This window comes from Ambystoma mexicanum, chromosome 1q (assembly GCF_040938575.1).
Source record: "Ambystoma mexicanum isolate Mex_15411 chromosome 1q, UKY_AmexF1_1, whole genome shotgun sequence".
Lineage (NCBI taxonomy): Eukaryota > Metazoa > Chordata > Amphibia > Caudata > Ambystomatidae > Ambystoma > Ambystoma mexicanum.
Genome location: NC_090922.1, coordinates 995,656,882 through 996,102,113, shown reverse-complemented (window position 1 = coordinate 996,102,113; position 445,232 = coordinate 995,656,882). Strand labels below are relative to the sequence as shown.

Below are 445,232 nucleotides of genomic sequence, written 5' to 3'. Positions count from 1 at the left end.
AAAGAGAATATATTTATTCTATACACATCTAGTTCAACACATTAATCACAGTTGATAAAGTAAGTTCAGTTTAGTCAAGGAAAAGTATATACAACTCCCTATTCAATTGTAGACAAGTTTGCGGTAGAGTGAAAACTGAGCAAAACGGCACAGTGAAAACCAACTACAAATGGCACTCTAACAATTTAATGAAAGGGAGGGAAAGCACAAGTTAAACCGAAATATCTTGAGACACCCCCTAGCAACACTTCCCTGAAGTTTTGAGAACAAGTAATGCACAGTGACACTTTAGCAGAAATATAAGCGAATGAAAATTGAGAAAAATGGCACTCCACAAGTTAAAACAGTTGAAGGGAAGAGGGGTTTAGAATATTTTGGTGCCTCAACACATTTCTTATTGAAAAGCAATCTAGTGAGAGCAGATCTAACAAATCAGCCAGAGTCGATAGGCCTGAGCAAGAGTCCAAGAGCTTACGAGCAAAAATGTTCTTGTAGCTGCAGTCAAGTCTTTGGTAAACTAATCGAGAAAAGGTAGATGCGAGTTGAAAGACAATGTTAAGAGAGAGGGCGGCCAACCCAACAAGTAGATAAAGGATTTCCAACACCTTTAGGGCTACCACATGGAAAGGGAGGCCTGGCGGAACAATGTACCTTAAACGTGAAGAAGTGGCTTCTGCAGTGGCGGTTGTTCCTGGTAGTTCCTGCAGTTCGAGGGGTCCAGCAGAGGAAGAGAGGCTCTCGTCGTGGAAGAAGGTTCGAGACACTGCACTACCCAGGGATGAAACCAGCCGCGGTGCTGCCAAACGAAGTTTAAAAGGTACACTCCTTTTAATCGCGGTCCGGGTCGATAGCTGCCTGGCTATCCAGTCTCCAAGTGCTGGGCACTGTCGATTCGACCAAGGCAGGTCCGGAGAAGCGATGGGTGAACTGGTTGTTCCCACCAGCTCAAGGGAAGAAGGCTCTTTCGATGAAGATCTCCTCTCATTGTGTGGAAGAAAAGTGGTGAGATGATCCGGCAGGGCTTCACCGCTGGTGTAGATGCTGAAGATGTCTGTGGCTTATCTCCCCTTTGGTTCCGTAGTTCCAGTGGCGACGTCTTGCTCTTCCAGTCCTCAGGATCCTGCTTTTATGCAGAATGAGACCCATTCATACAGCCTAGCTGTCACTCACACAGTGGAGTGGTCTTCTTGGCGGGAGACCCTCCAGCCTATCAGGTTAGAGTGCGACCTGAGTTGCTGTGGCAACTCTGTCCAGGGGTTCTAATCTCCCTCCCAAACAGACCCACCCCAGACTCAGAGGCGCCGAAAGGAGGGCTCCTTGGCAGAAGCCTGCCAAAAGAGCAAACGAAGGATCCCCGACCTGGGTTAGGAGTATAGAGTAAGACTCAAGAAAGTATTAGCCTCGAACAATGGGAAAATCCCATAGGAAAATATTTGCGGTTGAATATTTTTGGTAGTAACCACTGCCACCAGCAGAAACTTTAGAGAGCGGGACTTTAAGGTAACCCCACGAAAATGAACCCAAAGGAAAAACGATTAACCCTTTCCAGTACCTCCATAGTAAGATGGGTTGTACTGGTTAAGTTCGTAAGATTTGTCTAGTAAAGTCAATGGGGACTTTACATGTTCTGGGAGACAGTAGTCAGTCCCAGGGTATGGAGTCTATGGTTGGGGGTCGCTACGACACCCCTATGTTACTGCACTGAGGGTGCTGTGTAACACATGTGCATAAAGATGGTTCCTGTGGGTGAGAGAAACTCCCATAGGCATTAAACACAAAAAATAGCCTAGAACACACATAGCAGAAATGCCTAAGAGTAGGAAAAAAAGTCTCACTCTTAGCAGGTAAAAAGAAACAAACCCTTCAAATCCAGCAAAGCTGCTGGGGGACTCTATAGGTAAGGGAAATTAGCCATGAAATGAGAATTCTCCCTAACACAAGGTGAGGTACAGAAAAGGATGTGGAGTGTACTTAAATTGCGCAGATGGACCTAAATTACAGTGATTAATACTTGAATCTACAATTCGGAATACTTAACAACATCAAAAAATATATACATAGATGAAGCCATTGGATGTGTGTAAGTGGTTTAATCCAAGCACAGCCGACACGTGTTTCGACCACTAGGTCGTTATCAAGGCAGCCTAGTATTTCTGGGCAAAATCCCCTGGTGGATTGGATATGCAAAGTAGATACTGCGCTGCAAAAAGGGTTCCTCAGTCAAAGAAACCGCTGTGGTCGGTCATCTGATTTCTTGGCTTGAGTAGAGATCTGTAGAGGGGCGCAGTGGCCAGTCTGTGTCATTCAATCTTCCATTAGAAATAGAGGTGTCAATACCTTGGATTCGTATTAATGGGTTAAATCCCAAGCGGTTGCCAGCAGTGAGCTCACCCCCATTGGGCTCCAATCCTCCAACGCTATTATGCCCCCACGAACCACATGCCAATTGATGTCTGCAAGTCCAAGATCATGGTCATGGGAAAAAGAGATGGAAATAAAAAACATTTCACCTAGAGGTTAGAGAGAGTTCCACTGGAGGTGGTGAAGTCATACATTTACTAGGGCATCTCTATTACAGCTCACACTGCTCCTCATTTCCTGGACAGCTGTGTCACTCAGAATGTATGAAAGTGGCTGGTCATCCGGAGATTTATTGCCAGGAAAGAGGCACATAACATGGAAGGCTTCCTGGAGATATACAAGGTCGGAATCGGTCCCTGTATACTCTACAGTTTTGAGTGTTTACTATCAAAAGTAATTAATTGGCTCGACCGTCTTATGGGAAAGCTTCTCGGTTCGAAACTTGGTGTACATAAGGATTTAATGTTCAAGCTGGGCCTACCCTCCTTTTTAGCCCTCTGGTTGGTACAACGCACCAGGTTCTTTCTTAAATTGCTTTGGGCTGGCGGAAAGCGTAAGACCCTGCTCCGGATAATTGCCCAGAATGAATATAACAACTTGTAGAACCGCACATTTTGTGATCTGTAACAGTCTGTTTTTTTCCCATCTTGATTCCGTTGGCCTTAACATTCCTGATGATGTATATCCTTACCAATATTTTCAAGACATAAAGGTCAAAACTGTGGTTTGGGATAGATCCCAGAATTCTGCCAAGCTGAACACCAAACATAGGTATATTGAATATAGTACGGAGGGTTTCCATCCAAATGCTCCTTGCTGTTATCTGTTGAAACCTTGCTAGCTCTTAGACTCTTTATATCTTACTTGCATCTAAATATATTGCCAACATTTGAGCACACTGGATCTTGGAGGGGTATTTGTCGCATGGACAGGTGTTGTCCCCTGTGTAAATGCACCATTGAAACCTCTCGCCATATCCTCACCACATGTTCAGTGTTAAGGGCCAGATATGACAAGGGCTATAGGAACTACATTTTGTCCGAGGCTGGTTGTGAGACAAACCCATTTTGGAGCACAATGGGCCTCATTAGGAGGTAGGAGATAGCTATGGTGCTAATAGCACCATGGCTACCCCCTTACCGCATTCCGGGTTCAGGTTCTCGAAATAGGGACTTACCGGATCCTCCAAGGTTGGAATGACCCGGTAAGTCCCCAGTCCGAGACCCATTCCCCATTCCCATTCGAGCCCACATAGGGCTCAATGGGAATGGGGATGGAGCTAATAACGGGCCCGCCAATTAGCTCCCTGGTCGCTTACCGCCCACCTCGTAATGAGGCCCAATGTATTCTTCCTAAGGTCTTGTGATCGCTGCCGCAGTATATTGCATAAGGAAGCGCTTGTTTTATTTAGTAATGTTACTGTTTAGTTTACAACAACTGCCTGCATGCTAATTCATATACAATGAAACTGCAATTCTGGATTTTTTTATTTGCCTTTTTTTTTCAAATTGGTTTTGTTAGAGAATAGTCATGGCGAGTTATAACAACATACATTGTACTTCATACAAAGCTCATCATGACAAGATGCTGGATTTTCTTTTCCCCCCTTCATAATAAAAAGATAACCACAATCACCCCAACCACCCCCCCCTGATTTCAACTTCCTTACCCACAACCCCCCTTCTGGCTAACGTGGCTCCTCGGAGAGGTAAGCTTTTGGGATGCCGGAGACTGGGGTCAGCCTGTGCCCACTCTGATGCATCCCTTGGGTGGTCTAGAGTCTGTTCTCCTTATTTGCTGAGGTTTCACCGTGTTCCCTCTCCAGGGTCCGTTGTGTGGCCTAACATCTCCTACTCACCTCCCCTTTCCCTCCCAACTATTTATGATGTCTTCACCCTCCTCTGCCCTTTCAACTCTTATTCCCTTTCAGGTTTCACGGCCCCTTCTGGGTCTCCTGGGTCCCTTAGTTCGCTCCATGCTGAGGTCTCTATGGGTTATATCTTTCTAGGAAGGTTGCCCATTCCATTTCCCTGGAGGGAGTTTGGCCATATATTTGTCTTTTAATGTGTGTCAATTTGATTTTATCATGTGTTTCTTTTATGTTGTATAGTGCTGACATTTTTGTATAAAGCCAATTTGCCCTTTAATAAAAAACAAACAAAAACATTCTACATGATATACCCAGAAACTCGAGAGTTATTTATAGGGGCAAGTACACCCTTATAATGATCATCTATGGGCGGTGGCTTTTTTTATTTGATCTTGCAGATCACGAGCCAGAGCCCATGGAGGCAGCCCTCCCCCTTCCAATAAATATCCTGCTAGAAGGAGCAAGATTCATGATACACGGACATAAGGAGATGTGAGTAATTAGGTACCCATCGATTATTGGTCTTGTCGACGTTTTACTTATGTACACATTTACTTATTTCTCGGTTAACTTGATATTGTAGGAAATCTTTTTTTTTTTTTTTTTTACCGTTAATTGACGGTTTTCCTCAAGAGTCGCCTGTTCATTTATGGGTCTGGCATGAGTCAGACAACGAACATTTAGAAGAGGAGATTGGTATGAAATCTTGTGGCCTTGATACATTCGAGGATGTGTCATCTACTGCACGGACTTGGTAAAAAAGTCCTGAAGAGGTGCTGTCACGCTGCCTGGTCATCACGTGCTCCAGAATGAGATGGGGAGGAGCTCTGAAACAGGGAGTCTTTGGAAGTGTGCATAATACACCAGATGATGTCTGCAGGAACTAGGAACGGTACCACCAGGTGATGTCTGCAGGAACTAGGAACGGTACCAACAGGTGATGTCTGCAGGAACTAGGAACGGTACCACTAATGAGGCCTCCAGAAGTGTGCATAGTACTCCAGGTGATGTCTGCAGGAACTAGGAACGGTACCACTAATGAGGCCTCCAGAAGTGTACATAGTACTCCAGGTGATGTCTGCAGGAACTAGGGACGGTACCACTAATGAGGCCTCCAGAAGTGTACATAGTACTCCAGGTGATGTCTGCAGGAACTAGGAACGGTACCACTAATGAGGCCTCCAGAAGTGTACATAGTACTCCAGGTGATGTCTGCAGGAACTAGGGACGGTACCACTAATGAGGCCTCCAGAAGTGTACATAGTACTCCAGGTGATGTCTGCAGGAACTAGGAACGGTACCACTAATGAGGCTTCCAGAAGTGTACATAGTACTCCAGGTGATGTCTGCAGGAACTAGGGACGGTACCACTAATGAGGCCTCCAGAAGTGTGCATAGTACTCCAGGTGATGTCTGCAGGAACTAGGGACGGTACCACTAATGAGGCCTCCAGAAGTGTACATAGTTCTCCAGGTGATGTCTGCAAAACAAAAAAGGAACTCACCTTCGTGCAAATGTACAAATACCTATTCCAGAACACATTTCAATTCATAACGTGGCAATGTTGGTAGGGATTGCCAAAACAATGCCTGGACATTACACGACGCCAAAGGCTGAATGACTCTTATGGAATGTTTCTTTTGTTGAGCAATATGTTACCTTTGTTTTTTGTTTATCTGCATCATATTCTCTAATCGTAGGCTTCTATCACAGGAATAATTGTTTTGTTAATTATGGTTTCTTTTGTTCATAGTAGGAAATACTTTAAAAAATGACATTTGCCATTATAAATAGACAGGTGAAGCATCTTGAAGAGTAGAATTATTTTGTTTGTATATAAAAGCACGTTGTTCAGCCCTGATCACGTCAGGGGTATACGTGGGTGGGATTGGTTTTTTTAGATTTTGGATTTAGTTTTTCTTTTGAAGCATGTTGGGTTATTGTAACACGACTCATTAACCTGTATTTAGGTCAAGGCTATCTGATTTGCATTTTTCTTTCAGGTGAGTATGGGAACATGAATGTAAGACACCTTGCATTTCCTCTATTGATAGTTTCTTTCTCGTTTCGGTATATGGTGAATACATCACATTTCTTAACTTGTACTCTAAGGGCTATCAATATCTCCCCCAAAAATAATAAAATATTAAATCATTTGCGGAGGATGAGGATGGACATTGTGCTTCTTCAGGCGTCTCCTGTTGGAGGCAGAGCAGAATATTGTGTTGAACTCCAGGTATACACAGGTCTTATCCAGCTGTTATGTAACCAGTGCCAGTGTTGAGAATGTGGTGAAGGATGCGAAGGGGAGATTTATTCTAGCTAGCATTATCCTAGGTAATGATAATGTTACTATTGGACCACTATATGGTCCGTGCTTGGCTGGCAATATATTCTTTAGGGATTTAGCACTACAAATCCAGATAGTGGGTGATAACTACATAATTCTTGAGGGAGCTCTGAATTGTGTTATTGTTGTGCACCTTCCCGATGTTCGACCTCAGCCCTGGCGATGTGTTTCTTTGGCCCTCGGATTACTGCGGCACTTCCCCACACTGCAGCACTGGTGGTGGTTGCCATGGCATCTGGCTAATGCTGCTAGATGATTGCAGCTGGCACAGCAGCGACGCAGGCTAGGGGCAGTCACATGTCGATGTGATCCAAAAGATGTCGCAGCCCAGAAATAGCAAACCTATTCTGTTGCTTCTCAGCTGTTGCAGCATGTGGCCTTTTCACTTTCTGATTTCCTGATAGTTTGGACTTTGAGACCCTGGCTATTGAATCACGGGTTGCATTCGGATTTTTCTGCTGGATTTTGGTAAATTGGATTTGTAAACTTGCATATGGGCAAGTGGATTTTTGGACTACGAACTTCTGGAACTCTTGTGGATTAACCCTTGGATTATGGTGTCTTGGACTTTTGGATTTGTGAATCATTCACTTACCTGGATTCACTCACTGATGGAATTTTCACAGCTTCCCTCCTGGGACTCCCACCCCAGCCTTATATTGTGCCCTTGTGCCCTTCGGTATAGGTTTCCTTGCACCTCTTGAGGTCCTCGTGCCGTCTTCCATTACTTCTACACCCGCCTATTCCCGTACCCTTGTAGGTCATTTGTACAATGGGTGGGGTCACTATATTGATTCTGTTTTCCTGTATTCACTGTTCCTTTATTTCGCTCTTTTTACAGTTGCAGAGTGCCTACAGTGCCATTCCTGTTTCATCTTTTAACACATTTACTGGCCAGGGATTGCTCCCTGGCTGGTCAATCGGGAGAAAGGATTAAGTTCACCTGGGAAGTCAGTTTGTAACAGTTACGGACTCTAAAGTGGACTGGTCAGCATCTTGTAGATATTCAGGGCATAGTACTACAAAAGAACCTAAGAACATGATTGAGAACTTTAATATGGTGGCTATTTGGCAGACTAAATATCCTGGAGTGTGCGAGCATATGATTCGCACACAAGGTTAGTCCAAATTGTCCTCTCGGACACACTGCTTGATAGAGTAATTAATGTAGATATCCAGGAAAGGATTATCTCAGACCATGCCAGTGTTAGATTCGGAATAGAATTAATAAGATTAACCAATGTTATAGGAGGTGGAGGCTTAATTCATGTCTTGAAAGATGAGAATATATCTTAGGGTTTGGGAAAATGTATTGTTAGGTATTTCCTTGATGATTCAGGTACTACAGGTAGTATATAGTTTGGGATTGCTTTAAAGCCACTACCAGGGGGGAACTAATAATTGCGCTGTTAAAGGCACAGAAACAGTATGCTTTTTCAAAGAAAGAGTGCGACAAATTTGAATCCATGAGGCTGAAGCGACTACTTGACTGTAAAATAGACCAGCAGGCAGAGAAGGGTTTGTTTTATGTAAGACAAGCTTTCTGGCAGAGTGGAGAAGCAGGAGGTAAGCTCTTGGCTAAGAAACTTAAAGAAGATGTAAATCATTTCATAATTACAAATAGAATGAAAGGAGACGGGTCTTCAGTTATTCTGAGGACATAAATCCAAGATATAATGAATTGGATTCATTCTTCACGAACATTGAATTGCCAGTTTTATCTGAAGGTAACAGTTTGAAATTGGAAGAAAGGAGTTATGAAATCGAGATTCTTACAGCTAATTGTCAGTTACAAGCTGGAAAATCTCCAGGTTTGGAAGGACCTGTTGAATTCTATCTATCATTTTCGAGACAACTATCTCCAGTGCTGTGAGGTTTGTATAACTCTGTATTAGAAAGAGGTGAATTGTGCTCAACGATGAAAGAGGCTCAATGATATATGATGTCATTTATAACGTGCCTGTACACAAGTGTTTCTAGGCGCGACAACACAAGGGAGGGAGGACAATCTTTCTAGGCCTTGTCTCGTTCAGATCATGGAAGTGTGCCGATGGAAAAAGTGCAGGGGAAGGGACATGCACCAGGGAGAGGGAAGGGGGAAGTGCAATCAGGGCAGAATGCTCTGAGTAAGCGCAGCCAGGGCAGTGAGGCCCTGGGTAGGTGCAAGGAGACAGGGGACTGAGGGGTTTACAGATACATCCCCAAGTGCGCGGCAGGCCCGTAGGCCGTGCAGGGGGGACTGATCATGGAGAAGCCTGGTACCCAGTGAGACTTGCAGGGTAGCCAAGCAACCAGTCAGCGCAGCAGACAGGTAGGGCAGGAAGGGAGGTGGAGAGAGAAAGTAGAGGAGAAAAGGAATGTCTTGAGCTGCTTCCGGAACTTCTGATAACTTTAATTTGAAAACCTGAACGGGACCATACTAAATGCGAAAAGGATCATAATATTTCATTGCTTAATGTGGATATAAAGATGTTTGCTAAGGTTTATGTGAATAGACTGAACACGTGCATTGGTGATGCGATTCATATCTCACATGTTTTTCATATGCCAAAGGTATGGGTATGACAATATTAGAAAACGTGTTAATGTGCCTCTAATGTGGCTTTGATCTATTTAGATGCTGAGAAAGCATTTGATGGAGTCAACTGTACATTTTTCGAATTTACTATGCATAAAATGGGTTTTGGAGACACTTTTGTAAGGATGGTGAATTGTTTACATAATAGAGCATTGGCCAATATTTGGGTGAATGGTGTGGTATCTGAAGAATTCAAATTGTATTGGGGTACAAGGCAAGGTTGTCCATTATCTCCTAACCCTTGATAACACTTATACGCCAAAATGAAGAGCTTCAGGGGTTGATGATAGGGACTTTTGATCTTAGGGTGTTCGCTTACGCAGATGATCTAGTTATTGCTCTTTCAAATCCACAAGATTGTTGTTCTCTTTTGAAGATATGTTTGATGAAGTTGGGAAATTGTCTGGACATTAAAAAAAAAACTGGTAAAAAATGGAACTTTCCCCCTTTTCTGACACATTTTGCAGAGCTGACTTACTTGGTTGGGATTGCAAATGGTCTAAGAAGAGTGTAAAATATTTAGGGAGTCATTTGGTTTGGGATTTAAAATGCTTGTAGAGGTTAATGTTAATAACATGGTCGCTAATAAGAAAAAGGTTTTTAGTAAGTAGAATTATATTCATCTAAATATCTGGGGTAAAATGAATGCTATAAAAATGACACTACTCTCTATATTACTGAGTCATTGCCCCTGTCTTTTTTAAAATAAATGTGATATCAAATGGATAGGGTCTTTAAGTATTTTTTAAGCGGGGCTACGAAGACTAAAAAGATTCCTCACTATATTTGTATTTATGTTTGCGAATGAAATGGTCTACAAAATTAAGTTATGAGATACCCCCAAAAAGTGGGAGAAGGAACTAAAGAGCAACCCTAATAAAGTTGGATCTCAATTTGCGACTTGTACAACAGAACATTTTGGGCAGGTTGCAATGGACCCCAGACAGAATATGCTTATTAGGTTTTCTGGATAATAACCAATGTTGGGGATGTGGGAAGGAGAGGGGACTGTGCATATGTTATGGGACTGCTCCAAAATTGGTGCATTTTGAATAGATATTCTAGATTGGATAGAACTGGTAACGACCATTAGTATTCCTAGATGCCCTGAACGTACACTCTTATTCTTAGAAGGATGCAACTTGGAGATCAATTATGGTATGGAAATGTGGATTGTCAGAGCATTAGTGGTAGCTCAAAAACAAATCTTAAAGGTGTGGAAAACCAGGAAGAAATCTCATATTGACACTTGATTAAATGATTTGCTTGTATTATCCAACTATGAGAAGATGATGTAAAAAAGAAGAGAGCAATTTGAGGTATATGATGATATGTGGTTATCTTTCAATGAACTAAATGGGTAGCTTTGAGTCATTCGATGGATCCTATGACATGGAGGTCTTTATCACATGGTTGTGTGCCGTTGATTACAAAAAAAATAGATTTGCTTTTTCGAGTTTCTGTCTAGTGTTTGTTCATAATATACTTAATTCTAATTGCATGATTGTTGTCTGCCCATCAAATTTGAAAATGTATGCCCTTTTATTTGCTGTATTTTAATACCATTTAATGGCATTTGTGGTGAATTTTTGATGTTCTTGCCTTGATCTTGGTCTAAGTGATTTTGTTTTTGGATGGGAACAACATTGTAAATTGTTATGCGGCAATTGCTATACATTTGAAAATTATAAATAACGTTGACAAAAAAGTGTGTGTGTGTGTACATATCATGTAATGTGTGTGAATGAGTGCATTATGTGTGGGTGGGTGTGCGTGTGTGGGTGAATGGGTGCATGTATAAATGAGCAAGTGAATGTGTGGCTTGTGTTAAATGCCTGGATTACTTACTAGTAATCTTCATTACTCCTAGTCCCACTGTTCATCGACCCAGTACTTGCCTATGAGCCACCTTGCCTCATACATTAGTACTGAGATGAGGAAGAGAGACATGGAGGTAATGCTGAGCCGAGGAGCAGATTTTGGGGGATGGAGGTAGAGAATAGGAGGGTGAGGGGACGTGTGGCAAGGGTGAGGCAGGAGAGGGGAGTGCTCATACATAATGGTCATCAATGATAAAGCAGGCATGACATGTATTAGTGGCTAGACTGGCATTTTGGTACAGCCAGTCTAGTAATTTCTTACTGTGTCATGACATTTGTACTGGACAGCTATAATAATGTAAGCATGATAAGTGTTATTACCTTTCCAGACTGGCATTTGGGTACAGCCAGTATAGCCATTTCTTACTGTCATGGCATATTTTCTGGGCATATATAATGAAGTAAGCATCATAAGTGTCATTACATGGCTTGACTAGCATTTTGGTACCGCTAGTGTAGACATGTCTTACTGTGGCTTGACATTTTATAATGGGCTACTCTGATAAAGCAATCATGATAAATGTAATTACCAGTCCAGTATGTCTTTACTGTGGCATGGTATAGTTTTCTGGGCATCTATGATAAAGTTAGATAAGTGTTATGCGTGGTTAGATTGGCATTTTGGTGCAGCCCATCTAGGTATTACTGAGGCACCAAATTTTTTTACTCCTTCATCATAAAGGCTACAGCAAACATGATAAGTATTATCACGTGCCTGGCCTACATTGTGCACCCAGTGTTGACATGTTTTCTTATTGTGGCATTGCATTTTTAATAGAAAATTGGTAAGATAGCGCAGTGCGTTGAGTGCTCGCTGCTGCAATCTATGTGTGATCTGCAGGTTTGAATCCCGGCAAGGCCAACTCAGCCTTTTATTCTTCCGAGGTTGATAAATGAGTACCAACTTCAGTTGGGATGATAATTGTATGTAAATATGTTTTTTGTAGAGTGCTTTGGCGAAATAAAAACCATTATCATGAATCAACGTATTAATGCTCCTGTGCACTGTTGTTGACTTGTATTTATTGGATTTTTGGATACTGTAATATCCTAGCAACTGGCAGTGTAGGGACTCCTTCCCGCCCTCTTCGCTCAGCTGACCAACACCTTCTCACTGTACCCCCAGCCCCTTGTGCCACCTCACGCTTCTGCTCCTTCCAACTCTTGGCCCCCCTCCACTGGAACTCCCTTCCTCTCCCTATCTGTTCCTCCCCCACCTACCCATCTTTCAGCTCCTCCCTGAAAGCCCTTCTTCTCCACTCCCCCCTGACTCTCCTTCCCTACCTCCCCCATACCCTGCCCCCTTCCCCTCCATCCCGGCCCCCCCGCCCGATGACCATATTGGATGCTGTAATCACCCAAGGGCGTTAAGACCTCCGGGATCTTCCCTCCCTCCCCCATTCCCCTTTACCCTCCCTCCCCCCTCTGCTTCGAGCAAATTGTTCTGTATACTGTCCCACTGGTTTGTTTTAAGTTTGTAAATATGGTTCTGTCTTTTTTGTACTGTTGTTATAATGTAAAGCGCTTTGGAGTAAAGCGCTATATAAACTCAATAAACGTAAACATAAACTTATCATACAATGACAAAACCTGACATGCAGCTATAATTGGCAACATTATCAAAGTAACTGGCCAAACAATGCTGAAGTGGCTTATCGATGGCAGTGCCTCGGCCTATGTTGATTCTATTGGGTCTAACCCTACCATATAATTTCCCCATCCATGGCATATGAAGGCCGGACCTTGGTTAAAATGTGGTTGGTATCTATAAAATATTCTGGCCTGCTTTAGTAGTGTTTTATGCCCCCAATCCATTTCCGGTGATGCCATCAGGGTTAAAGAGGAACTGATGCCCTCTGGGTCAAAGGTCATGTGACATCATGTCCTGTGATGTCATCAGGGGTGTGATGTCACTTCCGCTACCCTAAGCATTTTGGTGAATTGGCACCCCTGCTGCACCACCACCTAAATGGCCAGGTTGAAAAGTGGTAAAGAGGTGTTGATGTTCAGGACCAGGATTGATGAGAAAGGGTGCTGTTGTACCTTTTACTCTCATCAGTCTACAGTGGTGCAAGTAGACCCAAACATTTTGGGAAGGGAGGATAATGGATCAAATGTTGGGAGAGGGGCTAAGACTTTGTGTGAATGTTTGTGGGAACTTTTGTCAAATGAAGAGGAAATTGTGCAATTGAAGCACATTGGGCCAGTGACATTAGCTAAAAAACATGAAGGGGTCTAAAGACAAAATGCACATTTTTATTGGTAACTGCAGGCCTGATATTGTTGTTGGATTCGTAATTTTCTGGTTCATTGTTCAAGACCATCTGCATTGTGCTATAATCCCATGCAAGCCTGAGTGGGGCTACAGGTGTATTCTCTTTGAGGTGCCAGTCATGTGGGATCTCAGGGCAACTGACTACAAAGTGTGGGTGTTAGGGACATGTATCAGTTTAATGCTTAATCCCCTCTCCAAGTAAGACCCTCATCACTTTTTGCTGAACTTCAGGACTATTTCTTTCTACCTTTAATGAGAGGAACCTATTTCCCCCCAGTCATTCTTATTTTCTCTGACTTTTTGGCATCTGCTTTCCTCAATATACCTTAAAGGCATCTGTGTTACACTTTTGCAGTCCACAGCACCCTATGTGCATTGTTGCTGGGAACCCTTTGGGTTCTCCTTTGGTATTCTTTAACTCTCCTTAAAAACTACTGTTCTTAAGGATAGCAGGGTACTTTGAATCCTTCCTAAAACTTTAACTTGTGAGGAATTAGCACATACCACCTTATGTGGAGTGCTAAGGGGTTCCCTAGTATCCCCCTCCTCTCTGCTCCTGTGAATTTGTAGTCACAGTGACAACCCTACAATTTTGGTTGGTGGCAGTAGACTTGTTCTACCAACTATTGTGCCATTTATTACCACAGACTGTGTTCAAAATCTCGGTTATGCACAATAGGGTCACCTATGCACTAACATGGTGGCTCCTTTCTTTTTTTCTATATACTTCTCAAGGGTACCTGGTAGACGCCTCGATCGTCCAGGTAATCATAAGATATCCATACAGAATAATGATCGAGACCCATAGTCTCAGATAGGACTAGTCATACATGAATTAATGCCATTTTACCTTCTTGTATCAACCAAAGTTGTATAAACTCTTTTTATTAATGTTATTAATGTAATTTAAAAATACATTATAACATTTTATAATGTAAGAATAAACGATTTTAATCAACACACACCTCTTTTCATCAACCTGAAAACATGTATACCCCACGAGTCATACACATTCATTCCCTTACACACCAATACTCTACCTAGTAGCATTACTGGGATTACAAAATACTAACATAAATCTACTGTCCACAAACACCCCTAACAAATGTCATCAATGTGTCTATTTCTTTGACTGTAAACACATGCTTGAGCCGGTTCTCGTTAGCCATACAATCAGGCTAAATACTGCTCCGGCCTTCATCAGGACTGGAATGGAATTTGAATAGAATCCCACTCCAATTACAGTTATGTAGTCATGGTGTCTCAATAAAAACACATTGGTCTAGGTTATCAATTCTGTCTGTACTTCCATTTTTTAAATGACTAAATTAATTCTATCTCATCTGAGTGTACCTTTTACTTGTCGCACAAACTTCCTCTACATGATCTCTGCCAGGATTCTAAGTAACCCGGCCATTTTTCATGTCCACTCTCCTATAGGTACAAGACACAGGGGAAGAGCCATCAACAAATGTACTCAATGGTTATACCATACAGTACTCTCAACTTGTGCGTCTACTGCCAAAAGCCCTACCTGTGGCCTCTCTGTTGATGTATCCCACCTATAGTCACTATTCTACAGATGTCTCACTCTTAGCAGGATGTCCCCCAGCCACCACCTCTCCTGATTCCAGACTGTAACGTAACCAAATGGCACATGATTCAATACATCTACTAACTATATATGTGCAATTACTGGTCTATGTACATAAGATGAACTTACTTATTTCTTAAGGAAAAACTGACATCAATTCTCAACAACCCCCTTGAGCTGCCGGCATGATGCCGCTATGCACGTCTTGTGATGCTGCCTCAACAACTAAAGAGCTGCTCCACGATTGCATAAATCTCTGTAAAACAATGAAAGCAACATGTGCAGCCACATGACTCATCCGGCATGCTTTTGCAAATGCATAATCGCTTTAATCAATCGGCCTTCCTGTATGTGTCATTAGCTTCGCTGATATCATGGTAATAATAATATTCTTCCTTTGATGTCTGCGCTCTATATGTCTACCGTCTAAGCACCTACAGGTACCCTGCAGACCTTACTTTACTTGGATGGTGCGCCAAAGGATTTCATAATTTCCTGCAACAATTATGCCTATTCCAAAAAAGACACCTATTTGCTCTCTACCGCCTCTCGATTTACAATGTGGCAATATGGAACTCTGAAACACTGCGGTATATATTTAAATACCTGGGACTACTACCAGTGTAATGAAAAATACGTGGGCTGATGTATGACAAACCATAAGCCTGTTCGGGACCCAATTTCAAACCAATTCCATTTGTCCTCTCGGACACAGCATTCCGTGACGCCTGTGCACCATTTACTCTGCAACCAATTACTTCCCTGAGTCTGTGAGGTGCTTTACTGTCACCAACTTTCTCTGACTAAAAAAGGGTGCCGTCCTGGTCTGCTCCTTTCTATCTGCTCTGTTCATAGCCACTGAGAACAGACTGTGACAGCTTAGTTGATTTCTAACAGTTTCCCTAATAACTTTGAAACCAAAGTGGACAGCAGGCTCTGCTTCATCAACGAATGTGGTGTGTAATGGAATGAATGTGTATTACCTATGGGATATACATGTATTCAGGTTGATGAAAAGGGCTGTGTGTTGATTAAAATGGTTTATTCTTACATTATGAAATGTTATGGTGTATTTTAAAATGTAATTAATCAAGAGTTTATACAACTTCGGTTGATACAAGAAGGTTAAAAGGCATTCATTAATGTATGACTAGTCCTGTCTGAGACAACGGCCCTCATTACATCTTTGCCGGTCTGGAAACAATGGTGCGGGTAAGCTTACCGGCACCAGTGTTTCTGGACCGGCATTGTACAAGTCTGGTGGACTTTCACGGAAACACTGGCACCGTTATTACAGGTGCCGGTGTTTCTTTGGTCCCCATTCCCATAGAGTCATATGGGATTCTATGAGAATGGGGAAGAACACATTGCTGGCACATAGCTCCCGGTCCGCCTGGACTTATAATGTCCTGGTGTTACCGGGAAGCTAGGTGCCGGTTGTGGGATGATTCAACCCACTTGTTGCTCTGCCATGCGACATCACTGTGTTCTGATGGTGCCAGACACATCAAAATGGCCGCAAAACCCTTGTGCGCGCCAAAACCTCTGAAAATCGCGCTCCGCAAAGCACAAAAAGATGGCTGCCCAATCTACCACGCATGTTGTCAGTGGTGGAGCAGAGATCACTCTCCTGAAATATGTCACTGGGCTCCACAACAAGTGAAAATGGAGTACAGAGGGAAAAGCAGTGGTTTGTTAAAAGAAATGCTTTAAATCCTTTTTCTTTGTTGCTGAAACTGTAGAATATCAGTACAAAACACCCTCAAACATCCAAAATTCTTGCTGGGTGCTACAATTCACTTAGTTCAAGAAATCATTGTGAACTTACAATATCTTGAAAAGCTGAAAGCATGAAAGAAACATCCACAGCAAAAGTTGCCTGCCTGTGGAATCTGTCAAAATTCGGGTGCAGTACCCTCGGCCGCCTGAATGGCAGCTGTCAGAAGCCTGCATGATAAACTTTAAAACATATATAAATTGAAATAAAATGTTTGCAATATAAGTGGCCTGTTCCCGAGAGTAACCTATGTTGTAGTTGTTAATCCCATGGTTTAAAATCTGGAATAAGAGTTCTAACTGCTAGTTTGAAATCACAAGTTTGTTTTTAAGCTAAGGAAAAATGCAACAGAATTAACATTTAAATGTAAGCCTGGCTAAAAGCCACCCAAACTGGAATAACAACTTTCCTCACAGACGCAAGGCCTATCCCTCCAGCTCTCTCCAGTAGGAAATCACACCGAAGTGATGATTATAGGGTGGGGGATGAATTTGGTCTGCAGTGGGGAAGAAGACAATGGACATCCTCTAGCTAAGGGAAATGCGAGGTGTAAAGGGTCGTAAATGGCCTCTGCCAAGGAACAAACAGGGAAGAGATCCTCCCGGGTCCCAGGGAGAGACCAAAGAGGTAGAGCTAAACAACCATTTGTTGCTTAACAAGGACAAAAGACACATTTTAAAAAGACTGATAACTTACTATGTAAAATTGTGCAAAATATAGAAATAACAGCATTGTTAATGTAATTTCTGGATGCACGGGTGAAAAGGCGCTAGAACTCTGTGGCATGTTCTGGGAAGAAACGGCAGAAAATGTGGTATGTCTAATTGTATGTGGAAATTAATATGGCAAAAGAACACCTACTGCACAAATTGTTTGTCAGGGGTGAATGGGTTGAGCAGGATGAGAATGTTTGGCTGCAGGAAATCAAACAACAAGCCACTGCCACAGAATTAGATACATGGCAGGACCAGGGTCCATTACATCAGGCGCTTAGTAAACTGTATATGGCCCCAAGGGTAAAAGAAGAGCAATGTAAAATTGCCAAAATAGCGGCGTACCTGTACCTCCACATTGGAGTAATACAGGAAAAATATGCCGAAAACCTAGATCTGGCAAAAAGACAAGTACAATCCCTAGAGAAAACCCAAACTTATCTGGACTCTGCAGAGCAAAGGCTACAAAAGAGCCAAGATTCAGAGAGAGAAACCAGACAGTACCTGACAAAATTAAAGGAAGATCTGGATCTCCTGCAGCAAGAGAAGGTAGAGCAAGACACCAAATTACTGACACTGCAAAAAGAGTGTCAGGAAAGATCGGACTCTTTACAACAGAGCCAACAAAAGCTGGAACAGCAATTAACCTTTAACAGAGCATGCGCACAACAGATGGTCACTTTAAAGAGCTGCATAGACAAATTAAAAGAGGAAAATAATAAATTAATTCTCAAAGACCTTGAATCCCAATCCCAAACAGAATTTGATGAAGAGCACCAGAAAGCTGGTGCATTCAAAAAAACAAAGGGATGACCTGGCTGCACAGAGGGGTACTCTAATTCAGGAAAGGGACAGCTTAGGCCAGGAAGTCAACTATTTAAAAACCAAGGTGGAGAAAAATCATCTGGCCCCTCAGGGACTGGGTGAACTCAAAATGGACTATAAAAAGCTGTTAGAGCACACCAGGAGGGTGGAAGATGCTCTGGCAAAGAATGACCAGGCAAGTAAGGACAGACCGCAGGAGGTGAGCCTCCTGCAGCAAAAATTGGCCCAATACTCCAAAATCAGACAGGAAGCACAGAGAGGCAATGAGGCTCTCTGTGAAAAAAATGACAGGCTCCATAGACAAATAGCCATGCAGGAACAACTAATAGAGACCAGTAAGGCCTTAATAGAAGAACAAGAGGGTGAGATCCGTGCATGTCATCTGGGAGTAGGGGCTGAGAGAGATGAGGTCAGATGGGAGAGGGAAACCCCTGGGCATAACCTCAGGAACCCTGGCACCAAGGACTTTAATCTCTTAAATTCCATGGACTCTGCCAACCCCATGTCCACTGGCTCACATGAACCAAGGGCCATGGGGATGGTGGACTTCAACCCAATGGGGAATATGGGGCTAACAGATCAGCGCCTCCCAGAAATGGATGGGCGGGCATCTATGTACAGGTTCCCAAGTGCTAGGGCCATCTTCTCTGATCAGGGAGACTCCAGTGAGGGAAGAATCAGAGAAATGGATACTCAGAAATATAACTCAAGAGATCAGGCAGTGAAATTTGGGGGAGTATTCCACAGGACTAGGCCCACTAAGAGCATACTAAAAGCCTCTTCCCAGCTAGGACAGTGGGTGGTTACTCAGCCAATCCTGGGAGCAAGGAAGAGTCAGAAGACTCTTCTGAGCGCCACAGGACCCAAGAAACTAGGCCCCCACATTCTGCCAGCCATTCCCAAGCTCACAGAATCCGGGAGAGTCTAGAAGACCAGACAGCCACCTCTGGTAGCAGTGCCTCTGAGTCAGAGGATGAGTGGACCAGGGTGACCTGAACTGAAAAGGCCGACGAGGTCAAGAGGGCTTTACTCAAGGATCCCCTGAAACAAATAAAAGCTATTAGGGGCGCCATCACGCCTCACCACAAAAATTGCTAAATATTCGGTTTGGGAGCACCTTGAATTATTTGAGCAGATGATGGAAACTTTCCATCTGAAGGACAGCCAAAGCTGTATTCAGTATGTAAAGTGGACATTTGCTCCTGAGTACTCCAGCTTCTTTGCGGGGCTGGAGGATCAGAACCATTCCAGATGGTCCATCTATAGGGCGGCCATCCTGAAACATTTTTCCATTCATAGGAACCATCAAGAGGCTCGCAAGGCAGCCTACAACTTAAAATGTGGGGAAGACCAGGCCCCACAAGAGTTTATTCAGGAATTAAAATGTGCCTTTGCGCAGACCACTAGAAGGGTGCGCATTGACAGTAAGGAATTTGTGAACACCTTTTTTCATGCTCTCCCTAAGTATATTATGACCCAGCTAGTGAACGACTTTCATGAGAAAAGATCACTAGACTGGGTCATTGAACAAGCAACGCGCATCTATGAAGTACAGAAGCCGTTGGAAAATAAAAATAGTAGCAAAAACCCCAAAACAACCAATACCCCTGCTGCTGCTAAGGTGGTGGAGGTGAAGGTTGCCCCATTTTAGGCCTGGAGATGGGGGGCCTAAGAACCTTCCCGCGCAGAATCCAACCAACTCCAAACCCACAAGGCCCTCAGGCCAATCCCAAACAGGGAGCCAGGGAGATAACCCAAAAATGGGACCCCTAGCTCCCCTGACTACACCAGCCCACGCTACAAGGGAAATAGACCCATCCTGGGTTATGTATGGACTCCTCCAGCCCAAGGGGAGGAGGGATCCAACCAGACAGCAGGGAACCCAGGAAACGTCCCTCCTCACTTTCCCCAGGAGGGCAGTAATCCCCCAAATGCCGGACCAAATTTCTTTCCCCGGTACCCGCCAAACTTCAACCCCCAAAACAACCTTTCTGTCTTTCCCCACTTTCCTGAGCCCAGACAGCCCAATCCGGGAGAGGGGAGGCCAAGGTTGGAGGGGTACCCAACCTTTCCAAACCATGGGTATTTTGCGAGAAGGGATAGTTACCCTTCCCGGGATCCACCCAGGGTAGATCTGAAGACCCCGTACCAGCCAGAGCGGGTGTCCCAACTAGAGCGCCAGGTCCAGAACATGGCACAGGATCTGGGACGCATGCTGAGGGCTCAACAAAACCCTCAGATGAGCATGGCGGCTCAGAATTCTTCGAATCTAGGGTCTGGTGCTCCAGAACAATGACGGGGGAAGAACCCCGACAAACCACCGGTTCCCAGGGAGGAGGCACGAGGGGAAGGGGGTGTAAAGCCTTGGAGGAAGGTTCCCTCCCCACTTGTGAAAAGCTCCTGGAAACCTAGGAACCAGAACTAAAATCTCCTGCCCCGAAAGTCTGCCAGTCTGCCACCCAAGTAGCAGAGGGCGGGTAGGAGAAATAAAGAGCCTAAAAAGACCCATTTTGTGGAGGAGGTGCAAATCTTCCAGTTTGAAGGAGGGGGGTCCTCGGAGGATTCTGGGAAAAGAATCTTTTCCTTCAGGGATGGAGGAACTTCTCCCAAAGAAAAATGGGTCCCAAAGGATCCAAATCCAGACTGGGTAGATGTGGTGACCGAGTTAAAACCGCCAATCATCAGTTCTCGGAATGATCAGCACGAAAATCCCCTGGTTCAAACCCATGCTGGTGACTGCCTCCAAAAAGGGAGGGGGGCAGCCCAGAATCAGGGGAACCCAAAACTTCCCCCCTATCTAGCTGTCACCTTTTTCTTACAGGTTCCCAAGATCCCAAACAGAATCCTGCCCAAATCACCTTCTGTAGGTATCCAAAGCCAGGAGGTTAACCCACCAGTTGGCCAAAAATGTGCATTATCTTTGCCCCCTTGAGGAAAAGGAGGGAAGAGTTTATGCCCCGGTCCAAATACAGGGGCAATGTACAATTTTGGCACTGGTGGACACTGGATCCCAAGCTACCCTTCTGTCAAAAAGGGCCTTTGATCAACTGAATTTGGGAAGGGGGAGAAATACCAAATTCTCTCACCCCTCTTCCTGGACAACTTCAGAACTTCGAGGGGAAGGAAATTCCCGTCGAAGGGACTGCGGATTTGGACATTAAAATTGGGCAACACAAGGTGAAGCACCCAGTCATAATTGTGACTCCAGAGGGCACACCTTGTTTACTAGGGAATGACATCCTGCGTAGGTTGTCTCCCCTCATAGATTGTGTAAACAAGGTCCTCTGGACCCAGACTAGCCGACCAATAAAATTGAAACAGAGTGTCAACCATGTTAGTTTCAATGGCACATGCCACATGGTTGAACAAAAACCTGACCAAATTGAATTTCACTTCCAGAATAATCAAATCCCAGACGTCACAGTAATTGCAGTAGGACAACAAACTGGTGATGGGGAGTCCTCTCTATTTCTGAAAATCAACCTTCCTTCCAGTCTAGGGTGGCATTCCACACTGGAAGGAACACATTCTATACAAATTCACAATCAGAAAATTCCATTACCATAGTCCTAAAAGATGTGAAATCAGCTCAACGCTTGGCCGATATTCAGAAAATTGGAGAGCAGTTGTTCATCCTCATTCAGTTAAATGAGGGGAAGGACTCTGTTCTCGCCCGAGTATTTGTGAACAACGGTAAGGCCATATTCCACAGACTCCCAAAAGATCCAGCCATTCCCACATTTAAACTGTTAGACAAATGGGAAATGGACCTCGAAATGCCCAATTCCAAACATCTCCTGCCTAGCAGGTGTATGCTCAAAATTTCCATAGGCAACAAGAGCATAGTCCATAATTGTTGGGTCGTGCGAGATGTCCCTGCTGCATTTTATTTAGGCAGTGACATTCTCAATCGCTATGCCATTTGTTTGGACCTAATAAACTTCAAAGCGTGGTCCCGATTAGCGGGTAATCCCATGGACTTTGATGACCCAGAGAAAGCATTTCGGTCAGCTCAACTGCTGCCATATGCAGTTGAAATTCAGATTGGAGAGGAAGTCACCATCCCAGAACGGACTCGACAATTCTCACTGGAAGTAATAATTAAAAGAGGACAGAAACTGAAAAACCCTGATGCCTATGTCCATCTAAATGCTAATTTCCACCAGCAAGGGTTGGGGGTAAACCCAACACCACTAGTTAACCTAGAACACAACACCATTCCAATACAGGTGGATAACAGCGACCTAAAGAGTATCACTCTGGCCGCAGGCACCATTATTCGAATGGCGGTCCATGACCGACATTTTTCCATAGATTTAGGTAATGAACTGTTAGGACCAATCCCCAAGGACTGTTTTGACAGTGATAGCGATGATGACGCAACACCAGATAGGATCTTCACCCGGCATGGGGGGAATTTCCTGGTGTACTCTTCCTGCCCTTATGGTAAGGAAGATGTGACCTTTGACTTCAGGCGGGATAAGGTGATCTTCCAAGTCCACAAGGACTGCCTTCCCCACCTGAAGCTATCGGTCCAAATCAGCACTCTGACCAGGGACTTCTCCACCCAGCTCGAGGAGGCCGCTGAGATAGCCAAACCGGATGTCTTTCCAGGCTTCAGGCAGATGGTTGAAGAGAGGGTCAACCTAGCTGATGCCTGTGAGACTCTGGAGCAAGAGCAAAAATTGAAACAAGTTTTCTTAGATTTTCAAGATCTCTTTGCGGTGGACTCATATGACTGTGGTCGATTGTCATCCACATAACAATTCCCGCAGACCCTGGCATGACTCCAGTGTTTGTGAGGCAATACCGCTTGCCTCTCGCATCAATAGAGTCCCTTACTGAAATAATTATGAACCTTGAGTCCCCTGGGATAATTCGCCCAGTCCACAGCACCTTCAATAATCCGGTGCTGGGGATTTTGAAACCTAACGGCCAGTGGAGACTTTGTGCTGAACTAAGGGAGCTCAACAAACGGGTCCACACTTCTCGATGGCCTCTTCCCTACATTGAACAAGGGCTGGCCCAGATCGAGGGGTGAAAGGTATTCACTGCAATTGACCTGACCAATAGGTACTGGACTGTACCTGTCAGTAGGGAGGACCAATACAAGCTGGCCTTTACCTTTGGGGGGCAGCAGTACGCTTGGACCCGGACTCCCTTCGGATACATCAACTCCGGCAATGAATTTAACATCTTTCTACACAAGGCCATGCCCGACTTGGGTGAAAGGGGTAACCTGGCCTATGTAGATGATGTTCTAGTCAAAAGCTCAACTGTGGAGGAAAACATAGCGCAGATCCGTTATGTCCTGATGCAGTTGAGGGCTGCCGGAGCAAAACTCTCCTTTCAAAAGGCACAGTGGTGCAGAACCTTTGTCAATTTCTTGGGGCATGAGAACTCCTCAGGGTCTCTGTTCCCCAAGAAAAGAAAGTGGAAGCATTCCAGAAAATAAAAGACCCCACAACCCTGCAGGAACTAAGGAGCCTCCTTGGACTAACTAATTACAGCAGAAAGTTCATTGAGGACTATTCAGAGATCACAAGACCCCTGATCCATCTTTTGAAGGGGGGGATCAAATGGGAGTGGAGTCCAGAACAAGCAGAAGCAGTAAGACAACTCAAAAGACGTCTCTCACAAGTTCTTCTTGGAGACCGGGTTCTCAAATACATGCTTGACTGCAGTATTATATCAAAAGCATGACAAGGTCAATAAAGTAATCTCCTATGCAAGTGAGACTTTATCCCCTGTGGAGGAAAAATTCAACGATTGTGAGAAGGCACTCCTGGCAACGGTGTGGGCATTGAAGAATTACCACCCGTTTATCCAGGGGGAACACATCATAGTGGAGACTTCAAACCAACCTTTGCAGTATCTTCAGAGTGACAGAATCCAGGCCGGAAATGTGAGTAATTCCCAAATTACTTCCTGGATTCTGTCAATGCAAGGCTTTCCTGTGGAGGTCAGGTATGGCTAAAACAAGAAGAGTCCCCTCGCGCAAGGTCTGGCTGACTTGCATGATTGTGCCAGAGAAAACTGTCTCGAGGACGAAATTCTTAAAATCAAGGACAACATGGAGGCATACCTTCATTCCCCACACAAAGTCTATGAAGAAGACCAGTGTGAGGGAATGCCCACTGTCTATGTGGATGGGTGCTCTTATATTATAAAAGTTTGTGGCAGATTCTGGGCCAAGTTGGGACATTTGATTACCTCTTGTCCTGATGGCCATCAGAGCTACCCTTTCTTCTGCATCAAAAATGTCTCCATTTGAGCTGATGACTGGACGAAGGATGGTGCTTCCCCAGCATTTGCTCTACAGAACCCAAGAGCAGACCTTGATAAATGCCTCCACAACCCATAAGTATGTTGAGAATCTGAGAAAACACTTTCAACATGCTTTTGCCTATGCTCAGCGGAATCTAGAAAGATCTGCAGACACTATGAAGACCCACTATGACCTTAAGACAACTAAAAAAGAATACCAAGTAGGAGACCGGGTCTACTTGTACAATTTCCAAAGGAACCAAGCCCAACAGCGCAGACAGGGTCCTTTTGAAATTGTAGACAGAATCTCATCAGTCGCCTACAAAACCCGCATCCCCAAGGGCGGTTTGGCAGAAGGGGAAGACAAGTGGGTCCACATAAACCAGCTGAAGAGTTGCCATCCCAGGCCTACTCTGTGAAAAATGGAGGAGCCAACAGGAAACCTAGAGGAGGACATTCCGGATCCCTGGAAAATTCCACCTGTTAAAATCATAGGAATTACAGGTGGGGAACATTGTAAATTGTATGCAATGTATGCATTTGCCCCACTACATGAATAGTAGTGGGGAAAATTCCATAACCATGCTCTGTTCTGTCTCATAGTAGTGAAACCAAGGATTCTAAGTACCAAGGAGGAGCACTCGAGGGCCGGGAGGAAAGACCAAAGGGGCCCGGAGTGTCGCTCCATACTCCCATCCAGAACCGGCGAGGAGACATGTCGATCCAGCACTGATGGGAGAGGCAGACGACTTTCTCCACCTAGACCAAAGAAAGAAAGAACATCCCAATCTCCCGACTTCCCCTTGATGGACGGTCAAACTCAAGTCATGAGGGGGGGCTCTGTGGGATGATTCAACCCACTTGTTGCTCTGCCATGCGGCATCACTGTGTTCTGATGGTGCCAGAAACATCAAAATGGCTGCAAACCCTTGTGCGTGCCAAAACCTCTGAAAATCGCGCTCTGTAAAGCACAAAAAGATGGCTGCCCAATCTACCACGCATGTTGTCAGTGATGGAACAGAGATCTCACTGCTGAAATATGTCACTGGGCTCCACAACAAGTGAAAATGGAGTACAGAGGGCAGTGCTTTGTTGAAAGAAATCCAAAATCTTGCTTTAATTCCTTTTTCTTTGTTGCTGAAACTGCAGAATGTCGGTACAAAACACCCTCAAACATGCAAAATTCTTGCTGGGTGCTACAATTCACTTAGTTCAAGAAATCATTGTGAATTTACAATATCTTGAAAAGCTGAAAGTATCAAAGAAACATCCACAGCAAAAGTTGCCTGCCTGTGGAATCTGTCAAAATTTGGGTGCAGTACACTCGGTCGCCTGAATGACAGCTGTCAGAAGCCTGCATGATAAACTTTAAAACATATATAAACTGAAATCAAATGTTTACAATATAAGTGGCCTGTTCCTGAGAGTAACCTATGTTGTAATTGTTAATCCCATGGTTTAAAATCTGGAATAAGTGTTCTAGCTGCTAGTTTGAAACCACAAGTTTGTTTTTAAGCTAAGGAAAAATGCAACAGAATTAACATTTAAATTTAAGCCTGGCTAAAAGCCACCCAAACTGGAATAACAGCTTTCCTCACAGAGGCAAGGCCTCCCCCTCCAGCTCTCCAGCAGGAAATCACACCGAAGTGATGATTATAGGGTGGGGGAAGAATTTGGGCTGCAGTTCGGAAGAAGACAATGGACATCCTCCAGCCAAGGGAAATGTGAGGTGTGAAGGATCGTAAATGGCCTCTGCCAAGGAACAAACAGGGAGGAGGTGCTTCTGGCTCCCAGGAAGAGACCAAAGGGGTGGAGCTAAACAAACATGTGTTGCTTAAGAAGGACAAAAGACACATTTTAAAAAGACTGATAACTTACTATGTAAAATTGTGCAAAATATAGAAATAACAGAATTGTTTATGTATTTTCTGGCTGCACAGGTGAAAAGGCGCCAGAACTCTGTGGCATGTTCTGGGAAGAAACGGCAGAAAATGTGATATTACACAAAATGTATTTCTGATAGAAGTGTGAAAATTTATACACGTATGCCCATGTTCAACACGCACATTTGTAGAAATTTGCTCCTAAATTGGACATAGTGTACCGGATGGAAATCGCTTACATGGTAACTGTTTACAAGTCCGGCAGCAACATCTAAGTTTTATAGGCACGGTTACCGCCAATCTCTATCATTGTTCTGTATAGACATGTTATGATTACCAAGACGATTGAGACTTCTACCCTTGTAAAGTATATGTGTACCTCATGGCTGAAGGGTTTTCTAGAGTTCAAGAGAGAAACTGATTGTAAACAAAGAAATATAGAAAATGTTAACATCTACTCATTCTCAGATGAACATTACCAGAGACTGATAAATGCTCCACCTCTGTTTACCACAAATTTTGGCACTGATCCCAACTCAGGTACTAATGATGTACTGGAGAAAATTAATCAAGAAAAGAAAAAATTAACTAGAACTGATATGCATGGCAAATTCATGTTGGAATATCTGAAAGCTGGGGTTATTCCTGAGGGACTGCAAGTCAAGAGTATCCCATGTATATTTATAGATAACCCATGGTTCAAAAAGAACTTAAGTGGGATTCCAAGATGGCCGCCACAAGTTGACGACACGCGGCAGAGTGCTCCTGAGACCCAATATTATAAAAGGCAGTCATCCCTCAAAAATTAAATCGCAGCAGGGGACCCTCTCATCACTAAGGAATTGATGTGGAGTGTCGACAATCGGCCCTAGCAGTGCGCCACAAGAAAACCAAGGAAAACGCTTAAGGCTGGGCGTGGCTGAGTGTCTCAGCGGCTGGCAGGGCAAATTCTTGTTCAGCCTGGATTCGCCCCTGGTGAGGATCCTCACGCTGATACAGCAGATCACAGTTGGGAGCTTGGAGAAGGCAGTGGGGCCAGGGACAAGTAAGCAGGGTCTGCGCTCCAGGAGGGGTGTGGCTGGCAGATTCGGAGAACAACTTTCCATGGTGTTCTTTTGTGGATCAATGTTCAAGGCAACACATTTTGCACTAGAGGCCCACCCTCAAAGACTTGGTGTGTGGGTGTTGCACGCCTCAGTGGTGAGTGGGAACCCAGAGAGAGCATACTCTTAATCCATGGGGTGAAGTCTAGGAAACAACAGGGGGACTGCTTAGAAGTTTCAATTGAAGATGGGCAATAAGTTACAGATTGGTGGACACCAGGACTGTGTATCATTGAACTATATCAGCGGTCACGCGCTAGGTAATATTCTGGAGCCCCAGTCCAAAGGGGAAAAGTTTAATAGAGAAACTCTGGTGTGGAGAAATAACGCATCTCTTTCCGGTGTGTAGCGGAATGCGCTGATACAATAGAAGATGGTACTGCTTTCCAGGCGTGCAGAAACTTAGCTATTCTAATATTGGAAAGAAGGTCCATTCCCAATAACGGCATATGCCGAGGGGAGAAAAAGAATCACACCCTACTGAGCCCTTCTATAGACTCCCAAACAAAATCAAATCCGTTATTAAACTTGTGGGCACTGGGCCAGGAAACATCCACAACAGAAAATGCACGGATGCTTCCCTCACAAGAGGGGTCTAATATTAGTGGGTTTGGAATGGCGGCATCTAAAGAAGACTTTACAGTGACTTTTCAGGAGTTTCAAGACAAATTCCTGGCTTCTTTCCAACAACAGTTCTCCACTTTCACAGCTGAAATTAGACAGTCGATCTTCGATTTTGGTAAGGATGTTGCGTTGGGGAACGCGTTGACAAAAATGAGAAGGCTATTCAGGAACTGCAGGAGAGCAAACGAGCAGATTTAGCTTTGGCAGATCTTGTCAGGGCAACACACAATTTGGAGATACAGTGTGAAGATTAAGAAAATAGATCCCGCGATGTAACATTCGCATAAGAAATTTACAGGAATCTATCAATGATGCTGATCTGAAAGGCACAGTCGCTCACATCTTCAAAGATCGAATTCTGGGAGACGAAACTGCCGTGGCTTTGCTGGATCGCCTTCACAGAACAGGGCCAAAAAAAACAGACCCGGGGGCTCGTCCAAGGGACGTCCTGGCAGCATGTTCCTCATACCCGCAGAAAAAGCAGATTCTAAAGAAAGCACAGGAGCTATCCACAATCACCTATAACTGGTTGCAGAAACTACTTTTCCAAGATCTTTCGCAGATCACCCTGCAAAAGCGGCGGGAGATGCAGCCGGTAGTGAGAACACTCCAAGCGAGAGGAATTCAATATAAATGGACATTCCCTTTCGGTTTGACTTTCTCTGTGGAGGGTAGACAATTTAGGATAGCATCACAGAAGGCAGCCAAGGCCCTACTTCAAATTGAAGAACAAGAACTGGAAGAGGCCCTAGACTTAGAGGCCCTAGTAATAAACCTCTAACAGAATGAGGGGCGATCAATCGGGGAGGAGTTTATGCAGACGGATCAAGGACAATCGTAAGGAATAACAAGGCATGGCGGTTCTCAGAGCACACCATTTTGGAATTGTGTCCATTCAGGTAACAGATGAGAGTACTAGGTTGCCCAGCGTGTTGCCCTGGGGTTAAAGTTGACTTGCGGCTGGGGCAATACACCCCGGCTATTATTAGTAACCGCGATTCACACCAGTGGACTATGGTTGGGGGGGGAAAGGGGTAACTCTTGGGACGGGGAAGCACCCGGCCAGAGGTGTGGGGGTCTGCTGTATGGTATTATTGTGGGATATTGATGAATGCCGGTTTTCAGTGCTTTTTGAGAATAACATTTCAATCTCTTTGTGTTGGTGATTCCTGTTCAAGTTCCTCACGCTTAGTATTTGGGGCATAAATGCCCCGGCAAAATGCAGGAAGCTAGATGCGCTCTTGGGGCGCTACCAACCGGACTTGGTGGCGCTCCAAGAGACCCATATATGTCAAGTTGATCAAATGAAGTTTCGACTGCAATGATATCTGGTGGTGATATTGGCGAATGCAGAGAGTAAGGTGGCAGGGGCGTTGATCGCAATATGAACAGCTCCACATATTAAGGTGCTGTGAACGAAAATACAGAAGGAGGGGCGCTATGTTTTTATTGTACTTTCCATTGGCCTTATGAAGGTGACTGTGGCTTCAATATATGCACCGAACACAAGTCATAAAGGTGTTATAAAATCAACCATCACATTTTTGGAAGTCTTCGGGGAGGGGGAAATAATGTTAATGGGGGATTCAAATCTGGCATGGGACCCGACCCAAAACCGTAGCACGGTCATCTACTCTCCAGAATTGGCACCTTCCAAGACCTTGAAACAAAAATGTACAAGCTTACCTCTGGTGGCTGTGTGGCCATCAATCCATGGGCAGGACAGAGGATGCACATTTTATTCACCTGTCCACCGGACCCTTTCTCGAATTGACTACGTCTGGGGCACAAAGCCATTCCTGGGGTTAGTCGCACACATTTTTTTGTCTGGAGATTTCACTTTTGAACCATGCGCCTCTTTTTTTCGAGCTGCAACTGGCTGGGGCAATACAGAGGGTTTGGGCCTGGCGTCTTTCATCCGAACTACGGGGAATGATGATGTAGTAGCAAGAAAAATTGAAGGCATGATAGTAGAGTTTTTCGAGTTGAATCTGCAACTAGACACCTCAGCAAATGTAACGTGGGATGCGTTCAAAGTGATGTTTCACGGAGCTCTTATAGCGGAAGTTGCGTATAGACGTAAACAAAGATTACCTTTAGAATCGGAATTGAAGTTAGAATGAAAACAAATAATGAAAACGAGGAAACAAATACTGGTCCCTCAATCCAAAGGGTATATAGAACGGTGGCGGGCAAATTAATTTTACTTTGAGCTAAAAAATATGTAAACGATTTGTGGGTGAAGCCTTCGTAGAAAAGGTGGGTGCAAATGGATCGGGCGATAGGAGGATTACAACTAGGAGATAGCCTATGGCTCCCTAAAAGGGATCACCCCCACAATATCCACAAGAGTCTGATCACAAGCCTAGTCAAAGATGTGTGGGAAATAGCGGGCAAAAAATACCAATTTACAACATTCCCTTCACCTTTCGCGCCGCTGTTTTATAATCCTCAATTCACTCCAGGCCTGCGACGAGAGAGCTCACTTGTTTTAAAAGATTTGCCAACTCTAATCCAGGGAATCAGGCACTAATCTTTAATATATATAAAATCATGGCTGAGGCAGTTGACTCTTTGGGTAACAGATATTGCAATCTGAATGGGAGGGGCTTTGGACTGATATTCCCAAACTGACTTGCTCAATTCAAGTAAGGGAATTTTGCCATAAGCTACTAGTGCAATGACATTATACGCCGGCCTGAATGCACAAAATGAGACCAACTATCTCATCGCAATGTTGGAGGCAATGTGGTTTAATTGGTGTTTGGGGGCATATTTGGTGGAGTTGTCCGAAACTGCAGGGGTATTGGGCAGAAATCGGGGATATGCTAATACAAATATTTGGTGTATTGAAATCCAGTTCCCTTAAGTCTAATCTGTTGATTTAAAAATAAAAAAATGCTTGAAACAGAAATGTAAATCTCATGTAATACTGCAACTCGCGGCTTTATTAGGAATACCACAGAAATGGAAATCTAATGACCCTCCGCACTTCATAGAATGCATTTCCAGGGTATGGAACTATGTTGCACTTGAATGGATTACATACATTGTTCAAGGGGATCAGTCAAAATTCTGATATGACTGGGCGGAAGTACTTACATTTGTACACAGTGACTATAATATTCGACTCTGCCCACGGCATCTTCAAATCCTCGGCATTCATTGACTTTCATTTTGTCCAGATGTTTCTTTTTTTTTGTAATGTACCATGCATGGCAAAAAAATGTATCCACAGCTACACATAAAAGCAGAGAAAAGGATAGAGAATAACGGAGACCAATATAAAAGTAGGGAGAATAATACAGATAAATAGAAACAGAGTTTGATATATTGAGAGTAAAATTAGTGTTACATGGGGATAAATAATGAAACATAGAGAGTAAGAGATTCGGGTCAAACAGTTCAAGAGAGTAAAAAAGAAAAAAAAACGGAACCCCCTTTAATTAGCGAGAGTGAAAACTGATCAAATGAGAAACTGTGAGGGAGACTTAGACAAAGCTATAGCGGGAGAGAAACAGGAGACAAACAAACATTAAGTGAGAAAAAAGAGATAAGGCAACAGATATGGCTAGAAGTAGGCCTAAAGTAATTTGTTGTGGGAGAGTTCAAAAGGGTGACAAAAGAGAAATACAACAATCAAAATATGACAATAGAGACACATATGGACGAACACAGAAATATATAATTGTTAACAGTTGGAGAGATGGATTTTAAAAATGGTGAATTCAATGTGTGTTTGGATAGACACATAGAAAGCTAGATATATAAAATAGATTGGGGGACCATGAGCAAGAGAGAAATACATCTATAAAGATTAGATAAAAAAATATATAGAAAGATTGAAAAATAGACATATGTAAAAAAGCAAAAGATTGAGATGTGAAATGGTATTTCAAAAATGGAGGGTTCAAGAGGTAGAGAGATATGTATACAATGAAAAAGACAAGATGAGTGAGAAATTGAGAGAAAGTCACTGTGTGATAGGAAGAAATAAAATCAGACAAGAGAACAAGAGACAGCAAATAAGGTATAGAAATATATCAAAAGATTTAGACAGAAAAATGAAAAAAGTAGAAAATATGTTGAAATGGATACAAAGAGGGAGAGAGGCAGACTGAAAAAGAAAAAAGAAAACAAATTCATAATGGATGGAAGACAGAATTAGAATGAATTTAACAATTATAAAGCTTCAAGCAACTTATTTTATACTTTTAATTTTGGCACAATAAACTGGCATTCAATTTTACAATAAATGTATTAATCCCATATGCAAAAAGAAATTATGAAAGAAATATTGACAATTAAAAGAAGAAATTTGATTGACCACAAAAAAAAGAACTTTAGTGGAGTTGGTAATAAGTGCTCATGTGATTAGCGATCATCTTGATTATAGAAACAGTAGAAGAAGAGTCCTAGATACAGGGGAAAGAGCTAGCAGCCCTAGAAAAACAGTTTTTAGAAAATCAGACACTACAGGATGCCAAAAAAAGTTAGAGAAACTGGTTGAAGAGATTGCTAAATGTAAGCAATTCAATCTAGATAGAAAGATTCATAAATTAAAAAAAGATGTGGCTACTTCTAAAGAAGATAAAACGTATCCATTCCTGAGGGACGGATTTCATACAGAACAAAATGTCAATAGTGGAAACAGCCGCCGCAATCGTACGAGACAATGGTATTCCAACCAGCAATGGAAGATCAAATATCCATCATTAATCTTTCTACATATATTCTAAATGGTCAGAAAACAAGCTGCTTGCCAAAGCTCTTTCTTTTGTACCTGTAACAAGAGTAGACCCATTTAACTGGGAAATCGAACTTCGCAAATTCTTCAGGAATATCAGGCTGAAACACTTTTTTGAGGTGCATTTGCCTAAAAAACTAAAATATATCATCCTGTCTCCAACAAACGGGATAGAGACCGATAGTGTTACTGGTCTGAAGACAAGATCTAGGTTCATTACGCCAAGTCATTTATGCCCTCCGGAATTGGTAGCCTTTGAGAATATTGCCGTCAGACAAGTTTTAGAGGCTGTTCAAACACACAATTATCAACAGGATAATCTCAAAAAGCAGGAATGCATCAGTTTAAAAAATCTGTGTAGTAGACAAGATATCACTATCAAGCCCACCAAGAAGGGCAGAGGGATACTGATCCTCAACACTGCCGATTATGCGAAAGAGTGTGAACGATTGCTATCAGATGATGCAGCCTAAATTAAACTTGGGAGGGATTCCACAATACGCTTACAAGAAGAGATTGTAAGTTTGACCAATCATGCAGAGAATGAAGGATGGATTTGTGAGGAGGAAGCGCAGTATCTGTGGAAATATGATCCCAGAGTTGTAGCCTTCTACACCATAGCTAAGATTCATAAAAACATCAATAATCCACCAGGAAGACCGATAGTCTGTGTTCAATTCCCTGTTAGAACCAATATCGGTGTACACAGGATATTTTCTAAAACCTTTTGCAGTACAGACCCCCTCATGTGTAAAAGACTCTACTGATATGATTAATATCATTGAGGCAATCGACATCGAGACTGTAGATATCCTTGTCACCATGGATGTGGAGGCATTATACACCTCCATTCCACAAATTTAGTCTGGAAGTGTTGAGAATTACTTTGGAGAGGCAATCCATTCCCCAGAAACCTCTGACCAACTTCATCTTGGAACGTGACAGATTGGCCATGATGGAAACAAAATTTCTGTTCAAGAACCAAATTTACAAGCAAAAAAAGGGGGTTCGTATAGGGGCTACATTTGCCCCAGATGTAGCCAATTTATATATGGCAAACTTTGAACAACAATTCATCAGTTTTGGGAGGATAGCTCAGGGGCAACATGCTCGCCTTGGAAGTAAGACGACACGGAGCACCACAGGTTCAATTCCCGAGTCCGCGCTTAGAAACCTCTGGGTATTAAGAGTGTTATAAATAACATCTATCATATCACATCGGGTACATACCCATTTTCTAACCAGATCATAGTGTGGAAGAGATATATATCAACAACGTCTTCCTCATATGGAGCGGCACAGTCATACAACTGAAAGAGTTCCATCAGTGGGTCAATGCATGTGATATAAATGTCAATTTTACCATTCAATGGAATGAAAACAATGTGAATGTTCTTGATCTCAAGATCTTTAAGGATAGAGGCAGGTTACGAGCGACTTTATTTAGAAGACCTACAGACCGTAACAGTCTCCTCCATTACACAAGTTTTCATCCTGAAGGGTTAAAGACCAGCTTGCCCTATGGCCAATTCCTCAGGATCTGGAGGATTTGTTCTGATAAGTGATTTTCACAAACATGCTGACCAACTAAAGAGTAAGGGTTATCCCTGAAAATTGGTGAAAAACAACTACAAAAGGGCTACCAACACTGATAGAGAGATTTGCCTCACTTCACAAACGAAGACTGCCAAGGGTAGACTGATCATCTGTGTTACCACTTTTAGCCCCATTGGTAATGCTATTAGAACATCATTCAAAACCATTGGCATCTGGTTAAACAATGTTGTTAACTAGCTAAGAAACCAATGTTTGCTTTAAAAAAAAAAACTTCAACTTGAGGCAAAAATTGGTACATACCTACAGAGACACCAGGGAAGAACATACACTGCTGAATGCATGGGGGCTACCACTCATTACAGGACACCACAAATGCGGCAAATACGTCACTTGTCAGCTTGGTGTCATGAAACATGTGTTTGAACAAGGCCATGCCAGGTGGGAGTTGAGAACCCACACAAATTGACAGACAAAAAATGCCATCATCATGTGTCCATATAATTTACTAAATGTGGGCAAGACTATCCACCCAGTTGAACAACGGATATCGGAACACAGATCATGTATCAGTAACAAAGTAAGTGATAAGCCCCTGGTGGAACACTACATCAAACAGGGACATACTGACTGTGACATTTTGGTTTATTCTACAAACTATAAAGCCACATCCCCACAGGGTTAATATGGTAGAATAGGCATGGATCTATCGCCTTGATACGGTTAATCAAGGTCTAAACATTTTGGTGGAGTGGAACAACATGATTTTTACATAAACTCCCAGAGAGGATGTTATCACTGAGTGGGGAATGTTGTTAGTAAGTCAGTATTATTGTAGAGGCGGAGATCTTCTTTCTGTGGGTGTCCGTACTAGTGAGTAGTTCATATCTCATTAGGCAGTGGCCAGCTTGATCTGCACCTCGCTGGGCGGTCTGCAAAACAGTAGAAGGACAATGAGTGTGTCCACACATGAGGGGACACTCGTGACGTATGTCCCTGAATATTTTTGCAATATTCTAACATTATTTGCAAATAGTGGCAGTACAGTCAAGTTGGTGCACAGAGAAACACGTAGAAGCGTTCTATACAGATGATAAAGCAGAGCCTGTTTGTCAATGATGTGTCCGAATACAGATAACCCCAGCCACCAAAGTACAGTGACTGGAGTCTACTTTCACAGGGAGACTTTTCCCAAGAGAGCACAGCCTCCTGTCAATAGTAACAACCTGACAGGCTAAGGGCTCAAGTGAAAAGCCTGGTGCAATCAGCAGTGCTAGAGGTAAAAAGCAAACATTAATTATTTCAATAGCATGAACGTTGACAAGAAACACAACACCACCCTCTCCTTCGTACCCAACTCCTACGTGTTCTTCAAGAGAGTATGCCAGTAACCTATTATGACACAGAAAGCTCCTATCAAAGTGTCAATGGTATAGTTCTTCTCCAGGCACCTTCATCACAGAATAATGGATACAGGAAGTAAATGTTCAAAAATCCAAACCTGACCCGTACAGCATGAGGGTGCAATTTAAGAGGACAAAAGGTTCAAACACGATGTACATCTAGTTCTTGAGAGTAAACACAATGTCCAAAGTTCAGCAATTCCAAACAGAGTGATCCAAGAGGAGTAATCCAATGTCTGGCATATGACAGAAATAACAACAAAAAACAAAGGCTCTCCAAAGCGTCACAAAAGGAAACAAAAAACTGGCAAAAAATTCACCCCCGAATACAAAAAGATACAGTAAATCCAAGCATCCTAGAAGTAACAGGGGAAGCAACACAATCAAGAAAAAAAGTAAATGGGTCTCAAATCACCAAGCAATCCGTCCAAACGTAACACCAGGTATCACAGCAGGCAAAGGGCAAGAGCGATCAATCTAGGAAGCAAAATGATTCAAAAAGCAGAATCAAAGGCACGCAGTAGAACTGGGATATGAAGCTCACTGCACGTTCAATACCCGTTTAAGGAGCACTGCACGTCTTTCTGTAGCTGTTTAAACGCAAATCCTTGCAGTATCCAGAGGGCTTCCGGACAGCATTGGGATTGAGATTGTCACTGCGTCATGTGACCGGGTTCCCAGCATCATGGCAACTGTAGTCCCGCAACTTGCCGTGTGCTGGAAGTGTAAAGGCACAAACCCTTGTGTTCTCTGCAGTAGATGCCACGGAAGGCATCAGTAGTGTAGGGGAGCGTCAATTCAAAGTCCTACAGGGGGCAAGTGAGTCACAAAATTGTTGCCCCCTTCGGTTTACAAGTTATTAGGGAAACTGTTAGAAATCAACTAAGCTGTCACAGTCTGTTCTTAGTGTCCATCAACAGAGCAGCTAGAAAAGGGGCGGACTAGGTTGGCGCCCTTTTCAGTCAGAGACAGTTGACAGTAAAGCATCTCATGGACTCAGGTAAGCAATTGGTTGCTGAATAAATGGTGCACAGGTGGCACGGAATACTGTGTCCTCAAGGACAAATGGAATTGGTTTGAAATTGAGTCCCGAGCGGGAGTCGTATGTCAGCCCATGTATCCTTCAATATGTTGGTAGTATTCCCAGGTATTTAAACAGATACCTCCTCTGCAACATCTCTGTGAGCATTCTATGTAACCCGACCATTTTTCGTGTCCACTATCCTATAGGGTCAAGACACAGGGGTAGAGCCATCAATTTATGTACTCAACGGTTATACCATACAGTACTCTCTCTGTCTTTATAGCTCAGTAGTTTTGCAATTATTGGTCTGGGAAAATCACCTGGTTTAGGCCGGGGTGCCAGGGAGCGGTGTGCTCTTTCCACAGTGAAGAATGGTGAGAGTGCCGGGTTGTCAAGGAGGTCTCTGATGAGTTGTTCGACCGCAAGTTCCATGAGGCCCTTCAGTGCAGATTCGGGAACCCCCACTATGTGGACATTATTTCTTCGGGACCTCGATTCGAGGTCATCACACTTAGCTTTGACCTGTTTCATGTCACAGACAAGTTCTGAGACTGTGTTTTGTAGGGTATGGACGTTGTCCTCATTGGTCCCTATCCTTTGCTCCGCCTCAGTGATCCTGGCTCCATGGTGGTCGATCTTCGCTTTCAAGGAGGCTGCATTTGCGTTGATGTCCTCTAGCTTTTCGTGGAAAGCAGCAAAATTCTTTGTCATGGATGCCCTCATCGCGGATAGGTCTGGTTGAGGGGGGTCTGGCCTGCATTCGTCGTCCTCCTGTGACGCGGAGGACGATGCCTGGTCCGCTCTAGGCACTATCTTGGTGAACTTGTCCATAGCGCCTACTTTACCGTTGGCCCGCGCCTTGCTGGGCATTGCAGTGGAGGGAGGTAGCGCCTACTTAGCTAGGATCGGTGGTGTCTCCAGGATAGTCCCTTAATGATAGGATGGTAGTAGGACTGTGGTTGCGGCGCATGAGCAACCAAGAGCATTAGGCGTAGTATTGTAAAGCCAGGGTGGAGAAGGCTGTTAGTAGTGAGGCAGTGATGACGGGGCCGCAGGTGGGGGTGAGCCAAGGGGTGCCGGCTAACCTTCTGTTGTACGTGTCACTCCGAAGTGTGGTTGGGTGTGCTGAACAATGAACCGTTAGTGAGACAGGTAGGGGCCTCCTACAGGTTAGGGGGGTGCCCCCATGTTCAGCAATGCAAGTTGATCGGGTGGGGAGTCCCAGCCTTTATCCGCACCCCAGAAGCTGCAGCCCAATACGTGGAGCCCTATGGGGCGGCAGCCACACGAGGATGTCACCACTCCAATGGGTTGACGGAGAGTCAAGTTCCAGGGGATGGTCCGTGGAGGGCTGAGGCGGCTTGAGCAGCGAGAGTTGGGGGGGGGGGAAGCAGGGCAAGCTCCCGTAAGAACACGCAGGATGAAATGCAGGGGTTGCAGGGGGCCCCCGCCAGCGTGGAGCAGAGGGGTCCAGTTCAGGCTCAGTCACCCACCTTGCAGCCTTCAGGGTGGCTGGACCCGTGAGTTTCGCAGCGTGAGGTTCTCCCCCAGGGGGCTGAGCCACGCCACACGAGGGCAGGCCCAGATCCGGGGCCAATGTGGCGTAGAGGCAACGGCCGGCCTGCGGACAGCGCCGTAGTCGTAGCGGAGGCGGTCACAGGAAAATAACTCCGGGCCAGGCGTGTCTATGGGGCCGCGCTGGTAGGCCCCCGATGGAGCCGCAGGCACGCAGCTTCAGAGGGCCGCAGGGGGGGCAGTGCCCACACCCCGCGACCGGAGTCAGGAAGGATGTCACTGCCCGCCGGGAGACCGCGGTCAGGACAGAGAGGCCGTGACCGCGAGCGGGCGCGGGGGGCACCAGCCCGCGGCAGCCGGAGCCGATCGGCCGCCCCAAGATCCTGGCAGCCGCCGGACCAGCAGCCCCAGCCAGCACAGTCCTCGCCTGCGGGTGGGCGGTGCACTGTTCGAAAGACCGTTCTTCAGGGCATCAGCGGGGGGGACGGTGCTCCCGGGTGATGAGGCGACGCAGGGAGCCCGCGGGTGGTGGCACTTAAGGGACAGTGTGAGCGGCGTGTCCAGTGGATGCAAGCGGCCACCGCAAGGGTCTGCGAGGAGGCCGCACGGCGCCGCAGGCCCCGGCTCTCGCCCCGCCGTCCCCAGGCACCGATTTCTGTCCAGATTTCGGCCACGCAGCAAGGAGAATGAAAGAGGAAGAATCGTGGCAATTTCGATGTCCAGCGGATTCAGGTGGGCAGAGACAGAGCTCACTGGCTAGGCAGCCATTTTCCTCGGCTGCTCAAAAGCGTCCCTGTCTGGGATTATTTTCTTGCCATCTTTTGAGATCAATTGCCCTAGGTACAGCACCTCACGTTGAAAATATTGCAATTTTTCTTTGTCCACTTTGTACCCCTTTTGGGCTAGTAATGTCTAAAGGGCAATGGTGTCTTTTCTACACTCTCCCTCGTTTTTACTGCAAATTAACAAATCGTCCACATACTGTATTATTGTGCTGTCGGCTGTCATGTTTCCAAGATCTTCGTGCAATATTCTGTTGAATATGCTGGGACTTTTGCAATAACCCTGGGGAAATCTGCAGTGTTCATACCTCCTCCCCCCTAGGGTGAATGCTGTCAGGTATCTGCACTCTTCTGCGAGTGGTATTGAGAAGAATGCGTTTTTCAAATCCACCACAGTGACGTGAGATGCGTCTTTTGGGATGCTGCATAGAATGGATGCTGGGTTTGGGACCAAAGGGAATTCTTTCTGGATGACGTCATTTAGTGGGCGTAGGTCCTGGATCATCCTCCAGGCCCCTACTTTCGCTTTTTTGATTGGGTAAATACAGTTGTTACACTGGAGTTTGAGGGTACTATTATCCCCTGTGCGAGTAGGCCATTTATTGTTTCTTTTATTCCCTCTTCTGCTTCCCGGGACAAGGGGTATTGTTTGACCCGGGGCAGAATGGGTCCAGGCTTGAGGTTGATGTTCACTGGTGTGACCCCGCATAGTAGTCCTACGTCGTGTGGACCAGTTGTCCACAACTGCCAGGGCACCGACTGCATGTCATCATTAAAGAACGAAGATGGGGCACCCACTACTGCCGTTAACTGTACTGGCACCTGCCTCTGCTGTATCATTATTTCACAAGGGATGGCTATCTCCATGATTATTTCTCCATCACTCTCTGAGTCTTTGAAAAGCTCTTCGTCTGACAAATCTTGGAGTGCAATGTCAGCGTTTATGCATAATACTGTACGGCACTCACAGCCATGTATCTTCATTGCGATTACAGCTATTCTTTTGGCTGTGATTTGTACTGCATGTATGTCCAGTGACATCACTGTCCCTGGCATTATCTTGGGGCGGGCTATTGGGCGGAAGACAAATTCTGCTGGTACTCTCCACTCTAGTTTTTTCAACTCTGGCACCACCCGTGCTAATGTTTTTAACCCCTGGATGAACATATCCGGGTTCACAGGTATGCCGCGCACCTCTGGGCATGCCGCTCTTGAATATATCACTAGCATCACACGCATGGAACACATCCCCGGGGTTGAGCAAACAATCCCTCCTGTTTTGGTGCAAGAAATAGTCATGTTCAGTTTGCTGAGGAGATCCCTTCCCAGCAGGTTGATGGGGGATTGCTCATAATACAATAGGGGTGCTTTTATTGTTTTTTCCCCCCACTGTCATGTCCAAATCTTCTGTGTAAGGAACTTCGACCACCGCCCCAGAGAACCCCTGTGTCTCCAATTTACGATTAGATAGCGGAAACCGGCCTTCACGTATGCATGATTTTTCGGCTCCCGAATCTACCATAAAGATGAATTGCTTATTTCCTATCTCTGCTCCTATCAATGGTTCCTCGCTTGCATTCAAGGTTGTTGATAGGATTGGACACACGAGTGTTCTCTGTGGGCTGTCCTATGCTGGATGCCTGGTTGTTCCCCCCCCCGACTAAAAACATTACCTGAAACTACCGCTACTCCTCCATATGGGGCAGGCGCGCCATTGGATGTTGTGGTGAAGGGGTTGTTTTGAGTGTATGGAAGGTGCTCACTGCTCTGTGGATGTTGTTGAACGTTGTGTGGTCTTTCCTTGTATTGCTCTTGCCCCCTTTGGTCTTGCTATTCTCTTGCCCCGTCCCGGGGCAACCCGTATGGGCTCCCCAGATGGGGGTGCCCGTAACATTGGTCATCTTGGTAACTCGGGTTAGGCCTGCTTCTGCACTTGCGCGAGAAATGTCCCCACCTCCCACAATTCCAACAGTTTCCTTGTCCCTCTCTGGGTCCCGGCCACCCATTTCCGCCATTCCCTCTGTATCCCTGGCACCTCCTCGTCGCCCTCTGTACCCACTTCTCCTGTTGCTGGGGTGCCACACTTGCCACTGCTGTCCTTCGTATTCCTCCTGTCCATTCCACTGTCTTTGCCCGTTGTCTGCCCAATTTGCAGCCATCCTCCCCTGTATCTCTACCAGTCCCCCCTCCTCCTCCATGTCTCTATCGTGTGGGAGTGCTGCTACAGCTGCAGCGACCTTCACCAGTTTCGTTTGTACTAACTTGGCCTCATCTGCCAGCCTTTTTTGTGCCACCTCCTTCTCTCTTTCCTTGACTCTTTTGCCAGGGTGCACTATTATGCTCTGTATCTCTGGCCATCCTTTAGCTTCAATCCCTGCTATTTTGTCAAGCGCTTTTTGCACTTCTTTTGGGAGCCCCCTCTTTATTATGATGTTGACTGGTCATATGGTGTACCCATTTCAGCTCTCCACATCTCCTGTACTCGAAAAATGTAATCAATAACCTCTTCCCCATCGTTCATAGTGCATTGCATTACTGACTGTCAATCTGGCGTGTCTGGAAATGTTTCCCTCAATGCGTCACAATCGCACGCGAGCGCGCAGCGTATTGAAAGCAGTGCCATCATGTCTGTCACTATCCAGTGTTGCTCCCGGGAAACCTGCTTTTGCCCACAATCGGTCTGATTGGTCCCTTACCGCTGACACAAGTAAACTTTTAACATCTCCCGTGGCCAGGGGCACCCCTGCAGTGTGTTTCTCAAAGGCATATATCCACTTGCTAGCTCCACCTGACAGCGGGGGCAGTGATTTTAGTAAGTTTGCCTTATCGATTTGTGTCCAGGGTATATAATTTGGTCTTCCCGCCCCCCGATGTATTAGTGGGAGTTGTAACCGTCCCTTACTCCCTTTCCCAATACTCACCTTTGTTCCTTTCTTCCCCACCATAGCTATCCTTCCCGTCCTGTTTCTTAATCTCCCTGTCCATTCCTGCTCCATTGTCCTCCCCAGGGGTGTTTCCCCTAATTCCACTAAACTACCTCCTGCCGCCATTCCCAATCTCCCAGCTTCCTGCTCGTCTTCTTCTATGTCACACCACAGCTCTTCTCTCCCATCACCTTCTACCTCTCCTCCCTCTACACTTTCTCCTATATTGTTCGCTCCTAGTTCTACTATCTGGGTGGGCTCCTCTTGTATTCTGAATAGTATCTCCCCTTTCTTCCACCCTTCCTCATTTGATTTATCTAAGGGGTGGGACCGGGACAATCGTTCTGACCTTGTACTGGGCTCACCTTGTTCACATAGGCTTTGTATCCTTGACACCTCTTCTCTGGCTATCGAGAGCCTGGCGTCTAAGTCTTCTGTCAACTTACATATGTTTACTGAGGGGGTACTCACCTGCCCATTTGATCGGGGAAACTCATATGGTGGTGGTGCAGTTGGCCTTGCTGTGGGGGTGGGGGTGCTAGTGGGCACGTATGTGGGATCACTGTATCCTTCAGCGGGTGGGGGCTTATTCAGAAGTGGGTACAATCGAGTCACCTCTATCTCTCCCTCTTTTCCCTCGTCCTCCTTGCTACCCTCTACTCGTGCTGATGGGGTAGCCGTGAGGGCAGGTTGATCAAGTGTGGTGTCTATTTTCTTTGGTGGAGGTATTTCCTCGAACAATTGCCATAGATCTAGAATCTCTCTCCTATTATAAAAGTGTTTTGCTTTGTACTTTAGGAATATGGAGGTGGCTACCATGTCTAGAACACTTTTATCAAAGGACCCTCCTTGTGGCCAAACCTGGGGGAGACCCTCCCCCTTTAGCTCCGTGACCCACTGGTCATGGTACTTAGTTATTCTTTCTGCATTTCCCGGCAAACTTTTACAGATATGCGCTAAGGGTGTCTCCGCTCCCATGCTTAGACCGGTGTTACTCTATTCTCTTGTATCAGTCTTTCCTGTCACTATGCGTGGGCCATTGTGTGCATGGGACTTCAATCACTTTCAGGTTCTAATAATCAATTCACACTTTTACTCAACAAAAAGATGCTGGTTTGTCAAATCTTACCAGGTCACACTTACATTGACCGTACCACCTAGAAAAGTGCTTAAAATAGTGCTATAATATAGAGTCAATTGATTGCAAAAAAAAAAAAAAATCATAAACACACGATGTGCACAACACACAACAGACATTCATCATACCTCAGCATATACATATAGCATTTCCCCTCCCTGCCTTGCCCTTCGCTTTCTACGGGGACCCCCTCTAACCATCACACAGCTTCTTTTTGTTTATCTATCTATATATACATTTTTTTTTAAGACCTTATTTTACCCCGGATGAGAGGAATTAGAGAAGGATAAGAGAAAGAAAAGCTAGTCCTAACGTGTTTTCTGTCTCTCTTCACTTAGACACCCTTAATTTATGTCTTCACCATTTTTACTTATTCCCAGCACTAGTCGAGATAGCACCATGCGGCGCTGCCTTCTACCCCCTTGCAGAGTTAGGTTCCCGTCCTCTTTCCCATTTTCACTTTTATATCCTAATGGCCATATGCAAAGAAAGAGAAAGTATTAGAAGTTAAAAGTCCCCTTTATGTCCCCAACTTGTTTCCCCTCGTCCTCCAGATTGTTTCCCCTTTTGTTATCACTTGCACTTAATACTCACGTGCCCGTCTTGATCCGAGACTCTCCGGATTTGGTCCGTCGAAGCGGCGCGGCCTCGCACTCAATGGCCCCACCCGGCTCCGGCGAGTGGTACTAAGGGTTTTTTCAAACGGGACCCGTACCCTCTCGCCCTAACTGCGTGCGCACGTCTCTGCATACCAGTTGCCGTAGGTGGGCGGCTCTGTTGAGCGGGTGCACCGTGCGTCTCCACTGCGACCGGGGCCGTCTCGTGCCAAGGGGACAGTTTTAAAGTTTAAGAAATAAATCACGTCTATGGGGTCACCACTGAATGTAAGCGTCCCCAGAAACACACCCCCCTTAGTGAGAGGCAATAAAGGACACACCCCAGACGAGGAATGAGGCCAGGACCAAGTGCGAGTGAGATCCAAAGAGCTTTATATAGATCAATATAGGGCATGCAAAGGACTCTGCAAACTCTGAGAGTGCTCTGTCTGACAATAGCAAAGACAGGCCTACTTATTTCCAAAAAACATCATGCGTGACACAAGCTATAGGGGACACATAATTGTGGGGATTGGGTGGTGATGTCTAGGGGGTATACACAGTAGATGGCTGCTCCTCCAGGATTGGCTGACGTAGATGCTGCGCCACGTGGGGCTGGAAGGTCAGCTGGGCTCATCGGGGTGGAGTGCCGGGCCGGACATGCCTTGTAACGATGACTGATAACTGAACTAACATTTGCCCTTTTGGCCACACATTCCCACCCATTCGTCACACTTTACGCTTTCCGTTGGTTTGCAACTCTTGTAAGCGCTGACCTTAGATCAATATGTGGACAGGAACATTGATATGCGATCTGAAGTATCTCAAAACATCAGTTTGGAGGATACCTTAGGTTCAAACAATCTGGGCTCATGTGCATAGTCAGGGGCATAGGAGGGGTCGCTTGACCACCCTGTCTTGGCAGTTTAGGTGAGGGATGGTATTACGATCCGTTAGTACACGTGTGGGCACCCCCCTTTTTAGGGTCACTAACTTGGGGTTGACGGAGGTACCACTGGCCCGTGGGGGGCGTGTGACTGGTGCCTGAGAGACAGTGGGATTTAGGACCAGGTTGCTCGTAAGTCATGGAGTCAGGCTGTGGCGGCCTCTGAAATGGGGGAGGCGGATGCTTGAAATGGGTCCAGCAGGGTCGGCAGGGGAGGCGAGGCTGTGCTATTTGAACACCAGCTATCTCTGGAGGGCCTGGGCGGGAGGAGGGGGAAATGGCCCTACAGCTCTGTGCGTGGCATCTTGCACATGACGGTATACTGTCCCGTGGGTGAGGGGCGGATAACAACGCGTGGGGTCTCTAAAAGGACTCGTATGCATTTGCATTAGAAGGAATATTAACTGGGAACCATACTCTTTAGCACAACAATTCACATCTATAGTTGACATACGAACATGAGGTAGCGTTGGGCAGGTGTATGTATAAAGAGGGCAACACATAATATTACATACTGTTATCAGCTAGCCAGTCTTTGTACGTCTCTACATTATAAACAATATTGGTTGCATATTTACTCTTTACCCATTCTCCTTCACATTAGCAGCGAACATTAGTCAACATGACATACATTGCATGAATGGTTTCTACACAATGCAAGTTTTCGCGGTAGGCAGGGGTGTGAGGTGTCATGCCGTCTAACGTTGGGGGGTTGGTACAGGGTCAGGGCCTGCAAGTTTTGGGCTGGTTTCAGTTACTTCCTAATGTTCCCATTCATGGCTGGGGCAATGATGTATTGCGGAAGGTTAACAGCTACAGTGTTTTATTTTGTTGTTTGTTCGTGTCTGGTGGCTCGTGAGAACGAGTCCTCAGCGGATCTACCATGCAGTGGGAGGTGGGGGAAGTGTGGGCCTCTCTGAGCGCGGTCGATTGGGGGTCAATCTGCAGCTTTCAGTGTGCACGTTGGCTCTGCCTGGGTTAGATCTGAATGTTTCTAGCAAGATGGGGTTGGCTTAATACAAGATGGCATCTGTGCTCTGCCACATAACGTGGTGGTGCAGCCTCACGTGTCGGTTTGCAGCCGTCCTGCCGCCTGGGCCCGGGGGCCGGTGGGCTGCCGACGAGTCATGAGTCTTCATCAGGGTGGGACATGCAGAGGGGGGGTCCTATTGACCTACCCTCCCCTACAATATTCATAGATGTTATACTCCGACCTGAGGTACATAAACTACCATCCTATGTAAGAGACACTATGCATGTCCTGGATATTCCCAGTAAAATCAAATGGAAAAATCATTATGTGTTATGCACTATGGATGTCAAGGCACTATATACTGGTTTGTGTCTAACCACCATTGAACATTATTAGAATGAGAAATATGCCTCCTTTGCCTTACAAATGGAGATGCTCAAAGAATTTCTGGCATCTACATTACAAAATAACATATTCTTGTTCAATAATACATTATATAGACAATGAAAGGAGCAGCTATGGGGATGAGTTACGCTCCCTTCATTGGCCAAACTCTTCATGGGTGCATATGAATCAATGCATGTTTTCACTCATCCTGGTTTTGCAGACAAAATCCATACCTGGATCAGGTTTATTGACAACTATTTTGTAATATGAAAGGGAACTGAGAGAGAGCACACAACATTCAGTGGTCATCTTAATCACAATGTTTTTGGAAAAGAACTAACGTTGGACAAATGTGCCTGTCATATCACCTACTCAGACCTTCACATTGAGATCCTTGATGGCACAGTTGTCCCCAGGACCTTCAGAAAGCCTACTGAGGTGAATGCAGTATTGCATTCATGCAGCTGTCATGAGAAATCAGTACTGACTAACATCCAGCAAGGGGAACTGATTAGAGCAAGAAGCAACTGCAGTTTAGACTCCATTCATCAGGAAGAGGCCCATATTATACAGCAAATATGCATGGATAGGGGGTACACCACAAAGTGTATAGAAGAGGCCAGAAAACAAGTTGACCAGCTTGACAGGACCACACTACTCAGTCCAAAAGAGAAACTCATTATGGATGACAAGGCATGCATTGTTACTAGATATTGCAGAAATAATAATGATATACAAAATAAAAATTGAAAACACTGGCATGTTCTATTGCTTGATGTTAAACTGACTAACTGTATTTCAAATTGTTCAGACTTTCTATTTACAAAAGTGCTGACTCTGAAAACACAATTGAGTCCAAGTGTTATGAGTAATTCTAATCCTCCCACTCAGACGAATGTGGCTAGAGGACATAAAATTTGTTTTTTTTTCAAATGTATGACATGTTCAATGTCTAAGCATTGTGACAAACCAAAAGGTGTCTCACCCACTAGTCCCCAGGGATCTGTCATCCTGGTGGCCAGGACACGACCATTGCTTTTGGAACCAGTTCCTGGGGGTAGACCAGTGCGGGATGATCACATTGGTGAGGTGTCTTCGGGGAGTGGGAGTGGGAAGCCCGGTGGTGAGATGTGGTATCCCCTTCCCTATAACACCTTTACCCCATCCTACCAGTTAGGATATTTAGGAACTCTACCTCCTACCACTCCCCCTTTTACAGCACAAACACTTTCTAACGAACACCCGAGCAGTATATCTGACGTATCCCAATACAATGGTCAGGTGAGGTCAGGCAATTACTGACCATCACACAACTCTGACTTCCATTAAGCTTCCCCACACGGATAAACGCGTAGCATGTGAGCACACTCTGAGCGAGGCCAAGCACATGAGGAAACGGCAGTTTTGAGACGGCAGCTGAAGGAGAGAAGAAAGACGGCAAAACAGAAAGGGATCGCAAGGAGGGATGTTCCCTTGACCTTTTCAAAAAGGAACCGTTTCTTTCTTAAAACCTCGAGAATAGAAAGAGTAAGACCATGACACCAGGTTGAAGAATCCTGCATTGTGTGTCGTAGGAACCTGGGGCCCTCCTGCATCAATAATCAAGAGGGAAGAATCACCACCCGCTGTGGTACCGTCCTTGGTTCCAAGAACAAAGCAGTGTCAGTGAAATCAACACAGCCGGTGAGCTAGGAAGACCGATACAAGACCGGTCTGTATTGAAGCCAAGGTTGCAAGCAGCAATATTGTATGACGAGCGCTGGAACAAACTTTGTTAAAACGCGTGTGATAAGAGACACAAGTGAAGTTGATGAGTGACTGAACTTTAAAAGCAAGATACAATATCTTTGACAGAGTGGTCTAGCACTGTGTGGGTGCTCAATCGAAGGTCTCTATAAGGTATGCAGCCGAGATGTGGAAAAGTAGATGAGTTTTGTCTGAGCCCGGCGGAGGGAGACCAGTTGAAGGTTTTATGCTAAAGTGAAGAAAGCATGTAATTGTGAATCGATGTGGTGCTGCAACAGGTCAAGCTAAATCCTGTGCACAATCAAAAGTCTTCAATTTTGATGAAGTAGAGAAAGTTTGGAAAAGTAGTGTTACGCTCACCTGGATTCCACAGGGGCGCCGAACGAAACTAGACTGCAACGGTCTCCACCAGTGTGACTCATAGTGAAGTGACGAGCGACTGCACCTGCCCTCTGAGTTTTGTCTGTCTGGCACGATGGAGGATTTTCTTGAATAAGACAATGGTAAGTTAGCTAACCAATAGGAGAAGATCTAACTACTGCTTCTGCTTCTGTACCCTCATCTAACTACTGCTTCTGCTTCTGTACCCTCATCTAACTACTGCTTCTGCTTCTGTACCCTCCTTATGTTCTCCTTACTGCATCTCACCTGATTGTTTGGAAGGATGAGCTCTCCATCCTGTGTCTGTATACAGGGGTGCGTTGAAACTTGGGTACTCAGTTAGCTTCACTGATCCCGTGGCTGAGTTCCTGACAATAAGGACTCCAACGTAAGTCTTGTGTCTTGCTTTTAAATTCTAATTGTCTTTAGTTCACTTTTGCTCTATTGTCTTCATAGTGTGTTTTTCCCTTTTTGTAGAATTGCCGCAGACAGGTGTCTCTTTCTCCGAGAGAGCGATGTAAATGCCAAGGTAAGTTTCAGTATTACGAAGAAAGAATAATGTCTTAAAATGCGGTAGTGTTTATTCACTCTTTTCATCTGTTGCTCTCTTTCTTGTCTGCAGGTGCGTCACTTTCTGAAACGAAGCTTGTGTGAGGGTGATTAGCAAGACCGCAAACGAATATAGCTTCGGGTAAGTATCTTGTGGCACCAGATTGAATGTCTTATAGCGAGAAGTAACTCACTGATTGTCTTTTTTGTCTTTCACAGATGCAGCTGTTCCGGTGGTGATTACTCTAGAGTACCTGGCTGAATCACCTGGATGAACGGAGCATCGGTGAGTATTTCACTGCGCTATGCTAATTGTTCTTGAAATGTTTCCTTGAATAGCGCGGTCGCTGGTGTTCCTGTCCTTGCAGGTACAAACTCCTGAATGCTTGCGGGGCTGAATCCAGGTAAGGTTCTTGCTATAACCTGTTCTCTGCTCTTCCTTTGCAGTGCTATAAGCTGTTCTCTGCTCTTCCTTTGCAGATGCAGATTGAGTAGACAGATCGGGCGTGGCTGAAGACTGGACCGGAGCTGCAGGCACGGTGAGCGTTACGCTGCAGGAGTGCAGAATAACGCGAAGCGTGTACTGTTCTCCAGGCGTGGTTTAAATAGCCTTCCAAAAGTAGTTCCCAGGTAAAGTAGTCCCAGTGCCACACCCAATTAAATAGTCCCTTGAATAAAGTAGTCCCTTGAAGCAGCCTCATGGTGGGCTGTACCTGGCTTTACCACTTGGTAATTTGACTTGTCTGAAAAAGGCCATATGAGCCTGGCGCAAATGGCGCCAGGACTGAGACCAGGAAGCCCTTAGGCAATCTTTTGGGGCCTTATAGGTCCCCATGGGTGCCAGGATTTTGGGTTGACTGTTCCGTTTCAGATGTCTGTGGGTAGGCATTGTGACAGCACTCCACCCCCAAGGCCCCAAGGCCCCTCCCAAGGTGGTTTTTCTTGCTGGTCCAGGCTTGTCTGGGAAGTTCAGGTGGAACCGTTTAATCAGTCGTGGTGCATGAATATAGTTGCTTGGTTCCCATGACCATTCTTGTGGCCCATAGCCTTTCCAATCAACTAGATAGAAGAGCCTTGATTTGACCAATTTCGAGTGTAAAATGTTTTTTACTTCGAATTCTGGTTCACCATCTATTACGATGGGACTAGGTGGTTTTGTTAGTCTGGTTCCTGGTTGCACTGGTTTCAAAAGTGAAACGTGAAACACCGGATGTATTCGCATGTTTGGACTTAGTTCTAATTTGACTGCCACTGGGTTGATGATAGCTTTAATGGTATAAGGTCCCAAATATCGGGGATTGAATGTGTGGGTTCCTCTTAGCGGTATGTCTCTTGAGGCTGGCCAGACCTGATCTCTGATCTGGTATTTTGGGGCGGCACTCCGATGTTGATCGGCGGTTTTCTTGTACCTTTCTTTTGCTTGTTTTAAATGTTCTGTTGCCTTTTGGAAGGCCTGTGTTATGGTAGCGTGTAAATTGCTTACAGCGGGCATCTCCAAGTGTTGAAGCGGGTCAGGTTCAAGGATGCCCTCCATATATGGTGTAGAATGGACTTTGGCCAGTGCTGGAGTGTAAAGAGTTTTTGTAGGCATACTCATTTATCCATAAAATGTCTTTCCAGTTGCCTTCTGTTTGGTGTAACATACACCGTAGATATTGCTCTAATGTTTGGTTAGTTCTCTCGGTTGGACCATCCGTTTATGGATGGTGGCTGGTCGAAAGTCTTACATCAATTTGGGCCAATTGGCAACATGTTCTCCAAAATTGTGAGATAAACTGACGCCCACGATCAGACACTAGAACTGAAAGGAACCCGTGTATTCGGACGATATGTTCAAGGAATTCTTTGGCCAGAATCGAGGCTGAGGGTAAACCTTTTAACGGAATGAAGTGGGCCATCTTGGAAAATAGGTCCACTATTACTAGAATAGTGTTGAATCCGTAACAGGGGGGAAGATCTGTGATAAAATCAAGAAATAATGTATGCCAGGGTGTAGGAGGAATATCTAAGGGTTGTAATAAACCCACTGGTTTCTTCTTTTGGGCCTTGTTTTGTGCACAAATGCCACAAGATAGCACAAACTGCTTAATGTCTTTTCGCCAAGTTGGCCATCAGAAATGTCTCTTGATTTTAGCTTCGGTTTTTGCAATTCCGGGGTGGCCTTCCACCAAGGACTCATGATAGTTGGAAATAACCTGTTTCTGCAGTTCCTTACTAGGTAAATAAAGAGGTCCTTGGAAGTAAGGTAAATGATCAATAACTGAATGGTTTGTGCTTTTGTTTGACCAATCTTGTAAAGCTGTGGAGTCGAGGAGATGATGAATCTTCACATGGATGTCATCAAGAGTTAGTGAGGTAGTTATTCCTAAAATTCTTCCGCCCGGGATTATGGGCACTGGTTCTGGCTTTGAATATGCTTCTTCCATTCCTATGCGGGATAGAGCGTCTGCCTTGCCGTTTTGACAGCCTGGTTGGTAACTAATTACGAAATCGTATTCCGCAAAAAATAATGCCCCTCTCAGTTGACGAGATGATTGGGCCTTGGCCATCTTTAGGTATTGTAAGTTTCTATGATCCGTAATCATTGTAATGGTGTGTTGGGCCCCGAGGAAGTAGTGCCGCCAGGCCTGAATGCTGATTTAATGGCTAGAAGTTCTTTGTCAGTGACGGCATAATTTAGTTCAGGCGCTGAAAACTTTCATGACCAAAATGCTACTGGATGGAGTTGACCTGTTTCAGGATCTTTCTGTGAAAGGACTGCCCCCATAGCCAAGCTCGATGCGTCAATTTCAACCACGTACGGGAGCTCTGGGCGTGGATGCTTCAATACTGGAGCTGAAGTGAATTTCTGTTTTAGTTCTTGGAAGGCTTTTTCTGCTTCTTCTGACCACTGAAATCTTTTATTTTTCCGTAATAGTGATGTGATGGAGTGCACCAAATGTGAAAAGCCAGGAATTAACCTGCGGTAGAAGTTTGCAAATCCAAGCATGCTTTGTACCCCTTTTATTGACGTGGGTGAGGGCCACTTGAGGGTGGCATCTACTTTCAGGGAATCCATTCACACTCCATTTGGGGATAGGACAAACCCCAGAAACTCAACCTTGGTAGTGTGAAAGAAACATTTCTCCAATTTTGCGTACAATTTGTGTTGACGTAACTTTTCGAGTACAGAACGAACATGTTTCACGTGGTCTTGTTCAAAAGATGAGTATACTAAGATATTGTCAATATACACGACGACACAGACATCAATTAGTTCACGAAGGACATCGTTCATAAAATACTGAAACGCTGCCGGGGCGTTACAAAGCCCAAAAGGGCATCACCTGATATTCAAATAATCTGTACTTGGTACGAAAAGCGGTCTTCCATTCATCCCCTCTTTTCACGCGTACAAGGTGGTACGCCCCTCGAAGATCCAACTTAGTGTAAATACGAGCATTTTTTACTTGGTCCAATAACTCCAGGATTAGGGGCAAGGGGTACCGGTTCTGTACCGTTACTTGGTTTAACACGCAACAGTCAATACACGTTTTTAGGTCTTCTTCCTTCCTAGGGACGAAGAAAAAAGGAGAGGCCGCGGGGGACTTGGATGGGCAAATGCAGCCGTTAGCCAAATACTGGTCTAAGTATTGCCTTAAATGAAGATTTTCGGGTTCTGTAAGGGCGTAGATCCTACTGCATGGAATTTGTGTGCCGGGTATGAGATCGATCTGGCAATCGTATGGTCTATGAGGCGGTAAGGTGTTGGCTTGGTCCTTCTGGAATATATCCTGAAAATCCTGGTAATCCTGGGGTAGCAGATTCGTTGGGCTCATGATTGTGGCAATCTTCTTGATCGGGAGTTCTTCCGGATAACAAGTATGTGCACAATCCGAGAAGGTCACTCTCCTTTAACGCCAGTTTATGCAAGGATTATGTGTTTCCAACCATGGAATTCCCAGAATTATTTGGAATTGTGGAGCCTTGATTAAATCAAACACAATGTTTTCTCGATGCCCATCTTGACTTAACAGTGTCATTTCCGTCGTTGAGAGAGTCACTGGACCAGAAGCAATTTCAGTTCCGTCGACGGTGGTGACTAAATCAGTTGTGGTCTTTTTGCAAAGAGAAAGATTCTTCCTTGGAGCCAATTCGTGATCCATATAGTTACCTATGGTTCCACTATCAATGTATGCTCGGACCGCATGCATACGCGTTGGTTGCTGGTGACTAATGAGGATCATTGGTAAAGCTAGGTGTGAGATCTGAGAGTCCTTGTTCTTGCTCAACAAGCGGACCACTACACTTGTCGGGCAGGGGAGTTGTCCGGCTCTGGTTCAGTACTGACCTTGTCGGCGACTCCTACGGCCCTCTTAGGTGGTTTCACCGGACAGTCTCTCAAGAAATGCCCTGCTGATCTGAAATATAGGCACAGTTGCTGTTGCTTTCTTTTGTCTCTTTATGCTTTGGACAAAGGCCCTCTGACTCCTCCGATCTGCATAGGTTCGGGTGTATCCGTACTTTTGGAGGCGTTATCTCTTGGTATCACCATTACCCGATTCTCTAATCGAGCTCGATCAGCTTTCCGGTTCTGAAGTCTGTGGTCCAACTGAACCACCAGGTCTATATATTCAGTGCATTCTTGAGGTGGGTTTACCACTTGCGCCAAAACGTCTTTTAGTTCCCCCCTCGATCCACGATGGAATATTGTAGTTCTTTTGTCTTCAGCCCAACCAGTTTCTACCACCAACCTATTGAAAGTTGTGATGTAAGTTAACAGGTCCTGGTTCCCTTGACGTAGGGATAAAAGTTCATTGTCTAACGCATGACCTTGAGCGTGTCTGGCTAACAATTTCTCCATGCTTTGTTGAAATCCCTGGAAATCGCGGAGAAGAGGGTCATCATGGTTAACTACTGGAATGGACCAATCTGCTGCACTGCCACTGAGGTATGATAGTACGAAGGCCACTTTTGATTGATCATTTGGAAAGGCTCCAGGCCTACATAGAAAGTGTAGGCGGCACTGGTTCATAAAAACTGCAAACTTTTAGGGTCCCCTGTAAAACATTCTGGTGGGGCTAAAGGTATAGCCCCCGGTAGTACCACCTGTACTGGGCTGCTTGACTGAGTTGGGATTGACGCTCCCCCTAGTCCATGTAATGATGTATGGGCAGCTTGGGATTGAAGTAGTTGTCTGGCAAGGTCATCTGTGCGCTCTTTGGCACAATCAGTTCTCTTCTTAGAGCATTGGTTTCTTGTCGGGCGGAATGTACTTCAGATATAAGCTCCCCCAGGAGCTGGGCTAATTGGTCAGTTTCTGTGGTTTCCATGACGCCCGGGTAGAAATTTGTGTGGAGGCTTCGCTTTCTGTTACGCTCACCTGGATTCCACAGGGGCGCCGAATTAAACTGGACTGCAACGGTCTCCACCAGCGTGACTCGTAGTGAAGTGACAAACGACTGCACCTGCCCTCTGAGTTTTGTCTGTCTGGCATGAAGGAGGATTTTCCTAGAATAGGACAATGGTAAATTAGCTAACCAATAGGAGAAGATCTAACCACTGCTTCTGCTTCTGTACCCTTATCTAACTACTGCTTCTGCTTCTGTACCCTCCTTATGTTCTCCTTACTGCGTCTCACCTGATTGTTAGGAAGGGTGAACTCTCCAGCCTGCGTCAGCATGCAGGGGTGCGTTGAAACTTGGGTACTCGGTTAGCTTCACTGATCCTGTGGCTGAGTTCCTGACAATAAGGACTCTGAGGTAAGTCGTATGTCTTGATTTTAAATTCTAATTGTTTTTAGTTCACTTTTGCACTATTGTCTTCATAGTGTGTTTTTCCATTTTTGCAGAATTGCCGCAGGCAGGTGTCTCGTTCTCCGAGAGAGCAATATAAATGCCAAGGTAAGTTTCAGTATTACGAAGAAAGAATAATGTCTTAAAATGCGGTATTGTTCATTCACTCTTTTCACCTGTTGCTCTCTTTCTTGTCTGCAGGTGCGTCACTTTCTGAAACGAAGCTTGTGTGAGGGTGATTAGCAAGACCGCAAACAAATATAGCTTTGGGTAAGTATCTTGCGGCACCGGATTGAATGTCTTATAGCGAGAAGTAACTCACTGATTGTCTTTTTTGTCTTTCACAGATGCGGCTGTTCCGGGCGGCGATTACTCTAGAGTGCCTCGCTGAATCGCCTGGATGAACGGAGCATCGGTGAGTATTTTGCTGCGCTATGCTAATTGTTCTTAAATGTTTCCTTGATTAGCGCCGTCGCTGGTGTTCCTTCCCTTGCAGGTACAAATTCCCGAATGCTTGCGGGGCTGAATCCAGGTAAGGTTCTTGCTATAACCTGTTCTCTGCTCTTCCTTTGCAGATGCAGATCAAGTAGACAGATCGGGCGTGGCTAAAGACTGGACCTGAGCTGCAGGCATGGTGAGCGTTATGCTTCAGGAGTGCAGAATAACGCGAAGCGTGTTCTGTTCTCCAGGTGTGGTTTAAATAGCCTCTCAAAAGTAGTTCCCAGGTAAAGTAGTCCCAGTACCACACCCAATGAAATAGTCTCTTGAATAAAGTAGTCCCTTCATGCAGCCTCATGGTGGGCTGTACCTGGCTTTACGACTTGGTAATTTGACTTGCCTGAAAAAGGCCATATGAGCCTGGCGCCAATGGCACTAGGACTGAGTCCAGGAAGCCCTTAGGCAATCTTTTGGGGCCTTATAGGTCCCCATGGGTGCCAGGATTTTGGGTTGACTGGTCCGCTTCAGATGTCTGGGGGCAGGCATTGTGACAAGTACATACATTTGGTCCGAGCCCGGTGGAGGGAGACCAATTAAAGGTTTTGTGATAAAGTGGACCTGAGGCCGGCAGAGCGAGGCCAGGGGGTGAAAAAGTAAATTACCCGAGAAGTTGTATTTGTGAAATCTTAAGAATAAAGGAACTTTAATGTTTGTCGTGTTGCATCAGGCCCTCTGAAATAAGAGACTTTGGGTCTGATCATGACCTTGGCGGTAACCCTTAAATCCGGTGGTAGCGCTATTACCGCTGGATTTAAGGGTCCGCCGAATGAGGGCTTTGGCGGATTTCGCCCCAGCTCTTGGCTGGGGGGAAATCCGCAGAAAATTTGCGCTATTACCGCCGGCGGGAAATCCGCCGGCGGTAAGAGCGTGAATTTTCCCCATTGAGCCCAATGGGGATTGGGGACTTCCAAGTCCGCCCAACTCGTGATCCCGCGCTATTAGTGCCGGGGGCTATGGCAGTCGCGCTAATAGCCCCCGCGTTAATAGCGTTACCGCCAAGGTCGTGATCAGGCCCTGTGACTCTTATGCGAAAGAACTCAAATTATTTGAGGATGAATAGTGCAATTAACTGATTGTGACTCTTATGGAATGATGTATCAGAATATGAGCGTGACTGTACTTAAGTATAGAACGAGACAATCTTATTCCTAATGAAATGACTAGAACACGTATTGAGGCATAATTGCAATTTTACTTAGTGTGATTCTTAAGCAAGATTTATTAGAGTCTGAGCGAAACTTAGCATAAGTATCATAAATTATGAGGAAACTAATTAGAACAATCCATATACAAGCAGTGAGAAGACCTTCGTGCCACATATAGCCATACAGAATTTGTTGGGCCATTGCGTCCTTTGCATAATAAGGCACAAAATGCTCATAATTTATTGGCATTAGTGATAGCTTGATACAGAGTGATTTATTAAGCACATGTAAGACAAGCTGATTTACGCACTGACATTCACGCACTTATATATAGACTATGTAATACCCCTTAATTGAGGGCTGCAACACCTGTCAGCTCACCTATGTTTATTGTTTACAAATACAATATTACACCACAGCGTGGTATGTAATGACGTCAGCATGGATTTGACGTATATTGTACTTTTGAGGAGATTTCAAGATGGCGGCGGTGGAACACACCCACGGAACGCCGTCTTGAAAGAATCCTTTTCTTGAATGCACCCAAGTGTAAGGAGGTATTAGGAGACATGCTGGCATTCTAGCCCTAGAAGTGTGATGGGCACCACTAAACAGAGTTCATATGTATTACAGGTGAACGCTAAATATATATATATTTATGCAGAGTAATGCCAAGTACAGGAAGACCTGGCCACTAATCGAATGATTGAGATAAAGAAACACCAAGTTGTAAGTTCTGTCTGGAACCACAAACTCACAATCCAGCACCAATGGGTAATATACGATCATTGCATGAATGAACAAGGGAATGAGGCACGCAAGGGACCAGGCACTAGTTCATATGACATTCCATGTTATTACAGAGGTCAAATTAAGCAGAGGGCCTCCGCCCAAGTTGACAGGGTGAAATTAGTGCCGTAACAGATCTGAGACAATCAGACACAACCGACAGAACCCAAGATGCACGTCACCATTTAGCAAAAGGAAAAAGTGAATAATGTAATGACATGTGTACAAAGGAGTTTGACAAATGTAATTCTACAAAAGGTGGGATAGTTGGGAAGCCATTATGGCAAATAGTGCTGACACTGTGCAGTCATGAAACAATGCATGAGTAATTTTAGCACAGCAGTCTACAATATAGTTATCAATGTGTACCCCAGGTCAATGATAATGAATACCATTGTATTGTGATACCCAAGAAGCATAACATTACAATAATGACAACAATATAACTGAAGAACCGTGTACCATTTACTTTTTTCTAATCCATGTACTTCTTTTCGTTTTTCCACTCTGATTCACAGGTAAAACTTCTAAATGTATTTAAGAAATGTGAATGATGAGTTTTTGAAGAAAATATGTTTGTATTCCTATTCTACACAGAATATTCAGTGTATAGCCTAGATAACGCCAAAAGGATTGGCGAAACAATAGGGACGTGTGCCAGAAGGTTCTTGTTGGCAAATCATTACAAAACCATGTAACTTGGAACATGATAGTATGTCACGGGCATAGTTGAGTATTAAACCACAATTGAATGGTTCATTATAGAGTTGGATGTTCTTTATTGAGTAGTTCAAGGTACTGAGCGCACAGTGTTGAGTGAACATTTTTGGTTTGCTTCATATTTCAGACTGATAGGTGTTACAGTCTATCCCCACCTGTTGCAGACAGTTCCCACCTACAAGATATCTTTACACAGAGCAATTATTGGTGCTGCAAGCTCTAACCTAAACACTTTCACACACATATTTTTACTCTGCAATTTAGGCACTTGACCACATCCCTTGCAAGCTCTAGTTGGTACAAATATTTCCATTTTGGCCTAATGCTGTCTTCTGGAGTTTATTTCTAAGGTACACAAATCACATAGCACTGCAACTTGACAATATGTAAATCCTTATCGAAATAGTTTAAGCCAAAAGACTATCATTGTAGCTTTATTTCCATATCCTGAGTATAATATTATAAATCGCAAAATGCAGAACAATGTGACCTTGGAAAATCTCCTCTGTTTAATACCACAATACGTAAAGCACTTAAAGATGTACAATAGCAGTCGGTAACTGGAGTTTTGTGGGGAGTTTCAATTGAAAATGTCCCATCACAGTTCAAACTGCCTAAACATTCATGCATAAGAAAGGCGTTGCTGATAACAAAGAAATATAAGTAGATGCCAGACCCGTGTTAAGGTGCAGGATGCACAGTCCTGGACACTGTTTATCATTTGCATCCTGTCCTGCTTATGGCAGGTCTTTAGTTCAGTTAGGTCAAGTCATGAACGGACCAGCATTTGGGGTGGTGGTGGGGGGCCTAGTGTCCACTTAACCCAATGGTGGTGTTCATTTGTCAGCCTATTTTTCAGACAGGCATCTGAGACCAGCCAGAAACATGCCCACCAAGGACCCATCAACTCAGGCTAGAGAAGGCAGAATAGTATTGTTGTTGCTACTATCGTATGTCCCTTTGCCTGGGTCACAATTAACTCCTTCAAGGCCTAGGCAAATAGGGAACGTGCTTGCCAGTGCGTCGCCCTATGCAGAGAGCGCAAGTAGCAGGTGCTCAGCTATTGCTGTGTTATCATTGACAGTGCAAACCAGGGCAGCCCAAACCATTTGTGTGTGGCGGCACACACTATCCGTCTTAGCTCTCTCCTTAGTTGCAGCCCTCTAAGGCCTCCCTTCCTGCTGCCTTAGCGCATGCCCCCACAATGGAACCCGAGGCAGACCCGGTACATCTGGGCACACAAAGATAGATTTGGGCCTTGGGCCAGTCCCAGGGGAAATTTGGCTGAATCCTCAAATGTGCCAGTCGCTTGGCCCATGAGACAGAATCTTGGTATCTGAAGCACACCCCAGGCGTGTGACGCAGTTACTGATGGCATTAGGCTGCCCCGGAGCATATGAGGCCACATCTGTATCGTGCGGCTATCCCGGGCCATTAAGGATGGCCTGCATGAATCACATTGAGCTTAATGGACCTGGACATTGAGGCAATCTCTCAGCACATCAGACAAACAAGGGCATGTGATAAAGAAGCAGGGACTCGAAAGGGTGACGCTGAGTATTGCCAGTACCTGGGTACATAAAAGGCATTGCACTGCGGACTCTGGTCATGCAAGTGACTGGCTGGACCCACGTGGCTGAATTTGGTCAGTGAGGGAGCCCTCGTGCATGAAGCAGAGTTCTGAGTGTGTGGGCGAGTTTTGGATATATGAGACTTAATCTGGGTATTAAGGAGAACCCCAGGTATACTTGCCTGAATACGGGCATTCCCTTTGCACCTGAGGCTGAATCTGAACATGAGGCAGTCTAGGGAATGTGAGACAACTCATGTAACCTGGACTTTCAGGCAGTTGTTGGGCATATTATGCAGCCCTTGGTTATTAAATGGTACCTGGCCAGTTGGGGAAGTCTCCCTAGGGCCTGTGTCATTGCTGCAGTCCTGGGCGTAAGGGTAAAATAAAAAACTCTTCATAGCTGTGATTGTTACGCCATACTTTAAATCCAATTTGTTTCATGGGGACAGAAGCCCCACATTACCAAATATAACATTACCATTTGCGCATAAACAGACAGAAGTATTTATTTATATACAACAAAAATTTAGAGTACAAACAGATCTCACCTAGTCACAGACACCAGCTAAAATGCAATAAAGTGCATATAGTGCAAGGGTACAAAGTGGTAAACAAAGTCACATCAAATATAAAATATAAAGTGCATGAGCATGTTGGGTAGAACCACTCGAGTGGAGGTGTGATCACTAGATGGCACTCACTGCCAATGGTTGCACAACTAACCACTGGTCAACTAGTGTTCATGAGTCACAGGGTTAATACACTACTTGAGTTGTCCAGTAAGGCATCAATGGGCCTATACTCAAGCACATTTACTCGGCTCCAGTGATGCCCATCCTAGTTTCGACGAGCTGACGTCTTCCTCAAGGCAAACAACACCGCTCTAAAACCAAAAGAAAAAAATGGTATAGTTGAACATTGATTATCTACAAACTACTACTATTAATGCATCAGAAAGGGCCAAAATACATTTGAAGGTACCATTACCTGTAAAATGACAGGTAGTTAAATGGACAGTAAACACTTTGCCTTCATTATATCAAGCTCCACATCAAATCGGAAATGTAGAGCATAAGACACACCGGGAATAAAATGAACATCCACGGATCAGAAGCCGTCTTCTGTAACTTCAATATATCAACAGCAACGTGTCCAAATGCACACGCATAGTGCTTCCATTCATGTATCTTCACCCTGCAGTCAACACAAAACCAAGATGAAGAATGAAATTCGGAAAACTAATGGGACATAAAAAATGTCTACCTAGAAATCTACTTAGAGATTAAACTGCATCAATAGAACAAGACTAATAAAGCATGCCGGCAAGTGTGAAAAGCTCCAGCAAAGAAACTCGCGTCCCGTCGAGCAGAAAGCCTGCTATACAAGGACGCCACATAAAAAGGCTCCTACTAAGCGTCACCAGGTACATAGACATCGAGGAGGGACTATGCTAAGACCTGGGCATTAGTGGCATGATTGCTGCACAGTGTGTACTGCAGTTTGGCAGGAGTTGCTGCCGGCGAGTGTCTCCAGCCAGCTTTGCGTGTATGTATGATCTTCGTAGCAGGGACAAATCTGTAAAAATGATACTTGCCTCCTGTGTCATGCAATGCAGTTGGCAGTGAATTTGCCTTTACCGTTGTCTTCCGGTAAAGGACCAAACGGGTTCATATGGTCTTGGCGGTGGATCAGCCATCTGTTGTAATGGGAAAAGGACATAAACCTAAGGCAAACTGCCACAAGATAACGGCTTTTTTTAACCCAGTAATAGAATTGGTGGACCATGCGTATACTGACCAGACTACGACTGAAGCCGTCCCCTTGCCCCCCATTGTCTTGTAAAGAATTAATATTTCTGACGGCGGCATGCTGAGCACGCCAGACCTTGTAAATGGTCAACACGTGGTGGGTGAAGAGGGAAGTTTGGACGATGCCCTGGACATTATGGGAGCCTCAACACACGACACAGACTCTTCAATATCTTCTTATGTGTCTGCTCCTGTGCCTCCAAGACGCTTGTCAGCAATGCTGAAATGTGTGGACAATTGAATCTCCGAACCTTTGGGCAACGGGCAGGACGGCTTATTGCTCGAAATAAATCAAGTGTTGTGCGCCTTTCTGAACATCTGAAGGCGGATGGCAGATCCACTCTACTTTATTAGAGTCACTATTGTTTAAGTTCAATCATATAGGGGTGCAGGCAAAGTTGAAAGAATTCTTGACCGGTAGCCAACTGCCACCTCCTGCAAGATCGATATTTCAAGAGCATGTCTAAAGCCATTAAGCTACTGCTAATAAGGTTCTTGGCTTGCATGGTATGCCTGGCCACGAGCTGGGGAGATTGGCCGGTGAGGATCCTGGGCCTAATGAAAATCCCTGTGACCAATCTCGAACTGATGATTTGGACTTAAGTGTTTTACACGTCAGAATGCCTTCGACAACTATCCCCAGTGATGGTAGGGAACCTACCCGCCAGAGAGGGCCGGTGCTTGAAGACGTAATAGTGGAAAACAGTGAGCAAAATGACATGGTCCCTGTACTAAATAACACGGATGACCGTTCTGTGGTGAAGCTCACTGAGTCAGCCTCTCCCACCAATAACAGGACAAAGAGGGGCAAAAGACTGACTAAGGGGAACAAAGTGTAAACCAAACAGCTGGAATGTGAGGGAAAGAAATATAAAAATAAAACTGCAGAGCGCGAACAATCAATCATCACACAAATTCCTACGTACTGTGTCGTACCATGTCGAGGCGGCCTAGTGTCATCTCAGTGTTGCATAATGCTCCACAAAATAAAGTTATGGTGATAAATAAGTGTATTGGTAGTAGTAACAAGTCGGACACACTACCTAGGATCTCAGATCAACCTGAGCAACCTAATACCTCAGTGTTATTCTGACAGAATCGCAGGAGGTGCAAATGGAGGCCTCTCTTTGGCCCACTTACAGACTTCCACCACCTGAGGGGATAGTTACTAACATGCCCTGGGAGAATGGCAGGGCAGCACAAAGGTTGGGTTCCGGAAGCGTGTGTACCAGGTTTCCCAATGTTTAATGGTGCCTCTTGTCTTGGGGCGTATTGGTTGGGCCAACTTCAATTGCCTAATCACTTCCATCATGAATTGTGTAAGAGACCAGAATTAAAGAATTCTTCAGGGGAATTAAGACTGGTGACTCAGAAGCAGTGTGCGCCAACTGTCTCTTTGCCTCAGGGGGCACCTACAGTAGGTGCACACATGATGGAGCAACCGCAGATGACTTTTTGGCCACAACGTGGTATATGCTCGCGACCAGCACCTCCTTAATCATTCGCCATCCGGAAGGGTTCTCGGGCCCAGACTTGCCCCAGGACTGTGAGGGCCCACATCAGAACAAACATCCAAGGCACCATGATACACATGAAACGCTCAAGGGGCAAAAGAGCAACGCTCAGTACTCAGAATCAGAGTAGAGAGTCTTGGTTGAAAGCCTACTACCAGACCACAGCAATGTTCAGTTAAATAGATCGAACATCCTACAGCTGCTGGGAGACGTACCTAGGTTGCGTGCTCTTTCCTCAAAGGACATATCAACTTGATCGACCTGCATAGAACAGATCGTATAATTCTATATGTCAACTCAAGATTAGTGTTTGATGTCATCCTAGGGGAGGTACAATCACTGAGGCAACTTGGTTTCGACATGGCCTCTTATAAGGGCGTCCGCGCTGGTAAGAATTACAAAGAGAATGAATACCTTGGAAGGTCGGCACCATTACCTTGTGAGATATTGGTTTCAACAGGCCCTGGGGGGGTAATCAGGACAGAGATGTCTCCTTTCCCAAACCGAGGCCTGGTACCCAGTGTCCTGTTCAGGACTGGTCCTGGGTTCCAGGAGCCTTGGGACAGTCGAGGCTGGGTGGAAACTGGTGGGAATACTGGTCCATTGGTTGCGGGAGGTCACTTCACATTCGTATCATGAAACACTAGAGGCCATCGGAATGTATTTACTAACCCATCATTGGGTGGGATCCTGAATACACATCATCTAGTTTTTCTACAAGAGACATGGTTAACTGAAAAACACTGCTCTTTGGCGAATATATTTTACATTGTCAGGCAGCCCAAAAAAGGTAATTGGGATGCCCATTGGGTGGGCTTTTGACATTAGTTAAATCATGTCCTGATATAAATATTGTACAAATGTCAGAGGTTTGTAGAGGCTTTTTTGCCGACACATATTGTGTTGTAGGGACTGGGGCAGCCACTGCACCTGTTATGTATCTTACTGGCATGCAGTGGTAATTGACGTATAAAAGGCCTTGGTTTCCCTATCTGCTTTTGTTCATGATTGGTGCAGTAAGGTACAGGGCCGCCACTTTGTGGTCTTGGAAGACATAAACACAAACTGTGTGGAAATTGCTCAAGAGGATCGGTCCATGTTGGGGAGAATTAAATCTAATCCTAAAGATTACTGGGGAGGGGTGTGGTTGAATACCCTACAAGGGATGGGACTCCAAATGGGACGCTCCCAGGTGACATCTCATTTAAACATACTAGGAGAAACAGTATCTCCAGCTCCACAATAGACTATATCCTGGTGAGAAATTGGCTTAGCTCTAGATGTTCCAAAATGTGTGGATGAAACAGTTCTGAGTGACCACGCGATGTTGATTGCAAGATTTGTCTTGGATTGCACCCAAGGTGATCTAAATGGCCCAAAGGATCTTTGGGTGAATACGGCAGGAAACAGGACCTCTTGCAATGGCCATAACATAACAAAATTAAATAATTGGTTACAGGCCTGTATTCATGAGACCTCCTATAGCTGGAAACTGGACACTTTTACAGTGGACCAGTCCGAACCCTTTATGGTAGATCTTGTAAACAAATCAGTTGGCACTCGGGTTTAATGTAAACAGATCAATGGTAGGCATTTATGTGTATTTAATGCCGAACTAGTGGAACGAAAACGGGCAATAAGAGCACAGCTGAAACCCATAAGGGGTAGGGGTCCATTGAATTTGACAGGACTGCTAGTGGCATCAAAAGGGTCAAATCGAATTAAAGATACTGGTTAAAGTGACACAGAGGGCTTATGTTGCGAAGGGACTCTGAAAGAATGCTGGAAACATTAAAGAACAAGCAAAAATGCACATTTTGGGAACTAGTCAATAAGAACTCTCGCAACATTATGATAACCAGGTGAATCCAGTGTCGGAGTCCGACTGGGTCTCGCACTTTGAGAAAAGTTTCTCTTGTAACACATCTGAGAACAAGGTAGGCCCCCCTCAGCTAAGCGACAATGACGGCTCCTGGACCTTTTGACCATAACACCAATGAAGCTACCCTGAAGAAGATTAGCAGATCCTGAGCACCAGGATTGAATACATTCTTGAATGTCCTGTTTTTAAGAATAGTCAAAGAAACTGGTCCATAAACCTAAACTTGCTCTTTAGGCACATACTGACTTCCAACAGCTTCTCAGAATTATTGAAAGTGGCACATGTCGTGGTTATTTACAAAAAAGGGCCGTGTTGTGACCCTTGTAACTATAGACCGACTTCCTTTCTGGATGCCGACAGCAAGGTGTTTGCCACCTTGCTGTTGGACCATTTGCAGATATGGGTCAAGGAGGCAAACATAATACAGAAGTGGTACGATGTTGTTACATCGCCAGGCTTTGTTTTTGCAGAGATTTTTGCAGAAACCTTTTAGCCTAAAAAACGAATCGACAAAATATGGGGGGAGGGGAAAGTGTAAGGGGATATAAGTGGTAGGGGGTGTGGGGAATAGGGACTAGATAATAGGGAAGGGGGTTTGGGGAGGGAACCCCCAATAAAGAAATAAAATAAATTGAGTATTTTTGGCAAAAAATTATTCTGCAAAAAGCTCTGCAAAAAAAAACCTGCCGATCTAAGAACATAGAAACACAGAAGAGACAGGTTTCCAAAAGAGTATGAGCACCTCATTAAATGGTGTGCTTCTGAAATATGTCCAATCACTATCCTGGGCCAAAAAGTACAACTATGTATTTATTGCCACCGTTGATCTGTCTGCAGTGTTCGACGCAGTGAACAGAAGTCTCCTCTGGGTCAAACTGGAAAAAATGGGAATTCTTCATTGCCTCCTGCATCTCTTAATTGCCGTGCCTGAGCAGTCCATGTTTCAGGTCAGAGAAAATGCAGACAGGGCCCTTTCGCGGGGCATAACAACTTGCAGGGGAGTAAGTGGGAGGGTGCACATTAGCCCCCTATCAGTTCAATCTGTACATGTCAGGTGTGGGGGACTATCTACTTCCAGTGGCCCATACCCCAAATGAATGACCTGAGAGTGGCCTAAGTTATGCCGATGATGTCCTTGTATTTGACACCACTGAAATAGGGCTTCAAAGGAAAAATACAGGCCTTTGGCAGATTTGTGATTGGCCATTCGCTTAAGATCAATTCTAATAAAACTAAAATCATGCTCTGATCATGGAAAAATTAATCGTCAGCATTTAGGTGGCAAGTGGATAATCAAACATTAAAGTGTGTGGACAGTTTCCCCTACCTAGGGTTTCTAATTTTCTCCAGACCGCAAACGCCCAAAGTGAAAGATTGGCTTAAGTGTCATGCTCTTACCTTGACCAATAAATTGGTGCAGGTGGAATCAAGATTTGGTAAATTTTCTTAAATTCTGACACTAAGATTTCATGAAGGGAGAATTCTTCAAAAAGTCCTTTATGGTTGTGAAGTTCCCTTTTTGGGGATTCTCAATTGCCTACCTACCACACATAGAAAGCTCTATATGGTGTACAGTGCTAAATCTGCAGAAATCCATGCCATTGGCTGCCATACAATTTGAGCTTGGGATCAATTCGATGAGGCGTCGAGCTAAATGGAGGCTTCTTGCTCTCTATGGATAAATCATCTGTCCCTTAGCAAAGCCATTGTACAAGGATCTTGATCAGTGGCAGACTACTGTATGCAGACGATGACCCAGCTGGACCTAACTAAGCATGATCTTACAACAAATCCTTGTAAGGTGAAGACAGCTTTATATCAAGAGGATTGGATTGACATTCTGGAAAGCATACACTCCCATGACTCATTGAGTCATTTGAAGTAAAGAACATAAAACACGAGGAGTGCTAGTACTGTATCTGTCAATTTATCCTAAACGCTTGCTGAGGAGGTCATTTTTAACCTTTAGATTGAACCTTATGTACACAAAACAGATCATGGTGTGATTGAGCCAGTGACATGGTCTGACCATCATCTGGTATCCTGTTCTTTTCTACCTAGGATCCCCTTTTGCAAACTCTTCCCCCCCCAAGAGGCTACTACGCTCTTGGCGGTTAGTCGACCCGAAGGCACTTAGTGCCCAAATTATTTCTAATTGTGCCTCTTTGAAGCCACTATCCTTGACCTCACTTTCCCACTCTCTGATGACTGCAGCTGATCATTATGCCCTGTTGAAACGGACTCAAGGTTGCAGACTACCCTCTCAACCCTGGTTCACGGACCAGCTTAAAACGGCTCACCGTCAACTCAGACAAGCTGAATGCAAATGGCGACTATGCTATAATCCCACGCTTAGAGACCTATATAAACTGAACCTGGCCACTTATCTGGCCAGCGTAAAACTGGCAAAATCCACCTTCTTTGCTCAGGAAATTGAACACGCGCTGTGAAAGCCTAAAACTCTTTTTTCCATTGTGCATTCGTTAGCCTCCTTCCAAACTCTTACCTCTATGGTTAAACCCTCTCAGGAACTGTGCAATGACCTGGCCTCCTTCTTCACTACAAAAATTGATGTTATTCGAGCTAACATCGCAAAATCCCTTGCTTTACTGCCTCCCGATACCACCTGCTTTGTGCCTGCCCTCTCCACTGGCACTTCTGTTGGTTGGTCTTCCTTCCCTCTATTCACCGAAGTAGAAGTTCTGGCAGCCATTTTAAAGATGAAATCCTCCTCTCCTGAGGATGCTATTCCTGCTGCTGTTATGAAGACTATTGCCCCCGACATCCTGACTGATATCACAATGGCAATAAATAACTCATGCAAGACCGGACTGGTCCCCCCGGAGCTGAAATCGGCGAGGGTCATTCCCCTCCTTAAGAAGCCCTCCCTGGGCCCTACTATCCCGGCTAATTTCCGCCCTATCTCTCTTCTCCCTTTCTTGTCTAAACTCCTGGAATCTCGGGTCACTCCTCTTTTGTCTTCCTTTCTGGAATCCTCTAAAATCTTTAATCATGCTCAGGCTGGTTTTAGACCAGGGAGAGGTACGGAAAGTGTCCTTGTCTCTGTACAGCATGACATGTCCAGACTTGTCGATGCAGGCGGAGTTGAGGCTCTGATCCTATTAGATCTCTCCGCCGCATTCGACACGGTGGACCACTCCATCCTCCTCTCCCGCCTCTCACAGATTGGGATATCTGGCTCTGTTCTTGCCTGGTTTACCTCCTTTCTTTCTGATTGCACACAGACTCTCGCTATGCCACCCTTTCTCTCTGTTTCCTGCCCCCTCACCTGTGGGGTCCCTCAGAGATCTTCTCTATCGCCGATTCTGTTCAACATATACATATGGGCCCTGATTTGCCTCATCCCTTCTTATGGGCTTAATTGTTACTCATACGCGGATGAAACACAAATCCTGATCCGTTTGGACCAGGATCAAACTGAGGTCTCAGCCTGTCTCCACAATTGTCTAAAGGCAGTCGGGATATGGATGGACCAGAATTGGCTAAAGTTAAATGGTGATAAGACGGAGGTACTGTTGGTAGGATGCCCACCCAACCCTCTACTGTGGACTCCAGCTTTTTGGCCTCTTTTCCTTGGCCCTCTACCTGGTCCAGTCAGTAAAGTAAAGAACTTAGGGGTCATCCTCTCCGCCTCTTTGTCTATGGCTAACCAGGTTACGGCCGTGTGTCAGTCCACTCATCATCAGATCCGGGTTCTCAAGAGGGTCATGCCTATGATCCCCGAAGCCCTTCGCCCTCCTGTCGTGGCTACACTAGTCCTCTCACGGTTGGACTATTGTAATTCACTGTACCTGGCACAACCGATCGGTCTTATCCACCGTCTTCAGCGTATGCAGAATCTTGCAGCCAGGTTAGCCACTGGCTCTCCCTATGGGGCCCACATCACGCCAGTGTTACACCAACTTCATTGGCTTCCGGTGAAGCAGCGAATTCATTTCAAGTCTTTGTGCATTGTCCACCGGGCAATTCACAGTCAGGGAGCCGAATTCTTACAGTCTAAATTTGTTCGATATGTTCCGGATCGAGATCTCCGTTCCGCTACTCTAACCGTCTTATTGTTCCTATAGTTAACCGGGAAAGGCTTGGCGGCAGAGCGTTTTCCATTGCTGCGCCCAACCTTTGGAACAACCTCCCCCGCTACTTAAAGCCACCGCGGACCACCTTAGTTTTAGAAGAGCTTTGAAAACAAACCTATTCTAATCTCCGGCTCCTCCTTTGGTCTCTCTTCAACCGAGCAGTTCTCCTTTTTAGCGCCAAGATGCCTTTGGGCGACCGTGCGCTCTATAAGTTGTAATAACATAACATGGCTTCTGTGATGCTAGTATGGCAAAATGGCGATTCTGTGGTAATAATGAATTGATTGAGGACCTAAAACATTTGATAATGTATTTCCCTGCACTAACAGTGAAGTTGATTTTGCACTACAGAACATTTTTGGACAGACCTCGCGAAGCTGTGGGTGATGTCTTTTGGACTTACTGCCTTGGAGGTCAAACTACTTCCATAGTCATTGCGGTTGTGGGGTATATTAAAAGTCTGGATTTAAATGGATTGATGATGTATAAATTAAAAATATCATCTGCCTCATCACGAGTTGTGCGATATCCCAGTGGTAAATCCCCAGAATACCGCCCAATACAATTACCATTACCAGCACTTGGTCCGCCAGTATTACTACCAGATCACAAGTGGCGATGGCGCTGTAAGTCCCCATTTATTTTAGGACATTGGACTCAATGGGGCTTTTTCGGGCATTTGCACCACAGTAATTGTGCCGAAAATGAGAGGAAAGTCAGCGGATTTACCTCCAGCTCAGAGCTGGAGTTGAATCCTCCAACTTTCCACCTAACTCGTAGTTGGTGGTGCGGTAATACAGCAGTAGCACCATTACCACCACATTTTTACCGTACTGCCCCATTTCTTTTAGGAAGACTGTGAGAAGTGCTTTTTAATAGGGAGAATTACAGAATGTACTCTCTCAGCATTTTTAGAGCAATAATGGTTTAGACCCTTTTTGGACACAAAATTATGTTGCAAATCAGCTATATTAAAGTTTTTAAAAGTACATTTAAACTGCGTATAAACACCATCCTTCATTCTCAGCTCCATTTTCTTTGTCATTTTACTCATACCTATTTTTCTAGATGAAGAAGTTTTGATATTATTAGTATTTAAGTGTATTGCATGGCTTTAAGAAATCACCTCTCTTTCGTCCTCTCCTCCTGTCTTTTTTTCCTCTTTTTGTACTTTGGGACTACACAAACAACCAACATGGTAAAAAAACAAGCAGTGTAGTTCTATTTCGTGAGGCACTACATCAGGCAGTCTTTGATTTTTAGCATAAAACGAATTAGATCTTGGAACATACAGTTTCACTGTTCTAATGTCCCAGAATTCAGAGTGATGAGGTTTTATAAACCAGAAAGAGACCCTCAAAATGTGAGTCTAGTCGGCAGGTCTGTGTACAAATGCAAGATTCTCTGTACACAAATCATGATCTGTGGTGCTGTTTCTGTCATTGTCCCCATCTATAAAAAGGGGCAGCGCGGACCAAACTGAGTAGTTTTCTGGCAAATTCTCTCATTGGTCCCATGGGTGTTTGCATCATTACTTTTGAAAGAGCTCATAAAGTGGGTAGAAACATCGAAAGTTATGAGTAATTTGCAAACTGGTTATCAGAAAGGCCAAGGAACGTTCTTCAGTGTCTGGTGTAGAGCTTTTTGAATAATACGACTCTGAAAAATAAATATAAGACCTTATATGTAGGCAGCCTAGACATGTCTACTACCTTCGATAAAGTGAATAGGAGCCAGTTTTGGAATAAATTGTTTAAATGGGGATTCCCCAAAGCTTGTTACCTATGATTAAATTACTTTATGGCAAACATAAGGTCTGTGTAAGGCAGAATACAGAGGGAGACTTAACGAAGGAGATTGAGGTGGATGGGGGGGGGGTGAGGCAAGGATGTGTTGTTGCTCCCACCCGATTCAATCTATATATGGCCAATCTTGTTTCAGAATTGATATCTGAAAGCACTTTTCCCCACGTCTTGGGTTCTTAATACTGAGATGTCTTATCTATGCGGCCGACATTGTACTATTCGATCAGATGCCAATTGGTCTGCAAAGTGCATTGGATGCTGTTGGGAAATTTGCAATGGAAAATAACTTGGCTGTGAACTCAGAGAAGTCAAGAATTCAGATTTACAATAAGAAGAAGAGCACCAAAAACTATTCATGGTAATTAAATAATTAAGTAATCTTGGAAGCCTGCAGCCTTGAGTATCTGAGTCTTACATTTGCAACTAAGACACATTTAACAATTGTAAAACCCATAGTTGAGGACATGGATGAAGCCATGATAGTACAACTGAAAATGATTTGTGCACAATTTTGTCAATTTTTTTTGTACCCTCTTTTACAGCAGTAGTTCCAAAGATCACTTATGGACTAGAAGTACTACCCTCTTTGATTAGGAGTTGGTTGGACCTCTTGGAAGGAAGAATATGGCGAACAGTGCTAGGGCTCCCAAATTTGGTCCCATTCCCGGTTATACATTGGGAATTGAGTTTGCTCTCTTGGTGATACACATATAAATGTAAGAGAATTGAATTATATTATAAGATTAAATCAGATACAGGTTCTACCTTACTTAATGAACTTGGAAATGTTTATAAAGATAGAGAAGATGCAATAATTGTGACCTTTGAGTTCGAGCAAAGATCTTTTAACAGAAGCAGATATCAATTCGGATATGGGGTGCCTGGATGCGAAACAGAATTAAAAGATTGGGATATGGTTGAAACATGGAATACATTTTTAAAAGTTCAAACTGCATGGAGAATAATGCACTACCTCCATGGGTTTGGTAAAGCCCTTGCCATATTTGTTAAAATGCCTGCTGAAACATTTTAGAGTATGTTTTTTAAAGTTTACAATGAATTGTATGCTCGTGCTGCATTAGGCCCTAGGATAGCTTTGGCGATACATAAAAAGAGTTTGCAGGCTCACTAAGCTACAAGAAAAGGAAACACTGAGACATCTGGTTTTGGATTGCACCTTTTTGAATGCATTACAGGTGAAATGTTTAGGGAAATGTGTTCACTCCACCACTTAGTTTTCAGTGAAAGCCTATAGTGGCGATTATTGCTAGGTCACTCCTTGGCTCTATCGATCGCATTGATTAATTTCTTAAAAATCATTGACAGCTCAATTGTTGAGTATCGGGGAGTAATTAATGAAGCCCTGATATATGTAAGAAGCCAATTTTACTATGAATTGTAAATTTGTACCTTTTATCAACTGTGTATTTTATATGAGTATGAGGGTATTTAATTTAATGCAGAAATGTTTTGATGTATTAATTTTTGGCCTTGATGGATCTGAGTAAGGCGTTTGATAAGGTCAACCGTGCTAGGTTGTGGAGTGTACTCAGAGCCATAAATTGCCCAGATGCTTTGGTGGACCTAATGGAGAGATTGCAACTCTCTACAGTGGCCCAACATAGGAGTGGTGGTGGTAGACAACGCACCCCTACTTTCCAGGTGGAATGTGGGGTGTGGCAAGGTTGCATCCTGGCACCATTGTTTTTTTGTCTCTATACTAACAGGCTATATGAACATTTATTGAACTCCTACTGATTTCCCTAGGTTGGGCAACAGGTGTTTGCCTTTACTTGCCTAGGCTGACAACAGTTTTATTGGCCCGCACTCCTAGATCATTGCAACACTTGGTTCGATGACTATGCTTCCTTCATGGACAGTATAGGGCTCAAGATAAATGCCCAGAAATCGTCAGTCATGGTTTGTTGTGGGAGGAAGAGGAAAAGTCCCCCAATGTGTTTAGCTATCTCCTGCAAAGAGGAGCCAATCCCTAGAGTTAATCATTTTGACTATTTGGGCGTGAGATTTTCTCAAAATTTTGGGCAAAGGCAGAAAACAAGAAGCAGTCACAAAGATTTCAGCAGGCAACGGGGGGGGGGGGGGTGTAACCGGAGCTCTGGGCTTGTTTTAAGCAAAACCAATAGAATGTGTACTGAAAGTTTACCATGGCAAAGCTGCTTCTGTGGCAAGATATGGCATAGAGTTGTGGGGCTCTGGCAAGTTGGAGCCTATTCAAGTGGCTGAGAACGATGATTTTTAAGAGCATTTGGAGGCTGCCTTGGTCTACTCCCAATTTTGCAGTTCATCAAGAGCTTGGTTGCTGGTTTTGGGGTGTTCTGGCCGCATCCTTACCGGCCAGCCATTGGCTCAGGATTGGGGGGAACACTAAAGCTTTTTTGACCCAGGAGTTAATGAGCTACTTGGTTTCTAGAGACCTCTATTCAAAAGTTCCATGGCTCAGATATGTGGAAACAAGGTTGGTTCAAGCGGGGTTAGATTATAATTTTCATAGGGCACCTTTCTTGTCTCTCATGGCTTCAAAGTCTGCGAGAACAAGAGTCCTTCAGTCTCTCTTGGCCAGAGGAGAGAGTCTTTGGAGCTCATGAAGCCGGCTAACAGGAATCTGATTATTACGTTCCCCTGGCATTCAAAAATATCTGAGCCTTGCAAATCACCCGTCCCAGTGCTTTCCTGTCTGAAGGGCCCGTTTTCACTGTACACATCTGCAAGCCGTAATGTCGGCTTGGTCTAAAGGGAGCGTGGACCACTCATGTCCATTCTGGGGGGCGTCTAAAGAAGACCTGACTCATTTTCTTTCTGTTTTGTCCTACCATCTCACCGATTAGGGGTCAAACATTGAAGCCCATTTTGTAGGGCCGGGGCTTTCAACGTTATGAGCCTGCACTGTATTATCTGTTACGGACAGACTCGGCTCAGGTGGGTTGGGCCATTTTGACGTTCTTAAAGCGTGCCTTATCATTAAAAGTACTCCTATTAAATTGTGACTTTTCATGTTTTCACAGTTTTGTTCGGAATCTTTTAGGTTGATTTTATTTGTTTAATGTTTTATGGATATATTGGTTTATAGATATTCTGATGTAATTTGCTGTGTTTTTATGGTATGCAATGTCTTACCGAAATAAACTTTATTTGAACTTTTAAAAAACAATTCACACAATAATATGAATTAAAGAAATACTAATAGTGCAGGTGAGATATGTCAGCAGATTTCCATGCTTGCTGTAGAGATCTTTGCAAGGTCAGCTGCAGGTCACAGGTGTGTTAACAAAGTTATGAGAACTCATTGCAAAATCTCAGAGATTGAGTATAGATAATCAGAAGCTTTGTCATTTGATGCAAACCTGCCTTCTCCTAACTAACAGCACGCTGGTGAGTGGCATGCACACTTAATTATTACCCAAATCCATAGAAAATATTTAGTTTGTGCAATACACTCAAACGCTCCATAACTCCAGCACTGGTGCTGCACCTGTTCAAATGGCTGAGAACCGCCAGTGGTGACACAGCTTTCTTCCTATTGTGCTTCTGACTGAACGAAGACAAGCAGTCTGGCTAGAATCCACTTAGCCTTTTCATAGCTGGCTTAAGCTCAAAGGGTTCACATGAGTATGATACACATCTGTTGTAGCTTTAATAATTGTCACCATACCAAAATCCAGGTATGACTGTGATGCTGGAAATGCATCGAAGGGACAGGGCCTCTGTATCCTTGTCCTTTACTGCTTTTTATCGTGTGTTCTGTCGTGTTTTCCGCACAGGAGTTCATGTGGGACTCCTGGTGATGCAGCTCTCTTTTGGTTTGGTGAATGGACCCGTGGGATACCCTTATGGCAACCATGTGCCCTTAGTGTATGTTTTGGGCACCTGTGGGTGGCCCACAGAGCAGGATATGGGCTGGTGGCAGCTTCATGCTGAAATTGACAGGTGCGCGGAGTATCCTCCATTTTGGGATACCCCGGCCCTGCCTTTGGGATCCGTTGATTCCTGATAGAAAAAAAGATGGCCCCGGTGGCCTCTTGCTTTCTATTACCCATTACCTTGTTTTCCCAAAGTCCTGGGAAGCCCTGACTCTGTCCCTTCCCCCTGACCAGCTGTTGGGTGGAAATGCCATATATGGTATTGTTGTGAAGGCCCGGCCAGACTAGCTGGAGCCTTCCCGGTGATGTATGTTGTGGGTACCTCCTGTGGGTGGGACCTGGATGAATAGAGTGTGTGACGAATATGCATTCTGTGTTGTGGGTGTCTAGTATCTGGTGGTTGACACAATGACTGAGACAACCCTGCCCGAAACCGGTATGAATGCAGCTTGGAGTGTTGAATGGCTCGGTACTTGTCCCAATACACATAACTTGTTGTGAGTGTCTGGAGAGAAGTGAATGGCCTGAATACCTCGTATGCCTGATTGGCTGCCTGCCTGCATGAATGCCCGTAGTCGTGATTGGATGCTTGAGTGTGACCCAGCGGAATGAATGGGAGATCAACAGTATATCTGGGGACCTCTCACTGCTAGGAATCGTGTTCAGAAGCTGAAGTCCACTACGACGAGTAACTGGAGTAACAGACGCTTTACCTTGAAACCTCCGCTGGACGAGAAGGAGTGCTGTAGCTCTCCCTCGCAATCTGAAGGCTGCTGTGTTTCCAAGGACTGACCCAGAGAGGACCTGGTAAGGCGCCCTCTTCCCAAGCTACGAGGGACCATCGTGCACAGATGATCTTTGCCAACGCTCCCTGGTAGACAGACATTTGACAGGCTGCCGACCCGATACGGGGACTGCTGCGGAACTCCAAGGAGAAGCACTCGGACTGTTGTCCGCCACTGTCGACGACCGCCGTCGCCGACCGGAGCCGCTGTGCTCCTGTTTGCCTAAGAACTTCAATTGATCATCAGACGCTCTCGTCTGCATCGTCACCCGCTTGTCTCCCGCTGGACAAGGCCTGACCGTCGACGCGCCGAGGAGCGTCCCCCGGAAGGTTTCCTGCCACCTGGGGACCACAGAGACGCCAACGATTCAACGCCCTTGCTGGGCCACAGTTCTTCACCATCTCTTTGCGGTCCAGAACTATCGTCACCGAGGTGCCCCGCACGCTTCTTCCTTGCAGGACGCCAACGCTCTGTCGTTGACGAGCACCGCTAGGAACGAAGGTGCCACTTCCCTGCCGTAGTTCACCCTGTTCACCGTCGGACGTTCGACGACCCGTGACTCTCGCCTTAAAGGGAGGGCACTCAAGAAGGGCCGTCGATTCCCCAACACCGAACGCCAAGTGCCCCAGCAACTCTTGACGATCCGTGGCTCCCGCCTGAAAGGGAGGCACTCAAGAAGGATCGGTCGACGTATCGTCAGAGAACTCTACTCCACCAGGTACATTGGGGGGGTAAAACCTTAATAGGAAGAAGTGAGACTATTGAACATATGGACTGGGCTTGTGCGATATATCTTTATTTTACAGGTTGCCCAGGTGGGGGGATCTCCACACAGAATTGTGCCTAAGGGTAGAGGTCAGAATTCTGCCTATTGTTTCAACCATCTTGCATTCTTTCCTATCTCTATTGCTGGTTTACTCGTTATTGATCTTTGTGACATTTTAACCGTACAGTTGATGCACTTTAATGAGATTCGATAACATTAGTGGTACCACTTTAGAATTGTATATGTTTATCATTATTGACTTCCGAGCACAAAGTGCGTTATTGTGATCGTGTACATACCTTTGATTATTAATTATATAAAGACTGTGTTTTCAGTAATACAGTGTGTGGACATTCCTTTGTATGGGTTTGGGGACTACACTGTACTTAAGAACCAGCCCGCATCACCTCCTGAGAAGCTAGGTCTTGATTGCTCGACCACGTACCAATAATAGAGAATCTTGGCTGGGGTCCTCTGTGCCTCTCCTCTACCATATAGAGAGCGCAAGTACAGACACCCCCTACCAGTCTTTACACTGGTGGCAGCGGTGGGATGCTTATGGTTTTAAGAATCAGTGTATAGCCGTGCCACTTACAAAATATCTGCACTTTATTGGATTAAGGTTTGGGTGTGTACAAAATAACTGCATTACAAGCAATGGAGTCTATTGCGAATGGTAAATTGACTCGGATGAGCTTAGAGGCTCTCCAGAGTGCTTGTGAAGCCAGGGAGTTAGACTTTTTGGATGAATCTAGGGCTGAGCTGATAGCTGCCCTGGTGGACTACCAGACCGATGGTGAAACTCTTGATGAGGGGGGGGATGCAACCAATGAGGACTCCGCCCCTGGGGTTTCTACTGAATCTGTTTCTGGGAATGCCGCCATTCCTGCTGCCGTTGTTCCGAACCCCAGCAATTCCTTGGAACTTGAGTTATTAAGGATGAAATTGGCCTTTGAATATCGCAAGTTGGAAATAGATGCTGAGCTTAAGAAAGAGGAGCTGGCGCAACAAGTGGAACTCAAGAATAGGGATCTTGAACTCAAAGACAAGGACACTGAATGTCAGAGAATCCAGCTAGAGAAAGCTCGAGTGGAGACTTCAGCGAAACCCAGTGAGAGTATCAGGTCCCCAGCCGCTAAATTTATGAAGGATTTGGTTGGTGTGTTTTCGGAGGGTTCTGATATCCTCCAATGGATTGAAGTGTTTGAAATGGCTTCTGCAATTCATGATGTTGACAAAAGAGATTGGGCTAAGTGTTTGCTAAGCAGAGTGCCTCAAACTGGATATGACTGTATTCTGAAGCTGAGTGTGGAAGAAAGGGGTCAGTATGAGTGTATGAGATCTGCTTTGATTGCCAAGTTTGGCAAGACGCCTACCCAATACCTTAAAAGGTTCAGGGATTTTAAGAAAAGAGAGAATGTGTCTTGGGTTGACTGGGTGAGTGCTGCGCACATGAATATGATGGGGTGGATTGATGGTTACAAGGTGAAAACTTTTGTTGAATTGTCCCACCTATTGTTTTTTGAGCATTTTTCGGAAGCATGTTCACCAGAGCTGCGTCAGTATGTTGCTGACCAGAACATTTTGGATCCCTTTAAGCTGGCTAGATTGGCTGACAAGTGGGTCTCCCACCGGGTGTCCCCTAAGGACACCAGTGGTAAGGACAAGGACAAAGAAAAAGGGGCCTCTCAGAAAACTGAGGAGTCCCAAAAGCAGTCAGTCGAATAAACCTAAACCCTCCTCTCCTAAGACCCAAAAATCGAGTGGGGATAAGTCATCTGTGGGTGGGAATAAGAGTAGTGGTCCTCCTGCTGCAAAGCAGGCTCCCGGTGGTTCCAGTACCGTACCCCGCACTCACAGCACTTGTTGGGACTGTGGGGCTCTGGATCACAAAAGAGGTGACTCCAAGTGTAAAGGTAAGGCACTCGGAGTACAGGCTGTCAGCCTGACCTACCCTTACCCCATGTCTGAGGTGGAGGCCTCCCCTCCTCTACAGGAATCACTTTTGGTACTCCCGTAGAGATTTCCTTAGTGTCCCTTGGGGCCTGGGACCAGTACGCGGAAGTACTGGTGACTATCCCACAGAACACCCATAGATTTTTGAGAAGTGTCCTCCTGAATGGCCAGCCTTCTACTGGTTTGAGAGACACTGTGGCAAGCATGACAGTGGTGGACAGGACCCTGCTCAAGCCAGAGGACTATGTAGATGCTCCTCTGAGAACCACCAGGTTAGCTGGTGGGCCTCCCAAATTATCGCCTGTAGCCCGAGTCACACTCGTAATTGGAGACAAGACAGCAAAGCTTCCTGTACTGGTTCAGGACAATGACCCTGCTAACATTCTGTTAGGTAACGATCTAGTCGAGTTGGGATTGATCGCGGATGGTCTTCCCATGACTGCTGCTGCGGTCACTAGGTCACAGGTGACACCGGGTCTGGCTGTGAGTCAGGTACCCAAGCCGAAGGCGCGGCCTAAGGCACGACGAAGGAAGAGCAAGAAGGCCACCTCTGTGGAGGGAGCTCCTTCTCTTCCTGCTGTTCCTACAGCACCCATTGGGATCCATGCTCCGGACAGGCTGGGTCCAGTGGTAAACCCCATCTCAACTCCTGTAGGAGAAGAGCCAGAAGACTCTCCTGTGGGAGAGGTTCTCAACCCGGAGGATCATCCCGATCTTCAATGCTTGTTAGCTGAAGGGGGACCCTCCCGGGCAGACTTCTGTAAAGGACAGAGAGAGTGTACCTCTCTTGAGGGTCTGAGGAAACAGGCCCTGTCCCAGGCACGAGGAGAAGTGCCTAGGACTTTCCGGACTTATTGGGAGGGTGGCCTCCTTGTTAGTGAGCTCACTAAGCCTGAACCTGGTGCCCTCAAGAGGTTGGTGGTACCCCAGGTTTACAGGCCCTTCCTACTGCAGTTGGCGCATGAGATGCCCTTGGCTGGTCATCTTGGTACCAAGAAGACTAAGCAGAGGCTCTCTGCCCATTTCTACTGGCCTCGGATGGGAGTAGAAGTGGAGTCCAACTGCAGGACCTGCCCAACTTGTCAGTTGTCTGGCAAAACTGGAGGCAGTGTCATTGCCCCCCTGCAGCCATTGCCAGTGGTTGGCACACCGTTTGAGAGGGTGGGCATCGACATCGTCGGTCCCCTTGACCCTCCCACGTCAGGTGGACATCGGTTCATCCTGGTTTTGGTAGATCATGCCACCCGATACCCTGTAAGCTATACCCCTTCGGACTGTTACGGCCAAGGTGGTTGCCGGGGCTCTCCTGGGCATTTTCACCCATGTTGGATTCCCCAACGATCGCGTTGATTAATTTCTTAAAAATCATTGACAGCTCAATTGTTGAGTATCGGGGAGTAATTAATGAAGCCCTGATATATGTAAGAAGCCAATTTTACTATTAATTGTGAATTTGTACCTTTTATCAACTGTGTATTTTATATGAGTATGAGGTTATTTAATTTAATTCAGCCATGTTTTGATGTATTAATGCAATGTTTTGAAATGTTTAATTGTTATCCTATCTTTTTGGCCTTGATGGATCTGAGTAAGGTGTTTGATAAGGTCAACCGTGCTAGGTTGTGGAGTGTACTCAGAGCCATAAATTGCCCAGATGCTTTGGTGGACCTAATGGAAAGATTGCAACTCTCTACAGTGGCTCAACATAAGAGTGGTGGTGGTAGACAACGCACCCCTACTTTCCAGGTGGAATGTGGGGTGTGCCAAGGTTGCATCCTGGCACCATTGCTTTTTTGTCTCTATACTAACAGGCTATATGAACATTTATTGAACTCCTACTGATTTCCCTAGGTTGGGCAACAGGTGTTTGCCTTTACTTGCCTAGGCTGACAACAGTTTTATTGGCCCGCACTCCTAGATCATTGCAACACTTGGTTCGATGACTATTCTTCCTTCATGGACAGTATAGGGCTCAAGATAAATGCCCAGAAATCGTCAGTCATGGTTTGTTGTGGGAGGAAGACGAAAAGTCCCCCAATGTGTTTAGCTATCTCCTGCAAAGAGGAGCCAATCCCCAGAGTTAATCATTTTGACTATTTGGGCGTGAGATTTTCTCAAAATTTTGGGGCAAAGGCACAAAACAAGAAGCAGTCACAAAGATTTCAGCAGGCAACGGGGGGGTAACCAGAGCTCTGGGCTTGTTTTAAGCAAAACCGATAGAATGTGTACTGAAAGTTTACCATGGCAAAGCTGCTTCTGTGGCAAGATATGGCATGGAGTTGTGGGGCTCTGGCAAGTTGGAGCCTATTCAAGTGGCTGAGAACGATGATTTTTAAGAGCATTTGGAGGCTGCCTTGGTCTACCCCCAATTTTGCAGTTCATCAAGAGCTTGGTTGCTGGTTTTGGGGTGTTCTGGCCGCATCCTTACCGCCCAGCCATTGGCTCAGGATTGGGGGGAACACTAAAGCTTTTTTGACCCAGGAGTTAATGAGCTACTTGGTTTCTAGAGACCTCTATTCAAAAGTTCCATGGCTCAGATATGTGGAAACAAGGTTGGTTCAAGCGGGGTTAGATTATAATTTTCATAGGGCACCTTTCTTGTCTCTCATGGCTTCAAAGTCTGCGAGAACAATAGTCCTTCAGTCTCTCTTGGCCAGAGGAGAGAGTCTTTGGAGCTCATGAAGCCGGCTAACAGGAATCATCTGATTATTACGTTCCCCTGGCCTTCAAAAATATCTGAGCCTTGCAAATCAGCGCTTTCCTGTCTGAAGGGCCCGTTTTCACTGTATACAAGCCGTAATGTTGGCGTGGTCTAAAGGGAGCGTGGACCAGTCATGTCCATTCTGGGGGGCGTTTAAAGAAGACCTGACTCATTTTCTTTCTGTTTTGTCCTACCATCTCACCGATTAGGGGTCAAACATTGAAGCCCGTTTTGTAGGGCCGGGGCTTTCAACGTTATGAGCCTGCACTGTATTATCTGTTACGGACAGACTCGGCTCAGGTGGGTTGGGCCATTTTGACGTTCTTAAAGCGTGCCTTATCATTAAGAGAACTCCTTTTAAATTGTGACTTTTCATGTTTTCACAGTTTTGTTCGTAATCTTTTAGGTTGATTTTATTTGTTTAATGTTTTATGGATATATTGGTTTATAGATATTATGATGTAATTTGCTGTGTTTTTATGGTATGGTATGCTACGTCTTACTGAAATAAACTTTATTTGAACTTTTAAAAAACAATTCACACAATAATATGAATTAAAAAATACTAATAGTGCAGGTGAGATATGTCAGCAGATTTCTATGCTTGCTGTAGAGATCTTTGCAAGGTCAGCTGCAGGTCACAGGTGTGTTAACAAAGTTATGAGAACTCATTGCAAAATCTCAGAGATTGAGTATAGATAATCAGAAGCTTTGTCATTTGATGCAAACCTGCCTTCTCCTAACAAACAGCACGCTGGTGAGTGGCATGCGCACTTAACTATTACCCAAATCCATAGAAAATATTTAGCTTGTGCAATACACTCACACGCTCCATAACTCCAGCACTGGTGCTGCACCTGTTCAAATGGCTGAGAACCGCCAGTGGTGACACAGCTTTCTTCCTATTGTGCTTCTGACTGAACGAAGACAAGCAGTCTGGCTAGAATCCACATAGCCTTTTCATAGCTGGCTTAAGCTCAAAGGGTTCACATGAGTATGATACACATCTGTTGTAGCTTTAATAATTGTCACCATACCAAAATCCAGGTATGACTGTGATGCTGGAAATGCATCGGAGGGACAGGGCCTCTGTATCCTTGTCCTTTACTGCTTTTTATCGTATGTTCTGTTGTGTTTTCCGCACAGGAGTTCATGTGGGACTCCTGGCGGTGCAGCTCTCTTTTGGTTTGGTGAATGGACCCGTGGGATACCCTTATGGCACCCATGGGTGGGGGTACAACCCTGTGCCTCTAGTGTATGTTTTTGGGCACCTGTGGGTGGCCAACAGAGCAGGGTATGGGCTGGTGGCAGCTCCATGCTTAAATTGACAGGTGCGCGGAGTATCCTCCTATTGGGATACCCTGGCCCTGCCATTGGGATCCGTTGATTCCTGATAGAAAACAAGATGGCCCCGGTGGCGTCTTGCTTTCTCTTACCCATTACCTTGTTTTCCCAAAGTCCTGGGAAGCCCTGACTCTGTCCCTTCCCCCTGAACGGCTGTTGGGTGGAAATGCCATATATGGTATTGTTGTGAAGGCCCGGCCAGACTAGCTGGAGCCTTCCCGGTGATGTATGTTGTGGGTACCTCCTGTGGGTGGGACCTGGGTGAATAGAGTGTGTGACGAATATGCATTCTGTGTTGTGGGTGTCTAGTATCTGGTGGTTGACACAATGACTGAGACAACCCTGCCCGAAACCGGTATGAATGCAGCTTGGAGTGTTGAATTGAGTGTTGAATGGCTCAGTACTTGTCCCAATACACATAACATAAAGTGAATGGCCTGAATACCTCGTATGCCTGATTGGCTGCCTGCCTGCATGAATGCCCGTAGTCGTGATTGGATGCTTGAGTGTGACCCAGCGGAATGAATGGGAGATCAACAGTATATCTGGGGACCTCTCACTGCTAGGAATCGTGTTCAGAAGCTGAAGTCTACTACGACGAGTAACTGGAGTAACTAACGCTTGACCTTGAAACCCCCGCTGGACGAGAAGGAGTGCTGTGGCTCTCCCTCGCAATCTGAAGGCTGCTGTGTTTCCAAGGACTGACCCAGAGAGGACCTGGTAAGGCGCCCTCTTCCCGAGCTACGAGGGACCATCGTGCACAGCTGATCTTTGCCAACGCTCCCTGGTAGACAGACCTTCGACAGGCTGCCGACCCGATACGGCGACTTCTGCGGAACTCCAAGGAGAAGCACTTGGACTGTTGTCCGCCACTGTCGACGACCGCCATCGCCGTTCGGAGCCGCCGTGCTCCCGTTTGCCTAAGAACTTCAATTGATCATCGGACGCTCTCGTCTGCATCGTCACCCGCTTGTCTCCCGCTGGAGAAAGCCTGACCGTCGACGCGCCGAGGAGCATCCCCCGGTGGGTTTCCTGCCACCTAAGGACCACAGAGACGCCGACAACTCGACGCCCTTGCTGGGCCACAGTTCTTCATCTCTTTGCGGTCCAGAACTATCGTCACTGAGATGCCCCGCACGCTTCTTCCTTGCAGCATGCCAATGCTCTGTCATCGACGAGCACCGCTAGGAACGAAGGTGCCACCTTCCTGCCGTAGTTCACCCTGTTCACCGTCGGACGTTCCACGACCCGTGACTCCCACCTTAAAGGGAGGACACTCAAGAAGGGCCGTCGATTCCCCGACACCGAACGCCAAGTTCCCCGACACCTCTCGACGATCCGTGGCTCCTGCCTGAAAGGGAGGCACTCAAGAAGGATCGGTCGACGCATCGTCGGTGAACTCTACTCCACCAGGTACATTGGGGGGGGGTAAAACCTTAATAGGAAGAAGTGAGACTATTGAACATATGGACTGGGCTTGTGCGATATATCTTTATTTTACAGGTTGCCCAGGTGGGGGGATCTCCACGCAGAACTGTGCCTAAGGGTAGGGGTCAGAATTCTGCCTATTGTTTCAACCATCTTGCATTCCTTCCTATCTCTATTGCTGGTTTACTCGTTATTGATCAGTGTGACATTTTAACCGTACAGTTGATGCACTTTAATAAGATTCAATAACATTAGTGGTACCACTTTAGAATTGTATATGTTTATCATTATTGACTTCTGAGTACAAAGTGCGTTATTGTGATCGTGTACATACCATTGAATATTAATTATATAAAGACTGTGTTTTCAGTAATACAGTGGTTGGACATTCCTTTGTGGGGTTTCGGGGACTACACTGTACTTAAGAACCAGCCCGCATCACCTCCTGAGAAGCTAGGTCTTGATTGCTCGACCACGTACCAATAATAGAGAATCTTGGCTGGGGTCCTCTGTGTCTCTCCTCTACCATATAGAGAGCGGAAGTACAGACACCCCCTACCAGTCTTTACAATGACATATTAGAGATTACCCTGCCACCAGACAAACAGTTCTTCAAATGTATTATGGTTTTGGATCAGATTTAAATGCAAGCTCTGCCTTCAGTGCCATTGGTGTTAAAGCAGCTGTCAAACAGGGCACTGCGACCCTTGCACCTGTTGTGTTCTACTGAAGAGCAGGAGCTGCATATCTGGAAACTTGTGCAGCAGGGCATAGGTGTTCAATAAAGCCTTGGCATGGAGCTTTCTTAAAGGGGGCAAAGTGTCTGTTTAGCAGACCACCCTTTGTGAGATCGATTACCTGCATCATTTTATAATTTCATAAAAATTTAAAATATTAGGACTGGGCGGGAGTGGTCTGGCACCGACGAAGATGGCTGCCTAGTGCTGCATCTCCCACACGTGCTTTAAGAAAACATCTCATACCGCAATGCTGGATAAACTTTTCTTTCTTATAAATACCTGAATGTACTGGGCATTGCTGGTGGTGTGGTCCGCTTTTGCTTTTTTGCCTTTATGACGGGGTATTTATGCTGACTGGGAACCTCTGGTCTTCGTACTGAGAAGAGCTGCTACAGAAAGCCGTTGATGCTGCGGTGAAGCTCGGTTTAATTTCCTCACGCAACGCCGCAAGTTGCACACGGAAAAGGCCTGCTGGTATATCTTCATCGCCACCTAATGGACATGAGAATATATACGGATATTAGAGCTTACTTTTCTCTGCAAAGGTAACTTTATTATTAATTACATCTTGTACGTGGTGGAAGCGGCCTTGATCATTTATATAGGATTATGGCACTTTCATATCTGCCTATGCATTGATAGCCTTCTTCCTTGCTGAAGGCATTTTCTTTTTCAAGCTATGAACTCCGCTGGGATACTTAAACTTATATTCATAGCTATTTATCATCGTCATTATTATGGACTGAGTGAGAAGTGGTGCCAAGACTCTATCAGGCAATAAGGAACCCCAAGCAGCTGTCCTCCCTTTGTAAGGAAGGCATAGTATTGAAGTAAGACAGACACAAGTGACCACAGTTCAAGGGTGTTTATTGAACTTTCAAAGGGGTGTGATAAATGCCTATCTAAACCTAAATCTAAGATGGGAGTAAGCTATGACCATCAAATAATAAAGAATGCAGTCCACGTGGAGTCTTGTCAAAATAAAAGGGCCTATACTAAAAAAAACTATTGCCAATCCCTACCGCTAATTTACAAATAATGTGGGGCAATGTTCATGAAAAAGAAAGAAGTGTTCACAAAATGATAAATCAGGGTGTTCGGCCATTGGCCTCCCTTGCCCACGTTTTCAGCACAGAGCAAGGCGGTTCACTCGAACCAAGCACACACTCTGGATTGCTTGACACGAGGACACAGTTCCAATTCCAGCATCAGGGCCTTCTGTGCTCAAGTCTCTTTTCCATCAAAGTCTCTTGATTTGGAGGACCTGATGTACAAAACAAAAATAGAAAGTTATTTTCTTCTTACAATTATATGACTTGGGTGCCTTTCCCCGACACCCCTCAGCTGGGCTCAGTTCCCTTTATTTTACGATTTCCAAAAGCATTCTCGGATGAATCACTGTTCACCCCGGATCCCCCTCAGCTGGGCTCAGATCCCATCTTTGTATCCAATTAGTCTCCCTCAGTTGGGCTTGGACCAATTATAGTTCACTCTACATTTATTGAAGACTTTCGAATGTGCACAGGGTTTAGCTTGACACGTTTCAGGACCACTCGGATATAAAGTTCCTTTTTTTAACCATATCATTCAGTTGGATACCTAACAGAGTCCTTCGAATGATTGCCCACGTGGCGCTGGACCTCTCTGTACAAGGTATCTTACTTTGCCTTTCAAAGTGCATTCATTTTCCACTTGTTCACGCCTCACATCACATGCGATTCAAGCACAACCTTGGTTCAAACACAAGCTGATTTCGTATTGGCTTCTCCGACTCACCGGCTGTTCTACTTTTACTGGCACGGCTTACTTGCAGCAGCCAAGGACAGTACCACAGCAGCAATTACTCCTCCCAGCTTGGGTTATCAACACAGGAGTGCCCCGTATACTTTTGACGCACAGTGTCGGAGGGATCAGCGTCAGTTCCCGGTCTTATGCTTATCACTCTCCAAGGCTTGTGAAAGTAACAGTGTCTAGAGGTCAAGGGCACTTTCCTCCTTGCAACCCTCTCCGCTCTCGCTGCCTTTCTCCTTGTGTGAAATCGCCATCTTGGAACTGCTGCTTCCTCGTGTGCTTTTCCTTGCTCAGAGTGTGCGTTCGTGCTCCGCCTTTTATCCGTGTTGGGAAGTGTGATGGAAGTCAGGTGTGTGTAATGATTTGTAATTGCCTGACCTTGCCTGACCAGGGTGATGGAACAATTCAGGTATACGGCTCCGGTGTTAGTCCGTTGTCGCTCACGATGAACTGTCGTGAGAAAGTCTTCATTTCGGGAAAGGGGTTGGGGTTGAGCTTCTAGATATCCTACCTGGTAGGATGGGGAAAGTTGTTACAGGAAAGGGAATACTGTGTCTCACCCTACGGTGTCCCACTTCCACTCCCTGAGCACCCCCCATCCAGGTGGTCCTCCCCCACTGGTCCACCTCCAGGAACTTGATCCAATAGTGATGGCCATGACCTGGCCACTTGGATGACAGATGCCTGAGGACTAGGGGGTGAGACACCTTCAGGTTTCTCACATACCCTTCCCCCATGCGATGTAGCCACATCTGTTTCACAGGGAACTGGGAAAAGATATCTGCATTCCCTTGGTCTTTACCTTTTTGGTGTTCCACAGTGTAACAGTAGGGTTGCAGGTCTATGAACCATCAGATGACTCGAGGGTTGAAGTCCTTGCTTGGGCTAATCCAAACTAATGGAGAAAGGTCCCTAACGAGTGTGAACTTTCTTCCTAGGAAGTAGTAAGTAAGGTAGATAATGGCCCACTTGATGGCAAGGGCCTCTAATTCCAGCACAGAGTAATTTGTTTCATGTGGGAAAGGTTTGTTACTCGTAAACAGGATGGGATGTTCTAATCCATCACAGACTTGTCATAAGACTGCTCCTAACCCTGTAATAGTGATATTGTAACCATATTTTTTGTAGTGTACAAAGCTATGCGATCGCACTTCCTGTTTTGTCAACGGGTGAAAGGTTGCGTTCCATCGCATCCCGCAATATCACTTCGGGGTGGGATCAAATGACATCACTTCCTGTGATGTCACCAGGGGTCAAAGGTCGTGTGATGTCACTTCCGCTACCCCTGGAATTTTGGTGAAATGACGTCCCTGGTTGGACCTCTTGGAAGGAAGAATATGGCGAACAGTGCTAGGGCTCCCAAATTTGGTCCCATTCCCGGTTATACATTGGGAATTGAGTTTGCTCTCTTTTGGCGATACACATATAAATGTAAGAGAATTGGATTATATTATAAGATTACATTAGATACAGGTTCTACCTTACTTAATGAACTTGGAAATGTTTATAAAGATAGAGAAGATGCAATAATTGTAAGGGACCTGTAAGGGAGGCGTCTGTTTGCAATACAAATTCTTTTGAGGAATCTACTACCTTTTGGATCGGGTTCTGACACAGGGTTTGTTTTAGGTTGTTGTAACATAGATCATCCTTGTCAGTCCAGTGAATTTTCTGGGGTTCGGCGTTCTTCAGTTTGTCTGTCAGCCTAGCTGTTCTATCTGAGAGGTTTCGGATAAACCTGTGGTAATAACTGATTAACCCTAGAAATGCTCTGAGATCTCTTTTATTTGTAGGTGTAGGGGTGTCTAAGACAGCCTTCACTTTCTCGTGTTGAGGTTGTACACTACAATTCCCTACAAAGAAGCCAAGCTATTTCACGACTAACTGGGCCAATCTGCCCTTGGATGGATTGGCAGTTAGGCCGGCCTCTCTGAGGGCTCTCATAATAGTAAAGAGATGGAAAAGGTGGTCCACACAAGTTTTACTATAAATGACAATATGGTCAATATAAACTCCACAGAACTCGGAGTAGGGCCGTAATAGTTAGTCCATAAGTCGTTGGAACATGGCTGGAGCTCTGTGTAACCCTAAAGGGAGGACTTTGAACTGAAATAGTCCTAAGGGCGTTGAGAAAGCTGTCTTTTCCTTATCAGGCCCATATACTGGGACCTGCCAGTACCCTTTCGTTAGGTCTAGGGCGGATTGAAAAGTGGAGTTTCTGAGTTTATCAATTAGGTCATCAATGCATAGCATGGGATATGCATCGAAGTCGGAAATGGCATTAACTTGACGGAAATCTATGCAAAACCTCCAGGAATGGTCGGGTTTGGTGGCCAGTATGATAGGGGAGGACCATGGGCTTCAAGAGGGCTCAATAATATTTGCTCTCAACATTTTATTCACTTCCTTAACCCCTATCTGTTTACAGGCTTCCGGGAGTCTATACGGTTTTAGATGAACTACTTTTGCCTTAGGTGTTCTAATATAGTGATAGGTGCCTTTGACTTTCCTGGTTTCTACGATAATACATTGGGAAATGATGTGACTAAGTCTTGTAAATCTTCTTGTTGTTAAATAGATAGCTCTGGAGGAATGAATTCAAAGTTGTCTATCTCTTCTGGTACCAAACAGGACAGTATCATGGCCTGGGTGGCCGACGGGTTTTCCTTCCACTCTTTTAAAATATTTATATGATATAGATGGACATTTTGTTTCCTGTCAGGTTGGGCTACTTTATAAGTACAGGTTCTCGTTCGTTCAAGTATTTCATATGGCCCGTGCCACTTAGAGGAAAGCTTATTTTCCGAAGTGGGTAAGAGGACTAGTACTTTGTGCCTATGGAAAACGATCTTAAGCTCACCTTTTTGTCGTAAGTGGATTTTTGTTGGATTTGGGCTTTTTCCACATGAGTACAGACTAGATCTCGAACCAGTCTCATATGCTCTCGCAATCTGTTAGTGCTTTGCGAGAGAAGAATGGGTGCCTATTCTCATTCTTCCCAGGTCTCCTGCAGCAGGTCCAGGACATCTCTAGGTTCTCTACCCTAGAGTAGTTCAAAAGGAGAGAATCCAGTAGATGCCTGAGGGGTTTTCCTCACTGTAAATAGTGCCCAGGAGATAATTCAGTACCAGTTCTTCCTCTCTTTACCAACTTTCTTAGGATCATTTTAAGTGTTCCATTGAATATCTCTGCCAAACCATATGTTTAGGGATGGTATACGGAAGTTCGTAATGTGGTAATATGGAGTAGCTCTTTGACTTCATACATGAGCTTGCTCATACAATTTCAACCTTGATCTGTCAGGATTTCCTTAGGAAAGACAACCCAGGAAAAATATGGTAGGAGGTGCTTTAGGATTTGCTGGGTAGTATGGTTTTCCATGTAGGGAATACCTCGGGTTATCTGGTTGCGTGGTCAACAATCACGATGACATATTTTTTGTGCAGTCTAGATGTTTCTAAAGACCCAATGATGTCCATCTCGATTCTTGAGAAAGGGACTTCTATGATTGGTAAAGGATTCAGAGGGGCGGGCAATAGGATATGAGAGCTGGTCTTTTGACATATTTTACACGTCTGGATAAAGGGTTGTAAATCAGCATGGATATCTGGCCAGTAGAATTTCCCACTGATATGTGCCTAGGTTTTGGATTTTCCTAAGTGTCTCCCGGGTCAGATGGGAATGTGCAATCTCTAGTACGATCTTTCGGTGGGTTTTGGGGATTACTGTGTTTTACCTAAGCCTTCTATCGCTGTTTCTTTTCTATGTAGCAACCCCTGTTGTAAGAAGAAAAAAGGGTTCCCCTTTTCTTTACATTCACCTTCTGGAATAGCTTGTAAATGTAAAAAAGTTTCAACGAGTGCTGGATCATTTTGCTGGGTGAAGGCCAGGACCGGATAGATGGTAGGCTCTTCTCCCTTTCTCCCTTTGATGTTAGGAGGTTTATCAGCTTCCCCAAAGCCTAAGGTACCACTTTCTGTTTTGTCTGGTTTGCTTTCTTTAAAATTAGGTAACAGAGCCTTTTCCAGAATTCCTTGGCCAATGTGGTCCCCCCGATGTACTTCACATGGGATTTCACCATGATTCTGTAAGCAAACCTTTATGTCTACACAAAAGTCAGGATCAAGGACGCCTGCCAGAACGTCTATACCGAAATTCAAAGCTAGGCTAGATTTTGGGGCCAATCTTATGTAACACCCAGGAGGGGATTAAAACCAAGTCTGTAGGAATCATTCCTCTTTTCCCAGGAGGGATAGTAGTTTCACTACTGCTACGGATAGAGCATATTGATTATTTCATAGCAACAGAGGGGTTGGGGGCTCTATGACTAAGCTTCTGAAATGTTAGGCTTCCCCAATTTATTTCAATTGAGTCACATCCCATGCCTGACACCATATGTAAGGAAGGAATGGTATCGAAGTAAGACAGACAAACGTGACCACAGTTCAAGGGTGTTTATTGAACTTTCAAAGGGGTGTGATAAACACCTATCTAAACCTAAATCTAAGATGGGAGCAAGCTACTACCATCAAATAATAAAGAATGCAGTCCATGTGGAGTCTTGTCAAAATAAAAGGGCCTATACTAAAAAACCTATTGGCAATCCTTACAGCTAATTTACAAATAATGTGGGGGAATGTTCATGAAAAAGAAAGAAGTGTTCACAAAATGATAAGTCAGGATGTTCGGACTGTTGGCCTCACTTCCCCAGGTTTTCAGCACGGGCAAGGTGGTTCACCTGAACCAAGCACACACTCTGGCTTCCTTGACACGAGGGCACAGTTCCAATTCCAACATCAGGGCCTTCTGTGCTCAAGTCTCTTTTTCATCAAAGTATCTTTATTCGGAGGGCCTGATGTACAAAACAAACATAGAAAGTTATTTTCTTCTTATAATTGTATGACTTGGGTATCTATCCCTGGATCTACCTCAGATGAGCTCAGATCCCTTTATTTTATGATTTCCAAAGGTATTCCTTCTCGGGTAACTCACAATTCATCCCAGATCCCCCTCAGCTGGGCTTGGATCCCTTTATTCCTTCTCGGGTCACTTGCGGTTCACCCCGGAACCCCCTCAGCCGGGCTCAGAACCCTTGTTTGTATCCAATTAGTGTCCTTAAGCTTGGCTCGGACCAATTGTAGTTCACTCTACATTTATCAAAGACTTTCGAATGTGCACAGGGTTTAGCTTGATTCGTTGCAGGACCACTTCGATATAAAGTTCCTTTTTACAATATAGTTACCATTCAGTTGGATACCTAACAGAGTCCTTCAAATGAATGCCCACATGGCGCTCGACCACTCTGTACCAGGTATCTTACTTTGCCTTTCAAAGTACATTCATTTTCCACTTGTTCGTGCCTCTCATTACATGCGATTCAAACACTGTCCTTTGTGAATTCCTTCATACAATGTTGCCGCTTGCAACCTTGATTCAAACACAAGCTGATTTTGTATCGGCTTCTCCGACTCACCGGCTGTGCTGCTTCTACTGGCACAGCTTTCTTGCAGGAGCCAAGGACAATACCATGGCGGCAATTGCTCCTCCCGGCCTGGGTTACCAACACGGGAGCACCCCGGATACCTTTGATGCACAGTGCCGGATAGATCAGTCTCAGTTCCCGATCTCAGGCTTCTGACTCTCCAAGGCTCATGAAAGTAACAGTGTCTAGAGGGCAAGGGTACTTCCCTCCTTGCAACCCTCTCTGGTCTTGCTGCCTTTCTCCTTGTTTTAAATCACCATCTTGGAACTGCTGCTTCCTCGTGTGCTTTTCTTCGCTCAGAGTGTGCTTTCGTGCTTCACCTTTTATCTGTGTGGGGAATTGTAATGGGAGTCAGGTGTGTGTAATGATTAGTAATTGCCTGACCTTGCCTGAGCAGGGTGTTGGAACATGTCAGGTATACAAAGGAAACACTTGTGTATGGGTGCAATATAAATAAAATATCATAGCATACGGCACTTGTGTTAGTCCATTGACGCTCACAATGAACTTTCTGTGAGAAAGTTTTTGTGTCGGGAAAGGGTGGTGGTTGAACTTCATGATATCCGACCTATTAGGATGAGGAAAAGGTGCTACAGGAAAGGGGATACCGTGTCTCACCCTTCGGTGTCCCACTGCCACTTCCTGAGAACCCCCCATCCAGGTGATCCTCCCGCACTGGTCCACACCCAGGATCTGGATCCAATAGCGATGGCCGTGTCCTGACCACCTGGGTGACAGATCCTCGGGTGCTAGTGGGTGAGTCATCTTCAGCTTTCTCACACCTGCCACTAATAAAAGAGCAAAATTTGAATTGCCTCCCCCTGTTTCACCTACAGAGGTTAACATGGATATTCTACTACAAGAGATAAGGTCGCTTAAACCTTTTATAGAGGCTACTAATCATAAACTGCAGCAATTGGATGACAAATGGAGCGCATTTTAAAACAGAATGGAGGAGGTGGAACATAGAGTGAGTTCTGTGGAGAATATCTCCCCAAGAGTTTTTCTCCTGGAAAAATCTGTTAAGGACCCACAGTCGCACAATGAGGAATTAGAAAATAGAGGGTGGACTAACAACCTTTGTATTTCGGGTTTACCTGAAGGGTGTGAGGGAAGCAGCGCCATTTTATTTCTTTAAAAAATTGCTCTGCTTCACACTCCATCAGATATCACCTTCAATATTCAAAGGGCACATCATATTGGCTCTGTGAGATCTTCTCAATCTGCTCATCTCATGCCACGCACTCTAATCTTTTTACTGTTATATATACACAACTACAACTTATTATAACCAAGGCAAAAGAAAAGAACTCCCTCATTTGGCATGGCAATAGAATCTTTATCCCACAGGATATAGCTAAGTAGACTGTCAAGCGGAGAAAGCAATTCCTCAGCTATCACCGGCCTTAAAACAACTCAACGTGAGATATGGCCTTTATCATCCATGTTCATTTAAGATCACCATCAATGGCAGAACCTCAGTCTTCGATGATCCCGCTGATTTTAAGACTTTCATTAGATCCCTAAAAATGACGAGATGGATACATCATTGCCTCTTTATCCCTCTGCCTCTGCCACATGGGTTTTCTAAGGATTTTTCACTCTACCTCATATTTTTGTTATTTGTCTTGCATTGCAGTCACGTTAACATTTCTATAGTTCATGGGGGGACGGTGTCTGGGTAGTCGTCTCCACGTTAGATCGATTTTTGGTCCTCCTTGGTGTCACACACTCCTCTATTTCTCTCTCTGACTTCCTCTTTTGTAAACTTGATGTGCTTGTTTAGTCCTACGTTTATCGCGCCACTCAGTTTACTTCTATTTTATATACTTCTCTTAACTCTACTATATTAATATCAAGTTTTTACATTCCCTTACCCTTCCTTTTGTGTCTACCGTATGTGTTCTACCCTGCCCGACTAGCTGCATTATGTACAATTGCAAAGGTACAGATCTCTGAATTCTTTTTTTATGATGTTTATATGCCTCGCATATTGCTCTTGAGTCATTATGATGCGTTTTCGCAGTGTCTCATAGGATGTTAAGGGTATAAATAACCCAATTAGACGATATATAATTATTGCGCACCTTAAGAAATGTAATCCCTCTGTTGTCTGCATTCAAGAGACGCATTTATCCTTAATGGAATACATGAAACTTAAGTCATTTTGGGTTCAAGAGGTTATCTCTAGCCCTGCCCTTAGGGAACAAAATGGTGTTGCGATATTAATTAACAATAATCTTCCCTATAGGTTACTTGATCAGGGCACAGATAATGAACGAAGATGGGTTTGGGTAAAACTGCTAATTGGACTGGATGCAATATACATTATGAACATTTATGGACCAACAGCCCCTGATCTAGGATTTTGGGATACTTTACAAAAAATTGTTTTATAGTTTAATCTTCCTAACCTTATTGTTTGTGGTGATTTTAGTAATGTTCTTGACCTGTTTCTTGACTGGAAATCTAGATGCATTTTTAAACGCTCCAAATCCCATTACTCATTCATTTGTTGTATAGCCCTATTAGGCCTGATAGATACTTGGAGGCTCTCTCACCCCACAGATGCTTAATATAGCTTTCATTCCCTTCCACAAGACAATCTCTCATGTCTTGATTATATTTTTGCTGCTAAATCTCTGTCAGGTACAATCATTGACTCCCAAATTACCAATATTATCATCTCTGATCACGCCCCGTTATAACCACATTTGATTTCCTCGATATTCAAAAACACTCCACCAGATGGCGATTCAATAATATATTATTACAAGACAAACACTTTGGGCCTCATTATGACCCTGGCGGTAGCCGTGCCGGAGTCACGAATTTACCAGCACCCGGGAATGGGCAACTACTGGGGCATTACAGCCCCAGCACACCCGGTAATTGCCCATTCCCGGGTGCTGGTAAATTTTAGTCCCAGTTCCCATATGAGTCCCATTGGACTCAGTGGGAATGGGGAGGCCGAATGCACCGGCACCATTCGTGAATGGTGCCGGTGCATCCGACATGGTATGCTCGCGCATGCCGGTCCGCCCGCTGGGTCAGACCTCGCGGCTGGAAAGGCACCGGCGAGCAGCACTCTTAGTTTGCCGGTCCGATAACAACAGTACCGGCAAGCTTACCGTACCATTGTTACTGGACCGGCAAACTTACAATGAGTCCCTTTATGCAGACAGTTACTAGTTTTACACATCAGTTTATCCAGGACATTAAGAATTATGATACGTCAACGCCTAATAACTGGGATGCTCTTAAGGCTGCCTTTAGAGGCAGAAAAAGGAATATGAAACGGAGCTGCATACATTATTTAATCTACTTAATAGATCTACTTAATAGAGCTGAGAAACAATATTATTTATCCCCCCCCTCAAACAGGACATCATGAGGTATTGTCCTTGTGAATTCACATTAATAAGAAACTAACGGAATTGGTACCGTATTGAAATATAAAGCTAAGATGTGTCAAGCCTCCAATAAAGCGGGCAAAGCTCTTGTGTCATATCTCAAATCTCAAAAAGAGAAACATTTTATCTCACACAGTAAACACTTGCATGGCATTACTGTCACCAAATCTAATGACATCCTGCACTTATTCAAAACATTCTACTGTAATGTATACTCCCCAGAAATGCATACTGCGCCAACAGATTTGGATTTTTGTTTCATAACATCAAAAGAGATTAATATCCTGAGTCCAATCTTAAAGGCCTGCATGCTACTATCAATATCCATGAGATAACTTGTGCGATTTCTACTTTACGAACAGGCAAGGCACCCGGCCCAGATGGCTTATCCATCAAATTCTTTAACCACTTCTCTACTTCTATATCCCCTAAACTGGAGGCATTGTTTTCTTGTTTCAGTCAGACATTTCTCATCTGGAACATTCACAGAAGCATTATTAATTCTGTTCCCGTAAGCTCAAAAAGATTCTGACCTCCCAAAGAACTATAGACCTATTTCTATTAATGTGGAATGCAACATTTTCATCAAAGTTTTGGCAAACAGAATTGAATCTCTTCTACCAAAATGTATACAATCTGAGCAAGCTGGATATGTGAAAGGAAGGAATATTTCCTCCAATGCAAGATTGTTATTTGACATCATACACCTTGGGACCAGAAATAAAACAGATAACATGCTTATGCCGCAATTGTCCTAGGCGCTGAAAAGGCCTATGTCCGTGTCAGTTGGGACAATCTCTTTAGGGCCTTACGTTAACATGGTTGGGACGATGGTTTTGTGTCCCTTGTTAAACTAATATATTCGGATCTTAAATCCTCTATTTAAATCAATGGGCAATCATCAGCATTTTTCCCTCTTAGGAGGGGTACTAGGCAGGGTGTCCTTTATCCCCAATTTTATACGTTTTATCTCTTGAACCATTAATTGAATGTATTAGAAACGACACAAATATTCCGGTTACAGGATGTGGTAAATTTGAAGCCAAGATAGCTGCCTATATTTTTTATTTCTTTTTTTATTTGATATGGTTGAATTCAATCAACCTTTCAAAAAAAATGAATACACCACATACATTAGTCATTTCCATAGACATACATAAATTATTAAATAACAAGAAAAAAAAATTACGACTTAATTACTACTTCATTACTCGCCTATGATAACATTTCCAACATTAACAAAATTAAGAATTTTTGTATTTTTTTTTGTTCATAGATGAGAAAATATGTATGTATAAAAAGCCACTCAATTTAGGGTACATATCGATTAGGACTACTGTGCTACTGTTCATTATTCATTAATCATAGTGTGTTCTAGTGAGGTAAATTAGTTTACTTGCTCATCTATCTCCAGATTGAGACTAGTTAGAAAATTGACAGCTGCGATTTGAATTGCCAAATTGTTGCACCCTAGCAGGGTAGCAGGATAGATGCCTATGTGGATGATAGTCTAATTCTCCTGAAAAACCCTAAAGATCACCGCCCAAATTTACTTGCAGCATTAGAATCCTTTTCCTTGGTTTTGGGGTATAATCTCAACAAAGATAAATCTGAGATGCTCCCCTTAAACGCCTTGCGCCTCAAACATGAAATTGTTTTTTATGGGTTTAAATGGTGTGATAGCTCTTTTAAATATTTGGGACTTCTTTTTTTCCCCCTCAGTAAGCGGCTCAGTTAAACTGAACACAGATGCCCTCCTACACGGAATTAGTCAATCAAAATCACTTTGGTCTCCTTTGTACTTGTCTTGGTGGGGGGGTCTAGAAACATTCAAAATTAAACTCTCACCTACTATATTTTACTTTTCGCAAATGCTACCAGTCCCCCTTCCTTCTACCTTTTTTAAATCTGTCAACTCAATCTTGGTGGTCTTTCTTTGGGGAAAGGGAAAAAGTAAAAGAGTAGCTATAAGTAAGTTTTGAGCTCCTTATGAAGAAGGTGGTGTTAGATTCCCAGACTTTACACATGATCATGAGGCATTCATTCTCAAACAAATCCGCTCTTGGTTTGCCTCGGGTGCTAATGTGGATTTCCCTGCATGGTACTCTTTGGAGAAAGAATTAATTTCCCCGATTAATATTTGTGATTTGGTTTATATATTTGGTTCCACGTGCTCTAAACTCACCAGTCCTATCAAAGCCTCTACATGTGATCTTAGATCTTTTCTGTTTCCCAAGGTTAACGCCCCCTCCAAGGCTTTTTCACCGTTCCTATGGCATAATAAGGACATTACTTTTAAAGGTAGGCCGCTCTATCAGAAGCTCTGGCTAAATGAAGGAATCAGGTTTATTTACCCAATTTATCAGGGAACCAGTTGGAAGTCCTTTAATGATCTCGAAAATGATTTCCGTAATCCTCCATCGGAATACATCTTTTATAATAAATTGGTTAATGCTTGCCTTGATACATTTGACCACTTTACCAGTAACGTACTAATATCTGATCCTATTAGAATATTGACTCTGGCCGGAGCTTCTGATGTTAAAGCCACACATTTTTTATAAAATGCTGGGGGTTGTTAGACTAGCTGATCTTAGATGGCCTGCTGAATCCCAATGAGAGAATGACTGTGGCACTATGTTTGATAACATTACCTGGCGCAAACTGTGGTCTAGAATCAAATGTATATCTCCTGCTGCAAACATTAATCAAAATGTATTCTTTTTCATGCACAGAGCCTTTATAACCCCAATCAAACTTCTCAAGACTCCATATAGCTCCAATGGAAGCTGTTGGTCATGTGGAAATGATTATGGGTCCTATGTTCATATGTTCTATGAATGTCCTTATGTTCACACATTTTAGCAGAATTTTTGGGCCATATTAGAAAAGATCTTTAACATACATCTCCCTTTATCGCTTACAAATATTGGTTTGGGAAGTATTGCTTGTGGAAAAACTATGAATGACCCCTCCCTTCTTTTGTTTGACCTCTTCATAGCCATTCCAATTAAACTAATTACAGCCAATTGGAAATCATTGCAAAGCTTAACTTTTAAAGGTTGGTGGAATAATATTTGTCATATTCACAGACTGAAACATTGTATGACCACCCATCTAAACCTAACCTCTAAATATGACGCTAAATGGATGTACTTAACTAATTAATTAACCATTCACAATAGGACAGCTCATGCCTCTTAAATGTTTATCTGATTATTGTGTGCAATAGATGATCTCTTTTTTCCTTGGACAACTTGGACAACTTGCTGTGTTAAATGCATTGTACTATTCATTCCTTCACTTCTCCCTTATGTGTCGTGTTCGGTCGTGTACGCTCTGTCTATGACCATGTTTGTCTGTCCTTCCCAAAGTTTAATAGATTTAGATCATAAAAGATTGCAGGCTTAACTCTGTATTAATGCATTGGTTAGTCGATCTCCTTCTTAATGAACAATGGAGATATAACCTTTTATTTCATGTTTTCTGCTGTTCATGCTTATTGGATAAGGTGCAGGCATGGTGAATGTGTATTGTATATAGCATTAGAATTATATCTTGCCAAAGACTGATCTAATGTTATGTATTCTCCTTTTATTGTAAAAACGTAATACAAAGCTATTGAACTGAAAAAAAAGCTTAGGATTTCACACCATCATCAGATGGGCATTGCTCACATGTTTACACTGTCATTAAAACCGTTTCTGTTTTTCTAGTTTTTTTTTGTACATTAAGGCTGTTATACCATGGTTGTTGGAAAACTCAGGGGATCACACCCCCTATTTTGTGTTGTAGAGGGCTGTTTCTTTGCAATGTGTTTCTGTGTATAGGTGCATACCCTGACTGAAGGACAGAAGTCACATTTCTCAGATAAACAAGGAAGAGATGAAAATCAAAAGTGTACGGGCCTCTTCCATAAATTATTTAATATTATTAATGTCAGACAAGGCATTGCCCCAGCATACCTGTGACTTCCTATCACACAGGAAAGAATCAATCCACTTTCTAGCTTCTCCAGAACACTTGCAGATGGTGGACAAGGTATCACGTAGATGTTTATGGTCAACCAGGTCAAAGGCCGCTGACAGGTCTAAAAGTATCCGCAACCCAGACCCACTTTCTTCCAAAACCTCAAGCATGTGTGTCTGGAGATCTAGTTAGGCAGTTTCTGTTCTGTGGTTGGCTCGGAAACCAGATTGTTTACGATGTAGAATACCAGAAGCTTCAAGATGTTGTTGGAGCTGGATAGTTGCTACTTTGACCACCACTTTAAAGAGAAAGAGGGTGTTTGGATCTCTTGGGTTCAAACCAGATTTGTTTGGCTGGGGAGTAACCACAACATGCTTGATGGAGTCAGGGACAGAGCCGTGGCTGAAAGAGGCGTAACAAAACAAGTCAAGAAAGGGGCAAAGGCTCCAGGGTAGCGCAGAATACGTCTAGCAGGAAGAATCTCACCGGGGCAGGAGGAGGGACACATTGAGTTGAGGAAGGTCTGTATGTGGGCCCCAGATATTGATTTAAAGAAAAAACCTGAGACTTTATATCCCACTGCCCGAGTTTCCTGCTGAGGGTCAGTGATTAAAGAATTTGAGATTCTGTTACAAGCAGTTGTAATTTTGATAGCAAATGCAAGTTGTACCCTACTACAGTCTTCGTTGGGTGGAGTAAAAGACTGGTGTTGGGACATAGGTTTCTCGAGATTTCTGCAAAGCTCTGAGAGTTTCTTGTAATTATTTCCAGCCAGCTTAATTTCATTGTTATAAAAATCCTTTTTAGCCTCATAGATTTGGTTTTTGTAAGCTTTTTGTAGGGTGTTCCATATTGCCTTATTCTCAGCAGTTTGATTTTTAACCCAACGGCATTCAGCCTGACTTTTATCTTTTTTTAAAGTGGCCAGGGCTAATGTAAACTAAGACTGTTGGCATGATTTATTTCTGACCGTCTTAGATTTTAGAGGGGCAACCGTGTCTAGGAGGCAGTTTTATATGAGTGTTGTATACAGTTACCAGTGTTTCGAGAGAGTCTGTAGCCAAAGTGGTATCCATAATTATTTTAAGAAATAGTTCCAGGTCATTTGGGGTCATTCTTTTCAGATTTCTGCTTACAATAGTTTTAGGTGGATTGGGTAGTCTAGGGGATTACTCGGAAGGGAAACGATGCACTCCACGAAAGAATGGCCAGACCAGGTACAAGCTCTAGTGCCTGCAATCTTCATGGAGACATTTCTAGAGACAATCCAATCTAGAATCTTTCTGCATAAGTGGGCCGGCTAGGTGTTGTGAATTATGAAATCTGAGCTTTCCAACAGTTTTTCCAGGTCTAAAGCTTCCTTATCTACAGGGTCTCTCAACCACCGATTAAAGTCTCTGAGTAGCATGGTGGAGCAGTTGGGTTTATCGACGGGGGGATAAGAGAGGTGCCAAGTCTTCATTAAAATCAGGCATATTCTCGGGTGGCTGATGGATCAAAATAAAGTTTATGCTGCTATTTTCATTTGGAAGAAACTTTACATGTATGATATCACAGCCAGCGCATTCGATGGTAGATTCCAAGAAGTGCAGGTTGCTCTTTGCTAAAATGCCCCCCTCGAATTCCATGTACACGTTTTTTTACCGAAAAAGCTAAAGCCAGGAGGGGTAGCCAGACTTATGCTGGGACTACTTGAGTCCTTAAACCAAGTTTCGGTAACACACATCACATCCAGGTCTTCATCCTGAATGTAGTCATATATGTTAATAGCATGTTTGCTTAAGGAGCGTGTGTTCAAGAGTGACAATTTAGTGTCGGAGAGTTTTAGGGAGGAGGTAATACACCCTGTCTTAATCATATTAGTGTTAGAAGAAGTACTAACCAGAGGAGTCAAAGACACAGGACCGTCCAAGGGCTGATCAGCTGGGGCCCGTAAAATTGGAGTATCGCACAAATGGTTTGTTCGAGAATCTTTGGGAAAAATTGGTATGGCCTCCCTAGCTGCAGTTATCAAAGGTTCCAACTTGGCCAGGTCTACTGGGGAATTAAAAGCGGCAGGGTGGTGGAGAAAAGCGGGTTAGGTAAGTTGCCCTCATCCAATCTTGGGTACATTATAGTGCTTAGCGGGACTTGAAGGACAGCCGTGTCAACACAAATTGCAAATATACTTTTCGCCAACCCTCTCGCATCTCAGCCTTTGGGCAGCGAGAAACAGATCAAGTTCCGGGTGGGGATCAATGGTTAGGAAAGGTCAGACACTAGCAAGCCAGTAAGGCAGAAAGAGACTTCCAAGGAGCCAAAAGTTTGAGAAAAGGAAAGCACAGGGCAGCAAGTGGGACACGTCCGGCTTGCCCTAGAAACGCCGGGGCAGAAAGATCAACAAATACCACCCAGGGGATGCTAGGTAATGCAGTCCGTTGGACTACTGTGGCAAAGAAAGTTTGGGCAAATGTATGAAGTGAGAGTGCTTTTTCTCTCTGCTAAAGGCCCACGGGAAGTAAGGGGCGCAGGAGCACAAATGGCTAGTTGTCCAATCAAAAGCACTTCATAGCTCGAAACGCGCAGTATGTAAAGAGTAACGTTCCATCACAGCCACACACGTCAAAACTGCAATCCAGCCCCCACCCAAAATGTTGAACCTGGCTCCGCCCCTGGCAAGGAGACAAAACCTCCCCCATGTCTCATCGGATAGGGCATCAGTTTGCCAGTATGTGCCGACCCGGGAGTTTGTCTCTTCCATAAATTCTGTTTCCAGTGATTTCGCAATGCTGTGTTGGCTGCCTGCTAGTGTGGGAGCGAACAGAGAAACTGGAACAGGGTTTAGTAGCAGTGTGACTGAACACGAAAGGTTTAAACAGCACCTTTAATGTGGGCCAATGGGCGCCTTTACCAAGACTCGTTCTCTTGCCCAATGCTTCTTTTTTGGCAGGGGACCCATGGCCAGGTGCAGAAGCACGGCAGTCATTTCGATATCCCACCGGTCACAGCAGGGCTGAGGTGTTTTTTTTCTGTTTTTAAGGAACATGATGAAAATGGAACTTGGTTGTTTACATTTGAGTGCGTTCGCCCCCAAGTCCAAACAAATGTGGAAAATAGCGCACACCACACGGGGGCAAAGGTCGACGTTCTTGTATCCATTTGCACACGGGTCGCTAACCAAGAATGGAGCGTTGTGCGATTCCTGTGGAGAGTGAGCGAACTGTGTGGAGCTGCGTGCATGCTGAGGGCAGGAAAGTGTGTGCATAGATGAGTGGCCGTGGATGCGATGTGTGTGTAGCTGGGGGGGTCCCCTGTGTAGCTTGGGGGGTCCGCTTGAATTGTCAAGTGAAGATCCTTGGTGAGGGAAGTGATTGCGGGAGGGGATGCGCGGCGATTGGAAAGTGGAGGCTGCCGGCGCAGTGCAGGTAACGGGAATAACACGTGTGCGTGTGTGTGTGTGTGTGTGAGAGAGAGAGAGAGAGAGAGAGAGAGAGTGGAGGAGGGCCAAAGGCGCAGTGTGTGAAACCGTGGATGCCATGTGTATGTGGGGGCGGGCTGGAGGTGCAGTGTATGGAACAGGAAAGGGAGGGCGTGTAGGGGTGGGTGGAGGTGCAGTGTGGGGGAACAGGAAAAGCCGTGCGTGTGCGCTTGTGTGTGTGTGTGCGCTGGAACAGCTGAAGCCTGGTTTTGGATCGCCTGGAATGCGGGTGATGACCGGGGAGCAGGACTTTTATGGAAAGTCGCAGCCCAGACTGTAACTTCAGCCAGACGTGCGGCTCTCAGTCTAGCCTGGGAGAAGCAGGAGCAGCCAGTGCGCCCCCGGGACTCTTCCGCCTGCTGCCAGCCCGGGACTGTGGCGCCTCCCCCCAGCGCAGGGACTTTACCTCCAGCCCTGGACGCGGCCGCTCCCCCAGCTGTTGCCCACACTGCCCCCATCTCTGGATTGCGCTGTCGCAGGCCACCCTTCTGCACGCCCGGATCACCTGGAGGAGCGACTGAGCCAGAACTGCGCCGCCGCAGGTGAGCCGCGCCGCCGTTCCCAGGACGCCCTGTCCCCCGTGTTTACTGTGAGGGCCCTGCGCATTAATATGTCTTCATTGCTACAGGGTCTGTCAGTTTGGGAACCACTGCACGGTCGGTCTCCAACTAGCTCTGCATGTGGTGTGTGGAGTGTGGACGGCTGCTACCACGAAGGGACTGTTAAGTGTTGTGCGTATGTCGAGAGGGGCGCCCTGTGGGTGGCTGCTGCTGCCTCGCCTGCAACTCCCCGCACACACACCTGTCCACATAAGGTTTTCCTTGGTACTCCCAGGGGAGTGAGGCGAGAGGGTCCGGCTGCTGCTGCCCCTGCCACCGTCTCCCGGGCTGCATTCCCGTGCCACCCTGCGGCTCCTGCTCTCGTTGGCAGGCAGCATCAGACTCCTCGGCTCCTCAGCGGGTCACCGGGGCCGCTGCTGCCCCTGCCACCGTCCCCATGCAGTCCTGCACCCCCCACCCCCTCCCGTTCCCGCTCTCGCTGACAGGCAGCACCAGCCTCCTATCTGCCCAGTGCCCATCCACAGCAGGTCCCCGCGGCCGCTCCTGCCCCTGCCACCGTCCCCATGCAGTCTTGTGCCCCCCCCCCCCGTGGTTCCTGCTCTCGCTGGCAGGCAGCACCAGCCTCCTATCTGCCCAGTGCCCCTGCCACCGTCCCCTGGGCTGCATTCCTGTGCCCCCCCACCCCCGCCATCCTGCTCTCGTTGGCAGGCAGCATCAGACTCCTCGGCTCCTCAGCGGGTCACCGCGGCCGCTGCTGCCCCTGCCACCGTCCCCTGGGCTGCATTCCTGTGCCCCCCCTGTGGTTTCTGCTCTCGATGTCAGGCAGCACCAGCCTCCTATTTGCCCCAGTGCCCCTGCCACCGTCCCCTGGACTGCATTCCAGTGCCCCCCTGTGGATCCTGCTCTCGCTGGCAGGCAGCACCAGCCTCCTATCTGCTTTCCAGATAACCGCTCCGCACTCAACCCTGCACAGCTCATGTGCTATTTACAGAAGTCCCAGTCTGACCCTTTGCCCTCTGGTGCTTCTGGGGACCCGTGGCTTCAGCTACTCTCCCGCCGTCGTTGACAGAGAGAGAGGCGCTCTCAGTCCGTAGCGTTCCGACTCCCCGCACACCTGGGCCCTGAGGTGCAGCGGCCCATGGAACTGAACTCTACTGAAAGCGGTGTTTATTCAGTGTCATTCAGGGACCTGTCCTGTTACTCGCTCTCTTTATGGGAGAACGTTAGGCGGGTCCATCTCAGCGCCTAGCATGCTGAGCGGGAGAGACTCGAAGCACCTCCCACGAGACAAGGCACTGTTCTCTGTGCCAAGTTGATTGTTTGGGTGGGAATGTTCGTTTACATTTGCAAAGACTGTTATTTGACCAAGTGAAATTGGACGAATAAGAGGCCCCTCGGGATCCGCTGGCACATGCTCTGTGGAGAGAAATCTCACGCAGATTCTGTTTAAGGTGGGGCGGACTCCTAAAGATGGCTTCTATGTTAGATGGCGTAGACTGGCCTTTGATGAACGTCCTGCCAGAAATATTGTTTATCTCATGCAAATCATATGCACATTACGGCGTCTGGACAGCCGTATCACTTAGGATATTTTTTTCTGCACTGGTTTTAGAACTTCTAAACTAACCCACTAGAGTATTAGGACTGAGGGACCCTCGTCTTTATATATCTCGACGACACTCTCATGCTCGGGGTAGTCTTGATTTTGGAAGTATGTTAATAAGTATGTCTTGACTAAGACTATACGCCACTCTCAATATCAAAAGAAGGGAATGTCTGTGTGGGCCCAACATTTCAATGGGGTGTGGGTAACTGCAGTAGGGGAGCATTTAAGAGCTCAGGAAAGAGCCCTGTAGTAGTTTTACTTAGTCCATCCATTGCATATTTTCAGGATTCACTCCAACAAATTTACCATTGCATGACTATCGCTTGGTACTGCGATACACGCAGTGCGATGATATTCCTTGGAGTATAGCTGAGGATCACACAGCTAAAGGCAGAGACTCTGAGGCGAGCACAAAGGACTGGGGTGAAAGCAAGCACCGCCGCAGGTGCCCTGCAGGTAACTAATCCTAGGTTCAAGGGACGCAAGTGCCTATCCCGGACCTTAACACTCGTCGCTGCACCCTCCCCATTGCATATTTGATGGATTTCCAGTGAAGATCGTGTTGAATCTTAGTGGAGTAGCTATGCACTGGGAGGCCGACCTATATTACCAAGTGGGCTCATGGAGCCTATTATGAAACCAATGGCTATGACTCTTGGCTGCTCCAACCTTTTTTCTTCAACAGATACCATGTACTCTTCTTTTAAATCCTGTTACTCTGCGATTGGAGGATGTTGTGAAACGGCCAACCTTTTTTGCCAGATCTCGCCAACAGTACCCAAAATGCCCATTTGGTGTCTGTGTCCCAATTGCTATTCCCTTGCGTGGCCCAAAAATGCACCAGTTCCAGTTAAGTGTCTGGCCTTAGTCCAATGGTTTCCTCTTGGCACCAGTCCCTTGACAGTCCCCAGTCCTCTGAGGTGCTTAACACGTACGGCCTTCATGTGATTTGTACCGTAATTCACAAACTTTCAAGAAAAACTGTTTGCGGTGTACCTTGCAGTGCATTGTTGCAGATGTGGGCCAAGTCATAACACCACCCCATGTTGATCCACCAAACCAACCTTTGAAGCACCATCTGGCTGTAACATGTCTCCCTATACACTGCGATGTCACTAGTTCATCCAATCAGATCTGTTGGCTCAGAAGCAGCATATCTCGTTTTCTCCTGAGCCTCAAGGCTATTTATTAGCCAGGCCACTTGGTTGAGTCGGGAGTTTTTCAGGTCTACCTTGAATATCGGATCCCCCCCCCCTCGCCCCCATCCACTCAGTTCTTGGTTTAATCCCTGTTCAGACTCACCTTCATTTATCCTCTCCAAAGGCAACCCAAAGTGACCCGTCCATTGCCATTCAATGTCCTTTCCAGAGCTTAAGTGCTTCCACCCTCAATGACCATGCAGGCCTGCCTCACCCTGTCTCGAAGCACTAGCCCATATGGTGTTGTGACACTGATCTGGCTTTGTTTACAGTGTTCTCTTTTGTTTGAGAACTTTTTGGGGTGACTTATGTAGCCTTTTTATAATGTTTACTAACCGCCTCGTTTACCAGATCCTGTGTATTTAAAGTCTGCTGTGGGCACTGTAATTATGTAGATGGCGAAAATTACACCAATTAAATAGCCCTAAACCCTCAGGGCTATGTTCACTAGATTGAGGGGCTTGCTAAATACAATGGCCCTCATTACGACCCTGGCGGATTTTTTCCGCCATCGACGGACTTTTCCGCCATGGCGTAAAGTCCGTTTACGCCATGGAGGATGGCGGACTTACCGCCCCATTCCGAGGTTGGCGGGGCGGTAAGTCCCCATTGACCCATTTACCCTTCCCCATTCCCATTTCGGCCCCATAGGGCTCAATGGGAGTGGGGAAGGCGTTAATTACGCCACCGTACATTACGGTGGCGTAATTAACACCAAGGTCCCATAGCGCCATGGATTTTTACGCCCGCAAAAAGCGGGCGGAAAAGTGACCATGGCGCTTTGGGAACTCGTAGTTGGCGGTAAGGGGTCGGCGCAGCTAACGCTGGCGTAAACCCCTTACCGCCAGGGTCGTAATGAGGGCCAATGAAGGGATAAAGACGTTTTTTTTGTGGTCCTTTTCTGTTAAAGAAAAAAAATATCCATAATTAGAGATATAATATACGAATTGAAGAATAATGCACTGCTATTTACATTGAAACTTTTCCATGCGAGCCGAGGCGCAGCAGCCATTCCAGTTGACGGAGAGATAGAAATAAAAACAAGACTGGGGCCCATGCTGGTCAGTGGCCATTTGACAGGTGCGTGCATGGGGGAAGGACAGCGTTACTCAGGGGTAGGCCATGAGGCAGCTATGAATCAGGGCCTTAAACAGTTTTGACAGCCAGTTCACCCAACAGCCCCCTCCAGGGCACAAACACATGTCTCACCAGCCATACTTCCAAAATAAATCGAAAGCAGCAGAGACGTCATGGTATACCAGGAAACAGGTGTACTCAGCGTGGCCTACAATCCTGCACCAAGATGTCGCCTCTAGGGAACTGCTACCTCAGGAATGATTGATGGGGCAAGCAATCAGGAAGCAGTTATTTATGTATTTAAACTTTTTTTCGCTACAACCCATAGTGGCTAAGGTGAACCTCCGCTCCCCGTTTGTTTTTACAACAAAATCGAAGTGTATAAAAACAGGGACAGCTGGAGACGGAATATGTTAAAAGAAACGATGCCAGAAAAGCCGAGCACAGTTTTCCGCCAATGTGGCCCCCCAGCACCACCCCCAGGCGCAATTAATAGTGACCTGCAGATAATGCTGGTGCAATATCATAACACTTACTACCCCCCAGCAATGAGAGCTGCTGCTGCGCACTGCGCAGTCGGTCCCTCCGGTTCCTCGCCACACGCAGGGGATTGGGAATGCAGCCTCCACACGAAGCAGCGGCTTCGCCAGCTCGCAGGGACAGCCTAGGAAGATATTCTGACGGCTAATGCGCCCTCGCAAAACGTTTCCCCCTCAAGCTGCTTCTTCCGAGTCTCGGATCTGAGCGCTCGCTCCTGTTGCCTGCATTCAACCTGAAGGTCTGGGTTTAGATAGGGCCGACTCAGCCTCCCAGCCCAATGACTGGCTGAAAACCACCTCATTTCTGGAGGCCACGGCAGAACGTCGCAACCGGGGCCAAGTCCAATACATTAAAGTGGGGGGACTCGTCACCAAACGCAATGGGATGTGAAGTCGTCAGAAATGAGCATATATGCACATTTCATTACATTGGCTTTGCATCGTCACCCAAATTGTACAGGACGAAGGCATTTGTCTTTCATAAAATCAACACACACACAAAACCAAGAGAGGATATTTTCTTCTAATAGTGCTTTTGAAAACGTTAAAACATGTAGCATGTTTTAAACTCGAAGAACCAATACAAATGTTTTCCCTGGACCTTGCAGTACCGAAATGGGTCGGTTTTAATTCATGAATGTACCGCCCCCCACATGTATCCCCTGGGTTCTCCTTGGCCTTCTGTCTCTGTGTTCCTCCCCTTTATTGCAAAGCAGTCTGCAGATGTCTAGCTAGCTAGGTTTCTGGTATATGAATCCATGCAATAATAGATAGAGGATACATTGCGTACTATTCAGTAGCACCTGTTTTTTATAGCGCCACGAAGGAGTAACAACTGCTAGCGAAGACACGCGTCATCATTACGCCTAGTCTTCCTTGTGGGTGCATTTCCCTACTCTGGTTTGATTTCCACTGTTGGTGAGCAGTCTATTGGAAGACCAATGCACCTCTTGTGGAGTGATGGCTGTCTAAAAATCTCACAGGCAGTCCATTGATCGATTGATCTGGCCCCTTCTCCCCACCACAGCCCCCTTTATTGGTTCTCTCCACAGGACACATACATGGTTTAGGCAACGTGCTCATTCCCACAGCCTGTGTCTTCCATCACGGGGGACACCCTTCCCACCTGTCAGCCTTGCAGGGTGTAGCTAATTCTGTACCATGGCCTCTGCCATATAAACCAGGCCTCACTCTGTCACCTGTTTATTTCACAGTAACACTAAAACAAGCACTGGCAAAGCAAATAGTCTGGGCTTTTCTATCGGACAACATGTTCACCCTATGCAGATAGGTCGACCATTTCTACCGGTGATCCCAATAAAGCTAATAACATGTTACTACTGCATGTTTCCATTTTCTTATAAAATAGAAATCAGTGTGAACATGTTACGTGTCGTTGTTCTGTTTTCTATTCGAAAGAAGAAATAAACATGACAATTTATATACATGAAGGCAGGGCTGTGTGCTTGGATTCTGACCAAGTACACTTGGTTAAGATGTTTTATCACTCCAGTGGATGGTTGATAGTTGCAATTGACCTGCAAAGGGCTGTTTTAAGTCAACTAACTCGCGCTACCTGGGATTCGAACCTGTGTTGCTCTGCACCATCTTGCTTCCTAGACGAGCGTTGCCACTGAGCTATGCTACCCATGATACAAATCTATACATGGATCAGGTGAATGGTTGCCGTCAATCTATTCTTTTTCCGGCATATAGAGCAATTACTGTAGCAAGTCACAGTATGCGACAAGAGTTACGACAACACAGAGCATGTGCCTCTGGTCATGTCACCTGTCTACACGTTTCCCTCACGAATGTAAAAAGACACAGTAGACCAACATTTCTTTTCTCATACAGGGGGCTATGATCACTTCTATGAAGCAAAGTAAAAAGCAATTCAGAAGCTTCTCCTTATCGAGAGTGTTTTTGGTCTGTGGGAGAACCTCCCCGACAGACCCCAAAGATTACTCTATTACTCGTGGACATGCACTTTATTTTACAATTCAACTAAATAAAGATGAAGACAGATTAGATTGCTAGACCCTTTGTGCCCATCCACCTAATTTTGAAGAAAAAGGGTTACATCGCTGTGCCGGAAAATTCTCCTTTACAGTGTAAACAGTTAGACTGGGACACAGGGTCCTTGCCACCTCTGCCAATGTTTCATTGTTCCGTAGGGATGAGCTCTTTGGTAACTAATCTTTTATAGCACACTTAATAACGGGGACCAGTCTCTACGTGATTCAAACCTGTGTTGGGATTCGAACCTCTGTTGCTCTGCACAAACGTGTTGCGCCTGAGATATCCTCAGCCAGATAACCATAGGGATCATGGATACTCACTCTTTGCATGGGTTTTAGTTAGGGGCTGCTAAGGGTATAAATTGCTTGCAACCGCTCTCTTTTAACCTATCTGACCAGTCATGCATTAAAGTGTTCATTCATTTAAGCCATGCTAGCTTAAGTAACCGCTGGTGTCTACCCATTATTTACTTATTGCCCTGCTGCAGTTTGGAGTTTGTTGTGACAAACGTGGCCAGCCCACCTTAAGGGTAGAGCCACCTTAAGGGAAGAGGAGGGAAGCCAGAGGACACGGGGAGGAAGGAGGAAGAGGAGGGGCTAGTAGAGGCCAGGAGGCAGAAACCTGTAGAGGGAATACACAGAGGTTATAGATTCCCTTGTCTCCGTGTGTTATGTACATAGTGTGCGAGGCCTGGAAGATTGGGACTCCACAGAAAGAGGCAAACCCAGTCGCAACAGAGTTCTCAGTACAGACGGTTTAAAATACATACAACTGTAAAAAGTGTGCTGGCCCTTCCTGTGATGTTATTGAGGGTCAAGGGTTGTTTGATGTCACTTCCCCTGTAACCGTAGTAGAACAAGGTCAGTGAGTATTGATAGAAATAGTAAGTCTGACCAGTTATTTCTTTGATCCCGGTAGTCCGGGAAAAGGAAACACATTACATTATAGTTGCTTTAGCTTATTCTGTAACAGAAGGGACAAGAGAGTCGTAGAGCAGATACTGGCAGGCAGAAGACAGTGAACTTGGAGGGCCATAAGTGCCTTTGCATTCTTACACTGTAGCTATCTAACAATCTTTCAGGTAGTCGTGGTTTCTAATTGGCCCTGGACCTAGCAGCACCCAGCAGCCACTGAGGAGGACAGCTGGAGTGGTTTGCCTTTTGTGCTGTACAACAGAAGGAATAATCACCACAGGTTCCTGGTCTCTCCATCATTTGACATTTGAAGGCTAGCAACGTGGCAAAACTGACTCCATTAACTTTGTATGGGTGTAATCCTCAGTATTATTATTCACGATTCTTACAATATGGTAGGGGTATTTCGGAACTATTTACATGCTCCATAAAATGCACCTGTGGACTAATAATTAATGGACAACCTTGCGCTTCTGACCAAGGAGTGCCAGGTTGTCCACTGTGCCCAGGGAATTCTCCTCGGGAGTGGTACCACGTGGATGCTGATATGGGATTTTCTGCATTCATGCGTTGGTCCTTCAGATGGAGATCTTGGAAAAGTCTCCATCCTTAGATTCCCCTCAGGCATGTGTAGACCTCCTGCTTTACTGACCTTTGCCTCCAACTAATAGTGTACCAGATTAAGGTGTGTGAAAAACCTAAGGGTCTTTCCCAACCTACTCCCGGGGATCTTCTGCACAGGTGGCTTGGGGAAGGCTATCGCTTTTATATCCCGACCCTGGGGGTGGACAAGCAAGGGAGGATCACCTGAGTGGAGGGTAATCAGGCATTGGGGAGGGAATACCTGAGGGTGAGACATGCTATACCCCCTTACTTGATAGTGACCTACCCAACCACCCTCATCCTTTATAGGATGTATTCAGGCACACTCTCCTCTTCCCCCCTAACATCACTTAAGTACTGTGACGAAGAAGAGGAAGTCAAGAGGAGTAAAGACGTCCTACGAAAAACACCATTATAGTACTGAGAAGAAGAAGATGCAGATTAAGGAACATCAACCCCTTCATTTTCTATGTCCAACTAACAAATCCAGGCAGGGTCAGGCAATTGACATTAACCATGCACACATGCAGCCTGTCAGGTATTCAGGACAGTATAAAAATCCCCCAAGCACTCAGTGGTAAGAACAAGTTGGGAGTAGAGCTGTGGAGCTGCTCAGGACCAGCTGGGGAAATCCAGGATGCCGAGACGCAGAGGGCTTGCACAAGGGAGCACCCCATAACAGCATGGCCAGAAGCCTGCCACTCCAGTTGCGAGAAAAGGTCTGGAAAAGGGAGCAGTCGTGCTAATCCCTTTTTGATGTGAACGTCAAGTGCTCGATCCCCTGGGACGAGTCGGAGACCCAGGAGTGTCAGAGGGGCAGGTGGGAAGACCCTGACTTCAGACTACAAGGGCACTGTTAATAAAAAGAAGGAAACACAACCGGAGAAGCAAGTGATGTGGTGTGTTTGAGCAAGATACAATCTTAACACTCGGCCGCGTATAGTGAAAGACACGTCGGGTGAAACTGACAAAGAGGATTCTGCTGATACAAAATAACAGAGTGGTCGCGTGCAGGAGTACACGTTGTCAAAAGACTATGTAGCTGAGTAGGAAGCTTCTGTGAATAAAGGGGAGCTGTGCGCAGCGCTGAAAACCGAGGAAAATACGAAGTGGGAGCACAATTCCCAAAGTTGATGGAAAAGTAAGGAAACAAAGCCGAGAGTGTTGAACTAGCATTGGGGTGGTTGCCAGGTAGGAGATTAATCCTGGCTGGCCATAGAGACCTCGCTATAAAGCATTGGGGTGGCCCCCAGGCAGGAGGTAGATCCAGGAGGGCCACAGAGACCCCACAAGAAGAACAAGAGAGCTCAAACAAAGTAAGGCACCTGGTTGCGCGACCTGTAATGGGTGGATTGTGCGGTCTGACAACTATCTCTTGACCAGGGGAGCCCTAGCTGTGAAAGAGAGCTGCAAGAAGTACAGAGTCTACAAACCAAAAGGACTTGGTTTAGAGTGGGGGTAAGGAGGCACTCCAGGAACCAAGGGAAGAGTAAAATGTTTCTATTAGGATTTTTTAAATTGAACTTTGGTATTTAACAGAACGAGGGAAGCCTAAGAGACCCGCTGCAAAGGTACATCCTGACAAGTGAAGGGTACTGTGAACTTTTGTCAAGCTGATTTAAGTTGCCAAATAAATCCTGAGAACCTGTGGAACCTTCTAAACCTGAGTGCCTTGAACTTGGGGAAAGGAGCTGTAGAGGAGCTCCATTGTTATGCTAACGTTATTTTGAACATTACCTGAGTGTCTGGAATTTGGGGAAGGGAGATACAGAAGAGCACCAGTGTCACATTAACTTCACTTTGTACACTTTTGAGTTGACCAAGTCCCATACACCCTGTTTTCATATAGAAGTGAGGGCAAGCATAGGTTTCGACACAGACAGTATTTTGTTTTAAACTGACAGACTTAAACTTCCTTTAGTTTGTTTTCCTTTAGTGAACATTCCCATCTTAGAATTAGGGCAGGTTAGGCGTTATACCACCCTGGCCATTGAGAATAAAGGTTTTCAAACTGTGTTTCACTTATCTTGATCGTCTTTTGATAGCATGCCTGTCTTACGGGTGGTAAGTACTTACTGCACTCCATTCAACGTTAAACAAACACACTGCACAGTCAGCCATGGCCTTTGCAAGTAGTTGCAATGAGACACGCTTACCTGAGAGTGCAGAAGTACAGGCAGCATTTTTGCCTCCTCACTTTTTATATTTAGAATAGGCGTGCGTGTGTGTGGAGATCTTGTGCCTACATTACTGTATGGTATTTTAAGAGCCCTCAGAGTAATGTCGAGGGGAAAGTATCAGACAACTGTGACGTTTTTTTATTCTATTGGTTTATTTCAAACCTTTTACAAGGTACTGACAAAATTTAACACATACCACTATCATTAAAATCACTAATTTCATTACATATCAAAAACGTCAATCAGAAAAAGTTTAAATAGTAATAAATACTTCCAAGAGTATGTTCATAAATTTTAATTTTGTTAAAAACGTTACTGATTTGATTAATAACAAAGATTGTTTACCGGATAAAAGGCGCTCCTAAAATGCAGATGTGTTGAGGAAACGTTTAAAATGAACTCTTAATTCTCACAAAGAGCAACAATCGAGGAACAAGTGCCTCAAAGTTTCACTTTCCAACTAACAATACCTACCTAGAGGGCTAATAACTTGCTCTCTAATGTGCAAGATCTCCCTAGTGTGTATCTATATCAATCATAGTCACGTCCTACACCTGAGAAATGGCCAGCTTGCTGTGCCTGCCCATTCCAACAAGCCTTCACTCTACTCCAACCTTTCTAACTTAAGCAACTGCAGAAGGATTTTCAATATAACCCTCTTTCTGTGCTGTTGATATTCAGGAATGCCGTGGTGTGTGAAATAAGACGTTAGTCTTGAAAATTGCTACATTGTGAAGTGTCATCAAAAATGCCCTTGATACAAGTAATCTGTAAAACAGTTGTTTGTTGTAAGCATGTGTGCCTTCTAAAGGACAAGCACGTTTGTACAACATTTCTTTATTAAATTTGTTTTGCGAGGCTACACACGTCTTCTATTGAAGTAACCAAAGGACTGCCTCAGGAGCAAGTCACTGAGTGATGGCGGTGTCAAAAAGTGACCAGGTCTCCCACCAGGATCTGTACATTTAAGAGCCGAGGATCTCATGAGCTTAGCGGCCTCATACTGGTAACACCCAAGTGTCGCAGTTGGCAGGCCAGAAACCCAGCTGCCATACAGGCAGTGGCAGCCTCAGACTTTTTTCATAGGGGTGTCCTGATGAGGTCACTTGGACTGGCACACAAAGTTGCATTCATTAGAGTCAGGTCGGCGGGTCGGGGGTGAGGGTCATCGTTTTTATATGGGTGGCACCTCTGTACACAGGGCAGACACCTGGTCAGGGATCACACAGCGATGACCGCTAATGGTGATCGAAATTGGTTTTTCCTTGTTTTTATTGTTTATTTTTATTTTTAAATTTCTTTATTGTGCAAAGAGTGGTATTGCTTCACTACGGGTAGGTTACAGTAATTATCGATATAGCGTTATTCAGCCAGTGCATTTCTTAGTAAACAGATACAGATCAACAAAACAAAGAAAAACATAAACGTTCCATACATAAGAAACTGGCCTGGGTACAAAAGAGCGGCCGAGCAATCTGGTCATGTAGGTGCAACATGTCATGGGTGCCATGACGTGGTTGAGTGTGGGTGCGCATGTCTGGGCATTGGTGGGGTCAGAGGAGATGGGAATTGGTATACCTTAAAACAAATACAAATATAAGGAAGGTGGCTGAGGGATTTATGGCGGTTTGTCATCTGATGGATGGAACATAATGAGGACAAGTGATTTCCAGTCAGGAAAGGGTTCAGTGAGATCATCCGTGTGGGACTGTAATGATGTGGCCCATGCTCTTGTTACGGCCTGGAAGCAGGTGTCAAAATTGTGAAGCCATCATTTCAATTGAGGGCTATTTGGGGATTTCCAGGACATGGCAATACGCCTCTTGGCAAGTATGCATGCTAAGTCCCTACATTTGATGACCTGTTTGTATTTGCTCTGTCTAGGATATGCACCCAATAGACATTCGATCGGGGCCCATTCATATCTAGTAATCCCGGCCCTCTTACAAGCCTGCTCAATACGATACTAAAACAACTGCACCTTCACACATTTTCAAAACATGTGGATGTGGTTCGCATTCTCCCGGTGGCACCAGGGACAATCATCAAGTGTGTTTTTACTGAATCTGGTTACTCTGTCTGGGTTCATGTAGGTACGTTGGAGGACATTAATCTATAGCAGTCTGAACCGGGCACTTTGTGACACGTTCCTGGTGAATTCAAGCACGCGTTCCCACTCCGCATCAGTGATTACAGTACGCATATCAGTCTCCCGCCTAGATTTCAGGACAGGGTTTCTAACACTAGAGCAACTCATTAAGCAACTGTATAGTCTAGCTACAGGCCTCCAGTCATCTTCCAGCATGTAAATCAGGGTCAAAAGTGTTGATTCCGCTGGCTCCTCAGGCCACCCATTCCATCTGAAGCTTGCCAATCCCCTCACTTTCATTTACTTCAAGAATTGTCCCTTGGGCCGGCCCGAATGCTGAGTCAAGCTTTCCAGAGCTCTAAATCTACCATTGTCGTACAGGTCAACCCATGTATATATGCCATACGCCTCCCAGTGTCTGAGGGTACCCAGGTCATCCCTGTTTGCACACGTATCCACCACTTTTGGCACATTAGGAGAGTAGGGGCGGCTTAGTTTGAGCACCTTCAGGGTCCTAGCCCAGATTTGCCTGCCAAGTCCAACAAGCAATGTTAGGGAGTCCATAAAACATTCCGGTAGCCACACGATTTCTTTAAGCCTGGCCGGTGCTACTAAGTGTTGGAGCAGTGTTGACTCCGATGTGGGACCATCAGATAGCCATTTCGAAATTAAACTAAATTGGGCGGCTAAATAATAGAGCTCAAGCCTTGGTAGTGGCACCCCACCATCTTAATAGGGTAGACACAACACAGCAAGGCATAGTTTGTGTAGGCCCGGGCCCAAAGAAAAACCCTAATCAGCGAGTCCAGATGGTGGAAAAACCCTGCCCCTATATAATAGTGGACATTAATGAAATTGTAGAGGAACCTAGGAAGGATTATCATTTTGACAAGGGCAATTCTGCCCATAAGTGACAGCGGTAATAAAGACCAAAAGGCCATGGACTTCTTAAGACCACCCACCACCTTAAGCATGTTGTGTTTGTGTGTATCTTCCTGTGTATGTGTAACCTGGATTCCCAAATATCAAAAGGATTGTGACGGAGGACGAGATCTGTCAAGTCAGTCGCGCTTTCTCTACGGAAACCACCCAGAGGGAAGAGACACGATTTACGTCTACTAAAGGAGATCCAGTAAATCTAGGATCATGGAAAGGTTGTGGTGTGGTTCGCACAAATAAAGCAGAATGGTGTCTGTGTAAAGTGATATCAGATGTCTAGACCTCCCGATCATGATGTCCGCATCCATGTATTCCTGTGGTAGAAATGTTGCAACGGTTTCCATGGCCAGTATGTATAGCAAGGGCCAAAGTGGGCAGCCCTGATGGGTCCCACAACATATATTCCATGTTCCAGATATCGGGCAACCAGCTTTCACTCGCGCCGTTGGTGAGGTATACAGCAATACTACCCAGCAGATGAAGCATTCTACCAGCCCAAAACTACGCAGCGAGGCAATCAGCCATTCCCATTACACTAAGTCAAAAGCTTTAATGGCATCAAGAGATGCCACCACATAGTGTTCTCCCCGAGGGTTTGTTTGATCAGTGATGTGCTTGAGTCTACAGAGGTTCAAGGCTGTGCTGCGGCCTGGCACAAAACCTGTTTGGTCTGTATGTATTAGGGAGGATATAACCCCACAAAGGCACGCAACCAGAACCTTTGTGAGTATTTTAATGTTGTAATTCTGCATGGCAAGAGGACGGTAGGAGTCCCACCTGTCCATTGGCTTCGCAGGTTTGGGAATGGGTATCACCAGAGTCTTCCTCATGCTAGTTGCTAATCTACATTTTTCGTAGGCTTCCTCAAAAATCTTTAGAAGTATTGGGGTTAGAGTGAGGCTATATGCCTTGTAGAACTCTGCGGGAGCCCGTCGCTGCCCAGCGTTTTACAGGTAGAGAGGCAGGCAATTGCTTCGCTAATCTCCTCTACAGTGAGAGGTTAATCTAGGGAGATTTGCTCAGCAGTAGTGAGGTTCGGGAGCCGGATCAGCGATAGGGCTCCACTGTATCTTTCTGGGGAACCAGGTTGTCATGGCTGTACAATTGTGTATAGTACCTAGTGAAGGTTTCATCAATCGCCAGTTGGGATCTCCACTGTGTCCCACATTCGTCGAGCAATAGTGTAGTCGGAGTCCTAGGATGTTTGCATTTGCAAAGCCATGCAGTAACCTCCTGGGTCTGTCTCCCTCAATATGGGCCTGGGCCTTCTGGGTGGTATAGTCGAATTTAGCCAGACGTCCCTATGCTTCATTGCACCGGAAGCGGATCTCAGCTAGTTTACTCTCATTCACCTGACTGTGTGAACACTGGGCCTCAACTGTTCTAATCTCCTCTTCAGTGGCCTCCAATTCCTCACGTAGTGCCCGGCAAATTCTGCCGGCGCTTGCTATGACCTCACCCCGGGTTACCACTTTCATTGTCTCCCAGATGGTTGCCCAGCTTTCCACACTCCCAACATTATATTCAAAGAAGCGGGTCAAGGAGTCTAACAGCTCTCTCATAAATACCTCATCAGTCAACGCATTAGTGGACATGCGCCATGTTGGGATAGGGGTCTGGGACTAGCGAGGTTCCATTCAACCATTAGGGGGGAGTGGTCTGACATTGTACGGGCAATATATTCCACGCTGCAAATTTCAGCAAAGTGCCCGGACCCAGCAAAAATGTAATAGATTCTAGTGTGTAGTTTGTGGGGGGAAGAGTATTAAGAATATCCTCTCTCAGTTGGGTGCAGCTCCCTCCAAATGTCACCAAGTCCAGGTCTGTTAAAGTGGTAGTCACGGTGGCTGGGGATGGGCCGTCATGGGGGAGGGCAGGATCTATCAAGCGTCGCATCTCTAAAGCAGTTAAAGTCACCTGCCCATAGAGTGAAGCCCTCCCTCCTGGGTGCAATGAGGGTGCTGAGCTTGTGTGCATGGGACGGGATCATGTGGTTCGGGAAGTAAGAATTAACAATGCAGATTGCTCTGTGATTGAGGTACCCATGTATGATTATATACCTCCCCCTGCCCATCCCTTTCCACCTCAAGCAATTGGAAGAACAGTGACCCGGTAATCCAAGTCAGCATTCCCCTGGAGAATTTGGAGTATGTGGCACCATAGCCAGTCCCCCCCCCATCGATTCAGGAGCACCTCCTGTTCTTCGGTTGTCGGATGGGTCTCTTGGAGCAAGGCTATAGAGATTTATTTTCTGCTACAAGTAAGATTTCATCCGATTTCTATGGAGATCAGAACTTAGATCCTGCACATTCCAGGTCAATATTCTGAACGTAGCCCTATTACTGACATGTACTGAATAGTTACAAATGGTCCTTGAGGACCCCTGCACTGTTCAGGGTGTGCTTCCCTCTCAATCTCAACTCTCCACAGTACAAGAGGATTTACGTGTTGGTGTGTGGTGCATAAAACATTATCCCAGACATTTTGAAATAGCGTTCAAACCATCCCCCAGCTATACCCGACGTATACCCGTGTAGGCCATGATGTATGGAGTAAAAAAAAACGTAACATTAACAGCACAACCGTGTAACATTGCCCAACAAGTCCTTGTTGTTTGGGCATTTCGGTATCATCTAGGCTTGTGGTGGCCTTTGTGTACCAGCTAACGGGACCAGCAACAGGCCGGTACTTGTGTCAATTTATGGGTGGGTAGATAAGACCAATAGTGGGTAACCAGCCCTCTCCGCCACTGAACAGAAAAAGGATATTGGTTGCAGCGACTATGTAGAGAGCCAGTGGCACTAGGTGGGGGGAGCCCACCAATCAAGCCAGAAATTACGAACTTGTTCTGCCACTCAATCAGGAGCAGCATGCAAGTTTAGCGTCCATGCCATTGTTAGTACAAAGTGTCTCTCATCAAACTGGAATGCACAGCCATCCTGGGGTAAGAGAAGCTGTAGTAGAGTACTGCAGGCCAGACCTTCTGTCAGGTTTCTGAGCCATCCCTGCTGGCCAAATTGTTGTATTCCATCCACAAGTTTGCAGCTTCAGGACTGTTCAGGAAATGTGACTAAATTATGGAGGATCTTTAGTCTGGCAGGGTACATTAGCATGTATTTGAGCTCAAGATGTCAGAGCCTCGCCTTGATAGGCACAATTGTATTTCTGGCCCTCTGTACTGCCAGGGTATAATCTGGGTAGATGGTGATTCTTGAATTGTCGCATAGTATCTCGCCCCCCTCTCTGGAGTATCGCAAAATTACCTTACTATCTTGAAAGCTAAGGCTCTGAGCAATCATTGGTCTGGGGTGGGCTCCTGGGGTGGCCGCTTCTGAAGGGATTGATGAGCTCTTTTGACTGCAAACCCCCGTGACAATTTACCTGGGCCAATATTTTGCAGTAGTACATTTTCAACATAATAGGTCGGGTAAGGCCCCTCAATGCCTTCCGGCACACCAAGCATGCGTATGTTGTTCCTGCATGACCTGCCCTCAGTGTCTTCAGCACGCAGTTCCAGTGTAGCATTTCGTTGTTCCAGATCCTTGAGTCTCACCACTATATCCTTGGTGGTGACCATAGTGGCATTTAATAGTGATTCTGCCATCGTGACTCTTTCTGACAGCTGCCTAATATCTTGGCGGACTAGCTGTACATCAACCTTCACCTTGTCTATTTTGTTCTCTAAGGAAATTCGTACGCCCACAATTGCAACTAACACTTTGTTCTCGGGTAGGAGCTTGTAGTGTTGGTGGATCAGTGTTTGTCACTTGGGATGCTTCCATACCTTTCCTTAGGCCAGCAAACGATTCCATGATGGTGGCTTTCCCTTTAAGTTTAGTGGGTTCCTTCTTAATAGAGTAATTGCAGCGGCAGCGTGAAATGTGCGTGGGAGATGTGCTGCTACACCACACCGCTGGTCGTTTAATGTACAGGAGGTAATGGGGTACAGTGCTCAGTGCCCGCCGCGTCCCCAAGTGCAGATCAGGCAGGTAAACCAGCAATGAGGCCCCTGGGCAGTCGTAGCAGGTTGGCGAGAGGTGGAGTACGCTGTAAGGTAGTTATGTTGATAGTTTATGCCTGTGTCCCTAGTAGCGAAGTCCTGGCGAGTCCCCACTGCCACAGCAGAGACCACCTACCCGGTACAATGAGTCAAGGTTGCAGCTATGTCGTGCCCGCAACAGTGACAGTCCAGAGGTCAGGCCGCCTGTAGAACGTTGCCGCTAGTGTCCAGGGCTACCGGAAGAGCAGGGGAGTTTGTCAGACGTACCTGGGTCAGCAAGCCACAATGCACCCACCGTGCTGTTAAGAATATAAGCCGCGGCGCGGTCTCCACCGCCGCCTAGTCAGCCTTGTTCTGAGTCCACACAGCAGGTTATAGTGCGGCACTGCAGCCTCTCGCCTCAGCACCCTGACGCCGTGAAGCAGGGCAGCCCTCCTGGTAGGTAGCATTGCAGCAGGCAATGGGGCTCGACAAGACTGTTTCTTGTCACCACTTTTGTTCTTCTCAGCCAGGCACAAGGTGTATCCTCCAGTCTGCGTGCCCCACGAGACACAGAAGTTTGCGGTTGAATTAGAGTAAGTGTCAGACCCAAGTTTAGGGTAGATGTATGGCCAGCCGGTTACAGGAGGGATTCCGGGTCCCGGTGAACAGTCCAGTTCGTCCGTGTCGTGAAATCAGTCCAGTAGTTTCCCAGTTCAGGAGCGGCCGCCATCTTGGGCTGCAGAGGGCTGCAGTTTTGGCGCGAGTTTCACCGTTCTGCCAGCACAGATTTTCGTTAGGGAAAGGGTGGCATGTAGAGATTGGTTTCCCCCACACGAAGATGTATTTTTGAGGTAAAAACAAGGAGTATTGGTAGTCGCAATCAGGATCTAGCCAGTATCTCAGTGGGAGCTTCAGTTAGTCACAGCCTCACTGCATGTGCTCCAGTCATGACCCGGTTTTTCCTTGTTAAAGTGTAGCAGGTGAAATACAGAAGCGTGAGCATGAAGTGTAGGTACCTGCGCTGGGGTCGGGGGTGGTGTCAGTGCACTGGCACCTTCCAAAAAGACTTATAGAACAGTGGGCGTTGGGGTTTGCCCAGGTGCAGGCTGGTTGTTGAAAGGAGTCCACCGTTGGCCCTGATTTGGAGTTGCCACATATTATGAAAGCGAGTGTGCCTTCTCTGGAATTTTCAGCCATTGTGTGCATGGTTGGACTGGGAACCAGAAGAGGCCCTGGAAATGATTTTCAAAGTGGCCCCAAATTACACATATTAAGCAAGCCCAACCCTTTTCCTATGAGAGAATGTAAAAATAAAATCCAAAAGAGGCCCAGGGTTCAAAGGCCCACCGGGAAATCTCCAGAGTACCCTGTAGACCAGTCCACCCCTGATTGTGTGAATGACTCTGCATGGCGGAGAGTGCCAACGGGGAAATGGCCGGTGCGGTTTGTGCTGTGGAATTCGGTTCTCAATCATTTTCCTGGTAACTATTCAGGCGCCTCATTGCTACCCTCAATCTTGCACTTCATCTGCAGGATCGAGTTTGCTCTCGATCTTGAGCATGAAATGGACGGAGGATGTGTGACATTTTTCCGGCCGAGTGCATCCCCAAACAGGACTCCAGGATCTCACCATGGCTCACTCTCCACGCTCCCACAAAGCTTCTACCTTACAGCGCAGCCAACAGGAAGAAGTGTAGCTGTGGCACACAGCTTTGAAGGGCATTCCCAGCTCCCCTTCCAAACTTACAAAAATATTTATATTAACAGCTATTTTTTTAAACACTGACCTCCTTCAATAAAAAAAAATTGATAAGCATTATGGCCACCCTCATAACCCATTATCATTACCTCCAGTGGTATTCCTAAAAATTACACCCAATAAGAGCTTTACTGCTGTACCAGTGGTAATGATAGTGGCATTTCTGGTGGTATTACAGAAAAATATATTTGATATATAAACAGTGGGTGTCAAGGATTCTCCCCTCAGTTGGTGCAAGGACTTTCTCACCCACTTTACACAATCTGTTACTATTGCTTATTTTTCTTCCAAACATTACCCTCTTGTACTTGGAGCCTCTCGAGGACCAGCCCTGTCATCGGTATCTTTTAATGAGTATCTTCTCCCTCTGGTTTACATCATCCAATCTCATGGGTTGAATGTTTCTTTACACAGATGATACACACTTCTATTCAAAGTAAGGGGACAAAATAAAACTGATACCAAAGTTTTGGAAAAACGCCTCTTTCGCATTGACCACTGTATGATGGAAAACATTTATAATTGTAACCTAGCAAAACTGAGTTCATTATGTTTGGATAATCTATTCTTCTATCCTTTCTAATTTCTGGCCCTCTTGTCTCACACCTCTTGCCATAACAACTGATAAAGTAAGGAATCTTGGGATGATTCTTGATAACTAATTATCATGTATCTTCCAAATCAATACAGATGTCAATATTGTTGCTTCTTTCTTAGAACCCTCAAATACATGTCTTAACACAAACTAGAGGGGATTTCTGCTACCTTTGCCTTGGTCAGTTCTAGGCTAGACTATACAAAAGGAGAATATCTTGGACAACCAACATACGCCATTGACCCACTTCGGAGGGTACAGTCATTTACTGCAAATAGCCTGCGAAACCTACCTCACTCTGCATCCACCAGTCCAACTCTACGGATACTGCAATGGCTCCATCTTGGCCAGTGAATTATGTTCAAAGTGATGTGTTTAGTACATTTATAAATGTATTCCTGGCTCTGACCCTCTTTGTCTAGTGGCAAGAGTCTCCCTTTACTGTCTTCCACAATAACTCCAATTTACGGGTACATTTCTACTCTATGCCCCAACAATAAAACACTCCTGATTGGGTTTCAAAACATATATTTGAGGGTTCTAAGAAAGACCCTTCAAGTTTGACCAATGCTTTTGATTTGGAAGTGAAATAAAAAGGTGTGATCAAGAATCATCCAAGATGTGTAATTCATCGGTTGCTATGGGAGGAGGACAGAGATAACATGGACAAAAATTAGAGATGATAGAAGTAACTAACTATCCAAATATAATTACCTCCGTTTTGCTGGGCTTGGAGTTTAAATAATTTTCTGTTAGCCAATGGTCAATTTGAAAGATGTATTTTTTGCAGAACTGTACGATCAATGTTATTTTTGAACCCTACTTTGAATAGAAAACAGTCAGGAGATGCACATTAGAAGACAGTGGTGACAGGGCTGGTCCCTGGGGCGCCCCCATGTTCAAGAGTGTCCGGTGAGGATGACAAAGAAGCAAGAGTAACCGATTGAGTACGTTGAGTGGGAAACTCCTTGCAATGGGCCGAATCTCCGTTTCGAGTCTGCTTAAGAGGGTGGCATGGCAGGTGGTGCCAAATGGGACCAAGAGATCAAAAAGCAGCACTGCCACTATGCCCCATTTGTCCTGTTCAATTCAGAGGTCATCAGGATGATTACTGGCTTGGTACCCCTACCTAGAGGGGTTCTTTCATAGGAATCAGCTACCCTTTGAACTCTGGACCCTTACCCCACTTCCTGTCCCTGCTCCATGAAAAAATGAAAGATCTCCCTTTTTCCATTTGAATAAATTCCCGACTTGTATTTGTCCTCGGTGACAAGATGCCCGTATTGGGTGAAAGTTGTGCTCCACAAATCCAGTTAACATAACCTACACACGCGCACACACACACTTCCTTTTACACCCAGCACCCACGCATTAATAGCCCCTGACTCATGGAATATGAAAAGCAATAGCACAGACAGCAGCAGCCTCTGCCCCTAAAATACTCTTTAATGAATGAATCTTTCATAACAGGCTTAATACCGACAATGAGTCTCTAAGCGCGCGACCGGGATTCAAACCTGTGTTGCTCTGCGTTGTCTTGCTTCCAAGACAAACGTGTTGCCCCTGAGCTATCTTCCCGACCCTGGGGAGGGAGAAAGATGGTGAAATTGACATCAATACAATATCGCTTTGGGGCTCCTTTGACTGTTTGGGCACATCCAAATTCTGCAGACCCTTTGTGAATTAGCTAGTGTGCAAAAGGCGCCAACAGTCAGGTCCCTTGACAAATGTTTGTGAACAATCACCTGTCCCTACCCACGGTATTGCTGTCCTGGGAGGGTCACTTTCCCTAGATCATAATCCAGTGAGATAGCTTAACAAGCTAAGCACTCGCTTCAAAGGCCTGCATTCAGTCTGCAATCATAGGTTTAAATCCTGGCTAAGCCTCTGCCTTCCCTTCATCGTCCAATGAAATAGGCACCATTAATCTGGGTAATAATCGGGGATCAGGCATATGGGGAACCCGGTATTGAACCAGTACTGCTCCGTATTGTCTTGCTTCCAAGACAAGCATGTTGCCTCTGAGCCATCCTCCGCCCAAAGCCATATGATGCAATATATAGAAAGGAGATATTGCTGAATTCGTTCTTGGATCGCTACCTCTGGCTGTACTACGCAGTGGGTTTATCACCCCATATTTTAGGCCCTAAAAACTAGAGTCTTGGCTGAGCTTGCTTTTTTCCAATAGATTACCGAACAGCTGCACACAAATAAATCACAGTCGGGTAGGACATGATACACCTGGCCTTGATTTGAACTTGTGGTTCAGAGATGAAATAATTTCCGACCGACCCTATGCCACGCCATTAACCATTGAGACCTCCGAAGACAATGCCAGACATGGCGCCAGCCCTCATATCCTAAGAAGTAAAAAACAGGCTCTGCAAGTGACTGTCTAGGAGCTATGTTAGACTCCATAATACCATAGTGGAAAGGGTTTTAACGTTTTTGCAAGAAGTGCAGCTGCTGCTTAAATTTCAAACACATGTGAGGAAAATAACAGTATGCAAGTGTCAGAGAGCGCCATGCCTTGGGATAAGAGTTACCACAAGAAACTCCACTCGTGTGGCTGACTGGGCAATCACGAAATGAGATGCAAGGACAGGTGCAATGACCAGGTATGGTAGGGAAGCATTGGGGCTGCCACAGGCGAAGGTGCTGCCATACAAGGAATACATATTGCGCGATTAACATTTGGACTATTTACCAGGGCTTTAAGTGGGCCAGGGCAGAAACAGGGCAGTCTCCGAAAAGTGTTTCTGAGGGTCGGCTCTGGCGTGGCTCCCTAAAGTCCACTGGTAGTCCCAGCCGTTCAGGACAGCAGAAGCCAAGCCCATTTTTCGAAAGCCTGAAGCACTCGCGCATAAACAAGGCCTTCAAGCTTTAGAAAAAAGGCCTCTCCCTTTCTTTCTTAATTGTGGCGCCAATCCCCGCCAGGCATCTCTTTCACTAAGTGATGCAGGGTCGATCACCCTCTTACCCAAGTGACAAGGCGAAGATGGCTGCAAAGGGATGCCTGGCCGGAGTCGGTGCTACAATTAGGGAGCAAAGGGAGAGGAGGGAGGTGGCACTTACCTATGCCCATTGCTGCCTTTTAGACCATACACCCTTTGCCCCCCACCCCCACGTCGATTTCGCATGCCACTTAAAGCACTGCTATTCACATGTGCTACAAGGTGACACGTGCAGTATTTACATCTATCCACATGTGGAAGGGCAGGAGGTGGGGTTTAGGAGATGAAATAAGTAGAGGGGGGATGGGCACATGGAATAGAAAGTAAACATGGAGTTCAACAGAATACCCTGTGTACTTGGCTAGTGCGCATGACCAGAGTCACAGCAGTCATCACTCACTAGTAGGGACCTTTTAGCGTAACTGACTCATCCACTGTAGCTTCTACTAATGCAACTCGATTGTGCAAGAATGAAATAAGGTTTAAAAAATGTGTGTACAGGGATTGATTTCATTAGTCTCACAATCTGCTTTGCAGATGAGTGCTTCAGACACTGACCGGCCCGGAAAGATGAGCCCACTCTGTTCATATTTGGATTAACATGGCGCCGCATTGAGCTGCCATTTTAGCTCTTGACATGCAAGTGTCCGCCATTTGTCACTAAGATGTCACTTTGTAAAATGGCAGATTCCATTGCCCGACGAGCATTACCAACCATCCCTTGAGCTTTCCAGCCGCCGTCCCCGAATCAACTCGCAGGATGTGCTGAGGCATTTTTGCTACCACTAGATACGCCCATTAGATTGTTTTTACTCTGCCAGTTGCGGGGGTTGCTCTTCGCAGCGCCCCCCATTCCATGAGTCATCATCTTCTTCTTGCTACCAGTTGCACAGCATATGAGCATGTCCCCAGTCACAGAAGCGTAACGCCTGCTCTTCCGAAAATAGACTCCTGCCAGACACTCACGTTATCACAACTCCCACAACAGCTGCCACAGCCATCAGCCACTCAGCAAAGTAGGGAGAAAGGGCACTGAGCTTAGCCAGGGTTAGCCCGATTCAGTGCCCTGGACAAACAGGGAAATAGCGACCCTCGGAAGAGGCATGCATGGGCAGGCAAATGGAGACCCATCACCAATGGCCATTTCTTAGGGAGTAGCACTCCCATTGCCGCTGATTGGTTTGTCTTCCAGACCTCAGCTTGAAATCTTTTTACGGCTTTGCTTAGTGAAATGACTTTCTTCTCTGCATAAACGACTCTATATCTCTTGGCAGCCAGCCCTACTAAAACACACAAGATAAAGCACAACGAGGCCCCCGAAAGTGGAAGGAGGGCGCTGTACAAGACCACTTACCTTAAATTATTTACTTATTGTCTACATTTCTAAACGTGTAACATTGTATTGTAGAATCGGCTGCCTAGAGGGCTCATGTCAGTGCACAGCACTGTATTTTTCAAGGTCAGTCCAGCCTTCTTCGTTGTGTTTCTCAATAAAGTCTGAACCGCTCTAGTTAACAGCGGCCCATGTCAGTGCATATCAAGGATTCATTTTCCTTATGGGCATTTCCTCCTCTGAAGAACACACAGCATTTCCGGAGACACTCTATCACTCACCATTTTACCACACCCCCTTGTCAATTGTGTCGCTTGAAATCCGCGTGCATCTATCACACTCAGGACATCACTTGCACAGCCTTGGTACACTGTGCTCTCGTTAACAATGAGCGGAAGACGCGTGAGCCCTCCACCTGCCCAAAATACATCTGCCCCACCAGCAAGAACAAAGGCCCAAGAGCAGGCTGTGAGGAATTCGACCACCCGCACAGTGGGTGTGCGCTCGCCTGTTTTTTTTTATTTAAAAATAAATTGAATGATGGTAGCTGAAACTCTGTAAAATGTGCAGGGCTAATCCACACATTTTCCTATGCTCACTGCACGACATACACATAGACCTGTGTACTCTGAATGAACGCAGCCCACATGCAGTCCCCCCTGTCATATTTAGTTGGGAGATGACAGCCAAGAGTACATCAAAGCATATCAGAAGGGGGGGCTTCCTACTGCCATGGACAGCCTAATTAACTAACAAAGGCTCCATGGATCCGCCCTGTCCTTTGTTAGCTCTGCTGGTGACAGCTTTGCATACTAATCAGAGTTCATTCAAACAGGCCTACGGGGGCCTGGTTGCAGGACTAACAAAAGAGACAGGATACCCTAACAACCTTTGATATGTATCTGTGTCAACCTGAAGCCAGCTCCCGTCTAGTAACAAGGGCAGTGAACTGTCATGTCTAGAACAGCTGTTTACAGTTATCATCCCTGCAGGGGGACTCCATCCAGAAGGTACGAGAATGTGGTTTGCAGAAGCCAGAAAGTCTGGTCTCGCCGCAGCTTCAAGGGAGACCTGCTGCTTTAATCAGGAACCACTGAGATATCAATTAACCAGACAGACCCTTTGACCACAACAGAGGAAAATGGGTGGGACTTAGTATTACATGTTTTACCCCCTTTTACCTTTTCTGTTGCAAAGCACTCTGGTTATGACCTCGTGCATACAGGAGATTATTGGTGGGGACCCAGGATTGGTTCATTAAGGTAGGCGTAGCCTACACCAATCCCTGGGGCCCATGTGGTTTTAAAAGAGGGCTGAGACCCTCTTTTGGGCAGATCATCTGAAGAATTTGCAAGGAGTAACAAGAAAAACTCAGCATTGGACCCTGGCTGAAAGTACAATCTGCCTCATATCTTCCGCCAGTGAAGGAAGGCCAGGATTTCGAAGAGGGAGGCATGATCCCTCCCCTAAACATCTCCCAGGGAACAGAGGGGGAGACTGAATCCAGAGGACCCTCCAGCAGCTCCAGAACCGGTACCCAGCCAGCACACAGCGTGCCATGTTAGGCTCTGCAGCAAGCTCCCTTAGTGGAAAATGCCAGAGAGTCTCTGAACCAAACCAAGGACAAAACAGTTGCCTGCATCCACATTAAAGCATCCACATTGAAGGACATTTTCGAGGCAGTCGAGCCCCTCGAGCTGCAACTGACTGCACCGCTGACTGTTGTTGCACGGCAGTCGCTAACGATATCCGAGACACTTCGACCGGTGCTTCAGACCCGCCGACCAGCATTGAGATAATGATTCCTGACACTGAGCCGCTGTGTTGGCCAGCCTGCCGTTCCGTCCACGATACCAAAATTGGACAAGGATGTTTATAATCTGCTTCTATTTCCAATCTGTTCGGATCCCTTCTGGTGTACTTGGGACGTGGGGGCTGATTGATGGTTTAGAAACTGATATTCATCCCTGGACCACTCGTGCCCCGGAAGTAGATTCATCACACAGGCTTACAATGCACACATGTGAAACCTATCCCCTGGGCTGCAACAGATTCAGCAACTAGACAGATTTGTCATGGTTGAGGCCTTTCGGGTCACCTAAATTAACAAATCTCAAACCCATGGTTTAAGAAGGCAGTCGAAATGGCAGATTTGGCATCAGAGTCTTTGAAAGAAAAGACACGGTGGGCAGAGAATAGGGGCAGATGAGTAAAAGTCAGTGGTAGAAGTGTACCAAACAATGTAGCAGAACTGTGGTCTTTGCAGGGAGAGGGTAGGCGGAAGCATAGTGCAACATGTGACATGGTGTTGCAGCCGGGGCATTGTAATAGTCTAAGTGACTAGTAACTAAGTCTCCTATTACAATTTTACACTTGCACGGGGACATTAATGGGCAAATCCTCTATATAGAATGGTGAATATGGTCATAAAAAGTAGAGGAATGGTAAACAAATGAAAACAAAAGTAGTGGAACACCGCTCCTGACCGTTCCCGCACTTCGATCACCGGTTAACGTTCGCTTACTGGGTGCACCCAAGGGGACTTCAGTAGGAAAATCTTTGCAAGAATACTCAGAGAGAAACTTTTCAAGATGGAAAAAGCACATTGCTGGGATCTAGAAGGCTCAGGAGGGGCTTGTAGCTGCCAAAGCTGGGGAGAATAGATTTGTATGTGCCTACTTCATTCATTTCTTATGATGTGGCTCCGCGCAGACGATGCTGTGCGCCAAGTTAATTCACTACGCAGATGATCCAGCTTATAGTGATTTGGCGCTCGCAAAAAAAAAAAAATGCAACATTTCTCACTTTTAAATGTTCAGCAAAAGAAACGCTTCAAATGCACTAATTATAGTATTTCCAGCATCTGCCACCTACTATATTTAGTCCGATTGGCAAATCCTTACCAATTTTCAGTATCTATTTTTCACAGCACCAGCCGAGAGCTCCCCTTTTGAGAGATTGTTCTCAATCCAGAGGCACAATGAGCACCATAGAAATGGAATTCTGCAACTTTAGTAGCTACCTATACATATTTTAACTTTGCACAAATGCCTGAAAATGTACATATTTGTGCAAGAATATTTTATTTTTCTTGAAGCAAAATGTGGGAATTAAGGCCGCTCTCCCATGGGGATATGCTCGCGAGTTCTCCATCACTGATTGTCAGGCTCTTAAGAGGGACAATAATCGTATGTATGCGCGACAAAGCCTGTTTTTCCGCAATGAACATCGAAGTATAGCTACACAGTATGGCAATAACAGCCTAAGGTAATGCCCCCGGGGCCTGAAGTTACAGGCCCAAGCGTAGTGAGGGCCTTAACAGTGGCCCCGGGGGCATTACCTTAAAGCGGTAATGGCCTGCCGGCGATGCGGTTATTTCCATTAGTATTCCGGGGTCTGCAGTCTCGGGATACTAGTTTTCCCCAGTTTGCAGGCTCGGAAAAATAATGCGCTGACGAAACCTTTTCAAGTGGCATTTCTTTTGCTGTTTGAAAAGGTGTCACAGCAGTACCCGTTAGTTCTAGGAACACTAGAACGTGCGTACTGCTTCATTAGTACGGAGCAACAGGGCGCCATTTTGGGCCAACTTGCTCCGTACCAATGGATGTGAGGAAACTGGCCACCTTGGAAAAGGGAGAAGGGTGTACGTGTCGTCCCTTCTCCCTTTCCATGGTCACCAGAAAAAAATAAAAAAGAGAGTGTACCCGGCGCGCGATGCACGTAAGTGCGTCCACAGGATTACACTGTAGTATGGCTCAGAAACGAGCCAGTTCATGTTAAGTGTATCCCGTGGAATCTCGCCGCAGTACTAATCTTCAATAATTGCCGTTTATCCGTCTCGGGGTTTCGAAGATGTGATCTCTGAAATGAAATGGGAACGGTTGGGGTACTTTTGTTTTTATTTGAAAGGCGAGAAATACAACTGCTAACACACGTTTGCTTTCCCCACAAGCAGTGATAGAAGTGTACCAGAAAAGTAGTGGAACTGTAACTTTGGAGGGGAACAGAGTAGGAAGGAAAGGAACAACGTGGAACACATTTTTCAAAGTTTTCAGTCATACTGGTTGACAGCCAACTGATTTGAAATAGATTTCAGTTTAGCTGTAACTGATATCCAGTGTGCTTTAACTTCATAAGAACAGTTCCGGAATGGTGACAATAGATGCAAAAAGTAGTGGAGCTGTTAAGAGTAAAAAAGAAAAGTAGTGGAACACCGCTCCTGCCTATTCCCGCTCACTTAGACCACTGCCCACACACGTTTTTATTTGAGTTTTGGTGCAATTGACGTCACATATGAGTCTTCACAACATCATTGAACCACATCGGACATCTTGGGACTTGAACCTGCCCACCAATCCCTGTGAGAGCTGCTCACGATTCTATTATTCAGCCATTAAATGTGATCCATGTCCTCTATCCAGTCTTCAAAACAAAATGTTCTGCTGGAACGTGGGATTCAATGGACTGTAATAATAATAATAATAATAATAATAATAATAATAATAATAATAATAATAATAATAATAATAATAATAATGTCTTACATAGCACTTCCTGCCAGATTCCTCCCAGTTCTAAGAATTGTAATAACAGTGGTTGTTATTACCAGATATAGTGATACTCAAACTCTGAAGGCTGAAAGGCTGAGTCGGACCTGCCGCAATCTTCAGGGTCTGATCGGGACATAAAACCGGCCTAGGCACCTATGAAAAAGTGGCCCACAATCAAAACCGACCTTTTCAGTACTATGCAGGGCTGTTTTGTAAAATATGCTGCAAATAATTCAGTTTAAAGCATATTTGCTTGGTAACATTGGTCAAAATAGTATTGTTACTTATGGAACAGGCCTACTCTCGCCAAAAATGGCCTATTCTGGCAAAAAAAACGGGTCCATACTAGAATCATGGGCTGGCTCTCGAGGCACTGACCTCTTGCCCTATCGGCCAGTCCGAGCCTGATGTTTCCCTAGGTCTGAGGCGAGCATTTAACTGTGCGCTACACAGCAGCACATGTAGCACAGCCAGCCTCAACTCTCTATAGGTATTTGACAACTATACAATGCCAACTCCTTTATAATTAAAACCACTACTGTTTTGTGTAGAGGAAAGAGTGATAACCTCAAAAAGAATGACAAACTGGAAAACAATGTACCCAATCCCACCATTTTTTCTGTGTTGTAAGGCCTGTGAGAAACCAAAGGGTGTCTCACCTGCTAGTCCTCGGGGATCTATCTCCCAGGTGGCCAGGGCACGGCCGGCGCCTATGAATCCAGACCCCGGGGTTGGACCAGTACACGAGGATCACCTGGGTGAGGGGTCTTCGGAGAGTGGGGTTGAGGCAGCCGGTGGCGAGATGTGGTATTCCTCCCTTTCCCGTGCCTATGATCCCTCCTATGTCATAGGATTCTCCAATGTCCCAACCGCCCCTTTCAACACAAACACTGGGCCGAGGAAGAGGGCGACTGAGAGTAACAACACTAACTCTTACACAACGCATTGGACATGTCCCACTAATTGGGTCAGGCACAATCAGGCACTTCACTCTAAGTGCATACACCTGATGCCAATTAGCTTTCCTCACACGGATAAAAGGTGGAATATAGAAACACTCTGAGCAAGGTGGAACACGAGTAAGAGCAGAACTTCCGGGGCGAAGGTGAACCTACTGGAGCAGAGCAATGGACCGAGGGATGAGAGCCATGGGTGGGGAAACCCAGGAGTTCCCCGCAGGAGGTTGTTGCCTCCAAAAGGCAGCAAAAGGCACGTGGAGAAGGACAAGTCCCAAACAAGAAAGTTGCATTGTGTTTCAACAACGCTTGCGACCCTCCTGGGTGAACAACAGAGTTGGGGAGGCGAGGTCAAGCCTGTGGTACTAATCTTGACTCGAGAATCAAAGCATCCCAGACCAGAAAAGAAACGCACACAGCCAGTGAGCTGGTAAGCAACGTGAGTGTGTGCTGCATGCATGTGGATGAGACATGAAGAAAGGCAGACCTGCCTGTGAACTTTGAAATAACGATAGCTGGAAAGTCAGCAATAATAAGTAACGGAGTGGTCCGGCGATAGGAAGTAACCTACTCGGAAGTCTCACGGAAAAGATTTGTTAGTATAGGCCATTTTGATTTGACTGACTCAACTAGGGCTGTTTTGTTTATTATTTGATGGTCGAGACTACTCCCATTTTAGCTATAGGGCAAAGTAGCAGTTTCTCCAACCCTATTGAAACTACAATAAAGGTTTTACAAATTGTACCTTTTGTGTCAGTGTCATACTTGTGATACTCTGCCTCCCTTACAGGCCATATACAGTTTGTTACAGGGTAACCCTCAGTTAGAAAACATTTTAAGCTTCACTTTTTCTATAGGAGTATGGATTCCTGCAAAATGTAAAACCATGCCAGGTCCAAGTCACAGGGAATAATATAGGCGGTGTCATTTTCTTTTTATTACTCAGGTCTTTGAACTTTTTGGTTAAACTCAACTTGCAACAAAGAAGGATATCCAGTTCCTGTAACCAATGTTTCTGTGGGGGAACTGTTGTTTGCACGTTGGTGCAATTCGGGCCTGGCAGATGCTCTACCGTTTTGCGCAAGCCCCCAGTTATTCATTGGTTATTTTGGCTCTCTGGAGATGAGGCTTCCTAGTTCATGAAGCCTTTCCTTTTATTTATTTGTATTTATTGGCCATTTGTATGGCGCCTATACACAAGTGCTTCCAGGCACCACAAGACAAGAAGGGAGAGGGAGCATGGGAAAACAGCAACAAGAAAAGAGACTGTGATATTGGCCTTGTGACAATCCTACCGTGCAAATGTCTGAGGAGATAAGTGCAAAGGGGAGGGTGTAGAGGGAGAAGTGCAATAGTGGAGGGACCCCCTGGGGGAGGGTGGAGGGCAAGTGCTGTAGAGGCCAAGGTGGCAAGTGCTAGGGAAAAGAGGGGAGGCAAAGTTCAGTGGGCAGGCGGACTGGGTAGGGAGTCCCCAGAGAGGGGGCTGAAGGGCAAATGCTGGCAGAGGATGCTGAGAGGGACTGGTAGGGGGTGGTGTGGTCCCTGTATGGGTCAAAAAGGACCAGGCCGCAGTTGCGTCAGCTGGTGTAGAGCTTAGCAAGGGAGTGGAAGATGGAAGGCAGAAGTGAAAAGGAAGGTCTTGAGAAGTTTCTGGAATTTAAGAAGATCTGGCTCAAGTCTGAGGGGGTGAGGGAGGCTGTTCCAGAGGGAAGCGCCAGCCGAGGAGAGGGATCTACTTCCCACTCTCTGCTTGGAGAAACGTTTGACCTGCAGAGAGTAGGAGCCAGAGGACTGAAAGATTCTGGCAGGGTGGTATTTAGGGATGGAAAGCTGGATGTAGAGAGGTCCCAGGACACAGCCAGCCTTGTGGATGATGCAGAGGATTTTAAATTTGATCCTTGCAGTCACCAGGAGCCAATGGAGAGACTTTAGGGCTGGAGAGATATGGTCCCTGGGCTTGAGGCCAAGGATAAGTCTTGCAGCCCTATTCTGGATTAGTTGGAGAGGGCAAAGGGAGGAAAGAGGAAGGATGAGAAAGAGGCTGTTGTAGTAGTCAAGCTTAGAGAGAACAAGGGCTCCGGAGACATTGAGCTTCTGTGGGAAGGTGAGGAAAGGTAGAATGCCCTTGAAAATTGGACTTCTTGGCACGGTCCGTGATGTGTGGAGAGTAGAAGAGAGAGAGGAGTCAAAGATGGTCCGAAGGTGTTTTGCCTGACAAGTGGGTGAGGGGCAAAGACACAAGGAGTCTGGCCAGAGAATGAGGGGGAAGCTGGGGGCAGGCCTCCCAATGAGAAGGATCTCAGTCTTGCTGGCGTTGAGGCAGAGATCATTGGCTGAGCACCATGCCTGTATAGCAGTCAGGCAGTAAGGTATGAGGCAGGAGGAGGGGGGATGAGGTATGGGAAGGCAGTCGGAAAGAGAGTTTTGTGTCATCTGCATAACACTGGAAGTGAGGAGAGCAGGTGGAGATCAGGTGGGCCAAAGGGGCTAGGTAGATGTTGAAGAACCTGGGTGATAGGATAGAGCCCTGAGGGACGCCACAAGTAGAGAGTGAGGTGGAGGACAGAAAAGGACCCATTTGAACATGGGAGGGTCTGTTAGAGAGGAAAGAGGTAAGCCACACCAGTGTCCTGTCCGTGATACCTAGGGTATCACAGAGACGGTTTATGAGGATGCAGTGGTTGAAAGTGTCAAAGGCAGAGGAGAGATTGCGGTTGGATCAGCATAGATGGAGAGTTAGCGTCCAGATTGGAGAGTACGTCTTCTCAGGTATTCTGAAGGGCGATTTCCGTGCCTCCTGCTGCCCTGAAACCGGACTGGTGGTCATGAAGGCAGCCAGCCAATTCGCTGTGGAGTGACAGTTGGGGTGAGACCAGCTTCTCCATGAGTTTGCCCAAGAAAGAGGTGATGGAGATAGTTATCCGGGCAGGAGGGGTCAGCAGACCGCTTCTTTAGGAGAGGGTTCACAAGAGAGTGCTCTAGCAGTTGAGGGAAAAAGCCTGTGGAAAAGGAGTGGTTGCAGAGGTCAGCCAAGACAGAGCAAGAGTGCCGATGTTGTCCTTGATGGTCTTGGAGGAGCAGGGTAGCAACTTTTTAGAGGAGACTTTCATAGGGTTGACAGCTCTAGTGATCTCATCTGGTGCAATGGGAGAGAAGGATGAGAGTATGGGGGGAAAGGGGAGTCTGAAGAGGTGGAAGGAAGAGGGGAGTGGAAAGAGGGAGCAGATGACAGAGAGGACAGCATTTCAAGAGTTTTGGAGGAAAAGTGGGAGGCCAATGCACAGCATAAGGCCTGGGGGTGGAGGGGGGGGAGAGGTGACTGTGGTAGGATTGGCGAGTTCCTTGCAGATTTTAAAGCGTTCAGCCATGTTGTTTGTGGCTCCAGAGATGCGATCTTGGACATGAGCTCTTTTTTTGGAGCAGATGCATTTCCTTGACAGTGGATATGCCCATCAGACCTGCTGCAAAGGTCTGAGACTTGATGTTGGGGCCATGACCATCCCAGGAGTGTATTCCATGATCTTCCTACCTCCTGGCCCTTGCTCCTGCCCAAGCAACCCTTGAGAGTCTCCCCATGCAGGTCATACGGCTTAGAGGTCTCCAGCCTTCCCCATCACGCCACTAGTGATACATGGTCACCGTGCCCCATACCTCCTCCGTAGGTACCAGCATGAACCTGCTGGGCAGGAACCCTGTGCCAAAGTAATTGATAGGAGGGGGCTTGTTGTCATGCTCTCCAGGGCCAGAACTGTAATCCTGTGCGCCCCCTGTCAGTACCTGGCCCAGCCTCTTATCTGCTCCTATGACAGCGTAGTACTTCATGAAAGCACCTCTCAAGTTTTGTTTCTCGTATACAGTTCCTGCAATGTCATTAAAAGCTGCTTGTTGTGAATTAGTCTGATATTATCGAGGTCAAAGGCTAAATGGTGCATTTTCCTATGCTGCTATAGAATGGCATCTGGTTCTGCCCCCCTGTTGCTTTGGTGGAATGGCACCAGTGTTGTACCCCCATGCTGCTTGCTTGCAAAGACTGGATGCTTCTCTCTGCAGAGGGGTACAGCCCTTCAAGTTTTCATATAACCCGTGCATTAAATCTTCGTCAGATGTATTAAGCCGGAGAGCATGAAACTGCATCTTTTTTTTAAAGGTGCCCAGTAATGGCCCTGCTGCCCGGTTTCCTGTGTGTAAACACATTACCTGTCAGTCTGCTCGATGGCAGCACAGACTGATAATGCCTGACTTGGCCTCAGACAGATTCATGACGACAAATACCATCAGTCCAGCTCATGGCCTTCATTTACTGACATTTTATTTCATTTTTATGGAACACAATGTTCGCATGAAAGCACTTTGGCCCTGTGATATTAAACAGGCAGTAAAGACACGATTCCACAAAAAGGCAACAGCAGTTACATTGATTAAAGGTCCATAAAAACGTAAATATTAAAAACGATGGCAATAAAGTCGGAGAAAAGAAACTGGACCGGCTTGAAGGCCCAGCAGAGGAACCAGTGGCCCGCACATTTCTAGACGTCTCCGGGAGGTGCCCGGCATCTCACAAACACTCGTGCCCTGCTAAGATGAAAGTATGTCTGAGCAGCACGGCCCAGAAAGGAGGACCCTCGTGACAGCAGCAATCAATCAAGCTACATGGAGCAGGAATGGAATGGGGGCGATCGTGCTGCTGGGTGATGGAAACATGCCCACTGTCGGCCTCTGAATCAGTCTGAATTTTGGAAAACATACTTCCATTAGCATCCTTGGTTGTCTGAAGCATCTGACTAGACAGTTAGGCTCTGGCTCTCTTTTTCTTCTCACTAACTTTTAGCTTATCTAAATATTAAACAATGTTCCTTTGCTACAGCAGTCCCCTCTTTCTGCAGGTTAATAACGAGGTGCGCTTTATCCACCCTTCTGCTATCCTCAACCCGTGAAATGCATCTGTATCTTTTAACTCCACGTTGCACAGATTTAAAATAAGCATCTACAATTGTGCATGCATTCGGCCTCCGCACTTTGCTCCTCCGTGAGCTGCCAAGATGAAGGCTGGAAGGACTGGGCTTGGAATAAGGCTGGCCAGAACTCTGCTCCACGAGTAGGAGGCTTCAGAGGTTCTAAGCAATGTGGTCATAGTGTGCTATGGTGCTTCAGCGCATTCTTTAGAGGGCGAGGGAATGCTTAGAGTGGGTTCCAGAACTCTGCTCCAGGAGTGGCAGGCTTCAGGGATTCTGAGCGTTGTGCTCATAGTTTACTGTGGTGTTCCATCTCACTCTTTAGAGGGCAAGGGCGTGCTTAGAGTGGGTTCCAGAACTCTGCTCCAGGAGTGGCAGGCTTTGGGGGTTCTGAGTGTTGTGCTCATAGTTTACTGTGGTGTTCCATCTCACTCTTTAGAAGGCAAGGGCATGCTTAGAGTGGGTTCCAGAACTCTGCTCCAGGAGTGGCAGGCTTTGGGGGTTCTGAGTGTTGTGCTCATAGTTTACTGTGGTGTTCCATCTCACTCTTTAGAGGGCAAGGGTATGCTTAGAGTGGGTTCCAGAACTCTGCTCCAGGAGTGGCAGGCTTTGGGGGTTCTGAGTGTTGTGCTCATAGTTTACTGTGGTGTTCCATCTCACTCTTTAGAGGGCGAGGGCATGCTTAGAGTGGGTTCCAGAACTCTGCTCCAGGAGTGGCAGGCTTTGGGGGTTCTGAGCGTTGTGCTCATAGTTTACTGTGGTGTGCCATCTCACTCTTTAGAAGGCGAGGGCATGCTTAGAGTGGGTTCCAGAACTCTGCTCCAGGAGTAGCAGGCTTCAGGGATTCTGAGCGTTGTGCTCATAGTTTACTGTGGTGTTCCATCTCACTCTTTAGAAGGTGAGGGAATGCTTAGAGTGGGTTCCAGAACTCCGCTCAGAAGTAGCAGGCTTCAGGGATTCTGAGCGTTGTGCTCATAGTTTACTGTGGTGTTCCATCTCACTCTTTAGAGGGCAAGGGCATGCTTAGAGTGGGTTCCAGAACTCTGCTCCAGGAGTGGCAGGCTTTGGGGGTTCTGAGTGTTGTGCTCATAGTTTACTGTGGTGTTCCATCTCACTCTTTAGAAGGCAAGGGCATGCTTAGAGTGGGTTCCAGAACTCTGCTCCAGGAGTGGCAGGCTTTGGGGGTTCTGAGTGTTGTGCTCATAGTTTACTGTGGTGTTCCATCTCACTCTTTAGAGGGCAAGGGTATGCTTAGAGTGGGTTCCAGAACTCTGCTCCAGGAGTGGCAGGCTTTGGGGGTTCTGAGTGTTGTGCTCATAGTTTACTGTGGTGTTCCATCTCACTCTTTAGAGGGCGAGGGCATGCTTAGAGTGGGTTCCAGAACTCTGCTCCAGGAGTGGCAGGCTTTGGGGGTTCTGAGCGTTGTGCTCATAGTTTACTGTGGTGTGCCATCTCACTCTTTAGAAGGCGAGGGCATGCTTAGAGTGGGTTCCAGAACTCTGCTCCAGGAGTAGCAGGCTTCAGGGATTCTGAGCGTTGTGCTCATAGTTTACTGTGGTGTTCCATCTCACTCTTTAGAAGGTGAGGGAATGCTTAGAGTGGGTTCCAGAACTCTGCTCCAGGAGTAGCAGGCTTCAGGGATTCTGAGCGTTGTGCTCATAGTTTACTGTGGTGTGCCATCTCACTCTTTAGAGGGCAAGGGCATGCTTAGAGTGGGTTCCAGAACTCCGCTCAGAAGTAGCAGGCTTCAGGGATTCTGAGCGTTGTGCTCATAGTTTACTGTGGTGTTCCATCTCACTCTTTAGAGGGCAAGGGCATGCTTAGAGTGGGTTCCAGATCTCTGCTCCAGGAGTGGCAGGCTTTGGGGATTCTGAGCGTTGTGCTCATAGTTTACTGTGGTGTTCCATCTCACTCTTTAGAAGGTGAGGGAATGCTTAGAGTGGGTTCCAGAACTCCGCTCAGAAGTAGCAGGCTTCAGGGATTCTGAGCGTTGTGGTCATAGTTTGCCGTGGTGCTTCATCTCACTCATTAGAAGGTGAGGGAATGCTTAGAGTGGGTTCCAGAACTCTGCTCCAGGAGTGGCAGGCTTTGGGGGTTCTGAGCGTTGTGCTCATAGTTTACTGTGGTGTTCCATCTCACTCTTTAGAGGGCAAGGGCATGCTTAGAGTGGGTTCCAGAACTCCGCTCAGAAGTAGCAGGCTTCAGGGATTCTGAGCGTTGTGCTCATAGTTTACTGTGGTGTTCCATCTCACTCTTTAGAGGGCAAGGGCATGCTTAGAGTGGGTTCCAGAACTCCGCTCAGAAGTAGCAGGCTTCAGGGATTCTGAGCGTTGTGCTCATAGTTTACTGTGGTGTTCCATCTCACTCTTTAGAAGGTGAGGGAATGCTTAGAGTGGGTTCCAGATCTCTGCTCCAGGAGTGGCAGGCTTCAGGGATTCTGAGCGTCGTGCTCATAGTTTACTGTGGTGTGCCATCTCACTCTTTAGAGGGCAAGGGCATGCTTAGAGTGGGTTCCAGAACTCCGCTCCAGGAGTAGCAGGCTTCAGGGATTCTGAGCGTTGTGCTCATAGTTTACTGTGGTGTTCCATCTCACCCTTTAGAAGGCGAGGGCATGCTTAGAGTGGGTTCCAGAACTCTGCTCCAGGAGTGGCAGGCTTCAGGGATTCTGAGCGTTGTGCTCATAGTTTACTGTGGTGTTCCATCTCACTCTTTAGAAGGCAAGGGCATGCTTAGAGTGGGTTCCAGATCTCTGCTCCAGGAGTGGCAGGCTTTGGGGTTCTGAGCGTTGTGCTCATAGTTTACTGTGGTGTTCCATCTCACTCTTTAGAAGGCAAGGGCATGCTTAGAGTGGGTTCCAGATCTCTGCTCCAGGAGTGGCAGGCTTTGGGGGTTCTGAGCGTTGTGCTCATAGTTTACTGTGGTGTTTCATCTCACTCTTTAGAAGGCAAGGGCATGCTTAGAGTGGGTTCCAGATCTCTGCTCAGAAGTGTCAGGCTTCGGGGGTTCTGAGCGTTGTGGTCATAGTTTGGCATGGTGCTTCATCTCACTCTTTAGAAGGCAAGGGCATGCTTAGAGTGGGTTCCAGAACTCCGCGCAGAAGTAGCAGGCTTCGGGGGTTCTGAGCGTTGTGGTCATAGTTTGCCGTGGTGCTTCATCTCACTCATTAGAAGGTGAGGGAATGCTTAGAGTGGGTTCCAGAACTCTGCTTCAGGAGTACCAGGCTTCAGGGGTTCTGAGCGTTGTGGTCATAGTTTGCCATGGTGCTTCATCTCACTCTTTAGAAGGTGAGGGCGTGCTTAGAGTGGGTTCCAGAACTCTGCTTCAGGAGTACCAGGCTTCAGGGGTTCTGAGGGTTGTGGTCATAGTTTGCCATGGTGCTGCAGTCCTGTTCTGGATTAGTAGCAAAGGGCAAAGAGTAGAGGCAGGCAGATTTAGGAAGAGGCTGTTGCAGTAGTTCAGCCTGTAGAGGACCAGGGCTCTGGAGACAGTGAGCTTCTGGGGGAAAGTGAGAAAAGGAAGAATACCTCTGAGGAGGTGCAGCTGGCAGTGGGACTTCTTAGAACTGTCTGTAATGTGAGGAGAGAAGCAGAGGGTGGAGTTGATGGTATGGGCATGCTTATAGTGGGTTCCAGAACTCCGCTCAAGGAGTGGCAGGCTTCGGGGGTTCTGAGCACTGTGCTCATAGCTTACCGTGCTGCTTCAGCTTACCTATGGCTCTCCAGATGGTATCAACAGCAAGAAACATTATTCTGCCAAAGGACCATCAAAGTACATCCTAACGCAAACATATACTACAATTTACTAATAGTTTACAAAACTGCATGCCCATGAGAACCCATCAGTTCCAGCATAGGGGATAACCCCCATTACAGTTAAAGTGCCTTACGGGGCTCCAGAAACCCAATACCACATTGATTTCCCATCAATCTAGTTCCCAGGGCTGTAAGGTTCACACCAGATAGAACATTGTTAAATGGGGTACTTCCAAATAAATCCCCCTGGTCCTTGGTGGGGGGATGACCTAATTTGAATGCTACTATTAGCAGTGCGACCTTTACTCTCAAGTTTCCTCAATACACTCATAGCCATTCTCTGATCCCAAAAGGCTAGTTTTACAGAGTCATGGGAATTACTACCCTCACCAGACATTCTATGGCAATCCAATATAGCTTTCCTGGAGACAAAAGCACATCCCCCAACAGTGCGGAGCCAGTGTATACATTTATTGAGGAGAGCTTCCTTTGGTTCTCGCTTGCAGCTCGCCAGTTTGGGGACACCATTGAGGAAAACCATGACGTTTCTTTTTGGCCCCCCACGATCAGGATACCTGGGCCTGCTCCCCCTACGGCAGTGTCTACGAGATGCAGGGTCCTTCCCACTGTTATATAGGGTTCTCGTTTCACGTGGCTCACAAGCCTCCAGGGCAGTTAATATTGCATATGTGGTAGGGGCCTTTCTGGGCCTGTTCTGCATTTTCTCAAACTGAGACTGCCCTTTATAGCTATTAGCGTTGGGCTAACAGGGGGTGTTGGCCGGGGGGGTTTCACTGTTGCCCTTCTCTTTTAGGGACAACAATCCACTTGTAGCAGGCTTGGTTGTGGGTTTTGAGAGTGTGACCCATGGTTCCCTAACCGTTGGTAGAGTGCAAGGGGCCTTACCATGTGAACCCTCTCCCCTCTCCATGGCCTCTATAAACACTAATAGCAATGTTTCTTTATTTGTACCAGTTTAGAAAGCACCTGTGCACAGTTACGTCGCTGGGTGGTGGAAGTCTCCTTGGGCAAGGGTTCAGAGGTTGGGCGAGATCCTTGATTAATTTGCTTGGGTGCCCTAAGTGGAGTGAGACAGAGAAATTAACTAGACCTTGAGTCCATAGACAGCGCAATCCCACTCCGGGTGCTGCTGGTAAGAAAAGATGGACGCATATTCAGGGTTTTATGTTCAGTCTCCATGACCGCCTGATCAGAGGGACATGATGCAAGTGTGGGCAGACAATGATCTTTGGTACACCGGGGGTGGGAGGGAGGTGGGAGAGGGGGTGTATGGCATTATCCGACACTGCTATCGGTGGTTTCTCCCGTCCCATTGTTATCCTGTCAGATGGACGGTGTAAAGTATGATATGATATGGTATTTAGACACCAATGGGGCCGGCAGAGAATCGAGGGGGACATTGTCCAAGATAGTTGCAGCTGGGATTAGGGACGGAGAGTCTTCTTCAATAGCCAATGCATTGACCTTATTATTAACAGTAACCATAGCCATGCAAGCCGTTTTCCCGATAATAAACAGAGGGCATCCATGGGTGGCTAGTTCTTCCCCATTTGTGGCTTTAAGGCATCCTTCTGAGCGAGGGACAGGCAAGTCAGCCTGATTACTGCCCCTGCCCCAGGCAATGGACTACAGCAGATAATGCCTCTCCCAAGGCATCTTGACAGAAATCCCGGGAATGTAGGGACTCTTTTTGCACAGGGTGAACCCCCCCACCCCGTACGATTGGAGGTGCTGCTGGAATTACTACTGGGTAATCCCCCAGAGCCAAAGTCAGTTGCTGTGGGAAGTTCCTTGCTATGGGTCAGTGGGCGGGCCACCCTGCCTCTTCTCACAGTCATTATCTTGCGTTTGGCCTTGGTGTCCTGATCATCTAGCCGATTTAATTGGGGGATGGGCTGCTTACAGAAAAGGAGTGGGGGATATGGGGAAATGGACGAGAGTTCCATCACCTCCATTTAGCCACAAAAAAGATACTCGGCAGTCAAAGAGTCAAGCAGCAATCCCCTAGATCAGCCCCAACTCACCCGTTGAAGGTTTCCTCACCTTCTGCACCTTCGTCTCACGGGCAGTGTCCAAGGGGGATCCCATTTTGCACTCTGATGTTGTGGTCGGGCCCGAGGCGGTCACCGAACACCTGCGGTGCTGAACACCACACCCTTACCCCGCCGTGTGCTTCACCGCTGCGGGTTGCTGCCGCCAGTTTTGTCCAGAAGGGGGCGTGACATATGCAGGAAACAGCGAGGACAATCCATGTAGTACCAGAGGGAGCGTCACACACTGCGCCATTACCCGACCGCGAGCTTCTCCGCTGCAGGGTGCTGCCGCTAGTTTTGTCCAGAAAGGGGCGTGGCCTATGCAGGAACCAGCAAGGAGAATCTAGGGAGTTCCTGAGGGAGCGCCACACAGCGCGCCCTTACCGTGCCAATAATAGTAAGGGATCATGGAATTTGTAGCCCAAAACATCTGGGCAGCCAAAGGTTGCAGGCAGCAGTTATAGCAAATTGCATTGGGTGCAAGTATGGATTTTCACCGCCGCCATGGGCATGCTTTTGGAAAGCTGGACGGAGGATGATAGCCTGCAGTCTTCAATTGAAGTAAGTCTTTACGGGGCTAGGAGTAAGCAGTACCTGTATTCTGTTTACTTGATGAGATTGAACGTTGGTGACTCTTCTGCATGAATACAATTTTACTGGATTAATCAAACACGCCAAATTAACGACCAACCCCGTCAGTAGATGTTATTAAGGCTTTTGAGCCCCGAATCCCCTACCGGAGCAGATCAATTTGCAAATCTTTCCTAAATTCGAACTAGCAACCTGAATTCGGCACCGTTTGAGCCCGCCCATGCCCCTGGAATGCCCTTTCTGATTGCTGACTATCTAGACAGCGCCCTTGCTATACCATGCCATACACACTAACAGATTTGTACATGTTGGCGCAACATCAGCAAGCAATGGGCAAGTAGGGCTGGCGAGGCCCGGAATGGATCCGGTCTCCTTCCCACACACTGTGCACGGATAGAACAAATAAACAATCATGTTTTATTTGTCTCCCACCAGTGATTAATTTGTAAATAAATAAGTGCTAGGGCTGAAATATTTTCTCTCAGGCCTGCGTCATGCCGAGGCAGCAGCTTTCACCACCCACTGCTGTCCACACCCACTGCTACTCCCCAGGGTGTCAACATGTTTGGGGTTAGAGATGCAGTTCCCACCGGCTCATTGGGGGTGGTGTGTGCAATAACATGATTATCGTACTAGCTGCGTCTTGGAATGTGTCAAGAAATGCTCAACGGTGCTTCTTTAAACACCTCATCCTGGTTATCAATTTCCTCCGGTCCTGGCGGTGACAAAGGGAATATTTTGACCATCTATCCACAAAGAAAGAGCAAACGTACTTTCTTCATATGGTATAGTGATGACACAGGCATCCAAAATCCTTCCTGAAGAGAGGAACGAGTCTGTAAACCACCTCAGGAAGCAGATCTGTTGGCCGGCACTCAGCACAGGCACCCCTCCCTGCTAGTGGTCTTTTTCCCCCACTTACCCCTCTGGCAGTGCTGTCGGCTGGTGACTGTCCTGTTTTTCTCTCTGTGCTGTGCACCCCTCTGACCCATGTGTGCTTAAGAAACAGTGATTCTGCAAACTGGCACACGCTTGTGTATTGGTGAAGCCAATGCTGGCTGCGCAACTGATGAAAGAGGGGAAGATCCCACCTTGACAATGTCCTAGATTTGGCTGCCGAGAGGCAGAGCAAAGCCAGCATCATATTGACACCAGCATATATACATTGTGCACACGTTCCTGCTGAAGAAGTGAGCGGCACCTGCTGCTGCGGCTGCATGGCTGCTGCCTGCACAACACACCTGAGCCACCCACCCTGTTGCAGCAGTGAGGCCAGTTATTACAGTAGTGGAGCGGCGCCAATGTCACCTAGACATACTAGGTCACTGTGCTGGAATGACCAACACAACGTTCAGTGCTGTCACTTTCCGGCTCATTCTTATTCATGAAACTAAATGAGGTGCCTAGCAGTGCCAGGCTGACTAGCATTATTGTTGCTTGCTGTTTGACTTAAAGGGACTCACAGTTTACAAAAAAGTTGTCTAAACGGCATGTGATAATTGAACTGAGTCTGAGACAATGAGTGCTGTGCTCAGAAATACATCCTAGGGCTCAGCCCAGGCAAACACCTGCACACGTTAAGCACTGTCTGTCATTGGCATTTCCCTGGCCTGTAGATTTACTCCCATCAAGGTCTAGTCACTGTGCATTTGAAAACCAGGCCAATGGGCCATGCCAACCAAATCCATGTTATTCTGGCAGCTGATTGGCTGAGGTCGATGATGCTGTTAGTGGCAGTCACCTGTCACAATCTTAACAGATACCAAAATACATTTAATTGTCTTGAGATTGAAGATTGAGAGAAATCCATGAAGAAATGGTTAAGAATGTTTTGTTTGTTTATTTATTTATTTATTTATTTTATTCAGTTTATAATACGGCCAAACCCGGAGGTGTCACGGTGTAGATTACAATGTTATGAAAGGTTGGTTACAGAGATGGACGAAATACTTCAATCAAGCATTTTTAGCAAACGGGTTGGCAGAGTTACATCATATACAGTGGCAATGGTAACTAGCAGAAACAACAGTGGCAATGTAGAACATGGATTGACACGGTACAACATATACAATGGTATTGGTAAACATTAGGAATATAACAGAGAGGTTGCGTCAATCCTATGGTTGTAGATTACTTCCGAAGTACTGGGAATTCCTCTGGGTTCAATTTCATTGCAATATCTATCCTATGCTCATGCATTATGTGACCCTCCAAATATTTTTGTCGTACACGCTCATTATCCCATATGCAGCATAATCAGTGGGGAAGGATCATGGAAGTTGTAGTTCAAGACATTTGGAGGCCCACATAATGACTGACCATGGTGTACCGCCTTTATTAAGTGTATCTCAGCCATTGCTGATTAAATAATACTAGCACCAGCGAGGTGTGGTGGAGCCAGTCGGATGGCAATGCAGGTATTGGCCGAATTCCAAGTCATCCCTTTGGTTTAGTGTACCTTCCTTCCCTCCACTTGCTTTCCAATTCAGCACTCCGTGTGCTGACTCCCCCTGCACTTTAATGCTGCAGTTTCCTACCTCTTTGCATTCTTTGGCCTCATTACAAAGCTGTGCGGGGAAAAACAGCTTTAATGCATTACCGCCGCATTACTGTACCGCCGTACACCAATTTGTTTTGATGAGGTGGAAGAAAAACATCAAGCAAAAAGCTGGAGATAATTTTGGTGCCGCACTGCAAAAAAATAGCCAAAGCGGCAGAATTATACCTGGCGAAAATATTGCCAGTTCTAATTCCGCCGAAGTCCCCATGGAGTTCGTGGACTGCATAAATGAGGACTAACAACGCTATACCACCACTTGTAATCCAGCGGTAATTCTGCCGAACCACGTGGTGGGAACGGTTATTCCATTTGACGTATTCTGGCATATTTACCACCGGAATAGCGCCAAACTTGTAATGAGGCCCATTGCCTAAGCAGACACTGCCAGAGGTAATTGGGAAATCACTTCGGTGAGTTGTAGTTTTAATTCTGAGGAATTTCTGCCCACGGTACTGATCCAGACCTGGAGAGTGTCAGAGAGACCAGATGCTAATCTTCCTCTCCGTCCCGCTTCACCCACTCTTGTATTTGAGGTATCTCTCTGCGGCCATCCCTACTTCTATTCAGGCTTCCGCACAGGGATCTTCCCAGTGAATTTCCCTCGGCCTTTCATCATGTCCAAGCATACACCATGGCAAAAGCATTGAGATGGCGGTCGCCAAATATGTGACCCTTAGACTTCAAGACTGCAGACGGCAGCTGCTCTGTCAATATTCATTCTATGGGCATTGAACAGCAGCAGTCCTACCCTAGAGACACTACACCAGCTGCTGTGCGATTAAAGGGCAGAGTTCCAGGGTTTGTGTATAGACCCCAGAGTCATCTACCAGTAGGTGTTAGAGTCTTTACTTAGTTATTCTCACCCTACGGCTCACAGCGAGCTGTGCGGTCCTCAGAAACAGGTCTCCTATACATTTCAAGCACAGTACGAGAACTGATAGTATGCTGTGACCTTGCTCATCAACCAGTAGGTGTTAGAGTCATTACTTAGACCTTCTCACCCTACGGCCCACGGGGGGCTGTGCGGGCCTCATGCGCAGGTCTAGTACACATTCCAAGGGCAGTACGAGAACTGATAGTAGGCTGTGACCTTGCTCATCTGCCAGTAGGTGTTAGAGTCATTACTTAGACCTTCTCACCCTACGGCCCACGGGGGGCTGTGCGGGCCTCATGCGCAGGTCTAGTACACATTCCAAGGGCAGTACGAGAACTGATAGTAGGCTGTGACCTTGCTCATCTACCAGTAGGTGTTAGAGTCATTACTTAGACCTTCTCACCCTACGGCCCACGGGGAGCTGTGCGGGCCTCATGCGCAGGTCTAGTACACATTCCAAGGGCAGTACGAGAACTGATAGTAGGCTGTGACCTTGCTCATCTACCAGTAGGTGTTAGAGTCATTACTTAGACCTTCTCACCCTACGGCCCACGGGGAGCTGTGCGGGCCTCATGCGCAGGTCTAGTACACATTCCAAGGGCAGTACGAGAACTGATAGTAGGCTGTGACCTTGCTCATCTACCAGTAGGTGTTAGAGTCATTACTTAGACCTTCTCACCCTACGGCCCACGGGGAGCTGTGCGGGCCTCATGCGCAGATCTAGTACACATTCCAAGGGCAGTACGAGAACTGATAGTAGGCTGTGACCTTGCTCATCTACCAGTAGGTGTTAGAGTCATTACTTAGACCTTCTCACCCTACGGCCCACGGGGAGCTGTGCGGGCCTCATGCGCAGGTCTAGTACACATTCCAAGGGCAGTACGAGAACTGATAGTAGGCTGTGACCTTGCTCATCTACCAGTAGGTGTTAGAGTCATTACTTAGACCTTCTCACCCTACGGCCCACGGGGAGCTGTGCGGGCCTCATGCGCAGATCTAGTACACATTCCAAGGGCAGTACGAGAACTGATAGTAGGCTGTGACCTTTCCGTAAAAACAATTAGAAGTTGCCATGACCTATCACTGAGTCTTTGAATGAATGTGTATGCACTTGGGTTTTATATAGTGCTGACCTAGCTAGGAAGCAACAGCACAGCGTACACGCTGTTGAGGGTAAGTTATGAGGGTGAGCAGGGGATTTACAATATGTGACATGGCGTGTTCTGGGCATGAGGTGGGATGTGAAGGGGAAAGCAAAAGGTCTACCTGGCGCTTAGGTATTGACTGAAGAGGAAAGTTGTCCTGGGTCCCGATTGCCCCAGGGATGTGGTTCCAGCAAGCAGGGGAGTAGCAAGAGAAGGCCTACCCAGAGTCCTGAAGATGCTGCTTCTTGCCCATCGTAACATCCCAATCCCTCTGATGAAGTCTTGTTGGGTAGAATTGTGAAATAAAGAGAGCACCTTCATGAGCATTTCATGTTTCTTGTATTAGGCAGGAGCCATAGCTGGGATGTATCCCAATCCCTTAAGGGACAGCGGTAGACTTCAGAGCGCTCTCTTCGTGACTGTTGCTTCTTTCGCAGTTTTCTAAGTGTGCTGCTTGCAAAGATTCCTCAGCGCAACAATGAATATCTAATGCTTAGGTATTTTTACTGTTGTTTCTGTTATGGTTTAAAAAAATAGCCAATCCATTATTCCCTTTTCCATGAATCTTTCTTTGACATAGTGAATTTAGTTTCTGAGCGGTACAATCCGCGCCCTTCCTAACATTGAATCCTGAACCCGGCAAAGCGACCATTTCTGCCTTTCTAGCAGCTGCTCGGGTTTGTGCCCCCAGCGGGGTAGCCACCCGTCTGAGACTTTCTTGCAGTCTCTCCTCAGGCTTGGTCACCCCACCTCTGGAGGCCTGATTTCCCCTCTGTCTTCTCTAGGCTTCTCCCCTGTACCCACATTACTGGAGTTGTCTGTGTGAGTGCGTGCGTGTGCGTGTGCGTGTGTGTGTGTGTGTGTGTGTGTGTGTCTGTCTGTCTGAAAATGTTGTCGATCGGCCCCACATTGTGGGTGTACTTCTATTGGTGAAATATGAGTTAACGAACAAGCATTCACAGAATCCAGGTAGCGAAGATTTAAACATAGTACTTAGACTGAAACAGGGTCAAAGACACGTACTATGTTTTCCTGTCCTTGTAAGGGCCAACTTTTGTCCCCAATAGTAGGTTTTGTGTAAACTAGTTCACCACATGTATACAAAGTAACAAATTAGTACTCTCTGGTTGCTCACTCCACTTCAAATTTTTTTGAGCGGCCACATAAGTAAGAAGTACGTGTGCGCGCGCATGTATGTGTGTGTGTGTGTGTGTATGTGTGGTGTGCTGCTGTGCTTCCATGACATCTCGCCAGCTCTAGACAGCAAGCACGCTGTTCATGGGTTTTGTGAAGCGCTAGATTATGCCACCCCTGAGCACTACACGTTGAGGGGAGCGTGGGTGGAGCTGGGTAATGAGGGGAGAAGGCCGAGGAAGGAAACAGAAAAGGATCGGGATAGATAGTCCCCCGAGTACCAGAAGATTTGATGTCACTGTGGTTAATCAGTAAAACGATTACATAAGGGTGAGAGGGTGAGGGCTTGACCTAATCTTACGGTATAGTAGGGTGGGTTGGAGGGATAGCATGGGACGGGTAGATGGATAAGACAGGCTGGGGTCTGCAATTGCGCAGCGCGTGCCATAAATCAACATCTCAGAACATAACATAACCATCATTTCTGGCTTTATCAATTTATTACCTACAACCCTTTTAGCGGGAAGAGTCAAATAAGCACCCTGCACGAGCATGGAACGACTCAGAGTCCGACTGGTTCAATAGGGGGGTGAGAAGTCAGGAGGAGTTAAACCACAATGCCCAGTCTGTATGCCGGGCTGGCAAGGCTGGTCTTTAGGCCTCTCTGGCTTTGGAGAGGTCATTTTCCAGTCTAAGCTGGGCAGGGAGGCTGTTCTTAAAGGTAATTCCCTGTCCATTCAAAGGTCTTCCACCAGGCCTTGCGGATGCAGAGTAGGCTTGGATTGGATAAACACATATTTCTCAGTGGGGAGTATGGATGGAACAGCATGCTAGGTAGATCGGCATGCAACCGTGCAGGGCCTTGTAGACAAGTCATAATGGCTAAGTGTGATCTTTCCTTGATTGGCGACCAGTGTACATTTTCCAGCAGCTGCAACTGATGTCCCTTGTGTACAGATGTTTTAACCTCTAGCTTCAGGTAGGTGAAAGAGGCCACGTAATTTGGGCTGATGATAGCTTTTTACTGCATATCACTGCTCCAAGCTTTTATAATGAGAGATTTCTTCATGGCCTGACATTGATGTCCTATTTGTCTTGACCAGCACTATGCCCCATATCACATATGGCACGCGAGACTGGATTTTATATCAGGTTGCTCTTCTATCACATCTTAACTTTCTTCTGTGATTAGCACCTGCATCAAGTAAGAGTCTCCGTGAAGTTCCTGGTGTCCCTCATAACCTTTCAAAAACGACATGGTCTAGGTAGGACCTCCTTGCTTGACCTTCCCCACTGATACAACTCAGGATAACTCCCTTGGTTTAACCCTGTAGTTCCCACTCCACAATGGGATGTGTGCTATCTCATACAAGATACCAGAGCCAGGATTTGGTTTAGCATGGGCCCAAGAGCCTGGATTAGGTTTAGCACGGGCCCAAGAGCCTGGATTAGGTTTAGCATGGGCCCACGAGCCAGGATTAGGTTTAGCACGGGCCCAAGAGCCTGGATTAGGTTTAGCATGGGCCCAAGAGCCTGGATTTGGTTTAGCATGGGCCCAAGAGCCTGGATTAGGTTTAGCATGGGCCCAAGAGCCTGGATTAGGTTTAGCATGGGCCCAAGAGCCTGGATTAGGTTTAGCATGGGCCCAAGAACCTGGATTAGGTTTAGCATGGGCCCAAGAGCCTGGATTTGGTTTAGCATAGGCCCACGGGACATAAGAGCCTGGAATAGGTTTCATACGGGGCACAAGAGCCTGGAATACGCTTTGCACGGGACACAAGAGCCTGGAATATGCCTTGCACGGGACACAAGAGCCTGGAATAAGCTTTGCACGGGACACAAGAGCCTGGAATAAGCTTTGCACGGGACACAAAACCCTGGAATATGCCTTGCACGGGACACAAGAGCCTGGAATATGCTTTGCACGGGACACAAGAGCCCGGAATAAGCTTTGCACGGGACACAAGAGCCTGGAATATGCCTTGCACGGGACACAAGAGCCTGGAATATGCTTTGCACGGGACACAAGAGCCTGGAATATGCTTTGCACGGGACACAAGAGCCTGGAATATGCCTTGCACAGGACACAAGAGCCTGGAATATGCTTTGCACGGGAAACAAGAGCCTGGAATATGCTTTGCACGGGACACAAGAGCCTGGAATATGCCTTGCACGGGACACAAGAGCCTGGATTAGGTTTAGCATAGGCCCACGGGACACAAGAGCCTGGAATATGCCTTGCACGGGAGACACGAGCCCGGAATAGGCTTCACATGGGACACAAGAGCCCGCAATAGGCTTTGCACGGGACACAAGAGCCCGGAATATGCTTTGCACGGGACACAAGAGCCCGCAATAGGCTTTGCACGGGACACAAGAGCCCAGAATATGCTTTGCACGGGACACAAGAGCCCGGAATAGGCTTTGCACGGGACACAAGAGCCCGGAATAGGCTTTGCACGGGACACAAGAGCCCGGAATAGGCTTCACATGGGACACAGAGGCTGAGTATGTAAGGAATGTGGATTGTCTAGAATGCATGATTTATCAATATCTGATTGTTATACTTGTAGCCTCTGTACCTCAGGAGACGTGAGTGCGCGAGTGAGTGGAGGGCTAAAAGGCAGCTTAACAAACTATCAATTGGGCAATATGAATGAATGTTCCCTTACTTTTAGATGATATGAAAGTGCTGCAGATCAAGAATGTTTCAGAGTACACTTGGAGTGAATTACTTTAAAAAACACTTCTCTCATTCTAAATAAAATATGGATTGTTTGAAACAATACCGTACATGGTTAAAAATTGATCTTCTTGGAGATATTTCTATATTTTTCCAAGAGTGTGGTTTGTTTTTCAGTCCTTTATTACAAATTCGTAATTAATGAGTAATGTCCTTATTGCTTGTGCGTGGTAGCGGCTCTCCTACGTACAGGCCCGGGTATATGTGAGGGCCCATACATGAGCGTGTGGCATAACGGAAGTGCCCAGTGCGCCTTTAGAATATACAGCAATTAGGTATTCCAGATGGGTCACTCGATTTTTGCCCCTGTGATCAACCCTACTTTTGTAAACTGTGAAGTATGTTTGTGGGATCATTGCTCACCTGACTAGCATGTGGTGTCCCCATTTATTCATTTTGATGTTCAAGCTCAGGGATGGACAAAGCTTTCAGGGTTTTGTTTCTGGAAGAGACAAATTACATATTGGATTGAAATATCTGAAAATGTGGATGTGAAGTGATGAGTTTAGGTTTGCTATTTGCTTCTTTTGCATCGATAGAAACATTGTCATGTTGAGTCATTTCATTGCTATTGCGAATGGGTACAATGTGTTATCAATCAATTTTGTTTAAGCTACACAGGGATTCGTTTTTACCAGGTAAACTACTGAGAGAGAGAAAGAGAGAGAGAGAGAGAGAGAGAGACAAAGAGAGAGAGAGAGAGAGAGAGAGAGAGAGGGAGAGAGAGAGAGAGATATTGATTGATTGTGTGGCTGAATTTCGGCGAAAATTGACATGATTCCGATATTTTTCAAAAAACTGAGCCTAAGTCTAGCGCTCTGGTCATAGACACATGCCCGATCTTGCTGGGCCAGCAGTGACAGTGCCCTGTGCATTTGGATTCTAATAATCAGTCTGAAATCCTAAAATCATATTGTGGTGAAGTAACTATTTCTCTTGTTATGGGAACACACAACAATGAGCCAATCGCTTCTCTTTTCCAGCCTGGAACCCCTCGCACGCGTGAGGGAAGGCCTGTCCACGCCTCTGCATGACACACTTGTTTCATACGGTCTTGTGCAGAGGTTGGGTGTGCTGGACAACCTCTAGTTCTCCTTTCATGCGCGTGCCCCAGAGGCGCTGGCAGGATAGTCATTTCGTTGGAATTCCTAAGTCACTTTCTAGTTGGAAACTGCACTCGTGACTGATGCGCTCTTCATAGTGTCGCTTTGGGCCTGTCCTCCACCTAAACAACGGCGAAATGTTTGCATTTCTGTTGCATGCATATTTAATTATTTCAGACACAAAGGGAGTTTCCACAGAGGGCAGAAATTAACAAAATCAAGTGCCCTTAAGCAAAAGAACGACTCCTTAGCATGCAATGCAAGTAAATGTAAACTATGGAGGGCGCAGCTCTTAAAATATTCAGCAGGGAGCCGCGGCAGAGGCAGCTGCTGCCCCTGCCTAGCAGCTGCAGGCAGGTGTTCCCACAACATGCGCAGGAGCTGTCCCTCGGAACAGGCCGTGCCACATGCTGATGACACACACAGCTATTTAAAGGGTGAGCAGCCGAGAAGCAAGTCACTTTATCGAGTCAGTGGGCGGCAGCCAGGTGGATCAAGGATAGACTAGAGCATGGCCACGCCTCGCCGCCGCCGCATGCTGCCCATCCATCCCTCAAGGTGACAAGCAAACCTATGCCTCAGACCCATTCCAGTATTAAATATGCGCTTAGTTTTCCTTCTTTATTTGCTCCCAAATATTCCAGGATCGGAGTGGGTGATTGGCTAATCTATCCTATCCTGAAAGCATTTTGTAACTTCTGTTTTACTGGCCACCTTTTGTACTTTTGAACCTTGTAAGGTGCTGCAAGCCCTATGGGTAGTACCAGGGGGATCTGTGGTCACTGCGCCGCCAAAAATGTCGACTATGAAAATGCCGACTTCCATTACGGCGAGGCACAGTGATCACATTGAACACTTGTTCCCTGCACCCCCTACCTGCTTCCCCACTACCTACTTACCTTTTCGGCAGCACACTTCTGTGTGTCCCGCCCAAACTTCTCTATCCATGCGGCATCAGTTCCCTTCCACTAACGTGGGTCGGAACTGGCGCTGCAGGGTCCTTTTTTCTATTTAACTTATTTTTCTTTATTGTCTCCTGCTATCGATGTAATGGAAGCAGGCGATACCCCTGCAACCCGAGCCCATTACACTGAACAAGGGGACCCCCCAGAACCATGCTCCCCTTATTCAGTCTAATGCAAGTCGAAATATCCTTACGGCGCAAAGGCGCAGCATTGAAGAAGTCAGTATTTTTTAGTCAGCATTTTGCTGTGATTCCAGAACCAGGGCAGAACATAAATTCAAATATAGAAATAACTTCCATGGAATATTTTTCGGCAAACACAAAAAGCAAAACGAATACATTATTTTTGCTGTAAAGTATTGCCTGCAATAGTATGGCAGTGATTTGGTGACCTTATGGGTTTGTTGTTACATCTGTAAAGCGCTCTGTTATGTATCTTTATTATTGTATAGCTCTATAAAGCTCTATGTTGCTTCTCGGAGCTAGGTCCATGCTCAATAAATATAATAATAATAATAATAATAATAATAATAATAATAATAATAATAATAATAATAATAAGTGACTTAATTGGGACAGAAGTACTGTAGTTTCATTTGACGGTATCCAGCTTAGTGACAAAATAACTGCTGCTCTGTGGGAGTTCACGGTTGAGCAGTGAATAAAACTACTCCAACCCACACTATTACTAAACCAACAGTGATGCCAATCTTAAAGGTGAAAAAGATGCAACACGACATGTACCCCTCCTTTGCCACTTGTGTTAACGTGGGCCAAGGGCAGGCTTTACTCTTAGGAGGGAAGTGAGCTAGCACATGGAACTCTATACTTTCCAGAGTGATGTGAGCTAGCAAGGGGCAGGCTATACTCTCCGGAGGGAAGTGAGCTAGCACATGGAACTCTATACTTTCCAGAGTGATGTGAGCTAGCAAGGGGCAGGCTATACTCTCCGGAGGGAAGTGAGCTAGCACATGGACCTCCATACTTTCCGGAGCGATATGAGCTAGCAAATGGCAGGCTATACTCTCCGGAGGGAAATGAGCTAGCACATGGAACTGTATACTTTCCGGAGCGATATGAGCTAGCAAATGGCAGGCTATACTCTCCGGAGGGAAGTGAGCTAGCACATGGAACTCTATACTTTTCGGAGCGATATGAGCTAGCAAATGGCAGGCTATACACTCCGGAGGGAAGTGAGCTAGCACATGGAACTGTATACTTTCTGGAGCGATGTGAGCTAGCAAGGGGCAGGCTATACTCTCTGAGGGAAGTGAGCTAGCACATGGAACTCTATACTTTCCGGAGCGATATGAGCTAGCAAGGGGCAGGCTATACTCTCTGGAGGGAAGTGAGCTAGCACATGGAACTCTATACTTTCCGGAGCGATATGAGCTAGCAAATGGCATGCTATACTCTCCAGAGGGAAGTGAGCTAGCACATGGAACTCTATACTTTCCGGAGCGATATGAGCTAGCAAATGGCAGGCTATACTCTCTGGAGGGAAGTGAGCTAGCACATGGAACTGTATACTTTCCGGAGTGATATGAGCTAGCAAATGGCAGGCTATACTCTGTGGAGGGAAGTGAGCTAGCACATGGAACTGTATACTTTCCGCAGCGATATGAGCTAGCAAATGGCAGGCTATACTCTCCGGAGGGAAGTGAGCTAGCACATGGAACGCTATACTTTCCGGAGCGATGTGAGCTAGCAAAGGGCATCCAAACAACAATAGTACTCAGGTACCAAAAGAAAAGCAATGTCAATTTCAGGAATCTTTAATCAAATGAAAAATATAAACACCACAATGAAAACACTAACAATCCACTCCTATAAAAGAAGAGAGATTATGCATACTTTTGAATAAAACAGGGCACTGTGGATCTGAAGACAGAGGTAGACAGGCAATAGTCTCTGTAGGTAATAGCCTTTGCATTACTGTTCAAGTTAAAATGTGTTCAAGTTAAAATGATATTTCTTTCAAAGGTAATGAGTGGGGCCTTAAATATCTCTAGGGTCCTTAGAACAGCTATCAGTACCTTTATCTTCTTCTTGGGTGGCTGAACAGTGTCGAGCTGGATTTTTGGGTGCTTTCTAATGGGTGGGGTAGGCATCAGGAAGATCAAGAAGGGGGCTCCTAATGGATCAATTCGGCGTTAAGAAGGTCGAGTCGTTTGATGCAGTCCAGTGTTGTTTTGCAGTCCTGCAGCGTTGATTGTCTTGAATCGGCTGAAGAACAGGCAGATGATGGTCGTTTTGGCAGCTGGCTCAAATTGTTTGAGTCGCACAGGTGTTTCTATTTAGTTCTGCAGTGGCAATCAGCTTGAAGTCAGCTGTAGCGCAAGCAGGTGATGGTCGAGTCAGTGGCTGAATGGCTCGAAGCAGTTAAAAAATTCAGGGGGTGTCAAAAGGAGCTCCAGGGAAAGCATTACCTCAAAAACAATTTGAATGCAATGGATTGGGCTCTAAAGCAGTTTATGGAGGAAACAGGGCACAGAGCTGTTCCTTGGCTTCTTGGTTGCTGGGGAATCCCATCCAGGGTATCCAAGGACAAGGTGAGTCCTTCTTCTGCCCTTCCAAGCCAGGACAGTTGGCAGAGAGCACTTGTAGGAGCTGCTATCTTCAGAGAACAGGATTCTAGTTCCAGTGCAGCACCCCACGCCGAAACAGCAGCTCAACCGAAATGTTCCTCTGGGATGGGTAATGAGAGGATCTTGCTCCCTTGTTGGAGTCTTTGTCTTCACATCTGTGGCTGTGTACGTTGGGCAGACTGTATCCCAATAATATTCCACGTGAAACCTTCTTCTGATGTCCAAAGATGATTCAAGATAAGGGGATTTTCACCCCATATAGGCTCAATTTTCCACATACCTCTGTAGGGGTATTATTGTCCTGGCTGCTGTGACAAAAATCTTTGCCTGAGGATGTTGGTTCCAGGATGCTTTGTCTGAATAAAGTGGGGAGGTGGCACGGGAAACATGAGTGGCTTATGAACATCCCTGGCTGGCGGTACCCCTCTATTGTCTGCAAATATTCTCATGGTCTACTCTAACTCCTTCCTCTTCCCTTTCTGACCCGCATCAAAGAGTTCCCAAAGATTACCACCCTGGTGTGAACTCTCCATTGTTCTGGCAGGGCTCGCCTTTGAAGCATGGATTATGGAACTTACACAGATGGTTTGTTTTGAGTGAAGCACAGCCCCAGCTGGCTGATACACAAACGGCACTCACAGTTGAATGAGTCACTAGAAACTAGGTTGCCAATTAAATGAAATTCAGATGGTTTTAACAAGTATAATTTTATATTCCACTAGACCACCTTATCAAAACAGATACGTTTTATAGTTCTTTATTATTCTGCCACAGTGGCTTGGGGTGCATAATTATATAGCATTTGGATCAGGGTTCCCCACATTATAGGCAGTCCCAGGCTGTTGGAACCTTGGAACGCACATTACTCTGTAGCTGCCATGTTGCCAAACTACAAGGCAGCTGCTCGTTGTGTCATTGGAGAGTCCCAACAGAGATACATGTATTTACTATACCTTTCAGCATAGAGCATTATGAAAGGGAGGTCTGATTAGCAGATCTCACTTTCGGAGATAGAATTACCAGCACCATTGTGTAGTAAAACTTTCAAACTTTCAGGCTTGCCTACCCGCAAAGATAGCAAGCAATATTTCGACAGAATAGCAAGCACATTTTCTAAGTGTACATTCAAAATAATTTGTGGTATTTTGATTGTTCTAATAAAGGTACTGTTTAGCAGTGTCTTAATTCAGGTGCGCCTTGTAGAGGCGGAGGAGCCAGAGAATTTGTCAATGGAGTTGAGCCATGGGGTCTGGCTTTTTTCTAAGAGCCAGATATTAGCTGATCTGGCAACAGAAGATACATCCATGGAGTCTTATTGCCCCATGTAGCGACCTGCCTCTCAACACACACAACACAAAACTTCTATCTGGCATTCTGCCTCTGCACACCCACAGCATAAAAGCCATACCTCACGTCATGCCTCCCCATGCTAACAACTCAAAACCAATGCCTGGCGTCCTGCTTCCAGACCCACAACTCCCATACCATGTGACCTGCCCACCCCAACTCCATAACAAAAAAACTGCTACCTGGCATTCCAATTTTGGCATATGCAGCGTGGTAAGGTTACATTGTGTGCCCAGGATCCCAAACCTGACTTGATAGGTGAAGCCAGGATTAGACACCCGACCCCATATCATCCCAACTCCAGCTCTAATGACTGTATTTAAAGAATTTAACAATCCTTATTCATTCCTCCCCATACCCCTGTCAGCATTTCTCTGCCCCAAATAGAAATGCCCATGCTTTGCAAGAGCCTTTCTTTTATATTTTTTCAACTCCACCCCCGAAACTGAGTTTAAGAACCATAGCTGCAATTGCACTGAGAAACCCATCTGAGGAGGCCCACCTGTGGTCACTTGTCCAATGTCTTTCTAGGTGTCGGGAACACGATTGACAATTAGATATACATAGAAATGTTGAGTCATGGTCCCTCCACATACATGCAAATCCTTGGTTGCGAATGACAGATTTATACATGGTGAAATGCGGGCAAAAGATGTGAGACACAATTTGTCGCATCCTGCCCCCCACACCCCCCCGAAGACTTTGTGAATAGCTGCTGAGGTGCAGATAACAGTATTGTTAAACATTCTCTAATATGTTCACAATCATGGTCCTGTTAAAACGCTCAAATTGGTAGATATTGTTTTAAACGATGTAAAGTATAGAATTTTAAGAGTTCTTGCTAGCTCTTATGTTGCGATAATTGTTCTTTGAAGGTGGAAAGTAGCTGCCATCCAGAATTGTTCATAATTCTGGTTCATTCTTGTCAGCTCTTTTCGTCCTATGGCATCCCTGTTAAGCGTATACCGGAAGACTTCCTTTCCCCAGTTCTACCTGCTGAGTGTGTGCAAGTGTATTTTCCATCAACCACTTCTTCCTGCTAAGTGTATGCAGATGGACAACCCTATACCAGTTTTGTCAACTGAGTGTTTGCAGGTAGACTTTCCTTGTTCCTTTCTCCTGATGCGTGTGGGTGGGTAGACTTTCCTTGTCTCCTGATCCATGTGGGCAGGTACACTTTGCTTGTCCATTTCTCCTGATCCATGTGGGCAGGTACACTTTCCATATCCATTTCTCCTGATCCATGTGGGCAGGTACACTTTCCTTGTCCATTTCTCCTGATGCGTGTGGGCAGATAGACTTTCCTTGTCCATTTCTCCTGATGCGTGTGGGCAGGTACACTTTCCTTATCCATGTCTCCTGATGCGTGCGGGCAGGTAGACTTTCCTTATCCATTTCTCCTAATGCGTGTGGGCAGATAGACTTTCCTTGTCCATTTCTCCTGATCCATGTGGGCAGGTACACTTTCCTTGTCCATTTTTCCTGATCCATGTGGGCAGGTACACTTTCCGTATCCATTTCTCCTGCTGCGTGCGGGAAGGTAGACTTTCCTTACCCATTTCTCCTGATGTTTGTGGGCAGGTACACTTTCCTTATCCATTTCTCCTGATCCATGTGGGCAGGTACACTTTCCTTGTCCATTTCTCCTGATGCGTGTGGGCAGGTACACTTTCCTTGTCCATTTCTCCTGATCCATGTGGGCAGGTACACTTTCCTTGTCCATTTCTCCTGATCCATGTGGGCAGGTACGCTTTCCATATCCATTTCTCCTGATCCATGTGAGCAGGTACACTTTCTTTGTACATTTCTCCGGATGCGTTTCGGCAGATAGACTTTCCTTGTCCATTTCTCCTGATGCGTGTAGGCAGGTAGAATTTCCTTATCCATTTCTCCTAATGCGTATGGGCAGGTAGACTTTCCTTGTCCATTTCTCCTGATCCATGTGGGCAGGTACACTTTCCTTGTCCATTTCTCCTGATCCATTTGGGCAGGTACACTTTCCATATCCGTTTCTCCTGCTGCGTGCGGGCAGGTAGACTTTCCTTACCCATTTCACCTGATGTTTGTGGGCAGGTACACTTTCCTTATCCATTTCTCCTGATTCGTGTGGGCAGCTAGACTTTCCTTGTCTATTTCCCCTGATGCGTGCAGGCAGGTAGACTTTCCTTATCCATTTCTCCTGATTCGTGTGGGCAGGTAGACTTTCCTTGTCCATTTCTCCTGATGCATGTGGGCAGGTACACTTTCCTTGTCCATTTCTCCTGATCCATGTGGGCAGGTACACTTTCCTTATCCATTTCTCCTGATGCATGCCGGCAGGTATACTTTCCTTATACATTTCTCCTGATTCGTGTGGGCAGGAAGACTTTCCTTGTCCATTTCTCCTGATGCGTATGGGCAGGTAGACTTTCCTTATCCATTTCTCCTGTTGCGTATGGGCAGGTAGACTTTCCTTGTCCATTTCTCCTGATTCGTGTGGGCAGGTAGACTTTCCTTGTCCATTTCTCCTGATGCACGTGGGCAGGTACACTTTCCTTGTCCATTTCTCCTGATCCGTGTGGGCAGGTACACTTTCCTTATGCATTTCTCCTGATGCGTGCTGGCAGGTAGACTTTCCTTGTCCATTTCTCCTGATTCGTGTGGGCAGGTAGACTTTCCTTGTCCATTTCTCCTGATGCATGTGGGCAGGTACACTTTCCTTGTCCATTTCTCCTGATCCATGTGGGCAGGTACACTTTCCTTATGCATTTCTCCTGATGCGTGCTGGCAGGTAGACTTTCCTTGTCCATTTCTCCTGATCCGTGTGGGCAGGTAGACTTTCATGAACCAGTTCTACCTGTTGACAATGTGCCGTGAGATTTCTGTTCCCTGGTTTTAACTGGTGTAGATGGGCAGGAATCTATCAAAGGGTAGCACCCGTGCAGATTTCATTTGAAACATTGTGGAATTAATTGCCAGTTGCAACTCGCAAATTGGAGAACAGCAACCGATTTGGACGAGTTTGTTTCAGGTATAAGTCATGCAGACGGTTTATGCGAGGAGACATTTGACAGTTATTATTTGAACAGCTGTTACAACGTATTTAAAATAGACTTCAGAGTAGGATACACATCCTTCCACGCTGAAGTACAACGATACAGTTAAGAGGTGAAGAATGTTGATACTTTGCAATAATAGTGCAAACTGCTCAAATATTGTGTGTTTCTAAACAAAACAGGGAGTGGAAAAGATTCACTGTGAAATGTCTCAGAAAATTCAACTGCTAATGTGTGAGGCTAATTAATACTAATATAGATCAAAGTGTCCTTCAAGTGTAAACCTGGCTGCTCTGAAGATCCTAGAGTTTAGCAAAACAAAAGAGGTGATGGCTGGAAGGTTTAGAATTAATGTTAATCTCTGGCATTGGTCTGGGCAACCCTCCAGACCATCGTTCTTCAGCCTCCAGGTCTGGAGGGTTAGCATTCATTCCAAACCTTCCAGTCATCACCTCTTTTGTTTTGCAAGGTCTTAGACTTCAGCATGGACGACCGACTCTTCTTTCGGCCTCAGATCAGCGAGTGTGAGTTTCATCTCATCTGAGAGACGTGGAGTGTTCGGTCATTGCCAGGCGCCTCATCTCCTTCAGCCTCTAGAAACAGTAAATGCAAAGCAGCAAGAGTGACGGCACTCCACACGGTTGGCTATTTTATGGTGGAGAGGCAGTTCCCGCCATTCCAGAAATATCCGATTAGCCAATCCATACAAATCTATCCGAGATTGTTTGGCTTTCGGTCTGCTAGCATTAGAACATACCTTCTACCCATTATAATGCTGCACACGCACCAGTTAAGCAGTAATTCTCCTGGCTTGTCTTAAAATTACAGAATGTTCCCGCTCTTTCTCAACCAGCCACTGAAGACCAACCAAACTTCAAGCAATTGCTGAGCTCACGTAATCAGTTGTTCTGTTAACTGTAATTGTTCTGCCACTCTCGGGTTCGGACAAAGTGCTTTTGTGTTTGATTTGACTGTTTTAACATTGAAGTACTTTCCTTAATTCACACACACAAAAAATAACAAGTATTAGCCTGTGGAAAAATACTGATGCATCCCAGCCCAGAGAGAGGGTTGTAGCGGATGTTATAGGCCCACGCCCGAGTTATGGGCCCGAAGCAAAGCGAGGGATTATTACAATGGCAAAGGACGATTTCACTTGTTATAGCCATCTCCCCCTGGACTTGAATGCCATTATAGTAAAGATCAATCACAAAAATAGGTCAAATACAGGTTGGAAATAAACTAAAATAGATGGCGAGGTGGCTCAGGACCTTGCTGTAAGCATTATCCTGGCGTAATATTGGTTAAGGAGACATTGAGCATTGGGGCATAATGTTGGGAGAGAAATATCTAGCTTTTTAACAGTGGTTAAGGACCTGTGCAGGGCCATTGATCAAAATGCCCACACCATCATTGCACTATTGTAATGTATGTGAGTTACAAAGCTCACCAAACAATCTTCGAAGGATACAACCATTAGTATATAATGCATATTTGAGGATATTAGGTTTCTTTTCTCATCTTCTGACAGTTCTCAACCTCTTGAAAAAGTTGTTCTCTCTGCAGGCAAGAAGATTGTTTTAAGGGCATATGCAAGCATATTTTACAGTTTGCAGAAGGGAATGTGTGAACCTGAGTGCAGGGAAGAGGTGCTTATTTCTTTTTTTAAAGATCATTTTATTAATCACTGGACACGAACAACGAGTCATACATTATACAAGCAACCATGTGAGAGGCATCACTGTTTATCAGCCAATATGTTTGAGATCGCGTTGACATCACGTTCAATCAATCCATGGAAGAGGTAATCAGGCAACAGTTTTTATGTGGTAGGATCAAGAGAGTCTAGATCCTGCGAAGGCACGGGAAGTGCCCAGGCTGGCAAGTTACAAATGCCGGGGAACTCAGCTACACCGAGGGCTCTTCCTGACAGATAGTACATTGTTACTATATCTTCACTCCTGCCAAACCCAAGAACATGCCTCTTGGCCAATAAGAGGTAAACCAAGAGAAGCTCATTAACAGTGTTTTATGAGTTGCTACTGAGAATCGGAAGCCACTCAGAGCAGTTACCCGATTGTAACGATAACGAACGCGCTGATCAGCATAGTGTTGACACAGTTGACATGCCGTTCTCCCTGTGGTGTGCAAGAGGAGGGAAATAACTCATTTCAATAACTGGCATTTGCTCAGATAACCAGATGTCAGTATATCTTGTGAAAGAGAGAAGGGAGCTAGAGCAGGTCCACTGTTGAGCTTTACGCATGCTCCCATTCTTGACTGATTGGTGGTTGGAGAGGGCTGCAGCAGGATGGGGTTAATGTTATGTTTATCTCTGTTTAAACCAATCTCTGGTTCATCAAATGTCGACATACATTTAAATCCACGCTGTGTTTTGCCCTTCTGTGTTTTGCAGTTACCATTTAGAGTAGCCCTGCGCAAGTCTTTGCTGGTGTCTTGTTCAAGATTTGGTGCATCAGTGCCTTTGTGCTGCTGTGATGCGGTCATACATTTCCTGACTGCCTGTCTTCTAAAAAAAATATTAAGATTGAAACAAACAAAAAATAAAACATCCAATGAACACAGCAACGAAGATCTGCGTGCCCCTCCACAGGTCTAGTTACACTTAAGCACAATATCCACATATGCCAATCATTACCAATCTATACAATGTTTTGACTTAACGTTCCAGCAAGTGGTAGTTGGAATCCTTATACCAAGTTCACTTTCGATAGGAGAGAGACTAATTTGAGAATGTCCGTTATAAACACATATATTATAGCTCTGCATTACCTTGTAAAGATACCGTTTATCAGGGCCCCCAACCTGCTTATGCGTACTGGAGGGTGGCAATGAAGTACAGAAATAGACTTTGCGTTCTACGCTTATCACAATGTCCTTCAGCCATCCCTCAACTGTGGCGCGAGGACTGCCATCTAGGATTTAGCAACACAGCATTTCCCAAGGGCCATCATTAGTCCCAAAACCCTTCTAAATCCACCAGGAAGGTTCCCCCTCCAACCAACGAGAGGCATTAGGGGGGAGACCCTGACATCCTTGTTGATCATCTTAGAGCGGAACACCGCCTCCCAGAAGTCTCTAACTTCCAGGCACTCCCAGCTTGAATGTAAGACCCCACACCTACAGCAACAGTCGGATTTATAGGTAGATCTATTCTATGAAGGCGTATGGGCGTGAAGTATACCTGATGTACAAACTTAAAATGAATCAGTTTCAATCTATAGTCCACAGCTCCTCTAAGCCTCCACTAACACACCGATAAAGCATTGAGATGAGGCGGCCCTCCCCCCCATCGTTCAATCACTTCCGTCCATGGAAGAAAGGCTCTTGGTGCCTGAGGGAATGAGGGGAATATCACTTTTAATATGTGACACAGCCTCCAGTACATGAATACATAGAGCAGAGACTGACCGACTATACTTCTAAATTGCTGTATTGATAAAAAACCTCCCTCCGGAAGTAATCCCCAAAAGAATACAACTTCAACCTCTCCATTAACTCAATAAAATGCTTTCCCCCTGTCAGGGGAAGTCCAGCTATATGGCGTATGGAAATCTGCATGCAGTACAATTTATTATAACCCAACCGCGATGCCAGCTGTGACCAGGCTTGGTGCGTACACCTTACAGCATTTATTTCCATACTTCTTTGGGCATGTCAGAGACAATTACTGATGTTAAGTGCGATGGGACCACAATTGCCCTTTCGAGACTCAAATGCAGATTTTCCATGTACCAATAAGACAAATAGCGAGCTTGGCTAACAGATAGTTCTGGGATTTTTGGGTGATATTACTTAAAGCTGAGGACAGGAAGGGTTGGAGGCTTATGCCCCTCTTCTCGTGGGATTGCTTTTCACAGTGAGCTCTCAACCCCCTCGTGACCTTGCAGGGTGCCTTCCTTCCAGGATACAAAATGTTGGCAACATGAGACAATGAAGGGTCTATGAATCTCTGCAGCTCTGGCCTTCCTCACCGGTGTCCAAGCTGCAATCTAGTACCACCTGGATACACTTTATTTCTGTTTGTCACTGGGGCCTGCGGCGCTGGCTTCAGTGCAAAAATAGGCCTTGATTCCAATATGGCCACTACTATCTAAGATGGCGTTTGATTCCCCTTGTATAAAAGGGCAAAAGTCTGCACCAAAAGTGGGGGATGGTCATATCTCCATCTCGAAATTCCCCCTTTTTCTTAATACTTCATTAACAAACTCCTATGTGAGTCCTGCATCCTTTTCACCCCTTCTTTCCCTTTCCAACCTTTCAGCTTCCAAATATGGAGGTTGACCTTCCTTTGGTAACCATGCTTTACATACGGCCTGTAAACCTTCTCCCGCCTGTGCATATTGCTCAGGGGTACATGTCATATATATATACATCCTCCATCCCATGCTAGATCTACCCAGTGTTTGGTGTAGTTCTCAGGGTCAGGTGGGGGAACTGTGGTGGTGCCTAGGGGTTGAAGACGTTGCTCTATCACAACCATGCGTGGCTTATTTTGATCGTCAGTCTGAACTGCGCTATCTTTTGTACCACGAGGGGCCTCCTGTACCCCAATTGAAACCATAATCATTGTGCTGCTAGGCATTGCTTTGGCACAACACCAAAGTACAAGCTGGCAGGTGCAGAATATTACCAATAAGAACACGATCACAGCAACCTACATCTTCACGATCGCCCCCATCCAGGATGGTGCCCAAGAAAAAGTTAATCAAACCAATCAGTCTCTTGCATGCCCACTTCTGTTTTCATATGAGTGCCGAGAGCATGGCAAGGGACCCGTTTTCTATGTCGTTTGAAGTACGTAGGTACAGCATGAATCCCCAACCTTTTTGCAGACCCCTCCCTCCATGGCAGTGAGGAGGTCCAGCACATACCTATTCTGCAGCGTCATCAGCCTGATTGAGCGCATTTCCATCTTGATCGCATTGAGGCCTTGCTCTGTGTCATAGGCCAGCTGGATCACTTCCCACTGCATGATCTGGATCCACATGGCATTTGCGGCAGTTAGCAACAGCGCTGTAAAAATGTTTCCTCTTTATTGTACAGCCAGTACTGATCTGGTATTTCTTTTAGTAATTGTGATGAATCTTGCAATAGGTAGTTCAATCTTTTCCTCCTCTGCAATTTTTCTCTCTTTTCCTTCTGTAGCAGGATACAAAAGATATGATTCTGATGTGGCACTGTGGTGGGGGTGCTGGACCCTGGTGTAGTTGTTGGAACTGCCATCTCCCCTGGTCCCACTATTAGATTTTTTTCAGAGACCACCAGGAGCACTGAGTGCAACAAAGCCAGCAAGAAGGTGCCTCTCCATGATGGCAGGAGGTGGGGGTTTGGACGCATGTGGAATCAAGGAACACACGTAACAACTTCCATTAACTTTCATTTTTCTCACTGAGTTCATGTCTGCATACCAATTATTACTTAACTCTGGATGGTGCACATCTTCCATTGTATCTAACCCAAGTCCTTGGTACTGAACATATTTAACCCTTCTGATTTGCCTTTTAGGATGTTTTGAATGACTAGAAAAGGAAGTGTCATTCACAAGTATGTTAGAGAACACATTAGGAAATTATGATGACATGAGCAAATTTGCAACACTCCTCGTACGTTGTTGGGTGACAAGAGTATTGCTTAGAGATATATGAACCTTTTTATCATGGACTGCGACCACAGTATTATTTGTGTCAATTGTATCTGCAATTGTAGTTGCATCATCGTCATATCTCACAGAGCTCTTAATAAGCGATCTGTTAGTACTAGTTGCATTTCCTACCCCCCTTTTTATATCACTACTCCATATAAAAATACATCCTAAATATATTCCTAATTCAAACATCGGAATAGCAAATATACTTGCTATCCAATGCATTACACATATGTACGTTGGGGAAAACACAGTTATAAGAGGATTTGTCTGAAAATGAAAAAAGTTGCTTTTTATAACTGGAGTTGCATGGTGAATACATGGAGACGAACCAATAGAGAGGGAGACAGAGAGAGAGAGAGAAGAGCGAAAGGGCGCTCTCAGTGCAAATTATGCATAGCAGCATTTTTATTGATCACATGATCACAGAGGTCTGCTTGTTGTAATATATGTATATATATATTTCTCTGTTTTGTTTGCAAGGATATTACAAATACTTCGGGGAGACACCAGCGGTCAATCTGCAGGTGACCATTATTTTATAGTGGGGAGGAGGTATTATTTGGACAGGCACTTAATGCGCACTGTTTACTATTTTATTGAGTTTGGGTGTGGGGTGTGGCCTGGGGTGCTTTCCGAACATCATATAAATGCACGCACTACTGTAATTCACTAACTTTTACTGCAAGAGGGGTAGCATAGACCACCTTAAAAAGGCCCGTTATATATGGGCTTGTTCCACCTGTGGACATTTTTAATAAAAACCTGGTCCCAAGGGAAAAGCTGAAGAGGAGGCATCGTGGGTGGAGTATCAGATGCAGCGCTGGTCGTTTCTTCAGTCTTTGGCAGCAGTGATCTGTTGAGCGATACATTTTATGGCTTTGGTTAGGGCACATAAGTAGCTACGAAATGTGTCTCCTAGAATGGACGCAGCCCTGTGAGCATTAGATGCTCTTGTGATTGGAGATGGAGGTTTGTGCATGCAGTGCCCCGTTACCACCTTGTGGGGTGATAAATGATGAGCCTTGCAGGGCTGCATGTGCATGCTGAACAAAGCAAGAGGCACACAGTGCACCCAATTCTTTTTTAGGGTGGTGCACAGCTTAGAAAGTTTACTTTTCAGAAGACCAATGATCCTCTTCACATCTCTGTTGGCCTGGGGATGGTCAATCATACACATCCGATGCCTGATACCCAATAATGCAGTAATTTTCTTAAAAAGTGAAGAAATGGGTTCTGTTATCGGACCTTAAAACTTTGCACACACCCTATTGAGGAAAGACCTCTCTCACTAAAAATGTGGCTGCACATTTCACATCAGGGTGTGCACAAGGACCAGCCTCCACCCAGCGTGACAAAGGACACACAACCACTATCAGGTAGCGGTATCTATTACACCTTTCGCCCATGTCTGCATAGTTGATGTGCAACTCTCAAGATGGCCCAGTAGGGCAGGCAGTGTACCTCGGATAGTTCGTAAAGTGAGACCAGTACTATAACTCTGACACATGGTACAGTTGATAACCATTTTAGTAATTGCCTCCTGCAGGTTGGGGACAAACCAGTCCTCCTGTATGTCTGCAGCGATGTGTTGCTTGGATACATGGGAAGGGCTATGCGGTTGGTTAAATGCAATGACCAGCAACTCGTATGGCATAACTGCTTTGCCTGATGTTTCTTGTCATCACAATAAATCTGTTGGGGATTGCTTACATCCCCCTTTTAATCACAATTCTTTCTCTTCCTGTGGAACTCATCCCTACAATTCTATTAGTTGGGCAATTGGTAGGGAATTGTAGGAGTCTGGCAATTGCTCCCTGCTCTGCGCTACCACTGGATTTTCAGGGACACTCGGCACAGTAAATATGCTACTTGCTTGGCTGCTGCATTTGCGGCATTGTTGTCCAGTGATTCCTCGTCTGTATTGTTAGTATGGGTGGTGCAGTGCACCAACGCTGTAAAGGATGGTTGGGATAGAGGGTCAATTAGTTTGTCTAACAGTGTCGCATGTTGTACCGGGAACCTGCCAGCTCTCTTAAACCCCCTCCTCTTCCACCGTGCCAGGCTTGCATGCATCGTGGTGGTGACATAAACTGAAACAGAACAGATGGTGACACAGCATCCTTAAGGCGCTATTAGTTCTGCTGCTTTGGCCAAATAGTGCATATGTAACCTCTTCTGCACCAATACCTCTCATACACCATTCACCAGGCATACTACTGCCATGCCAGTATGCCTCAAACTGTAACTGTGGTCGATAGTTGCTGACCCACCCCCATTTAAGAAGTCTATCACTTGACTTCAGGATATCATTTTCCTCCCCCTGAAATGGCACAAATCATGCGTTACCCGATCTTCCGTGGTGCACTGCTCGGTTAAAAGGTGGCCGGATTTACAGTTTTACACCTCACGATATGAATGTTCGGACTGGACAGGATGATTTCATACACAGATGCCCGTTGCATGGTCAGAGTAGATTTGGAGCGCTCCAAAATGGCGATCACTGTGTGCTCCACGTGCAGTGTCACAGAGCACCACATAACAATTGTGGAGCTTTCTCAATTGCAAATGTAGCTACAGCAAGTGCTTGGTCGCATGGGAACTGTCTCTGCATTACAGAATCTAGTAGTCTGCTGTAGTAGGCCAATGGCTTGTGGCCCATCATGCTTTTTTGTGTCAGTACTGCAGGCATCAATTGGCCATTTGAATGGGAAAAGAGATAGCACTCTTGCGTATAATCAGGAGTGGCCAGCAGTGGGGCAGTGGGGATCACTTCTTTCAGAGAGTTAAAAATGACCCCCGTCCGGGCAATTTTATAGTCATATTTTTGGGCCTATGTGAGGCCCTGTAGCAGGGGCATGGTATATGCTGCGTACATTAATTACACAACCCTAAAAAATGTTGCATCTCTGTGACAGTTTTGGGCTGTGGAGTATTGCACACTGAAGTGGTGCGATCAGGTATAATTCTCTTCCCATGTACAGATATTAGCTGGCACAAATAGAACACTTCTTGGAGACAATATTGCAGATTTGCCTTATTTACCTTGTACCCCTTGTATGCCAGTACCTGCATGAGGGTGATGGAATCCTTCCTGCATGGCTGTTCACTGTCGCTACACACCAGCAAATCGTCAACATACTGAATGATGATACTGGGCACTTGAATGTTCCCTAAATCAGCATGTAGAATCCTGTTGAAGCTGCTACGGCATTCACAGTACCCCTGGGTGAATCTTGTGTGCTCGAAACGCATTCCTTCATGCGTAAACACAGTGAGGTACTGCAAATCCGGGTGCAGGGGTATGGATAACGAGATACTTTTAAGATCTACCGCAGTGTAGTATCGTGGCAGAGTTTGGAACTACAGGAAATTCTGACTGGGCAATGGTGTTTAGAGGACAGTGGTACTGGATCATCCTCCAACTACCCCCTTTTGTCTTTTTTTATCAAATAGATCACTGTGTTACATGGAGAGGTAGATGGCACTATTATAACCTGATTCAGGAGTGCCACAATGGTATCCCGCATGCCCTCCTCCACTTCTTTGGACAGCGCATACTGTGTAACTCAGGGCAGCACTGTGCCTGGCTTCAGTGTTATTCTAACTGGCACCACTCCTTGCAGAAGTCCTACATCGTGGGCGCTGGTTGTCCATAACCTTTCTGGTACTTGCTTTAAGTCACTCTCAGTAAATGGGGGTGGGGTGACAAACACCATCAAAGAACATTGTACCTTCATGTATTGTGCCATAATGTTGCATGTGATACAAATTGACAAAACTATTTCTCCATCGTCTTCCTCGTCCTCAAACAACTGTCACTTCCTTGAGGGGCACAGTTGGGTCAATACACAGCACTGTCAGCCACTCACACCCATGAGTATCTGTCCCAACCACAACAATCTGTTTGGCCGACACAACCAGGCCCTACAATCTAAGGAGAGTATTGCACCTGCCACAAGCTCTGGGGTTACCATGGGCCGTAAAATGAAATCTGATGGTACCCGCCAACTTGCCTTGCCAATCTGTGACACTGCATCAAGCAATACTGTTATTCCATAGACAAACATGTCTGGGTCTAGGGGGATGCCACGGACCACCACCTCTTCTCCTCGGGCCTGAATAATGACCATTGCCCTTAAGGCACACATGCCTGGGGTGGCACATTCTACCCCACGGTCAGTGAAGGAAATGGTCATGTTCAGCTTGCTCAACAAATCCTGTCCCAACAGATTTATGAGGTAGGCCTCTTAGTATAGTAAGGGTGCATGCACCACTTTCCCTCCTATTTTGATAGCTACCTCTTCTGTGTAGGGAACCGTCACAACGGCCCAGAGAATCCTTGCATGCCGAGAGTTTCACCTGATGGCGGGAAGTTTCCTTCACTGATGCATGATTTAGTGGCACCTTTGGTGAACATAAATATGAATTGCTTTTTACCTATCTCAGCACGCACCAACGGTTCCTCGTCAAGGTGGGCAGTCATGCACAGGACTTGGCACGCAAAAGCTTTATGTGGGCTGTCCTAATCAGGATAAATATTAGTACCTGGAAATGTGAAGGGGTTTCCTCTGGGGGGCGTGGCCAGCTAGCCATGGAGTAGGATGTGCTCCGGTGTGTTGCTCCTGTCAATCCGACGATGATCCGTGCTAAAGCACTTAAATGGACTTGAAAGTGACTAGAACTTTCAGCAGAGGCGTCGGAACATCTTCCCCACAACGGCAGCAACGGCTAGCAATTAGTGACAAGCACGCCGAAGATATGAGCTTCTTTGTGTATGCCTTTGAGAATATGAAGCCTCCCAAAATGGCAGACAACAAAGACATCGACACCCCTGACTGCCGAAATGTCTAAGCCGGGTTGCCAGGAGTGATTGCAGAGTGCCCTCCAGACGGGGCGCTCAGCGGAACATTTGATCCCTGTAACAACAGCCCACGTTGAGCTGCAGTGCGCGGTGAGCTTTGGAAAGGTGGACTTCTAAAGATATTGTAGAGCGATCACTCCCGGCGAGCAGCACTTAAAGAACTCGCATTAGACTGGGTGCCCGGCGGGATATCAGATCTCTGTGACGCCGCTCGCGTCGCGCTGAAGCGTATGGAAAGCCTGGGAAAGGGGGATCGAGCGGACACAGCAGCGGGAGGAACTCCCTGTAAATAGTGAGCAAGGAGCTTGTTGCAATAATCGCTCACGCAGCACAACAGTGTGCGGCAAGCCCGAGAGTGACGAATGGATACTGTAGCGCGATCAGGGCCCCCGAGCGTTCTGAAAGCCACATAAACGCTTCCTTGAATGGAAACAAGCGCCGCGCACCCGGACTTGTGATACATTGTAACGGGAGCATATTGAATAAATAACAGTGCGGGTGAGCCGAGCTGGATAACAAAACATTATACTTCGGCAGAAGGGGCAGCTAATGCAAAGGGAGGCTGTTCACCATTAGTTTAAGCAGCCGGAACGGCTACTGGAAGACACCTTTATATGCCGCTGGGCTGACACTGATGGAGATGGTCCTGCATAGCTATGGGCTAAGGGGTGCGCAACACTGGGAGCTGGGGGTTCGCTGGGAGGCTGAAGAATCAGCAGATTACCCCGAAGAAGTCACAGAGTCTAAAAGTAAAAGGCATCACAGAGATCGACGGCATATGGGGAGTATGTAAGGAAGACTGCTGAGGATATACGCAACGGTGCACAGTGTGCATAGAGCCCAGAAGCCAGGTGACCAAGGCAAAGAAAAGAGTGATCTCTGCGATGCAATAAGATAAGTCAAAACGTAGGGGAGCACAACCCACTCCAGGAAATAGCGCGGCAAACGCAAGCCTACACAGAGGTTCTTCTGGACAACTGCCTAAAACCTGTAGTGCTTCACTGGGTTTGCATCAAAACAGAAGTGCAGGGCCGATACGTCAGAGACCAAGCAACCTCAGACACATAACCGCAGCTGCAAGATGACAGGACGAGGGGCCATAAACAAGAACAAGAACAATCAATCCACAATGGAAGCATTTGCCAAGTCGCAGCTATCTCCTGCGACCATAGCACCTAAAGGCGCGACAGCACCAGTGGAGAGCACCGCAACGACCGAAAACCACCAGATTTTGGCGGCTATCACGGAGCTGAAAGATTCATGGGGGTTAGCGATGGCGGACTTGCGCACTTCCCTGGAGGCCAAGATAGACCAGTAGGCATTGACGTCACATTGCTGAGACAGGATGTTAGGGCGTTAGCAGAGAGAACAAGCAGCCTGGAGAGTGTGGTGAAAACCAACACGGACACTAGTAGCAACAATGCAAAGGAAGTTCATGTACTGAAGCAACAGGTAGCTAACCTGGAGAATCGGGCGGAGGAAGCGGAAGGGAGAGCAAGGAGGAACAACATCCGCATGGTCGGCCTGCCGGAGGGGGAGGAAGGCCAAGACCCTACAGACTACGTTGAGAATCTACTTTTAAAAGAAATAGGGGCTGAAAGACTTTCGCAAGGATTCGCAGTGGAGCATGCGCACAGAGCCCTTATGAGGAGGCCGAAGCCTGGGGCACCCCCCCGGGCGATAATTGCAAAAATACTGAACTATAAAGATTGCGAGAAGATATTGGAGTATTTTCGCAAAGGAGGAACGATTGAAAGGGCTTCATGCACTATTACAGCGAATCCTGACTATACAATGCTGGTCCAGAGGCAGCAGTACAGCTATGTGACAATCAAAAGGAGACTACGCATAGCGGGAATAAAATACATGCTTCTGTACCCTGCAAAATTGAAAGTGCAACACACGGGCAAGATCCACTTCTTCGACACCCCGGAAGAAGCAACGACATGGCTGGACCTTCAGGGCTGCCTGGAACAAGATGCGGAGCAGGCTCGAGCGGAACACGATAAGTGATGGGGACATTGCAAGTACATTGAGGGGATGCAGAGCGAGTATCCCAGTGGAGATATTGATAGTGCTTAAAATTAAGGGATGCGACTGAGTAACGTTTACACTCTGCTGGGATACCTTTGACAGTGTCGAATTTAAGAGACTGGAATATAGTAGTGTGCATACATGCACAGATTGAATAGCAATGTGTGATTGAACTGTTCCAAACAGGAGCTGCAGGACACAAGCACCCTGCTCCCCCCGGGTAATAATTGTAGTTGTAGCAGGTTAATCACTAGGGCGACCTCACCCTGCGGAGCTTCGAGTACAAGCGAGAGCCAGAAAGAGCTAGATGCGGGGGTGCCTGAGATCCAGGGATGGAGCTGGGCAACAGTTGAGGGGGGTGATGTTGGGGATGGGAGGGGAGGAGGGAGGGGAGTCTGGGAAGTTGGGGAAGGGAAGGGTGGCGGGAGGGAGGGAAGGCTGTGTGGGGTGTTTGTAGTTAGGGGCAGTTTGAACCGTGGAACGAGCCTATATAGACAGAAACAGAAAGAGGAACTGGTCTGCACTGGCAGGGGGGGAACGGGAACTCTAACACACCATGGGGGACCTTAAAATAATTACATGGAATGTCAGAAGCCTCAATAGTTATTTAAAAAGGAACAAAGTGATGTTATACTTGCGCAGACAAAAGATAGATATTGCGCTGCTACAGGAGACTCACCTGACGCAGGAAAAGTTGGGAACGGTTGTGAAAAAATGGAAAGGGGTCGTAGCGGGCTCGACATATTCTGCCTGTGCCTATCTGGGTGGCACCGCCTGTCCCATTTTACAAGTTGCAGGAAACTGCGTAAGCAGACGGGAGAATGGTTATGTTGAGGAGACTGGTGGAGAATAGGGAGGTATGCATTGTGAATACTTATGCCCCCAATTAGAACACGGCAACATACTTCAGAACCCTGAGTACTAATCTTAGCATGTGTATGGGAAGTGCAGTGATCTGGGGAGGGGATTTCAACTGTGTACTAAGCCCTAAAATAGACAGATCAGATCGGAAGTTTGATAGACCTGCCCCAGCGGCAAAAGCGTTACAGACACTGTTAGACGACTTTGGTCTGGTGGACGTGTGGAGAATAAAACACCCCCATGAAAGGCAGTACTCACATCATTCTGCCCCACAACAGCTGCATACGAGGCTGGACTACGTCTTTGTCACGTCCGAAACAGTGATGGAGATGGTGCAAGCAGAATATAAGGCGTGGGACCACTCGCCCCTGGTAATTGGCTGCAATACCGCCCCCCAAGAGCGAGGATTCCGACGTGGCGCCTCCGGGCAGAGGCACTTAAAGACCCCGTTTTTAGGGAAGATATAAGGGAGGTGATTATAAATTACTTTGAGGTGAATACGGGTAGTGTGGACTCAGCGAGCACGCTTTGGGAAGCCTTTAAGGTGGTGTTGCGTGGCGTAGCCATAGCGAAATCTAAAGGCCTGCAAGGGGGAATCCTGGCCGATCTACATGTTGCAGAAAGGGAATTGGAAAAGGCGCTGAAGGGGGGATATGACACTGGAATAGACATGGAGCTGATACTTAAATGGCAACAGACATGCGCAGAGCTATGGGACAGACTGTCTAACCTTAACTATAAGAAATATATAGAAAGACAGCATGCGGGAGGAGATAAAACAGGAAGGCCTTTGGCATGGTTGTATAAGAGCGAGATCCCCAGACCTACCATCAGGACAATAACAAGAGAAGATGGCAGTGTAGCTAACACCCAAGAGGAAGATAATCAGGAGTTTACAAATTACTACAGGGATCTATACAGGGATATGGAGAGAAGCAGTTGTGAAGAAATAAGAGAGACACTAGACGACATAGGTCTACCAACAATAAGTACTGAAGAAAGAGAGGAACTGGATGCACCGATTACCATGGAGGAGTTAGAAGAAGTGGTGAGGCAGCTACCTACTAGTAAGAACCCGGGGCAGCTGGGTTTCCAAGTGAGTTTTATAAAGTGTATGAGGCAGAAGTGCTCCCCCCGATACTGGACATGCTAAATGAATCATTTGAGATGGGACGGCTGCCAGAGTCACTTAGAGAAGCGATCATAATACCGCTTCCCAAACCTAATAAGCCTGGACACAGCTGTGGCTTTTATAGACCGCTCTCAATGCTGAACCAGGACAGCAAGATATTGACAGCTGTCCTGGCAAGCAGACTGCGTAGAGTCATTGGCAAATTAATACACCCAGGCCAGACAGGTTATGTCCCGAATAGGAACATAACTCATAACCATAGGCGACCCCATCGGGTTGTTGAATGGGGGTGCAGGAATGAGGGCGAAATGGCAATAGTGTCTTTAGACGCTGTGAAGGCCTTCGATTCCGTCAAGTGGCCATGGCTGCTGGCAGCCTTGGCGGGCTATGGTATGGGGCCGGGATACATAAGATGGGCAAAGATGCTATATAGCGAGCCGTTGGACAGAGTCAAAACAGGAGTGGTGATTTCTGAAAGATAGCAACTAGGCAGAGGCACCAGACAAGGGTGCCCATGGTCCCCTATGCTGTACATATTAGCTTTAGTGCCTTTGGCGATATACCTCAGACAACAGTACGACACGATAGGCATTGAAGTGGGAGGGGAGCGACATTGGATCTCCTTGTATGCAGACGATTTGCTGTTGTACCTGAGATACCCGGAGGAGAATCTCCAGTACATCTTGGAGGTTATGGACAGGTATGCGAGGCTGTCTGGTATAGCAGTGAACCCTCAGAAATCTATTATTTTCCTGTTAGGTAGTTATAAGGGGCTCCCTGTCGAGCGATTGCCGGTGCTGCAAGCTCCTCGGGCTGCCGTTACTTTTCGGTACATTGGGATAGATGTGTATCACACAGTAGAAGAAGAGCACAGGCACAATACCGAGGTAGCCATAGGGAAAATCGAAAAGAGCATGACATTTTGGGTAAAGCTCCCTCTAGCAATGATGGGGCGAAGTGCAATGCTCAAAATGGTGGTCTTGCCCAGGCTACTGCATTATTTTGGAAACATTCCGTATCTAATACCTAAGAGGTTTTTCACCAGATTGAATGGCACGTGCAGAGATTTCCAGTGGCAGGGTACCAGGAATAGGGTGGCACTATGGAAGTTGCAGAACTTTTATGAAAAGGGGGGAATAAAACTACCTAACTATGAGGTCTATTATGTAGCGAGCCAATTGCAATGTGTTGCCAAATGGCTCTCAGACGAAGCGACTCCTGAATCTAGGTTGTTTAGAACAGACTGTGCCCCATATTATTTAAAAGAAATGATTTGGCTGCCTAAGACAGAAATGAAAGCGCGTCCTATGATGATGATGTTTGGGTGGAGGATCTGGCGCCGAGCGTGCCAGATGATGGAAAACCCAGCCCCATGCTCCCCGAAGATACCGCTGGTGGCATTGGCTAGGGGAGACGAGCAACTACGAAGGACAATTAGGAGCCACTGGCAATCAATGGGGTTGGTAACTATGGGAGATGTCTGGCGGGAGTGGACTATCATAAATTTTGAAGAGTTAGAAGAGGAAGTGGGGCTACATGTGGGTCAATATATTACATATTATAAAATGGTGCAGGAAATTAAAAAGACTTGGCCTGAGACAGTACTGGAAGAAGAGCCTGATGTTACCATAGACATGATATATGATATAACGGAAGGAGGGCATGAGATTTCTAGATTGTACGAAATGCTGATGTCCAAGGTTTGGAAAGAACTAACGCAATTAAGATTAGACTGGGAAGCAGAGGTGGGAGCCCTGATGGAGGATGGGATGTGGGAACGTGCCCTGCGGTACCATAAAAAGGTGTCAAGAAATGCCAGATTAAAACAGATACAACTATATATCACGCACAGGTCATACATGACATCCCTGAGGATATCGAGGTTTGAAAACGCCAGCAGACAGGCATGCCCAAAATGCGATGAAGAAAAGGCTGATATGGTACATATGTTCTGGTCCTGCCCAGTGATTGAGCGCTTTTGGAGCAAAGTAGCGGGGAAACTAGCTGTAAAGGGGGTTACTATTGTCATGAACTCAGTCTGGGCTTGCTTACTGGGAGGGTTCCCCAGATCGTAGAAACTTAAGCATGTCAATAAACTGAAGGATTTAGCATATGTGCTCGCAAAAAGGAGGATTGCCATGGGATAGAAGGCTTGTCATAGGCCAAGGTGGAGATGTGGTGGAAAGAGTTGCAGAAGTGGGCGGAGGCAGAGACCATGGTATGGCAGGAAGCAAGTAATATAGGGGGAGAGGGAGAGGTGGGATCCCTGATGGCATGGAAATCGATGGTAGCTGAACTGTTTGGAACAATACAAGATTTGACAGAATCCACTGGAAATGAGACCCCACCACACGGTGCGGATATAGATTGAGTGGAACAATAGGCTCGTAGGGGAGGGTGGGACAAGGGGAGCAGTGACTAATATTGTGTACTGAACAACGTGAAATTGTACTGCTATTTGCACTGCGTGTTTGGTTGGTATTTATTTTGTTTATTTGAATATGTAATAAAAATTGTTTTAAAAAAAAGGGGTTAGGGGGTTTCCTCCCATGACACTGACCCCTCGGTAAGGTGCTAACGTTCCATTCGGCACTGCATTGGGTGTTGGAATCTGGCCCCCGTACAAGGTTTTCTGCTGGGCCGTTTCTGGCTGTACACAAGGCAGTGCTTGGTCCTGCATGTTTGGGGGGTTTGGGGCAACTTGGTGTAGGTCTGATGTATTTTGTATGGTATAGAGGTAAACTTGGGCGACTGCGGTAGTGTTGGTGCAAGATTACTGTATGCATTATACCCCGCCCCTGCCTGCTTCTGCATTCTCTTGCAAAATGTCGCCATTTCCCACAGCTTGTCATACCACCTCTAGGTCCCATCCCACTGAACCCCCCTCTGTTCCATTGGAACCCCCCTTGATGCCACTCAGGATACTGATGCGGGTGTCCGCCACCCCAAAGCTCTGGTCCGCCACCTGGCCAAAATGCTGCTATTTTTATGTTTGCACGAGCTGCAACCTACTCTGGTGAATTTGGCTCAGTGTTTGCCGTTAACGCCCCACCCACTGCTATTTTATACGGCCCTCCCCTTTGCCTCTATGCCCACTATCTTATCAAGCACTTTATGAACTTCTTTGGGCAATCCCCTTTTGGTAGCAAAATAAAAAAGAGGAACTGGTCGGTCCCACTGATCACCTGTCTCTGCTCACCACATCTCCTGCACCTTTCAAATGTATTGAGCAGCATCTTCATCGTCCCCCATAGTGTACTGCATTATGGACTGCAAGTCAGGTGTATTGGGGTACGTCCATTGCAGCGAGTCCCACATGTGTGCCCTAATATTATTAAAAGGTGCCCCATTGTGCGCATCATCGTCTAATTTAACTCCAAGGTATCCTGCCTTGACCCACACGTCCCCAGCTTGGCCTCCCTCAATTGCAAAAAGTAAGATTTTCATGTCTCCTACCGTCAAGGGAGCCCCCACTGTCTGTTTCTCAAAGGAGTATATCCACTTCCCAGCCCTGGCATTAAGGGCCGAGAACGCCTTGATCAAATTATGTGTATCCATCTGTAACCATGGCACATAGTTCACCCTCCCAGGTCCCTTGTGTATTAATGGCATTTGCCTGCTTAGTCCTCGCTCCGCTCTCCACTTCCCTTTTTCCTTGCCACTGCTACCCGTCTTAACCCGCTCCTCAATCGCTCCCCTCACAAGCTTTCTACCCTCAGTGTAATTTCTGGAGCCCCTTGCACCTCACCTTGCTCGTCTTTGAATTCTTCCACACTGAACCAGTCTCCTTCCTGTCCCTCCTGGTGCGCTTCCTTGTCTGACCTTACTGCTCCATAACCTGCACTTTCTGCCCCTCAATCATTAGTCCTGTGCTTCTCGACATGCACATCCATAATCGTGGTGCTGTCCAGCCTGAACAAAATGTCCCCGGCCCTCCACTCATCCAGCCCACACTCTTGTTTATTCTCCCTTTCCTTTATTGCCCTCAACTAGGTCAACTCTGCTTGCATTGCCCCCAATGCCTCCTTGAACTCCTTCTGTGATTTGGTCTCCCACTATGTTATGCTATTCAGGTTTTGTCGATATGGGGGTGGAGCAGTGGCAGGCAGGGGCACATATGTTGGATTGGTGTATCCTGTGGCTGGGTGGGTGGTGAGTGGCTAGAACCCCTCTCAAGGTGCGGACCGTGGTGCTTCATCTGGTGCTGTTGACACTACTACATTTGGGTGGGAACTAACTTGACACCAGGGCATACACCTGGTAGGATCCTCTACATCCACTGCTTGTAGTACTTCTCTATTTTATCCTTGTGCAATGGCAACACACTATACATATACTCTAGCTGAGTCATTTTCCCCATATTAACAATGTTTTATTCAACAGAAACAATTAGTTGTATGTCGCCCACAGTGTTATTGTAACCGCCTCTATAAGTCCTCAGTTCTCACCTCCCGGTCGCCCTCTGCTCATGCCCTCCCTCCCCCTTCTTCACTCACTCCCACCCTTCGCACACCACACTCTCACACTATTTTCACTGGCCCTCCCTTGGCCGCAACCGAGTTCACAATAACAATTCAATACACTAAAACAATAAGCTAAAACAACAACCACTACTCCCCCCCATGCCTGGAATATATTGGGCACAGAAAGCAGAGCCTACTAGTTATACAGGGCTCCAACCTTTGTATCCCCTTCACAATAATAAATGGTGCCTCCTTCTCCGCTTAGTGAGAGAGAATTCTACCCTGCTCTTTTTTCTCCTTGTAATCTTCTTGATAATGATAATAATATAAAAATAAATAAACTCCCACGTGGCCTCCACATTCTCCTGTCACCAGCCACACACTTCACTTCTACACTCCTCACTCTTACCCCTTTTGTTGTTGCTCGCAAGAGGTGTACTTAGGTTTGCACATTCACCCGAGCTCCTCTCCCTGTGGGTGTTTTCAAAGGATCTGTTCTAGGCCCACTCCCTTTCACCCTTTACACCTCCTCCTTGGGTAAACTAATTTTCTTCTTAGTATTTAACTATCACCTGTTTGCCTATGATATCCAGATCATCCTCCTCTTTCACTCATTCACCTGTTTCTCTTCTCCCATCACCTATCTCCCTGACTTTCTCAAACCCTCACAAATGCCTAGCAGCCTTGGAGTTCCCTTGGGCAGCAACCTAAAACATGTCCGCCACAATCATGATCACTCTCTAATCAGAATAGTCTGCCAAACACCTGATGCTTCTTCAACGAATACTCTAACCTTAACTCTTGTGCTCAGCAAACATGACTTCTGCACAGGCCTACGCGTTGGCCTTCCCTTCTACTCCTTTGCTCCCCTCAGCAAAGTGTCAACTTTGTGACATGGACCCTTTTCAAGCTTCCCAGATCCCCCCTTATCTCTCTACAACAACAGAACAGCTGAGGGCTATTCAGGAGAAATCGCTCCCTCTTTAAGTTCCTGCTCTTTGTCTTTAAATTCATCTGTGGTTATGCCCCTTACTGCCCAGCTGAATGCGCCACACTGTACTCTCCGCTCCTCATCTCTTGGGGACGCATCAGACCTCCATCCCCACTTGGCCGGCTCCAAGGCCTTCTCTATGCTAGCCCCACTCAGCTGGAATGCTCTGGCCCAGCCATCAAAGGCGTTTTTAAAACGAGACTGAAACTCCACCTGCCAGTGATCAAAGGAGCGCCCCTCACTCTACTATCCCAACTGAACACACAACCCACCTCTCTCACCTAACAGAACTACCAAATGGAAATGATATGTATGTTTAGAATGGCCCCATGCTCTTAATGTCAGAATAGGCATGTGTTTGCCCACCTGTCCCTGCTCTGTATTCGGAAATGCCCCTTCATCACCCGGTCTACCACATACAGTCCAACTATGAATATTGACTGTCTCTGCCCTCTGTTACTGGTTATTCTGTACGTCATTTGTAGTCGTATTTACACCCTGGTTCTTCATAAATGCAAAACACAAGTACAATACTCCAGTGCTTCAAGGCGCTTCTGATTGTCGCTATGCGCTATACGCACACTAATTAACATCCCTGAGCATATCATTCAATGCGACTGAACCATGTAGACAGACACCTTCTCAAATATACGATTCATATTTACTATCATTCACAAGTCAATTCATTAGTTACTGCCAAAGAGAGAACATGTTTCAGTAAATGTGGGATTTTGAAAGACTGGCATGATCGCAATAACATTTTGAATCTTGCAGAATTTTTTCAGATACATTCAACCCATTTTTAATTCAACCCCTTGATCGATTTTTGATGACAATCTATATGTCCGCCGCTAAGATTCGGAGGTCGTGCTCAACTATGGTGCTTCCAATAATATGTGTCTAACCAATGTCCACTCAGAACGCCCAGCTTGGCTTTTAGACTTTGTCCTTTTGGTGCTACCTCTCACTGGGCCCGCACTAGAGGAAGGACAGTAGGAAGACCGCCAGCAGCATTTGGCAACTAGTGTGGTGGTTAAAATACTGCTCATTACAGAAAGGCAAAAGACTGTTTGGGCCTCATCACGGGTTGGGCGGTAGCCATTAAATGCAGCAGTAACGGTATTACTGCCACATTTAAGGGCTGGCCCTATCAAGAGTTGGGTGCCAAATGGGCTGTTTTACCTCCAGGTTTTTCCTGGTGAAAATCCCATTTAGCGTCCTGTTTTTGGAGTAATTACCACCGGCTGGATTAGCACGCAGTGTTTGTGGGGATTTACCATCAACGCCCAACCCGTGATCCGGCGGTAATAGCGCTGGACTGGTTGGCGCTAATGCTATTACAGTTGGGCGGTATTGCAGCCAGGATACCGCACAACTCGTAATGTCTCTAACATTCACTCCAATGGTAGATCCTTGAAGTAAGGAGGCAGAGGCGCAGGTAAGTGGGGAATAAGTATATCTTTATTTGTTCTTCCGTGAGAAAGAGGTCTGCTGCGATCCTCTTCTAACGTTCTCAACCAACCTCTTCTCCACACGTGGCATACACTCTTGAACGCCAGGCGACATCACCACAATCCTCCACAAAAATACTGTCAGAAAATTGATGCTTTAACTCCAACAAAAGAAAATTATCCCAAATTAGACTTAGAAATGTTAAAACACATAACCGAATACCGCTGTGGGACAATAACGTGGTATTTTAGCACGCAGGCCTGATTCTCAAAGAATGACTCTGAAGCAGATGGGGGGGGACGCCATGAGCATTTCACCTGCTATCTTCCAACTGATTCCTAAGGCCTAAAACAGGAGCAAATGTGAAGATATTTGAGGTGTTCAGGTGCAAATGCAATTCACACAGGTTTGCTTCTGGCCATCACAGAGCTGCTCTACACATCTCCAGATAGCAGGTGCATGCATGTTCCATGCTCACAGACATCGCCTGATTTTCTTTGTGTGAATCAGGCCTTTTGCCTGCCCCTGGAATGTTAACATATCACGTGCAATGGTATTTCTTGCCACCATACTGTAATCTAATGTTTACTATCATCAGTATTTGTGTAGCTGCTGAAAACGAAGGAAAATGTCTCCCTGTCCTACAGCAATATGTTTAGCACTACAATCAATTGCAACCAGTAGTATTTCCTGCTAGTAAGAGAGTCCAGCGAAAATATGATGGCCGCCATTATGTGTGATCCCTAGGGATTGTGTATTTTTTTTCTGGTGTAAAATATAGGGATTCATAGTGATCCCAGCCTTTTCACCCACATGGATATCTGAGCCGGATGGAGATGCTTAAGGATTCCCTACAAAGAGCGGGAAAATGCACACAGCAAATTTCCTTCTCCTTGACCCGCTACCATTTTAGGGCCATTTTACAGCCTGATAGAAAAAAAAAAAAGGGATCTGTCAGAAGGAGACCATCATATCAACTTACATGTAGTTCTACGCCATGCGGTGAGTGCAGGGCATTTTGGATTTTATGCATAAGGCAACATCTAACTGCTCATCAGTTTCTAGTGAATTACCGTTTCTCATTAAATAATTTTGCAAAGGTGTAAAGATATGTCTGAATATTGAGTTGTAATCAACATATCACTTCTACATTGTGACATTCCCAAAATGCATTGACATATTTAGACCTTAGAATATTGTTGTGTGCAGTGAGAGATTTGGGGCACGGCGTGGAGTGAAATACGGGCTGGTAAACGTGATGCCGTTGGAATACCTGCCCAGAATGGTATAGGAGACGCCGACTACATATTACCTCCTGGGGAACCAAAAACATAGAACTATCAAAATGCCTATGAGCTAGAAACACAATTCTATAATTAGAAAAGAAGTGGTGCATCTTCATCACATGTTCGAATCCTATTGATCCCAGAAGGATCCTGTTGTCCAGGGGCGGTGGAAGTACCCAGCAATTAGAGACACCCATAGAACAGCAGGAAGTGGCAACAAATACAGGAGTACAGCTTGTCCACACAAGGTCACCATTTAATCTCAGAGGTCTAAGGCTTAGATCAAAGAGTAGCCCAGCAGTGCCAAAGAAACGTAAAGATATGAAGCAACAATAGACAACGCAGGCAGAAATTGTTCCCTGAAGATGGTCTAAAAGACCGAAACGCATTCGACAACACAAGAATGCCTATGTCTAAAGAATAAACGCTTACATTTTTTAACTTTAAAGAAATGTTGTGTACAAATTATATAATTTGATGTATGAATAATATGACCAGATAGTAAATGGGTAATCCCAACCGAGACAATATCCTTAAACACATAATTTGCCATGCAGTGCAAGTGGGGTCAATCTGGACGCAGGACCACAGACATCATTTACAGAAAAATAATTCAAATTACAGTGTAAAGGAACAAAAATAATTAGCTTGCCCACTCCACCAGAATCATTCACAAATCTTATAACTAAACATATTTGTTCAGATTTACAATGTTTAACACCACATTACAAATACGAGGAATTCATCAGCTCCATCTGCCCCACTACTTGCGCAGGATCTTTTCTTGACGCAACTGTTTTTCATAATGGTGGTGGTATAAACCTCAAACGGTGGCACTGGTAGAAGTGATACACTTTCGGTTGGGCATGTGGGATGACTGTATGCATAATCAACGTCTTAAGCCAGACCAGCGGACACAGGTGCACATCCAAATACATTTACCTAAATCCGTCTCCCGGTACAATCCCTCATGAACAAATATCAATATTCCTCCTCTCTGTGTAGATGATTCATTCACTCCTTGCAGAGACTTCTGCTTGGGGAAATTTGACTGCAAAGATGTTTAAATCTAAAAACGTAAGCCTTTTTTTTTTTACGTATCCGCTGATGACGTGCCTCAGGCTTTAAGCTATTACTAGCTAGTGTATCAACAAAACCATATTTTATACAGTGAAAAATAAAGGATTTGCAAACCAGCCTTTATCTGTATCCATGTTCTAAAAAAAGCTCTTAGATATTGGAACAGCAACTTCTTGAAATAACACTTTGGCCCTCATTACAGTTTTGCTGGTGACCTGCTGGTATTACCAGCAGGATGCCGGCGAAACTGCCTTACCGTCTCCGCCGCCTGATATCCCAGTATTACCAGGATATTACAGGTGACGTAGACGATGGTAAGTTCCCATAGGACTCCATAGGATGGGATTGCCTGAATCACTGGTATTACCGGTGCCGGTGATTCAGGCATTTCTTTGCTGGTAGGGGCCTGATCTATTGGCAGATTAGGCCTGCCAGCAGATCTGTGGCCCCCACCTGCAAACCTGTGTTTTGCCTGTTTGGAAAAGAATGCCGGCGCTGGAATTACCAGCATTTTTTCCAGACCGGCAAAGTTATAATGAGGGCCTAAGACTAGGACTAATACAAGAAAAGGGGTCCTTTTTTCTCGACCATCATGGTGGAAAGCCTATGCTTGGTTCCTGCAATGAGTGATGTATTGAATAGTTGTGTCAATCGGTTTATCCGTGGACTTTAATAGCACTGAAGGAGGCTTTTAGCAGAGCAGACTCCCCTGTACAGTGATTCCTCTCTCTTTCCTAAACATGCCATAAGTGATTCTTAATAAATTGTCTCATAAGTGGCTGGTGCCTAACAAGATGAGAGGACACGTTTAGGTAAGAGGATCATCTGCTTTGAAGAATCGGCTGAAAATATTACAACTACTGAACTCTACTCAATCCTGTTAATCATTGGCACCCAAATATCTAAGGTGGTCTGAGGTCGGTATTGCAGGCCACGACCTCAATCTTCTTAATCATTGTCACCCTAAGATCTGAGGTGGTCTGAGGTCAGTATTGCAGGCCAAGACCTCAATCCTCTTAATCACTGGCACTCTAAGATCTGAGGTGGTTTTAGGTCGGTATTGCATGCCATGATCCCAATCCTCTTAGTCATTGGCACCCGCTCTTAGGTCGGTATTGCAGGACATGACCTCAATCCTCTTAATCATTGGCACCCTAAGATCTGAGGCGCTCTTAGGTCGGTTTGGCAGGACATGACCTCAATCCTCTTAATCATTGGCACCCTATGATCTGAGGCGCTCTTAGGTCGGTATTGCAGGCCATGACCTCAATCCTCTTGATCATTGCCACCCTACGATCTCAGCTGCTCTTAGGTCGGTATTGCAGGCCATGTCCTCAATCCTCTTGATCATTGGCACCCTAAGATCTGAGCTGCTCTTAGGTCGGTATTGCAGGCCATGACCTCAATCCTCTTGATCATTGGTACCCTAAGATATGAGGCGCTCTTAGGTCGGTATTGCAGGCCATGACCTCAATCCTCTTGATCATTGACACCCTGAGATCTGAGGCGCTCTTAGGTCTGTATTGCAGGCCACGACCTCAATCCTCTTAATCATTGGCACCCTGAGATCTGAGGTGCTCTTAGGTCGGTATTGCAGGACACAACCTCACTCCTCTTAATCATTGGCACCCTAAGATCTGAGGCGCTCTTAGGTCGGTATTGCAGGCCATGACCTCAATCCTCTTGATCATTGGCACCATAAGATCTGAGGCGCTCTTAGGTCGATATTGCAGGCCATGACCTCAATCCTCTTGATCATCAGCACCCTAAGATCCGAGCTGCTCTTAGGTCGGTATTGCAGGCCATGACCTCAATCCTCTTGATCATCGGGGGCACCCTAAGATCTGAGCTGCTCTTAGGTCGGGGTTGTAGGCCATGACCTCAACCCTTTTAATCATTGGCTCCCTAAAATCTGAGCTGCTCTTAGGTCGGTATTGCAGGAAATGACCTCAATCGTCTTAATCATCGGCACCCTAAAATCTGAGGTGCTCTTAGGTCGGTATTGCAGGCCATGACCTCACTCCTCTTAATCATTGGCACCCTGAGATCTGAGGTGCTCTTAGGTCGGTATTGCAGGACATGACCTCAATCCTCTTCATCATTGGCACCCTAAGATCTGAGCTGCTCTTAGGTTGGTATTGCAGGCCATGACCTCAGTCCTCTTAATCATTGGCAACCTAAGATCTGAGCTGCTCTTAGGTCGGTGTTGGAGGCCATGACCTCAATCCTCTTGATCATTGGCACCCTAACATCTGAGGTGCTCTTAGGTCGGTATTGCAGGCCATGACCTCAATCCTCTTAATCATTGATGCCATAAGACCTGAGGTGCTCTTAGGTTGGTATTGCAGGCCATGACCTCAATCCTCTTAATCATTGACACCTAAGATCTGAGGTGCTCTAGCTCTTAGGTCGGTATTGCAGGCAATGACCTCAATCCTCTTAATCATTGACACCTAAGACCTGAGGTGCTCGTAGGTCGGCATTGCAGGCCATGACCTCAATCCTCTTAATCATTGACACCCTAAGACATGAGGTGCTCTTAGGTCGGTATTGCAGGCCATGACCTCAATCCTCTTAATCATTGACACCCTAAGACCTGAGGTGCTCTTAGGTCGGTATTGCAGGCCATGACCTCAATCCTCTTAATCATTGACACCCTTAGACCTGAGGCGCTCTTAGGTCGGTATTGCAGGCCATGACTTCTGTGCATGAAATATACCTCTCCCCCTAACAGGAAAATTAACCCACCCGGAGCCAATTTGGCAATTCTTTGGATGAGATTATAGAAGAAATGCTAAACAGAGGGTAGGTAATCTGTGTACATTGGACTGGGTTTTTGTAATGTACTGATGCATGGTGCCTGCAACACAAAGCATAACAGAGCGCAATCTTGTCTGGCAAGTTATGCGAAATGCGTCCGAAAAAGTCACTTCCGCTCTCAGTCACTGGTGCATGCGCAGATGCAGCGCTCTGAGTGTCCTGGATTACACACACCCTTTACAGTCCCTACCACCCACCTCCCTCACTCACAGACCGGTCCTGGACTTCGGAAGGAATTGCTCAAGTCCGCCATGTTCGTCCCCCAAAGTGTGAGAGGGATGGGGGCCATTCCACATCCTTAATATGAAAATGCGAGTATTTACTGTAGAACTCTCTGCATGAAACTGCTCATTCCATGTAGAGCATGCATCCAGTGGCTTGGCAGCGTAACCTCCTCAGGGAATAACCAGGAATTGCCCTATAGCACATCCCGTTGGTTTTAAGACACTGCAACCCGATCTTGGTGGACCCCAGGACTTTGCTGTGCTATTGATGACAAGTCTGTCAAACAGCGTCTGTGAATTCAATTCACCCTGAAGAAAAGAGGGAAATCATTCAAAACACACAGCAACAAAAGTCTCCATTTTCCCTGTGAAGGAACTCGGTAGAAGGATGTTTTTTCTATTACCTCGAACTCTGAAATAGCTTTAAAAAAATCCACAGTCCGCTGTCAGCAAAATGCATTTCCAAGAGCCAGCAGAATGCGGGGATTGAATTGGCACGAGGCGTGCAGACGTCGCCTGCGCTGGGCCAAGTGCAGAAGTGAGCCGCTCGAGCTGGCAGGCTCCTTCACAAAAAAAGGACACTCCATGGTACACGAATGCCTTCAATATGCAAACGTAGGGGCGGTGGCAAAGTGTGTATGATTGCCAATAATAACTCAAATTAAACAGTGTGCTAGAATCTGAAAAAGCCCCCCCCCCGCCCCCTCCCCTTTGCAGGCCTGGAGGTTGTGGGAATGCAGAGTTGCGCAGACAGTCGGCATTCTTCGTCGCTGGAGTTATAATCAGAGCTGCCAAGAGTCTGGGGACCGGGTTTGTGATGAACGTTTTCCCACGACAGAACCGGTTATTCGGGATTTTGAAATGAGTACGTTAATATTAGCACAATCCAACGATTTAATCTAAATTGCACACAGGCAAATAGAGAATACCATACGAGGTGTATGTTTGAGGAAGAGAATTCACCCCAACCGTTTCAGTTCGTTATTAACTGCCAACACTAGGTTTTGGGAACTAGGCCATCGTGAATGAGTGCTGGGCAGGAGGGTGAAATCCAGTGCAGGCTGCTCACAGTGCTGACACAATGAAAACCATATAACCCATTGTTGTTCTTTCTTGTTTATTTCTAAAGCGCTTTGCCCCAAAGCGCTGTATAATCAACGAGTTTGTACAAAATGTGAAATGATGAAACAATAAAATGTAGGATAGAACAGTAAGAAATAGCAAAGAAAAATGAAACATGAAAATGTAATTATTGTCCAATAAACTGTAAGCATGAGGTCTGGCAAACAGAGACATTTGCAAGACAATACTTGAATACAATCGTTTTTACATAGTGTTGGCTCTTGCCGGTTCTTTGTTTTTAGGGCCTGATTCACAGAAGCGTTCTATAACGGCGCAATCCCATAGAAAAAGGTTTTGGGGATCAGGCCCTAAATAGCATGCATTACATTTTAACTGGAATCTAAATTGGATGGGGGTCACTGAGTGTGACCAATCAACTTCCAGGGCACCAGTGGTCCAGGGGTAAATAGGTTTCTAAACCATCAATCAGCCCCACACCCCTAGTACACCAGAAGGGATCCGAACAGATTGGAAACACAAGCAAACTATAAACCATTTTGTCCAATTTTGTAACGTGGACGGAACAGCAGGCTTATCTCCGAAAGGTTGTGGATCATTGGTTAGTTGCAACACAGCGAAAATAGAATTACTACCCAATGATAAAAGGGACTGTCCAGTCAAGGTTTTATAAAAATATCCACTTTATTATTATCACAAGAAACAGTTCTAGCAGACTACAAAATAAAACCCACCCTGTAATAGAATGCAGAGGACAGACAGTTTCAAAGAGGAAAAAGTGATGCACTCTGGAGACTGACAGGAGGGTAGTCGATATAGTAATTCATCGTAATAGTTCAAGGATACTTGGTTTCGACACAAAGGGAGCAATGGGTCAGAAAATGTCACTAAGGGCCTTCAGAGAAGGACCAGGGGGACAGAAACCCAATGCACCTTGTGCTGTAAGAGTTATTGGTGCTCAACAGGGTTGAGTCGGTTTCAGGGCGCTTTGCAGCTTCTGCGACACAGTTCAAGATGGGAAACAGCTGCCGATACCAGGTGGCAGTCAGTTCGGTGAGCAAAGCTGGACGGGCGGCTGCAGGCTGGCTGGCTTACATGGCAAATCGGGGTCAGGAACCATTGGGCCTCATTGCCGCTGCACCCGTAATAATTTACCGGGCGCCTGACTTCCCAGTGCCACCAGGCCATTACATGTCCGGCGGCTGGGAAGTCAGGCGTCAGTAATTTTGCTAATCCCCATTCCCAGAGAGTCGCATAGGACTCTATGGGAGTGAGGACACAGAAGCACCGGCACTGTTGTTAACAGTACTGGTGCTTCTGTGACAGGTTTGCTTACCGTGACCGCTGATCCCGGCAGGGTCAGACCTGTCGGGCACAGCTTCTCTGGCAGGTAAACCTGTAGTTTGCCGGTCCGGAAATAAGGGTGTCGGTTATTGCTGGTCGGCGGTTCTGAAGCACTGGTCAAGGCGTCTCGGATGGCTTTAGTGACTGCAGCGTAACAACAGTCAGCGGTGCAGTCGGTTGCAGCTCAAGGGGCTCGACTGGCTCGAAAATATCCTTTAGGGTGGAAGTCGGTAAATACTTGTCAATGCACTCCTCCTAGTTCTTCACTGGGCTTGTGTCCTCCTTTAAGGTGGATGGCCCAAAGCTGAGGAGAGTGTTGCTGGTGGCTGCCCTGTCCTTGGTTTGCTTCAGGGACTCTCTGGCACTTCCTACCTAGGAAGCTTGCTCCAGAGCCTAGCAGGGCACGCTGTGTGCTGGCTGTGTACCGGTTCTGGATCAGCTGGAGGGTCCTTTGGATTCGGTATCTCCCTCTGTTCCCTGGTGGATGTTTAGGGGAGGGATCTTGCTTCCCTCTTGGAGATCCTGGCCTTCCTTCACTGGTGGAAGATATAAGGCAGACTGTGCCTTGAACCGAGGTCCAACAATGGGTTATTTCTTCTGCTTCTGGTGAAGCCTTCAGATGATCTTCCATAAGAGGGGCTCTTTTAAAGCCAAATGGACCACAGGGATTGGTGTAGGCTAAGCCTATCTTGATGAACCAATCCTGGGTCCCCACCAACAATCACCTGTATGTGTGAAGTTATTACTAGAGTGCTTTACAACAGAAAAGGTAAAGGGGTGAAAACATGTAATACTAAGTTCCACCCATTTTCGTGTCTGTTGTGGATCAAAGGGTCTCTCTGGTTAATAGAGCTCTCTGTGATTCCTGATTAAAGCGGTAGGTGTCCCTTGAAGCTGCTGCGAGACTAGACTTTCTGGCTCTGTCAATCCACATTCTCATACCTTCTGAGTGGGGTCTCCCTGTGAGGATGACTAGTGTAAACACGCAGTCCCAGACATGACATTTCACTGTCAATCAATACTGAGGGAGGGAGCTGGCATCAGGTTGACAGAGTGCATTTAAAAGGGTATTCGGGTTTCCTGTTTCCTTCCTTTGTTAGCCTCTGCATCCAGGTCCCATGTGGGCCTGTTTGAATTAAACTTTGATTAGTACCCAAATGCTGCCACCAGCTACAGGGACCAACAAAAAGAACAGCACAGATCCATGGAGCCTTTGTTAGTTAATTAGGCTGCCCATTGCAGGGGGAGGGTTTGGTCCTCCCTCTTCTGAGATGGCATGGTGTACTCCTGGTTGTCATATCCCAACCAAATATGACAGGGAGGCCTGTCCACCCAGAGTACACAGGTCTATGCTTATTTTGTGGGGTAAGCATAGGAAAATGTGTGCGGATTAGCCCCACACATTTTCCAGCGGTTGATCTACTATCATTCAATTTAATTTCAAATTTCCAAAAAAGCCAATGCGTGTGCACACCCACTGTGTGGGTAGTCGAATTCCTCACACTGAGGCAGTTTGTTTCAGTCAGTGTGCCATGACATGGTTGACTGTGCAATTGAAGACAAACTACTTGATGAATTCAGATTTTGGGGTAGGAGATGGGCAGGTCTTTAAAATGAGGGATTGTTATATTTGTTGTGTTCGTTTAGCCAGGTTATGACTATGGCAGTTTTGTAGCAAGATGGGAAGATGCCTTATGTGAACGAGAGGTTGAAAATGGCAGAGAGGTTCTTTGATAGTTTGGGGTGCAAAGGAATCAATAGGAGCACATGATGGGTTTGCAGAGTGATGGACAGATACAAGGTCTGTAGGGGAGAAGTGGCATAATGAGGAGTTTGTGAGGGAGATGCTAGGTGGGGAAAAGGAAGAAGTGTATGCAGGAGGTAGGCGAGTGGGCAGGGTGTCAAGTATTGATTTTAGAGGAGACGCAGGAGGTAAAATCCTCAGCAGAGAGAGATACAGATTTAGAGTGGTTCTTGGGAGTGGAAAACATACCCTGGAGGCGCATGGATAATTTGTGAGGGTGGGAGCAAAGAGAGCAAATCAATTCAGTGTAATCGTGGAATTTGGCTGAGTGAGAAGTGCTTATTAGGGTCCGCAGAGAGTGGTTGTAGACTGTGATGAGAGTGGGGGATCTATATTCAGGCCAGTGCTGTGAGCAGGGAAACATCCTTGTCCTCAGCAATTGGATGGCTGTGGAGACCATGGTTGAGGGAGCGTGGGGACGGGGATGAAGGAGAGGGCATCGTAGTCCTCAAGGGGTAGAGAGAGCTGATTTGTATTCAACAAAGGCAAATTGAATGGAGTGCGCAAGTGGGGGAGCAATAGATTTTGACATGGCCAAGATAGGGCATGGTGAAGTTGGTTGGCCATGCATGTACATTTAGTGACAGATAAGGGAGGAATGAGCAAGAGTGGAGGGGGGACAGAGATGGTGAAGTGAATGACTGATTGGTCAGAAGCGAAGAGGTTGATAGAGAGAACAAAGGAGTCAAGAGTGGAAGATACAAATGTGAGTGCCAAGGAGTAAGATTGGGTAGGGATAGAGAGTTTGTGTAGGTTTAGTTACCGGCTAGAGAGAGTAAAGTCAGGAGTACAGGTAATGGACCAGAGTAATAATGGATAGGTTAAACTCACCCATTATGGCAGCACATACATCACCTGAGAGCGTTTTGAGTAGTAGATACAAATCAGAGAAGAAGATGTAAGTGTGCATGGTGGGTGGTACATTAATAGTATAGTAATAGAAGGAGGGGTGGGAGGGAGAAGTTAGATGATATGGCCTCAAGGAGTGAGGGAATGAAGTCAAAAAGAGGCCAGATGGCATGTCTTTTCCCATCATGGGACCAACACCACCACCTGTGATTATAAATGCATTCTTCTTTGACAGCAACCTTAGACTCCATCAATGTATCACTATGATGGACATTGGGGCCATTTGCAACCTCCTAAACATAAGAAAGATTATCCCCCACCCCTACCCATCACACAGCTAAGGAACTGATATCTTCCCTAGTACTAGCAAACTTCACTACTGCTGTAGCCTTCTTCCTCGGTCTCCGCCTCCACTCTTTCTCCCTTCTGAACAAAGTCCTCAACTTCACCACATGCACCCTCTATAATCTACCCATGAAATCCCCCCCATCCAAACTCCACCTAGAGACACCATGCTGGATGGCTCTCCATAAACAATCACTCACTCGTCAATTAAATTCCTGCTCCTTGTCTTCAAATGTGTCAATGGTCTAGCTCCTTAATACCTCATTGACTGCATCCCTCTTATTCTCTGAGGACCTCTGGTTCCCCCTTCTCTCCTCCAATTTTATGTACCCTGCTTGCCCTGTGTCTATGTCTGTTTCCTCTCTTTCTCTCTACTTGCCTTCCTCCACTGGAATGCCCTTCCTTTAGCCATCAAAGCCAGCCCAATTGCGGAACTCTTCAAAACCCAGAGGGGGAGGGTTAGGCTTAGTAGCAGCATGATGAGCAAAGAATTGTGGGGAAATAGTGTGGGCGTCGGACCCAGGGACGTCATTTGGGAGTTCTTCTCCTCTGTTACCCCTAAACCTGTCCTTGCGACCCCTGGTCCACTGGACAAAGAGGCATTGCCAACAGCAGATATTTGTGTTGCACCTGAAAAAGGCGGTTATACGTTCAGCTAATGTGCCACAGCTTTATTATATTACAGTGATATCGTAGCCATATTTTTCTTAGTGTACTAAGGAACAATACTATGTGATGCCACTTTCTATTTTGTCAAGGGGTGAACGGTCGTGTGCCATCACTTCCCATGATGTCACTTGATGAAATTATACCACTTCCGGTGATGTCATCAAAGGTCAAGGGTCATGGAGTGTCACTTCCGCTACCCCTGGCATTTTGCTGAAATGATGTCCCTGGTTGCACCTGATGGATAACAGGGGCGTGGTGTTAGCCCTGGCAGATGGTGAACTCAGCGGGTGTAATGATTAAGGCTTTTGCCTTAATGAGTCTGTTAGGAATGGGCGGGAGTAGCCCTGGACCTGACTGCCAGATGACCAAATGTAATCATATACATGGCTATAGGCAATCAGATGCAATTAGGTAAAGGGCTATAGGTGACAACATGCAGTTAGATACAAGGCTACAAGGCCACAGGTAACTAAATACAGTTAAGTACAAGGCTGCAGGGGACTACATGTAATTAGTTACAGGTCCATAGGTAACCAAATGCAGTTAAGTAGACAGCGGCAGGCAACCAAATGCAATTAGATACTGGGCCACAGGCAACCCAACACAGCAAAGCAAAGGGCACCATGTGACCAAATGCAATTAGATCCAGGGTTGCAGGCAATCAAATGCAGTGAAAAACATGCCAGCACGTGACAGAATACAATTAGAGACTTGTAAAGGGTATTGTAGTATTCGGCCACTTTCAATCTGGATTATTTGTGGTGGAATCTGTTAAATAATCCAAATGATAGGCTGCTAATTAATGTAGCGAATTTTGTCTAAGTTCCTTTTATCACTGTACGAAATCTCTTTTTTTAATTGTGTGTTAATATGTATTCATTGTTGATTACATATGTGTAAAGTTTGATGTTAAACTAAAGTCACACTACAAATAAAATAAATAAATAAATTAGATACAACAGGGCCAGAGGTTACAGAATACAATTAGATAAAGGGCCACAGATGACCAAATGCAATTAGATACAATTAAGTTCAGGACTGTAGATGACCAGATGTAATTAGATACTGGGCCTCAGGTGGCCAAATGCAAGAATATGCAACACTGCAAGCAATACACGCTGTTAAGTACAAGGGCACAAGGTACTGAATGCAGCTATATAGGGGGCAGTGAGCAACCAAATGCCCTTCTGTCAGTCACAAAATGCACCTAAACACAGGGCTGCATGCACTAAATGCAATTAGATACAGGGTCGTCAGCAAGAGATAGAAAGACAGATAGGTAGAGAGGAGTCAGAGATTAGGAGCGGAGACATTTGCAAGCTAGAATAAGGACGCAAGAGAGCAGCCTCCAATCGATATTGAACAGGCATCAGAAGTAAAAGAAATGCCTTTTTGGTTTGTAGTAGATCAGATGGGTGAAGGAAAGCAGAGGAGGGAGCAGACACAATGCACAGACAGGTAGGTGGGCGGAGATGACTAATAGGGCAAAGGACCTAGGATGGAACACGTGTGAACAGGGCCAAACAGACATTTCCCCTAGCCTAGATGACCTTTGCCATAGATGCCAAGCGATGGGATGCCTAAGGTCAGGTGATGAGTGTCATGTGACTGACTGAGCCTACAGGGAGACTGCCTGCTCATTTGATGCTGGGTTAGTGTGAAAGGACCAAGCCAAAGAATGGGTAAATCAGGCTGGGGTCTTTCCCTGCTGCACGAGTTCCAGGAGGGGAGCTGCTTATGTCCACTGGAGGAGGAGAGGCCACTCTTGTAAGATGCTGTTGTTTTGCGCTCCCGCAGTCACGTGGCCGTCCGCGATTGGGAGCGACAGGGCCATCTCAATTGATCTTGGTATCACTCTAGGACAGGGGTCTCCAACCTTTACGTTAGCTAGAGCTACTTGTAGTGGAGGCCAACAGTGGAGAGCTACTAGCGGGCGATATCGGGGTGGGGATATTTAGAAACCTCAGAATTTTCACCACATTTTTTTTGGCTCCATTATTTCCCCTCTTTAAACAGATGGAATAGCTTATGCCTTCACGAATATATTAAGAACTTCAAAAACCTCTTTATTGCATTATTATTTATTAGTAGCTGTCTCAAAAAGACAGATATTTGTTGGACTTCCACACAAATATCCTGCAATTTTTGTGCCCCTTCCTTTGCGTTTTATGCAGGCTTTCTACATGCCAGGCACACTATTGTTTTCCAAATGTGCATTTCACACTTCCATAAAAAAAAGTAATTTCCAAATTGAAAAATGCTGCTTGCATTCACGAGTTTTCTTTGAAATGTTTTTTTTGTCAGACACCACACATACTCCGTTATTTGCCGGTACAATAGCTCAGCGGGTTGAGCGCTCGCTGCTGCGATCTGAGCCTGATCTGCAGGTCGCAGGTTAAAGTCCCGGCAAGGCAAACACATCCTTTCATCCTTCTGAGGTCGATAAATGAGTACCAATTTCAGTTGGGTGATATTGCATGTAAATATGTGCTCTGTAAAGCGCTTTGGATTAAGGCGCTATATAAATAACACATCATTATCATTATTTGGGTGCCCCTCTGTGTTTTAGTACAAGTTATATTTATAAAGATTTTAAATGCTTGTCAAACTGGTTAATCACAAATAAATGCTTCTGTTATGCTGATAGCAGTTTTTAGAAAATTAAACTGTGGGTTCATGGGTGCCAACTTTTGATTTTCACTACAGGGGCAGAAATATCCCCACCTCAGCCCTGAATATAAGCAAGCAACCAGCCCAACCCATACCCTGGCCAAACACATTGTATAGCACTTTTTTTTATAAGGCATTGCAAAAAGTCATACAATTAACAACCTGTAGTTTTGAATATATAACATCTCAGCATCGGTCTGTCAACCTGCTGAGCTACCCTGGTAGGCTTCTACTGTACAGCGTGTCTATGGATCGCTTAATGTACTAAAAGTGGGTGTACCTGTGTCATGGAAGTGATTTCAAGTGGAAATGTACAATGTGGAATTTGGAAAGAAGCCACATAAAAGAAATTGTACCATTTTCTAAATATTATTTTGAACATTTCCAGGCGAGCGGCTACTGTGATATTTTCATTGCGTGGTCACAATGATCCTGATCCTGCCCCAGCCCCTCCAACATCTCTGGCAAACAAGAGCAGCTTGCTTAAGCAAGACTGTCGTGGGGGCGCACAAGGCCAACTGTGGTACTACAGGCGCCCTGCAGAAGCATAACGTGATACTGACATTTGTCAGTGGATTCACAAGCAGCTCCATGTAGCACAAGGCCAACTGTGGTACTACAGGCGACCTGCAGAAGCATAACGTGATACTGACATTTGTCAGTGGATTCACAAGCAGCTCCATGTAGCACAGCAGCCAAGCTCCCCGCCTGCAATTGGGGTGACCAGGGGGTTCGGATCTTGAACATGGAAAATAGCTGCAAAACGCACCATTAATAATATAATTTAGGATAAATGTTTATTTTTCGGTATCTTCCGACTGAAAAGGCTCAGGCGAGCTACTAGTCGCCCGCGATCGACTGTTGGTGACCTCTGCTCTAGGAGCTTTACAGTAAGATGTGCAATGGCGCAAAGATGAGCCAGCGCCATTTTGCATCGCATTGTGCTGCAAATATTCACAGAGACCACACCAAATAATGCCCGTGCGCAAAATAAGCACAAATAAATGGGCATTTACTAGAGCATCTGACCAGATGCGCATCGTACTGGCTCATCTGTAAGATGAGAACTTTTCATGTGCAAAAGCCAACCTGAGCATCATTTGTGGCAGAAACATGTGCATCTCATCAAAAATGAGTGCTTCTACCTTTGAAAACACAAAGTATTTCCGATTTATTTTTAATGGTCCTTCTCTTTTTGTCTTAACGTGCATAATACGTCTAAGAATAAGCGAATAATGCATATGTATTAACTTCAGCTGTGTGGCGAGTCTGCTTATAGTGTGGATCACTTCCCCTGGGGGTAAGTGTATAACATTTCATTGTTTCAGGTGGTAGTTTTGCCATGACTTTCAGGAATGTCACAGAGTGATATCTTTGAATGTGTCGATGTACAGTAGGATTATGGATTTCACCCCCACTGTGGGGGGCGGACATGGCCTATAACATCCTGCCAGCCCATGCCCAGGTAGGCCTCAGCGAAGCGAGGGCCTCGGTGAGGGCTATGGGCCATTAACGGCCATGTTCGCCCCCCACATCAGGGGTGAAAGCCATTTGCACCCCAGGGTTTATCAGGTGACCATCTTTTTTTAAAAGATGCCCTCCGCCATAGGTAAAATGTCCATGTCTATGGCAACCAGGAGATGGGAGGTGTGACGAGACCGGAGCACAAAGTTCTGGTCCAGCAGGTAAGTGGGGAGGCAGGGAGGGTGTGGGGAAGAGGTAAGGATTGTTTTGGGGGAGCCTCTCCCTGTTGCCTACCCACATTTATTTTTAAAAGGGTGGCACCCGGTGAAAGGCCTCGGGTGGCTGGAAGCAGCGGGCAGAGAATGTGTATTCTCGCCCATTGTTCCAGCCACCTGATTGGCTAAGCACCCTTCCCCTCGTGCAAATATGCATTAAATTCCCATAATCGTGTAAAAACTGCTGGTGTGATTGCTAGAAAATCACATGGAAAATGCTCTACTTCCTAATGTCCTTTCATTCATTGTTTTGATTGTTTATGCTTCAAGATGTTCAACCTCTGAAATGAGGCCGAGATGTGCCTTGGTATCGTGCATTGCCAGAACACGCAGTGGCCTGATCAAGTGGCAACCATCTATTGGTTGTTCTTTCCTGCCTCAAACTGTTGTGCTGTCGCACAGTACTGATAGATGTAGCTGTACATGCAAGGAATGGCAGTGTCTCCTGCTCCTGTACAAGTGTTCTATAACCACAGAGGTATGAGGGCCACAAGGGTGCAATCAATGGCAATGCCAATCAATGGCAATGCAAACACACGGTACCCAGCTATGTCATAAAATGCTCTCACTAGTCCTGCCCTGGTGCATATATAATGAGGCTTGCCTATATATACCCTAACAAATGTAAGGAGCACACTGAGGAACCTTGCGTAGGGCCCATGACTGTGAGGAGTATGATATCACCACTGTAATGTCACTGGTCCTTTGGAAAGAATTGTAAGGCCTTGACAAGTGGTGGTATGACATGGGCTTGCATTGTGGGTGTGGTAGGGGCCCCCTCCCACTGACTCACCATCTCCAGTCTGATATGGGGTGAGAGGCGGTATTGCTTCCCGTGGGCTATAATGACTCCTCTGTGCCACTCCTGTGTTTTACAGTGTTTTGGGATAAATTAGGCTTCTTGAAAACAGTCCAGGATAAAGGCATGAGAGTTCGCCGAAGGATTTTTTTACAAAGTGACTGTTTGTCGGCTTGCTCCTTTTCTCCATTGCTGCCTCCTCAATTGAACTGCTACTACAGTTGCTGTTGCTTTAACACCCCACCCCCTGCTGCAGGAATAAATCCAACCCCTGGCATGAAGAACCGGTACGAGAGTTCGGCAAAGGAGTTTTTCGGAAAGTGACTGTGTGGCGGCTTGCTCCTTTTCTCCATTGCTGCCTCCTCAATTGAACTGCTGCTACAGTTGCTGTTGCTTTAACGCCCCACCCCCTGCTGCAGGAATAAATCCAACCCTTGGCGTGGAGCAACAGTGCGAGAGTTCAGCAAAGGAGGTTTTCGGAGTTGCGCGCTGGGTGCACAGGGTGCTGTGATGGTGGCAACTTCAGTACAGAGGACACGGAACAAAGTCAAGAACTGTCCGACAATGTCCGGGCTGACATCTGTAAGAAGGACTCCTCATCCGGCTACTGCCTCGAGCAGCCAGGAGAGTTTGGAGGTGGACATCCTGAAACACAAACAGAGGTGAGTGCGCTGGCGGTGGCACAGGTTGCGTCTAATATGCAAGAAATGCTGAGCCGGCGCGTATCACATGAGACTGCAACTGCAACTAAGAGTCAACAGAAAATAAATGGTGTCCTACTCACCCCCGCACAACCACCATCTGTACATTGTTCTAATCAAACTGACTTGGGGAGGCGCAAGCCCCAATCCCATAGCGTTCTTGTTGCGAGTACCGACACAATGCCACTACTGGCTGAGACAGAAGATGCGGTTATTTGCGCTCCTTTTTTCCCTCATCTGAGTATCAACATGCTCCCTTCCCTTTCTAGAACTTGGGATCTGGAGCACAATCATGAAGGTGACGACGCAAACAAAATGAATGTAGTAGGGTCAGACACGGAGGATAATCAACTGGAAATACCCCCATCCCACCAAACAGAATATCCATTGGAGGCAATGCCTATGTATTTGACAGATCGTGCACTGAATTTCCCGCTACCTGGCTTCACCCTGACCCAACAAATGACTCCTTTCACCATCAGCTCAGCGGAGCCTGCTCAGCGAGCCCCGCTTTTTGCAACTACTCGTGCTGCAAGACTTTCACTGGACATTACAGAGATTGAATCTCTGATGTCCATCTATGAAAAGCGGAAATCAGTATTTGGGTTTACCTTGCCTTTCCTTATGAAAGGGGGAAAACAGATTTGACATTAAAAGTTAACTGTTTCAATGGTTGTCCCCGTTTCGTGCGAGTTAACCGACAGTCCAGTAACAACTCTGTCAAGAACAGTGATGAACACACAAGGCACTCAGGGGAGACAGCTTTTGAGTTCATCATCAAAATTAACAATATCGTACAAACTGATCCTTATTTTTCCTACGCGCACACGCCTCAGACAAAAGTGGAGCAAACCGCTCCCCAAAGAATGAGCAGTGAGTAAGTGAAGAGCAAGAAATCAACACCTTTATGTCAATGTCGACATATGGAGCAGGAAGTATATCCGTCAATTCCTACAACAATGATGGGCTTACAAAATAGTTTAATGGCGGCTACCACAATATCATTAGCACCATTCCTTGAAATATAAGAATCATAGAGCGAAGCGATGAAGGACCAAGCCACTTCTGGCTATGATTCATACGAAGCAGATTCACATGGAAGCATTTGTGAATAAAATCCAAACAAGATTGGACACAGAAGCAGAGATTTCAGCACAAGGACAAGCGCAGCTTTTTGACGTAGCAAGAAGCGACCATGCAGACAAGTCCAGTATGATGACCTCATTGATGCAATTGATCAAAACCTTGCGCCCAGAGAGAAGGAACACACATGGTTCACACAAGTCTCCTTACATCCTGGAGGCGAGTGACAAGACTCGATTGGAACACGGGAACCCTACTAATTCAAAGGTGGCGAAGATCGCAAACTTGAAAACTAACATGCCAGAAACCTTTTGCTCAATGTCCCAGCGAAAAAAGGAAAAAGACCATAAGCAGTCCTCATACACAGGGGTGAAGCACACGTCAATAATCCCCTCAAACACTATAGCCCCGAAATCGACCACAAACATATAGCAAATGGAGGAAAAATCCACCCTTGCTCCGCTCTAGCAGCCAACCGCAGAAGACTTTCAGATGATGACCTATAGCGTGGTGGCAGAAACAGGATTAAACTGGAAAAAATAAATCGAATAATCATGTTTTAATCGTGTTTCTTTCACCTGAGTTCTAAATGATTTCCGCACTCCAATGAGGGTGGAATGAATACTAAAATACCTGCTTTTGACTGTAACATCACAACTCGAATCAGGTGTTTTTTTACACATTGTTGCACCTTAGTTTTTTCACCCCCGACTGTGGGTCTAGCTGGGAGTGGCTCACTTTTTTGCAACAACACTTTTGACATTATACTGCAATTAGTCACATATATCCACCCCATTTCTGCAGAAGGGTGTTAGACGGGATTCTTTCCTCTTTATCCCTTATAGACAGACGGTACATCACTGCTGTCCTAGGAGCTTCTAGGGAAAAGCCAACATGATGATTGTCCTTACCTTCATTGGTGCAGCCAGTCTGGACATGCCTTCTTGCTGTGCCATGACATTTTTTACGTGCATGTATTGGCAGAGCCCTCATGGGCATGCTTTCTTATAGTATTTTTATTGCCATTATGGGCAAAGCAAACATGAGTATGGTTCTATGTGGGAGTACTGGCATATATTGGTGCAGCCAGCATGGATATGTATGGACACAGTAATCATGAACACATGTTTCTACACTAGCATAATACTGGCAAGTAGTGGGAAAAGTCATCATGAAAAAGAGTTGGAACATACTCCTGTGTTGGTGACTTGTCATCTAATGGATCGAAGTCTGTGTTGCTTTTTACACGATATTTGTGAGAAGTGTTCTGAAAATGCACCATTTTCACCCATTATTTAAAAAACAATTCTCAGCGGGGATAAACCCCATGAACGCCATGAGCCCCATTAACGCACCAAGGTTGGTTTGGGCTCCACTGCAATGCTTGGTCACTCCTGCATATACATGGGAAACGTTTACCCCCTTCCAATTCAAAAAATACCCAGCGGCCACTGCCCACGAGTCCTCCAGGACTTCCTCATGATTCACTTTCTCCTTCACAGGAGCCGGAGGAGAATCTTACCTGTCTTTGTCAGAGATAATGTCCATTATTGTTGAAATGGGGGAAGATTTGAAATGGGAGGAGGGGTTGCATGCAGAGAAAAGAGGTAAGATGTAGACTAAAGTACATTTGCTTGCTGGCACCCCTTCTCTTCAATAGGTATGCTGTTACCTACCCAAGCAGCTGACAACACTTGTGGCATTGCCACCCATGGTGCAGCACCCACTCCATGCAGCTCTGCTATAGATGCTGTGGTGCTATTGACAAATACTCTGACTGACCTTGATAGGCTAGTTAATGAGTTATATCACTGTTCTAGAACAAACTGCCTAAACATGAATACAGACAGCAGCAAAACTGTGGTGTTTGGGAGTATGGTGAACATGGCTCCTGGGAAATTGGGCAGTGCAGGCAGCCCAGCAGTTGGTGGTGGGAGGAGTGGTGGGCAGATACTGTGATGGGGAGTTGGTGGTGGGAGGGTGGAGGGGGATAATGTGATGAGGAGCTGGTGGTGGGAGGGGGCAGAGGGGATAGTGGGATGGGGAGTTGGTGGTGGGAGGGGCATAGTGTGATGGAAATTTGGTGGTGGCAGTGGGATAGTGTGATGGGAGTTGGTGGTGGGAGGGGGCAGGGGATAGTGGGATGGGGAGTTGGTGGTGGGAGGGGCATAGTGTGATGGAAAGTTGGTGGTGGCATTGGGATAGTGTGATGGGAGTTGGTGGTGGGAGGGGGCAGGGGATAGTGCGATGGGAAGTTGGTGGTGGGAGGGGGCAGGGGGATAGTGTGATGGGGAGTTGGTGGTGGGAGGGGGATAATGTGATGGGGAGTTGATGGTGGGAGGGGGGATAGTGTGAAGGGGAGTTGGTGGGGGAGGGGGATAGTGTGATGGGGAGTTGGTGATGGGAGGGGTGCAGGGGGATAGTGTGATAGGGAGTTGGTGGTGGGGGTGGGATAGTTGGGCACTTCATTCCATAAATACTGTTAATATTCATCAATGCAAGGCCATTCCTGATTGTGTCATTGTCGTATTTATTGATTGGGGTGGTTTCATACAGTGGTGCGTGGCTTGTGCCATGTGAAAATATCAAAGGAAATTTTCTATCAGTCCTGATGTGCGATTCTCCCATCCCTTATGACATCCCTGCCAATTCGCGCATTTGCCTCTGCTGCAGGCACTGCATCCTCATCCTCTGGGGGTGGCATGTCCATGTCAGGGGATAGCGGTACATTTCTCTTCAGGCAGATATTGTTCAACTTTGCACACATAAGCACAATTTTGCCAGCTTTTTCTGAACTGTACATCAGGGCTCCACTGGTACGGTCGAGGCAGTGGAAATGTGCCTTCAGGAGGCCGAAGGTACGCTTGAACTACACACGGTTTCTGTTGTGAGCATGGTTGTAGTCATTCTCTTGCAGTGTTTGTGGATCACGCACAGGGGTCATTGGCCAGGGAAGCTGTGGGTATCCGGAGTCACCTGCATGGGATGAGGCACAGGAATTAGTCACGGTGTGAGGTGTGTGGGTGGACTTACACAATATCAGGTCAATCGCCTACTTGTGCATACAGATTAGATGGGCCTTCATTTCACGGCATGTGCCTATTCTATGTCTATGCATGTAGTGTTACTCGTTTGCCAAACTATTACCACATATTGATAAAATGAAATGCTTTTTAGGAGGAAAATCCTGAGCTGTGGCTCTGACAGGAGCCCCTTGATATTTTGTGCTTGGCCTGAATTGCTCACCAACCCTTTCCCACAATGACTCCTCATCATAAGTCTCAATAAATGGGCAGTTCTGTGTCAATGTGTCCCTTGAGAGACTCCTCAAGTCTCTCAGGGTGGAGTGCCCACAAGGTAAGCCAGGTTTTTTCCTGGGTCAGTAACCTGTACTGGTTAGCTGTGTAAGTACCGCAAGATGGTGGCAGCGAGAAACTGGCAAGTCGCCTAAGTGCCTAACACTCATTTTGAATGAAGAGGCATGCATGCTGCTTGACACAGAGCCCTCAGGTAGTCCCTTTTCATTAGCAATTCTGAAGGCGTTCCACAGCTAAACATGCTTTACTTTGTGTGAAAGGTATCTGACGCAGCATGATGTGTCCGCTCTAGGGAGCACAGGGGGCCTGAGCACATGCCAGCCATAACAGATCTGGCAAGTATGTGAATAGGATGTTAGAGATTCAAGGCTAAATCAACATCCTGTGTTTTTGCCTGAGAACGGGACTGGGCAATGGCTGATTTTGGCAACTCCCAATGATTGAGTATCCACCAATTGTTTGAAAGGATCCATTATTTTGATTAGAGGCTGAGTTTTCACTTAGCTTCCAATACTCCTCTGAATGATAGGCGTATCTGTAGCTTATATTGCATCAGTCGCTGGTATGAGTCTCGAAGCACAGAGGATAATTTGTGGAATCTCTGCTGTGACAAAGTGCCCAAGATCTGACCCATGGTAAAGTGTTTCTGGGATCTGCAGATACCAGCCATCTCAAGTGAGCACAGGCAACAAAGCCTGCCCCTCCCTCCTCTTGCTCTGGTAGGACCTGATGAGCTGAATGGCTGATAGACCCCTCTGCTCCCAGAAGATCTCTTGCTGCTTGCGCTGCGAGACCTGACACAAAGAAGAGGGAGCACCAGATGAATGAGGGGGGATAACAGGCTACCAACAATCAGGACAGCTTCAATTAAAGGTCTATGGGACTGTGAGGAGCCTGATCTGCCTTACTGGGCCCTCATCTGCAACCCCTGTCTGCTGAACCTGTGCTGTCGGCTGATGGACCTGTGCTGTCGGCTGCTGGACCTGCACTGTCGGCTGCTGGACCTGTGCTGTTGGCTGCTGGACCTGCACTGTCGGCTGCTGGACCTGCGCTGTCGGCTACTGAACAGCTGCACCATAGCCCAACATTAGATCAATTTTGTCTCTACATCAGCAGCTTCCCGGGTAACTTAAACATCTTCCTTCCTGCAGAGTGGTCTTAGTTTTCTTCATTGGAACCTGTTTTGCTTAACTGGCAACTGTCTCTGCCAGCGATGAACTTCATCTTCTAAAACTATTTCCATAGTGTTTTGAAAACGTTAAAAGGTGTGCATGTTTTAAACTCCAAGAATCAATAACAATGTTTGCCCTGTGATGTGGCAGTCCCGAAATGTGACATTTCACCTTTAGTTGTTTGCTATTTTTCATCAGCTTATCAGGTGCAGTGGCGAAGAGCCCAGACGGCGAGGGTTTGATTGCCAAGGACGCCATAAAATCAGAAGTTCAAAAAAGTCTGTTTCTCATTTTACACACGGCCTCTAAAATACCCAGAGGGATGGCGTGCACCCTCTGAAAAAAGAGGTTAGATGCCGTCCACCCATGTGTACCCTCGAATTTAGCCCTGCTGCCAGAGATTGCCTACTCTCCTTACACTGCTGCATGGACCTCTATGGCAGACTGAACATGACTTTGGGGGACTAGCTTAACCCAAACTGAGGCAGCCTTGATACCCGAAGCCTCCGGTTCACCCTGAACTCTCCTGGCGATCCTTACTTGCCACTCACAAACTCATACACTGAACTATATCCGTTACACACGGTTACTTACCTGTTATTCTGCATTACACTTCCTACACCACAAAGATAAAGATATTTTAGTAATATATTGTATTAACATTTTCTTATTGAATCTGCTTGCCTCTAGGCACACTGCTATGCTCTTGAGACTGCAGCCACCTTTGCCACTACGTAGAGTCAGGTGGGCTTGTGGGTAAGCCCGTTTCCTCGTTGTGTGTAGACTTTTCTCTTATACTGAGCACAAGGGGCACAGGGGGGTTTTCCCAATAGGGCTCTTTAAGGATCCCAGACGAACTCCTAGAAATAGTGAAGATTTTGGCTCCATGCTGTCTGATGGGACACAAAGCTTAAGATAACTGTCTTCTTCTTCTTAATTATCAGATGCGTGGGTGGACCCACGCAGGCGCTTCCCCATCCTAAAGGATGATGTGCACCAGACCCACCAATCAGTACTTGGCTCACATAATCTCACAACTCCTCCTACCGCCCATTTTGCCTCACAAAATCCAACATCACACTGTTCCTTCTCCTGCCTCTCACCCCGTCACCTCCCAGCAAAGCCTTCCCACTCAGTTCAGCCACACCCAGCGCAGACAACCGAACCCTCATCAATTCTCTCTCCTCAACATGTCACAATGTGCTTGTGGATAGGAGATGTTATGGAGTCACGTGTGTTTGTACGTATGCGCGAGGGCGGGCTTGGCCGTTGCGCATGCGCGTGGAATAAAGGAGCCGCCCGTGCTCGTCAGAAGCCGCTACGCCAGTGCACCCAGGGACGGCTCCCTAGCTGCCATTCGGCTTCTGAGGCAGAGGGCTGCTTATGTTGACATCTAGAGCGTTTCAAAAACCCAGACGGGGCAGAACATGTTTCTGCACACTGTATTGCAAGCTGTGAGCTTTGGGGAAAAGGATGTTTTTATTTCAGTGTTCCATAACTTCAGTTTTCAGCACAGAGCTGACACTTTCTTTTAAGACGTGTATTGTGATTTAATTAAGCAGACCATTCACCCCACGTGTGATTATTGGGCATTAACAACCCCTTACATGTGAGAATGTGTGTAAACGGCTGCTTTCCAGAATGAGCAGAAAGTCATGTTTACGGATGTTATTCAGCCAATATAACTGGACACCAGTATAATATGAAGCTAACGTGTCCACATTTTTGATTGAACACCATAGTAATTGTCCCGGACCCATGCATGGCCTGAAAATGATGGGTGCTAATCTGCATTCCCGTGGATTTCCCTTTATGAGAAAACTCATTGTTGCTTTGCGCCACCTGCTGGTTATTGCCTTGAAGTGCCCTGTGGGAAAGAAAATGTGCATAGAGAAATGACTGTATTGTATTGCATTGTTTATTTATAGAGTGCACCGGGCCCTAAGGCATCTGGGCGCTATAAGAATTCTCAGGTTACAGGAAATAAAGGACATTAGATACAAATATAGAGTGATATTACGTGCTTAAAAGATACTTGTTACAGCAGAATATATCTACATTAATATACAGTGATATGCATACAAATATCGTGTGTTATACGGTCTTAGAATAGTATATTGGAACATCTGGGAGGCAGAGATGCAGATAGTCACTTGTCAGCAGAGTGTAACCCTCTCTTGACGTTAGTCTTGAAGGGGTGGAAGGAAAGTATTGCTCTTATGGTATCAGGGATGGAGTTCCAGAGTTGGGCTGCCCTAACTGGAAAGCTGGAGTTTGAAGTTGGGAATTCTAATACTGTTGGATTGTGCCTTTCTAATCGGATGTTCTGACGTGTATTTCGTGAATCTATCGGTCAAGTATATGGGAGCCTTGTTGGTAAGGCATTTGTGTGTGATGTTTAGAGCTTTTAGCTTAATTCTGTCATTTATAGAAAGCCAGTTAATAGCACGCCTCTTGTGGGAGATGTGCTGAGATTTAGGGATGCCCAAGGCAGATATTAAGGCATTATTCTGAAGTGTTTGGAGTTTGCTGATGTTGTGTTTGCTACTGCCCAGGTAGAGTGCATTGCAGTAATCCAGTTTGGATAATACTAATGCACGTGCTATCGTAGTACAACTTCCATTGATCCATGCGTGGATCAGTTTGCAGGTGGTGGCAGAGGCAGTAGCGTTAACTTGCCTATTGAGGTTGAGTGCCGAGTCCAGGTAGAAACCTAGGGTTTTTACTTCATTGGCGACTGTGATCTTACCGAGGGGAGAGTTTATTCAGTTTGTTGGTAGCATCCACGATTAAGAGCTCAGTTTTTTCATCATTGAGACATAATCCGTGGGTGGCCATACATGTCTGTATAATTAAGTAGATTTTGTTGATCAGGTCTACGTCTTTGTCATAGTCTCCTTGGATGGGGATGAGGATCTGGGTGTCGTCCGCATAGTTTGTGTATGAGACACCCAGATTGTCAAGTATATCGAATAGGGGCTTTGTAAATATGTTATACAAATTAGGGAAGACACATGATCCCTGTGGTACTCTGCAGATGATTGGTACTGGGTCCACTGCTGAGGAGGGTGAGAATACTCTGATAGATCTGTTATCTAAGAAGGATGTTATCCAAGCAATGGCATCCTTAGAAAAGTGGGTGGCTGATTTTAGTTGGTTGCACAGAACTTTGTGGTCAACCAAGTCGAATGCAGCGGATAAATCCAGGAGGAGAAGAATGGACATTTCTCCTTTATCTTTGCAATTGTCCAGTTGGTTCTTGAGGTCAAGAAGGACCGACTTGGTCCCATGTCTTGGCCTAAAGCCTGATTGGCGGGTGCCTAGTAGGTTGTTTAATTCCAGGTAGGACTGGATCTGGAGGTAGGCAGCTCTGTCCAGAATTCTAAGGAGAAATGGAACTGTCGTGATCGGTCTGTAGTTGGTGGGGATACTAGGGGCCAGATTAGGTTTTTGTAATAAAGGTAGTACCCAGGCGCCTTTAAGGTTGGTAGGGACTGAGCAAGATTTGAAGGAGGAGTTGATGAGGGTGGTGATGAAAGGAGCCAGGTCCTATGCGGCATCTTTAATGATAGGGGCTGGGCATGTGAACCCCAGGAAACGGGAGGGTTTGCAGGAAGAGATGAGGTTTACGACATCTCTTGTTGAGACCAAGTTGAATTTGAATTGGCTACAAGGTTTGGTTTGGTTGTTGGTGATTTCTTGTAGGATGGCTTCTTGAGTTTTTAGTGCTATTCTATGTAGGCTGGATTTTTTGGCTATAATTTTGTCTTGGAGCATGGATATTTTGTTGCAAAGAGCATCTTGGATATGCGTACACCAAGTTTTGTTTTTGATGCACAAATCGATGGGAGTGACTGGGGATTCTAATTCGCTTAGTATGGAGAAGATTTCCCTAGTACTTGAGTTGGCTTTTTTGATTCTTTCATTGAATGTCTCTTTTTTAGTATTGATGATTTCTTTTTTTATACTTCATTGCTAGGGAGGTGAGAAGGTTTTTGTTTTGCTCTGAGGCGTTGTTTTTCCAGCTGGTTTCAGCATGTCTTTTCTCAATGTGAAGGGCTTTCAGGCTAGGGGTGAATCACGAGTTCAGGTGAGGTAGAGGTTTTTCTTTGCTAAGTTTCAACGGTGCGGTGGTGTTGATGGCTGAGTTGATTGTGCTATTAAATAGATCGACCAGGTCTGTGGGGTCAGATGGCAGGTATCTGGTGCTGGTTATAGGGTGGATCAGTGGTAGGAGGTTGGCTACTGTAATGTTCTTCTTGCATCTAGTTGGGGCCGGTGGGGCAATAGGCTTAGCTGAGTTAGTTTGTGGACTGTCTTGAATGGTAAACGAGATCCGGTAATGATCTGTCCAGATGCAAGGTTTGGTGGTGGTTATGCAAGAGTTGCAATTGATGTCTGCGAACCAATCCATAGTCCAACCTTTTATGTGCGTGGGTCCATTATTCCTGAGGGTGAGACCTGCCTCAGTGATAGTATTTGCTAGATTGGTAGCGTGAGTATCCTTGGTGTCATTCAGCCCCAAGTTAAAAGTCACCAAGTATGATAATTTGAGATCCAGGTTTGGTGTTAGTGTTCAGTAAGGTCGTTATGTCCTCTTCAAATGACCCTAGTGGGCCAGGCAATCTGTAGACCAAGTGCATAGTGATAGTATGTGTGGCAGAGAGACTCAACTTGGCTGAGAGTAGTTCCGCCACGGGAAATGTCATAAATCCAGTTTCTCTTAAAGCTAGATTAGGTTTATGGATGAAGGCTAGGCCCCACCTTTGGAGATTTCTCTGTATCGTCTTATGATGGTGTATTTGGCCGGAACAGCTAAGGATAGGTCAGGACCAGCTGCTTTGTGGAGCCATGACTCTGTAACGGCTAGGAAGTCTAGCTGGTTGGCTGTAATGATGTCAGCCATCTCTGTGGCATGAGCTACTAGGGATCTAGCGTTTGCAAGGGCTCCCTTGATTTTATGATTTTCCTTATGTGTGCCCTTCATTGGGTTAGTGATGTTCAGGCAGGAGGGGATACATTCCTGGGTTAGTTTAGAATTGCGGTTGGGACGGTTGATTGTGCGTGGCTTAGATGGTGTCTGGGTGTTGCCTGTTATGGAAGTTAGTGAAGGATTGGTGAGTCTGGAGCTTAGTCTGTGATTTCTCAAGCTGGCGGTACAAGGCTGGTTGGGCTTAAGCTTACTGGCAAATTGCAGAATCCTTTCAGTAGGTGTCAGGTGCTCTGATGTCAGATGCTTATTGTCACTAACAACTCATATTTGCTTCCAAATGGGGAGGAGAGACAGCAGGAAGTAGGTGGGCTTGATTAAATTGGATAGTGGTAATGGTTTAATTAATGTGGCAGAGTTGGGGGCAGTATTTGCCATGATAGGGTTAGCGTCCGGCGCTAAGGAAGGATTGAAGCAGGTAAGTACCTTGGAAGTTGGATGTGGAACACAGATTGAGATAGTTATGAGTGCTATGACGGTAACAATTTTAGCCAGGGCGTAGGTCATGGCTAGGATAGTTCACTAAGTAAGCACCAATGTTTGATTTGGATGGCTAGCAGTGGTATTGCAACAATGAAACTCCTTACAGTGATAGTCTTAAGTGCGGCAATGGCACTCCTTGCAAATGGTGGATAACAGTGGTAGACTGATTGCAGCAATAACACTCCTTACACGTGGTGAACTATATGCAGTAATAAAGCTCCTTAGTTACGACCGTATGGTAATTAGGCAAATAAATATATATATATATGTATATATATATATATATATATATATATAATAGTATATAGGACAATTGCTAGTATATGGCTGTGAGTCTGCAGATCACGCAACAGTCGGCAGTGGGAGAATACAGAAGGCAATAGTTAATACAGTGGTGTGGCATCATTTTGCAAGATTCTTAGTGGGATGCAGTGTAATCAAAGATCATTATCAGGCAGCAGGTAAATAGCCGTGCATGTGGCAGATACTATTAGGAAGCAGCTGGTCCACGATATAGGCAGACAGCAGTAGATTCAGCAACGGGTTAGGTAGCAGTAAATGCAGCGATTGCTAAACAGATGTAGCACCACTAGGCGGTTGTGCAGGACAATTATGGCTATTAGGTATGGCAAAGCAAGCAGACCGCACAATGATAATATCAACCAATATCAGGGGTGCAGTGCTACTAAACAAAAGTGGCACAATAAGCAGTTGAACTAGACAATTGTGGCCATAGTGGATACTTGACATGAGCATTTGTTGTCACGATAAGCAGTTGTACAGTACAGAGGGGATTTCAAACTGTGCATGAGCTAGTCAATGGTAGCATGTTGGTGACTGTACTGGTAAGTCCATAAGTGAGTTCATGAAGTTTGGAGCCACGCCTTAACGGAGGGCCGTAGTGTTGCGAGAGTGTTGTGGGTAAGGATGTAAACTTTGAGAGGAATGGTAGTCCTGGGTCGAAGGTGGATCGTACAGTGTGTCCGTGGTTACGCCGCTAGGCATAAGAGCATGGCGTACATGCGCTTGTGGACATTGAGCATGAAGTACAAAGTGCGGGTTTGAGAATAGATCAGACAAGCTCATACGGTTGTGAATTTTGCTTATAAGCACATAGGCTCTGGGGTCTTCAGTGTCCCGTGATTGATGATGTATACCTTAGGGGGCACCTGGAATGGGGGTGTAAGAGTCTTAGGGGTGACAATGAAGATCGGCACAGGCTCAGAGAGGTTATAAGGTAGACTGAGGCTACTGGCTTACCGTGGGTTATAGTGGGTCACGGCAGTCAGGCTCAGTCAGGAGCCTTATACATGAGCCTTCGACATGATCCGGCTTCTGCCTTCCAGTGGCTCTGATTGGCTGATATTGGGGTAGGCACCCAATCAGCTGATCTGAGACATTTTCGGCGAAAGGAGGGTCCTGAAGACTTGAGTTGGATGTTATTAATTATGCCGATCCCACTCCCTTGCCTTTTGTTACCAACAGCATTCACTTACTCAAACGCCCTAATCTTGGACTAGGCCGCCTTCTTCAGTCAGTTTGGCAGTCCCAGAATTACTATTCAGAAACAACGGCAGCACTCTAATTAAATATGTACTGCAGGTATTTTAATCCTACACATCTTCAGAGGCGTAGCCAGGATTGTCCAAGAAGTGGGGACAGAAGCTAATGTAGTTGCCCCCCCCGGAGTGACATTAATATCTGAAAATGCCCACACAGCACTGCTGAGTGGGCATTTACAGACTTTGGACGGGCCTTGCCCACTCAGGCCATACCCTGTTTACACCTCTGCACATCTTCCAGGCTTGCCCGAGCACGCTCTCAAGCCCCTCCCTCACCCAACGCTATTTGATCTCTAACCCCTAATTCTTCCAAAACTGCATTGCAATCCTAAAGAAAATATTAACAATTTTTTGAAGTCAGTGGGAGCGGTGCTCCTACACTTAAATAAAAAAGGTTGTACAGTTCCTATACTTTTATTTTAAAAATAAACCATTTGGAACATAGTTCCACTACTTCTTTTCGTACACTTTTACCACTGATATTAACCCAACACATGCTGTTCTGTGTTGCGTCCGCAGACGATTCTCCTCCATAAGTAGTGGACTAATACACACCCACAATAACACAAGGCACTGCCCCTTCGGCCTGACACTCTGCACATGCAACCTCTTTCCCTTCCTCGTACATCACTCTTCCTCGACGCAAAATGCTGTAGACAAGGATTGGCACATTGAAAGTACTACAGTGGGGACTGGGCAGAGTACAGAAGCATAGTAGCATGACATAAGACATCTTCCTTCGAGGAGCTATATGCTATGGATGTTAGAGGTACAGAGACACATTGCCAGAAGAGGGATGGGCAAGGAAAAGACCATCCTTCCACCCTCGCCTCATATTATCAAAATAATGCTCTCAACAAACTGTGCAACATCTGACCAGGGTCGGATTGGCCCCTCGGCCTTTCGGCCCGTGGTCGGGCTGAAATCGTTCCTGGCGGGTGGGGGCCGGTTTCTGGCCATGCTTGGGCCGGTTTGGAAGAAAAGAAAAATGGAAAAAAAATATTTTGTTTTCACATTTTTTTTTTTCAAAAAGCCTTTCATCCTTCTTAGGTCGATAAATGAGTACCAACACAGGTTGGGTGATATTGTATGCACATGTATGTATAAAAAGGAGCGTAAGTGCTATACAATAACATATTATCATTTGGCCTTGGACGTCTGCTTGGATTCACAGTAATTTAGTGTACTTAGGAACAATGCTATTTGATGCCACTTCCTGTTTCTGTCAAGGGGTGAAAGGTCGTGTTTCATCGCTTCACGGGATGTCATTTTGGGGTGGGGTCAAATGACATCACTTCCGGTGATGTCATCAGAGGTCAAGGGTCGTGAGGCAAGGGGTGGGCCACTTTTTTGAGGCAAGGGGTGGGCCACTTTTTTTTGGGTTACCGGGCGTATTTCTTGTCCCAGTCCGACCCTGCATCTGACCTGCTCCATCAGAGTCAGGCGTCTGTGGGAAGCAGGATTCTTTAATTGTTACCACTCATCTTCAATACAAGTCCTACTCTTCTTCGTCACAGTCGTTACTCCACGAGGCTGCGTTATGCTCAGGGAACAGGCAATGTAGAAAGGCTGTTACATTAAAAAAAAAGGAAGCTCACCCCATCACGGCTAAAAGCACATGACCAATCACTGATAGAAATACTCGAGTAGTGCACCAAAGTACAAAGCCAGTTGCACAGTTAAAGGTGGGCGGGCTGGCTAGACAGGACACTGACGGCAAAGAGTAGGACTCATTGCAATGAAGATTACTTGTAAGAACTTTACCACTTCATATCACTTTATTGTGACAGTCTTTACACTTCATCTGACAACCTTCAGAGTCCCAGCATGCGTCATGCAACAACCATGACCCATAAGGAAATTCGGGTTCAAATGCCAAAAACATCTAGGGAATGGACTGGAGATCAAACCAACCAGGTGCCCCCCAGACACAAGTCCACAACTCAGAATACACAAGGATACAGTGACCAAATGCAAGGAACAATTTGCACCAAAGCACATGGAGGAAACACAGAACGATTTGGGCCTCATGTGATAGCAGCGACAAATAGACCCCAGAGACAGGCATAGACAGCAGTATGGTGGGTAACTGCTGGAGCCCTAATCAGGGAAGAACTAAGCACGGTTTGTGCATCTTCACAAGCATGTCAGTGCAGGAATTTAAGACTAAACAAACTGCCAAAGAGCATCTGCTGACGTCAGAATAATGATATGACGCAACCTGTTGTTGCTCATCCAGGGTTAGCGTCGTAAGATGGGAGTAACCAGGCAGGAGTCGAGGCCACACATGTCCTGCAAGCAGGGAAAGGAGAAGATTCCGCTTACAAAAGAGGTGTTAAACCCCTTGATTCCAAAGAGTCGAACCTGGAAACTAGGCCCTCAACCAGATGCCCATCTTGACCATTCCAAGGTCCTCGCATCTTGTAATCAAGGGCAGAATCCCACACGGCGGTGCCGCTACTGGTCAACTGCTAGTGTAGCTTCAAACAACGTTTAGCAGTGTGTGGCCAGAGGGTGACTGGTTAGCATCAGCTCTCATGAGCTTTGAACCACTCAAATTCTGAACAATATAAATCAACATTGACTACTCGAAACTGCAGCCGCTGCTCTTTGTTCTAAATGGCTAGTCCCACTTCCATCACATGGAGCGGTTTTCTGCATCCAAATTCCTTCTCCCCAGCTGTCCTCCCATGAACCGGGGAGAGCGGAGGCCTAACCCCTGGCTCATTCGAGGGCTGCTGAGCCTGCTCTGGAGACCTGCTGTTTCAGGTCTGATGAATAACCAGCAAAAGAGCAACTCTGGCTATTCTTCTGAAAATCAGGTGGTGTCCCTATGCTTATGGTGAGTGGCCCCAGCATCAGCTCTTGCTGGCCAGGGAGCTGATCAGCAGCAATGATCTGCGACCTGGCTGCTTTACTCCACGGGTGTGGGGGGGCGCATTGCATCATCCTCTGCGTGGCTCCTGCCACTTCTTTGGGCCCTACCTCGCTATCCTTGGGCTCCCTGCTAGCCCGGGACCAGGGTGTGGCCTCCAACATATTGTTGCAGGCCGTGCATAACAAGGGCAGCAGCATAGAAACTGGACTCTGAGGGGAGCTGTCATTTATTGCGGATATCTTGCAGTGGTGCTTGTTAGTTCCACAAGATATTGCTTCCATGTTACAGATGTTGCTAGTTGCGTAACACCACCTCCTGTGGATCGCACTCAGTGCCTGGAATGGCAATGTACTGAAAGGTACATGGTGCATCCAACATTTTAGGGAGAAAATGTAAAAGACAGTTAGGGGCTGTTGGCGCATATGAAAGAGGATCATCATAGTCCCTGCAACACCAAGTGTAATTTTCGGTTTCCATGGGTGCAAGCCGAGGGTCTATTGTGGCCCATCACATATGGTCTTTCAGCAGGCAAAATACAACATCATAAATGAGCAGGAATAAAGCCAATAAAATGGGCAGCCCAGTAATAACACAGGACAAGATGGACCCTGTATAATGTAAATGTGATCAGGCAAGATATGGATAAGCCTCAGTGCAGAACAGTGGTGGTGGAAAAGATGGTGTCAACGCTGGAAGACTCTGCAGACAAACACACGCAAACTGTCCCTCAACTAGCAGAAGACGGCAGGAGATTTACAGCCAGATTGGGCGATTTGTTGGATCAATTGCACCCAAAAACAATTTACGGATGCTTTCTCTGCCAGAGGGTTCAGACGGAGATGGGAGGCTCATCCCGCCGATGTTTGAGGATGGAGCCTATTTTGGATCACTTGCAATAGTCAGAGTTCACTGGACACCCACGCAGGGGCCAGTTGCAGGGGCCCCAATGAGAATAACTAGGATCTGGCTGCTACATTGATAGGATAAATTGCAGATCTTAATGGTGGCCAGGAATAAACCTGAAATTAAGTTGTAGGAGGCCAAAATTCAGTTCTATCTAGATTACAGCATTGAGACACAAAACCAAAGGCAGTCCTTCGGTAAAGAAGCACACAAAGCGCTATGCTACCTCCAGCCAAGTTGACAATCGAAGTCAATGGCACAAGACACTTCTTTACTGAGATGCAATCAGCTTTGCCTACATAAAGACGCTGACCTGATATATGGAGGACTGCAACTCTAGCGTCTCTGGCCTCTGGCCCGTCACTGGGATTAGTGGGATAATAGCCCTACATCCTTATGTCTGTTCAATTGTCCAAGTGTCATGTTTCAGAGATGAAGGCTGGGGGAGCTTATAATGTCCTTGGGTTACTGTACTGTATTCTGCATGCAGACCATTAAGGGTCTCTTGAAGTGTACAGTTACTGTTTATTTTTTTAGGGTCGAAGTCACACCATTTAGAGTGTCTCTTGTGGCAGTTTGGAGGGTCGCCAACAGTTGGATGATCCCACCCTAACACAGGTGGGCACCTCTGCTTCAAATCTGGCAAATACTATTTGGTTGGAGGGGGGTAGTGTAGCAGTTATGTTAGGTATCGGAAGAGCAATATGTTGAGCTCTCCAGTTTGGGCTATTAAGAGCCCCATTAGGGTACACAGAGGGGATACACATGGGGGTCCGTGGTTCACTTCTTGTTAGCATGTAGCTGTGTCACTAACCATGTCTAGGTGGGGGATATTGACCTGCCATCAAGAGACAGCAGATATTCTTATACCTATGCAGAAACAAGATAAATGTAGCATTGTTGCAGGAAACCCACTCCCTGAGGTGGAAAGTAGAAAGCTTGTATCTAGATTGTGGGGGGGCATATCTGAATCATGCTTCATCTCCTCTGTGAGTGGAAAATTTAATTTCGAAAAACCTTATGTGTCTGGAGGCATTAGTCAATCAAGAGGCGATAAGTCAGGCTGATGTGTAGCAAAGCCAAGGACAGTCTGGTACAAGGAATATTTTCTTATCAGCGTGTATCCTCTGAATTTAAATGCCCCATATTGCCCAATAAGCTAGCAGCCTTGCTAATGGATTTCATCCATGCCTGATCTATTTAGGGAGGTGATTTTAATTGAGTACTTTATATAGGCTTAGTGATAGTTCGTGGGGAGGAAACAATACTCGAAATTCGACCTCCAAAGTTTTGGTGGAAATAGGACAAAAATATGGTTTCATGGAGTTATGGAGGGCTCAGTATCAGCTGGAGCGGGGATTCCCATTCTACTCATGTGTTCGTGTTTCCTATGCAAGAATGGATTTCATGTTCATTTGGAGAAGGAGTACCCCAGGTTTGGTTCTATCCAAGTTCATTAAATGAATAGGACATTACCTGATCACTTCCTTCTAAGAGCGATTATTTTCACTGGGGTCCGGCCTGTGACTTCTATCACCAGGAAATTAAATGTGGAGGCACCTGGTGACGCAGCCATTTCTCTGGTGATTTGGGAACATATCCTTCATTTATTTAGGGGCAATGCGCATGCACACGCCGCTCAGGCTGTTAAATGGGAGGTGTTTAACGTCACTATGAGGGGGATGTGCTTTTCCTCAACCTATGGGGTCAGTAGGATTCCGACTGCTAATGTCCGTAAATGAGAGCCTCAAGTTGAAACCTGGATGCGTGTGTGAATTTCCTGTGAAAACTTGAGAACTATATACAGCGAGGGTGGGGCTTAGCAACATACATTACCAATATACACGAAGGGAGGGACAAGGGTAGTTGGATGCTGGCTTTTTTGGATAACAGAGTGGTGCCAGCTTTTTTTGTAAATAGAGAGGTTGGGCCCAGATGCATGATGGTTATGCAGGATGGCTTTGGGGTGGTTGTTAGCCAGAGAACATTTTTTACAGTCTTTGCTAGATTTTATAGTGAATTGTATACACAGCACATCTCTCCTGATAGTGAACAGGTACACAATTTATTTGAGGATGCTAACCTACTGTGGCTCAATGATGAAGATGTGACAGAACATGGCTCCACCTAATAGTAGAGGACATCAAATTAACCATTGAAATATGGGTAGAGGTAAGTCACCGGGGGAGAGGGTCTTTTTGTACAGTTTTATTATAAATCATTGGATATACACTTGCCTTCAGTTTCGTAATGTATATTCAGAATCCCTTAAGATGAAACTCTTAATGGAATCCCTCAGGGTGGCTGTGAATATTTTATCACCCAAGCCTTGGAAGGCTATGTTAGATCCTGGCTCCTACAGACCACTGTCGCTTATAAATGTAGACTCCAACATTTTCAGCAAGGATGGGGTAAGCTTGCTAGAGCCATTTGTATTTGTATTTATTTGACAAACAAGGATGTCACTTTTAATTTAGAAATGGCCCATAATAACACATTTACAGATAACAGAGGCATTCCCCTGAAGGGTGATTGTACAGTAGCAAAAACATGAGAGCTGGTGGACATTTTTTGGGGGTGTAATAAAAGTGTGACATAGATCTGGGACAAAACAAAAAAACAATAAAATATATATATATATAAGAAACAGGTGACTTACAGGTAACATTAACCTAAGGGAAGAAGAAGTGCTTCAAACTGAAGACGACTACTGAATAAATATACATACACGTGTCATAGGATGGAGTGGTGGGGTCTGATAGGGAGGATAGCAAATACATGCAGTTTAAGCCGAGCTTTGAAGATATTCACAGTTGGGTTGACTTTGATTGTGCTGGTCCCAGTGGAGTGGGGCGAGTCGGAAGAGACAAACCGACATACAATCAGACAGGTACTGAGGAGCAAAACCATGGATAGCTTTGTAGACTAGGAAAGGAACTTAAAAAGAGAGGGGTTGTTCATGGAGGGCCAACCAGCATGTTGTCAGTAGGTAGACGTGGGGGAGGATTTGAGTAGATTGTAGAGAGTGTGGGTAGCAAAGCTGAGGATGCTATCTAGGGGAGGCAAAGAGTAGATAGGAAGGCCAAGGAATAGGATGAGCAGTAGTCCAGTTCGCTGAGCATAAGTTCTCGAGGCATGGTAGAAGTGGCCAGGCAAAGGGTGAGCTCAGCAAAATCCTGGCTTGAGAAGGGTTTGTGGCCCAACAGGGAAAGCCTTTGCTGCTTTTGGCCTTTAGCTGCAGAGACGAGGGCTGGCCGTCCTGTGGAGACTGAATTATGGAGGCAGTGTGACACATGTCCTTCTGGGAGCCAAGCACAGTGTTCAAGATGACTTCCACACTTGCAGGCACAGTCCTGGGTATTGTTGGCGCAGGGAGTTTTGTTTTGTAGGCAGGGCCCTCAGATGGTGCTCAGGGTCCTCTGACAAAGCAGGATGTGGCGAAGTGACCACGAAAAAGACCTTTATTGAAAACGTACCTTCAGACAGTCACATTTCCTTCTGAGAGACGATCACAGTGCTCCTGATGGCTTGCACACTTGTAGATCGGTTCCTGGATATTATAGGCCTAGAAAGGTTCGTTTTGCAGGCAGGACCATCAGATGGTACACATGGTCCTCTGGCAAAGCAGGATGTGGCCAAGCGGCCAGTAATAAAAAACTTTATTGAAAACAAACCTTCCAACATTCATATGTCCTGAGAGTCAATCATCAAAGAGAGCCTTGTCAAGGAGAGACCATGTCATATTCTTCATAAAGACAAGACTCATTGCAGGACTCTCTTGTAGATGCCAAAGAGATTCAAGTGCAGGTACGTGGATTTGGCTGAGCTTGCTTTTGTTTTTGCTCTGCATATATTTTTCACAACAAATCCAAGTACTGCTGAATTTGATATTTTGGGTACGGGTGTATCTGATTCTCTGTACCACATGGGCCATCGGAGTGATTTTAGAACACATATTCTGTGTCTAGTCTTTTTCACATTCATGCTCCATGGTCAGGATTTTGAAAGTTCTTTTAACTCCTTTCTCCAAGTACCTATATCAACTATCCTCCGTTAATCCAGGCTATACTGCACCTATGCTCTTGCCAGTTTCAACCAGTGGTTAGAACAAAGGAATGAGATAACCATCCCTGAGGATCGAAACAACAGCTTTTCTCTGTTCCGTGAAGGGGAAGATTCAAGGAAATGGGTACCTAGGTTTCTTATTCTTTATATTGGGCTTGTTGTATTGTACAGTCTTTTATTCTTTCCAGAGGTACAATATTCCTTTGTTTGTGCCCCAGTACCAATACAGCGGTTTTGCCTTGTTAAGGCTCAGGTAATTCTCATTCATTCCTTCGGGAAAATGCTCCACGATCTCAGTGAGGTTAGCATCATTATGAGGATCATTCTCCGGTTGAAGTTGGATCTTGCATCGGCACCCATACACCGGGATTTCCAGATGTTCTTGTCCCAACACTGATTTTAAGATGTTATGTGAATACTGCAGGAAAGCTAAAATAGCAGGGAATGTTGTCTAATCCCACACAGAGAGCTTTTGGACGAGGATATGTTTGGCTGTCTTCAGTAACTTCAGTGCCATTCCAGATGTGCCTATTCTGTTCCACGGGTGATCGAAGAGGATCTAGCAGTCCAGTCTGTCACTGGCTGCATACATGCTTTGCTGGTTCATGATACACGGAATGGGGAAATCCTCTTTGATATCAATTAAGACAGTCTCTGACCTCTGGAAGAATTGTTGATTGTGGATTAAATTGTGCATCCTGAGGAAATTTCAAAGTTATCTTCAAACTTCACGCTCCAAGATCTTGCTGGGATGCTGGTGTTTTTTTGATGGATAGGTCATTGGCTACCTCATGGAATGGGCGATGTTGCATGTTTGGGATCTCATATGGCTGTGCCTTGTTGAAGGGAGGGATTTAGCAGAAATCATGGACAAGAGTGATGAGCCATTCTATGAGGAATTCAGCTGGGCAAGGTCGACTGATAAATTGAAACTTTGATTTTGCCTGTCATCGCCAAGACTTTGGAGCTCATTTTCGATTTGGGCATCACGTAAATGAAAGGTGTAAAAGCCTTCTATTCACGTCATGTCCCATTCTCCTTCATTTGTATGCCAGAGAGGAAAGGCCCCCTTCCTCTCCATGATATAAAAGCAACAGCGTTTGTCCCACTATGGATTTTCATGCTGGTGCACATGCTGTGGATTCCTATGGAGTCTCCTGGCTTTTTACACGAGCAACACGCTGTTGGAATCCATTTTAAACACCCCTGCCATGCCACGTTTACTTCTTTTGCACTGTAGAATGCAAAGGGTGTTGTACAAGCGTGTATGCCACCTTTTTACCCTCCCCTTTTGCACTTTGTCATGCGAATGAGGAAAGCTCGGCAGTAGGGACCGGTGTTGGCAAAAGTGCACACATAACAGGTCCCCATCCCTGAATTACAGGGACTTGGAAGGTGAGCCCCTTTGTATGTGTTCTTTGGTAGTAATGAGGACAGTGGGGGTTGGAACAGAGGAGGAATAATGTGGGAGAAAGGTTGGATGTTTTGGAATGTCCTTGTTGATGTTGCCGATTTTGGAAAATTTGCTGTCACAGTGTTGTGGAGTGGCACAAAGTGCATGCTTTCGAAATATGTGTACAGTATCACTGTTTTGCGTTAGTTTTTCACAAATGCATGTGTGTTGTAATGGGTAATTCTGATCACCTTTATTCTCCTGCTTCACCGTGGCCTTTTGCCATCAATGTTCTACATTTCAGCAAATTGTGTTTAGGTCTGTCAGCAGCAGGTCGAACCATTTGTTGAATAGATTCCAGTTTCTTTTGACCAAGCAGCACACTCACACACGTGTCTTTAGTGGTGCTCGGTTGAAGCGTCTCCTCTAATGTCTTTGTGTTGATGATTAGCAGTAGAGGTATGAACCGTGCGGCAGAATTTCTCTGATACAAGGTGCACTTGTCAACTTTCATTAAAGATCTGACGTTGGCTCCATAGAGCGATTTTCCTTCTCGAGGACATGAACATTTATTAGCTTTCGTGAGATTCAGAAGGGATAGGTCCACATTTGAAGAAAAAAATGACTTTTGAATTGTATGTTTTAATGCTGTATGTAAAAATAAGGTCCTATACCTGTCCATCTTTGCAAGTAGGATGTGATTATTTGGGTACACCTTTGGAATTACATCTTGTCTTTTACATCGCAGGTTTAATTGTTATCTTGTTTTACTGACCCACGCTTTGCAGTAACCCAACCAGAGAACTTTAGGATGTGATTTAAAAGAATATGATCAGTTTGAGAAGTGGTCGGGTAGCTGATCTTCCAGATGAAGAGGGAATTTTACTGGAGGTAAATCCCCAGCTTTCTGCCCATTTTCAGTGCTATTACCGCCGACGCTATTACCGCCAGCAGTAATAGTGCTGAAAAGGCCAATAGAGTCCTATGGACTCGAAATAAATGGAGATTAATAGTGCCACTGCAGCTCGGGATCTGGCGCAAATTGAGTTACCGTAAAGTTAATAGCGTTGGGCGGTATCTGGGTGTATTTATCGCCGGGATAACGCCCGACTTGTGATGAGGCCCTGTGTCTTTTTGTATGATTACATGGTCGTGTCACTAAATTATTAAATTAAGGGATGAAGTTGTTGGAGAACAATGCCTTACACAGGACTGATTGCTAAATCGCGTCCTAGCCCTGTATGACAAGATGTCGATGTGGGGAAGTTCCTGATCCTCCTGATTTGGGGGTGATGACATGGACTTGCAAGGTGTTTCACCTCTCTGTCTGTCCTTGGTTTTTCTACAATTACTCTCAGTTTGATACTTCATTTATATTGTGCACTGGCCCTTTCTCATCCCAGCTCTGATTCTAGCATACCCACTCTATGACTCCCTTCATTATCCTTCATATCTGACACCCTTTGTTTCAATAATTCTATGTTTGTTTCCGTTAAAACAAAAATACACCTTCCACCCAATCTATTGTACTCTCCCAGATTCATAGCCTGAAAGTCTCACTAAGCGTAATCTTCGTAATGTTCAGTGCGCCCTTCTTGGACAGGTATTGTGGCATACCTTCTGGCTCTGTTCATTTATTCTTCTGTCTGGAGTATCAGCTCTTGCTCAATGTTGATGAAATGTAGTTCTTTATAGCCATTAATGGGTTAATAGGTTTTTGTTCTTCTAGGATGTGCATTGTTCTATTTTCAGATGGTTTGATTGTTGCATGTTGCAGAGTAACTTGGGTGTTTTGGCCTTCACTGGTACTTTGCGTGACCGTTGTAACTAATCCCTTATGTAGTATCTTAGTTACAATCACATTGGGAAACCAGTAGTTCCCATCTACCAAAAGTAACCTTTGTTACTGCTTATTCAGAGGGATTGGTAGGTAGGACTGCCATTTTAGTATCAGATGCTCTTCATTGCAGCTTTAAGAACGTGGACTTTTGTCGGAATGATCATTTAGTCTCTGACATTCCTAGATGTCCCCCAATATATCTGCAGACTTTTCTTGTTATCCTAAGCAGTTTGCATGCCTACATTTGTTTTAACGAACCTTCCAAAACAAGGGTGGTCCCTATGCTTTGCACAAGTTGAATGTGCAATATAGACCTGTTGCAATGACAGGGAAATCCTTTCTGCATGGGTTATAGGTTGTGTATATATTGTATGTGCATGGTCCCGGTTTCATGACATACTTTCATAGAGTGCACTCTACCATTATTGGTGCCCATCAATTTTAGGCAGTTTTAAAAGTGTTGTTTAAACCAATCGTTTTTTTTTATTAGTAATGTGTTTCATCTTTTATGCACTTCTTCAGGACTCAGCTATAATAGTTTATTACCTATCTCTCTCCTATTTCTCAGACTCATTTTTTCCCTATGCTGCAAACCTTCTAACACCACCCCCCTGCTGCACGCTGTTCTCTAGGGTTCTGTACTGGGCCCCCTTCTCTTTTCCCCCTTACACCTCCTTGCTTAGTTCTACTGTTCAGTTGTTCAGCCTCTCTTGCCACTTCTATGCCAACAACTCTTACATTTTCATTTCCTACTCTACTTTTTGTTATTCTCTTCATTCCATTATTTCTGCCTGTCTTGGAGGCACTCGAGCTATCATCACCTAAACGCATCCAAGACTGACATCTTTTTCTTCCCTGGTTCGTCTATCTCTGCAAGTTCTTTTCCTCCCTCTGTTTTCTTTCCACTATTCCCCTCATTCAATCTGCGAGGTATCTTGGAGTAATCTTTGACTTCTCTGTTCTGAAGCACTTCACATTTTATCTATTCCCAAGCCTCTCTGTGCCTCATCCTGCTCTTGTTCCTTTTTATTATTAGTACACAAATACTGGAATTCCTTACCTCTTTCTATTTGATCCTTAACCACGCACTCTTCTTTTCGTGCCTCCCATAAATCTTATCTCTTGCCTTTGGATCAATGATCATTGTATATTTTCAAACGTATTTATACCATTTTATGTTCTGTTAAGCACTTTATTAGACCCTGCCTTTTCTCTCAACATGCATGATCCGATTACAATGTTTTTTACACTAGTGTGGGGTCTGCCTCGCCTATTGCCTCCCTATGGAAGGCATTCAAAGCGTATGTACGTGGCAGGATTTGGCATCCTGAAAAAGATTAGAAGAGAATAGCCCTTTGGCATAAAGTGCTATACAAATTAATAAATATAAATACAAACTTAGTGCCCTGAGAAGATTATATCCCTGCATGTTAAAATGATACATTATTGTAAAATAATCACAAGGGATGGAGGATTTTGACGTTGCCCTATAAAAATGTTGTCAAAAAGTAAGTATGTTTTTAACATGATGCAACGCTGCATCCAAAGATAGCGTGGGGCAGTTAACTGCATTCTGTAATGTCCACAGAAGCATAATTTGCCCCGTATACAGGTAACCACTTTTCACAAGTTAACATATATTTATTGATTTATTGAAAATAAAAAGTATGAATTGAGCCAAAAAAGTGATAATTAAAAGAAAATGTGTGGAAAGTAGCTCATGAGCAACAATATTTCATGGCAACAAAAAGAAATCATAAATACACATAATTTATAGAAAAGAAAAAAAAATAGGTCTGATCGGTTAAATTGAAAAATAGCAAATAGAGAAATGAGAAGGAGATAAAACCAGGAGAATACATTTGCTAACCAAGGTGTTGTTTACCAAATTAGTGTTAACTCTGTGAAAAAGTTACAGAGAAGAAGGCAACTGCCCGTAAACAGCTATGGATTTCCAAAATCTAACCACTGACCGGGAGAAGACTTGTTGCCGGATCTGATCTTTTTCATCTGAAGACCTCAAGATGCACAAAAGTTTGATTTTGGTATTTTGAAGTTCCTCAGACCAGATAGGAGGGTTGTGCCAAAGTTATCTTTTTGTAAACAATGAATTCAAGTATCAGTGGCCTCGATTTGTCTAGAGTAGGATCGGGTATGAAGCATTTGGAAAAGTAACATGGTCACATTTCTTGGTACTTGCGACCTTAGGGAAGTTGTATGAACAGCTGGTTTTCAGAGCTGTCCAGCACATTTCAGAAGAGCCCTGAGAAAGATGTTTCTTCATTCATGCCAGACAGCACTAAAGCCTACACAGCAGATGTAAAAGTGCCTGGCGGTCAGAAAGGACTAATGTTCCTCAACAGAGATAGTTGTTCAAAGGCTGTCAGGGATGTCTTGGCAATATGAAAGTGGCAAATCAGATGTGAGTCCAGGAGATCCCCAGAAGACAACAACTGCGTGGGAATGCTTCCGCTGCTAATGCCGATAACGACGATTGAACCGGATCTGAGGGCTTCCCAGATTAAAAGAACACAAATACATTTCTTAGAGATTATACTTCAGCTGTGCTGGAGACATCCATGACTCGATAACACAGAGCTAATTCAGATGTTCAACGCCTTCATTGTACCGGAAGATTGAGAACCCTACTGAACCATGTGACCTTGCTGCAGAACCATATAAAGAACGAATATCATATTGGGATAGACCCTCTTAGACATGATATAAAATATCAACAATGGAGAGTGGGGACTTTGATGACACACCAACTAAATGAATTGTACATTTGAAGAAGGATGGATAATAACCAATTGAGGCCCACACTTCGCATTACCATACAAGCAGCAAGATTAGATACAAATGCCTCACTGCTGTGTCAAAACCTGCTGAGAAATTCAGTAGGATGAGAAGACAGAATACCATAACTTGAATGATAGCTTGCGTCTGTGTGTGTGCATGTGTGTAGTATTCCTCTGCGTAGGACATGATCTGTGCATAAACACACACTCACACACACACAAACACACACACACACACTCTCTCTCTCTCTCTCTCTCTCTCTCTCTCTCTGTCTCTGTCTCTCTCTCTCTCTCTACACACACTCTCTCTGTTAAGCTGGATTTCTGGAATCTGGCCAGGCCATTCTAGTGAACAATGGAACTCTGAGAAGTTGGCCAAAACCCAATCAAGGTGGCAATTGAGAGCAGTCAATGCATATTCTCAGGAGAGTGTGAGTGGGATCAGGGGCCCTCAATGTGTTCACAAATAATGGCACATGATTAAATTTAGAAAGTAAAGAATGAAAATACAGTCATTTATTATAGGCCTTCTGAACACACCAAAAAATAAATATGTCAGGTAGTATTATCACACAACACTCTGTGTTACAACTATGTACTGCCACCGTAGCTTCAAATATACATCAAATAACTTAAGAGCAAAGCAGGTATTTCAGCTGCAGTCATTAATGAAACCACATCACAAGACAATAACCTAACTTACTACTAGTGGCAAAAGCTGGCGACCATCAAAGTTCCAGACACAATCATGAAACAGCAACGCTTTCGGTGAGGTAGCCCAAGAGAGAGCTGGTCAATCCACTAGGCAGTACATGGGCACTTCTGAAGGCTCTGAAGGGCTGGATCCTCGAGAAGGCATAGGGACTAGTTGGTCCCACTAGTGTAACGGCTGAAGCACCGCTCAGGATCTTCGTAGATGAGGCAGACAAGCAGGGCTTCACCGGCCGGACTCAGGAAGGGATGCTGGGCCACTTCAGGAGTGATGTTTAGATATTCATAAGGCTGTTCTTCTTTGAGGGATTCTTGGCTCCAACGGTGATCTGAAGAAATGCCTGCAGAGGTCCTCTTCTTATCCAAAATCAGAGCTGGAAGGAGGTCCAAGCACATCAATAGTAAGGATCTGCACCATTCAAACAACCAGTAGTTGTCCAATCTGGGACAACTACTAGTTTCAAATTTGCCCCACACCTAGGACCAAGGATGTGGACTGGGACTGGATAGTCCCAACCCCTTCCTGGGCCACACACAGAAAGGCATCACTGGCCTGAAAAAGCAGCTGCTTTCCCAGGTAAGTACACAACCTTATAAGGGATTTCCTGACCTGGCAGGGCAGGGAGAAAGGCAAACAACAATATGGCCATGGAAGCAAGTGAACATCTCTTGGCACGGCTATTTTAGGGCACTTGCCACATTCAGTAGCCATACGTAATAAACACGGATGTGCACACCAGATATAATGCAAGAATGGTAAAATTGTAACTGCTGCCACCAGCTTGTCCCTAGGCACATATATAAGTAACCAAAAATCCCATGTGCTAAAAGCTAGGGTGATACAAAAATAGTCCCCATTGCACTGCAGTGTAAGGCGCTGGATGCAATGTTAAAAAGTACAGGAATTCAAATGTTTTCCCCAGCACTGATAGCATGAAAGACTGATCACCATAACAATGAGCAAAACGCAAGGGAAGTGAAGCTGAAGACTTCACTTTGCTTCAAAAAGTCAGGACAGGATCACAAACAGAGCAGAAAGTTATACACACACACCCTGGGAACAATTGTATTTGGGCTGTTTTTACATAGTCACACATTCCGAGCCCCACGAACACGCTCTAACTCTCTGTTTCGCTCTACTATGCAAAAGTAACACTATCTCTCATGCATGCTCAGCAAGTGGAAATACTTTTACAATTATATTGTAGGGACATTTTGTTCTAGACAACATTAACACATCCCACTGCCGAAGTATCACACCACAATGACTCAGCAGAAATTAGTGAAAGTTCACACTCAATATACAGGCTTTTCATTTTACAAATCCTTTCCTAAGAGTTGTACAGGAACATGAAATAGTACACATGAAAAAGGGGTTATTTTCCTGTTGCCTAAGATGATGATTTCCCTACAAACAGATGCAAATATATCCATCATGGTGTGCAGTCTGATGGGAGGAGTAGCATGCTCAGAACAAAAATGACATATTCCTACTTCTAATACACTATGGTGGTCATTTTATTTATTTAAAGGATACATTGTATAGAGGGGTCCTGTTGTGGGTTATGTGAAAAACGGTTCCCTTAGTGCACGGTTCATCATTTGCACTATCAGGTGTAATGATAGGCCAAATAGCCTTTACACCTTCTTCTTGAACTTCTTAGTGTAAATAGTGTTAATGCCATTTGTGCCTATTGATTCTGCCTACTTTTAGACGTTTGTAAATACAGGTTCCTATTATGTACCGATTTAACTATGTGTTAAACATACATGTAGAAGTGGCACGGCTGGAAATGAGAACCAGTGCGCCCTGAACGAGGATTGCATTCATTGGAAGCAGAAGACCTGCAGAAGCACACTCCACGATTTTCATTTTAACGTCGTCCCATTCAATGAAACGGCCTAATGTATGGATTTGCACACATTGCCAGGCTCTGCTAAGTTTGCCATCCATACTAGGATTCAATCAAGGGTTGTGCCATAACGCCAGGTCTCTGACGTAGGGAGCCGGAATTCCCTAGAGGTGGATCCGTTTCTTCCATGCAAAGAGTGCGGCACTCACGGGGCCACGCGGATTGTCTCGCTTAAAATGGCAGCCGAGCACTAAGGTAGGCATGGCTGCTTCTCCAGCTGCATCTATTTCCAGCCTGACATGAGGGTGGGCTAAATCGGTAACATGCCAGTATTTTGCGAGTCGCACCTGTGTGACCAAGTGATGAAATTCAAAACTTTGAGTTGCGATTCCTCCGGGCATGTGTTCTGATTGGGTGCCAAAGCAAATTCAGTACATAAGTACAGGAGTTCTTTAAAAAATGCGCAGCCTGGCCACATTGGAATGTTCTGAAACATATATAATAACTTGGGGAGTATAGCCATTTTCAGATGAGATTCCACCCAGCAACCACATTGGCATTTGCTCCAGCATGCCAGTTTTGATTGTAATAAGGCCATGTATTTACCATAAATCGAATAATAAAGTATGAGAGTCTGCTATCATTATGCCAAGGTACTTCAGCAAGGTATCATAGTACCATTTGAGGCCTCCTATATTGACTGGTTGTAGCCTGGAGGTGGTTAAAGGGAAGTTAACTACTTCTTGGCTAATTGGCTCTATATTGTGCACAGAGTCCCTTATAAACAAGGGAATGCCATCGGCGTATTAAGATATGATTACGGAGATGGCTCTGAGCCTGATGACCATATTTTTGAATTTGCTTCATATTAAGTCAGCCAGAGGTTCCCTGTCTCATGCCCGTAGCTAAGTGGAGAATCGGGGAAGGGAGCTATTAGTGTAAACTCTAGTGAATGGTTGTGCATAGAGTAATTTGACCCAAGCCATAAGGTTTGGGCCAAATCTGCATTTCTCTGGTACTTGAAAGAGAAACGACCAAGACGCTGAGTGGAATGCTTTCTGCGTGCCTAGGGAAATCGCTACTGTCTGTGCATTCCGATCTATGCGGGAAAGTATATTGAACACTCTACATAGATTTAAGGACGTAGAACGGTCAGGGATAAATCCGGACTGATCAGGATGTATTGTATGTGGCATCAGCAGCAGGAGCCTGGCAGTCAGCGCTTTGGTATAGATATGCACATTAAAGTTGATAAAGGAGTGTTGTCTATATAAGCCACATTCTTCCGTAGGCTTGTCAAGTTTCAGCAGTAGCGCTATCAGGGCTTTTCATAATGGTATCCAGACATTTTACCGAAAACAAATCAGAGTGGTACATTTTACCGAAGTAAAAAATACAGAAAAAATACCTAAAGTATATGGTTGTCAGGGAAGGGGTTAAAATGGGTCGAGATGGGGTTGGGGTGGGGTTATAAGGATAGAAAAACAGCGAACTTGGGGGGACCCCACAAACTTAAAAAATTAAATAAAATGTGGTATTCTTTCGGTATTTTGGCTGCAGTGAAATGTACCACTCTGAAATTTGCTTCAGTGATATCAAATATAACCCTCTTAATGTTTCAGGCAAGGATCCCTTCATGAGAGTGTCTTCCCATAGTTTCAGTAAGATGGAGCTATACGTTCTTGGAATTCTTTGTAGAATTCTGGCCCCAGGCCATCAGCAAAAGGCGCTTCACCACCTTGTAGCTCATGAAGTGCTGCTCTTATTTATTCTAATGTTATAGGGTTATCAAGCATGAGGCTAGCGTCGCCGGACAGTAATGACACTGGCATAGAGTCCAAATACCTCAGAATCCCAGGTATAGTACCTCCCTTAAAAGGTCCATAGAGGTCTGAATAAAACTGATAGAGAGTGTTATTTGTGTCTGCGTGCAATACTGTCCCATGCTTGGACATAATATATTGGATTGGACTGCCACCAGACTCCTTCTTAGCTGGACACCCCAATAGTCTGCCAGGTCTATCCACCTCGCCATCCCTCCTGGTCATCACAGCCTTATCAAAGAGTTTCAATTCTATCTGTGCCGTTTTTCGAAATGTGTCCAATGTTGCTTTTATCTCCAGTTGCAACTGAGGGGAGGGGTTTGGTTCCTATCAGAGCTTTAGTTCTTTAAGTTTATTGTCGTCGGTTTGAATATCTCTTCTATTCTTTTTCAGGATGCCAAATCCTGTTGAAATGGCGATGCCACGTACATACGCTTTGAATGCCTTCCATAGGGAGGCAATAGGCGAGGCAGACCCCACACTAGTGTAAACAACATTGTAATCGGATCATGCATGTTGAGAGAAAAGGCAGGGGCTAGTAATGCAGCAGGCTTGAACCGCCATGGGGGTCTTTGGCCTGCCGCGGGAGATAGATTCAGCATGAGTGTCAGAGGGCCCTGTGGAGTATTTCACATACTGAAACGTTATGCAGTAATTGTGATGAAATTAGCCATACATCAATTCTGGAGTGCATGTCGTGGACAGATGAGTAAAAGGAATATTCCCTGCTGCCACCGTGTGGCTAATAGTTTGCAGTCCTTCAGACCAAGAAAAATGGCACGGGCTGCCTTAGACGGTTCTCTGCTCGATCTGTCTGCGTGGTGCAGCGCTTTATCTAATACTGTATTTATGTCCACACCCCAAATCCGTGCAGCCATAGGGTAACCCATGCATACATGGAAAACCCCCCCTTAGAAATCAGGATCATCAATGTTAGGTCTATAGGCATTGATCATTAGGACCTCCACCTGGTTTAGTTGGCCACGTACTAATACATAGTAACCCTGTGCACCAGTTTCTGTGCCCAGCTCTATAAAATGTTGCGTTGAGAGTATGAGGGCCAGCCTCCTGTGGAGCGTGATGAGAAGGCTGTGCACTAGCAGTGATCTCCCCAGTTTCTGGCACTGGCTCTGGCTTCATATTCCAATGCATGTATTTGGGCCCCCCATCTATGTACATATACGAGTCATTGGCAGGTTGTGATCGGGTTTCGTAGCCTTTCCAGCTAAGACATGTAGTCCCATTTATGCTTCTATGTGATGGAGACAAAGGACAGAATGAGGGGAGTGTTGACAATCCCAACAAATGTGGACAATCTGAACAGCATATTTTTGCAGCCTTTGCAGTTTTTGATTTGACTCCCCAAAATATACCCATCTCCCGCACCCACCCCCACTGCGTCTGGAACTGTGGCCGTGTAATACCCCCCCCCAAAGAACAAAAAAAACCCCACAAAACATTCAGATGCCCTCGGATAGTGGCTAGCTGCTAACATATTCACTTAACACTTATACCAGTTAGCATATGGGAAACAAGAGGATAACAAGTAAAGGTACACCATGACTATATTCACGTTACGAAACATAAAAGGTAGGACTTGGCAGGGTTGCCTACATACTCACGACCCGATTCAGGGGGTTGAAGCTTCGGGGATAGAGATCGTGGTTTCAATAAACAAAATCGCTGCTCGACCCCTGCGGAAAAGTATGTTTAAATCTTAAACTGGAATCTGAGTTGTGCTGGAAACAACATTGCATAGGATATCATAATTATAATAATAATGTATGTAAATATGTCCTATGTAAAGCTCTTTGGATAAAAGTGATATATAAATAACAAATGATTACATCTCCCTCTCGCTGAGGAGTGTTTGACTCGCAGAATTGAACGCCGCTCCCGTTGAACAGCAGTACAGTGATCCAGATAACGATGCATGATGGCAGATTCATCTCTCAGTTCCTCTTGCTCTTTTGCATATTTCAAGAGTTACTCTCTATCTCTTTAGTTCAGAGGGCGTGCAATTGTCGGGCAGGGGTAGTTTCTTGGCTTGGGTTTAGGGACAAGGGCCTGGTGTGCCCTCTCCACCGTTAAATGCAGTGATAGGATTGGATTCCCTAGGATTTCCTTGAGAAGATTCTCCACTGCCTGTCCAATATTGCAGCGCACCGAATCCCCAGGTACACCAATAACGTGGCCATTGTTTCTGCGTGAGCGTGATTCAAGGACATCACATTTTGCTTTGACTTCCGTCATGCCAATGGCTAGTGTGGTGATGGTGCTTGGCATGTTTTGGATAGTGTCTTTGGCAGAGCCAATTTTGCTTTCCGCTTTGTTAATCCTTCGTATTTCCTGACCCATCTGGGCAGGTATGGAGGTGATGTTAATCGTTATATCATCCAATTTGCTTTTTGTAGAATCATAACCCTTCTGCATGGAAGTGAGAACTTGTTGCATATCAGATGGTTTCACAGGGATAGCATTCGGTTGATCAGACTGTCCAGAGCCTTTTCGCGATGGCACACCCCTGTCTTTGGATATGGCTTGAGCATTCCGGTCTATGCTGACTTGTTTCTTGCCTGCACCTTTCGTCATCTTGCAGGCTACACCGTTGTGAAGATCACCAGGGATAGTGCTGTAAGGAGCTGATGTTGCTCTCAAGAGAATAGGTGATATGTAATCTGAGCGTCGGGAGAGGGCCATTGCTGCAGCATATTTGTAAAAATGGCATGCTCCACAACCCGTGGAATCAGTGGTGAGGAAGTAGAAGAAAGCTCTGAATGAAGCCGTAGGTGCAGTGTGCGGCGATCTGAGCGTGATCTGAGCGTGTTCTTCAGGTCGCAGGTTTGAAACCCGGCAAGGCCAACTCGGCCTTTCATCCTTCCGAGGTCGATAAATGAGTACCAATTTCGGTTGGGTGATATTGTATGTAAATATGTGCTCGGTAAAGCACTTTGGATAAAGGATCTAGATAAATAACACATCATTATCATTATAATTATCATAATATGGCCCAGCAAGCACAATCACACAGAAACCTGGTGCCCTCAGTCAAGTGAGGAGAAGGCAGAGACAATACGTGATAGGGTTTTGCCGGGTGTCAGTGTTAATAGCTCACGGCGGTACCAACGAGGGGAATCGTCCGCGAGACAAGCGAGAGAGCTAGGACCCGTGCAAACAAATCACCCCACAATTGTAGCAGAGGGATGCAGTGGCCCCCGTCGATACCCAGGGACTCCCTCGTGCACTCCCAGATGGTCTGCCTGTGAGGAGGGATACTGCTCTGGTAAGTCACAGGAGCACACACTGACTTCAAGGCACAGCACAAAGATTCGATGTAAGGATCGTAATGCTCACACTATAGTATTAGCACTCCCACGGCTGTTCCCAGAGACCACAGGCACCACTAAGGGCAGGATTCAGAGCTAATTTGGTGTCGGGGTGTACCTCAAAAAACAGTTTCCATTGCTGTTATGCGGTTCTCTTTAGAAAGCTGCCTGCTTGCGAGGCTGCTTCACAGCACCCCGAATTTGAAACCTCTTTGATTAAATGTGTTCCCCCCTACTTAGATCAGCGCTTTTCTGTTTTCATGGTACTGACTAGAAAAACAGAGTGGAAACCACCCCGTAGCATCCGGAGCTCGCTACTTGCTTCCTTTCAGGAAGCTAAATTAATTCCTTCAGATTTTGCCAAAAATAGGTTTATTATTTTGAATGCGTATAGTCCTTGACCAACTCAAAAATACGTTTTTAGACACTTCTTTTTCAAATCTTTACTTTTGTAATTGTGTTTTAGTCACACAATTTATTAGGCATATTCACAAATCCTCTACATGTAGTCACAGCTTTTGCCAATGAATTTCGGTGACTAGCACCATCTTCAGGGCTTAGCTTTCTTGTACAGACGTGAACGCCTCATGGATATACACTCGTTAGTTCAGTGTCCCTAAACACTGCTCTGTTATGAACTGCTCGTGAACCGGGCTGCAGCTGCGCGTGCCCGTGCGAGACTCAATTACCCTGTAACCATGGAGCTCACGGCGCCACCCGTCGTCCTCTATAATCAGGTAACCGCTGTTACACCATGCAGTGTGGTCAATTGCGTCTGTCACCCAGGCAATTGACCACACTGCATGGTGTAACAGCGGTTACCTGATTATAGAGGGCGACGGGCAGCGCCGTCAGATCTCACCACGTCATCTGAGGAAACACCCCAAAGGAGCAAAAAGACAGATTTTTCTTCTATTTCACTTGGACCACTTATAGTCTGGTGTGGTACAGGAGAAGGAGGCAGGATGGAGATTCTTCAGCTGGACCTTCTCTGCCGGTTCTGTAATCCTCCCCTGGAGTCAACAAAGTATCTAATACTTGGGTATCCCCCGTTAAGAGCTGAACGAGAACGACATCTATGCAGTCATTTCAAATGCCCCAGAAAAATTGCTGAATCATAATTTAGGAACAAAGACAAGCACCTTGCAAGTAAATTGTAATCAGTGCCTTTCTCATGCATTTTCAGCACAGAGCAAGGGTAGTCAAGCCCGGCCCTTCTAAGTGGAGCTTGGTGGGTCTCCCAGAGGACAATTTGGAGGACATGGGTCCAAATAGTGCATTTTAATACAGATTCACCGTTTCATAGGGATTAAAAAGTAGTTAAACATAACAGAAACTGGCCTATAGCATTTGCTGTGAAAGAGTAAGAACATACTGGAAGTTTAATAGCAAATTCTTTACTCCAAAGAAATGTGGGGCTGAGGAAGGAAGGAAGGAAGGAAGGAAGGAAGGAAGGAAGGAAGGAAGGAAGGAAGGAAGGAAGGAAGGAAGGAAGGAAGGAAGGAAGGAAGGAAGGAAGGAAGGAAGGAAGGAAGGAAGGAAGGAAGGAAGGAAGGAAGGAAGGAAGGAAGGAAGGAAGGAAGGAAGGAAGGAAGGAAGGAAGGAAGGGGAGGGAGGGAGGGAGGGAGGGTGCGTGGGAGGGAAGAAGGGAAGTTGGAAGGGAGAGTAAGAGAAGCGGAAAACTAGAGTACCCACCTAGAAGAGGCTGATGTTGCTGAGGCCCACTGGGAAATCTCCAGGTTTACCTGTATGCCAGCCTATCCTTTTTGGTGACCATGGGTGGCCTGAGCGCACAGCCCGAGTGACCTGGAGGGAGGGGACACTTCAGACTGAGCGAGGACTCTGAGATCCATTTGTTTGTAATCAGGTCGGTGAAAACATGCGAGATAGAGTGGAGAAACACTGGAAGAAGTTTGGCGGGATTTGACTGCACGCTGCAGTAGCATTGGGAAATGAGACTGAGGAAGGAACCGATTAACATTGCATATTTGTGGAACTAACACACCTACAAACATGAGTATTAAAGGGATCATGATACTGCTTGCAGCACCTTCAATCTCTTGTCAACAGATAGGAAAAAAGAAGGAAGAAGGCTTTCTGCATTTTCTTCTTGCATCGACGGATTTCTCCATGTGCCGCAGGCCTACCCTAGCGCGGCCTCGCGTGCCTGCCGAGTCAATGCTGACGGAACCTTGCAGGCTGGGCAGTCATGACGGTTCTGCTTCAAGCGTCATGATTGCGGATTCGTTCCGGAGAGATCCTTTGACACACGGACCTGGTTCAGCACCCCAGAAAATCATTTCTGTGTCCATGTTTGGCATCGGAAATAGTTCTTTGGGAGAGGATTTTTGGTGATGTGAAGGGGCACAGGATTGTACGGGGCACGGAAATGTAAGGCACTTGCCTTTCTTCTCTTTTTACCAGGCAGCTTTGCAAAAAGAAACAGAGAGTTGTGCATGGGCATGTGAACACCCCCGGAAAGGAGTCCCAACTGATTTTCTTTCTGGTGAGTTCTACAGGCCCGTGCACAATCGCTGATCTACAACCCTGATGTGTGCATCGTCAAGAGCAGAGGCGTTGCTAGGGGTGGGGGGTAAAGGGGCTATAGCCCCTGGTCTTTTGGTTGTAGCCTCGGATAGAATCTCAGGAGCTACAACCAAAAGGCCAGCTAGCCCCCAGTCCCGACAGTTCCGACATTAACATAGCCCCGGGTCTTTTCCAGCCCTAGCAACACCCCTGGTCAAGAGGATCTGCCTCAAAGAGCCAGCATTGTGGACAGGGGCGGCCGTGGCTTATTAAATGCGCTCCACTCACTGAGTGGTGCGCCTTTAATTTCAATAGGACGCCTGCCGCGCATTCTCCCACCACACCAGAACGCAGGAGACCTTCAAAGACTCCCACGAGCTGGCGTGGTGCTGGGCTAATGGCAGGGCGCCCTGGGCGGTCGCCCCCGGCATCCCACCCTTAAGGCCGGCCCCAGCCGTGGAGGCGGAAGAGGTCAGAATCTTTGCGCCAGTTTCTCCTCCTCAAGAGAATCAGCATCTGCATGTTTCAGTGTGCTCTCCTGAGTATATTAGTTCTGGATTCTGAGTATTAATATGCAAAAGCAAAAACATTATGGCGCAATTCTCTTTCTCCGATGGTCTCGCCCCATCCACAAAGAAAATCTGGCTACTTCTGAGCATCTGGACATTCCATGCTACTAAAAACCTGCACTCCTTGCGAGCAAATGACCCCAGAGTTTGAAACTCCCTTCCCTCAGGCATGCGGCTCGCTCTAGTCCTTATCTAATTTAGGTGTCTCTTCAAACCATGCCCTCTCCTTCCTTCCACACCTGAGTAATTACTTTCTCCCACCTTGTCTACCGGCTAGGTTGGTTCTCCACTTTTCCTATAAGAAATTGTAGATGACCTGTCTTCTTTTTCATTATCTGCAAAGCCCTCCGTCAACTCATCAGTAGGGTTCTCTATAATAATGTTCAATTTTATAAACACATTGTACTATTATTTCTAATTGTTCACGCCTGTGTAACTAGAAGGGCGTCCATGACTTCTGCAAAGCTCTTCCTCCTGTCGTATGAGGGCTCGGCTCCCCCACTCAGCATTGCAAACATCCAGGTGAAATGACCCACTGGCCCATCACTGATCACTGAATGAAGTGAAAAGAATACCCGACTGTTTTTATTCTGAAAGTTTTCTGTAGAGCCATATGAGAGATAGGTCAGCCATGATGGGAAATGCCAGCGGTATCAGGTAATAATGCCCCTATGTATATGGTCGCCGTACATAATGTTGCCGGGAAAAGTTTGTGGCGACATTATATAGGTGACCATATATATAGGGGCGGGGGTTGCGGGGCTAGCCCCCGCTCGCCTTGAACATGTAATAATGTCTCTGCAAAAAACTGCCATTTTTCGTCTAATTCTTTGCATGGTGAAATTTTTTGCCGGCGACATTATCACATGGAACCATGCCAGCACTGTTATTTGAAATAATAAAACTGAAAATACTGATTATTTGAAAAGGATTTCATTTCGAGAGTTAAAAGCATGGTATCAACTAAGGAGGTACATGTGACAAGTATGCACATATTTGTTTACTGAAATATAAACGTATCCAAGTATACAAGAACATTGTATGAGCAAAAGGGAGTTTGTTATTATGATGCTCACGTTCGTCGTATATCCTATTCCGCATACCTTTTCCCATCATTCTATTGCGTTTTGTTTATACATAGTATGACAATATATATTTCATTTCTTTTAGGAGCCACTGTAAGCACATCATTACAGAAAGGTGGCCAGATAAACACCAGCAACAATGAATGATGTTGCCCAAAAAACCGAGGTATGTATGATTTTCCAACCCTTATTTCGGTCCTTACAAAAGTCACATCAGAGGTGTTTGATGTTCAGGTCCAGGATGTATGTTGCACCATCTGTAGCATTATGACGCGCGTTACGTCCATGTGTAAAATATTTTGGAAGGTTTGCAGCCAAATGTGATGAGAATGTGCAGTTTTGAACAGTTCTAGCAACAGAGGGTGCAGTGATCCCCCTTCACCCTTTTCTATCCAACCACACAGGGTGATCAATGAGTGTGCAGTGATCCCCTTTCACTCTTTTCTATCCAACCACACAGGGTGATCAATGAGGGTCCAGTGATCCCCCTTCACCCTTTTCTATCCAACCACACAGGGTGATCAATGAGGGTCCAGTGATCCCATTTTCTATCCAACCACACAGGGTGATCAATGAGGGTGCAGTGATTCCCCCTTCACCCTTTTCTAGCCAACCACACAGGGTGATCAATGAGGGGCCAGTGATCCCCTTTTCTATCCAACCACACAGGGTGATCAATGAGGGTGCAGTGATTCCCCCTTCACCCTTTTCTAGCCAACCACACAGGGTGATCAATGAGGGTGCAGTGATTCCCCCTTCACCCTTTTCTAGCCAACCACACAGGGTGATTAATGAGGGTGCAGTGATTCCCCCTTCACCCTTTTCTATCCAACCACACAGGGTGATCAATGAGGGTGCAGTGATCCCCGTCACCCTTTTCTATCCAACCAGGCCAATGAACCACTGGTAGGGAAGATAGGTGAGAGGCAGAACAAGTGGGGTTTCCAACATGGGTGTGCAGCGTAAGGTGACGTGCCGAAGACAGGGTGATGTTTGTGGAAAATCCGGATGTCTTAGCAGACTTAATAAGTGACATAATGTAGGGCAGGAGGAAGAGGTATCGTGGCCCCACATTATAAGAAAGAATACAAAACGCAACAAATGTTTGCTAAAGGTGAAATTGCTACGACCAAAGAGTCAACTTGGATAATTTTCGGGATGAAACCACATATCGATGCAAGGGAAGGTGGCAAAGATAAGGATACCCCCTACGCTGATATATATGGCACGTCTCTTCATTCCGTGGTTTAAAGACATGGGTAGAATTGTTATCAGCACAGGAAAGTGAGCCTTTGCTACAGAAATGAACAATAGAAGGAACTCGTGGACACCATGGACGACATCAGAGAATAATCCGAAAGTTGGTGATGTATGGAGGAATGGAGGAATGGAAGTAGTACTCTCCAGACAGCTTATGGACGCCTGAAGCGGGTGGAAAGAAAGATGAATGGTTTTGAAAAGTGCCTTGGAGAGAATCATGACCTTGAAAACTGGGAACACTCTGGTGGAACCGGGGCGGGTATCCTGCTGAAGGTCACGCTTTCACCAGTGCTGATTCTATTGAGGGCCATACTACAGATATCTCTATCCTCAGAGGAAGAGGGTCATCTAAGAGACAAATGAGGGACAAGGCTGGGAGTGACTATTACCAGAGAAAGGTGGGACAATCTTTGGGGTGCGTCCTTGGTAATAAGTTAGATCTGAACCGCATGCTGACTCTGGAGAAGACTACAAACAGGCTTTTCTGCCGACACTTGAAAACGTTCAAACTATAACCTCAGGATAATAATCATTGTTGGGGATGTACTCATGGCGTGGGTACCCACATGTTGTGGGACTGCATTAAAAACTAGCAGTTTAGGGACAAGGCAGTCAGCCCAATGGACCTAGTCCCAGCCATTCATGTCCCTGAGACGCCCTGACTCACTTTGCTCCATGATTTCTCTGTTTCACCCCTCTGTTTCGGCCTCAATCATTTGAGGATAAAGCTGAGTGTAAATAACTGGATCAGGTTTTCAAGAGACACCCTACATTTGGGAAGATAATGTATGACAGAAATGTACATGAGTATAAGTGCAGAACAATTTGGCCAAACTTCAATGATTTGTATATCTAAATGTGAATGGTATATTTTTTAATTTTTTTAACCGTTCACAAACATTTTTATCAACAAATATAACACATTTTTCATAAAATCCATAACTTAAACACATAACATACATACGTAAAATGCTAACAAAATAAGTGTAATACACTACGAAGTAAAATCAACAAAAGTGCAAAGAGAAAACTAGGGAAAAAGTGTGAGTATCAGAGAAAAAAGAAAGAAAACAATAGGAACCACATTCAAACCAAGGCTGATTTCTTTGGCATGTAGCCATTAGTACAACATAAATTAGAGCCCTTCATCAAGAATCCTAAGAACTTCAGAAAGGAATCTGTACAATGATAAGACCAGTGAAACGCTGTCACCCCACATTAGTCGAGCCCAGAACATTTCCCCCAGCCAGTTGGATCCTCCTGGACAACAGTTTTAAAGCAATGAATCCTGATGTTGGTGAGCTTTAGTCAAGAAAGAACTAAATGTTTCAGTGTTTCTAGAGTGGTCGTGCATCCGCATAATCTACAGTCCAAAGATCGAACCACGTCAGAATTCCAACTGTCTATGTGTTCTAGAGTGAGTAGTTGACTTGAACAAAAACGTAAGTTGCAAGGAAAAAGATGAATGTATTTAGGTATATTTTCTCTTTTCCTCACAAATATGGCATATTCCGTAGGAGTACTAAAGGAATTTAGGTGTTCTATAGCATTGGACCAGTCCATGGTGAACAGTTTCAGCTTTGTCTTGGCCGGTCTGAAAGTAAGTTCCTCCTCAGACGAATTACTATCATTCAGCAGCTTTGTCATATTACCTTTAAGGATTTTAGGAGAGTCTACAAATGTTGCTACTGAACATTCCCCCAGATCAATATACAAGGAATAAGCCGGAGCTCATATTATTTTGGCGTAACAGGATAGCTGTCTCCTGAAAACCCTATAGTGTAAGAAGACCAACCCTAATTTGTGTCTTACGACAACGGTTGGGATCAACTTAGACAGTCCAAGGGTTTCCTTCCAGATGACTCCCTGTAAGGTGTTTAAGTAGGGGCCCAAGCCCGCCATCGTCATGTCCAGACCAAATGAAATGATTGGTTCAACTTTGGCCAGGTAGAACCGAAGTAACGGAAGGAGCGAGAATTTACACAACCGGTTGTACATTTTTTTTAGTTGAGATATTAGGGGCCAGGACTTGGCTCTCAAAGAGGCCTTCGACTCAGATAAAGGGCAACTGTTGGTGAGATTGCAGCCCATGTATCTGATGGATGAGACTCTTTCCAGCCTTTGGTCATCCACCTTCCAGTACATAGTACATCGTTTTTGGTTTGGTTTTTATTGATAACGGTTTTGGATTGATTGCCGTTGACCAGGAGAACATTTTCTGTAGCTGAAAAACAGGACAAGCTTTCTCTCTAATCCAATGGTCGCCTTGTAAAAAAAAGCCAGATTGTCAGTTAAAGCTAACCAGCTGAGCTTAAGGTGACCCAACTTAATCGAATGAGTGGTACCCTGTGACCAAAGTGTGTCAATGTCACAGATAAATGCGTTGAAGAGGGCAGGAGCCAGGACACAACCCTGTCTCAGGCCCACAAAGGTCTGACACCATACCCTCCCTTTGATGGAAGTGCTGCTATGCATAGCCACCAGCAGCTCTACCAATTTCAGTGGCGCACATCAAGTCAACAGTTTGTTCCACAGAGTTTTTCTATTAACTCTGTCAAAGGCACTACTCATGTCAATTGAGGCCATGTATGTAGTACCAATAGAGCTCGTGTTTACAGCTACCTGAAGATGGGCCATAATGGCAGCGTTTAATGCTGTTCCCATGCAGGGCCGAAAGCCCACTTGGTAATGTGTGATGATACCTAGGTGTGTAAGACAAGTATTTAAGTCCCCCAATAGAAGGAATGGAAACATTTGACTTCTTGCATCCAAAAGAGCTATGGACCCATAGTTGCAGGGGTAATGAATGTCACCTTTTTATGTAAGGGGATTATGACGGCCTCAAGCCACGTTGGAGGGAGCCAAAGAGTGACAAAAATAGACTTGAAGAGCATCTCCAAATGGCCTACCCATGCTTGCAAGCCGATCTTAATCACAAGAGGTGCTAGGTCGCCTGGGCCTGGCGCCCTGGATGCCTTTGCCTCGGAGATGGCCCACAAAAGGTCCTCTTCAGTTCATGGACAGTCGCCAGGTACCACAGGCCCACCCATCCTATCCTCTGCTTGAATGTCGCTGAAGGGTTTTGCAAACGTGTCCAAATAAAAGTCTGTCCAAGACTGTTCTGAAACAGGACATGCCAAGTTTGACATGAGTATGCTCACTTTGTTATCCGTAAGAGCCCAGAATTCTGCAGTGTTGCTATTTTTTTGTTTTGCAAAGATTTTTTGGTTGTCGTTGTTGTGCAGTTGTATTTTTAATGTGTTAATGTGGTTCGTGTACCCCTGAAGGATAAGCTTCTTTCTATGCCTATAAACCTCAGGAGAGAGTTGTTCATCTGTCAGATGTCTCAATCGTTTCCTCTTACACCTTTTTGCATCTACAACCCTTGAGTCATAGGTGTGTAAAGGTTTTTTGAGTCCCGATATCTTGCCCTTTTTAGTTAATTCCTTCAAGCATTGCAAGACGGTAGTGTTGAATTGTGTTACCGAAATAAAATCAGTTGTGACATTGCCTGGTAAGCATGCTTTGTTAGCTACTTTTCTCATTGCTATTATATAGGGCACAACATGTTCTTACCTTCCACTTAACTGTGAGTCCACCCCTATCTGGAGAGATCATAGCCATGTTTGGGTAAAAGGTGTCCAGCTTAATTGGGAGATGTAAATTAAGATATACATTTAAATGGTCACTAAGCTCTTAGCTCTTTATGGCAAGTGGGTTGCACATGTCGCCTTATTGGGCTTCCAATATAGATTTATAAGGAGGATTACCATGTCCACTGTTTCAGTGAGCAGCTCATAGCTAGGAGACCTACATGGCGGGTGTCAATTTCACAATGCTTTGCTTTGATGTTTAAGTCAATGGCAATATCCAGTCCACCAGATGGACACCCCATCTTGCTTATTTTTGCTGGTTTAGTAAATGTTTTGAACCCCTCCAGGACGGAATGGTGTGTTCCAAGATGTTATGGAAAGGTTTGCATGGTTAAAGAGGCTTTGGACCAGATCTTGAATTGGCGAACATTTGTATAGCTGCCTCCAGCCAAGACCAGTCTTGTACTTGCTGTTGTCTTAAAGCGTAACCAGATTTTCATTGATTGTATTAGAGGCTTTCCCAGAAACCCCATTTTTATAAAGTAGAGACCGAGCAGATATCTCTGCTCTCCGTTGTGGTGTAGGAGGTGCTAGAAATCTTGACATTTATGCAGGGGTTTTAAGCTCGTATAGATCAAACCCTAAAGTTCTTAGTGTTGGCTTCTCACCCAGAACTAACCGGGCAACTATGTTCGAACAAAAATGACAAACCAGATTGTTACGACCCAGATCAGGCAATTACACATAGTCAATATCTCCTGTGTGGAGGGCCCGCAAAGCTGGAATTGCCAGGAAGATGTCTAACAATTTACTTATGTTCATGACCAAATCGACATTTATATGGGTGATGTTTTCCAACCAATGGATTTTGTAGTGTGGCGGTATAGGTCAGATGGTTCGGGGCAGTATAGATTTGGAGACAAATGAGCCCCTGGACTTTTCGTAGTCAAGTCTTGCGAGGAATTTCCAGACATGGTTACCAGATCAGTTAGGGACTTTGTCATTGCATTTTCTTCCACCCTATCTGTATTGGAACAACTGCCAGTTAGTTGAATGTAATGGGCAGAAGTTCCATCACTTGTTGCTCGTTGGATGGTGGTAGTTTTGCTCTGGTTTCTTTTTTCCACCAAGTAGTCTGATGCAGGTGGATGCCCCACACCAATCGGGCAACCAGAGGTACTTTGTTTCAACTCTGGGGGACCCGTGTATTTAGGTCAATGACCTCTCCCTCTGTCGACAAAGATCTTAAAAATGTAAGGGAGGATTTTCATTTGTTTCGATTGGGTGCTGTTTGGTTTTTTGTTGATGTTTCTTTCTTTCTGTTTCTGTTTTCGGATTGAATTGTGTAGCTGGGCAGGGTAGCACAGATGCGTTAGGGCTCACACCTTTTCCCTCATCATCCAGACGGAGCTAGTTTCTTTTTCTCCTTTCTTCCATATTAGTTTCTGTGGCCTCTGTGCGCCGTTCTCCTCTCTCTGGCTGTGAGTCCCCTACTCCCCCTTTTAACAACTGCTTAGTATTAGATGGTTCACTTGACATTATGCATTTTGTTAAAGACTCATACATCTATGGTTGGATGCTTTGGCACAAATTGTTTCTTTTCACTTTGCTGCTTGCACTTGTTCTGGCATCAGTTTATAATGTGCTTGTCACCCTGGTTCCCAGAAATTATATTTTGCAATAGGTCAACAGAGAAATGAAAAGGGAGAGGCTTGGTGCTGATATTTTAAAGAAATATGCGTTTGGTGTGTAGCCCTACTCGCCGCCCCAACCTTAAGCAGAACTATTGGTACTAAATCTCAATTTAAATGACTACTTTGCCGTTAAGGTTCTTCTCTGTCATCGTCCTCATGGTCCAGACGCTTCATTTCTTGATCGTTTTTTGGAGCATATTTCTTCTTGGGTTCTAAATGTTTCCCATCTGCTGATTCTTGGGATCTTACTCTGATTCTCTAACTGAAAATGAAGGTCCTGAGTGCAGCATCGCTTGGCATTATCCCCGCTCATGATCTTCTTCATAGTACTGATACTCCCTTGTACCGTGGTCATATCATGCCCTCCAGTTCTTTCCATACCCTATAATCCAACTCAGACCTGTCTTTATTTGGGTCCGGCAAGGAGGGCTTGGAGGAAAAAGAAGTCTCTCCCCCATGCTTAAGAATGTTTTTCATAACTTAGCTTTCCCCATGGACACTCTGTATGATTTCTAATGCTTGACACACAGCTCTGACGAGGCCACTCATGTGCTGACCCTTTGAAGACTCCTGAATTGACTCTGAATGCAAAATCATCCCTGGTTTAATCAAGAGATCTTGGCCTTGAAGATGACGGGTCGGTGCATCAAAGCCAAATGAAAGAAATCTTGGGGATCTGACCGAGTTGTCCCAACTAAAGTCAGGCCCTCACTACTTATACATATGCAATTTTTATGAAAAGAAATGATTTCTCCATGAAAAAATAAATAATGCCAAAAATATTCCAAAGCAACTGTTCCAGGTGATTTAGGATTTAGTGGCTCTCGCATGTATTAACAACGCCTTCATTCCTTCACTTGAGGTTTGTAAGGCTTTCAACATCATCTTTTCTAACAGGATTAAACTTATTCAAGTAGACACTGATAATGAGGCCTGACAGGATTCATCTACTTGTTTGACCATTGTTCCATTACTGGGTTATCTTCATCTATTTCTTTTCCCACATGTCCATTCTTAAGCTATACAACCTCTACTGGTTGCGCTCTCCCCTAGTGTTACTTTGATCAACACAGCACTAGAGATAGTCGACGCTGCGATCTGGGTGTGTGCCTAATGAAGGTAAAGGGTCTGTGTCTGATGCTCATGTTTAAAAATCCTGGTTTAGAATTTCCAATCTTTAACAATTTCTGCCGTGATACATGACTTTCATCACATTAGAAATGTTTAGAGAAGGTAGTTCTCAGGGATTTACCAGAGGATTTGATAAATTTAGTGTCCAGTCTTGACCTCGTAAAGTGTGGGTGTGTGATAGGGAGATCAAGCTTAATTTGGTAAGTATGGTTTTGAAATGTCCTTTCTTTACTTTTCACCAATTGAAACCGGTTTTAAAATTAGTTCCCAGAGAAGTCGGTCGCATTGTAGTAGGTTTTATGTTCAACCCCAGGTTGGATTATGCCAATGTGGCTCTTCCTGGTGGCTTATTTTCATTTTGAAAAACTCTGACTCTTATTTCTCCCCTCTGGAGGGAGCTGCACTGGCTGCCCATTCACAGGTAGACTGAGTTTATGGTCTGTTGCCTGCTCTACTACTGTCTTCATGGCCTTGCTCACACATACCTGGCTAGTAAGATCCCACTCTGTTTCGAGCAGGACTGTATTTTCCTCAATGTCTGCCCAAATACGAATCCAGGGGAGAGAGGAGTTTCTCTGTCGAGTGCCCATGGATCTGGCCACGGTTCCACTTCAGATTTGTCTTCTTTTTAGTTAGTCCTGTTTATGAGGGAAATTAAAACTCATCTTTTCAATTAAGCCTTGACTCCATGCTCATTCTCGTACGGTTGCGCCTACAGTCAATTTACTTTGCTTGCCCATTTGTTTTTATCAGAGAAATTTAAATGATTAAATGATTAAATCAAATCAAATCTTTTACTACTATAGTGTCACTAATTTGATGTTTATTATCTCAACATTCAATTAAATTGTTACAACAAAGAACAATTGAAACAAATACCCAAGAAATGTAGCACAAAGTCAAAAGGTCACCATTGATGTTTAAACCAACATGTTGAAAAGTGGAATCTGAGAGCCTCATTACAAGTATGCCGGTCCGGTAACAACGGTGCCAGTAAGCTACCAGCACCGTTTTTACCAGACCGGCATACTCCTAGTTCTGCGAGTGGGTGCCTTTCCGCCTGCCATGTCTGGCCTGGTGGGCGGAACGGCACACGCTTGCAGACCTTAACGAATGCACCGGCACTGTTGCACACAGTGCTGGTGCATCCGTCCTGCCCATTCCCATTGAGTTCAATGGGACTAGAATGGGAATGGGGAGTAATTTTTTCCAGCGCCCGGCAATGGGGAATTACCGGGACTGCCAAGGCTGTAATGCCCCGGTAAGTCCCCATTGCCGGGTGCCGGAAACAAATGACTCTGGCAGCAGCTGTGCCGATTTACCGGCACGGCTACCGCCAGGGTCATAATGAGTCTGATTTTGAGTAACAGAGTAATTGGCCCTCAATTAATATGAGCCCAGTTGGAATGGCATTGCCCAAAACTGACCCCTGTCATCTAGTGGATCCTCTCCTCCTCCCAAGAGTTAGTTTTCCAAATGGATATTTTAAGCATTGCTGTTCGGGTGTGCTGGGGGCTGTTTCTTACTTATGTGGGGTAAGTCTCCAGAACATGTTAGGTGCTTAATGATCAGGGCTTCCAAGTCCAAAGAACTAGGCACACTGTGCTTTTCTAGCCATTCTAAAGGTGGAAAATGTGTCTTTGGGTTAGTTCAAGGAGCAACACTTTGCTACGTGATTTATCCCTAGCAAACACAATCACATAAAAATCAAAGCCAACGATTGAGTGGAATGCGTCACTGGGCTGTCAGAAGTAATCACACATGTAGCTGGCTGGTGCTGGCTGGTGCTGGCTGGGTAAACGCATAGGGCCTAATTACAAGTTTGGTGGTATTTCAGCAGTATTACTGCCAAAGTCATTTGCTGTGATTGCTACTCGGCCCAGAAGAATTATTGCTGTGTAACGAGTGGTGGTATGGTGACAGTAATACTGCTGAATCTTTCGCCTTAACATTGAGGATTTATCTTGCTGTAGGTAAGTCTTTCACTTCATGGACGCAAACCGGAATTCGGTGGTCTGGTAAAATTGACAGTAATTCCGTTGCTGTCCAAAAAGTGGCAGTAATAGAATTACTGCCACTTATTTACCACACCACCGAATTTGTAATGAGGCCTAGAGTTCCTTGTGGAAGCATTGGCCACTGTTTCACTGTTAGCGCCCAAAAGGGAATCATACACGAGAAGACATATTATTCTTTACATATGGAGCATCTCATGGTGAGGTAGGACAAGAGCAACCCGAGGTCTTTGGAAAAGAAGAACAGGATACAAGGTCCAAAACAATAAAAAAAATGCCTAAATTGAGTTAACACATTTTTAACCATAGAGCTACAGCGTAACCTCTCTTTCGTTCGCAGTACAACATGACATTTTCGTATTTAAAGATACAGTTGTGCACACCATAGGAAGCAACCTTTCATACGAATTAGGGTAGTCGCACTACCTGGTTGATTCTTGTTCCTACCAGTTACTCTGGAGTAGGCAGTCCTCATCTTAACAGACAACATATTGGAGATGTACCAGTGCGGAAAACCAAGCGACAGAAGTCCTCAATGGGTACCAAGGGTAGCACAGCATTTACTAACTACCCAATTTGCCCACAAGGCTCCTGTGTATCGCACACTTTGTACAATATCTTTACAAAGCTTTTATTTGACAAACTGGACCGTCTGGGTGTCACCTACATAAACTATGGAGATGACACCCAGATACTCCTAACCTTATCAGGCACCTACGACTCTGATGTGTGCCGGATTAATTAAGTCTACACCATCATTCAGGCATGGCTGGCCACACATGGCCTCTGCCTGAATGATGATAAGACTGAGCTACTCCTAGTCGGCGCATCTAACAACCTGCTGAAACTTAGTCCCAACTACAATAGCATCCTCATTGATGGGAACAAAATACCTATTGCCAAAAATGTCAAAACCCTTGGCTTCTACCTCGATGCTAATACTAACCTAACCAAACAAGTAAACATGACTGCCTCAGCCACTGCCTACACTGGCAAGCTGATCAGGGCTTGCAGACCCCTACTGTCTTCCGGTAGCTGCCTTATATTGGCCAGAGCACTTATACAATCCAAACTGGACTACTGAAATGGTCTATACTTAGGGGACAACAAATCCATAATTAACAAATTGCAGGATCTGCAAAATAATGCACTCAGAGTGGCATTAAATGTACCTAGAAGAGAGCACATTTCTGCAACCAGAAAAGTGCACAAATGGCTCTCCATACAAGAAAAAATTGACTTAAAAACCATCTGCCTCACCTACAAATCCTTGAACCACCAAGCCCCACGTTATCTTACTGATAAATTTACTCTAAAATCATCTGCCAGAATTACAAGATCTACTAACACATCCTGCCTGGTGGTGCCCAGGTATAGCCTAAAAAGAGCTGGCGGAGCTAGTGTCCTGGTCCTAGCCTCCCAATTATGGAACACACTTCCACAGGACACGTCATCACTTGGTTACCGAATAAAAGCTAACACCAGTCTACTTACACCTGCAACCTGCACTGCCATCCTCTAACTGTATATATCATTATCCATGCCTTGCTCTGCTTTCTTGAAGGTATTACTTGTAGTCCGTCTGTATAAACTGCATTAATTGAATTATCTGCATCTTGTAACCACTACCCTCATTTCAAAGCGCTCAGATACCCCTGTGTCAGGCGCGCTATATAAATAAAATAAACAAACAAACAAACTAGGGCGCAGAGTGAAGGTTTCAGGAGAACTCACCTCTCTCCACGGTCTGCTGCCCTCATTAGACAAATTCTAAATATAACTTAAAAAGAACTAAATGAAGGGGTTGGAGAGGACATCTTCAATCTGGGCAACCCCATGTAGTGTCCAGCACGTAGTGACAAACAATGTCCATCGCTGTGCACCTAGAATCTAACAGTGACATCTGTGTCGAAAAGCCAATCCGGTCAACAACATCCATTTTCCTTTTTCCCTTCTTACCAACCTACAATAGACATTTTGCGAAGTTGCACTTTTCGCATTGTTTCCATGTGCACCAGACAAGATATGGTTCTTGGATATCCTTACTTTCTCCCACATGAGGTTATCCAGCAGACTCCATTTGTTATCTCAAATGGAAGGGAAGATCCCACGTTCAGATCAAACACTGAAGAACTTGGCAGCGGGTCGCCTCAACTCTTAGAATACCAGCACATTTGTCCAATGAGGAATTGCATGAAAATTTAGAACAGGGCCAAGAAACCTTCGATTAGGATTTACGTTTGTCTGAAAAGGCAAGCGTCATTGTTTGGTTTGTCTCCAGGGAGTCGCATGCTTAACTTTGAGGCGGTTGTACCCTAGCTCCTAACCTGCAGCCAGTGGTGAGAATAAAACTACACTTAGGAATACATGCCTTCTTTTAAGTCAATATTCTTTCAATGTGCATTAAACTAAAGACTGTTTGCGAGAGTGCTACATATGATAGAGTTCTCCTCTTGTGCCAGAAACACTTCTTCAGGAATTCTGCGCTGGAAAGTGCAATCGTGGAATTGTAACGTGCATGAGAGGTTTTGAAGTGCCCTGGCTTCTAAAAAGACCCTAGTATACAGCTGTAGTTTTGCACGTGGGACGAAACTACTCACTCTGAATACATTTTTTAAATACCAACACTTCCTGAAAGCACCATGAAATGATTATTGTTTCTTGGCAAGTAATGACAAAGGTTTCTCTCGGTACATGTACCCTTACTCCCGGGACGTTACTGTTGAGACTAAGGACATGGACTCTTCCTTTGATACACATCATGCATTTGTGTGATATCGAGGTTTTGTTCTGGACAGATGTATTAGTCTGTTTTTTACTTCTGCTTGTTTTTCTCCTTTCCCCTGTGTTGGCTGTGCTTAGTGTCCCTGACATTGCTCTTATGGTGACTTTCAAATTGGAGCAAAACTTTGACAACATGACTACTGCTGTGAAGAAGTGCAGGGATGAAAAGTGGCTGAACCGCCTGCTCAGGCCCACAGTTCTCCTAAATCAGAGGTGATCTCAATCACAGAGGCGAGCACAACTCGGCAGGTGTACCTCTTTTGCCTCTTGTGGTATTGCAGGCCAAGGGCAGGCTATACTCCACAGGAGGGGTGTGAGCTGATTTAAGTGCAACACGGCCAACAATTGTATGGCGCTACCAAAATAAAGGTATCTTCAATCCAATCAAGATTTTAGAAAACTAGGAACTTTAATACAAACTATCAATGCACACAACTAATTAAAAACACTACCGACCCACCTCTTTAAAGGGAACACAGAGAATGCAGACTTTGGAAGAAAGGCGAACTCTGGGTGGAGAGAGGGGTACAGGCAATTGATTGAATTAGTAAATGTCTAAGTAAATGAATGTGTGAGAGGGCTTAAAAGTCACTTTGGTCCTTTAATGAGGACTGGAGGGACAGGGCCTCGCAAATACCTTTAGGGGGTCATCCCGAGTAGGGCGGTAAGGGTTAACGGTCACCGTTAACGAGGCCGGTGCCGTTAAACCCTTACCGCCCTATTCCGAGTTCCCTTTGAGGGTTGGTACTTAACGCCTGCTTTTTGCAGGAAATAAAAAACCAACCCGCAAAAGGACCTAGGAGCTAATTACGGCACCGTAATTTACAGTGCCGTAATTAGCGCCTTCCCCATTCCCATTGAGCCCTATGGGGCAAAAATGGGAATGGGGAAGGGCCCTTGGTGAATGGGGAATTACCGACCCCGCCAACCTTGGAATGGGGCGGTAATTCCGCCATTCACCATGGCGGTGTCGGAAAGATAACGGCGTCAACCAAGGCGCTAATAGCGCCTTGGTTAACGCCAGGGTCGGAATGAGGCCCTTAGTGTCTTGTCTGTAGTTCACAGCAGCATTGAGCCAGACTTCTAAGAGCTTCCTGAGACAGTGATTCAGTGTTGGGTTGATGTGCTGGCCAAATGGGTCCTGCAGGTGGTGCGGTCCAAGCAGCAGCAGCACGTGGCATGAAGAAGCTTGTCACAGGCAGGCATAGTACAGGTAGCTCACAAGCGGATCAAGGCGGGAACTAGGGCCTGGAGCTCTTCCTGACTTTTAGGTTGCTGGTGGACCATATCCAGGGTCTACAGGGAAAAGCCTGTTTTCTGTGCAATTCCCAACCAGGAAGGTTTGTAAAGGACCCTTGCAGGGGTTATGCCACATCCAGTGTCAAGGTGCTGGTTCTCTGCCTCATTTGCAGTAGTCCTTGTCCAAGTCCTTGTCCACACAGTCATTGTATCCCCATTGTGTCCTTGGAATGAGTAGCAAAAAGAGATTCCCTATGCCTTGGAGCCTGATATTTTCACCTCTATGGGAGAGGAGTTTGGATTAGACGGTATTCCCAAATGAGTTCCAGAGAATCCATTTTCTTCTTCTGTGAGTCCAAAGCTGAATCAACTAAGAGAAGGGTTTGCTTCTCTTATAACTGCAACATGTTACAGGGGATTAGTCAAAAGCAAGCCTGTTATCAGAGGTCCAATCCAGGCTGCTGTAACAAGTGTCCTTTGACATCTGACATCATACCCAGAGCGCTTTGCAGGAAGCGGGGCGAAACATGAAGTTGAGTGAGTCCTAACAGACACCAAGATGGTGGAACCCCTTTCCTGGGTTCCCTCTCCACAGGGCTATTCTAACTTGTTAAGGTAAGCAGTCAGGCAAGTAAGCCAGGCAACACAGGTACAAAATAAGTATCTGTTTTCTTCTGTTACACGTATACTAGAGGCCCCAGCAGTTAAGTAATATTACAAGAAGGTAAGGGACATCCAGCTATACACCATCTCAATCCGCCAGCCTTTCTCCAACTGTCTATATCTGACAGAGACACACACAAACACCACAATGTTTGTGACAGAGTAGCTAAAAGCACATCACAACATAACTCCACTCCCCATGTCTGCTGACTTCAAAGGGAATCCAGTAATCAGCACCATAGTGTGACAGTGGTTTTGGCACATAGAGAATGCCTGCGAAGCACCAGGGAGGGTTCCTGGGCCCTGGGATTACAGTATTGGCTTCCTTCATGGGCAATCAAAAGACAAACGTCATGGGCATTGACCCACAGGGCTTTTGTAGTGACACCCAGGCCAGGCTGCCAATACACATCAACTCTGTCACACCTTAAGCACTGCTCACCAAGTTGATACTAATATGATATCCAAATGCTCTGGCTGTATAATTGTGTGACCCCAGTAGCCACCAAGCCATAATCAGGAATGGCAAATACTTACAGTTTAATGTGCCACCAGGCTCAATAGGGTACATAAGTATTATGTTTTGAAGCAAGAGATGCCAGCGATTAAAAAGCCCCCTCTACCTGTTGGAACATTTTGTTCCAGCAGGTAACAGGAACGCAGATGTGACCTTTGAACCTGCACTGCTGCCACTCCAGGGATAGTGCTGATGCTGTAAGGAATTGTCTCAGCAAAGACTGATGCCCCCAAGTCCCCCAAGCTACCTCGGTGAGAAGCTCCAGAGGCCTACATGCCAACAGAAGCTATGACATGTGCAGGCTTAAACTACGCTGCTGCAGGAAAGAATGAACCGGAAGGTAGGCTTTCTCTGTCTACCGTCCCCCAACTCCGGAACCTCCTCCGGGTCAACACAACACTCACCGCCTTGCTTCTACATATCTGGAGCTCAAGACTTGCTTCTTCAAGGAGAGTCTTCTCCTAAACACCTATGTCCACAACCCTCAGCTCTCCACCTAAATTGACCCTGGGCTTCCCCGCTGTTTTCCCCCCCGATGTTTGCAGATCTGTTGCTGCCAATTGGCCACCCCCTCGATCCCCAGTTGTTGGCTCCCGCTCCCTTATATTGGTCCCTCGTGATCTGCTACCCTTACCGTGTACTTCCTGCTATGACTTGTAAAGCGCTTTGTTGTGTCAAGAAGCTCGATTTGCACTCAATCAATACCCTAATGATAACACAATAACATGAGTGTACCTTCCTTTTGGCATTGAGCATTGTGAAAGGAGGGCCTGATTAATCAGACCCTACATTTCAGTAGCAGAATTACCTGTGTCATTTTATTAATACAAAATCAAACTATACCAGGCTGTTCCACCCACATATATGGCACTCCGTCATAGTAACATATCTCAAATTATTCTTCATCATGGATACTTTATGTAGATCAAATATGCCCACCCACCTATCTTGAAATTAGATGTTGGGTTTATGTTTGGGCTTCCAAAATAGGCCTTAAATTAGCTTTGAGCTGTATGTTTTACAGTGTTCCTGATATCATAGAAATCAAATATGAATTCAAAAACCCATACTCCTAGCATTCATTCGACGGCAATTGAAGCAAACTGCAGAACCAGTGTTATTGGTAGATAGCATTTAATTAGTTTTTCCTTGCTTGCCCAGACCTATGGAAAGTGGGCATTCCACCATTTCGAAAACACATCACTGAGACTGGCCAACTCCAGCTGCGCATCAATGATTCCCATACACCCTCTCTGAACCATCCATTAGAGCAAGACGGCGCTCTTTACCCTAGAGTCACGTGGCAACATGCATAATTCTTATTGGTGGTTGAAGTGAAGAGCCTAGAACACCATCCCTCTGGAATACAAAAATGTATGAATCCTCTCTGTGACATTCAGGACCGACTTTAAACTGCCCTCTGCTACTTCATAGAGGCTTCTCAGCGCCACCTTACAGTATATTGCTTTTATTGTACTATCAAAAGAGCATTTCTCTCCGCTACTCCCATTGCGTCAGACGACAAGAAGAAAAACGTGTGTTTTGCATAACTTGCAGTTGTTTGCTTATTTCGAGAGTTGATCGTGCTTATAGTGCAGACATGACACATACGTTTATCAAACCTTCGGCTTCCTGTATTTCGCCGACTCATGGCATAAGGGGCCTAATTCATAGAGGCGTTTTATAATGGCAAAACCCCATTGGAAAACCCTCTGGGAATTAGGCCAAAGATGCACTGCTTTGAACACATCCTCAAAATAGTTCTGGCGCTGAAGCTACAATCTGCAGTAGTGATTTATAGATGCCACCTTAAGGGTGAGCGGGGTGGGCGCAAGAGTTAGGGCGTTTGGCAGACAATCCCCATACAGGGGTCTTTCTTCATTTAAATGGCTCTATCTTCATTCAACAACAGTCTTTTTTTTCGACGAAACTTCTTTCTCGAAAAAACCCATCGGAAAAATGTTTTTTAAATGTTTGGGTCCCCCCCCCAACTTCCCCATCTCTACTAATTTTACACTATGTCCCCAGCCCCTTATACACCCTTGTCCACAACCCCTATATATTTCAATACATTTTTTCAGAACCAAAATCTGGCAAAATACCAGTCGAAAAAAACATTGTAGATGAATGAACGTGGTACCATTTAAAAGACAATCACAGCTTTGTGATTGTTGGATAGTTCTTTGTTAACAGGTGAGAAATCCCTTATTAACACACTGTGGGTACAAAAAAAAGAAACTTCATTTTTTAAATAAAGACTGTTTGCGGTCAAGTGTGTGCCAATCAAAACCCGCACAAATAAAACATGAACAACTTCATGTCATTATTTCCATGGCTGCGTATAGAAAATGTTGAGAAACAGTAATTACACTTTTTTAGTTTGGAAGAAAATAAAAGTGAGCTGTAGTGTGTGTCAGTGTATTTCAATGTTATTTCAGTTGCTGAAATAGGGAAAACATATATCTTCTCTTGTACTAACTAGTTGCTCAGACATCACCAGCAGTCCAATTCCTTTTCATTTATTTTCTTTCATTCCTTACTTTTAAAACCATCTGTTTTTGCACTTCTCAATCTGCTTCAACTTTTCTCCTCTTTATGTTTCTTTTCTCTCTCTTTTTCTTTATCTCACAAAGATTCTGCTTTCCTCATCTAAACCTATCCAAAAAACCTATGTGCCGAAACTTGGCAAGGGCGAGGTAAAGAATAAATTTGAAGTCATGCAGAAGGCCAGGGAAGACAGAAATCAAAGGCGATCCACCGAAGAAAAGCAACGGAGGAAAGACCAATACGTTCGAGAAAGAGAATGGAACAGGAGAAAACAGGAGGTCATTTTCACTTTCTGCTCTAACTTTCTAAATTCAATATTCCCATTCCTAGGCCATTATTCATTAAGTGAAAAAGATAAACCGTATCAGTCTCAAAACTTTTAAAACATAATCATGAAATCATAATTGGATATGTGAGCGATTTATTGACACAATTATCAATAATGATCTTCCCACACTGTCATGTGTTGTTAAGTTATTATACCCTTGCCCACAACCCCTGCATGCATTTACTTATTCTGGTTTTACACTTGCTCTTTTCATTAATGCAGCTTTAATGATAGGAAATGTAATATGCACATTGTGGCATGAAAGATGCAGGTTGGAGGCAGTATAAGGCTAAATGTGTGATGTTGATATATGGGAGGCAAACAAGAGAAGTACAAATGTAATTCTTTGTAGGTATATTCTGGACTAGAGGAGACCACAGTCTCCCCTTTTTTAGTCGAAAAGTCCAAAGCATACATTTTGTGACTTTTGGGCCCAGGAAATATGTTCCGGATTGGTCTAGGGGGGATTCAGATACAGGATTTGGATTTGCCATGGATTTTGAAATTAACTGACTATTAAATTGTAAGAAACTTTGTTTTTCAAACATCGAAACTTCACTGTATGAAACACGAGCATCCATGATTTAAGTTTGTCTCTCAGATTGGGGTCTGGGTAAAAATCCTATACATTTTCTTGTCACCTGCCACACTAACTACCAAAGCAAAACAGAACCCGGTTTACAAAAGATAATACCTCCACCATCAGAAGATACAGCCTCTGTGAAGGAAGTCACAAATGAATACTGTTGTTAAGTACCTTGGAGCGATACACTAAAATTGTTTTTGATGGCTTAAAAATACTAGTCCTTATTTTTCAGTCAATGTTTTCTCAGTTATTTTAATTACTATTTTCATAAACTGTGTCAATATTCTATTAAAGATTTAAAGCAAATGGGAATCATGAATTAATTTAACAAGATAGACTTTTATTCAGTGGAACACAGGATTTATAACATGGATGAGAGTAGGTAGATCTCTCAGTAGACCTATTCCTATATTTGCCTACAAGGCATGATGGTTTAAAATGTTTAGCACAAAAAGAAATTGTTGCATTTGGATTTGCCATAGAATATAATATTGCGTTGGATATACTTTACAGCTTTCTAATCGTTTCAGTTAGGGTACTAGAGTTTCCAAATTGTCCCTCGCAGCGGACTCTTGTTTGTTACCAGGTATACCCACACATAGATTAAAATTGCTCATCAAAAGGATTTTGAGTTGGAGAGATCGGAGGAAATATTGTTAAGCTAAGGCACTCCTTTAAGAATTTTTGCCTTGGAGGCTGGTGTTCAATAGTCTAATGATATGATAATGGACACTTTGAGCTTGAGGAAGCATTATCTAATTGGGTAATTAAAAGATTGAATGGTAGTTCAGTGACCTCTGAGAAACTTAACCTCTCATCTGTTCATCTACTAGCTTCTCCATCTTTATGTGTGATTTTATTACTGAGTGGTAGAAGCTAATTTATGATTGCTGTCAATTTTGAAGGACCCACATTTCTGTCAGCCCAAGAATGTGATACATTTCTTCCACCAGGATGTTATTAATTCCCAGAGAAGTGGGCATCCAGTAGGCCTATTTTCAGGGTAGGTGTGTATAAGGTCTTTTACATACTGGGGTATTCAGTTTGTGTTGTGTGGTTAGAAGGGTCTCCTTAATGAGATTGCTGGATGGTGTTCATGTCATTGCTACTGCCCCTCTAGTGGCCTCTATTCTTGCTAATCTGTTTGAGTCCACCTGCTTTTCCCCTATTTCTGTTTTCAAAACAACTGCAATTGTCCCTCTTCTAAAAAAAAGGGGCTGTCCCAAACATGCTGTCCAACTTTAGGCCAGGATTAACTCTTCCTTACTATGCCAAAGTGTTGGAGAGGGTTGTACTCAACCACCTTGCTAACTTTCTTGACACACATAACATGTGTGACCCTCTCCAAGCTGGATTCCTCTCCTCCCACTATACTTCAATAGAATATTCCTCCAGTCTTGTGTTGTAGATTCCTATGTGCTTAGGCTTATCTTAACTGTCTAACATTTCACTATATTATTTCCAAACCCAGAATTACCATAGCTTCTAGTCAAAAGGCATTCATGCACTTAAATTATTGAACCTGATCTTCAATCATTAAACAAGACTCTTCTCTTTTTGCAATTCAAGTTAATTTAATTCATCAGATTTTATAAACAGATAACAGTTTTCTAAGACATACATATCTTTTCATATTACTGTGGAGTTAACAATAATGCAAAGATGGTAGTTACTCAAACACCACTTTTCCTGTAGTTAAAACACTAATTTCCAATAATATTGAATCACATTCAGCTTCTATTACAGCCATTCATACATGTTTCATACACAACCCAAAATGTTGCATTCCTCATCCACTCTACTTCATACAATCAAACTGGAATTTCATCAGGGGAACACACATTTTTCACTTCCACATTATTTGAACACGTCTTCAGTAGATATATTGTTTTTACTTCTATGTTCTGCTCTTTCCTCTCCTCCCACTCCATCGCTCTTATTAATGTCTCTGACTTCACTGTTGCAGCTAAACATTCCAACCTAACCTCCATCCTTATCCTCCTTGACCTCTCTGCTGCTTTAGATACAGTCGATCATTCTGATCTCCTTAACACCCTCCCATGACTAGGGATTTGCGATCAAGCCTTAGCCTAGATAGAGTCCTACCTGACTCATCGTAATTTCTCTGTATCCTTGAACAACAGCACCTCCCTATTCACCCCTCTCATGGTAGGTGTTGCCCAAGGCTATGCCCTAGGTCCCTTCCTGTTCACACTTTACACTACTGCTCTTGGAGCACTCATCTCCTCCTTTTGGTTCTCATACCAACTCTTCATAGATGACACCCAAATATATTTCTCCTTTCCTAAACTCTCCCTGACCTATCTACCAAAATCTCCATCTGCCACTCTGCTGTTAAATGCTGGATGGTCTCACACGCAAAACCATAGGTGCTTTTCTTTCATGCCAAATCCTCTCTCTCCTCTCCACTTTTGCCTATCCAATTCTCACCTAACATTCTCCGCTATTCCTTGACAGTCAGAAACCTTAGCGTAATTTACAATTCTTCACACTCCTTCACCACCTTCATCTCTAAAACTGCACTGGCGTCCCGCCTCAACCTCCTAAATATCAGGATAATCATGCACCCCCCTTCCATTCAAAGCTGCCAAACATCTCGTAACCACTTTTGTCTTCTCTAAACTAGACTACTGTGTCAGTACCCTCTTTGGTCTTCCAAACTACTGATTCGTTCCTCACAACAAGATTTTTTACTTTGCAACTAGAACCCTCTTTGAACTTCCTTGCTTCACCCCTACTTCCTCTTATCGCCAACAGAGAGGTTGACTATCGATGAAAAACAGGCCCAAATTCAAATTCCTCTTTCGTGTCCATAAATCCATCCACGGCAAGGAACCACCATATCTATTATCTTCTATCAACCCCTGCCAACCCTCTTGCAACCTCTCCTCTGCCTCCTCAGTGACCCTCAGGGCAACCCACCCTCCCTGTGCGTCCTCTCCATTTTGCTCCTTCGTCCTTCTTGCTCCATTTACGTGGAACTACCTTCCCCCCAGAAATGCAATCCATGGTCCAAATCGATGCTTTCAAAAGCAAATCAAAAACACACTTCCTTGCCTCTGAACTCTCCTCTTGACTCACCACTCCTGCCCCACTGCACCCCCTTTCCTTGCCCTACCTAATCCTTCCCTCTCTCCTCCCTGTCTCTGTAACACTTGTAGCTGCTGACCTCATCCCTTCCCAAACCTGCTGGTCAATCTACACACTCTCTAAATGTTGACTGCTTGTCCTAAGTATGTCCACCAACATCCTCAATATCTTTCTAACTAACCCTTAGACTAACCCATTCATTATGTCAGTCGAAATCTTCCCATTGTGAGAAGCTCATTGCCTCCTGTTCAACAGCGATATCTCCTCTGTACGCTCTTTTGTGATCAAAAGAGCATTTGTTTCTCAGTATGTATGTAAATAAATAAAAATAAAAATGTAAATCAATGTATTAAGGTTTTAGTTTTGGTATCAGGCACATTGAGCCGAGATAACAAAGAAGATCAGAGGTGTTTTGATCCACAGATTCTTTGATTGATATTCTGGCATGTGGTATTGTGCTCCCTGATATTGTTGTGATGGATGATTCCTGTTTTTTTTTTTTAAAAAATGAATTGTTCACCAAAAGGGGATGGTGCTTATGTTGGGGTGTGAACTGTGAAACTCGTGTTACTTGCCTTGTGGACCCGAGATAAACTAGCCTGACATGTGCAGGATCTTGCTAGGGAGCAACAGAACACTGTACATGTCATAGAGCAAAACATTAGTAGTGAGAATTTAACATGTCCTCAAGTAAACATTAGTAATAATCATCACAGCACAATAATTGGATTGGGGGTCTCCAGATCTTTCCTAAATTGAAACAGACTTGGAGCAGTCAGGATTGCGGCTGGGATGGAGTTCCAGAGGACTGGAGCGTAGAATGAGCAGGACTGTTTCCTAGTTTTCTTCTTGCAAGCCAGTCTAGTGCCCAGTCTGGTGATGGTTTTACTGCGGGATAACTGTGTGCCATCTGATATGTTTAGTGTTGTTGTCATTTAGGACTGTATGGTTGTCTTGCAGGTGTGGCAAACAGTTTTGAACCAAATCCTAGACGGGATGGTGAGTCAGTGAAATTCGTGCAAAGTGGGGGTCATATGGTCATATTTGCTAGAGCAGATGACGAGGCGAGCTCCAGTATGGTGGGACAATTTAAGGGGGTCCAGGTAAGCAGCCAGAAGCCCTATAAGGAGGTCATTACCCCATCGATATGTGAAATCACAAAGCCTGTACTACCACCCAGACGTCCGGAGTCTGGAGTAAACTTTGCTCTTGCACATTACAGAGATCTGATATCAAGCTGTGACAGCCTTTTTTTCTGCTATCCACAATGAAGCATAGGGATTTTGCTGAGTGTGTGAGGTGAGGATTGTACCTGTCCAAGCACATTTTGTCCAGCCACCTTTGAGTTGATCCCTGGGTGGCCCAGGAATAAAAATTTGATCTTGGTGGGGTTAACATTTTAAGAAGGCACTTGTCATCTACGTTTGAATGGTTGAAAGGCATGAGCAAAAGCAAGCACACATCTGTAAGCCCTTCCTTGACCTTTGGGTGCAACTGTGTATCATCTATGTACTGTTGTATTGCAATGTTGGGGTCATCAAGGAGTGAGCAAAACAATTCCATATAGAGGTTAAAAATGACCAGTAGGGGAATGGAATCCTGAGAGGCTCCAAAGGTGGCTGGGTGGCAATACGTCCGGAGGGAGTTAAGCTGGACAGCGTGGTGTCTAGAAAAATCCAAAATAACATCTTTCCGCCTTCACACATGCTACGTGTGTCTAGTTGCAGGTAAGGCCAAAACTATGTCATTGAATATATTTAGACAAAGTAATAAAGATTCACATATTTTAATCAGTGTATACAAAACGTACAAATATTATAAAAAATCACATAAAAAACATTGTGAAATTAACCTTATGGGACTAGCATCAATGGGCCCCTAATTAGGCTGACAAACAGTCTCGTTATCACAAAGTGATTGTGTGGTTAGTAGGGACGTGAGGTAAACATTTCCATCAGTTCATGCGTCCTCATATTATTGTATAGTTGTCCTTGACTACGTCGACACTTAAACAATGTGTTTCTAGGTCCCAGTAAACTAAGACAGTCTGTAGCCAACTTGATCTGCTTTACGACATCCACTGGACCCGTCTTCAGGACACTGTGTAGTGACACAGGTTATTTAAGAAACTTCACTTTCAACAATCTAAAAAACCAAACCGAAATCGTGTTGGTAACACCTTAAAAACCTTTTAACGTTTTGTATCTCTTTTTTGGCAAGTGCAACTTTCAACACTAACCTTCTTGTTTCTTTAATAGCATCTGAGGCTCATCTACGATAGAGTTGATCGTATTTCTTATTTCAGCGGGTGTTTAAATCCTCAACATCATGTAGCTATAGAGTGAAACATAAACACTCACGTCTACTGTTTCTCCAAATGGCATTTCACATATTTGCACATGGATACAATTCTTCGCTTTGCACTCGTGAAGAAGCATTCAAATATTTAAATAATCACAACGTGAACGATTTGTGGTCAATGTTATGGGCATATGAGTACTAAAGTAATGCTCATGGACTCAAACCACAATATTCCCTTATTACGTTAAGATTATTGTATTTGCTTGATAATTATTTTACCAAGCTTGATTATCAGTTAGCAACAGGGACATATCTAATATATGCCGGTGGGTGAATGTAGAGATTAAATGTCTACAAGTAGACAATTACCTGTACACCGAGCTGGCCAGTTTTGGAGCTGTCCTATTTGTTGTTGTAGGGGCTAGACGTGTGTGGTCAGGTTTTACCACTATATGAATGTCGCCCAATCTATGAGAACGTAACAAACAAAAAGAGCATAGTCGGGCTGATTCTATGATGAAAACCATTTGAACGCTGTCATTTTAAATGCACAGGCTTAATTTTAAATTGCAGAGCCCTTATTTGCTTGATGCAAACCGTCCGTGTTGTTTGCGTTCTGTGCATCCACTGGTCAGATGTAATCCCGCGGCTGCCTGGTCTAGTACTCATTATATTGGAGCACTAGACCGGGAGGTTAGTTTCAAGATGGCGGACGCGAGCCGCCATCTTGGATGGAAAAATTGTAGCATACAACTCATATGGATGCATATGTGTTGCCACGCGTAATTCCAAAGAAAGTTAAATTAACTGCATCTTCCTTTAGATGTTGTTTTTATTTTTGTTATGCCTGGATAGAGCCACACCTGCCGCTGAATCCATGAGTTAGATATGACATATTGCTGCAATTGGTGTTTCTCAACAGTGTTGGTGTTATAACATGGTACAATAATGACATCCTTTTGATGTGAGAAAACAACACACAGATCCTGCTAGACTGAAAGGTTGAAGTCTAAATGTGCCCCACCATCTTGAGTGCGTGGTGTCTGCCAGATAGCTAGGATCTCTGGTAGATGGCGAATCTGGTGAATTGATGAGACAGTGTTTGGCTGTTACTATCTAAGCGATTTAGTTTTGATGGTCTGCATTTGAAGTAATGAATGTCTGTGTTGAGCTTGAAATGTGTGATACATGTTTTTCATAATAGATTTCAACAACTCACAAGGTTGTATCATTGTCTTGAATGATGATGGCACCTGTTTTGTACAGGCTAATAGTCATGTGTCTTGTAAACAGGGATTTTCCTAGGACCATCAATCTCATTATACTTGGTATACCTTGTCCTGGCCATAAAGGATGGATTAGAGGATCACTCTTCAAGGTCTGTGCTTTGTGTGATCAGGAGATTGGATTTTCATTTCCCTGCTCTGGCGTTGAGAGAGTCTTCAGCAAAGAGGGGTTCTGGATTAGTTGAATTAGTCAGAGTTTTGAATGTTCTTCTTTTTTGTGAGATGATATGTTGGGTGTGAAAATTAAAATGATCTAATGACAGTTGGCACCAACAGTTTCAGAGTATGTATGGTTAGCAAGTTGCGTTGTGGAGTTGTTGCGGGTTTGGGGGCTGAGTGATTTTTGTCTGTGTTGAAGTAGCCTTTCCTCAAATCCGTATCATAGCTGGATGTTTCTAATTTGGTTGTAAGTGGACTTTCTTTAGAAGACAGAGATTGCAATGCCCTCAAGCAAATCAGAATGCCATGCCTGAAAGGAAACCCAATAGAGCACATCGACCAATGAGGTTGGCAGCCAATGTGAATGCTGACTAGCAACAGCAAAGGCCCTCGACAAACCCTTGATGCTGAAGGTGAATATTTTTCTGAGTCAGCAGGCAAGTCCCCCAAAGGGGCAGGAGGTAGCCTGCAAGAACCTTTTGATTCAAGTGGAAATTTAATTTCAAATGGAGTCCTCTGGACTACCATTAAGGAAATTGAGATCCTCTATTTCCTGAGCTTGGTGATCATCCTTGAAATTAATGGGGACGGATGGAAAGGCAAAAGGGAGATCTCTTGTATAAGGGATATAGAATGCATTACAACCCCATGTTTGACATTCATTGCATTCAGGCACTCTGTACTTCGGTCAGTCAAAACAGATCCAGCTGTGAGTGACAGAACCACTGCATTTTCTATCAAACAGATCACGCATTAGAGAAACCTATTCGATGTTTGCACTGGGAGACTTCCAATCAGGTAACCAATAGTGCCGCATCAGTGACCCTTTGGTCCCCGGTGCTAGGGCATAGACCTTTGGCTTGCAAAAGCAAATTTTAAATAGTGTCTGCTTTTCTCGAGTGTTATCAAGTACACACCCCACTCTTCAGCTTCTAAAAAGCTTGAAAACGCTTTGCAAGAGAATAGGTGGTGTAAGCAGCATTCCAAATGATTCCCTGCTCATTTATGTTCCAGGAGGCCACCAAAATGGCAGATGTGGCATTAAAGAAGCCACTGGACATTACATTACAGGGAAACTGTCAGGACAGTACTAGGTGTTTTAATGCCACTTGCACCTTCATATCAACTGCATAGGAAGAGATATTTAAATGTCACAAAGGGATGCCCAGACAGCATCTGTAAGAGAATGATCATTATTGGAAGTCCCAAAATCACAGAATTCTTTTCAAGAAATGTTGTAACAGATGTGATGAATTGTTGCTTAGTGGATACCAAATTTTACATGTTGATTGCATCACCAAAGAAGGTGACAGGGATGCCCTTAAATCGAACGATTTTCTCTTAAATGCCATATTTTAGATGCCAGACAAGCATGGCTCTAGACAAAATTTGGAAATTGGAGGATTCTACTCCCTATTTCTAAAGGCAATTCCCATTCCCAATGGGGGTATTATATAGGCAAGTAAAAATATCTATGAACCCTCCAAACTATCTTTTTGCAAACGACTTCATTGCACCTAGCCATTTATGCAAATTGAAGCATATACATTTACCTTAAAGTCCCTCTTCCCATTATGCAGCAATAATAGTAGTGCTCCTTCCTGTGACCTTCCTGTGACCCTGCCATGATATGATATATTTTATTTGTATCGAGCTCATACACAAGTGTTTCAGAGCGCGACAAGGCAAGGGAGGGGAACAGGGGAGAACACAACAGCGATCTTAATAGGTAGGCCCCGTGAAATTGAGAACGCGCAAGTGCATGGGAAAGGGAAAGGGGAAAGTGCATGGAAGGGGAAGAGTGGAGAGTGCGGAGCAGAGTAGACACAGATAAATAACAATAAATAAAAATAAATAGATAATAGAGGCAAGTGGTAGTGCAGCCAGCAAGTGGCAAGTGCTGTGTTTAAGGCAGCAGACTCGGTAAGTCTGATAAGTGCAGAAAAAGAAGAAAATGAGGGGTTGGGGGACTATATGGGTACAGATACAGTCCCCAGTGCAAGGAGTGGCCAGGAGGCAGTGCAGGAGGGGAGCAGGGTGAGCAGGTACCTGGGCCCAGGGGACAGAGGGTGGCCAGGTGCACAGTACCAAGAGAGAGCAGATCAGCAGGGGAAAGGGGGAACGAAGGCAGAGTCAAAGATGAAGGTCTTGAGGTGCTTCTCGAACCGGAGATGGTTCTCCTCAAGTTTTAGGGTGGCAGGGAGGCTATTTCAGAGGGAGGCCCCAGCCGAAGACAGAGATCTACCCCAGCTCGTTTTCTGACCCTGAGGGAGTTAGAGGTAGAGGAGCGAAGAGCTCAGGAGGGGAGGTATTTGCGGAGGGATAGCTGAAGGTATTCAGGACCCAGGCCCCAGAAAGCCTTGTGGATAATGCAGAGGGTTTTGAATGTAATCCTTGCATCCACTGGGAGCCAATGCTGGTAGCACCTATCCAAACATCTATAAGGATCTGTGTGCTCTAAAGGAGGGGTGCATGATCCTATTCGTCAATTGTTTCCTATTTTCTGTTGGGCATCTTTTTACTCTCAAGTCTTTTTTGTTTAGAGGATTTGCCCGTTTTAGAGAGTAAAAGTGGCTGGCCCACTTCTTAGCTCTAGGCTGGTGCTCAGGTGGACTCTTCTGACCCCATGATAAGGGCAGTATTCTTAACTTAATCTGAAGTCCTTACCTCGTCCGTCCCTGTTGCACTTGATTGGATTGATATCTTTTACATACCCTTCTCTTTATTTTTTAAATCAATCGTTTTTCATGAGCCAGTCAAAAGCTGATATGGTCTGGTGGCGAAATAATCAGAATGTTACCACTTGGTCTCTTCAAGAGGCAGGCGTGCTCTTACTCCACCAGTTGATGATTTATTTGCCCGTTGATTCACTTGTCCAGAAAATTGTCTGACCCTGCTCGGCCCTGCATGGACAGTAGGGCTCCTCCACAGCTGACACTCAATCTAAACAAGCATTGGCAATGCCAACAGTCTGGGATTTTCCTCTCTACCAATTAAATGGTAAAAGATGAACAATTGTGAGTATGTGATCGTATGTGTACCTGGCAAATGCCCATTTAGTACCTACACACAAGAGAACATTCTGACAAAGTTTTTTTTTTAAAAATCAGGACATGCATGCTGCTTATAAACTAAGAAGCTGAAGGCACAGTTTAAGACATTTTTTATTACACCTGTAGCATATTTACAGTTGCATTTAAGCCAATAACTTTCAGAAGACAGCATTGAAATAACGCTGGCTTTCACTTTTTATTGCTAGATAAGGCTAGCTTGAAGAGATCCCATGAGGATGTATTCTGGGCGGGGCAGTGGGTGGAAATGGACATCGGGATTACTATGGCCTTCGATAGTCAATGGGTCGGTAAATAACCAAACACCCACACAATGCGTGTCCTTCCTCACATCTCATCTCCCTTCTAGCTACGCTCCAATGCAATGGGTTAAAGTGCCACCTAATAGCCAAAATTAACACACATTGGCAATGCCAACAGTTTGGACATTTGTGTAGGCATGGAGAAAGCACTTGCCAGGCACTGCCATGGTGATATTAACTGGCTATTGATGGTAGCAGGTCCAATTAAGTCATTAACTCTGACTCCTTTGAGATAATACTGGCAGGCACTTTGAGTGTAAAGTTTGATGGTGAGGCTTGATTAAAGCAAGCTCAAAGAGTGCCCATGAGGATGTGTTTTGGTGGTGAGGGGCAGGCACTGGGTGTAAATGGCCATAGGGATTAGCATGGCCATGGGCAGTCAATGGGTGATGTGAGAGTCTAGAAGTAAGAGACGGACACAGGGGTAGCATGTTGATTGGCAAAGACTTTTATTACAAAGTAGAAATGGGGGAGTTGGGGAAAGGCCTAACTAGCCCTAATTCTAGGAGGGGGTTCCCTGCCTCAAGAAAAGTAACAAATCTGTATGTGTCCGAATGTCCAAAGTAAAGTTTGCTGTTCTGTGTCCAAAACCTACCCTGTCCCTCACAAGCTAAACTAAGAATAATGTGCAAGTGAAAATGTCTCTTGACTACCGACTTGCACTCCGATCTTGTCAGCCAAACGCAAAAGTTCCAAAAGGTGTAGAAAACCAAAAAATGTTCAGCAACACCCTGGGGTTGTCTCCCTTTCCCCAGAGTCTTTCCAGCATAAGGCAACTAACAGACGTTCCACAAAGATCCTAGGACTTGGATCCCTCTCTGCATGGTCTTTCCACAGTATCTGTACCTCAAATACTCTGTCTTGTATGGAGGGAGCTCCTGTCCTTTCCTTAGCACGCCTTCTTTGGTGTACTCTAGTACCAAGAAGGGTGCTCACCTTCTCCCACACTCTCATGCTCTTTCTTCCTCTCCCAAAACCTCTGCATTGTAGTTCATATTGTAAGTCATGCTTAGAAGCTTGTGCTTCAGGACCGGCTAAAGATGTGTCACTGCTTGTGGGGGCCCATTTCAACATGATGGTTGCCCGCCCCCCTTGCTTAGAGTGGAGAACAACAGTCAGAGGCACCTCTGGGGTCCATACATTATAATGGAGACAAATAAATACAGCCAGAGGGTTAATAGCCACAGATTATCATGAAACAGACAGCCAACAGGGAGCTGAAACACTAAATATCCACTGAAAATGTACTGATCTTTCTATGTCAGCCAGGGGCTAATGTAGAACAACCGGAGTAAAAAGGTAGCACAGAGGCCCGAGGGAGGCGACACTCTGAAGGACTCTAGTAAATGCAGCTTGTAATATGCACACTGCAAAATGCACATTTAAAGTCCCGACTGAAAGGCGTATATTGCTGCCTCATAAGACTGCTATCTGCCAACACGGGGGCAGTTGCTGGGGCTCTTTCAATTAAAAAAAATGAAAGGCTCTGATACTGTCCTCTGTTCAGGGCCATGAGGCAGGGGATGTTATGATATGCTAGTTATTATTTCTGAAACCTGAAGAATCCTACATCTTTTTAGTCACATAATGTTGGCAAGTATGCTTGTTTACTGAAACGGGGTACTATGAAAATGACCCCTTAGTTGGAAAAACACTCAACAACATAGGGTTCATTTTGCAAGTCCTAGGGATCATTCAAGAAGGAATTAGGACAGGTGAATAATGCACACCTTCTTTAAAGATCCCTGGTATTTTTGTTTTGTTTTGAGGTGAAGTGGGGAAACTGAATAGATTAACTGTGTCCAAAACTATACTGTCTGTTAGCAAATTAAACAGTGGACTGAAAAAAGGCGGGCCATCAATTTGAAGGTTGTTGAAATGTGTATCTACTGACACGTGCCACACTAATTAACATGACGCACACGTGAGATTTAATAAACAAATAGTTTGGAGCCCAACTCCTGGAGCAAACCCGTGGCTTTGAAAGCACGGTCGGGGGAAGCTGAGCCCTGGATCAAGGGCTGTGCCTGCCTGCTATTAGGCGAAGGTACACCATGGCTCCTTGAGGCTGCCCCTCCCTCCCGCCAGCAGCGCAGCACCACCTAACTATCAGTGGCCTGCAGCAAACATATCAAGGCATTGTGTGCAAATGTCACCATAACCCAAGGCTGAGCATAAATTAAACTTTCAGGTCATTGGGAAATGACAGGTATATGCTTTTTTCGTCTTTGTACTTGCCTGCACTTACATTAAAAGGCGCATGTAAAGTAACAATATTTCGAGCACTGCAGCCAGCCTGACTGCCAAGGTGGAGGGCGGCGGCAACTTCCGCTGTGGGGGGATGAAAAGCGCAGAATCAGATAAGGCGCGTGGGTCCCGCTCAAGGAGATTGCAGGGTGGCTTCTGGGCAGGGTTGTGTCCTCTGGAGAAACTGCACAGTGGGAAAATAACAATCAAAGCCGAAGGTGCTAGTTATACCCAGCTTGCATGCTCACGTGCCCATTGTTCCCAGAATCCTATTGTGTTCCTGAACTGAAATAAGCACGCATGTCAAATGTATAATAAATCCTCCCGCTGCTCGGCACCAGCCAATTTAACAGATCGTTGTGCAGCAGCATAGGGCTGAGCCATTTTCTAAATAAAACATGCATTTGCAAAATTGATTTCATTCTATGAATGAAGAATGGCATGGGTTAGTTCGAAGAACCCGTTTTTTCCAAAGTAGCACAGATCTAAAATAGGATTAGGAGCCAAACAAAAAATCAAAACAAGCTCCCAAAATGCAACTTACTTTAGGTATTTAAAAAAAGATTATACTCACATGATTCAATGTATAATTTTATTTGGAAGATGCATGGTATCTTTCCCATTCAAAGATGGCCGCTAGTTTTGGCTTGTTTCCAGAGAGCTTCCTTAGAGCCAGTCATCTAAGATGGCTACCTCCATCGAACAGCTCAGAGCTCAAAGAGTTCTGAGATGGGCCGTAATGGGTGGGATAAGCCATAGGGTTTAGCATAGCTAGGGGCAGGGCATGGAAAGGATTGAGTAACCAAACAACACCAAATAAACTGCAGATCCCTCCTCACATGTCATCTCATTGAAAAGCATTACAGACCCTCATTCAAAGCCCATATTTGAAGCTCTTATTTTAAAGCTCTTATTTTAATGACAATAATAGCCTAAACTAATAATGATTACGGTCAATCAGACCCAGAGGTATCGAAGTGTTGAACAACAATAATACATACACATTAAACAATAAAAAATCAGTTCAGCAAAAAACATATGTTTAAAAAATATGCTTATAAATAAAAAAAACAAGACCTAATACGCATCTTTAATGAATGTGTCAGTAAATGTATTTTATTAATTTTTTTTAAAAAAAAGCGAACCTAAATCAGACCCAGAGGTAATGGAGAGCCGAACACCAAAAATACCTATAAAATAATCAATAAAAACAGGTCAACAAAAAACAACCTAAAACAGTTTAAACAACACAAAACAGAATGATTTAAGGATAGGCTAACAGACAATACATGTTTCTTGAGAGCCTTGCAAAAGACAAATGTACTAAAGGTTATGGAATGAAACATCAGCTAGTTTACTACTGTGATTTCCACATAATATATAAGCATTGGCAATAGAAGATGAATAGAAACATAGAGATTTGTGCACTGTTTGAACAGTACTGTATATTAACAGATAATCAAAGGACTAACAAGGAGATGGATTTTGTGAGAAAGGTAGAAACGGGAGAAAGAATTAGACTTATATCTGGAAAAACACCATTTTAGCTATCAGCAAGATTGCTAATCATGCAATAATTTAATTTAGTAAAGTTGTTTTCATTTTGAGGATTTCTCTACTATGAACATTTACACAGCTGTAGAATGCCAGCCCCTCACATGTTTCCTTATTTTGTTTATAGGGCATCCATGTGCTTGTAGGCCAGCTTGAATAACAAGTATTTTTTCTTATGTATTTTAAAGTCAGGAAGCCATTTCGAAACAGAAATCACTTGCACAGGACAAAATATTCGATGGGGAAGGCAGTCCCAGGGTGAGGGTGCCTTTGCAATATTCTGTGCTTAGTCATTTGTGTGTAATCCTGGTGATTGTGAGGTAGATGACGCAATGTACATAAACCACGAATATAAACAAGTGGACAGACATAACTAGGATGAACATGTATGACCTATTACTGTTTTTTAAGTAATCTAATGTAATGTATGTGGTCCTGTCTGCCACTTTTGGTGGCCTTGTTGTGCTTGGCTCTGTGAGAAGAAAAGATGGTGGGGTTCATTAGTGGGACAGTGGGAAAGACAGATGCGAAACCTATGGTGTTGATGGGTGCAGGCCAGAAGTACTTGGTTCCTGAGTGGCAATCTGCATTCTATGGGTTTGGTGGAGAAACTTGGGAGTGTGTTGTCCAGAGATGAGTCCAAAATCTGATAGGCTATAGAACTTTGGGTCTGGTTAGCCGCTGATGTGGGAGATTTTGACATGGTGAAAGAGGAGAGCTTAGACGCGGCTCGGTTAGTGTTGATTTGCTAATGGCTAGGCCCGTGGTAGCCATCTGTCGGAACATTGTGTGTGTAGTGTAAGTTGGTAGAATACTTTAGAGGGGAGTCGGTTAGTCAGGGGCAGGTGGGTGTAGGTCTTACAAGGCAAACCAACCTGCAACCCTCTATTCCTACCTCTGACCATTTTACATAACAACATTCCTCACTGATATCAGGTATTTGGTGGGTGTCAGTTGGGAAGGGCTGGGGAGGGGATAGGAGATGTTCCCTTGCTAGCTAGCAGATACTGTTTAATTCGGCATTTAAATAGTTCCACTGTCGGGCTGGTTTTGATAGGTTGATAGAAGGCATTACAGTGGAGGAGGGCCAGTAAGGAGGAAGAGCGCAGCTACCTAGAAAGTGATCATTTGGGTTTGCATTGATTCTTCTAGGACCCCTGTATGTTTTGCCATCGCTACACCATAAAAAAAACTAACAATTAAAAATAAATAAAAATAGACTTAAATTATGTACTCCCCTTCTCGATTCTGCAGCACATCAATCTAAGCAGAGAGAGAAGAGGCAAGGATCAAAGAGGTTTGGAAAGATTTAACACTTCCCGGGGTAGTTTAGTGCATTACAAGAGCAATATTTAATAAATCACACAGACCATGGGCCTGATTTACAAAGGCCTTTTACAATGGCGCAATCCCACTGGAAACGCTTTGTAAATCCGGCCTTATATGTTTTCAAATACGTTTGCAATAATATTACTTTGTACAATAAAAGATTCACTGTTTGTAAAAATGTTCAAACATAAAGTAATGATTCTCTTATGAAATATATGCAACAGAAAACATTTAAACTTATATAAAGAAAGTTAATATATATTGAATCTTTGCTATATAATAAGTGGTGTTTAAAAATGTTCAATAGTTTTCTAAAGGTGCCAGTCCAGGAGGTATCTGGCTTAAACATTTTTGTTTTTACTGAAGCTTCTTATACTATTCATTTCAATGGCACCTGACATAAAAAACCGGAGTAAAAAACCAAGGCTCCAGGTTTGAATTATTCTTACAATGGTTGCTTTGTGCCCTCAAATTCACATAAAACAGAATGATAAATGTTTTATACCGTATTATAATACAAAGCACAAAAAAGACAATAATCCTAATTTATTTTATTTTATAGTGCATCATGCTGCATTCCTCCCACTTCTAAGCGCTTGTCAAGAGGTGAGGGAAACAGAACGCACACACAGTTACAAGGCTCTCAGCAAGAGTATTTTGTAGAGCGTGGATAAGGAATAAAACAGTGCAAAATAGAAATTGATTACTTGTCAGTAGGCCTCATTATGAGTTCTGCTCGCGGGTGCCTTCCCGCCCGCCAGGCACCCACGAGCAGAGCATGTTGGCTGTACCGGCACCATGCATGAATGGTGAATCCGACCTCCCCATTCCCATTTGAGCCCCATGGGGCTCAAATGGGAATGGGGAGCATTTTTTCCAGCGCCCGCGAATGGGCAATTACTGCAATTACTGGGTCCGTTGGCCGTAATGACCCGGTAATTGCCCATTCGCGGGAGCTGGAAAAAAGAAATTATACCGGCGGCAGCCTTGCCTGCTATACCGGCACAGCTACCGCCGGTATTGTAATGAGGCCCAATGTAATTTAAGGAGTATGAACAGTCAGACAAAACATAACTTAAAATGAGGCCTTCTTTGCATTAAACCTTCCCCATAGTCTGATGGAGGTCTAAAGCGGGTCCCTAAGCCAGTTCCTACTTTTTAATTCACTGGTGGCCCAAATACCCTACCATGCTAGAAGGCAACAAATTCCCAGGTATAGGCCCAGGACAGTGTCAAGACAATCGTACAGTCATAGGGAGTGTCTTGTCAAGGTATCTGATGGGTCATCATCCAGACTAAAGTCATGGCCCTGGATTCTTAGGATTGACCTTCGAGGGTAATAATAATAATAATAATAATAATTTGCCACTTATATAGCACTACGAACCCTCAGGTATCTGAGCGCTGCTTATTATTACCCACGATGTGTGGTGCTCACAAATGTCTTCGTCCTGCTGGGACAAATCTATTCCAGGGCAAGTCTATGGGCCTCATTACCCGGCGGGTTGCCGCCCTGCCCGTAACATTACAAGTCCCGGCAGCCTGGGATATTAGGCGGCGGATTAGGGAATGGGTGCACGGAAACACTGGCACTGTTGCTAATGGTGCCGGCACTTCTGTGACAAGCAGAGTTGTAGTCTGCCGGTCCGGAATGGGTACGTTGCTATCGGCACCCTTATTTTATTTTCGGACCAGCACACTTGTAATGAAACCCTATATATCCCCTTGCCAGTAGGTTGGTCAAGACATTGGTTGGTATTCCCCGTACCCGTGTTGCTTTGGGTTTTATTTAATCTCTACCTATGTCTAGAAAGTCTCATTTTAATTTAGGCTGGTGGCCTTGCTCGCTCCACGGGGGCCTGGACTATACTGCTCAGATATAATTTTCTGTTTCTGCATATGAGGGTTCTCTGCTACCAATGTGTGTGCTCTGCATCACAGGCTTCTCCAGCCTCTCTTTGGCTATGGCTTCAATGGTGTATCTTTCCCTCCTTCTTTCACTGTCGATCTAAAGGGCCTCCTTGGCCTGGCTGTAGTACTGGTCTGGCCTCCTTGGACCTGGATGCGATTCTACTGTTTACTTTCTCTCTGCCCGAGGCTCTTTCTTCTACACTCTGTCTCCTTAGACAGCCATCCTGTCTTCTAATTCAACACACATAATGAGGAGTTATCTCTCTCTCGCTCGCTTGCTCTCTCTCTCTCTCTCTCTCTCTCTATCGCTCTCTCTCTCTCTCTCTCTCTCTCCTTTCATACACTAGTGAATGGGTGTGATTGGTAAATATGGGTCCTAATTATTGAGTATGTTTCTCAGAGGGGTTCAACCATTGGATCGTCAGATGGTTTGGACTACAAGTCCCATCTGCCATAACCAGTAAAGTCATTGGTGAGGGATTAAGGGAGTCATAGTGCTAACCAGTAAAGTCAATGGTGAGGGATTATGGGAGTCATAGTCCAAACATCTGGAGAGCCAAAGGTTGCAGGCCCCGGCACCAATGTCTCCCCTCTCATGATTGGTGTTCATAAACTAGGACTGCCTCGCGCCCATGTGCTTCACCTGTTTTAATTATGAGCCCAGGTGCTGTGAGTTCATCTGGCCCCAGTGTGTTGGACCACCCATGGGGAATACATAGTAAGTGTGTTGGAATCAGAGACTAGAGGTAGACTCTTAAATTACTGAAATGGTCTAACAATTTGAATTTAGTTTTTGCGCTCAACATACATTTAAGTGCCTACACATTTTATAGTAATATGCGTTTGATCAATGGCATTGTTAAATATTTTCCAATTTGTTTTAATTATTTACTTGATTTAAACAGCTCCGGACAGAGTCCACTATATAGTATAATGTTTTCAAATGCCTCGTTGGGTACAATTGTATTATCCTGCTGACTGTATACCAAAACCCAAAAAGTGGATTACAAACAAAGGAAAAAAATGTAAATTAAGGTTTCTTAAATTTGCCTGAAAGTAATACTAACATGTGCATGCTTTTTATTAAGCAGATGAAAGAACTGCTTGCCTCTGATGAGGAAGATGAAAACAAGACAAATAAAGTAGAAAAGGGATTTGTTCCCAAATTTACAGGTCAGTAAAGCATAGATAGTATCATTTCTCAGTTAAAAAGTCAAGCAGTAGCGGGAGAAAGTTGATTGCATCATGTGTCATATTTGCAGGAACGGTGAAAGGGAAATTCCAAGTCATGGAAAAGCAAAGACACGAAGAAGAAAAAAAGAGAATGGAGGAGGAACGCAAACGTAGAGCGGAGCAAGATCTGATCGAGAGGCGGAAGATTCAGCGCGAACTGGCGAAGAAAGCGGAAATGGTAGGTCGCTATCCTGTGAAGAAAGAGTGACTATTTAGCTGAAATTCTTATTGAGATAGATAAAGGCAGCTAAGGTAAAGAGTAAAGAGAATTGGCTACATCACCAAGGTACCAATCATGCAGCGGCAAGGTGCTGAAAGAGCACCAGCAACCCCCACTCATCTAATGGGGGCCAAGGCAGCGCTCCCCAAATCTCCCGCCTATACGATAAACCCATGCCGGTTTAGGTAGTGTCCTGGTAAGCGCTTGAACATGATAGTCTTTTGGCCTGTGTAACACGGAGGGATCTTCCAGCCTAACATTGCAAATGCCAACAAGCACACCCACCTCATTTCAGATCATCCACGTGTAGTGTGAGTACGTTACTACCATGCTATGGAGTGTGACCATTTAGGCGACCCAGAAGTGGCCACTCTCAACCATTAGACCAATGTCTGTAAGGTAGTGCCTTTCAATAACCTGTTATGGTTCTTTAGGACCATTTGCATAATAGTTCTATGTGTGTTTTCTTTGCATTCCATAATGTTTTTTAAATAACGTGTGTAATCATTTTCTTTGCTTTTAGAAAATATGACTAGCTGTGTATAGGGCATGTACATGGAGTAAATGCCACTCTGAGTGGCAAGGCTATGCCTAGACGTGTGTCCTGAGACTGCTGTACCTAGAGACACAAGCTACACCCCACTGATGATGCCCTCTGAGGCAGAATCATGTCGCTTGTGGTCTCATGCAGAAGGGATGTTGCCTAGCAGTTCAGGCTGGACTGCCCCTTTTGATGATGAAGCATAGTGTCTTTTCCCTTCTGTAATGGCATGGCAGTCTGAACATTTATTGCCGTGGTGGGATTCCAAGAGCAATGCCAGTGGTTATAATGAAGTCAAAACATTCCAGCCATCAACCTTCAGTTTTGCTAATGTAGTTTAGGCCAAACTGTAAATTATATCAAGTAAAGACATTGATTAATTTATTTATTTATTTAATTGTATTTATTGTGCACTTTCTAAGGCGCTTATACATCAAGTAAATTGTGTTTCAAAGCGCACAAAGGGCAACGGGGTGGGAACACGGAAATGAGAGGCAATTATAATAACAATGAAGAAAGAAAGAGGCTGTCCTACTAGGCCTTGTGAACATTCAAAACGTGCAAGTGCAGAGAGAGTGGGGCGGGAGGATGGGCGGGTAAGTGTTTAGGAGTGCCACAAAGGGAAGTGCTAGGGAATACGTTGCAGGCAACTATTAAGTGCCAGACAGAAATCACGTGGTGAGAGTGGTCAACTGACAAAAGCAATTAGTGCAGGCCTGTGAGATAGCACAGGCCAGTGGGGACCCAGCAGCAAGTTTTGCGAGTGGGCTTAAGCTGAAGGCTATTGGGGGGAGGCCAGGTCTCAGAAGGACAAATAAGGGCCCTGGTCACCAATGTAAGTGACTGTGGGGTTAGCAATGGAGGGAGAGGGGGAATGAGGAGGTGAACATGGTAGTCTTGAGGTGCTTCCAGAATTTGGGGAAGTCTGACTCAAGACGCAGAAGAAGAGGGAGGCGGTTCCAGAGGAGGGAGCCAGCCGAGGAAAGAGATCGGCCACCAGCTTGCTGTTTAAAGAAGCGCTTGACACGCAGAGAATTGCCACCAGAGGAGATGTAAAGGTCTGGAGGGAGAGTATTTGGTGAGAGCCAGTTGTAGATAGCATGGGCCCTGGCCCCAGACAGCCTTGTGGATGATGCAGCAGGATTTGAATTTGCTCTTCGCGGCCATCGGGAGCCAGAGGAGAGATTTCAGGGCTGCAGAGACGCAGTCCCTGGGCTTGAGGCCAAGAATAAGTCATGCAATCTTAGAAACATTTCACGGTTTCAGGACATTGAACATCGTGTCCCCGAGGGAAGATTTTCTGATATCACTGGAGCATTTTAATAAGAACTATTCACATTTATTTTTAATATTCTTTTCAAACTGATATTTCCCTGTATATAGACCTCAGAGGAGGGCGCTGTGTCCAGCAGCGTTTCCTGGGAATGAGGAGCAAGTTCAAGTCATCTTTGAGCAGCAGGAATCAGGAATCAATTTCCAATGTAATACTCTTGATGTAAATCATACGTGTTGTAGTCATAATTTATGATTTCTAGCACATCACGTCATATATCAATATGTGCAGAGAACACCCCTGCAACCTGTGCTTTCTGTCAAAACTGTGTGGAAGGAAATATTAGGCATTGCAATATCACATGGGTGGAGGTTCAGAAGATCCAGTTCAAACAAGTCTTCACATTCAAGATTAAGAATATGTATTCTCAACATGTTTTAATGGGCAAGCAAATGCCCATGACATATGGTAAGGTCGATATGTATGTTATTATGCGCTGCGCTATATATGATGCCAACCTGGCTGTGAAGCAACAGAGAGCTGTACAACGAGGGCAGACAGTAGGAAACAGTAATATGGAAACAATTAGAACAATGCAATATTAAGGGGACAGTTGTAAGGAGGACATGGAAAGGAGGGTAGACGGGGCTACAGGCAGGGGATACAGTTGAAAGAGGGAAAGGCGGAGCCAGTCTTGGTGGTCGTCGAGTTTCACATATTCTGACCTTCCTTACTGCACTGCTGACTCCCTGGGAGTGAATCGGCTACTCCCTCCATTGTCTTTCACCATGAGAAAGGATGCTGAGTTTGTTCTGTTTTAAGCCCTCCCCCTGAAGGCACTAAGTGAACAAGCAACTCCTCCCACGCTTCCTCTTATTTCTTTGCTAATGATTTACCAACTATAGCAAAACACTTACATTTAATTTGTCTGCGTTTCTCTCCAGAATTTCACACTTGTAGTTATAGTCCCTTATTTTAATTGGATCTAATCAGGAGAGAATATCCAGCAAACAGATAGGAACTTATTGTATTGGGGTCTGCAGTATAAGTAAATGGGTACCCCTTTTGTATGCTAAAACGGCGGGGAGCGGCCGGGCAGGCCTGGGCGAGAGGGCTGAACACTGAGGGCAATGTTGTCCGTGTGACTTTATCATTGTATTATTCTCCCCAATGTGAATGCTGATCAACCTGATCAGCAAGGCCCCCAGGCACCGCTTTACTGGAGCTTTTTTCTGCTGTAGGAGAAGTCAGTCGTGAAATATCAGTGTATCGCGGTTGATTGTTGATTACGGAATCCTCACTAGACTGTGCATATTTTGTGTTGGTTTATTTAAATGTCTGCATCTCTGAGAATGGTTGAAACGGACATACCAGGAACAGTGGTGGTCTTCCAAAGAACCCATGAAGTTGTATATGCAATTGTATGCTTGAAAATGATCATAAGAGCAATTATGACATAACAATGTGACATTCTCATTCAATAGATTGATGACATAAACTGTACTGGAAGTGACTTGGAGTCAGAGGTAATCAGACATTTCTTTAAATGAAACCTTCACCTTTCATTTCTTAAGCCACATGATTTTTTTTTAATATGATTTAATGGTTAGGAACAATGCACCCTTTTTCACTTTCCTCTTAAAAATACAGAAAAAACTGCTATAGGGAATTATGTAAACAAACCTAAAATTCAGAGTAATGGTCGCATATTTTAACTCTGTAAACTTTTTCAAAATGGGAAAATGGAATTATAAAACAGGACCTGAATCCTGTAGTGGTTTCTTACTATGTCTGGCGACTCAGTGGCTATAGAATAGAATAGAATTATACACGTATACAGGTGTTTGTGTTCGGCAAATGGTTCTTGCATCCATTTTTGAGTGCTACATCAGTAAAATATTTAGTTTCCAACCTAAATGGAGCACGAGGGAATGGGACACTGGAATAATCACATGCTCCATGTAACTAAATGATCTTACAAGTGTGTGATTCAGTTCAACATGCAGATTTAGAATGTTGTTCCAAACAACAGAACATCGTGTTCTTTCTTGATTGGCAGATTTACAGATCAATCACAGTCCCAGAAAACCTAATAAAGAAGGGTCACATGTTCCATCAACGCTGCAAAGATCGCCTTCCCTTCTTTGACTGCAAAATCGAATTGCCACGGGGTTCTATCAACCCCTCAAAATCCTCATATCCTTTCATCATCGCTCCATTACTCAAAGCCGCACTGGCCTCATCCTCCACTTGGAGCCCAACCGCCCTTCTCCAAATTTCCCACGGGACAAAAGCTCCCGACCTGTCAGTGGAAGCCCCACTGGGAGCATTATTTAAAAGAGAACATAGTGCTTCTAAGGTGAGAAATGATGGATCAAATATCACCTGATGAGGCTCAGTTCGTGAAGCATGAAAACACACCACGTGCGTCCCTTCTCTTAAGAATAAAACACAAAGTGGATTCTTCAGATCAAGCAAAACGTCAGCTCTACCCTCAAGCTCCCCCTTAGAGGAAATCATTTAAACTGAGGTTCTGCACCAATTACAAAACCTTGGTGACCCTCATAGCATCAATAATCAGGGCAATGGATTCCACCCAGATCCGTATGAAGGAAGACGTTCTTATGTCTGTGGACTCTCAGAATAGTCTTAAGCCTACTTGGTCTACCAGCTGCCTATGATACAGTTAACCTTGCACATTGGGCTGGGGAGCACTCCAGCAAACCAAATGCCTCTTGCGGCCTCCCCCGGGTTCTTCTTTGTTGCTGATCCTGTTTAACATTTACATGTGCTGGTTGGCTGAGATCATCACACATCATCAGCAACAATTCCAAATCTACCCCGATGACATGAAAAAACATATTTTCTTAAACTAGGATCAGAACAACCAGCATTTCTGAATGTCTTCGGCACACCATCACTGGATTAAAGGAAAAAGGCCTGCCTTTGAATGAAAGAAAGTGTGATATCGTGGAGACTGGCTCAACATTGTTGGGGTCTTTACTCTTCACATGGTCAGAGATCCTGGGAGCTGCTACAATACCACCAGAGAACGTGAGGAATGTAGGAATCTGGTTTGACATTGATGTTTCATTCACACATCAGATTGCAGCATTTGCCAGAAGCACAAAAGTCCTTCTCTTCTTCAACCCTCGGACTGAAAGAAATAGGCCCTCTGTTATTTCATTGGCACACTATTGCTACCCAGAGTACATAGAAGCTCCAAAAAGGACTTCAAAAACCCGCAGAGAATCCAGCAGAAGAGAACTAGGGTCTCCCTGAACTTGCGAAAAACAGACCACCTTGTAACGGCTCTGAAAGCCCTCTATTTGCTCCGGTTTGAACACAACCTCAGATTTAAAATATTACACATACCGAGGGACAGAATACTTTTGAAAGCTAGGTCCACACTGCATTGTTTCAAGGAACCTTAGACCTTACAAGAGCTCCTCAATCGCCCAGACCAAATTTAGCTCGAGGCGACACGGAAGGAAAAACATTAGCGTTGCTAGGGGGTGCCTGAGTGGGCGTCTGAGGGGGCTATAACATAAAGGCTAGCTAGCCCCGAGTCCTAACAGTCCCGACATTAGCGCAGCCGCAGGTCTTTTCCAGACCTAGCAACACCCCTAGCTGTCGCTGCTGGAACCACAACTAATGCCCCTTCCAAGACTACTTGCCTTAAAAAGAAATGTAAAAACGGTACTTTTTAAAGAAGCATTTGCTTTGACAAAGTCCTCATTCCCTGCCCATCAGCTGACCTCTCCCTGTTAGTGGAAGGGGGGCAGATAGATTGAGCCGGGTGGGAGTGGGCCACACAGCTCTATCTGGGTAGTGGAATGTACTCAGATGAAACATGGCCCAGGTGTTCTGCAAAGTGTCTAATGTGACTTCCACTGCAGTCTCACGAACAGTACCGCCAAGGGCCAAAATGTGACATGTAATGCACCTATATTACAATAAATACACAAATAAGTCAGTCTTGGCATATTGATGATCTACAGCCACGTCACCAAAGCTGTATAATTGCCCAAATAATGAATTTGAGACATTCCTATTCTACCCAGCGCAGACTAGCGCAACACATGAAACCTCTGGTGTTAGGACATCTCACTGTACTCAATTTCTAATCCTCTTTCTGTCCCTTATAACGACTACTTTGCAAGTTACTAACTTCTACAGTTTTTAAGGCACTTTCTTCAAAATGTTCTTGTTCTGAAAAAATGAAATAGACACTGAATGAAATGGTTGCTGTTTATTTCCTAACAACTTCACATTCTCTATCTTCCTTCCAATTTGCCAGTGGGGCGATGGACTCCCGTCATGGGGACTGTGTCGGGACGAGAGAGAAAGCTACTTGTTCAGTTCAATAATGAAACGTGTACATTTCTTTGTAAACAGGAAGGTGATGATTCTGTGCAGGTGACAGTGGTGCCTGTGAAATCGCCCATTAGATCACCTGGAAAAATCAAGTTAAATTTTGAAGATGCTGAGAAAGAAAGAGAGGAAGAAGAAAAAAGGAAGTCTGAAGAACAGAAAAGGAAGAGATATGAGGAACATAGACGGTCTTTCAGGGAAGCCAAGAGAAACTCATCTGTTGTGGTAATCTATCACTGGGTCCAAAATGCAATTTCAACATGTTTTAGCTTCAGAACCAGATTCCCATTGATATGTACTTCATTAATATTTCAAATCTCTTTTCAGGATGAAGATGAAATCCCCAAACGAGAAACACAGGACCGCGCATCTCCAGGGAAGCTGAAATTAACGTTTGAAGAGTTAGAAAAAGAAAGGCAAGAGCAGCAAAAAAGACAAGCAGAAGAGGAAGCGCGTCAACGATTGCAAGAGGAAAAGCGCGCCTTTGAGGAAGCCAGACACCAACAGGTCAGTTCTAATGTCAAATGTAGATCCATTGAAGGAGGGGGAGGGTACGCATGGGTGCTGCTAGGTCTGGAAAAGATCTGGGGCTATGCTAATGTCAGGACTGTCGGGACTCGGGGCTAGCTGGCCTTTTGGTTGTAGCACCTGAGCTTATATCTGGGGCTACAAACCAAAAGATCTGGGGCTAAACCCCCTCAATCCCCCCGTCCCCGAGCAACGCCTCTGCGAATGTGTAAAGTCTTCTAAGTAAGAATTTTTATACCCAATTTACTTCATTCGTTATCTTTAAAAACCACAGTTATTTTACTTTGGATGTTTGCTATAGAGCAGACTTTGGTCCAAGGAGCAGCACAGAGTACAACAGAAAACATCTATTGTAGTGGGAGAACCATGAAACCGAGTTTGTGTTTGTGATCCGACTGAGAACAGAATACAAACGCGAGGATGTGAAGGAGGAAGGAAGAGGTGCACGTATTTGGGTCAGTACTAGAAAGCAAACTTTTCCGGCATAGGAAGCATGAATTTACGCACAATAGTTCAATTATGTTGTCATGTGTTTAAGCAGGGATTTGAAGCCAGGTGTCCAGTTTTCAAGGTCAACTACTTGGTCACTGGGCAATATTCTAAGCTATATTACATAACAGTTGGTGCTTTCCTCAATTTCTTCTCTTACCTTTAAAATCTATATTTTCTTAGTGGCATCCTGGCTGCCAAAATACAGATCCTCAGAATGCGCAAGTGGAAGTCTTCTTCCCTGCCAAGTGATGGTAATTGGTTAAAAATCCCACCTTTCTTCCGCAACAGTAGAGTGGACAGTCTTGAAGCAGGAAGTCGGGGAAACCTTTATGTAGATACATGGCCAACATTCTTAGCATTTATGGGTCATTGCTTGGTTGGCGCTATAAATTGCCCTGGTGCTCCTTTTCTATCCACTGTGTGTCCGAGTTTATTAGTTTGCTGTATAGAATTGGATCGCAATGGAAACCCTTTGATGTTTCTCCATGGATACCTTTTTTACCCATAGATGATCAGGTGTTGCTATAGTCTCTTTAAACACAAAGGTGGCTAGATTGTTAAATGGTAAACTTAACTGTGTTTCCACACGGAATAAAATGCAAATAAAAAAACAGGTTAGAGACCAAAGACGTCATTTGGAGGTCGCCAGGGGTTGCAACTGCGACCCTTAAGGTCTCCCTTGCTACCCCTTGCTACTCCCTTGCTTTTTTTAATTTTTTTACATTGAAGCTCCTGGGCTGTGGCCAGTGCCATGTGGCTCTATGTTTCTGGAGTGGCTGGCATTGTTGTTGAGGCCTCTTAAAAAAACATGCGGTTCCACAAGTGGAACACTTTGAGCAGTGACCTTAAATAAGAAAGAATAGGAATAACAAATCATTTGTCTTTCTGGAATTCTATACAATAATTGCTAGACTCATTAAAGGGGTGAAAGGTTGTGTTCTATCGCTTTCCATAAAGCACTTTAGAGTGGGGTCAAATGACATCACTTCCTGTGATATCATCAGATGTCAAAGGTCATGTGATGTACTAGTACAGAGCGGAGTAGTCCTCTTTTTTTGGGGGATGTGTGTAGGAGGACCAATTTTAAATAGTACACAAGGGGTTCCACAAAACAGCTACCCACCTTCTCACGCACAAGTTTAGTTTAGTTTATTATTTATATAGCGCCGCCTGGCCCTGAGGCATCCAGGCGCTTGACAAGGTTACATGTTTACAAGTTACAAGTAGTGAAAGTGTTACAGGCATGGTAAGATTAGGTAAGAATTACATAGAGTGAGGACATTATAATACAGTTGCTGGTAATGTACACATTATAACGCAGTTACGGATAATATACAGGTTGTGATGTATTTACAAGGTTTGGGAGTGTGCATCTTATACAATATATACAATTGAGTTGCAATAGGTCGGTGTTTTAAACTTCTTTGGCCAGAAGCCAAGTTTTGGCGCTCTGTCTGAAGCGGTGAAAGGATGGTTCTGATCTCAGGTCGGTAGGTAGAGAGTTCCAAAGTTTAGCGGCAAGCACTGGGAAGCTTGTGCCACCTGCTTTTTGGAGCTTAAACCTGGGGATATTTAAGCAGTGAGTTTGGGCTGACCTGGTTGGGCGAAATGGTGTATGTTGCTGAAGTTGTCCGAGAGGTATCTGGGTGCTTGGTTGGATAAGCATTTGTGTGTGAGGGAGAGTGTTTTATATTCGATTCTCTGGGATATAGATAGCCAATGACAGACGCGCCTGGTATCAGAGATGTGCTGTGACTTTCACAAGGTGTGAAAGTCCACACTTAACACCAATAGAGAACTGTCATATTTTATTTAGACAGAAATGCACAGGTAATACATATTTTAATCATTATAAACAAAACATAAAACATATAAACATTATAAAACACCTAAAAAAACAATGCATGATCCAACAATCACAAAAGCCCTTAATAACTGGAGCAATGACACAAAAGAATGGCTGAATTGGGTGTTATCATCACAACACAAATTAGTGAGATTATTAGGGAGGTGAGGGATATATTCTCAACAATCTATAAACCCTCTTGGTGATTCTCCCTAAAATTCGTCGGGTCATGTGATGTCACTTCCGCCACCGCTGGCATTTTGGTGAAATGACGTCCCTGTTAGAGACTCCGTAACAGACATGCACCAGACAGCATGTTATTTTGTTATTCTGCTCGTTCTGCAGCCATAGTTTCTAGGCGTTGTGCTATGGTTATCGCTCATTCTTAAAAGTACATCTTGCAAATGCATGTGTACCATCCACAAGCAAGCAACATGTGTCTTTGGTGGAGTGGAGAGCATATATCTATTGGTCTCCAGGACCTGAAATCAGCTTGTCTTTCATTTGATTCCTTTCTGGCAGTTCTCAAGTGGGACATGCAAAAAACAGACCATTGTTATGGCTCAACAGGCAAAGGCAAGCTCCGACCTAACATTCTACAGGGAAGCCATCACTGTTTAATCAAAACAGCACGTGCAGTAGAAGTGGGGAAATAATAGGTTCACATGTGTACTACTTTAGCTTCTGCACAATGAACAATGAGCAGATGCAAATCCCTTCAATAACCCATTAAGTGTTTCACTCTTCTTGTGAGTGGTAGGTGCTTATGGGGCTAAATGTTGTATTTGCTTCTGCAGAGCATGATATAATGGGGTTATTCCATGACCGTTGTCCTGGCCACATCGAGCACCAGCACCAACACGAATGCTGTTATGGCAGAGTTACTTTATCAGATGTGTGTGTGGGCATCACTGACGTAAAAGTTGTAAGTAAAAGTAAAGCGCTAATACATTACTCCCAGGCTCCCAAGGCATCAGTTCTCAGCTTTTTGAAGACAGACATTGGGCCTCATTACGACCCTGGCGTTAACCAATGGCACTATTAGCGGCATGGTTAACGCCGGTAACTTACCGAATCCGCCATGGTGAAATGGGGAATTACCACCCCATTCCAAGGTTGGCGGGGCGGTAATTCCCCATTTACCATTGGCCCTTCCCCATCCCCATTTTTGCCCCATAGGGCTCAATGGGAATGGGGAAGGCGGTAATTACGGTACTGCAAATTGCGGTACCGTAAAAACCTTCAAGGTCCCTTTGCGGGTCCCTACCTTAACTGCTGGTACAGACCAGCCGTTAAGGTCGGGAGCCACAAAGGGACCTTGTAGTAAGGCGTTAAGGGGTTAACAGCGGCACAACCTTTTACGGCACCGTTAACCCCTTAACGCCTGGGTCGTAATGAGGCCCATTGACCAACATCACGCAAAGGTACTCATGGTTCACTGTTTGACATCTTGGTTGAGCTCAAGGCCCAGCGGGACATGACTGGAGAAACAAAGGTAGCAGAACATTAGTCAATCCAGCTCATAGATAAAGTATGGCGTCCAGAAGGCATACAATACAATGAATGTATTACTAGACTGTAATTCAGTACAAAGTAATAACCCATTGCCTGTCCTTGGGGCTATATGTATGCCAGACAAAATGGCACTGTTTTGGCATTTGGGTGTCTGTATATTTGAGGCATGCGGTGGCATATGTGTGACCGCCAAGTCCAAGGGACTGTGACCAGAAATGTACTTTTGAATGCAGGAATGTGTGACCTGGGGTGGGGTTTGGTGTTGGAAGCCAAAGGGATAATACACCGACAGGATACAAATATAACAGGTCAATCAATGTCAAAAGGATGTACCTTCTTAGAGCACAGATCTGTTGAAGTGTATGAGTAGTGAAAAAAAAAACAGAAAAATAATTGAATGTCAGTGGATGTCTCTAGTGGGTCAAGGTTCTGGCCTAAAGCCAGTTCTGGCAGGGCCCTAAGAAGCTAACGGATACGCTTGCCTTCGTTCGGATGCAATCTTTGTTCAGGGACCGAGTTCTCTCAAGTGGGAGCTTGGTGCTATGGTTGGGTGACCCAGTCTACTCACGTTAATCCGAGTCAGTGGCAGTGGAGAGGGAGTCCAACGGAGAAACAATGCCCTCAGATCAGTTCTGCAGTCGATCCTGATCGTGAGGGCCTAGAAGGTCCTTCAAGCATAAACCAATGCATCTCATATCAGATGAAGATAATTACTCCCAAACTGTTTGTGAAAGTCTAAATTTCATTGCCGCGATGGCAAGGATTTTGATGCCTAAGAGCACTGCCTCAGAATTAGATATTAAATTATCCGGGTGAAGAGGTCTCATGAGAACTGCACCTGCAAGAAAATGGACTGATTTGCTAAATAAAGAATTGCAGCTCCATTTGGTTACCCAAGTTGATGAAGTTTGAGCGTTGCGTTACACAGGGAAAATACTTTTTTGGAATTCAAGAATCTCTTTAACTTTGTAGCGTGTTTAACTTGCAACACAACCATAAGGCGAAAAATTACATTCCAACAAATTTGCAATCTTGCACCTCTGTGTTAATGGACCACATTTGATGAGTTAATAAACTGTACTGGTGCGCTGGGATCATACGATTAGTATAAATAATAACTAAGGCTCTGAAAGGGAAGGGCACGTTTTTGACTTTCCGTTCACCCACTCTGGCCCAATGATGCACCCACATTTTTAGCCTCAGTTGACATTACACATTGCTGTGAAATTACAAATTCTCTCTCATAGATCCAGTGTTAATCGTGTTTGTTTAGTTTCTAGTTGATAGACCTACATGATGAAAGCATGAGCCAATAGGAAGGGAAGAGTCTATCTAACCTTAGCATCTTTCAAAATGGCAATGGGATGGCTAAGTCAAGCAACATTATCACTTCTATCTGCCTGAATATGAGTATTGTGCTAATGATAAAAATCTGTGTTTTTAAAATGCAATATGGTTAGGAGGTTAGACCACATGGGATAATTATGGCATGGAACACATTGACAGTATCGATTGGGGTAAATAACCCATATTTACCTCTTGCAGTACACCGTGCCTTAAATATTCCCATGCAGCACCAGCTCATAATTAGGTTGCATGTTAAACATATGAAGTGTGTAAAATACCACATGTTTTTACCATTACCACCACACTCATAGTGGGGACCTTTGATTCTCATTGCACAGCTATGAAAGCAGCTCGCAGGGAGTCTCTCCTATTCTAATACAAGTGTAAATGGGTGTTGGTGTCCCCAGAAAAGTCTCCATCTTCTTTGTCTTCATTTAAGGGTTCGATGTGCCGCATGGTGGTCTGTAGGAAAGTTCCAGGGGAGCGAAACACGCTCTTTAGTGCAGCTACAGTGATGTCTGTTGCCTGTCCGTTCAAGGCAGTGGGCCTCATCAGGACCCTGACGTTAATCAATGGCGCTATTAGCGCCATGGTTAACGCCGGTAACTTACCGAATCCGCCATGGTGAAATGGGGAATTACCACCCCATTCCAAGGTTGGCGGGGCGGTAATTCCCCATTTACCATTGGCCCTTCCCCATTGCCATTTTTGCCCCATAGTGCTCAATGGGAATGGGGAAGGCGGTAATTATGGTACCGCAAATTGCGGTACCGTAGTTACCGTCAAGGTCCCTTTGCGGGTCCCTAGCTTAACGGCTGGTACAGACCAGCCATTAAGGTCGGGAGCCGCAAAGGGACCTCGTAGTAAGGCATTAAGGGGTTAACGGCGCCGCAACCTTTTACGGCGCTGTTAACCCCTTAACGCCTGGGTCGTAATGAGGCCCAGTAAAAGCACGGTGGCAAGGTAATTAGCATCACTTTTCTTGCACCACCATATTCCGAGTTTGCAGTGAAACCTCCAAAAATGGAGGATTTATTGCAGGCAGAATTACGACCTGCAGTAAATGCTGCCAATCCCCAATGGGATTAACATCGCCACCCTGCTACTCGTAATCTGGTGGAGTTATTGCTGATACAAGTGGGGGTAGCAGCACTCAAGTCTGGCGTTATTTACTCCGGAACTCATAATAAGGTCCACAGTGAGGTCTTAGCATTGTCCTTGCAAGGTTTTACAACTCCCTCTTAAAACAAGAAGTAACCTGTGCAGCGAAGTGAAATATTGCTCTCTCAGAAGCAGCTTTATTACTCTTCTTCAGCAATAATGTTTGGCGAGTTCAATACAATATAGTTGGGCCTACAAGAACTCCCAACTCCAACTGCTTGGTAATTCCTAGATTTAAACTTGCTAAAATTCGCGGCACCAGTTTCCCCGTGCTAACACAACTTGAGAACAGACCAACCTTTCTCACACTTTGGAATGAATCTTATCAAACACCTCAATGACAAAAATATGTAATGTACTGCTAGACACTTGTGTTATGCTACTTTATCTGAATGTATATATGTATTATTAGAGCTATATCACAAATGTAAATAATTATAGTAACATTGTATATAACTGACCACCTCGCTTTATAGCAATGCCTCAATCTTTTGATCAGATCTGCTCCCTGCTAAGTCTGTACATACCTATCTCTCTATCACTGTAAATTATGTAACATTGTAATTCTATGTAACATTGTAATTCTATGTAACACTGTAAGCTTTGCATATTCTCTTCACTGCGCCCGGTTACCCTCGTGTCTGGCGCGCATTACAAATAAATAAACAAACAAACAAACAATATCTGTTTATCCAGCGCATGTTCCAGTCTTTCAGGACAAAAGTGGTCACGATACCTGATCATGCTTAAATTGGATTTTCCCTGAGCTGCAGGTGGAACAGAAAATAATACATCTGTGCCTTCTTCAAGATTTGGTGTTTCATCAGGATTTGCTGACACGTGTTTCGCACTTACAGGTCATTTTCAAGGCAATATGGTTTATAATGGCAGATATACCACCTGTTGATTCAGGAAGGGGAAGGCTGCTATGTTTAATATTATAGCCGAATCCACATCATAGTGAGATCGCCTGCTGGCTAATACAGCGTCACTTCTCGGTCGATCGCACTCTTCAAGATGTAATGGATATCTTGCTGACGACGCCTCCCACACCCGAGCCATAGCTGAATCTCTCCCGCCAGTTGTTTGTCACAGTGTAAAATCCTTTACACTGTACTTATGTTGCCATTTAAATTGAAACCAAGAAGTAAAGCACCTGTCCTGAGCTTCCTACAGAGAATGTAAGTAAATGATAAAATTCCCTTAGTCGGCATACACTGAGATAATGGTTTTGCCTACAGTTAGGCATGTAGTAGTCCTAAACGCATTACAGAACTGCCTAGACTCATTCAGTGGTAGAGTGGCTTTACTTTCAACCTCATTTCCAGGAAGTTACGCAGACCTGGGAAACTTATAGAGAAGGAGGTAAACTTAAACGAATTACATGGAGTTGTAGTTTAGTGCCAGAATTCTAGATTTTGGCTGTAGAAGACTTGTGTTCTAATCCCAGCTTCAAAACTTGTGATCCTAGGAAAGTTATTTTGTCACTATGTATTTCATTTCCCACAACTTGCTTAATGTAGGTAACATGTGCTATATAAAAAGTAGAATTTCCATTCTAATTGGAAGGAAAACAAAGTTAAATAGAAAGAATTCTGAATTACATTTATTGGATGAGTGTAGCACTAAATCATGCTTTTTAAATATCCGAGGCCCTGCTGTTTTGGCTTCCATGTTCTAGCCCTGCTATGGAGGCTTGAAGCACCATGATGCTAATGAGACTATGGCCCTGATTAGAAGTTTGTCGATAACCCGCCGGTACTAGCAAGCGGGTTACCGTCAAACTCCTCATACCGTTACAGGTGCCTGATATCCCGGTGTTATCAGCGGTAAATTCCCATTCCATGGAGTCCAATTGGACTCCATGGGATGGGAGTCCCTGAATCACCAGCATTGTTGTCAGTGGTGCCGGTGATTCAGTTAATCAGGCCTGCCAGTGGTTCACTGCCCCTACCGGCCGACTTGGAGTATGCTGTCCTGAAGAAATGACAGAGCCGGTATTACCGGCCGTTTATCCTGCAATTTTTCAGGACCAGAATGATCGTACTGAGGCCCAATGTCATATTAGACTTATTCCATGCTACATATGCAGGAGCACTAGAGATAGGTGTGGTTGAGTATCATCTATATAGATGTGACAACCTATTCTGTAGCACAGATGAGGTTGCAAAGATTCCTTAAACACGATCAAATAAAGAGTTGGTAAACAAGGGCCCTTGATGGAGCACAATTTTGTGTTGGAGAAAGAATCACATTCAGTGACCTGGCCATTGCAAGATTTCAGTGAGTGTTCTGACCCCTGGACTCTGAGCCGGTTCCATGTCTGAGGACCGTGTGGTACAGGATGTCAAAAAAGTGAGACAATGTAAGAAATACCGTTGTTTTGTGAGCATCGTTCAACAATTTCACTATAACTATTTAAATGCAAAAATTCTGGCAAAACCAAATATTATGGGATCCAAGTTATGACTGGCATAGCAGAAATTTTACAGACCCTGGTCTTTCACTAAATTGTGTTTCTGGTACATTGGGCTTTATTATGAGTTGGCCAGTATTCCATCAGCAAATCCGCCAGAATGCCGCCCCACTGAATTACTGTTACTGCCACTTGGTCTAGCGGATTTATGCCAGATTACAAGTGGTGGTAGCAGTGTTAGTCCCCATTAATCTGGAATCCATAGGACTCCATTGGGGATTTCAGTGGAATTACCTCCATCTGAATCACAGCTGCGGTAATGCCACTGATTTTTTTGGTGGAAGGTGGGAGGAGCTAACTCCAGCATGATGCTAGAGGTAAATCCCCCACTCCAGGTCCAAATTTCTAGTATGGAGGAGGTGTAAAAGTGGCAGTAATTGCGTTACTGCCACTTTTTTCCTGCACTGCCATACCTGTAATGAGGCCCATTGTGGTACTACTGGATCGACTCAATTCAGACATCCTTTAGATCACAGATCACTAGGAAGCAAAGCTCATACATTAAAGTAGATATTTCTGAATCCACTTTAATGTAATTCATGGGTGATAGATGTAGTGGAGAGCCAGATGGATGGCGGGATTAGTATTTGTTTAGGTGGAAACTGGGGAGTATGGAAATTACATCAGTTGATTCCTTTAAATACTTGGGGATCCAAATTGCAAACAGTACAGTTGAGACAGACACTGTTTACTCCTTAAGAGGGAAAGCTACGGGCCTGGCTAATCAAACCCTGATCATAAGGCGCAAGTTCTGTCGATATTCGATTCTACCTATAATCGAATTCTACAAAATCTGACGTATGGAGCCGACACCCTCTTGGTGTTGCGCCAAAAGAACTGGGCTAGGTTGGAAGGCCTATTTTGGAGAAAAAAACAAATGGAATCCCAAAATAAGCGCTGATCCAGTTTAACAGAAAGGAACTGGGTTTAACATCATTAAAAGCTTCAGCTGAGTGGAAATCGTTGAATCTTTGGGGGAAATGCATGAGTGGAATACACCCCCTATGCTGGACCTCACAAAAACAGAACTGGAAAGGGGGCCTAACAACGTTTTGGCAAAATGGGCTGCAGACTGCAGGTCTTTGTTAATGGACATGGGCTCCACAGTTGATGAACTACTCTTGAATCCAAACAAAGTATAGAGAAATTTACGGACATATGATTGGATAATTACTGCTGACGAAGCAAGCAAATATAAGCTTCACTATCCTCTATCACAGGAGGTAAGAAGCCACGGAAAGCCCCCTGAATACCTGAAAAAATGCCCATATGACAGTATTAAATCCCTATTTCTGAGGATAAGACTGAGCCTGTGCAAAACAAAAGAGGTGACATCTCTTAGAGCTGGACTGGGCCTTATAAATTCCACTTGTAGATTCTGTAAAATTGAAGGTTCGGAAGAGAAGGTACCACATCTATACGTGAACTGAATCGGTTTAACCAAGGAGAGGACACTGTATTTTGGACGCTTCCTGGAGGGATACAAAGCAATGTCAACAGAAAATTGGTGCATGACGCTTATGAGAGGGGAGAAAACTTTGCTGATTATAGCAGTGCTCAAATTTTTAAGACATGTCTGAATCCTCGGTTAGGAGAAGGACATACGTAAATAATGCTGATTGGTTAATCCAAGGGGTTGGCTAATGTGGCTAATGTGGATTTGTTTTTTTTTTCTTGATGATATTCTAAAATGTTTAAATAAAAAATGTTTTTTTTTTAAAAAGTATTTGTTTTACAACTTCAAGAATCAAAGACATTTGCATGCTGAAAATACCTCCCCTTTTGTTCAATGTTGAGGGATTTACATAAACATAGAACAGAGATGGCTTTAAGGTATGGCTAGAGGAGCAGAATGTATCAGTAATCTACAGAAAGAATGTTTTAATGTTGGTTCACCGTGATAAGCAGATAAGGTGGGGCTGAGTATTCTGTGCATTTGGGGTATTTTAAATTCAACTTTAGATTGCTAACACTGTTTCATGTGTAATATACTAAGCTATTCTAATTAATTTTTACAAAGCGTTACATCGCCCACAGGCCTCAAAGCACTGCTCTTCATCGTTCCTTTACAACTTTTTGACTTATCCGGGCACTGATCTATTCCACTTTTTGTTAGTTGGATGATCCTAAATTAATTCCCGGATGACTGGGAGCCCAACACCTAAAATGGAGAAATGTCAGAAATCAGCCATCACTGGCTAGTTAAGCTGTCCCTGACTTCTGTTATGTTATGTTATGTTACTTTTATATAGCGCCTTATGTATCATTGGTATGACTTCAAAGCGCTAGTAGGTTGAACGCCCTCGGGAACCGTAGTTCAAGTCAGTAGAGAGAGAGGGTGTCGTATGGTGATATGATATATGATATATTTTATTTATATCGCGCTCATACACAGGTGTTTCAGTGCGCGACCAGGCACAAGAGTGAACCATCAGACATGTGGTAAACATGACATATAAGATATCGGATTGTGAGCAGGCTACACATGACTGCTGGATGTGTGGGATATATGTCTCCAGATTTTGAGAATTGCGGTAGGAAGATGGTAACATGGTTTTGAGGGTTGAGACAGAGAGGTATTAATTATAACAAGATACACAGAGAAAGGTAAGAGCATGTTATTGATATTTGCGAGGGCACAGGAGAAATCAGGGAACTATAGAACTTTTAATGCATAGATGAGAATTATGATCTGCAAGCATCTGAATTAGTTACTTAGGTCTATACGAAGCGTATCACATCGGAATCGGGCTCATTATCTTTCACAATGGGAGACTTATATCTTCCTTGTGACGGAGAGGTTACGTTGAACGTGCAGCATTCGTTAGTGCTGATGCAGAATCAAATCAAACTGAGGCTACCACTCCCGTTTTTTTGACTGCAGTAGAAAGAGTTGTGCTAGGTAAATTAACAGGTATAACATGTGGGATGCTCTGAAAGTATGGTGGATGTACACACATGCAGAACCACAGAAATCGAGCACTTTGTATTCATATTTTGTATTGAAACATGTAAAGACGCACAATCTCGTGTCAATGAGAGATGTGAGTACGACTCTATTCAACACCTACAGTTAGGGGATCCAATTCCAAACTGGGGTCAGGATAAGATTTAGAATTATTTAAGGACCAAGGAGCGGCTCGCGCAATACTAATATGAAGGAAACCAGCTTAAATATGGCGAGCGGGGTCTAACACCAATATCTGAGAATGAGGTGGAGTGGCTTTGTGTCACCGACCGGCTTGCTGGATTTGTGCCACTTAGGCTGCCTGTTGAATGCCCGATTGGTTACTGGTCAACGGATTTAGGGTCCTTAACTGTTGAAAATTTGAATGCGACCATATATACGACTTGAGGGGAACAGGGGAGAGAACAAACACAACGATCTTACTAGGCCCAGTGACATTGCAAACGCGCAAGTGCATGGGGAAGGGAAAAGGGGGAAAGTGCATGGGAGGGGGAGAAATTGGAAAGTGCAGAGCATAAGAGAGGACAAGATAAATAATAAGTAAATAAATAAATAAATATGGTGATCCAAAACAGTGGTAGTGCAGCCTGTGAGGGCCAAGTGCAAGGTTAGTCAGATAGGGAGTATCTGATCAGTGCAGACAAAGAGTGGGGGGGCCTGTATGGGTACAGATACAGGCCTCAGTGCAAGGGGTGACCAGGGGGCAGTGCAGGAGGGTGGCGGGGTGAGCGGTACCTGCGCCCGATGGGCAGAGGTTGGCAGGTGCAACATTGCTGAGAGAGAAAGCAGATCAGCAGGGGAGAAGAGGGGCAAAGGCAGAGGCGAAGAGGAAGGTCTTGAGGAGCCTCCGGAACCGTAGATGGTTCTCCTCAAGTTGCAAGGTGGGAGCTAAGCAGTTCCAGAGGGAGGCCCCCGCAGAACACAAAGCTCTACCACCAGCTTGTTTCTTTGAAAAACGACTGACCCTGAGGGAGTTGGAGGTAGAGGAGTGAAGGGCTCTAAAGGCTAGGTATTTACGGAGGGATAGTTGAAGGTAATTTGGACAAAGGCCCCAGAAAGCCTTGTGGACAATGCAAAGGGTTTTACATTTAATCCTTGCAACCACAGGGAGCCAATGAAGGGATTTCAGAGCTGGAGAGATACGATCCCAGGACTTGAGGCCAAGGCCAAGTCTTGCAGTCCTGTTCTGGATTAGTTGTAAAGGGCGGAGAGTGGAGGCAGGTAGATTTAGAAAGAGGCTGTTACAGTAGTCCAACTAGAGAGAATCCGAGTTTGGGAGACAAGGAGCTTCTGAGGGAAGGCGAGGAAAGGAAGAGTGCCTTTAAGGAGGTGCAGTAAGAAGTTAGACTTTTTGGAGACATCAGAGATGTGTGCGGAGAAGGAAAGTGTGGAGTCAAAGAGTACCCCAAGGTTCTTAGCTTTGCTGGTAGAGGCAGGATGAGGGCCAAGGTAGGTCAGCCAGAGAGTGAGGGGAAAGGATGGAGGGGGTGTACCAATGAGGAGGATCTCAGTCTTGTTGGCGTTTAAACAAAGATCATTTGCGGCACACCAATTTTGAATGGTGATTAGGCAGTCAGAGATGAGGGAAGGAGAGGAGGTGGCCGAGGGAAGCCTGAAAATGAGTTGGGTGTCGTCAGCATAGCACTGGAAATTTGATCAGAAAATGGAAATGCAGTAGGCGAGAGATGCCAGGAATTGATTGAAAAGCCAGGGTGAGAGGTTAGACCCCTGGGGAACACCACAGGTAGAGAGGGAGATAGAGGATAGGAAGGACCCAAGTTGTACTTGGGAGGGTCAATCAGAGAGAAAAGAGGTCAGCCAGGCCAGAGCCTGATCAGTAATACCCAGGTTGTCATGGAGACGATTTAGCAGGGTGGTATGGTTGACCGTGTCAAAAGCAGAGGAGAGATCAAGTAGGATGAGGACAGAGGGAATGTTAGAGTCAAGGTTGGAGAGCAGGACTTCACAGAGGTTCAGTAGAGCCGTTTCCGTGCTTCTGGCAGCTCTGAAGCCAGATTGGTGGTCATGGAGAGAGTCAACTGAGTCAGAGTGAAGGTTAAGCTGAGAGATGGCAAGCTTTTCCAGGAGCTTACCCAAAAAGGGAGTAATGGAAATTGGGCGATAGTTAGCCGGACAAGAGGGATCAGCTGTGGGTTTCTTGAGGAGAGGATGCACAAGGGAGTGCTTCAGAGGGGAGGGGAAAGATCCAGAGGCAAAAGAGAGGTTGCAGAAGTCGGCAGGGGCCAGAGCAAGGGTATCGATGTGGTCCTTAATAGTTGGTGCGTAGGTGCACCGGATATGTGTGCAGCTGGTGTGGTTGTTGGATGATAGCTGCTATATAGCGATAGGTGTGGTGCTGATGAAATCAGCTGGATGGGTTCAGTCTGGTGGGTGGATACCTAGACTGGGTTCTGGCTGCGTTTGGCCTGAGGAACGCCTAAGCTAGCCGGAATGTGCTCAGCTAGCTGTGTTTTATTAGGGTGATGAGGTAAGGGTCTAGTACGAGACTGGGCCTCAGTAGGAATATGGTGGTGCAGTAAAAACAGGAGTAAAGTAGCAGTCATTCCGTTGCTGCCATTACCGCCACATTAGCGCACTGCCACACTATGGGTTTGGAGGTAAAGTGGAGGCGTATACAAAGGCACGTATAAAAGACCTATTCATTGGTTTACTGGGGTAGCCTCTGTCACGAAGCTTGATGTTAAGGTGCATGGCATAAAATACGATATTCTGAGACCTCCTCCTAATCCAGAGGAATTGGCCATACAGTACAAGTAACACTTTCAGCAAAATGACCCCAAAGAGACAGAGGGGACCAGGTTTGCATGTACCTCTGTGCATCTTGGTCCCCTCCAAACAATATTGATCATTTGCACTATGTAATTGCAGAAAATGCACATTAAACTCAGTGAAAACAGGTTAACATTCAGTGTTGAACTTTGTAGTTTGCGCTTCTGAGAGACATTAACAATGGATTCAAATGGAATCAACAAGCCTTTAGCAGGTGGGAGGATTCCAAAGGAATCATTCATGTATGCTAGCATGAAAATATGATTCTGGCTTTATTGCATTTTTTTTTTGGTAGGCGGAGTTATTGGGGGAGGTGAGAAACAGTAATCTCCTTCCATGCCCCTTCTCCGCCTGCAACAACAGCGCCCCAGAGTGTAAAACAAGGGAAACATAGGTCTTATCCATTTGCTCCTAGTTTATACTCATGCATTTACACTCCGGGAACCTAAAAAATGATCCCTTTTAGGATTTACATTCTTATATTCCAACAGTGCGTTCTTGGTGCTGGTTATATTATGTAGTGAGCAGCTTAATCTGCCTTCCCATAGTCTGATCTCGGTATCAAGGAAGGAGCTATGTGTGAAGCTGAGCAACATAGTGGGCCTCATCACGAGTTTGGCGGTAAGCCTTAAATGCGGAGGTAGTGCTATTACTGCCACATTTAAGGGTCCGCTAGATCATGGCCTTAGTGGATTTCCCCTCTCAGCTGGGTGAAATCTGCAGCAAATTTGCCGATTTTCAGCGCGATTACCGCCAGTGGGAAATCTGCCGTCGGTAATAGCGCAAATTTCCCCCATTGGGCCCAATGGGGAATGAGGAATTCCCGAATGGGCCCAATGAGGAATGGACAATAACTGTTCCGCCAAACCCGTGATCCGGCGCTAATAGCGCCGGGGGTTTAGCGGTAGGGCTATTAGCGCCGGCGCTAATAGCGCCAGCGTTACCGCCCAACTCGTGATGAGGCCCAGTGAACGTAATGTCTTGACTTCTCAAATTGATTATTGGTCTGTGTCCAGATCAGAAAGACATTGTTCGATATATTGTTGCCAGAGCTGGATCTTATTCCCATAGGAATTGTCATTCTTTTAAATATGTAGTGCCTCATATTTGCCTTAAATAAAGTGGGCAAGCTTGGTGCAGTGACAATGTTTTTTATTTGCATATAATATTGAATTATAGGTCCCAACCCCCGAAGGAATCATGAGTTTGACAGCCTTAACCTGTATGGTTTCCGGGTACACTCTTTAATGCTTTAACTAAAACCCAAAGAGGTCAGGCCTTTGATCGAACAACTAGGCTTTTTATAGAGATGTAGAGCTGCTGGTCACGCTCAACGTGCTGTACTCGAGACTAACATCTGTTCAGATCACTCTTTCTTTCAGGCTGAATTGGCCTTCCAATCAACACATGGTGCCACTATTTTTGCTCCAATTTATCTCTGATGCATGTTGGACAAAGTCAGTGGTTGAAGTGGGCAGGAGCGGTGCTCTGTACCCATACTTTTATTTTCAAAAGAAACCGTTCAGGAACGGTTTAGTTTTAAAATAAAAGTGTAGGGAGAAGTTGAAACTTGCACTTCAGTACACTGCACTGAACATTCCCTTAAACAGCAGGTGCGTGTGTTTGGGGTGTTCAGATTGTGTGTGTAGATGGAGGCTTAGTGATGGGGTCTGTGGATATCGTGAGCAGGCTAGCAGTGAACAAAGCTCGGATTGTGGTCTTTTCCTTGCAAATAATGCATCGAAAAGACAATCCAAACCCTTCACCGCCACGCACACCCCGCCTTAACCCTAACCTGAAATCCAACCCTAACTCTAACTCTAACCCTAACCTTAAACCAACCCTAGCCCTAAATATAACCCTTAATCTAACCCCTAATGTAACCCTTAATCTAACCCTAACCCATAACCATAAATCCAACCCTATCTCTAACCCTAAACCTAACCCTAACCCTAAACCAACCCTAACCCTAAATCTAACCCTTAATCTAACCCCTAATCTCACCCTAAATCTAACCCTAAATGTAACCCTAACCCTAGCCCTAACCCTAACTCGAACCTAACTCTAACCCTAACCCTAAACCATCCCTAACCCTAAATCTAACCCTTAATCTAACCCTTAATCTACCCTTAAACTAATCCTTGAGCTAACCCTAAATCTAACCCTAGCCCTAACCCTAACCCTATCCATTGAAATTAACCATCAAAATGTATTCAATGAATATGCTTTTGATGGAAAAGCAATTCAATGACTACATTTTAATGGAAATGTATTCGATGAATACATTTTCGATGGAAAGTATTTCTTTTCGTACACTTTGACCACTGGACAAAGTCGTCTGAAATGTTGTTTATCATTTCACCACTAGGTGGCTCCTTGTCATTCATTGGGACAGAAGCACCTGCACCTGCTTGTCCACACCACAACAGACATGGACGCACTGTCAATGTAACAAGGACCCAATTTCAAGCCAAGTTGCAACTAGGTGCCTGTTTCTCTCTGTAATCTGTCTGGTGTACCTGTAATAGATTGGGAACCAGATTCGGGCCCGATGAACACCTCATCAACTGGGTGAACTCCTTAATCAACTGCCAGCAAGTTTCAGTCTGCTTCACCAATGTTATTTTGTCATATATTGTGGACATTACTGAGCATACTGTATTTTGTGGCCATTTATTATGTATTATTTGTATTCACTCCCTGCTTTTGTTTGGGGTCAGTGCATTGGGCCTAAACGTATACAGTTATGTCACAGAGTATTTCACAATGTATTTTGTTATCTGAATCAAACGTTCTTGATGATGAACACTCCTGCTACTAGAAGCATGGGAATGCCATGAATGCACTCAGTATTTTTTCTCGGTTCATACATGTAGTTATACCAAATGGTATTTTGAAAGTTAGAGGATGCACTTTAAGTAGGAACTCCAATGAACGTATTCAGTATATGGTACATTTAACACCTGAGCCGAATTGTGTGTGACACAGGAGCACTTCCAAGTACATAGGATTTCCGGTGCCCTTCATTCGCATAATACTTGTAGGCTTGTGTATAATGTACATGTCTGGAATTCCTCAATCAATTGAGGCCATGAAATCAAGGTTCGGTTCCCCTAAAAGCATTCTCACGCATTATCATTTTTTTTCTTCAGGCCAGTAAATAACTTCATTTAAAAAACAAAACAAAGAATGGGCGCAGCACCCCATTCCTTTGCATGTGTGTATGAAAACACGGACTGCCGACTTGTGGCAGTGCCCGAGGTTAACTGACTGAGGCCTACAGTAAGTTGCTCTGACGCCTGTTCTAAAGAGTGTGCTAAGAGACACAGTGGGCCTCATCACGAGTTTGGCGGTAACCCTTAAATGCAGCGGTAGTGCTGTTACTGCTGCATTTAAGGGTCTGCCAGATCATGGCTTTGGCGGATTTCCCCCCAGCTCTGAGATGGGGGGAAATCTGTGGCAAATTTGATGATTTTCGGCGTGTTTACCACCAGCGGGAAATCCGCCGGTGGTAATAGCGCTAATATTCCCCATTGGGCCCAATGGAGAATGAGGAATTCCCGAATGGGCCCAATGGGGAATGGGCAAAACCCGTTTCGCCAAACCCGTGAACCGGCGCTAATAGCGCCGGGCGGTTTGGCGCTAGGGCTGTTACCGCCCAACTCGTGATGAGGCCCAGTGTATGTTACTGCAGCATGTCTTCTAAGGATGGTCTTACAAGATCTCGTGTAAAGCTATACAGTATACGCTATTTGGGACACAACTCCCGAGATAGGGGTGCATGGTGACCTTATCCCCTTCCTCTGTGGCTGCCCTTTTCAGTAAACACCTCCCCACAGGTGGGAGCACACCTTAAAGCTCCTCAAGCCCCGGGCCCCACTTGTTCATACTAGACTACTGAGAGGGTGTATGTAAGGTGTAGTACTCATCCCATCCATCAAGTGTAATTTGAACTGACCCTACACCCAAATGATCCAGATAAAATTTTCAATGGACTGCTCAGGCAGTCTAGGATTTTACACACAGGCTCCTATGGAAATCAAACTCACATCTATTCTGCCCCACCTCTCCCTAGAGATGTTATTTATATCAATTATGCAGGGTTGAAAACATATATCTTTGGCTCCCCATCTGTTAATGGTTATGCTGTGTAGCGTGCTTCTTTCCTCCCCTGGTACAGTATACTATAGAGCTTGCTATGGTGGTACTGTACTGAATGTTGTGTGCATGTGACTTCACATGGGTGAGAGTCCATTCAATGAACGTCCCCACTCCCATGTGCCAGGATAATGTTCAATGGACTGGCAGCAGGAAGCATTGCCTGCACCTTCTGAGAACATTTTTTTTGCCTTTTAGCTGAGACTTTGGGCCCCATTACGAGGTGGGGGGCAAGGGATACCGGGCACCGGTAAGGAGACTGGTGCCGGTAATACCTTACCGCCCTATTCCAAGGTCTCTTGGCAGGGACCGTAAGGAACGTGTGGTCTGACCACACGTCCCTTACGGGTGCCGCTAAGGGACCAGGGCACTAATAACGGGCTTGCAAGTCGTAAGCCCGTTATTAGCGCCCTCCCCATTTCCATTGAGCCCTATGGGGGCTCAAATGGGAATGGGGAATGGTTTGTTCGATGTGGGCTTACCGGTACGCCAGGGTCGGACTACACCGGTAAGTACCCATTGAACAAGACCGGACTCGGTCACGGTATGGGAGGCAGCCATGGTGCTAATAGCACCATTGAAAGGGGCCCTTAGGGGTCCCTCGCGATATGGAAACAAGGCAATTACCATACACGAAAGGATGCGCCAGACACGAGGTTCAAATTATTGCAAGCAAAATAGTCCCAATTGGCCAACTGTGGTCTCACGCCCCGTGACGTGTATTCTCTAGACCTCGAGGGACGCAAGAGAGCGAATTACGTACATCAGTTACATATATACAAAATGTATATCATACAATCAGCTATGTCATGTTTAACACCCCCCTTTTATTAAGTTTCTTTGAACTCGGGATGATGATGGACATTTCCGACGAGTATGACAATTATGACACTTTCGATGTCTATTCTAGTAACAATGTGCAATTTAGAAAGTGCGGAGGCATTTTCTAGTTGTTGAACAGAACACAGTGCTTCTGTTCTTGGAAGCAAGCTGCACACGGGGGAAGAGCCACATTCCAAGCTTTGCTATCTATGAGGTGCTATTCGTGTCCTGAGAGCCAACACACTCGAAAGGGTTTTGTGAGGGGGGGGCCGTAAGAAGAGCATAATTCAGGCCTTTAGCTGCTTTATTCTAACATATTCTACCACAGTACGAGACTGGCTGGCAGCTGTGAAATGATTAAATGCCCTGCAGCTCTCCCTCAAGGCTACAGAGAGGGAGCGTGGGCATTCCTTTCTGGGCTACTCATGAGGAGTTTCAACGAACTCCTCAGTCCCGCGACCTTGCCCTTTCATATTCAGACAACAATGTTAACAGTTGAGCAGAGTAAGCAGAATTCGCAAGAATTGCAAGCTGCAAAGCAGTTTAGACAGAAAGCAATGAGCAATGGTTAACAAGCAAAATGGCGATTCTTGCTACGTTTAAAATGGCCGCTTGTTGGTCAAGCATAGCAGTCTGTATTTCTATAATTTTGTGCATAAGACGGTTGGCCTTCGGCCATCAAGATACGTCTATCATTCAAATGAAGGGTATTCACTTTTCCAGATTGACACCATGGCTATCGCCCATCTCGTAATGAGGACCTATCTCTGTATTTGTTTTTCCACAGACTTATTTTAGTGTGAATGCATGCACCTTCTAGAGTTACTACTCCCCTGTCCCACGGGTACCTCTCCCTTTTCACCATGACAATCTAAATATTTGCATGGTCAAAGGCCCCACACTACACCGCTGTATAGCAAAGCGAGGATGACATAAAGTAGACTGAAAGAAGTTGACATATTTTTATTTGACCAGCGTTTCAGAACAAAACAAAATCAAATTCATGGAACATGTATTAAAATACACACAATATATATATTTATTTATGTATTTATTTTGTAATTTGTGTAGCGCGCCAAGCCCTGAGGAATCAAGGTGCTTGTTACAAAAAGCTTAGACATACATGAGAAGTAGGAAGGCTAGGCCTTGGATGCAGTTCCATTAGAGCTCATTTTAGCGTGATGAGAACAGTAGAATCGAACGCTGGTTACAGAAGGCGCATCGAATGTGGCATGGAAAAGGTGGAGCGTACATATATTTCAACTTAAAGGAATGGTAGCGGTCCAGCCTGTCTAATTGATTATCATTGGGGATGGTAAGTGGAGATTAGCGATTGAGTGAGAAGAATCAAGTTTTGAGGCATTTGCGGAAGGACCAGAAGGAGGGTTCCGATCTGAGGTGTGTAGGTAGGGAAGGCATTCCAATGTTTTGCAGCCATCACAGGGAAACTACTACCCCCTGCTCTTTGTAGTTTGAATCTAGGTAGGGAAGGCATTCCAATGTTTTGCAGCCATCACAGGGAAACTATTACCCCCTGCTCTTTGTAGTTTGAATCTAGGGACAGTGAGGAGATGTGATTGTGAAGCCTGCATGGGTCTGATGGATTGGGATTTGTTGAATTTTCCAGAGAGGTATCTAGGTGTGGTATTCGAGAGGCATTTATGCGCTAGCGTCAGGGTTTCAAAGAGGGGACGATCATGAATGGGCAGCCAGTGCACACTTCTTCAAGCCAGAGAGATATGGTCCTTTTTTGGGATGTTCACGGCTGCTCTTAGAGCATTATTCTGTATTACTTGCAGTTTTATGATGTTCCCAGCAGAAGTGCCTACAACAAGGGCGTTGTATGTCACATATTCGTTACCGCCTCATTCCTTTCAATGAACACTTTTACGACATTTTGAATATGGTCAATGTTGTACAACAATGGTCTCATGACATTATTTGAAACCAAGACTTGTTGATGCTATTGATTAGCTCACTTTCATCATAGGATTATTAACTCCAGAGACCCAGTGCAAACCCAGTGCAAACCCAGTGAAGTTCCTGGGTCACGATAAAATCCTTCAGTCAAAGAATGTTTTGGATCATTGTCCTGTGGATACAACCTTTGTACATGGTGTGAGAAGCCAAAGGGTGCCTCACCTACTAGTCCCTGGGGATCTCTCAGGTGGCCAGGGCATGGCCACCACCCTTGGATCCAGAATCCGGAGGGTGGACCAGTGCGGGAGGATCACCTGGGTGAGGGGTCTTTGGGGAGTGGGGTGAGGCAACCGATGGTGAGACACAGTATTCCTACCTTTCCCGTACCCATGGTCCCTCCTATTTTATAGGATTCTTCGATGCCCCAAACCCCCCTTTTCACACAAACACTGAAAAAGAGAGCGACTGAGACTAAAGAGGTTAACCCTTACACATTGCATTGGACATGTCCCGCTAATCGGGTTAGGCAAAGTCAGGCACTTGACTTTAAGTGCATACATCTGATACCAATTAGCTCTCCTCACACGGATAAAAGGCAGAGCATAGAGACACACTCTGAGCAAGGTGGAACACGAGTAAGAGCGGAACTTCCAGGGTGACGGCGAACCTACTGGAGCAGAGCAACAGACTGAGGGATGAGAGCAAACGGTGTAGAACCCCAGGAGTTCCCTGCAGCAGGTCGCTGACTCCAAAAGTAGGTGAAAGAGACGTTGAGAAGGCCAAATCCCAAACAAGAAGGCTGGATTGTGTTTCAAGGACGCCAGAAACTCTCCCGGGTGAACGGCAGAAGTTGGGGAAGAGAAGTGAAGCCTGTGGTACTAACCTTGACTTGTGAATTGAAAAAATATAAAGACCAGAAGGAAACGCACAAAGCCAGTGAGTTGGCAAGCTACATGAAAGGCTGTTGTGTGTTAAGGAAAGAATGAAGTTGAAACATTATATCGCACAATTGAAGGCGGCATGCGTGTGGATGAGATACGAAGAAAGGCAGACCTGTGAATGAACTTTGAAGTAATGATAGCGGTGACACCAGCAATGCTGAGTAATGGAGTGGTCCGACAAAAGGAAGTAGCCCATTCGAAGGTCTCTGTGAAAGGTGAAATGTTTATAGCGATAAAGTGAATGAGCTGTAAAAGCGAAATGATCAAAATTAACCCTGAGGAAAGGGGAGAGTAAAAAGGTAAACATTGAACTTTCATGCTTATGACATTGAATTGTCCATACCAAGGAGCACTGTGGCAAATAACACAAGAGGGTAAGCTGAAGGGAAAGTCGAAGTGGTTCTGTGGAGGTCTGTAGTAAAATCCACGTTCATTCGAAAGCCTTTGACATCAGGAAACAGTCAGAGCCCGACTGAGGGAGACTGGAAGTGTAATAAAGTAGGGGAAGGGAACCCCTAAAGGATGTGAATTAGGCTTGGGGAAGGGAACCTTGCAAAGTGTTTTGAACATTTGCTTTGAAATGTCTGAGCCTGACTGAGGAGGACCGACGTGAACTTTTGCTTTGAGAGGTCTGAGCCCGACCGACGGGACCGGCATGAACATTTTGATGAGCTGTGTTTTGAAAGCTGGAAAGAGAGACCTTAACGTGGAAGGCCAGGCTGGCTTTGATTCACGTTTCGAACTGCCTTTGTGTTAAGAACCTGAGCCAGAGTGTGTCATCCTGCCTACGGGAACCACCTTACTCCGTGCTGTCTAACGTGGGGAGGAGAGCTGACTCAGCCAAATTCATTCTTTATATTTGAACACTGATTTTCCTTTGCATACATATTCTCCTTTAAACACTTTCTCTACAAGAGATAGGGCAGGCACCAGGTTTTGTAAGTATAGGCCATCTTTATTTGACAGACTAAACTAGGACTGTTTTATTTATTATTTGATGGTAAAGACTACTCCCATCCTAGTCATAGGGCAAAGTAGGAGTTTTTTCAAACCCAGAAACTTTAATAAAGGTTTTACAAATTGTACCTTTTGTGTCAGTGTCAGTGTCATACTTCCATGCCTCCCTGTTCCTTACAGACAATGTGATATTTGAAGAATTCAAGCTCTGGGGTAGGGCAATTCTTGGAGAACCCCTACAGACATGGTCTTTCACCAGATACTTTGGATCTGGTTTACTAGACAAGGGGCTCCATTCTTATACACCATCCTGTTGAATCGCTCAAGAGAGACAGATGTCTCATCCAGCATCATGTCTTTGCACTCCTCTCCTGAACCACATCCCAGCTCATAGGTGACTACTAGAATGTAAATGAAATGCACTATTACTGCATGGTAGAGGACTTAGTTCATAATTAAAATCCCATGACGAGAAGACAGTAAAGATTTGAGTTGGATCACATTTCGCTAGTCATAATCTGTAATTGCAGAGTCAGTGATCTCACACAAGCAGGTAAATGTACGGCAAAAGAAAAGTAACGTACAGGAATGTTAGTGTTCTGAACCATGCAAATAACTTTTTGAAACTGTGAGAATTAAATAGGATAACTGAAGTACTCATTGAATTGCATTGGGATAAGTGATATTTTAGGAGGAATAAAGTAAAATTAAATGAATAATAGAACCATTTGAGCTCTAAAAAAAATCGTGAGTCTACCCTCCTGGCATGTCTAGGCACCCCACTTCCTACACTATACATTACCACACCCAACCCCTCACCTGCAGTATGTCATAGCACAGCACATATCCATTCACATGGTCGAATCTCCTCCTCCTGGGTGCATTTCCTGATGGTGCAGTAGGAGATGCCAGATTGTTTAAGGGATATCCCAAGAGTGACGAGCCATTGCCATCTGTAATGGACTATCAGGCACCAGAAAGCTCCCTCGGATTGGCTACATCTCTGGGCCAAAGTTTGTATGCATTGTGCAGTAAAAGACATAAGGAATATGCATATTGTACAGCTGGTGATGAAACTCACAATGCGCAACAAATAACTGTACATTTCGTCCTCAAAACAGGGTAATTGACCAGTGCCACCACATTTACTGTATGGTACCTTCCACTCTGAGTATTCAGTGGAATTTCCCTGTCCGTGCAATGCTGTGGCCCTGGATGATCATTTCGTGGTAGCAGTAAAAAAAATAATGCGGGATACGTTGATGTTGCAGGTTTTAGCATTCCGCCAAACTACAAGTTTCCTTGCCAAACCTCTAAAATGCCATCTGCTTTTGTGCGGTGGCACACAATTTCCCGAGAAATATTGCCAAACTTGTTATGAAGCCCTGTGTTTTCCTTACTTTCTGGATGCCCGTCTTTAAACCCTCATTATTAACGGCCCTGCCTTTTAAGTTGCTTTTGGTTTACATATTGGTCTGAAGGGTGACTGGAATTTTTAGAGACTAGAACCAGTTTGACAATCCTCTGCTTTCTGATCTGTCAGACATGTTGGATTTATGGAACAGCAAACATTCTGGCAACACTTTGAGCAAATGTTTACTGTTTTTCAACGCTTAGGTTCCCGGGGAAGAGGGCGAACTGTCTGTGCTGACTGCCACAAAGGAAACAAGCCAGCCAGGAAAATTAAAGCTGACCTTTGAAGACCTGGAAAAGCAGCGGCGTGAAGCAGAACAACGTAAAACAGAAGAAGAAGCCAAAAAGCGCCTAGAAGAAGAGAGAAGGCAGTTTGCAGAGGCTAGGAAATGCATGGTAGGCCTTCCAGTCATCTCAAATGTCACCTACGATGTGAATTCCAAATGACAAGGTTGTGTATAGTTTAATTTCTTTTTTTGAACCTGCATTTATAAAGTACTACATACCTTCAGTTGTAATAGTGTTTTAGTGCTAAAAACCAGAACACTGTATTCTGATTGGCTGTTTAGCTGTCAAATATCTGGCAGGGAGATGAACAGGGGCTAAGGTAGGCCCCCCCCCCCCGGTTTAGCTGTCAAATATCTGGCAGGGAGATGAACAGGGGCTAAGGTAGGCCCCCCGCACATATCTCTCCACAGAAGAAAACAGCTGCGCCCTCTTCCTCCCCGCACACTGTGGTTGCGCACGCCCCCGCTCTGCGCTAGAGTTACAGGAAAAGGCATCTGGTCTCATGTGAGTCGGTGCTGTGAAAGCTTCTGCGTCTTCCCTACTGCCATCTGATGAACGCTCAGGGGGAAGGGGCTACACACTAACTGCGCTCCCTCCTCCCTCCCACTGTACGAGCAACACTGCTGCCTGCAGGTAAAAACAGCACCTTCTCTGGTTCCCTGTGATTCAGACTGGCCCTCACTTCTGTCCCCGCCACATCTCCTTAGCCTATCAGCACCAACCACATGCTAAGACTAGTGCCATGCTCACAGTCCTGCCACTCATTCTATCCATTTAGTTGGAGATAGGCTGACTCATTGGAGATATTTGTTATGGATTTCTACATCTTCCAGTAGTCCCTATATTATATGTTGGTCCATGTTAGGCCTCTAAAGCTGCTTGCGGATGGATGCATTGCGGATTGAGCTGCACCTGAAGCACTATTGCTTGCACATAGGAACAGGATGCTAACACGGTACCCACATTTTCAAGCTATAAGATTTATATAATTTATTTATTTATGTATTTCTTATAACGCACTTTAAAAACCGATACGAGTTTGGTTTCTAAGCGCAGATCCGGACCTCTGTTGCTCTGTGTGCCTTTGATTCCAAGACCACCACGTTGGCCCAGTGCCATCCTCTGTTGAGTGTTGCAATGAGTGTTGCAAATAAATACGTTACTTTCCTTTGTCAGGCTTTCTTCTCACCACCCATACATCAATTGCCCTCTTAGCGTCCATTGTAGTGAATAAACCAAATACAGCATTTTATAAGAAGACATTCGAAACCAACCAAGCAAAGCAAACCACTCCATCTGCGGTCCCTTGGATTATGTCGTCACCGGGACCCTTTGCCAACATGAAGAGCGACCCCATTTGATATTATGAATGTGTGTTGCTTTAGTAGTTGCTGTACCAGGTGGGTCCTCGGGAGAGATTCAGGGACGGACCTCCTTTGTCATGGGCTGGGCAAATGACGTATGACTGAGTGAAAGCCAACGCCTAGTGTATGTGGGCTGTGCTGATACATAAGGAACCTGAGAAACTATCGAGCCTCTCAGTCTGAGTTTGTTAGAAGTGCTTGTATCCCAAGCATTAAAAACGACGTTATCAAGAGTCGGATTATTGCCAGGAAATCCCTGGTATTACGGCATCATTTTAAAAGTGGGGGCACGCTTATTTTTTGCCACAAACTAGAGATGTGCTGCCAAAGATCATTTTCTTTGGCAAGCGAAGTGGCTAGCACATTCCTTTCATGAAAACCTGTTGCACCTTTGGTGTGATTGCAAAAATCCAGGAAAGCAAGGGGGTTTTCTCGGCAGTGTAATGATATGATATGATAGTTTATTTATATAGCGCCTATACACAATGTGTTTCAAAGCGCTTCAAGGCAAGGGAAGAAACACGGGAAAATACAATGACATTCCTGCAGGCCATAAACAGTAAGGATGTGAAATTATATGCACACAATGTTCACAAATGGGAGGCACATTATAGAACCTGTGCCTTTGTGGAACAGGTACAAGCAAAGATGCAACGACTCTTCTGTCGATTTCTTTTCAGGAAACAAAAGCTGCTGTACAAATGCCTTTCCATTGCCTTTAGATGGATGAAAGACATTTTTACACGTTTTGGAAAAGCAGACATAGGCTGAAAAGAAACACTGCATGCAGTGCTATTTTCACTGAATACTGTCTTTTAAAAATACTGCCTGGGTGAGATGTGTTTTCAACTCCATAGTGCCTTACGGCTGCTAATTGTTAAGGGGTCATCACCCCTAGAAATACTGCATGCAATAACATTATTGCCATAAGCAGACTTTTTAAAATAAAATACTGTAATCTCCTAATAGGATCCTACGTAAAATAGGAAATGAAATTCCGTGAGGGAACTTGTAAGAGGCCATGATAAATTATAGCTTTCTCGTCGATGAACATCTCACCCCACCCTGTTATTTTCTTATGGCACTCATCATCCTTATTTGGTTTGAAAATATTGGCAATAAACCACGTTGCCATACACTGGTGCCTTGGTTTGTATAGTTATTCTTGCTTGGTGTACTTTTTCTTCAGTAGAGTATTCACAAAATGCTATTGTGGTGACTGTTAGGAGGGTTTTTCAGAGCCTCCTCTGCTGAAGGTTTCTGAGAAGCCAATGTAGCGGTGCAACCAGTCGACACTAACGTTTTAGACCAAACGCTCAATGGAACATAGCTGAGCGGATACGCTTAGATAGGCAGGCTTGGTGGAAGTACAGTTAACAATCGCGAAGTCCTTTTAGAGCAGATAAGTAGAATATTTATTAGACACAATTAGTAAAATCAAGACACTGTTGATTGCGCTAGACTCGTAACCCAACTAACAATAACACTCATGAGCTTGATCAAGGCTATGCAATTATGCATTACGCAATCAGTCCAAGAAGTCACTTGCCTGCCAATTCTACGCACCTGGAACTCCAAGAGCAGAACTAGATAGCGGGGGGGCCGCCTAGCAGTTCATCTGCTAATCACACCTACCATATACCACTGAATGTATATAGCAGAACTACCCACTGGTATTCTATCTAGCAGAACTAGCATCCCAAACACTAATAGCACTTATGAACTTGATCAATGCCCTACAAACATGCACCACACTATCAAACCAGGAAATTTCCTCGCTTGCTAATCGTACACATCTTGAAATCCTTATGGAGAATTATATAGCACGGAACGGGCTAGCACTTATTCTTTACCAAACCCAACTATTTGGGAATATCCTAGTAGCACTACCTATCAGGGATTCTATTTAGCAAACTGCAGACTGAGGACGCAGCCAGCACCTATGCAGTAATGTGAGTTTTGGGACAGATCTGCCTGTCACCACCCATCAGTCTTCGACAAAACAATTTGACCCATCAAGAAACAGGGAGATACCACACCCTGGACAGACACTGGAATCTGAACAGCAACACTGTCCCCCTGGAAGTCTCACAGACACTCAAAAATTCATCACTATTCTAACTCTTTCGCTCTGCACCAGCAAACAATAGAATGCAGCTACAACCCTCAAATAACTCGGCCTAGCTGCACACATACTTACACACCTCCACATTTACCTCAACAGTCTTTAGAACGCAGCTATACCCCTCCAATTTAGCCTAGCTGCACACATAATGTCTTTTCTCAAGCACCATCGCATCCAGAATGCAGATACCATTGTCCATTGAACTTGCTGCACACATTCTACTGATCTCACACAACCACTGCACCACACCTAGCAGTAGTAGGCAGCTACACAACACCTATTGCACACGTTGTACTACACTACTCTTTCTACTGACCTAGACTGTGGTCCCCGAGGGCATTCAACCCACAGCGCTTTGGAATGAATGATAATAATAATGGTAAAAGGCGCTATACAAATGCCAAATAAAATAACACAACATAACACTGACAGGAGTGCTCCTGTCAAAATGTACATTTAGTTTAGAAAAAAACAATGTGTAAGGAACATGTTACTTACCTGTAACTCCTGTTCTCCAGCATTGATATCTTTCATGGATTCACATGCTCTTCAAAATTCCCTGTCAGACTGGGAATCCTCGGTAATAGTAAAGCAGTTTAGCTTTAAATCTTAAAACTGCCTGTCACTTATATAGCCTATTGCTGTCCCTTTGGGTCATACTTCCCCAGCCAATTAGTCCTCTTTAGCTCCAGCCCTAGTGACCCAATGCTGGAGAATACTCACGCCTTACCATCAGATGGCAGAATATGCACAGAATGCGACTCTAAACAGATACAAACACCAGCAAGTCGAATAATGGGAAAGGATGTTTGTCTTTTTAAATTTATATACATCTCAGTTCAGTAAAACCAAATGGGTTACCTATCGCTTTAGATAAAACACAGTTTAGTAAGAAATATACACTGTAAATGGCTAAAGTGGTGGGATGAAAAAGGTAATCACAGTTCCACAGGCCTTAAGTAGGTTAGAAACAATTTAGCAGCAAGAGCAACACGTAAGAAGCACATTCCATGTTTTGCAATAGATCAGCCTATTACAAGCTGTTCTTCTCATTAAGCAGGTTCTTTTAAAAAGTCTCTATGCAAATGTTAAAAAGGGTTTTACAGTTATGGAGGGAGTAGATTAACAATCCCCATGCTTTAGTTGACCAAAATGAGGACTCCTGATATATTTATTGTCGCCTTTGGCCCGCTAAGGTAGCTACTTTTAACTTAAGGGTTTTGTGCCCAATTCAAGAGAATGGGAATAGGTGCCAGAGAAGTATAGGTATTCTCACAGCTCGAACTGTGACTTGCAACACCACATATACCACAGGACAGGCAATCGTTGGAGATAATGAAGCTTATTGTAGGCACAAAAGCTGTGGGTTCGATGTTTCCATTGTTGGTTAGGTCATGACTAGATAGGGACCCTGACACAGGGGGAAATCAGCTCAAATTCAATCCCAGCCGCAGAAGACGACACCTTAGATGCAGCAGATGGGAGTGATTATTGATTAGTCCAAGGACAGAGCCAGCGGGCCCTCGGGATCAGTGTGGTAAGATTTTGGGTTCCAGCCAGCTCTTCCTCAAGGTAAAATATGGAAGCAGCAAATTGGTGAGGTCCAAACAGGGCTCTCAGGGTGCCAGCAACGTTTCCAGAGAAGAGATAGGAAGGGAAAACAGGCAAAGTTGCAGTTCAGTTCCGGTCAGGTGCAGACTAAAGGCATACCTGACGATGACTCTGACCTTCAAGCCAGGGCATCAGACTGGTTGGTCCTGCCAGTCCAGAGGAGAAAGGCACACATTTCAGGTCCAGTGGATCTGAAGATAGTGCTTGGTGGCTTTGCCAATGCTGATCACAGCAGGAGTCCTCTCATGGGTTTATGGCAAGTCTTTGGCTTCAGACCCTTGAATATTGTGGTTGACGCCTTCTCCTTTTATTCAGATTTTGGACTGTGGTTTGCAGCAGCCCGTCTATGGAAGGGTGCTGCAGTATTCAAACAGGTGGTGACTGTGTAATCTGGTACAGCTTGCCACTTCGCAATCTACCAAGCCAAAGTGTGGCTTGGGAACAGACAGTCCCTTATAACAGTTTCAGGCTGTTTCCCTACATGAAGCACTTAACATCAGTCTGGCCAACAATGAAGATGACACAAAGAACAGGTCTTGCACCACAAGGATCTTCCACTTTGGGTATATGGTATTGAAAAAGTCATTATCAAGGTAAAAAAGTAAGGTGCACGACTGTGCACCAGGAAAAAGATGAAAAACGGTTCAGTGCTACCAGCCTGTTTTTCACACATCACAAAAGTAACTGGTATATTACTTTAAAAAAAACACAAAGGACACAAGGAACCTGCAGTACTTCACTGAAAGTGGCTTGTGATGCACTAAGAATAAAGTTGACAAACAAAAGGGATTCATTCCCACCACTGGTAGCCATAGGGACTAACCATGCATCACAAGCAAAACAGGAAAAGCTGGTGAGTTATGTTATGTTACTTTGCATTTATATAGCGCCTTATATACCATTGGTATAGTCTGAAGGCGCTGGTAGGTTGAACGCCCTTGGGAACCGAAGTTCAGGTCAATAGAGAGAGTAGAGAGATTCAAGGCACGTGTGAGCACCGGATATGTGTGTTGCTGGTGCGGTATTCGTGTAATAGCTGCTTCTTAGTGGTAGGTGTGGTGGTTGAGAGGTCAGGAGTATGTGTTCGTTCTGGCAGGATTTATCCAGATCGATTGTGGCTGCGTTAGGCCTGAAGAGAACGCCTGGCTGGGGGTGGGTAACCAGCATTGTTTATTTAGAGTGATAGGGAGTATGAGTCAGAATGTTGGTATGAGAACAGTTATACCGAATGGTGTCATAGTATCTCTGTGTCCTAGTTGAGTGGTGGTGTAAGGAGAGAGTAAGCGTGGTGGTGTGTTATGATGTGATATAAGGTCTTTTGAACGTTCTCTGCATTCCAGACCATACTATAAACGTCACGCATTTCTATCACCTTCGTGCATCCCAGTTGGCTCCACACCCTCCGGCCCGCTTGACGTGCTCATGCACTCAAGTCAACCCCACGCATGCACTCTTGTCTGCTCCATGCATGCACTCCTGTCTGTCCCATGCGTGAATCAAAAGGGCCTTGATCACCCCAAACATCTGTCAGAATCCAGATAGGTAAGAGATGTGCTAGGAGACAATACTGAAGTCAGTGTAAAAAACATGTCCTAATACAGAGAAAGAACTATTCAACTAAGGTAGCTGTAAGCCCGGCGCGCAAAGGGCATCGTTTGTTGTGGATCGAAGGAGCTGTTAAGCTGTTTGGCTGCTGGCGGTACAGGTACTGCTTGGACACCAGTTGCGGGAACTTACTGCGCCGAGAGATAACGAAGATCCCTTTGAGAGAATTAAGTCAATCCCGGTCTCAAAGGGTACGCAAGGAACAGGATTAAGAACACGACTGCAGGTAAGAGAGAGATTCGCTTCACTCCCAGAAATAAATGGGAGCCCGGAGCAAACCCTGAGAACTACGATGCTAAAACAAAGCCGACTACCATTTGGTATTGACAAAAGGAAAAGCTGATCAGTAGGAGACAATCAATCAAATATGGAAAAATCGCCCTCACAGTTGGCGGGAAAAGGTGATAAGCTGTGGTTGGCACCCAACTCTCCAGATCTACCTATGGCATGTACCATCTCCACGGAAAGAGAAACCATAAAAATGCTTTCCCCATCAACATTTCCATGCCAGGTAGAGGTAGTATCAAAGAAGAATTCTGAGAGGGATGTAGCAGGACAAAGCATTCTGGAATCCAATGAAATAGCTGAAATAGCAATAGAGGATATTTGCGAGGAGATAGTAACTCCACCTGAAGAAGTGCCAGCAGGTAAGAACTCTAACTCCATACAGGAGAAGGAGACAACAAAATTAAACCTACTATCAATTAATCCACTTGAAAACATGGTAGGAAATCAGATGACGCTACAAACAGAGGACGAGGCCCTCGGAACATTTTTTAAAGATGGGATAGGAGTGAACCTCAGTGAATCAGTAATTCAAGAAACTCTGGACAGAAGTCTAGAAAACCCTACAAGGCCAATAATGGCAGAACTTACTTCGGGCATGACTAGTATTGTTCATAGCCAGCAAACAATAGAAACATCATGGGATCAAGTTGACAAATGGGATATGCTGGATTTGGGACAGGTCGAAGACGCTCTGAAGGACTCGATAAACCAGAATAAAAATACTGACACCAGAAGGCTATCGATGATAGTGAAAGAGCCCATAGACATTTTCCAATCATATAGGGAAGAAAGAATTAGTCCCACAAAGGAAAAGGAGAATCGATCCGTGAATTCCCTAAATGAAATAAATAAAGGAGCTTTTACATATGACTACGACATAGCTTCCACTAATCCCCGCCTGGGAGGGCAGAGGCCGTTAGAAAGATCGAACAACAACAGAACAGTAGATACCGCACCGGCTAGCATAAGTAATCTATCTTTGGCAGATAAAATTATGCAAGACATCACTACACTGACGGATAAAATAGGAAGAGAAAAAAGAAGGAGTTTTTGCTTGATCAATGAAAAATTGGCTGCCTTAGATAAAGAACAGCTTGAGAATACCGCCATACCTCCTTTTGGGCATCAGGAAAGGATAACAACTGTGAAAGAAACTCATCCGCCACTTTGGGACGGGAGAAATAAAACTCTGCCAGTGGCTAGGGTGAAAAAAGGCGTGGAAAACGTACAAGTAAGGAAGGATCATACGGGAAGCAATCTAGCCAGCTGCTTAATCTTGGATGAGGAAAACAGGCCTACAGAAGACATATGGAATAAACTAATTCTAAGGACAATAACTGAGGCCTGTAAAATTGAAAGAGAAAAAGACTTGCATCACATTGAAAAAGTGGTTATGTCCTCGCTAACTATAACAATAGCCCCTTTTCTCAAACTCTATGAGGCAATTAAAGATTCGGTACAAGAGGTAACTATCACCAACTCTCAAATAAAAGAGAATCATGTAAATATGACCTCGGCCCTACAGAGTTTAAATGAAAGAACAAACAAAGAAGCTGAACTAACTCAAATTTGGCAATCTCGCCTTAGTGATCTAGCTAGGCGAGACGCGACTGATAAATCTGTGCTAATGGAGGCAGTCTTAGAAGACTGTAAATGGATGAGAAGCACCCACAAATATAATAACCAAAGGAATACGGAGGATTGTACGGAGATAAAACTTAAAGAAGGCAAAGGACCAAAGAAATTGAAAAAGGATGCACCAAATCTCCCAAATCTAAAGGAGCAACACCAAGAAGAAGTGACCTCGATCCCGACTGGGATAAAGGAGACTAATAAACCGACCTCTGTAAATTTGGAACGATCCTCCTTTGCCATATTTGCAGGGGCAACACCGAAGGATCCGACCAACCGAAATGGTAAGGAGACTGTAAGTGCATTAAATGAAAAAGGGAAAAAAACTAAAAACGAACGCCTTAAACGCAAAGTAAATGGTTCAAGAGCCTTTTTGAGAAACTTGAGAACTCCACCAAGAAGAGAGAACTCACATTGTGCTAAGAAACCTAGAAGAGAGATGAGTATGAGTGGAAATGTAGAGACCGAGGGACTAAAAGATCAAGAAAAGGTGTTAAGGGAAAAAAGCAGGGAGGATCCAGAACAGCAAGCAAATTTGAGTGATCTCATCGAGTTGTTGGAATCCGATAGTGAGAAGGAGGACTGGGATAGCATAAGTATCTCGGATTGGCAAACTCTAGACAATTGGGAAACAGTAGATCTAACCCAAAAATCCAAGGAAGATCTGAAACCAAAGCCCCACAAGAAAATCGCCCAAGAAAACATCAGGGAAAAAGAAAGAAAACAGGGCTCAAAGGAAACTGAAGTGGACTCTGACCAGGAATCTATTATATTTAAGACATTGGAACAAAGAAGAAAAGAAATGACGAACGAGGGGAGGTTGGGGAAAAAAATCCGGAATAACCCCTGTCTTAAAGAACCAACTGATAAGGAAAAAAAAAAGGACATTGAAGTCAAGAAAAGGAAAGTGCTACCACTAAAATCACCCCCGAAGAAATCCATTCTACCCAAAGGACATCATCTAAAATTAGAAACAGCTGAAAATGGACCAAGAAGGGTGATCTTAAATAGAAGATACGTGGTGGAGCTTTGTAAGCAAGCCCTGTCACCAAGGACGATATCAACAGAAGATATAAAAATAGTGGAATTCCCAAAGGAACACAGGCTAGACCAAGTCATCTTGCACTTGTCATCTAAAAACACAAAGCAGAAACTTTTGGATGTGTCAGACACATTAAGGAAAAAAGTGTTCCTATTAGAAAACTTGGGCGAGGAATCTAGACAATTAAAAGATAAACCCCATACAGAACAAAGAAAGGAGACAATGAACGAAAACCCAGTAAGAACTAGATTAGCAATTCCGGGTGAAAATTTGAAGAAAAACAATGAAAACATGAAGAAAGAGAAAGAATCTGAGGAGTACGAGTCTTTATTAACTAAAAAGAGTAAGGAGATATTGAAAACCCTGAAGTTCACAGTGGATAACTCGGAAAACTTAAGGAGAGATATGAACAAACCTACTGAAGTAGATAATCGGAGAAAGGAATGGGCCTGGATGGCAAATGCCTTGAATTCCAAGAAGAAACAATAGAGTACGGAGAAAGAGCAAAACCGGATCCTTTGTGCGTCATGGAATACAAGAGGTTTCAAACAGCTGCTCTCTAGTAAATGTGATTTCCTGACCCAATATGACTTCATCTCAATACAAGAATCATGGCTACGTAATACCCCTATATGTGAGGGCTATGAAGTCTACACAAACCCGGCTAGAAAGGGGCCAAAGGGTAGACCGTTTGGAGGCCTCTTGATACTTAAGAAACTGGAATGTCCACTAAAAGTAAGGGAACATCTGACACCAAACCCTTATGTACAAATCCTGAAAGTAACATCTGAAGTGGAACGCCCAAAAATCCCGAAAGAAATGGTCCTGATCAATGTCTACTGGAGTGAGAACATGCAGGGTCAGACGAACTTCATAAAGTCAATCACGGAGATAATTGATCAGTCCATGATGGAGGAAAATGGCCAGCTGATAATACTAAATGGAGATCTGAATATCAAAATCCTAAATAAAGAAGGTAAGATCAAAGCAACTGAACACCTGCTAGGAAAAGAAAAGGTATGGATGCAAGAAATGAGAATCCGTGAGATGAAGATGTTAAATGGCCAGACTAAGGGAGATCTCCAAGGGGCTAATACATGGCACAGTGGCAAATCAGGTGCTTGCTTAGACTATTGCTTTGTGGGAGGAAACATGTTGGATCGGATACTTTCTTTTACAGTAAAAAAACAAACGAGTAGCGACCACTGCCTGTTAGCAACTGAACTCATCTGGGAAATAAGGACCAATAAAGGAACGGAAAGAACAATGGAAACTGAGGCTACAGGGGGAAGAAACCGTTTGAGAATTAAAAATCGGGCAATCCCGAATCTAATATTAGGATATAAAAAAGCGATAAACAACAATGAAGAGCTAGTGGACTACAAATGGCTGTTGGAAGCCCATGAGATTAAGTATGATCCAACTAAAAAAAAGAACATAAAAAAAAAACATGTGTATGATGAACAACTAGTGTTAAGAAGGAAACAATATAGGTCAGAAATGAGACTCATAAAAAGGAAAAATGGCCCGGAAAGACTCGAACTCCAGAGAAAATGTCAACAATCATATAAAAATTGGCTGAGACAAACTCGGTATCTAAGACTGCAGAGGGATGCGGAAAAAATGATAGCAGCCATATCGACAAACAACGCTAGAAGTACTTGGGACTTACTTAACCACAGAGAGCACAATCAATCTGCCATAGGTATCAATCAAGTCTCAGAAGACAAATGGTTCGAACACTACACTGCCCTCTTTGAAGGCGAAAGCCAGGAAAAAACCATAAAAGAGATCTCGGACTCAACTCCCTGGGCCTTGAACTTTGACAAGGATGATATCCGAACCCTGATAAAAAAACTTAGTACCTCAAGAGCAGCTGGTCCAGATGGCATTTCAAACAAATTACTAAAAGAAAACTGTGAGTCCTGGACGGATCTAATATATATACTATTTCAACAAATCATGAAAACCAAACAAATACCAGCCACATGGACGGAGGCTTATATAGTACCGATATATAAGAAGGGAGATCGGGAAAACCCTAGGAACTATAGGCCCATAGCACTCCTAGACTCAATCGGTAAGCTATTTGCATCATTGCTACTGAGAGATCTAAAAAAATGGGCCACCGAGGCGAAAATCCTAGATGAAAGACAATCAGCCTTTGTAAGTGGAGTTGGCACTGCCTTGAATCTTTTTTTGATCAATCTATTAAAGGCAAAGACACTAGCCGGGAAAAAAAAACTTTATCTTGCATTTATTGACCTCGAACAAGCTTTCGACGGAATCAATAGAGAGCTCTTGTGGTCAAAGTTGAGAAATTGGGGATGCCCAAAGGATCTGCTTGAAGCTATTCAAACATTATACACTGATACCTCAATTAAAGTCCAAATTACAAGCAATGGGGGACTCTCGCGGAGGATTAGAACCTTTAGAGGAATCAAGCAGGGCTGTGCAGTATCCCCATTCCTCTTTGTCCTGTATATGGCCGATATGAATATAGCTCAGGAGAAGATTCGTGCATTTCCGCCGAAAATAAATGGAAAAGAAATACCTTGGATGCTGTACGCCGATGATGTGGTATTCATCGATCAAACACCAATAGGCCTACAACAACGGATTGAGTCCTTTAACAACTACTTAAAAGAAAATAGCATGAAGATGAACATTAAAAAATCCATGAACTTAACAATGGAATCTAGTCGGGGCAGAAGACAGTCTGGAAAAACCATACGATGGTCATTAGAAAACCAGAAGTTGGAAGAAGTAGAAATGACACTCTATCTGGGGATAATGATAAACAAAAACTGTAACGAACAGGCGCACTACTCACTGATCCGGGAAAAACTAGTGGCTCTGACAAATCAAGGGATTTGTTTACATCGCAGATATGGAAAGTTTTCTTTTACTCCAATTGTGACTTTTTACAAGCAAAAAGTGGTGGCAGTCATCACTTATGGAACAGAAGCACTCTTAGCCCTGAGATGGGAGGTTTGGAATCTCTGTGAAGCGTATTTTTGGCGTAAAATTTTGCGCCTACCAACCTCATTACCAGTGGAGCTCATTAGAACTGAGCTCAGACTCCAATCAATAAACTCTGTCGTACTCTGGAAAACCCTATCTTTATATAGAAAGTGCATTTTGGATATACCACCTAAACCATTTGAAATCCTAGCCCGGACGAACATCCTGAATGAAGACAAAATGCTTAATGATTGGAAAAGCAGATGTAAGGCTCAGTTAGAGCAAGTAAATCTGGAGGAGGATACCCTAAAGAATAACCCAGACAAAGCAAAAAGAGTTATTCAGGAAAAAGATTGGGAGGAAACCCAGGAACAAAGACTGAGAAGAAATCTATGTCATAACATCATCTGGGAAAGAAAAGGCTTGAACAACTTACCGCCATATCTGTTGAAATTTCCAACTGAGCACTACCGAGACTTGCTGCTGCGTTGTAGACTCAACATTTGGAATAGCAGAGAAGTAAAATGGAAAAGAAGACAAATTGACAGAACAGCTGCATATTGTCGGTTCTGTAAACGGAAGGACCAACTGGAAACGATAAGACATGTTATGTTAATTTGTCCAGCTTTAAAAAGCAAAAGAGAGATCTATATGGGAAATTACGTATTAAATATCACCCAGGATACGGAAGAACAATATTGGGAAAGAATTCTCACTGTGGAAAAAACTGGCAAAACTCTCGATGCATTGAAATTTGTTGAAATGTTGAACTTGAATCAAGAGGAGATCAGTAAGAGAACGGTACAAATAGGTTTAGATACTTAAGTATCTAACTACCCTGACTGATCACACCTTGAGTTAATGGAGCAGTGGATCATAAGATAACAGAGAGGCTAGGACAATGACTGGGCAATCATTACCTGATGACAATTGGACTTAAGGAAGTTTTTTTTTTTTAAAAAAAGGAACAATGTTTTCATGAAAGGAAAAAAAAAAGGATGTAATGTTTAAGGTTTAACTATACTTAACCAATAAAACAAAACAAAAAAAAAAAAAAAAATTCTTTTTCCAAGTGTCAGGCCCAAAAGACTGGAGGCGGTGATGGAAGAGCATCTGACTCTAATAGCTAAGTTTGTCTATGAGCTGCCTAGCTGCTTTTCTATCAGTTTGAGGGCAAGAAGTGGCTCCTGTGGCCTGACGAGTGTACTTTGCATCAACTCTGAAGCAAACATCTCATGTGATTGGCACATACACAGAATCATTATGTCATCCCATTGTACAGTGTCTATTTACTCATGCCTGATTATGCCGCTCAACGCTGTTCAATATTGCTTGTCACTTCTTATTTTGTATTTGTGTTTCAATATTCTTGTAGCTTTTAACCAATCAGTAATTCAAGTGCTTTGCTTCTTCTGCATGATTGGCTAGTATTTGGAATGATTGCTCAGCTGTCGTGAATTCTCTTGGTGGAGCATAAGCCTTTTCAGTCAGTCTCATTCATTTTACTTAATTTATAAATTGCTGTTCGCCAAAGTACTCTACATGCAGGAAATCTGGTAGACCAGCAATCTACGGCACAATCGAGAATAACAAACATTAACCAGTGAGCATGATTTATTTAGGGAAGGCAAAACAAAGGAGGAGACACTATACTAATAGATGAAAGGCAAAGAGGGTGGGAGAACAATCTGAGATGCATTCCTGAAATGTAGGTACACTGAGAACAAAAGAGCAAATGTGGTGTTGGGCACTGTGGGCATGCAGGAATCAAACACTTGTGAGGTGGAAGACTGTTAAAGGGGTAAATATCCCTGGCTAAACAGGAGGGACTGGCCAGGAAATCCTATGCCCAAAAAACAGAAGAGTCCAAACATTTTGACAAAAACCTGTTTTATTAACAATTCACATAAAACAGGGGCAGCTATGAACATCAAAAATTGCCAAAAACGCGTGCTAGTCTTATGCTTGACAGCAGGTTAAAAGCACATAACACGTCATTAGTGATGTTTCATCATGTTCATAATAACAAAAACCTAAGGGGTAAAAGGATTTATAGGGGAATCAACTGAGTATATTTTCCATAGGGGTTAGTATTTTCCTTGGCTATATCTGATTGCTCCATCTGAGACCACCTACTAAATGGATACAGGTGAATACATGTCATCTACATACTATTTCATTGGCTGATGCAAAATGTATAGGAGAGCGTTATTGGTGGGTAGGAACTGGTCAGTATTGTCTTTCTCAGCCTTGGCAATTCGGAAGCACATGAGTATCCAGGGAGAGCGGCACCAAGGTGCTGCTTCTCACAATAGGTTACCATCTCTGATTCCCTAGACCCTAAACCAGGACTGGGCACATCTTGTATCTTTGTCTTGAGAATTCAATGAGAATGAAGGCCTCAGCCTGTCTGTCCCTGAAGCTAGTGAATAGCCATTATTCTTCACCTGCAGGTCACATGTGTGCAGACCACACTTTGGATGATACTGTTCAGCATTTACTAGGATTTTAGCCGTTATTAATGCAGATGTCTTTACCCTTTCTGACCGCTAAAGACTTGCTCGAGCTACTTTCTTCCCAATAATAAGTTAATGGGAATCTGACCTTCCAGCATTATTTGTTTCCTTGCTCAATCTAAGAGAAATGTGGCTCATGCCAGGGAACTGTTATCATCTGTTCTCTTGGGTTCCGATCCAAACCTTCCCTGTTCACGATAATCTTGGCATTGACTGTACGATTGTCTGGGCAGCTCTGATCTGAACATTCTGCTAACTCAGCAAGCCAAGTCCCGCTGCAGTTTCGAGGCTTCTTGATGTCTCCCATTCACTCGAACGTGGCTGCACTGTCCATCTTGTTTTGTTGCATTTCTGCGTTAAGCAAGCTTTATGTGTGTTCTTGTCCATCTTGCGTTTCAGCGTATATTGGATGCAAGCATATTCTTCATGTTTAAGTGCAGTTTGACATATTTGTTTATCTTCGTGTATCTATATCGTTTCTAATGTAACGTGTGTCAATTTCAGTAGTGACGGCGTCTGTTTTAATCATCTTAGTTACAGCATATTCATATCCTTCATAGCTTGCAGATTCATATCTTCTGTGATCCCTCTGGCGGTAGGGTCAGTAGAGTTGCCTTAGTATCGTCTCTCACATCTGCGGTATTGGGCTGGGCAGGAATCAGATGCCATAAGCAATGCCCATCTCCCACTTCTGTTGCATCAAGACCGGGGGGGGACCGACGTAATGAATGACGCATTCATTTGCCTGTCAACATTCCCCCCTCTGGTCGAGTCCTCAGCCATATTTCTCTGAGGGCCCTCCCAACTGTAGGATACTTTAGGGATCCATCTCTTCGTCAACCCCCTCAGGTCACCTGAGTTCGTAATATGTTTGTCCACGCTCCCGGTCATATAGCAGCACTCCCCAAATAGTTTACAGAATGCCCAACATCCCACATTATTGCGGGCATCTCAGGGATTCAAGAATGTTGTACCGGGGGAACAAACAGACTTTATTTCAGGTGCAACATGAGTAGATTATCAGTTTGTGTTTGCTCATCCATCTTAGTGTCCATATCTATCACTTTTTTCATTCATACCGTTTTTTTTGGCAGTCTTATTACATTGGGCTATGGCTATTCTCAGGAAAGAGAATCCAAATAACACTAACACTAGTGCAGCTATGAGTACTTTGACTATGCTGGCCAGCCCGGAGGGGATCCAGGAGAAAATATAAGAGAGCCAATCATTCTCCAGCTTCAATGTGTTTACTTCCTCCTTCATCTTTGTGTGCAAGTCTGTCAGCAGTGTTATAGCTTCTGTAAAGGTCCTATTTTCCTCATCATGGGCAGGTACATAGATAGAGCAGGATGGACCAATTTTGTGCACATGCCACCCTCCATGTCTGTTATCAAATCAAGGGCATATCTATTTTGAAGAGTCATCATCCTTACTGCTCTAAGCTCTTCCCTTACGGCGTTAAAGCCTTTCACCATTGTGTTGATTGTAGCAATTCCCAAAGGATCCTTTGTAACCGTTTGGCATTTACGTTTGTTTGTATCCCAGGAATGACAGAAGCAAAGAACATTTCTGTTCTACTGAACAGTCTATGCTTCTTTGGTATCGGATTAAGTGCTTGCTCCATCTTTTCTGATATATAATTGCTGCTTCTTTTTACTCATTCAAGATTCAGCAATCTATTCTTTCGCTGGTGTGCATCCATTTTGGGGAACCCACCAATCTCTATCTCTTTCTGAGGTACTACCAGGCCAGGTGTATTTAGTAGTACTAAGGTACATATTCCCCCAATTCGGAGGCAACTGCATGTGCGCTTTTGCAACCAGAGGCCCAGCAGTGATTCATAAGCACTGCAGTACCAACTTTCATACCAGGCACTTTCAATATGTATTTGCACCCTTCATTTTTCCTAACTTTTACCGGACCATCATTCTGGAAGAGTAGTGAGGCATTCTTGAGGTGTATTATATGTATGAGGACTGCTTTATTTTCCACCCTTGTGAGCAACTTGGAGTATTCCGCCCAATCCTTGAGGCACTCATCATTCTCTGACTGCACCACCTCTACTGGGACTGTCAGGGGGGCTTGTGCCCTGCACTCCATCATTATTTCAACCCATCCTTTGGATGTAAACATGTGTCCATATACCAGTAGTTGGGACCTTTCCCAACACCCAGGCATGCCCCCTATCTCTCTTCTACCATTATTTGGACACTGCAACTTTCTTTGATCTACTATTCTAGCTTCCCCTCTATTTGGGCCTTCCAGTATGTATTGTATCATCTTATGCTTGCCCCAATAGTCATCTATCCTTGCTTTTGTTTTTATGTAGCTATCCTCATAAAGGAACGTCTTTTTTGACATCCATCGCAAAGTTGCCCATTTCCCTTGAAACTGGCCCTGAGTTGTGCAAAGTGAAACATGCATTAGGCACTGTGCTCTAGTCACTGGTATTTAAGTGGCCACAAATGTCCTAGAAGCTTTAAAGGGGATAGGGAATGAGAGAGCACACATAGCAGCTATCCCTAGATGTCTCTTTCCCCACATGGGTATGATATGATATGGTGTGCTGATACCACATATTATTAGTCACCTGGGCCGAATCAGCCTTGTAGGCATCTAAGTGTTTGAAATTATTAACTGCATTTCTTTTGGGTCTTTTCATGTGTCTAGTAGCACTGGTGAAGGGCTGGGTCGTCATTTAATTTATCAGGGGAACATGGGTTATATTAGCGTATGCTTGTTTAGGCACGTGATAGGGAACCATTATACATAATATCAGGAGGGTAAAGAGGTAGACTAATAATACAAAGGTCCTCCCATGATTCTTTGTTACGGATGGCTTTATACTCAAAAGGCGGGGAAGTATATGCAAAAAACACAAGGGTTGACTAAAGATCCACCACTTCCTCTTGTGTCCATACCATACATCTCCTATAACATGAGCGCAGATGTGGAATAAATGCTGCACTGAGCCTTGCTTACCCTGGCCCTCATTACGACCCTGGCGCAAAGCGAAAAACGATGGCGGTAAACGATTACCGCCATCGTCTTCTGCTAGGGCCGATTACGACCCGTGACCGTAAACTACGATGTCATTAGCGGCATCGTAGCTAACGCTGCCGCTGACTGCGCCAAGGGCGCACGCACGCGAACATCCACACCGTACTTAGCGCCATGGCGGAAAGGTACGCGAATGCCGACCCAAGCGAACATGCCCCTAACGCCATCAACCAGCCCGTTAAGTACCTTACCGCCATGGTGCTAATTACGCCATCGCGAACCAACCGTAAAGGGCCATGTAAAGTGAATGCAGCTGCCACAGGTGCACAGAAACAGCACAGGTGAAGGCAATACAGACACAGGAAGTACAAAAAGAGCACACCCCACCCCTTCCCACACCCAGTCACACTCCACAATGATACCAATAGGACTAGCAATGTTGGGGCTGGAGGACCTGATAGCAATGTGAGTGCTACAACAGCAACTACAACAACAACAACAACAACAGGCTGCACAGAGGAGACGCAGGAGGAGAAGGAGGGCAAGGCAGGCCCAGCAAGCCCCACCAGCACAGCCAGTGCCACCACGCAGGCAGCCCCAAATCCCACGCATCAGACCCAGCCCATTCAACCTCACCGCTGAGCAGATCCACACCCTGTACCGACTGGACCGGGACACCATCACCACCATTGTGGACATGAAACACAACGACATCGTCAGCATGATTGAAACACCCACTGCCACCCCCCCTACTGAAGGTAGTGTCCGTGCTCCACTTCCTGGCCACAGGCACCTACCAGCACACAGTGGGGCACTTGCATGGCATATCACAACCATTATTCTCGCGTACACTGATGCAAGTGCTCGATGCCCTCCTCAAGCACACAGATGACCACATCTCATTACCACGGTCTGCCCAGGAGATTGCCAACACCAAAGTGGGTTTCCATGCACTGGCCGGCATACCTGGTTGCATTGGTGCCATTGACTGCACCCATGTTGAATTGGTGGTCCCACATGCCATGGAGGTACCGTACCGCAACCGTAAACATTTCCACTCAATCAACGTGCAAATGGTCTGTGACTCCAACAGGATCATCACACATTGTTGTGCTAGATTCCCCGGATCAACCCATGGTTCTATGGTCCTTCGGAACTCAACAATACCACGCTACATGGAGCGACATGCAGGGCCAAGATCCTACCTACTCGGTGAGTCTAATGTCATGAGCATGGAAATGCAAAGTGGGTGTTGAATGACGTACCAATGCATATTTCATCTGGCAGATACAGGGGGGTGATGCATACGTCACATGGGTGCAACTAGCAGTAGCCAGATCATTCCCTGTGGCAGCACTGACGTCAACAGAGTAGTGTACACATTATGCCTGACCTAATCATCCCAACATGTGAATGAAAGTGCATCCCAAAAACGACACAACCATTTGCAAGTGCATTGTGCAAATTGTGACCGCATTGACCCTAAAGAAAAACACCAACATGCACGTCACCATGCACCAACTACTGAAAGGCCTGTCCCCCACAACTGCACACAAAGGAGGCACATGACAGACAGGAACATCAATGCACCACTACAAGACCCACAAACTGTCCCCATTGACACCAGTAATGCTCACTGGGGTCATAATGAGCCAGACATCAATGTTGCTATCATGTGAGCTTCAAGCTCACAGGACACGTGCAAGGTCACATGAATGACAGTGGATGGCCACTCACAAGGCAATCGTCCCCCCTGCATTGTGTTTTTGCATGCAAAACAGTACATGAGAGCCATGAACACATACTGGTAGCACAGTGTAAATCCATAACCACAACTCCAATTGGTGCACAGTAACAGTCAGAATCAAGGCATGGTTGTGCGTCATGTTCACATATCAATCTCGTTCCTGACACATTCTTTTCTCACATTTTACAGGTGATGCGGGCTATCCCCTGAAGAGGTGGCTCCTCACACCAGTGCGGAACCCATCGAACCAGCATGAGGAGGACTACAACCATGGCCATGCACGTACCCGTGTGGTGATAGAGCATGCTTTTGGCCTACTGAAGGCACGTTTCCGCTGCCTCAGCAGGTCTGGCGGGGCACTCCTGTACCGCCATGAGAAGGTTACAAAGATCGTCATGGCATGTGTCATGCTACACAATATGTGCATCAGACGAAACGTGCCTCTGCCACCTGACGCAGAACCACAACCACCTGATGATGGGGATGATGATGATGGGGATGGGGCAGCACCTCAGGGAGGCAGCGATGCACAGGAGGGGCATATAATGCGTCAGAATGTCATTGACCGATACTTCTAGCACACACAGCGAGTGTGTGACATATGGATGGCACTTGGGGCAATAGGTGTGTGTCTGGTATGTCAACACTGTGGACTGTAAAACAATAAAGCACACATTCGCAGTGAGCAATGTCCACACTTTTCGTTTGTGAGAAAAGAAAAAGTGTATTGTTCTTCTGAATAGGTATAACAGAACCCCTCCCCCCTGAACACTCCAACACACCCAATTCCCCCCTCCCCCTCCCCCTGAACACTCCAACACACCCAATTCCCCCCTCCACCTCCCCCCTGAACACTCCAACACACCCAATTCCCCCCTCCCCCTCCCCCCTGAACACTCCAACACACCCAATTCCTCCCTCCCCCTCCCCCCTGAACACCCTGCAAACATGTGACAGTGCCCGTGGTGAAGTGTGTATAGTTTAGCACACTATTGACTGCCCCTTCTCCCGGAACCTGGGCCCCCCCTGCCTGTGCTCCTCAGGGTCCTGGATGACCTGCGGACGGGAGAGGCTTGTGCTGAACTTGCAGCTGAGGATGTACCGGGCTGCTCAGTACGGCATGTGTCCAGAATTGTCTGGATGAGCTGGCTCATCATCTGCCGCACTGCAGCAAGTTCGGTGCATATGTCCCTGCTGGCAGTTTGGATGGCAGCCCTGATGCCATCAGCACTCCTCTCCATGGCTGCACTGGCACTTCCACATTCTGCAACATGCTGCGTGAGGAGTGTGCCCAGTGCTTCCTGCCTGTTGGCAATCTGCTCCAGCGACAGCTGGAATTCTGGCCCAATGGAGGGTGCCAATGGGGGACCAATGGGACTACTCCCATCTTCCACAACTCCCACTGGGCTTGGAGTTACTGGCCATGAATTAGCTGACGATGGGCCCTGGGTGTCATCTCCATGATGGCTGATTGGGGATAGGTGTGGTGAGTGCAGTTGCGTGTTGTGGTCAAGTCCAGTGTCATCCTCCACATCACTGTCGGAGCAGGCAGCGATGGCTGCAGTCTCCCCAACAGTACTGCTCCCTGCTGACACATTGCCCTCAGTGGGCAACAGTGGGTGTTGTTGGGCTGCAGGCGCTGTCACGACCCCTTCCTCGGGGGACTTTGCTGCCCTGGCCTCTTCAGCCTGGCGTGGTTTCTGCCTGGGTCCAGCAGAGGTGGATGCATGGTTCCCTTCTCCCACTTTCCTGGCCTTCTTGGCTGGGGTGCTGGTGCTGTCGTCCCTGCCAGTGTCCGATTGCGAGCCTGTGTTGGAGCAGAGGAGGGTGACTGTTATTGATGGTTCAGCGGACATTGAGCAGGCATTGTGAAGAGTGTAATGGATAGATGGTGGAGTTAGTAGCCCGTGACATACAGGTTGCCTCCCTTTAGGTTCGGTTTTGCATGCAGGTGTGTGTCTGCCTACTGTACAGTGTACATGCTGCATGTGCGCAGGGTGTGGCTCATCTGCTGATTTGTTGCGTCTGCCACATTGTGATTGTCACGTGCAAGTGTATCAGGGTGTCTTGCAAGGCTGGATATGAGGCACCTACTTGTGTCTCCAGATGTCGGGGCCCCTCTCTCCATCTCGCCGACACCTTCGATGCACTCAATGCCAATCAGAGAGGCACATGTCTCCTCCCATGGCTGCATCTTCAGTGGGGAGTCTCTCCCCCGCCAGTTCCCAGGGCCAGGTTACGGTTGGCAGACATAATGCCCCGGACCCTGATCCGCAGGTCGTCCCATCTCTTGCGGCACTGTTTGGAGGTGCGTGGGGTGGTTCCAACAGCACTGACACGTTGTGCCACAAGTTCCCACACCTCCTTTTCGCGGCCTATGGCTGTCCGGGTCATCTCAGTGGAGAAGACAACATCGGCCTTCTCCTGGAGCGTGTCTGCAAGCATTTGCAGTTCCTCACGACTGAAGCGCTCCTGCCGCTGCCTGTCACATGCCTTCTTGACAACTTTAGGCATGGTTGGCTGAGGAAATGGGTGGGTTATGGGAATGTCAGGGTTTGAGGGTTGGTTGTGGTGTAGTTGGGTAGGATGGCAATGGATTGTGTTTTTTAAGATGGCCGCTGTGCTGTTTCCCGTTCCGCCGCGATTACGCTATTTCCGGTTCCGCCTAATTGCGGTCACCGCTAATTACGGTGACCGCTGACTACGGTCAGTGCAATGATGGGTGGCGGTAGGTCACCCTGCGCTGTTAACAAGGGCGGTAAGGGCTGTTTACGGCATGGCGTAGTTTACATTACCGCCATGGCGTAATGCTCGTGCGCGATGGGTCGTAATATGGCGCTCTTATCGCCATCGGACCATGGCGTTAACGCTCATTACGCCATGGCGGTAATTTCGATCACTTACCGCCTGGGTCGTAATGTGGCCCCCTGTTTCGCTAAAAATCTTACCAAATGTATTTTTCTTTCACTATATCATAACACGAATGGACTAAATTCTTAGATGAAAACTCTTACAATTTCACATACATATAATATTTAACATACCGTTTTGTTAAATGCTCTGAACACATAAAACCTTTGTGAAACATAATGATTTCATTCAGATATAGGAACGGATAACCATGTTTTGCAAAAAATGGAAATGGCTGTGTTCACATAATCATATAGACCAACTATGAAGAATGTTTTGCAATGTGTCGTTTGCATAAAAAGCACTCTTTATTACTAACCCCTCATCGCAATTGTGCACTTTTTAACAAGCAGGGAGTACTGGATAAACAAAATGGTATGTTAAATGTTATATGTATGTGAAATTGTATGAGTTTTCATCTAAGAATTCTGTCTATTTGTGTTATGATATATTGAAAGAAAAATACATTTGGGAAGATTCTTTAATGAAACAGGATAAGCAAGGCTGTGTGCATCCTTTATTCCATATCTGCACTCATGCTATAGGTGACATACGCTTTGGACACAAGAGGGAGGGGTAGCTCTTTACCCAACCCTTGTGTTTTTTTGGGTAAAGCGGTAGAGACAGAGAGCGCAATAAATGTTGCTGCAATCATGTTTACTAATGCGTCCACATGTTGCACAGGTGCATGCACATTGCATTGTCTCTGGGCTAAATACCTATAATTGGCAAAATGAAAACGATTCATTATTTTTTTTATATATCTATAATTTTATGCCGAGTCTCAAACACTGGATTCCTACAAGAAGAATTGTATTTCTATTGCCAGAAAGATCCTGTCAAAAATAAATCGTGTCTTTGGGTTTAGTATAAAGCAAAATTGGTACTCTACTTTTCTTAAATGCACTGTAATTGTTCACTACAAAGGAGAGAATAGCATAGAGAAATATCTGCAGAGGTAACATGTAGTAGTTGTTTCTTTGTCAAAAGTGCATTCCCATCTTACGCTCCAGGTGAAATGTTATTTGGGGAAAAGGTTTCTATGAGCAGACCATTTGCTTGTGTAAAAAAGGACAGTGTGCGTTATGTGAGTTGCTTTCTGCTCCTGGCCATAGATCGAGTCTGCACTCCTCTTCCTTCTTTTTCTTCAGCTGAAACTTCTGGGACTTGGGGCACGGGGGTCTTGCCTTTGTAGGGTTTGACGTTGTGAATGTGGAGTCACGCATGCATGCCCAACACTTTGAAAGCAGTGGGAGTAATGTCCTCAATGACAATGGGGCCTTCAAACCTGGGCTTGTGCCAGCACCACGTAAAGTACCTCAAAAGGACTGTATCACCAGGGTGTAGCTGAGGGGGTTTGAGAAGGTTCTGCAGATCTACTTGAGCATTGTCTTCATCATTCTTCTTCAACCTCACCTGTCATGGTCGAAACTGTTGGGATATATACAAAACACTAGCCATCAGCACTGTAAGTTTTTATGCATCTCAGATTAAAAACAACAGCGGTACTATCAGCATCAGTTAGCGGCCTAGTGGGAGGAGCAAGAGGTACATGCATACAGCGTCCATCACCAGCTCATGAGGATTCAGGTGAGGGTCTGAGCCGGGCTGGTTGCATAATGCTAAGTGAGCTAAGGATAGGCGCTAGACCCATCCTTTTTTCAGGGTTGTCTTTAATTTGGCTATTCTCTCTTTGAGCATGCCATTGAAGCGCTCACAAATTTCATTTGCCTGCGGGTGATAAGGGAAAGAGAATTTATGCTTGATCCCCAGTAGTATTGTTATGTGCTCAAACAATGAATTCCCAAAGTGTGGTCCATTGTCAGACCAAAGAACTTTGAACACCCCCTCCATCAAGCGAATACCTCTTGCATGAGGAATTTTGCAGCACATGTGTCATCAGGGTGTGCACAAGGCCCGGCTTCAATCCACCGGGAGAAAGGGCATACGATTACCAGTATATATCTGTAGCCGTTACAATTTTGGATCATGTGTACATAATCGATGGGCAGGTGCTGGAAGGGTCCAGTGGGATTGGTATTGCTCCTCTCACTACTCACAGCGTGTCCCTCTGGTGTACTTCTGACATACAATGCAATTAAAACGAAAGCAGCAACATGTTCTGCAAGGATGAGGATAAACCAATCTTCTATCTGGTCTGCTAGACTCTCTCATGTGGTGTGAGCAGGATAGTGAAGCGAGCATGACCGGTTTGCCGGTGCTTTCCTGCCACCATATTGCATTGATGGGGATAGTGAGCACCCCCTGCTCTTCTGGCAATTCTGCACTATAATCAGGGATTCCCAGTAATTCATTGAACGCTTCTGTCATCTTACCTTTCCAGGCTATTTTACAGTCATCTTTCTGTCCTTCTTTAAGTCCCTTTAAAATGGTGTGTGCTGTAATCAAAGACCCACACTCTACAGTAGTTACAAAGGCCCAAAAATGGTTGCATCTCACTCACTGTCTTTGGCTGCAGTGTTTTCATGATTGCTCTCAGGGGTCACTTTCCTGTCCTCTTGGTATATCAACTGTCTGATGTACAAAACCTCCTCCTGACAATATTGCAATTTAGCCTTTCCTACCTTGTACCCCTTGTCCGCCAAGACTGTCATCAGTTGTATTGAGTCTTTCCTGCATTGCTATTCTGTCTCAATGCACACCAAAATGTCATCCACGTATTGAATTACTGTACTGTCAAGGTGCACATTCACTAGGTCCATCTGGAGGACCTTGTTAAATATTGAAGGGGACTCGCAGTACCCCTGAGGTAACCCTTTATGTTTCCACTTTTTATTTCTATATGAAAACAAAGTCAAGTTCTGTGAAGGGGGATTGAAAATAATGCATTCCTTAAATCTATCACTGTGAAATGTTAGTTTGGGGTGTGATGTTGCACAGTATTGTAGCTGAGTTTGGATCTAATGGAAATTCTGCCTCAGCAATATTATTAGGGGGCGTAAATCCTGAATAAATCTCCACGAGCCCCCGTCACTTTTTTCACTGGGCACACATTGGCTTATATGGGGACTCTGATGACACTAGGATTCTCTGTTGCACTAACATGGAAATTGTCTCAAAAATACCCTCATCTGCTTTTTTGGACATGGGATATTGCTTCACTCTTGGCAAAATTGCTTCTGGTTTCAGTTTGCTCTTAACTGCCCCTACTCCCTTCAATAGGCCAATGGCATAGAGACTGCTGGTCCACAGTGCACTTGTCACCTGTGCCAAATCATCATGGTGTCTTTTTTATTAAGGCCATTCTCTGTGGGACTTCCCTGCGCTCAATTTTCACCCAGTAAGTGATGCTTATGTAAAAACACTACCTCATTATAATTTTTATCATCTCGAAACAACTCTTCATCTGTCAAGTCAGTTGGTCTGTGTCTCTCATCTAGGGTGATCACTGCCCACCATACTTTCCCTTCATCATCAGTTATAGTAAGCAAAGAGAGATTGATTTTTCAGGGGACTGTTTCCACTCCTAGTGGGAATACATGTCCTTCCTCCTCATACATGGAAACCTCTGGCCTGAATAAGAACTCTGCAGGTAGCCTCAGTGTTTGGCCTGTATCCCCAGAAGCCATGCTAGTAAAAGATTCACCCCATATTGAAATACTTCAAGATCCCTGGGCACACACCCCTCTGTGCTGTCTGACCGCAAAATACCAATACAAATTCTTGTGCTTTCATGTAGTGAATCCCTGGAGTAGAGCAGAGCATACTATCCTTTGATCAGTAAAATGGTCATGTTGAGTCTACTCATCATGCCCCTTCCCATTATGTTTACTGGTGTCCTGTGGGAATATAATAGCAGCATGGTGATGTCATGTTCCCCGATAGTAATAGGCAGATCGTCAGTGAACAGAACCAAATTTGTAGTTCCAGAAAAGCTTTGTGCATTCATGGCAACGCCTGACATTGGGTATCACCCCTCCTTAACACAGGATCTGGTCACCCCTGTATCTACAAGGAAGGAAAGTGTCTTGTCACCTATGGTCACACCGACTCATGGCTCTTATTGCGGGTCAGGTGTAACAGATAGGATGTTAACACATCACGTCAGTCTGTGAGCTGTCCTATTGTGGGTACAGATTCATCCCTGTCCATGTGAAAGGGTTCCCTCCCACTAGAGTCACATTCCCTATCCTGGGTGTAAACGCCTGTGTTCCTGTGCTTGGGTTCCAGGTCGCCATTGTATTTTGCTGCACTGGTGCTTGTGATTGCATCTGAGTCTGCTGTGCTTGCTGTGCTTGTATCAGTGGCTTTCGGGCAAGCATCGGTACTTGTGCTGGTTGTAATTGCGGCGCCTATGCCTGATACTGTGTGTGATCTGGGGCATAATAGTCGGGCGTATCTGCAGTGCATGGTGGAGGATAGCTTGACCCCCTCTTGTGTCTTGCCAATTCTGTTGCATCCCTCCCCTGCTTCTGCATAGCCTGGCAATGTGCCCCATTTTCCCACTCGTCCAACATTGCTAAGGTGGTCCTGTAATTCTAGGCTGTCCCCATTAAACCCTTCTCCCTGTGGCATTTGGAATCTAGCCCCTGTTCCTCTGGGTAGACCCCTTCTTCCTTGTGTTAATTGTATTTGCCCCTTCCTGCAACGCTACCCCCAGCCATTTGCTGAATGTGCTGTGTGTTTTGCATAACTTGCATAACCACTCCGTCTCCACTTGTCAATGGCCCCTTCCATCGAAAACTGCACCTGTTTTTTCTGAACCAACTTTGCTTCTTCTAGTTTTCTTTCCTCATGTTTCTTTCTGGCATTCTCTTGTAACAACCGACAATGGTGAAATATAGTCCGCTGAATCTCTGGCCATGGCTACGCTTCCATTCCCACTAGCTTCTTCAATTGTCTCTGCACTGGTTTGGGCATTACCTGGCACAGTATATAACAAAAAAATAGCTATACTTTTGTCCCATGGTTCACGAGTGTCAAGGCGTCAGCGCTCTTGAATCTCCTGAATGCATTCAACAGGGTCTTTGTCCTCACGCATTTTGCATGTCATGATCGAGCTCATGTCTGACATATCGGGATATTGTACTGTGCCCTCCATACGTCTGCCTTGCAATTATTAAATGATGCTCCGTCATGAACTGTGTTCTGTGTAGTCAAACCAGGGTATCTTGCCCATTTCCAAATGTCGTCAGCCCTCTCCCCAATGATGACAACGAGCAAGCTTTTTATGTTGCACACTGCTAACGTCATTCCCGCTGTCATTCTATCTCGCAAATTCATTTCCCACCCCTCATATTAATAAGGGCAATTTACATTAGGTTCAGATACACCCTTCGTTTTTGTAAAAGCAGCAGTCATGCTCTCTCTTTTTTATCCTGGTAACGCTCTCCACTTCTGGGTCTAAGGGGTAACCTCTTCTAGTCTGCACAATCATCCCTTTGTGTTTGTGGGTTCAGGTGTTTCCCCTTCTATTCCTTCCCCACGGACCACTCTGCCTTCCTTCTGAACGTTCTCTTGTAGAGGAGCTACGCATGTCTCTCTCCCCTCCCTCATTGTCACTTTTCCCTCTTTCCTCATACAAACACATCGTCCCACAACTATTATCACTTTCTTCACCTTCTTTGTCCTTGAAATCTAATTGTTTCAAAGGATTTGTTCCGTATATTCCCATCATTGCTTTCCCCAATAAGCTTGGCGCCCCTCTCTGTGGAGATCCAACCACGCTCCTTTTCACCTTGTGAATGGTACCACTGTCCCTTCTGCTTCTGTAAAGGCTACCAATCCTACATCGTACCGCTGCTCCCTCATTTTTGTCTGGAAAAGTATGATGTTCTATTATCTCCTCCAGCTCTCTAAAGCGCCTCTCCCAACTTCTGTCTATTTCCTGCTCCTCTTCCCTACTTTTCTCCTCTCCCTTGCAAAGGTGCTCTTTAAGGAGCCTTTCAACTTCCTTTGCCGCCTCTCTCTGCTCAGCTGTATCTGGCTCTCCCTTTCTTCATCTATTCCCTTCCTTCTCTTCTGCTTCTTTCTGCCTTTCCTTTTCCTCTTTTTGTTTTCCCAGCCTTTCCTTGTCTTCTGTCGCTTTCTCTTTTTTCCACTTCTTCTAATTCCCTTCTCATCTTTTCCTGTTGTTTCTTTTCCTTCCTTTCCCTTTCTTTTATTTGCTCTATTATTTCTCTTTCTCCCTCCTCTAGCTTTCTTCTCTGCTGTGCTTCTTCTTCCTCCTTTTCTCGTCACATTTTGGCTTCATCTTCTATGTCTTTGGGATCACCTATATGCTTTCCGTTCATTTTAAGTAATCCACACACTCATTTGATGCAATTACTTTCTCTTTTCCGTCATCCTGCCGTTTTTCTGTCCTTGTGCCCCTTCCTCACTCTCTGCTAGCTTTGCGTGCAGCTAACAGAGCCCTTTATAATCATTGCGCATATACACTGGCTTTTGATTATTTAGCTTGGCTCCATTTATTGCGTCTTTACTACTAAATGCAGGGGGGCGTATATACAGGATTAGTGTAGCCTGCCGCTGCTTTTAATTCCTTCAATGGGTAGAATCCCTGTCCTTCATGTGGTGGATTGGTGCTCTGGGAAGGAGACGGAGGAGCCGTGGGCAGTGCACTCTCCCCTTCATGCAGATTAAGCATCCACTCCCTCCGGGTTGGATCTTTCATCTCGTCCCCAAACATCTTCAATAGCTCTAACATGGCCAATCTATTTTGTAACTTCTTTCGCTTATATGCAGCATGAAAGTATGTGGTCAGGTTTTGCAGCACATATTTTGAAAGACTTCCCTACTGTGGCCTTGCTTTAACCATTTTGCCCACTGTCACTGTGTTCATGAGCTCATTCCACGTTATACTTGCCCATTTTAATCTTATAACGTGGAAGGGACTTGCACAGGTGCACAAGGGGAGTTTCTCCCTGCATGGCACATCGCACTCTTGAATGCCGATACTTACTGGACCTTGAAAATTCTATAAACTCACAATTATTCCACTTCACCTTCACAACGTTCTCATCAACAATACATTCTTCAATTTCCAACACTTTTCAGGCCTTTTCTCAAGCATCTCTGGCTTTAACAACACCAGTTTGGGCACACACCACAAACACCACCCATGCCCAGACCTCTGCCCTTTGAGTCCAAACCAAACTCCACATGCTCCTATGACATGAACCATTATCAACAAAGCCTTGTTTTCACAACCTTTAGCCATTTCCTCACCCCTTTGCTGTCACCACACACCGCTGATAAACAACACGTTTTCCATCAATTCCCCACAATTTTCTTACAACCTACCACTAGCGGAACTTACTTCTTCCATCAAAACTCCCCAACTTCCTTATTTCCTACCACTGGCGGAACAAAGTTCTTCCATCAGTTCTCCACAACTTCCTTATATCCTACCACTGGCGCCAGTCATTTCTGAACATGTGAACATATAGGTGCACCTTCAAAACAGCGCGATACACAAAAATCCCCATGGCCGTCATTCTGTCCTACTTCTGACAAGTTAACCTTTCTCTTCTTAAATAACTGCTTGCTGCTCAGGGTGTGTCGCCTTCTTCCATGCCCTTGACACAGGATAATTCTTATACTTCATTGTTTTTTTATTCTTTTTTTCTTTTCAATACTTCACTCCCCTTCTCTGAGTTTAAAGTGCCACCCTGAGTAACCCTCGCTACAGGTAAACTCTCCTAAATAAACTCTATCACCTTTCCCCCAAACTTATACAAACAAATCCCCACAATACACAAACAAATCCCTCTCACCTTTGTCTGTCAAATCAATGCTCTCATACTTACATCCGTGGATCTGACGAAGCCTTTGGAATCGCTCCTCCCACAATAGGCCACCCCGCCTTCTGCCCTGCGGGTCATTCCACACAGACCAGGCAGGATTTTCTTCAAAGAGGGCTCCTGATGACTGTCTCAGTACACTTGTAATTTTTCAGGTCCTCACGGGTCATTTCGTAGTCCTCAGGCGCACAGTGGGAAAAGATGCTATTTCTGAGGGCACTGGCCAACCATCCTCTGTTAACACATGCCAATGGGGTTAGAATCCCCAGGTTAGCAGGAGGGGTAGGCCAGGAAATCCTAGGCCCAAAAAACAGAAGTCTAAAGATTTTGACAAAACATGTTTTATTAACAATCTACATAAAACAGGGGCAGCTATGAATATCAAAAAATCTCCAAAAGCATCCGCTAGTCTGAGGCTTGACAGTAGGTTATAAGCAGATAATAGGCTACAACTGACATTTCATCATAGTCAGGATAACAAAAATGTAAGATGCAAAGGGATTGGTTAGGGGAATCAACTAATCATATTTTCTATAGGGGTTAGCATTTTCATTGGCTACACTCTATCGGATGACTCCGCCTGAGACCACCTACTAAATGGATACAGGTGAATACATGTCATCTACATAATATTTTTTCATTGGCCGATGCAACATTTATAGGAAAGCATTATTGGTGGGTAGTATTGTCTTTCTCAGCTTGGCAATTTGGAAAGTTACTAGCATATGAGCAATCTGATTTCCTAGGCCCTAAGCCAGAGCTGGGCACATCTTGTATCTTTGTCTTCACAATTCGATGCAAACAAAGGCCTCAGCCTGTCTTTCCCGGAAGCTAGTGAATAGCCATTATTCTTCACCTGCCGGTCACGTGTGCGAAGACCACATTTTGGATTATTTTGTTCAGCATTAAGTAGGATTTTAGCCGTTATTACCGCAGGTGCCTTTACCCTTTCTGACCACTAGAGACTTGTTCTAGCTACTTTCTTTCCAATAGTATACTTAGTTAATGGGAATGTGACTTTCTGTTAGGCAGAATCCTGTGCAGTTCCCTTGGGGAACACTGCAAAAAGATTAAGACTACAGGAGTAAGCAGTAAACCCAATTGGTAGCAGTCTGCACCACCAGGATTTACCTGGTAGCTGTGGCTGAGCAGTCAGACTTCTCTCAAGAAGAGTAAGGCAACCTGTAGAGTATACACAATAGGGCCAAAACACAGTAGAGCAAACAAACACTGACCAGAGCTTTGTATAAAAAGTATATAGTTATTTATTTAAAACACACTTTAGGTAATACACTAGCACTCTCAATGAAAAATAATCTAAAACACAGTCAGGTAAGTATACATACCTCCTTTTATAACTATCAGACAAGTCAGGGTTAAAGCACAACTATTTGTTAAGACAGAAGTGAGCGCTTAACCTAGATGGCACTACAATAGTTTAGGTTGAAAAGGGAGAGAAAAGGCAGAACATAAAATAAAACAGTTCCCAACACTTTTAAGAGTTCGGAGCAAGGGGATAAAGGCAGGTTATACTGTAGAGCTAAAGTTCATAGGCTAGGCCCACTTTAAAGGGAGCCAAGCGAAATGTGCCCAGGATCACACGGTTAAAAGTGCACTGAAAGTCTTTGCAGAGTGTTCAAAAGAGGTTGGGGTGAGTCAGAAGATATAGCTAGAAGGCCTGGAGCCAACCCAGTTTAGAAGCCAAGGATTTAAGGGTCACCTTTAGCAATCTATAGAAAGGGAGGCCAGGCAGGACACAGTACCTTAAAGAGAAAGGAAGCGCCAGCGGGGCAGTTGTTCCTGGCAGTGGTTGAAGTTCATGGATCCAATCAGGGGAAGAGAAGATCTCGTCGAGGAGGAAACGTGGAGTTGTTGCACTGCACAGGGATGAAACAAGCCGCAGAGTTCCCAATTAAAAGGTGTGGTCCTTTTATTCACAGCCAAAAGTGGTGAGCTTGGCTATCCGGCCGCCGGGGTGCTTGGCACGGGCGATTCGACCAAGGGCCATCTTTGGAAGGCGAAAAGGGTGAACTGGTTGGTCCCACCAGCTCAGAGGAAGAAGACTCGTCCAGCAGAAGATCTTCTGTTGTCGTCGGGAAAGTGGTGAGGTAGCTGCAGCAGGGCTTCACAGTGGTGTCATCGTTGCTCAGCTTTGTCCCTCTTCGGATTCTTAGGTCCTGTGGCGACTTCTGAAGTTCCAGTCCCAAAGGCCCTGCTTTTATGCAGAACAACCCCCATTCATCAGCCTAGCTGTCAATCACACATGCTAAGTGGTGAGCCGGGCGGCTCACCACTGGGCCAATCAGAGTAGAGTGCGACTTGGGTTGCTAAGGCAATGCAGTCCAGGGTGCCAATTTCCCCCTCCACCCTTCCTGTGGAACCCAGACAGAGTGGCACCATTTAGAGGGCTTCTGTGGATAAGCCCGCAAAAATAGTGGAAAAAAGGGCTCGACCTTGGTCAGAGTTACAGAGACGGACACAAACGCCATTTTAGAATCGAGTTCTGGCAAAAATACCCAACCGGTGATTTAATATTAAATAAATAAACCGGCGGTATCTTTAACATTGCACCAAAAAGTGGGGCGTTTAAAATCAATGGGAAAATCCCATAGAGAATATTCCGGTGGAATATTTCGCGTGGTAACCACTGCCACCAGCCAGAAACTCGACGAGGGCGGACGGGACAGTGCCCCCTCGAAAACAGACTCAGGGGCAATCGAATTACCCCTTACCAGTACTTCCACAATATGATGGTTTGTACTGGTTCTGTTCACAATTTTGGACTAATAAAGCCAATGGTGACTTTACATGCCCTGGGAGACAGTAGTCAGTCCCAGGGTATGGAGTTTATGTTTGGGGGTCACTGTGACACCCCTGTGGTACTGCACTGAGGGTGCTGTGTACCACACATACAGAAAAACAGATGATACCCTATGGAGTAAAAAGGAACCCCATAGCCCATAAGCACATAACAAGTCAAAGACATACCTCACATCATGCCTAAGAGTGGGAGTAAAAGAGTCTCACTCTTAGCAGAAGAAAAAAACAAACCCCAAAAATCCAGCAAAGCTGCTGCGGGACTCACTAGGTTTGGGAAATTAGCCTTATAAGAGAATTCTCCCTAACACCTTCCAGGATTATTTGTTTCCTTGCTCAATTGAAGAGAAATGTGTCTTATACCTGGAAACTGTTATCATATGTTCTATTGGGTGCTGATCCAAACCGTCCCTGTTCACGATAACCTTGGCACTGACTGTATGATTGTCTGGGCTGGGCAGGTCTGAAAGTTCTGCTAACTCAGCAAGCCAAGCCCCCGCTACAGCTTCAAGGTTTCTTGATGTCTCCCATTTACTCGAAAGTGGTTGCACTATCCATCTTGTTAAAAATGTCCATTCGGTTTTGTTGCATTTCTGCGTTAAGCAAGCTTTATGTGTGTTCTTGTGCATCATTGCGTTTCAGCATATATACGGAGTATATGTTTTCTAACCTATTGAATGCAAGCATATTCTTCATGTCTAAGTGCAGTTTGATCTATTGTTTGTGTATCTTCGTGGTGGATGCATATCTGCTTCATGTCTAATGCTCCTACCTGTGTCAGTTTCAGTGGTGACGTCATTTGTTTTCATCATCTTAGTTACAGCATATTCATATTCTGTATAGCTTGTAGATTCAGCTCTTCTGCGATTCCCTCTGGGGCAGGATCGGTAGGGTTGCCTTAGTGAGTATCATCTCTTGCATCTGCGGTATGGGGATGGGAGGAGTCAGATGCCATAAGCGATGCACATCTTCCATTTCTGTAGCATCAAGACAGGGGAGGTGCCGACCTAAGGAATGACACATTCATTCGCCTGTCAACAAGACTATAGAGGGAAGGGCTATATCTAGCAATAAAATAGATAAGGAAGGGCAAGTGCATGGACGCCCTTGAGTACAATACACATAAAAGAAAGCTTAAGTCCAAGATGAGTTGGTAAACAATGAAGGGTAATAAAGACATACAAATGTGAGAGGTGAAAAGTTGAGGAGAGAATAGTTTCCACCAATCGAAAGATGTACAGTTAATTATGATTATTCAAACTAGAATGGACACACGCTTTCCTTGTGATGATTGCCCAGCGAGTATCATAAACAAACTATCAGTTCTGTTGTTCTGTCTGACCTCTGCTTCACTTTAAATCTGTTGCTGAGATCAGGATATGTCCTTGGCTTTAAGGAAAGTAAAAAGCACTGTGCAACCCCCTTTTAAACAAGCCCTCCGGACCCCTTCTCACTTCTGGCTCATATCTGAGCTCACTAACCTGGGGATACCTTTAGAAAAACTAGTTGCCACCCAAATGCCAACAGAAGGTGAGGAACACAATCTGTTACACACTCAGCAAGCTGGGTTACATCTCGGCATTGGTACGGAAGCTGTATTGATAGAGGTCTTACATAACTTAAGTGGCATTGTAGATGAAACAAACATTGCCACTATTGTCCTCATGAACTTGTCTGCCAGTATTGATATGATGGACCACAATTCTTTCCTTTACTGACTGTTTCAATTTGGTTAGCAGGATAACATACATGAGTGGCGGAGATCTTTTCTGGGAGATAATCATATTCCATAGCCCTTGGTCTGTTTGAGCCAAATGAGCTACCTCTGAAATGCGATCGACAAATGGCTCTCTATTGTGTCCCTTTTTGTTTCATCTCTGTGTTTCCCCGCTAATGATTTGGTAGAGTAATTTGGCTTCTTTTTTACTCCTGTATTGATGACACACAAATTCTTGCCCAGCTTACTAAACCACATTGCAACAGCTGGATCAATTAAAATTGTTTTTCTTAGCCATGGACAGTTGGATGTGTCTCAGTACTTTTGCTAGTGGACCAAATCCACCAATACGCCGATGACACACACATGTACCTCAAGAACGACTCCATCAAGGACATCCATAGGCTCAAAACCTGCCTCTCACAGATCCAATCTTGGATGTCCAGTGCATACTTGAAGCTCAACCCCTCCTAGACCGAATTTCTATTCCTCACCAACAACACCGAACACCCAGACATACAGACCTGTCTATCAGCCATTAACACTGAGGACTCCACACCTGAGGACTTCACACCTGAGTGTCATCATCTCCTGCGCCAAGTCCCTCGAGTACCACATCGACAAACGCCTCTCCTTCAAGACACACATAGCTAAGAAAACTCAGATAACTTGGTATCAGCTCTCCCTCCTGTGGAAAGTCAAGCCCTTCCTCCCTCCGGACAGCTTTAGATCCACCAATCAAGCACTGGTCGTATCCCACCTGGATCAGGGCAATGCACTCCTCAAAGGCCTCCCGTCGTCCTCCCGTGTGCCCCTGTGAAGTGTCCTAAACGCGGTTGCATGCCTCATCAAGGGTCTATGCAGATACGACCACATCAGCCCAGCCCTCATTGACCTTCACTGGCTCCCACTGCACGCACAAATCACCTTCAAGTCTTGGTGCATCATCTATAAGGCAGTCGCCGTCAAGTCACCCATCTACCTCACAGAGAAACTCAGCATCTCTGGTGGACAACACACCACCAGAATCCAGGACATGTGCAGACTTGAAATCTGCTGCTGCAACGTTCCTACAATTCAGAAAATAACTCAAGACCCACCTCTTCAAGGAGTCTCTCCTCCCCAACACCTGGGCTATCATGTCGCCCCTCGCGCCACCTGATTCGCTAGACGCTTCCCGCCCCTCCCCTCCCCGCCACCCGGTACAGCTGTACCCCTCCTCTGTATATCTGTTCTCTTAGTTACCTCTGAAAAGTGCTCTATTATGCATCTGTATTGTTGTATACCTCTGTAAAGCGCTCTGTTATGTATGTGTATTGTTGTATAGCTCTGTAAAGTGTTATGTTGCTTCTCGAAGCTAGGTTTGCGCTCAATAAATACCTTAACAAAACAACAACAAAAGTGGACAAATGTCACCTCTGGTCCTCAGAGTACTGGCCTGCTCTGGCTCCCGGCACTGATCCTATTGGAAATTGAAATTGGAAATTGATGCACTTTACCTTTACGGGCTTAAATCTGTTCAAGCTCATACATATAATTTCAGATACATTTAATCTAATGTGCAGGTAAATCGTCTGGTTTCATCATAAATAGACAATTGCAAAGCAGAAATATTGGCCTTCAAGGCATAGAATGATCCAAATTTCAAAGAGCGCTATCCTTAGCAGCTAGGTTTCTGAGCAGCCTCGGTTGCAGAGCTCATGTGACCCTGCCTTCTGTAGTCTTAACCAGTTACCAGTGGAAAGAAAAGGATCAAGTATCAGTCTTACTTGGTTCACAAGTCTCTTAATGGAAACGGGCCCTCTTTTCCACAAATTGAAATGGTTTCAGCCCTCGAATGGAATAAGAATATGAAGCCGCGCCATTTTGCTGATAGCTAAATATCGCCGAGCCAGACTAGAGCAGAGGAGGTTTTTCTACTTGAGGGCCAAGCTGTGAAATTTGCTGCAACTGTCAATCATGGTTTTTAATGACCTCTTGAAACTTCAGAAGGTAGTGAAAGCCTGTCTGTTAGGTTATCGTCTCCATCTTTCTGGTTTTGAAGTTGCTGCTTTGGCAGCACAACATTTTCTATATCTTTTCAGCACCTGGTGGCTGCTCTAAAAATGCACGTAAATAAAAATACAATAAATGCAGGAAACCCAAGAAATAAATTAACAATGGTCAAGACTAGAGTATATCAAACTAGTAATTAAAAGCAGAGAAAGTTAGACATGATTGAATCTCTGCAGAGTTAATAGCAACAGCTATGGACCACAACAATATATAATCAGAGAAATGCAAAGTAGGATAACTCTTATTTTGCCAAGATTACATGCAGAAAAGAGAAGCTAATGGTGTAAACCATGCATGTGGGTAGATATATTGAGTATGTAGGAACAGGAAAGAAAGGTATTCCTGCGTTCCTTTGATGTAGATGAAGGGGGTGGGTGATCGTTCCACCCTGCCCAGCCTGCCCGCGTTTTAAATAGTTAGACATGTTAGTGTGAACCGGGCGTGAAAAGGGACAAGAAGTGAGAAACCTGTGCCTAAAATTACTGGTTGGTCCAGAGGAGGTACTAAAGGAGTATAGAAGATGGACGGGTGGAACAAGATGCTCAAGGATTGAGCCTTGAAAGACAGCAAAGGAAAAGTGAAGATCAGGCCATCAGATACCAAGAAAGAGTCATTTTGGGGAGTGTTAGGGGCGATATGGTGGCAAAGAGAATAGAGTAATCAGGGAAATCCAAATCCGCATGTACATCTCATTGAACAGGAAGTGGGTTAGTTGGCAACAGAAATAATGGAAATTACATAGTACAGCAGGGGAGGACTGGCAACGTTTCGCCTCGGGGGAAGGACAATTTCAGTGGCCCATTTTCAGTCCAGCAGCAGCCACCCCCAATCACAGACCATGGTGAAGAACCCCCTTCCCCGGCCCCAACCCTCCAGTGAAACTGAATATATGGCATTAACAAGCATAGGCAAAGCCAAGAGTTTTGGCATTTACGGCTGTGCTTTGCATTTTGTATTTATAGGCACCAGGGTGCAAGGAGGGGAGTGCAAAGTTTCAAATGAGGATGCGACAAGGGGTGCAGGTTTGCAAGAGCATGAGAAGGCGAATAGAGTAAGGGAGCAAGCCATTAATAGAGGGTGCCATGGAGGATGAGCAAGAGGAAATACAAGCAAGAAAGAGAGGGTAAGAAATAATGCTAGCGTGTGAGAGGAAGGATGAGAGGGGCTAGAGAGAGATGGAAGTAGGGTAGGTGGGGCTAGAGAGTGAGAAAGAGGGTAGGGTGGCTGGGGATAGAGAGGGGGGTAGGGTGTGTGGGTGGGGGTAAGAGAGAGGGGGTAGGGTTGAGTAGAAAGCGAGGGTTAAAGACATAGGGGTAGGGAATTTGAGGGTAGAGAGAGTGGGTGTGGATGGGTGTTGGTAGAGAGAGTGAAGGAGGGGTTGGTGAGTGTTGCTAGAGAGTGGGGCTAGGGTGGATAGGTGGGGCTAGGGTGGGTGGGGGTAGAGAGTGGAGCTAGAGTCGGTGGGGGTACAGAGTGGGCATACGGTGTGTGAGGGTAGACAGAGTGGGCGTAGGGTGGGTGGGGATAGAGAGAGGGGGTAGGGTGGGCAGGCGGGGATAGGGTGGGCACGTGGGGTAGATGGTAAGGGTAGAGAGTGGAGGTAGGGTGGGTGGGTGTAGAGAGTGAGGGTGGGTGGGGTACCATCTGAGAATCTAATCAGCAATGCATAATTTAATTCAAGTCCAAATTCTTAGAATTTGTTTGGGGGTACCTTTTGGGTGCAACTTCTTCTGTCAGCGACCTTATTACTTATTAGCCTTTTGGCCGTGTCGCATCCGTGCAGAGATTTTTGGATGAGCCAAACCCCCTACCTCCTTGGTTAGTGGAATTTGAGAGCGGTTCACGACACAATGAATGTGCCACACACAGATTCAAAGAAAGAAAGAATTGTTTATAATTTCAATTGGTAATCAAAGTGCCCTCAGGTTTACACGTGTTTCGGCTGCTCAAGAGCCTTTTTCAAAACAAATTGGGCAATTCACACAATCATTCACATAAATGTTCCTTTGCATGTTCCAAAAATCCTTCTCACGGTGAAGTCATGGGTAGATCCCTTGTATCTGTTATGAAGTCATTTCACGCGTCGGCTCTGCAGAGTATTTGGCCGCCGCGTTGGGCAGCAGTGTTTTTGAACACTGCTACCCAGTGATTGCTTGAATTGCCCAATTTGTTTTGAAAAAGGCTCTTGAGCAGCCGAAACACGTGTAAACCTGAGGGCACTTTGATTACCAATTGAAATTATAAACAATTCTTTCTTTCTCTGAATCTGTGTGTGGCACATTCATTGTGTGGTGAACCGCTCTCAAAGTCCAAATTCTTGCTTGCAAGTGCCCTTTAACAAGCTGGCAGGTTGGCATCAGGGCTACCAATTTAAAACGTGCAAATGGCACAGCATCCTGAGACTCAGAAATGTTAGCAATGGCGAAGCAATATGGCATTGTAGTGCTAAGGAAGTACAATCAGGGCCATTATGAATGGCCTCGTAGGGGCCACAAATATTATCCCTATGGCAGAGTGCATTTGTTGACATCTACCTCTGAGCGTATCCACACTTTAAAGTGGATACATTCAAAGGTAGGTGTTAACTTGCTAGTGCCATCAGGCAGGTGTCTGCTACCTCTGTTTTAATACATCCCATCACCCTTCATCAGGGACATGGCAGGTTGCATGCTGGCTTCAAAAGGAGCATAACTGTGGTTCCCATTGTGGGCTTGCCTCCACTTTGTTATGCACAGAGATTACCACTTTGCCACCTGGACTGTCTGCAGCTTTCTTTAATGATCAGGAGGCTTGCTTCTAGAATGATCTCGGACCTAATTCCTTTCTGTGAACCCCTTCTGCACCGAAACTGCTTTTTCTCAGGAGGAAGCGTGCCCAGGTGAGTTCTTTTTGAGGTTTTACTCATGGGTTTCATTGCCGCCAGATGGGTAAGGTGGGACAGTGGTATGTCCAGGAGTTATAGTTGGGGGATTGGGGGACACTTACAGTTGCTAATAACATTATCGAAGTTTAAGATTCACACATCTCGAAGCAGCAAAGAAACACTAGTATAGGGTTTCTATATAGGCATGTATGAAGTTAAATAGGAGTTGCAGACGTCAGACTTAAAGCGACAGTAATTTAAGTCCAGGACAATATTCTGAGCCTATTCTTAGATTGATTGATGCTAACATTTAGGCATTTCTAATAATCAATTACTTATATATCACTTTCACCAAAGCACTTTACATAAAACACTGATTTAAAAATGATTCTTAGCCGGCAAATGCATATTCATTGGGAGACCTCAGAAGGATAAAAGTTAGAGTAGACTTTGCTAGGATCCAAACCCATGACTGCAGATCATACATAAAGTCCTGCAGTACACACTTAACCCACTGTGCTATATTACTGGCTATTTCTCCTTAAAATGTGCACCCCATAGCATTTGGTAATGCATTGGCTCTGGGGGTTATATTTATAATGAAGATTGCCCATGCTAACTGCACTGGTCAGTCTTGATTCTATTAAAGACAAGGAGGCGAGCATTATGCTTATCTCTTTAATTTGCCACCAACATAGCAATTCAACTTTTAATAAACTTTTACAAAAATAAATGTTTCTTTGCTTCCATGAAAAAAAGAAATCTTTAGTTTTAAAGTTTAGAGTCTTTGTAGAGACTCTTCCCTGGTCTCCTACAAGTCCCATGAGCCTCCTGGTGCTCAGTAGTCCTTCCTCCACCAATCCGGAGTCTAACACCCCTATAAGGACTCTCCACACTAGGTCATTTCCTCTTTCTTTGCTTGCCGCAACAACTGAGTCTGTATAACTGTCCAACATCAACTTTCCCCTTGAGACAACTGGTGATGCAGCTTGCTATCCAAAAGGTCCAACGGGACAACTGATTTTGCTTCCATTAGAGCCTGGCATCTTCATGCAGGCTTCTGTTCGTCTCCTACGAGAAACAGAGAAATAACAATGAGGGAGGGAATGCGATGTACTGATAAACAGCTTTGGTACCAAATACTTTCAATAGCATAATAACTTCATCGCATTCATCTGGGTGGGATATAATGCTCGCCTCCTTGTCTTTAATAGAATCAAGACTGACCAGTGCAGTTAGCATGGGCAATCTTCATTCTATGACAAGACGGAGGCGAGCATTATGCTTGTTTAAAGCTCTGAACCACCCTACTAGCCATCTCTGAAACTGGCTTAAAATAGAAAGTCTTAAAGGTGGATTCTGAAGACCAATCTGCTGCTTTCATAATGTCTTGCAAGGACACACCTACGGAGAAAGCTCTAGAAGCCATGGCGCCTCTAACAGAATGTGCTCCAAATATCGTTAAATCTATGCCAGCCCACTGCATAACTTCCCTCACCCATCTAGCAATTGTCGCAGTAGCCACTGCATGGTGATAAAAGATCTTTCTATCTATCTCCAAGGCTTTCACGTCTGAAACTCTCCTGCATGCTGTTAGGCAGATCCCAGAAAGCTGGGATCTGGACAGTTGGCTGTTTTCTGGTCAGCTAGAAAACAATCTGAGAACGTCACGGACGTCCCATAGAGAAGAATACGTGGGCTCTGGGGGCCTCTTCATCTTGATTCCTCTCAAAAGCCTGTGGACTGCCGGGTGTTCACCTACTGGTGCTTCTTCCACTTTCGCATGTCCTGCAGATAACGCTGACCTATGGACTCCCAAGGTCCTGTACGCGCACCCTTCGAGAAATTTGCCTGCTAAGAAATTTAGGACGTGTACTATAGGTGCAGAAACTGGATCCAACTGTAAGGTTGAGCACCATCTAGCCCAGGCATCCCATGCCGAACTATAGCTTCTAAAGGTGGAAGGCGCCCAGGAATCTCTGATACAGTCCGCAGCGATCTGCGAAATTCCTGGCAGTTCCCATCTCTCCCTGAAATTCGGCAGGCTATGAACTGCAGGGAGCGCGCCTCTATCAGAGGATGGCTCTGGCCGGTTGGGCTGAGGAGGAGGTCTGGCCGATGAGGAATCTTCCTCGGGAAATCCGAGGAAAGTTCCATCGCTACTGGGAACCAAGGCTGAGATTTCCAAAGGGAAACCACTAGAACTAGCTCTGCCTGGTCTCTGCGAACCTTCGCTAGAAGTCTCGTGATCATTATGAAAGGTGGAAACTCGCAGTGCACTGCTCCCGCCCATGACTGGAGGAATGCATCTGTCCCTGCTGCCCCCGGGTCCACCCTCCAGCTGAAGTATTTGGCTGTCGGAGCATTCAGTCTGGATGCGAACAGATCTGTGTGTAATGGACCCCATAATTGATCTAATTTGAGGAAAACTTGGGGAAGCAGCTTCCAGTCACTGGAATCTGTCAGGTACCTGGAATTCCAGTCTGCCACTTCGTTTTGGGCTCCTGGAAGATACTCCGCCGCGGAGTTTCGTGCAGAGTTTCAGTCTGCTGCAGTGCTCGAGGAGAGAGGAGCTGCTGCTACTTATTGCTTTGCTCGTTCTGTCCCGTTTTTTTTGTGGAACTGGAACTGTGGCTTTAAGGAAAGTAAGCCCAACTTTCCTTTAAAAACTCCGATCTAGCGCGGAGCGCGCGCGGAGTTTCGTGCAGAGTTTCAGTCTGCTGCAGTGCTCGAGGAGAGAGGAGCTGCTGCTACTTATTGCTTTGCTCGTTCTGTCCCGTTTTTTTTGTGGAACTGGAACTGTGGCTTTAAGGAAAGTAAGCCCAACTTTCCTTTAAAAACTCTGATCTAGCGCGGAGCGCGCACAGAGTTTCGTGCAGAGTTTCAGTCTGCTGCAGTGCTCGAGGAGAGAGGAGCTGCTGCTACTTATTGCTTTGCTCGTTCTGTCCCGTTTTTTTTGTGGAACTGGAACTGTGGCTTTAAGGAAAGTAAGCCCAACTTTCCTTCAAAAACTCCGATCTAGCGCGGAGCGCACGCAGAGTTTCGTGCAGAGTTTCAGTCTGCTGCAGTCCGCGGCAGGACGTCAGGGGGAAGGTAAGACTTTACTCATGGATACGGGTCCTCAAACACGTTTAAAAGCAAAACAGGCTTCAACCGCATGCACCAGTGCAAAAATGAAACGCCAGAAAGTCTTTGGAGTGCATGAAAGTTCTTTATATGACATTTCTTTGTTAGCAAACAAAACATGCGAGCAGGAAGTGGGGAGGGGGAGTGAGCGACCGCGCGGTGAGTTTATGGTTTCCCCAGCTCACGTCACTACCGCGCGTATATTTGAACATTCCACGCCGCCTCCTCCTACCATCCACATGCCTCCCCGATCACACACGTCCTCTGAAAGTATTAACGGTCCTGCAGCGCTCGCTTACTTGGCTGCCCGTTGTCTCCTTGAACCCTTGTTTATACAAACAGGAGCAAGGTCAATGGAAGAAAGGCCTTGGTCTCGGATGAGTGAATTACAGCTGGCCGCCATGGAAATCAATCCCGCGCCCACAATAGCCATCAGCACAGAGTCCATAATTACATCTAATCAGAGGCTATATGAAATGAAAAATAAAGAAAACAAGTGTAGTAAAAACTAAAGAACTGAATCGTCAAAAAATGTCAGTGAAACAAGTTTTGCACGGGCACCAGGCTTGTTGGTCTCGTCCAGTCAGATGGACTTTCTTGGCAAAACAAACTCAATGGCGCTGACTGCAACACAAGTGAATCAAGATGAGAAAAATGAGCACATGGCATGCGAAACAGTTGGTAATACGAAAATACCAGCAGCGCAACAATTACAATCAGAAGAAGGAAGAACTGAAGCAGGCGAAGACCTGTTTTATTCCCCATTCGACGTGACGGATGCAGAATTACTAAACATGGAAACATCACAAACTCCATCAAATCCCAAAATATTTAACTTCGACACCCACCAACAGGAACCATGTTGCAGTAATCGAGAAGATATCGCACGTTTAACTAGCTCAATACAACCGCTGCGTCTCACGCTGCCTATTGAATACAGTTGCCATTCAAACACGACTCTGAAACAACAAGCAAGCTTGAAAAAAAAAAATGGAAGGCGAGAGAAAAGTGACTCCACAAGTAAATGCAACGGAGAGTCTAAATTATAGTGGCATTGATTTAGCAGGTCGAGAGGCAAGACTTACCCTGAGAGTACAAGCCGATTTTGAAAATATTAAAACGAAACTATCAGACAGCTATGTGAGTGAAATGAAGGACAACAAAAATAGCTGTAGAAATCCGGTACTTGCAGAGTCAGTAACTGACACAGACTCAAGCCGCGTAAACTTACAAGGTAAAGAACATTGTCAGCTGAACAAAGAACACACAGTGGATTCCGAGTTGAGTACCGAGAGGCCGGTACATCATCTCCCACAGATCCTTGCATTTGGTGAAAAACCTGGGAACTCTCTTAGTGAATCACTCGGACACGGGAAGAAATGGCAAAATAAAAGGGACAGAAATGCACCAAACTGTTCCACTCCAACTAACCATGGTGCAAGTGTAACCGCTGTGCATTTGCTAAAGCCTCAAGACTCACATCTGGTCTGCGACTGCATGGATTCAAAAATACCAGCCAAAGAAAAATCATCAAATGCCGTTGATAAGGAATATGAAGCAAAATCAAATCTATCTGTAGCAGCAGCAATCCAGATTCATAACAATGTACTTGCTGCAACCTCCTTGGCCCTAATTCCTTTCATAAAATTATACGATAACTTGAATGAAGCCACACAAAACAATGTAGCTTGCTTGGGCAATTTGGTGGAAAAAGTTTCAAAAATGGAAACCCTAGTACAAATACAACAACAACAAAAAGATAATCAATACACAGAGATAGATGATGGCCTTAGAAAGATTTATGAGTTAATCGAAAAACAGACAAATGAAGGAAGAAAACAAATGGATGATCTGTTAGACTTTATGAAAAAGTCCTTTTCGGATCTAAATTCGGCAAACTCATGTGCAGTTAAAATGGACGATGGGCCCAATACTATTGCTATTCCTATTGGCTCAGAACCAAAAGGAGAGGAAATATTGTCACAAAAAGCTTCCAATGTCGTAATCCTCCATCCGGTAGACGCAAATCTAAGTACTCAAATTGTACCCAGCTGCCAAGAGGCAATTGTCACAGCCCCTTCTGCAATGGCAATAGAAAAGCGCTCTATCAACGTCCAAGAGAAAAATGAAGAGACCTTGAAGATACAAGTTTCGGAGCCTCCGTCAGGTATGCCGAGCTGTTCAACCATCAAGGCCTTGTTTGGGATCTTCCATGGACTAGCAAAAAACATCCTATCAGGAAAAATGCCTGATCCTAAACAGTCTGCGGTCCCTGGCACTTCTGCACCAGTTATCCCAAAAAAACGAAAGGAAAAGAAAAAACACATGACAGTTAACAACCAAACTTCAAACTCAAGGAAATTTATCAGAAACCTAACCACTCCCCCGAAACCAAAGCTATTTGTTCGAGAAAACGCAGTGGGCATAATGACCAACAAATCTTCGATCGTAAATGGTTCAAAAGAAGTAAATGTGGACACATTGGAAAAGGAAAAGGAAAAAGACACCGAAACAGGTCCTAGAGATCATCCGGTCCGAAGGGTACGTAAAACTGTTAAATTAAACCCAAAAAAACGGATAAGAATCGATTCAGACACAAGTAGTGATTCATTATCCGATGACATTCAGGAACTGTGCAACCTCTCCACATATTCCAATGTTTCTGGAGAAGATGAAACTCAAGACGAAACCAACATTTCTTTATCCGAACGTTCGAGCATTCTGGAAGCTTCCACCCAAAAACATCAGGGTAGGCAGAAAGGCAACACGAAATACTTGAGGGCTGTCGCAAAACAAATGGGAGACAACAAAAAGTTATTGCCTCAGGCAGCAGCTACAAAAATGGCTGACAGACACCCGAACGATAACCGTTTCATAAAAGAGAAACTGGAAACGGCACTAAATCCAAAACATACGTCAGCTCAAAATCAAACAAGAAAAGAAATGTCAAAATCCCGGCCAGGACAAAGCACAGGTGCCTCAGGAAAAATAAAAATAATCAACGTATTGGATGATGATTCAGAGGTAAATTTGAACCAAGGCAATGTAATGCGATTATTTCACTCAGTTCCGACACTAAGGATCCTTAAGTCTGATGACATACGAATTGTCGAATACACGTCAGAAGAACGAGCTGATAGTGTTCTCTTACACATCAACTCTCAAGCGGTCAGAAAGACTATATTGACCGCGAAAGAGGAACTGCTACGTCTGGGGTTCGAGATTTCTGAACAACTCGAGATGTCAACACCGTTGGCTGAAGCTCGCGAGGAAAGAAATGAATAAAAAAAAAGATCCCTGACCCAACGTCGAGCTCAAATACGATCCACTTGAGTACCTACTCATCAAATGCGACAAATGAAGAGCTGCGATTGCAGGCTAAAAGGAGACTTTAACTAGTCACAACCGGACAGGATGCCGAGGCCACCCTTATTTCCTGGAATACCAGGGGATTCAGTCACTTATACAACGGCTTCCCAGTGGACCTAACCAACAACTTTGCCATCTGCCTGCAGGAAACTTGGATGCGGCAATCACCGGTAAAGGACGGTTATCATATATTGATCAACCCTGCCGATAAAAACATAACAGGTTGTCCTTTTTCTGGTCTTTTAATGCTGATAAAAATAGGAACAAATTGGGAAGTCACTGAATCAACTAATCCAAATCAGCATGTACAAGTGACCCTACTTGAAAGAAAGAGTGGAGAAAAAGAGAAAGTTCAAAAGCTATTGCTACTGAATGTCTATTGGAACCCAAACAAGATCACTAGTAGCAAATTCATTGGCTCCATAACAACATTAATAGACCAGAACCAGTCGTCCCATCAAAATGTATGGATCATTGTATGTGGAGATTTAAACCTAGCATGATTTAATGGAAAAAAAGAATTAATCGAAGTATCCCGAGTTGAAGATCGTAAAGCCAGCTCCAGGCAAACAAGATGCAACGACGCAATGGAGGCACGAGACTGTACAATGGTCAACGGAAACGTGAAGGGAGACATACCGCCACAAGTCACCTGGCGAAATATGGGTTATGAAAAAACTTTAGACTATATTTGGACGTCTAATAATGTGACAAAACTAATTCACAACCTGGCGATAATTCCCTCAAACAGTAGTGATCACTCTCTCCTGATCATGTCTTGGCATCCAAGCTGTAAGACACTAATAGGTTCGGCATGTACAGAGCTGGAAGTAAATTCCGGACGTAACAGACTTAGGATAAAAGCAAATCAAATCCTGAACCTTACTGCTGTTTTTCAATCACAAACCAAAGACAGCCAGGAAACACCAAATTACACTGCTTTATTGCCGTATACTAACTCGACAAATAAAAGGCAACACCATCAAGAACATGATCACTTACATATCTGGAGTAGTACCGTGAGAAAGGAAAAGTTGAAATTAAGAAAAGACCTACGAGAGCTGAGGTCTGGAAGCAACACAAATACAGTTACTATGATAAAACATAGTAAACAAGTTTATCGCAATTGGTCAAAGACCTTCAACCTGCAGCGCAATCAAGAACGAGGTGAGGCAATGCTAGCTCTGATTAAAACTAATAATACCAGAGACATCTAGAACATCTTGAACCAAGGCAGTATAAAACACGCAAGTACTATGGCCAATGGTGTATCGGAAGCCAACTGGGTGAGGCATTTTGAACAACTACTCACGTCACAACCAATTGAGCTGGAAGTAAAAAACGAGCCATGTTTAACTGCTTGGGATATAATCGAATCTGAAGAGGACATAGCAAGTGCAATATCAAAATTGAAAAACTCAAGAGCAGCCGGCCCTGATTGCATCACCAACGTGATGCTAAAACAACATAAACACGAATGGTCAGCTTTTATCTCGGAGCTGTTTAAGGAGATTGCCAAAACAAGGAAAATTCCAGCTTCATGGTCGGAAGCAATAATTGTCCCAATATATAAGAAGGGCGACAGAGAAGATCCTGTCAATTATCGCCCAATCACTCTACTAGATACCATTGGGAAGGTATTTGCAATGTTCTTACAACAAAAAATAACAGCATGGGCTCGGAGATCCAAAATCGATGACAACAGACAAACCGGCTTCACGAAAGGAGTGGGCACAGAAAACAACCTCGTTATAGTGAACATCTTGAAGCTTGAAGCCATTCAGAAGAGGGAAAACCTGTTCTTCGCCTTTATTGATATGCAACAAGCGTTCGATACCATAAACCGAGAGATGCTCTGGGCAAAATTAAAGAAATGAAAATGCCCGCTCTCTCTGTTAAATCCAATACAAGCCTTACATGAATCCACCACAATAAGAATAAGGCTTAATGAAAATGGTGATCTTTCAGAATCGATCGCAACAAATAAAGGAGTGAAGCAAGGCTGCCCCTTGGCTGCGGTCCTATTTAAGTTATACATTGCTGATGTCTCGGAAGCCTTAGCTAGCACACATTCATTTCCCCCTAAAATAAATGGACATCAAATACGTTGCTTGATCTATGCCGATGACTTGGTGCTAGCCGACAGAACACCAATCGGCCTACAGCGTCTCCTAAGTGCCTTGGAAGGGTACATGGAAGCAAATGACCTTAGGATCAACGTGGGAAAGACGAAGATCATGAAATTTGGTCACATAGAGGGAGCAAGAAACAAGAACTTTAATAAGGTTCCAATAGACGAAGTCAGTGTGATCCGTTATCTGGGAATCTCAATAAGCACTTCAATCAGAGAACGAAGCTGGGTTAATGAACTTGACAAGCGAACGCGAACCCTGGCACTACAAGGAGCAAGAATCCACATGCTATATGGAAAATTTACGCTTGTTCCAGTCCGCACATTCTATCTCCAAAAAGTTATCCCAGCTATCACATTTGGCGCAGAGGCAGGCTGGAACATTGACCTAAAAATCTGGACAAAACTTGAAGGTATTTTTTGGCGACGTGTGTTACAACTACCAAAATACCTATCAATGACAATAATGCGGCATGAACTTGCAGTGGAGCCTCTGTACGGCATAGTTATTTGGAAAACCATGGCGTTGCTAAGAAAGATGGAACTTAACAATGTGGAACCTGCATACAAAATCTTTGCTCCGCATGGGAAAACAAATCAAGTAAACTTATTGAAAGAATGGTCTCAAAGAATAAAAATCTATATGCAGTCTGCAAACATTACAATGGATATGCTATTGAAGTGGCCACAAATTGCAAGGAGAAAACTGAGGCAGTGGCTATGGATACAAAATTTAGATAAATACTACGAGCTGGCAACTGCAATGGACTTGGGGCCGACAATTAACAAATTAGACAATCCACCAAAATATCTCTGTCAATTTCCATCTCGACTCCATAGAGACCGCTTTTTCCGTCTACGAACTAATATCTACAAGTCACGGAACATGCTGCTTGTGAGACATATGGAAAATATCACAGACAACGCATGTAAGCTCTGTGGGCTTGATACTGAAACAGTAAAGCACTTATTAACGGAATGTCAATCACTAAAGGAAATCAGATCCCTACTCATGGGCCAGTTTGCACCTTCAACTGGAAACCCAGAAGACTTATGGATGCGAATCCTAAGTGGGAACTCAGTCCATCTAATTTGTGCAGCTATAAACCTGTTGGACAGTGTTCTATCCACATCAGAGAAGCCGATTAGTGAATAGAATGGAGGCTGCTCTGTTATGCTTTTTTTGCTCTTCTTGTTTGTTTAATCATGTAAACTCCTTTGTTATCTCTTTTTGATGTTGTTGGACTACTGATGACAAGGATGAACTTAACAAGGAGATGTGATTTTCTGAGGATTTTGTAATAAAAGTTTGTAAAAAAACTGTAAATTACAAATAAAAAAAAAAAAAAAAAGATACTCCGCCGCTACTGCTATCTGGTGTTGAAGGCAGTAGTGCCAGAAATCTTTCGCTAGTTCCGCTAGCATTCTCGATCTGGTACCTCCTAGTTTGTTTATGTATCGTACTGCGGAGATGTTGTCCATCTTCAGCAGCACTGAACATTTGACTCTGTCTTTGGTGAAAGTTTGGACTGCAAAGGAGCCTGCTAGAAGCTCGAGACAGTTTATGTGGAGCTGTAACTCGTTCTCTGACCATTTCCCTCCTGTTTCTAATTGACCACACCTTGCTCCCCATCCGGCTCTGCTCGCGTCAGATTCTATAGTAATATCTGGAACGTCGCCGAAGATGGCTCGACCGTTCCAGGCTTCCATGTTTTGCAGCCACCAGTGAAGCTCTGAAATTGCCTCGCTGTCTAAGGTAACTAGCTGATGGTATCCTAAACCTCCTTGCAGGTGTCTGATCTTGAGTCTCTGGAGGGCTCTGTAATGTAGGGGCCCTGGGAAAATTGCTTGGATAGAAGCTGCTAGAAGTCCCACTATTCTGGCTAGATATCGTAGCGAGATGGTCTTTTTTGCTAGGACTCACTTGATCTCCTTCCTTATTGCTTTTACTTTCCGGTTCGGAAGTTCCAGAGTTGCTTTTACTGTGTTTATGGTGAAACCTAGGAATTCCACTCTTTGAAGTGGCTGCAATTGAGACTTGTCGAGGTTCACTAGAAACCCCAGGGAAGATAGTAAGGTGCAAACCCAACGAATATCGGTGATCAGGGCGTCCTTGCTCTGGTTCCGGATCAGGATATCGGCTATATAAATTATGATCCGAATACCTCTTTCTCTTATGGCCGCTGCCACTGGCTTCATTTGGTGAAGGCCCATGGGGCTGAAGCGAGGCCGAAGGGAAGACATTTGAAACACCTCTTTGTTCCAGCGGAAACGAAGGAATCGGCGGTGGTCTTCTGCTATGGGCACTGTGAGGTATGCGTCTTTCAGATCCAGACGTGCTAACCAATCTCTCACGCGCAGAAGGTCTCTGAGAAGATGGATTCCCTCCATCTTGAAGTGATTGTATTTTAACCATTCGTTTAGGCTCTTTAGGTTGATAACCGGGCGCACTTTTTCTTTTCTGTGCACGAGCAACATGTTGCTTATAAACCCCGGGGAAGACTGCAACTCGCGCTCTATCGCATTTTTCTGGCGAAGCTTTACTAGCTCGTTCTGAAGAAGCGCTGCTTCCTGTGCTGTTAGGTGAATAGCTTGCGGCTCCTGGGCTTGAAAGGGGTCGCCTAGAAACTCTATGCGCAAACCTGCTACGGCTTGTAAAACCCAAGCATCGCTGCACCCCACTTGCATATTTGGTGTACTCACCGCCAGTGGCGCCTGCCTGCTTGAAGGCTCCTCTTTGTCTGCGATCTCTTGGGAACCTCGGCCGGGAGGGGAAGAAGGAATCTTGCTGTCTTCCCTCCCAATACCGGCAGCAAAAAGAAAGAGGAAAGGACCTAGTGTGGAGAGTCCATATAGGGGTGTCAGACTCCGGATTGGTGGAGGAAGGACTACTGAGCACCAGGAGGCTCATGGGACTTGTAGGAGACCAGGGAAGAGTCTCTACAAAGACTCTAAACTTTAAAGATTTCTTTTTTTCATGGAAGCAAAGAAACATTTATTTTTGTAAAAGTTTATTAAAAGTTGAATTGCTATGTTGGTGGCAAATTAAAGAGATAAGCATAATGCTCGCCTCCGTCTTGTCATAGAATATAACGGTTATAATCGCAGTGCTTAGAAGCAGAAGGATTATTACATGGCCCTCTAGTAAACGTGATAATACTAGTGTTATCTTTTTTTTGTTAAAGGGCTAGAGTTGACAGGAAAGAGTAGTGGGTAGGTATCCTAATAAATGTTTCTATTTACATGCACAGTTCATTAAAGAGCATGCTTGTGTCGCAGTTGGATAGCTCAGCGACTTAAAAGTTAAATTCTGACATGTGCGAGCTGGCACTTTCCAGGTTCATATTTCAGCAAGGCTGAATCAGCCGGATGTATGTGATTTCACCAAATCCATTTCTCCTAATGGAGAAATCGTTGCAATTTATTTCTTATTCAAATTTTTTTATTATCCTCCTACCTTATCCTATATCCTGACGCCACCCCATCTATCTTTTTAAATTTAACCACTTTGCCAACCAAATTCAAAGGAAAAAAACTTCGAAGAGTTCCCATTCGAGGAAATGGTATTCGGGGAAATGTAGGTATTCTGAATGAGCCCTTCCTCTTTCTATGGTTTATTAATTAGTATGACATTTGATCGTACTAACTATTTTTACAGCGCTTAGAAGCAGGAGGAGCCAGACGTGAAGTGTTACACATAAATATGTAATATAATAGCAACTATATGCCTGGAAACGGGAAACTCTAGGCCACAGTGACATCAAAACATGGGGTATTTTGCACAAAATTATAGACCTCAGAAACTTAAAACAATCCCGTTGACTCTAAAGATGCTCTGGGTCTGGCGCATCCAGTCTGCCTGGCCTATATAGACAAACACTGCTCTCCAGTTGTACCTTTGGAAATAGACCACATGAAAGAAAGACAAAACACACATGAAATAAGAAAGGCTGCTCCTTAGTTAATGGGGTATTGCAATGTCATACTACCACTCAGCTTAGCAGCAAAGTGGAAAGATTTCATCTTACTGGCGTGTACAAGATAGGCTTCGGATTCATGACTCTACATATTGGCGGAAGATGTTATATGTTGGGAAACCATGACATGATCCTTGCAAGAATTTCAGTAAGTTCAGTCTCCAGATTTACCTTACAAACCTTTTTGATGGTAAGTGCAGTAGAACAGCAGCAAGATTTTAGCTTAGCCGAGCTGCTTGCAGAGAGACTCATCAAAATATCAGCGGCATCCACACAACTCAAAGGGAAAATGTTCATGTCTCCTATTCACGGTTCCGCTGGAGCAGTGCAAAAAACAGCAAAGGGGCCCCACCAAATGTTTTGCCCCAGGCCTCACCAAACCCTCCAACAGCCCTGAGTACAGTCACTTGGTTATCACTTTAAAATTCAAGAGTCACTTAGACAGTTCGGGTTGTTTTTCATATGCGCATCGTCACCTACACTAGTTCATATAAACCACCACCCATATTACAAATTTGTGCGATTTCTTATTTGTCACTCTGCAGAGTGACAAAAGTGATGGGGGGGGCTTATATATTGATGTGCAATAATTTATTAAAACATACAATAAAACAAAAGCTGGGAATTGAATGGTACACTATTAAAGGGCTGTGCATCAAATAGAGTTAGGAGGAATGCATGGTTTGAATAGAAATACACTAAAGTATTTTTCAAGTTCTTTTCTCCAAATCAGGGCCTAGAGAGGCCATCACTGGAAAAGCTGCCAGTCATGACACTAGGAAAGCCCGACCCAGGGACATCATTTGGTGGTCGCTAGGGGTTGCACCTGTGACCCCCTGAGGTCTCCATTTCTACCCCTAGTAAAAAGAAAAAAAATAATCATTTTATTATTTTTTTTTTTTTTTTTTTTTTAATGGAAGCGCCTGGACTGTGGCCAGCGCTATGTGGCATTTTGTTTCTGGAGTGGCTGGCTTTCTTGTTGATGCCCCTCAAAAAAGCAGGGGGTTCCACAAGTGTAACACTTTGAGCAGTGACCCTAATTAAGAAAGAATAGGAATAACAAATAATGGGCCTCATTACGACTCAGGCGGGAAGGGTTTTACGGCGGCGTAAACAGCGCCGACCCTTACCGCCTGAGTACGAGGTCCCTTAGCGCCATGGCGGATTTAACACCTGCTTTTAGCAGGTGTTAAAATCCATGGCGCTAAGGGACCATGGAGTTAATTACGCCACCGTAATTTACGGTGGCGTAATTAACGCCTTCCCCACTCCCATTATGCCCTATGGGGCAAAAATGGGAATGGGGAAGGGTAAATGGGGATTGGGGACTTACCGCCCCACCAACCTCGGAATGGGGCGGTAAGTCCGCCAACCACCATGGCGTAAACATAGTTTACGCCATGGTGGTAAAGTCACGGCCCAGGCGGTAACTTACCGCCTGGGTCGTAATGAGGCCCATTGTCTTTTTGGAATTATTGATAGACTCATTGAAGGTTTATTTCAGGCACACTTCAGGGGGTGAGTAACTGATTTAGTCTGTTCTTAAACACCTCAAATTCACAATGCAGACAAATACTTCCAAAAAGCGTGTATAGTAGAATAAGCATTAGAGGCGTAGACAGGGTAGGGCCTGAGCTAGCAAGTCCCACCCGAAATATATAAATGCCCACTCAAAGCACTGTGTGGGCGTTTATAGATGTTAATGTCAGTTCAGTGCGGTGTTCCAAATATATTAGCTAAGGCCCCACTTGTTAGACAATCCTGGCTACGCCTCTGATTAGCATCCTTTTCGGACTATGTATTTTGCTTTCGCAAGTTGCAGTTGTAGCATGTTTCTTCTGCCGCTGTCTCTGTTACGATCATCACAAGACATTTCATCTCAGTGTCCTCGGTCACGTGACACAATCCTTCTGCCTGAAATCTTGTGTACCATGTACACATTTTTGACCATAGCACATACACTGGCCCTTGATTTTATTGTGCCCCAATGAATGCTGTGTTGCAGTGTGTCTATCTTTCCTATCTCCATGGCTTGCTGTTGAGGATGTTTGTTTGCATGTATGAGGTAACGAGTGCCCAGAGAACGGGATGCCGTGTGAGTGCGCTGCTTTCAGTGCGCTACTCTAAATTCTTTAATATACAGTGATGAACCCTCCCAATGGTATGTATTTTGCCATCCTATAAAGCCTGTAAAGTAGATCCACGCAGGCTTGACGTGTGGCCAAATTTTGCACCAGACCTGCAGATGAACTAGCCTGCTGTTAAATCTCAGTTACTAGTTTAATGGTATCCACTAAAGAGTGTAATTTGCTTTCTGTCTTTGAGAACATTCAGATATGTAATTGCTCATTTTACTATAGCCGGTAAGATAACCATAGCTGGTAGGATAGCTTAGTGGGTTGAGCGCTCGCTGCTGTGATGTGTGTGCGATGTGCAGGTTCGCATCCCGGCAAGGCCAACTCAACTTTTCATCCTTCTGAGGTTGATAAATGAGTACTTACACAGGTTGGGTGATAATGTATGCATATTTGTTCTATATAAAGCGCTTACGTGTAAGTGCTATATAATAACACATTACCATTTGGCCTTGGACGTCCGTTTGCATTCACAGTAAGTTGGCAATATGGGCCTATATACACTGATATTAACGATACATATGGTAATACATTCTTGTATGAAATGTATATCACATTACAGTGATAATGTAACCATATTTTTCGTAGTCTACCTTGGAACAATGCTACATGATGCCACTTCCTGTTTTGTCAAGAGCTGAAAGGCCATGTTCCATCGCTTCCCGTGATGTCACTTCGGGGAGGGGTACTAATGACATCACTTCCTGTGATGTCATCAGAGATCGAGGCTCTGTGATGTCACTACTGCTACCCCTCGCATTTTGGTGAAATGGCGTCCCTGGCCAGACCCCATGCTTACAAGAATCCTGATGCATTGGGCAACCCAGCAGAAGTCTGATCAAATGTCAGTTGATGATTCCACCTCTGTCTTCCACGTTGCCACCTTTCCCTTTCCTGCTTTGCCCTAATGCCGCCCTGCAGTACAGCAAGCAGAAGGAAATGCAGATTGCAGAGGAGAGAAAAGTGATATATTGATAAGCGAGCACCAATGCCGGCAAAATATCTCATTAGTTCTTATAATTGTAGTGAGCACAGATGGATAAAGAGAACACTTTTTAATGATAGGTAGAATGGTTCCATCTTCTGAAAATGTAGGGAAAGATTCAGTGAGCACTGGAGAGTGCACGGGCAAAAAAGAACCTTAAAACGATGGAAAGGTCGATACATTTTCAGACTAAAAGCAACAGGCATGGATTCTTTAGGGACTGGGCCAGTGGAGGCATGCACGTAATTCTGGATCACAAATAGAAGAGAATAACCATGAGCAAAGGAAATGTGACAAATATATATGCAAAGATTGCTTAGCATTGGAAAGAGAGCCCCATTTGTCAGGGCTCAAGTCGAGGATAAACGCGGGTGGACGGGGTCTTTTTTCAGAGGGTGGACTCAGCCCCCCCACACCACCCAGCTGAAAGGAGAAACATTGAAAGTCTTCCTTGAATTTATGAATTAAAGCCGATCTCAGTGATCGAACCACGGTCTGCAGGTCGGACACTTCACCAATGCACAATATAACCTGATGAAAAAAAACAAAAAACTAACGGTGCAATGTCCCTGTTCCAGGAAAAACATTTGTATTGGTTCTTGGAGTTTAAAACATGCTCACCTTTTAACGTTTTCAAAAACACTATTAGATGAAAATATCCTCTCTTGGTTTTGTTTGTGTGTTGGTTTTATTAAAGGCAAATATCATTCGTCCTGTGCAGTTTGAGTGGTTATGCAAAGCCAATGTAATGAAAGGTGCATATTTCACCTTGATATGTTAATTTCTGGTGACGTCACATTCCATTGCGTTTGTTGATGAGTCCCCCCACTTTTATTTTTAGGACGTAACCCCTGCCATTTGTCATGTTCCAGTTTCAACCCAATCCACATCTTTACGTGGGAGGCGGGGTTAGGGTGGGGGGGGACCCAGGGAAAGGATGTGACGGGGAAGACGGGGAGGAAAGGGAAGTGACCGTGTGGGCCTCCTTATTTAGAAAGCATGAATGGTGTCTTGTTGCGGCAGTGTGAATGCGAGAGCCACGCTACCAGTTAACACCATTGTTGATCATTTTTCGCAGTAAAGAGGCTAGTAAATTGAGAAGCAGCTAGCTAGAGAAGACTATGTAGATGGCTTGGGTGAAGTGAGGTGGGGAAGAAATGGAGTAGGCATAGTAAATGGATAACAGGGGTGATGCGAGCGTGATGAATAAAGGTTGTGGTGGTAGCGTTGTTTTGACCTCCAAGTCAGAGCAAGAGTGTGAGGTCTATTGACGGTCATGTGGTCTGTTAGTGCGTGATGTGCCTGATGCCTGCCCTAAGCGGGAGCCATCTCATGACCTGCCCACTTGCGCCATTGTGTACCTTTGCCGCTGCAGTATGCTAGGTGCTAGATGCTGGTTGTCCCAATGAAAAACGTCACTTTGTCTCCAAACTTCATCTGTCACCTCCACTGGGTTCTTCTAAAAGGTAGAATTTCTAAATGTCAATGCTTGTTTTTAACAGGACTTCAGTGAAGAGTGCTTATACATCTAGGGCTGAAGGCAACCTAGTTAACACATTTGAATTACACCAGTAGCGGATTTACAACTCCAATTAAGTCATTAACTCTCAAAAGACTGCTTTGAAAAAACACTGGTAGGCACTTCGAGTGCAAACTTTGATGGCAAGTCTTGATTAAAACGAGCTCAAAGAGTTCCCATGAGGAGATGTTTTGGGCCTGGAGGGTAGGGTCTGGGTGGGAATGGCCATAGAGATCAGCATAGCCATGGGCAATCAATGGGTGGGCAAATAACCAAACAACACCTACAAGCTGTGTGTCCCGCCTCATATGTCATTTCTCCCTATCCGTACTCAATATAAAGGTGTAGGCTTATCGGTGTCGACACCTAATAGCCCAAACTAGAGGAGGTGCGTTCAGAGTTCTCTGCCCATGACGTCAATCATACCCCTGATACAAATGTTATATGTGTAGGTAAAGCCTGACATGCCTAGAACCAGTCTTATGCGTCCCAGTCCAGCATCCAGTGCCTCGATGACGCATCAGCAGCCAATCCCCGTCCCACAAGATGAGGTACCTTGACATATGTCCAGATACAGGATTGCATGCAAAGCTGCAGCCTCACACTTCTACTTACGGTTGCACGTGCCCCTTCGCGCACTCAGTAGAGTCTCAATTATAAGGGCCATCCTTGATACGCAGGCCACGCCTCACATATGCCCAGGTCAGCTGCATGTGCTTTCAAGGGGAGACCTGTGCTCTTTTGTGATAGGATTTCCCCCTGGCTAGCCTTATTTGGAAGCAGTTGCCACAAGGTAGAGACGTGAATGCCAGGCGTGACCTCTGGTGACATCTACATAGGGTTAGCAGGGGGCCCAGGTAAGGACGGAAAGTATAGCAGGGTGGTGTGGAGAACAGCCATACGGAAGTAGCATCTAACATCAAAACATGAAGACAAACAACTGCACGCTCTGGGACAGTGCCAAGTTCTGTGCTTGCAGCTTTGCGCTTTTTGATAGACTACCATGTCTTGGCTGCTTTTTATTTCAAATGCAACATCTTATTTCTGATTGGTTACTCTTGTGCCCATCACAAATGCTGGCTTGCTTCGTTTGTGTTAGATCTAACTGTACTGAATTCTGTGCATGAACAGCAGAGACATCTTGAGATGTGGTGAAAAGTGTGCACGACTCTTGGGAATCCAGAGGCAGCGTTTATTGAGCTATGCGAAATGTGCAGCCAGATGTCATGCATGGTGTTTGTATGCATTATTCAGCTGTTTCCCAATTTCCCAATTGTTTTTAAGAGTCCAGACCAGGATAGCATGCACCAGGACTTGGAGAGTTCAAAGATGGCGAATTGTGCAGCTCATGAAGTAAGGCTTACTCACTAACAAAGTTGTGCTTGCCTTCAGTTAACACGCGTGTCTAATGGCATCCGTGTTGTTGTCATACTTACTAACATATGTGTTCTGAACCTTCTTCTGTGTTCCGATGTTTAATGTGAACCTGCCATTAAAAGTTCTTTCGGTAAACAGCATCCCAAGATGACTTCAAACAAACCTCAAATGCTGGACTTTCCAGTGTTTCTACAATGCTTTAAGATAAGAGGGGTCCGATCTATCGTGCTCACGTCCAATACATGAATAGATATGAACAGTTTACAATATTATTATAGTCAGATCTTCTGGTTAGTGTGTTACACCTTTCAAGATGCTGGGCCATATTATAGGTTTGCCGGTCCGGGAACTATGGTACCGGTAAGCATGCCAGTACTGTAGTTTCCGGACAGGCAAACTACGAGCTGTGCTCGCGGGTGCCTTTCTGCCCGGAAGGGAAAGTGATTCAGGACTAGTTACCATAATGTGCTTCTACCTCCACCAAGGCATGTGGCAGGCTAGGCCTCACTTATGAAATGGCAGTGCTTTGGTTCTTCTTGCAGTGGGGACTGGGACTGGCTGCTAAATTTTTTCATCATTGTCTCTTCATTGTTATATTCTAATAATGCACACACATCCTATACCTGGGCCTACTTAAAGTTGTACAATTTGCTACAGGAAATGCCCCGTACGTTGCCCCTGCCTTGCAAATTTCACCCCCCCCTTCGATCCTGCACGTCCATCTTCACGTGCACTTGATAGATTTTCCTCAACCTAAATCATTTGGAGGACATAGGAGCTGGACATGCATGCAAACTCACATCAATGAACATCAGATTTGCATCATCACTTCTGTACATCAGAATGGAACTTAAGACCCTGCTCTCCAAGGAAAACTAGTTCACCTATTGACCCTATAGTAGCAACTCCTTCTCCCTCACTCCTTGGCCATCTTTCTATGTATCATCCTCCTTTTTAGGTCAGGCCAAAGCAGACCTTGTTCACTGCGATGGAATAATAATGGCGATGAATACAAGAGAGAAGCTCTGTTTTCATTTGGCTACTCAGTCATACACAACCAGTGCATCCTGCTCAAAGCTTTGTTGCAGCAGCATCTATTTTGGAAGAGCCAATGGAGCTGTGTAAACTGGTGAGATAGTTGCTGAGTTTACACATACATCCATTAGCAATTCATACTACAGTGACAAATATAAGCTAAAACTTTGAGATGAGGTCGAGTTTGGATATTGATGTGACCCATCCCAACCAATGACCACTTGTGCAATCTGTTGTGGTCTCTTATATATTGATTATATACTTTTGTCCTTTTTAACTAAGACAATAAGTGATTGTTATGTTCTTTTTATGATAACGTTTTAGCTTATATTTGTCACTGTAGTATGAATTGCTAATGGATGTATGTGTATGAATGATATGAATTGTATGGACAATTATGTGTTCTTAAATCTTTCTCCTGCAATGTAAAATTGTTATGAGTGCTATGATTAATTCATGATTAAATTTCTGATATTTAAAATAATGGATCAGGTCTAATTAAATTACTTGATTCCACTTTTTTCAAAATTGTATCCTCTGGATCCTTTTTCCTAGATTAGTAGTATACTAATACCCTGACCCAGAGTGAGGTGTCCCCTGTGACTTTCAGATAAAAATACTTTCCAAGAATGCCACACCCTAGCAATACCGCTGATGTGACCTGCTCATCTGTCCCTGGTGCTGGCATGTATTGCTCCTTCTGCTTGGTAACTTAGCTTGAATTTGTAAACTTTGGAAGAGCAGTGAATGAGAGCACTTGACTTGTTATCTATATAGTGCTTTTATCCAAAGCACTTTACATAGAGCACATTTACATATATTATTATTACCCAATTCAAATTGATACTTTATCGACCTCAGAACAATGAAAGGCTGAGTCTACTGTGCCGGCATTGGAACCTGGGACCCCTCTGCCGCCCAAACCATTTGGTCTAAGTACTACAGTTGGTAAAACAATTGGAGCAATCCACGTTTAAGGGCAATGGAGGAGTGAAGGGATTGGTTTATCTGTTTCCATTTGTCCTTGCGCGCGTATGAATTCGGTGCTGTGTTTTTGTGTTTGTGTGGTTGTGCTTGCTGCTCACAGTCTCAGGCACACCACTTTAGCCTCTGCACTCACTCTGCCAGCAAGCTTGTTTTACCTACCTTAGTTCTGAGTTTCATCCAACTTTGTGACGCTTTAGGGCCAGGGAAAAACAAAGGCAGTTTGTTGCACAAATGTATGTGATTTCTTCGAAAGTATTTCACCCAATGGAGATTTCACTGAACAAAATGAACTTTTTACTTTTTCTACTTTTCTTTATAATGCGGGAGAGACCCCCATAGCACTCCTCACCGCTCCCTACCCTAACTTATACCGTTACCCCACACCCCACCTCTCATGCATTACACATATACCATTTCACCTACCATTTTCGGTAAAATAAATTCAGTGAGATCTCATTAGGTGAAATGGCATTCGATGAAATCTATGGTAACAGTGTTGCACAAAAGGCAGTTTCAGCTACCTGATAATATAAGATTGGTACAATTGATGATCACAGCTCAGCATTTCAACATAATGAAAGCCAATACAATTTGCATTTCTGGTGATTTTATCCATAAACACTGCAATGCATTTCCACCAAGCCGCAAACACACTGAATAGGGGATCGAAATAAAACCTTGTTTGAGATGCTTCAGTCGTTCAGACCCCCAGCAATTAAATTAACCAACATTTATCTGACTGACACCCAATACTACTTCTTCCATTTTTCAATGAGCCCTGTATCTTTCAATGCAAATTGTCAAGAGCAGGTAAAATGGAGGTCCGGGTACCTCTGTGATCTTTCCTTTGGGGGTATTGCCTATTAAGCAACCACTTTCTTGTGGCGTGTAGCCAAAATTGCACGCTTCATTATGTTTGCGACCAATCAAGAGGTGGGTTAGTGGCCAAGGAATTATTTCCTAACAAGTGTACCGGTGGCCAGGTAGGGCCCAGCACCCCAGATTTCTCAATATTTCTCAATATTGTAAATCAACTACTAACACCGTTATGCCAATGTACGAGGTAGTAGCTAAACAAATAACTCATCCTTAGGCCCAGTCTCCAGCTGGGCAAGTTATGGGCTATTCTGATTTGCCACTACCGAGATAAAGTAATGGGGCTATTACGGGATGGAGGCAGGGAAACTGCATGCACACAGTTAATGCCCATTACCATATGTAGGACATAATTGGCATTATTTTATGGTATGTTCCATACTCCAAGCAAGTGTGCAGTGGGCAAAAATGGCCACGGCTTTGTATCTCCTTCTCCCAAATGACATGTTCAACTGAAAATTCTATTTGTAATAGGGTTGTGTTAGTTGTTGATAACTCATCCATGTGCTGATTTTATGTGGCTTTAAAAGGTGATTACCACTTAGTTTTATATGGTCCTAAATATAACTTCCAATTGATCATGTTTTGAGTAAGTTCGATGGTCTCTAATGAACAAGTTACTTACCTGTCATTCCTGTTCTTCAGCATGGGTCTTACATGGATTCACATACTCATGAATATTCCCCGTCGTCAGGCTGGGAATCCTCTGTAATAGTAAAGCAGGTCCACTTTAAAGCTAAAACTGCTTATCCATTCTAGAGCCTATTGCTGTCCATTTGGGTCATACTACCCCATGCAATGAAATTCGTCCTCCTAAGCTCCACCGCTGGTGGCCATCTTCAGAATGGTGATGCACATAAAATGGCACTAGCAACCAAGAAGAGCCAGAGAGAGGAAGTAGGGAGGGTTTGCGTGTGAATCCAGGTAAGACCCATGTTGGAGAACAGGGGTTATAGGTAAGTAACTTCTTCCTTCACCAGCATGGGATCTGGCATGGATTCACATGTTCATGAATACGATTACATAGCTGTACATATACACAACCACAGAAGGTGGCAAGGCTCACAGAAGCAAAACACTTACCCCTGGAACAGACTCACTGCATGCATACAGGTTGCAAAGCACTCCTTGGCCAACCCGGTCCTCTTCCCTGGGATCCCTGTTGACACAGTAGAATCTTGTGATGGTGTGGGTAGACCTCCATGTAGCAGCCCTCTAGATGTCGGGCAGGGGAACACCAGAGAGAAACGCTGTAATCACTGCAATGGCTCTGGTGGAATGGGCTCTCGGTCGGCCTGTTAGCGGTCTGTTGCCCAGATGATGGCAATGCGTGAAACAGTCAGAGAGCCACCTGGGGGTGGAAGCCTTAGACAGAGCCTTCCCATTTCCCAGAAGTCCAGAATTGATGGAAAGCTGAGAAGTGTTTCAAAAGTCCTTGATGCGTGCAACGCAGAACTTCAAGGCACATGCAACATCTAGCGAATGCAAAGATCTTTCAGAAGTTGGAGAAGGGTTTGCAAAGAAAACCTGTAGAACCAATGGCTCGTGCAGATGAAAGTCCGATGGAACCTTTGGCATGAAGGAAGCGTTTGCAGAAGCACCTTAGCTGAATGAAATGACAAATATTGAGGCTTACATGAGAGAGCCTGCATTTCCCCAACCCAGCTGGCCGAGGTGATGGCCACCAGGAAGGCGGTCTTTCATGACAGGAACTTCAAGGAGGCACGATACATAGGTACCTCCATGTAGCAGCCCTCTAGATGTCGGGCAGGGGAACACCAGAGAGAAACGCTGTAATCACTGCAATGGCTCTGGTGGAATGGGCTCTCGGTCGGCCTGTTAGCGGTCTGTTGCCCAGATGATGGCAATGCGTGAAACAGTCAGAGAGCCACCTGGGGGTGGAAGCCTTAGACAGAGCCTTCCCATTTCCCAGAAGTCCAGAATTGATGGAAAGCTGAGAAGTGTTTCAAAAGTCCTTGATGCGTGCAACGCAGAACTTCAAGGCACATGCAACGTCTAGCGAATGCAAAGATCTTTCAGAAGTTGGAGAAGGGTTTGCAAAGAAAACCTGTACAACCAATGGCTCGTGCAGATGAAAGTCCAATGGGACCTTTGGCATGAAGGAAGCGTTTGCAGAAGCACCTTAGCTGAATGAAATGACAAATATTGAGGCTTACATGAGAGAGCCTGCATTTCCCCAACCCAGCTGGCCGAGGTGATGGCCACCAGGAAGGCGGTCTTTCATGACAGGAACTTCAAGGAGGCACGATACATAGGTTCAAATGGAGGCCCCATCAGTTTCGACAGTACTACCTTTAGCGCTGAATGTTCTGAATAGACCGATGAGGAACTCCTTAACGAACCCGTGCAACCACAGGGAGAGCTTGCCTGGAGCCCAGGTGTACCTTGATAGATGCATGTGCAAGGCCAGACTTGGCAAATGAGAGCAGGTAAGGAAGAACCTGTGATGCCGTTACACGCAGCAGAGAAATCATCTGTGACTGGCACCACACTGTAAAGCGCTTCCACTTGGGTTTGTAGCAGGCTAGTATAGAGGGGGCTCAGGCCCTGGCTAGAATGTTCCTGCATTCCAAAAATAGTAAGTAGCGTCCAAATTCTAGGGCTGCAGGATCCAGACCGCGAGGATCAGAGACGCTGGGTCATGGTGCAGAATTGACCCTCCTTCTATGGAGAGCAGGTTTGGAAGGTGAGGCTGTTTGATGGCTGGGACCACCGACAGATGGAAAAGGTCAGAGTACCAGATCTGCCTGGGCCACACCAGTGCAATGAGGATCATCTCTGAGTGTGTTGATCACTTGTAGCAACAGAGGAATCAGTGGGAATGCCTACAGAAAGAGGCCCTCCCAATGGAATGAGTAGGTGTCCCCCAGACTCCTTGACTGAGGATACCTGCTGGCAAAACTCTGACACCTGGCATTGGTAGCTGTTCCAAAGAGGTCAATTTGAGGGAGACTCCCCTCGTTGGAGACAAGAGATACATGTGCTTGCTCGAGCTCCTATTCATGGCAGAACTGCAGCTCCCTGCTGAGAGAGTCTGCGCTATGGTGGTGGTGTCCATGAAGACCCGCACCACCTTCCCCTGGAGCTGAGGCTGAAAAGACCAGATAGCCCAGAAAATTGCCGTAGTTCCAGGACGTTGATGTATAATTCCTTTTCTTCCAGGAGCCAGAAGTCTCTGGCGTATGAATTGTCTGTGTGGGCTCACCAACTCTCCAGAGAGACATCAGTTGTGACTGTCACCCGATATGTGGGGATCTGAAAGGGAGCACCCTGGGAGAGATACAGGCAAATTGACCACCATTTCCTGACAGAATGCCCAATTGAGGGGGAGAGCATCTTGTTGCATGTGCCGGTAACTTGCTGCCAACTGGCATCCAGAAACTCTTCGGGGGCTCTCAGGAAATCTGCAAACGGGAACCAGATAGATGCAGGAGGACATCATACCCAGCAGGGACTTGGTGGACCGGACTGTTGCAACAGAAGCTGTCAATAGCCATTGGACAGTCCCCATGATGGCCTTCACTCTCTTCCCAAGGAGCTGCAAGACACAAAAGCGTGTTGAGGCGGGATACTAGGAATAGTGTGTCCTAAGATGGCACTTCACAGGATTTCTGATAATTTATTGAGAATCCCAGAGAAATTAGGGTCTGGATGGTCTCCGAAGTGTGCTGGATTGCCAGCACGTGAGAGTGGGATCGGATCAGCCAATTGTCTCGGTAAGGATAGACATAGATTCTCTTGCCACGCAGGTGCATTACCACTGGAGAAAAGCATTTGGTGAACACCCCCGGGGCCGACTTCAGGCCGAATGGCAGGGCTTTGAACTGGTAATGTCTTCCCTGAATAACAAAGCACAGGAACCTCTGGTGTTTGCGATGAATGGGGATGTGGAAGTAGGCATCCTCCAAGTTCAGGTCGCAGGGCAATCTCCTTCCTCCAGTTGGTCGAGCAACTGCTGCAATGTGACCATCCTGAAGCTGTTTAGACTTGAGGAATTTGTTGAGGTGTCACAAGTCTAGAATGGGTTTCCACCCTCCTGACTTCTTTCACACTAGAAAGTATCTGGAATGCACTCCAGAGCTTCAGAGGCACTGAGGAACTGGTTCTATTACCCCTTTGTTTTGCATGGCTTGAACCTCCTTTAGTAGCTGTGCTATGCACTGTTCTTGTCTGGGAATGGGAGGAATGTGAGGGTATTTGTCCTAGAATTCTAGAGAGTGACCCTTTTGAAGGATATCGAGTACCCATTTGTCTGCGGACATGTGGCACCACTGTTTGTGATCACCGGCCGCCCACTGAGGTGTGTAAGTGAAGTTGCGGGCCCTGGGCCGGGCCAGGCTTGCTTTGGCGTCTGCGTTCTGGATGCTGGAGCATGACTATGCTGGTTGTCACTTGTGTAGGCCTGGGAACGTCTCCTATATGCCTCCTGGGTGGTTGAACATGAGGGCTGGCGATACGTTGAGGTGAACCCTTTGAAGGACCTCAAGACTTTCTCTTTAGAGGAGCGAAAGGATGGCCTACTCTGTTGGAGAGTGCCCAATGAAGGTGCCGTCTCAGTGTCTGTTTTTATGGCCTGTAGGGTGTCATTGACTGCTTTCCTGAAAAGGTTGTCACCATCGAATGGCATGTCTACCTCTTTTATCTGTACATCTGTGCGGAAGTTGGTGGACTTGAACTAACCTTGGTGGCAGAGGGCCACTTCTTTGCCCATCTGCGGAAATACTAAATCTGAGATGTCCTATGTGATGGCAATTGCATGGATGGAGGCTACCTCTCCCTCGTGGAACAACGCTAGGGGTTTCCGCCTTCTTGTCCTCCGGGAGGAAGCCGAGAATGGGTCCAAACCCATACCAAAGCTCTCTGTCATACCTCAAGAGAATGGCTAAGGCATTGGCAGGCTTAATAGTATACGCTGTCATTGTGATGTTGTGCTTCCCAGTCGCATCCAGATTCTGACCCTCCTGATCAGGAGGAACCACAGAAGAAGATGGATTAGGGGACCTTTTTCTAGCCTGAGCAGAGACCACTAAGTCTGATGATGGTTGAGATCTGAGGCACTTTGGGGCTGTGTCAGGGACCCAGTACTTCTTCTCCAAATGATTGCTTTTTGCCAGGATCTTGCCAGGGGTCTTCGTGAACAGAAACAATAGTCCTCTTGGAGGATTCCTGCCACTCTAAACGGGAACCTTCCTTTTTCTTCTCTTCAGGAATGAGGTTGAACAGCTTAGCTGCCTGTGAGATCATTGAATCAAACAAAGCAATCTCATCCCGCGGAGAAGCTGTGGAGAGCACCTCAATGTCAGGAGGCTCCCCATCTGCAGGACCGTAGTCATCAAACTCATCAGTCCCCTGTGTATCCTGTGTCATGACAGTATCAGTATCAGTGTCTGTCTGAGCTGCTCTTCCACCACAGGAGGAGTTTCAACTGGACATTGCTGAGGGCTAACCGGGGCTGGATGAGAGTGTTAGCTGGCCTCAGGAAGGCATTGATGGAGCAGGTATGGGTGCAGCCAGTAGATGCTGCTGGATTTATGACACCAGAGTGTGGAGAGTGGTCAAAATATTCATTGACATGTCCCTTAGTGCTGCAGGAGCCCTTGCTGGTTCATGAAGCAAAGGGCCGGGATGACTGGTGAGGTGGTTGAGCCTCTTGCCGAGGCACTGCCAAAATGGGATCAAGCTCCCCCTGACCGCCCTCTTGGTCAGAGTAAAAACCTTCTGGGGCCAGATTACAGAAACTTTGCACTGGTGCAAGTGCAAAGTTGCACGGTATTACTACTAGGGCAAAGTTTGCCCTATTTATAAATACACTGGGACACATTTGAAAACTATTGCACCATGACAAGTGCAGTTTGACATATTAAAAGCACCGGGGCAAAAATTGCCCTAATGCAAAAAAGATACATTTTTGATGCATTTTAGCATCAGGCAAGGTTTGCCCTAGTGCTAATACCAATCCGTATTAGCACTAGGGAAAACTTTGCCCTGATGCAAAAATGCAGTAGAAATGTATCTTTTTTGCACTAGGGCAATGTTTGCCCTGATGCTGTTAATATGCCAAACTGCCCTTGTCATGGTGGAGTAGTTTTCTAGTGTGTTCCACTGTTTTTAAAAATAGGGCAAACTTTGCCCTATTGCTAATTCCGTGCAACTTTGCCCTTGCATTGGCGCAAAGTTTCTGTAATCTGGCCCCTGGTAGGTCCTCCTCAGAAGGACTGGAAGATTGAATTGCTGGAACTGGGGATGACACTCTGGGAGGCCCGAAAGGAGACAGGGTGAAGATTGGTGTGGCCTTGGTGGGTCTGGGGAGAAATGGGAGAGCTGGAAGCATCTCTCTTGCTAAATTCGAGCCCCTAGGAAAGGAGGCAATCACCAGGGATTGTGGAGCAGATAATGGTGCTGTCGTTGACAGGCCATTGTCGGTAATGCCGACGGAGGCCTAGGAGGCAAGGCCACTCTTGGAGTGGCAATCGTCGATGTGGAAATGGTGACTGTAGTGGACGAGCCCATCGACGGGATTGAAGTCATTGACGGAAGACTAGTAACGGCCTTGGTAGATGAGGTCATCGACGGGTCCTTCGACAAGGTCCATGACAACGAGCTCTTATGCTTGGCAGCTGGCGTCAGCGATTTCCTCGCAGACGGAACCTGGCTGCTCGACGGTAGACTACACGTCGACGGGAAGGTTGACGATGACTAGTGTCTCTCAGACCTGGGCTCCACAGCCACAGTGACCATCGACGAAAAAAAGAATAGGAGCGTGAGACGGCTTTGCCTTTTTTGGTATCTTCCCGTGGGAAGTGTCCTCAAAGGATCTCAACCTCTTCTTGTCTGAAGGAGCACGCTCTTTGGGCCTGCCAAACCTGGAAGAGGCATGACTGTGCATGGAGGCCAAGTCAAAGGCCTTCCCTTCCTCAATCCATGCCACTAACCTTCTATTGCGTCCCTTCTGAGTCTTGGAGGAGAAGGCCTGGCAGATCGAACATCCGTCCGTGTCGTGGTCGGGATGTAAGCAGTTGACGCACTTGAGGTGCCGATCTTCAATAAAGATGTCTTTCAGGCTGCAATTTGTGCAGGCCTTGAAGAGGCTTTTTATCATGGCGCCCGTCATGGTATGAAGAAGTCCCAAGCCTGAGCCTGCAGCGGCCCATGGTCCAGAGATCCGACGATGGAAGGATATTGTCCAGCAACGGGTCCCCACTGTCGGTAGTCACAACGTGACTGAAGATGAAGAAAACATTTAGATGATTTCTCACAAACTAGGCAAAAAAGTTATTGATATTTCGCAAAGCGAAACACAAGGATACATCGAGCCAGTGTGCTTTGACATTTCTAACCTCAGAAGAAAACAAATTCAGCAAATGTTTCTTGGGGCTTCCAACGTGCAGAAAAAGATTAAATTTGGGCTAAGCAAGATCTATCCCTTCCAAGGCAATTCCTAAATGACGCCATGACTCATAATTGAAGCATACACACACGTTTAGAATTGTCTTTTGAGCAAATTCATTTCTCATTATAGTTTACAAAAACTACCTTAATAACAGAAAGAAGGATATGCGTTTTTACAAGAAACCTATGCCAAATGGTGGCTCAGAAAGAAATATTGTTGTTAAATATATGATTAGAACTGGACCAACCATTACACCAAGGCTGGTTTTACCAATGAATCATATTTCTGGGTAAACTATATATAAAACTGGAATTTGACAAGGCGGCATTACTTTTTATTTAGTATTTGGTTGGTGACTTGTAAATCATGTCCGTGTCCATTGAGAGCATCATTTGCAACTGCTAAAGGGGTATATCAATAGGTTACACATGTCCAGGCCCCCAGAACTTTGGGAAGACCACAATGACGACATTAACTGTTCAAATTAAGTTAAGGTAGCATGAATTACATGTCAACATCCAAGCATGAGCTTCAGCACACAATCTCCTTCAGCTATGTGGAGCATACTGCCTTTAAAAAAAGAGTTTTTCTAAAACTGCCCATTTGACAACGAGTGTCATAATCGACATCACAATCACAATTTTCCGAAATTGTTTTGCTTTTCTATGATAGTTACACAGCTAATAATATGTGTACATTTCACGGCTCATTGACAGCAATAGTGGAATACATTACAACCTTGATTACCTGCCACCAATGGGCTCTCAATGTTACAGGGGGTATTATTTACCAAAGTAGGTATATGGTGTTGGACAACACAGCCATATGCTTCTACTCCTGAGTAAATCTTGCCTCAGAATAATGCACTTTTTACAACAACAGCAAATACAATGAACACGCTTTCAGAGGTATGTGGACAAAAAGGACAGACGCGTGAAACAAAGTCTTCCACATCACCTGTCCAGCTATACTGTTATTATTATAATGCTATTTATTGAGTGTGGACCTGGCTTTGATGGAGCACACTTTGATTGGTGTTTACAGCGGTATACACCAATAGAGATACATAACACAGCGCTTTAAGGATGTGTACAGCATTACAGATGCATAACAGAGCGCTTTTCAGTGGTAACAACAGAACAGATATATAGTGGGGGGTAGGATTCAGAGTGGGTGTACAGCTGTACTTGTTTGCGGGGAGGAGAGGGGCAACGTGATGGCCTAGGTGTTGAGGAGAAGTTTTAATTTAGTTAAAGACAGTTAAAATGCAACCCGGTAATCTCGAATCTGTCTTTTAAAAAAAAACATTCTCTGTTGGATAAGGTTGTGTGCCTGTAACACCCACAATTGCTAAACGTGTTCTGTTCAGGGGCTTGGCTATTTCAATTACTTCTCTGTGAAGTTTAAAATGTTTTCTATGGTCCTCATTTCGACTTGGGCGGTAAGGGATAACGGTCACCGGTAAGGAGACCGGTGCAGTTAAACCCTTACCGCTCAATTCCGAGGTCCTTTAGCGGGAGCCTCAATGGATGTGTGGTCTGACCACACGTTCTTTACGGGTCCCGGTAAGGGACCAGGGCGCTAATAACGGGCCTGCTATTAGCAGGCCCGTAATTAGCGCCTTCCCCATTTGAGGGGGCTCAAATGGGAATGGGGAATGGTTGGTTGAATGGGGACATACCGGGTCCGCACAGGTCGGAATGTCACAGTAAGTCCCCATCCAACCAGACCGGACATGGACCCTGTATTGGAGGCAGCCATGGTGCAAATAGCGCCATGGCTACCTCCAATCTCGGAATGAGGCCCTATATCTCTAAGAATTATTTTAATTATAGGTTTCCTTAGCTGTGGGTAGTCTATAGTGGAACATGGAATGTCTAATTGTGAGTAGTACTTTCTGCATTTAGTCCAGAATAGCACCTTGTATCGCGTGCAGATTTCATCAAAGTGCTCAGGATCAGGTTAGATAATAATAATTTGCTACCATTCTGAGAAAAGACGACTCTGTGGCATTGCTGCTGAGCTCCACAGTGTCAGGAGCTATTTACAGATTTTAATGCAACAAATATTTGTTGTAACAGTTCAACAAAAATGATTTGTCATGTGATTTGAAATATTGATACACAATAATCTGCAAAAAAAATCTTTTTGATAGATAGAAAGATGTGCAATAATAGGTTATACCCTTCCCGACTAAGTTTTCACTTTTAATACATTTTAATCCAGGATGGGGTGTATAGGAGTGAATACTACCAAATAAGTTCCAGAAATATGAAAGTCATGTATTATTAGCATTCCATTCAACCCAATATGAAAACTGTTCCCTAACACAACAGAATACAAAATAATCCCATCAAAAATGATATGAACGTTCCTCACATTGGGCAAAAAAACGTAGGAATTAGGGGTTTCTTCCCTACCGCATGTTCTTGGGATAACACTGGTAATGCATTCTGTAGACGGCTCTTCAGGTAATATATCTGTTGAAATTCGACTCACATTTTCTTATATTATTAGTAGAATCTAGGAGAGAAGTTGGGGAGACAACCTAAGACCTGTATGGTTGAGGTAGTTTAAGAACAGGACCTCCATGACATCAAATCTACATGTCTTTCCTTTGGGCTATAATTCAATATTGAAAATATATTTGTCTCAGTATTGAACCTTTTCACAGCAAACCGAATTGGTGAGAAATGAGTTTGGTATACCCTAGAAAGAAACAGAACTATTTGAATGTAAATTTGTAGAATGAAAATTATAAAATTAATGATAACATTTTCAAACAGGTACTGGATGGTGAGGAGCAGGAGTTGAGCAGGACAGTTTCTCAGGAATCTCTGGCACCTGGTAAACTGGAAATAAATTTTGAGGAATTATTAAAACAAAAAATGGAAGAGGAAAAAAGACGCACAGAAGAAGAACGAAGGCAGAAAATGGAAATGGAAAAACAGGAATTTGAGCAAATGAGACAAGAAATGGGTGAGGTATGTATCTGCCTTAATGTGCCAATATGTTTGATTATATTGCCATATGGTCATTTGTGTGGAATTCTGACTGACTTGTTGATCTCAAACAATCTCATATTTACACTTCTGCCTCAGTCTGTATACTAAGGTTACTGTTGCCTCCAAATCCTGTTTTTTAGATGCAAATCAAATAATGCTGCCAGTAACATTCTCCTTTCAAAATGTTTGGTGGTGATGAAGATAATACTGTCAGTAAGGATAGATTGTGTCCCGACCAGATGATAAACTTCTTACTTATCGTCCCAGCCCCAGAATTGCCTTTATTGTCTAAACACTGATCACGTGGGGACAAGTGCCAGTGCAGTACATTTCAGAAAACAGTTTGTGAGTACACACCATACTACGCACAACTCTGTTTGCATGCTTATTGGTTTCTCGAAAGGCCTTCCACAGAAACCCATACATGAAGGAATCGGGCCACTTTAGTGAACTTTCATTTCGTGAACATGTGCAGTGCCCCGACCTACACCTTTCTCCATACGTTTGATGAAGATCTTTGTAGAGACAAGAATGCTGTTGCTGATTACCAATGAGGGAACTATATCTTTCAAAATGTTCTTCCTGAGAAGTCCAGCTTGCCCACACTTTTTTCAAACTGGGTACTGTTGGACATTCTATGGTAAGAGGCACATGGGTACGATAATATTTTATTTACAAAACAATGTATAAATCTGCATTGGCTAAAAATGACATTCTTCTGAGCTGTCGGTTTTCCTTCTTCAAGTTACCAGTAAAAAAAGCTAAAAAACAAGGATTTATGGCCTAAAAGTGCATGATGGATAGAAAATGGAGATGCATTCTTCGTCACCTTTCCTTTTCCAAGTATGGACATTTTCTTAAATTCTTATAGTCAGGTGGCTCACCATCCACGCAGACAGCACAGCTCTCAGTATCCTGTACCGTGGATCAACCTTAGGTGATTGTGCCTGGCTGAAGACTACAAATACAGCGCACAACAAATTACTCCCACCTCAGAGGTGGGTACATTGGCATTCACAATTATGTTCTGTGAGTTAGTGGGGTGTAAGCTACCAGATCATTTCTCCATGAAAAATGATTTTGTAATATATCAGACATGGAGAGTACTTTGTGCCTTTCAATGGATTGCCCTGCTATATATACATAGTGGTCCAGAATGTTTAGGGATCCAAAGCAATCTTGATTTTAATATCAGTTGTTGCAATGACACAAGCCTGGTCATCAGATATGATTCAGCTTTAAAGCACTTGATATATCTACTGCATCCCATAAGAAACTTCCTCGCTCCGAAAGCTTCAGAACACCTATACACTCTAAAGCTTAGCTTGCAAAGCCATAGAATAAAAACAACTTGTGGTGTCCATAAGATTGCATTACAATCCTAATAGGGAGATGAAGATAGAACATTTGTCAGTTGCAAGAAACATATTTTGTATGTGCTGCTTGGCGAAATTGTGGGGTAGAATATACATTACTGAATGCAAATTGAATGTAGAAAGGATACATCGGGCAGCTATTTGATCAGTATTTGATAGCCTAAAGTGAGGGGGAATAATTAGGAGTATCGATGGGTAAGGCAAAACTAACAAACCGCAGAAAATAATGGCATCTGTGATTATGCGCAAGGTTACAATGTAGGAGTGCTGGAACTACACAACCAGGACTGGGGCAATTACATTTGTAAAACGAAGGACCACCCTTTATCTTGACCTATTGGGAATTGGAAAAAAGAAGGGGGTTTAGAATCCCTTTTTTGTTTTCGTAATAACCACGATGGGGCCATTGGTGTTTGGATAGATATCCAATGCCTTTTTGTAAAGGTACACCTTCAGTATTTGCTTGAAGGCTGACAAAGTGATTCAGTCCTTAGGATAAAGCTTCAAGGAGTTTGAGAGGTAGGTGGCAGCACTTTGACAATTCTTCACCTACGTGTCTTATTATAGAATAAAGACTGGGTAATTTATGATGTATGGTCTTAAGTTATGGTAGATTAATGTGAAAAGTATCTGTTTGTGGCATATTTATAACTTCTAATCAAAGGATCTGCTGTTGATGTATAGAACCTTCTACATGGAGCCAAGGTAACATAGCCTGACTTCCGATGTGTACATCAATTGGAGATTCTGGATCTTCTTTGGTGCAGCAGCATAGACTATGTTAATATGATCTTGCTGGGTCGTTAAGTGGGTCCTGATGAATTCAGTTTTATATCTGTTTATTAATATGTGGTAGTATCCAGTTGTAATAAATATTTTATCAATACATACTGTTCCCTCCAATAGGGTGAAGAATACTCCAGTTTTACTTCCTGTGATGACATGTGCGATCAATGGTTGTGTGGGGTCACTTTTGCTCCCCCTATTATAATTGCATCATGGCTCAACCCTGATCATGTGAGAGGGTAGATTTAGATAATTACATTTCCAAACCCTGCTCTCGTACAAACTGAATGCAGTTTTGGTGATACTAACCAAATTCCTTTTAAATGTAAGCACAAATCTTGCCTACAATAACTAATGCCATTGCTTCTGTGGTCACAAGAATTTGTGGCAAGTTTTAAGAAGATTTTCACTCCAACCACACAATAGAATCAACATTTGTAGACCGTACTACACACAAGAAAAGATTTCCCAAAAACAAAGCAAAACACAGGCCTTCTCCACACAGGGCAATCCCAAAAATGTCACGAAGGGGACAGACACATTGTTGCTATTTATCCCAGCCTCTGAAATAACCTCAAGGACGTAATCTCTTTTAGGGGGAAATTCATGACCCATCTGTCATTATAGAACACTCAGGAGGAACCACCGATGGAATCTGCCAAAACACTAATGGTCTCATCAGATCCTTGGCGGGATCCCGGCAATAAATCCGCTGTGATGCCGCCAACAAAAATAGCGTTACTGCAACCTGGTCTGTCACTAATAGCACCAGATCCCGAGTTGTGATAAGGCTGTAAGTCCCCGTTTTTTTAAGAGTCCATAGGACTCCATGGGGCATGCTGGGAGCTATTACCACGGCTCAATTTGCACTGAGGTAATAGCACCACAAATGGGCGGAAACTCACAAGATTTACCTTCCGCTCAAAGCTGGAAGTAAAGCTGGGCTAAGTTCCTTCCAACTCATAGTTTATCGGACAGGTAATGCAGCAGTAATAGCGAGACCACTGCATTTTTGCCACTCCGGACAACTTATGATGAGACCCTAAGTGTGCTGTGAAAATAAATAAGAAAAACATAAAAGTGCTTATACACTAGCAAAACTGAATTTGCAAACCCATGAAGTTATTCAAATGCTGTTGGATGATTTGAGATTCGGCTCGCACAAAACAAATTGTTACAATTCGGTTCAACTGTGAAGATACTGTAAAAATAAACTTGAATTGGTAAATCTGCCCTACATACTTAACCCTGCATTGGCCCCTTATGACACCTCACCTTTCCTCCTTCAGTCATGCTCATTACAGGAAACACTACTATCCCAACATCTAGTTATGGCCACATAAGAGAACATAATAGGAACTGTCCATCTGCTGTGCTCAACTCTAAAGGATTCTGGAGCAGACGCTCAGCTAATTCCTTTACCACACCAGAGGCTGTGTCGCCTACACTTGAAAATAGGGAACCCCTTCTGAGCTCTAGGCCTTCTCGCCAAGTAAAGTACCTCTCCCTCTCCCTTAGAGTGTCCCCATCCAACCTCATTCAGGGAACCACTGCTCCACCCGTAACACGCATTAGGGAAAATAAACACCATGGAATATCAACTGACGCAGAGCAGTACCCATGGTTTTGAAATTACACACCCTACACACATCACATCCACCTCGGGCTGCTGCCTCTTCAGCAAAGACTGTCTACACTGCCACCAGCAAGCTGTGATAGCAGACACTTATCAACACTTCAAAACAGACCTGATAACAACAAAAATAATTATCTACACAAATAGACTCCTTCTATAGGCCATTGCCTTTGAATTATACTTTAAAGAGAAACAGCTGTCTCATATGCAAGGAGTATAAACAATCACCAATAATGGCACTACCATACCGATCCACGCAGCAACATTTAACATCAATCTGGTGTGAACCATCCTAATTCGGTTCCATGTGTTAATATCCCCGCAAAAATATCACCATACAAAAATATTGCCATATTTTTGCAGTGATATTAAGGCATGAAACCTGCGGGGGACTAAAAATATCGCCTATCGCCGTTCCCGATGACCATATATATGGCGATATTTTTGGTGGGGATAATATTACCTGATACCCCTAATTCAAGCAATGCTCTGACCTCTAAATAGAATAGGCACACTTCTGACGTACCTTCTCAAGCTCTGGACCAATGACACTGAGCGAGAACATACTGAGACATGGGGGCAGCCAATTAAAACACTGCAACAAAGACTCCCAGTTCAGACAACAATAGAAATGGCAACAACATTGCCTATATACACAGCCCAGGAGATACCTACATGCACCTTAGACTTAAACCCCCAGATGAATCTACCATGAAATCAAGACCCAAGCCTCCTCGCACTGCAGACATCATCCAGCCCAAACTCCTCCTAAAACTATCCATGAAAACGTTCAGGATATCTGGGAAAAAGCAAGAAAAAGTTAGAAACAGAAAAGGAAATAAAAAGTCAAATAAATGAACCAAAAGGTCCAAACCTGTAATCTCTACCAATAATGGTAAATTAACTAAGAAGAATACATGTTACTTCTTCATCCTTTCTAAGGAGCATACTTAAAAATGCTAGGGATCCTCCACCCTTTCACCTCTACATCCCGACCAGTACCAAAGGGAGTCGCACATGGTGCCTCCCTATATCCCCTCCTGTTCAACATCTATCTGAACCCACTCAGAACACAGAACACCCAGATGTCCCAGTCTCCTTGTCCTGATGAAGGCCCATTTAAGAAAGGCTTATACTCCTGCCACAGAAGGGCCGAAACACTGCGGTGTAGACATTGACTTTAGAGTCACAGTGGTGCAAAACACTCACTGCTCTCTGTATAACTGTGTTGACTTGTACTATATGTTGTATGTGTTCAAACGTTCTGACCCCTGTCATGCTATACCTTGACAGTAGGATTTGTAGTATGTCCAATATGTGTACCTAACTCCAAGCAATGCATCCTGGAAAATTACCTCTTGTAAACTTACATTACTGTTGAAATGCAAAAATTGTGTTCTGTGTTGTGTCTCTCAATAGACATTCATATGTGATTGTTTTGAACTCTAATGAAAATTGTGAAACAATTGAGGTGTGTGATGATTATTGACCTGTGCAATTTGTGTTCTCATGTGCCAAAAGGGTCGGTGGTCTGTGTTCCACTGACCCGTTCAATTGTGTCTGATGACAATCTCGGACATTGACTACGGGATGATGACCAACCACCTCATCCTCAATCTTGGGAAAATAGAAATCCTAGTCTGTAGAAAAACAGCACTCCTTCCCCAACCTATTCCCCAACCTCACTCCCTTGGTCCCCCCACCTCTGACAACCTCCACCCTGGTGAAAAACCTTGATGCACACTGGACACAGATCACCCAACACATCAACTCAGTAACCAGAATCTGTATCTTCCACATACGCATCCTCAGGCGTATCTTCACACACCTCACCTATCCTCATTGTTTCTCTGTCACCATTTCCATCATCCTCTCCCACTTAGACTATACAAACTGCCTTTATATAGGCGCACTGGTGTTTCAGCTAAGGAAACTGCAAAGAATCCAAAACGCTGTGGCCCGCCTGCTCATTAGGCTCCCTTCCAAAGAATACATCAGCCTCACACTAAGAGTCCTCCACTGGCTCCCTATTGGTCAACGCACTACCTTTACAGTCATGTGCATCACTCACTATGCCACCCAGAACACCGGGCCGGAATTCCTCCAAGACAAACGCACTCGCTACCATCCCTCGAGGACACTCTGATCCGGCACAGCATCTCTCCTAGTGGTCCCAAATTACAACTGCACCAGACTGGGTGGATCCTCCTTCTCTGTCCAAGTCCCGATCATCATCTGCAACATTGATAATCACTCGGCATTCAGAAAGGTCCTCAAAACATGGCTCTTTCCTACCTCCTCATGAAACCTTCTCGCACTCTATAATGTTGATACGTGCATAGAGACAATGGCCCAAACCCGACAACACACCCATCCACCCAAACCTCCATGGATGCTGGCAGCGTTCGCAGCAGCACACCGTGATAAACCCAGCCCCCCCCGGCCCTCGCACCCAGAAGATCATGCATCACTCTGTCGTCCCTCCGTGCCCCTCTTCCACTGCTCAGGCTCTTAATTTAGGGAGACCACAGATGGTGAGACCATCCAATCATGTTGGACCCAGGAAAACGACATTGAAGATGAACTCCATTGAGTTTAAGGTTTGTATATCTTGAACCATGTCCCTGGACACTGGCCGCAGGCACAGCCGCCCATCCATGCATTTTAGAATGCAGCTATGGCTATGCATTCCTCTCTATGCAAATCCGGTCTAGCAGCTTGCATAGCCATCCACACTGAAACCCCTGACATATCTCAACACCTCTGCCATTAGCATACAGTGACAACCTATGAAAAATGTCGGTCTAGCTGGACACACATTGAGTCTCCGGCACTAGCACTGTATGCTCAACTACAAACAGCAGCCGAGCATGTGCCTGACCTCTGGACTGCTTACTGGAGCCCGGCCAACCCACCTAAGTCCTAACCTGGCAAAACGCACACACGCATCTTAACATGAACTCTTAGAATCTCGCACACATTGACTTCGCTCCCTTAGGGCGTTCCAGCCACAAAGTGCACTGAAGCCATACAAATGGGGAACGGGTGATATATAAACGACCAATACAATACAATCTCAGAATCGTGTTTCTCTAACAACTACACTACCATTAGAAACACAAGTCTACCTCAAGGGTTCAAAATCATCACAAAACAGCAAAAAGAAAGTAGGAGGTTGAGTAGCCATCATTTACCCAGAAAAATAGCATAGCTTCAAGATTCAAAGAAGGAATATGCAAACTTCGAGCATGTGGCCCTGAAATGCTGCTCTTACTCAAAGGCCTCAACTAATAGGCAAATGCCCTGCCTTTAAAGCTCTGACATGGCTTCTACGCGAAACGGCAAATACTATCCACAAGAACGTCTGGAAAAGAGGTCCACGGTAACTTTCCAAACACTTCAAAGATTAAAAACCAGCTAGTATCCGGAGATCCTTTGCCCCAGAAGGTGGCAACAGTCACCCTGGCAAAGAAAAACATGTAACCGCAGATCCCAGGATTCAGTGCTGGAACAAAACTACACCAGAACTCAGACAAGAACAAAACCACAAACCACATTTTGAGTTTGGTTGGCATCTTTGTTTGTGGTTTAAGGCTGTTGTGCCATTTGTTGAAAAGCTCTTTCAGTGTCTGTTATAGTGTCGTCCCTCTTCTCTAGTGTGTGGGAACGTCTGTGTGATGAGACAGAATACGGAATGTAATATCATGTATCAAAAACGAAATTGTTACATGTAATAACCGTCCATATATTATTATTGTCTTTTATAAACTAATGTCCCTATAGAGTGTCAGGAAATGTAGGTCAGCGTCCAATGCATTTGCTGGGGAATAAGCAGATGGAAGGCAGTATAGACAAGTTCACGTGTGATGCACCTGGGATGGTAAAGGAGGATTTAGTTTCCCATTTAGTGACCGCAGGAAATCGTGTAAATTATATCTAAGCCCGTAGATGCCGCTGTGATTCCTCATGGTAGCCATTTTCAAATCTTTAGCGCCCTCTACCGTATTCTCAGACAAAACCACACTAGCTTTGGAGAAAGAACTGTTGCATTGAGTCTGAGATGTCTGACATCTTGCGCCGCTTGAATCAATCTGCATGCATGAGGTCCTAGACCCGCTGCTAGCAGCTGTAACCCCAGGGCCTGCATTTCCGTGGATGGAAGACAGAACCTGGATGTATGTGTTCGCCATTCAAAACATAATGAAAATGCAACAATGCTCTCTATGTGCGTGGTGTATTACCACGTTATAATTGCGTCCATCCCTGTGATGTTTGTAGTCCCTTAATGCCACTTATTATTCATGTCCATGCACTTTTGGCACATCCAGAAAATGCAAATGGATGGGAGGTCTATGGGGAAGATGTGACCTTGCTGCCTTGGCACGGGTTCAGTTTGTTATTTCGGGACTTGAATTGTGCTTTGTTGCATCAAGGATCAGGCATCATTGAAAACAGGAAGGCTGCATATCTTTCACGAGAAGGGTGGGCAAGTCTTATATTGTTTTTTAAATACCTCATTAGATAAGCATGGTGTTGTATATAGGTTGTGTTATTGAAGTGTTTATATGCAGAAACTAGATGTATTGTGCCAGTACATCGGCTTGCGCTAGGCTGGTATCATTCGAGGTTGGAACCTCATCTATGTCATTAGCTGTGCATCAGAATGTTGTTCTTCAACTGTGAGCAGTTGGACCCTGGATACTGCCTGTGCTGGGGGTCTCTCACGTTTGCTTATTACTAAGATAATAAAGCCGACATAATACATCGATGGTGTGATCTGCAATCTTCATTACAATGGCGACGAGGATGGGATGACATTCCCTAACGTAACGACACCTATCGCAACAGAGACCCCCAGCCTGCAGGACCATAAGTTTGGCCGTAGCACCAGAGGAACCAAGGGAAGGGAGAACGCCTGTTTAAGAGGCTGCAGTTCAGGGGCTGTCGAGTATTTGGCTTTGGTGTGTCTCTAAAGAGTGAAATGCGTCAGCTCACCAGCACAGGCGGGCGACGGCGCTGACCGTCCCGCAGAAGGAAGTCCTGAAGGAACCAGGAAGCAACCCTGCACTACGCGGACCAAACCGCCTCACAGGAGATCTTCCGAATCGCTATTCCGCAAAGGTACGTGTGCAGCGAAATCCGCCGGCGGCGGCAGAGGCGAGCTTTTGGTGCGAAGGTGCGTGCCCAGCGAAACTTGCCGGCAACGACAGAGGCGAGTTATTTGTCGACCCCAAAAAGGTACGTTTCGTTCATCACACGGAAGCGGCGTAACGCAACGTGAATGCAAGTCCCTCAGAGAGAAGGTTGCTGATTGGCCCAGTATCGATGCTCACTACGTCTCAGAGTCACGGGGTTTTCAACGCAGGGAACAAGGAAGTGCGATCTCCCAGTGCAACCCTTGAGTTTATCGTGGTTGCCACACTTTGGGAAAAGCAGAGTTTGTTTTTAAAATTTGCCCTGGGCCCTTGCGGGAAGGCAAATCAGGCTTGGATCACAGGTGAGAATCGACACATTATCTGTGTGCCTACAGTTCTCTGCCATTGACGGAAATTATGGCATTGTCTGGAGTTCCGGGTCCACAGGTATTCATGCCCTCACCAGGTCCCCCAAGAATTAAATGGGTGCCTTGGAAAAAGGGTTTTCTTCACTATGTTAAGGCTACATGCGGAAATGGCATGTCTGTTGAGCGCAAAGTAGCAATGTTGTTGCATTTTCTGGGCTATGAAGGGCAGAGGATATATGACACCTTGCCTGAAGTTTCGGAATTGGATGTGGAAGAAGGTGTAAATGACTTTGATCTTGCTCTGATTAAACTTGATAAACATTTTGAAACTAAGACTAGTACAGTATTGGAAAGATATCATTTTGGTACGAGATGCCAACATGAGGGAGAATCTGTTGAAGATTACGTAACTGCTTTAAGACATCTGTCTCTGCATTGTAAATTTGGGAGTGGCTTAGACGAACACATAAGGGATCAGTTTATGTTACATTGTGCAAATGATAAGATTCGTGAAGAAATCTGGTTAAAAGATGATCCAAATTTAGATGAAGTTATTAGCATTGCGAAGAAAATTGAACACACCCTACAATGTGTGGCAAAGTTGGCTGCCAAAGAAAATAAGTCAACAGTAGGAACTGAAGTGTTAAGAGTGAATGATAAAAGGGGAACTTGCCCAAAAGAAAAGAAGAAACAGAAAATCAGACCAAATAGGCGTTATGATGGTAACCAAATGAAGGGTGGGGGAGCTGAACAGACAAATAAATATGCCCAGAGGGATAGCTCACAGTCCAATGTAAAGAGGGAAGATAGGTTATGTTTCCGTTGTGGGAGTGCACGCCACCTATCAACATCTCCTATCTGTCCAGGGAGGCGTGCCAAATGCAATATATGTAAAAGATGGGGTCATTTCGAAAATTGTTGTAAAAATTATCGAATAGGAACAGATGGTAAAGGAACACTCATTGTCGAAGAATATGATGGCCTTTCCTCAGAGGAAGCGGATATTTCTGAAAATGAGATTGTCACGGTCCATATGGTAAAATGTTTAGAAACTGACGAAAGTGAGCATCCTTCAGCATGGATAGAAGTTAATGGTCATTATGTGAAAATGCTTGCTGACTCTTGTTCTAAAATCACGTTGATGTCCAAGATGGTTTTTGAGAATGTGGTTGGAGGTGCCATTGAACAACTGTGCCCGTCTGATAAAACCCCAGGGGGATATAATGGTGATAAAATAGAGATATTAGGATGTTGTGAAGCTGAATTAAAATTCAAAGGGAGAGTAGCGCAAGGAAGGATATATGTCACAAAGAGAGGAGAAACATTGTTAGGTTGGAGGGAACAAAGAGCGTTAAAAATCAAGTTAGATCCCAATGGTGAGGAACAAGTTTGCAATGTAGGCTACCCTTCTGAGTCCAATGATAAAATTGCCAAATGCGAAATGATAATGAAATATCCCGAAGTATTTCAGGAAAAGGTAGGATGTCTTAGGGGTATGGTTCATAAGATTGTCATAAGGGAAGGAAGTAAACCCATTGCATCAAAACTTAGGCCGTTACCGTTGTCGATGCGGGAAGCAGTACGGAATGAATTAGTAAAGCTTGAGAGGGAAGGAATTATTGAGCCAGCCAAGGCTGTAGAGTGGATATCCCCGGTGGTGGTCGTAAAGAAGGGAAGTGGAGATTTGAGGGTGTGCATTGATTTGAGGGAACTTAATAGATGTGTTGTGGCAGACCGCCACCCATTACCCAATATGGGTGAGCTTTTAAGTAGGATTGGGGATGCGAAGTGCTTTGCAAAACTTGACATGGCGAGTGCTTATCATCAAATTGGTTTGGATAATGAATCTCGCAAGTTAACTGCTTTTATTACATATGAGGGCATATATCAATTCAAACGCATGCCATTTGGATTGGTATCGGCTTCCTCAGTATTCCAGAAGGTGATGGATAAGTTACTAAAGGAAGTAAATGGGGTATGGTGTTTTCAAGATGATGTCCTGATCTGTGGTAAAGATGAAGAAGAACTGAGATTTAGACTCGATATGGTTCTAAAAATATTCAAGTCGAGGGGAATAACTTTGAGGAGCAAGAAATGTGTTTTCATGACTCAGGTGGTCGAGTATTTAGGCCATGAAATATCTGAACAGGGTCTCAGGCCGAAAAAGAGTTTAGTAGAGTCGATTATGAGGACTCTGCCACCAAAGAACAAAAGTGAATTAAGGTCATTTTTAGGTACCCTCGAATTCTATCATCGTTTCGTAGAGAATTACACGGATTGCATAAGAAATTTGAGGTCATTGCTAAGGAAAGGCGTAGAATTTGTATGGCACAAGGAATGTGAGAAGGAATTTGAGGAGGTAAAGAAGAAAATAGATATGGCAAAACCCCTATCGATGTTTGACACCAGGAAGAAAACAATTTTATCGGTAGATGCCAGTGACACTGGCATAGGAGTAGTTATGTTACAACCAGGTTTCGAGGAAAAAGAGATGGTGGTGATGCATGCATCCCGCATGCTGAAGGGTGCAGAGTTAAATTACTCAGTGTTGGAAAAAGAAGCCCTGGCATGTCACTGGGGAATTGAGAAAATGAAGAATTTTGTATGGGGACAGGAATTTGTTCTAAGAACAGATCATAGACCGCTCAAATCAATTTTTGAAAATAAGGGACTGGATAAGGTATCAAGGAGAGTGGCTGGATGGGTGACAAGACTACAGTGCCATAAGTTCATAATTGAGGTGGTTGCGGGTAAAGAAAATGTCAAGGCCGATCATGCCTCAAGAGTGAAAGTTGAAAATGCTGGGACTGACAGTGATAAAAATCTTTATGGTGAAAATGAGATGGTGTTTGCTACATTGGAGGGCATAATACAGAAACATGAATGGATTCAAGCGTTGAGATCCAGTGAGATATGGAGACGGATTATGGCTTTTGTAGAAAGTGAATGGCCAGAGAAAAGATTATTATCGAGTGAAGAAAGGTCAATGTGGGAGGTGAGAAATGAATTATCATTGAAGGGAGAGTTATTATATAGGTGGGACAAATTAGTTGTTCCGGGATGTTTGAGAAGTAAACTAATAAGTCGGGCACACCAAGGTCACATAGGGATGTGTAAAACCAAAGAAGTAATTAAAGATGATTACTGGTGGCCAGGGATGGATCATGAAATTGAGAAAGTTGTAGGTGCTTGCGCTGATTGCATCAAGTCGGGGAAAAGTTTACGTGCTAAGTCGCAACCAATGGAAAAAACCAGGACCCCAGTGGGTGTGTGGCAGGATTTAGCTATGGATATTTTAGGTCCATTAGATATGGGAGCAGGTAAAGGAAGGTTCGCCATAGTACTTGTTGATACATTTTCTAGATGGACTGAATTTAGGATTGTGAGGGAAGTTACCTGTATGCGGATAATAGAATTTCTGGAAGATGTTTTTGAAAGAGAGGGTTTACCCAGTAGTGTACTTACAGATAATGGCCCACAATTTGTGGGAAAAATGTTTTTAGAGTACCTTAGTAAATGTGGTATCGAACACAAAAAGACACCCTTGTATTGCCCACAAGCGAATGGAATGGTTGAGAGGGTTAACAGATCCATTATGGATGCTATTCGGGGAGCGAATGTAAGTGGACTTGACAGGAAGGTAGCTGTGAGAGATAGATTGTATGCGTTAAGGATGGCTCCAAGGATTGAGACAGGAGTCAGCGCATTTGAATTGATGAGAGGACGGAAAGCTAATACCTGTGTATCTCCCGCCTGGTTGGGTAAGGCGAGAGAAACGAATACAGTGGTTAATGAGGTGAGGAAAAAGATGGATGCCGACAAGGAAAGGTGGGTGAAGAGGGTTAATAAGAAATATCCAAAGAGGAAGACTGTGGTTGTTGCTGGAGATTCTGTGCGGGTAAGAAGGGCTGTGGTTTCTAAGAAAGGGGAACCTTTATATTCAGAACCTGTTAGAGTGACAAAGATTTACAAGAATGCGGTATGTGTGGAAGGTGGACAAGTCTGGAGCTTATCCAGAATTGCGAAGGTAAAAAGATGAGTATGTGATCTTAAAGAGAAAATTTTTTTTTTTTGGCTCACAACATAAATGTTGTATTTTCCCCAATAAGTTTGATCTGGAAATGTTAAGATTGAAAACATTAATGTGTAATAAAAGAAGTTTTTTTTTTAGGGGAGGGAGGTGTGTTGTATATAGGTTGTGTTATTGAAGTGTTTATATGCAGAAACTAGATGTATTGTGCCAGTACATCGGCTTGCGCTAGGCTGGTATCATTCGAGGTTGGAACCTCATCTATGTCATTAGCTGTGCATCAGAATGTTGTTCTTCAACTGTGAGCAGTTGGACCCTGGATACTGCCTGTGCTGGGGGTCTCTCACGTTTGCTTATTACTAAGATAATAAAGCCGACATAATACATCGATGGTGTGATCTGCAATCTTCATTACACATGGGAAATGTTGTTAAACAACACGATCCATGCTAAGGGCCTACCCACCCTCACACTAGTCTTTCCCGGTAATCTCGTTCCATTAATAATGTCCATGCATTCGTAATTGCATCTCACCAAAAATAAAAGAGTTAGCTATTTAAAGATAAGATGCGGCCTTGCTTCCATGGAATAGGTTATACTTGGTATTTATGGGCTGGCATTGTGCATTGTTGTATCAAGATTCAAACACTGTCAGTGTTGAAGGCTGCATTTCTTTTTTAAACACAGTCTGGTGAAGAAGTAGTTATTTTTAAAATATTTCATAAAATAAGCTGTTCTTAAACCAAATAATATATTGTACGTGCCCACGCTCATGAAAGCCTTTCCTTATTGAAAAGCAAGTGTGGAATAGGCCATTTAAGCTAACAAGCTACACATGCCTGAAAGGGATGGCCGCCCAGTAGCCAGCCCTGGAAGTTCACGTCCATGACAGAGTCATTGAACAGTGCAGTGCAAGTATGCAAATGAACTGCTGAAAAACGTGTTTTTGCTCTAGTGAGTAGCCTTTCCACTGGGATTGCGCCATTATAGAATGTTTCTGTGAATCAGGCCCTTTGGCCCATAGGGCCCCCTGAGCACTATTTTATGCATCGCATCTTCAATCCAGGACAGGCAGCTGTCAAGGATGCAGGCAACCACAAATGTAACTCACTCTCTTTGGGGTTCGTTAGAGTGGTACAAAGGGACATCCTTTTCATTGGAGCACTGGGGTATGTTTAGTAAGCACCCTGAATGTTAAGGTGGGTTTAAACAATGCGTGAAAAAAAGCCCTGTAACTAAATGAGAGAATAGAATCGGCCATTTCAGTTAACAAAACACACTTGCCACAGCGCCTCCCAGTAGTCATCCCTAGAAGTTCACCTCCGGTTCAGAGCCACTGAGTAATGCATTGTGGGTATGAAAATAAGACGAAAAACATGCATTTGTGGTCATAGAAATTTTCTTTTTCCTGCAGGGCTGCACTATTTTATACAAACCTTTATCAACCCCAGACAGACAGCTCCCAAGGATGCAGACAACCACACGTGTGTTTCACCATAATTACCTAAATCCCTTTCAATTGGATGCATAGATAAGGGCGTGTCATATATGACCAGTGTAATGTGGGTCAGAATAACTGAAAGGTTTAAAGTTGAAAATGACAGCCCTTGCCCTGTCTGGATTGCTACATTGGCTGTGGGCAGTATGACCCAAATATGATGATAATAGAGCTCTAAAGTGACTGAAGTATTCAGTTTAAAATGAAACTGCTCCATGTTACCAAGGATTCCCAGCCTACCGGGGAATAGTCACAGCATTTGAATCTGTGATATGATATGGTATTTTTAACACTCCTGTACTCAAGTGTTACTAGGCGCCACAAGACAAGGAAGGGTGAGACAGTGAGAAGAGAGGACAAACGATCCTACTAGGCCTTGTGTCATTTGGATTGTGTAAGTGTGACAACAAAGCACAAGGGGAGAAGGAGAGGGGGTAGTGCAGGGGAGAGGATAAGGGAAAGTGCGGTCAGGGTACCATGGCTCTGAGTAAGTGCAGCTAGGGCAGCACGGCTCTGGGTAAGTGCAGGAAGGCAGGGGGAGTAGGAATTACAGTCCCTAGGTAAGCAGTGGGCCTGGAGGAAGTGCAGGAAGACAGTTCATGGAGGGGCCTGGTACCCTATGAGACTTTGAGAGTACCCAGCAACCAGCCAGGGCAGGCAGACAGGAAGGTTAGCAAGGAAGAGGGAGAGAGAGAAGGCAGAGGAGAAAAGGAAGGCCTTGAGCAGCTTCCAGAACATCAGGTTGCCCGGCTCAAATTTGAGAGGGACGGCGAGGCCATGCCAGAGGGTGGCACCTGCAGAGGAAAGAGATCTACCTACCACTCTCTGCTTGGAGAAGCGTCAGACCCTCAGAGAGTTTGAGGTAGCTCACCGAAGGGCTCTAGAGGGAAGGTATTTAGGTAAAGTAAGTTGGATATGGTACGGCCCCTGGTCCCAGAAAGCCTTGTGGACGGTTCTAAGGGTCTTGAACTTGATCCATGCAGCCACCAGGAGCCAGTGCATAGATTTATGGACTGGAGAGATGCGGTCCCTGGGCTTGAAGCCAAGGATAAGGCTTGCAGTCCTGTTCTGGATTAGTTGAAGGGGTTGAAGTGTACAGTTAGGCAGATTGAGAAAGAGGCTGTTGCAGTAGTCCAGTCTGGAGACCAGCAGAGCTCTGGAGACAGTAAACTTCTGGGGGATGGTGAGAAAAGGTAGAATACCTCTGAGGAGGTTCTGCTGGAAGTGGGCCTTCTTGGCAAAGTCCATGATGCAAGGAGAGAAGGGGAGGGTGGATTTGAAGATGATCCCAAGGTTTTTAGCCTCTGAGGAGGCCATGAGTAGACGGCCCAAGGAGGGTAGCCAAAGTGCGAGGGGAAAAGCGGGATCAGGGGTCCCAACGAAATGAATATCAGTCTTAGTGGTGTTGAGGCAGAGATCGTTGGAAGCGCACCATTCCTGAATCGCGAATAGACAATCAGGAATGAGAGTGGAAGGAGACAAGGCTGAGGGAAGCCTGAAAGAGAGCTGTGTATCAACAGCATAACACTGGAAGTTAGACGAGAAGATGGAACTCAGGTGGGCCAAAGGGGCCAGGTAGACATTGGAAAGCCAGGGTGAGAGGATAGAGCCCTGGAGGAAACCACAAGTGGAGAGAGAGGAGGTGGAAAGAAACGACCCAAGTTGGACCTGGGACAGTCTGTCCAGAGGAAAGAGGTCAGCCATGCCAGAGCCTGATCCGTGAAGCCTGGGTTCTCGCAGAGTCGATTAATGAGGATGGCGTGATTGACCGTATTAAAGTTAGAGAAAGGTGAAGGAGGATTAGAGAGCAGATCTTCACAGGTGTTCAGAAGAGCAGTTTCTGTGCATCTGGCTGCTCTGAAGCCAGACTGGTGGTCATGAAGACAACCAACAGATTCAGAGTGGAGGGTTAGCTGGGAGATGGCCAGCTTTTCCAGGAACCTGCCCAGGAAAGGAATGATGGCGTTCATGCGATAGTTTGCCGGACAGGAAGGATCAGCAGAAGGCTTTTTTAGAAGGGGGTACAAAAGGGAGTGCTTGAGGAGAGAGGGGAAAGATTCAATGGTGATGGAGTGATTACAGAAATATGAAAGATCCAATGCTGGAGAACCTCTCTCACAACGACATCACAATGCTCCTTGTTTACATAACCATCTAACATCACAACATGTTGCTCGTTTACATAAACTTCATATCCTTTCTCCTTACAGATGATAGTGGGCTGTACAAACACAGTGCTTAGCTGGCTCACACTGTGCCTGCACCTTGTTGCAATGAAAAGGTCACATTCTGTGATTGTGGAAAGGCCTGCAAACTGTCCACAAACTTTGTGTCTGTTAAATTACATGTACTGGTGTGCGAAAACCACTTGCCTATTTTTCACGACAATATCTACTGTGAACAGTGATTGTGAGTGACAGAGAATTTGTGTGTATATGTCCCCACACATGCTTATGTGTGTATGTGTTAGTTTTGTTTGCTACTAAATAGGATGAACTGCCTTTAACCAAAATGTCAGGTTTTATTGGTTACCTTTCCCTGTGGCTGCGTCCCCATAATGTCACTGAACTCCTGGCAGCTTGCTACAAACAGGTGCCACATTATCTACCATTTGCTCCAGTGCTGAAAATTGAACGAACATACTTTGCAACATTTCTGCTGATTGTGCAATATAAAATGGATCAACCCGGTTTTACTATAACCCATATTATCTTACTATTTTCTGAATATAATTTAAATGGGTTTGGACATTTCTTCTGCCAGTGTGATAAGAAATAGAGTGTACACCAAGTTTTTCTGGGATGCCAAAACATTATATTTTCATTTAAGGCAATAACATTGAGCACATAAGCTGTTTTTTCTCATTGTTTTGGTTTCTCCAATAAGGAACCAAAACATACATGTTGTTCCACTTTATTTCAGCAATACAACTAATACAAAACTAACACATTAATTTGTAACCTGGTGCAAACGAACATAGGTAATATAGATTGGTACAAAATCTGCTTGCACTATCCCATATTACAAAAGGATCAAATATTACATTTGCTCAATTTTAGCACCAGTAACTATGTTAGATAATTTGACTCCTCATGTCCAACATTCAAACGCAATTGATTATTAACATCGTTTCGTGCTCTGTGCAAAATAAACTCTACTTTGCTTTGTTTATTATGCTACGGCTTGCACATATTTTCACGTTACAAATACTTTCCTTAATCTCTTTAAGGAGGAGGAGGTGAATGAAAGCTATGAAATAATGAGCACAGAATATGAAGAATTAATAAAGTTAAAAAGAACAGGATCTATTCAAGCAAAGAATTTAAAAAGCAAATTTGAAAAAATTGGAGAGTTATCGGAAGAAGAAATTCAGAAAAAAATTGAAGAAGAACGGGCAAGAAGAAAAGCAATTGACATGGAAATAAGAGAAAGAGAAGCAGAAAACTTCCAAGATGTAAGTGGTTTCTTATGTTTCTGTGTGATAACGTAATCATTAATCTCAAGCCTATGATCATTTCATAAATTCTTTGCCATTTACTAATTCCACACCTTACTGTCCCTGAAGATCTTTTAAGATATTTTGGTGTGTTATGATTGTTCTTCACTAAGCAGCTACCTCTAATTTAACACCCCATGGTATACAATCCCACCCGCAATTCTGGGACAAGAAACAGGCTGTATTAGGAATCAACAATTGTTTTATTCAAATGAAATAATTAGAAAGGTGGGCCCCTAACTTAATGCTGGGCGGAATCCATCACAGTAAAATACATACACATTGATATCTGGTTTGCAGAATTATGAATTGGCCTGCCTGTGCAAATCTCACTAAGAAACCATTGACATAAGTAGTCTTTCAATCCATCCATTATTATATTTCTAAATACCTCTAAATATCAGTCTCTAAATCATAAAATACAAATTACATTTGCTTCCACGCTTCTTTTCGGACAGTATAGGTTATGCTTTGCTTTCACTACATGTCACACAGAAAGATGCATGTGCTATATATTTCCCACTAGTAATATGTTTCCATGTGCAATGTGATGTGGTCACTTTCCAGCCTAAGCTTGTACATGAAACAGTAGCTCTAGTAAGTTGTCCTATCAATTTATTATGCAGAGAAAGTTGATTTATCTACTCTGTGTATCCACCGAACAACTATGCCCCCAATACCTTTGGATGCTTTGAGTGTATGAAATTCGGGGTTCTCTAACTTTAACACAAGATCATTCTGGGAATTGTACTGTTCATTAGGAAGTGCACCTTTTCTATGGAAATACCTTTCATCCTAATCCATTTTTAAATATCTACATCTTTCACAGGTGTTGATTTATAAATTCTCTGTCCGGCTATGAAGCCTGTGCATCGGTTCAGAGCACCAACTGTTGACTATACACTCAGTTCAATTTATATGGCTATCATTTACAAATGTATGTGCTCTCCGCACTGGCACATCCTATCCACACTACACTGTGCACACAGCACAGAGAAAGGCAGACAAATTGGTTCTATTGGTTCTTTAAATATATTCCCAATCGGCTTTCAATACAGTAAAAGCAGCACATGTTTCACACTAACAAGCTAGAACATCCTATTTCCATTCTGTTGGTGGTAATTTATCAGCCGTTGTACGCTATCAACAGGACACTGCAAAATGTTCTACAATCAAGTCAGATTTCACTTGCCTTCAAATATAGTGAGAAAGCAATGTTGCATCCTCACACTAAAACATTAAAGAATTGTATTTGGAATGTGCAACACCTAGTGGCAATCTCTCCCAGTCCACTTGCTCCTGTGACTTAGCAGAGAAATAGTCCTATAGGGTCCATGTCTAATTACATTGGGGGAATGTTCATACTTAATGTTGAATAATTGTTTATGGCATAGTTCCAGCAAGGACCCACAAGGGGTTTCCGGCAATTCCCAACCAGCAAGGCATCTTTCTCTGTCCTCTTGGAAAGCAGGTCTGCCTCAGATAAAATATGCTTCAGGCTTTCTCTTTTATGAGGCCCAATTAGCTTCAGATAATATTATAGCCCAGCACTCACTCATTTGGATTAGGTGTTCCCTTATCTGCAGCTTTCAAAATCAGGGAGCTCTCTCCTATTTCCCTGTGTGTTTCTGCTTAAGAATGGTTTCATATTTCCACACTATGCCATGGTGACCTCAAAACTTTTAATTGGTCATTTCCACTGACCTGCTTAGCAAGCTAATACTCCCAGAGAATACACCCCTTGATCACATAGGTTGATCATATTTCTGCTCACGAGGCAGAGTGGGAACTGTTCACTTTTGTACTCAATCATATGTCCTCCATATTTCATTGTTGCAACATGACACTTCGTTGAAATATGTATTTCTACTGACAAATTCCAAAACACCCAACATAAGTATATGCAATGAAATAAGACTTCATTATTTATATTTATGTTTTTATTAATTACTATTCATTATTTTATCAAAATATAGTGTTTAATCTAATTTTTGTAGAGGAGAATCTCATGGTTTCATAACATCTTTTATGTTACTCTAAAACCCATAGTTGGGATTTTATGGATATACATGTTTTTCCAATGCACCAATATTCTGATTCAAATGGTCCACTTGTTTTCTTGTTTGTCAGCACAATGAACCATGTGAGCAGCTCTCAGGGGCTCTTTTGAGAAATGTTCAGTCAATGATTGATATGAATAGCTGACAAGCCCCTTTCAAGTTGAGGTCCTATTAGTACCACATATGGTAGATTTATTTATTAAGCTAATGTCAAGAGATGACATCTATAAGTGCAGTTTGGCCTTTCAAGCACTGGGCCTGGAAAACAGAGCCCCATATCATGTGCTATTAAATGACTTCAATTCAGCAATCCCACTAAGTCAGTTCCTCGTCTGGGACGCCCAAGGGGAGCCCTTATTTATATATTTTTATGACAAGTTATACTCTGGATGATAAACCCTTATATAACGCCCCTCTCTTTGAATCCCCCTGACCTCACTGAGCCAAGAAGTAGGTTTGTTTTGCAATTTAAAAGATTTATTGGAACAATTAAACAATATATATATTACACTTTTATAATAAATTAATATTTGATATCACACTTAAGAATATGACAGTGATCAACACTGGGTGATGTTACACTAGCACACTGATTTAATTACTTAAGAGTTAGTATAGGGAGGAAAAGGTAACTGAGAATGCTTTTATGGTTTCAAGGAAAAACAATGATGGAAAGAATGCAGTACAGAAATAACGGGTAGGGTTTCACAAGAGATAATATGTTCACTTTTCCCCTGGTGGCAATTCACTCCCCCCTATGCAATATAAGATGGAAGGGAGAGCACACAGTTCTCAGGAATACAATCAAATGTAGTTCAGCTCCCCCCTAGCAAGCTTAGATCACAGGGATGATTTTAAAACACAGGCAAAATCCTTTTAAATGTGGTGGCAATGAAGTAAAATATGCTAAAAATGGTTTTTAATTCCCTATAAGAGATTCAGGGTGGGTGATAGCTACTTTAAATTAGTTCAGGATCACTTCAGCAATGCTCTATGAATGATTGCCAGGTTGCAAACGAATTTCAGCAAAGGAAAGCAAGAAGCTGCTATTTTGACAAGTGAAGAAATTTGAGCCAAATCGCAAATCGCGGCACTTTTTCCGAGTGTGTCAAGCGCGATTACGGAAAAAGTATAATGAACAGTCATTGGAAAGCCTAGAATCTTAGCTTTAAAATGAAAGTTAAATCTCGCCTCTAGCACAAACGGTTCAAGAGAAACAGACGATTTTATGAAGGTAGATTTTCAGAAATGAAATAATGATTCAAAATGGCAAAATTACACTTTTACAGGTTGAAAATCAGAGAAGGGACACACGATTCCTATGATGCAGTTCTGGACAGGTTCAAATGTTTTGAATCAGATTATTTTAAGCTAAGAGATGGGTTCTGCACAGTTCTAGCTGGGTACTCACACTATGAATTTGAAATAGGCCATCAGGGTCTGGTCAGGTTGGGACTGGACTCCAGGTGGTTGTTTCAGAAGTCACAGCTATCTGGGTCAGCTCTGCTCTGCTGGTCTGGATCTCTAGTTCTGGTCTCTCTGGTTCTGATCCGGTCTGTGGTTCTGCTGTCGGCACTTCTTTCTGGGTCTGCTATCGGTTCTGGCAAAAGTTCTTGGCAAAGAATTCAACAGCTCGCCCGCCTGTAGAATAGTTTGGTTGGATTGCTGGATTCTGAAGGTTTGCTGAAAAAGGATTTAGCTGGTGGTCCAGGCCTCTCTGCTTTAAGTTCTGGAGTGAAGATCTGGAGTGAGGTTCTGGAATTCTCCGTCAGCGTGCTGCGCAGGAATTCAGTTGAAGGTTGGAAAATGAATGTCCCTGTCTGGCTTCCAGTGGCTCTTTTTATGTCTTTTGAAAATGGGTGTGGATGCTAACTTTCTGTGCCCACCCCACTCATGATTTGATAGGTCAAGGATTTCTCTTTGGCCTGATTTGAGAAGGGAGCAGTGAGTCATCAGGTGTCATCTTTATGGCATACAGAAAAACACTCCCCGTTGCTTTTACTTAGAAAATGAATTTTTCATAACTAACAGGTTTCCCAGATACACACGTCATTGACATTACATGTACATATCATATATCACATAAGGTAGTTTCTGTTCTAACTCTGATCTTTCTAAGAGCATGGATTAAGAAATGACAACATTTTGCGCTTTTTGGTTGGTTTACCAATATTGGATTTTTACCAAAAATGACACAGATGTACACCATCTCTCTACACATATTCCAGTGAATTTTCATTTTTCTAGCTTGAACCCCGTGTCTGCAATCTCCATAATTCATGGGTTTTGCCTCAGAACGTGGTACAGAGTTCTAACACCTCTTAAAATGTGCACAGAAAAATCACAAGAATAATGATATTAATTATATAATTTTGACAAGTCCGTACTATGAATTATCCATCTTTTTAAAATTATGCTTTGGCCCAGAGGGGTGTGGTTTCCCAAAGCACATGGTGGAATTTCTGGTTTGTCCACTTCCTCCAACTGAAGTTGCTCACAGAGGCACTGCCCCTCCCCGTTTCTCTCAAGAGGAAGCCATTTACGACCCCCCCCTAATTTAACATTTGCCTGAGCCAAGGAAGGCTAATTGTTCAGTTTCCTGCAGTCCCCAGCTGCTCCTCCCCTAATCCAATCAGAGAGGTGTCATCTCCCTTTGGTGGGGGCAGCAGAATGCAGCCAGGCCTGGTAAGAGTGGCTGAGCAAGTTTCAACTCCTGTCGGGGGTAGTTGCCAGGCAGAATTCAATCTCTTTAAGCCAGGCGTCAGCTAAATGTCACTTTTGTTCCCAGTTTTACTTCATCCAAATCAAACTTACAATTTTTACACATGCAGCTAGAACGCTGATTCTAAGTTCAAAACTATGACATTTAACAGTTACAAACTATGTGACACTCAACAGTAGGTCACTCATTTATTTTAAACATTTAGATTTTAGTGTCTTTCAGTCCAATTTCACGTCAGCTGCTGACATCCACAGCTCAGCCAGTTTCATTATGAACATTATTTTGGGCTCTTTCTTTTCCCAGATTTTGTATGCACACAAGTCTACCTTCTGCCAAATGTATGCTGGTGTTCAGTGAGATTTTTGAATATCTTGCAATGTTTAAAATAGGCATTTTTAGCTTGCATTTCAGAGAAACAAAGGTGATTTCAAAGTGCTTTTTGAGCCAACCGGCACTGCTGTTTTTCCTTTTGCACACATTTCACCCATGGCACTCCTGGCCCATCACGCTCGCACTGGTGGGTGGTAGGTCAGGTGACCATTTTGGTGTGCGCAAAAACTGCGCGGTATTCCTGGATCCTGGCGCAAATGTGGGCTTTTCCGCCATCTTGGATTTCCTAAGCCCACAGCACCAAATGTTGCAGCATAATAACTCAAACATGGGTCAAAACCCCTGACAGTGCTCAGTTTAGGTTATATCTCTTCAGAGGACCATGGACTTATCTCCCTTGGGATGTAAAGATATACTTTTCTAATGATATTTCTCTTGAGATGAGCTTGTGTGGGGGGTCGGTGGGGGTTCCCATTACTCAGAGTCCCTGAATGGATGGATGTTTGTTATAGGCAATGTAATGTGTTTCATTATGGCTAATAAAAAAAGGTCTGTTTTCTCAACATGGGAAAAAGTTTCTCCTAGGATTTCAGCCAAACAGTAATGAATTCCCTATTTTGAAGACTCATATGTAACTAAGCACTTAGGACCTCATTACGAGGTTGGTGGTAACCCACCGTTGCCACCGGCAGGTTGCCACCAACCTAATAACACAGATTCTGCCACCTTAGAACCCGGTGCTATCGGACATGTCCCGGCAGGTCGGGATCTCAGGTGGCAAAAAATGTTGTACTCCACGCGAATGGGTGTAAGGAAGCACCAGCACCATTGTCAGCAGTACTGGTGCTTCCATGGTGTCCCTGCCTACTGGGGGGATGCACCCGGCAGGTCAGACGTGCCAGGCGCATTTGTGCCGGCAGGTCGAGTTGTAGTCTGCCGGTCCAGAAAGGGTGCCGGTACATTGCTATCGGCACCCTTCTGTCCGGACAGGCAGACTCATAATGAGGCACTAAGTCTATTTACAATAGGTTTCTATTTGCATTTACCAGTGCATTGCCATATTCTTATATTCCACTATAGCTTTTACCTTTCTCATCAACAGCAGATTCCATTTATTAGTCCAAACGTTGCATCAGTGAAGTGCAGTTTTTGAATGAGTGCAAGTGTGCATTGCCACTATACATATTGGCACTGACACAATTCTTTTACCTGGTGCAACAATTACACTGTGGTATTAGAATTTCTGTAATATGGGCACTAATTGGCAGTCGTGGTTTGTCCTGTCATTTTCTCTCATATATATCCTCAAGTGGAATGCACACCTATTTTCGTAAAGGTTAAACAAAATATTAATAGAAGACTCTGCAGACAGTTAAGAAAGATCTTTGAGGAAAGGTTAACACACCCTGGCTTTCTGTGTATTCTCTAATCAAATATTCAAGGCTATCCTATCTCTACGTCAGACCACTGTCAGTCATTACTGTTAAAAATAGATATACAGTATTGAATTCTCCATGAAAACTATAAGTTCATAGGGCGTCTATCCTAAAGAAAGCATAGCCTTGCGATTTTGTCCTGTGATTTTCCCATAAATGCTACATCAGGCGGGAAGGCATTCATAGACAATAAATGAATTAATTAATGACATGCTTATAAGGCACAAAACGGCCAAAGGCCTCAGTGCGCACTGAAGAAGTGATCATAGAGGGAAAAAAAGTCAAACCAGAGAATCAAAGCAGAGAACTACAACGCCTTAATCTATGGAGTTGAATAGAAAAGTTTGATGGCTTTTTTGAAATGACACAAGTCAGGAATCTTTCTGAGATCAATTGGAATCGAGTTCCAGCTGAGCGGGGAACAAATAGCTAGTACCGCCAAAGTTCTGTAGTTTATAATGCAGTTGAGAAAGCTTTTCCAGAACATTACTTTCTTCCTCTTTGTTCTCCCTACTCTCAATTTCATGACTTCCTTTTGAATCTTGTCTTCTTTGTCACTTTCTATAGATTGTTTTCAAATGCATGCATGGTCTGGCTCCCCTATCACTCTGCTTTTCTCTTGTTCTAAGTCACCTCGCTCCCCTTACGATCACAGAATCTATTTAATTTAACTGTTCCTAAGCCTTCTTGTGCTTTGTCTCGTTTCCGCTCTTTTACTCTTCTGGCTCTTAAAGACTGGAACGCTCTTCCCCTCTCACTTCGATCCGCGTCATCTCTTTGTATTTTTCACAAAACAAATCTCAAAATCTAGCTTCTATCTTCTCCTGTCTCTTAAATTCTTTGGTTTCTCTCTCTTCTGGTGTAACTTGTACCTATGCTAAATTTCTATCATTATGAATTGTGCTTTTTTATTGTTCAGTACCTTGGGCGAAAGGCGCTCTATAAATTAAATTAAATTAAATGAAAGGAAAATCCAAGGCAGTGGGCAGCAGGGTCTCCTAAATTATTACCATGATCATTATCATGACCAATCTGCATAGCTAAACCCAAAGGGAGGATTCAAGCTTCCTGTCATGATGCCGGTGGCCACACTCTGCAGTGAGACTCCAGCACTTGAGGTGCTGGTTCGATACCCACCGCTCCGCTAACAAAGTGGTGGGAACATCATCAGGTGGCATCACCCAAACTGGCAACCACTTAAATAAATGTTGGTTTTCAGGGACCGACATGAGCCTTAATTAAAGTGGCCATTTCAGCCACACACAAATGTCTGGCAGGGATAGGTTTTTCTTTGCCTATGTTAGATCCAGCAATTCACTGTCAATATATTCTGATACTGCTATGCAAACAAAACTCTGGCCAAGGTCCTGTTTACATTTGTAAAGTTTGTGTGCCAGACTGTTTTCACTAAGGCGTTTTCCATGAGGCTGCACCTCCCCTCAGTTATGAAATAATGAATTGCACTTTGGATTGTGGATCTCAAAATATTGCAGTCTATATAAACATGAAACTACAATTAAGTTACAATCACTTAGTAAGTTTGAGGTTTTCGAGGTACCTCATGAATTACATCATGTCTTGAGGGAATTTTGTTAACTTGTCTCCATTGTCTCCAGCACATTCACTATTCAGTATGGCTTCAGAAAACATGGTGAATGCTGTGAAGTCTCTTTAATTAAATGGGCATCATTACAAGTTTGCCGGTCCGTTAACAATGATACCGGTAAGCTTGCCGTTACCATTGTTACCAGACCGGCAAACTACGAGTTCTGCTCGCGGGTGCCTTCCCGCCCGCCAGGTCTGACCTGGCGGGCATACCGGCGCCCGTGAGCAGAGCATGTCGGATGCACCGGCACCATTCACGAATGGTGCCGGTGCATCCGACCTCCCATTCTCATTGAGCCCTATAGTGCTCAAATGGAAATGGGGAGTAATGCATTCCGGCGCCTGGGGAAATACAGGGCCCGCCAGGGTTGTAATAGCCCTGTATTTCGCCATTGCCAGGCACCGTAAACATTTGCAAGTTCGGCAGCAGCCTGCCGGTTTTACCTGCAGGGCTACCGCTGAACCTGTAATGAGGCCCAATATCTCTTCCCAGTGACCATACCATGAAGACCTTGCACAAAGTGAGTGAAATTTCGAAGGGAACCATATTGAACATTTTAAAACATGTAGTGGTCATAACAAACACGCCAAGACCCTAGGATTTGTGAAGGGAGAAGCAGCTCAGCCCAATTGCTACTAGATACATCACTGATAATTGATAAGTCACAGAAAACAGACAAATGATAAGGGTATGGGGGAACACCGGAACATTGGCATGTGGTAAGATCTACTTGGTATGTAACACTGAAGGTAGTATAGGGCATGTAGTTTTCCATTCAGCTCTCTGGTGAGAAATCCTAGGTCCTGACTGGAGTACGAAATAAATAATCAAATGTTTTTAGTCTTTTCTCAATCCATGTTTTTAAATAGAACCTACACTGTGATGAACATCAAGAGTGCAAAACCTGCTATTGTGCTCATGGCCACTATGAAGGCACTGGCTAAAGAATTATCTATATGTATACAAATATACATGTGTAGTGTAGCTCCGTCACACACGTATCAAATACATACCTACAAGCAAAGAATATCATCTGAAAATTAGAAATTCCTGAATAGGGCCAGACCGAGAACTGTGGCCCATAATTTCCCAAACCCTAACACTATCAGAATAATTCCTAAGAAAAGATAGTCCAAGAAACGAATTCAAAACTATGAAAAGCATCCAGGAAAATCCCAAAACACCAGATTAAAGTGTCGAAAGAATTATTCCAACATAATGCAAAGACTTTACTAAAGTACCTTCTGAAATAACCAGCAATTACAGTTTTCTCCAATCTAAAATCCAATATGAGCTTAAGGTTTTAATATCCAAACTGTTGTGTAAATTCAGCCCAGAGTCAAATTCGTTCCTTTTCTTGAACAACAAATCATCCACAGGCATCATGCGATGGAACACTGCCCTGATCAGTCATCTTTTTGAATGCCAGTGTCTTTTAGTTTTAGCACCTGTGCAATGTCCACGTGTATCTCCTGTTTAATGTATGCATTTAATGTTGTCGCATTTAGAATCTTCAGTGCTGCTTCAATGTTGGTTTCACTCCAGACCAAAAATATTTTTCAATGGAGAAAAAAAAATATTTTTGCACTAAGCATAATTTTATGAATTACTAATTGTATGAATTTTTATTTGTGTGTCTCTTAATTACATTTTAAGATACAAAAGTACATTCAGGGCTGTGGTTCTGAGCTTCATGCATTTAAAAAGGCATCATTCAGAAAGCAAGGATTGCAGATGAAATGAATGTATAACACAATTTTTAATACTGCATGTATTTATTTATTTATTTATTTAAGGAAGAGGAAGACCTTAAACCAGCAAGAAAATGCGAAGCGCCGTTTGCACATAAGGTTAACATGAAGGCCCGATTTGAGCAAATGGCAAAGGCAAGAGAAGAAGAAGAACAGAGGAGGATTGAAGAACAAAAGCTTCAAAGAATGCAGTTTGAACAGAAAGAAATAGATGCAGCATTGCAGAAGGTACTGAAACAGTCTTAAAATGTTTGAGCAAAGCCTAATTAAAAATGCACAATACGAAAAAAGCTGTCATATAATTTTAAGTCATCGAGACATGGCAAATATTATTTTGCACCTATGACAAAACAGAAAGGCCAATTGTGAATTTTGGGGATTTCGGAGCAATATCATTAATATTGTCTTAGTCCCAAGGTATCTTGAGCGCAGAAGACATTATGTAGTGTGCAAAACCTGATTTTCAGAACCATTTCTTTCTACACTGATTACCCTTAGTGGTAATATATATTTTGTACTATATTTATATTATTCTAAGGGAATGGGACCAACTGGGATAGATATCATTTCAACTCAAGTTTATTTTGGAAACATGATTTCATAAAAACATGAGTAAAAATACATGTAACATAAAAGTAAATAGATACAAAATATGAACATGCTTCACCGTAAAATATGATGTAATGAATCATAAACTATAGGAAAAGATAACATCAATATCTAAAGCCCAGCTATCTGCACCTACATCAGTCTGCAGCAAAACAAGAGTTGATGTCTGGAACCTCTGGCATTGCTCTGGGCAACCCTCCAGACCATCGTTCTACGCCCGCCAAGCCATTACAAAAGGGGACAGACCATATGCAAATCAGGCTCGGCCCCACCCCACAGCAGCAGCCTTCGTCACCTGAGGCACACGCCCCCTACATAAGTGAGCACTGGTCTTCAGCAATCCCTTCCTACATTCTGCAGCACTTGTCACAGGTGTTGCAAGTCTATGTAAATGAGATTGTATCCTTTCACAAAAAAGAAATAAACGACGCATATTGGTTGAAATTGGACACTCTTCAAACCAGCATCCACCATGTAGCTCTGCTGCTCTGAAACTGTACATTTCAGCCTGCCAATCAAAATGTGCCCTAAGGAACTAGAGGTTCTAAAATGTATATTTAGTACTTTCCGTGTTAGGAAAACAGCACACAACATAAAGTGTTAGGACGTTGGACATTTTTCAGCAACTATCTCTTTATGTGAGATCCCACCATAACATTACCAAAAATGTTTGCTTCACTCTCAGGCTTCCTAAGCATTGGGGTTTTCTTTTTTAATGTGTCTTTGCTCTGTGAAACGGGTGAAAAGATTCTGTAGCTTGTAAAGGCACAGTATGTTTGTCACAAAAGAGAAGACCCTGAACCTAAATTGATGCTGTGCTAAAGTATTACGATTGTATAGGTGATCCTATCCTCCTGTCACCATTCTCTGCCATTAAGGGAACTGTTATGTCTGTAGGTCAAGTTGATGCACACAACAAATACAAACACTCTTTTCCAATGCCATCATCAATTAGAAATCCTCACCTGCAGTTTGGGGCTACACCACTGAAACCACCCCAGGTTGAAATTTCACCCACACGCAGGAAATAAAAGATGGAAATCCTGGCCATAAGTGTTTCAATCGCAGTCCCATTTTGCTAGATGCGGACTAATAGAGATCTTCACCTGAAAAATTAATCTCCTTATCTTCTGATAACATCCATACTCATGATATTACTGAACCTAGCACATCATATAATTACTGCTGTCCAAAACACAAGTTCTACATGTTTGTGATAGCTTACTTTAAAACCAAGCTACGATAGCTTCCAGTATAAATTACCCAGACGAAAGAAAAAACACTACCATGCGTTGTGGCTCTCAGACTAGAAAAGCAGATCATGAACTCTTGCAATCCAATGTTTTTTTCTTGCCAAGGCAGTTCTCGCAAGTAAAACACAAAGGAATCACTTATGTCTACAAAAGTTAGTTAGATAGACTCTTGGGGTTGATCTACAGCCTTCAAAAAAGGTATATGACAAATATTAACAATGATGCAATACATTTTGTTTGTAGTTTAAAAAAAATGTAGGAACCCCTCATTATAAAATGTGAAATCCCGTTAAAATAGCTACTAGTTGACTACATACTTTACTGGCAGTCAACAAAGTGAATGCTTGACCAAATATCACACGGTCAGTTGTTGGTTGTTGTAGGATAGCGATACTTACTGTTGTCAGGACTTGGGAGGAGTTCAGGGTGGTACTGAGGCGGGTATATTGGTTTGTGTTAACTTGTTCCTGAAAAATGCAAATAAAAGTGGTTACTAAAAAGAGAAATGTTGATGTTTTATTGCAGAAAAAAGAAGATGAGGACGAAGAAGAGGGTAGTATTGTTAATGGGTCTACTTACGAAGACGAAGAAGAACATGCCCGGTCTGGAGCACCATGGTTCAAGAAGCCTCTAAAAAATATGTCAGTTGTGGACAGTGAGCCTGTGCGATTTACAGTGAAAGTCATTGGGGAGCCAAAGCCTGAAGTTACATGGTGGTTCGAAGGAGAAATGCTGCAGGACTGTGAGGACTACCAATACATCGAGAGAGGAGAAACATACTGTCTTTATTTACCCGAAACGTTTCCAGAGGATGAGGGAGAATACATGTGTAAAGTTGTCAACAGCAGAGGCACAGCTGCTAGCTCGTGCATCCTCACCATTGAAAGTAAGAGATAGTGACTTGTGATTCATTCTTGAAAGTTGCTGACATTTTGAACACGCTCTTCCTTTTCTTACAAATCTTTTGTAATTAGCTTTCCTAATGCTTTGCTTCTCTCTTTCCGTTCTAGCTGACGACTACTAATTTTCTGCTTTTGCTGGAATCTCCTTTCTCCACTTTCTTGCTGCTTCCACCTATTTTCCTGCGATGGGGCCCAGCTAAAGGAAAGAAACATCGTTATTGTTTTGATTTGTCATTCCTGTATGTTATGGGTAGTCTTTTGTTCTGACTTTAACAAAACACCTTTGACATCAAATGTTGATGAAAGTGGCCTTTAGCGTCTAACCACGAACTAAGTGTCCAACAACTGTACCATGATGACTATTAACTTTTGTTCACTTGGTTATCTACAAAGTATTTCTCAGTTGAGGATTTTAACTAGTGCCAGAGTAGGTAAGATAAGAAAAACAGTTTGTGCCTTTGAAAATGCCTTTTCTCCAATATATGAAGAGACACATTTATAGCTAACATACCAATGACTTGTGTCATCCTGCAATAAAGACTTTGACTTGCAGTAATAGTTGTTAAATGAGGCCATTGTTCACAGAAGGGCATAAAATGCCATTAAATGTCATTTTAGCACATTGCACTTGATGCATTATACCAAAGAACAGTATTTAACATTTTGTATTATACCAATAAACTTTGAAACTGCAGAATGTGTACTTACCGGAAATATATGTATTTCTCTTGAGGGTTATTGTTTTGAGTTTTCACATGACTTTTAAACTTGGTGTACAGTTCTCAATTAAAGGAGGTACTGTATACAGTATTTAGGAGTAAAAATGTGAACAATTTGTAACTTAATGAAATACGTTTTTCAAATGTGCATTTTAATGTACAACACATATGAAGGGACATAAATCATACATTGATGTACTGGTTACCATGTCTACAAATTCCTTATACTATGATACATTTATTCAACATCTTTTTATGTTTTGCTCCTGCCAATCTCCTTTCTTTGGAGTGTAACAGTTTTTCTTCACAAGCAAATTCACAACAATGCTGTGTGACCCAGATAAACAAACAGCTACATTGTGGAAATTCACCAGTGTACTCCCCTAATGTTTGTGCCAGGAGTGCTCTACTGCCAGCCTCGAATACTTAAGTAATTGAATTTTCTGTTGTTCAACTTATTTGATAAAATGTACTTGTTACCTAATAAAATGTGTAAATGAAGAATGTATTTTCAGTTTGTGTTGTTGATTTTCTTGTTTGAAATCTGTAGTGCGATGTCAAACATTAGTCTGTATACCCCATGTATTTTATTCCAGGATTTTTTCTGAATTATTTAAAAATACTTTTAACATACAGTTTAAAGTAGAATTAAGTGCTGTAATGTTGTTAAGGATTTCAATCAGGCGACACACACCTTGGTCTCGTCCTAGTATGCAGCACACAACTGAAATGCTTATTTTTATGTTAGATTCAATATTGAGATAGTACACCACTAATAACACCCTCCCTTTTCAATTAGCATTTTCTGGTTCAAAGTAACGTTTCTCGTTAGCTCGGTATTCAAAAACCATATTGTTGTGTCTGTACTGTAGACCGGAGTTCCTTCGCTGTCTTGTTGGAGTGTTCCAGAGCTCTCTGCCCTCCTGACACTCCCCAGCCTTCTGTACATTACCAGCGCAAGCTCTGCTCACCTGCCTTGTGCTTTTCTCCGCACGCTGGCAGCTCCAGTGCCTCGGTCTGCATCCGGTCAGTGTCCTCTCTGCTCCATTTCACGGCAGCTCCTGCTGCCCGTTCAGGAGTCTGGAAGTCCCCAGGCTTGGGGGAAGTCACACGGCCCACTTTCTTCATGTCCCCCAAGTCTGCTGGGTGTCTTACCCGCGTCCTGGCTTGCGCTGCTCCAGTTCAACCATGACTGCCTCTTTGCACGTTGCTCCCCATCTTGTGCTCCTTCTCATTTCCTCTGGCTGCTTGATTTCTGTTTATACACCCGGAGCCACTTGACAGGCTGCAGGTGTGACTGACGCATTAGTCCTGCTTGACCATAATCAGGGGGACATTTCTGACCCTCACAACTCTTAGTGTGCATCTTCCTTGTCCCAGTACCAAAGTGGTGAAAAGAAGTCATCTTCACTGCTCTTGACGGTCTCTTCTTTGTCTCAGTACTGTCAGGTGTTATATGTGGGAGATTGAGGGGGATTGGCTTATAATATCCCACAAAGGTTGGGAAAGGGTTATGTTGGTTGTCATTAGGAAAAGGGGAATACCATGTCTCGCCCAGCTTACTCTTAGTCATTTTACTCCTACTTCTAACATGTTTAGGCTTATTATATTTACTGTCATTTTCTGAGTCAATGGAACATTGGGAACAATGTTCCATAATCACTTCTGGAATAGGGTTTTCTTCCTGATGGGATAATATGGGATACTGCATCTTGCCTGTGTATGTCTCACTTCCATACCTTAAGGACCCTCCACTCAGAAGATCCTCCCTCGTTTTACCACCCGAGGGTCAGGATTCGAAAGCAATGGCCTTTCCCTGGCCACTTGTTGTAAGGGAGGCATGATATCACAAGTATGACACTGACAGAAGAGATACAATTTCAAACCATATATTACATTTTTCGGGGCTTTGGAAAAACTCTTGCTTTACCCTATAGTTAGGAAGGGAGTAGCCTCTACCATCAAATAAAAAAGAAACACAGTCCTAGTCAGTCTGTCAAATCAAAGATTGCCTATACTAACAGAACATAATGCCTGTCCTATCTCTTATACAAATCGTGTGTAAAGGGGAATATGTATGCAGAGTAAAATCAGTGTCAAAACATAAAGAATCAATATGACTGAGACAGCTCTCCTTCCCACGTTGGACAGCACAGAGTAAGGCGGTCCCCGTGAACAGGATGACACACTCTGGCTTAGGTTCTCAAAACAAAGGCAGTTCAAAATGTGGACCAAGGCCTGCTTGGCCTTTAATGTTAAAGTCACTTATTCCAGCTTTTAAAAGTTCTTTCACAGTTCAACAAAAATTCACGTAGGTCTCCCTCGGTCGAGCTCAGACCTTTCAAGCACAGTACTTGTAGGGGGCCCCTTCCCCAAGCTTAATTCACATTCTTTAGGGTTCCCTTCCCCTAATATATCACACTTTCGGTCTCCCTCAGCCAGGTTCGGGCCTTTTCCTGATGTCGAAGACTTTCAAATGTGCAAGGTTTTTAATATAGACCTTCACAGGACCCCTTTGACTTTCCCTTCAGCTCAGACTCTTGTGTTATAAGCTCCAGTGTCTCTTGGTCTGGGTAGTTCAGTATCACAAGCACAAACGTTAAACATTCATCTTTTCACTTCCCTTTTTGGTGGGGTTAATCTTGATCATTACGCATTTTAGCACTTTCACTTTGTCACTTTATAACAAAACATTTCACCTTTCACTGAGACTTTCCAGTGGGCTACTTCCTTTCGCCACACCACTCCGCTACTCTGTATCACTGGCTTCACAGTTATCAGTAAATTAAAGTCCCCACAGGTCCGCCATCCTTCGCTTCTCAACCACACGCATGCAGCCTTCAATTGTGAGATATACTGTTGCACCCTCAATCTTTCCTTAACACACAAAGGCCTTTCATGTCGCTCGCCAACTCACCAGCTGTGTGCATTCCTTTCTTGTCTTTGCGGTTTTAATTCACATGTCAAGGTTAATACCACAGGCTTGGCCTCATGATCCCAACTATGTTGTTCACCCGGGAGGGCCACTGGCACCCTTGAAACACAATGCATTGTTCTTGTTTGGGTTATGGCCTTCTCTGTGTATCTTTCACAGCTCTTCTGAGGCAGCAACCTCCTGCAGGGATCTCCTGGGTTTCTCTACCCTTTTCTGTCATCCCTCTGTCAGTCACTCTGCTGAAGTAAGTCTGCCTTAGCCCCAGAAGTTCTGCTCCTTCTTGTGTTCCACCTTACTCAGAGTATGTCTCTATGTTCCTCCTTTTATCCGTGTGGGGAAAGCCAATGGGTATCAGATGTAGGTAATTAAAGTCAAGTGCCTGACTTTGCTTGACCCGATTAGCGGCACATGTCCAATGAGATTTATAAGGGTTAGCCTCTTTACTCTCAGTCACCCTCTTCCCCGGCACAGTGTTTGTGTAGAAAGTGGTGGGAGTTGGAACATTGGAGGATCCTGAAAAATAGTATGGCTCATCGGTACTCGAAAAGGGGTGAGGAATACCGCATCTCACCATCGGTGGTCTCGGCCCCTAACCCCCGTGCTGGTCTTTCACGTAGATATTCTTCTAGTGGCAGGTGGAGGATGACTTAAAGAGGCTATTCTAAGACTTTGGCTCATGATCAGTCATGGTGGGATCTCTACCCTGAGGTGGCAAAGGTTTGCCTATCAAGGGAACACCAGGGATGTAAAACACTCCCAAACACCACAATAGGAAAGAACTCAGAGCCTTATCAAAATTTTGATGAAATCGATAGAAAAAAGTGCATAGATTGTCAAATGAAGATGAGAACTTTCAGAGGACTCCCAACACTTAAATGTGCGCTAACGAATCAGAAGTTGGCCTCCATGGATAGAGCTAAGAGAGTCTCTGTGTATTGGCTGTGGGGCAAAATGACCCAAATCGACTGTAAGAGAACACTAAAAGTGACTGCAGTTTTAAATGTAAACTGCCTTAATGTTTGAATATTTTCCCATCGTCAGACTGGATATCCTCTAACAGCATGTGATTCTATGAAAGATACAATGCTGGAGAAGAATGATCTACCAGTGATGTTTTTCCTATGAATTCTCCTCCCACAGATTCCTCATGCAGGTAGATAGATATTCTCCAGCGCAAGCTGTTCTTGGAAAATTTCACCAAAGGGGCACAGGGAAGCTCAACGAACATCTCCACACACTATGCCAAATTACCTCAGTTCTCCCCTTTCTCATCCCTTCCTCAGCAGCTGAGGGAACCCTGGCATCAGGAGAATTTGCAGCAGTAACAACTGCAAAGAAATTCCATTTCAATAAGCAAAACAAAGGCAGCACACCGCTTTTGAAACAATGATCGGTTTGACTCCACATTTTGAACTGCCTTTGTTTTGAGAACCTAAGCCAATCCATATGAAGAACATTACAACCTATTAGTTTTTCCCTGTTAATGGATGGACTCATCTATATAGACACCTAAAGCAGTACAGGACACAAGGAGGGCTGAAAGTGAAGTATGTAGAGGAATACATTCTGTTAAACTGCTCTACCATAGCAGCCTTTTCCACTACCAACAGCAGTGTATATAGAATGTATGCAGAGAGGACCAATTTGCTACCTGGCAAATTTCTACCAGTAGCACCACCATCTGCAAGGCTAACATAACCACCATCCCTCCATTTAAATGAGTGTCATGGCACTTCGCTGTTTCATAGCACTCTGCAATGAAGAGCACTATCCAACATGAAAATTTGCTTGTTCCAAGCCTGAGAAGGATACAAAATGCAGATCATCCTCATGGAAAGAAGTTGTCAGAACCACATAAAAAGTCAAACCCCTCGTGGTCTAGCCTCTGAAACCCTTCTTCCTTCATAGAAGGCGCGGGAGGTGGTAAAACAGTAACTGGAGGTCCAAAGTAACATTCAGGAAAAATACATTTGTGACTCGAAGAGTGGCCTAATCTTTCAAGAATTGAATATAAATGGGCTGACATAAAAGAGTTTACACCTCACTCAAATGTCTAGTAGACATAATAGCTCTAAGAAGATAGTTTTAAGAGCGTGGGAAGCTGAAGATGCCATGAATGCATGGAATTGAAAGAGGAACGCATAAGAAAAGAAGCAGATTAAGGTCCCAAGATGGAACACATTTTATGGCTGCTTCTCTCACTTTACATTTCCTCCGATGGCTTGTAAAGTGATCCATTGCTTCCCGAAGCTAGGTCCACTGTCAATAATAATGGTAAACCTAAACCTGCATTTGTGGAAACATTTGTAAAATGTCAAGAACTGTGCAATAAAAACGAACAGAAAAAATAAAAAAATAAAAATAAATGAAACACTAGCTTTGCACCAGAGACCTCTTTAAAATGGAAATGGCAGCAACTTAACCCTTGCCTATAGACTCTTCTAGCCTCTGGCTTGTCAGAAACAACAGAAACTCCAAAAGCAAGGAGGTAGGGCATGACAAAAGGTCCTCACCCTTGCAACAACTTTCAAATTCCCTCCACCTGCATGCATAGACCTCGTAGCAGGCTCGAGTGTGGACAGTAACACCTCAATGATCTCATTGTTGAGCCCCCAGCCATCATATCTTAACTTCTCAGCAGCCACGCCTGGACTGCGGCAGAAGGTCTGACCCTCAAAAGGAAGGAATCAAGGCAGGAAGATGGCCATCTTGAGACAGGCCATTTATCATGTGCACCCCACCCAATCTAGGTTGCTTGAATCTCTCAAGAGATTCTTCATCCTTCGCTACAAACAAATTAACTCCATCGAATGACGTGCCCAGCAATTTCAATTGTACCTCCAGTGCAAACCCTGGAGATTTCAGCCAAGGAATCATCTGCATCCGAATTACATCACTATCGAGCGTCCATGGCAAGCTGCTTGCAGCACCTGGCCAAGGCTTCCAAAACGGCAGTCTACAAAACATGAGAAAGTTTCACCAGAGCACTAGAGGCATTTACAACCTTCAGGTCCATGGCCCAAACCTTTTCAGCCAGTACATCGATCCTTCTGTCCCGGTCCAGGATAAGACCCAAAGTAGATAATAGAATTCAGGTTGGCCATGGTCACAATAACCACAAGGCCCTCTGGAAAAGTATGTCTCAAAAGGAACCAATGGCCCACTGGTGAATGCTTGTTCTTTTTAGAGAGTTCCTTGCAGACCATGGGTGTGGGGCAAGGCGCTTGCCACAGGGCAAGGACTGCGTCAGCTATAGCGGTGTTGAATTTTGAATGGCAACACAGTCTCATTCAGTGGGAGGAATTTCAAAATCACGTGGTGGTTATTATTTCTAAAGCCTGAAGGCACGGCTTCGGTGATATTGGTCTCTGCCCCTGTGTCAGCTGGTAGAGATCTTCAAAGGGGTAGCCATATGTTCTCTAGTTTGGCATCACACAGTCTCATTCAGAGGGCCTTTATACAAGAAGCCTGGGAGCTGAAACGAACTAGCTGTTTAGACCGACAGCCCAAAGCAGCTACCACATTCTCAAACTTCCTGTACGGTATTTGGGAGCCATAACGAGGTGCTTGCTGTATTTTGAGATTCGGAGAAGTCTTGAGGCTACCGGCATCATGAAGATCTGTTATCAATTTTAAAATACCAATATCAGCCATACCATCTGGGAGCAGTCTCTGGTCCACTCCTAAGTGGGGATCCAGCCCAAAAGAAGCAGGGTCCCTTTTCTCATCAAAGATGGCCTGCACAGACTCAAATAACCGGTCCGAGGGTATAGTCCGTTGTAACTGGCCAGGCAAGGGTACAGGTAAATTGACCACCATCAGTGCCAAAACCTCAGGATCAATCCCATTGGTGGATACCCAAGCCTAACTAGAGAACATATGGCTACTACCCCTTTTAAGATCTCTACCGGCTGACACAAGTGCAGTAGACAGACATCACCGAAGTCATGCCTTCAGGCTTTAGAAATAATAACTACCATGTGATTTTGAAATTCCTCCCACGCCTTTCTATAAGCATGTTCGGATGGGAGGAAACAGTTCTTTTTTAAAGTTCTTACTACATTTGAGCCAGAAGATGCCTTGTGGTCATCTCTCTTGGATGGACCAAGTTACTTACCTGTAACTCCTGTTCTCCACATTGGTATCTTTCATGGATTGACATGCCTACTGAATATTCGCAGTCAGGCTGGAAATCCTCAGTAATATTAAAGCACTTTAGCTTTAAAGCTTCTAATTGCGTGTCACATTTGTAGTCAGAGTCCCTTTGGGTCATACTGCCCCAGCCAATGAAATTGGTCCTCCTTAACCACCCCTGGTGGCCATCTTCATATTTGGAAGCGCATGTAATGTGGCAGTAGGAACCAAGAAGAGCTAGAGAGGGGTGGGCGGGAGGGTCACATGTGAATCCATGAAAGATACAAATGCTGGAGAACAGGAGTTACACATAAGTAACTTGTTTCTTCTCCAGTATTGGATCTTTCATGTATTCACATGCTCATTGAATACGATTATACAGCAGTACATATACCCAACCAAGGTTGTCCATAATTTAATCGTATCAGAAATGTCAGAGGGAGAAAAAAACGAAAGTCATTTGAACTAAAATGACTTTCGGTTATTTCTCCCGCAGACATTTCTGGTAACATGCAGCCCCCCCACCCCTACCCACCCCATTACTTACCTTTTGGCGGCACCCTTCGCTGTGTGCCGCCAACTCCTCCATCCCGCTGGAACGCCGGTTCCCTTCACCAACGTGCATGGGAATCAGCGCTGCAATGTCCTTTTTTTTACTTGATTTATTATGGAGCGGGGGGACACCCCAATAGCCCCGATGCGATTGTAATGAACAAGGGTGTGGGGGACACCCTCGCTCCGCTTGTTCACTATAATAGCACTGAATGGGATATTTATTCAAAATGTTCAGCAGTTCGAAAATGTCATTCAGCCGAAAGGCGAACAAATATGCCATTCATTTTTTTTCTCTATGGATTCCCCCAACCAATAGGAGGCGGAACAGCTCTACAAAAGCAATTGGACTCCCCTCTGGAACAATCACCTCATGCAAATAGGTTGCATAGTATTGCCTGCCCGACCCAGGACTCCTCCGTGGAATCCGGGTCGATACAGTGGAACCTTGTGAAGGTATGGACAGACGTCCAGATGGTTGCTGTGCAGATGTTGAGCAGAGGGACACTGCACAGGAAGGCCGTGGTAGAAGCCTTGGCTCTGGTCGAGGGTGCTCTCTGTCTTCTGGCAGGGGCCTGTTGGCCAGTTAATGGCAATGTGTGATACACCCAGATAGCCGCCTGAAAATGGACTTTACTAGGACTTTGCCCACAGGTCCGAAAGCCAAAAATATTTGGGATGACTGGCAGAATTCTTTAGTGAGAGCTATATACAACTTGAGGGCACGTACAACATCCAGAAAGTGCAATGCTTGCTTCAATGAAGGAGAGCCAAAGGTATTAGTAGCAGTTCATTCAGGTGAAAGGCTGAAGGGACCTTTGGCACGAATGTAGTGTTAGTTCGGAGAACAACCTTGGACTGGTGGAAAGTTAGGTATGGTAGTTTCCAGGATAAAGCTTGCAACTCTCCTACTCGCCTTGCAGAGGTAATGTCGACTACAAAGGCTGTTTTCCAAGAGAGGAATTTTTGCAGAGGCTCAAATGGAGGGCACATTAATTTGTACAGGACAACATTTAGTTCCCAAGCTGTAGCTGGGACCTGTACAGGGGCGGGAGGGGAGACGCTCGGAACAGTACTTTGAGGAACTCTTTTATGAGTCTTTGTGACCACAGAGAAGATTGATCTGTGGCGCGTGTGTAGTGGGAAATGGCTGCCAGATGCACCTTGATGGATGAATGTGCCAGGCCTGCTTTCGCCTAAGATAGGAGGCATGGCAAGATTTGAGCGGGTTGGATCGAAAGCGGGTGTAGCTGCTGGGATGCACACCAGGTTGTAAAACGCTTCCATTTGTGCTTATACCATGACAGAGTGAATGCTCTAGCCTTGGCAAGAATGTATTTGCATTCTGGCGGCAATGGTATATGCCCAAAATTCTAAGGCTGCAGGAGCCAAGCCGTCAAGTTGAGGCACGCTGGATTGTGGTGCAGCACTGAACCGCCATCTTTGAGAGCAGGTTGGGACGAGGAGGAAGTTAGATGTAAGGGGCCTCTGACAGGTGAAGTAAGTCGTAGTACCAAATTTGGCACAGCCATGCCGGAGCCACCAGAATCTTTTTGCAGGAGCTCTGTTTGAGAACATTTAGAAGGAGTAGAGAAATTGGCAGAAAGGCATAGCGGAACAGTCCCTCCCATGGGAATGAGAACGCATCCCCTAGAGTGCCTGTCTGGGGATACCAACTGGCAAACTGTGTCAATTGGTGTTGGCCGCGGTGTTTGTTTGTTTTATTACTTGTATTGCGCACCAGACACAGGGGTAACTGGGCGCATTGCATATGACAACTTACAGCTTAGTTACTGTGGCAAGCAAGTCGATCGCTGAGCGTCCCCACTGCGCGAAGAGATGGAGAACTTGGCTATAATGAAGGTCCCACTCATACCAGGACCGCAGCTCCCTGCTGAGGGAGCCCTAATGGTATTGTGAATCCCCTGTAGGTGGAAGGGGATGAGAAATATGTTGTGCGCTATTGCCCAGTACCACAGTGCTTGTGCTTCTGCAGACAAGACTGCAGAGCAGGTTCCTCCCTGTTTCCAGTTGTAGAACATGTGGTGGTGTTGTCCGTGAAGCTGGTGCTTGAAGGACTGCAGGGCCCAAAACACCACCCTCAACTCCAGGACGTTGATGTGAAGGGCTTTGTCTTCTGGTTCTCATAGACCGCTGGCATGGAAATGTTCTGTGTGGGATCCCCACCCTTCTAGGGAGGCATGTGTGGTAACTGTAGCCTGGTGTACCGAAGACAAAAGGGAGCACCCTGTACAAGGTTGTTGCAGTGACTCCACCATTGGAGTGCAATACGGAAAGGTGGTGAGAGGAGAAGCCCGTTTTCTCAGGACCCTGTCACTGGTTGCCAGCGGGCGCAAAGGAATTCCTGAAGAGGCCTCATATGGAGCCTACAGTGCAGGACAAAAGGGATGCATGAGGACATTATCTCAAATAGAGACTTGAAGCGGACGGATCCTATTTTCAATGTAGACAGTCACTGGACCTTGTGTAGAATGGAGTTGACCCTGTCCCCTGAGGGGGTGGCAAGACATGCTAAGGTGTTGAGGCATGAGCCTAGGAACAGTGAGCTCCAAGTAGGCTATAGGCAAGATTTCAGAAATTTGGAGAATCCCGGAGGTTTTAGACACTGGATGGTCTCCTTGGTGTGGTATGTTGCTAGTGGCAAGGATTAAGCGGCCACCAGCCAATCGTCCAGGTAAGGGAAGACGTAGATGCCTTTGCACCCGAGGTGGGCACTATGAAGTGTAGGAAACGCCCGTGCTGCTGATTTATGGGGCTGTGGAAGTACACATCCTCCAAGTTCAGCGAGGAGAGGAAGTCTCCTTGTTCCAGCTGGTCTAGAATGTGTGTAACCATGCAAAATATTTGGGACTTTAGGAATTTGAGCTTCCAGAGATCTAGCATAGGTCTCCAACCTCTGGACTTTTTTTCTCACAATGAAGTATCTAGAGTACACTCCAGAGCCCCAGAGGTGCACTGGGACAACTTCTATAGCCAACTTTGTTTTTTAGAAGGGCGTCAACCACTGGCAGAATGAAGGATAGGTGTTCCTTTTTCCATATGTGGGGAATATAAGGGCATTTTCCCATAAATTATAGGGTGTGACCCTGGGGGCGTGTCTTGAGCTCATGCAGTAAGGCTGTGACTGCTCGGAGCTCCCACTGCGATCCTTTGCTAGATCCTTGTAACAGCGACTATAGCAAAGTTTGCTTGCGCCAAGCGACATCCCCTTACAGGGGAAACCGGTGCCTATACACAACACTTTTCACCCAACAAGAATCCGAGCCAAGAACCCCGAGAGATTTGACCCAAAACCCGGGTCCTGTGTGTCCCAAGATGGCGGCCACAACAACTTTGTGAGGCTTCCCACTGCTGTGCTGTGTTATGATAACAGGCGAAGTACTCCCCCCATAGGCCTTGCTTGCTGAATAAACTGGTCAGCTGAAACAGCGGCCGGAACAGACGGCTGTGCTAATCCTTCGGCTCGACCTGCAGTGCTTCGTTGTGCGCTGACTGGGACAAGCGCCCTTCTGCCATCAGGACAGAGACATGCAGCGAATGTGGTTGGTTGCGGTGCTTCAAAACAAAAACTCTCCCGGAAAGCGGGTCTACATCCTTGCTACTTCAGTGCTGGTTTGTGGCACTGCAGTGTTGGAATGCTGCCTACTGTCTGCGCTCTGAGAAAGGAGTAATTTGGCCCGTAAAGGAAGCCACGCAACGCCAGCTATGGACACTTTAAGGTACGCGACCCAGTTTGAAGGGATTTACTGCTCCCTCAGTTACTTACACTGGCACTGCCAGGCCACCCTGATAACCGGCCCGGTCCGGACCCATCTCGACTGCTCATGCACTGCCCTTGTGACCCCCACCTCAAGAAAGTTCAGTCCTGACGAAAGCATACAAAGAGATACATCAACAGCTGTTCACTCTCATCTTATGCTGGAAACACCAACAGTGTTGACTTGTAATATGTATTGAAAAACAACAACACATAAAGGCACTGTTTTCAGGGGTTAAGGAGCAGGTTGAGGAGAAAGAGACGTATTTGTCATAAATACGTTTGGGAACTACACTTCCCAGTAGGCATTGGGAGGATGTGGAGTTCCCTACGCGCGCCAGCCACCAGCTGCAGGTAATCAGGAGGCGTGTTTAAAACCAAGGCTTTCACCGCTGCGACCCGCGCCTGGGGTCTGCCCGCTTCACCATCAGTCTGCTGCCTCGCCGCCACCGCCCGTGCTCTCCAACGTTAATCATCAGCACCGGAGCACGGGCGGTGGCGGCGAGGCAGCAGACTGATGGTGAAGCGGGCAGACCCCAGGCGCGGGTCGCAGCGGTGAAAGCCTTTGGATGCAGACTTTCTTCAGGTCCGGGGCTGCCGTGGAGGCGCCTGTACAGCCAGTTAAGTGGTCCATATGTTTGCTGTGATGTGTGAAAAAGGACCTGTTTAAATTCGGGTTGCGGCGGTGATTGAGGAGACCATACGCTGAGTTGTGCTGCATTTCATTTGAGTCCGGACGTCCTCAGGAGGCGTGCGGGCAGTCAGTTAAGTATGTGTCTTCTTAACATTGATACTCCAAGGGTGGAGTGAGGTGGCACTCAGCACCTCTTTTCATTAAGATACGTGTTCACACCCAAGGGTGTTATATGTCCGCAGAACTTGACAGATAAGCATTTATTACGCCATGATTGAGTTTGTGATTCATGTGATGTTCCGCTGACAAGAGAGGCTCATAAAGGTTTTTGGCGCACACGCACCCATAGCCTCAAAACGCGGATATGCCCAATATGTGCAGTGTTAAGTTTCCTTGTTCTGTGGCTGTTACATGTGTCTCAGTCTTCAGCATTCCAGACGCGTTATATGTGTGTGTGCCAATTACTTGCGCAATGACATGTCAAGAGTAATAAGAGTGTTTATTCATGTTTTGTTGCATTTAAGTCATAATCACTAACCTCCATGTTCAATGTAATGTGCTTTGTGCATTCATGGGAATTGTGTCAGGTTTTTGTCAAGTTGTTAGGTCAGGGCCCAGTGGAGTATGGTGGGGTAGAATATTAGTGTATTATGTCAGGAACCGCTGGGTAGGTCTAATGGTGTTTATGTTAACTCTTTCCATGTATGCATATTGTTTCTCCCTTCCTTACCTTTGTCAGTCCATCCCCCTTTTCCTGTGTAAACCTTCAGCATTTGAGACTATCCAAGCTAGGACCGCATTTGTAATATCATATTTAACCGGGGATGCGGCAGCTTGGGCGATGCCGTTGGTGCAGAAGGATGACCCTTTATTATATCATTGGGACAATTTTTTGGCGGAATTTGGCCGTTTGTTTGACCGTAGGGAAGTTTCGTTAGCCCAAGTAAAGGAACTTTTGGCGTTAAAACGGGGTACACGAGATTTGGTGTCGTATGTAACACAGTTTAACAGGTTGGTCATTGAGACAGATTGGCCCAAAAACAAACAGATAGTTCTGTTTTATCAAGGGTTAAGAGAAGAATTAAAAGATGCCATGGGACAGTTGGAGCCCCAGCCTAGTATGTGTACGGCCATGATTGATTTGGCATTAAGATTGGATCATAGGATGAATGAGCGCAAGGGAGACAGGAAAAAAACGGAGGTGGTACCTTTTGCAAGATTGGATAGAGGAAAAATAAATAGAAACAGTGAAGGAGAACCCATGCAGATCGAAGGGGTTAGAGGACCTCTACCGGCAGAAGAAAAGGAGCAGAGAAAAGCCAATAATTTGTGTCTGTATTGTGGACAACCAGGGCATTATATCCGCACTTGTCCAAACACACCAAAAAAGGTAACGGGTGGAGAAAGGAGCAAGGCGGAGTTGGGAAAAGGACCGGGCCGGTTTTAGGGGGAACTCAGGTGTCAGGCTCAGTGGTAGGAAGGTTCCCCACTTGGGTAGCAAATACTACACAAAAGGGTAATTCCCATTTGGATCTCTTGGTAACTTTATTTTTTGCATGTACTAAACAGGTGGTGTCGGCTATGGTGGACTCTGGGGTCACGGGGAATTTCATTGACATTAGTTTAGCTAGGAGGTTGGGGTTACCATTAAGAGAGAAGACACAGGTGGAATGGGTGCAGTCGTGGATGGTTCCCCTTTAATTTCAGGGCCCATTTGTCAGCAAACTCAACCTTTAAGAATGAGGTGTGGATCAGGACATGTGGAGCAGATTGTACTGGATTTGATAGCAGCACCTCAGTTTGGCCTTATTTTAGGCACTCCTTGGTTAACACAACATAATCCAAGAATTGATTGGGTTATTCGGGAGGTTTTTTTTGAGAGTCAGGAATGTATATGTCATATGGAAGGGGAGTTGGGCCCTGCTTTATTTTTGGCAGAACAGCCATCTGCATCCCAGGTTGTGGGTGCTGTGGGGATGGAGATTCCTGATCAATACTGCGAGTTTGTGAATGTTTTTGATAAAGGAGGAGCAGAAAGATTGCCACCCCACAGACCCTATGATTGTGTAATTGAGTTAGAACCAGGGGCCAAATTGCCTTGTGGCAGAATATATGCATTGACAGAAACAGAAAATCACTATTTGCGTGAGTACCTGGATGATATGTTAAAGAAGGGGTTTATTCGACACTCCACTTCACCAGTATCTTCCCCATTGTTTTTTGTGCCTAAAAAAGAAGGAACTCTAAGGACATGCATTGATTACCGTGCTTTGAAAAAGGTGACAGTAAAGAATAGATACCCACTGCCTTTAATTTCAGGACTATTGGATCAGGTAAAAGCAGCAGTGGTGTATACCAAACTAGATTTACGTGGAGCATATCATTTGATTCGTGTCAAGGAGGGGGTTGAGTGGAAATCTGCATTCCGGACTAAGTTTGGATTATTTGAGTATTTGGTTATGCCTTTTGGTTTATGTAATGCTCCTGCAGCTTTTCAGTATTTTATGCAGAAAGTTTTGAGTGAGTTTATGGACATTTTTGTTATTGTGTATATTGATGACATTTTGATTTATTCCCCTTCAAAAGATCAGCATGTGAGTCATGTGAGGGCTGTGTTGAAAACATTGCAAGATTATCAGTTATATGTAAAATTAGAAAAATGTGCCTTTCACGTTACACAGGTGGAATTTTTGGGTTTTATACTGACTCCGGAAGGAATAATCATGGATAAAAATAAGGTACAGGCAGTTCTTGATTGGCCCACACCCCAATGTGTTAAGGACATTCAATCTTTTTTGGGCTTTGCTAACTTCTATAGATGGTTTATTACCAATTTTTCACAAACGGTGGCACCTATAACGAAATTATTAAGAAAGGCCACAAGGTTTTGTTGGAATTCAGAAGCTGATGAGGCTTTTCAGGGATTGAAGAAGGCGTTCACGTCAGCACCAGTATTACGGCATCCTGATCTGGAGATGATGTTTCAAGTGGAAACTGATGCATTGCATCAAATGTGGCAGCAGGGGCGGTACTATCTCAAAAGGATCTAGAGGGGTTTGGCATCCAGTGGCTTACTAATCATGGAAACTCACTCAATGTGAGCAAAATTACTCAATCACAGATACAGAACTATTAGCCATTAGAGCGGCCTTTCTGGAATGGAGGCATTACTTATTGGGAGCCAAACACCAGGTGCTAGTGGTAACAGACCATAATAATTTACAGTTCTTCAAGACAGCCCATACCTTGAGTCCCAGGCAACTACCTTGGTCTCAATATTACAATGAGTTTAACTTTGTAGTGACATTCAGACCTGGGAAAAGAAATGGAAAAGCGGATGCTTTATCTCGTCAGCAAAATCTTGAGAATATGGTGACTGAGGTAAAACCTATAATTCCTGTGGAAAAGGTGGTGGGAGCTGTGGTGACTCAGTTATTAAAGCAAGTGAAACAAGAAATGAAGAAACAAAAGAATCTGGACCGGGGAGTGAATGATCCTTTGGAAACCTTCAGAGATAAGCTTCCCTATTATGATGGACGATTATATTTGCCCATAATTCACCTTTGGAAGGTCATTCAGGCAGTAAAAAGACACAGACTCCGTTAGAGAGATATTTCTGGTGGCCCAATTTGGGACAGGATGTAAATAAGTATGTGCAAAGGTGTGAAACATGTGTACAAAGTAAGGCTGATCACACCAAGAAAGCAGGGCTACTTAAACCACTGCCTACTCCGGAGAAAGTATGGATGCATATATCTATGGACTTTATCACCGACTTGCCTGCAGATGATCAGTATGATACCATGTGGGTGGTGGTGGACTACCTGTCGAAACAAGCTCATTTTGTACCTTGTCGGGGAATTCCAGGGGCCGGGAAGTTAGCAGAATTATTTCTGCAGCATGTGGTCCGGCTACACGGATTACCGCGTAGTATCGTACCCGACAGGGGTCTGCAATTTACATCTAAGTTTTGGCGTGCCTTCTGTCAGATGCTAGGAATCAATTGTGCCTTGTCCACTAGTTATCATCCTCAGACGGATGGACAGACAGAAAGAGTTAATCAGACACTTGAACAATATTTACGCTGTTATTTACATGAAGGCATGGAGTCATGGGTTCAAGTGTTATGGTTAGCTGAGTTTACTTACAATAATATGGAACATGCATCACTGAGGATGGCTCCTAATGAGTGTTTGTATGGGCAGGTAAAGGAAATGTTGCCGGAACAGTTACCTGAGGTGACAAACATGCCAGTACTCCAAGACAGAAGACAATTGCTTCTGACCATCTGACAGAAGGCTCGAGACAATCTCGAACAAGCCAAAGCACAATACAAAATATACGCAGACAAGAAAAGTGGGAAGGCCCCTCAATACAAGGTGGGGGATAAAGTATGGTTGTCTGCGCGAAATTTGCCGTTAATAGGATCTCGCAAATTTTCCCCCAAGTTTATTGGACCCTATGAAATTGTGAAATGTGTGTCAGAGGTTCAATGAAATTACGATTGCCTACAACCTTAAAGATACACCCAGTATTCCATGTGTGTTTGCTTAAACCCGCAGTGCCTGGAACACGTGTGCAGAGACCTCCAGCCATCCACAAGGACGGTCAGACAGAGTATGAGTAGAAAAAAATGTTGGATTCAAGAAGAAGACGGCAAGGCTTGTGGTATTTGATCCAATTTGCGGGCTATGGACTAGAAGACTGCTCTTGGGAACCTGTAAGTTTGGTTGATGCTCTGCGCTTGGTAAGACTGTTTCACTTACAAAATCCTAACAAGGCAGTTCCTGGGAAGAGCCCGGGAGAGGAGGTACTGTCAGGTTTCCGGGGTTAAGGAGCAGGTTGAGGAGAAAGAGACGTATTTGTCATAAATAAGTTTGGAAACTACACTTCCCAGTAGGCATTGGGAGGATGTGCAGTTCCCTACGCGCGCCAGGCACCAGCTGCTGGTAATCAGGAGGCGTGTTTAAAACGGCCAACCGCCCGTGCTCCGGTGCTGATGATTAACATTGGAGAGCACGGGCGGTGGCTGCGAGGCAGCAGACTGATGGTGAAGCGGGCAGACCCGAGGCGCGGGTCGCGGCTGTGACAGCCTTTGGATGCAGACTTTCTTCAGGTCCGGGGCAGCCAGTTAAGTGCTCCATATGTTTGCTGTGATGTGTGAAAAAGAACCTGTTTATACTTGAGTCGCGGCGGTGATTGAGGCGACCATACACTGAGTTGTGCTGCATTTCATTTGAGTCCGGACGTCCTCAGGAGGCATCCGGGCAATCAGTTAAGTGTGTGTCTTCTTAACATTTATACTCCAAGGGTGGAGTGAGGTTGCGCTCAGCACCTGTTTTCCCACCCAAGGGTGTTATATGTTCGCAGAACCTGACAGATAAGCATTTATTACGCTATGATTGAGTTCATTCATGTGATGTTCTGCTGACAAGAGAGGCTCACAAAGGTTTTTGGCGCACACGCCCCCATAGCCTCAAAACGCAGATATGCCCAATATGTGCAGTGTTATGTTTCCATGTTCTGTGGCTGTTACATGTGTCTCAGTCTTCAGCATTCCAGACGCGTTATATGTGTGTGTGCCAATTACTTGCGCAATGACATGTCAAGAGTAATAAGAGTGTTTATTCATGTTTTGTTGCATTTAAGTCATAATCACTAACCTCCATGCTCAATGTAATGTGCTTTGTGCGTTCATGGGAATTGTGTCAGGTTTTTGTCAAGTTGTTAGGTCAGGGCCCAGTGGAGTATGATGGGGTAGAATATTAGTGTATTAAGTCAGGAACCGCTGGGTAGGTCTAATGGTGTTTAGGTTAGGTCTTTCCATGTATGCATATTGTTTCTCCCTTCCTTACCTTTGTCAGTCCATCCCCCTTCCCTAACTCCGTCTTCCCCCCATTGGCTGCCACGTGGTTTCCTGTATTTATAATACTCAGGTGCCTGTGCCAACCATGGCGGGAGGATCGATCTACTCGACTCTTCTGTGGTTCAGGAGAGGGTATTGATCTCCTCCTCCTTAAGCTATTGTGACTACTGTTCACTAACCCCTCACAACCTCACAGCATGGTTCAAATGTCTACTGTTGAGCACCATATGATTATTAATATGGTGTCCATACAACAATACTTATAACAACTGTTCTTTATGTTATATTGTTGAGCCTGAAATCAGGCTTTTTTAGCAATATGTTGACAAATAAAATAGTTTTTTACTGTTAATTTGGTGATCTGTTTTGATGTGAAATACAGACCAATTTTAGGCGTCTGTCAAAGTGGACTGTTTAGTGTTCATACCTATAGGGGTAGAAGGGAGGGGTAGCCTGTATCCCTTTGTGTATATATATATATATATACACATATATATATAACACAACTAAGGCTCACGTCAAAATATTAACCTGGAATGTGCGAGGCCTGGGTTCTTACCTTCGCAGGAACAGGGTGAAATCTTACTTACGACGTAAAAGAATATACATTGCCTTACTCCAGGAGACTCACCTACTAGCTGAGGGCCAAGAGGTGGTCTTGAACCACTCGGGAGGGATGGGCTATGGCTCTACATCCTCCAAATTCACTAGAAGGGTGTTGAAATGGATCGATGTTTAGCTGCCTTTTTCAACCGCTTGAAGTGGTGAGGGCTAAGGATGGATGGTTCTTAATTTTACGGGGTTACCTTAACCACAGAGAAATATGCATTGTGAATTCATATTTTACAAATCACTAGATCCCGACCCATGTACGCATACTATGTAATCATATTGTGACAAGGCGCAAAATACTTTTTCTTATGGGGGGAGATTTTAATTGTGTTAAAGATGCAGCACTTGACAAAAACTCCCCTCAACCCCCCTGAGGTGCTCCCTCCATGGCTACCGTTGCTCTGAACGCAACATTAACTGACCTAGACTTGGTGGATGTCTGGGGGGAACTGCACCCAAACACTAAAGGATATTCCCTTTACTCATCTCCTCACAAGCTACACACTACAATAGACTATTTCTTTGCTGGAGTGGGACAACTAGCTGAACTTAACAGTGCAAAATGTATGGGCCGTACAATTAAGGATTCTCCTTAAAGTTATCACCTCCTTGATACACACGGAACAAACTGTGTTTATGCCAGATTGCAGCAATGCCCTGAACCTCCATATACTACAACATATCATTGACTAAACCAATCCTTGCACAGAACATTATGAGGTGGCATCACTCAACGCCATCAAGGCCTTTAACTCGGTCTATTGGGAATGGTTGCTTGTTTCACAGCAAAGTTTTGGGTTTGGGTAGAGCTTTATCTGATGGGTGACGCCACTGTACACTTCCCCAACAGTCAGAGTGTAATCGCGTAGACAGATATCTTCACCGTGGAAAATACAGCGGGCAATTACCAAGGATGCCCGCTGTTATCCATGCTATACATAAATGCAAGCAAGGTAGCAGGCGCCCCTCTCTTGAAAGAATGTGGCATGATAACCTGTTCTGTGGTTTTTTCCCACGTTGAGAGTCTGCAGCCATTGCTTTTAGCTCACTGTACTTTTCACAAAGTAGGAATATTCATTTGCATATCAGTCTTAAATAACTCCAGCAAATATCCACCATCATGACGCAACGATGAGTGCCAAGTGTAGCGGAGGTGACATAACATCTGCAAGTTGAAACTGATGCTGATCTGCTGTCTGAGTGTAGAGCAGGGAGCATTTGCGGGCTGGGCCGGCTTGCGAATACGAGGACTGAGTGTCGCACTTCTGTGCCCGGCGCCATTGGGGTGTTCTACTCCGGGAGTGGTGGGCATAGCTGTGGCCTGCCATGGGACCCTGTGACCTGCATACTACTATTGGCATCTGACTGCAGAGCTACGGCCGGTGTGGAGCCGATTTCGCGGAACCTCCCCATGACCTGAGGTCTCCATTCTCCGACACTAGAATGTGGCTGAGATGTCGGTCGCAGCCCTGCATGGTCAGCTGCAACCTGCCTTCACCCTGCTGAGGGGTGCCTGGTTGGGGCATTGGGTGGCGTGGGTATCCCTGACGGGAGCCGCATATCCATATACCACCAGGATTGGCGCTGCTGTGGACTGCCCTGAAGTCACGTTCGGACCTCTGGACTTTACTGTCAAGCTCATAGGGTGGCCGCACTGAACAGGTGCCTGCCCCGATGATTTCCCTATACATTGGGTCACTACTGCAGCGAGTGCGGAATTATTAACATCGGGTGTGCGGCTGGTGGGGCCGGCGTGGATGACCATTTGGACCCACTCCTGTGCCCCCTGTCCGGCTGCCTGCAGTGATCTACCCTATGCACCCAGTTGCTGGCTGTGCGGGCGTGACAGTGATGTTGCCAGCAAACCTATCCTACTGATCCCAGTGCCTTGCTCGGGGGCAAGCCTCTTCCTAGCATCGCTGGGATCCTACTTGACCCTGGGCCAATAGACCAGAGTTTTGGGAGCTCCAGCTTGTCAACTGTTCCACCTTCCTTTTCGTTCCCGCCAACTGGGCACCGCCACCATCTGCGACTGGCACCGGTGGAGTGCCTCCTTTTCATCTGCTTCACCTCCCCCTTCATCTCCAGTGCTGGGGGTGGAGGGTCGCCAGACTGCACAGGGACTTGAGGTGAGTGTGGGGCGCTTTGGCCCCCTTGTGGAAATCAATTGGCTTGGCCTCAGTGGTTGGGGGCAGTAACTCGCTAGATTACGCTCCATTCTGGCTTTATCCAGCAGCCGAGCGCTCATGGACTAACCTGAGCAAGGTGTGTCGTGAGCCGCCAGCCATTTGTTTCAGATTTTGGGAACATGGGAGTGCTCCGGGAGATCTCGGGGTGACTATGCGGCCCCCCTCTGGTGACAGGTCCTGGTGTCGATCCCCAACCTCTCTCCCTCCCTTTCCTCTACACTATCCCGTCAAGAAGACACTGCCTTATGTATGGATTGGGGGTGCAGAGGGTGGAATCATAACAACTTTAATCCCTGTTGAACCATACCAACGATGGCGATGGGATGACCTTTTGATTCTGTCTGAAGTGATCCTGCACAGGTAGCCATTTAGGTCCACGCTGGGCCCCGCAGGGTTTATTGGTGCGTGTGGCCCCCAGCACATGGGATATGTACTGATGAGCCTGCATTAGGTGGACAATAGTGATTACTGGTCTAGAGGTTCTTCAGGAGGTACCCCGTTTCATATAATACCAGCTTGGTTCCGAGAGAACAGGTCCTCCTTTGAATATGATTGTGTGAATATCACCTTTACCACATACGGATCTGTTGGCGGGGCCCTTCCAGCTGCTTTACAGTCGATACAGCACCACTAAGACAGGTTGACATCTGCTGGTAGACAACTGTGGCATCACCCCTACAGCCACGGACCTCCTCTATAACCTCTCTTTGAACTTAATATTGTCCCTGCTCATGCAGCGCACCACGCTCAGATTTTGCAGAGAGGCAACATGACAAAAGGGTCTAGTGGCAAGAAGAAAGGCCCAATGCACTCCTATAATAACACCCCCACCAAATCCTCCGGCGTTACTGACTCAGCACCAGACAATGAACAACCCTCAGCTTCTAGTTCCACTAGGGATGACCATTTGCTGGCAGATATAGAAAATGGATTCATGGCTGTCAATATGAAACTAGACGATATTGTATCCACTATTGGATCCCTGAAGTCTAAGCTGGAGAAGGAGGGCGCCTGTATAACGGAGGCGAAAACACAGATTGGTGAAGCAGAGGATAAAGTTGACAAGCACGACTGCGTTTTAGCGCAGCTGCAACAAGAGGTCAGCAAGATCTGTAATAAATGTGAGGACTTGGAATCGTGCTCCAGGCGCAATAATATCTGTATTATTGGGATTCTGGAGGCGGCCTGCAAGAGCCCGATGGAACACTTCATTGAAGACCTATTGAAATCAATATTTGACCCCTCAAAGTTCTCACCACATTTCTTGGTGGAAAGGGCGCATCAGTGCTGGCTCCTGTCCCCCGCACTACCATGGCTAAACTTCTCAACTACCGTGACAGGGATCTCATTTTGCACTTGGCCAGGGAAAAGGGAGCGCTGCGGTATGAATCCTCCGACATCCATATATACCCTGATTTCTCTGCCAATGTGCAAGCTAAGCGTAAATCATACGCTCCAGTTTAAAGACTGCTACGCATGAGACAAATCCCCTATGCACTGCTGTATCTGATAAAATTGCGTATCCAACATGGTGGACACGCACACTTCTTTGTGAAGCCAGCAGACTTTGGAAACATGGGAGCGCTCAGGCAGATCCCGGGGTGACTATATGGCCCCCCTCTGGTGACAGGTACCTGGTGTCGATCCCCAGCCTCTCCCCCTTTCCCCTACACTATCCCGCCAAGAAGACACTGGCCCTCATTACGAGGTTGGCGGCATGGCTGCCGCCGAAATCGTGTCGGGGTCCGGATCCTCGGAATGAGGATTTACCTGGCCATTCCGAGTTCGGAAGGCCCGGTAATTACTCCCTCCAATGACCCGGACATGGTCCTTCCCCATTCCCATTTCAGCCCCTATACGGCTGAATGGGAGAGGGAGCAAACAACAGGCCATTACGAGATGGCCCGTTGTTTGCTCCCTCTTCCCCTCGTGGGACCCAGTAAGCACGCCTGGTTTTCCCAGGCGTGCTTACCGTGTCCCGCGAGGGGAACTCGTAATGCGGCGGTACAGAGTGAACGGCACCGGCGCCTTTTACGGCGCCGTTTACTCCGTACCTCCAGGGTCGTAATGAGGCCCACTGCCTTATATATGCATTGGGGGCACAGAGGGTGAAATCATAACAACTTTAATCCTTGTTGAACTATACCAACGACGGTGCTGGGATGACCTGTTGATTATGTGTGAAGTGATCCTGCACATGTACCCATTGAGGTCCACGCTGGGCCCGGAGGGTTTATTGGTGCGTGTGGCCCCCGGGCACACGAGATAAGTACTGATGAGCCTGCATTAGGTGGACAATGGTGATTCGTCCAGAGGTGCCCCGTTTTGTATGATAGAAGCCTCCATTTCCATGCCACTTGCAAGGCGGGATGAAGTGAGCGGTCGCAGCACATGGCCACGCAACAACGATCCCGATATAATGGACATATACAATGCAGATTATTCCCCCTTTACTAAACAAGGATATGCAAACCTCGTGCTCTGGGGCCGGCTGCAGATATTGTAGCCTTCTGGGTAATATTGTTCCCTGCTCACGGTGCACCCCAGGGGATGTCCAATTGTTTTTTATTTTCATATGGGTCCATCGTCAAGTTGGGGGTGATGATGTGGGTGGCGGGACGGAAGTGTGTCAAGTTGGGGGTTAATGATACACAAGTAAATTACTGGTTACAGGGGTTAACAAGTTTTGTTTTGGTATTATTAAAAACCAGTGCTGTTTCTCGATTACCCACTGGAGTGCTGTCCTATGTTTTTCCTCATGCAAGTCTGGGCCCTCATATAATGTAAACTTGACGCTACAGACAATAATATCTCATTCATGACATGGAACATCCGTGGTCACAACCAACCCTTCAAGTTGCGCAAGGTGGTGTCATACATTAACCGTCTGGCCCCAAAAGTGGTGATGCTCCAGGAGACACATGCCCAAGGGATGCTTAATGTTTGCCATGAACTGGGGCACACAGTGGTGTTATACTAACTACTCATCTCAATCTAGAGGAGCAATGACACTGATACATCGCTCAATTCCTTTTCAGGAAGCCAAGCGCTGCGTAGATCCACAAGGACGATACGTGATCTTGTGGGGCGAACTGGCTGGCACAGATACAACATTGGTCAATACATGTGACCCGAGTTCTATGCCCAGATAATGGGCATGCTGTTAGGGGTGTGGGGAGCACATGTATTATTTGGGGAGGCGACTTCAACTCAATCCTGGACTGTGTCCTTGACCGTTCGAGGACTACCCAGCGTGTTTTTACAAATGCGGGCCGCATGATTTTGCATATTATGCAGTAACTTGACTTAGTCGACGCATGGAGAGATCGCAACCCTGGCATACGCGAGTACACCTATTACTCGTCGGTGCATGATGCACAGTGCAGGATTGATTACTGGCTGGTTCCGGCCACGTTCATGGCACAGATAAAGGACTGTAGGATTGACCCCTGAACAATCTCGGATCAATCTCCCATTAGACCGACAGTACTCTGGGATGGGCCAGCTGCTCCATACCCACCATGGCGCATGTCTTCCACATGCCTACTAGACCAGGTCTTTCTAGAAACACTTCGTAATGGGGTTTCGGCTTGCTTCCATAGAAATTAGGGTTCCGTGCAATATCACTCCACAGTTTGGGAAGCTTTCAAGGTGTGGGTTAGAGGGGAGGTGATCTCTATATCCTCGGGTGCTCTGAAAGAAACAAGAATAGAGCTGGATAGAGTGGAGTCAGACCATAGGAAGCTTGAGAAGGAATATGGCACCACACATAACCGCGCATTACTGGGCCTCATCAAAGGTAACTTATGGAAATTTAGGGAATTGGCAGACAGGGAGGTCCGTCAGCTATATAACCACATTTGGGCAAGGTGGTATAGGGTGGCTAGCGCTATTAAATCTGAGAGGGGTGTGCAGCATATCACAGAGATCAGGGGACCTTCTGGACTTTTCCTTACTAACCCCGGGGCAATTAATGATGAATTCCATCAGTATTTCTATCAGGCACACACCCAGGTCTCGCCCAGCATGTAGTGCGCAATGAAATCCTTATTTTATTTGTGTGTATAAGTTCAATATTCTGAATGATATACCACTCATATCACACCCATCTCAAAATACCCCCCAGGTCACACTGAACCAGATTTAATATTCACATCACACATAGGTTTTTATATATATCTATATATATATATATATATATATATATATGGCACAGCAATCACCTAACGGTGACAACACAATTCAGAATATAAGTCAAGCAATTGAATTCACTTATTATGATGCAGCAGAGAAAACACAGGAAAAAGAACAGTTTTCATTTGTGAACAGATAGCATTTAGGTTAATATTCCCCCTGCAATTTTTTGTTTAAATACAAATGAGCAGTCCTACACAGATGTGAGTAATCAGCAGGTAATCAGGAATGAAAGACAAGGTCTAGAGTTTAGATACAATCTTCTCTCCCCAAACAAGAGAAAAACCGTTTTTGGAAAATTACACTTTTACACTGACAGGTGAAAATTGGTTTGTAAAATAATGCAAAAGGGTGCAAAAATGCTTAAATGGAGAAACATTCTGAGGAAAGCAACACTAAACAGGACCTAACACACATGAGCTATAATATAAACAACAGTACACACTTTAGATCATGATGGGATGGAAGAAGCACTTTGAAAAGGGAAAAAAGACACATGTAAACTTTTGAAAACTGCAAATTCGCAGCAAACCTTTACTATGCAATATTTGGTTCTGGTCATTGGATTGGGTCAGATCTACCGGCAGCAGGGCACCTCTGGAGGGATTGGATCAGCAGCGCGGTTCTGGTCAATTGGGACTGCACCTCAGACTGGGTTTTGGATGGGCCCTTCTGGTCACTGGACACGGCAGATTACAGGATGCAAGTTTCAGCGGGTAAGCCTTAATGGTAGCACGCCAAGCTGAATCAGTATTATTCTTTTAAGTTTTGGGTGTTTGAAATTGGGTTTAGCTAGCAGGAGTTCAGCAATGCTAAAGTCTGTATTCTGCAAAATAAATCTGGATCTTCAGAGAAGTCTGGAGTCAGCTACAAGATGAAGAGTTCTGGAACAAGGTGTGTGCAAAAATCTGGAGTTGTTCTGGAAGCAGTGTGTCTATGTGTAGTGAAGTTGTTATATTTATACTGTCAAATGACATCCCCCAGTTTATGGTGTGGGCAGAATTTCAAAACATACCCCCATGGCTGTGAGTGGCTGCAGGCACATGCTTTGTTTTGGTTGGCAGTCAGAACAGAGCTGTCATCTTTACGATGGGATTTAGGAACTCCCCCATTGATTTTGACAAAAACATAACTTTTGCACAAATGTACATTTCTAAGATTATGTACCCTAATAAAAGCGGATACATACATTTCATATTTGATTGTCTATATTCACATTCGATCCCCATCTTTGCGAGAGTTGTCTTTGTCATTTTACGAATTTTTATCAATTTTAACCATAACAGTTTGGATTAATAATTTCTAATTCAGTACATCTCTGGGCACTTATCAGTGGATCATGTGCATAAAATCTTAGGTTTGCAACATTAATCGTTCTGCTACAGTGAGAATCTTTTCATAACTTTGGTCCCTTAAATGGTACAGGTTTCATCAATGTCTTCAAATCAAAAGCCTGACATTAGGTTAATGTCTACCAATGTTCAGATGTATCCCTCTTTAGGTTGCTCAGTTAAAGAGTTTCAACTTTAATCACAAATAAGGATTTAAACAGTCACAGAAGTTTTTTTTTCTTTGTACCTCCCCTTCAAGGCAACAGCTGTCCAGTCCTTTGATCAAGGAGGTGTGTCCCCTTCCTGGAGAGGGAAGGTCCCCTGTAGAGATCAGTTGGGCAGCTTGCCATTGTTCTTGGCTCTCTTTGTTCTCAATATGCAGGATCCATTAGGCTTCCTGTTTTCAAGGGAGTGATATTATTATTATTATTATAGGTTATTTATAACGTGCTTAATACCCAGAGGTTTCTAAGCACGGACCTGTGTGTCAAGCTGAGATGTCAACTTTCCCAGGCCAGGCACTGCCCAATCAGAATTAAGTAGTTACTTCCACTGGGTTACTGTAAGATTTCACAATAAAGTCTTTTCTTTAACACATATAAAAATAAGCAAGTTTATAAGTTATTTGGACATTTAAAAGAATTAAGCCCTTCACAAACTTGCTTTAAATAGGCACATTTTGCAATTTCTTCCAGAAAAAGAAACACCTTTAAACTGGGTTTGACAGCCAATTTCCTTAAGCAGCTTTCAGGCATTGAGGCCTGGAATCCTCTGACTGCCTGGAGAATCTGATTTCAGCACACTTTTCCTTCCAATAATTCACTGGGAAAATGACTGAATTTTTAATGGCATTTTCAGATTTTAGCCTTTCTGTGTCCTTGCTTAAGGTGACAGGTGATAGGTGACAGCATTGATTCATGTGTTTACCCCAACTTTGCCTGTATGTGTCAGGGTGTGCAGTTCTTTTGAGGTTTATGAACCATGCGCAGTTTTGCAGATTTGGCGCACACAGCGGTTATCGCCTCCATTTTTAGCAGTTTTCTTTCCCCATTCGCAAAGGGGTATAGTAGGGTTCATTGGCATGGATACAATTATTCCACAGGAGATACCACTTCCTTCGGTGCCACAAGAGGCACAGCTGGCTCTGAATCAACCTCTGACTTCTGAGATTACAGCTGCGATCATGGCACTCCGGCCTAGGCATAGAATTCTACAAAGAGTTTAATGACATGACATCCTTGTCCCCAGGTTGTTGAGGGTTGGGAGGAATCTTTCTGGCTCAGTTGGCTACCTCCTTCACATTCGGAAGCGCTAATTACAGTGTTACTAAAGCCCAACAGACCAGTTACTGAAATGGCTTCAAACAGACCTCTATCCCTAATTAATTTGGATACTAAGATTTTTGCTAAATTACTGTCCACCCGTCTCCTACCCTGCATTTCGCACTCGGTCCACCCGGACCAATCTGGGTTCATTCCCAGCCGCTCAATGGCATTCAATCTACAAAGATTATTCAGCATCATCTCCCAGATCGATCAATCAATCAGCTGTGGCTGCCTCGCTTGATGGCAAGAAGGCTTTTCACTCAGTCTCCTGACAGTTTTTATTTGCGGTACTCCAGCGGATGCGATTTGGGGGACCTTTTCTTGCAGTTTGTTAATCTGCTATATACTTGCCCAGCTGCCAGGTTCCACACTGGAGGCATGCTCTCCCCTACATTCTTGATGGGTTGCGGTTTGCGACAAGGCTGCCCATTGTCCCCTTTACTCTTTGTGCTCACGTTCGAGCCCCTGGCATACATAATGCAACTCAAACATATTGATTTACTCTTTGTGCTCACGATCGAGCCCCTGGCATACATAATGCAACTCAAACATATTGATAGAGGCTTGCATATGGCGGGCCCACCACAAATTTCTCTTTATGCCGACTATACGTTGCTTTATATACGAAATCCAGCCCTAAATTTGGCTCCACTACCAGAGGAGATTTGTAAGTTCTCTACCCATTCTGGATATCGTATCAAGTAATCTAAATCAGAGCTGTTCCCGCTGACCAATGCTACTTGCGGCCCAATGGACCTGATGGGATTCAGATGGGTCCCATATAAGTTAAAATATCTGGGCATAGTGGTTTCTCGTACACATCGCTCCTTGTTGGCTGAAAATCATGAGGTATGCTTATTGACAATGGCGGATAAGCTGGATCTCTGGGTCAGATGATCGTGGTCCCCAAGCTACTGTACTACTTTATCAACATACGAGTCTGGCCGGGTGTTCTTTGTTAAGCTACAATCCTTGACAATCGATTATGTGTGAGGAACTGGAGACCCACAGATGAAGTGGGAGGGATTCACCAGACCATTCGAACAAGGTGGCTACAAGCCCCTGACTTCAAACTATACTATATGGTTTTGCAGGCCCAATGTACTGGTTATTGGTATTCCCCTCAGGAGGGTCCGATTCATATAGCTCTGGGGCGGTACAGTGCCTCCCCTCGAACCTGAAAACCAGCATCCTTGTTAATCAGCATGCTGATACCTGCACATTTGATCCAGTCCGTACAACTGTGAATTCTTGGGCTAGATTGTTTAAAAGACTCAGTGTATCGGCTCCATAATTTGGAGTTCTCCCACTGTGGCACTGCCCGGGCCTCCCCCTAACATATGATAAAGGCATTCAGAGAGCATTGTACCCAGGGGAAACACTAATGTTACATGACCTTTACCCAGAGGGGTCTTATGTTACCCAGCAGGCCTTTTCTGAAAAACTGAGTAACAATCCAATGCAGTACTTCAGAATGAGAGCAGCTGTCCGGAGACAATGGCTCTCTTTCCCCGCAGAACCGAACGACTGTGAACCCTTGGCGATTGTGGTATCCGGCATTGAGCGCAGAGGGCTGGTATCCTGGCTGTATAAGGCATGCCAGGTTTCTCAGGCGTTCACCCATCGTGCTAGGGGAAAGTGGGAAGCAGATTTAAAACGTGCGGTCGACGACGGAACGTGGCTCCGTTGGTACCATCTTACGAGGGAGGTATCGCTAAATGCTAGGTTCAGACTGATACAATTCAAGATACTAAACCAGCTCCACTACACCCCTACATGCATGGCTCGGTTCACATCCACGGCTAGTGCAAATGAGCTAAATGCGGCGCAGATGTTGTCGATTCTTTGCACATGTATTGGAGCTGCCTGCGGATTGCTCAGTTCTGGTGAACAGTCGCAAATAGTTTGTATGAAATTACAGATATCCCCCCACCCTCTCGGCCCCCAAATACCTGTTTGGAGACATCAGAAAGGTATCAGTTCAGATACGCTGCCTCTTTAATCTGGGGTGTCTGATTGCCAAAAAATGTATACTTAATCACTGGAAATTGAAAGTTGCTCCTGATATAAACATGTGGCTCAAAGAACTGACCTATGCCAATGAGGGGGAGGAGGGCTATGTTTCTTTGGTGACACCCAGCTGCAGACCCAAAGACATATGGGTGGCATTCCGGGAATATTTACGGAGGGTGAGACCTGCTCTGTAAATGTGCCATGACTTGGTGTGTCTATTATTTTATGTGAACTCTACACGGTTGATCTGCTCGCTTATTACTATGCTCAAACTTGATTGTAACATACTTGTATATGCATGTGTTCAGGGGGCATTGGACCCCCCTGTGCTCTTCTGTAACTCTGCTGGGCTCTGCTAGGCTCTGCTGGGCTCTCCTGGGCTCTCGACACTTAGAAAAATACTGAGATAGCATACCATGAGACAGAGGCAGGCTTTTTTCAGGGACATCAGGTTTGTTCAGTCCAGACCAACACACAGGATGCATCATGTAAATTACAGGAACTCAGCCCCGTCCTGAAGTCAGAGCTGGTTTTATACTTTTTCTGAGAGTGAAAACTAGCCCCCACCTTTCTTAAATACACATTAAAGCAAAGCTTTCCCTTGACATTAATCTCACACCTGGCGATTAGTCATTCTATGCTTAACCTTCAATTTGAGATACATTTTGGCACTCATCACTGGATTTCCGGTTCCAGCTACACTTATTTGGGCTGGCAGCTGCGTCTTTTTGCTGAGAAACCCAGACAACTGCATCGTTAGCTGTCTGATCCTGGACTGTTATCTAATTCCACAGGGAACATTGTCAGATTAGAGACATTTGGCCTTGGGAGTTCTGGTACAGGAGGCTGACTCATTTCAACACTGTCTACAAAGATGTGCTTCATTAAATACCTTCTATTTGTTGTTAAAGGCAAGGTTTGAATTAAAGGGGTGGCCAGTACACAAGATGGTGAATTGGTCATATTTTAACACTTGGTCATTTTCTACCTGATTTTTATAGTACATATTCTGTATCCTGCCCTACTCACTACACCATTCATGATTTAAAGCGTTTTGACTCCATAAACATAACACAATTTAAAGCGCTCACGTTTTAAGCACTATGATTTTAGTTTTTGCATATTTGAAGGCCTAGATTACCCCCACACGGATTTCTATACCTAGTTTAAGTGGGCGGCGCTGCCCCCCACTGCATTCAGTTGTCGGAACCTCCTCTTCATTCCCATATCTTGAAAGTTCTTAGTTTTTAAACAATGACTTTCAACCATACCCATGTCCACTCTCCTTGATACTTATCTAAAAAATATTCTATCACAATCCTACAATTGTCATTAATAACACATTATCCTCCTTAAAACATTTTTCCCTAAACTTTTTTTATCTTCTTTTATCTCAGCCCCACCTCCATTTGCCAATTCACTTTACACTAACTATATGTTTCAGAAAATGTATAGCCTTTATGCATTTTTTGAGAGATAGTCATTAACTTGAAGCAACCCAACAGTCCAACTAGCCATCAAACACTTTAGCCATATCGCGGCTTATCGTCCACCTTTTTTCCTGCTACTCCCCGCTCAAGACATCATATTTGCTCCCATCATGCTTATCCATGCATTTTTTCCCACGCATACAAATTCATTTTTTATTGTCTTGCTGTTCATAAATCTTCCACTCGACTCATCTCTGTTTGGCATCTGTGGACTGTCTGTGTCCTGTCGTCTTTGTCCTTTCTTTAGAGCTGTTTCACAGCCAGTCTCCCAGGCCTTTTTGATGCTTAGGCCAGGAGTCCATTGTCTTTTTTCTTTTTCACAAAAACCCAAAAAGTTACATTTTTGTACAATGCTCATGTAAGCATGGAACACTAGGTATTTGCACCGGAGACACAAGAATGGGGGAGTTTCTGCAGGTTTTAGCAAATGTGACTGTAGTTTTGGGCACTGAATGGGTTGCTAGATGACCTCGCTCTGCTCCTACGGCCAATTTTTTCTGTTCCATATAGGTCCCTCATTGTCCATCTGTAATATAAAACTGAATGAGTTTCTTTTGCAAATTAAGCATGTCTTTTTTAATATACCAACCCATCCCTTAAAAAACCCTTTGGTTGCATAGTCTAGCAATCTTACCCTACCTCTTAAACACACTACAGACTATCATTTCTTTTGAACTTCCCTGCCTCCTAGAAAAAACTAGTTTTTTACATTTTTTATTTAAAACATTTTATGGGTCATTCCTGCCTCCTAGACAAGATACACCCAACATCATTCACTGTGTGGTCCGCCTGCTGGAACCTGGTTCGTCTGTGTACAATAATATAACAGTATGTCCTTCATGGGACACATTTTTCTCCTGAGGGCGACACATGCAACCCTAAGGAAATAAAATTAACAATTAAAGAAAGACGTCTTCTTCTTTTCTTGTCTTCTGGGCACATCCGTAGTAGATGAAGATGTTCTTGGGGATCCACGTTGTCTGTAGGAAATCGAAATAGAGAAAAGTAATTTGGGGACTGGAAAGGGGGTCAAGTTTTCTTCCTAACTTAAACCCCTTCCTCCTTTTTCTGCTAACAAAAAAAAGCTTTCTTGATCAATGTCTACTGCACATAAACAACTACTTTTCAACCACCCTAGATAATGCTCCATGTTTAGACTGTGTTCTCTGTTCAGTGTAGCAGCACGTTCTTCCAGCTTAGCAGCACGTTCTTCCAGCTTAGCAGCACGTTCTTCCTGCCCTTATTTATTCATGTTTTCCTCTTGATTTCGTCAAACCATGGTCTCTGCTTCTGTGCTTTACTTTCATCCTGTTGAGAAAAACAGAGGCGTTTCACTGCACACCCTCCCTGTCTAACTTAATCAAGTCTACTCCCGTTTTCTGAGACTATGGCACCAATTCTTACTATGTGCCTTCATTTTTTATTGTAAACAACAGTGTTTGCCTATTCTAAATAATTTTATACCCCTGCCAAATCAACCTTCTTTGGCATTATGAACTCAAAAATAATTACCCACCTTCAATTTGACTTCTGTTTTCTGCAGTTGTCTGAAATGGCCATGCTGTAATCTATGTTCTACTCTTTCCACACCTGATTGCACCTATCTTGGGAAAAAACGGCCACACACTTGAAGACATTGTGGGGCTAATTCATGGAATTTGTGTGCCGAAAAACAGGGATTTGTGCGCCATTCTGCCCGCAAATCCCCATTTGTTAAACAGGGATTTGCAGGCAGAATGGCACACAAATCCCCATTTTTTGGCGCACAAATTTCATGAATCAGCCCCTGTGTCTCTTACTACTTCTTTTTCTGTTACTCACCTGGATCCTCTTACTTTTAGTACTGATCAACTGTGTGTCCACACCCTTTTAGTGTGAACCAGTACTTACCTTTTCCTCCTTTTCTCCCTCTTAAAGGTCATGCATACATTTCTCGTGCTTCCACGCAAGATCCATGACTTTTATCTGTAACATAAATCTAAATTGTTACAGGCACTCAAAAAATAGTTTTTTACTTACCACAGTATATTTTCTTAAATTGGTTTTGTGCATAATTTTCCTTGTTTGGTTGACCCAATTGTGGTCAACCATACCCTTTTTCTCATTCTCTGTGGTTACTGATATTTTTTATTACTCTACGCTATTCTTAACCAAGATTTTTCATCAGTGTTATTTGTTTTCAATTATTTTGATTTTTTTGCCCGTTTTATGCTTCTGGGTTTATTCCCTATCCCTTTATTCATTTGTCCAATCGTTCCCTTCCTCAATTTCTCTTTTATTCATTTTTTATTTAAGATAAATCAATCATTTTCATCTTTTCCCAATTCATTTTTCTGGTCCTATGCCAAAAAGGCCCAACATCTACCTAACATTTTAAATGTTTTTTCTTATCGTTTTTCATTTATATTTGAATACTCATTTCAATTTTGTCATGTATATTAAAACCTACTTCCTTTCCTTTTACTGTGTGATGGTTTAAGGAAAGTACCACTTTATATTCCATTGAGCCTGGTCTAGGTATAACATCATCTGTGACGTTGTTTACCCTAAATCTTTTTATCTGAACCATTAATGTCCTTCATGTTTCTTATTTCATTTCGTTTGCTCCTTAATCATTCACCATGTTTCCCTACTTTATGGCTGCCTCCAATTACATGGAGGTCATCTGTCTCCTCCTCTTGTTCATAAATGTTCATGGCCTGCGCCTGAATGTATAAAATATTTTCATCATTTTTCCACCAGGTCACACAGCTGTCTATATTACCGCGCTTTTGCCACAATATTAAAATCCTTTAGTTTTTACCCAAACAATCTCTTTGGCCTTCTGCCTTTTTCATGGCTTCAGAATTGTGCCCATATTTAAATGGTGCATGTCTCAAAATCAACAAAACATGCTTTCCCTGATAACCTAAACAACATCATTATGCTTTAGGCTTTGTCATCCAATCCTTTCCTCAACCATCTGAATCCTATAATGACAGAATCTCAACTGTTAGTTCTGAATCAAAACGAGCTTTTCACTCTTTTTCAAGGAATTTTCTCCATGCCAGCCACCAAGCCCCAAGAAATCATTAAAGACCAACCCTGGTGCAACACCATACAGTCTGTCTTATTACATATTAAGGTAGAGCTCCTGTAAAAGACATTTTTAAGAGCACCCCAAAAAACCTTCACTCAGTACATTATGCTATCCTCAAACTCCCAGAAAAAGAAGTCACAAAGGATTCAATAACACCTTTCAACTTCAGAGAAATCTCTAAATCAGAAGTAATTGAGATCCTGAATAACATCAGACCATTCAGCTGCAAAGGCGATGCCTGCCCCTGCCTGCACGCTCGTTTAAAAGAATGTGTAGAATCACTGACACCGCTTCTCATGAAGTTCACTAATACCTCCTTCAATCCCAACACTGTCTGCAGCTGTAAAAACCCCTAGGAGTGTTCCTTGACTCACCCCCTGTTCATGTCACGGCAGGTTAATGCTATAACCTCTTCCATTGCACTTATCATTAAGAGCCATTGCCACAGCCTCACTACCAAGCTCATTAATGCCATCAAACCTTTCCTTTCCCCACAAAAACTGCTTATCCATC

General features: G+C 44.8%; 1 protein-coding gene and 1 long non-coding RNA gene across 7 annotated transcripts; one reads left to right on the top strand and one right to left on the bottom strand.

Moving 5' to 3' along the window:
- Positions 1-57,743: 57,743 nt before the first annotated feature.
- LOC138540135 (uncharacterized) lies at positions 57,744-103,057 on the bottom strand. Its single transcript, XR_011288198.1, has 4 exons — positions 102,882-103,057; positions 84,248-84,460; positions 60,252-60,458; positions 57,744-60,147 (listed from the first exon to the last, which is right to left on the bottom strand). It is a non-coding gene; the product is annotated as an uncharacterized lncRNA (long non-coding RNA).
- Positions 102,212-411,095, top strand: NEXN (nexilin F-actin binding protein). Of its 6 annotated transcripts, XM_069641656.1 has the most exons (15): positions 102,212-102,622; positions 238,117-238,197; positions 255,561-255,752; positions 274,751-274,832; positions 274,922-275,070; positions 278,411-278,452; positions 281,325-281,525; positions 281,628-281,807; positions 306,839-307,030; positions 365,468-365,536; positions 378,656-378,853; positions 396,933-397,157; positions 407,150-407,332; positions 409,492-409,852; positions 409,977-411,095. In XM_069641656.1, exons 2-15 carry the CDS (start codon positions 238,171-238,173, stop codon positions 409,988-409,990), a joined length of 2,115 nt encoding a protein of 704 aa, XP_069497757.1. In that variant the 5' UTR covers positions 102,212-102,622; positions 238,117-238,170; the 3' UTR covers positions 409,991-411,095. The 6 variants fall into 6 exon arrangements, with proteins under 6 accessions (XP_069497757.1, XP_069497762.1, XP_069497761.1 ...); XM_069641661.1 differs by lacking the exon at positions 255,561-255,752; XM_069641660.1 differs by lacking the exon at positions 255,561-255,752 and having other exon boundaries at positions 274,748-274,832.
- The last annotated feature ends 34,137 nt before the right edge of the window (positions 411,096-445,232 follow it).

Coding starts and splice junctions, on each gene's coding strand:
- NEXN (XM_069641656.1), top strand. CDS start 238,171: ATGAATGATGTTGCCCAAAAAACCGAG. Junction 281,526..281,627: donor AGAGAAACTCATCTGTTGTG/GTAATCTATCAC, acceptor ATCTCTTTTCAG/GATGAAGATGAAATCCCCAA. Junction 281,808..306,838: donor AGGAAGCCAGACACCAACAG/GTCAGTTCTAAT, acceptor TTCAACGCTTAG/GTTCCCGGGGAAGAGGGCGA.